The following is a 545627-nucleotide window of genomic DNA, read 5'->3' as shown; positions in this document are numbered from 1 at the left end:
GTGCCGTGAAAGTCTGAAATATTGACTACCTGTGTCAGCAACCACATGAATGTTGAGAACTTCCTGAAAGTCAATGAATTCAACAGTGATGAATTTGAACGCTCAAAATATCATTCGAGCAACTTAGAGGAGGAAAAACAACTCCATAGCATGAAGGGAAAAAGGCAGATATTTTAATCTGGTTGTGCAGTCAGAACCACTTCCACAGGGGACAATTACGAACAAGCAATTAGATCTATACTGCTCGACAAAATTAACAGCACACGTTGAAAACGTGGTGTAACTCGTCCAGCTTACGATAAAGTGGAAAAAAATTTGGTATGGTGGTGTACCAGAGAATAATGATGAAATGAGAAGACATAGAGAAACTTCGGACAGGTATAAGGGACATTTATAGGGGATGTATAAGAATTACAAAAAGGTCCCATTACAGAAGTCAATACAAGATACAAGAAAACGTGGTCACATGACATTAGGACGGCGTATGATCCCCTCCAATGGCTAAACAGGCCTGACAGCGGTGAACCATGCTCAATATAAGGATGTGTATAAGATTCTGTGGCAACAGATCCCATTCTTCCGCCAGCACAGACCTTAGCTCACCAAGTGACAGAGGAGTTGGCTGTCGGCCTGCAATGCAACGCCCAAGGGCATCCCAATCACGTTCGATCAGATTGGCAGTCGTTGGATATTTGCAGTTTCAAGGAATTCTGAATTTATGAATCAAAGTTTCTGAACTTATGAGAATTATAGCCAATAAAAATTCTATCAGATTCTAACAAAGACTTATGCATCTGTGAAGTTAAGCTTATAACACAATTAGTTACCCGTGATTTTAAGCCAGTATTAAATCTGAAAGAAACACATTTTTTTTACTTTCTGGTCAGTAAAACTAGTCTTTTAAATTTTTACAGTACAAATCCTCCAAAATTTCTTCCTTGGTAACTTCCTTGGGTACATCATAAATTAGGACTGTCGGATTGGCTAATTTGACATTAAAAAAAAAAAAACTGACATTATCATATTTTAACCCTTTCCCTAGCAAATTCTCAGAACCAGCTAATTTATTCAAATCCGCCACTGTATCAGTTTCAATTAACACCTCCCTGTTGCGAATCAATCTCAAGTTCCTAACTTTATTATCCCTAAAATCCTGTTTTAGAGTATTTACCACCACTTCTTTAACTTCCTGGCTTGTACTGTACGTGGTTTCATTCTCCGCTCTCAATATCAAGGTGTTGCCTGTCTTAGATTTTAATTCCCTGGCCTTAACAGTAACCCTGTTATTTTCACCTTTAGTATAATCTTCCCCCACATACCGATTATTTGTCTTACAGACTTAACTTTATCAGCATAAGACATTTGATGTTTTCCCAACCCAGGCATAATAGGCTGTCCTCTAACAAGATCATCAAATAAATTAACTCTCATTATCGCCATATCAACCCACTTATCTAGAATAAAATTAGAAGCCGATTTAGTTACCTTGCTGGCATCATTAGTGGTATAATCCACCACTACTTTCTTCAATTTTGAAATCAATTTAAATGGTGTTACTATCACCATATCCACATCTCATGGATTTTATCAACAATAATATCACTCTCTCGCACATTTGTTCCTGTGCTCCTCCTAATATCATCACCAAAAAAACTGTCTACATCAAGCTTCAGAAGGTCCACTTGAACCTCTGAAACATCTGAGGACCGTGGCTCTGAAAATAACTGTAAGTCCTGAATACCTTCTCTGATTTCTTCAATTTGAATTCCCTGGTCAGTTACCTCAACTCGTCTGTCTGATGATGCCTGCACACCAACTTCCCCAGTACTAATAGCATTACTAGAACTTGCAATCGTACTGGTAGTAGCAGCTATTTCACTAGAAACACTTACTTTCAAACTCTTTCCTCTCAGGAGTTTATCGTCAGGAATTTTTTTACTACCCTCTGTATGCATCCTAGGAACTCTAGACGGCAAGGAGGGAAAGCACCAATCTCATCTTTCTTTCCCCCGTCGCTGATTTTTCTCTTTATTATCCATACTTCAGAAATCCGGGCGAACTCTGAAGTAACCAATTCATTCAAATGCACTCCACAGATAGAAGCTTCACAGATTCTATCACTACCAATTCACGTAACTCTCTCACCTTCTCTCAAATTAGAATGCAGGCTCAGTTTAAAGCTGCACCTGAACGAATAACGATATTCAACCAATATGGCGGCCACTACACTGCACTAGTGCACTGTTAACACACTGTAATTCCAACACAATTCAAATAATGAAAATATTAATATTAAACTCAACTAACTGAAGCAATTAGTTCAGAATGGTTTCGTCTGACTGACATGTGGACATATGTTTTTGTATTGGGCGGCACCTAGAACGTCCCTTCATCTCCGCCTCGTATCTCTGTGAAGAACAGTACCACTGTAGAAGGGCCAGAAATAAGTAGTGTACGTTTGTGTGTATTATGTGTGTGTTCTGTTGTTGTGTCTGACCGCTTGGCTACCCAGAATCATCAGTCACCTGGACAGATGATTCTGGGTACTCGTCCACACCACGGGAAGGTGGGCCAGTCTCAATGGAGCTCGCACTGTCTCAATTCGAGACTCTGACCCACCTGATGTTGGCAAAAGATGGGCCAGATTCCTCTGGGGGCCCACTCCACAGGAGAGAAAAAAAAAAGGGATAAGCTGCTCTGTCATCTGACTGACAGAGCAGCTTAGTGAAAAGTTTGATTCTAAACGTTCGCAGCAAATAACAATAGCAGAAAGTTTCGATTGTAACGTTAGGCAATTCGCCAGTGAATTAATCGAATTTTGAAAAAATCCATTTTAAAACCTATCTTAACAGCAGGTATGCATGACAACAACGATATCACCAAGGGCACTACTACAAATAAAGACTTCCGATGACATCAAAACTCAAGCGTGTGGCACGCTTCAGTGACCTCTCGCTACGGAAGGCGGAAGTTCTGCTTTCAGCACTGATTAACACCATCAGCTGCAAGATTTATGGTAGAAACGTGCCAATAGTCCCGAATTACGCATTTCTTTTCCCAGAAACCTGCAAGTTACGTTGTCAACCTCGAAAACTGAGTACGTCTTTACATGGCTGTGTGAACACTGCTCGTCTGTTAGGATAGCACTTGGTGTTCTTGTGAAGGCTGAAATAAATACGCACCATCCCCTGTTACTTTGTGGGAGGCTCCTAAAGGCGTGGCATTTCTTAGAAAATGGAGACACATGATTCTATTTCTGTTACTTTCTTTCCTGTCAGGCTTATTGTTCCTTAAGGCTTATGCGAAAAAATGCTAAAAATGTGTGGACTCGAGAAGGGGATTAAATCTATGGCTGCTGCATGCTTAGAAGTAGTAAAATAACACAATCGCAGCTCTGTGACGTAACTAAGAAGTAATGTCCACAAATATACGAGAGATTCAGGTCTCACTGAACTTGCAGATGAATACGTGATGAATAATAAGACAAACTGAAAGCAGATGCACATTTCGTCCCTTAACAAAATAGAAACATAAAATTTAATTTATTGTCGCCAACAGAACTGTTTCTGATATTAAGACGGTAACACAATTACAAAAAATAAACAACAAACAGACAAAAAAAAAAAAAAAAAACGAATACCCTGTGAAAAGACAGTCAGAAACAGTTAATATATCGAAATGCATCAATATGATACTGCGAATTTGCTTCTGGAAATAACTTAGGGGAAAAAAATTCTACGAAGTGCAGAGAATACTTTGTAAAATCGGAGGAAAAAGGTGAACTTTTGATTGTAATAACGGTGTGAAAAAATCGACATTAACAGAATTGATCGAGTCAGCGAAAGCAAATAGGAGGATCAAACAACGAGACATGCTGTCTGTTTGGCTTCGCGCCAGAGATGTGAGTATATTGCGTCTGTAAATGTCGTAAAATCCTAAAGGTCATATTTCCTGCCTTACTGGATGAAAAATTTCAATTTCCAAAGGAAAAACCTTGCAACCCTCAAGCTAGATTAAATCAGCCACTGGAGAAAAGGTGATTCCAGAACTACAGAGTTAACTACAAAAAACCTTAGAGAAGAGACTGGCCTTATCAGAGGCTCAGAACAAACCTCTCATCACAAAGTAAAAAGGAGGGGGACTGAAGATTCCTGCATTTCGATAACTAAATTTGGAGAAATGTACTTAAGTAAATAAAAAAAGTCTACAAAACAGCTATCAATATACAAGAGAATATGGGTGAGAGAGAACGAAAGAAAGAGGCTGCAGTAAGGTTAAAATCCCTAATAATTATAGTCAATGTTCTATCCAACTTGACAACCAATACATATTCTGTTACAGAATCCAATCATTGGATTAATTAAACTATGAAGAAACGTTGCCACTACGCTCAAAAGCGTCTTTCCTCAAATTGTGTGATAAAATTATCAGATGCACGATTTGTAAGACATGACGCAAAATATCGTACAATTTGCTGATGTAAAAACTACAGGTTGTTCTTGCTGAGTAACACTCGAATATAACCTATATTTAATGCAATCAAAGTAATACCCCACTTAACAAATTTGAATTAGGTAATTATCTGTTATTAGGTGTTAATTATTGTTTATAAAGCAATTAATACCTAAAAAATAAGGAAGTACACATACCATGATAATCATTATAATAATAGTTTGAATATAAAAATTAAGTTACTGCACTAATAAAAAAAAAAATTTAGAATAAAAAGTTATAACTTACATATCTTATGATACACCAGGACTCAATACGAAAAGTTTGTCAGTAAATCTATTAAATTTGCTCTAACAAAATAATGAGAAGCACTCAGAAGGAAGTATACTCACTGGTGCTCTCTCTCGAACTTCGAGCAGCGTCTACCGGCAACAAAAATATTAATCCTTTTTGATGTTTTCAGAGGATAAAAGCATCCTATTTCCAAAGTTTCCGTTCCACTTATGCTCTTCTTTAAAACGAAGAAACAAACGAGACTTCCATTTGGCCATTTCATGCCTTATTCTCGGGGTACGCTTTCTGCCTCATATGATGTACTCTTGTGGGTGTAAAAGGTGGCTTTATTCTCTCCAGTGTAGCATGAATACCGCACTTACAAAGTTCCGCAGTAGCTCTTTCTTGGAATGCAGCTGAAGCTTGTCATGTGTACCTCTTTACTTTCTACATATATGGGAATTAGGATTGCATTCATTCAAAAAATATATATATAAACTCCATGCTCATTCGTTGCGTCTTTCTAGTAGTCAGCCTTACAAACAATTCCGCTCGTTGCCTTGGCAACACCTGCTATGTTGTTGCCTCCCTGAATTGCTTAAGAAGATTACTTTCTTTCGGTACTCATACACGTATTATAGCAACCAAGAAGTTTTTATGTACTATGTTATAACCTATTACACTGCCATACAATTTTAAAATAGATTTTCTCTGTTTTTAATGCAAATGAATGATCTTGTATAATTTTACGTGAAGATTACAATTTATAATTGATTTTGCTCAGTCTTGTCACATTTTTGCGCAAAATAAACAATAAAAGAATGCACTACGCACAGAAAAATATACTATATTTCCAGGATTTATCAAAAATGAATTATACCAGACGTCCAAGCGTCAGGAATGCGTATAAAATCAACCGAGTTCACGCTAGAAGTAAATAGCTCAACGAATACACTACACGGCCGAGGCATTGAGTTTAGTGATTTACAAAGCTGTTGCAAAGCGGAATGGCATAATAGCAATCAATCTGTTCACGCCGCCACTGCAGTAACCTATCAACAGTGGCTGACACAATCACCAAAACTGAAACATTATGGTGCTACTACTACAACAAGGAAACGTTCGGGTTAACCGCAGAAATTGATGGAAAGAGACAAGAGGGCAGTCAGAATAGCGGTAAATAAATCTCATCAGTCCTCGTAGAAAACTGTCAACTAGGAATTCAAGGAATCCACAAGAACTGATATTAGTACAAGGAAGATAAGTAGGGAGCCGGAATAGTATCAGATTTTAGAGAAGACCTGCAGCATGCAGATCAAACACCATAACACGCAGTGCAGAGCATCAACTTGCAATGCAAAACCATCGCAATTTGGTCCCTGAAACGTTGGAAAGACGATGTTATGAATCGAAAATGCTTGCTTTTTATATACGTAAAACATAAAAAAAAGGCTTCATACATTAATTTCTTTGATATATACATTGACGGACAAAAAAAAAAACTGCATCACTTGTGACTATTGCAAATGTGTTTTGCGCTGCATTGTAGGTTGCAGAAATGCTCGAAATGCATTTGTTAGATGGGATATACACTGAGTGATCATTGAATTATGACCACCTACCTAATATTTCGTAGGTCCTCCTTTTGCCCTCAGTACAGCAGCTATCCGATGTGCACACTGATTTAACAAGGTGTCGTAAGCGTTCGGCAGGTATGGCCAACCAACCTGTGTGTAATGTGGTCAGCAATGCAGGTATGGAAGTGATTGGTGTATCCAGACGCCTGATATGACTTTCCATAGTTCCATAGTTTTCCACCGATATCTATGAGATTGATATCGGCGGAGTTCGGAGGCCAATCGATATGCTGGAAGTCAGAACTGTGTTCCTCAAACCATTCCTGCACAACAAGTGCCCGATCGCTCGGCGCATTGCCATCTTGGAAGACATCATCGCCATTCAGGAAAAAAGTGTAACATAGAGGGGTATACACAATCAGCAAGCAGTTGACGATAGCGGAGACCACTGAAACGTTGTTCCACGTGCACCAGGGGTACAAGTTCCTGCCAGTGAAACATGCCCCACACCATACAACTACCTCCACCGGCCTGCACTTTTGATACTATGCATGATGGATGAAGAGCCTCATGTCGTTGACGCCAAATCCGTACACGAAAATTCATGGTGCGGAGTAAATAACGTGACTCATCCGACCAGCACACCTTCTTCCAGTCTTCCAACGTCCAACTTGCATGCTCTTTGCACCAGGCGAGTCTTTTACGCCGATGAACCTTGGTTAGGAGAGGATGCCGTAGGGGTCGTCTGCTGGTATAGCCCATAAGTGCGAGGGTACGACGCATGGTCATGCCAGATATTGTTCCGAGTTGGCGCATGTTGTATTGGGTAGCCCACTCTTGAACATGCTGCGCCTGTTCGCCTGTACGAGTCGTCGGATCCAGCGCTCACCTCTAACATCAACCTTTCGCTGACATTTGCAGTTTTGCCGTCGGGTCGGGTCGTTGTTTGACCATTTTGACGCCAGTCCTGGTACACTTTAACAACAGCGGCTCTCGAACACAGCAGTTCAGCCGTTTGGGAAATCGAGACAACAGCTCGTCGAGCACCCACAACTGTCCTTTATCAAAATCCGATGTTCCTTTTGCCCCTGCCCTGGTAGTACCATTTTGGCGGTCTGGGTGCACAGTGTTCTAGTTACTTTGATCTAGCGTTAATTATAGTGATCTTAGTGCTGCCACAAGAGACTTCTTGTTTTACTGTGCAGTGACTACTGCTATCTGGTAGGCCTTACTTCCACGCAGTCCGGGGTGGGCGGCCAGGCGAGTCCTGGTCGGCTAAAAAGCCCTTGACTAACGGACTTTGTTAGTCTAAAGAGATTGTGTAGTGTGGGACTCTTTGGAACCGAACATTGTGTTACCATAAACTGTAATATTGTTGTGTTGCACTATGTCTAAAGAACTGACAACAGCTCAGCCACGGGCTAAGCTAAGCTTGACAAAGATAAACTGTGAGGAGATGGACGTTCCAGTGTGCGACGATCCAGTTGTTGACCGTGCATGCTATATGGAAGAAGACACTTCCAATGACTCGTCAGTTATCGAGTCTGTACAGAGAACTGCCGCGAAGCGGCTCAGAGAGGACTCCTCCGATGAGGACGGAGATCCACAGGAAAACTTCAAGCAATTGAAGGAAGTTCGCCAGCAGCTCCATGATTATATGTTCAACGACTCGAACAAAGTTAATAGAGCGGCGATGTATAAAATCCTTAACAGGTGGGACCAACTGGAAGCTAAGGCTATAGATGTATATGCCGAGAACCAGTCGCTCAAGGCAATGTTGAAGATGAGTCAGTCCTCAGTCAACGTAGCGCCTACTTCGTACGCAGATGTCGTGCGAAACCAGACGAGCTTACCACCTAAGAAGGCGGAAGTGCACGCCGTACTGATAAAGGCTAACACAGATTCTCTAAGGACCAGTGAGGATGTGAAACAAGTTGTTTTACAGACTGTAAAGCCTGTTCTTAAGAATGTCAACGTTCGTCGTCTGAGAACTATCAAAGACACAGGAGTAGTGCTGGAAGTAGCCAGCAAAGAAGATGCACAAATGATTATAAACTGTGAAACAATCAAAGAAAAGGGAATGAAAACTGAAGTCCCTAAGAAGTTAGGCAAGCGCCTAATCATATATGATGTCGACCCAGATGTCGAAAAAGCTGATTTCCTGTCTGAGATGTTCGAACGGAACTTCAGTTCTCGTGGAATTGATAGAGCTCATTTCCAAGCAAGTGTTGTTATCCGGTCCATTGCAAAGGTCACAAACAAAGATACCAAAAACTGGATCATAGAGGTTCCCACGGAGTTGCGGAACATTCTGATCGAGAACGGCAGAGTGTTTCTACATTGGTCGTCGTACAAGGTTCGTGACATTTTTCTTACGGTTAAGTGTTTTAAGTTCTTTGCCTTTGGCAAGAAGCTGTAAAGCCAAAGCTGTATGTGGCCACTGTGCTGGTGAGGGACACTTTCAGAAGGACTGCCCTAAAAAGGCCGAGAAGCCTACCTGTGTGAACTGCTTGAAGCGCGGAGGCGCTACTGACCACTCAGTACGTAGTACGGAATGCCCTATCTACAAAAGTTACTTAGAGGTGATTAAAAGCAAAGTTGCTTATGGAACAGTTCCATAGGCACTTACTGGTTCAGTTCTCTCTAGGTCAGTTCTCCTGCTGTTCAGCAGACAGTGTTGGGTTCCTTTTGACTGTCGGTCTCCCCCGATGTGTGCTGCTTTTTGCAGTTTTCAGTTCAGTTTAAACTTGTATACATTGTAGTGTATTTAAGTTCTAGTGCTTGAGCACTACTGTAAATAAGTGCTATTCCCGCATGTTAGCGGAAGTTAGTTTTGTGTAGCAACTGCTTGTCGTTGCAAATATAAATATGTACAGTGGTGTATATAATTATTGATGTAAATTTGGTACATAGTGTTGTATATACTAACAAAGATTTATGGTGCATATAGTTGTATATAAGAAATGTAAATATGGTGCATATAGTTGTATATAAGAAATGTAAATATGGTGCATATAGTTGTGTATAAGAATTGTAAAAATGGTGCATATAGTTGTATATGATGTAAATATGGAGAAATAGTTTGTATATATAATATACATAGTTGTAAATATGCTTATAAATAGTTGTAAATATGCTTATAAATAGTTGTAAATATGCTTATAAATAGTTGTAAATATGCTTATAAATAGATGTAAATATGGTGCAAATGATTTCTAAATTGATTTTGAGTTTTATTGAGGTTGATCAGAGCAATCAGGTCTCATTTAAAATTGTGTATATAGCTAAAATTAAAGGATAGTAGCGACCTGCCTCCACGGGGCTAGGGATGGTAAACTTTCCTGCTGAATCTCAGCAGGGAAGGCTAAATAGGTCGAAAATAGCTAAATTGCGTTGTTGCGCCTCTTGCGCCAGGAAACGCACCAGATGAGTGTACATATGATGATGATGATGGGTCTCCTCCAGCCCCGGAGGAGACGCAGGGCAATCACAGATTTCTTGCTGAATTTAGTAAGTGCGCCATACTTGTGCAAGACACAGGTGTTCTGTATTTTGTCCAAGGCTGAAAGTTAGGCGTCCGGGCTTACACCTCCTCGTGGTCCGGGGCGGGCGGGTAGGGGTGAATCTCCTACCTGGAAAAGTTGAGCCGACAAAAGGGGACGAGGTTTTTCGTTAAATCGTTAAACTCAAGAGGCGGTGTTTAAATTTTCTCCTCTTGAGGTAAAATTGAGCATTTCCGTGCCCTTCTTTTTTAGGGTTAAAATTGTGAGCATGTCCATGCCCTCGGGTTGCCTTGGTTGGGCACTTAACATTGTTTTGTGAGTTAAGCCCAGGGGCTCACATCTGGTGAGTATGGGCTTGGCACACCCAGGGTCCTGAGTTGGATATCATCATTCTTCTCTTTTTTGGTGATTCCCTTCTACTTCTCTCTCTCTCTCTCTCTCTCTCTCTCTCTCTCTCTCTCTCTCTCTCTCTCTCTCTCTCTCTCTCTCTCTCATTTTGGGTAATTCAGAATTTTTTTTTTTTGCCTGGTGCAGCATAAGCCTCAGGCTTCCTTTCACCATACGGCTAATAATAATAATAATAAAATAATAAATAATAAGCCTCTGGGACCTCCTCTCGTTAAACTTGGGAGGAGTGGTTTTAGAGCACAAAGGATAGATTTTCTTGTGCGTTTTAAATATTCCATTTTGGCTAAATCGGATCAAAGGCTCCTTGTTTATTTACAATAGTGTACATATTGTAAATATTGACTGATTGTCATTATTGACCTTCAGTTTTTAAATTGTATATAGTTATTTTATTATATACAAAATGTCCTCTTCAAGTGAGGAGGATCTAATGGAAGATGAAGAATTGCTGGCAGCCACAAGTGAGGATGAAAGGGAAGATATAACATCAGGAAAATTATCCCAAGCCCAAGAACCTACAGAGACAGAGGTATTCACTGGAAGAGGATTGCAACGTACCCCTGTCAAGTAAAGGTCTTTATCATTATCAGGTGTTCCTCAGAATTCTCAAAAAGGTGCTAAGAAGAAAATGAAGACAAAAAAGGTTGGTGAATCTAAAGGAACTGACTCAAACATAAGTGATGGTGAAAAACGAAAGAAAAGAAAGCGAAAAGAAGGAAGCATTAGTGAAAGATCTGAGAAGGATGGTTTCGAATATGTTCGTGAAGAAAGAGTGAAATTGAATACATTTCTTTGGGATGTCCAAAGCAAGATCCCAATAGCAGCAATACAAATAATTATGGATAAATGGGATATCATGCAAAAGAAAGCTCATGAAGTATATGTGGAAAATATATTGCTACGGGATAGATTGAAAAGACAGGAAGAAAAGAAAGACAAGAAAAGTTATTCTTCTGTAGTGAAAAGTATATTAAAAGATGAGGCGCCCAAAGTAATGCTTATAAAAGTAGTAACGGACAAATATAAAACTAGTGAAGATGTTAAAACGGACATATTAAACCAGATAAGACCCATGCTATCAAATATAAAGGTAAGAAATTTTAAACCCATACGAGACAAGGGAGTACTAGTAGAAGCCGAAACAAATGACGATTTGACAAAGTTAAAGGCGTGCTCAAAAATCCAAGACTTGGGTCTGAGATATACCATACCAAGCCCTATTCATCGGAAAATAGTGATATTCGATGTGGAACAAGAAGTTGAAAACTAAGAACTATTACAGCAATTGTGGTACAAGAACTTTAAAGATAGTGATATCAGTGAAAAGAAATTTAAGGAAAGTGCTGAAATTTTAACTGTAAATAAAAACATGTAAATTTAAAGAAATTTATTCGATTACGCAGTGTTTTAAACGTTTAGCCTATGGCCATGTCGCAAAGTACTGTAAGAGAGAGGTGTGATGTGGTCACTATTCTAAAGGACAGTCCTTTAAAGATTGTCCAGATAGAAGAAAGGAGCCAGAATGTTGTAACTGTACGGTAAAACATGAAAGTATTGCACTTGTGGCCGTGGATAAGAAATGTCCGGAATATATAAAAGCCCTAGAAATTTATAAAATAAAGATTAATTATGGGTAAGCAATTAAAAGTAATGCAATTAAATGAGCAAAAAGCAAAGGCGGTAGCACTGCAAATAAATCAGATAATGGAGCAGGAGGATATCAGGGTGGCTCTCCTACAGGAACCATATACAGTACTATAAAAGGAAAAGTAATAGGATATCCAAGTAGATATAGAGTAATCTGATGTGGTGAAAATCCAATGACAGCCATAATTGTAAAATATTTGGACATAGTAGTAACCAAAGTACTATCTTTATGTGACGAGAATTATGTATGTTGTGAAATATTGGGTGAATTTGGAAAACTTTATGTTGTAACAGTGTATTGTCAACTTTCTGTTGGAATAGAGCAATATGTGGACTACCTAAAAAGATTGCACAATAAGACTGTTTCTTGTGGGGTTGTAGTTGCCTTGGATTCCAATGCCTGCTCACCACTCTGGGGTGAAATTTCCGATGTAGAGGTGCATTGCTGGAGGAGAATGGGCAATCATACATAGATTTAACTCTGGCAACTTATTCTATAGTTGATAAAATAAAAGAATGGAAAGTACATGAAAGTTATACAACCAGTGACCACAATAGCATCTCTTTTATATATACGACAGATGATTTTGTAAGGATATATCATGATACAGAAAGATATATGGAAAAAAGTGCGAGGTGGCCAAAGTTTGAAAGCATATTTTTAAATAGTGTTAGAGAGGTTGATTGGATAAGCCCTGCATCAAATGATTATGTTGCACAGCTAACTGTAATATTAAGAAATGCATTCTTTAAAAGCATGAAGAAAAGATATAGTGTTAATAGACCTGTTTTTTGGTGGAGTGAAGAACTATCGGGTAAAAGAAAACAAACTTTTAGAACTAGAAGGAAATTTCAGCACGTAAGGAGAAATGGAAATCTTGAGTTATGTACCATATATAAAGAACTGTATAGGAATAATAATAAGGAATATTTAAAGGCTGTCAGTAAAGCTAAACAAATAATGTGGAGGAAGTATGTAGGTGAACAAGGATCCAGAGATCCATGGAATTCATTGTTTAAAATTTTAACAAATAAAAAGAATCTATCAGAAGTAACGTACACCATAGGTGATGAGCGAGCAGAAACTTTAACTTGGGGTGAGTCAGTAAACAGGACGATCTCTTTCCAGAAGATAGTGATCAAGGAAGTTCACAAGAAAATGAGGATCAGCACTGTTTTGTGACGTCAGAAGAACAATTTACTCTAAGAGAGGTAGAAATGGCTATAGACCAGACAAAGGATGGTAAGTCGCCGGGCCTTGATAAGATAGAAGTTTATGTTTTGAAAAGATCGTTTAAGCTGGTACCAGAATTGTATTTACAAATGTATGACAAGTGTCTGGAGGAGGGTGCCTTCCCGATTGATTGGAAAAGTGCACATATAAAATTACTAGTTAAGGGAACCGATCGTATGTTGAACAAAACAGGTTCATACCGACCAATAGCTCTCTTGTCTGTTTTGGGCAAAACGTATAAAAGATTATGCGTAAGTCGTCTGATGATGAAGTATAATTTTAAAAATATGCCATCAGAAAACCAATATTGTTTTAAAAAAGGTGTATCGACTGAAGACGCCATTTATAAATTGTTACAAACAGTGGAGGAGAGTGAAGAGCGGTATAGTCTTGGAATCTTTGTCGATTTTAAAGGAGCTTTTGACCATCTAAGTTGGGGCGGCATCATGTCCAGGATAAAGGAAGTATGTAATACAGCTTTATATAAGGTATTTAGAGACTACTTCTCAATAGAGATGTGATAGTAAAAACAAAATATACTCAGATAATAAAAAGGGTATTTAGAGGATGTCCACAAGGTTCGGTGATCGGCCCCTTTGCTTGGATGATGAATATTTAAATATTCATATGCCTGGTATCATGTCACAAAAATAGCGTATGCTGATGACCTTGTATTACTGGTTCAAGGGAATGCAAGATCATTTATAGAAAGTAAGGCTGAAGAAGCTTTAAGAACCCTTGAGTAGTGGACTAAGAAACATAAGTTGCAGATTTCAAAGGACAAAATGGCTCAGATGTTATTAAAAGGCAAACTAAGCATGAACAGAGCTCCCACTGCGAGGCTGATGGGGAGCGCAGTCCGATATGCAAAAGTGACTAAATACCTGGGATTAATGCTAGAAGAACGTTTGTTCTTCACGGAACATGTGAAGTATATCAAAAATAAAATAAGAACTTTGTACGCCAAGCTCTGAAGGGTCATTAGAAAAGACTAGGGTATTAAAGGAAGAGCCCTTAACTTGTTGTATGAGTGTCTGTTTACTCTAATAGTGTGTTATGGAGCAGGAGTACATAGAATTGGTAGCGTAATTATTAAAAAATACTTAACTCAAGCGCAAAGATTTGCTTTACTAGGGATCAGTAGGGCATGTCGGACAGTGTCCTCTGAACTATTACAAGTGGTATCTGGTAGATTACCAGTAGAGTATGAAGTATTAATATCAGGAATGGCTTATTTAACAAAAGAAACATCAGGAATGGCTTATTTAACAAAAAGAAACATCAGGAAAACAATCATGGGAATAAGTACATGTCCTGAAATAGACAAAATCTATACTAAAATTGATGTAAAAAGCGAGAAGAAAAGAATATTAGAAGAAGTTAAAATGAGATGGCAAGCAGACTGGGAGACCACCGAAAAAGGACACCAGACTTTTATGTTCATTCCAAAAATAGAATAATTAATACTAAAAAGAAAGTCTGGCGCCAGTTTGGCTTGTACGCCATGTTTCTGATAACAGAACATGGGTTGGCTTTACAGTTGCATCAACTTGGATTAAAGGATAATGGTGTGTGCATGTGCGGCGAGCCTGAAACATCTGAACACGTGGTGCTGAACTGCAACTATTATGTAGATCTTAGGATGGAACTTGAACTATCAATTGGCATTCTGGAGAAGGAGAGACTCTATATCATGTTTACTGATAAACGGTTATTTGCATATTTTAATAAATTTGTGGGCGGAGTTTTTAAAAGAAGGATTAGAATGTTGGATAGTAGAGGCACGCCTCCCCGTGGCAGGGACGTCAACTCGTCCAATTAAGATTGGCAGAGCAGAACTTTTCAAAGCCAATTCTTCTTGCACGAAGCTAAGTGGCCAAATGATAGGTAGTTTAAATTGCTTTAACGCTATTTATTAATTTATACTAATAAAATTTGAATTTCAAAAGATTAGACACAGTCCCATTTTAGAATTATCTCTCAAATTATCTCTCTCATTTTAGAATTATCTCTCTCAAATGGAGGCAAAAATGGAAATTCCTTTTGCCCATCATTGTCGCACTGTATCCAAGGCTGCCATCCAGGTAATTTCAGGGACACTTCCCCTAGATCTTTTCATTATCTACAGAGGGCTCTGTTTTAGACTTAAGAAAAGAATCCCCACTTCCATTCTGGATATGCAGATCTCCCTTGAGGAAGATATAACTAAATAAAAAACTCGGTGTTTCAACGAGCTCGTCAAGTAGTAGCAGACCAGATGGGACACCTCGAACCTCGGGACTGTGACTAAAAGATTCCTCCCAGACGTAACATTTACAATGATTAAAGTAGTGGGAAGATGGTTCTCACTAAGCCTTGAAACATCTTTCCTTGTAACGGGGCACTGCTTCCTTAATGAGGAGCTATTTCAGCTGGGACTCTCAAACACGGATCGATGAGGATGTGGAGAAAAAGAGAACTGGTTCCATACAATCTTCGACTGCACTCAATATGAAGAGCAGCGAGCACAGATGAAAACTATTGTGACAAACCTTGACCCTAGCCATATTGACCAACTTATTACGACGACTGACAACTTGAGGGCCTTCCAAATATTTGCTAAGGAAGTTTTCGCCAGATGCAGACACCTAAACCTGACTAGAACTAATACTGTCGACTGGTTACAGCCTATTTTATCAATGATAGCACGCGTAGAAAGCCCTTCCTGGGACAGAGCCCAGCTACACTTTTTTTCTTGGTGTCAACTGAATATATGTAGCCATGCTTACTCCTCCGCAAAACAGGATACTAATGAGCGTGTATACCCTTCCAACGCCGTATTTATAGAAACGGCTGATGCAACACCTTGCAATTACTGGCTGATGCAACAAAAGCGTTATCTGACGCAATACCTTTGCTTTGCGACAAACAAAATGACTGTAATCAAACAATAACTTATACCTTTCACTATAAAAGTTACTTTTTTTAAGGTGATGCAGTTTTTTTATCCGCCACTGTATTATTAAACAATAAACTAAACCATAATGTATCGAAATTAATTAAACCATAAACTAAACTGAAGAGAACTACCGAATTAATCAAACCATAAACTAAACTGAAGAGAACTACCGAATTAATCAAAATTAAGCTAACACAACTTATAAGATAGCATTAATATAAATCAATAACAAACAAAATGAAATTATTCAAACTGAACATAAAAAAGAGAATATACCTTAAAAGCCAAAACTATATGAATGACATTCATCCCTAAAGGAAATGAAGCCCAACCACAAAACCGTCCCATCTACATTAAAGATTAAAACCTTTAATGAACGACTTAATTGATCATGTATATACTATCCTGAACCTTTGACTCTCTGTCTAATGAAGTCATCCCAATCAAGAAGTAGAACTGTAAGTTGATCCGAAAGAAGACAATCGCATTCTGAAATGGGTTCAAATATCTTCAGGACAATGAAGTACCATAGTTTATTTTATTGACATGGTCCATGCCAATGCGTTACTTCAGCAGTATAAGGGAGGGGAGGGAAGAAGACGAAAGGAACAGAAAGAGCGCAGTTGGAGAACCTACACTCCCTCGTATTCATTAATAGATTGGAGGCGGAAAAATATATGGACTAAAGAAAGCAAAACAGTCAAAGTTTTCGACTTGGAACTCGGCGCGTGACTGCCAGTCCTTTTAGTTCAGTTATTAAATAACGAACTCTTGTTCGTTGGGAACGGGGTAAGGAGAACGAGGTAAGTATGTTCTTAACTTACTATTAGTAAAATTAAAATTATAATATACGTTTTAAATTCCATTCTTTTGACAAGATTACTGACCCTCGTATAAATATTTATAGACCTATTTGTTGACCATCTTGCTCGGTTTTACTCGTTTCTAAACTACTTGTCGAATATCAAAATACTGTCAAATATTGGATAACGTCCAGTTTTTAAATAATATGCTTATTAATTCAGAACCCAATTCATTCGATTTAGCTGTTTTTTGTTAACCGCTTTTAATGAACATCTATGTTTTGAAAAAGAGTGTATAAAGACGTTTAGTAGGCCGCCGTAGCCTAGTGGTCAGGCGCGCGGGTGCATAAGTACACGTGCCTTGAGTGACCGGGGGTTCAAGCCCGTGACTACTGAATACGGTGCTGTTTCTTGTATTCTGTCTATCTTGTGAACTCCTCTGATCATTTGGTCGTCCCGGAGTATAAACAGAAAATTTATTTATTTTTATTAGTACCACCACGTATATGAATTCACATCCTTATTCGCGTGGGACAGCACATACATTTGTCTTCTATTAAATATGGGTTCGAGCCCGTCACCATCAAATACGGAGGATGCAGAAAGGTCAGGGAATGACCACCGCATATTCCCGGAGCAATATGGCCTTAGTTGCTAATGCTCCTAAAAACCAAATAACAAACAAACAAACTATTAAAAATCAATGTCTCTAACCTCTCCCCTCCCCCGGATTTTTGAAATATGAAAATGTTTTCTTAGAACTAGTAATTCTGCATTTTTATATTTTTTTCACAGATTGCTGGTATGTTTCAATGTATGGTAATCTGGCCCCCACACTAAACTTCTATTGTTTAAGGTTTGGTGCTAACTTTCAGATAGTTCTTCTCTAAAACAAGCTAAAAAAAAGAAAAGAAAAGAAACACCAATTCTTAAAATAGCTACCTTTAAAGATTCCTATCGGGATAACATTTTCCAGTTCTATGAATTTTCTATTTAAAAAATCCAGCTGAGAAAGTTAAAGATACTGATTTTAAATAGATGCTGTTTTTGTTGTTGTGGAATTTATTGGCGCAAGGGCTACTATGGCCAAATTGCGCCTAAACAGAAGATAAATTGGGACAAGTCGTATATGCTCTCCCATATGAACAAGGATGAAATTGCATATACATAGCTAGTACTAGAAAGTCTTTATACACTCGACTGAAAAACAAAACAAAACATGGGCGCCTCCGTAGCCAGGTGGGAAGGAGCAGCAGTGCGTATCACATGCTTCTTGATTAGACCGGGGTTCGAGCCCGTCACCACCAAATACGGAGATGCGGAAAGATCAGGGAATGACCACCGCATATCCCGGAGCAATATGGCCTTAGTTGCTAATGCTCCTAAAAAAAAACCAAATAACAATAACAAAACAAAACATAGAAGTCTTTAAAAAACACACAAATAGAATGAAATTCTGAATTAGTATTAGTAGTAGCACATGATGCAAGCATTAAGTAGCATTAGATAAAAAAAGAAAAAAAAAACATGTTACCCATCACATCTGACCATCCCCTCTGATAATGCGTCCGAGCAAAAATCAAAGTGCCATGCACATTTAATTTATTCAATCAATTTATCCAAACTACCCATCTCCCCAACACCAGATTGAAATTTGTTCCTAATATTAGGAACAAATTTCAAAAAATCACTCTCTGCTGAAATCAAATTTTTGCACATCTATACATCTATCATGCGACCATCCATTTTCAATTTCAAGTTATGTCACTATCAATCATTTTAAGCACTAAAGTACTTCGATTATTTAAGCACTTAAACACTTCGATCAGATCTTCTAAGTCAGACAAGGTCTCCAAGATTAGACATGAACAAAAAATGATACTTTTTGTGTCTTTAACTAATCTTGTTGCTCTTTTCTGCAGCTATTCCAACAGATCCACATCCTGCATGAAGTGAGGCTTCCAAGCCTCTATGCAGTACTCAAGGTGCGGCCTAACCAGTGTCTTATATAACGAGACAATCAACTCTGTGTCTGTAAAAATACTGTATATCATTTAAGTGTTTACGCTGTTCAGAGAAATTTCATGTCTGGCTGCAGAATTAAGCCCCGGATCTTTTTTGTTCTTCACTACCATCAGTGTGTGATACCATACAGTTGGTAAATTAGTCTGCGATTACTGCTACCTATAGTATATGCAATTTTTTGCATTTGTAATAGTAGAGTTTTATGGGCATCATCGACTAAGGCCATGTTGTTCCGTGTATATTGGCTGTAAATTGCGTGTGTTGTGAGGCGATTTTCTGTTCGCTGGACGAAAAATCAGATTCCGGTAGAAAGAACCATGCTACCCTCGCCTGAGACAGATAGACTAACTGAGTCATATTGTGAAAAAGGCCCATTAAAAATTCTTCCCGTCATCGACGGGACTTGAACTCAGGTCTTTTCCACCCGGTGCGAGGAGGACGCCGATCCTACCAACTGTGTAACCCACGAGGGCCTTTGCATTTGTCAATGTTAAACTTCAATTTCTACTTCTCAGTCCATCTGCCTAATTTTTCTAATCTTGGTGCAGAAGCATACCCTGATTACTGTCATTAAATACCCTACCAACCTTTGTATCACCTGAAAACTTAGACAATTAAGCCTGATCTGCTTGCTGGACGAAACATGTTGCTGGCTGTAGCCTGGGATTCCACTAACAGCATTAGTCCATGAAGGGCAGTGCACATTAATAACCACTCTCTGTCTGCTACCACTCAACCATCCCCTTATCCATGGCAGCAACTTTTCCTTAATGCCACACTACTCCAATTTGTATAGTAGTCTTTTATGTGGAACAGTATCAAAAGCGTTTCTGAAATCTAAGCATACGATGTCAAATTATTTTTTGCATCTAGATAACAAAGGAACTGTTTGGAGACTATGACGTAGTAACAAAGAAATTATCTAGTTCCTTTGTTACTGCGTCATAGTACCCAAACGTTGGCCAGAGAAGATCGTCCCTTCAATCCATGCTATGACTGCCATATAACTGCGTTCCTGTCTAATAGTAGTAATAGTAATCTTTCCAATAGTAGTCTTTACTATTGGAAAGTAGTCTTTACTATATGGAAAGTCTTTATTTTCCATTACTACTTTAACCAGTTACTCCATTATTTTCTCTGGAACAGAAGTCAAGCTAACAGGTCTATAGGTACTCGGTACCTATAGACGTGTAAGCCACAGGGAACTCTCCCTGAATCCAACGATGCGCTCATAATTATGACTTACTTCCTTTAATATATATGGATAGTTCTATTCACCTCAGGTGTCTTATTTACGTTTAGCTTCAACAATTTCTTCTCTACTTTCCTCTTAGTTATCACAAACCATGTTGGCTCCCTGTAATAACATACATTCTGGCATCTCCAACCTTAAGAAAAAAGGTGATACTGTTGTATACGTTAGCACTAATGACATTAAGAGTACGATATCTGCAAAATTACTTGATAAGTACAGGCCAATGTTGAAAAAAAGTCGCGAGTTAAAGTTAAATTTGAAAGAGTCTGCAATTCTGCCCAGACACGATAGGAGGGAGTGCATGATGAGAGTCTTGTCAATCAATTCAGCCCTGGAGAGATTGTACAAGGCTTGTGGTGTAGAAATTTTCACAGCGTGGTCTGTGCTTGTTAACAGGAGAGACTGATTCTACAGGGATGGGATACACTTAAATAGAAAAGGTGCAAGAATATTTGCTGATGCTATCGAGGCAGTGTTAGGTGGGCCAGAAAACTGTAAGCATGGGCGGATACACAGACTAATCCCCTGGTATTTTCTGCCGTGAAGGGAATTTGTCTCTTACCAATGTAAACCTATATTTTAATTTTGGTAGGACAAATAAAGATTTATTTAATAGATTAACAATAGCAGCAGGCAGAGGTGAAATTGATTCTTGCACCTTTCATTTGAATGAACAGCAGAGCCTGGAAAGTATGGTGATGGGGATTTCTAGAACTGCTGGGAGTCATCAAGGAACAAGTAAATACATGGGCTGTGTTCAGGTAACTAAGAGTAAGAACAGGTGCATGTATACTTGCACCTGTTTTTACTGATGAAAAGTAACAATGGAAAATCCTATTGTCTCGTAAACTTATAAAACGTGGTACAACGTTGCGAGCAAATCTCCTTTTCGAGACCGGCTATGTACGTAAAGTAAAATAGATGCTTCTTAATTTATTTCTTGGGAAGCATACACAGCATTTGTTAATTTCACTGATATATAGACCCCATTAAATAATAAACCAAACACTAATGTTAAACTAAAAACCAAACGGAGCAGAGCCATTAAACTAACACAATTTAAAAAGGTAGCATCAAGATAAATCAATAACAAACAAAATTATATAGCTCATAAAAAGCATAAACTGCCAGTTAATATACGCAATGCATTACATTTCAGGCAAGTTAGACTTTCATTTCCTAAATTAATTTAATTTAGTTTTTTTTTTCTTTTTCTGTGATATAAAAGAAGTGAAAATTTAGCTAATGAAGCTAATTATCTTGTAAATAACTGTGCTTTGGTCTAATAACTAATAATAATAGTGTGCACTCACGTGTAGCACTAATGATAGAATTGCCGTCCTCTCCACACCAGGTGGAAAAAGTTCGAGTCCCGTCGATGACGTGAAGAATTTTTATGGGCCTTTTTCACAACATGGCTGAGTAAGTCGGTCTCAGGCGAGGGTAGTATGTTTTTTTCTTCCGGAAACTCGGATTTTTCGACCAGCAAACAGAAAATCGACTACAGAACACACGCAATTTATTATTATTTTATTATTATCATCTGTTTATTCCACAAAAGGAATCACCAGGGAACGACTAAGGCTTTATCGCTGATGCTCCTGAAACCCTATTACAACAACTAATAATAGTGTGCCATCATTACCTTATTTCCATTTACCCTGGTATTTTATTTATTTTTATTCCAGTGTTGATATCTTGATAAAATCTTTCACTGCATTACAGTTGTGTAGAGAGTATTCAGGGTAGATGTGCAGAAAATGCGCTGTAAGACCTTGGCTTACAAGGCTTCTAGCCTTGTAAGTAATTTTTATATAGAAAGTGAGCATATAATAAAGCATAACAAAAATATATTATTATTATTTATATGCGTATACAGGAGGGTTTCGAATAATAAAATGAAATGGACGAAACCCAGAACAGGAAGCTAGAAGTTTAAACTGGGAACAGAAATAGGTAGACAACAAAGTTTTCCAGAAAATCACTTAAGTCAATTAGGAAAGCAAGATAAAACCCTTTAGTGAATAGGTATAATCTGACAAGTGAAAAATCTAGAAATACTTATATAGTAGAGGCGGGTGGTGTACATAAAATGAGCGGTTCAAAGGAAAAGGACAACGTGGGAACTGCTGGCGGAAACGAAGCGAACATGAAAAAAAGTTTCAACGATCTAGTAAACAAAGAGGAGTAGCCGTGGAGAGCTTTTCTAATTATTTAAATTTCTTTAAATAATTATAAAGCCGAGTTGAGAAGAATATGAAAAAGGGGGCCGCTCAAAGCGATAGTTCTGATTAGACCAGCTCAAAAGTCATGATATTCGAAGGAGATATAAGAAAATATATATAAAATTTCCTGCGAAAAAAGGAGGTTAACAGAAAATGTGCAAAATTGTGAGTTAGATTTTGTGAGTTTTTGATTTTGTTTTTTTTTTTTTTTGTGAAAGATGTATGCGCATATAGTGCCTTGGACTTGGCCTCAAGTAAAAATAAACGGAAAGTATTGTGAAAATTGGTGTAATATGATACAATGAGAAAGATGGAAGAAAATAAATGAAAGTGTACCAGTTAAATTTTTTAAAAAAAGTGTGCCCAACGTGTGCTATTTGAATAAAAAAAAATAAAAAAAAAAGATGTTAAGAGGCAATCGACGGCCAGAATTTTGATATTTCATTCCATTGGCAGACTGCGACTTGTTTGTGTATCTTACACCAGACTCCTCACTCAGCAGTGGCGTCCAACCTTTTCCTGTACACGGGCCATATTCAAAATTAGATTTTTTTCGGGGGCCGCACTAAATGATTATGATTTGAGAAAAATTAGTATGTTATATTTTCCATAACTTGTTACACGAAAAAGGAAATTTCTATTTTCATGTTAAGGTTTTGTTATTTTCAGGCTGTATATAAAAAATGCAAATTCCCAAACACTTTTATGTGCAACAAATCTGTCAGTGATTTATTTTTTAGATTTTATTAAAATTATAAAAATACGACTTAATTTGGTTTTTTATTTGTTTTTTAAAAAACACCTTAGTTTTGCTTTTAAATGAACACTTTAGAAAATTTACAACCTGAAAAGGATCACTGCTTTTTAATGCTAAGGTGAATAAATAAATATATAATGATACACCTAAAATTTAAAATACAGTATTCGAAAACTTTATTAAGTAAAATGCGCAATAACATTTATTGAACAAAACTTAACATTTAAATGAGTAAATTTTGGTTGATAATTTACAAAATTTAAAATGTTTTAGTTCACTTTCCGCGCGGGTCGTATAAAACTTCTCAGGCCATATCCGGCCCGCAGGCCGTATAAAAATTATTCTTGGGCCATATCTCACCCGCAGGCTGTAGGATGAACACCACTGAGACTAGAACATAAATGCATATCTTGCATATCTTACACTAGGGTATAAATGAATTGAAATTGCCTGGTTTTAGCTCAGGTGTCCACCTGCAGAATTGGAAACTGGACCAATATACGCGAAAATACACTGAGTTGACAGAAATTACGGGATACCTACCTAGTAATGGAAAGGTCCACTTTTCGTCCGGATAAGGGCAGTCGCAAGGCGAGGCATTGAGTCCATTAGTTCACGAAAGCGTTCCACACGTATTTCCATCATTGATTCCTGTACCGCTGTCCATAATTCCGTCGCATTCCTTGGTGAAGGATCCAAAGCTCGAATGGACCTTTCCACAGCATCCCAAAGATGCTCCACAGGAGTCATGTCTAGTGAATGGGGAGGCCATTCCATGGTGGTTAAATTTGCGGAATGCTATTCGAACCATGTTCTAGTCACCACGGCTCTCTGAGGAGGCGCACTGTCCTGCTGGAAGAGTCCATTGTCCTGTGGGTGCACAATGACCATGAAGGGATGCAGATGGTCTCCAAGGATAGACACGTAACCTCGACCGTTCAGAGATGCATCTAGACGTACCAGAGGTCCCAACGTGTGCTAGATGAACACGCCCCAGACCATTACCGACCGTCCACCTACCTGAACAGTTCCTTGTTGACATGACGGGTGCATAGCTTCGTGCGGTTTCCGCCAGATACACACCCTCCGGTCCGCTCGAAATAACTGGAAACGGGACTCATCGGACCACGAGACTCGTCTCCAATCATCCAAGGTCCAGTGCCGATGCTCTTTCGCCCAGTTGAGGCGTAGAGTCCTGTGTCGTGGTGTTAGCAATGGGATTCCGATGGGTCGGCGGCTCCCATAACCTATTGCGGCTAATGATCGCCTGATGGTCTTGGTGGAGACGTTTACTAGCACCTCCCTCGTTGAAGTCGGCGGTGATTTGTGCCACTGTCGCTCTCCAGTTGGCTGAAACAATGCGAGACAGAAGTCGACGGCCATGTTCATTCACCAGCTTTCTCCATCCACAATGCTGTCCACGATGAGATGTATTCAGGAAATGGCGTATTCCAGATACGCTCTTAATACTCTCGAACGGGGACAGTGCAATTTCTGTACCACCTCCACGATAGAGGGATCCATGCGTCCGGCATCCACTATCATCCCTCTGTCGGTTAACTCACGATGTTTATCCATACTGACATCCAATTACCGCCTACGTGAATGCAGTGTACCTATATACCTGCCAAGAGGTAGGTTCGTCCACTAGCGAGAGGGGAGTGACAGCGTCACGTTGTCCGGGAACCGGGTATCCCATGAATTCTGTCCTTTCATTGTTCAAGCCCAATGCTAAAACTAGATTAAGTTGTGAAAAAAAAACGAATAAAAGTTAGTAGCAATGAGACGAGACACGAACTCAGAACTTTTACACAGTTTTTAACAATTTCATCACTACCCCTACATTTAAGTGAGAAATATTTAGAATGTTCAGCACATGATAATGGACACGTTAGGTATGAAGTTATTACTGTATGGTTGATGGTGCCTCTTGATCAGTTTGTAGATGAAAATTTTTTAAATATCTATAAAAATATCTATTTAAAATTTACCTTTTTAAAATATCTATATTTTGCTTTTGTTAATTCTTTTTATTTTTCGAAGTCGTTCTTTAATGGTGTCTTATTAAACTGAGCTAGATGTTAATTCTCTATTTTGAAATACTCCTTGGTTGCCTCCCGGCTATCTAGGGTAGAAGTCTTGCTACTAATTTAATGTAGTACTCAGAACTCAGGCTACTGCCCAGATTTGACTGACTGGACGGATGTGATCAAGGGATTAGGAGAAATCCCGTAATAGACATAAGGTAGTTTAAAAGAACAATACAGAAGAAAGGTAACTTGTTATAGCAATAATATTTTAAAAAGCAGGTGAGACTTTTTTTTTTGGTTAATCCCGTAAAATCTTCAATATCAAAACTAAGAGAAAATCATGTTGCAATTTGACGTTGTAATTTTGGCTTCTCTGACACTTTGTCTGTCATGGTGAACTACGAATCGCCCTAATTTCTCTAAATAGAGCACGCGTTAAAACAAAGCCAAGCTGCCATAAGGTAAAGAAGCCATCAAACTATCACAATACCGGATAAACACAATGGGAGAAATACTGTCTCGTGCCACACAGCTTATCATCTAATGAACTTTGACAACAATGTGGTCAGTAATAATGTTCTTCATTGGGAGCATTGTTTCCTTTATACACGCTCTTCCGCAACACACTTTCATCCCAGCTGTATAAGCACCGGTTTACTTGTTGCCCTTGGCCCATAATTATAACGGTATCATCTCTCCGTGTATTCGATTGAGAATGATTAATTATGCACGTTCAGATTCGCCTCACACATGCTTCAAGCGATAAAGTCACTATGCACGAATGATTATGTGGATCATTAAACCATGACAGTGACACAATTCGGACACATAATACTTGGCTGCGGTACGAAACCTTGGCCCGCTAACTGCTCTCCCTCAACCGGCATATAAATATATGTGATCGTGGCCAACCTCCTGTTGCCGGATGCCTCTCTCTCTCTCTCTTTCTCTCTCAAACTTAGGAGTTTTTATGGTTGTTATATCAAGGGCTCGTTTCATGTACAGAGTTTGCGCGATAGTACTTTACGCGCAGATCACATTTGGAAAGTCCGATATCAACTTGTGGTCGCCTATGTTTACTTTCTTAAAACTTAAAAACAAATATATATTTTGGTAATGATAAACCTTGGGCAAATATGTTATTCGATTTCTCTACACAGAGAAATATTTGACCTTTCTGCACCTATTCAAAATTGCATCTATAATCTAACAAATATTTCAGGACATTATCTTCGTCATTAATTATTATCCCCAGTCTATACAATTGATATCTCCAAAAGTATTCTAAAATTATAAGAAATTACAAATATTATAAAATAATTATGTTATAAAAATCATGAAATAATTTCCGAAAGTAATCTAAAATTAGAGGTAAGTAATCTAAAATCTAAAATTTAGAGCACATACTAAACTTGCACGTATTTTTTCGTCTTGCACCACCTTTAGCTCCTCTTTAACTATCTCTATGCTGACTCAACTGATTCCCACAGTTTTTTTTTTTTTTTTTAATGAAAACCCCAAACACGAAAGGTATCAAAACCTACAGTACTTAGTGCCGTGCATGGGTTGAAGGAGAAGTATGGGGGGAGGGGGATGCCGGAAACTTTGCTCTAGAGACTAAACATGGGTTTCACCACTTCAAGCCTCCAATAAGCAAAGTGGTGGTATTTCACCGGTTGATGAAAGTCATCTACCGCCTACAGTTGCCGAAAATTGGATGACTGCGGATTTCTACTCCAACGAGCTCGCTCCCCCTCATCACAAGTGCTAGAATGGACTAAGATCTGGAGACTGACAAGACCACGGCAGTACGCTGAATTCACTCATATTGCTGAAACTAGTTCTGTACAACTCTGGCCTTATAACATGGTACACTGTGCTATTGGAAGAACCCAATCTGCGCGGCAGCAGAGTGGTATCGTCACCGTCCTCCCCACACCGGGTGGAAAAGGCTCGGGTTCGAATCCCGTCGATGACGCGAGGAACTTTAATGGGCTTTTTCCACTCCGTGGCTGTGTTAGTCGGTCTCAGGCGTAGATAGTAATGTTTTTTGCCCCAGAAACTGGGTTTTTTTCGTCCAGCAAAACAGGCAAATCGACCAGAGAACACACGCAATTTACAGACATAAATACGGGTTTATGTAACGAATTACGGGTGACCCTAATATAATAATAATAATTTGTTGGAAAAACCCATTCGTAGATGGATGCACTAAAGATATGAAGAGATGAGCCTGGTCGAAAACAATTCCCACAGAACGTGTGGCATCCAAATGCTCTGCTGGTATCAATGAACCCAATATGCACGACCAAAACACTCTGTTGGCACCTGCACCTGGCAGGATAGGTCAATTGATTCGTGCTACTTTCTCCATGTTCTGTTCCTCCCATCTCCATCAAACAGCAGAAACCGGTTGGTTGGTTGGTTGTAATAGGGTTTTAGGTGTATCAACAACTTAAGCTATCTTGCGCCGTATACGCCGGATGATGAGAGAGGTAGCAGTAGTAAAAGGCAAAGGAATGGGTTTTAATTTCAGAAAAGGAAATTACGATGCCTTAAGGTACTACATGGCCTCTATTAACTGGGTAGATATCGCACAGAGAATGAATACAATTGAACTGTGGTATGCTTTTAAAACATTAATCACAGACGCCTTGAATGCGCATTTACCATTACAAAAATACTCCACGAGGAGGGTTCCAAGTTGGATGAATAGTGAAGTTGCCACATTACTTGGGCAGAAAAAGGTGGCATGGAAAGGTTACAGAGCAATAAAAAGTACTGAAGCCTATAACAGCTACAAGGTGATCTGTAACAGAGCCACAGAAAAGGTTCGACAGGCAAAGGCAGTTTATGAGAAATCACTAGCAAACAGAGCAAAGAGGGGGGAATAAGGAATTCTTCGCATATATAAATGCCATGAAGAGCAGGGCAAACCAGATCGGACCTTTACGTAAGGGAAAGGGGATAGTATTAAATACACCAGCTGCCGTTGCAGATGAATTCAACAGTTATTTTACATCGATATTTACAAATGAAAAACCTTTTGTGGCAATGGGAAATTGTGGGAGCGAAGTTGAAAAATATGTAATTAATGATATTGAAATTTCGCAAGATTATTTAATGAAAAAAACTTTCGAGCCTACAGGCCAGTAAGGCTCCTGGAGTTGATGGAATATACCCTATAATCTTAATGGGGGCGGAAAGTGAGTGCATTGAACCATTGAGGCTAATTATGCGAGCATCACTAGACTCTGGGGAGATTCCCTTGGATTGGAAAAGTGTCAATGTTATCTCCCATACATAAGGGTGGCTCTAAGAGTGAAGTGGGAAATTATCACCTGTCAGTCTGACTTCAGTGGTAGGTAAAATCATGGAGGCAATGATCAAGGGTGGAATTCAGGATCATTTAGACAGAAATGGAATTCTCAAGGATACTCAGCATGGTTTTGTAAAGGGAAAATCATGTTTAACAAATCTGGTTCGCTATTTTGAAAGGGTCACTCACGAGCTGGATTTATGGAATAATTTCGACATTGTTTATTTAGATTTCAGCAAAGCTTTTGACTCACCCACATGAGCGGTTGCTTTATAAGCTGGAACAGGTTGGAATCACTGGGATAGCAGGATGGCTTCAGGACAGGAGGCAGAGGGTTGTGATAAATGGCTGTTCCTCAGATTGGGTTGATGTAAAAAGTGGGGTTCCCAAAGGATCAATATTAGGACCACTGTTGTTTTTAATTTTCATAAACGACATCGATGAAGGGATAGAGGGCGCGATGTCTAAATTTGCAGATGATGTTAAAATTGGTAGAGTAGTTAATGATCACTGTCAAGCTGAGCTTCTTCAGAGAGATCTAGATAGACTTCAGGAATGGTCAGAAAAATGGCAGATATGCTTTAATCCAACAAAGTGTAAGGTTGGGAAACAGTAAACACCTGGGAAACAGTAATCCCAAAATAACTTATTCACTCGGTGGAGTTCAACTAAACCCAGTACTGGAGGAAAGGGACTTGGTCGTTACGATACGGTCAGACATGAAATTCTCTGAGTATTGTAAACAGGTTGCAAGGAAGGCCCATGGTGTCCTATCGATGATCTATCGAACTTTTTCAAGTAGAGATAGGGACGCGATAATCCCATTATATAAGACTTTTGTTAGACCACACTTGGAATACTGTGTTCAAGTATGGAGACCACACCTAAAGAAAGACACCGAGCTTCTTGAAAGGGTGCAAAGACGGGTAACTCGCCTGGTGAGATCGGCAAAAGGGCGTCCTTATGAAGAAAGACTTCGAATATGTAGGTTGCAGAGTTTGGAAACTAGACACCTTAGAGGAGATTTAATTGAGGTGTTTAAGGCTCTGAGAGGCATCAGTAAAATGAATGAGGACGAAATTTTCAAGATTATAAATGATGCTAGAACTAGGAGACATAAATTGAAGTTACGGGGAGAAATGTTTGGATTGGACTGCAGGAAGTTTTATTTTAGCCAGTGAGTTATAAATTACTGGAATAAGTTGCCTACATGGGTGGTACGGGCAAACTAAAACTAACTTTCGCCAAACTACCTCTACCACATGGGTGGTAGAGGTAGTTTGGGAAAATTCAAAGGTCATCTGGCTATCCAGATGACCTTTGAATTTTACCTTCGGGTGAGGGAAGCGCATTGGATAATAGGTTTAATTTACATTTCTTTTATTATTATTATTATTTATTTATTTTTATTTTTTTTATCATTATTTTATTCGGGTTTTTTTTTTTTTTTTTGTCTGGTGCAGCATAAGCCATAAGCTTGCTTGCACCATGCGGCCATTACTAATACCAATGTCTGTAAATTGAGTGGGTTCTATGGTCGATCTGCTGTTTGCAGGACGGACAACCAGAGTTTCCGGGATGAAAAAAACATACTACCATCATCTGAGACCGACTAACTCAACCATTTTGTGAAAAAGACCGATAAAAATTCCTCGCGTCATTGACAGGATTTGAACCCAACTTTTCCACCGGGTGTGGGATACCGCGATTCTACCATCTGTGCACGAGGACGCCAGAACCGGAATTTGTCTAACTACACAATGTGTTTCCAATCCTCCAGAATCCAGTGTTAGCGTCCCTGAGCCCAATGTAACCGTGAGTTCTTGTTTTTCGTTCATAGAAATTGAACCCGGTTCGGTTGTTGGCTGCGATATCGCATCCGTGACAAGGTAGGGCAAGTTGCGCGTTCTGAAATGCTTCTTTTGTTACCATTGTTGTTACGTTAGGTTGTTATTTGCTAGAGCGTAGCATTTTTGTTACCCTACATGTCTTGGTAGCCTGCGCAGGCATCTCGCACGAACGAGCTGTTTATGACCACAGGATTTCCGTTGGTTGGACGTTACTTGGTTATTGGACCAATCTCGATATACCAGAGACACAATCGTATGTGAAAACTTCAGTAGGGTTGCAGTTTCCGAGTTACTCATACCGACATGTCTGGTGCGACTAATTATTATGCCTATGCCATGTTCCAAATCATTTAAATCTCTCATCCTGCCCATCCTTAGTTTCCCCCTGCATCCTCCAGCATCCAGTTATTTAATGACTACATCATAGTAATTTGCGTATTGGTCAGGAGTAATCTACCCTTAACGAACCTGTGCTGGGATCTATTCAAGATGCCACCCTTGTCAACATGAATACGGTGCTGTTTCTTGTATTCTGTCTATCTTGTGAACTCCTCTGACCGTTTGGTCGTCCCGGAGTATAAACAGATAATTTATTTATTTTTTTTTTTATTTATGATGTTGAATTGAATCCTTAATCACAAACTCCATGATCTTCCCTACCACAGAAGTCAAATTCACTGGCATACAACTTTCCAATTTCTCTTTAGCATTACCTTTGTGAATTGGAAAGACATCACCACTTCTGCACTTCTCCAGTTCAAGGGGGATCATCCTGGAGTTTAATAATGCTCTCATTAACATTTCCAGCAGTTTGATACACCGACATGCAGCATTTTTAATTATAACAGAACATATATTATCCTCACCTGGACCTTAACGTCCTTTAACCACAGTAGCTTTTTTAAGAAACGTTTCTCTGAGATCATCATAGCACTAATAATAATCTCATATCTATTCGTACTATAAGATCGCGATGGGTCAGGAAAAATTATTCGAAAACATTTTCTGTTTTTCTAGAACTCTTCAAGACAAAAACAAAATAAAATAAAAATAAATACAGTAGATTCGTATATATAAACTCTGTGACACTGAAATTGCAGCACCCTGAAGGAACATGAATACACAGAGGATATTTATGTTATCGATAGCCAAGGAGTTAAGGAACACATTATAGAAGTGCAGAGGCTACTGTGTAAAGACATTTAATGACACAAAATGATGCTTACAACAGACAAATCAATATGATGTAAATCCACCACGGTTGCGGATACACTGATCTAAGAGTCCAAGCCTGTTCACCTGGTCCTACAGAACGACTATGGTCTGCGCTGGCTGCGGATAGCTCTGTACTTGGCGTCCAATTCCGAATTTCTCCCCCATCGAGCCCACATGGAGAAATTCGGAATTCTTGCTGCGCAAGACAATATGTCCACACCAAGAAGCTACTCAGAAGAAGCCCCACCTGAGGTATGGGTTCGGACATTTTTCCTGCTGAAAAACAGCACCAGGCACCTCAGTAAGAAAGGGGAGAAGGACGGTTCCAGAATCTCGGCGACACAGCTTCCAGCAATCAGATTGCCGGCTGACAATCAACAACGACCAACTATCAAAAGTGATCGTTCCTCACACCATAACATGCAGTTTGGCTAAGATGTCTGCGCGGGTAGCACAGTGGTATCGTCACCGTCCTCCCCACACCAGGTGGAAAAGGCCCTGGTTCGAATCCTGTCGATGACGCGAGGAACTTTAATGGGCTTTTTTCACTCCGTGGCTGAGTTAGTCGGTCTCAGGCGTAGATAGCAAGGTTTTTTCCCCAGAAACTGGGGTTTTTTGCCCATCAAACAGACAAATCGATCATAGAATACACGCAATTAACAGACATAAGACAAAGCACGGCAGATGAATTTAATTATTCGGGTGGCCTAAATATAATAGTTTGTTTTTTTTTTTTTTTTTTGTATGGCTAAGATCACTGTGTATGCAACGAATACTGGGCTCTGTATCCCAGGTGACCCGTGCACGATACCCTTCAAGAGGCTGTTGACGATGGGAAGCGGTTGGGTGTAATCGACACAATGGCCGGTAAGCATGGCAGTCCCCGTTTCCGGTTGGCGTGCAATGGTTCAACGGTTATGGGGTGACAGTCAACTGATCAGTCACAGCTCGCTGGATGGTAGCGTTGTTGTTGTTGTGGAGTTTTAGAAGCATCAGCGACTAAAGCTATATTGCTCCCTGTATATTGTCTGTAAATTTCGTGTGTTCTATGGTCGATTTTCTGTTTGCTTGGCGAAAAACCGGAGTCTCTTCCACCCGGTGTGGGGAGGACGTCAATTCTACCAACTGTGCTAACCACGAGGGCAGTATGCAAGAACAGCCCTGTGTTTAGCAGTCACGTCGACTTAAACGTGTGTACTGCTGTTGCTGTTGTTGTTGGGTTTTAGGAGCATCAGGCTAATGTTGTTCACATTTCCTAAAAATATATATAAACTCCACAATGGAAGGTAAATTAACATATCTCAATTAATACCTGGGCTCGGAATGGACTGGAGTGCACCGGAATGCTGCTTCCAATTCGTCATATGCATCGTTAACGTTACGTATATGCCTGACTATTAAAAATAAGATATTTTATTAATAGCTTTCCGTTTCGTAAAAGTTTATATTTCGATTCCTTATTAATACTATATATCAAAAAGCGTACATACCACAGAAACAAGCTGAAACTACAAGCAGAAAATGTCGTTCGCACGATGCAGCAATAAATGGAATTTACGTTGATATGGCTACCAATACTGGAGAAAGAAAATCAGTAACAGAGACAAGTGAAATGTCACTAGCAGGTGCATTTCCTTGCTGGCTGATACATATATGGTATAGTGAACGATCGGACTATACTACCCTTGTATCCTTGTTCTCCCTAATTGGAGAAACGTTTCTTGGGTATTGATGTGAGATGAGTCACTCTCACCTAGACTTGGTAAGTGATTATGATCACTGTGCACGGCTACAGTTCATGAAGGTTACTGCAACGTTGTTTTTGAATATGTAAACTACTTATTCTTATCTCCGTGGACTACACAGTTATTTCCTTTAGCCAGCAAACCTTTCACATTCTTTCCAAATTACTTTCTTTCTTATTTAGCTTAATTTGTTCCTTTATATTTATATGGATTGAATTGACTGGGTAAATTCAACCCATGTAATTCTCTTTGAACAAATTTTCAACAGGTTTCGGTTTCTTATGGATTTAAAATATCAGTATAACTTATACGCCTTCTGTTAGGTACATCCTAAATAGGACCCTCACAACTAAAAGTATTCATCAGTTTTTAAAATGATTTTTACTAGTCCCTATATGAGCTTCTAAGCAAAGAGAGACTTCTAAACCCCTCCTCCCTTTTCAGGATCCAGAGATCCTTAAAAAAATATATATTTGATAAATTCCAGAAAATTAAATTTCTACGTGCATTTTTGGTTTAAAACTTGTCCTTAATATTTTACAATATTTTCTCGATAACATAAAAAATACTGAAAATAGATCTCTAGAGAAAAAAAGCTTAATATTAATTTTATTTCTTACACCAACTACTACACTTCTCAGTAAACTGAATTGAAAATTGCTCTGTCTGTCTATTAGGTGACAAAAAAAAAAAAAAAAAAAAAAGTTTGCGCGGTTTTTTCAAGGGTTCAATATATAAATTTTCTGTTTATACTCTGGAATGATCATATAAGGTCAGAGGAGTTATTCTTTTAAATAGATGCTGTATTTGCAATAAATGAATATTTATTTATTTATTATTATATTCTTTTTAAAAATTTACCTAATTATTGTATAACCCTAAATAGACTTCATATATTTTTGTGTTTAAATATGATGATCACAATCCGATATACATGACGATCGAAAAGACCCTGGCCAATTACAGGGCATTCACAAAATTACTATTAAAACTACCATTAAATTATAATAAAATAGACGGAATGGCAAGAATATTAATTTACCATTAAATTTCTGATGAAATTAGTTTTAACTATGACAGGTCAGCAGTAATTAAGAATAATTTTCTTAGAAAGTTATCACTGATAAATAGAGACCGTTTTTAATATTTCTGCAATTGTATGGGGGAATTTGATATATACCAGCTGGGATTTCTAGTGATAACTCTCACACAGAAAATAATGCATTTCATTTTATAACACAAATATTATTTCTAACATAAAAGGTGTAAAAATAAATACTTTCTTAATCAATATAGAGCTATCTGACACTATTACTTAAACAACAAAATTACACTGCCTTATAAAAAAACTCGTTTACACTTGTACTTGCTTATAAAGATCTTTTGTTTTTTATGCATGTTAGTACCTGAAAGCTGGTATTGTGACGTCACTCGAATTTTTCTATTACTGACAGGGATTTCCATTAATGATATGACTGCTTTCAATGCTTTCATTTTATGGACAGTTGTTTTTTCACCAAAGAAGGTAAGGCTACGAGGAGTCACTATATAACGTCTGTGAATTGAATATATTCTATGATCGGTTTGATTGTTTTGCTGTATGAAAAAACCGGGTGGGGGGAAAAGTTAATGATCTCTTGATCATTAACTTGTCCTAATGACCAATTCATAATATGCAAAAAAAAAAAAAAAAAAAACCATAAACATTTCTTCAGTCTTAATGGTAAATGAAAAAATACAGTAATGCCTTATGCTGGCCTTTATTTTGTAGAGTACGGAACGGTAGAGATCGTAACCACTATACTACCTTAGAGGACGTTGTATGAACAGCAACATATCTGAAATAGGAAAAAAAGTAAACTGGATTTACTGCAGAGCGTTTTGAACCTGATTTTTTACAAGAGAGCAAACAAGAACCTGTCTTAACAAAACTGTTAGGAATCTTACACTTGTTAGGAAACAAGTCTAAGAAAAGTTTCATATAAAGCTAATATTTTAACTAAAGTTAAGTGGCACGAATTTTAGATGGTGATTATCTGCCAAAGAACTTCGAAAGTACAAGTCAGCTGACGCCTAACAAGCGTGAAGTGCGGTTCGGTAAAACAGCGAAAACTGATGAAAAGATAGCTGCCACAATTAAAGACATTCGAGTGTGCTTACTTCGACTATAAACTGGACAAAAACGCTATACATGCAGCCTGTAAGATATACATATCATTCAGAGAAGATACGGTGAATGAACTCAAAACCCAAAAATGGCTCAAAAATTTTAATAAAGTGACGCGTTACTTTATAACGCACCTCGAGAAGTACGAATGACCGCCACAGATGACAAACTGAAGACTGCCATAGAGTCAGATTCAAGCTAAGGATGCCAGGTGCTTGCAGAAAGATTCAATGTGAAATGTGAAACCAGTGGACTGGGAAAAGTGAAAACCTGCATCGACTGGGAAAAGTGAAAACCTGCATCGACTGGGAAAGTGTATAAACTGAGCAAATATGTTCCAGAAAAACTCACAGCCGACAAAAAACTTCACAGACTATCAATTTGCTTGCGGAGCTTTGGCGTCACAGTAATGAGTCATTTTTGGTCTGGTTGTTGACGAGTGATGAAAAATGGTTTATGTTAGCAACACCAAACGATCACATCATTGATTATCATTCTGTAAACCTGTTCCGCACACATCGAAGCTCCCACTTCACCAACGGAAGATTTCGCTGCGTGTTTGGTGGAATGCAGCTTGTGTTTACTAAACAAGCCTTTTCACACACGGCATGAAAGGACGATAATTATAATATTTGTGCTATCCGCGAGGGGATTTAATATGGAAATCGGATATCCTAAAGGACAAGATAAGCCACCAAATTATTTTTTTGATTATTATTTGAATTTATTTAAATGTCCGTTTATTAGTGGCTAAATAAACTGAAGACTAACCTTGTTCTTTAGGACATGATCAGTCTTCAATTTCTGTGATGTGATGTGATGTGTGTTAAGCGCCAAAGCAACTAAGGCTATGAGGCGCCAATATACAGTAATACCCCGAAGTTACGCGATAGGTGGGTCCGACGAAAATCGCGTAAGTCGAATTCGCGTAAGTCGGGGTACAACTTTGCATATAAATACATATAAATTTTGCTTAATTGGGACCAAGGACTAACAAAAACACTAGTTTAGAAGAAAAATATTAATAAAATTGCAGTTCTTTATACATATTAATACAAAATATGTATTAAAAAAAAACAAATGACTTACGTAAAAAAGTTATTTCGATGTCGATGGCTTCATAAAATCTAACAAATTCGTCTGACGACACAGCGCGTTCTTTTTTTTCACGCAGAATTTCTTCGTAGCAAGCTAATAATTTTTTTTATTCCTTGCTTTGTAGCTATAACGCGTTCTTCGTTGGAGTCTGTTTTCTAAAATTTTTAAGCCCTTTACAATTGAGCCCTTTTCAATTTTCAACCTGTCAAGTTTGCAATTGTCATGTGCTTTTCGCCGTTGCTTCATTTAGGCCTGTAGCACGTGCAATATCACATGGTCTTTCATTTCGCTCAAAGCGTTTCACAATTTCATATTTTTTCTCTATCGACAGAGGTGGACTGGCCATAAGCCTTACAGGGGAAACCCCGGTGGGCCAGTGTGATTTTGGCCATAAACCATAGTATGAGGCCACTATAAATTTTCCCGGGTAAGAATTTTTGACCCAGTCCGCCTCTGTTTATCGATAATTGCTTTTCTTTTTCTCTCTGAATCTGCAGTGTCTTCACCAGGACGCTTCCTTTTCACACCTTTTAATTAAGTATTTTACTCATTTTTAGGGAATAAAGCACAATTACAAAACGAGGAGGCACGCTTGATACGCATAAACAAAGCTGCGCGCGCATGTAGCAACTGAATAAACAACACCATAAAGGCAGAGATAAACTATTAACACCTCACATTTCTAGGGGTTACTACCATAAAACAATAAAAATCCAGTTGCGTTTCTGCTAGTGAAATCTGTTATAAACTGGTAGTAAACTCGATCTAATTGCATTTGCGATTATACCGATAGCTGGAATTGTGTTGGTTTTTACGTTATTATGGTGAAATGTGTTTCCCCTTCACTGATATAAAAAACATAAAAGCAACAAAGTTGAATTTTGTTCATCTTTCGCTCTCATTCTCCGCCGTCGCACCGTATATCGATAACATATGAAAAACGACCTTGAAGATAGTGGGCGGCAGCGTTGCCAAACGAAAAAAATCAAGAACCGCGTAACTCCGAGTTCGCGTAAGTCGGGGTAGCGTAAGTCGGGGTATTACTGTATTGTATATTTAATTGCGCGTGTTCTTCGGTCGGTTTGTTTGTTTGTTTGTTTGTTTGCCGGACGAAAAACTCCGGTTTCCAAGAAATAAAACCACGAAACTGTTGCCTGAGGGATCGATTAACTTGGCCGAATTGTCAAAAAAATAAAAATAAAATAAATAATAAAATAACAATAAATAAATAAAATAAAATTTAAAAAAAACAAAGAAATATTCCTCGCATTATTGACGGGATTTGAAAGTTTCCCAACCTGGTATGGAAGTTCATTTCCAACGTTATATACTTTCTGCTACATTAAATACTTTAAAGTTTTAACTCTTTACAGGGTAATTCCCATTGAATTGCTTCATTATTCCCAAGTTGTCACTTCCCCAGTTACAAGGTCAAGGTGTATTTATTTAATTGCGGTCTCCAGGGTTTCTCCTATATACCGCTGTAGCATCTGAAAAGGCAAAAGGCCAAAGCCGGCAAGTGTGTGTATGTAGGTGTGTATGTGTGTTGTTATGTTGAGTTCCGGCACATGGAAACATCGCAGCGAGGGGGTAGGGGACACCATGTCCCCTGACCTTGGCCACGAGGAGACGCGCCAGGGTCCACTTTCTATCTGAGACACTTAATGGGGCTATCAGGCAAGCCTGGGAGCTCCGAATTTTGAACTGAAAGGAATAGAGGAAACAGAAGGTTTAGTTAGGGAGATGGGAGGGGAGGGAAAGCAGATAGAAGAAGGGGAAGAAGAAGAAGACATCCCCAGTTACAGCTGGCTGAGCAAAGGCAGTAAGATTATACACCTGGCTCATTCGTACTCCTAGAGCGTTACCAATAGGTTCGATCTAGTGAACAGCTTCGCAGACAACCTGCGAAAACCGCTTTAAAGCTGTACCATAAAATGTAAGGAATATTAGCTCCGATCGTGTTTTCCGAAAGATAACTTGAAAAGACCTTACTCTATAATAAATATCACATATGGTATGGTATGGTGGCTTTGTTACTGCTTTGTTTTGGAGGCTAAATAAACTTAGGGCACAACAAATTTCCGTTGTCTCCATTTGTTAAGTGCCAAAACAACCAATTTGCCAAAAGCGCCAAGGCCAGGATGCGTTAGTTATTGTCTGTAACTGCGTATATTCCTCAGTAGGTTTGCTAAACGAAAAATCCTAGTTTCGGATTTGAAAAAGTTGCTAAACGAAATTTGCTAAACGAAAAATCCTAGTTTCGGATTTGAAAAAGAAAAAAAAAATGCAACCGTCGCCTGGCACAGACTAACCGGGCCATATTGTGAAAAAAAGAAAAAAAAAACATTTTTGTTCGCAAATCTCGATCCCCCGCTTACATTAGTTCACTTGTTCTATATACCATGCCCAGTAATTATACGTGTCTTATTTGTTCTCTCATGCCCAATATTTTCGGACATTGAAAATGGGGGATATGTTGTTCTTCTAGTAGAGCTTTAAACACATGAGCGACTTAGACCATGCACCGTATATATTATTTTGTAAACTTGCGTGTGTTCTGTGGTCGACTTAATTGTTTTCTGGAAGAAACACAAGTGTATGAGAGGAAAAACCGTGCAATCTTCGCCTGAGACTGACTAACTCAGCCACGTTGTGAAAAAAGGCCTATAAAAATTCTTCGCGTCATTAACGGGATTCAAAATCAGATCTTTTCAACGCAGTGTGAGGAGAACAGTGATTATATCAGTTGTGCTGCTGCAAGCAGCATGGTGGATATGTAGAAAGACGTAGAAAGACCGGACTTTGCCGCAATTTTAAGTACTGACTTCCATGACACCACAGTCTCACTGGAAGTCAGTACTTCCACAGTATCTGTTTCACTAACATTTTAGACTTCCCAGTGCCACTTCTTCCAACACGGAAAGATGCCCACAACAAACAACAAGACAAAGTTGATAAAGTGTATACCATGCATAATAGAGATGTTACGTACAGTATAACAGTACGCTTTATGTGTTTAAAATTATATATATATATACTGTATATATATATTTTTTTTACCAAAGATAGATATCAAATTGTATGCGAGAAACTGAATAATTTGAACCTGCTTCACACGAGTATCTAAGGCATTCTAAACGCATCGCTACTACACGTGGACGTCAGGTAGTAATGAATGAAGAAACTTTCAAACAGTGGGCACAGACAACCTTCTAACCTGATCTGGAACAACTCCTCGCTACAGGGAGGAGAGAACAACATTCTCTCCTCCCTGTAGCAGCCATCTCAGATACAGCCAGGTCCTCACTATCGCATGTTAAGATCTCGAGAGATATGATAATGGCAGCGATTAACAGCATACCCAACAAACCTACAGCTGGTCCGGACGAATTTCCACTCTTCAACCGCATTCTCCAGTATTCTCCAGTCTGGTTTCGCACCGACAATGTGGAATATCTATCACTCCCTACCAGTACCAAAAACTAACAAACCGAATGGCCTAAAAGGCTACGAGCAATCTCCATATCCTGTGGGCTGCTAAAAGTTTTTTGAAAAAACAATCCAACCCATATTAGTCGACCACAGCATCTATATACTGTCATTCCTCGGCCAGGAATAACAGTATAGAGATGCTGTGGTCGTCCGTTGAAACAGTCGACCACAGCATCTCTATACTGTTATTCCTAGAAGGTCCACATTGTCTAATCTCTTAATGACCAGATGGGCAATCCACAAAGCCCTAAATGCTAAGAAACAACTCGAAATCGTATTCTTGGGCATACAAGTATTTTTGACACACTTTGCACGACAGAGCTGTGAAAATTTTGAAACGTTACTTCAGAATCGAAGGAAACCTACTTGTTATTCTAAATCAACTTCTTAACAACAGGAAAATTCTTATCAAATATAACCATAGATTGGAAAGCACCACCACGACCTCTGTCGGCATCCCACAAGGGGGAGTTCTTTCCTCATGGTTCTTTGCCACAGCTTTAGAGCCCTTCCTTGCGAAGCACCCAAACTTCTCTCATATGCTGATGATCTCAAAATGCTCGTCACATCAGATGATTCAGCAAAAGTAGATGCAGTCGCCTTTGAAACACAGAACGTCCTGATTGAACTCCAGGATTATCTACGGTGTCTCGGGCTAAAGTTGAATCCTCAGAAAGCAGCTCAGATGACCTTCACAAAAAGAAAAACAAAGAATGAAATAACACTCAAAATCGACGGGACCGTCATTGACAAAGTTCACTCTCACACCGATTTGGGGTTGAAGTGGGATAACAGACTGACCTTCAAAGCCCAACCTCAATATGGCCAGGCAGAAAACGCTCGGGGTGTTCTGGGCAATCCGACAGGAGTTGGTCGGTCTTAGGTCTCGAGGGTTTCTCTTGGATTACGTCCAAATAAATTTGATCTCCGTACCGCTCTACCTTGGCCGCATTTTTGCTTTGGTCAGGAGCCTCCTCTGCTCAACTCAAGAGATTTCTTGGAACAGAGTATTGGCTCCTGAGATGGTTAAACAGGGCGATGGGCCACCTTTTTACCATCTCTCGGAGCGTGCTGTACGCAAACCTCGGCATAAAACCATGGGAAACCATCATCTAGGAGAGGAATTTGCACACTTTGGCACAACTGCTTTGTGGCCGAATGGATTCACCCAATATTTGGGAAGTGACGACAAACCCTCGGACTACCGAACGAACCCGGTGCAGTGCAACAACTTGTCTTAGATCTTCACTGCAATACCTAGAATCAGTGTTTCCGGCGAATACGTTCAGACCATATAACTCCACGGGAATTGATGCCTCAGCTTTCTGCAGCTCGAAGCGCTACAGACAGGACATCCTGAAAGAAGTGTATAAAGTAGAAATATTGACTGTACCACTTTCACAGTTTTGAAATTTCAGTGTCTATGTGAGCTTATTTGTAAATACAATATGTTTTCCTTTCTTTTAATTCAATCAATGTAATCGCCTTGAATATTTATAATGTACACTCCTCTAGCCGAACCAGGTTGTTCTGGGGGTGCCCACTGATGTGGAAATAAAAAAGGTGGTAATAATAATAATAATCCCCTTCGCCAGGATTTCCGAATTTAAGACAATATTATAATTCAATAACAATAATAACAAAATAATAAGAATAACAAGACAATGACGGCTAATACCACGTTTTACAAGTGAAAAGTTGTTCTTTAATTTTTTTTTTTTTTCTATTTAAACTCCTGGCTGTAAACATGTTTGGCTTTGCACAAAAAAGTGTGAGGAAGGAGGAACTCTATTTCTACCTAAGGAACTAATTTCTAATTTTAAAATTTTGTTATTTTAAATAAATAAATTTTTAAAATTTTTCATCTTAAATAAATTTTACTTTTGTATTGATTCTCAGTAATTCTCAGCGTCCTCGCCATTATCTAGGGTCTGCGCGCCCTGTGAGTGAGAAGTTTGTAAATAAATAAACAAAACTACAGAAAATTAGACGACAAAATTTTTAACGGAATCCATTTCTTCATTTTTACCCTACAGCAGACAAAAGCAATTGACGAAAAGCACACCGAACTTCAGGACACTATTAAAGCGAAAGGTTTTTAAACAAGACACTCTTTAGATTTAAGAAAACATCAAATAACTTTCTCACTATATACGGAGGCTTATTTATGAATACACACTATTGCACTTCGGTCAGAGAAATTCACGTGACTATTATAGCATGTGCAATTAGACCATCCCTTCGGATGGTCTAATTAGAATGGTTTACAAAGGGATGGTTTACGAAGTGGGGTTAGATGCGACATATTTAATATTCATATGAGTAAGAAACATGTCTACAAATTAGTCATACACACACACACACAGGAACCGAGAAAGAAACTGCCTGACATACTGTATATTGCTAGAGAAGCATAAATTGTAGTAGTCCTTATCAAGCACATGCAATCGCGTTTTATAAGAAGCAAGCCTTGACCTCAATCTCAGCCTTTGCAACAATAAAACCAGATAGTTAAATTACGTAAACTGATTTCTAACGAGTGATTACGACTTAAACTTTGGTGTTGTTGTTGTAGGATTTTAGGCGCATCAGAAACTTAGACCATATTGCGCCATATGTATTTTGTCTATAAAATGCACGTGTTCTGTGGCCCATTTGCTGTTTTCTGGATGAAAAACCCGAGTTTCCAATTGGGGACCATGATACCCTCGCCTCAGACCGACTAACTCAGCCACATTATGAAAAAGATTCATAAAAATTTCTAGTGTCATTGGCGGGATTCGAACTCAGGTCTTTTCCACCCGCTTGGGGAGGACAGTGATTATATAAATTGTGCTATTCATGAGGACTTCGACTTCGAAGTTTCCAGTTCGAATATACACCATGCTACAAAAAGCATTCGGATACCATCACATTTGGGAAAATACAAGTGTTAATTATGAAATTAATAAAGTGTAGATCCACATTTTGCCTCAATGACCGTATCGATCCTTCGTGGAACACTTTTCACCAGTAATTCCTGTCCGTTCCTCATTTAGCGCAGTCGTCAGCTGTTGAAGTTAGGTATTGGCTGCGCCCTGATTCAGTATTCCAGTTCATTGCAAAGATGTTAGATTCAATTTTAGATTCTCGACCGACCAGGTTAGTAGGACTTAGTTTACCTCAGATCAGGTTTTTCCACTGCCACTGAGTGAAATGGATCATTAAAGTGCTGTAACATAGACAGCTCATTTCCAGAGCATCGGCACGTAGTTGTCTAAGATATCAATATACGACTCAACATTGACAGTTTTTGGCACTACAGCCAATGTTCGAATCCAAACCACGAAAAGCAGCCCGCATCATTATCTCGTCTCCTTCGAAATTCGCTGTGGGTATGCAGGGTGCACACTGGAGCAAATGTTCTCATGGTATTCTCCACACCCCATATTCGGCCGTCTGATCTCAAAACCAGGTCAACAGACTCGTCGCACCATAATACCCGTTCACTGGTTCTATAGTGCAAAAACAACAGGCTATAACACTTCATCATGTGAGTGCCCTTATGGATATTACTATTACCACCAATAGCTTCAAAGTAAAATATTTCTAAGACATCACTTTTAAAATATTTCTAAGACATCACAAAGATCTGCCATTCCTGTGCACAGTTTTTTTTATTTTCCTACCTGAACATATGACCTCGTGGTTAGCGCAGTTGGTAGGATCGCCGTCCTCCCCCCACACCAGATGGAAAGTCCCATCGATCACAGGTGGAATTTTTATGGGGTTTTTTCACAACGTGGCTGAATTAATCGGTCTCGGGCGAGGACAGTATAGTTTTTCTCCCGGAAACTCGGGTTTTTCGTCCAGAAAACAGAAAATTGACCTCAGAACACAACAGACAAATATATTGTTACTGGGGTTTTAGGAGTATGGGCGACTAAGGCCACGTTGCTCCGTGTATATTATCTGTAAATTGCGTGTCTTTTGAGGTCAATTTTTTGTTTTGCTGGACAAAAAAGTCCGAATTTCTGGGATAGAAAACCATGCTACCCTCCTGAGATCGGCTAACTCAGCTACGTTGTGAAAAAGACCCACGAAAATTCCTCCCATCATCGACAGGATTTGAACTCAGATATTTTCCACCCGGTGTGGGGAGTACGGCGATTCTACCAACTGTTCTACCCACGAGGGCCAGACAATATACACTGAATAATATGGCCATAATCGCTGATGCTCCTAAAACCCTACTACAACAACAACACGCCCATATGCGCACAACTACATCTCTCTGATTCTTCTACTGTACATTTTCACTACATCTCTCTGATTCTTCTACTGTACATTTTCACTACATCAGCTACGGTTGACTTTGCGCAGTTCAAACATGGCTGTCAAAAAACATGGCTACAACAAACTGCTCTTTTGGCTTCCGACGATTAAACTTCTTCGGGGCAAATTGAATTTCTTGCCCGAAACTTTCTGCTTGTTTGTGATAGTTAAACTATTATCTGCACACTTTTTAACATTTCCCTGCTTTGTATGCATCTTGTTCGTACCACTCACTATATTGTAATCAACTAGATAAGAACAGTTTATAACTGTTGATGATCCTGCTGAATTTTATGTCAAATAGAATAGGTATTTTGCATCTACATTCACACATGAAGAATTTTGTAGGGTGGGGATTCCACAAGTGTAACAAATTCTAACAGGGCGATGAATGATTATTGATAACTGAGATTAAATTGGAAGAGAAATTGTTGAAGCTAAATATAAAAAAAGGCACCTAGGGTGCATGGGATCTATCCAATTATATTAAGAACAGCAGCAAAGGAGATAAGCAAACCGTTAGCCATATTTATGAGAGTAACTTTGGAAGGTGAACTTCAGGGGAAGTCCCCGTGAACTGGTGTGTGAAAATGTATCCTCAATTCACAAAAGGGGAAGGGGATCAAAGAGTAAGGTCAGCACTTACGGACCTGTTACTTCTGTTCCAGGGACATTAATTAGGTCACTGGTAAAAGAAGTAAAGGTCGATTTGCCTGTTTGCTGGACGAAAAACCCGAATTTCCCGGGGAAAATCCTTGCTTTCGTCTACGCCTGAGACCGACTAACTCAGCCACGGAGTTAGTCGGTCTCATAAAATGCCCATAAAAGTTCCTCGCATCATTGACGGGATTCGTAACCGGGCCTTTTCCGCCCGGTGTGGGAAGAACTATGACGATGATGCAGTAACAAAGGAACTGGATGCAAAAAAATAATTTTGATATCAATATACTTGTATTTCAGGAAAACTTTTGATACTGTTGCACAAAAAACACTGCTGTACAGATTGGAGCAGTGTAGCATTAAAGGCAAGTTAATGCTCTAAATAAACCGATGGACGAAAAACGAGAGAGAGAGAGAGGGGGGGGGGGTATTAATGGATACTGCTCTTCACGGACTAATGTTATCAGTGGAACCCCAGGGTTCGGTGTTGTGCCCATTGTTGTTTTCTATATTTACCAATGATATTGACGAAGGCATATAAGACTTAATGTACAAGTTGCAGCTGATACAAAGCTGGCAGGATTTTAATGCCAGGAATGAAGATATGCTACTGCAACAGGATCTAGAAAAGTTAGGCAGATGGGCTAAGAAATGGCAACTGAAGTTTAATATTGACAAATGCAAAGAACTGCATATGGGTAGCAGTAAAACCAGAGTAACGTACCAACTGTGTGGTACTACACTAAGAATAGTGAAAAATGAAAATGCCTGAGAATAATCGTGCAGTTGGATATAAAGTTCTCTGAGCAATGCAGACATGCTCTCGGGACAGCTCATGGGATTTGTCAATGATACACAAGAATTTTTCTGGCAGGGATGAGGAGGTGATTATCCCATTGTATAAGGCAATGGTCAGACCATAAGGCCACATCTTGAGTACTGCATACAGGAGGCATCATTTTAGGAAGGCTGTATACCTGCTGGAACGGTTACAAAGAAGGGCGACAAGTTTAGTGAGGGGTACTCTTACCAAGAAAGGCTTCAGTTTTGTAAATTGAGTGTTTGGAGACTAGACACCTGCGAGGTGATTTGAATGAGATGTTTAAGGCTTTGAATGGATTCAATAAATATTCTATTTATACTCCGGCACGACAACCAAGTCAGTAGAGTTTACAATAAATCGTCAATACAAACATTTATCGTATTTGGTAGTCATGGGCTTGAACCCCGGTACACTCAAGGAACGCGAGCTATTTACTCTCGCCCCTGACCACTCGGCTACGTCAGGCCTAACAAGTTCAGTGTTGATGGAATTCTTCCTCTTGCTCAGACTATACACAGGAAGGGTACAAATTCAAATTAAGGAAGGACGGTTGCAGAATAGATGTGCGAAAGTTTGCCTTTATCCAACGAGTGGTTGATACATGGAACAAACTTCCATCTGTTGTTCTGGAAGTTGATAACTTAAATAAATTCAAAGAAGAACTAGAAATCATATTGGAGGGAATGAACAGGCGATTGGGAAGTGCTGGGCCCATTATTGTTTTCTGTATTTATTCATGTAATTGATGAAGGTATATCAGATTTAACGTATAAGTTTGCAGAAGATACAGAGATTAGCAGGGTGGTCAATAACAGTAAATAGTAATGGGACAAAATTAACTTAGTTAATTTCAATTCTTATAAAACGCAAGTCTTATTTCTTACAAAAAAAGAATCTACCTCAGCAACCTTTGATGACACTCAGATTTCTGTACAAGATCACATATTTCTATTAATTGGAATTACACTGACTTTTAATCTCTCTTGGCATAAGCACACATAATATATAATATTTGTGGTATGCTATATAAGTTAAGTTAAGACCACGTGATGTAAGTTAAAATGGATAGAGGGAAAGAAAGAAACCACTGAAATGTAGTTACAGGAGCTGCGGAATACCAGCCCTCGTGAGAAGCACAGTTGGTAGGATCGCCATCCACCCCACACAGAGTGGAAACAACTTGAGTTCGAGTCCCGTCGATGACGGGAGGACCTGAGACCGGCTAACTTAGCTCACAACGTGGCTGAGTTAGTCGGTCTTAGGCAAGGGCAGCAGTTTTTTCTCTCGGGAACTCGGATTTTTCGTTCAGCAAAGCAGAAAATCGACCACAGAACACACGCAATTTACACACAATATACACGGAGCAGTATATAGCCTCCTTAGTCGCCAATGCTCCTAAACAACAACAGCAGAATACAACGGAAGAAAGAACAAAATGAAGCACCCTCTTCCAAACGGTCATCAGGAGTCCAAAATGACTCGATGAGACATTACAACAACAGTAACAACGGTGATGCTCCTGAAGTCGTTGAAATAGAAAATTTCGTGAAACGGAACTCTCGTTAAAAAAAAAAAAAACTTGTTTTTCATTCATTAAAAAAAATTGTTTTTAATAATCAAGTAGGTACACAACAGTACCAATGCGCCTGCAGAATCGGAAACAGCCTTATGGTGCGACATATACTAGTGATCACTGAATTATTACCACCTCATCCGCAGTAGACTATGCCACATTGTTCGCAGCTTCGTATGCTATAGGAGTGGAAACTCCGTTATGCTGTAACTGAGTTTCAAAAGGGCATGATTGTTGGAACTAGTACGTTGGGTGCTTCCATAGCGATAACTGCAGGTCTTGTCGGTTTCTCACGGCCCACTGTGTTTAAGGTGTACAAACAATGGTGTCGAACGGGTCAAACCACCTCCCGATTACAGAACTATAAAGGATTGTGCTAAGTGGATGTTTGTGGTGAGCAAAGGGTGCAGATCGTTGTATTGGCTCAACGGTAGGTCACTGCGCGACAGTTGACATCGCAATACAATAGGAAGAATGCAAGAACAATATCCCAAATGACGATAAGTCGACAGTCGGACGTATGGGGTTCCACAGCAGACGACCCAAAAGACACCCTCCTCACCGCTGATCATCGTCGACAGTCAATGTTGCTGTGGTATCAACAACACGCTGGTTGGACGCGGGAGGATTATAAGCGAGTGTGCTGGTCGGATGAGTTCACATATCTGTTGCAACACGCCGACGGACGCTTACATGTGTGGCGCAAGCAACACGAGTCCATGCCATCCACCGTGCATGGTGCCCACTGTCCAGGCAGGTGGCGGTAGTTGCTTAATATGCGGCATGTTTTGCCGGCATGAACCAGGACCCCTGGAGCTTATGGACTAACGTTTCATTGGTGAGTTCTACCAAGAGCTCTTAGGAGACCTTGTGCACTCTGTCCTGTTGCATATTTTCTAGGACAGAAATCGGTTCTTCCAAGACTACAGTGAGTAGTGTTATCGGGTCCGTACTATTCACGAATGACTCGAGGAACACAGTGAAGATATTACCCATCTTGATTGGCCTTGAAATTCGGCAGACCTCAACCCAATTGAAAAAAAAAACCTGTGGGATATTTTGTAACGGGATGTAACGGGAGGCGCATCGACATTCGACTGTCATCTATTCCAACACTGTGGAAAGCCTTGCAGGCAACATAGCTGCACATCCCTATGGTCGTCTTCAGACATCTAGTGGAGTCAATGCCTAGACCAATGGCTTCCAAACTACTGAGATCTGCGGAAAGTGATGGTCAATAATTTAAAGGTGAACTGTACAGATTACAATATGCAAAAAAGCCTAGTAAACATGGGTCCTTAAGTGAATCATTTTCGAGATATTGCACATTTATAGTTGGGATCCACCACTGACTTGTTTGTTTAGGTTAGGTTATGCTCATTCTCTCCCTTTCCCCTCTCTCAATGTTCTGAGACGTAGCAAGCATACTAGTCAAAGGATAGTCAACATGGAAAGAGGTTGCAGCAACAAAGAGTATAAGAGTATGCGGACATGCACTTCATGTATGGTAAAACCAACGGCAGTGCACTTGAGGCTGCACGTTCGTACTAAGAAGCATTTCCCCGCCGAAGGCAGCCCAACAGACGCACATTCATTAGGGTACATCCACGTCTTAGAGAACATGGGCGCTTCGTCATGGAGTACAAGCAAGTAGGCTCAGAAGCATAGCACCTGATGAGGAAAGGGTGTTAGACAGAACATCCTGTAACAAGTAACATCTGTAAAATCCTGCGGTGTTGAAACCAAAAATTAAATATGTATTATCTTATGTTTAATAAAACCACCCTTAGCAAAGGTTCACAGCTTTTTGTTAAACTAGTGCCCTCATAGTCAGTGGTGGATCTTAACAGAAAATGTGCATGATCTCAAAAACGGTTCATTTGCGGCCCGATGTTCACTGGGACTTTTTTGCTTATTTCAGTTTGTACTTTTCACCTGTCTGCACAGTGGTATCGTCACCGTTCTCCCCACACCGGGTGGAAAAGGTCCGGGTTCGAATCCCATCGATGATGCAAGGAACTTTAATGGGCTTTTTTCACTCAGTGGCTGAGTTAGTCGGCCTCAGGCGTAGATAGCAAAGTTTTCCCCCCAGAATTTGGAGTTTTTCGTATAGCAAAACAGTCAAATCGACCATAGATCACACGCAATCAACACACATATGACACAGCACGGCATATGAATTTAATTATTTGGGTGGCCTAAAAATAACAGTTTGGTTTTTTTTTTTTTTTTGTACTTTTTACCTTTAAATTATTTACCATCATTTCTGAAACACCCTCTATATAAATACACATATTACTTGATAACCTTTCTGAACATTTCGCGGACCCCAGTTTGGAAACGCTGGCCTAGACGAATAACGGCTGTTATCCGTGAGAACACACACACACGTGTGTGTGTGTGTGTTTCTATCCAGACTTGTCAATTAACACCTCATGCTCCGTATTTGGCTTCCATTTACCGGCAGCCACCGGTTGTCTGCAGCGGGCGTGGAACCAGACTACGTTGCGCCAGACTCCCTACCAACTGTAGTTATTTTCTGTATGACGGCTGGTGAGAAAGTGCGATGCCACTTACGGCACGGAGGTCCGGGGTGTGGTGTCTAGGTCAGGGAAGTTAGTGGCTGTCTAGTGACTACTATCTCCACATTAACTACGCTGACACACCTTTTTAACTGAGAGCCCGCCTTACAAAATGCAACTGTGCTGAGCGTAAAACCATGAACTGCACTCATAGTAATTTTGCTTTATCATTTCTGAGGACAATATAGATGTGAAATTACGGTTTTGTACATCTCGAAGCCAAAACACTTTACATATGACACTGATGAGCCGTTGCAATTCGTTATACCGTATACACATTATTAAATTCATCTGATGAAATTAGGGGAGTGATTCCCATTTGACAAGGTAAAAGACAAAAAAAAAAAAAAACAACTATATCAAGAACTCTATAATTGGTGAGAGAGTATATGAGGATGGCTCTAACGGTGTGGTTACTAGTAATGAATCGGATTTTTTGATTACGCGTGTTCCAGGTTAGAAGTTTCGATTGTGTCTAAATTATACAATAATTGACGCATGCGCCACTTAATGTAATTTATGATCGTAATTATAGTATTTGTACGATAAAGACTTCAACAGAAATCATTTGATAAATAGACCTTAGAAACCATTAGTGGCTATGAACGATAACGCGTTATCTTCTTTTAGAATCCAGTACTTAAACGAAATGTCATTACTATTATTGCTATTTGTTCGAAACGTGAGATCGCTTACGGAAAATTTGTTGACTCTACATATACACATACGTCAGTTATTTTAACTGCTCATTTGATATCTCCTGAAATGACAATCAGCAAGGAGTTTGATTTTGCCCTTCAGCTTTCCAACTCCTTTCTATATTGATATATGCGCTGTGCCAACTTCGAATGCTTCTCTTCCCTACTTTCTTTCTTTTTTTTTTTTTTTTTTTTTTTTTAGTTATTTTCTTCCCATAGTAAAAACTTACAAGAAGACTCAGGATTACGCTAATATCAACCTGAAACCTTAAAAAAAAAAAAAAAAAAAAAAACTAGTACGGGTGGATAAATCGTATCAGTGCTGCCAGTGCCTTTTCGCATTGGAGAGTGGAAGATGGATCCGTGCGTGATCTATTTTGCGTACTGCTAATTGCAATGAAAAGACGAAAAAGAATATGGGCTGTTCATCCCATCAACAGTGCTAGATTTGTAGATAGGGAATTTCATAACCTCTACGGAAAATTAAGGGACGAGAGGGGCAAGTTTTTTAATTATTTTAGAAAGTCTGTAGCATCGTTTGATGAGCTGGTGGTCAGATTCAAGCTAGGCAAGATTTGGTGCAAGGCTTGTCATTTTCTCCACAGGAAATGTTGGCAATAACTCTCAGTAAGTCTATAAAAATAAGATTAGTTTAAATCCGACAGAGCGGTTGGCAGCACTGATGTCTAGACAGCGCACGACAGACAAGTGGCGCGTTTGCATAAAAGGACCAATTAGACACCACGTACTTAGAAATTTCGTGCGACTTTTTGCCGCTGGCGTTCTGTAGGACACGACGACATGTCTTTCAGAACGAGATGGTAAAGTAAATGGACGACAGAGCATAAAATGATCCATTTGTTCCCGGTGATTTATACAGGGTGACTCAAAAATATTGGTACAAACGTTTAGGGGAGGTAGGTAACATCTAAAGGAATGTGAATCGCATAGGAACCCATAACCGGAAACGTCACCGTAAGTCGGTATACGGTGCTGTTCATCAGTTCGCGAGAGGGAAAATTTCTAGTTTACTCATTCAAGCAGTAGTCGCTGCACGAAGAGCATGCATCGATATACGAACTGTGAGCTGGCAGACACGCACCTAGTGTTTGTTTGTTTGGTTGGTTTTTAGGAGCATTAGCAACTGAGGCCATATTGCTCCGGGGATATGCGGTGGTCATTCCCTGATCTTTCCGCATCCTCCGTATTTGGTGGTCACGGGCTCGAACCCCGGTCTAATCAAGAAGCGTGTGCTACGCACTGCTGCTCCTGCCCACCTGGCTACGGAGGCGCCTGCACCTAGTGTATGGATTAGCAGAGGGCAATGGACGAGCTGCTCAACGAATTTATGGAGAACGCTTCCCAGACAGACATGTACCGAACCACCGTTTGTTTGCGCGTGTGCATCAAAATTTGTGCGATTATGGATCATTTAGAGGTAACAGGAGTAGTGAGGGCAGACCACGTTCGACGCGAACTCCCGCCATGAAAGAAAGTGTGTTGAATGCCGTTCCAGAATAATCCTACTACCAGCACACGTGCCGTTGCCTCTGCCTTAGGAGTGTCTTGTTACAGTGTACAGCGTGTCTGGCACGACGATTCCTTACACCTCTTTCATCTCCAAAGGGTTCAGTTACTGCTTCCCCAAGATCACTGCACGTGTGGCTTTTGCACAGTGGTTTCTCCAAGAAAGTGTTCAAGACTTGAATTTTCCAGCCTATGTTTTGTTCACGGATGAGGCTTATTTCACTCGGGAAGGCTTATTCAATCAGCACAATGCTCATGTGTGGGGTCACGACAACCCACACGGTGTGCGTCCCCACGTGGCACAACATCGCTTCGCAATAAATGTGTGGGCAGGTATGGTCTGTGACTGCTTAGTCGGCCCATACCTGTTACCATCCCGCATGAACTCTGCTAAATATCGGATATTTCTTGAACAAGTTCTACCAGGGTTACTTGACGATGTTCCAGCAAATGTGAGATGCAACATTTGGTTTCAACATGACGGGATGCCTGCCCATTATGGAAGGTGTGTTCGTGACCATTTGAACAGGCGTTTTGGGCGTCGATAGATTGGCCGTGGTGGACCCGTTGCCTGGCCCCCACGCTCACCTGATTTATCGAGCCTTGATTTCATTCTGTGGGGGGGGGCTCAAATCTATCGTGTATGAATCGCCTGTGGAGACGGAAATGGATCTCGTGGCGAGACTCGTCTGCGCTGCTGCTACTGTCAAAGAAACTCCAGGTGTGTTCGACCGTGTCCGCCAATCCATGCTGCGTCGGTGTCACGCATGCATCGCGTCTCATGGTGGAACCTTCCAGCATCTGTTGTAACATCATGAAATGCATCCATCTCGTACTGCATTGTTAATATTATGTCAAATAAATGTTTGTCACTAATTACTGTCCTCTGTAATTTCTGCTTCTTGTGCCTCTGCTACTACTTTCCCGTGACGTTTCCGGTTATGGGTTCCTATGCGATTCACATTCCTTTAGATGTTACCTATCTCCCCTAAACGTTTGTACCAATATTTTTGAGACACCCTGTAGAACAGACGACATTTTTCCGTCGGATGTTGCACGACACAAAACGCATGCACAAAAGCGGGCTAGTGATGACTTCTTTAGTATTTTTGTGTTGGAACCAACGAGCTGTTCTAGTGCAGTCAGGTGAGTTGCCAAGAAATTTCACGGGGTCTGCTAATAAAGTTATAACAGAAAATTTAGTACGGCAATTACTTGAATCTAAAATGAAGTGATATGGGTGATTTTCTTAGGGGGTGGAGGAGGTCAAACTTTCAGTTTTAGCATCCTCATAGGGATTTCCATTGTTGGACTGGACATCGCCATTCCTATTTCCTCGGGAAAGTTCCTTCTCAAGCAAACTTTCCCCGAGGAAATCGAGAAATGTCCTAGAAATTCCCCTTAAGGGTTCTAGGACAGTCAGGTGCAGAAATCATAAAGCTAAAAAAAGTCCTAGAAATTCCCTTTAAGGGGAATTTCTAGGACTTTTTTTAGATTTATCATTTTTTTTTGTGATAACCCCAAACACAAAAGATTTTTGGAGAATTTATCTGAGTAAATTTATTGACGCTGGACATAAAATTTTTAAGAAATGCTTAAGGGGAAGGTTTGTCAGTGATTAGAAATAAAGGGACTAAATGAAGATAAGGAACTGAAAATTGAGTAGCAATCACGTTGTGCAGCGCATATAGAGACCGTCCTTAAAGTGATGCACAGTGTGATTATTACTTTTCCCACGTCATGTCGCTCGGTGGTCGCACCAAAGTCAAGTGACTGACGTTTTTGAAAGGTCTGGGTTCTATTCTTAACCTGAAGAATTTCCAACGATTGTACCTCTTGTTTGACCAATCGCTCCATCTCACTTTTTTAAGTAAGCTTAGTTTCTGTTTCTGAAATAGGAGAGAAAATATTGTAGATATTTTCTTATAATGTGTATTTCTATCGTGGTATTCATTGTCTTCTTTTTACAAAATCTGTAATAGCCTTTTCACTCGGGCTCATTTACAAATAGACTTCGAAAAACCGTCAGATCGGAAATTTATCTCTGGACTCCAGCCTCTCAATCAAAATATTAATTAATATTTTGATTGGGAGGCTGCGTATAATAATACAGCAGTAGCAGACATAACAGTAGAAAATGAAGCCATACCCTGATAGTAGCACAGTTAGTAAAATCGCTATCCTCACAACACCAGGTAGAAAATACCTCATTTCGTGTCGATGACGGTAGGAATGTTTTTTTTTTTTTTGAGTATCTTTCCCAACGTGGCTGAGTTAGTCGGTCTCAGGCGAGTGTAGCACTTTTTTACTCCCAGAAATTCAGGTTTTTCTTCCACAGAACACAAGCAGTTTACAGACAATATACACGGAGCAATATGGCTTAGTCGCTAATGTACCTAAAACAACATCAAAAAACATAACAACGAAGCCATAAAAATTTAAAGTTAGCATATTTACCATTTTATGATGCGCACAGTTTACTATGAATATGCAAAATGCTTAGATTCTTTAGTTCTTCCCCAGAGCAACCAGTTTGATAATTTGAAATTTTATTTGTAGGGTGCAATGACACACCTTAACAGCTTGAATAGCTTATCTCACGAGCAAAAAATTCAAAGAGTACACATCTATTAAATTTACCGTATGAAAATCACGCCTGCAAGATGATAAGATTTAAAACACATTTAAGTCTTACATAGAAAAAATCCTATACATCTGAGAACTCGACTACCTCCTTATCTAGTAGATTTATTGCTTCATCGTGCTCCTTTATCAAGCTACGTAACTGTCACTCGACACACACAGTGGGAGGGGGGAGACAGAGAAAGAGCACCTTGTAGCACTAGCTAATATCATTATCTAAATTACTGCCTATAATTGGCGAGTTCACTATCTCCGCTGACATCTACCACTGTTTCGTTGCAGAATACTTTGTCACCAGCTGGGAATGATGTTCTTGTTCTATTTAGTTATTGGTAATCGATAGGTAACACTTCATGTATTCTGTCAGAGGTTTCAAAAAGGCTGTGAAAAAAAAATCGAGGAGAAAGACCATGATACTGTAATTGCGGCTTTCTTTTCAAAGAGTGTCTATCTCCAAAAGCGTAGTCGTACAGAGACGCAAAAATTTGTGGTTGTACAACAAATGATGTGTTCTACTTATGATAATTTTCTGATTTGCACTGGTTCAGTTCGCGTAGTCAGATTCTATCGGAATCTAAATATTTTCAAGTTAATTTGAATATATTTCAATTTAATTTTGAAAAGCACCTCAAGTTTTATTGATTTTAATTCTTTTCATTCTTTTAAAATATTGAATTTTTGACTAAATAGGGTCTTCGAAGTGAGTTTGTAAGATTAAGTATTGGCTTATTGTTACATTCAGAACTGCAAGCAATTTTGAAAATACACTTTTGGAAAAGAATCCACACAGCTGTCGATAGCAATACTTCAACATTATGGCCATGGCAGCTTGGAGGAATATACTGTACACTAACTATAAAATACATAATATATTATAATGTATATACAGTTGACTGTACACAATATAGGGCAGTGCGATCAATACAGTTCCCGTTGATGCAACAACGAGAAAATTTATACCACAAGTTTCATTTCTCCTTGATAAACGTGTTCGATTGTGGTTCTGCATGTGTGTTATAATTCAACTAATCAGTAAAAAGTTTGCCTTCTACTACCGGTTCGAGGCTAGATAGAATGAAGACGTGTGTGTGTTTCTCTTAGCTCTGCCAAGTATTGACTGTATTATTGCCATTTGTTTGGTTTTTAATCAATTGTGTGCATTCTTAAACCATTCCGAATTAATTGCTTCAGCTAGTTGAGTTTAATATTAATATTTTTATTATTTGAATTGTGTTGGAATTACAGTGTGTTAACAGTGCACTAGTGCAGTGAAGTGGCCGCCATATTGGTTGAATATCGTTATTCGTGCAGGTGCAGCTTTAAGCTGAGCCTGCATTCTAATTTGAGAGAAGGTGAGAGTTACGTGAATTGGTAGTGATAGAAGCTTCACAGATTCTATCTGTGGAGTGGAGTGCATTTGAATGAACTGGTTACTTCAGAGTTCGCCCGGATCTCTGAGGTATAGATAATAAAAAGAAAAATTAGCGAGGGGGAAAAGGAAGATGAGATTGGTGCTTTAACCCCTGTGCCGTCTAGAGTTCCTAGGATGCATACAGAGGGTAGTAAAAAAAAATCCTGACAATAAACTCCTGAGAGGAAAGAGTTTGAAAGTAAGTGTTTCTAGTGGATAGCTGCTACTACCAGTACGATTGCAAGTTCTAGTAATGCTATTAGTACTGGGGAAGTTTGTGTGAAGGCATCATCAGACAGACAAGTTGAGGTAACTGACCAGGGAATTCAAATTGAAGAAATCAGAGAAGGTATTCAGGACTTACAGTTATTTTCAGAGCCACGGTCCTCAGATGTTTCAGAGGTTCAAGTGGACCTTCTGAATCTTGATGTAGACAGTTTTTTTGGTGATGATAGTAGGAAAAGCACAGGAACAAATGTGCGAGAGAGTGACATTATTGTTGCTAATATCCATGAATAGAGATGTGGGTATGGTGATACTAACACCATTTATAAGTTAATTTCAAAATTGAAGAAAGTAGTGGTGGATTATACCACTAATGATGCCAGCAAGGTAACTAAATCGGCTTCTAATTTTATTCTAGATAAGTGGGTTGATAGACGAACTACAGATGAGAGTTAATTTATTTGATGATCTTGTTAGAGGACAGCCTATTATGCCTGGGTTGGGAAAACATCAAATGTCTTATGCTGATAAAGTTAAGTCTGTAAGACAAATAATCGGTATGTGGGGGTAGATTATACTGAAGGTGAAAATAACAGGGCTACAGTTAAGGCCAGGGAATTAAAATCTAAGACAGGCAACACCTTGATATTGAGAGCGGAGAATGAAACCACGTACAGTACAAGCCACGAAGTTAAAGAAGTGGTGGTAAATACTCTAAAACAGGATTTTAGGGATATAAAAGTTAGAAACTTGAGATTGATTCGCAACAGGGAGGTGTTAATTGAAACTGATACAGTGGAGGATTTGAATAAATTAGCTGGTTCTGAGAATTTGCTAGGGAAAGGGTTAAAATATGATAATGCCAGTTTTTTTTTTTTTTAATGTCAAGTTAGCCAATCCGACAGTCCTGATTTATGATGTACCCAAGGAAGTTACCAAGGAAGAAATTTTGGAGGATTTGTACTGTAAAAATTTAAAAGACTAGTTTTACTGAGCAGAAAGTAAAAAAATGCGTTTCTTTCAGATTTAATACTGGCTTAAAATCACGGGTAACTAATTGTGTTATAAGCTTAACTTCACAGATGCATAAGTCTTTATTAGAATCTGATAGAATTTTTATTGGCTATAATTCTCATAAGTTCAGAAACTTTATTGTTGTAAATAAGTGTTTTAAATGTCTTGGTTATGGGCTCTGTTCATTGTTCACACATATCTGTTCATTGTACACACAAATCTGTAAGTTGTGGACATTATGCACAAGGAGGACATATTTTTAGAGATTGCCAGCCCAAAGATCAACCTCCTAAATGCGTTAATTGTAAAAGGAGGGGTAAAAACTGTGAACATTCTACAAGAGACTCTAAATGTCCTGAGTATCTTAGAGCTTTAGATATTACCAATACACGCATCTGTAATAAATAATAGTTCTACTAATAATAATGTAGCAGGATTAATTAATGGGGTGTTCATACAGATCATGCAGTTAAATTGGCAGTGATAAAGAAGTGTTATGGATGAAGCAAAGGTTGTTATTTTAGAGAAAGGGTATGATATTTTGTCTACAAGAACCGTATGTAGGAACTTTTGCAGATTCCTTTAGGATTACAGGTTTTCCTGTATCTACTAAAGTAATACATACCCAGGACATTAAACCAAAGACAGCTATAGTTATTTTTAATAATAAATTAAGTATGCTACATGTATTCATATTAATGCTATGGTAGTATAATTTTATCTTGTGTCTCTTTATTGGCCCCCTGCAGTGAGTTTGATCCTTCTATTTAGTATTTAGAAAAATTTATGGCTTTTGTTGCTGGCAGTAATTTGATTATAGCTACGGATTCGAACGCTAAATCTAAATTGTGCCATAGTAATTATGTTGATAGCAGAGGTGTACAGTTAGAGGAGTTTTTATTGTGCCATAATTTAAATGTGTTAAATCTACCAAATATGCCATATACTTTCGATAACACACATGGAAGTTCTAATATTGATTTAACAACAGTAACTCAACAGTTGAATAGCAGGATCTGTTGCTGAGATGTATATACAGAGCACACTAATGGTGATCACAGATCAATTGTGTTTAGCTTAAGTTTGGTAGATGGAACTTTAAATGAACCGTAGTGGAAGACAATGTTAGATTTAATTATAAAAGGATCAGTTGGAGAAAATTTGAGTTTAGCTTGTCAAACAGTTTTTCAGATATTGTTACAAAAGGGTTATCTGCATTAAATGCAGTTGAATATGCTTTTTATGTACAGACAGCACTTTATAATGCTTTACATTTTGCTGCTAAGAAAAAGAGAGAGTTAATACATAAGGTTCCTTGGTGATCTGCTGAGTTGACAGCCCTAAGAAAAGAAGTATTTGATCTGAGGAAAAGGTATCAAAGACACAGGGAATGAAGTCTTACTGAGGCATTGGTTTATAAAGAGTTGTATTGGTTTATTGGTTTATTGGTTTATAAAGCAGTACCATAAAGTTATTTATAATAATAAATTTGAAGCTTGGAAGAATATGGTTTACACGTTTGGGAATAATGAACCCTCGGGACTTCTTTTTAAACTTACAAGAAACAAACTGAATATTAATAATTTAATTAGTACAGTTGGTTCTGACAACAAGGAATCTTTTGATTGGCTTTCCACTATCACAACAATAGCTGACAGATTGTTTCTGGTTGACTATGTTAGTGAGGATACAGTTATGCAGAATAAGGTTAGAGAATAAAATATAAATTATATTGGCGGTCATGATATTGAATTATTCAGTATTACTGAACTTAGGATGGTATGTTCTAAGTTAAATGTAAACATAACACCTGGTCTTGATAGAATTGAAAATAATAGTATTGTTAAATTTGTTGAGCTGTTTCCTGAGATAATGTTAAATATGTTTAATAAATGTTTCCTTCAGGGTATATTCCCAAGGTCTTGGAAGGCAGCCCTATTGAAGCTGCTTCATAAACCAGGGAAACCATTAACTGATCCGAGAGGTTATAGGCCTATATCGTTGCTTGCAAACCTGGGGAAGATTTTTGAACGGTTATTGCTAATAAGACTTGAAACTTTATTTTGTACAATGAAATTGGATTTTCCCTGTCAATACGGATTTAAAAAGAAATGTTCCGCAGAGGATGCTATTCATGATCTTGTAGACTTTGCTACTTGTTCTAATTTTGGGTATGTCCTAGCCCTCTTCATAGATTTTGAAGGGGCTTTCGGTACGGTTTCGTACCCCAGTGTTTTTAAATCTTTGAGAGCTTTGAATTGTCCTGATTTGTTGTTTAACACAATCAGAAATTATTTATCAGATAGAAGAATTATAGTTAGTTCTCAACATTTGAAATATGAGAGAGGAATTAATCGAGGGTGCCCCCAGGGTTCGGTGTTGGGACCGATTTTTTGGAATCTGGTCCTTAACACTTGGTTAGACCAAGACTGTGTGGATTGTCACAAGGTGGCACATGCGGACGACCTGGTGCTGTGCGTGCAGGGGAATTCCAGACGAGTAATTGAAGGTAAACTAGAAGGGGTAGTCGGTAGCCTGATGAATTGGACTATGAATAATAAACTCAGAATTTCTTCTAATAAGACTGTAAGGTCTGAACAAGGAGGTGGTAAAATCAGCATGTTTGAAGCGCCACGTAAGGATCTAGATTTCTCTAGCGAAGATATATTCCCGCCTCAATCACGTCTCATTTTTCTTTACATTCAAAGTTTTTATTAAAACCGGAGAAACTTATTTACCAATTGTTATTAAAGTATTTTCTATTATGTATAAAATTCAAATAACTTAAATAATATTTAAGAAATTTCTATAACATTCAAGAATATTCTAGAAAGGTGTAGAAGACTCCTGAATGTGATAGAACATTGTAGAAAGTTCCTGAACGTTGAAGATGATTCTAGGATATTCTAGAAAGTGGGAATATTGTTCAATATTATAGAAGATTGTAGATGATTCTACAGTGTTTTGCAATAACATATATTGAGGAATAAGAGCTGTAACTTATAAATCGAACACCCGTCATTCAGAAAGAGCATTTAGTCTACGTTTAGTGTGTTTCGTGATAAACATAGCAAGGAATAAGGAACTGAGTGGTGAAAAAAGAAGTGCTGTTATAATTTTGTATATTCCATGATAAGTACTGGCAAAAAACTAGGTTCTTCATTTAAAGGAGTAGAGACTACCATTCGCCGATTCAAGGACAGTGGAAGTTTAAAGGACAAACCAGTGGTCAGGCGCGCGGGTGCTTAAGTACACGTGCCTTGAGTGACCGGGGTTCAAGCCCGTGATTGCTGAATACGATGCTGTTTCTTGTATTCTGTCTATCTTGTGAACTCCTCTGATCATTTGGTCGTCCCGGAGTATAAACAGAAAATTAATTTTTATTTATAATCAGGACACCAGCGAGAACGGAAACACAAGATAAGACCGGAACACTGATTTCGAAACGCAATCGACGACTTACTGCGCCTGGAATCGAAGCTGTTCAACAGGAACAGAGAAAAGTCCGGCGTCAACATCCACTGTAAAACTTCACCTTAAACAAGCAGGCCTTCGTGGTTGTGTGGTGGTCCGAATACCCTTATGAAAACTGAAAAATTGAAAGAAGCGGTTGGCTTGGGCTAAGAGCTTCTATTGTCCAACATTGAACAATCGAAAACTGGAAAAAAGTATTGTGAATGGATGAATCCTTTGAAAATTTTTGAATTCGTTTTATGTGAAACGATCAACTGAAGGGAAAATGGTGCCACACTATTTAGTGCCTAGTCAAGCATGGCGATGCCATCATGATCAGGGGTTGCTTCTGTTTTTCTGGAGTGGGTGATATCGTCAGAACTGAAGGCATTTTACGAAAAGAAGTCTACAAAATTATTCTTGAACATAATGCAATATCCTCTGGACTCCAACTTTGTGGAATAAATTTTATACTACAAGACAATTACCCCAAGCACAGCTGTAAGCTTTGCAAGGACTTTCTAGCAACTAGACAACAGGAGGGGGTATTGCAACTTATGGTGTGGCTACTCCAATCGCCTAACTTAAACCCAACAGAGCTTTAATGGGAACCTCAAGTCAGTGACGTCTGCCCATCTTCACAAAATTTATGGGGAACCTTACAGATCACTAGGGATAATTTTAGTCAAGACACTATTATAGTCGTAAAATAAATCGCCAGAATGTCACGCAGAGATAAAAGATAAAAGCAGAGATAAAAGCTGGTTGAGGATATTTTGATGAAAAATCAGTATAGTTGTTAATATTAATCATTTCAATATTTTTTTGAAATGATTAATTTTTGCTGAAAATTTTTCAAATAAAAAAAATATTTAAATGCTTTGTAGTGTGTGTGTGTGTGTGTGTGTGTGTGTGTGTGTGTGTGTGTGTGTGTGTGTGTGTTCATATTAAACCTTACTCTGTCATAGCAAATTTAAAAAAAAAAAAAAAGAAAAAAAAAAGAAAACTGTTGTCATACGCTGTGATTCCAAACTTTTGGGAGGGGGTGTATATGTGCATAAAGTGCCACTTGTCTTTACCATATTCCTTCCGCATGTAACAACTCGACTGCCAATGAATAGATTTTCATGAAAATTTGACATTTAGCCTTCTTAAAAAGAATTATTGAGCCATCCAAAATTTCATTAAAATCTAGCAAATAAAAAACTGACAATTATTATTTTTTTATATACCGCATATTGCAACTGAACATGATCTGTGAACAATATGAACATGATAGTGTTTGCTGCCATGAGTTAACTAGAGGAATGGAGTGTTAGCAAGGCAGCTGTGCAAAAACAAAATGTTTTTTCGCGTATAAAAGTCGTTGCTTTCTAAGGATCTCGTTTTTTCGTTACCAGTTTACTAAATATATAATAAATAAAAAAAATTAAATCATGAATTATTATTATTTGCTTATTATGTCAAGGCAGAAACATGAATTACATGTTATATTTCAATTGTTATTAAAATCCAGGAAGAAATAAGTAAAGTGCATTACGAAAGGACAGGGTAGTATGATGTTGCAATCTGTTTAATTTATTAAATCACAAAAAGTGAAATACAGGTTGGACTTAAATTTTATAAAAATGCAGAAGAAAATAAATAAAATTTGTTACAAAAAGTTGAATGAATATTATGTTGAGATGTAGTGAAAACAATTACTTTTATATATTATTAGTTAATTAATTAGTAATTAACTAGCAGCATGTTAATTAATTGTTTACTTTTCACTTTGTTAATCACAGTAAAAAATTCAATTCAAAACATCGCGTAGTACTTAAAAATCGATTCTATTTCATGTAACTTTCATAATATCCAAATATTTCTGTTAGTTTTAAATTTCAGTTGATCAAATTAACGAATTCCGAATTCCTTGCAAACATACATACACTGTATTGATCCAAATTCTATTTTTATACTTGAAACCGAGGCAAATAAGAATCTCTCTCTCTCTCTCTCTCTCTCTCTCTCTCTCTCTCTCTCTCTCTCTCTCTCGAACTTTTTAAGCAAGGTAATAAAAAATTTATCTTAGTGAATAAATAATGAGAAAAAAGAAAAACAGCGACTTTGTTGTTAAAGTTTCCTTTACAGGCAAAAACTATTTTCGATCTAAGTGAATCGTTATTCTGCGGTGTTACCTTGTTCTTTATTGACTTTTTTTTCCCTTCAAGCACGAACCAAAATGTCGTATGTGTGAGTCTGAGGGCGAATTAGGAGATTAATATATCATCTACAGGCAGCAGAAACCTCTTAAGTAACCTGGATATCTACACTTCTGGGAATCATTGTTCCCAAGAGTAAACAAAGAAATTATAAAAACTGTTTCTATGTGCTGGTTCTTCGTGTTACTGAAAATAAGAACAAAAGAAACAGCACGCAGAATCATCTTTAAAAGGAAACAGCACAATCTCAACACCATCATCCTTCAGTTTACTTGAATAATAAACAGGATATACTTAATGAAAATCGAAAAATACATAACAGTTAATTTTGTTTCAAAATTCCTCTGATTATATTTGGCCATCCTGGAATTAAACAAAAAAATTTATTATCATTTATTTTTTTTATATATTTTTTTAACTTTCAGGATAATTTTAGTGAAAAAACAAGTTTTGCTGAAGTTAAATTATCTACACCAAAGGTACGGACTTTTTCTAACAATGGGGCACAGAGCAGCATTCCTTTAACTGTAATTGATTTGTAAGAAGAAAATATCCTTCAACGACGTATTTTCACTGACCTGGCAAAACTACTAAACCTCAAGGCTGCCAACACGCGGGGGGGATGACGGTTGTTATGGTGGCGGATCACGTGGTGAGCCTTCTGAAAGCTTCTAAAGAATCACCCAATTATTTGTCTAGCATTTTTCAAACTGCCTGGACATTTCCTGATATGTTGAACTAATAATTTTTTTTTAAATATATCATTCTACTCTTCCATTTAGCACGGTTGAGCACCTATTTGGATATCAACCCCAGGGGCTCACATCTGGTGAGTATGGGCTTAGCATACCCAGGGTCCTGAGCTGGATATCATCATTCTTCTCTTCCTTGGTGATTCCCTTTTATCTCTCTCTCTCGGGGTAGTTCAGAATTTTTTTTTTTTTTTTTTTTTTTTTTGGCTGGTGCAGCATAAGCCTCAGGCTTCCTTGCACCATATGGCATAATAATAATAATAATAATAATAATCGTTCTCATTGTTGTCGGTCTCTTGAATCTCACATCATTTGTCGATAGCTCTGAAAGCCTGTTCTCCTTTAGACATTGGAGCCATTCTCTTTTGGGTCTTCCTGGTGGTCTCTTATCTCCAATTCTTCCTGTCAATAATACATTTGCGAGCCTTTATTGTTTCGTCCGATTCACATGTACAAACCATTGAAGCTGTTGTTGTTTGGTTTTTAGGAGCATTAGCAACTAAGGCCATATTGCTCCGGGAATATGCGGTGGCCATTCCCTGACCTTTCCGCATCCTCCGTATTTGGTGGTCACGGGCTCGAACCCCGAATCAAGAAGCCTGTGCTACGCACTGCTGCTCCTGCCCACCTGGCTACGGAGGCACCACTGAATTTGTTTTTTTGTAGATTAGTTCTATTATGCTGCGTGCAAAATTTAGATCTTTTCTTACTTGTTCACTAGTTTTGTGTTCTCTGCAATTTGTTTTATTAATTTCTCTTAGGCATGTCATTTCAAATGCCATTTTCTTTTGCCTTTCTTTCTTATTTATTCTCCATGTCTCTGATTCGTAAGTTGCTCTGGGTATGATGATCGTTTCGTATAGTTTAATTTTTAGATTGTTTTGAGATTTTGTTGCACTTCCATATGTTTTTGAGTCTGTTCATATTTGTCCATCCCAGGTATAGGAATTTTTGTACTTGTTTTATCGGTTGGTTTGGATGTTTATATTTATGTCTTCTGTGATTCTTCCGATTTGCATTACTTTGGTTTTATTTATATTGATATTTATTTTATGCCATAATTGTTGCTTATGTTATTGATGTTAAAATTTCTTTGAGTTGTTCTTTGGTTTCTGTTAACATCATCTGCATATTTTATGCGGTTTATATTTTTACCATTTATTTTTCTGCCTCTTTTTTCTTCAATTGATTTCATTAATTAGGTAGATAGGTAGATATTAAATAGATATGGGGATTTAAAAAAAAAAAAAAAAAAAACGGGAATAAAGGGCATCCGGGCATAACTCCTTTCTCTATTTCAAATTTCTCTGTTAAAATTGTTAAATTTTACAATTGCTTTTGTATTTTTGTAGTAAATATTTACAAATGTGAGTATTTCTTGATCTAGTGGTATTTTTTGTATTTGTTTCATTAAATATTCTCTGTTTACAGAGTAAACAGAGAATATTTAATGCCTGCTTAAAGCACAGATAAAAGAGTTTCTTCCGGTTCCAATATTTTTTTGCGATGATGTTTAGCGTGAATATTTGGTCTTTTGTTGATCTGTCTTTTCTAAATCCTGCTTTGTTCTTCTCCTATTGTTTCTTCATATATTTTAAGTATCCTATTTTGTAAGATCCTTATTTAAAAGGGTAATGGGTCTATAATACTGACCATTTTTTATCTCCTTTTTTACCTATAAGTATTATTATTCGACTTTTTCAGTCTTCTGGTATATCTCCTGTAAATAGAATTAGATTAAAGAATTGTGCGAGATGTTTTAACATTGCTTCGCATCCAAATTTCCATACTTCTGCTTGGATACCATCATTTCCAGGTGCCTTGTCATTCTTCATTTGGCTATTGTTATGGGGGTGCTTTATCTATCTAGGGCAAGAACATTTTTTCTTTCCACTTTAAACAGGGTTTAATAATATTATTTTCATACTTTGATTTCTTGCGTTTTTCCAGTTTTTATATTGTTTTTCATTGTCAGCTTTTTTTTCTAGTTACAGTATATGTTTTAGAGTAGGGGTCAGCAACTTGCGACTCCTTGAACATGTTACTGCGGCTCTTTAACTTTTAGCCCACATGTGTGACAAACGAGGTATTTCTTCGAGCAAATATTTTCGAACATAAACTATATTAAAAATAAATCAGGAAACCGTCTGAACAATGAGACTCTCAGCATGTTTAAAGTTGAAAATTACCCGCCTGACGGCATACCAGCCTGATGTTGAGAGAGACTCGCTAAAGAAGTTCAGCAGCAAAAATCCCATTAATTCGTACCTAATTGGATGTTACGTTTTTTTAGTATTAATAAATAATATTTCGAAAAATATATTTTTTTAATAAAACACCTTCCCACTCTTTTCCATTTTTTAAAAAACTTCCCCCTCCCTCCTCATCCCAGCTTGAGCTGAGGTGCAGCTCTTCGGATTCTTTTTTTTTTTTTTAATTAAATAAAAAATGGATCTTCACTCAAAAAAGGTTGCCGATCCCTGTTTTAGAGAGTTCCCGGTAACCTGGTAAGTTGTTTTCGAGTCGTAGCGTTTATTTGCTTCTTCGCAAAGCTTTGCTTTATCTTCCAACCATTTCCTTTTAGCGGCTTTACATAGGTTGCCTTACTTGTCTATTTTATTTTTTAGGGTTTTATATTTTTTCTTATTTTCTTCGGTGTTTTATTTGTTTAGGAGGTTTTTCATTTGTCTTTTTTCTGTCCATACGTCTAAGATTTCTGATGTAATCCAAGGATTATTTGGTTTTGGTTTAGTTCCTATGGTTTCTAAGCATTTAGCATTAGTAGAGGCATATGATGCAAGAAAGCAAGTTTATACAGCAAAAGAAAAAAAAAAAAACCTTCCCATTTCACCAATCCATTTCCTCCAAATGTTTGTCTAGTTCTACCTTGAATTTATTTAAGCTGTCAACTTCTACGACAGATGGAAGTGTTTGTTCCAGCAATCAACCACACGCTGCCTAAGGCAAATTTCCGCACATCTATTCCACAACTGCCTTTCTTCAATTTGAATTTATGTACCCACAGGCAATTAATCTCGGAAAGAGAAAGAATCCCATCAGCATTGAGCTTGCTCAAACCATTCAAGGCTTTATACACCTCAATCAGATCACCTCGCAGGTGTCTAGTCACCAGACACTATAATTTGCAAATCTTAAGCCTTTCTTCGTAAGAGCAACCCTTTGTTCCATTCACTAATCTTGCTGCCATTTTCTGTACTCTTCCAGGAGCTCTACATCCTTCCTAAAATGAGGCCTCCAGACCTGTAAACTGTACTCAAGGTGTGGACTGACTATTGCCTTATACAAGGGGATAATCATCTCCTTATCCCTGCTCGCAAAATTCCTGAATATCATTGACAAGACACCATGAGCTCCTCTTACAGACCGTCTGCACTGATCAGAGAACTTCATATCTTACTGCACAATTACCCCCAGGTCCTTTTCATTCTCTACCACCTTGAGTGTAGTACCACACAGTTGATATGTTCCTCTGGGGTTACTGCTACCCATACGCAGTACTTTACATTTGTCAATTTTAAACTTCAACTGCCACCTCTCAGCCCATCTGCTGAACGTTTCTAGATCCTCTTGCAGTAGCGTACTGTCATTAGTCATTAAAAACTCTGCCAACCTTCGTATCGTCTGCAAACTTAGACATTAAGCCTGGTATACCTTCATAAATATCATTAATAAATACAGAAAACAACGATGGACACAACACTGAACCCTGGGGAACTCCACTAATAACATTAGTCCAGGAAGATCAGTGTCCACTGATTACCACTCCCTGTCTTCTCTCATTCAACCATCCCTTTATCCATAGCAGCATTTTGCCCTTAATGCCATACTGCTCCAATTTGTAGAGTAGTCTTACATGTGCAACAGTATCAAAAGCTTTCCTGAGATCCAAGTATATGATATCAAAATTATATTTTTGCATCCAGTTCCTTTGTGACCGCATCATAGCATCCAATCAAATTTTTCAAACAAGACTTCCCCTTAACAAACCCATGCTGTGTCCGAACTATAACCGACGTGTTGTCTAGATGATCCTGCAGTGCTTCTTTAACCAGTGCCTCCATTAATTTTCCAGGAACAGAAGTTAAACTAACAGGTCTGTAATTACTTGTGTCACCCTTTGATCCTCCTTTGTGAATTGGGGTTACATTTGCACATCTCCAGTCCATGGGTACCTCCCCTGAGTCTAAGGAAGCTCTCATAATTATGGCTAAGGGTTTGTTTACTTTCTTTGCTGCCTCCTTTAATATAATTGGATAGATCCCATCCACCCCAGGTGCCTTTTTTATGTTTATCTTCAACAATTTCTCCTCCACTTTGCTCTCGGTTATTTTTTGAAATAACCGAGAATTAAAAAATCATTTAACTCATTACCATAGTTTAATACACCTCTGGTATTCCCCTCCCTGAATAACTCCTCATGTGTAAATGTAGATGCAAAATACTCATTCAGTTTGTTAGCTACCTGAGCAAGGATCATCAACAGTTGAACCATCAATATCAAGTGGACCAATCTGATTCATCCCCTTCCTTCTAGAGTTTACATAAATAAAGAACTCTTTGCTGTTTTTCTTTGCATCCTTTGCCAAAGATCTCTCGTAATTTGCCTTTGCCTGCCACACCTCCTTTGTGACTTGATTAGAGACCAGCTTATATCTTCCATAGGCTTCTGTGTCACCTGTTAATTTATATGTATCCCATGCATTTTTCGTCTCTGCCACATGTCTCATTAGTTCATCTGACATCCATATAGACCTAAGCCTTGAACAATATTTCTTAGTTGTTATAAAAAGCCTATTAGCTCCAAGATTAATTCTTTGAATGCTTCCCATTTAGAATTTGCTGTTGGTAACATCATCAGTTGGTCACACTGTATAGACTTTAAAAACTGTCTCTGACCTCCGTAGTCACCTTTACGAAAGCAAAAACTGTAAAGCTGTATCTTTAATCACTTGTGTAGTTTTGTCCCATATATTTTCCACAGACATTGGATAGTTTGTCTTTTAATTTTTCTTGTAATGTTTTCCTATAAATTTCTTTTATTTTGTCTTCTTCAAATCTTGATATGCTTAATATTGCTCCATTGTTCTTTGGCTTCGCATTTTTAAATTTCCATTTAATTGTTATTGCTAATCGGTATCAAAATCTGTACTTCAGTATTTCTTAATATAGCATACATATATAATTATTCAATGTCCGTACCCTGGTCAAGAAGAATATTTTGTAGTTTTTTAACTCTAAACTGTAACAATTTTGGTCTTATGTCAAATAAAACGCTTCATGAATTTTTCACAAACAAGAAAAATAAAAAAAAAACAGCCAAAAAGCATCAATCATAAATTGCCTCACACATGATTTTGGGGTCCCAAAATTCTGGGACGTTCTCCTCATAATACCTATGTATCCATCACTATCCGTAGTCTTATTTTCCTTTCATCATGCACTGTGTTGTTATTGGCTAGTTCCTTTTCAAATTTACTTATTTACTTAAATAAGTCATTGTTGGCTTTTTACCCATTGTTTATCTAATAATATGTTGCTTTCTTACGTAAACAATCATATAATGCATGACAACGTAAAAACGTATGATGTAAATAAAAAAAAGCACAGAATGTCTTTCTGATAAATTTCTCAGTATCTGAACTTCAGTGGCACGGATAATTCATGATATTAGTTACAGTACTTAAACTGACGTTAGATTTTCTTTATAATGATATAATCCGTTAACTTTTTAATGAAAGGGTAGCAAGGTTTAAGATAACTGAAAACACAAAACTCTGAGTGACAAATATTCTATGAAACGAAAAAAATAAATAAAAGAGAAGGAACATCTGAACCAAATCAATTCTTTACGTTTATTTATTCATTCTTTCCAAAAGCAGAAACCTAAAGACGTAGACAGATAGATAAACAGTGCGAGAAAAATCAGTTCAAGTGTGAGGTCCTCGCGTGAATCACTCCAGCGTCTGCTAGCAGACAGAATTCCTCGGTCACAGGGGCAATGCTCTTTGATGGCATCACTTTCCGGGGTGAACTCTCACCGAATCGCTGGGTGACACGGTCATGTGGGTGTGCTGACTATCTGTTTCTTTTGTATTAGTTTCTTTCTCTGATGACCTATGAAAGACTGTTATTTGTGGATACACCCCGAATACTTGACGAAACTGCTATATTTAGGAACATCTGAAACGGGGAGAATCCGTTTCATGTAAAAGGGAATATTTAGAGTAGAGAGTAAAAGGGAAAATTCTCTAGTATCAGTCGACTAATTTCATGGTGTCATTTGTGGATTAAATTGCAAATAGAACTAACCGAAGAAGCGGTTTTTTTTTTTTTTTTTTTAATATGAATATATATTGTGTTTGGAAGTACTGCAAATCCTACTGTACTATAATATACCGTAAATTAACTTTTCAGTTGATTTCTATAATATACATATATATTATCGACAGGAATAATCGCTTTGATGTAGGTCTGCCTCATGGAGAGCTTTAGTTTCGCATTTCATCAAAGATGAAGTAGTATTACCAGAATTAGTTTCAAGAAGGTTCACGAAGAGGGGGGAAAAAACAAAAAAGACTTTTTAGACTAACAAACAGGCAAACCGAACTTCAGACTAACGCTGCGGTTGGTGCACTGATTAAAAACCAGTAAACTAATCCTAATTTGTTGAAAAATAAAAAGCTAATTTTATTTATTTCTGTAGCAAACACGTTTCCTCGGTCAGTGTCTCTTGGAATCTTTATTCTAAGTCGTCTGATTTGACTAGCGATATCTCTCAAAATTATTGCTAGAGGCGGGTAAAACCTTTTAGAGGATCAGACTCGGCCCGTGAACCGTATTCTGCTATGGAATACACGCTGTTTAGAGAAAATTGTACACAGGCAACGTAATCTACTAGGGATGAATTTTAGCACTTCAAATTCGAATTAGCCCTAGTTGATACTGCAGCCAAGTGACGTTTCAGTAATTGTTGTAAGATTTCAAGCGCATCAGAGATTTAGACCACTTGTGCGTTGTATATTATGTCTGTGCAAGTATGTTCCAGGGCCGATTTGCATGTTGTGCGGGTTTAAAGTCATGAAATAACTCACGGGGAGAATCGTACTCCCTCATGCTGAGATCGGCAAACTACAGCCTCGTTTAAAGAGGACTTCAGAAATATCCTCCAGTCACAGATGTCTCCAAACGAGTGACAAGTGGCGAAACCGCTATACCTTCACGGAGGGTATTTGAGTAATGCACCATCATGTTATGAATCATGATACAGAAAGATTTTGCTTTCAGTTTCAGTTGTGTGTGCTTGCAGCTTAAAACTTTTTTTCAGACAACAAATGAAAATTCTGTTTACTACAAATAAAGATATATTACAATCCCATTCACAGGGCGCAGCGTACTTTTAGCAAACATCACGTGAAATGCACCGTAGCCACCCAAGAAATGAGGGAGCTTCCTAAATGCTCCTGAAATTCTTATATCAAAATGATGAAAAAGCACAGACAAAGGCGGGAATGCACCATTCATTGCACTTCCATAGGTCCCGCTGTTTAAAACGTTCTTATTCCCATTCCCTATAATCACATTCTCGGGAATTCACTGTGACCTTTTCCTAAACTACAAAGCTGAAAAGATACTTTCCTTAGAAACTGAGCGAAGAGTTGCAACAAAGTTTCTCTTGGCAGTCTAACGAAGAGTCATGAATCGATGATCCCAAAATTGAATTTTGCGCTGAGGTACTACAAGGGTTTGCTCTGCTACTTGGCCATTACATTGACACATGCTAAATTAATTTTGTCATTGTCAAGATACTTAAAATACAAGGAGGGGAGGTTAAACGTTTTTAGCCTAATATAAATCGCAAAGGTTTCCGTGAAAGACAATACTGTACTGGCAATCATGCTGTGACTTTTCTTTGTGTGTTCACAGAAAATTTCACGTTTGTAACTATATTTTTTTCCTAGTTGTCATTGTTCTAGTAGGGTTTTAGGGGCAACAGTGACTAATGGCATATTACTCTATATATTGGCTGTAAATTGCGCGTTCTAAGGTCGATTTTCTGTTTGCTGGACTAAAAACGCAAGTTTCCAGGGAGGAACCATGCTACCATTTCCTGAGACCGACTAACTCAGCCACGTTATGAAAAGGGCCAATAAATATTCCTCCCGTCATCGATGAATCCGAACTCAGATCTTTTCCATCCGGTGTGGGGAGGACGGTGATCCTACCAACTGTGCTACCAACCAGGGCTTTTCTCCTAGAATAACACTGAAGCGCAACTGAGACAACGTTCAACACCTTCCATGAGCGACCTCACGATATTCTGGTGAATGTTTTAAATGAAGAATGTTTCTTCGAGGTGGGACCCTAAAGCACTGAACGCCGATCAGAAGCGGGTAAGAGTGAGATTTCATGAGATTGTGCATCATTTTGATTCACCAAGGCATCTACTTCCACCCTGGCATGCTCGATTACCATTATGTGACTTCTCCATTAAAAGTTGGGGTAAGTCCATAACTCCATTCTCTGTCTACCAACAACTGTATGCTGCCCACCGATCTGATTACTCTGATTTTTTGCCTGTGTTTACCGACGGCTCGAAGTCAGAGTTGTCTGTAGGATCTGCTGCTGTCTTTCCAGATAGTGCTATATCTGGGAAGATTCCCAACGAATGCAGCATATATACAGCTGAGTTGTGTGCTATTGAGCTAGCCTTGGAACACATTAAAACCCGTAAGCACCAAAGATGTATGGTGTACAGTGACTCTTTAAGTACACTGCAGGCTTTATCGGGGATGAGGTATAATCCTCATCCGATTGTGACCCGGATTCGGCAGACATTACATTCCCTGTTTGAATGTTCATTCGATATCCGTTTCTGCTGGATCCCAAGCCACATTGGGATCGGGGGAAATGAACTGGCAGATGCTTCGGCCAGATCACCAGAACCCCAGAACACTTATTGCCTGTTAGTCCCCTATACAGACTACAGGCAGCTAATACACACTAAATTATTGTCCCAATGGCAACAATCTTGGCATGAGCAAGTCACAAACAAGCTCTATCAGATAAAGCCTGTAATCGGACATTGGCAGTCTAGTCTGCGCAGGAATCGCAGAGAGGAAGTTGTTTTAGCTCGCCTCCGCATTGGACACAGTCATCTTACACATGCATTTCTGCTGAGGGCGGATGACTGTCCTATGTGCGAGAATTGCGGCACCATTTTAACTGTGCATCACATTTTAACCGTGTGTCCACGTTTTAGACACGAACGTTATTTATATTTTACCGCTTTTAGTCATCTGGCTGAGCCTTATACACTCAGCCAGATTTTATCCGACAATGACCACGTGTCTGCTGTTTTTAGCTTTTTAAAATCAATAAACGTTTTTGCTTGTATATAAAATTTACATTTTATTGTGATTTTCTGTTGATTTACCTTTTATACATTTGTTAAATTTTTTGAAATAGTGACCTAACTAATTAGGTCACTGAAAGTTTAATCTTTTATACATGACATGGTCTTGGCGCATTATAGCCTAAGTTGCTAATGCGCCAATAAAACCCAAATCAAACTCAAACTCAAACTCAAAGCATCATTTTGAAGCATGAAGCTCAGTTTTGGGGGTGGTATATGTCACTATGGACGAAACATGAGTGCACTACTTTGATCCTGAAACAAAAGAACAATCGAAAAGGTGGAAGCATCACTCTTTTCGCCCCTCCAAAAAAAATTTCGAGTGCAGAAATCGGCTCGGAAAGTCATGGCATCCGTCTTCTGGGATGCAGAAGGAGTGACCAAGGTTGATTTTCTGGAACTAGGTGCCGCTATCGATGCCGAGTATTATTCTAACCTACTGAGACGTTTCCACGAGAAACTAAATCTCCAAAGGCTCGTTAAATTGGCCAAAGCAGTCATCACGCATCAAGACAATGCGCCTACGCACACAGCGTTTGTGACTCAGGCAACAGTGCGTGACTGTGGATTCGAGCTATTACAGCAGCCGCCGTACTCATTGGATTTAGCTCCATCGGGCTATCTTCTATTTTAAAATGTCAAAAGGGACTTGAAAGGACAGAAACTCGACAGCGACAATGCCATGATGGATGCAGTCAACAACGGGTTTCAGTCAAAATCTTCTGAATTTATTTGAACGGTTAAGAAAGTTAGTGAATCCTGCCAGGAAGTGTGTGGATTTAGAGGGGTGGGGATTGTGTTGAAAAATAAATGGGATTTTCACAATTTCCCAGCATTCCTTCTACGAAAGGCTAGAAATTTTCTAAACTATTGAATTTATTCTTCTTTTTAATACGTAGCATTTAATTAGCTTATTTTGTGGTTTTTTGCCAGTAATCGCGTCCTGGAGACCGTTGTAACATTTTAAACGTACCCATTTAAAATGACAATTACAAATGCCTTAAGGCTTAAGCAACGATTATACTGTATATGCCGACTCATTTACATATTTTTTATCTTAATTTGAAAAACTTCGAAGAATGAAAAGCGAAACTAGAGAAGACTGAAGTTCCGCTGAGGATCATCCATGAATCACTCGATGTTGGCAGATTAGGTAGGATACAGACAACAAATTCTTTAAATAGAGCATGAACAAGTGCAAGCTTAAATCTTGTGCGACTTAATAAAGTATTAAAGGGAACTGAGGCCAGAGATTACCTCAACGACAATAAACAAATGGCAATTACTGAACAGCTGTTCAAGCAAATTCAGTAAAGAGAAACTAATTTCTAGAGCTCGGAATTTCGGCTCCCGATTCCCACAAAGACAAATAGAAATGAGGAATTATAATTTGGACGGGTCTTTAAAATGAATTGGTCAAGCTTACGTCCCTTTCAACAAAGTTTGGAACTTCTGGTGAGTTATTTTATTCACGTCTTCCACTGACAAAAATTTTAACATCATACTTGATTTTCTTATTTGCGAAGATATCTGTACCGATTTCCTAAGGCTAAAATCTAGGTCAGAGATTCCCAAAGTGTGCGGCACTCTTGGATTTTTGGGAGCTCGCGTGTTGTTTTTATGAAGCACCTTTTTAACAAAATACAGACAAACCACTTATCAATCTTTTAAGATTAAACACATCAAAGCTTTTTTAACTTATAAAAGTATGTATACTCATAGTTAAATTTTCTACCAGCTCTGTTTATTTGTACTTGTTCTGGAACGGGGCGCAAAATCATGATATTAAAGGGGAACGCAAGGTATAAAAGTTTGGGAACCTCTTGTCTCGGCCAATGAAATTTAAATACTGCTCGAAACATAGGATGTGAATTCTGCTACGCTGAATACCATTGGAAGCTGCTCCGGGACTCAAATCTGAAGATCTGATTTTAAAAAACTTAATGTCGTCTGCCTAGATCAGGAAATTAATTATTACTGTTCACAAGAAAGGGCTCCAACACTGCTGCAAACAGAGGCAGACCAGATTCCTCCTTGTGGTATACCTTTTGAAACGGAGCAGGCATGTTAAAGATGCACGTTAACGATGGCTCCAAACAGCTTCAAGATATTTCCTGTGATGCAGAAGTGGATTTCTAGGATGTGTGCAGAAGCCATGGATGATATATTATTGTACGCCATCTTAATATCTACGAAAACTATAAAGAATTCAGCTTTACTGCTGAGTGTGTACTGAATCCTAAAGAGAATTTCTATTAAGGTAGTAAACCTTTTAGGGACAAAGGTGTGTAGACGCATTGGTTTGTGGCTGAGCTTCGACAAAAACCGAGCTACACAGAATTAAAAATTGCACAGCGAGAGCATGCACAAACAATTTAATTTATTAGGGCAGGGAAATAAAAGCCCCAGAGAATTAAAATTAACTGTAATTTGGAACTGCAGAAGGAAAGCGGCGTCAGTCGCCTATTGAGTAGGCTACTCTACTATAATCTGATTAACTACCGGTTACTCGTAATTAAACTAGCACACCAGCAAATGTGGATGGACGCATACAACTCTCAATACGCAGTACTACGAACCCACATTTTACCAGGAAACCAGCTAAGACTAGCTGTAAATGGAAGAATGGCACTCGCTGTAACATCGTATTATGTGGTTTATATTCTTTCATTACATCAGAAGGATTACTTGATCTGAAAGTTTTCGTGTTGAGTTTGCAGAGGGGAAAAAAAAATTAAACGAATTTTTTTTATTTCAATTTCATGCATTCACTCTGATCAAAGATTTGTTTCGGAATTGAAACCTTGAAACGAGTTTCATTTTACAGCCATTTTAAGTAGTATCACCTTCCCAGCTATTTCATCTGCGAATTTTTTAACCAGTTCTTATCTTGATGTGTTTAGTCACGTGTCATCACATGCACTGTAATGATAACAGCGCGCTTTTAAGTCGGTTTAATCAACTACCCATAACGAATGTTGCTCTCGTATATATTACAGATCTGTCTTTGTAGTATACTGTCGTTAATTTTAAAAAATATATATTTTTAAATTCCTGATTTACCCACATCACTAAGACGCTTCTTCATTTTTCTAATTTATTAAATATATAAAGTTACCTATAAGGTTTTCGTTAGCCATCAAGGAAATCAATCCCCTTTCTGATAATTAAAATCGCAAAGCGGAGTTATTTGATATATACCTTTAGGTTTTTTGAATGCTTAATGATTTGGCCCACTTCCAATTATTTGATGGAAGTCTTGAACTGAAAGTCGGAGTTATTTGTTCATGTGGAAACTCTATGAGAAGCAAACAAGGAACTATCCGAGTAATATAATACTAATGCCTTCGTATCGCAGCGATCTAATGAATCTACAGGTGACATTTCTATTTCTCGACCACCCGGTTCTAGGTTACTCAAATAACTCACATGCATTGATTGGTCGACTAGGAGATTATTTAGGTGGACGCAATTTACTTCGTTACTTTTTAATTGAATTTCTTCATCTAATCATATCAGTTTACATGAGAGCGAAGTTAAGAGAGGGTTTTCAGAATTCCCCCACATGTTATTAAATTTCATCATCAAGATGTCATTAAGTAAGAAGTAAGTTGATTAAATAAAAGTTTAACCTTGTACTTTATATTTGAAAGTTTAGACAAACATTTATTTTAATTCTCTCCCTACAGTTTTCAGTTATCCACACGGTTTTAGCTCTAATTATTAACAGAAGAAATTTAATAACTCCTTTAAAAACAAACTTTTTTTAGCTTTAAAAACATACTTTGACAACAGCAATGAATAAACAGTATTGGTATTGGTATTATAACGGCATAATGACTCAAAAAGCGAACTCTCTCGTCCTCTAGCTTTTCAGACAAAAGCGTCTTTGATACCTTTATGTTACCTGTTTTACAACAGTTTAACTCGACTTCGCTCTTCCCCGTGGTACCAATGGAATCCAATAGTAATGATCTTTGCAAAATACCTCTTCAACACGTTTGCCATTTCGGCTGGATTGTCGATTATACTATGATCCAAACTTTGCTTGAAATTTCGCCTACGCATACGTATTCAAATTTCTTTTTTGCTGATGTTATTAAACAGTTAAAAATATACAGATACCGCACAAAATTTATTCAATTATGGTAATTAGGGCAGATAACAGATTGAATAACACGTTAATCATCAACGCTTGTTTCCTTACAGCATTGAAAAATATAAGGTTAACGGATTTTCTCTATTTACAATTACATCAGTTCTAATTGAAGAAGAAGAGTTTCTACAATGAAATATGATGGGCAGAAAAAAATGATGGCGAGTGGCAAAAAAAAAAAAAAAAAAAAAAAAGTGATAACATTTGGCAAGTTTAAAGGACATTCTGGCAAAGAAACAGCCGAATTTGCTGGTGTTTCAGAAACGACAGTAATAAGTTTTTAAGGAATGATGTGAGTCGGTCTCAGTCCGAAATCAGCGACAGAACTGTGATCGAAAGTCTGTGCTAAGTGATCAGCGATGAATATAGGGTCTAGTAAACGAAAAAGGATTTTAAATAAGGTAAGAAACTTCTACAAAGATTTAAACAACGACCTCATCAGCCGATTTCTGAGCGAACACTGCGAAATATGAATAACTGGAGTATAGCCGCCCTAAAAAGGCTTATGTCAACAGCTATGTTACATTTATAAAAAATCCCGGCTAATATGGACTAAAAGTAAAAACTGGACCGTTGATGTCTGACCGTTGAAAAACTGGAAAACTATGTGGTCTCACGAATCAAAATTTTGCCTATACTTTAATGATGCCAGGCATCTGCTCGAAGTGGACAGTAAGGTTTCTCTCCCTCTCACCGCGGAAACTCGGCTTTTTCGTCCAGCAAAACAGATAAATCTGCCAGGGAACACACGCAATTTATGGACATAATGCATATGGGGGTTCTCGGGTGGCCCTAAATGACAGTTTTCTTCTTCTTCTTTTTTTTTTTTTTTTTTTTTTTTACTGATTCCAGGCACCAAGTTCACTGGAGAAGCAATGAAGCATTTCATCCAGACTGTGTACAAGATATCGTGCAAGATGGTAGTGGTGTGTCCGTGATGTTTTGGGAATGTTTTAACTATATCTTTCTAAACTACATCGGAGAAGGTTCGCATGTGACAAATGCCTTAGAGAAGACGCTGAAATATCTGAACTTCCTCTGTCCCAGACTGAAACTAGCCCAATCGACCAGATGTTAACTGATCTCATTCAACATTCACATTCAAATACTGGTTTGCCTGAACTTATCATCATCGCATGCGACGAAACAGTGGTCAACGGAACACCACCTGACGGGATTGCCAACCACGATATATGCAGCGCTAATCAGTCCAATTCTCCATCGGAAACTAATGATCAAAACTGTGCCTCGGTCGTTAACGTGTTCTCCACCTCAAACCAGACACTAGTCACAACAGGTACTTTTCAAAGTGAAGATGATTCTCCAAGAATTAACGCCGAAGCTACAGTGTCGACCCCTCCTCTACAGCCAGACAGCGTAGACTTCTTGATCCTCCTAATTTACCAGTTGAGGTCCAAAATTGAGAATCTGAAGGATGAGGTTTACTTGCAGAGGAACCAAAATAAACATATCACTCATATGCTCTCCGACCTCTGCTCTTTGGTGAGCGAAAATGGCAAGCTGACATCTCAGCCACCAATAATATCTAAACGGACAAAAACTACTCAACCTGTCAAACCTCCTAGCTTTATAAAGCCTGGCTTCCACGCTCAAATTCACTCGAGACAATTAGCAGATAGATCTCCAGACACTCCGACTGAGCACATTGGCAGGGCCCAGTCATGCACTCAGCAGAAGGCTGGTGACCAACCACAGCTGCAATCTTGTGATGAAGTATCCCAACCAGAGAACCCACCAGAAAATAACAAACACTCCCTACAAGCCCAAGAACTAAACAGTAATTCAATTAACGCCCATCAAGCTCTGCCCACGTCATATGCTGGTATGCTTACCGACAGACCTTCTAGCGATACTTACGTCACATCTGGGGATATACAAAATTCCCTCATTACCACAACCAACCCTGCCTCAAATTCCTCTGGATGCCTTCCCCATCACGGCAATATTCATAACCAGATCTCCTTACCTCGCCAAGTAACAGCCTCCAAATATCGTCTGACACTGGCCGAAAAATATAACATCTCCGTAGTTTCCACCAGAGCCGAGATTTTTGCGTCCAGATTTTCTATAATGAGAATGTTTAACGAGGAACATAACCTCTCAGTTCAGGTTAAACGGCTTAAAAGCCGGCAAACACGCTATGCCTCCTTCCTTATAATGTGTTCACCCGCTATCTACCAAAAGTTTATAGTTCCAGCCTCCTGGCCCCAAGGTATATATATCAGACCATTTTCTGAGAAAAAGAGCCCCCATCAACAACCTCAACTAATTCACCCTCCTCGATAGCAATCAGTGCTGCAAGGGAACAAGTACGAATGCCCCACATTCCGGGCAATTTCTCAAAATGTGCGCAGCATAATTAAAAATTATACCAGTGGTGACAAACATTGGCATCATCAAATTGTTACCATCAGCCTTCAATCACTAAAGATAAACAGTTCGGGAATGCTCATCCCAACGTGGGTCCCGAATCGACAAACTCGAAAGCCTGCCTTGAATAAAAATACTATATACACCTGCCTTAAAAAGATCCATAAAACTTGCATAATCAAAGTCTTGTACCAGAATGTTAGAAACCTCCGCAACAAACTGGATACCACTGATCAAATTCTGCTAGCTAGTGATATCGATATTCTCTGTGTAACAGAAACCTGGCTTGAAAAAGACCAAGAATTTTTTACATCTTGTACTCCAGCTGGGTATCAGCGTTTACTTCTAGAGTTGGTCAAAGAGGAGGTGGTGTTGCCATTTTCTTTAAGAGCTCACAGGCCTCACTTGTTCATCAAGTTTCTAGCCAAACACCAGCATATGAAGCTCTCGCTGTTACTCTGGGGGAAGTCAAATCCCAGGCTTTTGCGGACGACCTCATCCTTACAGTGGAAGCAAACTCGAGAGCTCAGTTTGAGACCCTGGCCAACTATGCTCTTCGACTGCTTCAAACCTAGGCAGCAAAGAACTTTCTCACGATATCACCTGCGAAAACCTCATCCATTCTCCTTAAAGGCTCTCTCTCGACCTGCGTAGACCACCCCAAATTAAAATTGATGAGAGCACGATAAAATTGGCGCCACAGCTCAAATATTTAGATATTCTACTAGACAGCAAACTATTCTTTCAGCCACACCTTAAATATATCAGAACGAAGATCAGGAACTACTCGGCCCTGGTGGCCAGGGTCTCACGAAGAGACTGGGGTCTCAACAAGAGAACGCCGGCACTCTATTATAAGACAGTTTTCATCCCAGCAATCTCATATGCTTCGGCCAGATGGTACGATAAGACCATGCTAGTAGCATATAGAAGAACGCTGGATTCTACCCAGCCTCCGCGCCATAACCCGCGCCTGCAGTACAGTGAGTACTCCAGCCTTACAAGTAATATCAGGAGCACTCCCACTAGACCTAGAAATCGTTATAACTGGTATGCTCTATTACTTTTCCAAAGGAGTCCCAGTTACCTTCCTGAATTTTACAACTGATCCCACTAATAATAGGAAGGATATACTACAGAACCACCTGCTACAGGAGTGGCAAAACAGAGGGCCGGTACCACCAAAGGAGAGATCACGCGCAAGTTTTTTCCACAGACAAATAAAGTATACCCGAAATCACCATCATGGTTCTTCACAGGGCATGGCCCCTTCAATGCAAAGCTCGCTGGCTTCAGACAACCCACATTGCACTTGTGGAGAAATAGAAGACTGGAACCATCTTATGTTTGACTGTCCCATCTACGAAGACCTAAGATGTATTCTAATTACAAAAGTGAGATATCTTCCAAGAGAACAAGAATTTCTCCTCCTTGAAACGAAAGAAGATTATAAAGCATTGTCACGATTCGCCCAGGACCTCTTCGCGAGAAGTAGGGTGCAAATTGCCATACACTGAGGAAACGAGGAAATGCACTCGACCATGACAACGCAAAGACAAAACATATCACCAACCAGCATTTCTCCTCTTTAAACGGAAGAAGATTAAAACCGAAAAACTTGATGACAGACTGCAAGCGCAACCTCAACAACCTGAACTGCAAGTACGGGACTTGTCCCAGGAATGAGCTACAATCCTGGAATATGACATCTCTTTAGAAGAAGTAGAACTTAAATAGAAGACCTACCAAGGACTTGACCTCACTGTAGCTCTGCTGCCAACGCCACAGGAGATCCTATACCTGTGCTCTCTTGCACGGTACTTTCTTTCCACTTCCCTGTGGAGGGGAGGAGATGGTTTCACTGTCTCTTCCCTCCTCGCTCTCCTTTTCCTCCTGGTGGGACATGGGCCTGAGCCGCTGACCACAGGGGTCACCTCCTCTATCGACCCTTACTTCCTATTTCCTCCACCCAGCCTTCAGTCTCTCCCCTACTCTGTTCACTTTCAGAGCATAACCCCACACATTCTAAATTTAAATTTAAAACTTTGACCTGGGCTCGTCTTCCCTATTGGCTCCATATTTCTGACTTTCTCCCATGTCTTCAGTGCCCCCCCTACTCTGCCTAAACACCAGCGAACACCCCATACAATGTCAAAATTTTAAAAAATTGTCAAAATTCCAACTGCATACGAAAACCCCTTTTGGCCTAACCTTTCAGCATCTACTTCCCAATACTATTAAATTATTATTATTTTTATTTTGTTATTTTTTATATAAGTCCTTGCCACTGAAATCTCAGGAAATTAGATGGCAGGACCTGCCAGAGTGAAAACCTAAAATTGCTGAGTACCTGGTCTGCCTCCACGAGGCATAGTGTGGAAAACGTTGGGCCCCAGCAGGGGTCTAGCGGCTAAATGGCCAGAAGAATAACAATACACAACACTACACTTACAAAATCCATACACTTTTAAATCTCTGGCCTTCCCAGTGAGCTGGTATACCTACAATGAAAGCAACGCGGAGATGGGGGAAACCCCTGGTGCCGTTAGACACGAACACACTATACACTATGTTACTCTCAGCTACCATAGCGTCCTTATAGATGTAATTGCTATATATATATATATACCCCCAACACCTTCATATGACGCCATCCATGAAATATCAAACTGGATCATTAACCAGCTTCATCCTTCAACCTTGCACTTTGTCTGTGGAGACTTTAATCTTCCTCCCCAGCTAGCTAACCTTCAGCAAATGCTCCTGTCAAACCTATCTTGTACAGGGTTACAATGATCAACGACCTCCCGACCAGAGGCAACAATCAACTAGATCTCATCCTTGCCTCCTTTCCTTGCACACCTGATTACCTGCCAGAGACTTATTTTAATTCGGACCACGAGCCAATTATTGTTCTTTTACAGATACCTGCTCCAAACTTCAATGTTGTGAATTCAACTAACACCAGAGTAATAGTTGGTCCCAGATTTTTGAGCATTGCTAAATGTGTTGAGGCTGCTTCTGCCATCCCGTGGTCAGTCCTAGAAAACTGTGATCTTGAAATTGTAATGAATTTGCTTACTATTTGGCTTAAGACGATTGCGACATTTGCAGCATCAAAGAGAATTTCTATTATGCCTCGGTCCTGAGCATGGTGCACTCTCCATCTCAATATGAGCTTCAGATTAAAACAGTAACTGCACAAAATGTGGAAGCAGTCGCAAAGTGTTCAAGACAGGATAGCCTACTCTAGAGCCCGTGCAACATTCAACAAGCTGAAATCTCAAGCAATTAAGAAATATATGGACACTACCCTTCGTAGAGGAAAACCCCCTACTTTGGCCTTCTGATTTCCCCCTAAATCTTGAACCTGACCAGTGGCTAGACTTTATATCTAGATTTGACTCGAACTCGGGAACAATGTGCTGATCTTCAGACACAAACAACTGGAATCCCACCTGACACGCTGGCTGCGGTATCAATCTCCTGGGAACAGCTTATTGCTGCCATAAATTCTACACCGGCTTCTGCTAAGGCAGGTACAGATGGAACACCTCAATTCATTAGCATTAGCATTAGTAGAGGCATTTGATGCAAGAAAGCAAGCTTATGCAGCATCAGCCAAAAAAAAAAAAAAAAAAAAAACACTTCCACTTCACCCCTCTGTTCGTACAAAATACCTGTCCAGCTGAGCCTTAAGCTTATTTGGGTTATCAACCTCCACTACTAGGGATGGAAGTCTGTTCCACCAACCAACCACCCGCTGGCTAAAGGCAAATTTCCGCACGTCTATCCTACATCTGTCTTTCCTCAATTTGAATTTATGCCCTCTCAGGTGATTATTCTGAGCTAGAGGAAGAATCCCATCAGCATTTAGCATGCTCAAACCATTCAAGGCTTTATACACCTCTATCAGATCACCTCGCTGGTGCCTAGTCTCCAGACACTGTAAACAAAACTTAAGCCTTTCTTCGTAAGAGCACCCCTTTGTTCCATTCACTAATCTTGTTACCCTTTTCTGTACTTTTTCCAGCAGCTCTACATCCTTCTTGAAATGAGGCCTCCAGACCTGTATACAGTACTCTAGGTGTGGCCTGACCATTGCCTTATACAAAGGAATAATCACCTCCTTATCCCTGCTGGGAAAATTCTTGTATATCATTGACAATACTCCATGAGCTACTCTTGCAGCCCGTCTGCACTGCTCAGAGAACTTCATATCTGCCTGCACAACCACCCCCAAGTCCCTTTCAGTCTCTACCACTGTCAGTGTAGTACCACAGAGTTGATACGTTGATCTGGGGTTGCTGTTTCCCATGTGTAGTACTTTACATTTGTCATGTTAAACTTCATTTGCCACCTCTCAGCCCATCTGCTCAACCTTTCCAGATCCTGTTGCAGCAGCATAGTGTCAGTAGTGTCCTTGACAACCCTGCCAACCTTTGTATCGTCTGCAAACTTGGACATTAAGCTTGATATACCATCATCAATATCATTTATAAATACAGAAAACAATAATGGACCCAACACTGAGCCCTGAGGGACTCCACTAATAACATTAGTCCACGATGAGCAGTGTCCATTGATTACCACTCTCTGTCTTCTCCCCCTCAACCACCCCCCTTATCCATAGCAGCAATTTGCCTCCAATGTCACACTGCTCCAATTTGTGTAGCAGTCTTCCATGTGCAACAGTATAAAAAGCCTTTCTAAGATCCAAGTATATAATATCAAAGCTATTCCCTGCATCCAGTTCCTTTGTGACTGCATCATAGTATCCAATCAAATTGGTCAGGCAAGACTTCCCCTTAACAAAGCCATGCTGTGTCCGAGCTATAACTGATGTCTTGTCTAAATGATCCTGCAGTGCTTCTTTAACCAGTGCCTCCATTAGTTTTCCTGGAACAGAAGTTAAGCTCACAGGTCTATAATTACTTGTGTCAGCCTTTGATCCTCCTTTGTGAATTGGGGTCACATTTGCACATTTCCAGTCTACGGGTAACTCCCCTGAGTTCAAGGAAGCGCTCATAATTATGGCTAAGGGTTTGCTTACTTCCTTTGCGGCCTCCTTTAATATAACTGGATAGATCCCATCCACCCCGGGTGCCTTTCTTGTGTTTATCTTCAACAGTTTCTCCTCCACTTTACTCCCAGTTATTTCAAGATTTTGTAGCTTACTGCTAGAGTTGAATACACCTCTGGCATTCCCCTTGCTGAATAACTCCTCATGTGTGAATGTCGATGTAAAATATTCATTTAGTTTGTTAGCTACCTGAGCAGGGTCATCAACGGTTGACCCATCAATATCAAGTGGACCAATCTGATTCATCCCCTTCCTTCTAGAGTTTACATAAGTAAAGAACTCTTTGCTGTTTTTCTTTGCATCCCTTGCCAAGGATTTCTCGTAATCTGCCTTCGCCTGCCTAACCTCCTTTGTAACTTGGCTGCATATTACCTTGTATCTATCATAGGCTTCTGTGTCATGTGTTAATTTGTAAGTATCCCATGCATTTTTCTTCTCTGCCATATGCCTCATTAGTTCATCTGACATCCATTTTGGCCTAAACCTTGAACAATATTTCTTAGTTGGTATGTAAAGCCTAGTAGCTTCCAAGATAAGTTCTTTGAATGCTTCCCATTTTGAATTTGCTGTTGGTAACATCATCAGTTGGTCCCACTGTATAGAATTTAAATACTGTCTCAGTCCATCGTAGTCGCCTTAGTATTAGTATTAGTATTAGTAACGGCCGCATGGTGCAAGAAAGCCTATGGCTTATGCTGCACCAGCCAAAAAAAAAAAAAAAAAAAAAAAATCCGAACAAAACAATGATAAAAACAAAAAATAAATAAATAAATAACTAAATAATAATAATTAATAAATAAAAAAAAATAAAATAAAAAATAAATAAAAAGGAAATTAAACCTATCATCCTATGCGCTTCCCTTACCCGGAAGTACTATCCAGATGACCTTTGAATTTCCCCAAACTGTCGGCCTCTACCACCCATGAAGGCAACTTATTCCAGTAATTTATAACTCGCTGGCTAAAATAGAACTTCCTGCAGTCCAATCTAAACATTTCCCCCCGTAACTTGAATTTATGTCCCCTAGTTCTAGCATCATTTATAATCTTGAAAATTTTGTCATTCATTTTACTGATGCCTCTCAGAGCCTTAAACACCTCAATCAAATCTCCTTTAAGGTGTCTAGTTTCCAAACTCTGCAACCCACATATTCGAAGTCTTTCTTCATAAGGACGCCCTTTTGCCGATCTCACCAGGCGAGTTACCCTTCTTTGCACCCTTTCAAGAAGCTCGATGTCTTTCTTCAGGTGCGGTCTCCATACTTGAACACAGTATTCCAAGTTTGGTCTAACATAAGCCTTATATAATGGGATTATCACGTCCCTATCTCTACTTGCAAAAGTTCGATAGATCATCGATAGGACACCATGGGCCTTCCTTGCAACCTGTTTACAATGCTCAGAGAATTTCATGTCTGACCGTATCGTAACACCCAAGTCCCTTTCCTCCAATACTGGGTTTAGTTGAACTCCACCAAGTGAATACGTTTTTTTGGGATTACTGTTTCCCAGGTGTAATACCTTACACTTTGTTGGATTAAAGCACAGCTGCCATTTTTCTGACCATTCCTGAAGTCTATCTAGGTCTCTCTGAAGAAGCTCAGCTTGACAGTGATCATTAAATACTCTCCCAATTTTAACATCATCTGCAAATTTAGACATCACGCCCTCTATCCCTTCATCAATGTCGTTTATGAAAATTAAAAACAACAGTGGTCCTAATTCTGATCCTTGGGGAACCCCACTTCTTACATCAACCCAATCTGAGGAATAGCCATTTATCACAACCCTCTGCCTCCTGCCCTGAAGCCATCCTTCTATCCATCTAAGGATTTTCCCAGTGATTCCAACCTGTTCCAGCTTATAAAGCAACCGCTCATGTGGGACTGAGTCAAAAGCTTTGCTGAAATCTAAATAAACAATGTCGAAATTATTCCCTAAATCCAGCTCGTGAGTGACCCTTTCGAAATAGCGAACCAGATTTGTTAAACATGATTTTCCCTTTACGAAACCATGCTGAGTATCCTTGAGAATTTCAATTCGATCCAAATGATCCTGAATTCCACCCTTGATCATTGCCTCCATGATTTTCCCTACTACTGAAGTCAGACTGACAGGTCGATAATTTTCAACTTCACTTTTAGAGCCACCCTTATGTATGGGAGATACATTTGCACTTTTCCAATCCAAGGGAATCTCCCCAGAGTCTAATGATGCTCGCATAATTAGCCTCAATGGTTCAATGCACTCGCTTGCCGCCTCTCTTAAGATTATAGGGTATATTCCATCAACTCCAGGAGCTTTACTGGTCTGTAGGCTCGAAAGTTTTTTCACTAAATAATCTTGCGAAATTTCAATATCATTAATTACATATTTTTTAACTTCGCTCCCACAATTTCCCTTTGCCACAAAAGTCTTTTCATTTGTAAATATCGATGCAAAATAACTGTTGAGTTCATCTGCAACGGCAGCTGGTGTATTTATTACTATCCCCTTTCCCTTACGTAAAGGTCCGATCTGGTTTGTCCTGCTCTTCTTGGCATTTATATATGTGAAGAATTCTTTATCCCCCCTCTTTGCTCTGTTTGCTAGTGATTTCTCATAAACTGCCTTTGCCTGTCGAGCCTTTTCTGTGGCTCTATTACACATCAGCCTTTACGGAAGCAATATCCCTTTCCTTTACCCCTAATGGTAGTTACCTCTTTGAGTAAATCCCACTTCAGCACACTGTGATCACTGCCACCTAGTGGTTCATTTATCTGCAGATTCTTAATGCATGAAGAATCACTGCTGATAATCAAATCAAGAGTATTACTCCCTCTAGTTGCCTCCCGAACATGCTGATGTAGAAAACAATCATCCAATAAATCCACAAAAGCCCTGCTAGTGTGTGAGTGACCAGCCCCCAAATTCCAGTCAATATCTGGGAAATTAAAATCTCCCATTATAAGACTCTCTGATTTACTGGCCCACTCTATTTCCCTGTACAGTTTCTTATTATACTCATCAGAGTCATTAGGCCTATAGCACACTCCTACTCTCAATTTTGATCTCCCAATGCTTATGTCACACCAAACTAACTCAACACTGCACTGTCCAGCGATGTCGACTGGCTTCACTTCCTTGGTTTTTATGTGTTTCTTAACCAATAGCATAACCCCTCCCCCCTTCCTATCCTGTCTATCCTTTCTGTAGACGTTGTACTCCCCAAATTCCAGTTCTGCATCCCTTATATCTGTGTGACACCACGTCTCTGATATCCTAACAATATCTGCCTTTGATGTTTTGAGCAATACCTCAAATTCATCAAATTTATTTACTAAACTCCTAGCATTGGTGTACACGCAAGTATACCTGCACCTGTTTCTATTCTTAGCTACCCTAACACAACCCATGTGTTTACTTGTACCGCAATTTGAAATATCATGCATCTTGTTTTTCAGGCTTCTGCTCATTCTAATTGAAGCAGTGCAAGAATCTCTTTCACCTCTGCCAGTGGCTACTGTCAATCTATTGGTCTTTGTCTCCCCCCAAGCTAGCAGTTTTCCGACCCACCTAACACTGCCTCGATAGCATCAGCAAATATTCTTGCACCCTTTCTATTTAAGTGTATCCCATCCTGTAGAAGCAATCTCTCCTGTTAACAAGTTAAATTATTATTATTAAATGTTTTAGCCCATTTTGGGCCCCCTTCTAACTATTTTTAATGCTATTTTATCAAGTCATTTCTTTCCCCAGTGGAACATCCACCTTGTGAACCTTATACCCAAAATTCAATCGTCTACTCTTCTTAAGCATTACCGGCCAATCTCCAAAGCCTCAAGTCTTCTAAAACTCCCAGAGAAGGTACTTTTCTCCCCATTCTAAACAACTTCTTCCACATAAGCCTCATCAAATCCACTACTCCCTTCTTCATAGGTCCACTGTGACCAATATCTTAGCCACCACCAGCTCTATAATCTCTGCGTTTGAATCACATGCAGAGCTTGCAGTCACCTATGTAGACCTCGAAGCAGCTTTCGACTCAATAAACGTTCCTGCAATGCTGAAGCTATTTTCAGACCATTATCAAATTAAGGGAGACACTCTACAGTTCCTCATTTCACTCCTTCAAAATAGAATAAACCGGCTTACTGTCCACGGTCAAACGTACGAGTGATGTGTCTCTTCAGGCGTGCCACAGGGTGGTGTCTTATCTCGGCTCTTGTTTACAGCGGTTATCTCATCGCTTGTTGAGTCCAGGCATGATACTCTTTGTTATGCTGATGATATGAAACTCCTCACACTGATTTATCCACATGATGATCTTCTCACGATAACAGCATCAATTAACAATATACTCCTGGAATTTGCAAACTACCTCAACCGGTTTGGACTAAAAATAAATCTAGAAAAGTCTGAATTTATAATATTCTCATTAAAGAAAATGCCTTCCTATATTCAGACAACACTATGTAATTCTCCTATTCCCATCGTCAAGAAACATACAGGTCTGGGGGTTGTTTTTGATCCTAAGCTCTGCTTTGGTAATCACATGGAAAAGCTGCTCACCCAGGCAGCTCGACTCCGATGGATGGCCAAACAGCATTTGCATTATATTAATGAAGTCACGACCACAGAAGATATATAACAAGCACAGTATACTCTCCGCTTCTATATGCTGCAGAGGTATGGGCATGTGCTGCCCTTAGCACAATTCGACCACTCTTTTCCAGGGGCTAACATCTGGTGAGTATGGGCTTGGATTCAGGGTCCTGAGCTGGATATCATCATTCTTCTCCTTCTTGGTGATTCCCTTCTACTTTTGACTCTCTCTCTCTCTCTCTCTCTCTCTCTCTCTCTCTCTCTCTCTCTCTCTCTCTCTCTCACTCAGGGTAACTCGGGAACTTTTTTTTTTCCTTGTACAGCATAAGCCTCAGGCTTCCTTGCACCATATGGCTATAATTAATAATAATAATAGAGTTTTGGCTCTTAAAATGGACATAAACTTCCTCCACAATTAAGGACAACTGAAATGGCCAGTTTGATAAAAATTCATAGGCTTCCCACGCTGATTAGGGTGAAATGCCTTACCACGACTGTAAAAATTATCACTGGCAAGATTTCGGCACCATCATTCTGGGACCTGTGCTCTTGGAGATTATACTCTGAGAGTATTATACTTTGAGAGTTGAGCTGTATTTACTTTTATTCGTCCACATATGCATTTTTTATGTTTAATATATTAATTTCTTTTTCTTACATATTGTACTATTACTGTTAACGTTGTTGTTGTTATTATTTGGAGCATTAGCAACTAAGGCCATATTGCTCCGGGAATATGCGGTGGTCATTTCCTGACCTTTCCGCGCCCTCCGTATTTGGTGGTGACGGGCTCGAACCCCGGTCTAATCAAGAAGCGTGTGCTACGCACTGCTGCTCCTTCCCACCTGGCTACGGAGGCGCCTTTACTGTTAACCCGTAGCCTTGTGGCCGTGAGGGGTGACATTGCAATGTATCCATTTGTATTATTATTATTGCAATAAAGATTTCTATCTATTTGAAGTGGGTCACTACTTGAAACCAACCAGGATATACATATATTCGATAATCATGCTGTGCCATTTGCTGTGGCACACTCAAGATTTCGATACTCCTGTATTCCATTATAACAACTGTCCAGTTCACAGCGCCTCTACTGTTTTAAGCTAGCAAGAGAAAGACGAGGGGAAGGCAAAGCATTTAATTTAGCCAGCAAAATCACCATAATTAAATCCTATAGAGAGCGCATGGGACAATCTTGAACGGAGAGTGAAATCACAGCAGCATTCACAAAACCTGAATACGAACTATTTCCAGGATGGCCTAATATTGATATAAAATATTTAAGGTTGAACCCCTACAAGGAGAATTCATGGAGTGAATAGTACTAAGAGAAGGGCTACGCATTATTAATTGAAAAATTACAGAAACATTACACAGGTGGATAATTTTTTTTTGTATGGTATCTATATTTTAGTAGCTGCAGCAGTAATGTATTTCTGTGGGGGTATCGTTAACCTTATTACCTGACTTACTATAAACAGGAGAAAAATATGTACTTATAAAAATAACCTATGCATTCCCGTTGTTTCGCCGGCTCTGGTGACAGTTGTCATTAGTGCCGTATGGTACTTGACGTTATGGATAACACTCGCCCCCCCCCGCTGAGGAGAAATCCCAACACTTGTTTTTGATGACCCACAGGTTATCAAAAATGGAACTGTACGGCCTTAGTGGCCATAATTCATATCTATCCTCGTTCGATATCACTTTGATGTCGAAAGACGATGATTCTTTGATGGCTTTGACGTCAAAGAATTTAAATGAAAGGTGAAGGGGTTAAGATCGAGGATGTGGTAACAGGAATACTGCTGAAATTTTCAGTATCTATTTTCGACACGCGCTGAAAGGTAACGTAGTGTAATAAATGTATCAATGCAATTTATTATATATTATGTGATATCTTTCCAACCACGTGTTTTAGCACTAAATACAGCTGAACCTTTTTATTTTTTATTTATTCAGTTTATTGCTTTTTACAAACACCCCTAGAACAGCTGGCAAGCTAGAAGGGTGCAAAAAAGGAACCAACATAAAATAATTACAATAAAAAAATAAAAATAAAAAAACAATCACAAATAGATCAGTAGAAATATGTACAATTAATATTTGACATTTACATAAATATAAGGAATTGGACAAACTGGACTTTAGATAGGAGAGTTCACTGATTCCTCGGATCAAGGGAAAAAACACAGTTGGTTCTTTCATACTAAACATCTCCAAGGGATTAAGGCGTGGAAATATATTGTTCAGGAAGGATAGGTTGTTGAGTTTCATTCTTAATGGAAACTGAGAATTCTGTCTACTTCTGTATCGGGATCTGGGCCCACTTGGACAATGGACTCTTTTCCCTTCGAAAGGCAACCGCTAGAGGTCAGCAGCTGACATCCGGTACACAGCATTCCTGAGATGTATAATTAATTGGTCTGAACCTTTCTTTTACCAATATCGATCTGGTAGGTGTTGGGCAGGATGGTGTACACGCGGTGCATAATCTCAGTCTGGTAGTTTTCTTTATGAAATCGGTCAGAGTCAATACAGAAGACCGCACCGAACTTATTCGGTGTGGACTTCTGTAGCGGATAATGGATAAAACTACATAATGAGTGCCAGATGGACTATCGAAAAGAAATGAAGCTTCATAACCAACGTTCCAAGATATATCAAGTTCTTTGCCTGAATTACTTAACAAGTACAGGTCACTGTTGAACAAAAGCCGAGAATTAGGGTTGAATTTGAAAGTGTCTGCAATTCTGCCCAGACACGATAGGAGGGAGTATATGATGAGAGCCTTGTCGATCAATTCGGCCCTGGAAAGATTGTGCAAGGCTCAAAGGGTAGAATTTTTTTCAGCCTGGACTGTACTTGTTAACAGGAGAGATTGCTTCTACAGGGATGGGATACACTTAAATAGAAAGGGTGCAAGAATATTTGCTGATGCTATCGAGGCAGTGTTAGGTGGGTCGGAAAACTGCTAGCTTGGGGGGAGACAAAGACCAATAGATTGACAGTAGCCACTGGCAGAGGTGAAAGAGATTCTTGCACTGCTTCTATTAGAATGAGCAGAAGCCTGAAAAACAAGATGCATGGTATTTCAGAGACTGCTGGGAGCCATTGTGGTACAAGTAAACACATGGGTTGTGTTAGGGTAGCTAAGAATAGAAACAGGTGCAGGTATACTTGCGTGTACACCAATGCTAGGAGTTTAGTAAATAAATTTGATGAATTTGAGGTATTGCTCAAAACATCGAAGGCAGATATTGTTGGGATATCAGAGACGTGGTGTCACACAGATATAAGGGATGCGGTACTGCAATTTGGGGAGTACAACGTCTACAGAAAGGATAGACAGGATAGGAAGGGGGGAGGTGTTATGCTATTAGTTAAGAAACACATAAAAACCAAGGAAGTGAAGCCAGTCGACATCGCTGGACAGTGCAGTGTGGAGTCAGTTTGGTGTGACATAAGCATTGGGAGATCAAAATTGAGAGTAGGAGTGTGCTATAGGCCTAATGACTCTGATGAGTATAATAAGGAACTGTACAGGGAAATAGAGTGGGCCAGTAAATCAGAGTGTCTTATAATGGGAGATTTTAATTTCCCAGATATTGACTGGAATTTGGGGGCTGGATACTCACACACTAGCAGGGCTTTTGTGGATTTATTGGATGATTGTTTTCTACATCAGCATGTTCGGGAGGCAACTAGAGGGAGTAATACTCTTGATTTGATTATCAGCAGTGATTCTTCATGCATTAAGAATCTGCAGATAAACGAACCACTAGGTGGCAGTGATCACAGTGTGCTGAAGTGGGATTTACTCAAAGAGGTAACTACCATTAGGGGTAAAGGGAAGGGTTATTGCTTCCGTAAAGGCGACTACGATGGACTGAGACAGTATTTAAATTCTATACAGTGTGACCAACTGATGATGTTACCAACAGCAAATTCAAAATGGGAAGCATTCAAAGAACTTATCTTGGAAGCTACTAGGCTTTACATACCAACTAAGAAATATTGTTCAAGGTTTAGGCCAAAATGGATGTCAGATGAACTAATGAGGCATATGGCAGAGAAGAAAAATGCATGGGATACTTACAAATTAACACATGACACAGAAGCCTATGATAGATACAAGTTGATATGCAACCAAGTTACAAAGGAGGTTAGGCAGGCAAAGGCAGATTACGAGAAATCCTTGGCAAGGGATGCAAAGAAAAACAGCAAAGAGTTCTTTACTTATGTAAACTCTAGAAGGAAAGGGATGAATCAGATTGGTCCACTTGATATTGATGGGTCAAGTGTTGATGATCCTGCTCAGGTGGCTAACAAACTAAATGAATATTTTGCATCGACATTCACACATGAGGAGTTATTCAGCGAGGGGAATGCCAGAGGTGTATTCAACTCTAGCAGTAAGTTACAGAATCTTGAAATAACTGGGAGTAAAGTGGAGGAGAAACTGTTGAAGATAAACACAAGAAAGGCACCCGGGGTGGATGGGATCTATCCAGTTATATTAAAGGAGGCAGCAAAGGAAGTAAGCAAACCCTTAGCCATAATTATGAGAGCTTCCTTGGACTCAGGGGAGGTACCCATAGACTGGAAATGTGCAAATGTGACCCCAATTCACAAAGGAGGATCAAAGGCTGACACAAGTAATTATAGACCTGTGAGCTTGACTTCTGTTCCAGGAAAATTAATGGAGGCACTGGTTAAAGACGCACTGCAGGATCATTTAGACAAGACTTCAGTTATAGCTCAGACACAGCATGGTTTTGTTAAGGGGAAGTCTTGCCTGACCAACTTGATTGGATACTATGATGCAGTCACAAAAGAACTGGATGCAGGGAATAACTTTGATATTATATACTTGGATCTTAGAAAGGCTTTTGATACTGTTGCACATGGAAGACTGCTACACAAATTGGAGCAGTGTGACATTGGAGGCAAATTGCTGCTATGGATAAAGGGGTGGTTGAGGGGGAGAAGACAGAGAGTGGTAATCAATGGACACTGCTCATCGTGGACTGATGTTATTAGTGGAGTCCCTCAGGGTTCAGTGTTGGGTCCATTATTGTTTTCTGTATTTATAAATGATATTGATGATGGTATATCGGGATTAATGTCCAAGTTTGCAGACGATACAAAGGTTGGCAGGGTTGTCAAGGACACTACTGACACTATGCTTCTGCAACAGGATCTGGAAAGGTTGAGCAGATGGGCTGAGAGGTGGCAAATGAAGTTTAACATTGACAAATGTAAAGTACTACACATGGGAAACAGCAACCCCAGAGCAACGTATCAACTCTATGGTACAACACTGACAGTGGTAGAGAATGAAAGGGACTTGGCGGTGGTTGTGCAGGCAGATATGAAGTTCCCTGAGCAGTGCAGACGGGCTGCAAGAGTAGCTCATGGAGTATTGTCAATGATATACAGGAATTTTTCCAGCAGGGATAAGGAGGTGATTATTCCATTGTATAAGGCGATGGTCAGGCCACACCTAGAGTACTGTATACAGGTCTGGAGGCCTCATTTCAAGAAGGATGTAGAGCTGCTGGAACGAGTACAGAGAAGGGCAACAATATTAGTGAATGGAACAAAGGGGTGCTCTTACGAAGAAAGGCTTAAGTTTTGCAAATTACAGTGTCTGGAGACTAGGCACCAGCGAGGTGATCTGATAGAGGTGTATAAAGCCTTGAATGGTTTAAGCATGCTCAATGCTGATGGGATTCTTCCTCTAGCTCAGAATAATCACCTGAGAGGGCATAAATTCAAATTGAGGAAAGACAGATGTAGGATAGACGTGCGGAAATTTGCCTTTAGCCAGCGAGTGGTTGGTTGGTGGAACAGACTTCCATCCCTTGTGGTGGAGGTTGATAGCCTAAATAAGTTTAAGGCTCAGCTGGACAGGTATTTTAAACGAACAGAGGGGTGAAGTGGAAGTGGTTTTTTTTTTTTTTTTTTTTGGCTGATGCTGCATAAGCTTGCTTTCTTGCATCAAATGCCTCTACTAATGCTAATGCTAAAATGCTAATGTATGTGCAGTGTTTGTGCATGCAATGAGGTGTCAGTATATTGTGTCTGTAAAAATTGCGTCTATTCTGTGGTCAATTTGATTGTTTGCTGGATGAAAAACTCGAGTTTTCGTGAGAAGGGCCGTGTTACTCGTCCTGAAATCAACTAACTCAGCCACACAGAAAACACCCATACCGGTTCCTCGAATCACTGATGGAATTCATAGCCACACCTTTTCCACCCTGTGTGCAGAGAACTGTGGTTATATAAGCTGTGCTCTATGGTAGGGCACTATGTACACTGTAAGGACAGAATTCATGGGACACCTGGTTCCTGGGCAACGCGACGCTGTCACCCCTCTCGCTAGTGGACGAACCCTCCGCTTGGCAGGTATATGCATTCACGTAGATGGTAATTCGATGTCAGTATGGATAAACATCGTGAGTTAACTAATTTTGAAAGAGGGTTGATATTGGGTGCCAGACTCATGGGTCACTCTATCGGGAGGCGATACAGAAATTGCACTATTTCCGTTCGACAGTATCAAGAGTGTATCGGGAATACGCCATTTCCGGAATAACATCTAATTGTGGACAGCGCTGTGAGCAGAGAAAGATGGTGGATGAACGTGGCCGTCGACGTCTGTCTCGCATTTTTTCAGCCAACCAGAGAGCGATAGTGGCAAAAGTCGCCGATTTCAAAGAGGGAAGTGCCATAAACGTCTCCACCAAGACCATCAGGCGATCATTAGCCACAATAGGTTATGGGAGTCCAATTGCTAACACCACAACACAGGACTCTACGCCTCAACTGGACAAAAGAACATCGACACTGGACCTTGGATAAATGGAGACCGGTTTCCTGGTCCGATGAGTCCCGTTTCCAGTTATTTCTGGCGGACGGGAGAGTGCGTATCTGGCGGAAACCACACGAAGCAATGCCCCATCATGTCAAAAAGGTACTGTTCAGGCAAGTGGACGGCCGGTAATGGTCTGGGGCGTGTTCAACTGGCACCTCTGGTACGTCTAGACGCATCTATGAACGGTCCAGGTTGTGTCCATTTTTGCAGGCCATCTGCATTCCTTCATGGTCATCGTGCACTCACAAGGAAATGGACTCTCCAGCAGAACAATGTGCCTCCCCACAGAGCTGTGATGACTAGAACGTTGTTCGAAGAGCATTCTGCAGATTTTACCACCATGGAATGGCCTCCCCGTTCACCGGACATGAACCCTGTAGAACATCTTTGGGATGCTGTGGAAAGGTCCATTCAAGCTTTGGATCCTCCGCCCAGGAATGCGACGGAATTATGAACAGTGGTGCAACAAGCATGGATGGAAATACCTGTGGAACGATTTCGTGAACTAGTGAACTCAATGCCTCGCTGTGTAACTGCTCTTATCCGGGCGAATGGTGGACCTACCCGTTACTAGGTAAGTATTTTCATGATTTCTGTTCACTCAGTGTAGGCTGCAATTCTTTTGTCCACGATATTGGCAATTTACATTCAGAAATTGCATACTACCGAATTTAAAATCCCAGAGTGATAAACAGGAAAAATCATCAGCCCTACCACTCCATACTATGTTCCAATCTCCAGCTCAAACTATGAGCTGGAGATTGGAACATAGTATGTATTATTGAGAAAAGAATCTCAGAAAGTAGTATCACTGTAAAAACTAACAACAAAAGGAATGTATAGGCTCGAAGGAAGAAATAGATTAAACATGCATAATTTTGTTGTACCATTGATTCTCGAACCCCCCCCCCCCCCAAAGGTATCGTCACTTTGACGTAGTGATGGGGCTTGTGTGGCCAAATGATCCTGTCAGCTAAATTGGCGGTAGTGCTACCAGTTTTTACATGTCCGGCTTAGTAGGCCCTACTGGTAGTAGGGCCTACTAAGCCGGACATGTTACAGGTGATGACTCAGACTAAGAGAGATACCCTGGTCCTCCAGGTTGAGGGCTGGGTTGACAATCCCACCCCAGAAAACAAACCTAACGTTACGAAACCTCAAGGAAATAGCCGGACTGTCTCAAATGGAATTCGACCCAAGCATGCAAAAAGGATTAAAAAGATTTTTGTAGCTACGTGGAATGTCCGAAACTTGTACCAAGCAAGAAATATGAGAAAGAATTAAAGAGAAGATAACATAAGTGTAACAGCGTTACAAGAGATAAGATTGGGAAACTTTGTATTTGAAACAGCACAGCGCCACTGCGAACGCTCATACTCGCTTAGCGGATCTTAGCCATAAAATTAATAAAATTTCAATATACAATTTTGCATTTTTTTTTTTAAATTTTGAATTATTTTAGTTTCTGGATATAAATTAGAAAACGTACTTATTGTTCTAAAAACATTAAAATAAGTATGAAAAAACAATCGTATATTAGTTATTTAATTTAGATTTTTTCATACAATTTATTATTCTTAGAGATATAGAAATTATGCATAAAATGCGGTATGAGGCCACTTTTTAAATAAAAAAATTTTTGCTTAAAAGTCCTGTACCAAAAGCCAAACTTTTTTTCATGCATTTTTCAAAAAAAAAAAAAAAAAAAAATTCCCTCATTGCCCTTCAACATGCATCACCTTACAAAATATTCTGCCAGCGCCCATGCACCCGGTGCTGGAGGTTCCGGGAATTTTTCATAATGGATTTACGGTGTCTTCACATTAAAAAGTTTGTGCCCACTGCCCTAATAAATAGTAGAAGCAGAGACAACATTCTGGGGACAGGCGTTTGATTAGGGACACTAAAGTATGATGAGTTACAGTGTAATTAATGAAAGAATATGTACGCTAAGGCTTAGAGGGGTCTCTTTTAACACATTCATGATCAGTGTACGTGCTCCGACAGAAGATGCAGAGGATGAAGAAAGATGCAGAGATTTAGAAAGATTTTGTTATTACGAAGCACTGGAGAAAACATTAGATGAGGCCCCAAGACACGATATTAAACTCATCCTTGGAGATTTCAATGCCAAAGTAGGAAGAGAGGAAGTGCAAATACCAACTATAGGAAGAAACAGCTTACATGAAACAAGTAATGAAAATGGGGAAAAGGCTAATAGACTTCGCAAGAGGGAAAGGCTTGAACATTAGTAGCACAAATTTTCCACATAAGAATATCCACAAAGAAACTTGAATATCACTTGATGATATCACACGTAACCAAATAGATCACATCCTCATTAATACCCGTCATGCTACGGATGTAATGGATGTGAGGAGTTACAGGGGGGCAGACTACGATTCAGACCATTTTATGGTACGGTGCCGTCTGCGAAATAGGCTCTCAAAGGTATATATAGGGAACGGAGGGATAACAAAGAAAAGATATCAACAAGATAAGCTTAAAGAAGATGAAGATACTAGAGAAAGATTTAGAATGAAAGTCGAGGGACAACTGGAGAAACACCAACAACAGGATGATGAGCCCATCAATAAAAAATGGGAAGATATTAAGGAAGCACTGAGTGTAGCAACAGAAGAGGCACTTGGAGTGGAACAAAAAAGGGTGAGAAATGACTGGTTCGATCAGGAAAAGATCCTGAAACCTGGCTTGGTTTGAAAGATCCTCAAACCAAGCCAGGCAGAAAATGTTACAGAAAGGAACTAAAAAGAATACTGAGGATTACAGGGTTAAAAGGGCTGAAGCAAAGTCAGTAGACAAAATCCTTTATAAAACTATTGTTCTGCCAATCCTTAAATTCAATTCACCCATCTGGAATCCTAACACAAAGACTTTAACTAACAAAATTGAAGCAGTCTAAAAGAATTTTGTCCGTTACCTACGTAACGTAATCCTCTATTTTATCACTCAGTGTATTACGAATCGCTGTGTGATTACTTTCATCTGAGACCTCTGTGCACTAGAGGAGTTAATGCTGCCATTACCCTTCTAGTCAAAATAATCACTGGAACTTATGAAGCATCTGATATCCTTAGTAAAATCAACTTCAATGCTCCTTGTAGACAAACCAGAGGAAGCTTATACTGTTTGGCGTTGACTCTGCCACCATGGCCTTCATGAAGTTCAGTCCACTACACCGAATCAGCAAATGACTCTCTCATTGACTTCTTTGACAACTCCCAACCACTGATGAACTCCGTCTACAAGTTTGCCTCTTTTCTTAAACTGCAAAGTGACTAGCTCTGATCTAATTATTGTAGTTTATTATTATTATTATTTGTTTTATTATTTTTATATTCTCTAACTGATTAATTATTATTAGTTTTACCGGTACCTTAACTTAATGCATACCTCTTTTGTACATATGATTTTAATGTTTTAATCTATATCAATGTTTATCTTCCTGTTGGATCTCTTATTACTGTTATCAGTTGTGTTCATTGTTCTGCTCTCAGATACACTGTTAATGGTTACCTGTTGTGTATCTTGTTATTAATAAAAATAAAATAAAGATACAAGAGTTAGTTTGTAGATTCGATTAGCGAATGCAGACTCCATAACACCTCTGTAACAAATGGAAAGTTCTTATAGTTTCGTTTTATTGGCCCGGCATTTGCTTGTTGAAAGAAAGCAGTTCTATGGGCTTTATTAGAGCATAATTTGCTGTTGTAGTAAATAACATAACAAAAACAATATCCCCCATACCTTGCTTGAATTTCGCCGGTGCGCACTGTAACATAACAACTAACTGTGCACTTTTCAGATCAACTGGTTAACACCGGCCTTCTTTGACTGTCATCTTCATTTTATTCATTATTTATCCATTTTTTATTCATTTATTGTTTTATTTTTTGGTTACTTCAAAGCATTCGCGATGTTAAATGCCTAGATTCTCTTCCAAAATGTTGTCATTGCCGATTACAAGTTCGGGCACGTTCGTATTTAATCATGGCATCTGAATGCGAGAAATGTAGCTTGCACATACTGGATAAACTTCAGACACAAAATAGATTTTAATTATGTGTGCGCCAAATATGAGCTTTCCGGTTAATATTTTTTCTTTTCGTTTCATTTCATTTTTGAGCCCCTAATAACATTCAATTAACTGAAATACCCATATATTTTATCATAATCGGTAGTAAGCAGTGGGAAATTTTTTTCTTCCTTTCATAGTCAATTTCCCATCTCATACCCCGTCCCCAAAACCACTGAATGACTATATTATAGTAATAATACAGTCATTATTATGACATGTAATTTGTCGGCATTAATATGAAAACACGATATTTTCATTTGAGCCAAAATTTTATGGGCTAAATTCTGGCCCAAAAAAATCCAGGGTAATTCGGAGAAGGGGGGGGGGGGATTTACTTCTCCGTCCTTCTGAAATGTCTTAAGTACAGCCTCGACTGAAGAGGCTTATGAAATTATTTCAGTCACTGATGGGAATTTAACCAGGACCATTGCAAAAGTGAGAGGTGGTAAAAACACTATACTGTCAGAGAACACTAACTGAAATATGTGCAGATATATTTATTACACTTTTGTATATTATACTAAGTAAACACAAGTCTCAGTATAGTCAAACTACAATATAGGAAAGCTATGGAATTCAAGGCCAGCACTGTGAAATTAGAACAGAGAAATAAAGCAACATATGGAGCAAGTCATCCACGAATAGAATGAGCAGTGAATTATATAACGAGTCGTTGGCCTCATCTGTTCGACGTACAAAACCTAGTGCAACTGCACCCCAGCCCACTGCATCCTAACAGTTACATCGTTGATTATATACAGTACTAATATTAAAACAAAAAACATTTCAGACTACACGCTATTCCGGTATATTGATATACTGTAATCATGAAAAAAAGGAGTGCGCGCGCACACACCTGATTAGTATTCAGTTTATTTGTCTAAGAGAAAAGATCACTTACCAATTTGCTTTTCGTAAAAGAAAAGAGTACTACTTCATTACGTGAAATCATATATTTTCTTCCAGATAACTGAAAATCATATGTTCCAGAAAAGCACATCGTTTAACTCAGTAAATTACAGAAATTGCATAATTTCTGCAGCTGTAATCCAAAATGGCACATCACTACAACGAATCTTATCGATACAGGTTTCTATGCTGCAAAACGAACTAAATATTAAATATAAATAAAGTTCACACTTAATTTGGCAACCTTACTTTTACACATAAGTAACTTTAGCACCTAAAAATACAATTACACTAAATATGAAATTATCTTCCAAATCGCTTCTGACATAACTACATAAATTCTCAAATTCGTATGCAACACACAATTGCGCGTACACTTCCATCACAGCCTTAACGTAACAACGTATGTAGTGTTTCAAAGCGCTGCCTTTCACAAGTAATTTCGATATCTAATTTTTTTTTTTTTTTTTCTCTATGTATTATTATTCAACTGCATGCAGAACAATTCCCTTTGAAACCGCGGCTACTGGTACATTTTGGATAGTTTTATTATATAGAAAAAGCCGCCTATAAATCCATTCTAAAATATTCGTTAACTAATACCGCATTTAATATACCTAATTCCACTTATGCGAAGTCATTACACTGAGGCAAGAGATTACTGTAGTCAAAAACAATGGTTTAACACAGGAAAGAAAGTTGAGTCAAAGGCGCATCTTGTCCCCATTACCTCTTTCATTTGTACAACGGGCATATTATGAGAATGGCTGGAACTGATGAAGCAGCAGCTGGAATCAAGATTAGTGGGCGATGCATAAATAATTTCAGATATGCAGATGATACCACCTTATTATCTGAAAGTAAAGAAGGAACGATAAGGCTTCTTAAGGGAGCCAAACAAGAAAGCGCAAATTTTGTACATCAAGAAGACAAATGTGTTGTTTACTGGGGTTATCAAAAGATGTGGCACTGAGGAAGATCAAGTGAAGGTAGTAAACAGTTTTGTTCTCTTCGGCTCCAAAATAGGCAATGTACTGGAAAAGTTAAGAGACAGGCCTGCTCAATATCATGATGGATAAAGACGCTTCATTACTAACTGAGATCAGAATAATATGAGCGCTGGTTTTTCCTGTGGTAATGTATAGATATGAGTGTCGAACATGGAGAAAGGGTGAAAGGAAGACTAACATCGTTCCAACTATGGATCTGGAGAAGGTTTCTCAGGATACCATAAATGGCGACGAAAACCAATCACTTAGATCCGAACAAATAAAGTCTCCCTCTTTCTCTTGAAGCCATGACAGAAGCAGAAACTATTCTACTGCGTATATGTGATGTATGCACACAATGCCTTGAAGAAGGTATTGTGTGCATGTTTCAGAAGACAGAAGGAAGTGGAAGATGAAGAAGATAACGTTTGAGATGGCTAAATTGTAATAACTGAGAGCAAAGTGGAGGAGAAATTGTTGAAGATAAACATAAGAAAGGCACCTGGGGTGGATGGAATCTATCCAGTTATATTAAAGGAGACAGCAAAGGAAGTAAGCAAATCCTTAGCCATAATTATGAGAGCTTCCCTGGACTCAGAGGAAGTACCCATGCACAGGAGATGTGCAAATGTGCCCCCAATCCACAAAGGAGGATCAAAGGGAGACACAGACCTGTTAGTTTAACTTCTGTTCCAGGGAAATTAATGGAGGCACTGGTTAAAGAAGCATTGCAAGATCATCTAGACAAGATTTCGGATATAGCTCGGACACAGCATGGGTATGTTAAGGGGAAGTCTAGTCTGACTAATTTGATTTGATACTATGATGTAGACACAAAAGAACTGGATGCAAAGATATAACTTTGATATATTTGGATTTTAGAAAGGCTTTTGCTGCTGTTGCACATGGAAGACTGCTGCACAAATTGGAGCTGTGCGGCATTGAAGGCAAATTGCTGCTATGGATAAAGGGATGGTTGCATGGGAGAAGACAGAGAGTGGTAATCAATGGACACTGCTCTTTGTGGACTAGTTATTAGTGGAGTCCCTCAGGGTTCAGTGTTGGGTCTATTGTTGTTTTCTGTATTTATAAATGATATTGATGATGGTATATCAGGCTTAATGTCCAAGTTTGCAGACAATAGGAAGGTCGGCAGGGTGGTTAATGACACTAATGACAGTACGTTGCTGCAACAGGATCTCGAAAAGTTGAGCAGATGGGCTGAGAGGTGGCAAATGAAGTTTAACATTGACAAATGTAAAGTGCTGCATATGAGAAGCAGTAATCCCAGAGTAACGTATCAACTCTGTGGTACCACAGTGACAGTGGTAGAGAATGAAAAGGACCTGGGGGTAATTGTGCAGGCAGATATGAAGTTTTCTGAGCAATTCAGACGGTCTGCAAGAGTAGTTCATGGTGTCTTGTCAATGATATACAGGAATTTTTCTAGCAGGGATAAGGAGGTGATTATCCCCTTGTATAAGGCAATGGTCAGGCCACACCTTGAGTAATGTATACAGGTCTGGAGGCCTCACTTTAAGAAGGATGCAGAGCTGTTGGAACGAGTACAAAGAAGGGCAACAAGATTAGTGAATGGAACAAAGAGTTGCTCTTACGAAGAAAGGCTTAAATTTTGCAAATTACAGTGTCTGGAGACTAGGCACCTGCGAGGTGATCTGATTGAGGTGTATAAAGCCTTGAATAGTTTTAGCATGCTCAATGCTGATGGGATTCTTCCTCCTGTTCAGAATAATCGCCTGAGAGGGCATAAATTCAAATTGAGGAAAGATGATTGTAGGATAGATGTGCGGAAGTTTGCCTTTAGTCAGCGGGTGGTTGATTGCTGCAACAAACTTCCATCTGTCGTTGTAGAAGTTGATAGCTTAAATAGATTCAAGGCAGAACTTGACAAACATTTGGAGCGAGGGAATGGGTGAAATAAGGGTTTTTTTTTTTTTTTTTGTGACTGATACTATATAAGCTTGCTTTCTTGCCTCATGTGCCCTTGCTAATGCTAATAACACTAAATGTTGTTGTAGGGTTTTAGGCGCATCGGCAACTTAGACCAAATTGCGCAATTTGATCTAAGTAACGTCTACAAACTGCGTCTACAGACGTCTAAATAACGTCTGCAAACTGCGTGTGCTCTGTGGTTGTTCTGCTGTTTGCTAGACAAAATAAAACCTGCGTTTCCGGGAGTAAAAGCGAGACGTATGAATATACGTATGTTCTTATATACTGTGGCACCTAGAACTACAGTTCAACTCCACCAATCATCTCTGTGTTGATACAAAACTCTGCAAAACAGGCAAAATGTGCAAAGTGTGTTGTGTAGTATAAATGTCGTTATGTTGTTTGGCCTATTCACCCACATGGAGGTGGGATAACCCCTCGAATGGACAAATTGAATAGGAAAAGGAGGGGGAGATTATATAACTCAACTCACACCAACTTCGGGGGAAAGAAATAATAAAATTAAATTAATAAAAAAATGATGAGAGTACAGCAACTTGGCTCAACCAATTAGAATTACATACAAAAGATTATATAACTATACAATATGCGCATTACAAATTACAAGTTAAATTACAATAACCAGGTTTGAGTTCAAGTTAGAGCTCAAACAAGCGCAAGATGACAAAGACATCAAGGTAAACTAGTCTTAAGTCAAAAGTTCAAAGTTAATTTTGTACAGAATACTAGAGATCATAAAACAAAATTAAAGTATTTAAAAGTCATACGTTATAAGCGTCACAACAGTTAACATAAGGTAACAAAGCATGAAAAGGTTTATATGTTGCTACAATATCAAGTACAGTTCAAATCGTAATAGTCAGTCCAAGGATTTAAGTCCCAGTACAGGATTTAAATATTAGCAGTAACTGAGGTGGTTTTCCTCAGATTGGCCATTTTTAAAGCAAAGGCCTGAAAATTAGATTTGTTGCTAATAAAGATGTCTTCATAGTCGGGTGTAACAATTCCAATAACGCTGAAGAGCTGTTGTCTGAATCTATCATAAAGAGAATATTGAAACAAGATATGACATATATTCATCAGCACAAATCAGTAGCAGAGAAGTTAAAACAAAACATTTTGAAATTAAGTGATCCATGTCCTGTAAGAATGAAAGAAGTGAACAAGCTTGGAGTCAGCCACTTAGTAGTGGCACTGTTAAATAACGTGGCTTAGAAAAGAAGCGAAATGTTACCCTTCCTTTCCAAGAAGCTAACCATTTGTCAACCAGGACGTTCTGATTATGTACTTTCTCTAATTTAGAGGGAGCCTAAGGATCAATGACGATACTCTCAAAATTAATCCAGGGGCTCACATCTGGTATGGGCTTGGCATACTCAGAGTCCTCAGCTGGATATCATCATTCTTCTCTTTCTTGGTGATTCCTTTCTACCTCTACCTCTCTCCCAGAGTAACTCGGGTTTTGGCTAGTGCAGCATAAGCATCAGGCTATTTTGCACCATATGGCTAATAATAATAACTCCACAGTGCAACCTTTCCTGGTAGAATAAGAAAGTTCTCTCAAAATAAGGAATAAACTCAAGGGGAGACAGCCGGCAATAATTTGAAAAAGAAAAGAAAAAAGGAAAAAAAAAAAAAAAAAAAAAACACACGAGGTGGCTAAATGAGATCAAAAAACAACTGGTTTTCGGTGCATTAGCAAATCAGACCATGTTACCGTATACATACCTATAAATTGCACTTGTTCTGTGGTAAATTTTTGTTTTTCCGAATGAAAAACCCAAGTTTCCGGGAGAAAAAACCATGTTATCCTGAGACCAAATAACTCAATGATGTTATGAAAAAAGCTGATAAAAATTCCTCAAGTCATTGACAGTATTTGAACTCCTGTCTTTTCGACACATCGTGAGGAGGAAACTGATTATACCAAATAAGCCATGGAGGCCATACAGGAGCTTCGAAATACAATGATAGTCCTTGTGGGTAGCAGTTGGTAGAATCATCCTCCCTACACCAGGTGAAAAAGACCCACGTTCGAGTCCCGTAAGGAATTTTTATGGGCCTTTTTCACAACACGGCTAAGTTAATCAGTCTCAGACGAGAGTAGCATGTTTTTTTTTCTCACAGAAGCTCCGGTTTTTCATCTAGCAAGCATCTACAAGGAGCAATATGGCTTTAGTTGCTAATGCTCCTAAAATCCAACTACAACAATGAAAGATAGGGAGAAACAAATCACAAGTCCAAAGAGTAGTAGTGGGAGAAAATGATCCAAGGAAGTTGACATGTAAAATCATCCAAAAAAAAAAAACCCAAACACCCACTGGCTGAAGGTTAACTTCTGCAAATCTATCCTGCAACTATCCTTACACTTAATTTTATGCCCCCTCATGTGGTTCAGCAAGAGGAAGAATTCCATCAGCGAGGACTTACACACCTCTGTCAGATCACCCCACAGTTGGCGCATTATAGCCTTAGTAGCTAATGCGCCAATAAAAATCAAAACCAAACCCCACAGTTGCTTAGTCACCAGAAGCTGCAATTAGCATAACTGATGCCTTTCTAGGTAAGATCACTCTTTCATTCCCTTCACCAATTTGGATGCCCTTTTCTGCATTACTTTAGGAAGGATGTAGATCCCTCCTAAAGTGAGGTCATCAGATATACAATATACAATACCCAAAACGTGGCCTTGTACAAAGGGATAATCACCTCCTCCTCCCTGCTAGCAGTTCCGTATATCATTGACAAAACCACACGAGTGCTCTGGTAGCATGCTCGCATTACTCAGAGAATTTCATATCTGACTGCACAATTACCCCAGGGTCTTTTTCATTTTTCACTACTCTGATTGTAGTATCACATAGTTGATGTTACTCGAGGATTACTGCTACCATATGTAGTACCTTGCATTTAAACAAATAAATTTTCTGTTTATACTCCGGCACGACAACCAAGTCAGTAGAATTTACAATAAATCGTCAATACAAATATTTATCGTATTTAGTAGTCATGGGCTTGAACCCCGGTCCACTCAAGGAACGCGTACTATGCACTCTCACTCCTGACCACTGGGCTACGTCAGGCCTGAAAAATGTCAGTCAGAGTCTAACATTTGTCAATGTTAGACTCTGCAATACCATTCTTTGATTACTGTTATCAACACCCTGCCAACCTTTGTACCATTTGCAAACTTTGACATTAAGCCTGATATACCTTCATCAATATCATTAATAAATATTGAAAACAATGGTCCCAGCACTGAACCTTGGGGGATTCCATTGATAACATTAGTTCACGAAGAGCAGTGCCCACTGATAACAACGGTATTCTTGTACTTAACCATCCCTTTATCCATAGCAGTAACTTGCCCTTAATGCCACATTGCTCCACTTTATAACACAGCAGTCTTTTATGTGCGACAGTATCAAAAGCTTTCCTGAAATCCAAGTATATAATCTCAAAATTACTTTTTGCATCCAGTACCTTGGTCATTGCATCATAGTAACTTATCAGATTGGTTAGATAAGACCATCACTTAAGAAATCCATACTATGACTGCAATATAATTGCATTCCTGTCCAGAATTACTTCTTTAATCAGTGACTCCATTATTTTCCCTGGAATGGATGTTAAGCTAACAGGTCTGTAATTATTCATGTCACCTTTTGTTCTCTCTTTATGAATTTGGGATAAATACAGAAATCTCCAGTCAATAGGGATCTACCCAGAATCAAAGGATCTCATAATGATGGGTAAAGGCTTGCTGCCTCTTAATATGATTGGATAGTCCCATCCACCCCAAGTGCCTTTTTTATGTTCAGCTTCAACAGTTCTTCTTCCACTTTCCTTTCAGTTATCACAAGGTCGTTTAGCTCCTCATTGGAGTTTGATAAACTTCCAGCATCCATTCCACTAAAGAATTCCTTACACTTAGATGTAAAATACCTATTCAATTTTTCAGGGACCTGAGCAGGGTCAACAGTTAACCTAATGACATCAAGTGGCCCAGTGGGATTCAACCCTTTCCCACTACTACTAATATAAGCATAAAAGCCTTTGCTGCATCCTTTGCCAGACTTCTCATAATCTGGCTTAGTTTGCCTAACCTGCTTTGTGACTTGGTTACAGAATAATTTATATCTACCACAGGCCTCTGAATTATCCAATAGTTTACATGCATCCCATGCACATTTCTTCTCTGACACTTGTCTCAATAGTTCATCTGACATCCATTTAAGTATAAGCCTTGAAAAGCATTTCTTCATTGGTATAGAAAACCTAGTAGCTTCTATGATTACTTCTCTGCATGATTCCCACTTAGGATTTACTGTTGGTAACATCATCAGTTGGTTCTACCGAATAGAATTTAAAAACCGTCCGAGACCACTGTAGTCAGCCTTATGAAAGCAAAAGTCTTTCCATTTACCCTTGCCAACACTCATGTCTTTAAATTCCACATTAATACACTCTGATTGCTGCCACCCAGTGGGTCCTTTACCTGCAGATTCTTAATTCAAGAAGAATCTAATGATAACCAGATGAATAGTATTTGCTTCCTCATATCTCCTCTCAAACATGCTGCTGTAGAAAACAGTCATCCAAGAAATCCACAAAAGTCTTGCAAGTGTAAGAGTGATCAATCCACAAATTCAGTCAATATCTGGAAAGTTAAAATCCTCCATTACAAGACATTCTGATTAGCTGGCCCATTCTATTTATAGCTGTTTGGTATACTCATTGCAGACATTAGACCTACAATACACTCCTACTCTCAATTTTGTTATCCCAGTGCTTATATCACACCAAACTGACTCTACATTACACTTATCACCCATGTCAACTGAATGCACTGTCTTAGATTTAATATGCTTCTTAACTAAGGGGATAACCCCTCCTGTACTGTGTCCTTTCTGTATACATCATACTCCCCACATTCAAATTCAATAGTGTGTGAGAAATTTTTCCATTATTCCTACAATATCTACATTTGATGAAATAATCAGTACTTCAAATTCATCAAATTTATTTACAATGGTCCTAGCATTAGTGTACATGCAATTATACGTGCACGTGTTCTTTCAGTTAGTTACCCTAACACAGCCCATGTATTTATTTGTTTCATAATGACCCACAGCACGACCTGAAGTCCCAGACACCTTGCATTCCAGCCTGCTACACGTACCAAAAGTAGCAGTGCAAGAATCACTTTCATTTCTACCTGCAGCTCTAGTTAAGCTATTATTCTGTGTATCAGTAAGCTAGTAGTTTTCCAACCCACCTATCACTACCTCGATAGCATCAGCAAATATTTTTGCACCCCTTCTATTCAAGTGTATCCCATTCTTCAACATACACTCCTATTATTTATCATGTCTGGAAAGAATTAGAAATACTTTCAAATTTAATCCTAACTCAATTTTTTCCCAACATTGCCCTGTACTTGTTAAATCCTCAGATCTCCTACTGTTAATATCATTAATGCCGTATACAACAATATAGCCCTTAAAAGACTATATCTGATCTACATTATCTACTTTTGCCTCCCTGGCAGACATACCCTGGTTCTATTCCACCTATCCTTCTTGCACAACATATTTCTCATTTCCCTGACAATTTTTGTTAAGTAAGTCCTTTGATTTATTCTTAATATCATTAGTGCTAATGTGTACAATATCAACTTTTGTGCCCTTAAACGATATCCGCTCTATATCATCTACTTTTGCCCTTGGCAGACATACCTGATCCTATTAGCCAAGTGGTCAAGTGAAAAGGTACATAGGCACACATGCTTTGAGTGACCGGGGTTCAAGCCTGCGACTGCTAAATACAGTTTTGTTTCTTGTAGTGTTTCAATCTTGTGAACTCCTCTGACTGTTTGCCTTCCCAGAGTATAAACAGCAAATTTATTCCGCCTACTCTTCTTGCACAATATATTTCCCCCTTCCCTGATAATAGATTCACAAACAATAACCATATCCTGTGGGACCAGCACATTCTGCCTTGGAGATTGCTGCTGAGAACTTGATGAATCCTACATTTTAATTCCTTTGAGGGATTGCTCTACTCTTCAAACTCTCATATATGCTCATCAGAACTACGAGTTGATGCCTAACTTTTTCACACTCTGCACCAAACACACACAACGACATTCCCCTTGGCTATATCAATCCTGTTCCACAAAAAGATCGGCAAACATTGCACAAGTTGCACATTTTGTTAGGCCTTTATTCATAGGCGAATCATCCTCTTCTGTTCTCCCCCAAGCTAACAGCACTCCCTCTACCTTGTGCCCATTTCTTTGTTGCTCTAGCTGGATATGATTTACATTTAAATAAAATTTACATGATCAACAATGAAAATTAATAAATTAATCAATTTAATTGATTAATTAACAATAATACACTAAGTTAATAGATTACTAAATGCAGTGATACATCTTACGCTATCAAGTTCAAGATATAGATTATGCTGCACTGTTATGGTTGCAATTTTAAATTAGTCATGTCCTTAATAAAAAGTAAAATTTCTTAGCTAAACACAAAAAAATATATGCCTAACAAATTGAAACCTTCAAGCTACTTATTTATCACAAATGAATCCTACTGTTCCACTACACTAGTTATGTGTTACGCGATATTTGCACCAAAACATCAATACAATATTGGTATGAATAATAAGTTGTAATTTACAAAATCACTAGTTAAATTTAAAAATAAACTATTTATCAAACAATTTATTCTTCGACCATTCACGTTCACTCTCGTACCAGACTACAGTTAACAGTAGTTGAAATCAACTTGACAATATATAACGGTTTATGTTACAATATACATACAGTTTGTTTCCTTACTGACTTAAAGGCTTGCGACATTGTGATTTGATTACTGAAAAAAATAATTATCCATAAACCATGTTCGTGAGACAACTTGAGGGAGTAATACTCTTGATCTGATTATCAGTAGTGATTCTTCATGCATTAAGAATCTGCAGATAAAGGAACCACTAGGTGTCAGTGATCACAGTGTGCTGAAGGGGGATTTACTCAAAGAGGTAACTACCATCAGGGGGTAAAGGGAAGGGTTTTTGCTTTCGTAAAGGTGACTACGGTGGTCTGAGACAGTATTTAAATTCTATACGGTGGGACCAACTGATGATGTTACCAACACCAACATTAGTTTTTCCTCCAGCGTTTATCTAGACACTGGAGGAAAAACTAAGCGCGTCCATGAAGCAACAATGATCACCAGTTTAATGATTGAATGGCCTACCTTGTGCCCTCGCACGGCTAACTGCGCGGACAACTCTGTGTCTGTTAAATAATTTTATCTGTAAAGTTTCCATTTGTTGATAAAGCGGCACATTCAGCCTCAAAAGCCCCAAAGTAAATTAAAATATTTCACTGGATATATGCATTATTATTTGTATCTCTATGGATTCCAGTACAACAGGCCCATTCACTCTTACAATAAAAAATAAATTTATTTTTGTCATTTAAAAAAAATTGACAAAAATAAAATTCCACCTCTTCACAGTAGAGAAGCCAGCCAATCCTATTCCCTCAAAATACAGGTAAGAGAAAATAATGATATAAATAAGTAAAATTTAAAATAATAATAAAAATAAATAAATAAATAATAATTCCACCATTCACAATAGTGAAAAGGACTGTCCCCAAGTAGGGTTTCAAAATAAATACTAATAAATAATACATAAAAATAAAAATATAAAGAAGATAAAAATATGTATTCTATCTCTTTGCAACCGTGGGAGGAAGACAGCAAATCCTGTACCCTAAAAGAGGATTAAAAAAAAAAAGAAGATAGGATGGACGGGGATATAATTAGAGTCACAATGTGGCTACTGAACAAGTCCCAGTCAGCCTGGTCCAATTTACTAGAAAATACAGGCAAGCTCAGGAAGTGAGGAGCCATTGTTTTGTGAGCTGACTTCATTAATTGACACGAAACTCACTTCATATTGCTGAGTGATTCATAGGAGACTTCTAAGGAGATACACTTCTTTAGTTAGTAGTGGATGTTACCACTGCATTGTCTATATTTGTTGCAATTTGTGTAGAGGATTTTTTTTTCTTGTAAAGAAGGAAGATGCAAATTGTGAAGTACTTTAAAAGCAACTTTATTATCTATGAATCTTTGCTCGTTCCAGGGGAGATGCATCCAAAACTAGAAATAAGTAGAAAACAAAGGTCTTTGTTTAATGGACAGTGATGACCATTCATCCTATCAGATTTTGTTTTCCCATACTTGGAAAAACAAAATCTGATAGCACGAATAGCAAAATAAAATTGAACCTGACTGAAAGAGACTGCTAGATTCTGAAAAGGATTGTAGCCCAAAAACACTCTCAAAAATAACTGCAGAACTTAATGTGAGTCTCAGCAATCCAGTTTTTAGCAAAACAGTTAGGCGAGAACTTCATAAAGCAGAAATGTATAGTAGAGTTGATATTACCAAGCCACTGATAATAATGCTAGAAAAAGGATGCCATGGCGTAAGAAGCACAAAAACTGGATACTTTGACTGGAAATGTAATATTTTCAAACAAATCATCATTCACACTTTTTTCCAACATCATGGAAAGTTTGTGTTTGGCAAATGCCAAAGGAGGCTCATCAACCTGCTTCCTTGTGCAACTGTCAAACGTGGAAGATCAACAATGGTTTGGGCAGCAATATCTAAGTATTCTTTAGATCCTTTCATCACCCTGAATGGACAAATTATTGTCACTGATTACCTTGATATTTTGAGTGACCAGGTTCATCCCATGGTGCAAACACTTTCCCACAAATGATGCCATATTTCTAGATGATAATGCTCCAATATACAGTCAGATGTGTCCAAGCTTGGTTTGAGGAGTATGAAACTGAGGCTAAGCATCTCTAATGGCCTGCATAATCACAAGACAAAGCTTTACTGAGCTACTGTGGGCATATTTGGAGAAGGGTGAGAAGCAGATTTCCTTCATTTCTCCATGAAGAATGGTCTAATTAAGACAGTTCTAATTAAGTCTAATTAAGTGTCCCCCTTAAGACAGTTCAAGATTGATTTGAATCTATTTCTCCTAGAATACAAGCTGTTTTAAAAGCAAAGGATGGTCCAACACCATATTAATACATATCAGTAACCGTTATCACAGGTGTTTCCATTATTTTGTCCACCCACTTCCCAAACTGTATGACTCCGACTTCAAACTGCACATGTACCATGAGATTAAATTCACTGGTTGTGAGGGGGGGGGGGCTGGAATAAAAAGGGAATTCTCCATTATGTTCCTTGAGCCAGTTATATACAATACAAGCATAGGGCATTTTATACCAAGAATTATTGTCTGAGGGGTACACCATCAACATAATCAATGCCTCTGGTCCACAGGTGACACAAGTGAACTCCAAACACCACATGCCCCCTGATCATTACAACATTACATGGCAACACTTCAATGTCCCTTATCAAAGTGCTGCTATGCATTATGAATCTGTGCTTGCTGGTTTCATGTTGTCATACCTGAACCCAGTGGTGGGATTCAGCCGGTTCGGCAGAACCGATACCTAATTTTTTGTTGAGTTCGGCAAACCAGTTGTTAAAATGGCACTTGTGATCAGAGTTCTCTCTAAGGTGGGCATCTGGGCAGCCACCCAATGTGGAAATCACAAATTTACATTCCTTACTCTTTTTTAACATTCATCTATGCAACAGTGTATTCCAAGTGCCCGTAGTAATGTTCATTTTGTCCATAGGTGAAAAAAAAATTAGATGGAACTATGCTTGTAATATTCATTTATTCATTTCCTAAAACTCATTATACCTTTGATGAAATACTACATTTTTATTCCCTCGCGTTTGTTACTTAAGTAAACAAACATATAACGTAAAGAGAAAAAGTGCCAAACAACCAGGGGGTGACACACTGTCATTTGTTTCAGCTTTGTGTTACGCCCTAAATTCACACGAGATATGAGTGCGTTGGTGTTCCCCGATCAATAAAAACAATAGGAAGCTAGGACACAATGAACCAATAGAAATATAGATTTCAAGGGTTATCTTATTGCCCATTTCAGAAGCCGTGGAAGAGTTCTTCCATGTTGGAATCCTTATTCCAGTGTGCACATGGTAATTAAGACGTTTTTATCACAACTTTCCCGTACAAACAGGTTTGTCGTACACATTATTCTATCGTATTTAATCTGCATAGCCTATGCCATTTATTAATTCAGCAAGAAATGTTCATTTAATATCGATAAAATGAAGAAAATGTATGTTCTGACTGATGTTTATCAATGGTATAAGCACAGTGCTTTGTTTAAAAAAGCTTATAATATGACCACACATGGACAGAACCAGTAAAAATATTTAGGCACATATCCACTCCTGCTCTATAATATATTAAAATAAAACATTTTTTAAATTTTTTGCAAGCCCTTAAAAGGATGAAAAGGCAACAGAGTTTGACAGATTTTTTCAATAAGAAATCAAAATCAGAATTTGTTGTATCAGAATTGGCCTTGGATGGTACAAAACAGGCACAACCGTTTTGTACCATCCAAGCATCACAAGCACCACTCCAACTTGAAGGAAGCAGCATTTAAATTATTGAAATAAAAAACGATAACAACTTCAAAATTGAAAATAATCTTCCTGAAGGCTGGACAGTGCAACAATATAACAATTTTAAAGAAAAATATGACAGACTGGTAATTTTTAACAAAAAGTTAGGTTACAAGTATTGTGCAAAGTATGACTTTATAAAAGAGAAAAATGTTCATGTGTCAAAAGAATGGAAATGTTTTCAGAATGAGGCATCAGGGAAAAATAAAGAGGTACAAGCTTCTCTAAGGGAAAAAAATGAAAGAGCATTTTTCATCAAAAGCTCATAACATTTGTAAAGAGAACTTAAAACAATGTGAGCAGGATTCAATAACAAAAGTAATAGATACGATGAATGAAAAATATTTAAGTTTACAGCCTGGCAAAAAGATGTAAACCGTTTTCAGACATAGATGAGATAGAAGAGCAAATTAAAAATGGATTAGATATGGGAATAGGATTACATTCTCGTAAAACTGCTGTGAAAGTAGTTGATTTCATTGCAAAGGAAATTAAAAAAGAAATATTTAATAAAATTATTGAAAATAATCTGAAAATATGTTTGATTATTGACAAAGGTTCAACGATATCCTGCAAACCAGTTATTATACTTTTCTTAAAAGTTGAGGATTCAGTTACATCACAAACAATTTTCGTTGAACTAGTTGAATTGGAAAAACAAGATGCAGAGACAATATGTTCTTCAGTTATGGAAAGTTTAAATAATGTTGGGCTTACTAAGAAGCATCTAGAAAAAAATTTAATAGGATTTTGCTCTGATGGTGCGAGCGTTATGCTTGAGAGAAAATCTGGAGTGAGCACTAGGATTGCAAAAGAGTTTCCGAACATAATAATATGCCACTGTTTAAATCATCGCCTCCATCTTGTTTTAGATGATTCGATAAAGGAAATAAAGCAAGTAAATCATTTTAAAATATTTATTGATAAGATATATACTATTTTTCACCAATCCAATAAGAACCAAATTGAACTTTCCAAAATATCCGAACTTGGAATTTAAATTATAAAGATTGATAGAGTTTTGGGACCAAGATGGCCTGCCTGTAGTTTAAGGTCAACCCTAGCTGTGTGGTGTGCTTATCCAGCACAACATCATTATTTTTATTCAAATAAAAAGTACTTAGGTATGGCTGCCCGTCTTGAAAATATATATTTTATAACTGATTTGGCATTGATGATTGATATTTTAAATGAAATTTCTCTTCTTTCAAATGCACTGCAAGCAAGAAATATAGACATAATAAAGGCTGAAAAACTTGTGATAAGATCTATTAAAGCATTTCAAATGCTTGAAAAGGATCCATACAGAAAAAAAAGTTGATGAATTAATTACTTCAGAAACCTTCAAAAATATAAAATTTGTAGAAAATCATTGATTTGTCGGGCTTCCTCGGGAAAGACTTTTAGAAAACATCATAACGAATTTGAAAAAAAGACTAATGGATTGTGAATATTTAAAAGCAAGTTGTAGCCAATTTCAAGATAGGAATAAATTACAATTTCTCAATTTTTTGGAGCCAGATTACTGGAATATTGAAGAAGTACTAGTTCCATGGAATGCAGCTGAAGAACAATTGCTTGTATTTAATGACATTTTTAATTACCAAATTGATATTAATGATTATCAAGATTTTGTGGAAAACGTTTTAAAAAATTCCCAGAATTATGCAATTCCTGAAAGTGCTCAAAGAGCTAAAAATATTGTCAGAACAATTGTTGTAAGTTCAGCAGAAGCAGAAAGGGGTTTTTCAAAGATGAACATATGTTCAGAGGACAGAAGTCACCTAACTGTTTCTAATATATCAAACACAATGACTATTAATCTAATTGGCCTATCTCTAAAGGAATGGGATCCTACTCATACAGTGAAAAGATGGTTAAGGATAAATCACTCAGCTGATGATGATACTCGGATAAAAGCGAAGACGCCAATCAAGAAGCAATATGGAAATATCTTAAATAACAGTTTTGTTTTTTGTCAGGTATTATTTAATATTTTTTCATTAATATTTTAAAACTTTCTTATAACATAATCTAGTTTTGTGGATCTCTTTTATTGTTCTTATTTAAGTATTAACTATGTGAAATAATAAACTACCTTTCGATATATAGTTTTTTTATACTTAGAACAGTCATTAGGGCAGCGAACCGGTTGTTAAATTATTTGAATCCCACCACTGCCTGAACCCTGCCATCAGTATGTAGTTTAATTTTACTTTACTAGATTTATTCATGCTGTGGACAAGCTAGCCAAGTCTTGATAAGGATAGTAAAGTTTTTTCTCTCTCTCTCTCTCTCTCATAAATATTTTTTCGTCCAGCAAACAAGCAAAACCAGAAAAGCCACACAATTTACAGACAACATATGAGCATATGAGCTATGTGCTCAGATAATCTGATATTTAAAAATGTTTTGTCAAGAACTGAAATGTATAAAAATTTAAATTACAGTAATTATGATAACTCACTTAAATAATTCTTGAAAATGGAATAATTCTGTCTTTATCTGTGTGCGGTGAAATTGGCTTTAGAATTCTAAATAAATATACAAGCTCTACTCCAATGTAATGAGTGAGTATGTGTATTCTGTAGTTGACTTTCCTGTTTGTTGGATGGAAAACTGAGAAATTTTTCTGAGAAAAATATCTCTGAGAAAAACCAAGCAACCCTCATCTATTACTCTTAGAGATGCACCAAACAAACACACAATGCTTTGGAAATGCAAGGAATTGCAGGCAATATGAAAAGCACTTCCAAAAGTGTACAGCTGTATGCAAGAAATTTCTACAGTGAGCTGTAGTGCACAAGCCCTTAATTACAAAATCAAATGTACAGCATCAGCTCTCACAGTATGTGGTATCATTAAACCTAGATTAATGGAAAGCAGAATTATAAAGTGATGAGTCATCACTTTATAATTCTTCTTTCTCTTCCATGTGCACTGACATGTTTAGATCACTGGAGAATGCCTGGTAAGTGCTTTCAACCAGCATGAATCATCCCACCTGTATAGTTTGTGGGGTAGCAGTGTTATGGTGTGGAAGGCATTTCACATGGCATGACCTTGGTCCACTTGTCACAGTACACAGAACTATCGTTAAGTACAATATTGTTGTATTTCCTACACTGACAAATTCACGGAAATGGAATCCATCCCAATACAATAATGCCTCATGTCACAATGCAAGATTATGTTCTCATATTTTTGCAGACGATGACATACACTGGGATACTACCATTGCTATCATAAAGCTCTGCTTCAACTCAAGAGTGTCTATGAGATTAATTGTTGTTTTTTTTTTTTGTTTTTAGGAGCATTAGCAACTAAGGCCATATTGCTCCGGGAATATGCAGTGGTCATTCCCTGACCTTTCCACATTCTCTGCATTTGGTGGTGATGGGCTCGAACCCCAGTCTAATCAAGAAAAGTGTACTATGCACTGTTGCTCCTTCCCACCTGGCTACGGAGGCGCCATGAGATTAATTAGAATGCCTATGGGATCATTAGAAATAGAATTTCAGCATACACCAGAAAGCCCCTCTACATTTCTAGAATTCATTGCTGCTCCATGCTGGAGGCTTTTTAATAGATGCTAGTGAAAGCCTTTTGCAGCATGCACTGCATTGGCTTTGCATTAGCAACACCCCACCTGTGTAAGAATGGACTGATATAAGATTGCAGTTCTCAGACATGCTGATCACAATCACTTTTTGAGTGTCTGAGAGGACAAATGAATCAGCATTGAGATTTTTATAACTCCAAACATGGAATTATTGAGGGGACAAGATGTACAGGTGCCAATATCTTCACAAATAGCCATGATGGTATATTATTTATTTTTTCAATTTATTATACTATATGGTCCCAACCATCATTTGGGCAACTACAACAGACAATATAAGTGCTCCTATTCTGTGGTGTCCCAAGTCTATCATGGCTGGCTCAGCAGCGATCAAATACACAACTACAGGTCACATGTCATTGATACCTGTGGCGGTTTTGTATGTCTCACCTTGAAAACAGCAGCGATGCAGCACAGTAGTCTAGCTAACCACCCAGTACAACATAAGATTAACAAAAATAATATCCACATAGACTATGCACTGGATATTAGCTCATATTGGTTATGACACTTGACAACTATCACAGGTACTCATGCTCACAAGAAACTGCTTTCCATGGGCACATCAGCACCAATACTAGACCACATGTAGAAATCTGTCACATGGTTTGATGAATCCCATTTCCAACTCTATCATGTTGACAGGTGTATCTGCATTTGGAGAAACCAACACAAGGCTATGGCACCTGGATGAACTGTTGGTATTTGGTAGGCTGGAGGCAGTGTTATAGTTTGGGTACTGTTTTCATGGAATTCACTGGGTCCTTTGATCACTGTCAATCAATAACTCAATGGGAATGTCTACCTTTCTATCATTGCCAATCAAGCACACCCCTTCACGACTGTTCATATTTGGGTATTCTTCAGCATATTTATATGGTTTGTTTAATTTTCAATTTTGTTTTTTTTTTTTTCAATTTCAGTACATTTTATTTTAATGCATAAGTTCAATTGTTTGAAAGGCTTGTAAGGTGTCTGGTATTTGAAAATATTAATGATGGAAGAGTGACAAATCCCCAGAGGAAAGAAAAAAGCACCAGCCAAAGAACAAAGACATGTCTGTTACAACATCAAAGTCCATCAAATTGCAGAAGCTTTTATGTTTTTAATAGGAACATATAAGAGCTTCAAATGAATGATACCACAAGAGAAAATGAAACCCTTGAGTACACCAAAGTGAGATGAGCAACTAATACCAGATGTAGAAGTGCAATTCAGAAGAAAGACATCTGAACAATTCAGTATAAGAACAGTGAATGCAACCAGAAATTCAAATCTTTTAGAATTAACTAAACAAAAATTGAAACAAGCAGCTAAAAATTCTGAACAGCCAAGATTACAGTCACGGATACACATTATGTTGTTCACAAAAAGTGAACATCATAACTGGTCCAATGACAACTATTTGTAAGTTTTGCAACAGAGAAATTTTGTCAAAGCCCTAGAGAAAAAAAAATCAAAGGTTGTTTGTCACAAAAGCAATTAAACTTGGAATTTAGACAAGCATTTTCACACACACTTTCTTTATGAACTGATGTCAAATATAAATTCTTCACTTTATAAAAACAGCACCAAAAACATTAGAACTTTACAATATCACTATATTATTTGATTCAATGGGTGCAAAAATTGCAGATATACCTGGTGTAGGACCATATTGTTTTAAAGCTCATGGTAGATCTATCACCAAACCTTTCAATTTCATCCAATTGATGGCAACTTTAGAATTCTGTGCAGTTGTAGGTGTTTGATAACAGAAGCTGTTGATGCACATCTCAGATTATCATATGACCTGTCATAGGGTGAGTTTATATATAACAGATTATAGGTCTTTATATAACAGGTTATACCATAGTATATCATATAAAAGAAAAGCAAGTGGTCCAGAGGATTGCAGTATTCAAAAAACAAACATGTCATTCTTTATTGTGATGGCCTCAGCTACCAATGTGCCATTAAAACCCAAATCATGGAAAAGGGACATTAAAGTCTCAGTGGAATTTTGGTAAAGTGATTTAGGTTTACTTTTGTTATTGGTTCAACTGTATGTAACACATGAAGAACAAAGTAAAGCTGTATACACTCTTTGCAGACAGTGACCCAAAGAAAGGAATCACCAGAACATATGTATATTACTTTCCTCTTCATAGAATTATTGTGCATTACTATATACAATACAGTATATTGTATATAGTACACACACACACACACACACAAATTTGTGTGTGTGTGTGTGTGTGTGTGTGTGTGTGTGTGTGTACTCGCACGTGCATGCACACACTGAAATTGGAAAATATTACAAGTTCCAGCAAGGCCTCAGGTTTTAAACATACTGGATTTCAGAGGTTTGATTCTATTATAATAAAAAAAAATTTCAACTGTCCCAAGTTTTCATTTAAGACAACAATAAATTCTGAATATCATATAGAGAAATAGTTCTATGATAAACTTTGTGATTTCTCAATTCAAATAGGTTGAAACAAGGAAATTTACTCAATATGAAAAGAAATTATAAAAAAATATTCATTACAGTAAGTCTTTTTTTTTTTTTTTTTTTTTTATGTGAACCCCAAACACGAGAGGTATTAGTACCTATAGTACTTAGTACCGTGCTTGGGTTGGAGGTTGAGAAGACGAAAGAAGATCTTTGTTGATATTGGACTTGAACTTCTGTAGATTGTAATTTTCAGGAAATACGTATGAAGGAAGGTTGTTCCAGAAAACAGCAGTTGAATGAATAAATGAGGAAGATGAAAAGTTGGTTCTGTGGGTTTGAAGTTAGACAGTAAATGGATGTTGGCTGGTGGCGGCACGTGCTCGGACTGTTTTGAAAGAGAGAGCGGGAATTATAGAAGCCAATTCAGAAGAACAGTGCCCGTGGAAGTATCTGTAGAAGAGGCATGTAGCAGAAACAGTACGTCAATGAGAAAGCGAGTGGAGAGACTCTGTTAGAGATGAATCATTAATTAACCTAACTGCCATCTTCTGAATGGAATCAAGAAGCCTGAGAGAGGTTTTGGGGGCACTACCCCAGATGTGGGAACAATATTCCATGGCAGGGCGGATTTGCGATTTATACAGAGAGAGCAGCTGTTCGGAAGAAAAGTAACGCCGAGAGCGAAAGAGAAAATCAAGTTTTTTAGATGCAGAGGAAGCAATATTTGTAATGTGCTTGTGCCAAGAGAGATTAGAAGTCAGAGTAATCCCCAAAAGAGATATATCATTTTGCCTAGAAATCGGAGTTTCACCAAATATAAGCAACGGAGCAGAAGAATCCTTTTTGCGAGATATAAGACAAGATTTCAATCGTTTTAGTACGACTGAAATCAACTAAGTTGTCTTTGCCCCACTGGAGAATTACCTGAAGATCGGCATTTAAGGAATTGGTAGCAGATTTTCGAGAAGTTGAAGCTGATTGAGCAGGACAAGGTTTCTCAAAATGGAAAGTGGAATGCAATGTGCTATCATCGACAAAACTATGGATAGGATTTCCAGTCAATGGAAGAAGGTCATTAATATACAAGAGGAAAAGAGTGGGGGAAAGAACTGAACCTTGGGGGACACCGGCATTAGTGGAGAAGTTAGAAGACAGAGAGCCATCTACCATCACCCTCAGTGAGCGATCAGAGAGAAAACTGGATAACCAATTACTAAAAACAGATGACAAACCATAAGATGGAAGCTTGTTTAGAAGACGTTTATGCCAAACACGATCAAAAGCCTTTGAGACGTCAAGAGCAACTACTTGTGTTTCACCGAACCTTTCCATTGAAGTAGTCCATAAAGGGGTAACATAAGCCAGAATATCACCAGTGGATTGACACTGATGGAATCCATACTGGCGATCATTGATCAGACGGAAGGTTTCTATGTAGTTTAAGAGTTGGCGGTTAATTGATTTCTCCATTACTTTAGAAAGAGTAGAAGTAATTGCAATGGGACGATAACTGGATGGGAGGGATTTGTCACCGTTTTTAGGAACTGGCTGGATATGAGCAAATTTCCAAGCAGAAGGAAAAGCACCTTTGGAATAAGAAAGTGAAAAAAGGCGGCAAAGAATAGGAGTAAGTTCAGGAGCACAGGTTTTGAGAACAAGTGGAGAAATACCATCAGGACCTGGAGCTTTCTTAGCATCAAGATTCATCAAAATCCTTCTGATATCCTTTTGACGGAAGACTACAGAAAGCATTGAATGGAGCGTGTTGGGAATGGTGGGAGGTGTTTTACCAAGATCATTAATACATGAGCTGGAAGAAAAATGGGATGCTAGCAGATCAGCTTTATCCTTGGCTGAAGTGACAACAGAACCATCTGGTTTAGACAGAGGTGGGAGCAGAGACGGGCAAAAGTTGCGGCCAATAGCTCTGGCAAGAAACCAGAATGCTCGACTACCATTAGGGCAAGAAGAAGGTTTTCTACTCTTAACTTGTTCAAACTCTAGTTTGGACTGATTAATAACTGCTTTACAATTGTTGCGAGCTTTGGTGTAGGCAGAAAATGAAACTGAAGAATTAGAAACAAGCCATTTATGATATGCAACATTCTTCTCTTGAACAGCCTTAGCACATTTATTGGAAAACCAAGGTTTAGATAAAGGACAAGATTTTAAAGTGGAGTGTGGGATAAAGGATTCCATTCCTGCAAGAATAATTTCACTGACACGATCTGAGCAAACGTTGACAGCACAAGTTTTGAAACAGTAATCCGACCAAGGAAAAGAAGTCTCGCAGGTCATCCCATTTTGCATTCTTGTAATACCAAACAACACGAGGTTGGGAATAGCTATGAGATAAAGGTTCCTTTGGAGAAGAGACAATCACCAAGTTGTGATCTGAAGTGCCTAGAGGACCTCTCACTTCAACCGTATACTTAGAAGGGTTGTTTGTGAGAAAAAGATCGAGCGTATTGGCTGTATGATTAGGATTGTCCGGTATTCTTGTAGGTAAATGAACAATCTGTGCTAGGTCATTAGTAACTGCAAAAGCCTCAGCATCTCGACCTGCTGGGTCGGTGTGACTAGAAAATGGAAGCCAGCTGGAGTTGTGAACATTAAAATCACCAAGGAAAATTACCTCACTGTTAGGAAAGTTGGACTGGAGAAAGTCAAGTTGCAAAGAGAGGAAGTCAAAGAGCTCCAAGTGATTAGTGGAGTTGGGAGAACGGTAGAGACAACAGATGAATTTGACACAATGAGGTGGAGAGATTTTAAGCCAGAGAAGATCAAAGAGAGGAGATTCCAAATTGCCAAGTCTCTGACAGGGAATGTCAGAACGGACATATGCACAAGTACTACCTTTGAGGCGAAGGGAATCATACAGCGAATAATTTGGGCATCTGAGATGAGCAGTAGTTGAATCAACTGATAACTGAGATTCTGTCAGAAAAAGTACATGGGGTTTGGCAGACTGCAAGTGGAAATGGACATCGTTGAGATTAGAATTGAGACCACATATATTTGTGAAATTAATTAGGAAGTGCTTGGGAGGTTTAGATCTTTTCGCAGATAAGCTTGCTCTATTAGTTTGACAATTCATGATGTATTCAATAGTAAGAAAAAGTGGGTGGGACATGCTGTATGAAGTAATGAAATTTTTGGATATGGCGTATATGTGGTAAGAATATACCCAGATCCTTGACATAATGTGGCCTCGACAATGCTCCCCGCATACACACTACTCGGACTCCCTCTAGTCACTATCTGGCAGAGTAGAGATAGCAAGATTATACACTAGCTGATTCAGAAGCCTCCTAGAGAGTTACCAATAGGTTCGGTCCGGTGTAGTAACTAGCGGCTGGCCTGCGAACACCGTTTTAGAGCTGTACCCTCGAAATGTAAGGAATATTGGATCTCGCCACGACATTCATCATAACCTCAAAAGTCATCAATCATACTGCATGATGGAAGAGTCTAGATGTGATTGCACTTATATTCAAATTCAAAAACAATGATGTTAATATATTAGTGTCGATTAATCTCATTCAGCAGTAACAGCTACCACCAAAGAGCTTGTGCGAATAAAACTCTTGATATCTGGATTTCCACCCTCCATTTCGTGTGTACAAATGAAATTTTAAAAAGAGACAAAACAGGTATGTTTATAATTTGAATACTATATTATATTTTTATTGCCCAGCTTTATATCATTTTAGAAAATCTAATAAAATTAAGTGGTTATGCTAAGTTACTGATAATGATGCAATATTAATTTATTAATAATTAATTACAATGAATATAAGCTGCTTTTACCTCAGTACAAAAAGTGTACTGAGAGTTTTTTATGCCTGATCTAAATCCTGACAATTTCTCATTCTCCAAGCTGCTCTTCAATTTAACTAAAAATAAAAAGGTATTCAACTATATTATTTAATTTACCATATGCAAGACATGCAAATGTTTAAATTTACATGGCTAAGTTGCAGTGATTTAAATAAGTGAAGAAAACTTCTTTTTTAATAAAGAACTGAGAACAAAGAGGATTGAAGCATACTGAAATTCAATTATTTCAAAAAAAGTTTAAGATTATATACAGTCACAAAATAAAATTACAGCAGACATTTTTATAATACAACCTGTTAGCTACCTCACATCTTAATTTTGCAAACTTATTCAACAAACAATTGCTTTTGTTTACACTATCATTTGTTTTTCTTGGTCTCCAGAAGCAAAATATGCATCATCAGTGCAGAATTCAGTTGCATCAATACCACCTGAAGATGTAAGTGAAAGTAATGTCTCTGGAACTGCATTAGTAACAAAAGTCACACCATATTCACCCTGCTGATTGTTATCCAAGGATGATTCTTTCAGAGTCAGATTTAACCAAGACATACTGAAAATAATAATTACAGATAAATGATACTGTGAAGAAAGAGGAGGGGAAGAAAAAAAAAAGTCAGTATTAACAAGTATTATCTTAGTATTAACCAGTAAATTAAGCACACTAACCTAATAATGGTAGCATCTCCATTAGCCTTCAGAACAGCTCAAGTCATTGAGATACAGATTGAGATCTGATGAATGAGCAGCCAATGAAAATGCTAATATCATCCTCATGCTACTGGAAATTGGGATACAGCCCCAACAGTTTAAAAGCATTCTGCAGAGACTGTGGCTCATACAGACTCAATCACATCCTGCTATTGTCTCAGGTTTGATAGCAGCAGATCCCTGCCTTAAACATCTAATTCTGTCTCATCCCACAGTTGTTTAAATCAGGTTGAGATTTGATGAATGAGCAGCCAATGAAGTATGTTAATATCATCCTTGTGCTCCTGGAAATTCCCAATAATTAGTGTCTTGTAACCAGAAGGATAAGCTGTGAACATGCAGGGATGTGCCTGGTTTTGTAACAAAATTCAAGTAGGTCATGGCATTCAGATGTTGGTCCAGCATCTGGGATCCTAGCAGGTTCCATGAAAACACTCCCCACATCATTAGACATCTACAATTAGCATCTGGTAGGGCTTAGCACACCCAGGGTCCTGAGTTGGATATCATCATTCTTCTATTTCTTGGTGATTCCCTTTTCTCTCTCCCTCTCCCTCTTTCACACACAGAGTAATTCAGAATTTTTTTTTTTTTTTTGGCTGGTGCAGCATAAGCCTCAAGATTCCTTGCACCATATGGCTAATAATAATAATAGATTCATGCTGCTACTGCCATACCCTGATCAGCAAGGAATAAATGGAATGGGTACTTGACAGAAGAGGCAATTTTTATCACCGCTCAAATGTTCCTGTTTCGGTGTTCCAGTATCCACTCTACGTGTAGTTGCTTGTTTTTAGCTGACAAAGGTGGAACCCAGTGAGATCATCTGCTACTATATATACTCCATCCATGACAAGGTCTGATGCACTGTATATTCAGATACATTCTTCCACACTGTTGGCCTTCCTCCACTGGACTTCCATATCAGTAAGTTGTCTCCAGCCACAGGACTGCTATTGTCTGTATGTTGAAACATTCTCAGTGCACTCCAGATACTGCTGTACGTGAATACCTCAGCAGGGTGGCAGCATCCATGATACATGCACCAGCACATGTGACACTTACCAATACTGTGCTCAAAGTCTCGTCTATTATGTTGTTGACCAATAAATTCTCTCACTGAACTGCACACAAGCAAGCACACACAGGCACATCTCATCAATAACTAACTATCTGCTTTATATAGCCTGGTACAAACACGGCACATCTCTCGCTAAACAGTTGCTTCCTCGAATGATGGTGGTATATCTAATAAACTGGCCACTCGGTATGTGTGAATTTACACCCACCCAAACCGGATTTAGCTTTGTACAGTCTGTGATGCTGATGAAGGCACAAAATCAGCAGCTGATATTAAGATTGTAGTTCCAAAAGTGGCAATCAGTTTGTGAGTGTCTGCAAGGAAGACTAGATCAGCATCGCAATCTTTTCAACTTCAAGTGTGGAAGGATTCCACATTCAAAGTTGGAAAGATGTGCAGGTGCTGGTATTACGATAACAGCCAACATGGTTAAGTGCTCCCATTTTGTGGTGCCACGAGTCTACTGTGACTAGCTCAACAGCAGTTGAACAACCAACCAAAGGTTACATGTGGGACAGCTACGTGTGTCTCTAGGAATAGAGAGACAATATCTGCATGGACTGTGCCCTAGACATTAAGCTCATATCACCTACGGCAGTCAACAACTGTGTGGGTACCTATGTCATTGTGAGAAACAAGAAACTGCACCCTGCATGAGAGCACCAGCACTGAACTACCAACATGAGGAATCTCTTGGTTGGTCTAATGAATCCTGTTTCCAACGCTATCATGCTGATGGGCATATCTGCATTAAAGAAAGAACACAAGGCTATAGTATTTGGATGCACTGTTGGTGTTCAGCATGCTGGAGGAGGTGGTGTTACAGTTTAGAGACTGTTTTCATGGCATGTCCTCAACTCTCTAATCACTGTTAATCAGAGACTCAATGGGAATGCCTATCTCCTTATCATCACCAACCAAATACACCCCTTCATGATGACGGTGTATCCAGACAATTCCAGCATCTATCAACGAGGTGATGCAACACACCATAAAACCTGGCAGGTTGCTAACTGGTTTTAGGAAAAACAATGAATTCCCTGTTCTCCCACGACTGCCCAACTCATCTGACCTTAACCTAATTGAGACCTACTGGAAAAGAGCATTTGATGCTAGGACCATCCAACTGATAATGTGTGGACATTACTGGACACCCTATATCTTGAGGAGTCCAAGATGTATATGGGCTATATTACAGGCAAAAGGTGGCCCTACAAGGTATTAGATAGTTTTTGCTAATGCAAAGCCAACTCAATGTATATGTACATACACAATTGAAGTAATCTAAATAATATAGTATTTTGAAAAATTATTTAACTTGGTCTATTAATAAGCAGCATTAATGCTATTGCTGTTGTATACAATTAATCATTAAATCCACATGAAATTGATATTATGTATAATATAAGTTTAGATCAGTGATTCTCAAGTGCAACAATCAGACAATTTTCATAAATATCAAAAAATTATTTATTTATTAAATTTCAACATTAAAAAAATATTTTTTTTTTAATGTTGAAATTTAAATTTCAACATTATTTCAACAACAAAATTAAAAAAATATTTTTTTTTTACTGTTGAATATGTTTTTTTAATGTAGAACAATTTCACATGACACTGTTCTACAAAACTCAATATATACATTTCTCAGTTGACTTCAGGATAAAATCTTAAATTACATAACTTATTATTATTAGTTACAGTTTTTACAATCTCTTTAGAAATTTTATTATTATTCCTATGTTATATGCATATAAATTCCATCTGTCATTCTTATCTAAGTCATTCTTTTCTAAAAAAGGAATTGAGTGGCCACCAGCTAAATCTTGTGACCCACTGGTTTAAACTCTTGAGACCCACTGGTTTAAACTAATGCATATTATGGCATGGGACCAAAATTATGTGAGATCAGATAAATTGTTCAGTTGCAACATAGGCAGATTAAGCCTATATAATACTGACTAATGATATGTTTGATTAAAAGTGCAATTTAGTAGCAACATATTTGCCAATGTTTAATCTAATGGCAAAAACTGAAAAAAAAAAAAAAAAATGCCAAAAATTAAGATTAATGCTAAAACTAAAAAATTATAGTAATATCTATTAATAGCAAACATTCATCCACATGGGCATTCTTCCAATACTTGTTGATAATACTTGTTTGAGCAGAGAAATGACCAAACAAAATGAATGGCACATGCATACCCTATATATACAGTGTGTGTGTGTGTGTGTGTGTGTGTGTGTGTGTGTGTGTGTGTAAAAGAATAAATTAGAATGAGGATTAAAAAATAAAAATAATGCCAGCAGCATGACCAGACAGAAGAGAAGGGGTAACAAGAGTAAAAATATTGCAGTAGAAACTCTCCAAGATAATTTAGAACATCTAAACGCAAAGATGATAATTAATTAAATTTTGAATGCCAATTAAATAGAAATCAAACGGCACCCCTTTGACAGGCACCAAGTCCAAATTTATGTGAAATATCACCAACAGATTATTATCTTTGCATTTACATGTTCTAAATTATCTTGGAGAGTTTCTACTGCAATATTTTTACTCTTGTTACCCTTCTCTTCCCTCCCTATTGGTTTGATCATTATGTTTAATTTCGACTATTTTCACTCTTCTGTCTAGTAAAAACGCTGGCATTATTTTTATTTTTTAATCCTCATTCTAATTTATTCTTATATTTCAGGCATCATGTAGAGGAATATGCTTTTTGCTGCCTCTGATGTTTGCTTTACCTTTTTATTATGAAAGATTCAGTTTTCAACTATTTCAAACATTATTCAAATACAGTAAACCCCCACTATTTGCGATATCTGTATTCGCGATCGCTGATTTAATATAAAATGAAACCTTAAAAAATGTGAATTTTAAAGCGCTGTGAATATTTTCCATCATAAAAAAACATGGGCGTGGCTAAGATTATCTTCCCCGGTCAAAACAGCATTCAGTAGTGACAAAATCGCGAGCGTGGATGTTTCCCGCTAATCCTTGTTCAGTATGTGTTATGCGCCTGCCATGGAAGGTTTGGTCGTTGGCTTTTAGTTTATATGCTTATAAATTGAATAAATTTATCAATTTATAAATTGATATGCTTACAAAAGTGATAAATCTACCGTTTTGCAGTGTAAAACAGACTTTTGAGTGTGTTAACGGAAGAAAGTGACTTTATTTGGACAAGTTCTTTTTTACCCATAGAAAAATATGGCTATGAATAACAAGAGAAATGTGAAAAATATCAAAGAAGGTGATGACATTAGCGAATAAAATTGACTTATTAGACAAAATTTCTAATGGTGAAAGTGTCTCCTCAGTGGCAAAACATTATAAAATCAATGAGTCAACGGTACGATCAATCAAAAAATCGGAAGAAAAAATCCGCCAAAGTGTCCGTGAAAATGCGCTAATTGCTTCAAAAATTTGCTCTGTAACTCGTGATGTTAAATTAGAAAAAAAATGGAAAAGGTTTTAAATCTGTGGATAGAAGACCGAACTCAAAATATAATTCCGTTAAGTTCACTCATCATTCGTGAAAAGGCAAAACTCCTTTATCAACACTTTAGCGAAACTGGTGATAGCACTGGTGGGATAAGTTTTTTTGCTAGCAAAGGTGCTGGTTTGAAAGATTTTTTTGAAATTTCTAATAAATATTACATTTAATATTAAATTGTTTCTTATTTTCATTTCGATGCCATATGCTTGCATTTCACTATGTACTTTCTATGTACAGTCATATTATGAAGGTACATATAATACATACATAGACAAAATTTTAGACTAGTTTTTCTTATATATTTCATACTTTGGAACGGAACCCCTTTATTACTATGGGAGCCATAACTCAGTATTCGTGTTTTCGGTATTCGCGACATTTCTCAGGAACGTAACCCCGCTATTCACGGGGGTTTACTGTATATGTATAATTATATATTCCTAAAATTTTTAATAAGATATGTTGATAACATTTACCAAAACACATGAGTGCCACAGTCTTAATCGATGCAGGTTCCAGCATAAACAGATACTGCTTAACATAATCCCAGAAAAAGAACACCAAGAGATGAGGTCAGATAACTGAGGAGGACAAGGCCCAGGCTCATTCAATCTAACCAATGAATATGAAGTTAAGTTAGAGTACAGGCTAGTTACACAGAAAATTTTTGAGCAGGCAAAATACACCCCATATTGAGAAATTAGAAGACTAACAGCAAAGCAACCTACCAATTACAAAGTTCATAGGTCACTGTTAATAGCAATTGCAAAAAAATAAAAGGAAGACCTAAACACGATCAAACACTACCAAAATCCTTAGGAATGTTGAAAAGAAATGCTTGAATTTCTCCAAACTTTTCCAAAGGCGAGTAACATAAGAAAAGTATCACCAGCAGGTTGACACCAATGGAATTTGCACTTGAAATCATTAATCAGATGAAAGATTTCAAGTTAGTGTAACAGTTGACCATTAATGGGTTTCTCCATTACTTTCAAAAGAGTAATAGAGGAATGGTAAGTAAAAATGGACAATAATCGGAAGGGATGGATTTTTCACACTTCTTAGAAATTGATGGGATACATAAAAGACAAAACACCAGTGGAATAAGGAAGTGTTCATACCAAAACAGGATGCCTATGACAGCAGGTATGCCAATTTGGCAAAGTTATCTCTGGAGCACAGGTTTTAAGAATATGTGGAGAAATCCCATCAGCACATGGAAACCTCTAGAAATATTTAGGCTTCCTCTGTCTTTCTGTTGAAAGACAGAATTAAACTTCAGGGTTAGAAATTATTTCATTTTATGTGTTTATTGAATGAAATACATACAGTATTGTAGGATATTTGTGCTAATCAATGTAAGAGTTAGAGGGAAAGGTAACATGCTAATAAGATAACTTTATCTTTAGAAGAGGATGCAACATAAACATCAGGATGTAACAGAGGTGGAAGTACAAAGTGGAAACTTTAGCAAGAGATAGGTATGATTAATATTTAGACAAGAAGTAAGTTTCCTACTCTTAGTCCTTTCAAAAGTGAGTATGGATTTATAAATAACTTTATATAACTATTGAAAGATTTAGTGTTGACAACAAATCGTGGATAATTAAATGCTGGTCGCTCCTGATTAGATCACAAATGCAAGTGATTGAATCACTGAGCCGTTTGCAGCCAGAGCAAGGATCATCTTCAATAGACAAGTGACCCTCTTTAAACTTTGAGGACCATTAAAATGTCTTTGCATGACACAACCTATTCTCCAAAAGCTATTTTTAACATTATAGGTTTCTGTTGCACTTTTCCCTAATTTGAAACAAAATTTAATACAAATTCCCTGCTCAGTAAAATCACTTATTTTAAAATGTGGTAAAACACCTTCTATTCAGTGCACACTAATTCAGAATGACTGCAGATAAATGAGCAATTCATATATTACTGTGTAATGTATGAGGTAGGATCAAAAAGTTTTAAGGCCAGAACTTTTTGATCACACATTGTATATGACAGGCTTAGCTGCACTAGCTACATTACAACAAAACATGACAGAAATGGGAAAAATCTCAGGTACTGCTCAGAAGTCTGCAATACAATACAATACTTTCACAGGAAAGCATGCAGCCTGCCTTTTCAGCCCAAAAATTAATCAAATGACAAAGTCAGCCTATAGCAACCATGAGCTAAACATCCTCTTATTATCTGAGCTTTTAGGCCTACCTGCCATATCAGGAGCATTTCACTATGTAATAAAAAAAATAAAAAAAAGTTTGATTTTATATTTAACTATTTATTGTATCTATTTTGTGTACCGAATCCAACATAAAAAAAAAAAAAAGTAACATTCCTAATCTCAACAACTCTTAAGGGGACTAATGGGAGTATGGTTATACATATTGGTACTAATGGTTTAAAGCATAAATAAACTGAAGATTTGGTTCATAAATATAAGGTCATGCTCTAAAAATATTGCTAGTCATATCAAATGTTCCTGTATCTGAAATTTTGTCCAGACATGACAGGAAGGACATCCTCATAAATTAACTGCAGGCTTAAGGGACTCTCCAAGGCTAAAGGAGAGAAAACTTTTACAGCTTGGCCTGCCCTAAATGGTAAAGTAAATTTATTTAATAGAGATGGTGTTCATTTGAAGAGAAAAGGTGCAAGTCTTTTCTGAAGTCACAGTGCATGGTTATTGTTATTTGGTTTTTAGGAGGATTAGCAACTAAGGCCATATTGCTCTGGGGATATGCGGTGGTCATTCCCTGACCTTTCCGCATCCTCCGTATTTGGTGGTGACGGGCTCGAACCCCGGTCAATCAAGAAGCATGTGCTACGCACTGCTGCTCCTTCCCACCTGGCTACAGAGACGCCTCACAGTGCATGGTACTTATAAGACAGTACTGAGTAATGTTGAGGTTGCAAGTTCATGCCTCACCTAGACAGAGGTGTGTTTTTTTTTTTAGGTCTAATGTATCCAATTGGTCAGGAGCAAGAGTGCAGTAGTACACACTCTTTGAGTGGACCATGGTTCAAGCCCATGACTGCTAAATACAATTAATATTGTATTCATAATTTATTGTAAACTCCTCTGACCTGCTGGTCGAGTCATAGTATAAACAAGACATGAAGGATCCAGGGAAGTTGTTATATGAAGAAAGGGGGGGTCCATTGGAAATTTAACCAGAGACATGCATCAAGGTTCCACTTGCACCCTCCTGAAGAACATTTGCAAGAGACCTCAACATAATATGTATAGGAAGAGACATAACTAATAAAACCTACTTAAGCAGTTAAAAATGGATGTGTAAGGGTAGTAAAACATTTAACCTGTTTATACAGTAATGCCAGGAGCATTGTTCTGTTCTGTTTCAGGACTATAGCATTAGCATTAGCATAATGCTAATGCTATAGAACTGTCATCTCTTCCTCTATGAATATCTCTCTACATTCATAGCCAGTCTTGTCACTCTTTAATAGTGGAGGACAGGAATTAGCTCTTTATCTCTCTAATGACAAAATTCCTCCATATCCTTGACATTAACTTGTGCTATTCTTGCCAAAAAAAAAACCCCACACTATCAGACTATATTATAATTCTAAAGTAGTTTCTAACTTCAATGGTGTTGAATGCACTGTCTCCAGTTCACAATTTTACTTTGAATTACTGTAACTCAGATTCAGGCCTTGCAATTACTAGCATTAAAAAAAAAAACTGTCATTTTTTGACCAGATTTATCAAACAGCTTCTTTGAAGCTAGGTTGTGCAGAGTCACTAAGGCGATAACATATCTTTATACCATATTGGTAAAGTATGTGTAGTGCACAGTTTGTCTGTTTTGATGGATGAAAAACCTGAGTTGTTGGGATAAAAAAAAAAAATCCTTCATTGCAGTATATTCCTTCAATATTAAAGGAGGCAGCAGCAGACGAAGTAAGCAAACATTTAGCCATAATTATGAGAGCTTCCTTGGACTCAGGGGAGGTACCCACCGACTGCAGATGTGCAAATGTGACCCCAATTCACAAAGGAGGATCAAAGGCTGACACAAGTAATTATAGACCTGAGAGTTTAACTTCTGTTCCAGGAAAATTAATGGAGGCACTAGTTAAAGAAGCACTGCAGAATCATTTAGACAAGACTTCAGTTACAGCTCGGACACAGCATGGTTTTGTTAAGGGGAAGTCTTGCCTGACCAATTTGATTGGATACTATGATGCAGGGAATAACTTTGATATTATATACTTGGATCTTAGAAAGGCTTTTGATACTGTTGCACATGGAAGACTGCTGCACAAATTGGAGCAGTGTGACATTGGAGGCAAATTGCTGCTGTGGATAAAGGGGTGGCTGAGGGGGAGAAGACAGAGAGTGGTAATCAATGGACACTGCTCGTCGTGGACTAATGTTATTAGTGGAGTCCCTCAGGGCTCAGTGTTGGGTCCATTATTGTTTTCTGTATTTATAAATGATATTGATGATGGTATATCAAGCTTAATGTTGAAGTTTGCAGACGATACAAAGGTTGGCAGGGTTGTCAAGGACACTACTGACACTATGCTGCTGCAACAGGATCTGGAAAGGTTGAGCAGATGGGCTGAGAGGTGGCGAATGAAGTTTAACATTGACAAATGTAAAGTAGTACTACACATGGGAAACAGCAACCCCAGAGCAACGTATCAACTCTGTGGTACTACACTGACAGTGGTAGAGAATGAAAGGGACCTGGGGGTGGTTGTGCAGGCAGATATGAAGTTCTCTGAGCAGTGCAGACGGGCTGCAAGAGTAGCTCATGGTGTATTGTCAATGATATATAGGAATTTTTCTAGCAGGGAGAAGGAGGTGATTATTCCCTTGTATAAGGCAATGGTCAGGCCACACCTAGAGTACTGTATACAGGTCTGGAGGCCTCATTTCAAGAAGGATGTAGAGATGCTGGAACGAGTACAGAGAAGGGCAACAAGATTAGTGAATGGAACAAAGGGTGCTCTTACGAAGAAAGGCTTAAGTTTTGCAAATTACAGTGTCTGGAGATTAGGCACCAGCGAGGTGATCTGATAGAGGTGTATAAAGCCTTGAATGGTTTGAGCATGCTCAATGCTGATGGGATTCTTCCTCTCGCTCAGAATAATCACCTGAGAGGGCATAAATTCAAATTGAGGAAAGACAGATGTAGGATAGACGTGCAGAAATTTGCCTTTAGCCAGCGGGTGGTTGGTTGGTGGAACAGACTTCCATCCCTTGTCGTGGAAGTTGATAGCCTAAATAAGTTTAAGGCTCAGCTGGACAGGTATTTTGAACGAACAGAGGGGTGAAGTGGAAGTGGTTTTTTTTTTTTTTTTTTTTGGCTGATGCTGCTATATATTTTCTTGCATCAAATGCCTCTACTAATGCTAATGCTAATATTGACTGTGCCACTATACCACAATGGAGGGTTCTTTCAATCTCATTGTAACCTACCCAGTAGAATCCACATGACCACTTGTCCTGATCATTCTCACAGGAAATATACAAATTCATTATTCATCAGATATCATTAGAAAAAAAATTCCTTATCCCGAAGGATATTGAACACGTAAATAAAATACACATGAAAGGATGCAACTAAATGATAGTAATATTATCTTTAAATTTTCCAATAATGATTTATGAAATAACTATGTGTCAATCTTAAAAAAATAAAATAATAATAAAATAAATTAAGTACTGCTAAGTATATATCTCCATTTCTTTTATACAAAATTTATCACATATTCCAGCATATAAGTAAACCTTGCATATATTTTTCATGGCTTGAAAATTCATGCCTTATGTATTTGCTGTATAAGTAAACTTTTTTTTAACAGTAATCATTCACATCTTGCATGGCAGTATATTACAGGAACATCTGTAGTAATAACTACTACTTTTTTAATGCAATTTTTTTTTCTTTCTTTTAAAAGTTTATATTGTGACATTTTATTACAGTCACAGCAAACTAAAAAAGCAAGAGCATATACTTCCTTATCTAGAAGATTGCAAAAACAAAACCTATAACTGATGATGTAGTATCACTCTTATTAATGCTGTGTGTGTGTGTGTGTGTGTGTGTGTGCGCGTGCACACACACACGAGGCTTTGATTATGTAACTGAGCCATCTTTATTGCTTGTTTAGTACTGTACTACAAATTGGCTTCTCTATAAACAATGTCTAATATGAAAGTACATTTGCTATAAGAAATATGAGCATTCACTTTTCAAAAACTCAAAAGGTAAACTTGCAATGTTATCATGGAAAGCTTAAAGTTATAAATTTAAATAACTCCTAATGAATTTTATGGACTGTGTTTTTCTGATAACGACAAAGAAGATATATTGGTATTAATACGTATCTTTCTAACCCAAAGAACATGCCTTTAATTCAAGTTTAGAATTTTATACTCAGCATATAAATTGACATTAAAAATTTAGATGATATTTTAGGGCTTCAAGGGTTGACTTATATTCAGAATATATGGTATTTATCCAACCCTGCAAATTTACATAACTTTTCAGAGTTCCTCAAGATTAGGTGCATGTTTATTCTTGTAGCCAGTTACTCTTTGGCTAAAGGAAAATTTGAGATTACCCTCCTTTCAAAATTACATTTAATTTTATCTGCTTTTCAACAAGCAATTTTATAATGGTACAATACTGTTCATGGTGATCTACAAACCTTTTCTAATTTACTGTTTATGATTATAAAAATTTTGATGATGAGACTGGCACAGTATTATTATAGTATTATATCATAGTATATACAGTATAGTAATATACAGTAAACCCCCGCTATTCGCGGGGGTTACGTTCCTGAGAAATGCCGCGAATAACGAAAACGCGAATACTGAGTTATGGCTCGCATAGTAATAAAGGGGTTCCGTTCCAAAGTATAAAATATATAAGAAAAACTAGTCTAAAATTTTGTCTATATATGTACCTTCATATTATGACTATGTACATAGTGAAATGCAAGCATATGGCATCGAAATGAAAATAAGAAACAATTTAATATTAAATGTAATATTTATTAGAAATTTCAAACAAATCTTTCAAACCAGCGCCTTTTTGCTAGCAAAAAAACTTATCCCGCCAGTGCTCTCACCAGTTTCGCTAAAGTGTTGATAAAGGAGTTTTGCCTTTTCACGAATGATGAGCGAACTTAACGGAATTTTATTTTGAGTTCGGTCTTCTCTCCACAGATTTAAAGCTTTTTCCTTTTTTTCTAATTTAACATCACGAGTTACAGAGCAAATTTTTGAAGCAATTAGCGCGTTTTCACGGACACTACGGCGGATTTTTTCTTCCGATTTCTTGATTGATCGTTGACTCATTGATTTTATAATGTTTTACCACTGAGGAGACACTTTCACCATTAGAAATTTTGTCTAATAACTCAATTTTATTCGCTAATGTCATCATCTTCTTTGATCTTTTCACATTTCTCTTGTTATTCGTAACCATAATTTTGTACGGGTTAGAAAGAACTTGTCCACAATAAAGTCACTTTCTTCCATTACCACGCTCGAAAAAGTCTGTTTTACACTGCAAAACGGTAGATTTATCATTTTTATAAGCATATCAATTTATAAATTGATAAATTTATTTAATTTATAAGCATATAAATTAAAAGCAAACGACGAAACCTTCCATGACAAGCGCATAACACGTACTGAACAAGGATTAGCGAGAAACATCCACGCTCGCGATTTTGTCACCCCTCTCCACCCACCCACTGAGCGCTGTTTTGACCGGGAAAGATAATTCTAGCCACGCTCATTTTTTTATGGCGGAAAATATTCACGGCGCTTTAATATTCACATTTTTTTAGATTTCATTTTATATTAAATCGGCGATCGAGAATATGCGAAACTGCGAATAAAGATACCGTGAATAGCGGGGGGGGGGGGGTTTACTGTACAGTATTAAGATATTTTTATATTCAGCTATATATACCTACTTACAATTTATTATCTTACCTATTTATTATCTGGAACACATCTTCCTTTCCATCTGAATAACTTTCAGAAGGGTTTTCATGAGCATCTCTAACTAATACTCCATAACCACCATTTCCTGACACTGCAGTTGATTCCAAGGATAACACAGTATTGGTTTTATCTGCCTCTAGATCCTTTTCAATGTATATTCCACTTCCCACACAGTTTGATATATGTGAAGATTTAATAAACAGGCTGCTTGAAGACCTTAAATGGATGTCATTTGCCTAATAAAAAAAGTTTTAAATCCAATAAAACGAAAGTAAACAAAAAAAAGTTTTAAATCCAATAAAACGAAAGTAAACAAAAAAAAGTTTTAAATCCAATAAAACGAAAGTAAACAAAAAAAAGTTTTAAATCCAATAAAACAAAAGTAAACAAAAAAAGTTTTAAATCCAATGAAAACTGTGCTAAGGTTTCTTCACTGTATTAACTTTAATAGGGCCTTAGGCATAAATTTATTAATTTGAAGACCCTAAACATATTCATACATGGGCCTCTACAAATGAAGCCAGCTGGAAGGAGGCGGGGGAAATATTTCTGGGAATTTTATTTTTCTAATAGGAAAAGCAGGCTATTATATCTTTGTATGAGAGAAGGATAGAAACAATGTGTATGGAGGATATGATAAAGATGTCAACTGGGTAGTAAAATCATTTAAAAATATTTGAAGAGTACCCTGTTTGTGAAACATGTTCAACTTGTTAACAAATAAAAACAAAGTATGAAAAAAAAAAAAAAAAAAAATTATGAAAAGGATGCTAAAATAGGACATATTTTCAGCAAGAGAAATTAATAATCAAACAATATTATCTGTGATAATATAAATTCCAAAATAAGTAGTAGATGTAAAATATATGAACACACTTTAGTCAACTTAAAAAGATTTAGATTTAAAATCTCCTTGCAGTTTCACTCTGACTTCACTTGAATGCCATTCACTTTGGAGTAATACACAACTTCATAATGTAATTTTTTTTGCTGCAGTTTATCTATTAAAAATTTGAAGCCTATTCAATAGGGTGAAAATGTGCATGCATGTATAAAGTTGTCAGCTGCCAGTATATGATTTCATGTGACTGCCAGAAGGTTAAGTTTCTGAAAAAACCAGATATCCAACTTAACTGAAACATGCAGTTGTTGCTACTCTATTCAAGTCAGATATTTATGTTGTTATATTTGGCAAAAGAAGCTACTTCCCCCCCCAACTCCTGCCATTATTAACAAAGCTAACCATGTATTGTAACCAATATCATATAGATCAGTAGTAATAAAGATTATTTTAAACTTCTATTGAAGAATGAATGTCTTGATATATTTTACAATGCACTGCAGTGAATTTGATGGAATATTTTTCAAAGCATGTAAGGAAGTGCATAATGCTTACTTAGCCTATCTTGTCACCTCTAGTGCTTTCGAAGGATGAGATACTTGTAAAAACAAAATATGATAAAATAAAAATGGAATAAAAAGTTTGAGTAAAATTATATAAATAAGATTTTATTTATATAATTTATATATTTTTGATCCAGAAACCACAAGGCTTTAATAAATTAGAAAAAAAAGAAAAAAGAACATAATATTTCAATAACTCCATCACAGGATTATGTTAGGAAGCAATTTTACTATTTTATTTTACAAACTTTGCACCCTTTGAAGACAAAATACTACACCCTTTAAAAGTGATAATAGAGGAGACATGATAGTCAAATCAACCACCAAGTAGTTCCATAATTGAAAAAAAGTCTTTCAAATTTAATGCAGTGTAGTGTAAAATATATATAGTTATACATGTATCACCCTTTGCATACACATTGTATTTTATATAAAAATAAAGGTATTAATATTTTGGTTCATTTTTCTACTTTAACAAATTCTGTGAATTCCTTAAATATTACAGGCAAAAATAAGTTGGTTCCTTTTTTGAAAAAAGAAAATGATGTATTCTAAAACAAAAATATGTAAAAGAGGTTATTACATATAAGTAAATATTAGGTAAGTGAAACTCATGCACATCCCAAATTTGATGTACCTTTTATTTGGATATACAAATTTACAAACATATACTACATATTATTTAAAATTACAAGCCCCTCATCTGCTTGGTAATATTCATATCATGTAGGAGGGCCAAACTTATGCTTAGACAAACAACACAATTATCTAGGTATTTTGAAAACTCCTGGCTCAGGTTTTATTGCAGTAACTAGATTATATTTTGATATTAGGCACGTGTAAATGGTTACAGACCAGGGGTGGGCAACCTTTATAAATGGCAGGCCATATAAAATGTCTGTGAGGACACACGGGCCAAATTTTTTTTAGCTTTCCAGGATTTTTAGGATTATTAAAATGGTGTAAAATTAAAAAAAAATTGTCAAACAGTTATGTTATTTATTGTAATATTTATACATACACGTACATAATTTTATTAATAAGAAAAATGAAATATAGATTCAAGATAAAACTACAAAAATTTAATTATAGTAACAAAATACAAATACAATTTGAGTAACAAAAATTGCAATATTTTATTTTTATAATATTTAATGAGAGATTTGATACTGTTTATTTTTATCAGTGAATCAATATTTGTCATAGCAATGCACAGCGTATTTTCTAAATTTATGTCAGAAATTCCGGTAATTTAAAAATATATACAATAAATGGCAGGCATTCATTATATATATTTTGAAAACAACCACGAGCCAGAGATTGCCCACCCCTGCTATAGACAATAGTATGTACTGTAGTCATCATATCATTATAAATAGCATTATAACAGGCTCAAATTAGCTTGCATCTTTATTTGAATTTTTTTCTAGTTGCTAATCAGATTGATCAGGATTTATTAAATGGTGCTTTAACACATCTATGCTCTAATGGCCTTATAATTTCATTCCTATGAAGATGACATTGTATTTTTAACAAACACCAGTTGGTGTTGTTAAAAATTGAAACCACTGAAATGAATTTAAAACTAAGAACATTGCAATTCAGCCTTAAAACAAAATCCTTCCTTTTACCATTGACAGTAGCTATTTCTTTGAATATATCCCACTTCAGATCACTGATACCCAGTGGTTCTTTTGCTTGAAAATTCTTAGTACATGATGAAATACTGATCATAAACGGATCAAGAACATGTTGGTATAAAGCTTCTCCAGAAAATCCAGAAATGTTCTGCTACTGAGCAAGCTGCCAACGAATAAGTTTCAATCGAAATTTAGAAAGTTAAAAACCTCCACAATGATATTTTTATTTGATGGCCAACCCTATTTCTCTGTATAGCTGTTCATTATACTTGTCAAGAACATTTAGCATACAATATATTCCTACTCATGTTTTTTGACCTGATGCTTGGATCACACCAGACTAAATCAATATTTACACTGGCACCTTGTGTATACTGGTTGTACTGTTTTAGAATCCATGCTATTCTTAACCAAAAGCATAACTACTCCCACCACCCTCCTGTTGTGTCTATCCTTTCTGCACACCACTGCAAAAGCAGTCAGAGAGCACCTCATGGTACCATGCTATGAAGAAACCAGATTGTTAAAACAGATATCTGACAATCATCATCAAGGAACCCACACTCCAAGAGGTACACATATCACGTTTGATGAAATGAAATTCCATATATACAGAATATTCATAATCAGAATGAACGAGCACACAAAAGACATCCAGTTTTTTTTTTTTTTTTTTTTTGGTAGTTGTTGGCGCATAGGCTTCTGTGGCCATAATGCACCTCCCAAGGTTTTTGCAGTACTTTGATCCAAGCCCGAGGCGGGAATCGAACCCGCGACCTTTGGGTTGCCAGGCAGGCACTTTACCCACCCGGCTAGCCCGGTCGGCCTGACAGCCAGACATCCAGTATGGTACGTGTTGATAAATTAGGAACTATTGCAGATGCACTGGATTGCAAGGGATCCTGGAACTTCAAAGAAGCAGCACTACTATCTACAGATACCTCCTAGAGAAGAAGAGCCTTCAAAAAGGGTTCTTCTTCTCTTTGGAAAAGGCTTTAGATGACTTAAATCTTTTGGATGGCCTGGTGCATTATACAATAGTAATAAAATTTTAAAATCTAGATTTTTTTTTTTATAAGTTCAATAGCACAGAACATAATATGGGGATTTGCTAATAAAATAAAATACAGGGATTTGGCAATTCTTTTTTTTTTTTTTGCATACGACTAGCGAACCAAAAGCAGAAATTCACAAAAGAGAATGGAAACATTGAAAAATTATATCCAACATAATAGCAGGGTTTTCCCCACACAAAAGCTCAAAAATACCATGTTATGCGAGGTTTGCCGCAATTCTCTAACTGTGTTAGAGCGAAACTGTATTATATAAGTACCATGTTGTGTGCGGATTGCTGCAATTTATCAATCGTGTTAGAGCGAAAATGTGTTGTAGAAGTACCATATTATACAGGCGTTGTCTGTAATTTACACTTTATAAATCAGAAAGGTTCTATTTCAGTTAATTTTAAAAAAGTTATTTTATATTCATAATTTCCCTCATGTAACCAGTGTTGTGTTTTTAACATCCATAATAAGTTTATTTTTTTTTTTTTTTGCTTCACAGCATAACTCTAAGAAATAAGGTTTTTCAAATCTCTCATTATAAAAAAAAAAGTTGAAATACTACTAACCTGTGCAGATGATATCATGCAATTATCCACTCTACATTCTGCTCCTCCTAAAATTCGGATACAGTTTTCTGCATTGTTTCCTTCTATAATGCAATCATACAGTTCAACCATTCCCCGATGAATTAAAATGCCACACAACATTTCTGGTGTTGGTTTAATTATAAGATTGCGTAAAATTAGGGAAGATGAATTGCAGTTTATAAAAATATCAGCATTTCCAATGGCTTCTAGAATAACAGATCCTTTCAACCCTATTCCTAAATTTAGGAATTAAAACTTATTACAATAAATTAATTATAATAATAAAACTTATAATAAAAAACAAGTATGAATATGAGCATGCTGAAGGACACTGTTCAAGAAAGCTATTGAGACCTTTAAAACAAGTTTCTGCGAGAGATTTCTTTTAAAAAATTTAATTACTGCATGTGGAAATTTGATACATATAACATGCAAATGTAAATTAGGACTGAAAACATTTTAAGCATATAAAAATTCACATTTTGTTAAAGTTTAAATAATTTGTTAACCTACTAAAACAAAAATGTTAATTTTTTCAAAAACCAGGTGTGATATCACAATTTTAAGGTCAATCATCTTTAGCATATTTTGAACTTATTTATTTGCAAAGAAAAGGAATTTAATAATAAGTTATTTTCTTGGACAAAGTCTCTCATATATATGAGTATGCATATGCTAACTTACCCACAGAGCTGCTCTTTTTTTTTTTTTTTTTTTTCACACTCTTAATCCAAGTAAATCTGGATGTATCGGTAGTTATCTTTATGCATCAGCATCACACAATCTCCTGGCAGTAACTTAAAATTCTTATTTGCACTGACTCCAGTGTGCTATCTACCAAATATAAATGTTTCTATTGGTTTTTCTCTGTAGCTATAATGGAATAGATGAAATTTAATCTTAATCACCCTATATAATTAACTCTTTGCACATATGTGCACGCACACAAACACATCAAAGGTTGTTTCAAACGATGCCTGTTTATACATAAATTGTCCAAAAATATTCAAGTTGGTGCTGCCATATTTCATCTATGTGTCCATGTAATTGTAGACAGTCTATAAGAGATGGTAGTCAGAAAACAGTTGTGACAATTGGAAGATTTGTTATTTGGTTTTTAGGAGCATTAGCAACTAAGGCCATATTGCTCTGGGATATGCAGTTGTCATTCCCTGACCTTTCCGCATCCTCCGTATTTGGTGGCAACGGGCTCGAACCCCGGTCTAATCAAGAAGCGTGTACTATGCACTGCTGCTCCTTCCCACCTGGCTATGGAGGCACCTGAAAATTGGAAGAAAAGCTTGCACTTGTTAGCTTTATGTTGTCTGAAGTGCAAAAGCTGAAATTATATAAATTGTCTGGATTTCTGATTTCAAAAGTGGTAAAATTAATTAGATGATACATAAATAGATGTTGTTGTTGTAGTAGAGTTTTAGGAGCATCAGCAACTAAGGCTATATTGCTCTGCATATACTGTCTGTATACATGTGTTCTGTGGCCTATTTTCTGTTTTGCTGGACAAAAAAAACCCAAATTTCTGGGAGCAAAAACCATACTACCCTTGCCTGAGACCAACTAACTCAGCCATGTTGTGAAAAAGGCCATAAAAATTCCTAACATCATTGGCAGGATTCAAACTCAGGTCATTTTCATGCGGTGTGGGGAGGACAGCGATTCTACCAACTGTGCTACCCACAAGGTAGCACAGTTGGTAGATGTAGAAGATAGATGTCTTCATAAATAGATGTAGAAGATATTACTCATAAAAAAAAAAATAATAATAACAGTGAGCTTTATTATTCATTCATGGTTTTTCAAAATAATTTCACTCTAAAGTTGGATAGCTAAGTCAAACTAAGAACAAATTAATATTTAAAAGAATCATTTTAGTTTGTAGTAAACCACCGAAGTAGGTGGAATGGCATCATTTTTGTTACATCTCATATTGTGAATGCCTTCATAATGAGTTGCCTGGTATTTCTCTACCTCAAATAAGCAACACTTCACCAGTAGAGAAGACTGGTGTTACTTATTCTCGGCGGATACCACCACCTAGATGGCACAGTTTTGTAACTTGTTGACCTCTCAATGGTAGGCAGGTAGGTACCATATCCTGGTGATACAGTGAGTGACAACCCAGTTATGAAGTTTAATTCCACAATATGAGAGATGCCAGATGGTCTGCAATAGAAAAGTACTAAAAAGGGTTTACAGCTGAAAGCTTCAGACTATGGAAAATTTACTACACAAACAAGTTAGTGCAAAGCATCATTTTAGTTTGTAGCAAATCACAAAATAGTGCCACCTGGATGGTGGTATCCAACAAGAATAAGTCTTCTCTACTGGCAAAGCATTGCTTAATCAAGGTAGTGCAATACCAGGCTACTCACTGCAAAAGCATTTGCAGTATGAGAAGTAATCAGATCAAGAAAAACAATGCCATTTCACCTATTTTGGTGATTTACAAATCTCTGTACTAACTTGTTCATCTAGTAAATTTCCTGTAATCTGAGGCTTTCAGCCATAAACCCTTTTTAGTACTTAAAAGAATTTATATATATATATATATATATAGAATATTATTAGAAAAAGTAAATCAATCCAATAATAATACCATCATGGACCTAATAAAACGCAAAAAAAAAAAAAAAAAAAAAAAAAAAAATTTATTATCATCGCTTTTTACCGACAATCTAGATGACTTCAACTGGGGTTCAAGAAGTTCAAGAAGTTCTCTGTTTCTGTGATGATCAATATATGCTAAGTAATTTAAATCTAAACCAAATATAAACCAGTATAGTTTAAATATAAATCGAATGATTGATTGATTGATTGAGTTTTTATTGGCGCATCAGCGACTATGGCTATAATGTGCCAAACCCTTGTCATAAAAAGTAAATACTTTCAGTGACCTACTGAATTAGATCACTACGTCAGATTATAAAAACAAGTATAAACTGTAACATAATGTCTTAAAATAATAAGATTTTTTAAATATGAGTAAAAAGGTTTACTAATTTTAGGAAATTAAAAATAGCAGACACATGGTCATTGTCGGATAAAATCTGACTGAGTGTATACAGCTCAGTCAGATAGTTAAAAGCGATAAAACGAGCATTTCTAAAACTGGTACAGTTACATAAAATATGTTCAACGGATAAAATGGTGTCACACTGCTCGCACATAGGAGGGTCATCAGCCCTCAGCAAAAAGGAGTGTGTAATATGACAGTGTCCTATGCGGAGCCGAGCAAGAACAACTTCCTCTTCGCGATCTCTGCGTAAGCTGGACTGCCAAGGATGGATCACAGGCTTAATTTGACATAGTTTGTTTGTAGTAATCAGTCGATGCCACAAATCTTGCCACTGAGATTGTAAATTATTACGGATCACTTGCCTGTAGTCTGTATAGGGGACTAACAGGTCAAGATTATTCGTCAGGGCTGCCGATTTGGCTGCAATGTCAGCCAAATCATTTCCTCTAATCCCGATGTGACTGGGGATCCAGCAGAAACGGATATCGAATCCACTTACATAGAGGCTGTATATTATCTGCTGAATTCGGGACAGGGTTGGATGATTGGTGTGTGACATCGCTGATAAAGCCTGCAGTGCACTCATTGAATCGGCATATATAATACACCGTTGGTAACGATGTTTTCTTATGTGATCTAGAGCTAACTCTATGGCATGCAGCTCTGCAGTGTAAATGCTGCAGTCAAGGGGTATCTGCTCTGATATGGTATTATTTGGAAAGACAGCAGCAGATCCCACATACGATTCTGACTTCGAGCCGTCTGTGTAAACTGGCAAGAAGTCAGAATGTTCTGCACGGTGTTGTGAATAGAGCTGAAGGTAGACAGAATCTGGAGTATTAGACTTCGTCGCGATCTTGAGCGAGAAGTCACATGCTGGTGTTTGTGCATGCCAGGGTGGAAGGCGCTCCTTTGGTGATCGAGCTACCTTGTCTACCGAGATGTTAAGCTCATTGAGTAGCTCTTGAACACGAATGCCGAATGGGCGATTGGCAGTCCGTCGTGTGTTATAAAGATTTTCCCATCGTGGCTCGAAAACGGATGTCCACGTGGGATGGTCCGGCAGGGACTTCAGCTTGAAGGCATATTGTAGAGACAACTGCATTCGTCGAAGCGACAAGGATGGTTCATTTGCTTCGACACACAGACTTTGGACAGGTGATGTTCTGAATGCACCAGTAGCGATACGAATGGCCTGGTGATGGACGGGGTCAAGCCAACGAACAGCGCTATTTCTAGCAGACGCATACACCCGAGACCCATAATCTAATTTTGAGCGCACAAGTGTACGGTACAGACGTAGTAGAGTGCATCGGTCTGCACCCCAAGAGGTAGAAGAGAGAGAGCGGAGGATGTTAAGCCCTCTCGTACACTTTGTACGTAGCTGACGAATGTGTTGAACAAATGTCAACTTTTAGTCAAAAATGAGTCCCAGGAATTTCGCCTCTGATACAACTGGAATGGTGCTTTGTCCAAGTCGTAATTCAGGCTCTGGGTGGAGGTTACGTTTGCGACAAAAATGGACGCAAACGGTCTTCACCGGTGAGAACCTGAAACCATTGGCCATGGCCCAGGTGTTAACACGGTCAATAGCTTGTTGCAGTTGTCTCTCAATAACCCTCATATTGCATGATTGAGAGAATATGCTGAAGTCATCGACATAGAGTGCACTGTTTACAGTTGGAGGAAGTTGTTCAGAAATAGAATTTATTTTAATGGCAAAAAGCGTAACACTTAAGATAGATCCTTGTGGTACCCCCTCCTCTTGGCAAAAAGGCCACAAAAGGGAGGATCCTACACGAACTTGGAAATAACGGCAGGATAAAAAATTTTTAATAAAAATGGGAAGGTGGCCTCTCAGACCGAGATTGTAAAGGTCTTTTAAAATACCAAATCTCCAAGTTGTGTCGTACGCTTTTTCCATGTCAAAGAAGATGGACACCAAATGTTCTCTTTTTAGGAAAGCATCTCGAATAGATGTTTCCAGTCTAATTAAGTGGTCCAGTGTGGACCTGTTTCTTCGGAAGCCGCACTGAAAGCGGGAGAGAAGGTCGTTCGATTCTAAATACCATAAGAGACGAGCATTGACCATTCCAATATTTTGCACAGACAGCTGGTCAGAGCAATAGGACGATAGTTTTTTGGACATTTAGGATCCTTTCCCGGCTTAGCAAAAGCAAGTATAGTTGCCTTGCGCCAGGTATCCGGAAAGTGCTCTTCAAGGAAGATTCTGTTATACATGAAAAGCAAACGGTCCATGGATTCTGGTGAAAGATGTTTGATCATTTCATAATGGATGTTGTCTGGTCCAACAGTGGTAGCCTTTGTACGGGCAAGTGCTGTTTTTAGCTCGTGGATAATAAATGGCCCATTATATGGGTGGGGACCCTTCGATGTGAACTTAAGGGCCTGATTTTCAGTCTTGCACTTTAAGACCAGAAACTCTGGGGAGTAAGATGATGTTGCAGAGATGTTAGAAAAAGTTTCCCCAAGAGCATTGGCTATTGCAGTAGAGTCTGCAATAGTACATCCATTATATTCAAGGACCGATGAGGGGTGTGCTGTGTATTTTCCCTTCATTTTCCGGATTTTTTCCCAGACCATCTTAGTACTGGTCGTCTGGGTAATGGATGATGTGAAACGGATCCACGATTCCCTTTGACTCTGACGGCGGATGTAGCGTGCTTTGGCTCGGGCACGTTTAAAGGCTAATAGATTGACTGTGGTAGGATATCTTCGAAATATCCCCCAAGCCTTGTTTTGAGCCTTTTTAGCTGCTGTGCATTCTGGATTCCACCATGGCTTTGGAAATGGAGGAAACCGGGTGGATGTTTTTGGAATTGTGGTTGCAGCTGCATGGACAATATTTTCTGTTATGTACGTAACTGCATCATTGATAGGCTCCTGACTGACTGTAGAGTTGTCAAATTTTGCCAGGTGTTGAAAGGCACTCCAGTCAGCTTGATCAAACTTCCACCGCGGTAACCTGACAGGAAGACAAGGTCTCCCAGTAATTAAGGTGGTTATCACGGGGAAGTGATCACTTCCATACAGGTTCCCTTCTACCTCCCAGGTAAGTGAAGAGAGAAGAGAAGGCGAGCTGATAGAGAGATCAATGGCAGAAAACGTACGGGTAGGCATGTGGAAAAAGGTGTTTGTTCCCACATTAAGAAGGCAGAGGTCATTGTCAATGAGCATACGCTCTATGACTCGTCCCCTTCTATTAATGCTAGCACTACCCCACAGGGTGTTATGTCCATTAAAGTCCCCAAGAAGTAAGAAAGGGGGTGGCAACTGCATTAGGAGATCATCAAGGTCTTTCTGGCAGATGTCAGTACCAGGTGGCAAATATATAGAGCAAACGGTTAGTAAAAACCCCACTGTTATTCGAATTGCTGCTGCCTCTATGCTGGTGGTAAGTTGCAGATGCTGAAAAGGGGTATGGTTGCCCACAAGGATTGCGACTCCTCCATGAGCGGGGCCATCCCCAGTTCTATCCTTGCGAATGACAGTAACGTTGTGCATCCTGGGGTCATCATTTGCCCTTAGGTAAGTCTCCTGTATGCAAAAGCAAGATGGTTTGTGCTTTTGCAGGAGTGCCTTGATGTCTTCTGCATTTTGGCGGAATCCACGGCAATTCCATTGTAGGAATTTAGCCATTATTTTGGCTTGGTGGGTCCATCTGGCGGCTTCCGAGGTGCTGAGGGCTTACTTTTATCAGTCTTGGGTTTATCTTTTTTGGGGAAGAATGGACGCTGTCCCGTGTCCATTTCCTCCTCCGCAAAGAGTTCCAAGACTGAATCTTCGGGTACCTCCTTCTGCTCGAAATCCATCTTTTCTTGGGTACTAGGGGGCACTTCCCCTTTTTTATTCTTTTCTTTCATAGTTACCTTTGGAACTTGTGGAGCATTAGGAGGTACCGATATAGGAGTGGCAGCTGATTGGTCCTTCTGCACAGGTTTTTGAGAACTTAAAAGGTAACGCGCGATGGGAGTGAAAGACTCCTTTGGAGGAATGGTCATGTCCGTCTGAGTTCCGACGGAACATCTCCCTGCTACCTTCTGGGCGTAGGTAGGTTTCCTGATATTCAGGGGTTTGACCGATTTCCTTGTCTCCTGGTATGATATATTTAGCTCTGCCTTCAGCCGTTGAATTTCTTTTTCTTCTTTCCACCTCTGGCATGCTCGTGAATAGGCCGGGTGTTCGCCCTCACAGTTAATACAGGTGGGTTTTGCGGCTGAACATGCTGTTGTTTCGTGGTCCTTTGCACCACATCGAGCGCATGCAAGGACTCCACGGCAGGCCATTTGAGAATGTCCATACTTCTGGCATTTAAAACACCTTAAAGGGTTCGGAACGTATGGACGCACTGAACAGTTGATATATCCAGCTTTAATCTTGTCAGGAGGTTTAGGAGAGTTAAAGGTCAGGATAACGCTCCTGGTTTTAATAATTTTTCCATCCCTTCGCGCAGTAATTCTCTTGACGGCAATGACTCCCTGTGGTTTTAATTCGGAGCAGATTTCCTCCTCGGTTACGTCGAGAAGGTCCCACTCCGAAATGACACCTCTCGATGAATTGAGTGTTCTGTGTGGCGTCACTGTTATAGGGATTCCTCCGATTGATGTTGTTCGGAGGAGATGTTCAGATTGCCTGTCATTTTTAGTTTCAATTAAGAGGTCTCCAGAACGAAGCCTCTTAACTGATTTGGGTGAACCTGCTAACCCATCTAACCCTTTTTGAATGAAAAAGGGCGACATTTTACCAATCGGTGTCTCATTGGTAGAATGCACGATTAAGAACCTTGGGCCTGGCCCTGATGGTAATTCGGTTCGCTGCCTCTTTTTAGCAATAATGCTATCTGCTTCACTGTCTAAATTTTCAGATAGGGACCGGGTTGGGGCCCCTGAAGGAGTAAGTTTATCAGGATTCATAGAGGTTTTTTATTTGTTCAGTGCCGGGCTCCCCACCCACCACGGAGCCCAAAGGGACGCCCACTACCCGGCATGCAATAAATGCGCTCGGGAGTGGGACGCCAGGGCTACCCAGACACTATACCCGCACCGCCGCCAGCCTGAATCCTGTCCCTCGGACCATGAGGGTAGGGGCGTGGCATTGACACGGTTGACCCTCGCAGGCGAGCCTACTAGCCGACTGATCCTAGCCGGGCCTTCAAGGACCACCCGTCTTGTCGAAGCAGGGGCCAAGTTGGTGTATTGAAGCTGGGCCCCTCAGCCACCAGGATCCCCCTTTCCGAATTTCCACGGGTCGCAGCGCACGGCAAACACGCCGGATTCCATTGATGTAAGCCTGGAACCTGGGCTGTGGGCGTTGGATCCCAGTGATGCTAGTCTGGAAGTCCAGCAGCGTCACTGGGTATAAATCGAATATAAATAAATAGAATGATGATAAAAATTAAGAAAGATTTTGAAATATTAGAATCAAAGGTAAGAAATATAAGTAAAATATAAATGTAAGCATATATTAATCATCGTTGACCCGACAGAGAACGTAATTTAATGATTAAAATAAGATTAAATATATAATACATACTACATTTGACCGTATCTAGGACATAATGTACTAGTCGTCAAAATAATGTGTGATGCCCCCTATGTGATGGATACGGTAAAAATAAATAAATAATTAAATTAACGCAAAGAGAAACATGCAGATAGTAAGGAGAAAAACTAAAGGAGTAGGAATAATAGAACCTGAACTCCACAAAGGCGAAAAATAGTGGTATAGATAAGAAATAGTTTCTCCTACGTCCTCGGATTGCCCTAATAATTTCGGAGAAATAAAAATAAAGAGTGTAGGACAGTTTAAAGACATTGCAAGATATAAGTTGTGGCTCGGGTATGCCCGGGATCGCAAACCCATTCCTATAGTAGGACCCTGAGCTGAATTTGCATGTTATCTCAGCGTGAATTTAAGTAAATTTAAATAAATTTAACTATATGTATTAAAAAAAAAAAAAAAATGATACACTATAATTTGCAAGTCGGTGGGTACAAGTTTTCTACGCCGTAAGACACCAAGAATGCAAAGTGTATCCTATGTACATATATACATGGCACTAAATATGACAATTATATTGAAAATTATACTGAAACAATAGGTTCAGAAAACAAATTTTTGAAATTAATTATGCTTATTGCTTTCCTGAAGTGATATTTCAGGTAAGCGATAGGGAAATTATTATTAATCAACTTGCCGTACAACGCTGTTAAGCCTGTTGAACAATTTTTATTACTATTGCAGATATAAGCAATCCTTAAACATTGCGATAAAATTATATTAGCATGCACTGATTTTGATATATTAGATTTCCAGTTTGTAAGGCTGACTACGTTAAAATTAAATGCATCTCTTTTATTATATACGTTTACGTCTATTTTATTATTATGGAATATTTCTATATGAAGATCCAAGTAATTTGCTATAGTATCGGAACTATTAGTTTTTTCCAATACAAGTTCTACTGGATATAATTTATTGTAATCCTGGACAAAATGTGGACAATTAAAAACACATATATCATCTACGTATCTGTATATAAGTAGGTTATCTTGGAATTCTCTTTCTGTATAATACAGATAAAGGTTTGCGATTATGCTTGATGCTGGACTTCCCATAGGGGTGCTGTTGTTATTTGTTGTTATTTGGTTTTTAGGAGCATTAGCAACTAAGGCCATATTGCTCCGGGATATGCGGTGGTCATTCCCTGAATGACCTTTCCGCATCCTCCGTATTTGGTGGTGACGGGCTCGAACCCCGGTCTAATCAAGAAGCGTGTGCTACGCACTGCTGCTCCTTCCCACCTGGCTACGGAGGCGCCCCATAGGGGTGCCAGTCACTTGTAAGTATAACGAAGTTCCATCATATACACAATTATTAAAGATGCATAATTTTATTAGAGAATCCCAATAGCTTAAATCAACCTTTATAGCATTTTTATTTTCTAAATATAGTTTCTGGAGGACGACTTTTAAATTATCAAGATTAATGCTCGTAAATAGACTGTTAAAGTCAAATGTTTGTATTTGATGAATATTGTTATTTTTTATAGCATTTATAATCGGTAAGTTATTATTTATTATAATAGTTTTATTTAAGTTATTTAATATAATTTTAAGTAACTTTTCTAACGTTTTTCCGGGAAATTTAGCATAACTATCTCTACATGATGTTATGAATCTAAAAGCAATGGGTGATTTATGAAATTTGGGTATGCAATATATAAATGGATATTTTAGGTTATTATACTTTAACTTTAATTTTTTATGCAATGCAATTAATTTTTTTGATTATTATATTAGAGGAAGATGTTTATATGTTCAGCTACAGTCTAGCTGTTTATATGTACAGCTAGACTGTAGTTCATTTTTTATAATATCTATATAATATGATTTACATATGATTGCATAATTGCAAGCAGCTTTGTCAACGGGAGTTATTATAAAATGTTCATGTATATCTTTGAGCTGCCTATTTATTAATTTGGTATTATATAGATTATCCTGTATGAATTTCAATTGATTATATTTGTTAGATATGATATTAAGCATTGTAAATAACCACATGTGATAAGCTTCAACCGGTATATTATGTTTGTATGCTGATCTTATGCAGTATTTTAGTAAATCTAGATATAACAATTTTTTAAAGTTAGATTTATTAATAGGTGGATTAGGTCGAAATTTAAAACCCAGTGATAAAATATCTCTAAGTTCTGGATATGGGATTATATCTAAATTGCTGGTTATAATGTGATTATGGTTAGGATCCACGTATCTATGAAATGAAGGTTTGTGACAAACACATGTATCCTGTCCGATGTTAATATTGTGAAGGTTTGTAGCTATTGTTTTATAGTTACACGCTTTAAGACTAAATGGTTTAGAATATCTAAATCTGATATTAATATGTAAGTTATTAATAGGCAGCAAGTCATTACGTAAATTAATAGTTTTATGTATATCTAAATCATCCATCATTTTATTTTGAAAGTATAAGATGAGGACAGAGTTTTCCGGCTGCTTGCTAACATTCAAAATATTAATTCTGAATTTAAAAATATCCAATATAATGTGCATAAGGTGGGAGGATGTAAAGACGTAATCATTGGTTTTTCTATTTAGTGCTTTGAGTACACTAAGTTTAATACTGAAAAGTGTGTTATGTATTTTACTAATATTTATAGGATCCGTGTCCCACAATTTGAATAAATCTATGAAGTCTCCTAGATGTTCTCGGTTGCTTTTATATGTGTTGGATTTACTATATTTCCTATTGCGATTATATTTACGAAGTTTGGCAATTTGAAACATATTATAAACACAAATATCTTTTAAATTATTCGTCATATATTTTTGATTAAATTTATTATTTAGACCGTATGGATATAGTGTTTTATATTGTAACATGCTAATTTCTTCTTGCAATAATCTTTCATTTGCGTTGTTAATTACGTTAAGTATTGAAATGAAAATATTACCAAAAGTATGTTTTTGGAAATGTCTGAATTCAATATCATGTTCCAGATTACCTGTTTTCTTACTGGATTTGTTATTATAAGTTTTAATATCGGAACGATGAAGGTTCATTCTAATATTGAGTTTATTGCTAGTTTGACCAATATATTTAACATTGCATGTACGACAAGTGATCATATATATAACATTATTCATTTTACAGAATATATGTGAATTCGTATTCATTGTAGCATGATTTGGATGCATATAGGGGCAAGTAAGACATAATTTGTTATTACAAGGTTGAAATTTAAGAGATGGTAATCGGATATTAGTGCCAGAAGCATTATATGCTAAACTGCTCTGTAAAGTGTGTGATATTTGTGTATGTGTCAATGTATTAACATGGTTAGGATTACTATCCAGGGCAACAACAGTATCCTCGGTCACTTTTATCCTACTCTGCCGATGTAGTATATTATTATTTTTATATTTAAGTGACATAATAAGCGCAAAGTTAATATAAAATAAAATAAAAGCAAAGTTAATATAAAATAAAATATAATAAAATCAAGATGCGCAATCATAAATCTTGACGTAGGAGAAACTATTTCTTATCTATACCACTATTTTTCGCCTTTGTGGAGTTCAGGTTCTATTATTCCTACTCCTTTAGTTTTTCTTCTTACTATCTGCATGTTTCTCTTTGCGTTAATTTAATTATTTATTTATTTTTACCGTATCCATCACCTAGGGGGCACCACACATTATTTTGACGACTAGTACATTATGTCCTAGATACGGTCAAATGTAGTATGTATTATATATTTAATCTTATTTTAATCATTAAATTACGTTCTCTGTCGGGTCAACGATGATTAATATATGCTTACATTTATATTTTACTTATATTTCTTACCTTTGATTCTAATATTTCAAAATTTTTCTTAATTTTTATCATCATTCTATTTATTTATATTCGATTTATATTTGACCTATACTGGTTTATATTTGGTTTAGATTTAAATTACTTAGCATATATTGATCATCACAGAAACAGAGAACTTCTTGTTGTTTTTTGCCTTTATTCTGGGTGGTTGGCCCCAGTTGAAGTCATCTAGATTGTCGGTAAAAAGCGATAATAATAATTTTTTTTTTTTTGCGTTTTATTAGATCCATGATGGTATTATTATTGGATTGATTTACTTTTTCTAATAATATTCTGTAGACATTATGGGTGTATTGCATGATTGCTTGCAACTGCATTAACCCATAAATATTATTGTCTTTTTAGTTATTGTCTTTTTAACTTTCTTTCTTTCCTTTTTTATCACTAATATAACTATTAATATATATATATATATATATATATATACACACACACATACATACACACAAATTGTTCATTTTTACAAAATTTCAGACTTCCAGCTCACTACACAGAGGCTTCCCATCATCAGAAACCCACTGTTGAAAGCACATGCATGTTCCATGAACTCATATGCAAAAGGATAATTTACAAAGTAATAAAAGGCGAATTTAAATTTTAACATAAATTTGATTATTAATGCTAAATACCTTTTATTGAAAGTTCATCTTCTTCTAACCAGCAAAGTGAGTCACATTCATAATGGCCAGGAAATATCAGCACTTGATCTCCTGAACAGCTGGAAGAAAGGGCTAATGCCGGCGAATTGTGGAATTCTAATACAGCTGATTCATCCACAGGAAGATCCTTAAAAATTAAGGATTCGTTAAATATATTAATATTAAATGAATCTGCAACCTTGCTTTTCTTTCTAAATTTGATTGTGATTAACTTAGAAATTATGTAAATTTAAAGAACTCTATATTCTCTTATTTTACTTTATACCAAGGATCCATTTGTAAGAACAAATAAAATCGAGGAAAAATAAACAGAATATGTCGATTTTTAAGATGGAAGATATTTATTTGTTTATACATGTTTAGCTGTACATCCAATAACAATTAAGCTGCTAAGTACTGTTTTGTTTTTACTGCTCTTCATGATTTAGTAGGAATTCAATTTACAAATTTACTGTATCACTATCTATGGATTTTATCTTCATATATTTAAATCACTCACACACACCATTAGCAATGCTAACTTCCAAAAACCAGGAAAGAAACCTTCTAAATAATACTTTTTATACATATTTAGCATTATCACAGGGTATAGATCAAAAAAGTTTAGTATTACATTGTTTTCCACCAAGACAGGACCAAGGCATTTATTAACATTAAGTTGTGTAGCCACAATTTTCAAATCATTATAAGTAAATAAAGAATCATCTTCAGGGCCAATATAAGACAAGTTATCCAGTCTAGTCTCAGCCCGTTCCTGAGTATCATTTTCAATGTCATCAGACTCAGCCTACCAGTGACCGCATTAATAGTGGTGTCCCATTCAACTGTCTCCAAATTGTCAACAACAACAGTGTTACAAATATTATTACTAACTTATTTGTCATAATCTTATAAATAAGACCTCATGGGTCATTATTACCAGCAATTAAAACTAAATACCTCCAAACCTTAATTTTACTGTCAAATTTTTTTTTATTTTATATACTTCAATGAAATGATCAGCCTCATGTATCCCCCACCTCTTATACCTCTGGTAAGTTTTCCTAGCTGCAAATACTTTCCTTCTTAATACTGTTGTTGTTATTTTGGTTTTTAGGAGCATTAGCAACTAAGGCCATATTGCTCCAGGATATGCGGTGGTCATTCCCTGACCTTTCAGCATCCTCCGTATTTGGTGGTGACAGGCTCGAACCCTGGTCTAATCAAGAAGCATGTGCTACGCACTGCTGATCCTTCCCACCTGCCTACGGAGGCGCCGATTCTTAATACTGATAATTCAGCAGTCCACCATGGGACTTGCTTACTAACTATCCCCCCCCCCCATTTTTTTGAAGCATAATATAGTGCTATAAATAAAGAAAGAATTTTGTACATACATTGAATATTCCACTGCATCTAACAAATTTAATGTTTGTATTTTATCACTACTAAAGTCATTCTGTAAAGACTAACTTTAACCCAATTAATCTTCTTATAGGAAATTCTTTTAAACTCTTCTATATAACCATTAGAAATGCCAATATTATCCTATAAATTAATAATAAAATAAAGAGCTCTGTCATCACTATTAGTAAAAGTATCAACCACATACCAATTTAAAATTCCCTTAACTATACCAAGTGTGGCAATTGTAATATCAATGTTTGAGGAACTCCTCAAAGTTATTAAAAGTGGTAGGTTGACCACCCCTATTAACTACACAGAAATCATTGACTATAATAAAATCTTCTACAAAAGTACCTCTAGTACCCAAAATATTACTGTATCACAAGTGAGATTTAGCATTAGCATCCAACAACATTTAATACATTTTCCATGTAATTTCAACCCTTCCCCATCTCTTCCATCATGCAGTATTACTGATGACTTTTGCAGTTATGATGGACATCATGGCGAGATCCAATCTTCCCTACATTTTGAGGGTACAGCTCTAAAACAGTGTTTGCAGGCTGGCAGCTAGTTAGTACACTGGACCAAACCTATTTGTTATTCTTCAGGAGGCTTCCGGATCAGCTAGTGTATAATCTTGCTACCTCTACTCTGCCAGATAGTGACTAGAGGGAGTCCGAGTAGTGTGATATGTGGGGGGGGCATTGTCGAGGCAACGTTATGTCAAGGATCTGGGTATATTCTTACCATGTGTACGCCATATCCAAAATTTTCATTACTTCATACAGCATGTCCCCCCCCACTTTTTCTTACTACTGAATACACCATGAATTGTCAAACTAATAGAGTAAGCTTATCTGCGAAAAGATCTAAAACTCCCAAACACTTCCTAGTTCATTTCACAAATATACGTGGTCTCAATTCTAATCTTAACGATGTCCATTTCCACTTGCAGTCTGCCAAACCACATGTGCTTTTTCTGACAGAATCTCAGTTATCGGTTGATTCAACTACTGCTCGTCTCAGTTGCCCAAATTATTCACTATATGATTCCTTTCGCCTCAAAGGTGGTACTTGTGCATATGTCCGTTCTGATATTCCCAGTCAGACTTGATAATTTGTAATCTCCTCTTTTCGATCTTCTCTGGCTTAAAATCTCTCTACCTCACTGTGTCAAATTCATCTGTTGTCTCTACCATTCTCCCAACTCCACTAATCACTTGGAGCTCTGACTTCCTCTCTTTGCAACTTTCCTAACAGTGAAGTAATTTTTCTTGGTGATTTTAATGTTCACAACTCCAGCTGACTTCTGTTTTCTAGTCACACTGAACCAGCTGATCGAGATGCTGAGGCTTTTGCAATTACGACCTTGCACAGATTGTTCATTTACCTACAAGAATACCGGACAATCCTAACCATACAGCCAACACACTTGATCTTTTCTCACAAACAACCCTTCTAAGTACACGGTCAAAGTGAGTGGTCCTTTGGGTACATCAGATCACAACTTGGTGATTATCTCTTCCCCAATGGAGCCTTTATCTCATTGCTACATGCAACCTTGTATTGTTTGGCATTACAAGAAAGCAAAATGGGATGACCTGCGAGATTTCTTTTCTTCTTTTCCTTGGTCGGATTAATGTTTCAAAACTTCTGATGTCAATGTTTGCTCAGACCGTATTAGTGAAATTATTCTTGCAGGAATGGAATCCTTTATTCCACACTCAACTTTAAAATCTCGTCCTTTATCTAAACCTTGGTTTTCCAATAAATATGCTAAGGCTGTTCAAGAGAAGAACATTGAATATTGTAATTTGCTTGTTTCCAATTCTTCAGTTTCATTTTCTGCCTACACCAAAGCTCGCAACAATTGTAAAGCAGTTATTAACCAGTCCAAACTAGATTTTGAACAGGATAAGAGTAGAAAACTTGCTTCTTGCCCTAATGGTAGCTAAACATTTTCATCTTTTGCCAAATCTATTGGCTGCAACTTTTGCCCATCTCTGCTCCCACCTCTGTCAAAACCAGATGGTTCTGTTGTCACTTCAGCCAAGGATAAAGCTGACTTGCTAGCATCCCATTTTTCTTTCAACTCATGTATTAATGATCTTGGTAAAACACCTCCCAACATGCTCCATTCAATGCCTCCTGTGGTCTTCCATCAAAAGGATGTCAGAAGGATTTTGACAAATCTTGATGCTCAGAAAGCTCCAGGTCCCAATGGTATTTCTCCACTTTTTCTCAAAACCTGTGCTCCTGAACTTACTCCTGTTCTTTGCCGCCTTTTTTTCCCTTTCTTATTCCAAAGGTGTTTTTTTCTTCTGCTTGGAAATTTGCTCCTATCCAGCCAGTTCCTAAAAAGGGTGATAAATCCTTCCCATCCCAATTATCGTCCCATTGCAATTATTTCTACTCTTTCTAAAGTGATGGAGAAATCAATTAACCAACAAATTAAACTACCTAGAAACCTTCTGTCTGATCAACGATCGCCAGTATGGATTTCGTCAGTGTTGATTCACTGGTGATATTCTTGCATGTTACCCATTTATGGGCAAATTCAATGGAAAAGTTCGGTGAAACACAAGTAGTTGCACTTGACATCTCAAAGGTTTTCGATCGTGTTTGGCATAAAGGCCTTCTAAACAAGCTTCCATCTTATGGTTTGCCAACTGTTTTTTGGAATTGGTTATCCAGTTTTCTCTCTGATTGCTCACGGAGGGTGATGTTAGATTGCTCTCTGTCTTCTAACTTCTCCACTAATGCTGGTGTCCCCCAAGGTTCAGTTCTTTCCTTCTTGTATATTAATGACCCTCTTCCACTGATTGGAAATCCTATTCATAGTTTTGCCGATGATAGCACATTGAATTCCACTTTTCATTTTGAGAAACCTTGCCCTGCCCAATCAGCTTCAACTTCTCAAATATCAGCTACAAATTCCTTAAATGCCGATCTCCAGGTAATTCTCCAGTGTCTCAGCACAATGTCCACAAGATACATTTTTACTTGTGCATACTTGAGAACTATGTCCATAAGCACTTGAAACATTTGTTGACAACAGTAAAACATCTGTACCTATGGGAAGAGTACCCCAAAAATAGTCTGTTATTTTCCGATATACACTTCAAAAATTTAGGTAAAAGTCCTACAACCCAATTTGACATTTTTAACTTAGAACCAGTGTTGAAGAGGAAAGTCATGCCTTCTTTAACTTCTTGTTCACTAAAGCCATGCTCTTAGAATATATCCTTAGTGGGTTCTTAGAATATATCCTCCAAGAACTCCTCCTGAGTATAATCCTTATGAATGTCATAAATTATAGTTGGATTTGTAGTCTTTATTTTGTCATGCCTTATCCCTTTTGAAGATAAAGACTCAGATCCAATTAATTTATTTAAGTCACTAGTTGTTTGAGTTTCAATCAAAACCCTGTTATTTCTCACCATTCTGAAATTCCTTATTTTAATTTCTTTAAAATCCTGTTTTAAGGTACTTACTACAGCATCTCTGACATCCTGACTTGAGGTGTATTGATCACCTTCCCCATCCCTTAAAATAATTGTTGTATTCTGCCTTGCTTTGAGTAATTTCTCCCCCCTTCCAAAATCACTTTCATAAACCTTTTCCTTTTTAGACTGGTCTTCCAGAACTTCTTGCGAAGTATTTAATTTCACCTTGTCTGCATAAGTAGGTTGGTGCTGATCAACTTGCACAATGGGATAAGATTGAGCTCTTACTATATTGTCAAACAATCCAGCACGTAGTTCTAACTCCGACTCTAGTTTTAAGTCTTTCATTTTCTATAACAAGTGCAGTAGATATGATCTCCATATCAATCAACTTATCTAGTACAAAATTTGAAGCAGCCTTGGTAATCTTATTGGATTCACTAGTCATGTAATCTACAATTTGCTTCTTAAATCTGGTCATTAACTCATATATGGTTGATGCATCGTAATATTTACTTCTTTGTTCATAGATATTGCTAACCACAATGTCACACTCGCTGACATTTATACCCACACTCTTTCTTCCAGAGTCACCTATAAAAACTGTCTATTTCCACATCGAAATCATCAGCCTGAAAATCTGAAAAATCAGAAACCTTAGCCGCTGGAGGAAATTTCTAAATCATCTATATCACCCTCAATAACATGAGCTCTTTGTTCACCAAAATTAGTATCCCTGACTTCAATTGCATCCTGCAAAGCATCAACATTAACATTACTTTTAACATTAGTCCTGGTAGTGGCACTTGTAGAAACACTTGCACCAGCTCCTTCAATAACCACTTTAGCAGCAGGTATTACACTACCTTTAGTTGATTTTCCTTGTGGCCAATGGCAGGCATTCACATCCGTTGATGATTGTAGTGAACATAGGATGCCCTTCCTTTTGCAAGACAAACTGAAAATAGCGAAATGACTGGCCATGGACTTTAACTAGGGAATGATCAGCAGTGTTTCCAAAACCACAATCCAATGAACCCAACTCCACATAGGTATTTGGAGTAGATGCCAGTCAAGGTACCCATACTTGTGGACACCCATCGCCAACAGTGCCTAAAGTTTGCTTATGAACAGCATAATTGGATAACTGATCACTGGAAAAAAGTTGGTTTTTCAAAGGAATGACATTTTTTGCTATACCACGTGGTTGGTAGATCAAGGGCAGCAAACTGCAAAGAGGAATCAATCCGATATCCTGGCCCAACAGAAACAGGCAGGTGGTTGCGGCAAGGTTTTGGTATGAGAGTTGTTTTCCCAGGAATCTCTTGGAATCTTCATACCCTTAGACTGCACTTTGAATGCTAAAAACTACCTATCCATTATAACTGATCAGATCAGGTACACCACCTCATGGTAATTGTCTTTCTGGATGGCACAAGTTTGTTCCAGCAAGATAATGTGTCCTACCAAGTTGCCAGTATTGTTCAAGGATAGTTTTTTGACAAACAGGCAAGTGATTTCCAGGTGATATGTTTGTTATTTGGTTTTTAGGAGCATTAGCAACCAAGGCCATATTGCTCCGGGGATATGCGGTAGTCATTCCCTGACCGTTCTGCATCCTCCGTATTTGGTGGTCATGGGCTCAAACCCCAGTCTAATCAAGAAGCGTGTGCTATGCACTGCTGCTCCTTCCCACCTGGCTATGGAGACGCCTCCAGGTGATATCTTAACCACCAAATTTTATGGGTACGAATCCCACAGAACATCTCTGAGACCATGCAAACTGATCCGGCATTTGGATTCTCCAGCATGGAATACTGAATGGCTATGGGACATAATCCCAGTCACACTGTATTGCATACCTCCTGCAACGTTCAGACGCCAATACAGTCCATGCCTCACAGTGGTACCAGTGGCAAGAGGAAGACATACCCACTATTAAGTAAATAATCATGATGTTTATATACAGTTTTATATTCCGGTTATTTGGGACACATAGGGACATTTTGGCCCGATTAAGCGGCTGCCTCAATTATCCGAAGTTTCATGTAAATAGTTAAAAATACAATGTACCCCCCCCTTTACAATTAGTTCACTGTATAATCAAATCACGTTACAACGAACTCACCACAGTAAAGTACCATTCACAATATGATGTGCAGTAAGCGGCGGTCATCGTAATCACGTTTGTGAATTGAATTTTAATTCTATTAAACAGAGATTCTAATTAGCGAAAATAGGAGGTATATTATCCACAGGCTATAAAAGTAAAGATATATTAAGCACAAATTTACCCTTTATTACCTTACCAATTAAAAAAATTAAATGATATGTGAAATACGTGATAATCGGAATAATTAATACGTACTGTAATATGTACATACTAACTAAACTAGTTGACATTTCTGTTCACTGACATTTTTGGGTGGGGGTTAAAATTTAAAACAGTAAAAAGATAAGCAATCAATGACAAAATACACGGCACACACAAATTGCAAGTAACACAATACGCGCAAGTGGGAATGGAGTAATGAGTTACAAAGCTTTAAAAATAGGAATGAAGAGAAGATTCTAAAAATTATTTTTTTTTTATATGATTGAAGATTCCATGAAAGTGTAAACACATTTTACCATAATAACCCACAGGATTCCAGCTGTCAGTATTATCGCAAATTCAATAAGATGGAGTTTACTATTCGTTTATGATAGATTGCACTAACAGAAAAGCTCAATAAACAGGTGACTGCTAATTGTTTTTATTGTTTTATGGTTGTGACCTCCAGAAATCCGACCGAACTACGTGGCACAGTCAGAGACAATTGTAGGGTAATCTCCAGTGCTGCGGTCTCCTGCCCCGATTAAACGGCATTTTGTCCCAATTAAGCGAAGTAAAGCCTGGCTATTTTCTCGATTGGGTTCTGGTTTTTAGGATTTGTCCCAAATAAACGGCTGCTCCGATTAACCGGTGGCCCAAATAACTAGAATCCACTGTGTACACACACACACACACACACACACACACACACACACACACACACACACACATTAACATAATGGCATATCTAACACAGAGTAAAAATCATACTCTACAATAAGTAACACAGGCTAACATACCTGATAGCCAATACATTAAATCTTTCTATTTAATGAAGAATTGAGCAGAAAAGAAACAACAAATTGAGCAAAAATTCGCAATTTTTTTTAAAATACAGAATGTAATGGAAAAGCTTCAGTTTTACTATTTTTTTTTTTTTAATAGAGAAAACTTTTGGGATGGTGATCAAGAAATCTGATGAAAAAGACAGATTCTCTATCATAAATTCAGAGGGAGACAGCTAAGCTATTGCATTATATTACATTATTAAATAGAGCAGAAAAAGATAGCATGGGGCAGTTACAGAGCGATGAAAGGTACTGAAGCCTACAACAGGTACAAGTTGAGCTGTAATAATACCACAAATAAAGTTAGGGAGGCCAAAGCTGTGTACAAGAAAGCATTGGTTAAGAGAGTAAAGAATGGGGACATACATTAAAAGGAAATTTTAATGTATGTGAATACAATGAAGAAGAAAGCAAAACTAACTGGACCACTGTGCACAGGGTGTGGGAAAGTCTTAGGTAACCCAGCTGATGTTGCAGAATAGATTTTTTGCACCTGTCTTTACTGATGAAAGACCCTCCATGCTGAGAAAAGGCTGTGTGAGTGAGGCCGGGCTATATGAAATTAGTGATTTTATAATTACAGATGACTGTTTATTAGAAAAACTTTCGAGCATAAAGGCAAGTAAGACTCTCTGACTTTATGGCATATATACAGTAATTCTGAGGAAGGCTGCCATGGAGTGTATTGAACCATTGAGATTAATTATGAGAATATCTTTGGACTTGGGGAAGATTCCTTTGGATTGGAAAAGTGCCAACATATCACAAATACAAAGCTGGTTCTAAGAATAAAGTCGGTAACTACGGACTAGTTAATCTGACCTCAGTGGTAGGAAAAATCTTAGATGCAATGATTAAACCAAGGACATTTAGATAGATATGGCATTCTGAAGTATGCACAACATGGTTTTGTTAAGAGAAAATCATGTTTCATTGACCTAGTAATTTATTTTGACACAGTTATGCATCAGCTGGAAGTAGGGAACAATTGCGACATAGTTTATGTGGATTTTAGCAAGGCATTTGACTCAGCCCTTCATGAGAGGTTACTATATCAGCTGGAACATGTTGGGATTACTGAAAAGATTCTAAATAGATTGCTGGGTGGCTGAATGGCAGAAGGCAGAGGGTTGTGATTAATGGATATTCTTCAGATGTGTAACATCAGAAGTGAGGTCCTCGAGGATTGGCCCTTGGAGCCCTGTTGTTACCAATTTTCATAAATAATGTTAACGAAGGGATAGAAGGTGTGATGTCAAAATTTTCAGACAATATAAATATTGGTAGAGTTGTTAATGATCAGTTCCAAGTAACACTCCTTCAGCATGACTTGAACAGACTTCAAAAATGGTCAGAAAAGTGACAGCTATGTTTTAATGCAGCAAAATGCAAGGTCTCACACTTGGGGAATAGTACCCATAAATAAATTATACAGTTAATGGGGCTGAATTAAAAACAGTTAAAACAGTTGAGGAAGAAAGGGATCTGGGAGTTAAATAAAGACAGATATGAAGTTTTCTGACCAGCGTAAACAGGCAGCCAGGAAAGCCTATGGTGTCCTATTGACGATTTGTCAAACATTATCCTAGAGAGATAGGGTTATAATCCCACTGTATAAGGCAATCATAAGGCCATATTTAGAATACTGTGTTCAAGTATGGAGACCTTATCTGAAAAAAAAAAAAAGACACTGAGCTTCTTGAAAGGGTCTAAAGATGGGCAAACAGGGGCTCACATCTGGTGAGTATGGGCTTGGCACACCCAGGGTCCTGAGCTAGATATCATCATCATTCTTCTCTTCCTTGGTGATTCTTCCCTCCCCCTCTCTCTTTCAGGGTAACTCTCAGAAAATTTTTTTGAGTTTTTATTATAATAATAAAACAATAACTTTCATGGTAAGATTGGTAAAAAGACTGATTGTGGGCTACAGAGCTTGGCAACCAAGCACCTCAGAGATGATCTGATTGAGGTTTATACGGCTCTAACAGGAATTAATAAAATGAATGGAGGTGGAGTTTTCACTATTATACAGAATTACAGAACACTAGGGGCCATAAATTCAAATTAGAGGGATTGAGGTTTAGATTAGATTGCAGGAAGTTTTCCCTTTAGCCATGGAATCATTGATTGCTGGAAAAAGTTGCCCTTGCAGGTGAGACAGTTTGAATAAATTCAAAGGCCAACTAGATAATTACCTATGTGAGGAGGGAAGCACAATTTATATTTTCTTATCCTTATCTACTTGTTTTTCTCTTTTTGGCCAGTGCAGCAAAAACCTGTGGCTTCTTTGCACTATATGGCAAATACTATTACTATTTTCTTTGAAATTGAAAATTCAAGAACAAAATTATTGAATGAACCTTAACCATATTAAGCAGTTTTACTACCATTTTCAACAACTTATAGAATGAGGTACTGTCACATCATGCATTAAAAACGAATGCATGAAATGTATTGGTTTTCAGTGCATGGTGAAAATAAATGAAACAAGTTACCATCTTTCATCTAGAATTTCAAACCTGAAAACACAGTGTAAACCAAAACAAGTCCTTCCATCTCATTAAAATTCTGTTTTAGAATGTCCTATATTGTACTAAAAGATACCTAATAATGATGATACAGTAGTAATATTAATAAATGCATAACAAAGAGAATGTTTGAACAATTGCAATATTAGCCACACTCAAGGTTTAAATCTTTGAAAAGTTCAAGGATATGATCTGTATCTCTAAGCTAATGCTTTGTAAAAAATTTAATTGAAATTAAATTTTTAAGCTGTTGGTTGTCCCATATTCTATTTTCTTTTTCTGGAAAAGAGTATAATTAGGTTTTAAGAAATAGAAAAGTTTATAATTCAAAATACTTACCCGAATCATCCCATATGTGAATTGGTGTGCTACAAGGTGAGTAACTGGACCATTTTTGAATCTTTTTTGTTTCAGAGGTGATTTTTGAAAAGATCCATCTTTTTTCATGACCAAGGTGCTATACAAAATGGCAATTATATAAGCAATGATAAACAATGCATAAGTGTGAAACCATATAAAGCTCAAAAAACTTGAGTAATGTAATATTAATTTAAGAATCAAAGTTTACCAAAATTATAAGCAAAATACCTTTATACAGTACTCTTTAGCACTCAGTCACAGTAAATATAAACTGATAACTACATACACCTAGAATATTTATCATAATAGCCCAGGAAAATGAAACCCGTTGATTTAATGATCCTTACATGAAATATTCTTTTACTAGATGAGTGAAAGGTTCTTTAACCTTTTTCGCTTATTCCAATCAATTTGGGGACATTAAATCACCTTTAAGACATTCACGCTTGCTTACCCATTCCATCTGCATGTAAAGACTCTCGTCATATTCTTCACAATCTTCTGCTCTGCTCTGTAGATTACTCTCACTCTCTTTGTTCCTTTGCTTCCAACTAACTCACACCACACAGAATTTATACTGGAAGACATAACTTCAGACACAGCAAAAGGTCTTTTTGCACTCAGGCTGCTTTTAATAAGAAGCATGATCCCTCCACTCCTGTCTTCCCAAAATATATTGTAAATACCGTAGTGGAACTTGTCATTCCTAATTTCAGGTGGCACTACGTTCCTGTTAGCCCTATTATATCAGCATTGTTGCCTAACCAGGAGTTCAAATTCAGCCATTTTATTGACAACACTCTTGACATTACCATAGACACAATTAACACTAAGTAATCTTCTACAGTTTACTACCCTGACACACCCCTTAAAGTTAATTAGGTTTGTATTCCAAGTTATCTTTCTCCTCATTTGAAACACTGCTACCCTCAGAACATATTATCAACATGGCTGTTATCGCAACAAACAAGAATTCATGAGGTAAGTGCAAGTATTACTTTGACCCACATCATCAGATAAATGCTGTTGTTGTTATTTGGTTTTTAGGAGCATTAGCAACTAAGGCCATATTGCTCCGGGAATATGCGGTGGTCATTCCTTGACCTTTCCGCATCCTCCATATTTGGTGGTGACGGGCTCGAACTCCGGTCTAATCAAGAAGCGTGTGCTACGCACTGCTGCTCCTTCCCACCTGGCTACAGAGGCGCCTATTAGATAAATGCAGATCTAAACTACCCTTCTCCCCCTCCCAAGTTTTTCTGAACCTTCAAGCATCCTCAATGATACCAGCAAAAATCCTTGCACCATCTTTGTTCGTTCAAATGAATACCATCTACCTACAAATGCGGATCATGCTGATAAAAATCCCCCTCCCCCAGAGCCTTGCAGATTCCCTCAAGACTTGAGTTAATCCACAAAGCTTTCAGCACATAATCTCTCCTATTGTGGCTGGCCAGAATTGCAGATACACCCATTCTGATCTAACTCATGGCATTTTCCATAATATCAGAATAGCCCTATATTTATCCAACTGATGGTCAGTTCGTAAATGTTTAATATCCTTAGTCCCCACATGAATAATAACTCTTTCTTTACCTCCCTTAAAATCTGACAATCTGTGGGTAACAATAGTTGTTGCTCATGGCAAGTACGCTCTGATTCTGGACAACCTAACTTTATTACAAAAAATGTTAAAATCACGCATTATAAGACATTCTGATTTACTGGCCCATTCTATTTCTCTGTAAAGTTGTTTGTCGCACTTCAGTCATTAGGCCTATAACACAACCTCCTACTCTCATTTTTGCTTTCCCAGTGCACCTCCGGTGAGTATGGGCTTGGCACACCCAGGGTCCTGAGTTGGATATAATCATTCTTCTCTTTCTTTGTAATTCCTTTCTACACACACACATACACACTCTCTCTGAGAAATTTTTTTTGGCCAGTGCAGCATAAGCCTCAGGCTTCCTTGCACTATATGGCTAATAATAATATGTCATACCAAACTGACTCAACATTGCCCTGGCCACACCCATGTCAACTGGACGGAACTGCCTTGGATTTTAAGTGCTTCTTAACTAAGAGTATAACCCCTCTCCCTCCTATCCTTTCTGTACACACTGTACTCCCCATATTCAAATTCTGTATCACTTATATCTAAGTGACATTACATCTCTGATTCCCAACAATACCCGCATTTGATGTCTTAACCAGTGCTTCAAATTTGTCAAATTTAATGCAATGCTCCTAGCATTGGGGTACATGAAAGCAGACATGCACCTGTTACTACTTACTCTTAGTTGCCCTAACACAGCCCATGTATTTACTTATTCCTTGCACCTTATGTTCTAGGCTACTGCTTGTTCCAATAGAAGCAGTGCAAGATTCACTTTCACTTCTACCTCTGCCTGTGGCTATTGTTAATATATTAGTCTGTGTATTCCTCCAAGGTAGTATATGTATCATGCAATCTTTAACACTGGCATTAGTTCAGACCACGACTCAAAAAAGCAAGCTTATACAGCATCAACCAAAAAAAACAAAAAAAAAAAAAAAACCCTTCAATTTCCACCCATCCATTCAATCCAAACGTTTGTCTAGTTCAGCCTTGAATTTATTTAAGCTATCAATATTGACTGGAATTTGTGGGTTGGTCACTCACACACTAGCAAGGCTTTTGCGGATTTATTGGATGATTGTTTTCTACATCAGCATGTTCGGGAGACAACTAGAGGGAGTAATACTCTTGATCTGATCAGCAGTGATTCTTCATGCATTAAGAATCTGAAGATAAAGGAACCACTAGGTGGCAGTGATCACAGTGTGCTGAAGTCGGATTTACTCAAAGAGGTAACTACCATTAGGGGTAAAGGGAAGGGTTTTTGCTTTTGTAAAGGCGACTACGATGGTCTGAGACAGTACTTAAATTCTATACAGTGGGACCAACTGATGATGCTACCAACAACAAATTCAAAATGGGAAGCATTCAATGAATTAATCTTGGAAGCTACTAGGCTTTTTGTTCCAACTAAGAAATATTGTTCAAGGTTTAGGCCTAAGTGGATGTCACATGAACTAATGAGACGTGGGGCAGAGAAGAAAAATGCATGTGATACACATAAATTAACAGGTGACACGGAAGCCTATGATAGATATAAGCTGGTTTGTAACCAAGTCACAAAGGAGGTTAGGCATGCAAAGGCAGATTACGAGAAATTTTCCGCAAAGGATGCAAAGAAAACAGTTCTTTACTTGTGTAAACTCTAGAAGGAAAGGGATGAATCAGATTGGTCCACTGGATATTGATGGTTAAACAGTTGAGGATCCTGCTCAGGTGGCTAACAAACTAAATGAGTATTTTGCATCTACATTCACACATGAGGAGTTATTCAGGAAGGGGAATGTCGTAGGTGAAGTAAACATTGGCAGTGAGCTAGACGATTTTCTAATAACTGAGAGGAAAGTGGAGGAGAAATTGTTGAGGATAAACATAAAAAAGGCACCCAGGGTGGATGGGATCTATCCAGATATATTAAAGGAGGCAACAAAGGAAGTAAGCAAACCCTTAGCCATAATTATGAGAGCTTCTTTGGACTCAGGGGAAGTACCCATAGACAGGAGATGTGCAAATGTGACCCCAATTCACAAAGGAGGATCAAAGGCGGATACAAGTAATTATAGACCTGTGAGTTTAACTTCTGTTCCAGGAAAATTAATGGAGGCACTGGTTAAAGAAGCACTGCAGTTCATCTAGACAAGACTTCAGTTATAGCTCGGACACAGCATGGTTTTGTTATGGGAAAGTCTTGCCTGAACAATTTTATTGGATACTATGATGTGATCACAAAAGAACTGGGTGCAGGGAATAACTTTGATATTATATATTTGGATCTTAGAAAGGCTTTTGATACTGTTGCACAAGGAAGGCTGCTGCACAAATTGGAGCAGCATGGCATTGGAGGAAAATTGCTGCTATGGATAAAGGGATGGCTGAGGGGGAGAAGACAGAGTGGTAATCAATGGATACTGCTCATCGTGGACTAATGTTATTAGTGGAGTCCCTCAGGGTTCAGTGTTGGGTCCATTATTGTTTTCTGTATTTATAAATGATATTGATGATGGTATATCAAGCTTAATGTCCAAGTTTGCAGACGATACAAAGGTTGGCAGGGTTGTTAAGGACACTACTGACGTTATGCTGCTGCAACAGGATCCGGAAAGGTTGAGCAGATGGGCTGAGAGGTGGCAAATTAAATTTAACATTGACAAATGAAAGTACTACATATGGGAAACAGTAAGCCCAGAGCAAAGTAGCAACTCTGTGGTACTAGACTGACAGTAGTAGAGAATGAAAAGGACCTGGGGGTAATTGTGCAGGCAGATATGAAGTTCTCTGAGCAGTGCAGATGGGCTGCAAGAGTAGCTCATGGTGTCTTGTCAATGATATACAGGATTTTTCTAGCAGGGATAAGGAGGTGATTATTCCCTTGTATAAGGCAATGGTCAGGCCACACCTTGAGTACTGTATACATGTCTGGAGGCTTCATTTCAAGAAGGATGTAGATCTGCTGGAATGAGTACAGAGAAGGGCAACAAGATTAGTGAATGGAACAAAGGGTTGCTCTTACGAAGAAAGGCTTAAGTTTTGCAACAAGGGATGGAACAGATTTCCATCCCTTGTTGTTGTGTAAGTTGATAGCCTAAATAAATTTAAGGCTCAGCTGGACAGGTATTTCGAATGAACGGAGGGGGTGAAATGGGAGTGGTTTTTTTTGGCTAATGCTGCATAAGCTTGCTTTCTTGCATCATATGCCTCTACTAATGCTAAAAGCAGTGCAAGATTCACTTTCACCTCTACACTGCCTGTGGCTATTGTTAATATATTAGTCTGTGTATTCCTCCAAGGTAGTACATGTATCATGCAATCTTTAACATTGGCATTAGTTGAGACACATGATTCAAAAAGCAAGCTTATACAGCATCAACCAAAAAAAAAAAAAAAAAAAACCTTCAATTTCCACCCATCCATTCACTCCAAATGCTTGTCTAGTTGTTCAGCCTTGAATTTATTTAAGCTATCAACTTCCACAACAACGGATGGAAGTCTGTTTCAGAAAAAAACAACTACCCGCTGGCTCAAGGCAAATTTCCACACAACCATTTTACAACTGTCTTTCCTCAACTTGAATCTGTGCCCCCTCAGGTGCAAGAATCACTTTTGCCTCTGCCTATTGTTAATCTTTTAGTCTGCAAATCCCCCAAGCTAGCAGTTTTCCAACCCATCTAACACTACCTCAATAGTATCAGCAAATATTCTTGCACCTTTTCTATTTAAGTGTATCCCATCCCTCTAGAAGCAGTCTCTCCTGTTAACAAGCAAGACCACGCTGAAAAAAATTTTACCCCATGAGCCTTGTACAATCTTTTCGAGGCTGAACTGGTTGACAGTTCTCTCATCATATAGTCCCTCCTATCATGTCTAGGCATAATTGCAGACACTTTCAAATTTAACACTAACTCGTGAATTTTTTTTAATATTGATCTGTACTTGTTAAGTAAATCTGCAGATCTCCTACTCTTAATGTCATTAGTGCCAACATGTACAAAAATACCATCTTTTTGTGCCCTTAAAAGATAACTGCTCTACAACGTCATGAACTTTTGCCCCTGGCAGACATACCCTAGTATTGTTCCACCTAACTTTCTGCATAATATGTCCCCGTCTCCCTGACAATAGTCACCAACAATAACTTGCTCCTGTGGGACTAGCAAATTCTGCCTTGGAGATTGCTGCTATGTTGCCCGATACACAGGAGTGAGTGAGCTCTTGTGTTGAGTTGGGCAGCTGAGAGCTTGATGGGCCCCATTTTAATTCCTTCAAGGGCATCCACCCTAATCTTCAAGCTCTCGTAGACATCCATCAGAATGGCGAGTTGGCACCTAATTTCTTGACACTCCTTGCTCCTAGCACACACAAAGACATCCTCCTTGGCTAGATTATGTCCTGTTCCAGAAAGGTCTGCAAACATTTCACAAGTGGCACATTTTTTAGGCTGCAATGCATTGGAGCCTAAAATTGCTTGATTGGGATCTTTGAGCTAACCAAGACAGCCACACCTCCACGGGCAGCATTTGAAGTATTACAATCTTGTCGATAGATAGAATAGTTCTTTATGGTAGTAAAAATTTGAGGAGTTAGATATGTTTCCTGTAGACAAAACCCGACTGGCACATAGCAGTTAATTAAATCTTGAATGTCATTAAGGTTGCTACGAAATCCTCTACAATTCCATTGTAGAATATAAGGCATTATTGGTGTTTAGTAGAAGCTGTATCTGACTGTTTTTTGGATGTGACTTGTTTATGGCATTCAGGCTTTGGTTTTTCTTTTTTGGAAAAGAATGGCCAACCAGTGTCCATGTCTTCTTCTGCATATATCTCTAAGATTGGGTCTTCCTGTCTGGATGAGGCAATTGTATCCATGGATGTGTCCTGAATATTCTTTTTTATGTTTGAGACTCGGTTATTTGATGTAGCAGCAATCATTGGGGAAGAGAAGGAGATTTCGCAGGTACTGTAAGAGCAGTATTGCTTGCCTGGTTCAAGTGCTTGGGGATACTAGACTGTTGCTAAGAGAGAACAGTCCGAGCCCAGTCAGAGATTGAAGTGTTGGAGGGGACTGTAACATCAGTTTGGGTAGCCACTGATTGATATTTTTGAGCCATACTGGAGTATGTACATTTAGAAATACTGGGAGCAATTAATTTCTTTGCTTCTTGAAAGCTTACTTTATTTTCAATCTTGTATTTTACAATTTTCTTTTCAGTTTTCCATTTGTCACATGTCCTAGAATAAGCAGGATGGTTGCCTTTACAGTTAGGGCAGGTCATTTCTGTTGCCGAACAATCACCTTGAGTGTGATCGGAGGATCCACAGTTGGGACAAACTGAGAGTGGCCATATTTTTGGCACTTATAACATCTCAATGGATTAGGTATGTAGGGTCAAATGTGGCAAAGAAGATAACCTGCTTTTATGGAAGAAGGTAGGTTTGGGGTATAATATTCCTTGTAGGTGCGAGTGTATTGTCCTTTTTAATCATGATTCTTTTTACTGCAATTACATTTTGCTCCTGAAGTTCTTGACTTATCTCCTCCTCCGAGACATTCAATAGGACCCAGCTGGATATAACACCCTTAGATGTGTTTAGGGTACCATGGAGAGAAACTTTTACTGAAATTCCAGCAAAATTTGTAACTTTCAGTAGATGCTCCGAATGTTTCCTGCTGATTGTTTCTACTAGTAGGTCTCCTGATTGCAGTCGCTTGACTGTTTTAGGAGATCCTGCAAGACTTTTGAAGTGTTTCTGGATAAGAAACAGAGACAATTTGGTGAGAGGCTGATCTGTAAGAGAGTGCATTATGAGAAATGCAGGAAAATTATGTCTGAGGAGTTGGTCTTAAACCTCTTGGGTTGAGACATGTCATGGTCATTTTCTGTCTGGCCGAGAGCTTGTTGACTCTAGAGGAGGAAACTTATTGTATTCCATAATTGTTCCTTTTGGCCCTTGGCAGATTACGTGTTCTGCCAAGGTTTAACTGTTCTGTCAAAAATCAACAGTGATCACAAAACAGCATGGTGCTATATCGAAGATGGAACAGCTGTTAAATGCACTAGGATTTCCAGAATGGTACACAAGCAGTGGTTTTAATTTGTAATCTCCCACTGCATTAGCCCCAAGCATGAACCTATCTTTTGACGCCTTGAAACCTGGCATTGTATTTATCTCTTTGGCAATGTATGTTTGATCTGGCATTTTTTTCCAATACAGAGCAGTCTTCTCAACGTTAAAAATTTGCTGCGTTGAATAGCCACCTTCATCAATAATTTTTTTCAATAATCACAAAATTTTTCTGCAGCTGCAGAATCAGCACTGGTGACTTCACTGCATACTTTAATCTTGTGGAAACCAGTGCAATGCTTGAACCTATTAAATCACCCGTTGCTTGCCACGAACTTGGGTTGGGGTTTGCCGTACTTATCCTTAATATCTTTATAAATACTTGTTGCTTTTGCTTGAATGGTCATTACTCAGGGGCACTCGTTTCTGAATCTGATTTTCCATATTATTAAGGGCATCAATAAAGCCACCCTACCTGTGCATTTTTGATTGAACCAGAGAGCATGGAAAACAATATATCTCTCTTTGAGGATTGGTTTAAATGCTGCTTCATTCCTGAGGTTGAAAAATATTGTAAAGACTACTTTCCTTTCAAGATTTTGCTTCTATTAGATAAATGCTTCTGGACATCCTACGCATCTAGATGATTTCAATTCGAATACTAGTCATATTTCTACAGCCAAACACGACTTCACTCATCCAACCTATGGATCAGGGTGTTATTTCAAATTTAAAAGCATACTATTTACGGGGCAACCCAAAGGTCGTGGGTTCGATTCCGGCCTCGGGCTTGGATCAAAGTACTGCAAAAACCTTGGGAGGTGCATTATGGCCACAGAAGCCTATGCGCCAAAAACTACCAAAAAAAAAAAAAATACTATTTACGCACAACATTTTCTCAGGCATTGTCTGCAGTAGACAATGAGAAAAATTTTACATTAAGAGACATTTGGAAACATTATAATATTTACGTCATCTTAAACATTAATAAGGCCTGGGTGGAAATTACTAAAAGTTGTTTAAATGGCACATGGAAGAAAATATGCCCACGGCTCGTAAAAGGCTTCGAAGGATTTGAAAAAGACAAAAATCATACGAAGAGGTTATAGATAAGATTGTAAAGGTTGCAGAGCTACTTCAGTTGGAGGTTGTTACCAAAGACACAGAGGAGTTAATAGAGGAAGAAGAGAAGGAATTATCTAAAGAAGAACTTATTGACTTGCAGGCAGTGATAGTGAAAGAAAATGCCAACAAACCTCAAGATGAACCAAATGAGGAGCCGAGAAGCTTCATCACCAGAGAGATGGCACTGGCATTCCGTGAAATTGCACTGGCAATGTTTGAGAAGATGGATCCTGACAGCGAACGATTCTTAAAAGTTAACAGAGGGGCAAATGATATGCTTGCTTGCTACAAAGAAATTTACAATGAAAAGAAAAAACCACCATCCAATCATCCATTAATATGTTCTTTCGTAAGGTTGAGTGGCCGACCCCTTCTAAATCTCCACAGCCTTCAACCTCCACAGTGTTATTATGTTATTAATGTTATTAATTATGTATGTTATTAATTTTATTGTAGCTGTTATTAATTTTATAGTTTTTCCTGTGCATGAGATAAAAAATTGAATAAATACAATAAATAATTCTATTTACATGTTCATAGAACATTTCTTTTTTGATTCAATCAATTCAGTTCAGCGAGCACAATTGCGAGTGCTGCACAAACATGAGGGAAATTCTGACTTATGTAGCATTCCACGGAATTCAGAGGCTGATGGTGCTGTTGTTGTTATTTGGAGCATTAGCAACTTAGGCCATATTGCTCCGGGGATATGCGGTGGTCATTCCCTGACCTTTCCACATCCTGCATATTTGGTGGTCACGGGCTCGAACCCCGGTCTAATCAAGAAGCATGTGCTACGCACTGCTGCTCCTGCCCACCTGGCTACGGAGGCGCCTACCAGCATTCCACGGAACACAACCCTTATATAAGTCGGGGAGTTCCAGTACTGGATCTCACCATGATGCCCATTATAACCTCCGTCATACTGAATGATATAAGATGCGAGACTGCCACAGCTTTGCTCTGGAGACTAAAATAGGTTTTGTTCCTTCATGTCTCCGATAAGCAAGGTAGTGGTACAGAACTGGGTGATTAGTTGTTGTTGTTGTGGGGGTTTTATGGCGCATAAGCTGCTTTGGCTATAATGCGCCTATTTCTTTATTGTAAATATATATGAGAATTTCTTGTCACGTCAGAAAAGGCAGAAATCAGAAATGACTAAAACTCCAGTTTTCTTCAGAAAGTTAAAAAATTCAGGAATATTTGCATTGTCACCAATGATATTCTCTAGAGTTATTGCTTTCTGAAGGTTAACCCAAAGATAGCAGGGTTGTATTTCTGTCTTGTTTATAGTATGGACATTCAATGAGAATGTGTTTCACAGTCAAATTAAGAGAACAATGTGGACACTGTGGTGGATCATCTCCTGTGAGTAAATGAAGGTGGGTCAGGTAAGTATGACCTATTCTTGCTCTTGAAAGAATTACTTCTTCTCGTCTTGATGTCCGGACACTGGAGAGGCAGATTTTCGGAACTTGTTTAATCTGTAAGAGTTTATTATTCGTTTGGGAATGCCATAGTGCTGTCCATTCTGATAGGCATGCAGCATGAATCATTAGTGCATAGTCTGAGGCTGGAACAGGGATATTGGTTAAATCTAAGCTGGTTGGGTTTTTTGCAGCTTTATCAGCCAGTTCATTGCCTAAAATATCAGAATGTGCTGGTATCCAGCAGAAGGTGACCAGTTGGTGGTGTTCTTTAATCTTTAGTAATAATTTTCTTATTTCATTTATAACAGGGTGAAATTTATCTGATGAATTACACAATGCCCTGATTGAGCTGAGGGAATCAGTGTAAATTACTGATTTTAAAGAGCAGTCAGGAGAGAGATTTTTTAAAGCTGGTTTAATTGTGAATAATTCAGCCGAAAAGATACTGAATTCAGAAGGAAGGGCTGCTGATACAATTGTATTCGGAAACACTGCAGCTGCTCCAACTTTTGAATTGGATTTAGAGCCATCTGTGTATATTGGTAAAAAATCAATATATTTTTGAGTGTGAACAGCATGAACTTGTCTGATATTTGATGCTTGCAAAATATTCTTTCCCCACTGACAGAGGTAAGTGTCACAGGTTGGTATAGGAGGTTGAACCCATGGTGGTTGAGTACAAGTGGCTACTTGTTGTACGGAATGGATGGATATATTCCAAACCTGCAGTAGTTCAAGAAGGCAATGACCAGCTGGTTTTACTATGCTAGGTTTATTTCTGTACAGATTTTCTAATGGTGGATTGTTGTTGTTGTTGTTGTTATTTGGTTTTTAGGAGCATTGGCAACTAAGGCCATATTGCTCCGGGATATGCGGTGGTCATTCCCTGACCTTTCCGCATCCTCCGTATTTGGTGGTGACGGGCTTGAACCCCGGTCTAATCAAGAAGCATGTGCTATGCACTACTGCTCCTTCCCACCTGGCTACGGAGGCGCCTAATGGTGGATTGAAAACATATGGCTGAATGGGATGCGAGGCACAAGCTTGTATCTTAACAGAATACTTCAGCAAAAGCAATTTCCTACATAAAGATAGTGGCGGCTCGTGAGCATCAATGTACAGGCTATGTGCTGGCGATGTTCTGAATGCACCAAGTGCAATTCTCAGTGCACTGTGTTGAACTGGATCAAGCCAGCGTAATGCACTCTTTCTGGAAGAGTCATAAATGGGAGCTCCATAATCAAGACGGGATCTAATTAATGCCCTGTATAATCGAAGAAGGGAGGTATGATCTGCACCCCAAGTTTGTGCAGATAGAGCTCTGAGTATGTTTATCTTTTATCTTTTTTAAGCAGGCAGTACGTACTTTTTTAATGTGCTCTAAGAAATTTAGCTTGTTGTTCATGATTAAACCTAGAAATCTAATGTTACTAGTGACTGGGATGGAGATATTAGAGATGTGAAGTTCAGGATCCAGATGAAGTTTGCGTTGTCTACAAAAATGGATAGCAACTGTTTTCTGCTGCAAAAGCCTATAGCCGTTAAGGCTAGCCCATTGCTGTATTTTATTTAATGATATCTGAAGCTGTCGTTCAATAGATCTCATATTTTGGGAATGACAGGAGATGGAAAGGTCATCTGCATAAAGGTAAGTTTCTACGGTATTTGGAAGTTGTTTAGTGATAGAATCTATTCTAAGGGCGAAAAGAGTGGCACTGATCCCTGTGGAACACCTTCTTCCTGAATGAAAGTTGCAGAGAGGGCATGTTGGTATCGTACTTGAAACGATCTAGTGTGTAGAAAATGCTTTATAAATATGGGAAGGTTGCCCCGCAGACCAAGAGAATAAAGATCTCTTAGTATGCCATGCCGCCAGGTGGTATCAAAAGCCTTCTCTATATCTATGGAAACCATTACTAGATGTTCATGCTTAATAAAGGCATTACGAATGGCAAATTCGTAATGCCTTAACCATAAGGTCCAAGCATGAACTGTTTTGATGAAAGCCATACTGACTATTGTTCATTAACTGTTCTGACTCAATCATCCAGACGAGTCTACAGTGGATAATTTTTTCTAGAATTCTGCTGAGGCAGCTTGAGAGTTTGGTTTGGTTTGGTTTTTAATGGCGCATTGGCAGCTAAGGCCATAATGCGCCCAGCTTGAGAGGGATATTGGTCTATAACTATAGGGATTGGTTGGGTCTTTTCCAGGTTTTAGAAATGCCAAAACAGTAGAATGATGCTAAGAAGTTGGATAGACATTTTCAAGAAAAATACGATTGTAAAAGAGCAGAAGGAGACGCAAAGCTTTGTCATCAAGATGTTGTAGCATGACGTAATAGATTCCATCTGGTCCAGCAGCACCATTGTGGGCTGTTCCGATAGCATGCAAGAGTTCGGAATATTGTAGGGATTTGTTATATGGCAGAAGGAGGGCAGTTTGGAAGTTAACAGAGTGCTGTTCTGCAGTGTTTTTAATTCTCTGGAAAGGTGGAGTATAAGCTTCTGCCGCTGAGATTTCAGCAAATGTGTTGCCCAAAGCATTTGCGATATCTAAAGGACTAGATAGATCTTGACCATTATAGGACAGAATTAGTGAAGGTACGGTAGGAAACTTACCAGAAAGCTGTCTAATTTTTTTCCATATTATTTTGGTGTCAGTGTTTTTGTTAATGCTTGATGCAAAACAGATCCAGGATTCTTTCCTGGCTTGCCTTTGTATGAAACGTGCTTTTGCCTTTGACTTCTTATAATTTATTAGATTGGGTGTTGTTGGATATTGCCGAAACAAATTCCAGGCTTTATTTTTTGCTTTTTTGGCATTTGTGCATTGCTGATTCCACCAATAATTATAATGCTTACGAATTGAGGGATTTGATAGTGGTATTGTATCTTTAGCCACATTTAGGAGATGTGACGTGATGTATTCTGTCACATCATCGATAGGCTGGAGATGGATTTTTCATTATCAAAAGATATTGATGACTGGAATTTTGCCCAGTTTGCTTAGGCAAATTTCCATTTTCTGCAGGGTTGAGCTGGAGGAGCTTGTGCTATTAATAGGTTGCATACGATTGGGAAGTGATCACTAACCATTGGATCATTTAAAACATACCACTCTATGGTTGGGACCAGTAAAGGAGAGCAAATGGAGAGATCTATCTATGGCTGAGGTACGTCCATTTGGGAGCTGAATGTGAGTGTGTGTGCCAGTATTGAGTATGGTGAGGTTTACGGCCTCTATTAGGCTCTCAATGAGTCGACCTCGTCTATCTAATTTAGGATCGCCTCATAAGGGGTGGTGCCCATTGAAGTCCCCTAAAATACAGAGAGGTGGAGGTAACTGTATAAGGAGATCTTCAAGATCTTTTAAACAGTAGGTACGGTTTGGCTGTAAGCAGATTGATACTAATGTTATTTCAATATGGAGCATTATACGCACAGCAACAGCTTCTATTTCAGTTTGAAGTGGAATATGTTTAGTTGGGATCTTTGAATTTATCAGGATTGCGACACCACCATGGGCAGCATTTATTGTATTACAATCCCTTCGAAAAAGGCAATAGTTTTTTATCGATGGAGATATTTGCAAAGTTAAGTAAGTTTCCTGAAGACAAAGGGCTACTGGTGAAAATCGATTTATTAGATCTTGGATATCGTCTGTATTGCAACGAAAACCTCTGCAGTTCCATTGTAAAATACAAGGTATTATCTGTGTTTAGTTGATGGAGCTGATTCTGACTGCTTTTTGAAAGTGACTGGTTTATGGCGTTCCAATTTCTGTTTGTCTTTTTTTTAGGAAGACTGGCCGACCAGTGTCCATTTCTTCTTCAGCATGGATTTCTAAAATAGGATCTTCCTGTATAGATGTGCCATCTGTGTCCATGGTTGTGTCCTGAATATTTTTCACAGTATTTGTGTTTGTAATACAAGATGTGGTAGCAATCACTGGTGGAGGAGTTACCGCTGGTATTGTCAGAGGTGTATTATTTGCTTGGTCTGTGGTCTTGGATTGTTGCTTGCATACAGTTGGTTGCACCTCAGAGAGGACATTTCTAGCCCAATCAGAAATTGATTTATTAGTAGGGACTGTGACATCAGTTTGAACGGAGACTGCTTGATATTTTTTTACAGCATTTGTATAGATAATATTCTGGTTTATAGTTGGTGCAACTAGTTTTCTTGCTTCTTGGTAACTGACTTTGTTTTCAACCTTGTATTTTACTATTTTTTTCTCGGTTTTCCACTTTTCACATGTCTTCGAATATGCAGGATGGTCGCCTTTGCAATTTGTACATGTTATTTTTGTAGCAGTACAGTCATTTTGTATATGGTCTGTGGACCCACAGTTGGGGCAGACAGGAATTCCTCTACATACAGTTTGAGAATGCCCATACTTTTGGCATTTATAACATCTTAAAGGGTTGGGAATGTATGGGCGAATGCGACAAAATAAATAACCTGCTTTTACAGAGGAGGGTAAGTTTGGCTTATTGAAAGTGAGAATAATATTTCTTGTAGGTGTCAGTTGATTATCTTTTTTAATCATTATTCTTTTCGCTTCAATTACGTTCTGTCCCTGCAATTCTTGGGTTATTTCTTCCTCGGTGACATTTAATAAATCCCAACTCGATATGACACCTTTAGATGAATTTAGGGTTGCGTGAGGTGATATTTTTACAGGAATTCCAGCAAAGCTTGTTAGTTGTAGAAGCTTTTCAGAATGTCTTTGATTCATGGTTTCTATAAGTAAGTCTCCTGATTGCAGTCTCTTCACCGTCTTGGGAGATCCTGCTATACCCTCCAGATGTTTCTGTATAACAAAGGGAGACAATTTGCTCATAGGCTGGTTACTTAGAGAGTGAAAGATTAAGAAAGATGGGCAGGGTTGCTCCATCCGATCTATCTTCAATCTCTTTGGGTTGTCATTAATTATGTCATTTTGGTCTGTATTTGCCATTTTTGCTCCTTTTCGCCCTTGGCAAGAGGACTTTTCTACCAAGGTTTCCGGCCCCGCCACGGGGAGGCAGGAGCAGTGCCGCAAGGAGGCCAAGCGGTTAGAAAGGTTAGTTGTTAGTAAAGAATATAATATATATAATAAAAAGAAAGGTGAATTTCCTTTCTCTGTCCTTACTTGATACTTTACAAGTGTAGAACTTATTTATGATAAATAAACTGCTTATACAAAACGATATAACTTAAAAAGAACTTTTATCTCTCAGAAAGATCACTGTTTGATTCGCACTAGATACGCTTGACCTCGGATTCACCTGGCACCCGGGGCCTGGGTGATTAGTCATCTACTACCTAGTATTTCCTGGTGATACACAGGGGAGCCGTTCCTCTGTGTGATGTGGATGCCACACCCCAACCCCTGTTCAAGTTGGTTCACACCTGAGTGGTTACATCTAGTTTAGTAGTTGCAGATGAGAAATCTCCCCCATAGAAAATGACTGTATGTTCCATTGGCATTTTAGTCTCCTATAGTCATACTGCCACGAGGATGAACTCAAGATCACCACCAGACTAAGTATACTTTAGTAAAAAAAAAAAAAAAAAACAGGTGATTATGGCACTTTGATTTTTAAACTGATTTTAAACAAAGGTAATATACAAATGTATAACAAAAGTGTATAGAATCGATTCTATTCCCCTTTCATAATTGGTCTATAAAATAAATTTAATATCAAATTTACCCCTTTTTCCTATTCATTAACTGCTCTACCTCTTAAATAGACTGTCTACAGCAGTAAGGATGAAGTGACCTTCACTTCATTCTTGTGACAATAGGACTATGTCAATAGGAAAATGCCTGCGAGCATGGTATTTATATTAATTAATACACAGAAGCATTTATACTTACCGTATTAGAGGATTTTCTAACATTTCTATCTCTCTCTGCAACTCTTCAAGTTTCATTCTTAACTGCACAGATTGAAGCACATCATCTTCATTCAGCTCAGCCTCAGAATCACTGACATTCATTTCACTGTGAAGCATATCCAATTCTTTCTTCATCTGCCACCCTTCATTCAACATATTTTCGACTTTTGCAGCCATAGGTTCTGATATAACTTTGTTTTTAATATCAAAAAAACTAGAGAAAAAAAAAGTACAAAAAAGCTTTTATATATAATATACTTGCATACTAATGAATGGAAAAAACAAGAAAAATACCTCAACAAGAGAAATAAAGCCATAAAGAAAATGGACACAGTTTATTTGTTTGCCCTCTCCATACTTCAGTTTCTTTATAGTCTAACTCCTGCCTTTCTATGATATTTTTCTTGTTTTGTAATTCTCCACATTTCCATTCATTTAATATTTTAATATTAAAGCAATATTAATATATGCCCTACAATTTCATCTAAATCAGCAAATTGCTACATAAGGTTTAAAAATTTTTCTTGCATATAGAAAAAGAATAAAAAGAATACTAAACTTTTAATATTAATATTTTTAATACTAAACTTTTAAAAAGAATACTAAACATACAACTACAGCACTAACTCCTACAATTAATCACTACACACATTCTCTCAATCTCCCAAATAACATCAAATTTTAAAAAATATATTTTATTACTAAATGAAATATATGAATAATAAAAAGGTAAAAAAATGAAAGTTTCAGTTTAATTTTCAGTTTTAATTTATTTAATCAGTAAATTCCATTCCTAGTGATATGATTTATTTATTTCTCTCATTTATATAACTTCAATCAACATTTCTGTGAAAAGAATCAAGAAATAGTTAGGGTGGGGAGGAACCTTCTCCCTGGATTTCAACATAACTGAAATAACAAAAACATACATGCTTGAAACTTTTATCCAATACCTACTGATTCAAGTATCCTGATTTACAATATCAGTTTGTCACTTTCACAATTAATTAATTTTGTATTAATTTAATGTGTATTAATATTAATTTTGTATTAATTGAATGTAGATTGCAGTATGCATTCAATATTCTAGATATTTCACATTTCTACTCTAATATAATAAGCAAATAATAATAATTCATAAATATTTTGTTAGCTGATGGCAAAGAAATTAGCCTGTACAAAAACAGAAGCTTTCTTTTTGAAGAAAGTTCATAAAATCGTAAAATTCGTAAAAATCATAATCTTGAGAGAGAGAGAGAGAGAGAGAGAGAGAGAGAGAGAGAGAGAGAGAGATGATCTTGTCTAAAAATCTGAGTGCCACTGAAGATGAGCATAGATGCAACACTCTTTTTTAAAAAAATAAGATAGAACTGAGTTTTAGAAGGACTGAAGTTAACAAAGTTTGCTTTTCTTGTTAGGGAATTACCTGGAGATCCTCATTTAAGGAATTGGTGGAAATGTTCAAGAAGTTGAAGCTGTTTGTGCATGACAAGGTATCTCTAATTGGAAGGTGGAACTATAACTGTGCATCATCAGCAAAAGCAAAACTACAGATAGGATTTCAAGTCAGCAGAAGGAGATTAACACATCCAAGTGGAAAATAATGGGAGAAAGAACTGAACCACGGGGAACACCAGCATTAGAGAAGAAGCTAGAAGTCAGGAACTTACCATCATCTGCAATGAGCATTTAGAAGAAAACTGAATACCCAACTGCAAAAAACAGTCAGCATGCCACAAGATGTGAGCTTCAAAAGCCTAAAAAAACAAGTCAAGAGCAACTGTTCAAGTTTCATCAAATTTTTCCAAAGATGAGCAACATAAAAGCCAATATATTACCAGTGGATTGACACTGAGAGAATCCATATTGTCAATCATTGATCAGATGGAAAGTTGAGTTAGTTTAAGAGTTGACAGTTGATTGATTTCTGAATTATTTCATAAATAGTTGAGGTGAGTACAATATGGCAATAACTAGGAGGGACAGATTTTTCATCCTTTTTTTTTAGGAAATGACTGAATATGAGTAAGTTTCCAAGCAAAAGGAAAAACACCAGTGAAATAAGAGAGCGTAAAAAGATGACCCAGAACTAGAATAAGCTCAGAAGTACAGGTTTTGTGAAACAAGTGAAGAAGTGCCATTAGGACCTGGAACTTTCTTGACATCAAGATTGAACAGAATTCTTCTAACATCATTCTGTCAGAATACCCAAAGGAAGCATTTAGTGAAGTGTATTAGAAATGACAGCAGTTAGTTTACTAAGACTGTTAATACAAGAGTTAGAGCCGACCGGGTTAGCCTGGTGGGTAAAGTGCCTGCCTGGCAATCCAAAGGTCGCGGGTTCGATTCCCGCCTCGGGCTTGGATCAAAGTGCTACAAAAAACCTTCGGAGGTGCATTATGGCCACAGAAGCCTATGCGCCAACAACTATCAAAAAAAAAAAAAAACAAAAAAAAAACAAGAGTTAGAAGAAAAATAGGATACTAGTAAGTCAGCTTTGTCTTTAGCTGAATGCAATAGAACCACTATTGCATTCAGCTAAACATTATAACAGAGGTGGGAATATTGATGGATAGAAGTTATAGCCAACAACTTTGGCAAGAGATCAAAATTTTTGACTACAATTTGGACAGGAAGGAAAACTTTCTAAGTACTCTTACCTTTCAAAATCATGTGTTAACCAATTAATAACGATTTTACAACTGTTGCAAGCTTTAGCATAGACAGAAAATGAAGCTGGAGATTTGGATACAAGTCAATTGCAATATACTACATTCTTATCTTGAACAAACTTAGCTCATTTATTGAAAAACCAAAGTTTAGATAAGGGATGATGAGGGAGGAATACAGAATAAAGAATTTCATCCCTACAAAGATAATTTATCTGATACAATCCGGGCAACAGCATGATCAAAAAATTTAAATCGGCAATTCAACCAAAGAAATGAGGAATGGAAATCAAGCAGATCATCCCATTTACATTCTTGTAATGCCAAACACAAGGGTGAGAACAGCCATGAGGGAGAAAAGTTACATTGGAGAAGAGATCATCACTAAGCTGTGATCTCAAGTACCTGGGGGCCCACTAACATTGACTGTGTACTTTGAAAGGTTGTTGGTGAGAAAGACATCAAGGGTTGTTGTTATTTTGGGTGTTAATGGCACATTAGCAACTAAGGCTATAATGAACCAAAACTAGGTGATATAAAAGAGCAGTTTAATATTTCAGTGACCTAAGGAATTAGGTCACTACGTCAAGAATAACAATAATAAAAATGTGTAATAAGTTTATAAAACAGTAACTTTTAAATACTGTGTAAAAATATTTAAATGTTTTAAATAAATAAAAAGAGCTGATAAATTTACATTGTTGGATAAAATCTGACTGAGTGTATAGGACTCAGTCAGATGACTAAAAGCAGTAAAATATATATGATGTTCATGCCTATAAAGAGGACACTCAGATAAAATATGTCTTTTGATTAAGAACGTGTCACGCTGCTCACACATAGGAGAGTCATCCACCCTGACATCAAGGGTGTTGGGTGTATAGTTAGGGTTGTCTAATATTCTGGTAGGAAAAGAACAAGCTGTGTGAGGTCATTAGTAATCACTGGTTGAGTTGCCTTGACCAGCAATTACTATTGTCTACTATTACAATTATAACTCAATTAAACACTTGTAACTCTCTGATTTCCTTTCAAAGAAAGAAAGTCAGAGTTATGTGAACTTAATGGAGTTAGGAGAACAACAGAGGTAATAAATAAATTTGACAGAATGGGGGTGGAGAAATTTTAAGCTATAGAAGATCAAAAAGAGGATATTTCAAATCAAGAACTCTTTGACAATGGATATCAGAGTGGACTATACACAAGTAGTATCTTTGAAGTGAAAGGAATCATAGAATGAATAGTTAGGCAACTGATAATTGAGACTCCATCAGAAAAAGTAAGTGGGGCTTTGCATATTTTAGGTAGAAATGGGCATCCCTAAGATTGGAATCGAGACCACATATATTTGTGAAATGAATGAAGGAGTTTTTGGGAGGTTTAGATCTTTTTCCAAAAAGTTTGTTCTATTAGTTTGACTATTCATGATGTATTTAGTAGATAAAGTATAAGCGGAGAGGAACACATTGCATGAAGTAACGAAATTTTTGAATACAGTGTACACACAACAAGAATACACCCAACTTTGTGACATGTGGCTTTGACATGCTTTTCTCTTTCTCTCTCTTTTCCCTCCCATTTTATGTCAAGAGAGAGAGAGAGAGAGAGAGAGAGAGAGAGAGAGAGAGAGAGAGAGAGAGAGAGAGAGAGAGAGAGAGAGAGAGAGAGAGAGAGAGAGAGAGATTGGCCATTATGTTCGAACCACAAGTTATTAGTGAGCTGACCTACCGTTGGCCCTAACCATTGCTCCAGCAGTACATGGCACAGAATCAATAAAGTGTTAAAGTGACACGAAGAATAAATCATAGAAGTTTAAGAGTGGTGCAGGGGGCATCATCCCAGATGAGGAACAATATTATATGGTAAGGCAGATTTGTTCAGAGTTAACAGCTGTTTAGTAGAAAAGTAATGACAAGGGACAGGGAAGGAGAGAGAAGGCATAGTTATTTCTCATTAAATAAAATACAGAAGAATTATAACTGATTGTTCTAAAGCTACAAATAACTGTATAAAGTTTGTTCCACACTGTGTTGTGCATAATATGTTTAATGAGAAATAGAAGCAACTTACAGTTTTAATCTTGGAAGCAGGTGCTTTTCAGAAAAAATACCATCATCATCTTCTTCATCATCCCATGGTCGCCAAAGATTTTTATAGAAGAACCTATGAAAAGATGGTAATTGCTATAAGAACAAATTATATTAGTTTCCAAATATGTAATCAGATAAAATTTAACCCCGGGGGCTCACATCTGGTGAGTATGGGCTTGGCACACCCAGGGTCCTGAGCTGGATATCATCATTCTTCTCTTTCTTGATGATTCCTTTTACTCTCTCTCTCTCTCTCTCTCTCTCTCTCTCTCTCTCTCTCTCTCTCTCTCTCTCTCTCTCTCTCTCTCTCTCTCTCTCTCTCTCTCTCTCTCAGGGTAACTCGGGGAATTTTTTTTTTTTTTTTGCTGGTTCAGCATAAGCTTCAGGCTTCCTTGAACCATATGGCTAATAATAATAATAATAATAATAATATAAAAATTATAATTGTTATAATCACACTTAATATAGTTGTGGAGGAACATTATGTGGTGGTTTTCCATGAAATCTTTCATATAAAATGCACAGTTGGAATTCAGCAGGCAGGAGGCTGGCATACTATCCATACCTATGTAGTGTCTGAGGATGGGTTCTGGCAAGATTCCTGAAACGTTACTTAATGTATAGGGATTTAGTTATTAACTAAATAAGCTAGCTTAACTAGATAAACATGTTATAAGAATGGTCATTATAGAAAACTAGAATTCATATAGTCAGATTATTTATTTTATTTAATCTTTTGTTTTCTTCTTCTTGGATTTCTCCATTGTATCAACAATTATCCTTGACCTAACTTTTTTTTATAATATTTTAATATTGTTCCTCCACTCTTTTCTGTCCTCCTAGTCTCCAGTCCTCAATTTCCTTTTTTCCATAGCCACCCTCATTTCCTCCATCCATGTGCTTCTAGGCCTTCCTCTCCTTTTCCTTCTAGGTGGTGTCCATTCCATTGCTTTTTAAGTAGTCCCTCCTCCTCCCCCATTCTCCTAACATATCCATACCATTCTAATCTCTTTTGTTCTATTTTGTCAATGGTGGTATTTTGAATGTCTATTGCTTTTCTTATATCTTCATTCCTAACTCTTTGCAATTTAGATATTTGGGCTGATCTTCAAAAATCCATCTCGACAGCTAGTAATTTCTTCTTTTGCTTTTCCTTTATAGTCCAAATCGCAGATCCATATAGTATGATAGGCTGGAAAATTGCATTATATATTAATCATTTTGTTTTTGGAAGAATATTATTGCTCCGTAATACTGGATTAAACCTATTGCTTTCTGATATCAGAGAGGTCATCCTACAATTGTTATGGTTGTTTCATAGCAAATTCTTGCAACTCACTATGCTCATTGGCAATTGTATAGTGATGTGGGAAATTTTTCTCTGTGGCATAAGAGAATATCAAGCATTTAACTTTTGTTCCTCTATGCAAGATATCCCATTGGGCAAATATTAAAAAGTAGCAGTACATGACTTAATTTTAATCAGAGCTGTTTTACATGAAAGATAATCATGCTTCATTTCTGTTGAAGGAGCTGATTTTCCCTTCAGACATGCTACGGAAATTTTTCCAGCCAGATGCACTCTATGGCAATGGCAGTGATTGCAATTAATAGTGTTAAATTCTTACCAATAACACAAGAGGTTAGCTAGTTCTCAATTTTGCTCTTCTATGCAGGCCATTGTTAAAATATGATTTCAGTATGTGAGTGTACAATTCCAAACAGAGGTGTTTTTCTTCCAGAAAATTAGCTGTGCTTTCCATTGGCTGATATAACTGCACTGTCGTGGTAACAAATTGAGACCAAATCCAAGGAATACGTAGCATCTTAAAAAAAAAAGGGGCAAAAAAATAAAATAACAGAATTTAATAAAATCTTGGGCTTGATAAGCAGTAGGGAAAAATCAATAATGCAGAGTGACTGGTATATAGTTACCTACTTTGCTCATTTGGAGTGCATATACCATATTTCCCCATGTATAAGACATCTTAATTTTGAGGACCGAAATTTGAAAAAAATGTATTACATAAAGTTATTGAATTCAAGTTTTATTCATCATGAAATTCATACAGCTCATCACTGTCAAAACTCCCATCCATTAGCTTGTCCTCATCTGTGTCTGATGATGAATCACTGTCTTCATATATTGCCTCGTCCTCAGTTCCATCTATGGCATTTGAAATGCCACACTTCTTAAATGACTTGGCAATGATCTCAATCTTGATATTATCCCAGGATCTTTTCACCCAGGTACAAACTTCTCCTATAGTTGGTTTCTTCACTCTTCCTGCTGGTGTCAAATTGTTCCCAGAAGACTTCATCCATTGGTTCCATTCGTCTCTCATGGCAGCTTTGAAGGGTTTGTTAATGCTGACATCAAGTGGTTGGAGCTGGGATGTCAAGCCTCCAGGTATGACGGCAAGTTTTGTTTTTTGCTCTGCAGCAATCTTCTTTGTATTTTTTGTTATGTGTGCCCTGAACTGGTCAAGCACCAATAGGGCAGGTTTGCGTAAGAACCCACCTGGTCTCCTGCTCCAAACTTTCTCAAACCAGATCTTCATCCCATCCTGATCCATCCAATCCTTGTCATGAACGTGGACAATCACTCCTCGAGGAATGTCTTCTTTTGGCATTGTTTTGCATTTGAAAATCAGCATAGGAGGCAGCTTGGTTCCATCGGCACAACAAGCTATAACAACTGTATAATGGCTCTTTTCATGTCCACTTGTCTTCACAGTTACAGTTTTCACCCCCTTCTTATCAACAGTTCTGTTACTTGGGACATCAAATTGAAGGGGGACTTCGTCCATATTTGCAATCCGTCCCAACTCAAACTGATGTGTCTTCCGACATTGAATGACAAAACGATGAAATTCAAGGACCTTTTACTCAAAGCTTTCAGGCATCTTTTGGGCAAGTCTGGTGCATGTATGCATGCTTAGTCCATTCCGTTTCACGAACCTGAAGCACCAATTGTGTCCTCCTTTGAAATCAGTAACTTCTTTTTCATCAGCAATTCTTCTTGCCTCATGCTGAACCATCTTTGTGGACACAGGAATTCCAATTGGCCTTTGCTCTTCAATCCATATCTTCAATTCCCTCTCTAAATCATGCCATTTTGCTGACTTGCCTCTCATGGCCTTCTTCTGCCGTGGCGTTTTCAGTAGGATTTCTTCTTCCCGTAGCCAGTCTCGGATTGTTTTCTCAGTTGGAGGAGGACCAAACTTACGTTCAGCAGCGCGATTTCCATTCACTTTTGCAAACTGGATCACTTTTAACTTGAATTCAGCACTGTACGAAAATCTTTTCTGAGCCATTTCTGGGCAGAACGTGGCAAAACATAACCTAATATATCGGTAACAAGTGCGAAACAATGAGCGCGCAAAGACAACAAATGCGAAAAAGCAGAAAATGCAAGTAAAAAAAAATCTACAACCATTGTATAAGACGCACCCAGTTTTTATAGCCCAAATTTTTCGAAAAAAGGTGTGTCTTATACATGGGGAAATACAGTAGATATTAAATAGCATTCTGAAGGAAATACAGAACGGTCTTGTAAAGGAAAAACTTGTTTCATCAACCTGGTTAACTATTTTGATAGATCACTCAAATTAAACAGCATAAATATTTTTGACAAGCAGCTGATTCATCTCACGCAAGTTGTTACTGTATAAGCTGAAACATATTGAGATTATGAGCAAGAAATTCAGATGACTGCAGGGGACACATTACAACAAAAAAGATTCTTGTTCTGATGTGTGTGAGCTGATGTTATCATAGAGACAGCATCCCAGTTACTGATGAAGTAGTACAGTGGTGCCTCGCAATTCGACTGTAATTCGTCGCTGAATTGCAGGTCAATATTTTCCATATAAGTTTATGGCAAATTGATTAATTTGTTGTCGGAGAGAAATACACGATATTATTGACTTTACTATATTCTACCATATAACAAACAAAATTACAAAATACATAATGAGTACATACATTTCATTGAGCCTTAGATGTTGGAAGGATGTTTTATTTATCTTGTTCTACCCCTTCTCTTCTCCTCTAGGCTTGAATGGGGATGAGGAATTGATCAAGGGTGGACTGTCTCTCCCTCTTTTTCAAGATAGCCTTGAAGTGATGCATAGTAGTGTTGTTAAACAAGTCTGTCATTCTAGTTACAACAGCAGTGTTGGGGTGCCATTTTAAACAAGCAGACTGCACCTTCTCCCAGTGGAATAAAATTTCTTTAATGGCAGCTGTTGGCATCGGCCCTTTTTTCCTGTCTTCTTCTTCTTCACATGAAATTTCCTTTTCTCTCTCTTTTGCTTCCTGTTTGCTGAGTGTTTTGAGTTCTTCCATGGTTAGTTCGTCATTGTGATCCTCCACAAGCTCTTCCACATTAGCCTCATCAACTTCTCCTATGTTGATGTTCTCCACTGTCGAAATGATTTCTCGCATGGCCGCAGCTGCTTCTGATTCTTCAGCGGCTTGGACTGCACTGGTGTCATCCCAAAAAAAGGAAGGAACGAGTTTCTTCCATGCTGCACAAAGGGTCCTCTGTGTCACTCCTTCTCAGGCAGTTTTAATAAAGGCAATGGCGTGAAGAATATTGAACTCAGTCTTCCAGAACTCCTTCAGTGTCTTATCAGAAGAATGAGTCACGTCGAAAAGCTGTGAAAACAAAGCCTTGGTGTAAAGTTTTTTAAAACAGGCAATTACTTCTTGATCCATGGGTTGGATCAGTGATGGTGTTTGGAGGCAAAAACTGGACTTTGATGAAATCAAAGTCAATTTCAAGAATGTTCACCAAGTCTTGGGGGAGGGCACTAGCATTGTCAAGAATCAGCAGTGCTTTCAAAGGTAAATTGTTGTCAATGAGGAATTTTTTTTATGCTCAGGGCAAACTCCTCAAAAATCCAATCTTTGAAGACTTTCTGGTCTACCCAGGCTTTTGCATTGGATCTCCACATCACTGGCAGTTTGGACTTGATGATTTTCTTCCCAAAGCACCGAGGATTTTTAGAGTGGTAAACACGAAGTGGCTTTACTTGCAATGCAAGTAAATGCAAGTCTCCGCTTGCATTCGCTGCCAATAACAAGGTAATCTTATCTTTCATAGGCTTATGTCCTGGGAGCATCACTTCTTGCGTGATATATGTTTAATTTGGTAAGCGCTTCCAAAATAACCCAGTTTCATTCCCGTTAATTTCCTGCAGCAAGTAGCCTTCCTTCATGATTAAATCTTCAAATTTTTTCACAAACTCTTCTGCAGCCTTTTTATCTGCACTAGCTGCTTCCCCATGTCTGGGAACACTATGGATACCTGTTCTAACTTTGAATCTGTGAAACCACCCACGACTTGCCTTGAATTGATCAGTTTGATCTGAGATACGTCCTGGAATTTTATTCTGCAATTCTTCAAAAATTAACCTAGCCTTCTCAAAAATCATTGGCTGAGTTACTGAATCTCCTTTCATCTGTCTTTCTCTAATCCAGGTAAGAAGCAGCTTTTTCATTTCTTCATTGATTAAAGATCTGTTTCTGTCAGAAATTTTCATTGCTCCAGCAAACACCCTAGCACCTATAATCTTGTCTGTTGCCAAAAAGTTTCCACGGTTGACCTAGGGACGCCATACTCTTGAGCTACATCTGTGAATTTTGGACAGATGTAGCTGGACTTTAATTTCTTTCTTCTTTTCTATGCTCAACCAAGTGTGTTTCTTTCCTGAATTATTCCACTGTTCACTTCTCTTTGGACCCATTATCAAATTTCACTCAAAAAATAAATAATTGCAAAAAGCACAAAATTTTTTACTTTATGAGAAATGCAGAATTATAAATTAGCACAAACAACTCAAGCAAACATGAACTCAGACTATGATTATTAATGAGATAATGTTGTCTCATAACTGAGGAACATAACGGAAGAACTGACGGCATACCTGTAGCTATCTTTGAGGGCAGCTAACGTAGCTGAACGATTGTAGGATCTATTCCCGCTTTATCTATCATTGGTTAAATGTTACTCCCGCTCTTTAATACCATTGGTTAAAATGTATGAAGCAACCGTGGCTATTTAGCAACGTTAAACGCAGCTACGTAGTCCAGCAAAGAATTCTATCGTGCAATATCATGTAGCGTTTGCGCTGGCCCGCGAAATCCGACTGTCGAATTGCAAGGCACCACTGTATACATAAAATTCCATGAAATGCATGATCAGTATCTGTAATCATTCCTAACAAGAAATAGAGATTTGATTACACAGGGTAGAGTGCTTCATTTCCTAGTTTGCCATGCTGATAAAGGAACAAATGATTTACTTATTACTATTCAGAAACGTGTTTTATGCATGTTATTTATATATAATATATATTTTTGATGAAGACAATAGGCACATAATGCACCTGTTGTTTTCGCCATGTCCACCTGCCTATCCAAATGTAATAACTACTTCTAATGGATTGATTTTTCATAAAAATTTTTATTTGGCACTTTTAGAAAAATTAGTCAAGATATCACAAATTTTATTAAAATCAGGTAAATGGAAATTTGGCAATTATTATTACTTAATCTGTCTGTCTGCATATAAAAAATCAACTACCAATAGAGACTGTCTTAAACTTAGCTCTGTTACAGAGACATTTAGAGTAGTCCAAATTTCATTAAAATCAGACCAATAGAAAAAGTAATTATCATTTCTCTGTCCTTTCATTTGCATATAATAACTTGACTCTCAGTGAAATGATTTTTCAAGAAATTTTATATTTTACTCGTCTGGAATGACATTGAGCATTCCCATATTTCATTAAAAATTGGACCAATAGAAATCCATCGATTATTTCTTTTCTTACATATCACACAGGCAAGATGGATCCGTAACCACGGGACAAGGATTGGCTCTGAGGACTGGGCCAGTCGAGCTGGGGTCCGAAGCGGGTATGGCACTGCACCAGGACTGGGCGAAACTGTCCAGTGATGGACCGGTTGAGCCCGGACCAGCATCAGGGCCTTCCTGTGGAATGCCTCAGCTGCGCAGCATGCCGAGTGGCCCGCCTGGTTCGGCCAGCAACTAACAGCCAACTCAGAACTGGCACGGACCAGGGGAATCCGATTGTCTAATTAAAACAAAGCATTGCGATGGCCATCGATGGTGTTGACGCAATGTGATTTCTGCCCAGTGCTCTGAATGTCAAAGTGAAATTATCCAATCAAGCGCGGGTAAATGGCGGGAGTAACCATGATTCTCTTAAGGCCCATGAAGTGGCAATAATATCGTCACAAGTGCGGAGTATCCTACCTCCTCATGGTGTGGGCTGGGCAGGTTCGCCTGGCGAAAGTGGTACACGCTAATTCTCCCCATCGGGTTGCTGATCACGGTTACAGAAAGAAATATAGATAAAGAGTTCGTTCTGCGTCCTCCCGGCGTAGACGATCCAGCACCACCTCGGGATTATGTGCAGCCCTCTGGTTTGGAGATGCGGCTTCAACAACCGGCTCCCTCAGGAGCACCCTTCCAGTGTTTGCAGTGTGCTAGAACCTTCTCAACCAAATCCAGTCTTGGACTCCACTCGAAGAGAACTCATCCAGAAGAATTCAACCAACGGATAATAACAGAACGACATTTGTGCCCGCTGGAGTGAGGAAAAGATAGTCGTGCTTGCTGTGGCTGAGGTCGAGCTTGGCCTGGGAAGGAGGAGCATCAACCAACTTCTCCAGGCCAGGTTCCCTCACAGAATAGTAGAGGCTATAAAAGGTCGCCACAAGAGCCCAGCGTACGCTGCACAGGTACTGACCCTGCAGCAGAATCATACATCTGGTGTTCTTGCTTCCCATCCCACTTCTAATCCCATACCTCTTAAATCAAAACAACCTTGGCCTGCTGTGGCACCTCACCCTGATTCTTCAGGGCCGGGGAAGATACGTGGCATCAGTGCCACCGGGGTTGAAGCTCCGGGGACTGGAGTGAGCCGGGATGCTGTAATGGCTACCGACTCTGAGCTGGTCTCTGGGGTTGATCCTCGAGTGGCGCTTCCATCAGCTACTCCACTAAGGATCGATCTTGTCTTTACCTTCTCCCAATGAAACAGCTTCCTTACCAACTGCCAGACCAACGGTACAAATACTGAGGGACGAAGAAGTTTATGAAACTATGGATGAGGATATTAAAGATAAATTAAGAGAGGTTATGGTTGCATCCCTGGCTGAACTTCCAGAAGATTATTATAATCATCGGTTTTTGAAGTCATTATGTCTGAAGCGTTAGAGGGTACTTTAGATTTTGGAGAGTTAAACTTATATATTAGAACATCGATACGGATCTAATGTAACATCGAGAAACAATCCTAGGCAAATACTAAAGAATAATATAAATGGAACTTTGAGTAAAAAGAAATTAAGAAAAATTGAATATGCCAAAGTTCAGGATCTGTATAATAAAAATGGAAAGAGGTGTGCGTACCAGATTTTGGATGACCTTTCCAGCGAGGACCAGAATATTTTACATACTGACTTTTTTCAGTATTGGAGCCAGCTTTTCTGTCCCGAAAAAAATTCCTTGGAGTGGAGCATCGGCTATGTTTAGGTATGCCCATGACGACGTACCAGATACAGAAATAGCAAAGAAGCTATATGCTCCTATTAACAATGAAGAAATTAAAAACAATTTTCCAAATCCTAATTCTGCTCCAGGTCCCGATGGTCTTGATCCAAAACTGGTGCGTAACATCCCAATTGCAATTTTAAAAGATCTGTTCCATATTTTATTGTATTCGGATAAATTACCTAATCTGATGTATGCAGCGAGAACTATATTCTTACAAAATCCAAAGATGCCTCAGCTCCTAGTCAGTTTAGACCAATTTCGATGTCCTCGGTCCTGACTACAATGTTTCACAAAATTCTTGTAAATAGGTTGAATCAATTAATTTCTATAGATAAAAGACAAAGGGCATTCTTGCCTGTAGATGGAAAGGCCGAAAGCATGTTTCTCCTGCAATCTTGGCTTGAGAATCGCGCTCAAGGCTGAACCATCTACATCTTGCAACCATAGATCTTCTGAAGGCTTTTGATTCCATTAATCATGCGGCAATAATTGAAGCAGTCCACCAACATGCCCTTCCACGGGTTTTTGCCCAATATTTATGTAATTTATACGAAGGTGCGACAACCTCTGAGGTTTCTCGGCAAGAGCCAGTGCGTAGCACCAACAAGAGGTGTATGTCAGGGGGATCAGTTGTCCCCCCTGCTTTTTAATATGGTGATTAATATGTTGTTAAAAGATCTCCCCAAACACATTTGTTTTCGGGTGGAGAATAAAATTGTTAACGCACTGGCCTTTGCCGATGACCTTGTATTGGTTGCATCTACAAAAGGTGGACTGCAAGCATTACTAGACAGGGTCAGAGCCTTTTTATATAAAAAGGGATTAGAGATTAATATCCAGAAATCTTGGACTTTTTCCCTAATTGCATCTGGAAGGGAGAAAAAGGTGAAAGTGAAAACTGTAAGGATCCTATTAGGAAATGAGGTATTACCTGCAAAGTCCTCAGAAGAGCGATGGAACTACCTAGGAATTGAGTTTTCACCTAAGGGGACGACTAAGGTAGGGGTTGACATAATAAGCGAGTTGAGCAGGCTTAGAAAAGCACCACTCAAGCCCAGCATCGATTATTCGTTTTAAAAACGTTTTTAATTCCGTGATTTTACAACAGTCTAATTTTAGGACGAATCACTGCTGGGAGGCTCAACTCGCTTGATCTTCAAATAAGATCAGCAATTAAATGCTGGCTAAAGCTCCCAAAAGACACCCCTACTTCTATGCAAGTATAAAAGATGGTGGTTTAGGGGTTCCATCACTCTGCTGGAGTATTCCAGTTTTAAAAAGGAATCGTATGAATAAACTCCTATCCTCAAATTTCCAATTGATAATAAAATTGACAGGTAAATCCACTTTCCAGAACGAATTTAGGAAAACTAATGTCTTGTGCATGGATGGAAAGGTTAATATTTCAAATAAACTTATGTCCTCCAATAGATGGAAATCTTTACTATATGCTTCGGTTGATGGACGGGCACTTCAGGAGTCCTCCCTCGTCTCGGGACAACACCATTCGGTCGGAGATGGGACCCGGTTCCTGTTTGGCCATGAATATCTTGAGCTAGTCAGGACCCGAATAAATGCTCTACCTACCCTCTCCAGAACATCAAGAGGACAATCTTCTGATCGCTTATGTAAGGGAGGATGCTCAGCAGCAGCAGAATCTCTGGCCCGCGTATTGCTCCGCTGTCATTGGTCCCATGACAAGCGGGTAAGTCGACACAACGCAATTGTTAACATTGTTAACAACAGGGTGACCCAGAGAGGATGGAGGACTAGTGTTGAGCCTAGATTCTCAACCCAGGAGGGCATAAGGAAACCTGACCTGATATACACAAGGGATAATTCAACTTATGTATGCACAGATTGTGGGAGCAGGGGATGGCCTTGAAGCGGCACACCATCTAAAACGAAGGAAATATAATTTAAATAGATCCCTAAAACAGCAAATAGAAGCTGAAGAAGGCAACATCCCCACTGTTTCAACCATCATCTTATTCTACAGAGGTGTGTGGTGTAAGACTTCTGCAAACTTATTACTGACCCTGGGCCATTCAATAAGAATGACCTAAAAGTTATATTTGTAAGAGCACTTCAGGGGACCTATGGTTGGTGGCGTATGCATCAAAAAAGAACTCCCATGCAAAAAGGATACCAAACTATGACTGTGTGACATTGCGATTTTATTGTTTCTCATGGACATAAACATGATAATGTAAAAAAAAAAAAAAAAAAAAAAGCCAAATGCCTCGTCATCTAATTAGTGATGCGCATGAATGGATTAATGAGATTCCCTCTGTCCCTATCTACTAATTGCGTTTACCCATATACTGTATATTGCAGCTGAAGCACTGGATACTGTTTTTCCATGTGCTGATTGAATGAATGGGCACTATGGCAGAAGTGCAAAAACAATGCTTTTGGTTCATGTGTCATTGCTTCTTGCTCATTTTTTTTTTAATATATAAATCATGAATTATTACTATTTGCTAATGAATTATTGCTATTTACATCTTAAAATGTAACACACTACATACAAACTTGTATTTTTGTGACTAAAAAAATCGTGGCAAACAAATACATAAAAAAAAAAAAAAAATTGTAAAAATATCTGTGGAAAAAATTTGCAAGTTACTCCAGAAAACTACTACTACTCTTAAATGATATATTTTTTTTTATGAAAACCCCAAACATGAGGTATTAGAACCTACAGTACTTAGTATTGTGCTTGGGTTAATTTTAGCCATTGAAGGTTATAAATAATATACAGGATGGCCCAAAAATCACAATACAATCTGAAATGAGGATAACTTTTGTGATATTAACTGAATTCCTTTAACTTTCATTAAGGGAATTATAGCTACCTATGAAACAAAAGCATTTATAATATCTCATTTATCACAATAATACAGTTGTTTCTAACTTTTTTTATGGGGATTCAAAACATAAAAATTACAAAAATTAATGATACTTCAGTACCATATATGGATTAAAGGTTGAGAAGGCAGAGTATACTTGTTGACATTGGGCTTTAATTTCTGTACAGTGGAATTTTCACAACACACATGTAAAGGATAGTTGTTTCAAAGAACAGAAGTGAGAGAAATAAGGGGGAAAAAAAGCAGTATGTGTATCCTGTATGCACAAAAGATGTTTTATTTTACGTGAGAACATCTATGGCAGCACTAAAGTAAAACCGTTTAAATTTTTGAACGATTTGATCGAAACTTGCTTACTTACACTACTTAGAAGATTGATCAAAATCTTGAGAAGCAGATTTTATTAGTCTGCATTTTATCCTTGCATAATATTCTGCTTTTATCCTTGCATAATATTCTGCTTTTATTCTTGCATGACATTACTACCCACTGCTTACTCTACAGAATCAATGTTATTGACTGAGTTGGCATCATTTAGGAAGTGACATCATTTCCATATCTTAGTATGAACTTACTCTACTGAATCAAAGTTAGTGACTGAGTTAGCATCGTTAGCACCATTTAGGAAGTGATGTCATTTGCGTCATTTAAAATCTAACAGCCACCTAATAGTAAGTGACATCGATTGCATCATTTCCATAAAAAATTTCATTAACAACCAATTGCGTCATTTCCATTACAAGAAAATTTTATTACCAATCGATTTTACTCTAGTGCCACCACAGATGTTTTCACATCAAAAAGTGATGCTGTTAAGCTGACCTGACATGTTCAATGGCTATAGCTGTTTGAAGATACTGCTCTTCCTCATCATCTTCACTGATGGGATATAATTCTATCAAAGGAACGGTATGGTTTTCTCCATCTATGAACTTTTCTATTAGCGGCTGACAATTTTTGATATAGTCTTCAGAGCCTTCAGAGCACAATAGCTCCTTCACAATTACCTCTGCTGCTAGTCTGTTCAGGCTGACATCCACTACCTAAAATGAGTACTGATGCTGAAATAAAATCCTAAACTAAGGTGTAATATTGAAAAGTAAACTAAAATGAAATGATTGACAATTTGTTACTGCTCTCTAAGAATGATGAAAAATAGAAACTAGTTCAAGTAATAAAAAATCATATCCATCACCTTATATATTTGTAACCTACTTACCATAGCTTCCTTGCAAAAATGACAGCAAGAACCTGTTTCATATAATGCTGATCATTAAAGTTCAAGACTCCTAATTAATAGCATGTACTAATTATAAGTGGCCTGGATATGGAAAAACATACCAAAGGAACCTCGTGAGGTACAGAAATGAAGGAAACAACACCGACACAACAATGGAAACAAAATGGTACAGAGGGACTTTATTCAAAAATGGCAACATAGCACTGGCTGCCATGATACAGATGCATCACTGCCAAAGATGGAACAACAGGAAGAGGTGGTCCTCAGTAGGAGATATGACCACCCGTAGTGTCAATGCAGGCTTTGCACCGCCTGTCCATACTTAGAACAATGTTGTTAATAAGTTCTTGCAGTAACATCGTCCATTCCTCTGTCAGCACCATCTTCAGCTGGTGAAGATTTTCTGGTGGGTGTGGACTTGCCACTAGGCATCCCCCCAGAGCATCCCATATGTGTTCGATGGGATTTAGATAGGTGGAATGGGCAGGCCAATCCATATGAACAATTTCCTCACTTTCCAAAAGCATATCAACAGCTGCAGTGCGATGGGGGTGTGGCGTTATTATCCATAAACACTAACTCGGGCCAATGGCACCTCAGAAATTACACACGTGGGGAAGGAATGCCTCAGTACAGTAGCATGCACCAGTTACAGTACCGCCTTCCACTATCTGGAGTTGTGTACGTCCATCCAAGATAATGCCTCCCCAGAGATTAGCTGACGTCCAGAATCGCTGCCTAGGCAATCTACTCTCATCAGTAAAGAGTACCTTAAGTAAAGATTTTGTGGTTGTAACCTTTAGAAATAGTGTTGGTCCTTAAGTTTTGTTTACCAGTGTATTTGGACACAAACAACAGGTTGGTGTCCAACCAATGCTCAGTGACATTGGTTGGACACCCACCCATCTCTAAATAATATGCCAAAGAAATTGTTGAGTTTTAAAAAATTAAAGTAAATTAACTAAGCTGGACACTGCTGAGAAAAAAATTCCACAAAACAGTGTTAGAATAAAAACATTACATTACCAAGTAAAATTCAAAATTATGTACACACACAATTACATCATGTCCATATATATGTTATCCCTTGAAATCTGGGGAGAAAACGGCTCAATATGGAAAACACACACACACACTTCTCTATTTATGGAAACAGAATTATTAAAATATAATTATTATTATTAAATAAATAAATAGTTAAATATATAAAATAAAATTAATATCTAATATTAATTAGATTATAAAAATAAAACAATTATTAAATTATATGGCATTAGGAGGACTATCCTTGCTTAATGTTGATAGTAGAACAAACTTTGCGCCGACCGGGCGAGCCAGGTGGGTAAGGTGCCTGCCTGGTAACCCAAAGGTTGCAGGTTCATCAGAGTAAAATGCAAAAACTTGGGGAGGTGCATTATGGCCACAGAAGCCAACAACTAAAAAAAAAAAAAAAAAAACTTTGCCTGTACAACGAGTTCAATTGGTATTTCACTACTTTAAATCTACCATTTTTTAAAATATGAAACAATCACTAAATAACAGAATAACCTTTTTGGCAATATAATGACATCTCGGAAATCTGCCAATCACATTACCTATTCTACGAACTAATTTTACTGCGTAGAATAGACTGTAAAGAATCGTCTCAGGTATATGATGATTTGCATTTCATTATGTATTTGCAGTTCACATAATACACAAGTATTATGTGATGCTGACATAAAATGACAAATTGGGTCAAACCTTTCAATTTCCCTGTCCAAAGACAAAAATATCAATAATTTCACTATATTTTATGAATATTATTTATTGATGATAAATATTATTTTTACATCATGATTTTTGATAAAGTGTGTGTGTATAAAAAAATCAAATTAACAAACAGTGAAGCAAAAACAAAGAAAACAAAAAGGAATCCTTACAAAGTTATAATGCACTTGACATGTATTCTATTTAATTTTTATTATTTACTACATTCCTTCCTTCAAATTAATTTTTACGCAGTTTTTCCCCCTCTCACAGGGTCTCAAGATATTTCCTGAACTGCGTATAAGTCAAATCAAAATGTTTTACCTTTAATTCTACTTTGAACATATTTAATCCATTATATATGTTCAAAGTAGGGCTATTGTTAGACCACACTAGGAACACTGTGTTCAAGTATGAAGACTTGCATCTAAAAAAAAAAAAGACAGAGTTTCTTGAAAGGATCCAAAGATGGGTAACTTGCCTGGTGAGATGGGCAAATGGAAAGACTTTGAATATGTGGGTTGCACAGCTTGAAAACTAGGCACCATAGAGAAGACTTGCTTGAGGTGTTTAAGGCTCTGAGAGGCAAAATTTTCATGGTTATTGATTCTAGAACTAGGGGCCATAAATTCAAGTTAGGGGTGGGGTGATGGGAAAATAAAATTTCCTGGATTGCAGGAAGTTTTATTTTTGCCAGTGAGTTATAAATTACAGGAATAAGTTACCTACATGGGTGGTAGAGGCTCATAGTTCAGGGAAATTCAAAGGTCAGCTGGATAGTTACCTACGGGAGGAGGGAAACACAGATTGTCTATTTTCTTTTCTTTTATTTTATTATTATTTTACTTTTTTTTTTTCTTCTTTTTGGCTGGTGCAACATAAGCCTTAGGCTTCTTTGCACCAAATGGCCATTATTAATAATAATACTAATATTAAGTAGGGTTCCACATTTTAAAATCCAAAAAAGAAGACACCTATTACTTACCATCTGTTGATACAATTGACATATGTGCAGTTACTGGACTTGCTGGGATTCTCACAAAAAGCCAGCCTGGAAACCGTAAGTAAAAAAAAAAAAAAAAAAAACTACACCATGTAGGTGCATCAACTTGAAGACAATATTTATTCAAAAGAATCAATAATTACCCTATGGAATTACTCAATAATTACCCTCACTTGGAATTAGTCTAACTTAGAAGAATCTCATAAAATTACCACAAACACTAATTCACTTGAATTTATTTTATGTATTACCTTGGAAAACTGGACAATTACACATCCATGGACAATACCTCTTTAGAAAGCCGGATATGTGACAAACTTAGTATTATGAATTAGCCTATTTCTTTACCTTTGCCACATGTTAATCACATTAAAGATTCACTTATTAAAGGTGTTAGAATATAGAACTGATAAGAGTGAATCTGTTAATCTAATCAAAATAAGTGATGATGTCGCATTCAAACAGCTGCAACTGGAATTTTCAACATCCCACTTAGCATGAGGTGGGATTTGCATTTGTAAATCAGGAATGTCTGATTTTTTTTTTTATTTCAAAGTTTATATTTGTATCTACCAAATCAGTTTCCTCTGGTAGGCAATTCCCACCAAACTATTCTGCCATTAATACAGTTTGGTTTGGTTTTTATGGTGTATGGGCGACTAAGGCTATTAATACAGTGATATGTTTAGTATTAATAATGGCAAATGATACAAGAAAGCAAGGTTTTACAACATCAGTTAAAAGAGCACTTACTATATCGCCGCCTCCGTAGCCAGGTGGGAAGGAGCAGTAGTACGTAGCACACGCTTCTTGATTAGACCGGGGTTCGAGCCCGTCACCACCAAATACGGAGGATGAGGAAAGGTCAGGGAATGACCACCGCATTTCCCGGAGCAATATGGCCTTAGTTGCTAATGCTCCTAAAAACCAAAAACAACAACAACTTACCATATCACCTGCCCAATAACTTCAAACAGTTTGTCTAGTTCTTGAATTTATTAAAACTACCCTCCTCTACATCAGATGGGAATCTATTCCAACAATTGACTGCAGTCGAATTTCTGCACATTTACCCTACAACCATCCTTCCTCAGTTTGAATTAATGCCCTCTCACATGTGGTTTGAGCAAGAATTTCATCAGCATTGAGTTAAATTTGAATGGCTGGTAACCTGTTTCAATAAATTTGCTTAGCAGTCTATTATTATTAATAGTCATGTGGTGCAAGGAAGCCTGAGGCTTATGCTGCACCAAGAAAAAAAAAAAGTTCCCGAATTACCCTGAGAGAGAGAGTGTCAAAAGTAGAAGGGAATCACCAAGAAAGAGAAGAATGATGATATCCAGCTCGGGACCCTGGGTGTGCCAAGCCCATACTCACCAGATGTGAGCCCCCCGGGTTAATATATATGGTACAATAGTGCTTTTTTTTAAAATTCATATGCTATTAACCACATCCCCATTTCAAGCAATTAATAATGAAAATGTTCTGGATTATATAATAAAAAAAAAAAAAAAATGACGTGTAAGAATATTTAAACTCAATCTGGTAATCAAGTTAATCCCAGTGGTCCATTATTTTAATTAATTAAATATGGAAGAATATTGACTCATTTTCATATCACACTGTTCAAAAAATAGAACAATTTGTGACAGTATCTAAGCACAATTCACATTAACTACGGCGTTCTGATATTTTAGTATGTATATGAGAATTAAGGAAGGGGGTTGTAAAACTAATTCATTCCCATGTAATGCTACAAAAATTGTGAAATTGTAATCATGATCTTACGAAATCAAGATCTCAAGTAAAAATTGGGCACTATGTTTGACATGACACGCGCTGCTGTTGTTTTAAACGATGAAGGGCAAAAGACTCCCTACCCTTTGGAAATAGTTATTCTACCCAACATCTAAATAATTTGAAACATCAAATGAAATCTGTTTGGGAAAAAATTATATCAATTGTTAAATTTACTATAATTTAATAACGACGTAAATATAATGTTACAGAAATATCATTTAACTCATGGTACAGAAAAGAATTTTATACTCTGGCTATATTTTTTTAAGTCTCTAATAATTATATATTGCTTATCCCAGAAGAGCTTACCTCTACTATTAAGTCACACTCATATGGCAGTCCACAAGACAGTTGCGTTGATCTCCACACAGCTTTCCAACCCACTGGTTCAATAATCCGAGTCACATAATCAATAAGCGATTTCTCAATAAGACTACTGCACGCACCAGGAATAATTTCTTCTGAATACAATAAACATAATTCTTCAGGAGATGTACGCTCAAGTCCTATTTTATAAACGGCAGGATAACTTGACCTGATGACGGATTCCAATTTTTCACTCATTTTATAATTGTTAGAATCAATCCCTAATATACCGTAAAATCAAAGACACTCACCAAACAGTATGCATCTCCCGAAAAAAAGAAGGTTTGAAGTTACTTAAAATTCAAAATATTATAATGGCAGTAAGTTGTAGGATACTACGAAACGAAAACATATGTTTGAAAGAACAAAGTATTCAGTCTTCTGTTGCTAAAATTTATTTACTACCATCCAACAATTTGGCAGCAAAACAGCTAATCCAATACGGAAGGATGGAATGGAACCTGAAACAATCCGGTCAACACCCCGAATTCTTATTTCAAATTTTAGCGGGCAGAACCACCAGTGACAGCTGAAGATTAGATAAATATACCAAAAGGTGGCGTGTTGTAAATTTGCAGTAATATGGCATCGTTTAAGGAAGGTCTGAATTTTAATGCTAATTTGAACATTTACCATAAAAGAGTATATGTAGAATTATTTTTTCTAATATGCGTGTGTACTTAAGCTAACTGTATTAACTTTTTTTTTTCCATTTTTAACGAAATTAATTTGCGAAGTTTATAATTGCTTGAAAAAGACATTAATTATCTGTTCGTTCACGTTCATCAAAACAGAACTATGAATGCAAGTGTAAATCTGTTAAGCAGTCTGATTTAATATCCATAGAATTTAAAGCAAACTGGCCACAAAGTAGTAAATACCTTCCTACTATTATACTAGCTATGCGATAGAACTCGGCCATAAACGTAATTTTGAGTACTGTAGTAAAATGGCATGCATTTACGAACTTGATTACAAATATATTATTAGAAGCAAGAAATATATGCAATACAAATTAAATATAATTAATTATCGAGACTGTTAATAGTTTCTACCTATAGCAGTAATACAATGAAATCATAATACCCCCAGTGACATCAAAAATTGAGAGGGTGGGGATTTTTTTTTTTTTTTAATTATCAAGTAAATTTTTAAAATATTGATGGTGATTTTGGTAATGCTTAGTTTTCCAATTTGAAGAGTAGTTTTATAGTAATTGTAAAGAAAGAAAGACTTTTATTTTAACTATTCTTACTTTCATTCTTAGACTAACATGTGATGATGATTCATTCGTGCACCTCGGCTGATTATGCAGAGCCGTAACTAAAACGGGGCAAGCCGGGCGCATAAATGTGATCTTGAACTTTGAAATACCGCAAAATGAATAAGCGCGATATGCATTTTGCATTCTTTATTTGTTTCAATGTCAATTGGACAAATAAAGAATGCTTATTGATGGGATGTCAGAGGCGCAATTTTTTTGCAGAAAAATAAAATTTTGTGCAGAAACACCCAGCTCTGTGGATAACAGTGTTATTCTGAATCATTCACCATATGCTGCTATTAAAAATTAGACGTATCTTTATAAAGTAGGCAGCAGATATAAACGTAGATACCAATTACGATTTTCAGATTCAAAGCCAATGTTGATATGAAAAAGTATGTTGTATAAAAAAAAAAGGCATGAAAGTGTAGTGAAGTCGTTTTTGCCAGTTACAATTGGAGTAACTGTCAAAAAAGTGCAAGCACACTGGTGTACTTTTTAGGGAAAAAAAATTAAAATATTCACTAAAGTTAAGTCAATTTGAAATTAGTGTTCATTCATCATAGGTTTGACTTTCAATCAACATCATTGATTGTGAACAATTTGAGAAGTATGGCTATAAAAATAAATTTAAATAAAGTGCTTCCTCATGTAACTTTATTAAAAAAAAAAAAAAAATATATATATATATTAAAATTGTGAAAAACAAACAATCTTTCAGAAAATGAATTCCACTTTATATACTATGAAAATATTTATTATTGAGTATAATGCATTAGAATAGTTTATTTCTTGATGAATTACACCTGCAAAAAAAACATATAAAGATATGATTAAACAAACAATCCTTTTATATAAAATATGCCAAGCACCAATTTTTTTGGTTCACAAAGGATGACTGCCATTGTTTACACTCGGAATTTGCAGCCTTTACGCAACCATGGTTATTTTGCCATATTTTTAAGATAAGTAATGCCAGCATAGGATGGACCATTTTGAAGTCAAAGCTTTTATTCCAAAAATGCTGAATAAAATATACCAAGTGCCAGCATGTGCTTTTTTTTGGCATGCCAGCTTGATGTTAAGAAATGAATTGCACATTTTACCAATCACCCCAGGGGCTCAGATCTGGTGAGTATGGGCTTGGCACACCCGGGGTCCAGAGCTGGATATCATCATTCTTCTCTTTCTTGATGATTCCTTTCTACTTCTGACTCTCTCTCTGTCACTCAGGGTAACTCGGGAATTTTTTTTTGGCTGGTACAGCATAAGCCTCAGGCTCCCTTGCACCATATAGCTAATAATAATAATAATAATGCTGCTGCAGCACTGGGTTTAACTCAAAATACACAGATGTTTGCAATTTATGTGCAAATATTTGAGGAGGGGAAGGGGGATAAAGTCAGCTGACATGGATCCCAGGTTATTTAGCTTATCTTAGCTGTTATTTACAAGTTATAAAGGGGGTTTACTTTGGTGCTCTGTTAGGCTTATGAGCTGCATCACCAGCACCACTAGGAAAGTCTAGGCTATGCCTATTCCATTCTTCTTGATGCCTGGATCTGCAGCTTCACCTTTGCACATATTATTGTTAGGGTGATATACCTAACTCTTTTTGGAATGCTAAGTCCGCCTTCTCAATAAGCATTTTTGACATACCAAATCATGTTTTGGTTGTTATGTTACTCCTCCATTTTTTTTTTTTTTTTTTTCCATTTTGGAAAGTCAAATTAATTGCACAGGTGCATAACAAAAATGATTTAAATAATATTTTAAAATCAAACCTATTTCAAACTCTATAAGCTATAATCCACATGTATCAACAAATATCTTCTCAACCTCCAACCCATGTGTGGTACTAAGTACTATAGGTTCTAATACCTCTCATGTTTGGGGTTTTCATAAAAAAAAAACATATGGACGAATGAAAACAAAATGTTCATGAAAATATGGTATCCAAAAACTAAGTCAAGACCTTGTCCATTTGTGTTTCATAAAATGTATGCAGATGTAGCTTAAAAATTGTCAGATATACTTCTTATTAATGCATTCATGTTGATAATTTAAGGCATATTCTAGTCTTTCTGACATTTTTTAATATTAGAAACAAATGTACAGATATATAAATTTTCTGATTTTCAGGGTCAGAAGATGATGATGGTGGTGATGGCTCACCTTCAGGTGATGATGAGTGGATTTGTCAATGGTGTGTGTATACATAATATGTATTTTTTGCACTTAATCAAGAAGAATTACAGAAATGATCTGTTTATACCTTTTTGTTGATAAATGAAATAATGCCAAGTCCATTAAACAATTAATGGATAATCACACAAGGTCAGTGTGTGTATGTGCATTTATATATATATATACACACACACACACAGTGCTTGTTTTTGGGATGGTATGCAACGGTAGGGTGTACCAGCACCTTTATTAACAGTAACGTGTGACATTTGGATGCTGTACATTTCGAAATTTGTAATATTCGATAAATTGTTCACGTTTACCCACTTTTCAAATAAGCTTAAAGTTATTTAACTAAATTTGCATTTTTCACTGTCTATTGTAAAATACTTTCTATATAAAACTTTGTAACCATTTTTAGAATTCTAAATTACTCAATCGGACCTCTGTTTAACGAACTCCTTTTATAACGATTTTTTTTTTTTAATTCCCCTTGGAAATTACATTTAAAATAGTTTCAGTTGAGCAAAGAAAATTTTCATATAACGGCTTAGAAGAGACTTAACTGCATACACACTTGTTCGCACTTCAGGCAATTTAGGAAATTAGTGCTGCTGCTGCTGCTAAGAAATAATTGAGAGAGCTAAAGGGATTACCGTTCTACAACTTAGTGGTACCTGGTAAAACCTATCCAACCACCTGTCCCACATGCAGAAGTCGCGCTGGTCAACAGTGAGCAGATCAAGGGTATTCCCAGTGAGCTCTGGTTCACCTTCTACTGCAGTGGTGTCCAACCTTTTCCCGTACTGGGGCCATATGCAAAGTTAGAATTCTTTCAGGGCTGCACTGAGTGATTCGAGAAAAATTAGCATGTTACATTTTCCATATCTTGTTACATGTAAAAGGAAGTTTCTGTTTTCATGTTACCATTTTTTATTTTCAGGCTATATATAAAAAATGCAAATTCCCAATACTTTTATGTATAACAAATCTATGTCACTAATCTTATTTTTTAGATTTTATTAAAATTATAAAAATATGACTTTCTTTTGTTTTTCAAAAAAATACCTTACTTTTGCTTTTAAATGCTCACTTCAGAAAATTTACAACCTGAAAAGATCACTGCTTAAGATGAATATAAGGTGAATAAATAAAAATAATGATACACCTGAAATTGAAAATATTTGATTTTCAATTTCAATACACAAATACAATACACAATTACATTTACTAAACAAAACATAATTAGCAAAATTTAAAATGCTGTTTTAAATTTTATTCGAGCAGTGTCCAACCTACGCGGGCCATAGATTGGACACCACTGTGAATCAACTGTAAGCACCCCATTCGAGAATTAGGAGAGAGTGATTTTCTTTTACCCCGACAAATAATCATCTGTTGTTTTGCAGAAATGCATTATCCACATCTTTCCGTAAATTTTCTCCATCTCTGTTTACATGGTCACAGTAGCTGAATATCCGAATTACACTGACATTTTGAACAGTTTCAAAAAAAAATTCAAATTTAAGAACTAGTGACAATATCGGTGACGAGAAAACAAAAATGAGGACAACGAAGGCATTAAACCTTCTAAACATGAAATGTTGCCATTTGGTGAGAATGAAGTTAGAAAATTGTTAGTTAGGCTTCAGTTAAATGAAAGAGATACAATTCGTCCATTTTGGGAATACCTAATCGAAAAGACAGAAAAACTGAAGAGCAATTTGACGAGAGCTCTGAGTACGATGCCAATTTCATCAAATGAATGTGAATGAGGATTTTCACAAATGAATCTGATCGTCAGCCCAACCAGAGCTTCGTTGATGACAAAAACAATTTCTTCACTACTATTTCTTAATTAAAATTGTAGGCCCACCGCTGACATGCTTTGATCCAGCAAATATGTCAATTTGTGGCTGCTTCGGTAATGTCATTCAACAAAAGACACAAACAGTACAAAGTTGGCATAGTGTGTTGGATGAGAACTCAATAAAACTTTGGAATATTCTATAAAAACTTTATTATGAAATTATTTTTACTTATTATTTTTTTACTTATTACTTATTTTTTAAACATTTACTTATTTTTTTATATACTTGAATAATAAATTTATGCTTAATAAACTGTGTGTTAATATACTTAATTTGTTCTTATTCCAAAAACATTACTACTAAGTAACAATATCAGGAAATAATTTTTTAGAGTACATGTAACCCTCATATAACACTGTAGTTTGGTTCCTACAAAATCTTGTGTAATGCGAAACCGTGTTATATGGGACTAAAAACCAGTACAAAAAGGGGGTTACATTCCAAAAGAGCCGACCGGGCTAGCCGAGTGGGTAAAGTACCTGCCCGGCAACCCAAAGGTCGCGGGTTCGATTCCCGCCTCGGGCTTGGATCAAAGTACTGCAAAAACCTTGGGAGGTGCAATATGGCCACAGAAGCCGATGCGCCAACAACTACCGAATCAAAAAAATCACATTCCAAAAGCTAATAAAAATACGCCATTTTTTTTAATAACTATTGGAAAATTAATTTTTATAGTAGTAATAACTTAATATTTTAACTTAACTTAACATTTACTTATTTTTTTATATACTTGAATAAAAAATGAATAGCAAATGCTTAGAAAACGGTACTCACCTTGTATAAATCTGCAATAAATATTTTTGGTAGATGGTGGTTAAATTTAGGTTGGAAGAAGAGTTGTAGATTTGGTTGTGTAGGACGGCTTCAACTCATCCAACACACAATATCCACCGTTAAAAACAGTATTAATAACCCCACCAGACACAGTCACAAGACAAATACTCGTATAGTTCTCCCTTACCATAGTGAACTCGCAGCACAATTCCGCCGTACATTCAAAGATACCGACATCTCCCTACACTTCTCCACTTACAATAAACTAGGTTCCCTATTTAATTCTTATAAAGATACACACAAATATCCCATCAATGATCTCAATAACATAATATATCTCATAAAATGCCAATCAAACTACGACACCTGTTACATCGGCAGCACTACCACTAAATTCGGTTCCTCCACAACTTTTAATACCCGTGCATACTACCACTTCAACAGTTTCCAAGACAAGTCAATCCTGCACTGAGTTAACAACCCATGCTCAAACCCACAACCACACCCCCCTTGTTGACTCTGCCACCACTATTATTAAACTTAGATCGAGCTACACAATTCTTCAATATGAAGCTCTCACCATCGAATGGTACCGACACCATTCGGATCTCAACATTATTAACGCTAAACTTCCCTTCAACCTTTCACCGGCTTGGAACCTCTCGTGGCTAAAGTTCCCACGTGTCAAAAAGAGCATCATGGGAGCTTAGATAAACTTTAAATACAACACGCGCTCACTTCTCTTCCATTTGCCAACTGATGACGGTTTATTCACGAAAGTCCCTCGTAACGACTATTGACACCACTGGTCTTCTCTCTTTTTTTCATTTACGTCTTTTAACCTCTTTATGACAACCAAGGATTGGAGATTTGCATTTCTACTTCCTTGCACTCATTTTAAAATCTGTTTAAAATATTTTGACCCCATTCCCCGCCTTAGTTCTTTTTAATGCTTCTTCCAACCTAAATTTAACCACCATCTACCAAAAAAATTTATTGCAGATTTATACAAGGTGAGTACCATTTTCTAAGCATTTGCTATTCATTTTTTAGTCAGATTTATCATGGTATTATAAGGTTACTATAATTTCACTATTGTCATACTTGAATAATAAATTTGATATTTTTCAAGTATATAAAACTTTATTTTTATAATAGTAGTAATTTAAATAGCAATAACTGAACAAACACCTTACGCTGGAGAGCGAAACAACACTTACTTCATTCCAACGATGCCGCAACCACTACCAGATATCTTCAAGCCACTGTTTATCCGGCTATTTTATATGCTGCTGAAATTTGGGCATCTGCGTCGCCCTCACTTCAAAAACCGGTGTTCTCGTGTGAATACTGGACCCTGAAATGGGCCACAAATAAGCATCGCCGACCCCCTCAATTGAGAACAACTGACATGGCTGAGCAGCTAAATGTACCCAGGCTCCCGAGGTTAATTGACAGCAGGCATTTAATGACTTCAGTAAAAATGTACACAGGAGTGATAAACGCCCCAAACATCTGGGATTTCTGTCAGTGGCACAATCCTACGCCATCCTTGAGGTCAGAGCCCACACTAATCCTCAAATACAATCGGTTGAAACTGTGTAGTCGGTTCCTACCTGCCCAGGCACTGCTCCGTCTTGGAGTCGACCTTCAGAAATTAGCTACCGACTACAAATACCGTCACATGCTCCTCGAGTGGATTCCATCTGTGGAACTGGGATAATTTCCTCCATATGACGTTTAGTCCTCATTTTTCATTATTATAATTTCTATGTAACAGTATTTTTTTCCTTTTTGCCAATTAATTTCATTTATAATGTAAAACTCCTGGCCATGTCGCCGTGTTGAGTATTATTGTCTCTAGTACATGTCCTGTACTTATTAGCAATAAAGAATTTATTTATTTATTTATTTACCTTACAAACTGTGATACTTTTATGTCCGATAATGTACGTTCATTTAATTTTCTTTCCCTTGATCGCTGCTAAGCACACTTTTCTGCAGCATCTAAATTTTGTGTATCTTCTGCTCTCTTTAAAAGTCACAAACTGCACTGTTCGAAGTCATAATTATATTTTATGGTCTCAAACAAGCACAAGTTCAATAGCACCGAATTCAATAACCCTGGGATCTCCCAACAAAATACAGTGGATCCCCGCTTTAATGATATGTGAAAATCAGAAGAATATTTTCCAGTTGGCAAAATAAAAATAAATTTACACTTACATACATAACTTAATTAATACGTACTGTAATATGTACATACTAATTGATATTTCTGTTCACTGACTTTTTTTATTTTATTTTATTTTTATTTTTTTGGTTGTAAAATTTAAAACAGTAAAAATGATAAGCAATTAATAACAAAGAACACGGCACACACACACACACAAGTTGCAAAAAAAACGATATGCACAAGTGGGATATGGAGTAATGAGTTTCTGAAAATTTGTTTTTTATATGATTGAATATTTCGTTGAAGGGGGAAACACATTTTGCCATAATAATGTGAAAATCCACAGAATTCCAGCTATCGGTACTATAGCAAATGCAAGAAGATCAAGTTTACTACCCGTTTATAATTGATTACACTAACAGAAAAGACCAATAAACCGGAAACTGCAAATTGTTTTTATTGGTTAATGGTCGTGACTTCCAGAAACGTGCTTTAGAAAAATATCACAAAGGCAATAGCAACTAACAAGTCAACAACAGAGATTCACAAAAAAGAACAGAAACATTGAAATTTACATCTAACATAATAGCAGGGTTTTCCAAGCACAAAAGCTCAAAAATACCAAGTTATGCAAGATTTCCAGCAATTCTCAAACCATGTTAGAGCGAAACCTTGTTGTAGAAGTACCATGTTGTGCGAGAATTTCCGCAATTTATCAATTGTGTTAGAGCGAAACCGTGTTGTAGAAGTAACATGTTATACTGGAGTTTTCTGTACTGTACTTTTCATGTCCTTTTAATTTTCAGTTTTTCCTGATAGAAAAGAAAGAATACCGCCACATATTTTTTTACAAAAAAAGCACTGTATATATATATATATAAATATTAAATGTAACCCATTAAAGGAAATGTTAAAAAAGTTACATAGGATAAAGAGGTATTCAGTTGATGAAATTGTTTCAGTGAATGAAAGATTAATAAATCGGGTATGACAGATGCACCTAAAAGTGCAAAGCAGCATTAAAAGATGCTAGAGTACATATAAGTTTGTATTAATATATTGAATAAAGTATGCATAAATGGATGTGAAAGTTACACAAAGTGCCAGTAACTAGAATGGTGAGGAAAGTAGAAAAAGAAGTGTAATTCAGCCCATAATTTTCTTAATTCATCATAACCTTTAGGATATTAACATTCTTTCACCTTTCACAAATCTACTACACTTCTTTTTCTGCTTTCCTTACCCTTCTAGTTATTGGCACTTTGTGTAACTTTCACATCCATTTATGCATACTTTATTCAAAATATTAATACAAACTTATATATGTACACTGAGTGATCACTGAATTATGACCACCTATCTAATACTTCGTATAAGAAGTCTGTGATCGATATTTTAGGTTTGCAGATGGTCGTGCTGTGTATGTTATGTGGAAATGGGTTAAGCAATTATGCTATCTTTTTTTTTTTCACTGTACTTTGGGCAGTTTGCTGAATAAAGATCACATAGTATTGAAGAAATAATTGCTTGATTGTTGTGAACTTGTATTAGTAGTATAGCTTCTTTTAATTTTGGGTTTCTTGCTCATGCAGGCAAAAAAATTTAAATTCCAGAATACTAAAATGCTGGTTCATGCCAGTATTTTATTATTATTTCCCATCTCCATAAATATTTTTAAGAAAATTTGGTAGTTTGGGGTTTATGTTAACTGACTAAATAAACTAATTTTTGTTGTCAAATAAAATAAAAGAGTGAGTCAAATGAAACCCAGGATTATTTTTTTACCAATACCTGGTACTTAAGTTTTCAAAAAATCACCACCACAATTTAGCTACTTATCCTTTCTGTACCCTGAATTCTTTATATTTTGTTCATAAAAGTGTTTTTGTTGCTGTTGTCACTATTGTTTGATGACTTCCTTCATGTTGTTGTCCAATTGGAATCAACATCCTATGAGATCATTTTCCAGTCATCCAAAAAACATTAAAATTACAGGGCAACAATCTCAAGTTATGTGGAGGATGCATAGTCACTTCCCAGGGTAGTTTCTGGATGGCTGCCCTAATGTGTTGAGGTTTGGATACACATTGTTATGTAATTCAATGGCATTGCCAGTTAAACATTCTGGGGTCTCTTGTTTTTGATGGCATGTTGCAGATCAGCTTTGAGGATTTGTGGATAATTTTGTAAGTTGACTTTTGCCTATTCATATGAAATATCAGAGAAGTTTCTTTGAGTTGAAGAACAGCATGAGCATAATCTTCCCAGTAGAATTTCTTCAGTCATGGTGATAACTGGTTTACACTGTGTGCAAACCAGTTATCTTTGCTTTTTGCTAGTTAACTTTGCTTGTTCGCTAGTTCAAATAGTCTGCACCATGTTTCATTCACAGTCACTACGTGATTAATCCAAGAAATAATTTTCTTTCTCATCATATAATGTGTTTCTGTAGACTTCATAAATATTTCTGCTTATCGCTGATGCATTTGGGTAACCATTTTGTGCAGACCTTGTACTACAATTTGTCATGGGTGATTGTGTAGGCAGACCTATGATTTATATCCAACTTCTCTGGCCTCATCATCAACTGCCATACACTGATCTTCTTGAATACATTGTTCTTCAAGACATTTTCTTCTGTGACTACTGTATGAGCTTGCCCTTGTAGAGGATCATCCTTTAGTTTTTCTTATTTTACAATAATGATTTGTTTCCATTCTAACACCTGTGAACATGACATATAGTTGTCAATGTGTATCTTTTCCCTTTGCCAGAAATTTTTCTATCGAAGAGATATCCTCCACTGTAAGGAACAAAATAACACTGTGTTGCTCTATTTTAGTTGTACCTCTCACTTTGAATAGCATATTTTCTCTGCTGCTATTGTGCATCATTTCACATGCATAGAGAATAGCTGTTCAGTAGAAACACTAATGCCAATCTCTTAATTTACATCCATGGTTCACATAATTTAAATTTAGCTAATTGAAATTTTTTTTAAATTTCACTCACTCTCATAATACAGGCACTGATCGACTTACATAATACTTGACTTACATAAATTCGACTGCATGTTGTAAGTTTTTGCTGGCCGGTGCAAACTGAAAAAAAAAAAAAAAATGCAAACGTATTTTGCATCCTGTAGGAATAAATGGAGGTATGAGTATTGTGAAAATATCATGACGTGAACCGAATAATACATTGTTGTTGGTTTTTTTTTTTGTTAATTCATTCCAAGACCTCAGAAGTTGAAATTTTTGCTGTATAACTAAGCTATTTAACTCTCTAAAAGGTCATTTTTATAATGGAAATTGTATTGGTTTTATATAAATTTATGTTAAATTAGCACAACAAAAAAAAAAAAACCTTTTGACTTCTTCTTCTCTGTGTGCCATCTCCTAACAGATGTCGGCTACCACCACAACAAATGTCTCTAATAGCTCTGGACAGCTGCTTGTTGTTCGGTCCTGTTCAATTCTTAATGTTATCAAGCCATGATGTATGCCTTCTCCTAGGCTTTCTTCTTCCTTCCATTCTCCCCTCCATGGAATTGAGTATTTGTTGTTCCTCGTTTTAACTAAAGGATGCAAAAACAAAACACATGGCCAACACAAGTACAAACGCTACTATTGGCTGAGAGGGCTACCCGGTGTGGTCTGAGAATGCACTTTCATCGTTATCATATGTTCCGTTATAAGAATTAATTTTGAACGCCTTTGTGATATTTTTCTAAAGCACATTTCTGGAGGTGACGATCATAAAACAATAAAAACAATTTGCACTTTCCGGTTTATTGGGCTTTTCTGTTAGTGAAATCTGTTATAAACAGGTAGTAAACTTGATCTTATTGCATTTGCGATAATACCGATAACTGGAATTGTGTGGGTTTTTATGTTATTATGGTGAAATGTGTTTCCCCTTCACTGAAATTTTCAATCATATAAAAAACAAATAAGTTTTCAGAATCTTCTCTTCATTCCTATTTACTTATTACAATGATGAAGGAAAAGCGACCAACTTAAAGTGCAAGTGGTGGCAGTGCTAGGAAACGAAACAAAATTGATTTAGAAATGAAGATAAAAATGATTAAGAAGTAAGAAGCAGGACAAAGTTTGTCGTCTATTGCACAGGAATTAGGTCTTGCTGATTCAACAGTGAATACTATTTTAAAGGACAATGCGCATATAATAGAACATGTTAAAGGATCAATGCATTTAAGATCAACAGTGATCACAAAACAGCATTCAGGTGCTATATTGAAGATGGAAAAGCTATTAATAAAATGGATGAAAAATCAGATTCAGAAGCAAGTGCCCCTGAGTCTAATGGTCATTCAAGCAAAAGCAGGAAGTATTTATGAAGATATTAAGGTTAACTACGGAAAACCCCAAGCCAAATTCATGGCACGCAACGGATGGTTTAATAGGTTCAAGCATCACACTGGTTTCCACAACATTAAAGTGAAATTTTTGTAATTGCACTCTTGTAATTTTGTACACTTTGAAATTTTTCCTGCACATGAAATAAAAAAAATTGAATAAATAATTCTATTTATATGTTTGTCGAACATTTCTTTTTTGTTTTAATCAAATTCAGTACACATAATTGCAATTGCTGCATAAGCCTTTGAGGAAATTCCGACTTGCTTAAAATTCGACTTACGTAGAGTTCCATGGAATGCAACCCTTATGTAAGTCGGTGAGTGGTGTACACTGTTGTTCATTTTTAATATCACTTCCTAATTATTTTTTTTTCTGAGACCAGATGAAAACTATCAATTCAGTTAGAATATAGTTTTAAACAAGTAGCATACATTTCTAAAGATATATAATAAATGTGTTATTAACAATATATTATAATGTTGCCATTACATTGTTATATGAAGACGTTTAAATTAAACATTTTCAAAGTTTAGTTAGTTTCGTAATTTTTTGCCCTCTATTATGCAGGTAGATATGTACTCTATCTGTAAATTGTGAATAAAAACACTCTGATCTGCATGGTCTGTTAAGATTTTAATCATAATTAAGAACCAGTAGGTCACTGAAGAGTCCAAGTCTGTCTACCCAGGAGTGATCCCTCCCCACATCTTCTAAGTTAGGTTTCTTGGGAACTAACTGGGGAGAAGACTTGTCTGCTCGTCTTCATTCTTGTGGTGTAATGTGTTAGCAAGTTGGTTCAACCAACCAAATTGGATAAATTACAAGCTGAAATCTTGTCATTATATTTTGAAAAAGAAATTGAGATCCATATGGGCTGGGATGTTGCCTTAGTCAACAAGGCTCCTGCTGTGCTTGTTAGGGAACCCTGATGAAGTGTTAAATGTGCTACTGGAGGTACCATCAGCATTAGAAACTTAAATGGCAAATATAAGGATTGATCAAAAAGTTAAGGGACTGACTTTGTATCTTCAAATTGCTGTATCATAGCGAGTTGCAACTTATAGCAACATGTTTGGCAACTCATTTAGGCATAGTAATGCATGAATCGCCTATTTATCTACAGTCAATCTAATTAGCATGCATTGAACAGAAGGTATTTTGTGACATTTTGAAACAAATGATTTTACTGATCAGCAAATTGCATCATCAAATTTCATTTAAAATTAGGGAAAACTAAAACCAAAACCCACAAAATATTAAAAACAGCTTTCAGATAAAATGATAGTAATAACAATAGTATTCGATATATAGTGCAAAGAAGCCACAGGCTTTTGCTGCACTGGCAAAAAAGAAAAAAAAAAAACCGCAAGTAAATAAGAAAATACAAATTATGTGCTTTCCTCCTCACATGTAAGTATCCAGTTAACCTTTGAATTTATTCAAACTGTCAGCCTCAACTACCTGCAAGGGCAACTTGTTCCAGCTATCAATGATTTGCTGCCTAAAAGAAAACCTACAATCTAATCTAAACCACAACCTCTGTAATTTCAATTTATGACCCCTAGTTCTCAAATTCTTTGTACACATGCACTCACGCTACTCGGACGGCGCCTCCGTAGCCAGGTGGGCAGGAGCAGCAGTGCGTAGCACACGCTTCTTGATTAGACCAGGGTTCAAGCCTGTGGCCACCAAATACGGAGGATGCGGAAAGGTCAGGGAATGACCACCGCATATCTCTGGAGCAATATGGCCTTAGTTGCTAATGCTTCTAAAAACCAAACAACAACAGCAGCTACTCGGACTCCCTCCAGTCACTGTCTGGCAGAGTAGAATCAGTGAGATTATTTACTATCTGATCTAGAAGCCTTTTAGAGAGTTACTAATAGGTTCAGTCCAGTGGACTATAGCAGCCGGCCTGCAAAGACTGTTTTAGAGCTTTACCCTCAAAATGTAAAGAAGATTGGATCTCACCAGGATGTCCATCATAACCTCAAAAGACATCAATCATATTGCATGATGGAAGCAATGGAGGAGTTGCCAGAGCTTTGCTCTGAAGACTAAACATGGGTTCCACCACTTCATGCCTCTAGTAAACAAAGTGGTGGTATTGTACTGGTTGATGAGAGTCAACTACCACCTAGTATTTTCTGATTGTCTGATAACACAGAGGGACAACATTCCTCCGTGATGTGGGTGCCACACCTCGACCCCTGTTTACATTAGTTTGCACCTGGGTGGTCACCTCCAGAACATTAGGTGCATATTTCATACTTGCACTTGGGGGTTTTACCCAGGGTTACTAACAGTCTCACCATCATGAAGATGCAAGCAGAGGATTTGACTATCACAGACCACTCAGACTTTGCCGAAATTAGGTCCACTTGACTTTTGTGTCTCCCGAATATCAATTCCATCAGCGTTTTAGACTCTCAGGTAGCTAGCCCAGCTTGACATACCTGAGTGAATGTCTGTGACTGCCTTAAGTAGGTGATATCAAGAAAAAAATGTTAATGTAATATTGGTTTTGTTTTCAACCATTGCATAGTTATATCTGTTTCAATGCACACCAGAAAAATAAGTGAAACTATTAATCAGATGAATTTATTGTTACACTTTATGAGATATTCCTTAATATTAACTAATGAAAAAAGTCTTTTTTGTTTTTTTTATGAGAACCCCAAACACGAGAGGTATTACAACCTATAGTACTTAGTACCGTGCTTGGTTTGAAGGTTGAGAAGACGAAAGAAGATATTTGTTGGCATTAGACTTGAACTGCTGTGCACTCTAATTTTCAGTAAATATGTATGAAGGAAGATTGTTCCAGAAAGCGGCAGTTGAATGAATAAACGAGGAAGATGAAAAGTTGGTTCTGTGAGTTTGAAGTTGAACAGTAAATGGATGTTGCTGGTGGCGGCACGTGTTCGGACTGTTTTAAAAGAGAGAGTGGGAATTATAGAAGCCAAGTCAGAAGAACAATACCCATGGAAGTATCTGTAGAAAAAGCATGCAGCAGAAACAGAATGTCTATGAGACAGAGAGTGTTAGAGATGAGTCATTAATTAACCTAACTGCCCTCTTTTGAATGGAATAGAGAAGCCTGAGAGAGGTTTTGGGGGCACAGCCCCAGATGTGGAAACAATATTCCATGGTAGGGTGGATTTGCGATTTGTACAGACTGAACAACTGTTTGGAAGAAAAGTAACGCCGAAAGCAAAAGAGAAAACCAAGATTTTTATAAGAAGAGGAAGCAATATTTGTAATGTGCTTGTGCCAAGAGAGATTAGAAGTCAGGGTAATCCCCAAAAGAAATATATCATGGAAGAAGGTCATTAATATACAAGAGGGAAAGAACTGAACCTTGGGGGACACCAGGACTCTGTGGGGGACCCTGTCTTCTAACTGCACCATTAGTGGTGAAGTTAGAAGACAGAGAGAGATCTACCATCACCCTCAGTGAGCAGTCAGAGAGAAAACTGAATAACCAATTACAAAAAACAGTTGGCAAACCATAAGATGGAAGCTTATTCAGCAGACCTTTATACCAAACGTGATCGAAAGCCTTTGAGATGTCAAGAGCAACTGCTTGTGTTTCGCTGTACTTTTCCATTGAATTTGTCCATAAATGGGTAACATAAGCCAGAATATCACCAGTGGATCAACACTGACGGAATCCATACATCATTGATCCATACTGACATCCATACATCATTGATCAGACAGAAGGATTCTAGGTAATTTGAAAGTTGGCAGTTAATGGATTTCTCCATTACTTTAGAAAGAGTAGAAGTAATTGCAATGGGATGATAATTGGATGGGAGGGATTTGTCACCCTTTTTAGAAACTGGCTGGATATGAGCAAATTTCCAAGCAGAAGGAAAAACACCTTTGGAATAAGAAAGTGAAAAAAGACGGCAAACAACAGGAGTAAGTTCAGGAGCACAGGTTTTGAGAACAAGTGGAGAAATACCATCAGGACCTGGAGCTTTCTGAGCATCAAGATTTGTCAAAATCCTTCTGACATCCTTTTGATGGAAGACCACAGGAGGCATTGAATGGATCATGTTGGGAGGTCTTTTACCAAGATCATTAATACATGAGTTGGAAGAAAAATGGGATGCTAGCAGGTCAGCTTTATCCTTAGCTAAAATGACAATAGAACCATCAGGTTTTGACAGAGATGGTAGTACAGATGGGCAAAAGTTGCGGCCAATAGCTTTGGCAAGGGATCAGAATGCTCGGCTACCATTGGGGCAAGAAGCAAGTTTTCTACTCTTAGCCTGTTCAAAATCTAGATTGGACTGATTAATAACTGCTTTACAATTATTGCGAGCCTTGGTGTAGGCAGAAAATTAAACTGAAGAATTGGAAACAAGCAAATTACGATATGCAACATTCTTCTCTTGAACTGCCCTAGCACATTTATTGGAAAACCAAGGTTTAGATAAAGGACGATATTTTAAAGTAGAGTGTGGAATAAAGGATTCCATTTCTACAAGAATAATTTCACCGACACGATCTGAGCAAACGTTGACATCACAAGTTTTGAAACAGTAATCCGACCAAGGAAAAGAAGGAAAGAAATCTCGCAGGTCATCCAATTTTGCATTCTTGTAATGCCAAAGAACACGAGGTTGCGAACAGCCATGAGATAAAGGTTCCATTGGGGAAGAGACAATCACCAAGTTGTGATCTGAGGTGCCTAAAGGACCACTCACTTCGACCGTGTACTTAGAAGGGTTGTGTACTTAGAAGGGTTAGAAGCGTGAGAAAAAGATCAAGTGTGTTGGCTGTATGGTTAGGATTGTCCAGTATTCTTGTAGGTAAATGAACAATCTGTGCAAGGTCATTAGAAATTGCAAAAGCCTCAGCATCTCGACCAGCTTGATCGGTGTGACTAGAAAACAGAAGCCAGCTGGAGTTGTGAACATTAAAATCACCAAGGAAAATTACCTCACTGTTAGGAAAGTTGGACTGGAGAAAGTCAAGTTGCAAAGAGAGGAAGTCAAAGAGCTCCAAGTGATTAGTGGAGTTGGGAATATGGTAGAGACAACATATGATTGTTTGTTATGTTTGTTATTTGGTTTTTAGGAGCATTAGCAACTAAGGCCATATTGCTCCGGGAATATGCGGTGGTCATTCCCTGACCTTTCCGCATCTTCCGTATTTGGTGGTGACGGGCTCGAACCCCGGTCTAATCAAGAAGCGTGTGCTATGCACTGCTGCTCCTTCCCACCTGGCTACGAAGGCAGCTCACACACAACATATGAATTTGGCACGATGAGGTAGAGAGATTTTAAGCCAGAGAAGGTCAAAAAGAGGAGATTCCAAATTACCAAGTCTCTGACAGGGAATTTCAGAACAGACATATGCACAAGTACCACCTTTGAGACGAAAGGAATCATACAGTGAATAATTTGGGCACCTGAGATAAGCAGTGGTTGAATCAACCGATAACTGAGATTCTGTCAGAAAAAGTACATGGGGTTTGGCAGACTGCAAGTAGAAATGAACATCATTGAGATCAGAACTGAGACCATGTATATTTGTGAAATGGACTAGGATGTGTTTGGGAGATTTAGATCTTTTTGCAGATAAACTAACTCTATTAGTTTTACAATTCACGGTATATTCAATAGTAATAAAAGTGGGGGGGGGGGCATGCTGTATGAAGTAATGAAATTTTGGATATGCATACACATGGTAAGGATATACCCAGATCCTTGACATAATGTGGCCTCGACAATGCCCCCCCCCCCACGCACACACTACTCGGACTCCCTCCAGTCACTATCTGGCAGAGTACAGGTAGCAAGATTATACACTAGATCCGGAAGCCTCCTAGAGGGTTACCAATAGTTTCAGTCAAGAGTACTAAGTAGTGGCCAGCTGCAAATACCGTTTTAGAACTGTATCCTCGAAATGTAAGGAAGTTTGGATTTTGCCATGATGTCCATTATAACCTCAAAAGACATCAGTCATACTGCATGATGGAAGAGATAGGGAAGGGTTTACTGAAACTTAGCTGTTGAAACTAAACATGGGTTCCACCACTTCAAGCCTCCAATAAGCAAAGTGGTGGTAATGCACTGGTTGATAAGAGTCATCCCGCCTAGTAACACAGAGGGGCGGCACTTCTCCATGTGGTGTGTGCGCCACAACCCGACCCCTGCTTATGTTGGTTCACACCTGAGTGGTCACCCACGGTGTGCTTGTGCATGGGGATTACAACCAGGATTACTAACAGTCCCACCATCATGAAGGTACAAGCAGAAGATTTGGCTGTCACAGACCAACCGGACTTCGCCGAAATTGGGTCCAGTTGACTTGAGTGTCACCCGAATATCAGTTCCATCAGCATTTTAGACTCCCAGATAGCAAGTGCAGCTTGTCTGGCATATCTGAGAGAATGTCTGCAACAATTCAAGGATCAGTCTGTCACAGTGCTCGGTGATGTTCATTCCGTAGTTGAATTATTTCAGGATATTTGAGGGAGTTTTTTAGGGATATTTTCCCTATAGGAGGGAATATATGATGAGAGCCTTGTCGATCAATTCGGCCCTGGAAAGATTGTGCAAGGCTCAAGGGGTAGAATTTTTTTCAGCCTGGACTGTACTTGTTAACAGGAGAGATTGCTTCTACAGGGATGGGATACACTTAAATAGAAAGGGTGCAAGAATATTTGTTTATGCTATCGAGGCAGTGTTAGGTGGGTCGGAAAACTGCTAGCTTGGGGGGAGACAAAGACGAACAGATTAACAGTAGCCACTGGCAGAGGTGAAAGAGATTCTTGCACTGCTTCTATTGGAATGAGCAGAAGCCTGAAAAACAAGATGCAGGATATTTCAGAGACTGCTGGGAGTCATTGCGGTACAAGTAAACACATGGGTTGTGTTAGGGTAGCTAAGAATAGAAATAGGTGCATGTATACTTGCGTGTACACCAATGCTAGGAGTTTAGTAAATAAATTTGATGAATTTGAGGTATTGCTCAAAACATCAAAGGCAGATATTGTTGGGATATCAGAGATGTGGTGTCACACAGATATAAGGAATGCAGAACTGGAATTTGGGGAGTATGTCTACAGAAAGGATAGACTGGATAGGAAGGGAGGAGGGGTTATGCTATTAGTTAAGAAATACATAAAATCCAAGGAAGTGAAGCCAGTGGACATTGCTGGACAGTGCAGTGTCGAGTCAGTTTGGTGTGACATAAGCATTGGGAGATCAAAATTGAGAGTAGGAGTGTGCTATAGGCCTAATGACTCTGATGAGTATAATAAGAAACTGTACAGGGAAATAGAGTGGGCCAGTAAATCAGAGAGTCTTATAATGGGAGATTTTAATTTCCCAGATATTGACTGGAATTTGGGGGCTGGTCACTCACACACTAGCAAAGCTTTTATGGATTTATTGGATGATTGTTTTCTACATCAGCATGTTCGGGAGGCAACTAGAGGGAGGAATACTCTTGATTTGATTATCAGCAGTGATTCTTCGTGCATTAAGAATCTGCAGATAAATGAACCACTAGGTGGCAGTGTGCTGAAGTGGGATTTACTCAAAGAGGTAACTACCATTAGGGGTAAAGGGAAGGGTTATTGCTTTCGGAAAGGCGATTACGATGGACTGAGACAGTATTTAAATTCAATACAGTGGGACCAACTGATGATGTTACCAACAGCAAATGCAAAATGGGAAGCATTCAAAGAACTTATCTTGGAAGCTACTAGGCTTTACATACCAACTAAGAAATATTGTTCAAGGTTTAGGCCTATATGGATGTCAGATGAACTGATGAGGCATATAGCAGAGAAGAAACATGCATGGGATACATATAAATTAACAGGTGACACAGAAGCCTATGATAGATACAAGTTGATCTGTAACCAAGTTACAAAGGAGGTTAGGCAGGCGAAGGCAGATTACGATAAATCTTTGGCAAGGGATGCAAAGAAAAACAGCAAAGAGTTCTTTACTTATGTAAACTCTAGAAGGAAGGGGATGAATCAGATTGGTCCACTTGATATTGATGGGTCAACTGTTGATGAACCTGCTCAGGTAGCTAACAAACTAAATAAATATTTTGCATCAACATTCACACATGAGGAGTTATTTAGCGAGGGGAAAGCCAGAGGTGTATTCAACTCTAGCAGTAAGCTAGAGATTCTTGTAATAACTGAGAGTAAAGTGGAGGAGAAATTGTTGAAGATAAACACAAGAAAGGCACCCGGGGTGGATGGGATCTATCCAGTTATATTAAAGGAGGCAGCAGAGGAAGTAAGCAAACCCTTAGCCATAATTATGAGAGCTTCCTTGTACTCAGGGGAGGTACCCACAAACTGGAGATGTGCAAATGTGACCCCAATTCACAAAGGAGGATCAAAGGCTGACACAAGTAATTATATACCTGTGAGTTTAACTTCTGTTCCAGGAAAATTAATGGAGGCACTAGTTAAAGAAGCACTGCAGGATCATTTAGACAAGACTTCAGTTATAGCTCGGACACAGCATGGTTTTGTTAAGGGGAAGTCTTGCCTGACCAATTTGATTGGATACTATGATGCAGTCACAAAGGAACTGGATGCAGGGAATAACTCTGATATTATATACTTGGATCTTAGAAAGGCTTTTGATACTGTTGCACATGGAAGACTGCTGCACAAATTGGAGCAGTGTGACATTGGAGGTAAATTGCTGCTGTGGATAAAGGGGTGGCTGAGGGGGAGAAGACAGAGAGTGGTAATCAATGGACACTGCTCGTCATGGACTAATGTTATTAGTGGAGTCCTTCAGGGCTCAGTGTTGGGTCCATTATTGTTTTCTGTATTCATAAATGATATTGATGATGGTATATCAAGCTTAATGTCGAAGTTTGCAGACGATACAAAGGTAGGCAGGGTTGTCAAGGACACTACTGACACTATGCTGCTGCAACAGGATCTGGAAAGGTTGAGCAGATGGGCTGAGAGGTGGCAAATGAAGTTTAACATTGACAAATGTAAAGTACTACACATGGGAAACAGCAACCCCAGAGCAACGTATCAACTCTGTGGTACTACACTGACAGTGGTAGAGAATGAAAGGGACCTGGGGGTGGTTGTGCAGGCAGATATGAAGTTCTCTGAGCAGTGCAGATGGGCTGCAAGAGTAGCTCATGGTGTATTGTCAATGATATATAGGAATTTTTCTAGCAGGGATAAGGAGGTGATTATTCCCTTGTATAAGGCAATGGTCAGGCCACACCTAGAGTACTGTATACAGGTCTGGAGGCCTCATTTCAAGAAGGATGTAGAGCTGCTGGAACGAGTACAGAGAAGGGCAACAAGATTAGTGAATGGAACAAAGGGGTGCTCTTACGAAGAAAGGCTTAAGTTTTGCAAATTACAGTGTATGGAGACTAGGCACCAGCAAGGTGATCTGATAGAGGTGTATAAAGCCTTGAATGGTTTGAGCATGCTCAATGCTGATGGGATTCTTCCTCTCGCTCACGGCGCCTCCGTAGCCAGGTGGGAAGGAGCAGCAGTGTGTAGCACACGCTTCTTGATTGGACCGGGGTTCGAGCCCGTCACCACCAAACACGGAGCATGCGGAAAGGACCACCGGAGCAATATGGCCTTAGTTGCTAATGCTCTTAAAAACCAAACAACAACATCCTCTCACTCAGAATAATCACCTGAGCGGGCATAAATTCAAATTGAGGAAAGACAGATGTAGGATAGACGTGCGGAAATTTGCCTTTAGCCAGCGGGTGGTTGGTTGGTGGAACAGACTTCCATCCCTTGTCGTGGAAGTTGATAGCCTAAGTAAGTTTAAGGCTCAGCTGGACAGGTATTTTGAACGAACAGAGGGGTGAAGTGGAAGTGGTTTTTTTTTTTTTTTTTGGCTGATGCTGCATAAGCTTGCTTTCTTGCATCAAATGCCTCTACTAATGCTAATGCATCAGTATCAGCATCTAATCTGATGCAAGAGTTCTTATTTATGTGTACTTTTTTCGTGTAGACTATTCCTTTCGTAAAATCCCATAAAATAAAGTCAAGCAGTTGTTAGGTCTTCAGACCTTGGTGGCGAGTGTCATGGTCCAGCATAACCAGTCTAATTACTCCTCTAACATTGATTAAGGTAAATTATAATTAGCAACCAAAACAGGAAGAGATCCTGTAGTGCCGAAAGAGTATTCTGCATCTTCAGTACAGAGACATCATCCATTAAAAGTGGAAATTCATTTGTCTTGAAATTCAAAAATAAATGCTCCAGTCATATAGCCCAAAGCATTCACTGAGGATTTAGCTAAGGATTTCATAGGTTATGACTTCATATTAGAGCCTTTGTGATTGGTAATTTTGGCATGAACATTGCATTTCATAACTAGTAAGCTTGAAGCCTCTAATCATATATTTGTATTAGCTAAGCACTTAGAGAGTCAGTAACATTATATAGAAATGTAATAGTGTGGTATGTGTACTATTGCTAGAATAGTACTTTATTACACTTTATTAGTGCATATGGTATTTTTACATTAAAATTTGACAAAAATTATGCTCAAACAAGATTAGTAATGCAAAAGTAATGGGAATGCATTGGCTCAGGAGAGAACCATTAATGGCAGTTCTCTTGCCAATCAAAGCTACATATGCTAAAAAGATACTTCTCATTGTCCTTTTGCAGAGTTATTTCTAGTGGAGTATGATACTGCCAAAGGGAATGTCTTTGTATGCTTTTTTTTTTGGAGAGTGAGGAAATTAAGCACCAATTCAGCATTCTGATGTGCTTATATGAGAGCTTGAAGAACAGAGTTGATGCCCTCGGAGGAATAAAAGATACTGAACACTCAGCTGCATAGCACAATGCTGAAAACTACTCTCATGCAACATGTTACAAAGAGAAATCTGCTGGTTTCAGAGGAAATAGTTCGTTGTTGATGCTGTTGTTAGAGAAATGAGATATATATATATAGTAAAAAGGACAGGTAGAATAGGACTTATGTCTGTCAAGGGAATAAGTTGATGATGTTATCAACTATAATCTTTAACATATTACTGGACTGTGAACAAATTTGTTTATTTTTATGAATTACAACTTGAAAATATTTACATGTTAGTATATTCTTTTTACTAATTCAGACTACCCCTTTGCTTATTCAAATTACTAAAGTATTAATGTAAAACTGGAGATATATTTAAAATTATTCCTGAAAATAAGTATATAAATTGCAAATTTATTATATATGGCATCCTATAATGTATTGCATTCTTTCTTGAATATTGTGTGCAGTTCAGATGAAGGAAGCTTGTTTGACATAACAGTAGGTCATATTGAAGATATTATAGTAGGTAAGTTACAATTTCCTTGATAAACTATGATGATGATTTAAATATCTCTTTAAAAATATGGTCAGTAAAAAAGATGAATTTTGTGTAGTTGATTAGGAATTGAAACATATGGTTCTTATTGTTGACCAAAAATCTTACTTACTGGCAGTCAGGCTGCTGCCCTCTGTGTATATCAAAGTTCATCTGATTCATCAAATTATTTACCCCTCTATTCATGCAAGTTTTATATTTATTAATCAGTATTAATTTGTGCTTAAAAGGTATAATATGGTATTGGAAGTATTTTTATATTTTTTTTCAAGTGTTAAAATTTTGTTATTTTTATTATAAAGGTTTATATCATCATTATTAATGCCTAATCTTTTATGTTTCTACTTCATACTCTGGCATAGTTTTTATTTATTTTATTATTATTTTTTTTTCATTTTGTTTTACTTAATTTTGATTTAAACCATACTTAGTTTATCGAGGGGGGTGGGGAAATAGTAAAAAATAAAATTAATGTGTGGAAGAGAGCTTTGGCAAAAACAAAAAAAGTTGGTGACCAATTAAACTTGAAATTTAATGTCAATCAGTTTCATTTTTCTTTCTCTTATATTGGCTAAGCTTAAAAAAATATATGTTCTCACATATAGCAACAGCATATGCAGAATTCTTGGAGGGGGAATACAAATTTTCAGTTAGGTAGTTATTTCATAAGGTCAGCTGCAAGCTGATAAACTGTACTACTATATACTTCACCGAGAAACTTATATGTGTTTCTGTAATATTAATGTGATTGAAATTTCAAGAAACTATGAAATATCAAAATAAACAAAACAAACTTTGCATATAACAAAGTCTTAATTCCTTGATTTCTTAGAAAAATCATTATACTTTTTCTGTATCTACTGATATTTCTCTGTTCAAGCTAAGAGGAGTCACATCTGTTAGCAGGTAAAGTGACCAAGTTGTGCAGTTTTACTTATATGTTCATAAAGAGGCTTCATTATATGCCAACATTAGTATTACTCGGTGTAAGCAACTTATATAGCATCAGCCAAAAAAAGTCTAATCCTTCTTAAATTTATTCAAACTACCCACTTCCACAACATCAGATGAAAGTTTGTTCCAACAATCAGTTACTCTCTGGCTGAAAGAAATTTTCACACATCTATCCTGCAACACCAGCCTTTATTGATTTATATTTATGTCCTCTTATATTTGTTGTCCAAGAAAGAGTAATGATGCCATCAACATTTGGTTGACGAGGCTACTAGAGACGGTCGTGTTCCAAGCCGCTAAGTGGATTTTTCTTATTTATTGATTTGAAATTATTGTTTTTCTAAAACTTTTGATTTAAATTTAGTAGTATAACATTATTTTGTGATTTTCTGATAAACTTGGTGTAATTATTCTTTACTCGGCCTTGTAATTGCATAAAAGTATCGGTAAAGGTTTCCACATGTTTCAACTCCGGTACCGTTCGTAATTTTCCCGCCATTGTGATACTATAGTTGTATGCCGTACTAGATAGCGTTAGTTGAATTGTACGTTTAAATAAATACATATAACGACTTAGATTACAAACGTAATATAATTAATTATATTTAACATAATTAATAACATAACATAATTAATTAATAAATTAATAGAATCATGACTCAGACCAGAGCAGCAAAGCAAAAGGCTCAAGCTAATGGAAGCGCTGTGGCTCAGAGCAGAACTGAGGGGGGCCGTTGTCCTCTGACTCAGAGCCTTATAAAATGCACTGTTTGCTTGATGTTTGCAGAGCAATCGGGTACGGGACATGATACTGCCAAGGGGGATGTCTTTGTGTGTGCGTGATGCAAGGAGTGTATCGATATCAGGCAACAACTCGGCGTTCTTGTGGGCCTATATGAGAGCTTGAAGGACAGGGTGGATGCCCTCGAAGAAACTAAATTGAGGGGCCCATCAAGCTCTCAGCTGCCCACATCAACGCCAGAGCTTGCACTTGGGCATCGCGTGACACAGAGACAACCCCCAATGCAGAATGCGCTGGTCCCGAAGGAACTAGTAGTTGTTGGTGACTCTATTGTCAGGGAAACGGGGAACATGCTTTGTAAAAAAGATAGGTGGAACAGGACCAGGGTATGTCTGCCAGGGGCAAAGGTTGATGACGTTGTAGAGCGAATATCATCTTTTAAGGGCACAAAAGGTGATATAGTTGTACACGTTGGCACTAACGATATTAAGAGTAGGAGACCGGCAGAATTACTTAACAAGTACAGGTCACTGTTGAACAAAAGCCGAGAATTAGGGTTGAATTTGAAAGTGTCTGCAATTCTGCCCAGACACGATAGGAGGGAGTATATGATGAGAGCCTTGTCGATCAATTCGGCCCTGGAAAGATTGTGCAAGGCTCAAGGGGTAGAATTATTTTCAGCCTGGAATGTACTTGTTAACAGGAGAGATTGCTTCTACAGGGATGGGATACACTTAAATAGAAAGGGTGCAAGAATATTTGCTGATGCTATCGAGGCAGTGTTAGGTGGGTCGGAAAACTGCTAGCTTCGGGGGAGACAAAGACCAATAGATTGACAGTAGCCACTGGCAGAGGTGAAAGAGATTCTTGCATTGCTTCTATTAGAATGAGCAGAAGCCTGAAAAACAAGATGCATGGTATTTCAGAGACTGCTGGGAGCCATTGCGGTACAAGTAAACACATGGGTTGTGTTAGGGTAGCTAAGAATAGAAACAGGTGCAGGTATACTTGCGTGTACACCAATGCTAGGAGTTTAGTAAATAAATTTGATGAATTTGAGGTATTGCTCAAAACATCAAAGGCAGATATTGTTGGGATATCAGAGACGTGGTGTCACACAGATATAAGGGATGCAGAAATGCAATTTGGGGAGTACAACGTCTACAGAAAGGATAGACAGGATAGGAAGGGGGGAGGGTTATGCTATTAGTTAAGAAACACATAAAAACCAAGGAAGTGAAGCCAGTCGACATCGCTGGACAGTGCAGTGTTGAGTCAGTTTGGTGTGACATAAGCATTGGGAGATCAAAATTGAGAGTAGGAGTGTGCTATAGGCCTAATGACTCTGATGAGTATAATAAGGAACTGTACAGGGAAATAGAGTGGGCCAGTAAATCAGAGAGTCTTATAATGGGAGATTTTAATTTCCCAGATATTGACTGGAATTTGGGGGCTGGTTACTCACACACTAGCAGGGCTTTTGTGGATTTATTGGATGATTGTTTTCTACATCAGCATGTTCGGGAGGCAACTAGAGGGAGTAATACTCTTGATTTGATTATCAGCAGTGATTCTTCATGCATTAAGAATCTGCAGATAAATGAACCACTAGGTGGCAGTGATCACAGTGTGCTGAAGTGGGATTTACTGAAAGAGGTAACTACCATTAGGGGTAAAGGGAAGGGTTATTGCTTCCGTAAAGGCGACTACGATGGACTGAGACAGTATTTAAATTCTATACCGTGGGACCAACTGATGATGTTACCAACAGCAAATTCAAAATGGGAAGCATTCAAAGAACTTATCTTGGAAGCTACTAGGCTTTACATACCAACTAAGAAATATTGTTCAAGGTTTAGTCCAAAATGGATGTCAGATGAACTAATGAGGCATATGGCAGAGAAGAAAAATGCATGGGATACTTACAAATTAACACATGACACAGAAGCCTATGATAGATACAAGTTGATATGCAACCAAGTTACAAAGGAGGTTAGGCAGGCGAAGGCAGATTACGAGAAATCCTTGGCAAGGGATGCAAAGAAAAATAGCAAAGAGTTCTTTACTTATGTAAACTCTAGAAGGAAGGGGATGAATCAGATTGGTCCACTTGATATTGATGGGTCAACTGTTGATGATCCTGCTCAGGTAGCTAACAAACTAAATGAATATTTTGCATCGACATTCACACATGAGGAGTTATTCAGCAAGGGGAATGCCAGAGGTGTATTCAACTCTAGCAGTAAGCTACAGAATCTTGAAATAACTGGGAGTAAAGTGGAGGAGAAACTGTTGAAGATAAACACAAGAAAGGCACCCGGGGTGGATGGGATCTATCCAGTTATATTAAAGGAGGCAGCAAAGGAAGTAAGCAAACCCTTAGCCATAATTATGAGAGCTTCCTTGGACTCAGGGGAGGTACCCATAGACTGGAAATGTGCAAATGTGACCCCAATTCACAAAGGAGGATCAAAGGCTGACACAAGTAATTATAGACCTGTGAGCTTAACTTCTGTTCCAGGAAAATTAATGGAGGCACTGGTTAAAGAAGCACTGCAGGATCATTTAGACAAGACTTCAGTTATAGCTCAGACACAGCATGGATTTGTTAAGGGGAAGTCTTGCCTGACCAACTTGATTGGATACTATGATGCAGTCACAAAAGAACTGGATGCAGGGAATAACTTTGATATTATATACTTGGATCTTAGAAAGGCTTTTGATACTGTTGCACATGGAAGACTGCTACACAAATTGGAGCAGTGTGACATTGGAGGCAAATTGCTGCTATGGATAAAGGGGTGGTTGAGGGGGAGAAGACAGAGAGTGGTAATCAATGGACACTGCTCATCGTGGACTAATGTTATTAGTGGAGTCCCTCAGGGCTCAGTGTTGGGTCCATTATTGTTTTCTGTATTTATAAATGATATTGATGATGGTATATCGGGCTTAATGTCCAAGTTTGCAGATGCTACAAAGGTTGGCAGGGTTGTCAAGGACACTACTGACACTATGCTGCTGCAACAGGATCTGGAAAGGTTGAGCAGATGGGCTGAGAGGTGGCAAATGAAGTTTAACATTGACAAATGTAAAGTACTACACATGGGAAAAAGCAACCCCAGAGCAACGTATCAACTCTGTGGTACTACACTGACAGTGGTAGAGAATGAAAGGGACTTGGGGGTGATTGTGCAGGCAGATATGAAGTTCTCTGAGCAGTGCAGACGGGCTGCAAGAGTAGCTCATGGAGTTTTGTCAATGATATACAGGAATTTTTCCAGCAGGGATAAGGAGGTGATTATTCCATTGTATAAGCCAATGGTCAGGCCACACCTAGAGTACTGTATACAGGTCTGGAGGCCTCATTTCAAGAAGGATGTAGAGCTGCTGGAACGAGTACAGAGAAGGGCAACAAGATTAGTGAATGGAACAAAGGGGTGCTCTTACGAAGAAAGGCTTAAGTTTTGCAAATTACAGTGTCTGGAGACTAGGCACCAGCGAGGTGATCTGATAGAGGTGTATAAAGCCTTGAATGGTTTAAGCATGCTCAATGCTGATGGGATTCTTCCTCTAGCTCAGAAAAATCACCTGAGAGGGCATAAATTCAAATTGAGGAAAGACAGATGTAGGATAGACGTGCGGAAATTTGCCTTTAGCCAGCGGGTGGTTGGTTGGTGGAACAGACTGCCATCCCTTGTGGTGGAGGTTGATAGCCTAAATAAGTTTAAGGCTCAGCTGGACAGGTATTTTGAACGGAACAGAGGGGTGAAGTGGAAGGGTTTTTTTTTTTTTTTTTTTGGCTGATGCTGCATAAGCTTGCTTTCTTGCATCAAATGCCTCTACTAATGCTAATGCTAACACTTAATCCATTAAAAGCCTTATACACTTCAGTCAGGTCTCTTCACAGATGCACAGTTTGCAGGCACTGCAGTACTGAAATATTTCTTGGTAAGAGCCCACTTTTGTATCCCTGATTAATTATTTTGTTCTTCTCTGCTCCCTTTCCGATGAATCCAAGTCATTCCTTCCAAAAATGAAGATGTGGACTCAAAATGCAGTGTAACCATTGTCTTATACAATAGGATAATCATCTCCTTGTTCCTGCTGACAAACTTCTTATATTTCATTGATAGAACCCTATGAGTTGCCCTAGCTGCTTGTTTGCCCTGCTCAGAGACCTTCGTGTCTGACTAAACAAGAACCTCTTCTCAGGTCTTTTTTCTTCTCTACTCAAATAGTATGTTATTCTGGAATTACTCATATGGAGTACCTTTAACAATGTTAAATATCATTTCTCAGCCTAATTTTTTATCTACCTAATTTTTCTAGTTCCTTTTGTAGTAGTATTCCCTGATTCCTGTCATTAACCATCCTACCAACCTTTGTATCATTTGCAAACATAGACATTAAGCTTGATATGGCTTCATCAGTGTCATTAATTGAGAATCAGGGCTTCATCAGTGTCAGTAAATATTGAGAATTAGGGCCCAGCACTTGTTCCTGAGGGGCACCACTAATAACATTGGTCCAAGAGGAGAAGTTAATAACCACCCTCTGTCTTCTGCCACTCAACCATCCCTTTATCCATAGTAGTAGCTTGTCCCTAGTGCCACACACAGTGCTCCAATTTGGTATCTAATATTATTCCCATTACATAAGGGTCCGATCTGATTTGTTCTTCTCTTCTTTGCATTTATATATAAAGGATTTCTTATCTTTTGCCAGTGATTTCTCATAAACTGCCTTTGCCAGCCAGCCAGCCTAACCTTTTCTTTGGCACTATCACAGATCAATTTGTAGCTGTTATAGGGTTCAGTACTTGTTATTGCTCTGAAACTTTTCCATGCTGTCTTTTTCTGCTCGACTAATTCATTATTCATCCAACTTGGAATCCTCCTTGTGGAGTATGTTTTTTTTTAATGGTATACAGGGTGTTTTGAAAATGATGGTCAATAATTGAAAGGTGAAAAGTACAAACTAAAATAAGTAAAAAGTCCCAGTGAAGATTGGGCCACAAATAAACCGTATTCGAGATAATACACATTTTCTGTTAAGGTCTGCCAAAGGGTGGTTTTATTAAACATAAGATAATACATTTTTAATTTTTGGTCTCAACACCACAGGATTTTACAGATGTTACAAAAGATGTTCAAAATGCTTTCCTTGCATCTGTACACAGCTTTGTAGTCTTCTCTGCATTGAGTTGCAAATCCTCTCAAGTATTCCTATGTCATTTCTGATTTGCTGAAAGGTTCCTTCAACCCAATGCTGCAATTCCTTAATGTCAAAAGTGTGCACCAACCTTTTAACATGACCCCAAATACAAAAATCCATAAGATTTCAGTCTGGTGATATGGAAGACCACATTACAGGCCCACCTCTACCTATCCTCTGCTGACCATGCCTTCTAGTTAGATACCGAGTCACAACTTGAGCAAAATGCGCCGGTGCACCATCATGCATAAACCACATATTCTGGTATTGCTGAAGTGGAACATCATCAAGGAAGTCTGGAAGAACATTCTGCAGGAACTGAAGGTACATCTCTCCTATTAGCCTGTTTGGCAGAAAGTGTGGTCCAATTAGACAGTCTCCTAGTAGTTCTGCCCAGATATTCATTAGCAGAGGCATACGATGCAAGAATGCAAGCTTATGCAGCATCAGCCAAAAAAACCCCTCCCATTTCACCCATCCATTCGTTTCAAATGCCTGCCCAGCTCAGCTTTAAATTTATTTAGGCTATCAACTTCCACAAAAAAAAGATGGAAGTCAGTTCTACCAATCAACTACCCACTGGCTAAAGGCAAATTTCCACACATCTATTCTACAACTGGCTTTCCTCAATTTGAATCTGTGTCCCCTCAGGTTCTTAATCTGAGCAAGAGGAAGAATCCCATCAGCATTCAGCTTACTTAAGCCATTCAAGGCCTCATACACCTCAATCAGATCATCTCGCAGGTGGCTACTCTCCAGGCGCTGCAATTTGCAGAACTTAAGCCTTTCTTGGTAAGAGCACCCCTTTGTTCCCCTCACCAATCTCATTGCCCTTCTTTGTACTTGTTCTAGCAACTCTACATCCTTCCTAAAATGAGGCCTCCAGACCTGTACACAGTACTCTAGGTGTGGCCTGACCATTGCCTTGTATAACGGATAATCACCTCCCTGTCCCTGCTAGCAAAATTCCTATATATCATTGACAAGACTCCATGACCTGCCTTGGCAGCCCATCTGCACTGCTCAGTGAACTTCATATTCGACTGCACAATTACCTCCAAGTCTTTTTCACTTTCCACTTCCCTGAGTGTAGTACCACACAGTTGGTACATTTCTCTTCGGTTATTGCTATCCATATGCAGTACTTTGCATGCATTTGTCAATGTTAAACTTCAGTTGCCACTTCCCGGCCCATTTTCCCAACTTATCTAGATCCAGTTGGAGTAGCATACTCTCATTCAACAAGAAAATTTCTGATGTCGTGACTCGTGAATTGCATTAGAATTTTCTTTGGACCAAACGTGACAGTTATGAAAATTAAAAATACCATCACGAGTTAACCCAGCTTTTTCAGTGAACAAAATTTTGTTTAAAAATTGGGGGTTCAGGACACATTGTTGTTGCATCTACTGGCAGAAGTTCACTCTGGGAGGGTAGTCTGTATTGCTTAGACCTTGTACACGCTGGATATGGTAGGGGTACAGTAATTGGCGATGTAAAATTTGCCACAAGGAGGCGAATTTTACATCGCCAAGGAGGGTTGCTCTTACAGAGCAACCCGTGTCGAAATTCCTGGATTTTGTTCTATTCTTTCTAACACCCTTTTGGTGCCTCTGTAGCCAGATGGGCAGGAGCAGCAGTGCGTAGCACACGCTTCTTGATCAGACCGTGGTTCAAGCCCGTGACCACCAAATACGGAGAATGCAAAAAGGTCAGGGAATGACCACTGCATATCCCCAGAGCAATATGGCCTTAGTTGCTAATGCTCCTAAAAACCAAAATAACAACAATAACAACACCCTTTCATCAACATCATGCTTCTGGGCCTACCTGCTCATACTCCATGTTCTCTAAGGCATTGATGTAACCTGATGAATGCATGCCTTTTGCACTGTCTTCAGCGGAGAAATGCTTTTTGGTACAAACGTGAAGCCTCGAGTGCACTGCTGTTCGCTTTACCATACATGAAGTGCATGTCTGCATACTCTTTGTTGCTGTAACCTCTTTCAATGTTGACTATCCTTTGACAAGTACAGTATGCCTACTATGTTTCAGAGCATTGAGAGAGGGGAAAGGGAGAGAATGACCATAACCTAACCCAAACAAACAAGTCATTGGTGGAACCCATCTAGAAATGTGCAATATCCCAAAAACGATTCACTGAAGGAATGTTTACTAGGCTTTTTTTTTTGCATATTGTAATTTGTGCAGTTCACCTTTAAATTATTGACTATCACATTTGAAATACCCTGTATATGCATTCAAGGCTTTTGTGATTAATGCTTTAAAGGTATACCATAATTCAATTGTATTTGCTCTCTGTAAGATAACTACCCAGTTAATAGAGGTAGACTGACCATAAGGCTTACAGGGGAAACCCAGTGGGCTGCAGGCCGGTGTGATTTTGGCCATAAACACTAGTATGAGGCCACTACAAGTTTTCCTCAGTAAGCATTTTTGACCCAGTCCACCTTTGAATAGAGGCCATGTAGCACCTTAAGCCGTCGTAATTTCCTTTCCTAAAATTATAACTCATTTTTTGCCTTTAACTACTAGAGGGGAACAGGTATCCTGTGTGTTATCAGACACTCAGCCTAAAACACTGATGGATCCAATATCTCTCTATTACAGAAGATTTAGGAGAAGTCCGGTTGGCCTGCCTCCCTAAAATCCACTCATGCACACCTTCTCGATGGTAAGCCCTGTTACGTCACTTAGGTGGCAACGAACGTGTAGAGTGGTTCTCTTCAAGACGCCTGGTCAGCGTGAAGAGGAAAAGACCAAACCCTCCAGCAATGAGAGCACAACAATACAAATGGCCCTCAGTCCCCAGCAGCTTTCACTCTCCCTCTTACGGCAGCGAGAGGATCAGAGTGGAAGCAGAGGGTGCTAAGAATCTCTGGGTACGACCAGGCTGCCATGCACGGAAATTGAACTTGGCCTGTTATAACGCACGATCACTCATCGGTGAAGACAGGATGTTAGAGCTGGAAAAGGAATTAGAAAATGTGAATTGGAATATCATCGGTTTGGCTGAAACAAGAAGAAGAAATGAATCACTTATAAGTTTATCAAGTGGAAATCTGCTGTACACCAATGGAAACAGTGAAAGGAGTGAAGGTGGAGTTGGGTTTCTGGTCCATAAAGATTTTAAAAACAACATTTTGGAATTCAGAAGTACATCACCAAGGGTGTCAAGACTAATACTCAAGATTTCTAAGAGGTACAAGCTAAAGATTATAATGATTTATGCACCAACATCGAGCCATGATGATGAAGAGGTTGAAGAAATGTACACTGAAATTGAGAGTCTTCTAGATGAGCAGAAAACCCACTACACTATTATTATGGGGGACTTCAATGCTAAGGTTGGAAAAAGGCAAAACAGCACAGAAAGAGGAACCATAGGAAATTTTGGAATTGGTGAAAGAAATAAAAGAGGTGAAAGACTTGTGGAATTTGCAGAATCTCAAGGAATGTCAGTAATGAACACTTTTTTCAAGAAAAGGGTGAACAGAAAGTGGACATGGAAGAGTCCAAATGGATTAACAACTAATGAAATTGACTTCATCCTCACTAACAGAAGATATATTGTGAATGATGTTACCGTCCTGAATAAGGTAAATGTTGGAAGTGATCACAGAATGGTAAGATGTACACTTGATATAGATGTAGGAAAGGAAAGGAAAAAACTGACTCGAGTAAATAATACAAAGGTCTTTGAAATAACAGAGGAGGAGAAAAAGCAGTATGTACTGGAACTTAAGAACAAGTTTGAGCTTTTGCAGACTGCTCAGGACCAAGATATCGACGAGGAATATTACAACTTTCTGAAAGTGATAAAGCCCAAGAAACCTGTAGGGAAACAGAAATCCAAAGAAGAAAAAATTAGTCAAGAAACACTTGTCATGATGAACCAAAGACGACAAATGAAGAGCAAGAAAAACACTGACAGGGAGAAAATTGAGTATACTGAATTATGCAAAGCCATTAGAAAGAGACTCAGAGAGGACATAAGAAGATTTAACACAAGAAAAGTTGAACAAGCATTAAGGGAAAACAAAGGATTTAAATCAGCAGCCATAAGCAGTAATACAGGAAGACAAAAGATACTGAAACTGAAGAATAGCGATGGTGTACTTATAAACAGCAGAGAAGGCATAATTCAAATAGCAGAAGACTACTATAGAGAATTATATAAGGAGCGAGGGAATGATACTAGCAGTGGGGAAGATGGATTGCAAAGTAGCAACACATACGACATACCCGATATTCTTCCCGATGAGGTAGAACATGCATTGAAGAAAATGAAGAATCGGAAAGCCCCGGGGGAAGATGAAGTTACTGTAGAGTTGTTAAAATTGGGAGGAAGAGACATAACACAAAAACTGGCAAGGCTCTTCACAAAGTGCATTAGAAAAGGTGTGATGCCTAAGCAGTGGAATAATGCAATCATAGTTTTGTTGCATAAGAAAGGAGATAAATCAGAAATTGGAAATTATAGACCAATTAGCTTGTTATCCCATATCTACAAGTTGTTCACAAGGGTCATTACTAACAGATTAGAAAGAATACTTGATGAGAATCAACCGAAAGAGCAAGCTGGCTTTAGGACAGGATTCTCAACTATGGATCACCTTCACGTAATATCACAGCTAATGGAGAAAGCAAATGAATATAAAACACCATTATGCCTGGCATTTGTGGATTATGAAAAGGCATTTGACTCCATACAGCATAAGGCAATGTTTCGGGCACTGGAAAGACAAGGCATAGATACTCCATATATTATGATTTTGAAGAAAATATATGAGAGTGCTACATCCTTTATTAGACTAGACAAAGACAGTAGGAAATTTAAAATCGAGAAAGGAGTTCGACAAGGAGACACAATATCTCAGAAGCTGTTTACTGCTGCCCTTGAGGAAGCTTTCAGAAGATTAGACTGGTCGCAGAAAGGAGTCAATGTGAACGGAGAGTACCTAAACCATTTACGATTTGCAGATGACATTGTGGTCATAAGCCACGATCCCAAAGAATTAGAGGAAAATCTTAATCAGTTATGCACAGTTAGTAAGGATTTTGGACTAAAGATGAATATGGCTAAAACAAAAGTAATGATGAACAAGTATGCCACGGAAAGGGAAATAATGATTGAAGAAGCAGTAATTGAAAAGGTGGAGTCATATACTTATCTGGGACAAGTTATTAGCTGTAATAATGATAAATGGCTGGAAGTCAAGAGAAGAATAAATTTTGGATGGATAGCATTCAGGAAATATAGTCACATACTGAAGAGCAATATCCCAGTTTGTCTGAAACATAAAATAATGAATCAATGTATACTCCCCACCATGACTTATGGAAGTGAAACTTGGGCACTCACCAAAAGAATGGAAGAGAAGCTAAGAACTACACAGCGAAGAATGGAACGAATTATATTGGGAATCAGACTGTTAGATAAGAAGAGAAACACGTGGATTAGGCAGCAAACTCAAGTAAAGGACATTCTTATCAAAACTAAAGAACTAAAATGGTCTTGGGCAGGACACATAGCTCGAAGACGATGACAGATGGACTAAGAAAATAACAGAATGGTACCCAAGAGGAGCTAGAAGAAAACCTGGAAGACAAAGGCGGAGATGGATAGATGAAATTCATGAGTTTTTGAGTAGTAAATGGATGGCCAGTGCTCAAAACAGAAGGAACTGGAAAGTTGCTGGAGAGGCCTTCATCCTGCAGTGGATTGAAAATGGCTGATGATGATGATGATGACCTCTCTCTTCATCGTTCATCATAGAACTCCATGATCACTTCCTGTTACCGGTTCCTCTACTATCAACCCTATTATATCATCTGGTTCATGGGTGATGATCAGGTCTAGAATATCCTTTTCCCTAGTACTTTCTCTGACATGTTGATACAAATAACAATCATCTGGTTGATTTAAAAATTTTGTCTCCCATGTCGAGTTTCCTTCCCATTTGCTCCAATCAATTAAAGGTAAACTAAAATCACCCATAATAAGACATTCATGCTTACTTGCTCATTCCATTTGCATGTTGAGGCTCTCGTCATAATCTTCACAATCACCTGGCTGGTAGAGTATTCCCACTCTCATTATAGTTGCTTCCAACTATCTCACACCATACAGATTCTATATTAGTATGCGAAACATCTGAATCCAGGAAAGCCTTTGTCATGCTTAGGCTGCTTCTGATAAGAAGCATGACCCCATCACCCTTTCTATATGCCCTATCCTTCCTAAATACATTGCACATAGCATACTGATTGGTGTACATGTATACTTGCCTGTACACCAATGGTGTACATGCAAGTATATATGCACCTGTTCTTACTCTTAGTTACCCTAACACAGTCCATGTATTTACTTGCTCCGTGATGACACCCAGCTCTTCTTGAAATCCCTGACACCTTGCTTTCCAGGCTGCTGCAAGTTCCAACAGAAGCAGTGCAAGAATCACTTTCACCTCTGCCTGTTGTTAATCTATTAATCTGTGTATCCCCAAAGCTACCAGTTTTCCGACCCACCTAACACTGCCTCGATAGCATCAGCAAATATTCTTGCACGTTTCTATTTAAGTGCATCCCATCCCTGTAAAAACAGTCTCTCCTGTTAACAAGCATAGACCACACTGAGAAAAATTCTACCCCATTAGTCTTGCACAGTCTCTCCAGGGCCAAATTGTTTGACAAGGCTCTCCTCATATACTCCCTATTTCGTGTCTGGGCAGAATTGCAGAGACTTTCAGATTTAACCCTAATTCGTGACTTTTTTTTTCAACATTGCCCTGGATGTTTAAGTAAGTCAGCAGATCTACTCTTAATGTCATATCAAGTTCCTTAAGTTTAAATAAACTTAAGGAAGGTTCGGACAATTTTGAAAGAATGGGGAAATGTTTTTTTTTTTTTGGCTGTGCTATATAAGCTTTGTTTCCTTATGTCATGTTGCTAACTAATACTAAACTCTTGTCTTTTGTCTTTCTAGAACCAAAATTTTTGGAACTTCAAAGTGAATTTCTAGAAAAGCATTATAATTGTTTTGAAGATATTGAAGAAAACAAGTTAGAATATACTATTGTATTCCAAGAATATGTAAGTAGCACTTATTGTGTTAAAAAGTAACTTTTAGTAGTTAATTATAAAATGTTAAATACACTGGTGTGCAAAGCTTAAGGACCAACACTATTTTTTTAAAGGTTACAACCACAAAATCAAATGAAATAGCCTGTGGCGATTTGCATGACTGTGGCCATTCAGTAGAAAGCTGGTGCACATGCAAACATCTGAATCGTGATGAGAGGGCTCACATAAACAGACAAAAGCAGCAGTTCAGCAGTTATGTGCAAATTAAATGGTGAGCACGATTGTTACAGATGATCGATTGGTTCCATACAGTGCTACAGACAACGAAATGGCCAGTTGACAACATCTGGATGATTTTACCCGGAGTTGAATAATTGGGAAGCTCCAGGAAGGTGGAAGTGCAAGGAGTGTGGCTGCAGAGTTTGGTGTTGCCCAAGCATCATCTCACATGCGTGGTCGGTCTTCGGAACGACAGGTTCAGCTGTTCAAAGGACCAGTGGTGGCCATCCACAAAAAACAACGCCCAGTGATGACCACTATATACTCCTACAGGCCAAGAGGGACCAATACCAGACAGCAGGATCCATTTCAAACCAGCAGCACAGGAACGAGGATATCGCGGTTTACTGTGGCAAGTGGACTGTTTCCCCAACGGCCAGTACGCTGTGTCCCTTTAACACCTGCCCATCCAAGACACCGTTTACAGTGGTGCATCGAACACAAGGACTGGACAGCAGCGCAATGGGGTTAGGTACTCTTTACTGATGAGAGTAGATTCAGTCTCAGCAACAATTCTGGACATCCACTAATCTGGCGAGAGGCTGGCACACGGTATCACCCCGCAAACATCATTGAAAGGGATTGATATGCCGGTCTACGAGTTCTCGTCTGGGGAGGCGTTATCTTGGATGGATGTACACAACTCCAGATACTGGAAGGCGGTACTGTAACCAGTGCACGCTACTGTACTGAGATAATCCTTCCCCATGTGCATCTGTTTCGAGGTGCCATTGGCCCCGAGTTCATTTTTATGGATGATAACGCCACACTGCAGCTGTTGATATGCTTTTGGAAATTGAGGACATTGTTTGTTTGGATTGGCCTGCCCATTCCACTGATCTAAATCCCATCGAACACATATGGGACGCCCTGGGGAGACACCTAATGGCAAGTCCACACCCAACAGAAAATGTTCACCAGCTGAAGATGCCGCTGACAGAGGAATGGACGATGTTACTGCAAGAACTTATGAACAACATTGTTCTATGTATGGACAGGCGGTGCAAAGCCTGCATCGACATTAGGAGTAGCCATATCTCCTACTGAGGACCACCTCTTCCCTTTGTACCATCTTTGGCAGTGATGCATCTGTATCATGGCAGCAAGTGCTGTGTTGCCATTTTTGAATAAAGTCCCTCCATACTGTTTTGTTTCCATTGTTGTGTCAGTGATGTTTCCTTCATCATTTCTGTACCTCACGAGGTTCCTTTGGTATGCTTTTCCCATATCTAGGCCACTCCTATGAGAAGCTACAGGTGAAAACTTGACTGGTCTTTTCTTTCGTAAAGGTGACTACAGAGTTCTCAGACAGGTAACATCATCAGTGGAATCAACATTGAATTCTAAGTGGGAAGCCTTCAGGGACTTAATATTGGAAGCTACTAGGCTTTTCATTCCAACTAAGAAATACTGTTCAAGGTTTAGGCCTAAATGGATGTCAGATGAATTAATGAGGCTCGTGGCAGAGAGGAAAAATGTATGGGATGCATATATAAAGTATCAGGTGACATAGAAGCCTTTGGCAGGTATAAAGTAGTCTGTATTCAAGTCACAAAGGAGGTTACGCAGGCGAAGGCAGATTACCAGAAATCTTTCGCAAAGGATGCAAAGAAAAACAGCAAAGAGTTCTTTACTTATGTAAACTCTAGAAGGAAAGGGATGAATCAGATTGGACCACTTAACATAGACGGGTTGACTATTGATGATCATGCTCAGGTAGCTGATAAACTGAATAAGTATTTTGCTTCTACATTCACACATGAGGAGTTATTCAATGAAGAGAGTTCCAGAAGTTTATCAAATGCTAACAGGGAGCTAAGTGATTTTGTAATAACTGAGAGCAAAGTGGAGGAAAAATTATTGAAGTTAAACATAAGGAAGGTACCTGGGGTGGACGGGATCTATCCAGTTATATTAAAGGAGGCAGCAAAGGAAGTAAGCAAACCCTTAGCCATAATTATGAGAGCTTCCTTGGACTCAGGGGAGGTCCCCATGGACTGGAGCTGTGCAAATGTATCACCAATTCACAAAGGGGGTTCAAAAGGTGACACAAGTAACTACAGACCTGTTAGTTTAACTTGTGTTCCGGGGAAAATAATGGAATCACTGGTTAAAGAAGCATTGCAGGATCATCTGGACAAGACTACAGTAATAGTTAAGATACAGCATGGGTTTGTTAAAGGGAGGTCTTGTCTGACCAATTTGATTGGATACTATGATGTGGTCACAAAGAACTGAATGCAAAAAATAATTTTGATATCATATACAGTAAACCCCCACTATTCGCTGTATCTGTATTCGCGTATTCACGGTCACTGATTTAATATAAAATGAAAAAATGTGAATATAAAAAAATGTGAATTTTAAAGCGCCGTGAATATTTTCCGCCATAAAAAAACATGGGCATGGCTAAATTATCTTTCCCGGTCAAAACAGCGCTCATGGGTGGGGGGAGAGGGGTAACAAAATCGTGAGAGTGGATGTTTCTTGCTAATCCTTATTCAGTATGTGTTATGTGCTTGTCATGGAAGGTTTCATCATTTGCTTTTAATTTATATGCTTATAAATTGAATAAATTTATCAATTTATAAATTGATATGCTTACAAAAGTAATAAATCTACTGTTTTGCAGTGTAAAACAGACTTTTTCAAGTGTGTTAATGGAAGAAAGTGACTTTATTGTGGACAAGTTCTTTCTAACCCGTACAAAAATATGGCCACGAATAACAAGGGAAATGTGAAAAGATCAAAGAAGATGATGACATTAGCAAATAAAATTGAGTTATTTGATAAAATTTCTAATGGTGAAAGTGTCTCCTCAGTGGCAAAACATTATAAAATCAATGAGTCAACGGTACGATCAATCAAGAAATTGGAAGAAAAATCCGCCATAGTGTCCGTGAAAAGGCGCTAATTGCTTCAAAAATTTGCTCTGTAACTCGTGATGTTAAATTAGAAAAAATGGAAAAAGCTTTAAATCTGTGGATAGAAGACCGAACTCAAAATAAAATTCCATTAAGTTCACTCATCATTCGTGAAAAGGCAAAACTCTTTTATCAACACTTTAGCGAAACTGTCGATAGCACTGGCCTGATAAGTTTTTTTAGCTAGCAAAGGCGCCAGTTTGAAAAATTTATTTGAAATTTGTAATAAATATTACATTTAATATTAAATTGTTTCTTATTTTCATTTCAATGCCATATGCTTGCATTTCACTATGTACTGTCTATGTACATAGTCATATTATGAAGGTACATATAATACATACATAGACAAAATTTTAGACTAGGTTTTCTTATATATTTCTTACTTTGGAATGGAACGCCTTTATTACTATGGGAGCCATAACTCAGTATTTGCATTTTCGGTATTCCCGGCATTTCTCAGGAACGTAACCCCCCTCAAATAGCGGGGGTTTACTGTACTTGGATTTCAGGAAAGCTTTTGATACTGTTGCACATGGAAGACTGCTGTACAAATTGGAGCTGTATGGCATTAAGGGTAAGTTGCTACAAGGATAGAGGGATGGCTGAGTAGGAGACGACAGAGAGTGGTAATCGATGGACACTGCTCTTCGTGGCGCCTCCGTAGCCAGGTGGGAAGGAGCAGCAGTGCGTAGCACACGCTTCTTGATTAGACCGGGGTTCGAGCCCGTCACCACCAAATACGGAGCATGCGGAAAGGTCAGGGAATGACCACCGCACTGGAGCAATATGGCCTTAGTTGCTAATGCTCTTAAAAACCAAATAACAACAACAACAACTGCTCTTCGTGAACAAATGTTATTAGTGGAGTTCCCTAGGGTTCAGTGTTGGGTCCATTGTTGTTTTGTATATTTATCAATGATATCAATGAAGGTATATCAGGTTTAATGTCCAAATTTGCAGATGATACAAAGGTTGGCAGGGTTGTTAACGACAGTTAAGACAGTATGCTACTCCAACTGGATTTAGATAAGTTGGGAAAATGGGCTGAGAAGTGTTAACTGAAGTTTAACATTGACAAATGCAAAGTACAACATATGGGTAGCAATAACTGAAGAGAAACGTACCAACCGTGTGGTACTAACTCAGAGAAGTAGAAAGTGAAAAAGACGTGGGGGTAATTGTGCAGTTAAATATGAAGTTTACTGAGCAGTGCAGACGGGCTGCCAAGGCAGGTCATGGAGTCTTGTCAGTGATATATAGGAATTTTGTTAGCAGGGACAGGGAGGTGACTATCCCGTTATACAAGGCAATGGTCAGGCCACACCTAGAGTACTGTGTACAGGTCTGGAGACCTCATTTTAGGAAGGATGTAAAGTTGTTAGAACGAGTACAGTGAAGGGCGATTGGTGAGAGGAACAAAGTGGTGCTCTTACCAAGAAAGGCTTAAGTTCTGCAAATTGCAGCACCTGGAGAGTAGGCACCTGCGTATTCAAGGCCTTATACACCTGATTGAGGTGTATAAGGCCTTGAATGGGTTGAGCAAACTGAATGCTGATGGGATTATTCCTCTTGCTCAGACTAAGAACTGAGGGGGCACAGTTTCAAATTGAAGAAAGATAGTTGTAGAATAGATGTGTGGAAATTTGCCTTTAGCTAGTGGGTAGTTGATTGGTGGAACAGGCTTCCATTTTTTGTTATGGAAGCTAATAGCCTAAATAAATTTAAGGCTGAGCTGGACAGGCATTTGGAACGAATGGAGGGGTGAAATGGGAGGGATTTGTTTTTTTTTTTTTTTTTTTGGCTGATGCTGCATAAGCTTGCTTTCTTGCATTGTATGCCTCTACTAATGCTAATGGTCCTTAAGTTTTGCACACTAGTATATTTAAATTTTTCATCAGAAGCAGCAAAATTTAAAGGAATTAAAAATGTGTTAACACTGATATTTTTATGAAATACTGAATAGATAAAAGGCTAATTATTTAAAAAGTGACATTTTAATAATTGAATTTATTGCTTTGTACAAAATTTTATTAATCTGTAGCAAACTTATATACAGTGGTTAATGATGGCAGTAATTAGGGTATATTCTTTAATAATAGTAATCAGGGTAGGCTGTCCTCTTTAAGAAGATCTTGATAAACTAAGTAGATGGACTGTAAAATGGCAATCGAGATTTAACAGATAAATAAAAAGTACTGCATTTGGGTAGAAGTAATCCCTGAATAACATAACATCTCAGTCCAGACTCAGAATAGTACAGTATGAAAAAGATAGAGTAATAATATAGTCTGATATGAAATTCTCTCAAATAAGCTGCTAGAACAGCTCATGGGGGATTCTGTCAATGATAAACAGAAACTTTACACAGGAACAAAGAGGTGATTATCCCATTTTATAAAGCAGTGGTTAGGCCATGTCCGAAATGTTGCATAGAGCTTTAGAAATCTTATTTTAGGAATGATATAGATCTCTTGGAAAAGGAGCAGAAACAAGCAACAAAATTATTTTGGCACAAAAGTATATTCTTACCAAGAAGGATTTGGATTCTGTAAATTGCAGTCTGGAAACTAGGCATCTGCATGGCGACTTAATTGGAGCATATAAGGCTTTAAATGAGTTAAGTAAACTGAATGTTGATGGCATCTTTACTCCTCGGATGAAACACAAATGGGCACAAACAGTGGCAGATCCAGGTTTTGTGGGCCTGAAGCTTATACAATTTTGGGGCCCCCCTCTTAAGAAAAATATTACAAAATTAGTTACGGAAGTGAATATTTATTTAGAATGAAAAAAGAAATCACAACAAATTACAAATTTAAAAAAGCTGACAAATACCACAAACATCCAAAAATCCAGAAAAATAACATATTTTTATTAATTAACTGCTTGACACACCTCAGTAATACTTTTTTTCCTACAGTTTTTGGCTGTATACTCGTTGATTGCCTCTTCATATAACAACGATTTTGTAATATTTTCTATAGAGAGAACAGAAAGATAATTCAGTCTTTCCTCTAGCATGGCTGATCGAAATTTGTTTTTTTATTATTGATAGTTTAGAAAACTTTCTTTCAGTTTCACAACTTGCTATTGGTAATGTCGTAAATTTTTAGGATTATTATCAAATTTGGTAAAATCTCTGTCAAGTCTCTTTTATATATGAGCTGTAAGATTTCAGGGTATTTCAAGTTGCCTTGTGCAGTGACTAATTTTAAATATTCTTTGTATTGGCAGCACTCATTAATCAGCTTGTTGTCAATGTCCTTGTAGTGGCATATTATGAGTTTTATGATATCTTCATCAATGTCAGTATTTCGTGTAAAATCAGCAAGAAATTAAAATTTTTTCCAATGTGTTCATATGATTCACTCTTCTTCATTAATTGGATTATCACACAATCCAAGAACCTATTTATTACTTCTATTTGAAATTCATCTTTTCCTCTTAATGAATTATTGCTTTTTGTATGATCTGAAAATTTGTTTGTTACAGTTCGCTTCTTGATGTCAGAATAATTTCTATTGATTTCATTGCTCAGCTTTATCACATTTGTTTCATATTCCATTAATTTTTTATCTGAATTTTCTCCCAGTTCTTTAATAAATAAATTTAAAAATTACAAAAGGAGGTACCCTTCATATACATCCAAATCAGAAGTGTGTAATTTCTCACTTGTTTTATTAAACGTTCCAAAACGTTTATCCAAATTGCAGATAAAATGGCATATTTGAGCTTTATCAACTTTTTGAATAAACTTTTTATATCTCATTCGGGTTTCTCTTCTTAGTTTTCGAAAATATATTTTAGTGTCCTTGAAATGTCATTGTACCAAAGTTGCAAGGCTTGAACAGCTTTATAATGGGCAGATTATCTCATTACACTTAGACTGTTTAAAGAAAAATTCAAGTGGCATGTGTGTTTAAAATACTCCATCTACGAGATGAATCTGAAAAGAAAACATAACTTTTGCAAAGTACCGAAGTAGTCAACTGTAGAGGTAGCTTTTTCAACTTAGGTCAACTTAGGTACTGTGGAGGTCACTTTTTCTCCGATGAGATTAAGGGAATGGGGTGTGCATGGCACATATTCTGCATACTTATTAATGTTTTTAAAGAGTGCTTGCAGCCCTTTGTCCTCACCTTTCATAACAGCTGCATTGTTATACGACTGATTGAGAATGTTGTTCAACAGCAGGTTTTTTTTTTTTTTTTTTATGAAAACTCCAAACACAAGAGGTATTAGAACCTATAATACTTAGTACCATGCATGGGTTGGAGGTTGAGAAGACAAAAGAAGATATTTGTTGACAATCGTCCAGAATTTGTTTCACTTTGTTGAATAAAGTCACAGAAAGAAGTGTGATGGAGGGGAAGTTGGAGTGGAAAGAGACAGCAGTCTTAACCGATTGTGGTTAAAATATCACATGGTCAAAAACACATGACCATATGAACACATGGGCTTTGGAAGAGGCCCATGTAAGTGGGGGGGGGGCGCTGAAGCTTAAGCTTCATTAGCTTCACGTAAATCTGCCTCTGGGCACAAATTTAAATTAGAAAAGGATGGTGCAGAATAAATATATGGAAATTTGCCTTCAGCCAAAGAGTAATCATTAGAATAAACTTCTGCCTAGTGTTGTGGAGGTGGGTAGTTTGAATAAATTTAAGAAAGGCTTCGGCAAATAAATTTTTTTTGGGCTGGTGCTATGTAATCTCTTACATCATATTGCCAATGCTAAATAACTAAATAAAATCAAAATTCAGTATAACTATCTTTTATTTTGATCACTGCCTTCAAAAATTCAAAGCTTTTGTCAACAAGTTTAGATCATTTCATTATTAATTGAGTTGCACACAGTCAAAATAATCACCAGAATTTCTTTAGACTCTACCCATTTTGTGCATTGTGGTCACCACTCATTATCAGGGATCCATGAGGTATCTATTTGATACCTCTTGGATCCTTGGCAAGGACCAGGTCAAGGATATTTTGTACTTCTTGTACTTTTACAGCTATATTAATAAATAAGTCATCTGGTCAGTTCAAAAAGCAGATCTCACTTGCTTAATTGGCTGTCTATAATTTTCATTCTAATAAAATGTTAAGTTAAAGTCACCAAATAACAAGGCAGTTTCCTAAGAGATGTTTATTATACTCCTCACAGTTCACAGTTCATTTGGTCTCTAACACACTCTAGCTATTGTCTTTACTTGAATTTGGGTTTCATCAGACTCTGCAATGATATGGTTGCCTTCAGGTAGTTTTTGATATGAGGCATTTTTCCCTCATTCTATTTGTCTCCCCCCCATCTTGTCTGACTCATTATAATGAATCTTTGTCCATTATCTCATTATGGCACCATGTCTCAGTTAATTCTACAATATTAGCTTAATTGACGTGACCAGATGCTGAAAATCGTTGATTTTGTTTACAACATGCCCGCCATTACTGTATAAACAGGTATAAATTTTTATTTTATTATTATTTTTTTTTTACTTTATACTAATCTGATGCCATTATATCTATTTAAACAAGCCATTCTCTATGCCCTGTAACTGCTGGTGATTTTTGTATCAATTTAATTGCCCCTTTCACACAAGTGCTTTCAAGACAGCTTAGTTACATTAGTCCATGCAACTAAGCTGTCTCTTGTATTCTCTCCCAGTTAGCAGTTTCTCTGAATTCTATACTCCATTCCAATGGAGCAGTTCTCTGCTTGTGTGTATGTGAGTTTTATATGTATGCAAGGGTGAGTTGCATAAAGTATCGTAAACAGTTTTCTTATACCAATAATACTAGATTTGCACTTCTCTTTGGAAGTTTATGTTAGTGTTAATATCATAGTAATGGGTACCACCCCATGCACATAATGAGATAAAGGTATTATCACCCAAGAGCGTAAAATGAGATAGTGATAAATTGTTACATGTTTTGAAGGTGCCTGTTGAACACAGTAATTTTTATTTCAGTTTTTTATTATTACATGTTGTCAAGTTATAAAATCAAATATTTACATTTTAATAAAATGAAAAAAGATTGTAGGAATATGAAATATTCAACTTAGGAGAAATATTGAGCTCAGTTGCACTTGTGTGGTTGAGCTTTTAGTAAATATTACTAGTGCTGCAACTTAATTAGTATGCAGCTCTATATTATAAACTCTACCATAGGATATCTTTAAAATACATAATAGTATTAAGGGGAGTATCAGGGTAGTAAACTGTAGAAGACTACTTAGTCCCAACGTTTGACTACAGTAATGTCAGGAGTGTTGTCAATAAAATGGCTGAATTTCAACTCCTGGTTAAGAAAACTAATGCTGATATAATAGACCTAACAGAAAAGTGGTGCCACCGAGAAATTGGGGATGGTGAGTTCCACTACGGTATGTATAATGTATTTAGGGAAGATAGAAGAGGTGGAGTGGTCATGCTTTTTATCAAAAGCAGACTGAGCACAAAAAGTTTTTACTGAGTCTGAAGTTATGTCTGCCATCTGCATAGTATGAGTTAATCAAAGGCAAAGGAATAATGAGAGTGGAAGTAATCTACAGACCAGGAGATTGTAAAGAATATGACGAGAGTCTTTACATGCAGATGGAATGGGCAAGCAAGCGGGAATGTCTTATTGTGAGTGACTCTAATATACCTCAGATAAATTGGAATAAGTGGGAGGGAAACCCACGATGGGGAAAAACTTTTTAAAATATATTAGATGATTATTATTTGTGCCAGCATGTTAAGGAAAGTACTAGGGGTGAGAATGTTCTTAACCTCATCATTACTAACGATTCAGATGACATCACAGGGCTTAAAGTACAGCAACCATTGTCAGAAAGTGATCATGCAATCATCAGCTGGAAGATGGAGAAAGTTGTTACAGTATTTAAAGGTAAAGGCACATGTTTTAACTGCAGAAGAGGAGACTTAGACAGTTTAAGGAGCTATATGGCATCTGTGAACTTGGTGGATTGCCAAGGGATGGCAAATACATTTGAATTATGGAATACTTTTAAAGCAAAAATCAGAGAAGCCATGAATGCATACATACCTTTAAGAAAATATTGCAGAATGCTGAAATGGATGACTGTGGAGCTGGCTGGAGAAATAGAGCAGAAAAAGATAGCATGTGACAGTTACAAAGCAATGAAAAGTACTGAAGCGTACAACAGGTACAAGTTAATCTCTAATAGTACCACAAATAGGTCAGGGAGGCCAAGGCTGCATATGAGAAAGCATTGGCTAAGGGGACAAGGAATTTTTCATTTTTCATATATGTGAATACAAGCAAGAAAAAGGTAAATCAGATTGAACCCTTGTGTACAGGGTGTGGGAAAGTCTTAGACAACCCAGCTGATGTTGGAGATGAACTGAACGAGTACTTTGCATCTGTTTTTACTGATGAAATACCCTTTATGATGAGAAGAGTCTGTGTGAGTGAGGCTGAGCCATATGAAATTAGCGATGTTGTAATTACTGATGATTGTTTATTAGAAAAACGTTTGAGCATAAAGGCCAGTAAAGCTCTCACAGTTGATGGCATATACTCTGTAGTTTTGAGGGAGAGTGCGATGGTGTGTATTGAACCACTGAGGTTAATGATGAGGGTATCTTTGGACTCAGGGGGAGATTCCTTTAAATTGGAGAAGTGCCAATGTATTGCCAATATATAAAAGTGGTTCTAAGTGTGAAGTTGGTAACTACAGACCGGTAAGTCTGACTTCAGTGGTAGGAAAAATCCTAGAGGCAGTGATTAAGAGTGCAATCCAGGGACATTTAGATAGACATGGCATTCTGAAGGACACATAACATGGTTTTGTTAAGGGTAAATCATGCTTAACTAGGCTATTTTGATACAATTACTCTTGAACTGGATTTAGGGAATAATTTCCACATATTTTATTTGGATTTTAGCAACACATTTTACTCGGTCCCTCACGAGGTTATTGTATAAGCTTGAACAGGTTGGGAGTACTGGTAAGATTCTAAGATTGATTTCTGGGTGGCTGCAAAGTACCTGTTCAATTCATCTGCAACATTAGCTGGGTTGTCTAGGACTTTCCCACACATAGTGCACAAGGGTCCAATCTGATTTGCCTTTTTCTTCCTTGTATTCACATACATGAAAAATTCTAGAAGGCAGAGGGTTGTGATTAATGGATATTCTTCAGGTTTGTGTAACGTCAGGAGTGGGGTCCCTCAAGGATCAGTTCTTGGACCACTTTTGTTTCTTATTTTCATAAATGACATCAACAAAGGCATGATGTCAAAATTTGCAGATGATGTAAAGATTGGCGGAATCGTTAATGATCAGTGCCAGGCGGCACTCCTTCGGGGTGACTTGAACAGACTTCAGAGAAGTGGCAGCTGTTTTAATGCTGCTGAATGTATGGTCTTACACTTGGGGAATGGTAACCCACAAATAAATTATACACTTAGTGGGGGTTGAATTAAAAACAGTGGAGGAGGAAAGGTTTTTGTGCAGTGTAAACAGGTAGCCATTAAATTCTATGGTGTCCTATCGATGATTTATCGAACGCTACCCTGTAGAGATGGCAGGTCATAATCCCACTGTATAAGGCAATTGTAAGACCACATTTGCATTTGAAATATTGTGTTCAAGTATGGAGACTTCATTTGAAAAAAGACATTGAGCTTCTTGAAAGAGTCCAAAGATGGGCAACTCAAATGGTGAGATCAGCAGGATGACCATATGAGGAAAAATTCTGATTATGTGAGCTACAGAGCTTGGCAACCAGGAACCTCAGAGTTTATAAGGCTCTGAGAGGAATTAGTAAAATGATTGAAGATGAAATTCTTGCTGTTCTAAAGAATTCCAGAACTAGAGAGTCATAAATTCAAATTACAAGGGTTGAGGTTTAGATTAGGATTGTAGGAAGTTTTCTTTTAGCCAGCAAGTTGTTGATAGCTGGAATAAGTTATCCTTGCACGTAGTTGAGGCTGACAGTTTGAATAAATTCAAAGGTCAACTGGATACTTACATGTGAGGAGGAAAGCACATCATTTGTGTTTTCTTATTTACTTTGTTGTTTTTTTTTGTTTTTTTTTTTCAGTGCAGCAAAAGCTTGCGGCTTCTTTGCACTAAATGACTAATACTATTACTGTTTTTTTCTGCATGGTCCTATATTTATCCAACAAATCATCAGGTGACATTCTTTTAATATAGTTAGTACCCACATGGATAATATGGCTCTCTTTATTCATCTTAAAATTTGACAGTCTGTTGGTAACGTTATCAATTGTTGTCCCTGGCAAATACATCCCAGTTCCGGTCCACCTATCTTTCTTACAAAAAATACTACCCATTTCCTTGACAATAGAGTCTCCCCGTAAAACTAAATCCCCTTCAACCAGAGCAGTATGCACTTGACTATTCTGTTCTAGTACTCAAATTGGAAGTGCATCACTTGGTAGGTCATGAGATAATTCCATCCCTGACAAGCTCCCAGTTACATCTTTCTAGATCAAGCATTCTTCCCATTCTTCAGTGATTTAAATTCTTCTAGTAATGCACCAAGTTTTAATTTGAGATTGGTACACTCCTTACATCAAATTCAAAGGTGCTTACGTTGGTTCGCACTTGGGCGGCCACTTCCAATATACTAGGTGCAGTATTTCAGGACTTGCACCCACGGCTTATACCCAGTATTTCTAACAGTCCCACTATTGTGAAGGTGTAAGCAGAAGATTTGGTTTTTGCAGAACAACCAGATTGCACTGAATTTGGTCCACTTGATTCAAGTGTTGCCTGAATATCAGTTCCATCAGTGTTTTTGACTCCCAGGTAGCAATTCTTAGCTTGTCATACATGAGAGAATGTCTGTAACAAGCCTAAAGGACTAAATATTGACAGACAAATAAATTTATACACTTATTTATTCACTTCAGCTGTCATCAGATCCATTCATTACAAAATTAATACTTTTGCTACATGAGCAGACATAAAAATTCTCAAGATACAACTTCAACTTCTATCCCTTTGCATCAACAGCTGTATAAATAATCAGATTCTGATGTTAACAGCTTATAAAATCAGCAAAGACAAATGGGCATTAAATAATATACTACTACTTAGTTGTTTTTTTTTGTGTTTAATAAATGCTGGGTTACTCTCGTTATATGAAGTCATTGTCAATTATTTCATTCATTAAAATTATTACAGTACTTGAAATACTTTTGGTTAGATTTTTGCACACATTCTGGCACACTGCAGTGCAATGTGGGCCACCTTAAATCTGAAAGACTTCTGTTATTTATTTAAATTGAGAGCCATTGCTTTGGTAGCCTGATCCCAGATTTACTGGTTTCTTTTTGGATAGCAGGTAATTTCAGTTAATATGAGAAGCAGATGATCAAATATGAGTAACAAAGCAATTCTGTATGTGAGTTGCCATGCAGTAAAAAAAAAAATTAATATTAATATACGTTTTACATGGTTAATAAATACACAGGGCTCTTAGTCATTCTATTATGAGTATTAAAAAGTCATAGCATTAATGCTACCATTGTAGGTTAATGCTCAAATGCTGAAAGGGAATAGTAAATTTATGTTAATAGCCGCCACTTTTCTTACAGGTAAAACTAATTGAGACATATATTGAAGAGTGTCTCGTAGAAAGGCTACCAGGTTTTTCAATGAAAGACTTTATGGAACAAATGCAGTAAGTACAGGATTGATATCCTTTGGGTTGTTTTTCTTCTAATTTAATTATTGAATATGTTTGCCCTGGAATAACAGTGCCCTCTCTCTACACACAGATGAATTTGAAATAAATCTGCATTGGTTGCTAATTTTTAAGAATAGTTAACAATATGTTCATACCTAATACAATGCAGACTGCATATGTGGGTACTGATCTGAAAATCATAGTTACTAAAGAAATCCTGATGGGATGAAGAATTTGCTTTTCACTGTTATCCTTAATCAAGCAACAAATTTCTTTCTGGAAGTACACAGCATCTCTTGTACAAAGGTCCAAACAAATTAAGAGATGTACTCAGTGATTCCTTTTTTTATTTCATATGCCAAGTATATGACATGTACCTGCAGTTGTGTCATTCAAATTGCTCTTGAAGTTGATTAAACAAGCAATAACTGGAGTGAATTTCTATGAGCCCCGTGAGGATAGTTTTCAATTTAATTTTAGTGAGTTTTATCCATCAATATTTTAAATTAGTATTAAGGTTACAGTTTTTACTGTTCTAATCAAGTAGGTGAACTTATTTTTTTTAACTGGGTTTTTGGTTAAATTACACTTCTCTTATTACTAGCTGAAATTTTTTGGCTGGAATCTAGGATTTAACATTGAAATTTCTAGACATATAGGCATTAATGCTAGTAGTAGCAAAATGATGCATGGAAACATCAGCCATAAAAAAAAAAATCTACGTCATTTACCCATCCCTTTTAGTAATTTTCCGTCTTTAAATTTATTCAAACCATCCACTTCCACACCAGGCAGAAGTTACTCACTGGCCAAAAGAAAATTTCTGTTTAGCTTTTCATCAGAAAGTCATTTAAGAAACTAAGCACATTATAAAGAATAACCATGAATGTTAACAACCAATAATTTTTATCAATATTAATGAGACCAGATGATCATACAAGGAAGTAAACTTATTCTGATTCTTCACCAAAAATAAAAATATATTATATAAATAGCTTTATATACCTGCCATCTTTTCCAGTTTTCCTAGATTTCAGAAATTACACCTTTCATGGAAAGTTTCCTTTTCATTTGGATTTCAGCCAAAATTATATTTATTTTTAAAATACAGACCTACTATATATATGTATTGATATGCACTTGAAATCTACTGTTAGCAGGTTGTGTTCATCTTTAGCACATAGTATGATATATGCTGAACATGTGATATGTTTTGTTGAATTTTGTTTTAGTATGAGACAGAGTGGCATCACCATATTTCTCTGATTTGTACCCATGTATACTTTTCTAGTATTCCTGAAATAGGTTAAAAATCCCCGTTAACATTAACTCTTTTAGGTTAACTCTCCTCATTATTTGCTCTTGAGAAAGGTTACTGGGAACATGCAACTTATCTGAGGATTAATTTTTTTTCTATGGCTATTATTTTCTCCAAAAATTCTTCCATATTATACATGGAAAAGTTTAGAAGCAACTCACAAACCTTACATGGATGATATATTAGCCATTACCACAAAATACGATGGTGTTAATGCAAAATAGATTAGCGTGGGAATTGTCTTGTCAAGTACAATAGAATATACAGGATCCACATTTCTGAAAATCAGGGAAAGTCAATGAGTCTTTGCATTTTTGGCCAAAAATCATAAAAAAATAGTTTTTGGTGCAATGTAAGGGAAGTTATGACATCTCAAGTCAGATGATGAAAACTAATTTTCAAATCTTGAATAATTAAGAATAGGAGTGTGATTGAAGTATTACAATAATTTATATAGGTCATACGTTGTAAATAGGTGAAAATAAGAGTGGCAGTTTCCATTTTGGGTAATCCTCATGTGAAAACTGCTTGTTTATTTCGTGTATACAGCAGGCCCCCGTTATAACGTGGTTCGGTTTACACTGAATCGCTATAACGCTGTTCTTATATTATAACCTGTATCTGACTATAACGCTGTCACAGATCACTATAACGCTCTTTTACAGATTGAATTTTTGGCATATTTAACGAAATCGTTTCATTTGATGGAGTCGATAGCTTGAAAATGAATAGCAAAACAGCATTAAAACTTTTCCCACGCCGACTTGAGAAATTTTCCCACGCTCAGTGAAATTTCCTCACACGCTAATTTAATTGCAGTACAGTCACTTGTTACGTAGTTCCGAGATCAACATTTTAAAAAATGATCAAGTATATTGCTTGTAATATTTGCGTTATATGCATTTATCCGAAGTCTAGTCATCACTCAGTACAGTATTAGACATCTTGCGTGATGGACAGTTTACTTGAACATTGTATCGTAATTGATACAACCAACGCAGTTACATTTTCGAAGAATGAAAAAAGAATGAAAAAGCAACAACGTCTGGGCGCAGTACGAAGACTATAAATGTGAGAAAATACTACTGAATTTGAAAATTAAATTAGACGTTTTGAAAGCAAATCAATTCCGGTCAACGGCAAGTGGATGTGTGCCATTATTTAGGACTTCCAACTTTAACTGTAAGAACAATTATAAAAAAATAAAGAATTAATTTTAGCAGCAGGAAAGATAGCTGTTCCACTGCAAGTAACTAGGGCTAGGCCGGCTATTAGGATTGAAATGGAAAGACTTTTAACTAATTTTATTAAAGATAATATCCAAAGCACAATTCAGTTAAGTTAAATATTATAAAAAAAAAAAAAAAAGAGAGAAAGAGATTAGCCAATATAATTATCTGAAGAAAACTCACCTAAAAAAAAAAAAAAAAAAGTGGAACCATTTAAAACTGGTAAGAGCTGGTTGAATAGATTTAAAATCCAGGGAGAAGCTGCAAGTGCAGATCAAGGAGCCGAAACTTTCAAAAAAGAACTTGTTAAAATTATTGAAGAGGGATATTATGTGTTATACTTCTCAACAAGTTTTTAACATAGATGAAGCAGGACTTTTGTGGAAACGAATGCCTAAAAAAGTTTCATATTGAAAGAAGCAAAAAACATGCCAGGTTTCAAAGCGGCGAAGGATCGATTGACTTCATTGTTGGGTGGTAACGCTGTGGGGGATTTAAAATTAATACGTCTTTTAGTTTATTTGGAAGAGAGCCAACATTGAATCCAAAATCGACACATTTTTCATGATTAAATTCATCAATTAAATTAAATCAATTTAGATCAATTAAATTCATGATTTTAATTGGAATTTTAAGTTTAATTTTGATACGTAAGTAGTTACCACATAATCATATACGTATGTAATGCAGAATATTTTATATGTACAAATATTTGAATATTAAATATTTTGACCGACATTTGTACATCTTTTCACTACCGTTTAGTATTGATTAGGAAATATCCTATGGCACCGACAGCAACTCACAAATACATATGTTACCTTATGGGAATGCGGCGCTCGCTTAGCTCGGATTCACTTAGCGCTCTGTTTTTCCGGAACGAATTATCAGCGTTAAGCAGGGGTCTCCTGTATATATAAATAAAATATCAAATGGGGCAACTTTGAGGAATGCATTTACTTTGTACTGGCTCTTTTTTTTTTTTTTTTTTTTTTCTGCATTTGTATCCATCTGATCTGTAACACTGTTTGTAAACAAACAGAGATATCATCATGTTGAAAATAATTTTAATGGAATAGTTTTTATTGTGCTATTGCTATTTATGGAATTAGTTGTGATTTATAAAAGTAAAATTATTCTTTAATTTTTTTATTTTTAAATTGGGCAGGACAAACTAAGCTCATCCTTGGTGATTAAACTTGATTTTTCTGCCTAATGATTATGATATTTTACTAAGCATTATGTTGTTGTTGTTTTTTGGTATTTAGGAGCATTAGCAACTAAGGCCATATTGCTCCGGGATATGCGGTGGTCATTCCCTGACCTTTCCGCATCCTCCGTATTTGGTAGTGACGGGCTCGAACCCCAGTCTAATCAAGAAGCGTGTGCTATGCACTGCTGCACCTTCCCACCTTACATCTTTTTTGTAAGGTGGGAAGGAATTAGCATTATTACTAATGCTAATACTAACTTAGTAAAATTTCATAATGCACCCGTAAGCATTATGAAATTTTACTAAGTTAGTATTAGCATTAGTAACGGTAAATGATTCAAGAAAGCAAACTTATACATCAAAAATTTCTGCACATCTGTCCAGCCAACTATCCTTTTTTCAATTTAAATTTATGTGATTATCTGAGAAAGAGTAAGGATGCTAATCTTGTTCATCCTTGTGCCCAGGGTATTCTTACCAAGCAGCATGACAACTGGAGGTGCTTAGTTTCCAGTTGCTGCAATTGTTGTGCTAGGTAAGGCTGCTCTGTTTCCCTGACTAACCTTGCTGCTGTTCTTTCCACTTATTCTAATGGATCCACATTCTTCCTAAAATGAGGTCTTTAGAGTTGTATGCAGTATTCAAGATGCAACTTAACCATTGCCTTATTAAACAAGATAATCATCCCCTTGTAATTTCTGGAAAAATTCCTATATATCTTTAACAGAACCCCCATGGGCTGTCCTGGCAACCTGTCTGTACTGTTGAGAGAACTTCATGTTGGACTGTATATTACCCTAGTCTTTTTCATATGCCACCACCTTGAGTGTGGTAATATTCAGCTTGTATGTTGTTCTGGGATTACTACTACCCAAGTGCAGTACTTTGTGGCACCTCTGTAGCCAGGTGGGAAGGAGCAGCAGTGCGTAGCACACGCTTCTTGATTAGACCGGGGTTCGAGCCCGTGACCACCAAATACGGAGGATGCGGAAAGGTCAGGGAATGACCACCGCATATCCCAGAGCAATATGGCCTTATTTGCTAATGCTCCTAAAAACCAAATAACAAACAAACAAACAAGCAGTACTTTGCATTTATCAATGTTAAACCTCAATTGCCACTTTTCAGCCCATCTACCTAATTTCTCTAGATCTTATTGCAGTACTATGCCTTGATTCCTGTCATTAATCACCATGCCAACCATTGCATCATCAGCAAACTTCAACGGTAAATTTGATGTGCCTTCATCAGTATTGTTAATAAATTTTTAAAACAGTAAGGTTCCCAGCACTGAACTCTGAGGGATCCATTAATAGCATTAATCCATGAAGAGCAATGGCTGTTCATGGACTAATGTTATTAATAACCAGTCTGTTCTTTCATGTGGAAGAGTATCAAAAGCTTTAATGAAATCTAAGTGTTGTAACATCGAAATTATTTTTTTGCATCTGGTTCCTTTGGACTGTGTAATAATACCTGATCAGGTTAGCCAGACAAGATCTCCCTTTAACAAGTCTGTGTTGTGTTCGTCATATAACTGTATTCCTGTCAAGATGATCCTGCATTACTTGTTTAACCACTGACTACATTATTTTCCCAAGAACAGGAATCAGGCTTACAGGTCTATAATTACTCACTTGCCCTTTGATTCTCTTTATGAATAGGAGTGATATTGGAATATGTCCAGTCTATCTTCCTGAAACCAAGTTATTATAAGCACATTTATGAATGACTTATAAATGACCAGATCAGCAAAACATTTTATTCCATTATAAAATATTAATTTTTTTTTTGTGCTTAGGAATTTTCATTGTTGTGTTATCAGTGTCGTATAGTAAGAAAAACACTTATTGTATGCATTAAAAGGGTTTATTGTGCAGTCAAACACAATTAAAATGACATTGTAAACAACTGGACTACTGATTTAATATGACTTAACATCATAATGGGGGGCTTAGTGGGGAACAAGCATTCTGTGTGTTTTCAGACACTCAGTCTAAAACACTGATGGATCCAATATCTTTCTATTTCAGAAGATTTAGGAGAAGTCTGGTTGGCCTGCCTCCCTAAAATCCACTCATGCACAACTTCTCGATGGTAAGCCCTGTTACGTCACTTAGGTGGCAACGAACGTGTAGAGTGGTTCTTTTCAAGATGCCTGGTCAGCATGAAGAAGAAAAGATCAAACCCTCCAGCACGACGAAACAAATGGCCCTCAGTCCCCAGTGGCTTTCACTCCCCATCTTATGGCAGCGAGAGGATCAGTGGAAGCAGAGGGTGCTAAGAATCTCTGGGTACAACCAGGCTGCCATGCACAGAAACTAAACTTTGCTTGTTACAACGTAAGATCACTCATCGTGAAGACAGGATATTAGAGTTGGAAAAGGAATTAGAAAATGTGAATTGGAATATCATCGGTTTGGCTGAAACAAGAAATGAATCACTTATAAGTTTATCAAGTGGAAATCTGTTGTACACCAATGGAAACAGTGAAAGGAGTGAAAGTGGAGTTGGCTTTCCGGTCCATAAAGATGTAAAAAACAACATTTTGGAATTCAAATGTACATCACCAAGGGTGTCAAGACTACTACTCAGGATTTCTAAGAGGTAGAAATTAAAGGTTATAATGATTTATGCACCAACATCGAGCCATGGTGATGAAGAGGTTGAAGAAATGTACACCGAAATTGAGAGTCTTCTAGATGAGCAGAAAACCCACTATGCTATCGTTAAGGGGGACTTCAATGCTAAGGTTGGAAAAAGGCAAAACAGCGCAGAAAGAGGAACTATAGGAAATTTTGGAATTGGTGAAAGAAATAAAAGAGGTGAAAGACTTGTGGAATTTGCAGAATCTCAAGGACTGTCAGTAATGAACACTTTTTTCAAGAAAAGGGCGAACAGAAAGTGGACATGGAAGAGTCCAAATGGATTAACAACTAATGAAATCGACTTCATCCTCACTAACAGAAGATATATTGTGAATAATGTTACCGTCCTGAATAAGGTAAATGTTGGAAGTGATCACAGAATGGCAAGATGTACACTTGATATAGATGTAGGAAAGGAAAGGAAAAAACTGACTCGAGTAAATAATACAAAGGTCTTTGAAATAACAGAGGAGGAGAAAAAGCAGTATGTACTGGAACTTAAGAACAAGTTTGAGCTTCTGCAGACTGCTCAGGACCAAGATATCGACGAGGAATATTACAACTTTCTGAAAGTGATAAAGCCCAAGAAACCTATAGGGAAACAGAAATCCAAAGAAGAAAAAATTAGTCAAGAAACACTTGTCATGATGAACCAAAGACGACAAATGAAGAGCAAGAAAAACACTGACAGAGAGAAAATTGAGTATACTGAGTTATGCAAAGCCATTAGAAAGAGACTCAGAGAGGACATAAGAAGATTTAACACAAGAAAAGTAGAACAAGCATTAAGGGAAAACAAAGGATTTAAATCAGCAGCCATGAGCAGTAATACAGAAAGACAAATGATACTGAAACTGAAGAATAGCGATGGTGTACTTATAAACAGCAGAGAAGGCATAATTCAAATAGCAGAAGACTACTATAGAGAATTATACAAGGAGCGAGGGAATGATACCAGCAGTGGGGAACATGGATTGCAAAGTAGCAACACATACGACATACCCGATATTCTTCCTGATGAGGTAGAACATGCATTGAAGAAAATGAAGAATCGGAAAGCCCCGGGGGAAGATGAAGTTACTGTAGAGTTGTTAAAATTGGGAGGAAGAGACATAACACAAAAACTGGCAAGGCTCTTCACAAAGTGCATTAGAAAAGGTGTGATGCCTAAGCAGTGGAATAATGCAATCATAGTTTTGCTGCATAAGAAAGGAGATAAATCAGAAATTGGAAATTATAGACCAATTAGCTTGTTATCCCATATCTACAAGTTGCCACGATCCCAAAGAATTAGAGGAAAATCTTAACCAGTTATGCACAGTTAGTAAGGATTTTGGACTAACGATGAATATGGCTAAAACAAAAGTAATGATGAACAAGTATGCCACGGAAAGGGAAATAATGATTGAAGGAGCAGTAATTGAAAAGGTGGAGTCATATACTTATCTGGGACAAGTTATTAGCTGTAATAATGATAAATGGCTGGAAGTCAAGAGAAGAATAAATTTTGGATGGATAGCATTCAGGAAATATAGTCACATACTGAAGAGCAATATCCCAGTTTGTCTGAAACGTAAAATAATGAATCAATGTATACTCCCCACCATGACTTATGGAAGTGAAACTTGGGCACTCACCAAAAGAATGGAAGAGAAGCTAAGAACTACACAGCGAAGAATGGAACGAATTATATTGGGAATCAGACTGTTAGATAAGAAGAGAAACACATGGATTAGGCAGCAAACTCAAGTAAAGGACATTCTTATTAAAACTAAAGAACTAAAATGGTCTTGGGCAGGACACATAGCTCGAAGACATGATGACAGGTGGACTAAGAAAATAACAGAATGGTACCCAAGAGGAGCTAGAAGAAAACCTGGAAGACAAAGGCGGAGGTGGATAGATGAAATTCATGAGTTTTTGAGTAGTAAATGGATGGCCAGTGCTCAAAACAGAAGGAACTGGAAAGTTGCTGGAGAGGCCTTCATCCTGCAGTGGATTGAAAATGGCTGATGATGATGATGATGATGATTACAACTTTCTGAAAGTGATAAAGCCCAAGAAACCTATAGGTAAAAAGAAATCCAAAGAAGAAAAAATTAGTCAAGAAACACTTATCATGATGAGCCGAAGACGACAAATGAAGAGCAAGATAAACACGACAAGGAGAAAATTGAGTATACTCAGTTATGCAAAGCCATTAGAAAGAGACTCAGAGAGGACATAAGATTTAACACAAGAAAAGTAGAACAAGCATTAAGGGAAAACAAAGATTTAAATCAGCAGCCATGAGCAGTAATACAGAATGACAAATGATACTGAAACTGAAGAATAGCAATGGTGTACTTGTAAATAGCATAGAAGGCATAATTCAAATAGCAGAAGACTACTACACAGAATTATACAAGGAGCGAGGGAATGATGCCAGCAGTGGGGGAAGATGGATCGTAAATTAGTAACACATATGACATACCTGATATCCTTCCTGATGAAGTAGAACATGCATTGAAGAAAATGAAGAATCAGAAAGCCCCGGGGGAAGATGAAGTTACCGTACAGTTGTTAAAATTGGGAGGAAGAGACATGACACAAAAACTGGCAAGACTCTTCACAAAATGCATTATAAAAGGCACGGTACCTAAGGAATGGAATAATGCAATTATAGTTTTGCTGCATAAGAAAGGAGATAAATCAGAAATTTGATTTTATAGACCAATTAGCTTGATATCCCACATGTACAAGTTGTTTACAAGGGTCATTACTAACAGATTAGAAAGAATTCTTGATGAGAATCAACCAAAAAAGCAAGCTGGATTTAGGACAGGATTCTCATCTATGGATCACTACTTTCACGTAATATCCCAGGTAAAGGAGAAAGCAAATGATTATAAAACACCATTATGCCTGGCATTTGTGGATTATGAAAAGGCATTTGATTCCATACAGCATAAGGTAATGTTTGAGGCACTGGAAAGACAAGGCATACAGAACACTACCTCAGACAAGGCATAGAGAACACTACACTACAAAGACAAGGCAAGGAGAACACTACCTCCTTTATTAGACTAGACTAGACAAAGACAGTAGCAAATTTAAAATTGAGAAAGGAGTTCGACAAGGAGACACTATCTCCAAAGTAGTTTACTGCTGCCCTTGAAGGTTTCAGAAGATTAGACTGGTTGCAAAAAGGAGTCAATGTGAATGAAGAGTACCTAAACCATTTACAGATGACATTGTGGTCCTAAGCCACGATCCCAAAGAATAAGAGGAAAATCTTAATCAGTTATGCACAGTTAGTAAGGATTTTGGACTAAAGATGAATATGGCTAAAACAAAAGTAATGATAAACAAGTATGCCACAGAAAGGGATATAATGATTGAAGGAGCAGTAATTGAAAAGGTGGTCATGTACTTATCTTGGACAAGTCATTAGCTGTAATAATGATAAATGGCTGGAAGTCAAGAGAAGAATAAATTTTGGATGGATAGCATTCAGGAAATATAGTCACATACTGAGGAGCAATATCCCAATTTGTCTGAAACGTAAAATAATGAACCAGTGTATACTCCCCACCATGACTTATGGAACTGAAACTTGGGCACTCACCAAAAAAATGGAAGAGAAGCTAAGAACTACACAATGAAGAATGGAACGAATTATACTGGGAATCAGACTGTTAGATAAGAAGAGAAACACATGGATTAGGCAGCAAACTCAAGTAAAGAACATTCTTATCAAAACTAAAGAACTAAAACGGTCTTGGGCAGGACACATAGCTCGAAGACATGATGACAGATGGACTAAGAAAATAACAGAATGGTGCCTAAGAGGAGCTAGAAGACAACGATGTAAATGGACAGATGACATGAGTTTGTCGGTGCAATGGATGGCTATTGCACAAAACAGAAGGAACTGGGAAGTTGCTGGTGAGGCCTTCATCCTGTAATGGATTGAAAATGGCTGATGGTGAACATCATAATTAAGTCAGTTAAGATAATTTAATTTAGATATAAAATGCACCACTTTAGTTGAGTTACAATATCATTTTAAAATTGCCTGCCTCAAGTGTAATGTCAAAATTTCCAGTGAACTGACCAGAACTATATGTTTGCAATATAAATCGATTATATATATATTTTTAAGCGCCTTTTGCATTTTGTGTAGCAGTTTATTTCAGTAACATCTCCATTAGGAATCACTGTATACTTTTAATTCAATTATTTCTGCTTTCTTTAAAAAAGTTTGTCATAACATTTTATTATGCTACATAGTAGATTGTGAAGGAAGTAGCAAGCATATGCATCTCTCTTATGCACAAAATGAAAACTACAGGCATATGCACAAAACGAAAACTACAGGTATAGATGATGATGTTGTGACATCACTCTTATTGATGTTATATGTGTATGCATGGGAGGATTTGATTATATAAACATGCAACTGTTTTGGCCTGTGTAGTACTCTACTGCAAATCAGTTTCTTTGTAAACAATATGGAAGTATACTTGCTCTAAGAAGTTAATAATCTTAAGTTTATTTTTCAAAAGTAAACTCTCAAGCATATAATAAGAGAATAACTACACAAATGTGCACTTACCATGTTTCAGAATATTGTTTCTATTTTGAATTCCGGTCATTTTGCAAAGATTAATGCATGCTTTTTATACCCTACACTACAGTGCTTTTACAGTGGATCATAAGCAAAATTTTAGCTTTCAAAGGTTATTAAAAAAATAGAAAACATGCAGATGAAATGCATTGCTGCTCATGAATTTAACTTATTGAACTGAACAGTGCACACAATTTGGAATCAAAAGCAAAAAAATTGAATTATTTGAAATGAATTGTCACAAAATGAAATGCAGACATAAACTTGAACATACTGATGTCATCAAGACTCTTTTAACTAAAGTGGGTTAAATAGCAAAGGAGTAAAAACATCCTTGTAAGTGGTCCAATTTTCATGATCAAAGCAGAACATTTTGCCAAATAATCCTCCTGAGGTCTCATGGAGTCAGTACCATGCCGGGTGCAAGTGGTTACAAGGCAAAAGGCGGCCCAACATGCTATTAGATAGATGGTCAAAATGTTTTGGCTCATAAGTGTATATATTCTATTGGGGTGACATATGTGATGGAAATGAAAACTGTGTTCCACTGGTTAGATAGATTGATTTAACATACACCGTGCTGCCACTTTATTAGGTACACCCTTGCTGTGCACACAAATGGTTTGTCCATTTGTGTGCACAGCAGGGTTTGTCCATTTGTGTACATACATTGCAAGGATGGGGAAAAAGGAGTGATCTAACAGACTTTGAACATTGCATGGTAATACATGCAAGACAAAGCATCTCTGAAACGGCAGTTCTCCTGAACTTTTCACACACCACAGTTTCAAAGTTGTATCGAGAATGGTGCAACAAACAGAAAACATCCTCTCAATGGCACTCCTGTGGAAGAAAATCGCTTGTTGATGAGAGAGGTCAGAGGAGGATGGCTAGAATTGTGCAAGCAAAGAGATGGGCCACAATGTCACACATCCTGTCAGAATACAAACCTTGGTGAACAGAACAAAATATTGCAACGGACCACTAGTCGCACTTTGTCGCGAATGGGCTACAACAACTGATGGCCACGTCACATACCTTTGTTATCAATGAAGAACAAGAGAGCATGCCTCCTGTGGGCACAGCAACACCATCACTAGACTATCGATGATTGGAAAACAGTTGCTTGGTCTGGCGAGTCGAAGTTTCTGGTGCATCATGTTGATGGAAAGCTCAGAATTTGGCGAAAACAACAGGAATCCATGGACCCATCATGTCTGACAACTACTGTGATCAAACTGTGATTAAGGTGGTGGGGGCAGTGTTATGGTGTGGGGAATGCTTTCTTGGCACACGTTGGGTCCATCAGTACCCATAGATTCACGTCTGAATGCCACATCATACCTGAACATCGTTGCTGACCAAGTGCATCCATTCATGTTGACAGTTTATCCTCGGTCAGATGGTTACTTCCAGCAGGATAATGTGCCAGTGCACAAAGCCTGAATCACTATGGAATGGATCCAGGAACATGACAATGACTTTTCTTTGCTGCAGTGGCCCGCTCAGTTCACGGATCTCAATCCTATTGAATATCTTTGGGATGATGTTTGAGGGATGCTATCAAGGCAGTGTTAGGTGAGTCAGAAAACTGCTAGCTTGGTGGGGATACAAGGACTAATAGATTAACAGTAGCCACTGGCAGAGGTGATGTGATTCTTGCACTGCTTCTATTGGAATGAGCAGAAGCCTGAAAAACAAGATGCAGGATATTTCAGAGACTGCTGGGAATCACTGCCAGTACAAGTAAACACATGGGTTGTGTTAGGGTAGCTAAGAATAGAAACAGGTGCATGTATACTTGCGTGTACACCAATGCTAGGAGTTTGGTAAATAAATTTGATGAATTTGAGGTATTGCTCAAAGCATCAAAGGCAGATATTGTTGGGATATCAGAGACGTGGTGTCACACAGATATAAGGAATGCAGAACTGGAATTTGGGGAGTATGTCTACAGAAAGGATAGACAAGATAGGAAGGGAGGAGGGGTTATGCTATTAGTTAAGAAACACATAAAATCCAAGGAAGTGAAACCAGTCGACATCACTGAACAGTGCAGTGTCGTGTCAGTTTGGTGTGACATAAGCATTGGGAGATCAAAATTAAGAGTAGGAGTGTGCTGTAGGCCTAATGACTCTGATGAGTATAATAAGAAACTGTACAGGGAAATAGAGTGGGCCAGTAAATCAGAGAGTCTTATAATGGGAGATTTTAATTTCCCAGATATTGACTGGAATTTGTGGGTTGGTCACTCACACACTAGCAAGGCTTTTGTGGATTTATTGGATGATTGTTTTCTACATCAGCATGTTCGGGAGGCAACTAGAGGGAGTAATACTCTTGATTTGATTATCAGTAGTGATTCTTCATGCATTAAGAATCTGCAGATAAAGGAACCACTAGGTGGCAGTGATCACAGTGTGCTGAAGTGGGATTTACTCAAAGAGGCAACTACCATCAGGGGTAAAGGGAAGGGTTATTGCTTTCGTAAAGGCAACCATAATGGTATAAGACAGTACTTAAATTCTATACAGTGGGACCAACTGAAGATGTTACCAAAAGCAAATTCAAAATGGGAAGCATTCAAAGAACTTATCTTGGAAGCTACTAGGTTTTACATACCAACTAAGAAATATTGTTCAAGGTTTAGGCCTAAATGGATGTCAGATGAACTAATGAGACATATGGCAGAGAAGAAAAATGCATGGGATACATATAAATTAACACGTGACACAGAAGCCTATGATAGATACAAGTTGATCTGTAACCAAGTTACAAAGGAGGTTAGGCAGGCGAAGGCAAATTACGAGAAATCTTTGGCAAGGGATGCAAAGAAAAACAGCAAAGAGTTCTTTACTTATGTAAACTCTAGAAGGAAGGGGATGAATCAGATTGGTCCACTTGATATCGATGGTTGAACTGTTGATGATCCTGCTCAGGTAGCTAACAAACTAAATGAATATTTTGCATCGACATTCACACACGAGGAGTTATTCAGCGAAGGGAATGTCAGAGGTGTATCCAACTCTGGCAGTAAGCTAGAGAATCTTGTAATAACTGAAAGTAGAGTGGAGGAGAAATTGTTGAAGATAAATACAAATAAGGCACCTGAGGTGGATGGGATCCATCCAGTTATATTAAAGGAGGCAGCAAAGGAAGTAAGCAAACCCTTAGCCATAATTATGAGAGCTTCCTTGCACTCAGGGGAGGTACCCATAGACTGGAAATGTGCAAATGTGACCCCAATTCACAAAGGAGGATCAAAGGCTGACACAAGTAATTATATACCTGTGAGTTTAACTTCTGTTCCAGGAAAATTAATGGAGGCACTAGTTAAAGAAGCACTGCAGGATCATCTGGACAAGACTTCAGTTATAGCTCGGACACAGCACGGTTTTGTTAAGGGGAAGTCTTGCCTGACCAATTTGATTGGATACTCTGATGCAGTCACAAAAGAACTGGATGCAGGGAATAACTTTGATATTATATACTTGGATCTTAGAAAGGCTTTTGATACTATTGCACATGGAAGACCACTGCATAAATTAGAGCAGTGTGGCATTGGAAGCAAATTGCTGCTATGGATAAAGGGGTGGTTGAGGGGGAGAAGACAGAGAGTGGTAATCAATGGACACTGCTCATCGTGGACTAATGTTATTAGTGGAGTCCCTCAGGGTTCAGTGTTGGGTCCATTATTGTTTTCTGTATTTATAAATAATATTGATGATGGTATATCAAGCTTAATGTCCAAGTTTGCAGATGATACAAAGGTTGGCAGGGTTGTTAAGGACACTACTGACACTATGCCGCTGCAACAGGATCTGGAAAGGTTGAGCAGATGGGCTGAGAGGTGGCAAATGAAGTTTAACATTGACAAATGTAAAGTACTACATATGGGAAACAGCAACCCCAGAGCAACGTATCAACTCTGTGGTACTACAACTGACAGTGGTAGAGAATGAAAAGGACCTGGGGGTAATTGTGCAGGCAGATATGAAGTTCTCTGAGCAGTGCAGACGGGCTGCAAGAGTAGCTCATGGTGTCTTGTCAATGATATACAGAAATTTTTCTAGCAGGGATAAGGAGATGATTATTCCCTTGTATATGGTAATGGTCAGGCCACACCTTGAGTACTGTATACAGGTCTGGAGGCCTCATTTCAAGAAGGATGTAGAGCTGTTGGAACGAGTACAGAAAAGGGCAACAAGATTAGTGAATGGAACAAGTGGTTGCTCTTACGAAGAAAGGCTTAAGTTTTGCAAATTACAGTGTCTGGAGACTAGGCACCGGCGAGGTGATCTGATAGAGGTGTATAAAGCCTTGAATGGTTTGAGCATGCTCAATGCTGATGGGATTCTTCCTCTTGCTCAGAATAATCACGTAAGAGGGCATAAATTCAAATTGAGGAAAGACAGATGTAGGATAGATGTGCGAAAATTTGCCTTTAGCCAGCGGGTAGTTGGTTGGTGGAACAGACTTCCATCCCTTGTTGTGGAAGTTGATAGCCTAAATAAATTTAATGCTCAGCTGGACAGGTATTTCGAATGAACAGAGGGGTGAAGTGGAAGTTTTTTTTTTTTTTTTTTGGCTGATGCTGCATAAGCTTGCTTTCTTGCATCATATGCCTCTACTAATGCTAATGAGCTGGAAAGGGCTGTTCGTTGCAGCCCTACACCTCCGTCGAATCTCAAGGAACTGCGTGACACACTCATGTCTGCATGGTACTCCATTCCTGAACGTTTTCAGCATCTTGTTCAATCCATGCCTAGACGAATTGAGGCTGTTTTGAAGGCTAAAGGAGGCTCAACACACTACTAGGTATGTGTACCTAATAAAGTGGCAGCACAGTGTATGTATCAATAGTATGCACAATGCCTACGAAAATGAAACATTATTTAATACAACTGTAGTCACAATGACTATGATAAATATGCCTTTTATATCTGTTAATTACACTCTATTATTAAATTTCACTAATTTCATTGTAATTTTATAAAAAGTCAACCTCTGTATTATAACAAATAGGGACTATCTCACTTGGTTTTAACATCAAGAATATCGTGGTCCCTCAATGACACTATAACCAAGTGTGACTGTATTTAGTACTTTAAAAGCATAAGGAAAAAAACAGAAGTTTGGGCTAACGTGCTCTTTATTGAGATTTTCGACTGTGATAAGGAAACTGTTGAACGGCAGCAACAACCTTGTAGTTAGTTTTTTTTTTTTTTTTTTTCCCTCAGTTTCTCTATTTTATTTTACTTTATTTCTCACATAATAATAATACATATTTGAGTAATTAGGTTACATTAGGTGCTGGTAAATATAATCATGTTTGAAAATTGTATTCTGATTATATAACTAAAAATCAAAGTTGAAAATCACAGCGTTGAAAAATTATAATAGCATAAAATATATAGTACACATTGTTTCATATTATTATTTTTATTATGACATGAAACAAATGTGAAAAGGAAAGATACATTAAATTACGACATGGCCATGATGGCCAATAAGTGCACAGGAGCTTTACAAAAAAGATGAAAGGGAATAAGGTTAATGCTATATACATAGTCTCCCAATACAGGAAGTTTTAGGTAATAATCAAAAAACAGCACAAAACATACACATGAAATAGAAATATCTATTTACAAATTTCTGGTAGGTTTCAGTGAATATGCTACATTCAAAAATAAAAAAATAAAAAAAAATAAGAAGAAAAACGTTTTCAGAGTAGTTATCACATACTTCCATTGATATTATACAGGGTGTTTCATGGGGTCTATCTTATTTATTTTAAGGTTAAGGCTATTTGTCATCTTGACCATTTGTCATATTTGGACCTAAATTTTGGAATTTGATGCTAAAATTGGACTAGGTGTTACCATTTAGATTTTACAATTTAAAAATTAAAATTTTGTGTAATCAGCTGCTTTTTTCTGAATGGAAAATTGTTCCCTGTTCTTGGTTTTGTTTAAAACTTCATTCATTACTTATGAAATGAAGGCAAGCTGATTTTATCTAAAGAAAACAAAATAATAATAATACAGTGATTATAGCATGAGGGATCATGGCACAACTGTACAGCCAGCCCAGCTAAACACACATACTGAAGAGAGAACATCCCATACTAATTTTTTTTTTACTTCATATAAGATTGACTTTATGTTTAAGAAGTATACCAATAATGATTTTGGACTAAATTGATGGAGAACAACTCTTCCATTAGAGAGAAAAAAAAAAGCAGCTGATTAGGAATAATTTTAATTGCAAATATCTAAATGGTAACACTTGATCTAAATTTTAACATTAAATTCAAAAATTTCAGCCCAAATATGACAAAATAGGTTCAGATGCAAATGGCTTAAACTTAAAATTAAGCAATATAGACCACAATGCATTTTAAAAAACACCCTCATGAAAACTGTATGAGGGTGTTTTTTAACATGTATGAAAACTGTTACACTCACACTTTGTAAAACAGTTATTATTTAAAATAATTACTTCTTTTATTTTACTTCAAATTGTCACTACAAAATCTATTGAGTGTGTTTTCAGGGCTGTACAAGAGTTTATAGTCGAAATCTGTTGTACTACCTTCCAGATCTCTTCTCAGGATGTCAATAGGTTCACAAATTTGTATTTGATAACTTGATTCATTCAGGCTCATCAGCCATCCTCCTCCTTGGGATGATTGTCAGCGCTGACCGGGCTAGCCAGGTGGGTAAAGTACCTGCCTGGAAACCCAAAGGTCGTGGGTTCGAATCCCGCCTCGGACTTGGATCACAGTAAAATTCAAAAACCTTGGGAGGTGCATTATGGCCATAGAAGCTGATGCGCCAACAACTAACAAAAAAAAAAAAAAAAAGATTGTCAGCAGGGCCGGATTTATGTATAAGCAAAATAAGCAGTGGCTTAGGGGCCCCCACCCATCCGGGGCCCCGGAAAAAAAATCCCATAATTTCCCATGAAAAGATGTTGATTACTTTAGATTTTATTTGGCAAAATTACAAGACTTAGTTCCCGACAACGATTCGGCAGTGGTAGCTTAGCATCTAGACATAAAACAAAAAGTAACTAGAAATGCCACTGATCTGTGGCTACATGGAAAGGTTTGGCAGCGCCCTCGTGGCACTACTAGGAACTGCTATAGTTCAGTTAAGGTGGGTTGCCAGTCACCTATGTTAGTTTCTCGTTGAGTTTTATAACCTAACTAACAGCTTGTTGTCTGTTATAATTTATGGACGTCTTTGCATCTGAATTTATTTACATTTGTATCAAATACATTGAAATAGGTTAGTTTCTTTTCTTTATTATATCTTAGTATCTGATGTTCATAAACTATGTCATAAATAAAACAAGCCTAATCATTGTTTAGTATCAATCTACAGTATCTAATATCTTGTTTTGTAAACAACAGAATATATAATAATTTTAATATACTGATTGATAGAGGTTTTTCCAAGTATAATATATTGAAATACTGCAATTTCCATTATTTTAACAATATAAATGTTGTATAAATTGACTAAAAGTTTAAAGACTTATTTATTCACATTAATGATGATTCTAAATTAAAAATTCGCTATGAGAAGCGATTTATAAATAGATTTCTTCAACTTTTAATTACTTTTTAATTAAAAAAAATAAAAGTAATTCAAATGTTAATTTTAAAATTAATGTATTAATAATGTGTAAAATACTTCAATTAATTAAATATGTTATATTCGATTTGATAAACATATTAAAAATGAAGAGGTCTTATGCTAGTGGATGTCAAAAATGGAAGAAAAGGGATGAAGAAGAACGAATGAACAAACTTCCTAAAATTACCAGTTTTTTTCCAGAAGAAAGTCTAAATGAAGATATCTTGTCAGATATTAACGCTGATATCAGTAATTCTTCTTTGGCAGATACAAGGCATTTTTCTAATAACAGTACTGAATCACCACATAAATGTACGGCAAACGACGACTTAAGATGTGACTGAAAATATCCAAGACTCTACGACACTGTTTCAGACAGTGCGAATTTTGAATCCAACATCGACAAGCAATATTGTAATATTAAATCTAACGATCTTGGTCTTTGGAATGAACTGTCTGAAACTGATATTGAGATTTGGATAGAAAAAGGTCTGACAGATTGTGCGCATTGGGAGGGACCATTCGAGAAATCGCGACGAGTTTTTCAAAATACTACAGGGTATTGTCCAAAGAATATTTTCGTCGGTACGAAGGCAAATGGAGAAACTTTCAACAGAACATGGCTCATATATTCTCCGACAACTAGTCACCTATACTGCTTTGTATGTAAATTATTCTTTCCGAATACAAGTTCATTAGCAGGGCATGGATTTTACGATTGGCGTAAAAGCAGAGCAGCATAGAAATGCCTTATTGACATTTTTATCTCGACAACGAAAAGCAGGCAGAAATATGATTAGAAGGGTGCTTTCTAATCATATTGAAAATGAAAAAAGATACTGGAAAGAAGTTTTACGTAGAGTAATAGCTGTTATTTGTACGTTATCGGAAAGAGGTCTAGCTTTTCGTGGCACCAGTGAAACGTTTGGATCACTTAATAATGGCAACTATCTTGAATTGTTAGAGTTAGTTGCTAGTTTTGATCCGTTTCTCAAACATCACATCGAGAAGTATAATAATTGTGGGTCGGGAAACACGTCTTATTTATCCAAAAGCATTTGTGATGAAATCATCCACCATATGGCTCAAAAAGTTCGACAATCAATTTTGGAAGATATGAAACTAGCACGATACTTTAGTCTGTCAGTTGATTCAACACTAGATTTATCGCATGTCGATCAACTGACAGTTATTATTCGATATGTGTCACCTGATAACGGAAAGCCAGTTGAAAGATTTTTGACGTTTTTAGAATTACAAGGACACAGTGGGGAAATGTTGGCAAATACAACTTTAGGATATTTAGAAAAGTGTGGAATTGATTTTAACAATTGTAGAGGGCAGTCTTACGATAATGCGGCCAACATGTCTGGACGTTACAAGGGTATGCAGGTGAAACTATGTGAAATAAATGTTATGTATATTTCTGAAAATGAAGATGAGAAAGGAGAAACGTGACACGAAGCTGCATCTATAGCTAATAAAATGGAGACTTTGGAATTCGTTTTTATGTTGAAGCTCTGGAAATACATTTTAGATGAATTCCATAAAGTATCTAAAACTCTTCAAGATCCAATGACGCCCATCACTACATGTTCGAAACTGTACTCCACACTTACAACCTTTGTACAAGATACTCAAAATCAGTTTGATTGTATCGAACATAAAGCAATAGAAGTCTTACCAAATGTTTATTATAAACCTGCAACATGTAGAAGAAAGCGACAGAAGAAACAAGTCAATGATGGCAACGCACCTGATGTTATTGAAAATATAACCCCAAAAGAAAACTTTTGAATAACATCTTTCATTCCGATAATAGATTCGTTATTGGTAAACTTGAAAACACGGTCTGTAGATTACAAAAGTATTTCGGACACGTTTTCATTTTTGATTGACTTGAAAACAAAAGAATCTGTTGTGAGAAATAACATAAATCAGCTGCTTAAGAAATATCCAAAAGATCTAAATACTGATTTTACTGTTGAAATTTAAAATTTTTTTACGTATGTGAAGGACACATACCCTAATAACAAGTTCAATCACGAAGAGCTGTACCATCTTATATGCCAGGACATTTTTCTAGCAATTCCGAACATTGAAACGATTTTACGTTTGTATTTAAGTTTGATGATATCGAACTGCACTGGAGAACGATTGTTCAGTAAGCTGAAAAGAATAAAAAACTATATGCGCACAACTATGTCTCAGGAAAAATTAGTCGACTTAAGTATTCTGAGTATGGAACACGATAAGCTGCGAACTCTTTGCTTCAACAATATAATCGATCAATTTTCCACCGTCAAAAGTAGGAAAAAAATGTTATAATGATTTTGATGTGAATGAATCTATTTAAATCGAAATATAATATATATTTTTAACTTTGTAATTTTTTTCTTTGTCGCATATGTATTTATATTTATTATATATAAAGAGATAATAATAAGTGTATTTTTTAGATTTTTTAAAATTAAACTTTTGGGGGGGGGGGGCAAAAAATTTGTGTGCTTAGAGGCCCTGCAATACCTAAATCTGGCCCTGATTGTCAGTAACAGATTTGGCAATATCTTTGTCAGTTAAGTCACCCTGCAGTGGGACCAACCGATGACATTACCAACAGCAAATTCTAAATGGGAAGCATTCAGGGAAATCATAGAAGCTACTAGGCTTTTCATACCAACAAAGGAATACTGTTCATGGCCTAAACCTAAATGGATGTCAGATGAACTGATGACTTGTGGCAGAAGAAAAATGCATGGGATATAAAGTATCAGGGGATACAGGAGCTTGTGGTAGATATAAACTAGTCTGCAATCAAGTCACAAAGGAGGTTAGTCAAGCTAAGTCAGATTATGATTAATCAGCAGTATGATTCAGATGCTCCCATATAAAAAAATGGGAAAGACTTGCTGAAAGATTACTGAAATATTTTTTGATAACTGTGCTCTGTCTGTTTCCATTTAACAAATTAATATTTTATTAATACAAGTCAGGTCGCTTCACTCCTTTCTGCCACACGAACCTGAATTATACGTTTTTATATTTTAATTTTTTTAGTAGGGGGAAACCCCCCACACCCCATTCTTCAGCATTTTTGATTTGTTTTCCATTAATACAAAGAGATTTTTAGCTGCCTTCAATTGCCCATGTGAAAAACATGATGTTAAGTCAACACCAACCTTAGATAATGTTTGACCTTGACTTTTGTTTATTGTCATACTAAAAGCCAATTTCACAGGAAACTGTGTTCATTGAAAAATGAAGTTATATTCCCCTTTGTTTGAATATGTATGAATCCGTGGAATATATGCTTTCGATCCAGCTCTGTCAACTGTGACACAAACCACAAACATTTCTTCATTTCACAAACTAAACATTTCTTATTTCCACTATATGTAGTCTTGTGATATAAAAGCAGGCTTTTGATATTTGTATCTTTCCTTTCTTAATTGTGATGCCTTTAACTTATTACTTTCATATTTTTCAATAATCACTTGGTTTTCTTCAATATCAGGATTTTTAAGTGCTGCTTCATACTCAGGATCTTTTTCTTTTCTTCTCAGCCTTTCTGATACAATCTTTCTCTTTTCTATTACAGCCATTATTAACAGAATTGCTAATAGTTGAAGAAATGTTTGAAAAAATTAAATCGTTGCCTTGAGATATGTAGAATTCTAAAAATTAAAAGCACTAAACTAGAAAATTAAAAGCACTATAAATATTCTTTTATGTATAGAAAAATTTAAAGGCTAAAAAATGTTCATAAAAACATCTTTGAGACAGACCTATCAATCACTTTGTTGTAATATAACGCAATAGCAGCCAGCTCCACCTTGCAGAAAGCAAAAAGTGTGCACATGAAAAAGCAAAATATTCTTTTATATATAGATTTCACTTTTTTTATGAATCATTTTTTGCTAAATGAAAATTTTTGTGTTGCTAGAGCTCGTCAGTCTGAATTAGATGGAGAAGTGTTTGATGTTCTTCTTAGTTTCACCGATTTTTCTATGTTTAAAGAAATGTTCCTCGACTACAAATCTGTAAGTATCTATACATTAAACACAAATTACTTTGCAGTCTATTATATACTACTGAAGCTGTCCTTGAATATATGTTTATGATCTTATTCTTGAGTTTTGCATCTGATAAGATATATATCATTCGACAAGAAATCTAGTTTGGTGTTAACCAGAATTAAATTTTTAATTATGAAATTGCATCATTGAATAATTACTTCTGTCTCCAAATTGTGCAGTTCAACTGATAAACAATTCTGACACAGTGGCAGATCTCAGTGAGAGTATTATAAGCAGTTTAACAGTGTGGCTAAATGAGTTTTTGTATTGCAATCTTTTTTTGGCGGATCAGATAAACTGTAGACTGAGAATTTTTTTTTTTCTTTTTTTCCCCATTTTTTGCTTGGTCTAATAATCACTCCCAAGCAGAATTCTGTGATCTAGTTATTATATAAATTTTTCTTGTTCATATACAAGTCCCTCACTCCTTGGTGATATACACGTTTATTTCAGGGAATTCTTGAAATGCACTGTTGTCAAATTTGATGCATTGTGGCCTTTATTGTCATCATGCAATTAAACACTAAATCCTTACCTTAAACATTTCAGATCTTTAAAAGTAATTTAACTGTACTCAGCAGATAATTTATAAGAAAACAAGCCTAGTGTTACCCCCATTTACCTTCATAACAGCAGTGATTTGCTTCAATATATAATGCATAAGATGGCACTACCATTCCTTCAATTATACTGCCCTAAATTTAATATCCATAGACCACTCCGTTAGTAGTTGGCCATGTCATTCCCAAGCACCACGTGTCAGACACAGCTATAAATACACCCACAAGCTTTCATGCTGTCTTTCACAAGGCACTAATCACCTTGGACCATAGACCAATGGAAAGCTGTGCTTTAAAGCCATGATACATGGATTGACAGGTGTGCCTAGGTGTAGCAGATATCCAGAGAAAGACACCTGCTGGACTGTATCATCCTGACAATTAAGTTTGGTGAAGATAGCATGGTCTGGGGCTGTTTTCACATTGTTTAGCCTGGGATCATTGGCCATTCTGGACAAAATTGAGCATGCTCAATCCATTCACGGCCTTATACACCTCAATCAGATTGCCTTTCAGGTGCCTAGTCTCCAGATACTGCAATTTGAAGAACTTAAGTTTCTTTGTAAGAACACCACTTTATTGCCCTTTTCCATACTCTTTCTGCAGCATATCAGGAAAGGCCTTTACCTCTATCAGCAGGACCACACTCCATGTTATACTGCTCATGTTATGACAGATTGGTGTGAGGATATGAGAATTGAAAAGTTGAGCCAGCAAGCCTAGAACTCTGATTTCAATCCTGTAGAGAACCTTTGGGATGAATTGGATTGTCTGGTGGGTGTTTTTTTTTTTTTTTTTTTTGTTAGTTGGTGCATCGACTTCTATGGCCATAATGCACCTCCCAAAGTTTTTGCATTTTACTCTGATCCAAGCCCAAGGCGGGATTCGAACCCGCGACCTTTGGGTTGCCAGGCAGGCACTTTACCCACCTGGCTGGTGGGTGGGTGTGTGCAGAAAGACTATCCAGAGTGCAGAGATGACCTGGTTGCTGCTTTGAAGACCTACAAAAAACTGGTGGTAAGTGTTCAATGCAGACTAGAGGTTATTAGTTTTCCTGTAAATAAAGGTTATTTGTAGATATGCAGGTGTCTGGATATTAATGGTAGGACAGTGTGTTTGGCCTTTTAATTCCAAAGTAGCTCTTTCAAGTATTCTTACCATAAATGCTTGTTGGGATGACTTATAGCAACATTTTGGGTAGGAAAAAATAAAAAAAAGTGGTCTCTGTTCTGCCCCTCAACAATCAGGCCCTGATGGAATAGTTTATTATTATGCTTGAAGTATCCACTGTCTAGACAAGTCATGAGGTGGGATACATCTGATCTGTGAGGTTTATATAGGCTATATTACCCAGATATTATACTCTTTGAGGCATCTCACAATAGCCCTGTCCACACTGCATGTTTTTCTCTATCCAGTATGAAAATATGATGAGGTTATAGCTTTATGTCATTCTGTACCTACTTCGGCCCTGGTGCTTGTATTGATTCAATTGGAACTAGAATTGTTCCAATTGAATCCAAAACTAATAATTCCTTGTCAATAATAAATACAGTATTTGTGTTCACTGTGGTATATTGTTACAGGAGCCTTGAGTGTGCTGGGATAACTGCTATTAGAATTAGTAAAGGCATATGATGCAAGAAAGCAAGCTTATACAGCATCAGCCATAAAAAAAAAAACCCTTCCCATTTCACCCATCCATTCTTTCCAAATGTTTGACTAGTTCTGCCTTGAATTTATTTAAGCTATCAACTACCACAATGACAGATGGAAGTTTGTTCAAGCAATCAACTACTTTCTGGCTAAAGTAAAATTTCTGCACATCTATTCCACAACTGTCTTTCCTCAATTTCAGTTTATGCCCCATCAGGTTTGTAATCTGAGCAAGAGGAAGAATCCCATCAGCATTGAGCATGCTCAATCCATTCACGGCCTTATACACCTCAATCAGATTGCCTTTCAGGTGCCTAGTCTCCAGATGCTGCAATTTGAAGAACGTAAGCCTTTCTTTGTAAGAACACCACTTTATTGCCCTTTTCTATACTCTTTCTAGCAATTCTACAACCTTAAAATGAGGCTTCCAGACCTGTACAGTACTTAAGGTGTGGCCTACCAATTGCCTTATACAAGGGGATAATCACCTCCTCATCCTTCCTCGCAAAATTCCTGTATATTGTTGACAAGATCCCATGACCAACTCTTGCAGCCCGTCTGCACTGCTCAAAAAACTGCATATCTGACTACACAGTTACCCTCAGGTCTCTTTCATTAGCATTAGTAGAGGCATATGATGCAAGAAAGCAAGCTTATGCAGCATGAACCAAAAAAAAAAAAAAAAAAACCACTTCCACTTCACCCCTCCATTCGTTCGAAATACCTGTCCAGCTGAGCCTTAAATTTATTTAGGCTATCAACTTCCACGACAAGGGATGGAAGTCTGTTCCACCAACCAACTACCCGCTGGCTAAAGGCAAATTTCCACACATCTATCCTACATCTGTCTTTCCTCAATTTGAATTTATGCCCTCTTAGGTGATTATTCTGAGCAAGAGGAAGAATCCCATCAGCATTGAGCATGCTCAAACCATTCAAGTCTTTATACACCTCTATCAGATCACCTCGCTGGTGCCTAGTCTCCAGACACTGTAATTTGCAAAACTTAAGTCTTTCTTCATAAGAGTACCCCTTTGTTCCATTCACTAATCTTGTTGCCCTTCTCTGTACTCGTTCCAGCAGCTCTACATCCATCTTGAAATGAGGCCTCCAGACCTGTATACAGTACTCAAGATGTGGCCTGACCATTGCCTTATACAAGGGAATAATCGCCTCCTTATCCCTGCTAGAAAAATTCCTGTATATCATTGACAAGACACCATGAGCTACTCTTGCAGTCCGTCTGCACTGCTCAGAGAACTTCATATCTGCCTGCACAATTACCCCCAGGTCCTTTTCATTCTCTACCACTGTCAGTGTAGTACCACAGAGTTGATACGTTACTCTGGGATTACTGCTTCCCATATGTAGTACTTTACATTTGTCAATGTTAAACTTCATTTGCCACCTCTCAGCCCGTCTGCTCAACTTTTCTAGATCCTGTTGCAGCAGTGTACTGTCATTAACAACCTTGCCAACCTTCGTATCGTCTGCAAACTCGGACATTAAGCCTGATATACCATCATCAATATCATTTATAAATACAGAAAACAACAACACTGAACCCTGAGTGATTCCACTAATAACATTAGTCCACGAAGACCAGCATCCACTGATTACCACTCTCTGTCTTCTCCCACTCAACCATCCCTTTATCCATAGCAGCAATTTGTCTCCAATGCCGCACTGCTCCAATTTGTGCAGCAGCCTTCCATGTGCAACAGTATCAAAGGCTATTCTAAGATCCAAATATATGATATCAAAGTTATTCTTTGCATCCAGTTCCTTTGTGACTACATCATAGTATCCAATCAAATTAGTCAGACTAGACGTCCCCTGAACAAACCCATGCTGGGTCCGAGCTATAATTGAAGTCTTGTCTAAATGATCCTGCAATGCTTGTTTAACCAGTACCTCCATTAATTTCCCTGGAACAGAAGTTAAACTAACAGGTCTGTAATTACCTGTATCTCCCTTTGATCCTCCTTTGTGGATTAGGGTCACATTTGCACATCTCCAGTCCATGGCTACCTCCCGAGTCCAGGGAAGCTCTCATAATTATGGCTAAGAGTTTGCTTACTTCCTTTGCCGCCTCCTTTAATATAACTGGATAGATTCCATCCACCCCAGGTACCTTTCTTGTGTTTATTTTCAACAATTTCTCCTCCACTTTACTCAGTTATGACAAGGTTATCTAGCTTACTGCCAGAGTTGAATACACCTCTGGCATTCCCCTCCCTGAATAACTCCTCATGTGTGAATGTCGATGCAAAATATTCATTTAGTTTGTTAACTACCTGAGCAGGATCAACAGTTGAACCATCGATATCAAGTGGACCAATCTGATTCATCCCCTTCCTTCTGGAGTTTACATAAGTAAAGAACTCTTTGCTGTTTTTCTTTGCATCCTTTGCCAAAGGTTTCTCGTAATCTGCCTTCGCCTGCCTAACCTCCTTTGTAACTTGGTTACATACCAGCTTATATCTATCATAGGCTTCTGTGTCATGTGTTAATTTATATGTATCCCATGCATTTTTCTTCTCTGTCCACATGTCTAATTAGTTCATCTGACATCCATTTAGGCCTAAATCTTGAACAATATTTCTTTTGTTGGTATGAAAAGCCTAGTAGCTTCCAAGATTAATTCTTTGAATGATTCCCATTTTGAATTTGCTGTTGGTAACATCATCAGTTGGTTCCACTGTATAGAATTTAAATACTGTCTCAGACCACCGTAGTCACCTTTACGAAAGCAAAAACCCTTCCTTTTGCCCTTGATGGTAGTTACCTTTTAGTAAATCACACTGTGATCACTGCCACCTAATGGTTCCTTTATCTGCAGATCCTTGATGCAAGAATCATTACTGATAATCAGATCAAGAGTATTACTCCCTCTAATTGCCTCCCCAACATGCTGCTGTAGAAAACAATCATCCAATAAATCCACAAAAGCCTTACTAGTGTGTGAGTGACCAACCCACAAATTCAAGTCAATATCTGGGAAATTAAAATCTCCCATTATAAGACACTAATTTACTGGCCCACCATTTCTCTGCATAATTGCTCATTATGCTCATAAGATTCATTAGGCCTATATCGCAGGTGGTAGATGACTTTCATCAATTATATCGCAGGTGGTAGATGACTTTCATCAACCTGTGAAATACCACCACTTTGCTTATTGGAGGCTTGAAGTGGTGAAACCCATGTTTAGTCTCTAGAGCAAAGTTTCCGGCATCCCTCTCCCCCCATACTTCTCCTTCAATCCATGCACGGTACTAAGTACTATAGGTTTTGATACCTTTCGTGTTTGGGGTTTTAATAAAAAAAAAAAATAAAAATAACACACATCTACTCTCATTTTTCCTTTCCCAGTGGCACACCAAATAGACTCAACGTTGCATTGTCCACCAACATCAATTGGATGCACTTCCTTAGATTTTGCTTCTTAACTAACAGCATAACCCCTCCTCCCTCCTGTCTATCCTTTCTGTACACATTGTACTCCCCAAATTTCAGTTCTGCACTGCTTATGTCTGTGTGACACCATGTCTCTGATATCCCAACAGTATCTGCCTTTGATGTCTTGACTAGCACTTCAAGCTCATCAAATTTATTAACCATACTCCTAGCATTGGTGTACATGCAAGTATACATGCACCTGTTTCTACTCGTAGTTACCCAACACAGCCCATGTATTTACTTGTTCCGCTATGACGCCCAGCAGTCCTGGAAATTCCCATTGCCTTGATTTCCAGGCTGCTGCTCAATTGCATTTCAATAGAAGTAGTGCAAGAATTGCTTTTACCTCTGCCAGCGGCTACTGTTAATCTATTAGTCCGTGTAACTCTCCAAGCTAGCAGTTTTCCGACCCACCTAATTCTGCCTCGATAGCATCAGCAAATATTCTTGCACCCTTTCTATTTAAGTGTATCCCATCCCTGTAGAAGCAGTCTCTCCTGTTAACAAGCACAGACCAAGCTGACAAAAATTTCTACCCCTAGAACCTTGCACAATCTCTCCAGGGCCGAATTGATCGACAAGGCTCTCTCATCATATAATCCCTCCTATCGTGTCTGGGCAGAATTGCAGGCACTTTCAAATTCAACACTAACTCACGGTTTTTTTTCAGCATTGTCTTGTGCTTGTTAAGTAATTCTGCCGGTCTTCTACTCTTAATATCATTAGTGCCAACATGTACAACAATATCACCCTTTGTGCCCCTAAAGGATGATATCTGCACTACAACGTCATCAACCTTTGCCCCTGGCAGACATACCCTGGTCCTGCTCCATCTATCCTTTTTGCACAATATGTTCCCCGTTTCCCTGACGATAGAATCACCTACAACTGGTTCCTTTGGGACCAGCACATTCTGCCTTGGGGGTTGCCGCTGTGTTGCGTGATGTTCAAGTGCAAGCTCTGGCATTGATGTGGGCAGCTGAGAACTTGATGGGCCCTCAATTTAAATCCTTCGAGGGCATCCACCCCTGTCCTTCAAGCTCTCATATAAGCCCATAACAATGCCAAGTTGGCACCTGATTTCCTCGCACTCCTTACATCGCGCATACACAAAGACATTCCCCTTGGCAATATCATGTCCCGTTCCTGATTGCTGCACAAACATCAAACAGGCAGAGAATTTCAATAGACTGTGATTCAGAGGACAACCGACCCCCCCCCCTCAGTTCTCCCCTGAGCCACAGCACTTCCACTAGTTTGAGCCTTTTGCTTTGCTGCTCTGGTCTGAGTCATGATTTCTATTCAAGTTCAATAAAATTCCAATACAAAATATAACCCTAAACCTATATCTCAATGCAGTTATAACACTATATATATATGTATTTCGGTATCGAATATTATCTCCAATTTACGTTATATGACTTTCTTATCCCCTGTCAACTTATATGTATTAATTTATGATGTTATGTTTGTAATAACTATGTCGCTATATTTATTTATTTAAAAAAGTACAATTCGATTGACAATGAAATTTAATAAGATTAATAAATTTTACTGATTAATTGTTACTACTATACTCGCTATCTAGTTTTCCGTTAAAACCTTACGCTAGCATACGTTGTAACATACTAATTAAAATCAAAAACAAAGATATAATTTCTGAAATTGCGATAAAAGATGAATCACTAAGGAATATTCTGACATAAATTTTTAACCTAAAGTAACAGAATATATTTTCTTTTCTATTTTATAAATAATGTATCTACCTATCTGTGAATTATTATACCTACTTGATTTAAATGTGATTTGTATGATTTACATTTGTGTTCATTATTTGGGATTAGATTTACATTATATATATAACTGACAATAAATATTAAATCAAAACTAATGCCAGTAGCATGGCAAAACTGTTGAGCAAAAATAATAAATTAAACAATGATTAATCAACAGAGAGGGAGTGAGAAGAAAGGTAACAAGACTAAAAATTGTAGCAGAAAATTTCCAAATAATTTAGAAAATCGAATTAAAAATAATAAATCAATTTTAAAATTTAAAGCCAATTACATAAGAATTTAATGGTGCCTCCCCAAGGTGCCAGTTCCAAATTACGTGAAATATCACAAATAGAGACTAAACTAACTACAATAAAATAAAATAAAACCAAAATAACAAAAATAGACTGACCATTATGCCCCATATCAACAGAGGACCACTAGGCCAATAATGGTCAGGGAATCACAGCATTTCAATTGTTAGACAAATCGCCACAAAAGCGAACCAAATCGAAGGATCAGTCTGCCATCCGAAAAAAAAAAATAGTAAAATTAAGAAAAAAAAAAAAAAAATATATATATATATAGCTATCATTAGAGGCAGCAAAATGCACGTTCCTCCACATGATGCCCAATGTATAGCTGACATTATTATTTTTTACTATTTTTCTTAACTACTAACATTATTCTAATATATGTAAATCAAATGGTAGTAGTGGGTTTGATGTGCTAATGCTGTGCCCATAACACCATCTTATAGTATTTTATTTATTTGTCTGTATAAGCTGGTTAAGCTTACATTGTGTCAGTGGTGTGGCTCTGCTCTGGAGTGTTACTTTGTCTGTTCTATGTTTTTATTTTTCGCTGCATAAGGACCACCGTTATTCAAATCCTCTGCATTGGCAGTTCGATTTTTGATTGATGGTGGACTGATCCTTCGATCAGTTCGCCTTTGCAGTGATTTGTCTAACGATTGAAATGCAGTGATTCCCTGACCATTATTGGCCTTGTGGTCCTCTGTTGATATGGGGCATAATGGTCAGTCTATTTTTGTTATTTTGGTTTTATTTTATTTTATTGTAGTTAGTTTAGTCTCTATTTGTGATATTTCACATAATTTGGAACTGGCACCTTACGAGGGGGGCCCCATTAAATTCTTATGTAATTGGCTCTAAATTTTAAAATTGATTTTCTATTTGGAGATTTTCTGCTACAATTTTTAGTCTTGTTACCTTTTCTTCTCTCTCCCTTCCTGTTGATTAATCATTATGTTTAATTTATTATTTTCGCTCAACGGTTTTGCCATGCTACTGGCATCATGTGGAAGAACGTGCATTTTGCTGCTTCTAATGATAGCTATATATTTATTTTCTTAATTTTCGTATTATTTTTTACTATTTTTCTTAACTACTTCATCATTCTAATATATATATAATGTGGTTATTACATTTAGACGTATGTATTCTTCTGTGCTGCGTTAATGCCATTGTATTTTTGCCATAGGCCAATTGTACATTATACGCGCCAGTATATTCGTTTAATTGTAGCTTGTTACCGATTATTGGTGTTTTTCCATATAAGTATTAGTGTTCATACAAATTTGTAATCAAGTTATCCTAGTTTGGTTATCTTCATTCCATATGGCCTATACATTTTGAGTTAAGATAGAAGGTATAATGCTAAATGATAATGATTTTTCATAACATTTTACTAATGAAAACATTTTATCTGTAGCAAGATAATTATTAAATCTTAATTTCTGTATAAATTTATATAATAATACTAAATCTTAAAGACTGTACAAATTTATATAATAATATAACGTATTGCATTACACCACGTGGCCGTCAATCCCCTACTTCATTGGGGCTTTGAGTGGATTGACAGCCCTTTTCAGGCTGTCACTCAAAGCCCCCGATGAAGTAGGGGATTGACGGCCACGTGGTGTAATGCAATACGTTATATTATTATATAAATTTGTACAGTCTTTAAGATTTAGTATTATTATATAAATTTATACAGAAATTAAGATTTAATAATTTGCTACAGATAAAATGTTTCCATTAGTAAAATGTTATGAAAAATCATTTAGCATTATACCTTTTATCTTAACTCAAAGCCATATGGAATGAAGATAACCAAACTAGGATAACTTGATTACAAATTTGTATGAACACTAATACTTATATGAAAAACACCAATAATCGGTAACAAGCTACAATTAAACGTGTGTGTGTGTGTGTGTGTGTGTGTATATATTATAACAAAATAACCTTTATCTTTATGGTTGTGAAGCTGTCAACATTTATTTATGTTTTGTTGAATGAATAAAAAAATATTTTTTCTTATAAAATAATTAATTACAATTTATATAGTCGCTCTTTATAGTGACCCTCTTTATAACGTCCTATGTGGTTGGTCCTGGCCAATTTCTCATTAACCTAATGGAATTTTATGAATGATCAATATAACACCTTACCGATATAACGATCATTTTTCTCATTCCCTGAGGAGTCATTATATAGAGCTTTGACTGTATTTAAAATTCATTAACAAATTAATGATCAACAGTTACTCTAGTTATTTGTAACCCCCCCCCCCCCACCACACACTTCTTTACAATATAACCATAAACACTAGTGTGAGGCCACTACAGATTTTCCCTGGTAAGAATTTTTGACCCAGTCCACCTCTGTACACTTCTTTCTATTTTCTTCAGCTATCCTGGATTGTAAATTTGTTTTCAGTAGAACTTACACCTCAGGAAGAATAGCTATTAGAAAAAGGCTTAAATTTTAGTTTATCTCCAAATTTCATACTCAAAAAATAAGATGTAACTGATGTTGAATTTTCCTTACATCACACGACTAACAAGGATGTAATCATTCAAAGGCTTATAAATAGTTATCCAGATGACCTTACAGACTCATGACAACAAGCACTAACCTACCTTTTTTAAAAATAAAGATAATGTCATAGTTTTAAATAAAACCAAATATTTTAGTAAACGTCATTATATTATCTTGACACTTACTAAAAGCGTTAAGATAATTATGTTTCTATGGCTTTGTTAATGGAATTAAAGGCTAGAACATATAATATCCATTCGTTGTTTGTCCAGAATTAAACTTCATAAAGAAGGTAAATTGATTAGGCTGATTGTTCCATACATACTCTCATAAAGAAGGTAAATTGATTAGGCTGATTGTTGGTTGTTGTAGGGTTTTAAGTCATCAGCAACTTAGGCCATATTGCACCATATAAAATTTCTGTAAATTGCATGCATTCTGTGGTTGATTTGCTGTGTTCTAGATGAAAAACCAGAGTTTCTGGGAGGAAAAACCATGCTACTCTTGCCTCAAAAGGCCCATAAAAATTCCTCACATCATTGACAGGATTTGAACAGGTCTTTTTCACTCAGTGTTGGGAGGATGGCTTCATATAGTGACTCCGTTGTCTTCCTTAGCATTTGCATATACACTGATGAGCCAAAACATTATGACCAGCAAGTCATTATGCAAATCGAAGCAACTACGGCACGTGCGTGGGTCGGGACACGGTATAAAAAACACCCGATACTGAGCTCCGTTAATCGGTGTTACTCTTGTTCTTCAGATGGGAAAGGCAGCAAACTTAAGCAAGTTTGATAATGGCCAGACAACTGGGTCAGAGCATATCCGAAACGGCATGGCTGGTGGGATGCTCACGGGCAGCCCTGGTTAGTACCCACCTAAGGTGGTCCAAGGAGGGAAAACCCACAAACCACCGGCAAGTTGTTGGATGATCACGGCTCATCAATGCTCGAGGTGAGCAAAGGCTCTCCCGGATGGTACGTGGCAACAGAAGGGCGACTGTGGCGCAACTCGCTGGTAATTGGAATGTGGGTGACAGGAGTAATGTGTCACAACACACAGTACATCAAACCCTGCTGAAAGTGGGGCTGCATAGCCGTAGGCCACTCCGAGTGCCCATGCTAACCACAGTTCACCAACGACAGCACCTACAATGGGCACGCGAGCATTGAAACTGGACCTTGAGTGATTGGAAGAATGTCGTCTGGTCTGATGAATCATGTTTCCCGTTGCACCATGTGGAGGGCTAGGTACGTGTGCGTTGTTTACCTGGGGAAGTGATGGCACCTGGATGCACTGTGGGATGAAAACAAACCAATGGTGGCAGTGTCATGCTTTGGACAATGTTCTGCTGGGCTACCCTGGGTCCAGTCATCCATGTGCTGGGCACTCTGATGTCTACCAACTACCTAAATATCATTGCTGACCAGGTACCTGGGGAAGTGATGGCACCATCACTATTCATGGCAACAGTCTTCCCCCTCTGGCAGTGCTATCTTTCAGCAGGATAATGCACCATGCCACACCGCGGCCTGGATTGTTCGAGACTGGTTCACGAAACATGAGGAAGACTTCCAAGTATTGCCCTTGTCTCCAAATTCCACAGACATCAGCCCCATCGAGCATCTGTGGTTTGTGTTGGAACAGCAACTTCGATCTGTGGCTTCTCAACCATGGGCCTTACAGGAGTTAAAGGATCTGCTGGTTATGTTGGTACCAGATACCACAAGACACATTTAGAAATCTTGTAGTGTCCATGCCTCGCTGGGTACGATCTGTTTTGACTGCCTGTGGAGGACCAACATCATATTAGGTAGGTGGTCATGTTTTGGCTCATCAGTGTATACTATATTATTAAACCTTATCATGACATGGTCAGCTTTGCAATTAAAAACATGGAATGTTTAATCTCAGAAATAGAAATTTGTGTAATGCTGATTGTTTATTTTTGTTAGATGTTACCCTGTTGTACACCAACGTTAAAGTATTGTAATAACCACATTATATACATCTTATGGGCTTTGCTTTCTGAAAATCAAACTCTTAAAGTGAGAACTAAATTCCCATTGTGCATCATATTGAAATTAATAAAACTTCTGGTTGCAGTTGAATTACACAGCCTTTGAAAACAAAGAATAGAGGCAAATTTTTAGATTTCCTGTGGGCCTTAGTTTAAGCACTCTCTTATCAGAATTGTATTTATCCAAAATTGAACAAACATATTTATAACCTTTCATCCTGAATAATGAAAACGGCAGAAATCTCGATGACATATTGTGCATAAACCAAACACACAAATTATCATGAATATTACGGAAGTATTTAATAATATGCATTGCAGGTTAAAATTTACCTCAGAGGAAGTATCTAATTCTGCTATTAATTTTTTCCATCTTACACTAATTGGAATAAAGTTTAATCTAACTTAAAATATATTATGAACCTGTCAGTACAGGCATGTTTAAGGGCTACATAATTTTATGATTTTATCTGACTTGTCTTTTAGCATTTAGAACTTTGTTTATAAACAATTTTATTAAATGCTGTAAAAAAAGAGTAATTAAAAATTTATTAGTTTAGTGCACACTAAAACTATATTTTACACATTGTTTATAAAAACTTTTTATTGCAATTGCTATATATAATAAATGAATCTCAAATCCATATGAAAATGCTGAATTTCTGTTATCCAAGGCAGGTAATCTAACTGTGGTTGGAAGCAACCATCTATCCCATTCATCTGGTCTCAGATAAGAGATCACAATGTACAAGTATATGTGCTGAGTGGCCAATTGATTAGATACTTACCCTTTTTGTGAAATGGAGAACTGTTTCAGTAATAACATGTTTATATCATGTGAAATAAAGCAGGGAATATTTTGTGTGCAATTCATTGCAAAAATGGGCAAGATAAAAAGATTCGCATGACTCTGAATACAGCATGGCAGCTCAGAAACTACAACCTTGTTGGGGTTTTTACATAGGACCATGTCCAAATAACATCCAGCTGACATCCCTGTGGTTGGAAACAGCTTGTTGATGCAAGAAATCAACAGAGGCTGACAACACTTGTGCAGGGTAACAGAAAGGCCACAGCCAGTCAAATGGCAATTGGGATAGCTTTCAATGGCTGAGCCATGTTCCACTCCTGTCAGCAAAATGCAAGAAGTTACAGTGAGATTAGGAAAATCAGGACCGCAGGAATTAGAAAATAGTGGGTAGTCTCCCAAATCCCATTTCCACATGGTTCACATTGATGGGAGGACCAGGATATGGTGAAAGTAGCATGGGTCCATGGATTCATCTGCCAATTATCAGCAATGCAGGTTGGTGATGGCAGTGCAAGGAGTGTTTTTGTGCAGCATGAGAAATATTTTCGTGGTGCACGTCGGACCTATTGTTGCCAATGTGGCAACATTATGATGCCACAGGTTCTCTGTAAATTGTTTCTAACCAAGTAAATCCCTTTGTGACTGCAGTTTATCCACCTGTAAATGGGTTCTTCCAACAGGATAATGTGCTATGGCACCAGGCCAGAATTATTCCCTGAACATGACAGTTCAACCTGCTGCAGCAGCCTCCCCAGTCATCAGATCTTAATCCAATTATGGGATGAAGCAGAACAAGCAAGTCTTAGTAGAAATCTGCAGCCATCCAGATTATAACTGTGAGAAGGAATTGAGTCAACACGGACCCACATCCTTGTGCTTTTCACACCTTGTTGAGTCCATACCATCAGTAATCCAGGCTATTCTGGGAGCTAGAGGAGGACCTACTCGCTATTATTTAGGTGTACCTAATAAAGTGTCCACTTCGTGCATGTAACACACTTATGCCTGTCTATTCAATATACAAATTGTTCTATTTTAAAATAGTCCTTTTTTTCCCCCCCTATTTTTTCCAGGCAAGAGAAGGACGAACTCCTGATTTGACATTAGGACATAGAAGAGGAATGACATCCAGCTAGTCACTTGTTTAGCATTCTTTGCAGTACCTCAGTTAGGATTAACTTAATTTTAAGTTATATTATTAAAATATAAGTCTCTGAAATTCAGGATCAGTGAGAAGTACTATTTGCTCTAAACCACTGTGCCTTAAGTTAGAAAGTAAAGTGATGTTTGTAGCAAACTGAATAAATGTGTATGCATATTTATAATTTGTGTTTAATTTATGCAAAACTTCTCCCTCTTTAAACAATTTGGCCTTAGTTGGAACCTTTTCACATGTTGAATAAACAATAAATCATACTTTTAAACGAGCCCTTGTCTTCAAGGGTTAGGTTATTGTGGCGTGTGTATATTGTGTGGAAAATTCACTTTCTCTTGATCGAATGAACAAGATATTTCTAATAACATGAAGATAGACTAGATGATCAAAATTATATTTGAGCATACTTTAAGGTCTTTCATGACAGCTTAGCTGGCATGATACACCACCACCTACCACACATTTGGAAAAGCCTAGATTCATTTCCCATCTGCTATTGGAAGAATTCTTTAGTTCCTCTTGTGTAGCAAGGGTCATTATTCCAAAGCATCTCCTGCTACTCTTCTAGAACCCATAAATGCCAGAAATGATACCACACCAAATGCCATTTTACACTGGTGACAATGATATTGGGCTTTTGCACGGTTGCCCTACCACTAAATCTGAGGCCACGTAGCTCCTTACAGATGGCAGATATTTCTATGGCTCCTTAAGAGGTTCTTCCTCTTATGTTCCTCCATGAGGTTTTCTGCATGAACTACCCTCTATATGATTCATCAAACACATTCCACAAGTTTGTGAGGCTGTTCAGACCATTTTCATTGAGGTATCACTTACAATGTTCCGTTTTTGAATAGCATCTACTACAGTAGATTTTGGAAGGTTCAGATAAGATACAGTTGTGCACATGAAAAGGTAACTTATGGGGTATCCTACATTGAGTCTGTAAATTCTGATTCACAACCATACTGGCTTCTAACATACTAGCGATGCACACAGCAACCTATAAAATTTACATTAGTAAATCTGAATATGCAGGTGTGAGAGACCTCTGACACAGTACAAAATATTCATGGAGGGAAGGATGTTCAAATACTTTTGGTTATATAGTGAATACTGTATATGAATATTGATTTATAGGTAGGATGAGAAATTTCTTGAAGTTTAGGTGGACCGCATTACTTAACACTAGTTCAGATCATTCATTCTTTCTATCTCCCTGATATGCCAGGTGTGGGCTACAAAACTTTGACTCTCAACTTGTAAAAAAAAAAAAAAAAAAAAAAAGCTAATGGAATAGTCCTATCTTTGAAGTTAGGAAAGGTATCACATACATTCTTATAATTTTAACAATGTTCCAAGAATAAAATTCTTAAACACAAATTTTATTAAACATCATTTTGTAAGATATAAAAGCCTTATAAACTTTAATATTAATGTATTAAAAAAAAAAAGTTTCACTAACTGACAGTTCACCAGAGAACTAGTAGTTAATATAAAAGTTTTATATGCTAATGTAAGCTAATTTCAAGACTAAAGTGTTGATAAAAATTCTCCCAATAAAAAATTGTCAGTCTTTCAATTTTTAAAATTTGACAGTTGGCAGGCCTGAAGATACAACACAATAGTTAAGGGATCCACCTCTATTGTATTTATAATTGCTGGAGTTAAGAGTTGTCTAGCTCTGTGAGGAACAACACGAGATGTGTGCAGTTCCACACAGAGCTTATCCTTTATCACTTTTCCTGGACAGGTGTTTAGTGAATATATTCCCAAAACTGGTAGCACTCTACTTTAATTTATTTAATATTGCTACCACTGAAATCTGTTTTCATAAATTTTCTAAAAATCTGATATCTTTTTGTGGCTTGCTACATTTGATTATGAATGTGAAGATACACAAATGAATGTTTTACAACTTGCAACAAAAAAAAACTTGTCTTCTAACTCAGAGGGGGAAAAAACCCCAAATCTACCAACTTAGATCATAGTTACTTTATTGAAATCTTGTACAGCGTAAAATTTTATTAAACATATAAATTGTTTATAAAATAAAATTAATTCTACACACATCAGTTCATAAGAACTTCCATTTGTACAAGTCGAGCATTTGTATCACCAGGCATACGATAAGGGATCATGCCAGCAAATGTAATAAGAATGCGGGCTTGTTTCCTGAGATACTCCAAAAACTACAAATAAAGATAACAATAATTTTTTTTTTAATTTAAAAAAAAATAAACAACAATATATATATATATATATATATATATATATAAATGCTAGTACATAAGGTATAAGGTAGGTTCATGTCAGACAGCACCTGGGATTTCTCCCACCTCCGCATGTGTTCGCTGTATTGAGGACAGTACACTGTCAAGCCAGAGACTTGAAAGTGTATGGGCCATGTCTGTGTAGTGTGATGTGTTGTGCCCATTGTTTGTCCGGCTTATTGGCCGCCAGTGGGGCCTGACTTTGCCCATACCTCACCACGTGGAAGCTAGCCGGGTGTGTCCAGTATCACAAATTGCTCTGGCAGGTCCTGCCACCTAGTTTCCTGGGATTTCAGTGGCTAGAACCTAAAAAAAAAAAAAAAAATCACGCATTTGACATTAATGCTTAATGGGATTGCTGTTTGGAAATCGCTGGTTGAGATTGAAAGCTAGAGAGATGTGTTAAAAGGCCTAATAGGTCGGGCAAAATTTTGATGTAATTAAATTTAAACATGAGACTATACGCTAGATGAAAGATAATAGTGTTAGCTGTCCCCTGTTGGGACCCACCATTGCCCACACTTTGCCACAAGGAGGCAGGTCAGGCACTCAGTAGGTAAAAAAAAAAAAAAAAAAGGGGGGGGGGGGCACACTAGAATTTGGCCGAAAGAGATTTACATGAAAGCAATAGAATTTAGACGTTGATTAGAATATGACGGCATTGTTAAGGAGTGTACTCGGTCAGTTTAGTGAGAGAGGGGGAGATTGAAGACTGGGTGGGAAAACAGATAGAATAGGGACGATAGAGTGGGCATCCCCAAAGATGTCAGTGGAGATGAGCCCCACCAGGCAAAGTATGGGGGGAGGCAGGCAGGAGACAGGTCTCTATCTCCTCCCCTTCCTGCCTGGGGATGGGGTTTTAAAGGGAACCGGGTAACAGTACCCAGTTCGGATCCCCAAATGGCGTGTCAGCAGCAAAGCTGTAGTATGTCTTCGTCAGTAATGGTTGTCGTGTCCAAGTAGTGTCAAATCCGGTAGGAAGGTCAAGCTGTCCATCCCACTTCGGGGGTGGGATATGTTAGCTGACAGCGGGAACCCACCAGGTGAAGGGGTGGGAGAGACACATTTACTTTATTCATAATATGCATTCTCACTCTACTTGCATTCATTTTTTTTTTATAAATTTTTTCTTATATTTTATACAGGGTGTTTCAGTTAAACGTTTCAGAACTTCTAAGAGGGGTAGGGTACATCCTGACAACTCGAAATCATATAGCAATGTGGGGTCGGAAATGCTTTCCTGAAGCGGTGTTGTACACAGAAGCACCATAAAAAGAAAAGAGACAGTAAGTGAGAAATCGTTTTAATGATACATGAAAAGAAGCAAAAGGTACATGGATTAAAGTAAGTGTTCGAAGTTTCTTCCACGGGCTACAATGCACGCCTCACATCTCCGACGCATGGACATCCGAACATTCTGGAATACTCCAGGCGAATTTCGAATTTCTTCGGCAGCTACTGCGATTCTTGCAACCAGCTCCTCAGCATTGTCAACAGGGGTGTCATAAACTAGCGATTTCATATGACCCCAGAAATAAAAATCAAGACATGATAGGTCGGGTGACCGAGCAGGCCAACGCACGGGACCACCACGTCCGATCCACTGTTGACCAAATGTGACATCCAGGTAGTTACGAACATCTCCGCTATAATGGGCAGGGGCTCCATCGTGTTGGAACCACATTGTCTGTTGCGTCGATGCAGAAATCTGTTCATCCTTCAAAAGTTGTGGCAATACTTGCTGCAGAAAGATCAAGTAGATAGGTCCGGTTAGACGACACGGTAACAGGTAAGGTCCGATGAGGTGATCTCCCATAATACCGGCCCATACATTGACCGAAAATCGAATCTGTGCTGCACGACGTCGTATTGCATGCGGGTTCTCGACCGCCCGGTTATGGTCGTTATGCGTGTTGAAAATTCCTTCCCTTGTGAAGGATGCCTCATCGGAAAACAACACTTCAGCAGGAAAAAGGGGATTTGTAGCACATTTTCCAAGGTACCACTGTGCGAAAGCAATACGAGGTTGAAGAAACTTCGAACACTTACTTTAATCCATGTACCTTTTGCTTCTTTTCATGTATTATTAAAACGATTTCTCACTTACGGTCTCTTTTCTTTTTATGGTGCTTCTGTGTACAACACCGCTTCAGGAAAGCATTTCCGACCCCACATTGCTATATGATTTCGAGTTGTCAGGATGTACCCTACCCCTCTTAGAAGTTCTGAAACGTTTAACTGAAACACCCTGTATATATTTTTTTTTCCCAAGTTTTATATATATATATATTTTTTATTTTTTTTTTTTTCACTCACACTCATTCATTCATCTTTTTCTCACACACCAGGGGGAGAAGCAGTGATGTGTAATGTAAATTTAAATACTAATTAAAACTAGGGTTAGTGTGTACTTAACTGTAGCATTTATGGTTTGTGTTCTTTTTTTCACACACTTACACTTTCATTCATTCTTCTAGCTTTTATTTCATTTATTCAACTTTTGCTTTCTGCACTGCACACTCTCTGGGCACCTCAACGTACTGTAATTCTTCAGTTGTGGTGCAGGCCAGGGGAGAATGCAGTGTTTGTGTGGTTAGTAAATGTTTGTTAGTATATATAAAGTAATGTAAGTTATTTCCAATCTCGGCCAACCACATTTGCTCTTCCACTCATTCCCATTCACTCTCTCTTTCCCTCATGCTAGGTCACTCTTTCTTTCACCAAAACTGCCATTTATTCCCTTTTACCATAATTCCTAGTTCACTCAGTGCCCAACCTATTCATTCTGTCTTTCATTCCCATTCATTCATTTTTCTTTTATTCTACATTGCATTTCCTTTCTACTAGCTTACTGATATTTTTCAGCTAATCTGCTTCCCTTGCTGCCTGTACATCTTCCTCCCATACATGGTTACTTATTTGGTGTGGGGCTCCAGGTTCCTACACATGGCAGAGTAGTCCTGTGGAGTTTTGTCATGTCAGGTTTTGGTCAGGGTGCAGAATACTGCTATCCTGACAGTTTTAAGTCAACGTCTGGGTGTGGTGGGAAACTTGGGCAATTTTAACTATTGATTATTGTTTAATTGCTGGAGGGCTGAATTGCCATTCTTTGGATTGTTCTGTGCATTTCGAATACTTTCTGTGTGAAAGATGAAAAGGCTTTATAATTTTCCTTTTCTATGATGAACAGATGTTCTTCTCCCCTGGGAAGGGGGCCAAGCTGTGCTATTAGCTCTGTTCTGGGGATGTCATATATTATACATTCATATAGAATGAGTGCCCAGTCTTCACTCTCGCCACAGGTGCAATTTGGGTCATCAGTCAGCCCTAAGGAGGTTAGTTTCGCCTTTAGGGAGCTGTGACCTGTCAATATAAATGTTGTAAAAAGTCCAGGAGCATACCACTTAGGTGGCTTTGGGCTAACCATTGACACCCATGGCAGAAACCGTTTGGTAACCAAACCTCTGGTTTCCTGCTCCAACTTTGTTTGCCATAGCTCATGGAGCTTTGTGGCTATTCTTTTTCTTTCAGCATTGAGGGTGTTGGTTGTATCAAGGACTATACCCCAGAAATTCTGTGGGTATGCCCTTTTTAAATCTATAATATAAGCCTCTTTTTGCTACTTCCAGGTAAAGTGGGAGAGCTCCGGCCAGCAACTGTGCGACATGCTCTGGTAATAGTGAGTAGTATTGTCCTTTGTATCGATTCTAATTTATTCCTATTTCTTACTATGGCCGAGCGGGTGAACCATGCACCGGCTCCATAGGTGATAACAGGTAGGAACATTGCACAGTATATGATTGCCAGGGTCTTTCTTTTGAGTCCCCAGTCTGCTTGACTGATTTTGGCAATCATACCTGCATAATTTCTCACTTTCTTTGCCAAGTAGATCAAATGGGGGTAAAAAGTTAATTTTGAATCAAAGACCACCCCAAAATATTTTAGTTCTGTTACCATTTTTATAGTGGTTGTGTTAATTTTGATTTGTGGATGTCTTCTTATGTCCAAATTGCCTTTTAGAAGTATTTGTTTGGTTTTTTTTTCAGGCGATATTTTGAGCATGTGCATTTGTGCCCACTCCTGCAGCTGCAAGAGAGCGGAATTTGATCTTTGCTCTACAACCACTAGCGTGTTACCTTTCACAAGGAAAATCATGTCATCTGCAGAGGCCAGGCTTTCCACGGGGCTCAGATCCAAGGCCAGAAATTCGTCCAGAAGAAAGGGCCAAGGGTTGAACCCTGCGGGCAGCCTTTATTCACAGGGCGTGTCAATTCCTGGAACCTTATGCGTACTGAGACATTTCTGTCTGGAAGGTAGCTGTTTATTACCTTATAGAGGTTTTGTGGGGCATTTGCCTGGCAGAGTCTCCTGAGGAGAATTAGGCCACCAGAGTGAGTCAAATGCCCCAGCAAAGTCAATGAAGATTGCTAGCATATATTTCTCTTCTGTGTTTTTAACTGTTGTCACAAAGTGGTGCCAAGGTGGTGCATGGCATCCTCCATAGAATTACCCTGCTTAAAACCATACTGATTGTTGGAATGTAAACCTGCTTCTGTGTAATATTGAGCTAATCTGCTATATATTAGTCTTTCATATATTTTCCCTAGTACAGGGAGTAGGGCTATTCGTCTATATGATTTGGGATCATATAGACCAATTTTTTCCATATTTTTGGGAATATACCTTCTATCATACAGTTATTATATAGTGCAATTAATTTTTCTGGTGCTATTTCCGCTAATTTTTTGATAATCTGAACCTCTAAGACATCAAAACCTGGGCATTTATTGTTTTTGGTTTTAGATAGTGCTATTTCTAAGAAATCTGAGTATCATCAAGGATAAGCAAGAGCTGTAGATTCCTTTTTATGAGATATAAGACAGGACTGAGTTTTAGAAGGATTGAAATTAACTAGGTCATCTTTGCCTCAATGGAGAATTACCTGGAGATCAGCATTTAAATTTCCAGGAATGGTGTTGGATATTCAAGAAGCTGAAGCTGTTTGTGCAGAGCAAGTTTCTCAAACTGAAATGCAATGTGCTATCATCAGCAAAACTAAGAATAGGATTTCCAGTCAGTAGAAGGAGGTCATTAATATACAACAGAGGGAGAACAAACTGAATCTGGTGGAACACTAGCATTAGTGGAGAAGTTAGAAGATAGAGTGCTCTCTCTCTCTCTCACACACACACACACACACACACACACACACACACACACACACACACACACACACACAGAGAGAGAGAGAGAGAGAGAGAGAGAGAGAGAGAGAGAGAGACCAGACAGCAAACTGAAAAGGAAAAGGGGAGAACAACAACTGACAATCTGTAAGATAGAAGCTTCTTAAGAAGATCCGCATGCCAAACATGATCAAACGACTTAGAAATGTTAAGAATGGCTGCTTGAATTTCAGCAACTTTTCCACTGAATTTGTCCATAGATGGATAACATAAGCCAAAATATCACCAGTAAATCAAGACTTATGGAATCCATAATAATGATCATTGATCAAATGGAAGGTTTCGAAATAGTTTAAGCATTGGTGGTTAACATTTGGTGATGCTTTGAAAAGACAAAGAAAAGTACAATGGGATAATAATTAGATGGGAGGGATTTCTTACCAAGAAGTACTGGTCAATTTTTAAAATGATACACTGCCAACTGATAAAATTTTTACTACCTCAACATTTATAAAAACATCACTTGTCAATGGGAACTTGTGAACTATGTAGTCACATACAGCCTTGAAGTACTTCTTCAATGAGCATAAGAACAGAATCCTCTATTGTTTTAAACTTTCTACAAGATGCAGCAGGATCAAATCAAGTAAAAAAAAGACAGATTCCCGATTGTAAACATGGAGAGTTGGCAGTTGAGTAGAATGCATTTAAAACTGATTACTCGAAAAAACTGACAATTTCAAAATATCCTCAGCCCAAACTGTTTCAGATAATGAAGAATCTACTGTACTAACATTTCCAAAAGAAATAACTTCAAAACAACAGGTACACTAATCGAGTTTATATTCAAAAGGAGACTGAAATTATTTTTCTACTTGTAATCAAATACAAAAGAATAATTTTGGAAAATTTAATTACCTAAAATCCAATTTAAGGCAAAATGTAAGTATCACATTATCTTTTCTCAACTAGTATAGTGAATACTTAAACACAATGATCACAGAAACATATGGAATGTCAAAAAAGTTTTCTCTTAATACATAATATTATAAACTAGAGACTATTAAATGTAATGCTAATCTACAAATCCTTCAAATCAAAATAGTCATGCCTACAACCTTTCATCCCCACACACACACGTGTGTGTGTGTGTGTGTGTGTGTGTGTGTGTGTGTGTGTGTGTGTGTGTGTGTGTGTGTGTGTGTGTGTGTGTGTGTGTGTGTGTGTGTGTGTGTGTGTGTGTGTGTGTCAATTCAAGGAGGAACTGGACAAACTTTTAGAAGGAATGGATGTGTGAAATTGGATTTTTTTTTTTTTTTTTTTTTTTTTTGCTACTACAACATGAGCTCATACACTTGCTTTCTTGCATCACATGCCTCCATTACTACTACTACCACTACTACTACTATGTGTCCAGTGGCTCATATAACCTACCTTTTCCCTGCCTCCATCTTCACTTAAGGCTGCAAGTCTGACTCCAGCTATGGGTAATGGTGAAGACAGTCCAACAGAACTCCTATAATTATGTTTATATAAAATAAAAAGAAAAAAAAAAAGAAAAAAGAAAAAGGGGAAAAAAATGTATATGTATAAAATATTCTGGAAGCTCACTATCTTAAACATATTAGATCTTTTATTTTGATACATAATTTATTTCATGTTAAATTTAAAAGTTATAAGTGATTTTGCTTACTTGGCTGCCTTGTACTGAGAAAACAGAATGTTCATTGTTGCCAGTAAAATATCAGGTAAGGTACGTCGCACCTAGGAATATTTTTTAATCATGGAAAAATATTTACTTTACTTAAGTAGTCACTAAACAAATTTCTTTAAATAAATTTAACTGATTTAATTTAATTAAATCATTTAAAATTTAAATGAATTTAAAATAAACACTGGGACACTGATTATCTAAGTTAAAGAAATTAATTCGGTGAAAAACTTATATAATCAATTTGTTCCAAACAAAAGTTTAAGACTCCTCTTTCTTTGTAAGATCAAAACCGTTGCTTTCTTTACTTTACATTCAACTGCCAAACTGATAACATTAGCACCTTTCTTCAATTTTTAAATATCAATTTTATCACTAAAGGATAGCACTAACGTTGTTTCATGAAAATCTGCAAAACAGTTGCTGCAATACACTTCATTCAGCTACTGAAAGAGAGACATTTGAAGAATTTTTTAAATAAAAGTTCTGATTTTAATGTTGTTTTACTATTTTATTGCAAAAATAAAAAACTTTTAAGAGACAGAGATGTCAAAATGAGACAAAAGGACTCTCCACTGTAAACCCAGAGTTAGCAGTTATAGTAAATTCCTACATTGGTTTGGTTGACATTAGGTAAGGATGGCATGGTTATGAGGGAGACAAATGTAACATTAAATGCTCATTCCTTCTTTATTTGTATATTAATTAACTTTTCTTGGTTTTCATCAAAACTTCAGTTCAAAAAATTTTGCACTGATTGCTTTAGCTTCATCTTTTCTTTCTGTGCTTGTAAGAGCTTAAATACATTCCCTACCCAAACAAACCAGTTGTGCATCCAAGCAAGGGAAACATTTTGAACTACTTAATATTGTAATGTAATCTTATTCCCAATAAAAAATGTCTTTTCTAATAGCAAACTCCTTCAAGTCAGGCTGCATTTCAAATACACAACTCAGTACCACTGAGAATCATATCCGTGTTGATATTACACTATTCACAGAATGACCTAAGAAATCACCTCCTCAGTTTATAATAACATTGCAAGACATCCTGTATGTATAAATAAAACTGGAGTATATTTTTGGAAAATATCCTATATGTTTTTGTTAACAACATAAATAGAAATTAAAACTACTGAAAATTCAAATACAGATATGCAGAAAATGCTGTCTGAATACTGCTTTCCATGCCCACGAGTATCCAATTAGTCATTTTAAAAACAAATTTTCAACAATAAAAATTCAAATGTAGTAAAAAAAAATTGGTTTACCTCTTCTGCATATTGGGAGAATGTATTGACTTTCTGTTCTACCTGCTCTTCTTCAAATGGCAATATGTTTAACCGCTGAATTGTCTGAAAATGTAAGGGTCAAATTATTGGATAAATTAGTTTCATAAACATAAATATTTAAATTTGAGTTCAAAATACTGATATAAAATCAATACGTATTGTAGAAGCACAAATAAAATTGTGCCAAATAATTTTAACTAATCTAATATAATCTTAATAATATAGTATTTAATTCTTCCCATAATACATAAATTTGATTTCATGTATGGGTCTGGAGAATACAATTTTAGAGATAGTTTCAAATGAAGCATCCATTAATGTACAAAGTGCCTTGGAATCTTACAGTATATATGCTGCCATCTGTTCTATTTATGACTAATAGCAAACACAGTTTTAACAGAGGGGAGAACAAAAAAAGTTTTTAAAATCAAAGGAGGAGCCTGTACTTACTATCCAATGTCATCCACTTTCAGTTTTAGAAGGCAGAAATTCTCAGGAATTAGATCCTGAAGTTGTTGAATTAAGTGATAAATTGACAGACATAGAGGATATTACTATATCAAAACAATGTGTTTTTTTTTTTTTTTTTTTTTTTTAACCAATTTTATTTTAAATTTCTGATTTGATTTTTGGTAATCAAATCAAAACAAGAACAAAGAAGCCTATGTCTATAAATTAAGAACCACATTAATATTTAAAAGCATTTATGTACAAAGTTTATTTTTAATATATATATATTTTTTTCAAATCTACAAAAAACCTTTAGCCAGTGGGGGGTTGATTGCTGGAACAAACTTCCATCTGTCGTAGAAGTTGATAGCTTAAATAGATTCAAGGCAGAACTTGACAAATATTTGGAGCAAGGGGAGGGGTGAAATAAGGATTTTTTTTTTTTTTTTTTGGCTGATGCTATATAAGTTTGCTTTCTTGCATCATGTGCCCTTGCTAATGCTAATACTTCAGAGTCAGCCAGCAGTGAAAAACTTTGCTTATTATTTATGGTAAAAACTTGCTTCTGCTAGTTATATAGCATGCCAGCATTTCAATTAAATCACTTTAACAAAAATGTTGAATAATTTCCCAAATTATTCGGAAGTAAAAAGCTTTGCAGTAAAATTTTTTATTATTATTTTTAAATATATTTTTGATCAAAAGTATTGCTCGATACTGTATTAGCTAACACTAGTGTTATGGTCCTGGGAGGAGTGAGGGGTGTTAACTTAGCCATGGCCTTATCTTTCATTTAGGGGAAGTTATGAAACTGTTTGGGTTCATTTAATATAATAACATTATTACAAGTGGGAATACTGCAAAATTTTTCATTATCACTTCTCTCCCCCCTACCCTTCATCCATGGATTTGCCCTTTGTATTCCATGTACTGATTGCTCAGTTTATCTTAATATTTTAAATTGAAATGAAGAACATGATCACTTTGAATTTACACATTTATTTTAGTTTTTTTTTTTTTTTACTATTCACACAATATAGGAAATATTCAAATTTTCTGTATTTTATTTCTTCATGCATTGTAATTAATGTGTGGAGAAATAAGAAATCACTGTAATACAATTACACATCAAACTATATATGTATCATAAAAATATAATATAGAGATTAAATGCAGTACACTGAGAAGCTAAAGAACATAAACAATAAAAGTACTGCAAAATTTGAAAAGAGATTTGAACATTTTTACACACAAACACATACAGCGGCAGCCACATAAGTTGCAATACCCTCTTAAAGTTTAATATTTCCTTAATTGCTCCCTTTATAGGTAAAATGATGTCATAATATTACTCATCTATGGCCTTTGTGGAACTTGCACGACGATCACATAGGCATGGATGGATGCTTCAAACTCTGTTCTGTGTTGCACTACTTTTCCATTTTAGTCTAGTTACAAATTATATTTTGACACTTCCAGCCTCATGTTTCTTTTTAAGTAACCTTCATGCAGTAGACTGGTTACAGCCAACTTGTGCAGCTACATGTTGACTAGAAAGGCCCTCCCTGTTAAAAGCAATAATTACACTTTTCTTCCTTGGAGCCAATTTAGTGTATTATGGCAAACTGATGCTGTCTAGTTACATTTTAGTCTAGTTACAAATTATATTTTGACACTTCCAGCCTCATGTTTCTTTTTAAGTAACCTTCATGCAGTAGACTGGTTACAGCCAACTTGTGCAGCTACATGTTGACTAGAAAGGCCCTCCCTGTTAAAAGCAATAATTACACTTTTCTTCCTTGGAGCCAATTTAGTGTATTATGGCAAACTGATGCTGAATTATAGGTAGTGAAAACATAGCAGCAAGTGGATGCTTTTATAAACAAGATGATGGAATACCACTCTAATATTACAGATTGATGATGCAATATCACACTCCACATATATGATACCACGTTCAGCATAGATCTAAATTTATAATTATAAACTTAGATCTATGTCCCCCCCCTCCCAATGTGACTCTGAACCATTCCACAATGCAGTTGAGGTTAGTACAACATTACATAATCATTTAATACAATTTGTAGTATATTAATTTTAACTTGTTCCAAACTCTGACTGATTGCACCCCCTTTAAGGTGAAGAAGTTCACACAAAACTGCAATAGCTGATCCTTATCATGGCCAAAAAATAGTCCTGATTTGCACCTGCTTGAAAACTGCTGGAGTGCATAATAAGACAGAGCCATCTATCATCATCTACAGCAAGCAGTCAAAGAGAAACCTGGCCATCCAATTGCAAAAAAACAGATGGGAGCTTGTTTAGAAGACCCTTATGCCAAATACAATCAAAAGCCTTAGAAATGTGAAGAGCAACTGCTTGAGTTTTACCAGACTTTTCCATCAAATTTGTCCAGACAGGCAACATAAGCCAATAATCACCAGTGGAATCCATATTTATGATCACTGATCAGATGGAAGGTTTTGAGATAGTGTAAGTGTTGGCAGTTGGATTTTTCCATTACTTTGGAAAGAGTATGGGTAAGTGTGCGACAGGATGATAAATGGAAGGGAATAATTTAATACTCATTTTTAGGAACTGGCTGGATATTAGCAAATTTCCATGCAGAAGGAAAAACACCACTAAAATAAGAAAGATTTAAAAAAGCAGTACACAATAAATTGCAAGCTGAGAAGCACAGGTTTTGAGAACAAGAGGAGAAATGCCATCAAGACCCAGAGATTTCTTGACATAAAGGCAATACAGAATTCTAATATCCCTCTGTCAAAGGAGGCATTGAGTACAGTGTACTGCAGGTGTTCCCAAACTTTCTCGTTTCACAGTGTGCCCTTAGTGTCTCAGTAATTTTTTTTATGGCACCCTTAGTTGTCGTTAGATTTGTTGGCTCATCAGAAACTTAGGCTATAATGCACACACCCTTAATGTCTCAGTAATTTTTTCAGGGTGCCCCTAGGCCAAAAGAAATACCTAACAGTTCCGTTTAATAAGTAGTTAGGTCCAAACAACTTAATAAGTAATGTTGAAACTGTGAACTACCTCGAGCTAGTAATTCATGCAGTGTCCGACAGATGTCAAGCATCACTGTTTACCTCAAAAATTTAAAATATCTCACAGTGCCCTGGGGCACCACGGCACACAGTTTGGGAACCGCTGGTGTACTGGGTATGGTAAAAGATGATTTGCCATGACCATTAATACAAGAATTAGAAGAAAAGTAAGATGTTAATAAGTCAGCTTTATGTTTAGCTAAGAATGCTGTTGTTGTTATGGGTGTTTAATGGCGCATAAACTACTATGGCTATAATGCGCCTATTCATTTTTTTTATATAGAGAAATCAAAAAATTTTTATAAAATCAGAAAAGATTTAAAAGTCCAATCTGCTTCAGAAAGTTGAAAAATTCAAAAATATTTGCCTTGTCACCAATGAGATTCTCTAAAGTTATTGGTTTATTAAGATTTACCAGTGATAGCAGGGTTGATGCTCTGTCTTGTCTATAGTAGGGGCAGTCAATGAGTATGTGTTTAACAGTCAGATTTATATAGCAATGTGGACACTGTGGTGGATCGTCTCCTCTAAGTAAATAAAGATGGGTTAGATGGGTATGACCTATTCTTGCCCTTGATAGGACTACTTCTTCTCGTCTTGATGTACGGATACTGGAGCACCAATTTTTTGGATCGTGTTTAAATTGAAAGAATTTATTATTTGTTTGAGAGTGCCAGATTTTTGTCCATTCTGACAAGCATGCAGCTTGAATAGCTACTGCAAAGTCTGATGGCGGAACAGGGATATTAGTTAAGTCTAAGCTATTTGGATTTTTTGCGGCTTTATCAGCCAGTTCATTGCCCAAAATACCAGAATGTGCTGGAATCCAACAGAAGATGACCTGTTGACGGCGTTCTTCAATTTTTAGTAATATGTTTCGTATTTCTTCTATAACAGGGTGAACTTTATCTGAGAAATTACATAAAGCCATGATTGAACTAAGCGAATCGGTGTAAATAACTGATTTTAAAGATCGATCAGCACAGAGATTTTGTAAGGCCAGTTTAATTGCATATAATTCAGCTGAGAAGATACTGAATTCAGGTGGAAGGGATACTGAAATAACGGTATTCGGAGCAGCTGCTCCAACGTTTGAATTTGATTTAGAGCCATCTGTATAAATTGGGGAAAAATCACTATATCTCTGAGTGTGAACTGCAAGAAGTTGTATGATATTAGATGCTTGTAAAATGTCTTTTCCCCATTGGCAGAGATAAGTGTCACAAGTCACCAGAGGAAGAGAAGCCCATGGTGGTTGACAGCAGGTTGCTACCTGTTGTACGGAATGAACGGAAAGATTCCAAACTTCCATTGGTTCAAGGAGACGAAGACCAGCTGGCTTTACTATGCTAGGTTTATTTCTGAAGAGGTTTTCTAGTGGTGGATTGAACAAATATGACTGAATCGGATGCGAGGCACAGCTTTGTATCTTAACGGCATACTTTAGTAACAGTGTTTTTCTACGTAACGATAATGGGGGCTCATGAGCATCAATATAGAGACTATGTTTGGGCGACGTTCTAAAAGCACCAAGTGCAATCCTCAAAGCACTGTGTTGAATGGGATCAAGCCAGCGTAATGCGCTCATTCTGGCAGAATCGTAGATGGGAGCTCCATAATCAAGGCGGGATCTAATTAATGACCTGTATAGCCGAAGCAGAGAAGTACGATCTGCACCCCATGTTTGGGCAGATAAAGCTCTGAGTATGTTTAACTTTTTTAGACATGAAGTCCGTACATTTTTAATATGATCTAGGAAATTTAACTTATTGTCAAGGGTTAATCCTAGAAATCGGATGTTGCTGGTGACCGGGACAAAGACGTTAGAAATTTGAAGTTCAGGATCTGGATGAAGTTTGCATTGTCTACAGAAATGGATGGCAACTGTTTTCTGTTGTGAGAGCCGATAGCCGTTGAGGCTCGCCCATTGTTGAATTTTGTTAAGTGATATCTGAAGCTGTCTTTCAATAGACCTCATGTTTTGAGAATGACAAGAGATGGAAAGGTCATCTGCATAAAGGTAAGTCTCAATTGTATTTGGAAGCTGCTTAGTAATAGAATCTATTCTCAGAGCAAAAAGAGTGGCACTCAGTACTGATCCCTGTGGAACACCTTCTTCCTGGATGAAAGTTGGGGAAAGGGCATGTTGATATCGAACTTGAAATGATCTAGTATGTAGAAAGTTCTGAATGAATATAGGAAGATTGCCTCATAGTCCGAGAAAGTAAAGATCACTAAGTATACCATACCGCCAGGTGGTATCAAAAGCCTTCTCTATGTCTATTGAAACCATTACTAGATGTTCATGTTTGACAAAAGCATTACGGATGGCAAATTCGGCCTTGACCATAAGATCTAAGCATGATCTGTTTTGGCGAAAGCCATATTGACAATGGCTCATTAGATGTTCCGACTCAATGATCCAGACAAGTCTTCTGTGGATAATTTTCTCAAGGATTTTACTGAGGCAGCTTGAGAGAGATATGGGTCTATAGCTATTTGGGTTGGATGGATCTTTTCCAGGCTTCAGGAATGCCAAAATTGTAGAGTGATGCCAAGATGCTGGAAAAACATTTTCTAAAAATATGCGATTGTAAAAGACCAGGAGGCAGCGCAGAGCTTTGTCATCAAGATGTTGTAGCATGACATAATAAATCCCATCTGGCCCAGCAGCACCATTGCGAGCTGTTCTAATGACATGTAAAAGTTCAGAATATTGCAGAGGTTTGTTATATGGGAGAAGACGGGTAGTTTGAAAATGAATAGCATGCTTTTCTTTAGTGTTTTTAATTCTTTGGAATGAGGTAGTATAGGCTGACATTGCTGAGATTTCTGCAAAAGTATTGCCTAAAGCATTGGCTATATCTACTGGATTAGAGAGATCTTTTCCATTCCAGGAGAGGATTGGAGAAGGTATGGTAGGAAACTTACCAGACAGCTGTCTAATTTTTTTCCATATTATTTTGGGATCGGTATTTCTGTGAAAAGTGGATGCAAAACGGGTCCAGGATTCTTTCTTTGCTTGTTTTTGTATGAAGCGTGCTTTTGCCCTTAATTTCTTATAATTAATGAGATTGACTGTGCTCGGACATTTCCGAAACAAATTCCAGGCTTTATTTTTTGCTCTCTTTGCAGTGGTGCATTTATCATTCCACCAGTAATTATAATGCTTTCGGCCCGGCGGATTTGATATTGGTATTGTGTCTTTAGCCACATTTAGAAGATGCGACGTGATGTAATCTGTCACATCATCAATGTGCTGGAGGCGGATTTTTTCCTCATCGAGGTCAATTGATGATTGAAATTTTGCCCAGTCTGCTCGGACAAATTTCCACTTTCTGCAGGGTTGAATTGAAGGAGTCTTTGCTTTCAGAAAGTTGCATACTATTGGGAAGTGGTCACTGCCCATGGGATCGTTCATTACATACCACTCTATGGCTGGGACTAGTACTGGTGAACAAACTGAGAGATCTATTGCTGAGGTGTGTCCTGTTGGAAGCTGTACGTGTGTCGGTGCACCTGTATTGAGTATAGTGAGATTTCGTGCATCCAAAAAACTTTCAATTAGTCGGCCTCGTCTATCCAATTTAGGAGAGCCCCATAATGGGTGGTGCCCGTTAAAGTCCCCTAATATACAGAGAGGTGGAGGTATCTGTACAAAGAGGTCTTCAAGATCTTTTAAAGAGTTAGTACAGTTTGGCGGTAGGTATATTGAGACTAGTGTTATTGCACTATGGAGAATTATACGAACAGCAACAGCTTCTATATTAGTTTGGAGTGGGATATGTTTAGTTGGGATCTTTGAATTTACTAGGATTGCCACACCACCCTGGGCAGCATTAGCGGTATTTCGATCTCTTCGATAAATGCAATAGTTCTTTATCGAAGGAGAAATTTGTGTGGTTAGGTAAGTTTCCTGTAAACAAAAGGCAACCGGAGAATATTGATTAATTAGGTATTGAATATCGTCTGTGTTTGAACGAAAGCCTCTGCAATTCCATTGTAAAATGCTGTGGGTCATTTTGATTTAGTTGAGGATGATTCATCTGACTGTTTTTTGTTTGAGGAGGATTTTTTTCGGTCTCTTTTCGGGAAGGTAGGGCGACCGGTATCCAAAGTATCGTTTGCGTGAAGTTCTAGTATTGGTTCTTCATGATCTGGGTTTACATCTACTTCCATACTACCAGTGGATGATTCAGGTTTATTGTTGTGTTTAGTAGTTTTCAGTTTTTCTTTGTCATGCGGGACTGTCCGAGTCTCAACTGGGATACTGATTGGAGTGTTGGTTGATTCACTGATTTTAATTTGATGTGTTTCTTTGACAGGGTTTGATAATGTGTTTTTAACCCAGTTAGCTAGAGATGTGCAGGGAGGTATGGATACATCTGTTTGAGCTGCTGTTGAATTAAAGCTTCGAGTGTGAGCTGCATATGAACGACTGGGCATGGTCGACATAACTTGTCTGCGTGCCTCGGGGTACGTAACTTTGTGCTCTATTTTATATTTTTGGATTTTCTTGCCCGTTTTCCACATTTCACAAGATTTGGAAAAGGCTGGATGACTTTCTTTGCAGTTGGGACAAATGGGACTTGAGGCTGAACAGTCTGTTTGTGTATGCTCCTTGGAACCACAGATTGGACGAATGGCATCACCTCTACATGCTTGTTGCGAATGTCCATATTTTTGGCATTTAAAGCAACGTAGAGGATTAGGTATGTAAGGCCGTATTCGGCAGTTTAAATAGCCAGCTTTTACGGAGGATGGCAAGTCTGGGGTGCTGAATGTTAAAATTATGGATCGGGTTGGAACAAGATTTCCATCTTTTTTGGTTTTTATACGTTTTGCACTAATTACTTTTTGATTGCCCAGTTCCTGTACTAATTCCTCTTCAGATACTGTAATCAGGTCCCACTCTGTGATGACACCTTTTGACGAGTTTAACGTATTGTGGGGAGTTATAGATACGGGTATCCCAGCAAAGGTTGTTGTTTTAAGCAGCCATTCTGAATGTTTTGAGGAGGCTGTTTCGATTAGGAGGTCTCCGGATTGCAGACGTTTAACCATTTTGGGTGTACCAGCAATGGATTCCAAAAATCTTTGGATGACAAATGGTGATAATTTGCCGACAGGCTGGTTGGAGAGCGAATGTATTACAAGGAAGTTTGGCATCTCATTGCTCTGCACTTCTCTTCGGAGCCTTTTTGGATGGTTTAGGTCATCATCATTTGGTATGTCTGGCCTTGAATTTGAAGGCTCTAGTGGTGGATAGTCATTTATATCCATCGTTACTCCTTTTCGCCCTGGAGGATAACTTTTCCCCCAGGTTACCGGCCCCGCCACGGGGAGGCAGGAGCAGTGCCGCTCGGAGGCCAAGCGGTTGAAGTGTTAGTTAATTAGTAAAAATATAAATAGAGGAAAATGTAAAGAAAGGTGTATTTCCTTCCTGTGTTCTACTCGTTACTTTTCAAGTATAGAACTGTTTTTAAAGTAAAGCTGTTTATAGAAATGTGAACGTAAAATATAATTTCAATCGCTTATCAAGAGCACTTTATAAATCGCAAGAATATAGCTTGGCCTCGAAATACGCTTGGCACCCGGGGCCACTAAGAATGCAACAAAACCCTCACAATGTAACAAAAATGGAAGTATAATTGCACAGAAGTTACAGTCATTAGATTTGGCAAGAGAACAGAAGGTTTTACTACCACTTGGACAAGAAATGGGTGTTTTACTCTTAGCAGCATTAAGCAATATCTCAAAAACACACTACCTCAGTGACTTCAATGCAATACAATGAGAGAGAGAGAGAGAGAAAAAATGTGCATATGGGTGTTAGTCTGTATGCAAATGTATGTATATATGTGTATCTTGTGCTGGGTGTTGTTCCAATGAGTTCACTTAATGAGTTCACTTAACTGCAAAAAAAGTGCTGTCCTATTCAGAGTATTGTATTGAGTGGGATAAGTGTGTGAAAATAGGGAATGAATGTCCTTTACGTGTTAACTGTTGTACCCTTTACATGTTAACTGTTATTTATTTAAAAAAAATAATAATAATAATAAATAAATAAAATAAATTAGCTATTCTTGCAAGATTGAGTTGTATAAACGTAAGTGAATGTTAGGTCACTTGTATAAGCCATGCAGTGACCAAATTAACATTTATGATTAGCATTAGCATTAGTAGAGGCATATGATGCAAGAAAGCAAGCTTATTCAGCATCAGCCAAAAAAAAAAAAAAAAAAAAAAACACAACCACTACTCCCATTTCACCCCTCCGTTCGTTCGAAATACCTGTCCAGCTGAGCCTTAAATTTGTTTAGGCTATCAACTTCAACGACAAGTGATGGAAGTCTATTCCACAAACCAACTGCCCGCTGGCTAAAGGCAAATTTCCGCACATCTATCTGACATCCGTCCTTCCTCAATTTGAATTTATGCCCTCTCAGGTGATTATTCTGAGCAAGAGGAAGAATCCCATCGGCATTGAGCATGCTTAAGCCATTCAAAGCCTTATACACCTCTATCAGATCACCTCGCCGATGCCTAGTCTCCAGACTGTAATTTGCAAAACTTAAGCCTTTCTTCGTAAGAGCAACCCTTTGTTCCATTCACTAATCTTTCTGCCCTTCTCTGTACTCGCTCCAGCAGCTCTACATCCTTCTTGAAATGAGGCCTCCAGACCTGTATACAGTACTCAAGGTGTGGCCTGACCAATGCCTTATACAAGGGAATAATCACATCCCTGTCCCTGCTAGAAACATTCCTGTATATCATTGACAAGACACCATGAGCTACTCTTGCAGCTCGTCTGCACTGCTCAGAGAACTTCATATCTGCCTGCACAATTACCCCCAGGTCCTTTTCATTCTCTACCACTGTCAGCGTAGTACCACAGAGTTGATACGTTGATCTGGGGTTACTGTTTCCCATATGTAGTACTTTACATTTGTCAATGTTAAACTTCATTTGCCACCTCTCAGCCCATCTGCTCAACCTTTCCAGATCATGTTGCAGCAGCAAGCATCAGTAGTGTCCTTAACAACCCTGCCAACCTTTGTATCGTCTGCAAACTTGGACATTAAGCTTGATATACCATCATCAATATCATTTATAAATACAGAAAACAACAATGGACCCAACACTGAACTCTGAGGAACTCCACTAATAACATTAGTCCACATTGAGCAGTGTCCATTGATTACCACTCTCTGTCTTCTGCCACTCAACCATCCCTTTATCCATAGCAGCAATTTGCCTCCAATGCCACACTGCTCCAATTTGTGCAGCAGTCTTCCATGCGCAATAGTATCAAAAGCCTTTCTAAGATCCAAATATATTATATCAAAGTTATTCCCTGCATCCAGTTCTTTTGTGACTACATCATAGTATCCAATCAAATTGGTCAGACAAGACCTGCCCTTAACAAAACCATGATGTGTCTGAGCTATAACTGAATTCTTGTCTAGATGATTCCTGCAGTGCTTCTTTAACCAGTGCCTCCATTAATTTTCCTGGAACCGAAGTTAAACTAACAGGTCTATAACTACTTGTGTCAGCCTTTGATCCTCCTTTGTGAATTGGGGTTACATTTGCACATCTCCAGTCTATGGGTACCTCCCCTGAGTCCAAAGAAGCTCTCATAATTATGGCTAGGGGTTTGCTTACTTCCTTTGCTGCCTCCTTTAATATAACTGGATATCTCCCATCCACCCCGGGTGCCTTTTTTATGTTTATCCTCAACAATTTCTCCTCCACTTTCCTCTCAGTTATTAGAAAATCATCTGGCTCACTGCCAATGTTTACTTCACCTACGACATTCCCCTTCCTGAATAACTCCTCATGTGTGAATGTAGATGCAAAATACTCGTTTAGATTGTTAGCCACCTGAGCAGGATCCTCAACTGTTGAACCATCAACATCCAGTGGACCAATCTGATTCATCCCTTTCCTTCTTGAGTTTAAATAGGTAAAGAACTCCTTTCTGTTTTTCTTTGCATCCTTTGCCAAGGATTTCTCATAATCTGCCTTTGCCTGCCTAATCTCCTTTGTGACTTAGTTACAGACCAACTTATATCTATCATAGGCTTCCATGTCACCCATTAATTTGTATGTATCCCATGCATTTTTCTTCTCTGCCATATGTCTCATTAGTTCATCTGACAACCATTTAGGCCTGAACCTTGAACAATATTTCTTGGTTGGTATGTAAAGCCTGGTAGCTTCCAAGATTAGTTCCTTGAATGCTTCCCATTTTGAATTTGCTGTTGGTAGCATCATCAGTTGGTCCCACTGTATAGAATTTAAATACTGTCTCAGACCATCATAGTCGCCTTTGCACCCTTCCCTTTACCTCTGATGGTAGTTACCTCTTTGAGTAAATCCCACTTCAGCACACTGTGATCACTGCCACCTAGTGGTTCCTTTATCTGCAGATTCTTAATGCATGAAGAATCACTACTGATAATCAGATCAAGAGTATTACTCCCTCTAGTTGCCTCCCGAACATGCTGGTGTAGAAAACAATCATCCAATAAATCCACAAAAGCCTTGCTAGTGTGTGAGTGACCAACCCACAAATTCCAGTCAATATCTGGGAAATTAAAATCCCCCATTATAAGACTCTCTGATTTACTGGCCCATTCTATTTCCCTGTACAGTATCTTATTATACTCATCAGAGTCATTAGGCCTATAGCACACTCCTACTCTCAATTTTGATTTACCTATGCTTATGTCACACCAAACTGACTCGACACTGCCCTGTCCATCGATGTCGACTGGCTTCACTTCCTTGGATTTTATGTGTTTCTTAACTAATAGCATAACCCCTCCTCCCTTCCTATCCTGTCTATCCTTTCTGTAGACGTACTCCCCAAATTCCAGTTTTGCATTCCTTATATCTGTGTGACACCACATCTCTGATATCCCAACAATATCTGCCTTTGATGTTTTGAGCAATACCTCAAATTCATCCAATTTATTTACTAAACTCCTAGCATTGGTGTACACGCAAGTATACATGCACCTGTTTCTATTCTTAGCTACCCTAACACAACCCATGTGTTTACTTGTACCGCAATGACTTCCAGCAGTCTCTGAAATATCCTGTATCTTGTTTTTCAAGCTTCTGCTCATTCCAATAGAAGCAGTGCAAGAACCTCTTTCACCTCTGCCAGTGGCTACTATTAATAACAGTAGTTTAGTTATAAAAGGGGGAGGGGGTGAAGGTGATATCTTGTTAGTTGTTACATAGATGGCACCTGTGTCCTGTTCTGTAAGATGGTAAATGTGTGAGAGTGTTATGTGCTGTTTTTCAGTTAGCTCCTAAATATGTATATTTAAAAAAAAAAGTAATTGTGTGTAAATATAAAATGACAGGAGTGCAACTGGGCTGAGTGCATGTAGAGTGTGTTTTGTCCTAATAGGTCCCGAAATTAGACTGCAGTGGGGTATCCCCTGCCCTGCTAATGGCATTTCCTCTCCTCTGAGGCATGAGGTGGAATTTGCTGACACTGGTTTAGAATTAATAATAGAAAAACACTGCATGTCCACAATGAGATCTCCTCTTCTTTCTCCCACACACTTAGGGTGCCCTCTCCCTATGACTTTAATTCCCTACAATCCCTGTCTCCCTTCCCCACCTCTCATCCCAATCTCTTTGCCTGGTGGACTACCTGCCACAAATCTTTTTCTGCTCTTAACCCCCCCCCCCCAGGATGGGTTCTTTAATTTCTTATTTCCAGGTGGAAAGCCTTCCCATCATACACCTTCTTTAAGTTCCTCTGTTTCCTCCCCTCCTCATCTGTCTGCCCTACTTTCTTTTTCACTTTTCAGGCTGGGTTGCCCCTCCCACTCAGCAAGCTCAGGCATCATCCAGGGTTTGCCCCCTCCAGAGACCTATTCCCTACTACACCCGGACTGCCTCCCCTCTGATCTGGGGAGGCAGTCCGGGTGTAGTAGGGAATATGACATGCTCTCCCTCCTCCAGGTCTCCAAACCAGACCCCATGTGATTTCATTTTGTGAGGCAATGCAAAAGATGCAGTGTTTTTGGCATCATTGCTAACAGACATTCTTGGACTTAAAATAGGATCGCTACGGCAGTTCTATCAATTACCATAGGTATACCGAAAAAAACTGGATGATCAAGGGCCAGGAAACTTACAAAGATTCAAATACCAATTCCTATTTCCATGAATTTTTAAGCTGCTTTCTTCATTTTCAATCACTTTGTATATTAAAATAAAATTTTTGCACTTGGAAACATACTTACACTAAGAGCTTCAGACAACTGATTTGCATGGAACTGGTTAAAGAATGTCATCAGATCTAGCATTAAATAAAAAGTGCCAGTTGTATCTCTAGTGGCAGTATGGCCATGTTTTCGATATCTGAAAAATTTCATATAATATGAAAAAAAAAACTTATAAAGATGATTAAACTAGTTTAGGTAAGAAATAAATTTACTTTCTCTCAAAAGGTTAGTTGGAAACTCTATTCATTAGAGTGATATACAGTCAAACTCAGCTATAGTGGCATTGAGGAGACCACAATATTACTGATGTTATAACCAAAGTCAAGTTGTTTAAAAATTACATTCAAATTAGTAGAAATTTAATGATAAAAATTTTATTAAAGATAAAATGCATATATATATATCACACACTTATGGCTTCAGTTACATTAAATACTGTTTCCCTTTCACAGGCATTGCATATACTGTTTACATACATACCTTAAACAATTATATATGTACAATATTATTTGCAGAGTATACTGCAAATTAAATAGCACTACAGTAGACTTTCAGAACAACGGCATCTTCAGGATTCAAGGTGCCGTTGTTTCAATTTTTTCGTTATCTAGAAAGTTTTATTTTTAATATATTTAATGCAGAAATAACGAGGCTAAATAAGAAATAGAGAGATTAAGAATACAATTGTATTAACTGCACATAAAAAACATACACATGTTGACAATCCAATGTTATATTCTGCCATTAAAACACACTTACTTACGCCCTGTTTTAATTTCTTTATTATATCAAGTTTAGTCTACACGAGTAGCACAGTGATATCATCACCATCATCCCCACACCAGGTGAAAAAGGCCTGGGTTAGAATCCCATCGATGATTCAAGGAACTTTTATGGGCTTTTCTCACCCCGCGGCTGAGTTAGTCGGTCTCAAGCGTAGATAGCAAGGTTTTTATCCCAGAAACTGGGGTTTTTCATCCAGCAAAACAAGAAAATAACCAGAGAACACATGCAATTTACAGACACAATGTGGGTATATGAATTGACTTTCCAGGTGATCCTAACGTAATAGTTTGGATTATTTTGTCACTAATGCTGTTCTTCTTTTCTTCTCTGTATGAGGTTTATTAACTTTAGTAGCCATAGTGGGGGGTTTTTAATTTAAAATAAATGTAAAACAGCGGTATAATCCATGATATCAGTACAGAATTCACTTTCAAAATGGCGAACGTAAACAAATACAGTAATCACATGACTTGCCGTTTTCTTTTTTTCACTGCCAGACATACTGCATTGTATGTAAACATCCGATCTCAATGTGCTGTTAGTTCGAATGTTCCGTTATTTAGGGTGCCATTATTTCGACAGTCTAGTGTATATCATCTGACTCATAATTTGACATTTTTTTGTTTCCTGACCAGAAACATTTTTCCAAACAATATTCAATTTATGCAGTGTATGAAATAATACTGTTATTAAATAAACAAACAGCTTAGTCAAATTAATCACTCATAAAACATGTGAAACTGCAGCATATTACTTTAAGCAAAGAACTGCTGTTACCATATATAAAAAAAAATTGAACAAACCAATCAAACTAATTAAACAATGAAAACCTACATTCATCATGGGGATGATCCATCTAGCCCTACACAAGGTTGGCACAATAACTGCTGCCTATGTTACCCAAAATGACAAAAAAATCATCCATCCCCAAAGAGACAAAACCAGATTCCCAAATAAGAAATTAACTGAAGCCAAAAAATAAAAAAGAACTGAAAGAAAAGGGGCATCGCAGGTATGATTTTTTCAGGGTAGTACCCACACCTGTCAACACCCAAAAAGGTCATTTTTCCATAGTGAACTGCTGAAAATCAACCAAGCATTTACTGGTGTCTGTATACAAACTATACCAGAAAAAACCAAGAGAACTAACTAATCTGAAAAAACCTTAACACAAATACTGCCAGGCTAACTTAAAAAAAAAAAAAAAAATTTAATCCAACCAATCAGCAGTGCTGAAACAAATTGAAATATCCAAAATAAAATTATCAACTCAAACTCACTGAAGAAAATAATCAAACATAATTAAAGCAAAACAATATCAATAATACTGATATTATTTTCTTCAGTGGTAGTTTGATGTGGTAATTTTATTTTGCATATTTGAATTTGTTTGGGCTCTGTCCATTCTTCGTTAGTAAACTCAAAATTTACATTTCACGTGTTTGGTTTAAGTTAGCCCAAAGGGGGCTAGCCATATTTTAGCCTGTGTTCTCTGTAGATTAGTTAGATCTCTTGGTTTGTTCTACACAGGCTGTATAGGGACACTAGCAAATGCTTGGCTACTTTTCAACAATTCACTATGGAAATGTAACATTTTGGGTGCTCCCCTGAAGAAAATCATGACTCTTTTAACTCTTTTTTATTATTTTTGGAGTCTGCTTTTGTCTGATGATGGATTTTTTAAAATCTTTTTGTGTAACACAGGCAGCAATATCAGCAAACCTCATAAAGGACTGAGAGGCTTTTCTCATGGTGAAAGTAGGCTTTTGGTGTTTAGTGAGTTGGTTGATTTGTTAATTAAGTATTTTTTTTTTAACTATTAGTATTATTAATGGCAAATGATGCAAGAAAGCAAACTTATACAGCATCAGCCACAAAAATCACCAACACTTCCCATATCACCTGCCCATCCCCTCTGACAGTTGTCTAGTTCTTCCTTGAATTTATTCAACCTACCCAACTCTATAACACCAGATGGGTTGGTTGTTCCATTGCTAGCTAAAGGTAAATATTTGCACATCTGTCCTGCATGTTATCCTATAGGTCAGATGTTCCCAACCTTTATAAGCCCATGTACCGGTCAATCACATTGGTATCTTAGATGTACCAGTGTTAATTAATGAGTACATAAGTCTGTTTTGAAAAGTCACATAAATCATTAGGTAAGCAAAACCGAGCTATTCTACTAAAAACAGAAAAACATTTATTAATTAAGAAAATACAATTTATAAAATGAGGTTTTTATATTTTCACATAACTTGTGTTTAAACATTTTCCTCTTTACTTGAATTTTTTTGTTTCTGTTTCTAATTTTGAATCTGTTTTGCCAGCAAATGGATATTTAGACTGATTACTGTCAATTTCAGTCAAAGATCTGATTCAATATTCATCGAAGTTCTATATTTATTTTTCATTGCAGTCATCGTTGAAAATCCAGCCTCACACAAGTAAGTTGAATTAAAGGGCATTAAAACTTTCAATGCCTATTCAGAAAGTAGGGGATATTGTTGGTGGATAGATAGCCAAAATTTTATTAAGTTTGAACTCTTAAACTTCAACATTAAGCCCCATCAGACACTAAATCTACGAATGACTCCTTGTGCATCATATCTTCTGGGATCTCATTCGAAAATGCAAAAAAAAAAAAAAAAAAATCCAATTCTGTGCTGTAAAGTCTTCCTGGTAAAAAATGGACTACAGGGGTCTCAGACAGTTTTTAAATTCTGTACAGTGGATCAACTGATGATGTTAACAACGTTGAAATCTAAATGGGAAGCCTTCAGAGACTTAATCTTGGAGGCTACTAGGCTTTTCATTCCAACTAAGAAATACTGTTCAAGGTTTAGGCCTAAATGGATGTCAGATGAATTAATGAGGCTTGTGACAGAGAAGAAAAATGCATGGGATGCATATAAATTAGCAGGCGACACAGATGCCTACAGCAGATATAAGCTAGTATGTAATCAAGTCACAAAGGAGGTTAGGCAGATTATGAGAAATCTTTGGCAAATGATGGAAAGAAAAACAGCAAAAAGTTCTTTACTTATGTGAACTCTAGAAGAAAAGGGATGAATCAGATTAGACCACTTAACGTAGATGGGTTGGCTATTGATGATCATGCTCAGGTAGCTGATAAACTAAATGAGTATTTTATATCTTCATTCACACGTGAGGAGTTATTCAAGGAGGGGAATGCCAGAAGTTTATCAAACTCTAAAAGGGAGCTAAGTGATTTTGTAATGACTGAGAGCAAAGTAGAGGAGAAATTGTTGAAGTTAAACATAAAAAAAAAGGCACCTGGGGTGGATGGGATCTATCTAGTTATATAAAAGAGGCAACAAAGGAAGTAAGCAAACCCTTAGCCATAATTATGAGAGCTTCCTTGGACTCAGGGGGAGGTCCCATTGGCCTGGAGCTGTGCAAATGTATCACCAATTCACAAAGGTGGTTCAAAAGGTGACACAAGTAACTACAGACCTGTTAGTTTAACTTGTGTTCCGGGGAAAATAATGGAATCACTGGTTAAAGAAGCACTGCAGGATCATCTAGACAAGACTCCAGTAATATTTAAGACACAGCATGGGTTTGTTAAAGAGGGGTCTTGTTTGACCAATTGATTGGATACTATGATGTGGTCACAAAGGAACTGGATGCAAAAAATAATTTTGATATCATATACTTGGATTTCAGGAAAGCTTTTGATACTGTTGCACATGGAAGACTGCAGTACAAACTGGAGCTGCATGACATTAAGGGTAAGTTGCTACAATGGATAAAGGGATGGTTCAGTGGGAGACGACAGAGAGTGGTAATCAATGGATACTGCCCTTCATGGATGAATGTTATTAGTGGAGTTCCCCAGGGTTCGGTGTTGGGCCCATTGTTGTTTTGGTATTCATCAATGATACTGATGAAAGTATATCATGCTTAATGTCCTAGTTTTCAGATGATACAAAGCTTGGCAGGGTTGTTAATGACACTAAAGACAGCATGCGACTGCAACAGGATCTAGAAAACTTAGGCAGAAGGGCTGAGAAGTGGCAACTGAAGTTTAACATTGACAAATGCATGCAAAGTACTGCATATGGATAGCAATAACCGAAGAGAAATGTACCAACTGTGTGGTACTACACTCAGGGAAGTGGAAAGTGAAAAAGACCTGGAGGTAATTGTGCAGTCGAATATGAAGTTCACTGAGCAGTGCAGATGGGCTGCCAAGGCAGGTCATGGAGTCTTGTCAATGATATATAGGAATTTTGCTAGCAGGGACAGGGAGGTGATTATCCGTTATACAAGGCAATGGTCAGGCCACACCTAGAGTACTGTGTACAGGTCTGGAGGCCTCATTTTAGGAAGGATGTAGAGTTGCTAGAACGAGTACAAAGAAGGGCAAAAAGATTGGTGAGGGGAACAAAGGGGTGCTCTTACCAAGAAAGGCTTAAGTTCCGCAAATTGCAGCACGTGGAGAGTAGGCACCTGCGAGGTGATCTAAATGAGGTGTATAAGGCCTTGAATGGGTTGAACAACTGAATGCTGATGGGATTCTTCCTCTTGCTCGGATTAAGAACTTGAGGGGGCATAGATTCAAATTGAGGAAAGACAGTTGTAGAATAGATGTGAGGAAATTTGACTTTAGCTAGCAGGTAGTTGATTGGTGGAACAGACTTCCATCTTTTGTTGTGGATGTTGATAGACTAAATAAATTTAAGGCTGAGTTGGACAGGCAATTTGAAATGAATGGAGGGGTGAAATGGAAGTTTTTCCTTTTTCTTTTTCTTTTTGGCTGATGCTGCATAAGCTTGCTTTCTTGCATCGTATGCCTCTAATAATGCTAATAAATATGACTAGGAGGAAAATTATTTTAATGTATAGAAAGATATATACAGAAAGATATAATAATACTAATACAATAATTACATGTGACTTATATGAGTAATGCACAATATTATTACCATGCATATCAATACTGCATATTTAAAAGTAAATTAAATTAAATTGTTTCATACCTTTCAGCAATTGTTAAAGCCAAAGTTTCCAACCTGCTCCTTGTTGAGCCTGGAGTACTTATTTGTGGAACTACTTGACTGAGAAGCTTATTTAATAGCTCTAGAACTTTTTCATGTTTCTGAGAAAAAAAAAAAAAAAAAGAAGTTTTCTTGCCATCTAAGAAAACAATATTTTTGATATTTGAAATTTAAAAAAATAATAATAAAAAAATTTAGAGTAAATAATAGTTCATATTTACCAAAAACTTGGTAAATGTGAACTATTATAGCTTTTTTCTAATCAAGAGCTTTTTTTCTAATAATATAGCTTTTTCTAATAAAGTTAAAAGAAAAATTTAATCATAAAAATTAGAGATGGAATATCATTACATTCTATACTATATATATTCTATTTCTAAACTATATCCTATTTATATGTTATGTTATGTTATGTTATATTGCATGAAAATTTAAACCGATTAAAAATGAGCCAAAGTCAGAGTGAGATGTGGCGCATACAGCAAATGTCTGATAATCTGAGTCTATAGCAAAGAAATGTAAAGATACAAAAAATAAGTGTGTTATTGTTATTATTATAATATATATTCTTGAATAATGTTGCTTCAGCTTGTCAAATAATACTGATCCCTTCCATTACACTTTTAGAAATTTTACACCTGAAATCAGAACAAAACTTTTAACACTTACTTTAATAAGAAAGTGTATCAAGATTATATTGATGTTAGAATGTGACCCATACAGATTGTGAACGCATATTAACTTAGCTCCATGTGTTGAAAATATGACACAGTGAGTTAATGTAAGAAGAAAATCCATTGCATTTCATGAACTTACAGTACGGCACGAACCCAGAGACCATGCAATCAGATGCTATTTTTGCAGGTTAAATATTACAGGACACAGCACCAATAAAAAAAGCATCAATATAATATACAAATCTATCAACTTTTCATCCTGTTTGCATGTACAGATACACACCCTTTCCAGGTAAACCTCAAAACTTCAATACTTCCAGCAAAGACTCTGACTGGTCCCCAAGTAAGCATAATGAATCTAAAACTACTGGCGAGGATCAAGCCAGGTAAATGAAGACAACAGTTTACACAGGATGAACTAAAATAAATGATCCGGTATGGAATTGGGACTTAATGAAGAATTCAGCACACATCCTAGGGTCCACATTGACAAGAATCTACTAGCACTTCATTTACTTGAGAGAGAGAGAGAGAGAATTCATTCTGTTCTACTTCAAAGACAGATTTATTGTGTTCTATAAGTATATACAGGGTGATTTAGGTGGAATAGTAAATATTTTGGGAGGTTATAGAATCGATTATTCTGAGTAAAAAATGTCATATAAACTTGTGTCCAATTCTCAATGGATACAGAGATACAGCTGTTTGAAACTGGCACAAACAGCTCCCCGAATCAGATGTGACCAAGCAGTTATAACCTGACACTGTTTAGTGTTAGAAGTGTCGTTAAGAATGCCGCACACCTTCACACATGCTGAATATGCCAATATGGTGTTTGTCTATGGTTTTTGTGGTGGAAGTGCTACTGCTGCTAGTAGAGAATACTGTCGACGGTTTCCTAACCGCAGAATACCGGATTCAAGAGCGTTTACACGAAACTTCATGAGACTGGTACAGTTCCCAGCACTCATATTTCTTCTGAACATGCAAATGAACAAAATGTGGATGAAATAGAACACATTCTTCACTCGGTAGAACTTAATCCTACTATCAGCACAGGAAGAATTTCTATGCATATTGGTGTTCTACAGACAAGAGTATGGCAAACATTACGTGAGCACGTCTTGTATCCATTTAACATACAACAGGTGCAACACCTTCAACCAGGAGACGATGCCCGCCCAGCGATTGGAATTCTGTCAGTGGTTATGCTAATAGCTGATTAATTCCATTAATACTGTTCAGCGAGGAAGCTACTTTCACCCATGACGGTATCAACAACATCAGTAACTCTCATAGGTGGTCAGATGAAAATCCACATGCCATTGTAGAAACAAAATTTCAACATCGCTTCTCTGTAAATGTGTGGTGTGGTATCATGAACAATCAGGTCTGTTGTGTTACAAAATCATCTTACAGGGCCCATTTACCTAGAATTTCTGCAAAACGAACTTCCACTACTATTGGAGTATGTTCCCTTGGCTACAAGGATTGGTAAGCACTTTCAGCATAATGGAGCTCCCACACATTATACCCATCTGGTAATACAATATCTAAATTGAACTTTCCCTGAACGATGGATTGGCCACAGTGGTCCCGTTCATTGGCCACCAAGGTCTCCAGACCTCACTCTGTTAGATTTTTGCTTGTGGGGAGGGATGAAAAGCACAGTAAGCAAAGAAAAGGTGAATATAAGAGATGAACTGCTTTCTTGCATTTTGGATACTGCTGCCCTCATAAAAGAACACCAAGACAACAACCTCAGAAGAACGACATATCATATTACCACAAGAGTTGCAAAGTGCATTGAGGTTGGCGGTGGGATTTTCGAACATTTATTGTGAACTGTAAACAATTTTTCGACTATTTGTGTTTTGTTTCATTCAAAAAGTCAATAAATATGAACAAGTCATTTATCATTCTTTAATACCTGTCATAATGGCTATGTGTGTGCCAGTTTCAAACAGCTGTATCTCCGTATCCACTGGGAATTGAACATGTTTATATGAACTTTTTTACTCAGAATAATCGATACTATAACCTCCCAAAATATTTACTATTCCTCTTGAATCACCCTGTATAAATGATTCAATCAATGTACTGAGTATAAGGCATGATTTACTGGAATGGAGATTCTTTACTGACAGCTTGATGAAGAGCTTAAAATAAGTTTTGAAAAATTATGGGAATACAATAACACCTGCTACCTTCAATTCTGGTCACTATTCTGTACACTTAAAGGAAACTTATTGCAGTAAATCCTTGTTAGCAAAGGTGAAATTCTACTTGAATGTCAAATACCTATCCTCTCCTCAAATCCTATTTCAGGCCACATTTGTTTGAGTTCATGTTTCCTGTAGATTAGTTAGTCACTGTTCTGTCATAGATCGTATAAGGGCACCAGTGAACACTTTTTTTTTTTATGTGAACCCCAAACACGAGAGGTATTAGAACCTATAGTACTTAGTACCGTGCTTGGGTTGGAGGGTGAGAAGAAAAAAGAAGATATTTGTTGACAATGGACTTGAACTTCTGTAGATTGTAATTTTCAGGAGATACGTATGAAGGAAGGTTGTTCCAGAAAAAGGCAGTTGAATGAATAAATGAGGAAGATGAAAAGTTGGTTCTGTGGGTTTGAAGTTGGACAGTAAATGGATGTTGGCTGGTGGTGGCACGTGTTCGGACTGTTTTGAAAGAGAGAGTGGGAATTATAGAAGCCAATTCAGAAGAACAGTGCCCATGGAAGTATCTGTAGAAGAGGCATGCAGCAGAAACAGTGCATCTATGAGAAAGCGAGTGGAGAGACTCTGTTAGAGATGAATCATTAATTAACCTAACTGTCCTCTTCTGAATGGAATCAAGAAGCCTGAGAGAGATTTTGGTAGCACCACCCCAGATGTGGGAACAATATTCCACGGCAGGGCGGATTTGCAATTTATACAGAGTGAGCAGCTGTGTGGAAGAAAAGTAACGCCGAGAGCAAAAGAGAAAACCAAGTTTTTTAGATGCAGAGGAAGCAATATTTGTAATGTGCTTGTGCCAAGACAGATATATCATTTTGCCTAGAAATCGGAGTGTCACTAAAGATAAGCATAGGAGCAGAAGAATCCTTTTTGCGAGATATAAGACAAGACTGAGTTTTAGAAGGGTTGAAATCAACTAAGTTGTCTTTGCCCCACTAGAGAATTACCTGAAGATCGGCATTTAAGGAATTGGTAGCAGATTTTCGAGAAGTTGAAGCTGATTGAGCAGGACAAGGTTTCTCAAAATGGAAAGTTGAATGCAATGTGCTAACATTGGCAAAACTATGAATAGGATTTCCAGTTAATGGAAGGTCATTGATATACAAGAGGAAAAGAGTGGGGGAAAGAACTGAACCTTGGGGGACACCGGCATTAGTGGAGAAGTTAGAAGACAGAGTTGGTTGGTTGGTTTTTTTTTTAGGAGCATTAGCAACTAAGGCCATATTGCTCCAGGATATGCGGTGGTCATTCCTTGACCTTTCCGCATCCTCCGTATTTGGTGGTGACGGGCTCGAACCCCGGTCTAATAGAAGACAGAGAGCCATCTACCATCACCCTCAGTGAGCGATCAGAGAGAAAACTGGATAACCAATTACAAAAAACAGTTGGCAAACCATAAGATGGAAGCTTGTTTAGAAGACCTTTATGCCAAACACGATCAAAAGCCTTTGAGATGTCAAGAGCAACTACTTGTGTTTCACTGAACCCTTCCATTGAATTAGTCCATAAATGGGTAACATAAGCCAGAATATCACCAGTGGATCGACACTGATGGAATCCATACTGGTGATCGTTGATCAGACAGAAGGTTTCTAGGTAGTTTAACAGTTGGCGGTTAATTGATTTCTCCATTACTTTAGAAAGAGTAGAAGTAATTGCAATGGGACGATAATTGGATGAGAGGGATTTGTCACCCTTTTTAGGAACTGGCTGGATATGAGCAAATTTCCAAACAGAAGGAAAAACACCTTTGGAATAAGAAAGTGAAAAAAGGCGGCAAAGAATAGGAGTAAGTTCAGGAGCACAGGTTTTGAGAACAAGTGGAGAAATACCAACAGGACCTGGAGCTTTCTTAGCATCAAGATTCATCAAAATCCTTTTGATATCCTTTTGACGGAAGGCCACAGGAGGCATTGAATGGAGCGTGTTGGGAATGGTGGGAGGTGTTTTACCAAGATCATTAATACATGAGCTGGAAGAAAAATGGGATGCTAGCAGGTCAGCTTTATCCTTGGCTGAAGTGGCAACAGAACCATCTGGTTTGGACAGAGGTGGGAGCAAAGATGGGCAAAAGTTGCTTTGGCAAGAGACCAGAATGCTCGGCTACCATTAGGGCAAGAAGCAAGTTTTCTACTCTTAGCCTGTTCAAACTCTAGTTCGGACTGATTAATAACTGCTTTACAACTGTTGCGAGCTTTGGTGTAGGCAGAAAATGAAACTGAAGAATTAGAAACAAGCCAATTACGATATGCAACATTCTTCTCTTGAACAGCCTTAGCACATTTATTGGAAAACCAAGGTTTAGATAAAGGACGAGATTTTAAAGTGGAGTGTGGGATAAAGGATTCCATTCCTGCAAGAATAATTTCACTAATACGATCTGAGCAAATGTTGACATCAGAAGTTTTGAAACAGTAATCCGACCAAGGAAAAGAAGAAAAGAAGTCTCGCAGGTCAACCCATTTTGCATTCTTGTAATGCCAAACAACACGAGGTTGGGAATAGCCATGAGATAAAGGTTCCTTTGGAGAAGAGACAATCACCAAGTTGTGATCTGAAGTGCCTAGAGGACCTCTCACTTCAACCGTGTACTTAGAAGGGTTGTTTGTGAGAAAAAGATCGAGTGTATTGGCTGTATGATTAGGATTGTCCGGTATTCTTGTAAGTAAATGAACAATCTGTGCTAGGTCATTGGTAACTGGAAAAGCCTCAGCATCTCGACCTGCTGGGTCGGTGTGACTAGAAAACGGAAGCCAGCTGGAGTTGTGAACATTAACATTACCAAGGAAAATTACCTCACTGTTAGGAAAGTTGGACTGGAGAGAGTCAAGTTGCGAAGAGAGGAAGTCAAAGAGCTCCAAGTGATTAGTGCAGTTGGGAGAACGATAGAGACAACAGATGAATTTGACACAATGAGGTGGAGAGATTTTAAGCCAGAGAAGATCAAAGAGAGGAGATTCCAAATTGTCAAGTCTCTGACAGGGAATATCAGAACGGACATATGCACAAGTACCACCTTTGAGGCGAAAGGAATCATACAGCGAATAATTTGGGCATCTGAGATGAGCAGTAGTTGAATCAACCGATAACTGAGATTCTGTCAGAAATAGTACATGGGGTTTGGCAGACTGCAAGTGGAAATGGACATCGTTGAGATTAGAATTGAGACCACGTATATTTGTGAAATGAATTAGGAAGTTCTTGGAAGGTTTAGATCTTTTCACAGATAAGCTTGCTCTATTAGTTTGACAATTCATGGTGTATTCAATAGTAAGAAAAAGTGTGTGGGACATGCTGTATGAAGTAATGAAATTTTTGGATATGGCGTACATGTAAGAATATACCCAGATCCTTGACATAATGGCCTCGACAATGCTCCCCGCATACACACTACTCGGACTCCCTCCAGTCACTATCTGGCAGAGTAGAGGTAGCAAGATTATACACTAGCTGATCCGGAAGCCTCCTAGAAAGTTACCAAGTAGGTTCGGTCCGGTGTACTAACTAGCGGCCGGCCTGTGAACACCATTTTAGAGCTGTACCCTCGAAATGTAAGGAATATTGGATCTCGCCACGATGTTCTTCATAACCTCAAAAGTCATCAATCATACTGCATGATGGAAGAGATAGGGAAGGGTTGACCGGAACTTAGCTCTAGAGACTAAACATGGGTCCCACCACTTCGAGCCTCCAATAAGCAAAGTGGTGGTATTTCACCGGTTGATGAGGGTCATCTACCACCTAGTACTGCCTGGTAACATAGAGGGGTGGCGTTCCTCCATGTGGTGTGAGCGCCACTCCTCGACCCCTGCTTACGTTGGTTCACACCTGGGTGGTCATCACCCACCATGTACTTGTGCATGGAGGTTATACCCAGGATTACTAACAGTCCCACCATTGTGAAGGTGCAAGCAGAGGATTTGGCTGTCACAGACTGTCCGGACTTCTCCGAAATTGGGTCCACTTGACTTGAGTGTCACCCGAATATCAGTTCCATCAGCGTTTTAGACTCCCAGGTAGCAAGTACAGCTTGTCTGGCATATCTGAGAGAATGTCTGTGACAACCTCAAGGACCACTTGGTTGCTTTTCAGTGGTTCACTATGTAAATATGACCTTTTGGTGTTGAGAGGTGTGGGTGAACCCTTGAAGAAATCATGCCTGTGATAATCTTATACTTTCGATTCTTTAGTATTATATTTTGACCCTTCAGTTAATTTCTTATAAGGGATTCTGCTTTTGTCTTTGTGGATGGTTTTTTTTGTCTTTTTTGCATAACACAGGTGGCATGATGCCAACAACATGAATTTCATGTTGATATCATGGATCTTAATCCTTTTTTGCATGCAGTTTCTGGACCAGATGTACACTAAGTGATCACTGAATTATGACCACCCCTATGAAAACTGAATGCGACACGTTGATCACGTGAGTGCACAGTTAGTTGACCTACATAGCATAGATAAGGTGTCAGTGGCCCAGTAGGTAGTAAAATTCCGAGCATGATGGGTAAAAGGAAGGATTTATCGGACTTTGATAAAGGACAGATCGTGGGTGCTCGATGAGCTGGTGCCTCAATTTCCCAAACGGCTGAACTGACAGAATGTTTGAGAGCCGCCGTAGTGAAAGTGTACCAGGACTGGCGTCCAAATGGTGAAACAATGACCTGACGGCAAAACTGCAAAGGTCAGCAAACGGTTGATGTTAGAGGTGAGTGCCAGGTCTGACAACTCGTACAGGCATAGCACTGTTGAAGAGTTGACTACCCAATACAACATGGGCCAACCCGGAACTATATATGGCATGACCATGCATCGCACACACACATATGGAATATACCAGCAGACAACCCTAGGGCATCCTCTCCTAACCAAGGTTCATCAGCATAAAAGACTCGCCTGGTACAAAGAGTATGCAAGTTGGAAGTTAGAAGACTGGAAGAAGGTGTGCTGGATGAGTCACGTTATTTATACCACACCATGGATGGTCATGTATGGATTTGGCATCAACAACATGAAGCTCTTCATCTATCATGCATGGTATCAAAGTGCAGGCTGGTGGAGGCAGTTGTATAGTGTGGGACATGTTTCCCTGGCAGGAACTTGGACTCCTGGTGCATGTGGAACAATGTATTACTGGTCTCTGCTATCGTCAACTGCTTTCTGACTGTGTACACCCCGCCAAGTTACACTTTTTCCCGAATGTTGATGATGTCTTCCAAGATGACAATGCACCAAGCCATCGTGCACTTGATGTGCAGAAATGGTTTGAGGAACACAGTTCTGACTTGCAAGCATATTGATTGGCCTCCGAACTCCCCCAGTATCAATCCCATAGAGCACTTGTGGGACACTATGGAAAGGCATATCAGGCGTCTGGATACACCAATCACCTCCATATCTACATTGATAGCCACATTACACACGGCTTGGTTGGCCATACCTCCCGAACACTTCCGACATCATGTTGAATCAATGCCACGTCGGATAGCTGCTGTGCTGAGGACAAAAGGAGGACGTACGAAGTATTAGGTAGGTGGTCATAATTCAGTGATCACTCAGTGTGTGTGTGTGTATATATATATATATATATATATATATATATATATATATATATCACCTGGTGTGAATCTTTTCAAGGAATTTGGAAGTTTATAAAGGTAAAAACTATCTGATTTTAAAAATTAACTTTTTTCTTATTTTAGCATTATAACCAAACATCAGAGCAGCATTATCATTCATTTTTCAAATGAAAAATTAAAAGGGGAGGGGGGAACCCTTAAAACAAAAATTGTTAAAAAAATCATTTTTTTTAATAGCCTGCACATTTATACATTATTTGATTCAGTTTCATCAAATTATAGATCTAAATTCCAGATTTTATTCAATTTCACCTAGTATAAGCCAAAATTGGAAAAAAATAAAATAAAATAAATAGTGCAAGGCATGCAAAGGAATTTTGTTGAAAGGATATACCCTCCTATGTTGATTTTCAAAAGTATTGGAAATCTTAAAATGGATACCATTACACGAAAACACAGTTGATTGATATCACATCTCTAAAATTAAGAGATTCCATACATATACAGACATAATTTGTTGATACTGCCTTGAAAGAACACTAAAGGCATATTATATATAAGGTGTGGCAATAAATTTCCCTGACTGGTGCAATAAAAAGAACAGAAAGTTAAGAAACTTAAAATTGGTTTTATTTTTATTTAGTTAAATTTTGCACAGTCCACTAGTGCTAGGGCTGGAGAGTGGGGTGGATGGTTGATCTCTATAATGCCAAATTTCGTCAGAATTTTTTTCACAAGTGCAGAATGGGAGAAGACTGTCATGCAACAAGTACCAGCTGCCTTTCTTTCCAAATTGTGGCCTCACCCAGGAAATGCACTTAAATAATCTTTGAAGCACCTGTTCATAGAAAGAAAGCAGCACTGACTCTCTCTCTCTCTCTCCCCACTTCAGTTACAACTTCCTTGTGAATCACACCCTGTTTGTTGAAAAAAATATGATCGGCATCATCTCGATCCCAGACTTCTGTAAGTGAAACTTTTTGGGTCTTGGTGATGATTTTGAAGTCCACTGCATGTCCTGCTGCTTCATCTCTCTGGGTCATACTGAAAACTGAGAGAGGCATAAATTCAAATTGAGGAATGACAGTTGTAGAATATATGTGGAAATTTGCCTTTAGCCAGTGAGTAGTTGATTGCTGGAACAAACTTCCATCTTTGATAGCTTAAATAAATTCAAGGAGGAACTGGACACAAACTTGAAGAGGGAATGGATACATGAATTTTTTTTTTTTTTTGTTTGTTTGTTTGTGTGGTTTTGGCTGATGCTACATAAGCTTGCTTTCCTGCATCACATGTCTCTACTACTATAACCAACACAACTCCAGTGACAATACAACTGAGGAAATTAGGATTGTCTTGCCAGGTCTGGATAAACTCTTTGCATGATGACACTATTCGTTGCTACAGCCGATCATGAGGCTTTAGCACAAATTTTTGCACAGATCTTCCTTTCCCCTAAAATCTTCATGTAGAATTTGATGAATTGTCTCCTTATTCATATCCAACTCATTAGCCATCATTCTGAGGGTCAAATAGCAATCTCTTATAACTCTGTCCTCATTTCAAGAGGTTGACATATGCCCACTTCTTGGGTCATTGTGAACATCCTCATGTCCGTCTCTGAACTGCTTATAACCTTTAAACACACTGGTATGACTTAATGTTTCATCACCATAAACAGTTTTTAACATTTCATACATTTCTGTTACAGATCTTTCCAGTTTAAAGCAAAATTTGATATTCGTTCGCTACTCCAGTGCAAAATCATAACATGGAACATTAATGCTACTAATGACACTGGTTGTAACTTGCAACCTCTCAGCCTATTGGATAATCTCAGTACCGCAATCTGCTGGATGCAGTTTGAACTACAACATACCACTCCCATTTACTTTAAAAGTTATCAAACATTACTGCAACAGCACCAGTCCTGGAACTTTATTGTCATACCTTGTATATACATTCATACTCACATACTGGTGAATATAATTTTAATATTGCGTACATTTCAAGATATTAGGCATTTCAGAAGGTAAATAAATATCTTATAAAGATTATCCATAAAACTGCTTCTTATGTTGTCACTTCATCTTAACCAATAAGTTTGCATTCATCCACCCTCTGAAAAGCTTGCAAAGGCTTGAGTGGAAGCCCATGTGAGAACAAAAGGAGAAAATTCTCTTTTGATAATGAATAACTGGTCTCCATAGGCATAATGGCAAGGCAACATTTGGGGGGGGGGGGAGAACAGCCTACTGAACCTCTGTTTCAATAAATGCAAACTTTAGTCTGTTCTTAATTTGAAAAGGATTCTCATCCAATGGAAGTTTTAATAGACAAGCAGGCTATTTTTACTGAAACATTCTATAAATAAATCTGCTGACTGAAGAGAAATTAACACATTTTAATTTCTGTTGTAAGAATCATAATTTGAATCATACTGCATGATATGATATTACACATAAAAGAAATTCTATTGATCTAGATAAAATTAAATTTCTTACTTGTGCTAAATCATAAAGTTTAACTGCATCCTCATATTGGCCCTTATTTTCACTATCAGACGATACCATCTCAATGACTTTTTCTGTATCACCATGGAATTTATCAATAAGTCCAGGCTAGAAAACAATATATAAAACAGTCACATTTAACAAGCAGAAAGGATGAAATTGATCACTTAGCGCTAAGTAGGTATATTTTACGTTTGATTGATTCATATATAACTCTAAATTTTACTTCCAATAGAGTGAATTTCAGAGATCATTTCTGTACATGCATGATGAATATAGGAATCCCTCACCATTTAGGAACCCTTTCCAATAATGAATTTGCTTATTCACAGCTTCATTAAAGACCCACATTTTTCAAATTTCAGTTTATTTTTTTTTTTTTTGCACCCCAGTTTTGCAGTTAACCAATCAGATTTTGTTTATTATAAAAAACAGTGAGGAGAGTTTATATTTAATAAATTATTTGATGACCTTAGGTAAAAAAACGTTTAGAACATTTCAAAATCAGTACAATGTTTTATTATTATCTTAGTTGTATATTTTCATTGATTACTATGATTACTGCACTTTTGATAGATTGTATATCTCTAAAATTTCAAAAGATATACTCTGTATGCAAGTATATGTCTACCAGGGGTAAAAGGGTATGTCTTCTGGGGGCAAAAGTGGATTTGCATTGTAGAGCAGTATCATCCTTTAAGGGCACAAAAGGTGATACACATTTTGTTGTACACATTGGAACTAATGACATTAAGAGTAAGAGATCTGCAGATTTACCCAACAAGTACAGATCAATGTCGAAAAAAAGTCGCAAGTTAGGGTTGAATGTGAAAGTGTCTGCCATTCTGCCCAGACACGATAGGAGGGAGAATATGACGAGAGCCTTGTCAATCAATTCGGCCATGGAGAAAATGAGAAAGGTTTAAGGGGTAGAATTTTTTTCAGCCTGGTCTGTGCTTGTTGACAGGAGAGACTGCTTCTACAGGGATGGGGTACACTTAAATAGAAAGTGTGCAAGAATATTTGCTGATGCTGTCGAGGCAGTGTTAGGTGGGTCAGAAAACTGCTAGCTTGGGAGGGGATACACAGACTAAAAGGTTAACAGTGGCCGCAGGCACAGGCAAGGCGTCTCTGTAGCCAGATGGGCAGGATCAGCAGTGCATAGCACATGCTTCTTGATTAGACCGGGGTTCGAGCACGTGCCCACCAAATACAGAAAGGTCAGGGAATGACCATCACACATCCCAGGAGCAATATGGCCTTAGTTGCTAATGTTCCTAAAAAAAAAAAACCCAAATAACAATAACATAGGCAAAAGTGATTCTTGCACTGCTTCTATTAGAAAGCAGCAGCCTGGAAAGCAAGGTAATGGAGATTTCCAGGTGCTGGGAGTCATAGTGGAACGTGTAAATACATGGGCTGTGTTAGGGTAACTAAGAGTAGAAACAGGTGCATGTATACTTGAATGTACAACAATGCTAGAAGTATAGTTAATAAATTTGATGGGCTTGAAGTGCCACTCAAGACATCAAAGGCAGATATTGTTGGGATATCAGACACGTGGTGTCACACAGATGTAAGCAGTGCAGAATTGGAATTTGGGGAGTACAATGTGTACAGAAAGGATAGACAAGGCAGGAAGGGAGGAGGGGTTATGCGGTTAGTTAAGAAACACATAAAATCAAAGGAAGTGCATCCAATTGATGATGGTGGACAATGCAATGTTGAGTCTGTTTAGTGTGACATAAGCATTGGGGAAGGAAAAATGAGAGTAGTTTTTGTGTGTTACAGGCCTAATGAATCTGATGAGTATAATGAGCAATTGTGCAGAGAAATAGAGTGGGCCAGTAAATCAGAATGTCTTATAATGGGAGATTAACTTTCCGGATATCGACTGGAACTTGTGGGTTGTTCACTCGCACACTAGCAAGACTTTTGTGGATTTATTAGATGACTGTTTTCTACAGCAACATGTTTGAAAGGCAACCAGAGTGAGTAATACTCTTGATCTGATTATTAGCAACGAGTATCCGTACATTAAGAATTTGCAGGTAAAGGAACCACTGGGTGACAGTGATCACAATGTACCGATGTGGGAATTACTTAAAGATGTAACTACCATCAAGGCTAAAGGGAAGGGCTATTGCTTTCGTAAAGGTGACTACAGGGGTCTCAGACAGTTTTTAAATTCTGTACAGTGGGATCAACTGATGATGTTACCAACATTGAATTCTAAATGGGAAGCCTTCGGGGACTTAATTTTGGTGGCTACTAGGCTTTTCATTCCAACTAAGTTTGCCTTTAAATTTGCCTTTAGCCAGCGGGTAGTTGGTTGGTGGAACAGACTTCCATCCCTTGTTGTGGAAGTTGATAGCCTAAATAAATTTAAGGCTCAGCTGGACAGGTATTTCGAACAAATGGAGGGGCGAAGTGGAAGGTTTTTTTTTTGTTGTTGTTTTTTTTTTTGGCTGATGCTGCATAAGCTTGCTTTCTTGCATCATATGCCTCTACTAATGCAAATGCTAAGAAATAACATTCAAGGTTTAGGCCTAAACGGATGTCAGATGAATTAATGAGGCCTGTGGCAGAGAAGAAAAATGTATGGGAAGCATATAAAGTATCAGGTAACACCGAAGCCTATGGCAGATATAAACTAGTCTGTAATCAAGTCACAATGGAGGTTAGGCAGGCGAAGGAAGATTACGAAAAATCCTTGTCAAAGGATGCAAAGAAAAAGAGCAAAGAGTTCTTTACTTATGTAAACTCCAGAAGGAAAGGAGTGAATCAGATTGGACCACTTAACATAGATGGGTTGACTATTGATGATCATGCTCAGGTATCTGATAAACTGAATGAGTATTCTGCATCTACATTCACACATGAGGAGTTATTCAATGAGGGGAGTGCTAGAAGTTTATCAAACTCTAACAGGGAGCTAAGTAATTCTGTAATAACTGAGAGCAAAGTGGAGGAGAAATTGTTGAAGTTAAACATAAAAAGGGCACCTGGAGTGGATGGGATCTATCCAGTTATATTAAAGGAGGCAGCAAAGGAAGTAAACAAACCCTTAGCCATAATTATGAGAGCTTCCTTGGACTCAGGGGAGGTCCCCATGGACTGGAGGTGTGCAAATGTATCCCAAATTCACAAAGGGGATTCAAAAGGTTATGCAAGTAACTATAGACCTGTGAGTTTAACTTGTGTTCAGGAGAAGACTGATGTATAAATTGGAGCTGTATGGTATTAAGGGTAAGTTGCTAAAATGGATAAAGGGATGGTTCAGTGGGAAAAGAAAGAGAGTGGTGATCAATGGACACTGCTCTTCGTGGACAAATGTTATTAGTGGAGTTCCCCAGGGTTCGGTGTTGGGCCCCATTGTTGTTTTGTATATTTATCAATGAAAGTAAATCAGATTTAATGTCCAAGTTTGCAGATGATACAAAGGTTGGCAGGGTTGTTAATGACAATAAAGACAGTATGCTACTCCAACTGGATCTAGGTAAGTTGGGAAAATGGGCTGAGAAGTGGCAACTGAACTGTGTGGTACTACACTCAGGGAAGTGGAAAGTGAAAAAAACTGGGGGTAATTGTGCAGTCGAATATGAAGTTTGCTGAACAGTGCAGACATTGCATTCCTATATATCATTGAAAAGACTCCATGACCTGCCAGGCAGGTCATGGAGTCTTTTCAATGATATATAGGAATTTTGCTAGCAGGGACAGGGAGGCGATTATCCCGTTATACAAGGCAATGTTTAGGCCACACCTAGAGTACTGTGTACAAGTCTGGAGGCCTCATTTTAGGAAGGATATAGAGTTGCTAGAAAGAGTACAAAGAAGGGCAACAAGATTGATGAGGGGAACAAAGGGGTGCTCTTACCAAGAAAGGCTTAAGTTCTGTAAATTGCAGCACCTGGAGAGTAGGCACCTGTGAGGTGATCTGATTGAGGTGTATAAGGCCTTTAATGGCTTGAGTAAGCTGAATGCTGATGGGATTCTTCCTCTTGCTCAGATTAAGAACCTGAGGGGACACAGATTCAAATTGAGGAAAGACAGTTGTAGAATAGCCTTTATGTTCAAAGAGTTCTGTTAGGCAGGGAGGTATTAATTCAATGGCTTCCTTAGCATGGGCTGCAGCTACTCAACTCTGCTTCTTGCTGGGTTGGGTAGTTATTGAAACACTATGTTATTTTTTAAATAAATAAATAAATTTTCTGTTTATACTCCGGGACAACTGCACAGTCAGAGGAGTTAACAAGATAGAATACAAGAAGCATCTCCATATTTAGCAGTCACAGGTTTGAACATCACTCAAGGCACACGTACTTATGCACCCTTGCACATGACCACTCAAGCTCACCCACTATTGTGTTTTATAGCTTTCCCTGAGATTATGGGATATCAGCAATGTAATTCAGTTTATATGGAAAAATTGGTTTTGATTTGCATCATTTCAGAACTTTCATTGGGAATAAACTTATTAGTTGAAGGACTGGCTGTAAATAAATTCATTAGATATTTTGTGAAAATCTGGTTACATAATTATATATCTCATTATACACTTACCCTTCTGCAAGCATCTGTTTCCATTTTCCCTAACAGCATTTCAAACTAGAAAAGATGGGAAGGGGAAGAGAAAGAACCATTACATCTCATAACTGTTTGTTTGTTTGTTTTGATTTTATTGGTGCATAAGCTACTAAGGCTATAATGCGCCAAGACCAACATCTCATAACTAAAATTTATACATATATGTTAGTTTGAATGTAATTATATGAACATATCAAGAATATATTTATTTAAATAATTAGCTCAAAACTCAGTTGTTACAAATTGCTACCTTTCTTTCAAATTAGATAAAAAATATCTAAACCTTTGAAAATTTGACAGTTGTCTAATCTCACATAAGACTGGGTGGCTCATAAGCTGCTTCCAACTTTCCCATGAAAGACAGCTCTCCTTATCTGTAAATGATGAAAATTTCTATATCTATAATGACAGTGAAACAGCTCAAATAACCTTTGAAAGCATTTCTAATTTTATTCATTAACTGCAGAATCACATATGATTTTATACCATAAGCAAAATAGTACTTATGGCTTATACTGAACATGAATATAACACAACTCCCGAATTTTAAAACCCATTCTAACATGTTGCAAATCTAAGACAAATTGAATTTTCACCTATCCAAAGCCTCTAAAAAAAATGCAAGTAATACTGAAAAGTAATTATCTGTATTTTTTTGTATTGAAGACATGTACTTAATGAATATTCTACATCAAAATATTAGTTCAATTTGCCTATCTCTGGTATTCTAGGTACTGCGCACCTTAGTTCGCACTCATATCAATGTCAGTGTTCACTGTCACTCATCTATCATTTTACAAACTTCTTTTGCGATAATATCACTATGCATTCTTCCCCTGGTGGGGCTTGCTCCATTGACACTCCTGGGATCGCTTTCTCTTTTGTTTCCATACTTCTACCTGTTCCCCCCCCCCCAATCTTCAGTCTCTCCCCACTCTACCTTTACCAACTGTGAATGTCCCAATTACAAGCTGCTAAACTTCAACGTGAAAAATTAACCTAACCTTCATTTAAAACCTATCACGGCCTTATCTAAACCTCTAGCATCTATCCCATTTTTTTTTTTTTTTTTAACATAGGCCCTAGCCACTGAAATCTCAGGAAATTAGGTGGCAGGGCCTGCCAGAGTAAATAATTGTAATACTGGTGTACCTGGTCTGCCTCCATGGGGCCGAGTATGGGCAACGTTGGGCCTCAGTAGGGGTCCAGCAGCTAAATGACCAGATGAACAACGGTACATGACAGTACATGTGTACAATATCCATACACTTTTAAATCTCTGGCCTCAACAGTGTTCTTTTCACATGACAATGTATACTACGCGGAGATAAGGGAACCCCTGGTACCGTTTGACACGAATACGCTTTACTTTACTATGCAGTGTTAGATCTTGCACAGTACAACTAAACTCTGATTTATGTTAGAGATGTATTCCTATGAACAACAATGTATATCTAAATAATGGAATTGGACAGTTTTTTTTATATATATGTACATTTATATGTTTTAAGAGGAGATGCATTTCTATGGTCAAATTTTTGGACTCCCCAATTTATAAGCTTCACATAACTACTTGGTAAAAATAAAAATTACACAATCAATACTAAAACAGGTAAGTAATAAAAATACACACATATTGTACTTTATACGTAAAAATTTATAATTTAGATACTATATCAGTCATATCACATTTTGCTTCTTCTCTTGATATAGTTCAATATAATAGCAAAAAAAGATCATTCATTCCCAAATGAACTTACTACTGTGTTCAATGTTTGAATCATCTTCAACAGAACAGCCATCCCTTTCTTGAACTCTGAAGAAACTGAAGGCTTCAGTTATCCTTTTTTATTATGAGCCTTCTGCCCTCTTATCCTTTATTGCTCCAACTCAATCAGATCCTTACAGGTCCATTTGGCATCATGCAACTCCAAAAACTCCACCCATGTTACTTATAAACATCCACTTCATTGAAGCCAATCTCATTTGCCAATTTATAACAATCTATAACTGAATTTCAGAGATACTGGTAGGTTACTGGACACTGTGAACACACTTTGGTCATATTGTAGCCTGAGAAACTTCCTCCCACAATGTTGCAATACATTCTATGCAATATTTCTTAACTCTGAGTTATACGTGCAAATATTTGAAAAATTGACAAAAAGTAATTAAAAATTGTTAATTTTTTGATGCCACCTGTATTTGCAATCAACTGCAAAAAATCCATGTTCTATATTAAAAACATTTTTTTTTATAAGCAAAAAGCCCTATGTGCTCTGGAAGGATGATTAATAAAGATATGTTGTGAAGAAAAAAATTATGATCATTCTTTATTGAACAGCCCTCATAAATGAACAGTTAAGCGATTTTAAATTAGAAGTTTCTCTTCTGAACACCACTTGGCTGCTCATTTATGAGGGCTATTCAATAAAAAATGATCATAATTTTTTTTCTTCAAAACATACCTGTATTAAAATAATAGAAGAGGTCTGTGGCACTGGGTTCCATGGATAAGAAATAATAATTCAGTACATCCAGTATAAGCAGTAACTTAGTTACTACTCATATGGGATGTAATTAATTATTATTTCTTATATCTATATTAATCATCCATATTTTGATGGTCCTTTTCAAAGTAGTCCTCATTTGAAGAAATGTATTTGCTCCAATGTTTCTGCCATTCTTCAAAAACACGGTGTAAGCCATTTTTTTGACATGCATTTGAGAATCGCCTCTGATACAACTTCTTCTGATGACTGGAAACATTTTCCTCAAAGCTCCTTTAATTTTTTTTTTTTTTATATAAAAAAAAAAAATTGCAGGGTGCAAGGTCAGGGCTGTAGGGCAGATGAAGGACACAATTAATGACATTAATGATGGCTAAGTACTCAATGATAGTATGAACAATGTGAGGTTTCATATTGTCGTGATGCAGCCCGTCCACCCACCTGTTTTCAATTGTTTGTTTGTGATGAATGTGATCCTGCAAAGTGTGCAGTACAATTTTGTAGTAAGGTTTCATAACAGTCATATGATGTGGCATAACAAGCTGGTAAAGCATTCCTTGAATGTCAATAACAGAGAGATAATCATAACTTTTCCTGCAGAAGCCACAACTTCAGCTTTTTTCTGTATTGGCAAAGATGTAGACTTCAAAACAGAGCTTTATTACTTACTCTCTGGGTCGAAACGATGAAGCCATGTCCCATCTGCCATTATCACCTTGTGCAGAACCTCACCATCTTCAATAACCATCTGTTGCAGCTCCTCACAAACCTCCATGCAAACGTGCTGATGCTCAGGTGTGAGTGGTTTTGGAACCCAGCATGCACAAACACCTGTCACATGCAAAGGGTCATGGAGAATACCGTGCATGCTTTCTACTGATATTCTCAATATCTCTGCCTTTCAGTGCCCATGACATGGAGGGAGCCAACAAATCATGTCACAGACTTTGACTTCTGTACTGTGCCTCCTATTAGAAGAGGGATGACAATGAAGACAAAGCAGACAGTGATACTCAAATATACCATCTGCAATTCGTCCTGTGCCTCACTACCTATCCCGAACCGAACTGCCCGACTGTTTTTCTGAACACTGATGAAGATGTAGAAACTGATGAACATCAACCTGATATACACAAAGCAGTACAGCAAGTCTACATCAAGAGATCCACTATTTTGCCTAAACCTTTATTCCTTCTGAACCACATAGGATCACAGAAAATGAGCTTAATGACCTCATCAGGGATCTCGAACTGTCAAAGAATAAGGCAGAGCTTTTGACCTGGAGGCTACAACAGTGGAATCTTCTAGATTATTCTGTGAAAGTGACATTTCATACTCTATCAAACAGAAGGTGAACTCAGTGTTTGCAAGGATGTCGATGGTCTAATGGCAGCAATGAACATTAGGCATGTTCCTGAAGAATGCAGACTATTTATATATATTTATAGACACTTCTAAGGTTAGTCTTAAGACCGTGTTATTACACAATGAAAATATGCTGCCTTCGATACCTCTTACACATGCCATCCACAAAAAAAGAAACATACGTAAACATGAAGAACAGCCTCTTAGGTGTAACACTATCAGAAGTATGAGTGATAAAGAGTGATACACTTTATCTGCGAGTGGGATAATCATAACAAGGATGTGCATTATGAGAAGAGGAGTTGGCCTCAATGAAAATCATTAACACCTGGAATGAAGAACGTAGCATTTGAACCTCTGGTAGATCCAAATAAAGTTTTGCTTCCACCACTCCACATCAAACTGAGGCTCATGAAAAATTTTGTTCCATGAAAGCTTTGGAAGTGAACAGTCCTGCAGTCACATACTTCCAAGAGAAATTCCCAAGACTTAGTACAGAGAAGATTAAGGAAAGCATTTTTAATGGTCCACAAATAAATCAACTTTTCAAAGATGAACAGTTTGAGTATGTCCTTAGTGATAGCAAGAAATCAGCGTGGAAAGCCTTTCAAAATTTTCCGATTGGTTTTCTAGGAAATGTTAAAGCCGGCAACTACAGCTTGTGGAAGATCTCATTACTTTTTACGAAAAACTGGGGTGCAACATATCATTGAAGCTGCATTTCTTGCACTCGCACTTGGATTTCTTCCTGCCAAACTGTGGTGCCATCAGTATGAGGGTGAGCACTTCCATCTTCCAACAAGACATCACAGCGATGGAAAAAAAAGATACAAAAGCAAATGGAGTGCTGCCATGTTAGCTAATTATTGTTAGATGGTGAAAAGGGATGCTCCCAAGGCTGAATACAAGCAAAAGGAGAAAAGGTCCCATGTTTGATATAGGTATGTTCATAGCTACATCTTACTACCATATAAATAAAAAATACATTGCATAAATATAAAAAACTACTTTTTTTTAAAAAACAAGAGCCAATCTGCCATTTTAAGCACTATTTCTGTGTTTAGCACCCCAAAATCTATAAAGTAAACTTATTTTCATGCTCTCATAATGAGATATAATCCAAAATTTGCTGTTCAGTGTTATTGGAGGGATGAACAGGTGATATGGGAGGGGTTTTTTTTTTTTTTTTTTTTTTTTTTTGGCTGATGCTTTATAACAGGGGTCGGCAACTCAACCTTTGAGTAAAGAGCCATTTTTTATCTAATTAAAAAAAAGAATCCAAAGCAGCATACCTAAGCTCAAGCTGGATGGAGGGGTGGGGGAGTTTTTTAAGAAATGGAATAGAGTGGGAAGGTGTTTTATTTAAAAAAATATAGATATATATATTTTTTGAAATATTAGTTATTAATACCAAAAAAGTTAACAAACATCCAATTAGATACAAATTAATGTGACCTTTGCTGGTGAACTTCTTGAGCAAGTCTCTCAACATCAGGCGAGTTTGCTGTAATTTTCATCTTTAAACATGCCGAGAGACTCCCATTGTTTCCTGATTTATTTTTAATATAGTTCATGTTCCAAAACGCTTTCGCTGAAACCAATGCTATATTCACGTCGCCGTCTGGCTACACACCATGCTTGTGGGCTAAAAGTTAAAGAGCCACAATTACATGTTCAAAGAGATGCAGGCTGCTCTCAAGCCGCAGGTTGCCAACCCCTGATTTATAAGATAGCTTTCTTGCATTATATGCCAATAATAATAATGTGCAACACTCTTCAGATATCTAAGTACTGATATCAAAATTATTTTTTGCACCCAGTTCCTTTGTTACTGCATCATGGTAACTTATAAAATTTATCAGACCACATCACCTCTTAATAAATCTATGCTGTAACTGCAGTATAGATTTATTTCAAATTAGGTATTTAAAAAAATTTTTCAACTTTCATAACCTAACTGGTCAGGTGGAATGTTGATCTGTTGGAATGGGTGCAGAGAAGATCAACAAGATTAGTGAGAGGAACAAAACAGTGCTCTTAACAAGAAAGACCAACAGTTCTGCAAATTGAGGTGTTTGGAAATGGACACTTGCAATAAGATCTGACTAAGGTGTTTAAGTATTTGAATGGATTGGGTAAGTTCAGTGCTGACAGAATCCTTCCTCTTGCTTCAGACTACACACATGTGGGAACATAAATTCAAACAGAGGAAGGATGGTTGCAGGACAGATGTACAGAGTTTGCCCTCAGCCAGTGGGATAGCTGAATGTTGGAGCAAAATGAATTGAAAAGGTATTAGAGAAGATGAACATGGACATGGACAGGTGATTGTTATTGTTATTATTTGGTTTTTAGGAGCATTAGCAACTAAGGCCATATTGCTCCGGGGATATGCAGTGGTCATTCCCTGACCTTTCCGCATCCTCCGTATTTGGTGGTCAAGGGCTTGAACCCCGGTCTGATCAAGAAGCATGTGCTATGCACTGCTACTCCTTCCCACCTGGCTACGGAGGCACTACAGGTGATTGTGTGTGTACATACATGTGACTTCAGTAACTTTTTAATTTCAGAATGGTTAGTGTCATCTTATTTCATTTTATATGTCGTGCTGCAGTAATCTAACCTGAGAATTTCAAGGAATGAGTTTGTACAGTCAATAAATCAGTCTAGTCCTCTAGGCTTTTTTTCAAAGACCAAAATGCTGGACATTAATTCTTTTTCTGTTCTTCTTTTTCTTTTAGCTTACTATGCCCTCTACAAACTCCACTAATTCAATAAAAACTAAACAGAAAACAGATCAGGACATGTTATTGTATCCAATGACAATCACACATCTCAAGATAGTTACACTGATGCAAAAAACTCCCACATAAAAAGAAATTTGAAATAATTAAAGCAAACCAGAGAGTGATCAATTTCTAATGCTTCCAACCAACTGCCAAGTCAGTCAAGAAAATAAAATAAATATGAATTCCTCCACTTCAATGGAATTACCAACCTCCATTTCCACATCCATTTGAACAGAATGTGTCACCTTCTAGAGGAAGTTAGAAACTACAATAAAAATGTCTCATATCCTTTAAGCCACACATTCTCAACCATATATAGCATACTTAAAAAAACACAATTCTATGTCATTTACTTCCAGTACTTCAGTATGTATCTAATACTGAAAAACTTGTAACTAAACTAACCTATACTGTTTTATGAAGACTTCATAAAATTATTTCACATTTCTAGTTGACAAACACAAAAAACGGCATAGCATAATAAAAATTATTACTTCTGATCTTCCTTCAACAATGATCTTGAAGGGTACCCAAAATGACACTGCAACCTGAAGCTCTGTTTCAGTGCAAGAAATGTTTTATAACTATGGAGCTATGCTGGCTACACAATATAAATATAAATGTGTATGATATTTATATTAACCTGCTGACAGTTGCACAAAATTATGAGTGAAGTCAGTGTGACATAGCAAAAAATAAAGGAGGAATCAAAGTGAGCTTCTATGCAACATCACATTGTAGTAGGAAGCTACATTCTTATAAATTTTTGAAATAACATTATTACAAAAAAAAAATTTTTATATTTTTACTTCTGTTTTTGGTTTTTTGTGCAATATTAACTAATATTAACTATACAAGGGCCATGCTAATATTTCACTCACTTCTTTTGTTTCCAGGGCCAATTCACTTACACATGCCATAAAAAGATTTTCTTCTCTTAGACCTTTAAGATCCCTAAAAAAATTTAAAATATGGTTAAAATCAGGTGAAAAAAAAACAGTGATGGCAAGTAGAAATGAAATAAAATCTTCACTTGTTAATTTATTCTTAGAAAAAAATTGCTAATCACATTATTAAATAATAGAAACACTTCCTTCCAAAATCTACTTCATCATTAATATCAGGATGTTCAAATTATGTGTGAGGAAAAGAAAACATACCTAAATACATTAGCTTACACTTAAAAAATGTCTAAAGTACAGTGAAAATAAAGTCAACAAAAGAACACTTAAGAAAAAAAGTTTGACAACCATACTTAAAGTAACAACAAAATCACTTAAACTTTGGTGACTTAATACAACTTAATCAATCAAGATAAGAGTATCCTCATTCCATATGGCAATATACAAACATATCCAAAATCCAAGATATAGGAATATAAGATAAAAGAAACACATCAAAAATCATAAGGAGCAACATGGAATACCACAGTAGATCTGCAACATGAAACAACATATAAATGCACTCTTGTGCATTTAAAGAAGTTATACATTTTTTTTAGAAATATCTCATCACTACCTATAAAGATTTCAATAAAATGTCGATTTCTATATACAGATAACTCATAAAAACCACTAAAAACACAAAAAATATGTAAGTAATGACTATATAATTCAGGAAATAATTAATGTGAATAACACTAATTAAACCATGAGAATTGTTGTGAATTTTAATGTATAAAAAGTATTACATTAAGTGAATTAAATTGCCAAACAATAGAATTACTTAAAAACTGGTGACAATTCTGGATTCCATATTGAATTCTATTATCAGGCCAAATCTCACCTCATTAGGCCTCATGACAGGATTCAATATGGAATCCAGAAACTTTGCCAACTATTAAACAGTTCTTTGTGTGGGAATTTAACTTAATTAATGCAATACTTTGTACACAATATATAATTCACTTGGTCACAATTCACATGTTTTCATTAGTGTTATTCATATTTAATTTATTAATTAACAACCATACAATATCCTTGTTCCAACACATTAATTCTGAAATCATACAATTTCAGAGTGTAATACAAGTTTTACAAGAGTGTGAATACAAGTTATATAACAGGGGAGGGGGTTTTACCCCTCAATGTTTTATAATTCTTACACCTAGTGCTCATGCTACCAACATGATTCGAGAAGTCAGAATGCAATAAATCCCATTCCTCTGTCAGGGCAGAGTTTGCTCAGGATTCTTAGGGTAGGATATTAACCCCAAAACCATTCCGTGCATGTTCTATAGGGTCAAGTCTGGGGGACTAGATCTGAAAGCTGCTCCATTTTCTAAATATCCTCACTTTCTAGAATTCATCAACCAGCTGAGCCCTAAAAAGAAGAGAATAATTATCCATATTTATATTTTGCATTCAGAACACCACATTCTGATATTCCTGTTATTGTTAACCAGTACTTCAAATTCCAGTACCTCACACAGGCATTAGTAAACAAATGTACAAAAGTCGGCCTTTTTATGTTCATTGTCACTAACAACACATCCCACTAAAATGCTTATAGCAGTACTCTTTCCAGGAATTGTCCAGTTGGGTATTAGGTTAGTTTTAGTGCTTTTATGCAATTGTTCAGTAATTACCACAGCCATGCAGATGTTCCAGTTCTCACTGCATTAGAGTTAAAAGAATGCCTTCATACATAAACTATACTTTCATTCCAAATCAGTATATGTCCTAAGAGTTCAAATAAGTGCAAGATTCTAATCTAGTCTGCTTTTAAGTGACATTAATAGTGCCTCCCACCAAAAGCAAACAAAGGCCTAACTCTGTTTCCATGCCACCAACAAATATTCTTGCACCTTCTATTCAAGTGTATCCTGTCCTTAAAAAAGCAGCCATGCTGAGAAAAATTTTACCACAAGTCACACAATCTCTGCAGACAAAAGTTGATTGACAAACTCCCCCCCCATCATGTCTAGGTAAAATTCGAGGTACTCATATTAAGTTCTTACTCATGCGTTTTTCTTAACATCACCTCATAACTTTAAAATAAGATCCAAGAGATCCTATGTTAATATAATATAATATAATATAATAAAGACCAATAGATTGACAGTAGCCACTGGCAGAGGTGAAAGAGATTCTTGCACTGCTTCTATTAGAATGAGCAGAAGCCTGAAAAACAAGATGCATGGTATTTCAGAGACTGCTGGGAGCCATTGCGGTACAAGTAAACACATGGGTTGTGTTAGGGTAGCTAAGAATAGAAACAGGTGCAGGTATACTTGCGTGTACACCAATGCTAGGAGTTTAGTAAATAAATTTGATGAATTTGAGGTATTGCTCAAAACATCAAAGGCAGATATTGTTGGGATATCAGAGACGTGGTGTCACACAGATATAAGGGATGCAGAACTGCAATTTGGGGAGTACAACATCTACAGAGAGGATAGACAGGATAGGAAGGGGGGAGGGGTTATGCTATTAGTTAAGAAACACATAAAAACCAAGGAAGTGAAGCCAGTCGACATCGCTGGACAGTGCAGTGTTGAGTCAGTTTGGTGTGACATAAGCATTGGGAGATTAAAATTGAGAGTAGGAGTATGCTATAGGCCTAATGACTCTGATGAGTATAATAAGGAACTGTACAGGGAAATAGAGTGGGTCAGTAAATCACAGAGTCTTATAATGGAGATTTTAATTTCCCAGATATTGACTGGAATTTGGGGGCTGGTTACTCACACACTAGCAGGGCTTTTGTGGATTTATTGGATGATTGTTTTCTACATCAGCATGTTCGGGAGGCAACTAGAGGGAGTAATACTCTTGATTTGATTATCAGCAGTGATTCTTCATGCATTAAGAATCAGCAGATAAATGAACCACTAGGTGGCAGTGATCACAGTGTGCTGAAGTGGGATTTACTCAAAGAGGTAACTACCATTAGGGGTAAAGGGAAGGGTTATTGCTTCCGTAAAGGGGACTACGATGGACTGAGACAGTATTTAAATTCTATACAGTGGGACCAACTGATGATGTTACCAACAGCAAATTCAAAATGGGAAGCATTCAAAGAACTTATCTTGGAAGCTACTAAGCTTTACATACCAACTAAGAAATATTGTTCAAGGTTTAGGCCAAAATGGATGTCAGATGAACTAATGAGGCATATGGCAGAGAAGAAAAATGCATGGGATACTTACAAATTAACACATGACACAGAAGCCTATGATAGATACAAGTTGATATGCAACCAAGTTACAAAGGAGGTTAGGCAGGCGAAGGCAGATTACGAGAAATCCTTGGCAAGGGATGCAAAGAAAAACAGCAAAGAGTTCTTTACTTATGTAAACTCTAGAAGGAAGGGGATGAATCAGATTGGTCCACTTGATATTGATGGGTCAACTGTTGATGATCCTGCTCAGGTAGCTAACAAACTAAATGAATATTTTGCATCTACATTCACACATGAGGAGTTATTCAGCAAGGGGAATGCCAGAGGTGTATTCAACTCTAGCAGTAAGCTACAGAATCTTGAAATAACTGGGAGTAAAGTGGAGGAGAAACTGTTGAAGATAAACACAAGAAAGGCACCCGGAGTGGATGGGATCTATCCAGTTATATTAAAGGAGGCAGCAAAGGAAGTAAGCAAACCCTTAGCCATAATTATGAGAGCTTCCTTGGACTCAGGGGAGGTACCCATAGACTGGAAATGTGCAAATGTGACCCCAATTCACAAAGGAGGATCAAAGGCTGACACAAGTAATTATAGACCTGTGAGCTTAACTTCTGTTCCAGGAAAATTAATAGAGGCACTGGTTAAAGAAGCACTGCAGGATCATTTAGACAAGACTTCAGTTATAGCTCAGACACAGCATGGTTTTGTTAAGGGGAAGTCTTGCCTGACCAACTTGATTGGATACTATAATGCAGTCACAAAAGAACTGGATGCAGGGAATAACTTTGATATTATATACTTGGATCTTAGAAAGGCTTTTGATACTGTTGCACATGGAAGACTGCTACACAAATTGGAGCAGTGTGACACTGGAGGCAAATTGCTGCTATGGATAAAGGGGTGGTTGAGGGGGAGAAGACAGAGAGTGGTAATCAATGGACACTGCTCATCGTGGACTAATGTTATTAGTGGAGTCCCTCAGGGCTCAGTGTTGGGTCCATTATTGTTTTCTGTATTTATAAATGATATTGATGATGGTATATCAAGCTTAATGTCCAAGTTTGCAGACGATACAAAGGTTGGCAGGGTTGTCAAGGACACTACTGACACTATGCTGCTGCAACAGGATCTGGAAAGGTTGAGCAGATGGGCTGAGAGGTGGCAAATGAAGTTTAACATTGACAAATGTAAAGTACTACACATGGGAAACAGCAACCCCAGATCAACGTATCAACTCTGTGGTACTACACTGACAGTGGTAGAGAATGAAAGGGACTTGGGGGTGGTTGTGCAGGCAGATATGAAGTTCTCTGAGCAGTGCAGACGGGCTGCAAGAGTAGCTCATGGAGTGTTGTCAATGATATACAGGAATTTTTCCAGCAGGGATAAGGAGGTGATTATTCCATTGTATAAGGCAATGGTCAGGCCACACCTAGAGTACTGTATACAGGTCTGGAGGCCTCATTTCAAGAAGGATGTAGAGCTGCTGGAAAGAGTACAGAGAAGGGCAACAAGATTAGTGAATGGAACAAAGGGGTGCTCTTACGAAGAAAGGCTTAAGTTTTGCAAATTACAGTGTCTGGAGACTAGGCACCAGCGAGGTGATCTGATAGAGGTGTATAAAGCCTTGAATGGTTTAAGCATGCTCAATGCTGATGGGATTCTTCCTCTAGCTCAGAAAAATCACCTGAGAAGGCATAAATTCAAATTGAGGAAAGACAGATGTAGGATAGACGTGCGGAAATTTGCCTTTAGCCAGCGGGTGGTTGGTTGGTGGAACAGACTTCCATCCCTTGTGGTGGAGGTTGATAGCCTAAATAAGTTTAAGGCTCAGCTGGACAGGTATTTTGAACGAACAGAGGGGTGAAGTGGAAGTGGGTTTTTTTTTTTTTGGATGATGCTGCATAAGCTTGCTTTCTTGCATCAAATGCCTCTACTAATGCTAATATCACTGGTACATGTATAACAATATTCCCATTTGTTTCCTTAAAATATGATAAAATTAACCTTGGTTCCAGGCAGACACTAGGGCTTGCATAAAACCAAGAAATTTCAAAACCGAGTTTAACCGAAGTTTACTCATAAAACCGGTTTTAAAACCGATTTTCTCAGACTTAGGGAAAACAATTAAAAGCTTATAACGCAGGTATTTATTTTATCTTGGGTAGATTGTACAAATCGTAATCAAATCTTTTAAACAAAATCTATCACCTCATAAAGTAAAAAAAAAAAATTTTAAAAATTCAAATGCTCCAAAAAAGTAACCAGCTTGAGATTATACAAAATTACAAATTGTATTCAAATCCTTTGAATAAAAACTATCTTCTCGTATAGTAAACAAAAAATAATAAGCCCTATAATAATAATAATAATAACAAATAAATAAAAATAATGTGAAAAAAAAACAGCTTAAAGTATTTGTAAAATACTTTACAAATAGTAAAGTATTTAAAAATAAATACTTTGCTATTTATTTCTCAGATTTTTTCTGAAAATGATCCTTAAAAAAAAAAAAAAAACAGCATATTAATCATTTTTCCTGATAGACTTGACCTTATTTTTGTGTTAGCAAAAAGAATAAAAATTGTAATTAAAATAATTTCTAAAATTTGGAAATTACCTGAGAAGATAAAAATATTGCAAGGCTTCTCGTGGATCTGTCATCTCAAATTTGCGTGTATACATCATAACTAATCTTGCAAAGTTCAATCTCCGCATTGACGGCTTATCAGCAGTATTTTTTAATACTGTAAATCAATAAATAGCAAAAATTACTTATACCTCATGTCTAAACGTTTTGAAAAGACCATTCAAATTTTTTTCAAAATTATTTCAAGCTAAATTATGAAAGTAGAAAAGTGGCTCAAATGAAAACAGCAAAAGCAGGTATTTATTTGTACCTAAGCATTTAATGAAAAATCATCAATATATAGGGAGTTATTTTATGTTAGTTAGCACTAAAAAGTGGTGCTAACTAGCATAAATTTCAACAGTTTTCATAGCATCTATTGTTCAGCAAAACTGCTCAAAATGGCAAGGTGCAAAAATTTATATGAAGATGCAGTTATACAATTTTTGAACGTAGAATGAGTGAAACTATTTAAATTCATCACTGACAACTGTCTGTCGTGTACGAAGTGCATGAGTACAGAAGTTTATAAATGAGGGTCCGCAATCTGAAAAATTCTGCTCAACCTGAACAGACTAACCAGACACAAGACATTTTATGTGTTGGGACTGATATGATTCAGTTTTTCGGGGTTCTAATAAGCTAGAGTCTGTATTTTTCTGATTACTATTAATGATATTAATAGTAATCATGGTATGAAGATAGGGCAGAGTTTTTAACAATGAGAAATAAGGAATATTGCTAAAATAAGTCTTAGTCAAATTATAAAACTGGTCTAAACTTTCTGCATGGGAGCCTGAATAATTCAAAGTTAAATTAACAGGCTGAGAGCAGCACATTAAACACTGAAAAAGATGAAAAGGACTTTAAAGTGTAACGATCTGACAAGAAGTTCTCTCAACAGTCTAGTATGACAAAGAATAGACTATTATCGATGATATACAAAAATTTTGCAAGTACAGATTATTCCACTGTACCAATCAAAAATCACATCTTGGATATAAGCCTGAAGGGCTCTTTTAGGAAAAAAAACCTACTTCCTTGAAAGAGAAGAAAGGCAGGCAACACAACTAGTTGTGGATGCAAAGAGTTCAGTTACAAGAAGAGTTATGTTCTGTAAGATAAAATCTGGAAGCTAGGCATAGGTTATCTGATAGAGGCATTTTGGGACTTAAAAAAGGTTGAGCAAACAGCAGGGGAGCATCTCTTTCTAAGACGATGCAAACAAAAGGATATCAATATCACTTGTTAAAACCAGTGGGTGTACAGATTACTATGGAAACACAAATCAGTCTATCTAGACAATCAATCCTCCATTTGCTATTTCCTACAATGCTATACCACTACCCATAAGGATTTTAGCCCTAGCCATCTTTCTTTTAATGAATGCTTAGCACCAGAAATTCTCCTTTCCCTTATGGGATTATTACCATTTGTTTTTGATTCAAATATCTGTAGAGCTAATATTCTTTTACTCGTCCTTCCAACATGCCCATAACCCCATACCGTCTTAAGTTTGCTTCACTTACCTGTGATTGGATATTTGTTAGTACAAGATTTTATATTCTTTCTTCCTTCCTTTGCAATATAGTCTTGCAATTGCCTCCGTCTGTTAGTTCCATTTATTTTTCATAAAAGTCTCATTTCTGAAGAATCTAATCAATCCCTTTATTTCTTACCCAATTCTCAGTTCCATGGGTTAACAAAGTTATAAACAACTAATTTTGTCCTTTAATTAATTTCTCTTTTGCTTCTAATGAATTTGTTTAACTGACTTCTTGTATTTCATGCATTAATTATTCTATCAGCATTAGCAGTGGCAAATAATGCAAGAAAGCAAGCTTATACAGCATTAACCAAAAAAACCCAACACCTCCTATTTTCACCTATTCATTCCCTCCAATAGTTGGTCTAGTTCTTCTTTGAATTTATTTAAACTATCAACTTCCACAACAAGAGATGGAAGTTTGTTCCAAAAATCAACCACCCATTGGCTAAAAGCAAATTTCCGCACATTTATTCTGCAACCATCCTTCCTCAATTTGAATTTGTGCCCTCTAATGCGTGTGGTCTGAGCAAGAGAAATAATCTCACCAGTATTGAGCTTGCTCAAACCATTCAAGGCCTTATACATCTCAATCAGATCACCTCGCAGGTGGCTAGTCTCCAGATGCTGCAATTTACAGGACTGAAGCCTTTCTTGGTAAGAGCACCCTTTTGTTGCGCTCACCAATCTCATTGTCCTTCTCTGTACGCATTCCAGCAGCTCCACACCCTTCCTAAAATGAGACCTGCAAACCTGTATGCAATACTCAATGATTAACCCATTATACAATGGGATTATCCCATTGTATCACTGGGATAATCCCATTGTATCACTGGGATTATCCCATTAGTACCACCTCCTTATCACTGCTAGCAAAATTTATGTATATATCATTGACAAAACCCATGAGCTGTCTGGGCAGCCTGTCTGCATTGCTCAGAGAACTTCATATCTGATTGCACAATTACCCTCAGGTATTTCCCATTTTTCACTACCCTGAGTGTAGTACCATACAGTTGGTATGTTACTCAGGGGTTATTGCTACCCACATGCAGCACTTTGCATTTATCAATGTTAAATTTCAATTGCCATTTCTCAGCCCATCTGCCTACCTTTTCTAGATCCTGTTACAGTGGCATACTGTCATTAATTATACTATTGCTTATTTTCATGTCTAAACTTCCATCATTAAAGCCTATTCCTAGATATATGAAATTAATAACTGGTTCCAATTTGTGTTATTCAGTCTGCAATCACATCAAATTTTTCAAATTGCATTCTGTGGAAGAGTGGGTCCCCGGTATCCAAGTATTCATTATCTGAGTCTCTGCAGTTACAAGGATTTGAAAATTAAAGAATTAAATGAAGTCCCTGAGAAAACTGACCAAGCACTTGAATATTTTTGTGAGAACGACCCTCTTCATGATCATGCAGCAAAGATTAAGCATGAAGTTAAAAGACTTTGTGAAAAAATACGGCAAAAAAAAACAACAACTCTGGATTCATTCTTTATTCGTAAAATGGAAAAAATAGTGTAACCTCAATAAACTTTACTTAACCTTACATTGTTCGACACATAATAAAAAATGCCTAATAAAATAATTGTCTCATTTTTCAGTTCCTTCAATCCATTTTTTACTATGCACAAGTAGTAGTAGTTACCGAGGCATGTGATACAAGAAAGCAAGCTTATGTAGCATCAGCCCAAAAAAAAATTCACCCATCCTTACCCTTTAAACGTTTGTCCAGTTCCTCCCTGAATCTATTTAAGCTATCAACTTCCCCGAAAGATGGAAGTTTGTTCCATCTTTCGTGGAAGTGTAGTACCATACTTTAGCAACTACACGCTGGCTAAAGGCAAATTTCCACACATTTATTGTATAACTGTCTTTCCTCAATTTTAATTTATGCCCCCTCAGGTTTGTAATCAGAGCAATAGAAAGAATCGCATAAGAATTGAGCCTGCTCAATCCATCAGGCCTTATACACCTCAATCAGATCACCTCGCAGGTGCCTAGTCTCCAGATCTGCAATTTGCAGAACTTAAGCCTTTCTTCGTAAGACCACCCTTTCGCTCCACTCACCAATCTCGTTGCCCTTCTCTGTACTCGCTCAAGCACTTTACATCCTTCCTAAAATGAGGCTTCAAGGCATGGCCTGCCCATTGCCTTATACAAAGGAATAATCACCTCCTTTTCCCTACTAGCAAAATTTCTGTATATCATTGACAATACCCCATGACCTGCTCTGGCAGCCTGTCTGCACTGCTCGGAAAATTTCATGTCTGACTGCACAATTACTCTCAGGTCTTTTTCATTTTCTACCACCCTTGAGGTCCTTGAGGTTGTCACAGACATTCTCTCAGATATGCCAGACAAGCTGTACTTGCTACGTGGGTGTCTAAAACACTGATGGAACTCATATTTGGGCGACACTCAAGTCAAGTTGACCCAATTTTGTCAAAGTACAGACAGTGTATGACAGCCAAATCCTCTGCTTGCACCTTCATGATGGTAGGACTGTTAGTAATACTGGGTATAACTCTCATGCGCAAGCACACTGTGGGTGACCACCCAGGTAGTAACCAACGTAAGCAGGAGTCGAGGTGTGGCACCCACACCACATGGAGGAATGGCACTCCTCTCTGTTATCAGGCAATACTAGGTGGTAGATGACTCTCATCAACTGATACAATACCACCACTTTGTTTATTGGAGGCTTGAAGTGGTGGAACCCATGTTTAGTCTCCAGAGTTAAGTTCGGGTCAACCCTTCCCCATCTCTTCCATCATGCAGTATGACTAATGACTTTTGAGGTTATGATGGACATCATGGTGAAATCCAATCCTCCTTACATTTCGAGGGTACTGCTCTAAAACAGTGTTCGCAGGCTGGCAGCTAGTTATAGTATACCGGACTGAACCTACCGGTAACTCTTTAGGAGGCTTCCAGATCAGCTAGTGTATAATCTTGCCACCTCTACTTTGCCAGATAGTGACTGGAAGGAGTCCAAGTAGTGTGTAGGGGGCATTGTGGAAGCCACGTTATGTCAAGGAGCTGGATATATTCTTATCATGTGTACGCCGTATCCAAATTTTTGGATATGGCATACAGATGATAAGAATCTGAATCTCTGCCCGCCCCCACCCTTCTCACTATTGAATACATCATGAATTGTCAAACTAATAGAGTAAGCTTATCTGCGAAAAGATCTAAACCTCCCAAACACTTCCTGGTTTATTTCACAAATATACGTGGTCTCAGTTCTAATCTCAACGATGTCCATTTCCACTTGCAGTCTGCCAAACACCATGTACTTTTTCTGACAGAATCTCAGTTATCAGTTGATTCAACTACTGCTCATCTCAGTTGCCCAAATTATTCGCTGTATGACTCTTTTCCCTTCAAAGGTGGTACTTGGGCATATGTATGTTTCGATATTCCCTGTCAGAGACTTGGTAATTTGGAATCTCCTCTTTTCGATCTTCTCTGGCTTAAAATCTCTCTACCTCATTCTGTCAAATTCATCAGTTGTCTCTACCATTCTCCCAACTCCACTAATCACTTGAAGTTCTTTGACTTCCTCTATTTGCAACTCGACTTTATCGAGTCCAACTTTCCTAACAGGAAGGTAATTTTCCTTGGTAATTTTAATGTTCACAACTCCAGCTGGCTTCCGTTCTCTAGTCACACAGACCCAGCTGGTTGAGATGCTGAGGCTTTTGCAATTTCTAATGACCTTGCACAGACTGTTCATTTACCTACCAGAATACCTGACAATACTAACCATACAGCCAACATGCTTGATCTTTTTCTCGCAAACAACCCTTGCTGATTGTCTCTTCTCCAATGGAGCCTTTATCTCACGGCTATTCCCAACTTCATAATGTTTGGCATTACAAGAATGCAAAAAGGGATGACCTGCGATATTTCTTTTCTTCTTTTCCTTGGTCAGATTACTGTTTCATAACTTCTGATGTCAACGTTTGCTCAGATCGTGTCAGTGAAATTATTCTTGTAGGAATAGAATCCTTTATCCACACTCCACTTTAAAATCTCATCCTTTATCTAAACCTTGGTTTTCCAATAAATGTGCTAAGGCTGTTCAAGAGAAGAATGCTGCATATCGTAATTGGCTTGTTTCCAATTCTTCAGTTTGATTTTTCCTGCCTACATCAAAGCTCATAACAATTGTAAAGCAGTTATTAAGCAGTCCAACTAGATTTTAAACAAAGAAAGAATAGAAAACTCGCTTCTTACCCTAATGGTAGCCAAGCATTCTGGTCTCTTGCCAAAGTTATTGGCCGCAACTTTTGCCCATCCCTGCTCCCACCTCTGTGAAAACCAGATTGTTCCATTGTTACTTCAGACAAGGATAAAGCTGACCTGCTAGCATCCCATATTTCTACCGACTCATATATTAATGATCTTGGTAAAACACTTCCCACCATTCCGAACATGCTCCATTCAGTGCCTCATGTGGTCTTCCGTCAAAAGGATGTCAGAAGGCTTTTGACGAATCTTGATGCTAAGAAAGCTCTAGGTTTTCTCCACTTGTTCTCAAAACCTGTACTCTGAACTTACTCCTGTTCTTTGCCGCCTTTTTTCACTTTCTTATTCCAAAGATGTTTTTCCTTCTGCTTGGAAATTTGCTCATATCCAGTCAGTTCCTAAAAAGGGTGACAAATCCCTTCCATCCAATTATCGTCCCATTGCAATTACTTCTACTCTTTCTAAAGTAATGGAGAAATCAATTAACCGCCAACTCTTAAATACCTAGAAACCTGCCTTCTGATCAACGATTGCCGGTGTCGATCCACTGGTGATATTCTGGCTTATGTTACCCCTTTATGGACAAATTCAATGGAAATGTTTGGTGAAACACAACTAATTGCTCTTGACAACTTAAAGGCTTTCAATTGTGTTTCGCATAAATATCTTCTAAACAAGCTTCGATCTTATGGTTTGCCAACTGTTTTTTTGTAATTGAATATCTAGTTTTCTCTCTGATCATTCACTGAGGGTGATGGTAGATGCCTCTCTGTCTTCTAATTTCTCCACTAATGCTGGTGTCCCCCAAGTTTCAGTTCTTTCCTTCCATTCTTCCTCTTGTATATTAATGACCCTCTTCCACTGACTGGAAATCCTATCCATAGTTATGCCGATGATAGTAGTACTCTTGATCTGATTATCAGTAGTGATTCTTCATGCATTAAGAATCTGCAGATAAAGGAACCACTGGGTGGCAGTGATCACAGTGTGCTCAAGTGAGATTTACTCAAAGAGGTAACTACCATCAGGGGTAAAGGGAAGGTTTTTGCTTTCGTAAAGGCGACTACAGAAGTCTGAGACACTACTTAAATTCTATACGGTGGGACTAACTGATGATATTACCAACAGCAAATTCAAAATGGGAAGCATTCAAAAATTAATATTCAAAGCTACTAGGCTTTACATACCAACTAAGAAACACTGTTCAGTGTTTAGTCTAGCCTAAATGGATGTCAGATGAACTAATGAGACATGTGGCAGAAAAGAAACATGCATGAGATACATACAAACTAATGGGTGACATGGAAGCCTATGATAGATATAAGCTGGTCTGTAACCAAGTCACAAAGGAAATTAGACAGGCAAAGGCAGATTATGAGAAATCTTTGGCAAAGGATGCAAAGAGAAACAGCAAAGAGTTCTTTACTTATGTAAACTCTCTTAGGAAAGGGATGAATCAGATTGGTCCACTGGATATTGATGGTTCAACTGTTGATGATCCTGCTCAGGTGGCCAACAAACTAAATGAGTATTTTTCATCTACATTCACACATGAGGAGTTATTCAAAGAGGGGAATGCCAGAGGTGAATTAAACTCTGGCAGTGAGCTAGCTGATTTTGGAATAACTGAGAGGAGAGTGGAGGAGAAGTTGTTGAATATAAACGTGAAAAAAAGGCACCCGGGGTGGATGGGATCTATCCAGTTATATTAAAGGAGGCAGCAAAGGAAGTAAGCAAACCCTTAGCCATAATTATGAGAGCTTCCTTTTACTCAGGGGAAGTACCCATGGACTGGAGATGTGCAAATGTGACTCCAATCCACAAAGGACGATCAAAGGGCAACACAAGTAATTATAGACCTGATAGTTTAACTTCTGTTCCAGAGAAATTATTGGATGCACTGGTTAAAGAAGCACTGCAGGATCACGTAGACAAGACTTCACAGTTATAGCTTGGACAGAGGTTTGTTAAGCGGAAGTCTTGTCTGATCAATTTGATTGGATACTATGATGTGGTCTCAAAAGGAACTGGATGCAGGGAATAACTCTGATATCATATATTTGGATCTTAGAAAGGCTTTTGATACTGTTGCACATGGAAGACTGCTGCATAAATTAGAGCAGTGTGGCATTGGAGGCAAATTGATGCTATGGATAAAGGAATGGTTGAGTGGGAGTAGACAGAGTGGTAATCAATGGACACTGCTCATCGTGGACTAATGTTATTAGTGGAGTCCCTCAGGGTTCAGTGTTGGGTCCATTGTTGTTTTCTGTATTTATAAATGATATTGATGATGGTATATCACGCTTAATGTCCAAGTTTGCAGATGATATGAAGGTTGGCAGGATTGTTAATGATACTAATGACAGTATGCTGCTGCAACAGGATCTAGAAGAGTTGAGCAGATGAGCTGAGAGGTGGCAAATGAAGTTTAAAATTGACAAATGTAAAGTACTACATATGGGAAGCAGTAACCCCAGAGTAACGTATCAACTCTTTGGTACTACACTGACAGTGGTAGAGAATGAAAAGGACCTGGGGATAATTGTGCAGGCAAATATGAAGTTTTCTGAGCAGTGCAGACAGTCTGCAAGACTAGCGCATGATGTCCTGTCCTGTCAATGATATACAGCAATTTTTCTAGCAGGGATAAGGAGGTGATAATCCCCTTGTATAAGGCAATGGTCAGGCCACACCTTGAGTACTGTATACAGGTCTGGACACCTCATTTTAAGAAGGATGTAGAGCTGTTGGAATGAGTATACAGAGAAGGGCAACAAGATTAGTGAATGGAATGAAGGGTTGCTCTTACGAAAAAAGAGCTTACGTTTTGCAGATTACGGTGTCTGGAGACTAGGCACCTGCGAGGTGATCTGATTGAGGTGTATATAGTCTTGAATGGTTTGAGTATGCTCAATGCTGATGGGATTTTTCCATTTGCTCCAAATAATCACCTGAGAGGGCATAAATTCAAATTTAGGAAAGACAGTTGTAGGATAGATGTGTGGAAGTTTGCCTTTAGCCAGTGTGTAGTTGATTGGTGGAAGACTTCCATCTTTTGTTGTGGAAGTTGATAGCCTAAATAAATTTAAGGCTGAGCTGGACAGGTATTTGGAATGAACGAAGGGGTGAAATGGGAGCGGTTTTGTTTTTTGTTTTTTTTGGCTGGTGCTGCATAAGCTTGCTTTCTTTCATTGTACGCCTCTACTAATGCTAACTTCAAACTCACAGAACCAACTTTTTCATCTTCCTCATTTATTCATTCAACTGCCATTTTCTGAAACAACCTTCCTTACAGTCTACAGAAGTTCAAGTCCAATGTCAACAAATATCTTCTTTCGTCTTCTCAACCTCCAACCCAAGCACGGTACTAAGTACTTTAGGTTCTAATACCTCTCGTGTTTGGGGTTTTCATATATATATATATATATATATATATATATATATATATATATATATTAAAAAAAAAAAAAAACCCGTAAGTGTAGTACCACACAGTTGGTATATTTCTCTGGGGTTACTTCTATCCATATGCAGTACAATCAGTCCTTGTATAACACATAACACGTTTACACTACACGAATTCGATCATACACGATTTATAAATAGGGGAACGATGTTGTATATAACATGAACTGAATTCGCTTATGCATGATTCTCCTTTGTGTTTACAAGAAATGGAAGTTGAATGCGGAATCACCCCAACTGAACGCAACATGATAGGAATGAAGAGAAGATTCTGAAAATGTATTTGTTTTTTTATATCAGTGAAGCGGAAACACATTTCACCATAATAACATAAAAACCCACACAATTCCAGCTATCGGTATTATCGCAAATGCAATTAGATCGAGTTTCTACCAGTTTATAAAAGATTTCACCAGCAGAAACGCAACTGAAAATTGTTTTATGGTAGTAACCCCGAGAAATGTGCTTTAGTAATAAAATGTGAGGTGTTAATAGTGTGTCTCTGCCTTTACGGCGTTGTTTATTCAGTTGCTACACGCACGCAGCTTTCTTTATGTATATCAAGCGTGCCTCCTCATTTTGTAATTGTCCTTTATTCCCTAAAAATTAGTAAGATACTTAAAAGGAAGTGTTGGTGAAGACACTACAGATTCAGAAAGAAAAAGAAAAGCAATATCGATAAACAGAGGCGGACTGGGTCAAAAATTCTTACCGGGAAAATTTATAGTGGCTTCATACTAGCGTTTATGGCCAAAATCACATCGGCCTCCGGCCCACCGGAGTTTCCCCGGTAAGGCTTATGGCCAGTCCGCCTCTGTCAATAGAGAATGAGGCAACGTCGACAATTAGAAAGAATGGAGAAAATAAAAACAACTTTCATTGCAGGAACAACTGAAAGTGTAATTAAAATCCATTAGATTGAGACACAAAGAATTGGAAGAGATGGAATGGCTGTCATCTGTTTGGATAGAAAATCAAACAAAAAACAAGTTTGCTTACAATAGAAGCAAAAGCATTAGCAATATTTTATTACGTAATAGTCGTAATAAAATACATAAGTATTTTATTACAATTATTTGTGTTTGGTAACGTTTTGGTTAAAAATGTGTGTTCAATCTTGGGTGGTTGGCACCTAACCCTATTTTTCCCATAGGGCTTGTTGTTTATATTGCACGAGGGTTTCTAGGAACACAACTATCGTGCTATACGAGGACTGACTGTACTTTGCATTTGTCGATGTTAAACTTCAGTTGCCACTTCTCAGCCCATCTGCCCAAATGTTCTAGATCCTGCTGCAGTAGCACATTGCCACTGCTGTCATTAACAACCCTGCCAGCATTCGTATCATCTGCAAACTTTGACATTAAGCTTGATATACCATCATCAATATCATTGATAAATATACAAAACAACACCGGGCCCAACACCCCAGGGACACCACTAATAACATTAGTCCACGAAGAACAGCATCCATTGATTACCACTCTCTGTCTTCTTCCACTCAAACATCCTTTCATCCATTGTAGCAGCTTACCCTTAATACCATATTTCATACTGCCTTTAAGAACTTTTTTTTTTTTTTAGTGTATTTTTTTTTAACTATTTCTGATTTAAGTCATAACAAAAAAGATATTAAAATAATTCTAGAGATCAGGGATATATTAATAACATAAGTTATAAATGAATGGTTCAGAAACTTTATAAACATAAATTAAGTATGAAAATTTATAAACAACTTGGTTATGGTTTACAGCTCTTTTCAGGGCCAAAATTTGACAGTCCTGAAAAGAGCCATTTTTTCAGAAGAATTTGCAGAGTTATGTAAAAAAGCTGCCATTTGTAGAAAATATAAGTGGTTCCATCCCTCATATCACCTTTGATCCAATAATTATTTCCAAATTTCTCACATGCCATATTCATTGATCCCATCTATAAGGAGACACCTGATTTAATACTTTTTACCATACAGCACTTACATTTGATTCATTGTAAACTTCATTTTTACCAACATTTTTTTTCATATGATTTTACCTGCATCCAGAGTTCAATGGGATTGATGTCCCAATGTTACTGCAGTAACCTTAAAACTAAATATCATCTGAAAGTCATCTTCTTAAAGTCATCTGAAATGTGGACACAAGATTCCTAAGGTTGACATAGAAATAATGATTGACTAAGAAACACCATCATGTCTAAATAGCAAAAGATATGAAGAGTATGTTGAGAACTATGATATAAGTAGAGAATATTCTTGAAGAATAAGAATATTCTACAAAAATCCAGAAGATTATTCTTGAAAGTTATTCATCATTAATTATAGTCAGTATCATGTCTAGTATAATATGTTCTAATTCTAACTGCTCTGTGAAGAGCTAAGTTCCTCATATTTATAAGCATAATAGGATTAATCAACTTATTAAAAGTAAAATAAATAGAGTGCTGGATGCAACATTTCTGAAGGATGATTCAACCACCATCCCATTTCCAACAAGAAAATAAAAATGATATCATGCAACTAATGATAAAGGTGCGTATTAAGGCACAAATTAATAGGTTTGTCTATTTATTTCACCAACAAACTAAAGTAGGTGGTTGATAAACAGTTAAAATTTAAAATACTGAAATACATATGTACAATTTACAAAGCAGCACAAAGTTTAGGCCTGTATAAAGAAAGCAGTTAAGACTGATCTCTTTATACAGACCCAAACTTTATAAACCCTTATTGAAATAATTATGAAAATAATAATTAGTTGCAAAATTATTTGTACATATCTGGCACTTAATTTAAAAGAAAGTTTCAATTTGGTAACGAACGGGCCTGGAGTACTGGGGTCCATAGTTCAAATATACATATAGTTATAGTTATTACCCAGTTTATTAACAAAACAAATTATAATAAAATATAATAATATAAAACCAGTAGCTTTCGGGACGCGTGTCCCTTTGTCAACTGACAAGTTAATACAAATTTTGAATACAATACAACGAGTAAAGTGGCACGTTAATCATGCGTCATTGTTGTTGCACGGACGTGTGCTGCTTCTACGCCACTGATCATCCAGCAATAAAACCGTAGTTTCCAGGATGGGATGTAGACGCATGCCTTTCTGGCGATTTAGTGCCTTAGAATTGTTTATTATGTTGAGTGACTCTAGCCATAGGCGGTGGCGAAAGTTTCGTGAGTGGTCCACTATGTCAAAGTCACGTTTGGGGTCAAGATCGCGGTTGGTGGCCCAAAAATGTTCTGCGACCGCGGACTGGTCAGTTTCGGCAAGCCGGATTGCTCTGTTGTGTTCTGTGAGGTGATCTTGGAGACTTCTTGATGTCTCCCCTATGTAGCAACTGTTACAGTCTCTGCAGGTGATACAATACACCACATTGCTGCGTAAGACAGGTGTGACAGCAGTCTTCACGTTGGAGACAAGTGACCGTAGGTTCCTGCAGGGTAATTGCACACATTTGATGTTGTAGCTTCTAAGGACCTTCGAGATGCGTCCTGACACTCCTGGATAATACGGAATGTAGGCGGACGATATACCGACCTGCTTCGGAGGTCTTGGGTTGGATGTGAGTTCTTCTGCCTTTAACGGTGTGCGATGTATTACCGATATATTACCTTATAGGTAATACATCGCACATCGGATGAACTCACTGCTGTTAAAAACAGCAGTGAGTTCATCCACCTCATTAAGGACATTTCTATCCCTGACAACTCGGTCATGGCATCATTCGACGTGGTTTCTCTATTCACTTCAATTCCCATCCAACAGGCCGTGCACTGCGCCAGAAGGCTCCTCGAGAACGACTTAAGCCTCCAATCCAGGACATCACTATCCACTGATGACATCTGTACCGCCCTCAACCTATGCTTATCAAGCAGCATCCTCACCTTTGAAGACTCACTCTACAAACAAGTACATGGCACTGCTATGGGTGGCCCTGTCAGTTCCGTAGTAGCTAACATCGCCATGGAAGACCTGGAGAAGCAGATACACCAGAACCCACCTACACCTATTACAACATGGTGTAGATACGTTGACGATATCTTTACCGTAATACCACGGGGTTCTGAAACTACACTGCTGGAATATCTAATTTCATCAAGTTTACCATAGAATCAGAGGTGAACGGTTCGCTCCCATTTCTAGACGTCCTGGTACATCGCGTAGGCCCACGTCTAGAGACCTCAGTATACCGCAAACCCATGTGGTGCGGTCAATTTACCAACTACGGGTCCGGCCACGCACCAAGCCATCTCAATAGCACTGCCCGCACCCTATTCTCCAGGGCTTGGAGCCATTCCAGCACCGACACAATTAGGCGTAACGAGATCTCCCGCGTGAAGATGGACTTAACCAGATGCGGTTATCCACCCCCCATGTACTAAGCAGATGCCTGTTACAGGCAGAAGAACTCACATCCAACCCAAGACCTCCGAAGCAGGTCGGTATATCGTCCGCCTACATTCCGTATTATCCAGGAGTGTCAGGACGCATCTCGAAGGTCCTTAGAAGCTACAACATCAAATGTGTGCAATTACCCTGCAGGAACCTACGGTCACTTGTCTCCAACGTGAAGACCGCTGTCACACCTGTCTTACGCAGCAATGTGGTGTATCGTATCACCTGCAGAGACTGTAACAGTTGCTACATAGGGGAGACATCAAGACGTCTCCAAGATCGCCTCACAGAACACGACAGAGCAATCCGGCTTGCCGAAACTGACCAGTCCGCGGTCGCAGAACATTTTTGGGCCACCAACCACGATCTTGACCCCAAACGCGACTTTGAGATAGTGGACCACTCAAGAAACTTTCGCCACCGCCTATGGCTAGAGTCACTCAACATAATAAACAATTCTAAGGCATTAAATCGCCAGAAAGGCATGCGTCTACATCCCATCCTGGAAACTACGGTTTTATTGCTGGATGATCAGTGGCGTAGAAGCAGCACACGTCCATGCAACAACAATGACGCATGATTAACGTGCCACTTTGTTCGTTGTATTGTATTCAAAATTTGTATTAACTTGTCAGTTGACAAAGGGACACGTGTCCAGAAAGCTACTGGTTTTATCTTATTATATTTTATTATAATTTGTTTTGTTAATAAACTGGGTAATAACTATAACTATATGTGTATTTGAAGTTTCAATTTCTTTCGTATTTTAACCCACATAAGATCTATAATATATTTCTTCGTGGATTATCATCCCTCTAGAAATATATATCAGGTTTTAAAAATGAACTACCTTCAAAGAAATATGTCAGTATAAAAAACAAAACAAAACTTACAATTTAACAGAAGTTTCAATTTAAAAACATTATAAAAGATGATAAATGTATAAACTTACAGAGAGGAGTATGCAGACTGTGAGATAAAGCTAATAAGTTCATCTCATAGAGAGCAATAGCAACGTGAACAGCATGACATCGAAGGGTTTCTATACGTGCTAGAAAGTCAATGGCCGCTTCAAATTGTGCAGTTAAGAAAAGCACTTGGAAATAAAGATAAGTCTGTTGATATGCATTAAAATGCGATTCACCTAAAAGAACATTCAAATTTAGAAACAGTTAATTAAATTAAATAAAGAATACACTTAAATATGCTTAATTACATTGTTTTAATTTCATGATTCAGTCACTGCATAATGATTCTCAAAAAAGAAAATGAAAGCCAAAATTACATTATGGATTCTAACAAATGAAGCATTTGTCTACATGCTAACTTGAATACCAAGGAAATGTACAATATGAGAAAATTAACTAAATTTCATAATGCAATAAATTCAAACAAATAATACAAATTATACAGTAATAGTAATGGTAAATGATGCAAGAAAGCAAGCTTATATAGCATCAGCCAAAACAAAAAAAAATAATAATAATAAATAAATAAAATTAAAAAAAATACACAGTTCACCCATCTGTACCCTCCAAGAATCTGTCTAGTTCTCCCTTGAATTTATTCAACTTCCACAACAACAACAGAAGAAAGCCTGTTCCAACAAGCAACCACCTGCTGGCTGAAGGCAAACTTCTGCACATCTAAACCTGCAACCATTCTTCCTCAACATGAATTTATGCTCCCTCATGTGTGTAGTCTCAGCAAATGGAAGAGTCCCATTAACATTCAGCTTACTTAATCCATTCAAGGCATTAAACACCTCAATCAGATCTCCTCTCCCCCGGTGCCTGGTCTCGAGATGCTGAAATTTGCAGAACTAAAGCCTTTCTAGGTAAGAGTACCCTTTTGTTCTCTTCAGTAATACAAGACTAGAGTCAAGAGCTCTGCAGTCTTTGGAAAATTTACAAACTGTACCAAAAATTTGGTAAAGTTTTCAGTTAGTAATTTATTTTATTTATTTATTACTAAATCATTTCATCCAATAGGTTTTCATGTGCTGATCATGTAGATGGGTTTAGTTCTTAACTCAATTGTTTGCAAATGCATTTTGTCTATACGTAGTAAATTGACCAAAATTATTATAATGCCATCAGTTCATTACATCTCATAAGTTGTCAGCTGTTGTCTTCAGTTATACTTTGAATAAGTAACACTTCCTTATAGAGAAGACTATTGTTACTTATTCTCAGTGGATATCAGCACCCAGAGATGGCTATTTCGGGCTATTTGGCCCTTCAGCAGGAAAATTACAGACATATATGTTAGTGAAAATTCATGTCAAAACACCATTTGGCATTTCGGTGGATATCACCACCCAGATGGTCTTTTCAGGCCATCTGGGTGGTGATGGTATCCACTGAGAATAAGTAACAGTAGTCTTCTCTATTGGGGAAACATTACTTATTCAAAGTATAACCGAATAGGCAACTCATGAAGGCATTCATAATGTGAAATGTAATGAAACAATGGCACTTACTATAATAACTTCAGTTACTTTACTGCACACAGAATGCTGCATTTGCACTAACTTATATGTCTGTACATTTTCCTACAGTCTGAGGCTTTTGCCTGTATCTTTATTAAGTATTGATTAAGTGTTTCAAAAGTCATGCTTGGTTCTATATATAGCTGTTATAGTAGTAAATTTTGATAATAAGACCCACTGTTGTAGCTAAGCATCTCTACTAGAATTATAATAATGTATTTCAGTGAATACAAATATACCATGAAAGCTTCCAATGGTGCACATGATGTCCATTATTCACTGGAAGAGGGGGGGGTACATTATACCAAATATTTGGAAGTAGTACAAGCATAAAAAGTATCTACACTGAAAGGAAAGAATTCATGGGATACCTGGTTCCTGTGGCGCGCGATGCTGTCATCCCTCTTGCTAGTGGATGAACCCACCGCTTTTCAGGTATATAGGTACACTGCATTCACACAGACGGTAATTCAATGTCAGTGCGGATAAACATCGTGAATTAACCAACTTTAAAACAGGGATGATATTGGGTGCCCGATGCATGGGTCACTGAAATTGCACTATCACAGAAATTGCACAGAAATTGCACTATCCCCATTCAACAGTATCAAGAGTGTATCGGGAATATGCCATTTCCAGAATAACATCTCATCGCGGAAAGTGCTGTAGGCAGAGAAAGGTGGATGAATGTGGCCATCAATGTCTGTCACACTGTTTCAGCCAACTGGAGAGTTACAGTGGCACAAATCACCGCCAACTTTAACAAGAGAGGTACCAGAAATTTCTCCACCAAAACCATCAGGCAATCATTAGCCACAATAGGTTATGGGAGTCGGGGACCCAACAGAGTCCCATTGATAACACCATAACACAGGACTCTATGCCTTAACTGGACGAAAGAAGATTGGCAATGGACCTTGGATGATTGGAGATGGGTCTCCTGGTCTGATGAGTCCCGTTTCCAGTTATTTCAGGTGCACGGGAGGGTACGTATCTGGTGGAACCACACACACCTGTCATGTTAACAAGGAACTGTTCGGGCAGGTGGACGATTAGTAATGGTCTGGGGGCATGTTCAACTGGCACATGTTGGGACCTCTGGTACATCTAGGTGCATCTCTGAACGGTCCAGGTTATGTGTCAATCCTTGCAGACCATCTACACAGGGCAATGGACTCTTCCAGCAGGACAATGCGCCTCCCCACAAAGCCGTGGTGACTAGAACATGGTTTGAAGAGCATTCCGCAAATTTTAACACCATGGAATGGCTTCCCCATTCGCCAGACATGAACCCTGTGGAGCATTTTTGGGATACTGTGGAAAGGTCCGTTCCAGCTTTGGATCCTCCACCGAGGAATGCGATGGAATTATGGAGAATGGTGCAGCAAGCACGGATGGAAATACCTGTGGAACACTTTCGTGAACTAGTGAACTCAATGCCCCGCCGTGTGACCGCCCTTATCCAGGCAAAAGGTGGACCTATCCGCTACTAAGTAGGTATCCAATGATTTCTGTCCACTCAGTGTATTTATTTTAACTTTTAATAGTACAAAATGTATTTATGAAGAAGTAATTTTATATTTGAACCTTTTAGAAAAATTTGTTGAGCCATCTGAAGTGGTTGGATTTTCCTTAAGATGGCTCAACAAATTTTTTTAGAAATCAACCCTTCCTTTGGAAACATGTCTACTAACAAAAGAAAGTCTCTCTCGATTCATGAAAAAGTCAAAATTATTCGGGAGTTAGAACGTGGTGAAAAAAAAAATTTTGAAGTGTGTAAAAAGTCTTCTTTGTCCTCTTCAACAGTATCGACGTTGTGGAAGAATAATCATGTTTACATATCGGCATTGGAAATAATATAACCGGAAAACAAAATTTAGAAAGTGCAAGGTTACAAACGTTGATGAAGCATTCCTTCAATGGTTTGCTACACAAAGAAGTGCTGGATTTTCAATATTTTTCCGCTTGAAGGCTCAAGCGGAAAAATTTGCTAAACAATTTGGACGCAACGATTTTGTATGTAACAATGGTTGGCTGGATTGATTTAAAAACCGAATATAAGCATATTAATACAAATAATATGTAGGTATATACTAATATTATTTCTTTTGTTTTTTGAATCTATCTTTTTATCAAGTTTTTTTTTTATCAAATCTCTCTTTTTATCAAGAATTAAAAAAATAGGAAATAGATTTAACTCTTCACTGATATAGTAAATAATGGTTATAACGAAGAAATTTTGTTGGTCCCTTGATGCTCGTTATAACCAAGTTCAACTGTATTTAAAAACTTGCCTAATGAATGACAATATGGATAGAGATTGCAGGATTATATAGAAGACAGTCACTGTTCCACTTTTCTTTCTGTACCAGTTATGAGAAGTTGCATGAAATCTATTATTAATATTGTCATATGGTTCAAGAAAGCCTAAGGCTTGCCAGTTATCACCTATGTGTTTCACTCCTCATATACACACCAATCCAGCTGACTTTTGTCAACTACCTGTGGAAGTAACTTATTCTAGCAACTAACAACTTGCTGGCTAAAAGATAACTTCCTATAATCTAATCTAAACCTCTAGTTCTAGTATCACCTATCATAGCAAAAATTTCACCTTCACTTTCAGTTACATAGGAATTTAGATCTTTTGCTGCTCTTTAATTTTTCCATACCTTCTTTTCCTGATCTATTAAACTGACCAGCTCCTTATTCAACCATTTTGGCATTCTAGTCATGTAGTGACTAGTAGCATATATACATTCATGGGTGAATATATATATATACCTCTGATCATTGCATGTGACTAATGCTTTAAAGGTATTTCATAATTTCCCCTATTTGTCCTCCTTCTGCTGCCTGTTCCGTTTGCAGAGGTCAAGCAGCACCATCAAATCTCATGGTCTCTTTTCCTGAAATTTAAAGATTCCTTCTGTTCATCAAACCCCATAATCATTCTCTGTTAGATGTCCTTGCACTGTCAAGATCTATAATTTTTTTTTTTTTTTTTTTTGAGTTACCATCTCACTTAGCTAACCAGATTAATTAAACAAAGCTATCCCTTAAAAAACCATGCTGCAATTCCTTTTGAACACCCTAGTACTTTCTGCCTCCTAACACACTGATATAAAAACCCAATCACCTAGTTGATTTAAAATTTTGTCCCCCCCCCCCAGTGAGTTCCTCTCTCGCTTACTTCAGTAAGAGCCAAATCGAAATTACCCAAAATATAAAACAAGGCATTCACACTTATGTCCATTCCATCAGCATATAGAGGCTTTCTTCATACTCTTTACAAGCTTGCATGAACAGATTTCGAATCTAGGAATGCTTCTGCCAAAAGTGGTACTTGTGCATATGTCCGTTCTGATATACCCTGTCAGAGACTTGGCAATTTGGAATCTCCTCTCTTTGATCTTCTCTGGCTTAAAATCTCTCTACCTCATTGTGTCAAATTCATCTGTTGTCTCTACCGTTCTCCGAACTCCACTAATCACTTGGAGCTCTTTGACTTCCTCTCTTTGCAACTTGACTTTCTCCAGTCCAACTTTCCTAACAGTGAAGTAATTTTCCTTGGTGATTTTAATGTTCACAAGTCCAGCTGGCTTCCGTTTTCTAGTCACACCGACCCAGCAGGTCGAGATGCTGAGGCTTTTGCAATTACTAATGACCTAGCACAGATTGTTCATTTACCTACAAGGATACTAGACAATCCTAATCATACAGCCAATACGCTTGATCTTTTTCTCACAAACAACCCTTCTAAGTACACGGTCGAAGTGAGAGGTCCTTTAGGCACTTCAGATCACAACTTGGTGATTGTCTCTTCTCCAATGGAACCTTTATCTCATGGCTATTCCCAACCACGTGTTGTTTGGCATTACAAGAATGCAAAATGGGATGACCTGCGAGACTTCTTTTCTTCTTTTCCTTGGTCGGATTACTGTTTCAAAACTTCTGATGTCAACGTTTGCTCAAATCATGTCAGTGAAATTATTCTTGCAGGAATGGAATCCTTTATCCCACACTCCACTTTAAATTCTCATCCTTTATCTAAACCTTGGTTTTCCAATAAATGTGCTAAGGCTGTCCAAGAGAAGAATGTTGCATATCATAATTGGCTTGTTTCTAATTCTTCAGTTTCATTTTCTGCCTACACCAAAGCTCGCAACAGTTGTAAAGCAGTTATTAATTAGTCCAAACTAGAGTTTGAACAGGCTAAGAGTAGAAAACTTGCTTCTTGCCCTAATGGTAGCCGAGCATTCTGGTCTCTTGCCAAAGCTACTGGCCGCAACTTTTGCCCATCTTTGCTCCCACCTCTATCCAAACCAGATGGTTCTGTTGCCACTTCAGCCAAGGATAAAGCTGACCTGCTAGCATCCCATTTTTCTTCCAGCTCATGTATTAATGATCTTGGTAAAACACCTCCCACCATTCCCAACACGCTCCATTCAATGCCTCCTGTGGCCTTCCGTCAAAAGGATATCAGAAGGATTTTGATGAATCTTGATGCTAAGAAAGCTCCAGGTCCTGATGGTATTTCTCCACTTGTTCTCAAAACCTGTGCTCCTGAACTTACTCCTATTCTTTGCCGCCTTTTTTCACTTTCTTATTCCAAAGGTGTTTTTCCTTCTGTTTGGAAATTTGCTCATATCCAGCCAGTTCCTAAAAAGGGTGACAAATCCCTCCCATCCAATTATCGTCCCATTGCAATTACTTCTACTCTTTCTAAAGTAATGGAGAAATCCATTAACCGCCAACTGTTAAACTACCTAGAAACCTTCCGTCTAATCAACGATCACCAGTATGGATTCCGTCAGTGTCGATCCACTGGAGATATTCTGGCTTATGTTACCCATTTATGGACTAATTCAATGGAAAGGTTCGGTGAAACAAAAGTAGTTTCTCTTGACATCTCAAAGGCTTTTGATTGTGTTTGGCATAAAGGTCTTCTAAACAAGCTTCCATCTTATGGTTTGCCAACTGTTTTTAGTAATTGGTTATCCAGTTTTCTCTGATCGCTCACTGAGGGTGATGGTAGATGGCTCTCTGTCTTCTAACTTCTCCACTAATGCCGGTGTCCCCCCAAGGTTCAGTTCTTTTCCCCACTCTTTTCCTCTTGTATATCAATGACCTTCTTCCATTGACTGGAAATCCTATCCATAGTTTTGCCGATGATAGCACATTGCATTCAACTTTCCATTTTGAGAAACCTTGTCCTGCTCAATCAGCTTCAACTTCTCGAAAATCTGCTACCAATTCCTTAAATGCCGATCTTCAGGTAATTCTCCAGTGGGGCAAAGACAACTTAGTTGATTTCAACCCTTCTAAAACTCAGTCTTGTCTTATATCTCGCAAAAAGGATTCTTCTGCTCCTATGCTTATCTTTAGTGACACTCCGATTTCTAGGCAAAATGATATATCTCTTTTGGGAATTACCCTGACTTCTAATCTCTCTTGGCACAAGCACATTACAAATATTGCTTCCTCTGCATCTAAAAAACTTTGTTTTCTCTTTCGCTCTCGGCGTTACTTTTCTTCCAAACAGCTGCTCACTCTGTATACATCGCAAATCCGCCGTGCCATGGAATATTGTTCCCACATCTGGGGTGGTGCCCCCAAAACCTCTCTCAGGCTTCTTGATTCCATTCAGAAGAGGGCAGTTAGGTTGATTAATGATTCATCTCTAACGGAGTCTCTCCACTCGCTTTCTCGTAGATACACTGTTTCTGCTGCATGCCTCTTCTACAGATACTTCCATGGGCACTGTTCTTCTGAATTGGCTTCTATAATTCCCGCTCTCTCTTTCAAAACAGTCCGAACACGTGCCACCACCAGCCAACATCCATTTACTGTCCAACTTCAAACCCATAGAACCAACTTTTCATCTTCCTCATTTATTCATTCAACTGCCGTTTTCTGGAACAACCTTCCTTCATACGTATTTCCTGAAAATTACATCTACAGAAGTTCAAGTCCAATGTCAACAAATATCTTCTTTCGTCTTCTTAACCTCAAACCCAAGCACGGTACTAAGTACTATAGGTTCTAATACCTCTCGTGTTTGGGGTTCACATAAAAAAAAAAAAAAAAAAATTCATTTAAAACATCATTGTCCTTGACACATCCTTCCAAGAACAATGACTATTTGGTTTTTGCAACTTCATATAAGAACCCCTGATATGTATGCAAGCATTACTTTGGATTGGCATTGATCCAGTAACATCTATATATTTAAAATGGAAGCCGTTTTCTTTACTCCATCAGTGTGAACAATAGGCTTAACCAATCGGGCTGGAAGTGGCCTCAAATTGAAGATATTTCTTCCTAGGTGTGCACAAAATTGTTAAAATTTTAAAATTCTGACTACAGGTAGTTCCCACTTCATGAGGGTTTTTTTTTTTTCCCAAATATCAAGTATCATCAGAATCGGAAAATGAACATTAATTGCAATAAATAAATTCTAAACATTCATAAATACAGCATTTCAAATCATGCACATAATTATCCAATACCTTACTACTGTGCGTATGTTTATTTGTTCAAGCAGAAATAAAGAGGGAAGTCAAACTCAAAGAATTTTGGAAAGCATTCCATATTTTAGATGCAATCAAAATAATAAAACGAGCCTGGGATAAAATTAGAGAGAAGAACATGAAGTGTGTTTGGAATAAACTGTCATCATTTTATTGATAATTTTGAAGATTTCAAGAACCAGCAGAGATTGTACAAAATGAAATAGAAGTGGTCGTTAATATTACTAACCAATTGCAGCTTGAGGTTTCTACAACTAATGTCACTGATCAGCTTCAACCACACAATGTAGAGCTCACAAATAAAGACCTCCTTGAAATGGCAAAATGTGAAGAAGGTGAAGAAAAAGAAGATTTAACAGATGAAATTCGTGTTCGTTCCTTTTCTCTCAGAGGTCTTGACGAAACTTTTCAACACATAGAAAAAGCAATTGAGATTTTCGAGTCACAAGATTCAAATTTCTAGTGCACTAGAAAAGTTGCTACAGATTTAAAAATATGCTATCATGAAATTTCTAAAGAAAAGAGAAGACTGTCTTGGAAACACACCACTCTTGAAGCATTTCCGAAGAAGGAAACAACTCCTTGTGCTTCCAACAAACCGAGTGCTGAGCCAAAGAATGAAGTACCATCAATGAGTGTGCATTTAGTTAATGATGATGAAGAACATTCTTTAACATAATTTATTTATTATTATATTTTTTTGATTTTAAAGGCTATGTTTTCATTTCTTTCGATAAATAAGTCATTGTTTAAGCATAAACTATTATTTTGTTGACCTTTATTTAACATTACTATAGTGAAATTTCATTGTTGGGAACGCAATCCCTGTTTTTAACATTATGTCTATGGGAAAATATTCCCGCTTTACGAGATCATGCTAGGAACAAATTAACTAAGTCAGGAACAACTCTAGTTTTATTTTACGGAACAGGCCAGTTTTGTACTACAACGAGAATAATTCAACATTCAGTTCATAGATGGAGCCATAGGAACTGTTAACTGTTAAACAAACAGTTGTCTAAGTTGATAAGGCATTTTTTTTTATTAAAATTTGCACGTTTGCACAATCGTGTCCAGGGCTCCCACTCACAAATTTTAAAAAAACTTAGATTGCAACTTAAATAAACCCAAAAAAAACCTAGTTTTCATCATATAGTATAGCGACACAAATAAGATAAAACTTACCATGCAAAAATATCTTTTATTTAATTGTAATCAGAATTTTCATCCCATTCAGTTCCCTCCACATTTATTTTTTGAAGTTCTTTCATTTTTTTCAAACGTTCTTCGTATCTTTTATGACAAGTTCCTTGTATGACTTCTTTTACCAATTCTGATTTAGGTTTCCATGTATAGCAATTTTGATTAGATCTATTTATCGCCTGTTTTGCCATTAGTCGATTTTTCACAGTTTCTAGTTTAAGGGAGTTTGTGGCTTTTGTTTTTATATGGTTTACTTGGGAGAAGATTCTTTCTACGCTTGCCAAAGAGTGAGGTAAAATAGTTAGACTGGTCATAAAGTTAGATAAAATCTCATATTTAGAATTATTAAAGCCATCTTTTACATTACGTAACAGATACCAAAACTCAGGGATGGTTTTGTAAGAGAAATCTAAATCTTGATTTAAACGAAATGATCTCCGTTCATCATCTAGAAGATCTAGTTTGTCTTCAGAAACAAGGTGAGGGAACTGCATTGCTAAATGGAAAATTGAGGATGTCGAATTGGCACGATCATGTATCACTGCTGGGTCAAGAACATTGAGACTGGCGATAATTCCATCATCATTTAGAGGAAATCTTTTTCTGATTTCCATACAAAGTTCAACAAGAAATTTTAAACAATCATTTTTAAACCTGCTTTCACTATCATCAAGTGGTGTTGAATTTAATAAGGCCATACAACGGCCTCCCAAATATATTTTATTCAGAGGCTTATGATTTATTGCATTGCTTGGATCAATTTCAACCAGCTTGCACGAAGTAATGACTTCTTCTTTTATGAAAAAACTAAGAATATTTTTATACTCAATTGAAACCATTGAATGAAGTAAGTGCAATCTGAAATGCTCAGATTGAAATTCAATATTCAGGCAGTTTATTTTCTCCAGTGCACATCCTAAAAACAACAACATATGCTTAGTTCCTTTGGTGATCATAGTATTGTAAATATTCCCTGCACCATCGATTTTGTCAATTTTGGATTGAGACTGAAAATAAAGAACTAACGCATCCCACTGCTCAATAATAATTTTTATTACATTGCCACGGGATAACCAACATGTTTGTGCTAATTTGAGGATTTTATGCTTAGCAGTATCTACAACATCTTGAATCATTTTGAACTCGTTTAATCTTTTACTACTACGGGAAAAATAACAAGAGATACCTTTTATAAATATTTCTAGATATGATGGTAGTACCTTGACTGAATGACTAGCACATAATGCAAAAAGAATGGCAAACACATCCCATTATATACTGATGGTACATCCTTTTTTAGCAATGACTGGAACCCACTCTTAGTACCCATCATAGTGGCACAATTATCACTTCCAAAGCCAACGAGATTACTTATTTGAATGTTTTTTTCAATGAAAAGATCTTTTACAGCTTGATAAAGCCCTTCTGAAGTACCATTTTCGACACAAACAGTGTCAAGTAATACATCTACAACATCAAGTTTTTGAATATCAAAATATCTAACAACAACAGCTAGAACTTGCGATAAAGATAAATCTGTACTTTCATCTATTATCATTGAAAACTTGTTGTTTCTGCATATGTTAGAAATGTATATTTTTTCATGATAGGCTATGCCATCTTGTATAAGATAAGAAACTTTAGTCGTCTTCATCTGAACTTGTTTTGCAATATTGCTATCATGAAATGCTTTCTTACATGTTTCTATAAGGTGATCACATTGCGCAAATGGAATATTATGCTCAGAAATGAGTGCAGCAATTGTTAACACTGCCTTTGCTACTTCTTCATTCTCCGTAGGTTTACGTTTTATGAAGAACGTGTCTAACGTTGAACTTGTCTTAGCAATATTTGCACTTTTTTTTATGTTTAACTGTATTTTTATGTGCTAGTAACATCGATTTATTGGCATTCTTTAATTTAATTTCACAACAAATACAGTAAGATGCACCTTTTTCATTACTGTCTTCTTTCAATCAATCCTTTAATTCCGGATCTTCTAACCATTCATTTCTAAAATTTTGAGTATACCACCACTTACTCATCTTTCTCTGTGGGGAACAAGTTTCAGACATTGTGGGCAATTTGTGGGTATGGCTAGTTAGCAGTTATCTTATTTAAAAATGTTCTATAAAATAAAAAATAAAGCACTAATCCATTAACATAAAATAGAAATAGTCACTACAATTTAAATTTATTATATCATTGTATGTAGTACACGAATAAATGTAAAAATCACACCAAATAATGCAATAATACCAGGAACGATCACGAAAGACTGTGCAGTAAAGATCGCCTTCCGCCTGCTCAATAGGCTGCGCATACATGTTAGTACACATGTATGCTTACATGTATGAACATGTAAGCGTAATTTCATAGTGTAGAACCCTGCGAAAACTTTTAAATCCTTTTACATTTGTAGTATTTTGTACAAGCACTTGAGATATTACAAATTATGGTCAGTATTGTTAGAATATAAAATTAAGAAAATTGTAAACTGTTATTAAATGTATTAAATTTTATTGTATTTACAAGAAATAAAAATAAATTTTGACTTAAAATTAAAAATTACCGAAAAAACCCAGATAATGAGATATATTTGTGAAAAAAACCTATCAACCCAGATGACAATCAAAAAACCCAGATCTGGGTGGAAAAACCCAGGAGTGGGAGCCCTGATCGTGTCCTTTGTTCTGAAAAAATAAAAATAAATAAATAAATAATAATAATAAACCCCTGCTACCAATTGCGAAATTCTCTACTAGTGCTGTCTACCTTAAAAGAAAGAACTAATTGTTAGGATTCCATCAGAGCTCGCTATATGTCCCCATGTTACTCATCATTTTAGTTATCCACTTCGAGTTTATTTATTTTTTTTGTTTTGAGGTTATTTAAGGTAAGTAATTTAAGGATTTAGAAGTATGTCACAGTCAAAATGCTACTCTGAATGGCCGTGTTGAACGTACCTTGCGGCAAAGGAGAAACATGCCTTTTTGTGTTTCTGAAAATGTATTCAGGATTGTTTTGAAAGACCGATCCTGAATACATTTACACAGATATACTGATACTACATGGGTACTACATTTCTTTAGGACTAGAGAAAAAATTTGCTACCAATTGTGAAATTTTTGCGATGGGTATAGCTAGCTGTAGCCATTGCGTATGATAGACCTAACTGATTTTATCTCAAATTGAAGATATTTCTCTATAGGTGTACAGAAACATGAGAAAATATAAAAATTCTGAATAGTAAAAAATCCAAATAGTTTTATTTTACAGAACAGGACAATTTTCTCTACTAGTGCTGCCTACCTTAAAAGAAACAATAGTTTTATTTCACATAAATAAGAAATGAGAGAAGAGTCAACGTGTACTGGCTTACCGGCTCATGACCAAATACGCACTACATTTCTTTAGGACAGCTAGAGAAAAACTCTGCTACCAAACTTGCAAAATTTTTGCAAGGGGTACTGCTAGTAATGATTATTCTTGCATTGTACTGTTGTTAACTGTTCACTGAAAAATTTATTATTTTTAATATAGCCTACTACTTTATTTTACCAGTCTTCTGAAAATGTTCCCTACTGCCAAATATGTTTTTAACTTATCTGTCATGCAAACAGTAACTTTCAGAGTGAGTACCATGCAAGGAATCACAGATTCTGTAAAATAAGTACAGTCGATTCCAGTTATTTGGGACACATCGGGACTAGCGCATTTTGGCCCAATTAAGCAGCTGCCCCAATTATGTGAAGTTTCATGTAAATAGTTAAAAATACAGTGGACCCCTGCTTTACAATTGGCTCACTGTACAATAAAATCACGTTACGATGGACTCACCATAGTCAAGTACCATTCACTATACGGTGTGTAGTAAGCGCCGGTCATTGATCACGTTTGTGAATTGAATTTTAATTCTATTAAACAGCAATTCTAATTAGGAAAATAGGAGGAATATTATCCACAGGCTATAAAAGTAAAGATATATTAAACAAAAAATGTATCCTTTATTACCTTACCAATTAAAAATTAAATGATACATGATAATCAGAATAATTAATACGTACTGTAATATGTACGTACTAACTAGTTGCCATTTCTGTTCACTAACATTTGTGGGTGGGGGTTAAAATTTAAAAAAAAGTAAAAAGATAAGCAGTCAATAACAAAGAACACAGCACACAAATTGCAAGTAACACGATATGCACAAGTGAGAACGGAGTAACAAGTTACGAAGCTTTAAAAATAGGAATGAAAAGACGATTCTGAAAATTAATTTTTTTATATGATTGAAGATTTCATGGAAGTGTAAACACATTTCACCATAATAACCCATAGAATTCCAGCTGTCGGTATTATCGCAAATTCAATAAGATTGAGTTTACAATCCATTTATGATAGATTGCACTATCATAAATGGATTGTAAACCAAACCACAAGGTGCAGTCGGAGACAATCGTAGGGTAATCTCCAGTGCTGCGGTCTCCTGCCCAATTAAATGGTATGTTGTCCCAATTAAACGAAGTAAACCCTGGCTATTTTCTCGATTGGGTTCTGTTCTTTAAGATTTGTCCCAAATAAACGGCTGCCCCGATTAACCGGTGGCCCAAATAACATGAAATCCACTGTATTAAAAAAATTAAAATTATTAAATGAACAGAAAGTTATAAAATAACACCAGTAATTTTTTAATATACTCTGTTCACTCTAACTTTAATCCTGATATAAACAAATACATGTCACAGAGTAAAGCTCTCATTGGTTAGTTGCTAAAAAATACAGTGGTATTTTGGTAACAAACTAATGATAGCTTTACCTGGTGAAGTATATTTCTTTATGTCAGGATTAAAATTAGAGTGAACAGAGTACAGAAATTTTGCTTTTACCATTGCAGCAAAAATATCACAAATATCATTACAAGATTTCCATACAAACAATTATATGAAATGGTGGTGAAGGGATAAGAGGGGGGATAATTACCATAATCCTCCAAAAGAAGAGTCTGAAAATGAGATAGAGTTATTCTGTCTTGTTTGGTAACTGATTCTTCTTCTTCTTCATCCACCTGGATTTGACAAAGTTTCAGCCAAAGATAATCATCTGTCTTGTCAGCAACTTCTGAATGGTCATCATTAATATCACAAGATCCCAGTATACAGCAAACAGCTCTGTAAATAAAATTGCATATATTTATGGCATTTTAAGACATTTTAAAATAGACCTAAGCAACATGTAAGCTCATGGTCATATTATTGCTTGTGTCGTACTTCAATGTTAACTGCAGCAGCAAATAGAAAGATTGTAGAAAACAATAAAAAATACTGCAATAAACACTATCCATCTTTTGTATGTGCTATGCTGATAATCTGGTAATACTGTTCCATCCTTCTGTGTCTCCCCCCCCCACTTTTGTTTTATTCATCAAAAACTTTTTATACTTCCACTTTTTGAATGTTTGCAGTGGCTTGGGGGAACAAAAAATGCTAAACAGGCCTGTTCAAAATGAAATTTACAAACATTAGAAATATGATGAAAAAAGTATACAAACAAAAAAAAGGATAGTATGAAGCAGAATACCAGCTCTATCGTTTTTTCATTTTATTTTCAGTCTGTGGTGCTCAACATTGATATTCCCTACTAGTTAAAAGTTTCCAGTTTGAATTTTTCCAGTTTCCTCTTCAGTAAAGGGATCTTTACTGAATATGTCTGCAAAAGCAAAGTTAAGGATTTATGGAAAAAAGAGAAGTCAGGTTTCAGACTGGGTATTAAATTTTCTAGATTCTTGGATTGTACTGTTGTTAACTGTTCACTGAAAAATTTATTTTTAATATAGTCTACTACTTTATTTTACCATTCTGAAAATTTTTACCAATAATTTTCAGCAAAATATTCTCAAAATCAAAAATAACTTGTCTGAAATTACCATTTGGCAAGCTGAAATCAGGACCCACTGTTTCCTTTTTTGAAGGTTCAAATTTATTTCTATTTAAGGAAAAGTTAACCATGGAAGCTGCTCTTGAAAGGAAAGTATTACATCTGTTGTTGTTGGGTTTTTTAGGAGCATTAGCAACTAAGGCCATATTGCTCCAGTGATATGCGGTGGTCATTCCCTGACCTTTCCGCATCCTCCATATTTGGTGGCTCACGGGCTCGAACCCCGGTCTAATCAAGAAGAAACAAGTTACAAAAAAATTTTTAAAAAATAACATACTTCAACTCTGTCCATCAATTTTTAGCCAAGAGTTTGTTTTGCTGTTCTTGACACTTCAGTAGTAAAGAAAACTTAATTTTCTGTGAATTGAGTGAGTTAAACAATGTTCAGTCAAATTTTTTAAAAAAATCATCTTTATGAAGAAAAATGAATTCATTTAAAATTGCAATGAGCGTATTCAGGAAAGAAAAAAAAAGACACGATTATACAAAATCTAGGTTTTTTTATTTTTTTTATTTATTTTTTTATTTTTCTTTTTAGTAATGCTTTAAAAAACATCATTCTGAGAAAAGTGATTAGAATTACTTACTTTTTAATCATATATTTAGATTTCGCCAAATTTTTATATCTTTCATTTTTAAATTTGGCTTGGCAAAGCAGTATGAACATGAAAGAAACAGCTTCATGGTTAATCTCGTCCTTAAATAACTTATTTTAAGCACACAAAAAAATCCTACAAATTTTACCTTGAAAAAATTTTTCAGGATAAAATTTCACAACTGTTATTAAACTTAGATTTTTTACAGCTGTACTCACACTCTTTTCAATTCTAACTGCTCCAAAGTAATATCAAACTGGTCAAAAGTTCATGCAAGTACTCTCTGACTAGCTTACATAGCTATAATTGGCAAGAGCAATTAGCACTATATTACTAAGTTCACTGTTTGCACAATTATACACAGTAAATAAAACAATGCTTGTTTTTATGCATCACTCTACAATAGCAGCAAAGCAAAACTTAGCAATCTTGTTATCACAAGAAAGAAATTTACTGAATTTCTTCACAGCACAATTGTTATCTTTTTCCCAATGACTAAATTAACCTGTTAACTGTATATCCATGAATGACTATTTTAAATGAGCATTACAAGAATTCTGCACGTTGTTAATAAGAGTGACTAAAAATTTCTCGATTAATTAATATCATCATGTTCTGAACTTGTATGTATACTTCAAACCCGTTTAAATCAAACTGGACATATTTTGTTCCCTTCAACTTCGAATTAATGAGGTTTAACTGTACAAGTACAGAAGAAGGAATTTTAAATTAACAGATGTTATTCTGGAAATGAACAATTGGCACTTATTTTTCAGAGATGAATGGTTTAAGTGTGTTTTGAAAAGACTGAATTTCCATACAGTAACCGGTACTTTTCGTGTTGGGTGGATAATTGTTTGGTGTACATTCTGGCAGAATTTTGTTATGTTAATAGAGCAGTGCTTTCCAAAATTTGACTCCCACATGCTATGTACACACCAAATAATTCAACAACCTACCCTTTTGTTATTTATCTTTAAAGAACACAAATGATGGTAACAAATAGGGTATAGTGTTACACACAAACAGCAACAGGAGTTTCTCCCAACGCCATGTTGTGACTTTTTGACAAAAAAGGGAGCTCTGGTGGAGAGAACCCTGATGTCACCTAAGCTTTAGCATTAGTAGAGGCATATGATGCAAGAAAGCAAGCTTATGCAGCATCAGCCAAAAAAAAAAAAAAAAAAATCAGCTCCAATTTCACCCATCTGTTCATTCCAAATACCTGTTCAACTTAGCCTTAAATTTATTTAGACTATCAACTTCCACAACAAAAGATGGAATTCTGTTCCACCAATCAACTACCCGATGGCTAAATGCAAACATCTGCACGTCTATCCTACAACTGTCTTTCCTCAATTAGAATTTATGCCCTCTCAAGTGATTATTCTGAGCAAGAGGAAGAATTTCATCAGCATTTCACATGCTCAAACCATTCAAGGCTTTATACACCTCAATCAGATCACCTCGCAGGTGCTTAGTCTCCAGACACCGTAATCAACATAAGCCTTTCTTCGTAAGAGCAACCCTTCGTTCCATTCACTAATCTCATTGCCTTTCTCTGTACTCATTACAACAGCTCTACATCCTTCTTCAAATGAGGCCTTCAGACCTGTATACAGTACTTGAGGTGTGGCCTGACCATTGCCTTATCCCTGCTAGAAAAATTCCTGTATATCATTAACAAGACGCCATGAGCTACTTTTGCAAACCATCTGCACTGCTCAGAAAACTTCATATCCGCCTGCACAATTACCCCCAGGTTCTTTTCATTCTCTACCACTGTCAGTGTAGTACCAAAGAGTTGATAGGTTACTCTGGCGTTATTGCTTTCCATATGTAGTACTTTACATTTGCCACCTTTCAGCCCATCTGCTCAACTTTTCTAGATCCTGTTGCATCGGCATACTGTCATTAACAACCTTGCCAACCTTCTTATCGTCTGCAAATTTGGACATTAAGCCTGATATACCATCATCAATATCATTTATAAAAACAGAAAACTACAATGGACCCAAAACTGAACCCTGAGCGACTCCACTAATAACATTAGTCCACGAAGAACAGTGCCCATTGATTACCACTCTGTCTTCTCCCACTCATCCATCCCTTTATCCATAGCATCAATTTGCCTCCAATGCCACACTGCTCCAATTTGTGCAGTAGTCTTCCATGTGCAACAGTATCAAAAGCCTTTCTAAGATCCAAATATATGATATCAAAATTATTCCCTGCATCCAGTTCCTTTTGAGACCACATCATAGTATCCAATCAAATTGGACAGACAAGACTTCCCCTTAATAAAAGCATGCTGTGTCCGAGCTATAACTGAAGTCTTGTCTAGTTGATCCTGCAGTGCTTCTTTAACCAGTGCCACCATTAATTTCCATGGAACAAAAGTTAAACTAACAGGTCTATAATTACTTGTGTTGCCCTTTGATCGTCCTTTGTGGATTGGGGTCACATTTGCACATCTCCAGTCCATTGGTACCTCCCCTGAGTCCAAGGAAGCTCTCATAATTATAGCTATCGGTTTGCTTACTTCCTTTGTTGCCTCCTTAAATATAACTGGATAGACTCCATCCACCCCAGAGGCCTTTCTTATGTTTATCTTCAAAAATTTCTCCTCCACTTTCCTCTCAGTTATTACAAGATTATCTAGCTTACTGCCAGAGTTTAATTCACCTCTGGCATTCCCCTCCTTGAATAACTCCTCATGTGTGAATGTAGATGCAAAACACTTATTTAGTTTGTTAGCCACCTGAGCAGGATCGTCAACAGTTGAACCATCAATATCTAGTGGACCAATCTGATTCATCCCTTTCCTTCAAGAGTTTACATAGGTAAAAAACGCTTTCCTGTTTTTCTTTGCATCCTTTGCCAAAGATTTCTCATAATCTGCCTTTGCCTGCCTAATCTCCTTTGTGACTTGGTTACTTATATTTATCATAGGCTTCCATGTGACCCGTTAATTTATATGTATCCCATGAATTTTTCTTCTCTGTCACATGTCTCATTAGTTCATCTGACATCCATTTAGGCCTAAACCTTGAACAATATTTCTTAGTTGGTATGTAAAGCCTAGTAGCTTCCAAGATAAGTTCTTTGAATGCTTCCCATTTTGAATTTGCTGTTGGTATACCATGAGCTACTTTTTAGATGTTGGTAACATCTTCAGTTAGTCCCACTGTATAGAATTTAAATACTGTCTCAGACCATCGTAGTCGCCTTTACAAAAGCAATAACCCTTCCCTTTACCCCTGATCATAGTTACCTCTGAGTTATCCCACTTGAGCACACTGTGATCACTGCCACGTAGTGGTTCCTTTATCTTCAGATTCTTAATGCACGAAGAATCACTACTGATAATCACATCAAGAGTACTACTCCCTCTAGTTGCCTCCCGAACATGGTGATGTAGAAAACAATCATCCAATAAATCCACAAAAGCTTTGCTAGTGTGTGACAAAAATTCCATTCAATATCGAGGAAATTAATATCCCCCATTACAAGACTCTCTGATTTATTGGCCCACTATTTCCCTGTACAGTTTTTTTTATTATACTCATCAGTCATTAGGCCACTCCTCTCAATTTTAATCTCCCAGTGCTCATGTCACATCAAACTGACGCGACACTGCAATGTCCAGTGATGTCTACTGGCTGCACTTCCTTGGATTTAATGTGTTTCTTTACTAATAGCATAACCCCTCCTCCCTTCCTATCCTTCCTGTACACATTGTACTCCCCAAATTCCAGTTCTGCATTCCTTATATCTGTGTGACACCATGTCTCTGATATCCCAACAATATCTGCCTTTGATGTTTTGACCAACACCTGAAATTCATCAAATTTATTTACCAAACTCCTAGCATTGGTGTACACACAAGTATACATGCACCTGTTCCTATTCTTAGCTACCCTAATACAACCCATGTGTTTACTTGTACCGCAATGACTCCCAGAAGTCTCTGAAATACCCTGCATCTTGTTTTCCAGGCTGCTGCTCATTCCAATAGAAGCAGTGCAAGAATCACTTTCACCTCTGCCAGTGGCTACTGTTAATCTATTAGTCCATGTATCCCCACTAAGCTAGCAGTTTTCGGACCTACCTAATACTGCCCGATAGCATCAGTAAATATTCTTGCACGCTTTCTATTTAGGTGTATCCCATCCCTGTAGAAGCAGGCTCTCCTGTTAACAAGTACAGACCAGGCTGAAAAAAATTCTACCCCTTGAGCCTTGCCCAATCTCTCCAGGTCCGAATTGATCGACAAGGTTCTCATCATTTACTCCCTCCTATCGTGTCTGGGCAGAATTGCACACTTTCAAATTCAACACTAATTCACGCCTTTTTTTAAACAGTGACCTGTACTTGTTAAGTAATTCTGCTGGTCTCCTACTCTTAATATCATTGGTGCCAACGTATATAACAATATCACCTTTTGTGCCCTTAAAAGATGATATCTGCTCTACAACATCATCAACCTTTGCCGCTGGCAGACATACCCTTGTCCTGTTCCAACTATCATCTTACATCAGCTTACTAGGGAGGGGCCAAAAAAAAAAAGAAGCTTTTATTGGAAAGGAGAGCAGGAGTGACAGTTGTGCCCCATCAATAGGAGATATTGTTGCACTGAAAAGAGGAAGAAATAGAAGCCATCACCCACTTAGGATGAAGCTATCAAACTTGGACTCCCTAAAAGGAATGTTCCCATGTAACACAATTGAACACTTCAACACCTTCTCCACTGATCCGGTAAAGTTTGAAGTCAATAAAACCTACAGAAGTCAAATTATAGACCAAATCTAGACTAAATCACCAGGATTGCTGTGAAAATTGAGTAGTTTTTATTAGAAATTTGATGATATGAACAATTAAATGCAATAATGTAATGAATATAAATAAATCTGTATGTTAGTTGCTGATTAAGAAGTCAACCTATGTATTTAACTCTTCAATTATCAAGATCTATGTTATTTCAAAGTGAATACAATTAAGCAAATGTATATATCTATTTAATAGTTATTATTATACAATAATTATATTGTAAAAATATGAAAATTTGTACAAAAGTGTATAATGTATATTTTAAAATTTCTGTACACCCTCCTAGCCCACTTGCTGTACAGGGGGTGAACCTTGTGTTAATAAACTGATAGTAAGTAAAAAAGTAAGTAGTTTGGAGGATGGGTAAAGAGCAGGAGGGCAGAAGATAGGAAGACTTCCTCTGTCCTTCAAATTAATGAGGTGGAAATTTGAAGGAAGAGGGGGATTCCTGCAGAAGCAACCCATCCTCCACAGGGAAAGGAACTGTTAAGAGTAGCAGAGTTTTTAGGGTAGTAGAGCCTACCAGGTGAAGGTTTGTGTAAGGAGTGGGAAGAGAGTTTGTGTAAGGAGTGGGAAGGGCAATGCCCTAGAATTGAAAATAAAGTAATTAAAGTCATAGAGGCCAGAGCCCTATGTGGGTTACAAATTAATGATGGTAAATGCAATGGTACACAACTTCCTTTGTTTCAGGCTAAAAAACATATAAATAAAAAAAAGAGATAGAGAGCAAAGCCATCTGAAACTGACTAAGTCAGTTAGCTTTTAGACAGAAAGAACATATCCAAAGTTCACTGGTTGCTGAGTACAAAGCAGGCAAAAAATAAATTCGTAATATATTATTCAATAATTACAGACAATTCCCGCTTTACAAGTTCCCGGGTTTACATGTTTTAACATGTCCCCCCCCCCCAAGTATCAAGTATCAACAAAATCGAATATATGAACATTAATTCAAAAAATGAATGTTAAACATTCATAAATACCGCATTTCAAACCACGCACGTAGCTATACAATACAAGTGCACCTTGCTTTACGATATTAATCTGTTCCAGAGACGCCATCGTATTGTGAAAATATCGTAATGTGAACCCAATAACACATTGTTTTTTAGTTATTCATGCCAAGACCTCGGAAGTTGAAATTTTCGCTATATAACTAAGCTATTTATCTCTCTAAAAGGTCATTTTTATAATGGAAATTGTATTAGTTACCAATTCAAATCATTAAAATGCACTACACTTTCATCATCGCTATCATATGTTCCATTATAACAATCAATTTTGAACGACTGTGTGATATTTTTCTAAAGCACATTTGTGGATGTCACGACCATAAAACAATAAAAACAATTTGCACTTTCCAGTTTATTGGGCTTTTCTGTTAGTGCAATCAATTATAAATGAGTCGTAAACTCGATGTTACTGCATTTGCAAAATTACCGATAGCTGAAATTGTGTGGGTTTTTACGTTATTATATGTCAATCATATAAAAAACATAAATAAATTTTCAGAATCTTTTCTTAATTTTTTTTAAGCTTCAAAAACTTGTTACTCCGTACAAATCGTGTTAGTTGCAATCTCACTTGTGCGTATCGTGTTAGCTGCAATTTGTGCATGAAAAATGCTTATGCATGCTATCGTGAAATTTATAAAGAAAAGAGAAGAGATTATCTTGGAAATAAACGCCTCTTAAAGCATTTCTGAAGAAGACGACGACTCCTTGTGCAACAAACCAATGAGTGCCGACCCAACAATGAGTGATCAACAAGTGTGCATTTAGTCGATGAAGAATAAATATTCTTTAACATTTGTAAGTCATAAATAATTTCTTTAATTTATAATTTTCTTGATTTTACAGGCTATGTTTTCATTTCTTTGGATCAATCATCATTGTTTAAATATAAACTAATTAGCTAACTAATTTTATTGTTGAGAACGTAACCCCTATTTTTAACATTATGTCTATAAGAAATAAATTCCCACTTTACGAGCGCTCGCTAAGAACAAATTAACTCTTAGTCGGGAACTACCTGTATATATTTATCAGTCAATTACATCAATATATGCAGTGAAAGGAAATCAGAGTAAAAACAGTGTTGATACAATGCCAAAATTTGGTGACATCCCCTTGGATATGACATGATACCCCGAGGTGTTGTAACATCCACATTGGAAAGCTCTGTAATAGAGGGTGTAACACTAAGAACATAAACCACAAAATTATTAATACTACATGAGAAATGCTTGGAAATATACAGAAAGCCCTCACTGAACACCTCAGACTTTGTAAAACAGATTCTGAACATAAGGTGCTCAGAGCATCCACTGTCGATATGAGATTCCAAATGTGTCTGCACAAAGAGGAAGGAGCATAGTAAATTTAAGAACCCTTATTCTTCCACTTACCCCTAATACTTTCCTCTTCAGTAGGCTCCGCAAGAAAAAGTAAAAAATTGTTAAATCCAACCACTTAAGTGGCCATAATGGTTCACAAGTCATGCTGCAGGTTTTCTATAATTTAGTGTTATATCACATCAAGTTTTGCAGATCATAGGCAATGGATACATTTGATATCTGTTATGAGTGGATCTATTTCACAAAGTCTGAGGTATGTTTTCTCTATGCTTCACAGCATATCATATGTTCAACGGTATGAATACAAACAGACACTATTCATGATGAATATTGTACTCATAACTTGTTTACAGTATAGCACAGTAAGAAAGAAAGTGTTCTAAGAATTTTGCTGTGTGAAAGTGCATAGACCTAATGGGAGCTGCTTGAGCTACAACAGTGACTATATCCAAGACGCAGTGTGAGAAGTTTCTTGGACTTTATTTAACTCTATGATCTGGATAAACAAATCAGAGTTCAATAGAGGGTGTAACATTAAGAACATAAACCACAAAATTATTATTACTCTATAAAAAATGCTTGGAAATATACACTGCCTTACCATTAATATCTGGGCATCCCCTCCATGGATGGGGAAACGGGTCCTATGCATGCAACACATCACAGAACCTGCTATAAATGTGCACACTGGGCTTCGAACAGACAGACAACTGCAAAAGTGGACACGCAAAATGACATTCAAAAGAATTACTACAACAGTTCAACAGAATTGATCACCTCAACAAATGCTAGATGCAGATTAACGTGGTGTAAGGAGCACGAATCCTGGACTGTAGAGCAGTGGAAAAGTCCTATGGACAGATGAGTCGAGATTCACATTCTACCAGTCTGACCGCTGTTCCTGGGTGTGGCCAATGCCGGGGAAACATTTCCTTTCTGATTGTATCCTCCCAACAATGAAGTTTGGTGGAGGCAGTGACATGGTATGAGGCTGCTTTTCATTGTTTGGCTTGGGCCCATTAGTCATTATCGACAAAACCATGAATGCTGTGCAATACCGGGATATCCTGGACAATTATGCACTTCAAACATTATGGCAATACTTCAGGGAAGGCACTATGGCATGGCAAGACAACATGCCATGCCATACTGCTTGGATCATAACAGAGTGGTGTGAGGCCATGGGAGTGGAAAAGTTGGATTGGCGAGCCCAGAGTCTTGATCTAAACCCTATCGAGCACCTTTGGGATGTATTGGATTGTCGGGTACATGCACATCAAGATCGCCCAAAGAACAAGGCCGAGCTGGTGGCTTCATTAAAGGCCAAGTGGAGGAACATATCACTTGACATTTATAAAAAGCTGGCTGAGAGTATGTCGTGAAGATTGAAGGTCATCATAAAAGCAAAAGGTTAACACAAAATAAATGACACAATAAAAGCTCTTTTTCTGTCTAACAGCAGGTGTCTGGATATTAATGGTAGGGCGTGTATACATTGGTAATACATTCCTGATCAGAAACTATTATTTTTTTATTTATTTTTTTTTTTTTTAACTGGCTCTTATTTGAATGATTTTGTGTGCACATAGTAGTGTTGCCACAGGTTGGCAGAGGCTGCCTAAAACAATGATTAAATAAATAAATACTATATTTCTAAACATTTATTATGAAGGCATTAATGAATTCATGATTCAAGTTTGCAAAAAAAGATAGCTCAAGTTTGTTTTAATTGTAGATTGTATATTCCTACCATCTGTAAATGCATTAAAAAAACATTTGCATCTTTTGAATGAAGTCCCACCAACCATGCTATTTTTCAAGTAATTTCTGGAATATCTATTGTGGATTTATTTTAAAAAATACTTTTCATTGGAATTAATCTACCCAATTAACCATTTCCCTTTCTTTTTTCCCCATTTTACAACCAAAAAGAATAACCAATAAAGCACAAAAACCAAAAAAACTCCAATATTAACCCTATAAATCATTGGAGATTCAACATATTTAAATGCAAATACAAAAACCATTTAAATATAACAATATTTAAATTACTGTACACACAATACCTCTTATAAGGATCTGTACTTGTCCTAACAGCTCGATGATAGTAAAGACGGATCTGACCTTCACTGTTCACACTTAACCTGAAAGTAAATTAAGAGTTTTTGTTTGAAAATTAACAGCATAACTCAAAAAACAAATATTTCACTTTGAGTCTACAACAGGCTACTACAAATAATACTGGTCAACACATAAAATGTTACAAAAATGAAAATACCCAATCTTGACTAATTTTATGCTACTGAACACGAAAATCACATTAAAATTTGCCAACTGGCTCTTGTTTTCGAAATACAGTTGGGGTCTATATTAGTGAGTTACTCTACATTACAACTATGGCTCTTGATAAGATGCATGGCAACACTGCGAAATGCATGGCAACATAAGTTGTTGTTGTGTAAGATTAACATGCCCCATAATTGTGTGAATAGTCTGTATGTGGAGAAGTCAAGTTCGATTGAAGAAAGCATTCCTTAGCTCAAGCCATAAAAAAAGGCCTACTTCTTGTACTCTGGGTGTAAAGTAGGCAACCAGGACAAGGACTGGGGTCCACACATATGCTACACTACCTGTTCATCAAAAGGGAAATTTTATGCCTTTCGCAGCGCTCATGATATGGCGGGAGCCAACAAATCATGTCACGGAATTTTACTTCTGTATGGTGCCTCCTATTAGAAGAGGGATGACAATGAAGAAAAAGCGGACAGTGGTACCCAAATATACCATCTGCAATTCGTCCCATGCCTCACATTGAAGTACTACCCTATTCCTGAACCACCTGACCATTTTTCTGTACACTCTGATGAAGATAAAGACACTGATGAACATCAACTTGTTATACACGAAGAAGTAAAGCAGCCATCTATATCAAGGGATCCACCATTTTGTCCTTCTGAACCACATAAGATCACAGAAAGTGAGCTTAATGACCTCATCAGGGATCTTGAACTGCCGAAGAATAAGGCAGAGCTTTTGGCCTTGAGGCTACAACAGTGGAATCTTCTAGATCATTCTGTGAAAGTGGCAACATTTCATATTCAAAATAAAGACTATGATAAATTTTATCAAACAGAAGGTGAACTCACTGGTTGCAAGGATGTCAATGGTCTAATGGCAGCAATGAACAATGAGGTACATTCCCGAATGGTAATTATTCATGATGAGTAAATTTGTTCTACACTGATTGATTGTTTAGTGAGCACTTACGAATTTTGTTTTTCTGATATATGTAATAAAATATTTGCCTTCCAAAACCTGGGTCAGCTTATGGTCCAGAAAATATTTTCTTTGGGATCATTTATTGTGTGTGTGTGTGTGTGTGTGTGTGTGTGTGTGTGTGTGTGTGTGTGTGTGTGTGTGTGTGTGTGTGTGTGTGTGTGTGTTATTGTAAAAGCCCAAAATCTGATTAATCATGGGACTTACCAGTACACTTTGGTAATCGCCTGAAATGTTCAGTTTATTTCCTGAAATATCAACACATTTCATTTTACTTCAGGCTTTTACTACTCTCTAATACACACAATATATAACACACACAACCTTATGGAGATGTGGGATATATCCTCTCCGTGCATTCACTAGTCCATTTGATAATTCTTTCCATTATCTGACTAAAGTACTGTTGTTGTTATTTGGTTTTTAGGAGAATTAGCAACTAAGGCCATATTGCTCTGGGGATATGCGGTGGTCATCCCCTGACCTTTCCACATCCTCCGTATTTGGTGGTCAAGGGCTCGAACCCCAGTCTAATCAAGAAGTGCGTGCTACGCACTGCTGCTCCTGCCCACCTGGCTAAGAAGGCACCTGACTAAAGTACTATATATTGTGCTCAGAATATAGTGAATATTTTATCCATGTAACTTTGCAGGGATGACAGATATAGTCCCCATGCCCTTGTTTAAAAAATCAAAAATGGTAATGATCCAGGAAATCATCATTGCTTCCCATTACAACCATCAAAAATTATCACTTTTGCAATTTTTAAACAAGGGCATGGAGAGGATATATCCCACATCTCCATAAGGTTGTGTGTGTTATATATTCACTATATTCTGAAAATAGTTATTTTGTTACCAAGACAACCCACAAGGTTGTCTTGGCAACCCAGTCACCACAGCAATATATTCTACCTATGCCCTTATTTAAAAATAGGAAAAGTGTAGAACTATTGAGGGAAACATCTTTTGATATTTCAGACTTTTAGCAAAACAAATTGGTAAATCCATTTGTTTTTCTGGGGAATGGTGAAAAAGCCTGCAAATTGAGGGAAAGTGTAAATTCTGAGAAATGAAAACAAAGTTTATTTTTAATTTTAGTATCTTGAATACAGTGCAAATAATCAGCACTTAAAAAAAAAAAAAAAAAAAAAAAAGCATTATTTAAAAAGAGTTAAATCATTTATTCACTTATAAGGAATAGATATATTGTATGTCTGCAGATTTTAAAGTAAAATATAGAATACCAAAAACACAGACATATGCAGAGTATAATAACAATCTGTGAAAACATATAAAAAAAAAAAAAAGCAATATTAAGAGCTACTGTACACTTAATTATATGAAGTTAGAAGAGCTAACTCTAACTTATCCCCTTAAATGATTTGTGGCCAGCACGATTTCAACCTGCATATAATTAATAGTGGTCTTATTGCTAACAGCAAAATACTTTGCCATTAACATGCATCCACATGGTACTGCACTACATTTAACAAATGGCATTGTGAAAAAAAGGTTAATCTGCTTATTTAAAAGATATGAGGCATTGCTACAGTAGTCTGTTTTAATTTAGGGGTTAAAAAAAACAAAAAAAAAACACACACAAGAAAATTTTTATGTGGATATCTAAAATCGTAATTACAGTAAACTGTCGATTTTAATGTATTTCAGATTTAATGCAAAAAAAAAAAAAATTCACTGGCACAAAAGTGTATCTCGAGTAACCTCGTAAAGTATAAAAAAATTGGTAACTTGTTATCACATTGTTAAATGTACCCTGTTTCTTCCTTATAGTCTTACTTACATTATGTCACAATGGTCCCCATGAAAATTGGTGAAAAGAGAAAATGTATATATCTCAATGTTACTCAGAAAGTAAGTTGTTAGAGAACTCTGGTGAGTGTTTTGAACAACTGTGAGATTATGGAATTAAAATGTTGTTAGATAATGTAAAAATGCAAGGCTAAGCCTGAAGAGTTTTAAACGAGCCTGAATATTCACCAGTTCAACTTTGGCTTCTTAACTCCAACTCTGCATAGTTTTTTCAGGAAATGTTACAGGATAGTGGTCAATTATCTTATGCTATGTACTATGTATTGATCAATAAAGTTGAAGTAAATAAAAGCCTGTTTTCTTTATTATTTAATTTTATTTTAATGTTTAAATACATACATATACAGAATTACTGTTTAAATTTTCAATTATATGGATTACATATAGTCAAGAAAAAAATTTTTTTTCAATTTAAAAAAAATGACAATAATGAACATCTTTTTCCCATATTAGTCTGTATAATCAATGGTTTACTGTATGTGGTTCTAATAGTCTATTTAATACTGAAAATTCATTGAAATGAGGACATCACAACCACAACTGGTCCAGCAGAACTACTTTAACAGGAGTACTTAAAATAAATAAATAAAAAAACAATGTTATGTGAAGACAAGGGAATATCAGGGAATATCTATCTGTTTCAGGATGATGGGTTTAATATTAAGTATAAGAGTGCGTAACTATATAATTAGGATTTAAGTGAAAATTTCCTTGGTATTTTCCATTTTTAAATTTAATTTGGAAAAGATTCTTATCTTATTTTTAACATTCTTTATTCTCTGGAAGTGACATTTGGTAATAATGGAGTTATTCTTTAGGTGCATCACAGAATGTATAAAACTCCTGGATGGTGGGTGCAGGAGGGGGGGGTCACTTCCAGTCATTGAATAATAACTAATAACTATTTTGAATGTTGAGAAGTTTTTTTTTTTTTTTTTTTTATTACCATGTGGATTGAAGGCTGAGAAGATGAAAGAAGGTACTTGTTTACCTTAGACTTGCATTTCTGTAGATTTTAATTATATGTACAAAGGGAGGTTGTTCCAGAAATAGAAGTTGAAGAAATAAATGAGGAAAAAGAAAAGATGGTTCTGTGAATTTTAAAGTTAAATGGTAAAAGGATGCTGAGTGGTTGTGGCACTCAGACTAGTTTGGAAGAGACAGCAAAAATTATAGAAGCCAATTTAGAAGAACAGTGCCCATGGAAGTATCTATAGAAAAAACATGCAGCAGAAAAAGAATGTCTCTGAGAAAGAGACTGGAGAGAGAGGGGCTCTGTTAGATATGAATCATTAATTAACCTAACCGTGCTCTTTTAAATGGTGTCTAGAAGCATGAGAGAGGTTTGGGGGCACTGCCCCAGATGTGGGAACATATTCTGTAGTAGGGCAGATTTGAGATTTGTAGAGTGAGTAGCTGTTTGGAAGAAAGGTAATGCCAAGTGCAAAAGAGTAAAATTAGTTCTTTAGAGGAAGTAATGTTTGTGATGTGCTTATGGAGAGAGAGAGAGAGAGAGAGAGAGAGAGAGAGAGAGAGAGAGAGAGAGAGAGAGAGAGAGAGAGAGAGAGAGAGAGAGAGAGAGAGAGAGAGAAGTCAGGATAATTCCAAATAGAGATGTGATTTTGTCTAAAGATCTGAGTGTCATTGAGGAGCAGAAGCATCCTTTTTGTGAGATATAAGACGAGACTGAGTTTTAGAAGGATTGAAATAAACTAACTTATCATTGCCCCACTGGAGGTCAGCACTGAAGGAATTGGTAGTGGATATTCAAACAGTTGAAGCTGTCTGTGTTTCTCGAACTGGAAGGTGAAATGCAATATGTTATCATCAGCAAAACTATAGATAGGATTTCTCATCAATGAAAAAATGTCACTAATATACAAGAGGAAAAGAGTGGGAGAAAAAACTGAACCTTGGGGAACAAGCACTGGTAAAGAATTTAGAAAAGAGAGCCATCTACTATCAGCCACAGTGAACAGTCAGAGAGAAAACTGGACATCCAATTATAAAAAACTGTTTGCAAACAATAAGACGGAAGTTTATTTAGAAAACCTTTATGCCAAACATGATCAACAGTTTTTGAAATGTCAATAGCAACTGTTTGAGTTTCACCAAACTTTTCCATTGAATTTGTCCACAGCTGGGTAACATAAGCCAGTTTATTACCAGTGAATTGACACTGAGGAATCCACACTGGCAATCATTGAGCAAATAGAAGGATTCTAGATAGTTTACAAATTGTCAGTTGATGTGTTTGCTCCATTACTTTATGAAGTGACCAGAATGCTCAATTACCATTTGGACAAGAAGAAAGTTTTCTACTCTTAGCCTGTTCAAAATCCAGTTTGGACTGATCAATAACTACTTTACAATTACAGGTGACCCCCGCTTAAAGCTGATAATTCGTTCCGGAATAACAGAGCGCTAAGTGAATCCGCGCTAAGCAAGCTCCGCATTCCCATAAGGTAACATATGTATTTGTAAGTTGCGGTCGGTGCCATAGGATATTTCCAATGGCACTGATAATCAATAATAAACGGTAGTGAAAGGATGCACAAATGTCGGTCAAAATATTTAATATTCAAATATTTGTACATATAAAATATTCTGCATTACATACGTATATAATTATGTGGTAACTACTTACGTATCAAAATTAAATTTAAAATTCCAATTAAAATCATGAATTTAATTGATCTAAATTGATTTTAATTGATTTAATTTAATTGATGAATTTAATCATGAAAAATGTGTCGAAGAGCTTATAACTGATTTGCTTTGGAACTTGTACTTTTAACTGTGATGTTCTTGGATGGTTCAGTACATTGGATAGAATTAAAATACATATATTTACTGCATGCTCTTGGCTTTGTTTTCACAGCTGTTACTGCGTGATAGTAAGCAATGAATGAGCCTAATTTGATATTGACTGTTTTGATGAAATGGTTACATTTGCCTGAGAGCTAATTGATCTCTGTTGCTAAATGTCTTGAGCATAGGTTGATAAGTTGCAATGATCTCTTCACTTCCTAATATGTAATACAATATTTTGCTCTATATCATTGGATTTTTTCCCTTTTTTCCATTGCACACACTCCCTGGACTAGGCAGTGCAATCACCTTGACAGTTTGGATATTTTGGGTGTTCAACAAAAACAATCCATATAGGTATGAGCTCTGGAACCACATGGTACAGACAGCTGAACACTCCCATTGGGAATGCCAATATTTCTGTCACTTACAACATTGCATGGAATTAAGAATATAAGGCCTAATAGAGCAGTCTAGGCATTCAGCTGTAACAGTTGTCGGTGTGCCCTTTTGTAAATAAACTAAAAGGGGTATTAATTTTAAATCCCCCACAGCGTTACCACCCAACAATAAAGTCAACCGATCCTTCGCCGCTTTGAAACCTGGCATGTTTTTTGTTTCTTTCAATATGAAACTTCTTTTAGGCATTCGTCTCCACAAAAGTCCTGGCGCCTCCGTAGCCAGGTGGGAAGGAGCAGCAGTGCGTAGCACACGCTTCTTGATTAGACCGGGGTTCGAGCCCGTCACCACCAAATACGGAGGATGCGGAAAGGTCAAGGAATAACCACCGCATATTCCCGGAGCAATATGGCCTTAGTTGCTAATGCTCCTAAAAACCAAATAACAACAACAACAAAAGTCCTGCTTCATCTATGTTATAAACTTGTTGAGAAGTATAACACTACCCCTCTTCAATAATTTTAACAAGTTCTTTTTTTGAAAGTTTCGGCTCCTTGATCTGCACTTGCGGCTTCTCCCTAGATTTTAAATCTATTCAACCAGCCCTTACCAGTTTTAAATGGTTCCACATTTTTTTTTTTTTAGGTGAGTTTTCTTCATATCATCATATTGTATTGGCTAATATCTCTCTCTTTTTTTTATATATATATATTTAACTTAACTGAATTCTGCACTGGACATTATCTTCAATAAAATTAGTTAAAAAGTCTTTTCCATTTCAATCCTAATAGCTGGCCTAGCCCTAGTTGCAGTGGAACAGCTATCTTTCCCAATGCTAAAAATAATTCTTTATTTTTTTATAATTGTTATTACAGTTAAACTTGCAAGTTCTAAATTATGGCACACATCCGCTTGTCTTTGACCGGAATCGATTTGCTTCAAAACATCTAATTTAATTTTCAAATTCAGTCTTTTTCTTACATTTATAGTCTTCGTACTGCGCCCAGACGTTGCTTTTTTCATTCTTATCGGCCATTATTAACTCTTCGAAAATGGGTTTTTTTTTTTTTTTTTGGTAGTTGTTGGCGCATCGGCTTCTGGGGCCATAATGCACCTTCCAAGGTTTTTGCAGTACTTTGATCCAAGCCCTAGGCGGGATTCAAATCCACGACCTTTGGGTTGCTAGGCAGGTTTTGGTTTTTTTTGGTTTTTTTTTTTTTTTTTTTTAGGAGCATTAGCAACTAAGGCCATATTGCTCCGGGGATATGCAGTGGTCATTTTCTGACCTTTCCGCATCCTCCGTATTTAGTGGTGACGGGCTCGAACCCCGGTCTAATCAAGAAGCGCGTGCTACGCACTGCGCTCCTTCCCACCTGGCTACGGAGGCGCCGCTAGGCAGGTACTTTACCCACCCGGCTAGCCCGGTCGGCCTTCGAAAATGTAACTGCATTGGTTGCATTATGATACAATGTTCAAGTAAACTGTCCGTTACACACGATGTCTACTACTGTACTAAGTGATGACTAGACTTCGGATAAATGCATATAACGCAAATAATTACAAGCAATATACTTGATCATTTTTTAAAATGTTGATCTCAGAACTACGTAACAAGTGACTGTACTGCAATTAAATTAGCGTGCGAGAAAATTTCACTGAGCGTGGTAAACGTTTTAATGCTGTTTTGCTATTCATTTTCAAGCTATCGACTCCATCAAATGAAACAATTTCGTTAAATATGCCAAAAATGCAATCTGTAAAAGAGCGCTATAGTGATCTGTGACAGCGTTATAGTCAGATATGGGTTATAATATAAGAACAGCGTTATAGCGAATCAGCATAAAGCGAACTGCGTTATAACGGGGGCCTGCTGTATTCCGAGCTTTGGTTTAAGTGGAAAATGAACTTAGAGATTTGGATGCAAGCCAATTGTAATATGCAATGTTCTTATTTTGAACAGCCTTAGAACATTTATTGGAAAACTAAGGTTTAAATAAAGGATGAGATTTTAAGGAGTGTGGAATAAAGGATTTGATCCCTACAAGGATAATTTCACTGGAATGATCTGAGCAAACACTGACATCAGAAGATTTAAAACAGTAATCCAACCAAGGAAAAAAAAAACCTTGCAGATTCCCATTTTGCATTTTTGTAATGCCAAACAACACAAGGTTGAGAATGGTCACAAGACAAAGGCTCCACTGGAGAAGAGGCCATCACCAAGTTGTGGTACCTAGAGGACCACTCATCTCAATCGTGTCTGGTATTCTGATAGGTAAATGAACAATCTGTGCTAGGTTATTGAATGAAAGATGAAAGCTGTGAAAGAGATGCTGTGCCAAAGTCTCAGCATCTTAACCAGCTGGGTCTGTGTGACTAGAAGCCAGATAGAGTTCTAAACATTAAAATACAAAGGAAAATTACCTTACTGTTAGGAAAGTTGAACTGGTGCAAGTCAAGTTTCAAAGACAGGAAGTCAAAAAATTCCAAATGATTAGTGGAGTTGGGATAATGATAGAGGCAACAGATGAATTTGACAGAATAGGGTGGAGAGATTTTAAGCCAGAGAAGATCGAAGAGAGGAGATTCCAAGTTACTAAGTCTCTGACAGGGAATATCAGTGCAGACATATGCACAAGTACCACCATTGAAGCGAAAGTAATCGTACAGCAAATAATTGGGATAACTGAGATGAACAGTGATTGAATCAACCAATAATTCAGATTGTCTGCAAAAGTACTTGGGTCTTGGCAGACTGCAAATGGACATCATTAAGACTGGAACTGAGACCATGTATATTTGTAAAAGGAATGAGGAAGTGTTTGGAAAGTTTAGATCTTTTTGCAGATGAGTACTTGCACATGGGAGTTATATCCAGGTTACTAACAGAACAACCAGACTTCACCGAAATTCAATACCCTTGACTTAATGTCACCTGAATAATAGCATTTTATTCTCCCAGGTAGCAAAGCCCAGCTAGAAATACCTGAGAGAATGTCTGTGACAGTCTCAAGGACCTATTTTTAATATCTGCATTTAATTATAACATCTGAAATATAGTAATGTCCCATTACCTCCACTTCATACCAAATTAGACTTAATAAAAGAATTTTTTAGGCTTTAAACAAGGATAACAACTGCTTTCAGTATCTTTGCAATCATTTTGTAAGTTTATGTGATGTGAAATTCAAAAAAGGCATTTTCTTTGGACCTCAGGAAAAAAATAAATAATAAATAAAAATTAATTTTATTAGTAGGGATAAAACAAGAAAGATGTCAATTAGATACAAGACAAGCATGAAAGTTCATTTCTTGCATTCACATAAATATTTTATGTTGCCTGAAATTTTGGTTCCATCAATGAAGAACAAGTGAGCAATTCCACCAAGATATAAAAAGGAAATGGAAAGAATATACCAAGGAAAGTGGAATGAAAACCTTATGGCAGATTACTGCTGGTCTTTGAAAAGGGAGACGTGGCATAATGCATAAAGCAAAAATCACAAAATGTTCGGGACCAAATACCTAGAATCTGTTCCAAGAATTCGGGTGGATATGCATAAACATTCACATTTGCAATTAATATTCTTTTATTTTCTTTGCTTTGAGTTTTGACCCACTTTATTTTTTAAAAAAATTTTAAAAAGTATACAAATTATTTGAATAAATAAAATAAAAGTTACAAAATAAGGAAAAACAAGTTTTCTTTTATCCAAATTCTGTTAATTGAAGAAATAATGGATTAAAATTTTGAAATTATCATAGGGAAGGCAACATATTAGAACAGAAACAACAATTCTACAAGTTTCAATTTGCAGGTCTATGTAACTTATATCTATCCCATCATATGACACTAAGATTAATACTGAAATTAAAATTGATTGTCATAATAAACATATAAATGCAAGTCAAAATCTGTTAGATATAGAAACTGGGCTACAAATCACACTACAATTTGAAGTGCTGATAATATTTGTGATGTAAAATTCACTTTTTTTTTTTTTAAAGGCAAGATTAGGCACAAGAATCTTAATTACTGTGCATATCTGAGATTTGCAGGAAAGAACTAAAATAGTTGAAGTTTTTATTTCAAATATGATTCCATTATATTTGAATAATATTAATTCAAGAGAGAATCACACCTACCCATTGGACAATAACACAACTTGTGGAGAAGTTTCACACAGAAGAAAGTGTATGAAGAAAATATAATTTCAGCTTCCAAATGGAACGAACACTGGAAATGTGGTGCAACAAAATCCTAAAAAATTCACAAGAAAACTGTCAGCAGATGATAAATGTTAGCTGGACAAGCATTAGAAGCTTACACTAGGATCTCCAATTGTTTCCATATGAATTCCAACTTGTTCAAAACTTGAAACCTACAAATTAAGGAAAGACATTATGCTACTGTCAAACCATGTTAAATGTCTCTGAAGATAATCAAAATGTCATAATACAATGTCTGATCAGGCTCATTTTGATTTAAATGGCAAGGCAAAAAACAGAATTGGCATAACAAGGTTTGAAAATCCCTTGGCTTATCCAGAAAAGTCAGATGCATCTAAATCATGTTAATGTGTGATGTAATGTATCTGCCAATACCATCAATCCTTGTGTTTTGAAGTAGGTAGGTAATCTTGTAATTGTGATTGCAGAGCATGATATAAACAGTACATTCATGACCTATGTATGCTGCAATAAAATAATCTTTATCCTCATTGTCCTTAATTCTCAAACCTAAATATTTTTTTGAGGCACCATTCACCCTCTTGCCTATTTCAGGTTAAGAACTGGATGTGTTGCAAGCAACAATCCTATTTTATTTAACATATATTCCTCACTAGACTTATACAACTAAATATCCCCTATCATCACCTATCTGATTTATACTGGTTCCCTCCTCTCTTAATAAAGTAAATAACAATTATTATTATTATTATTACAGAACTTTAACACTTAATGATACAAATAAAATCCATGATTATACTGAGTTATTCAATTAAAGTGAAATCCAGTTTGCAATATAACAATTTTATTAAGAATGAATGCAGAATTCAATTAAAACTTGTTAAAAGAATACGCTAGAAGTGTGCAATTTGCTCTTATAGACATTAATTTTTAATGTGTGATGCAACCTTATGAAGAATACATTCATCAATGACATAAATGTAATTCTCAGTGCTTTGCTTCAGTCTTATCTGGTACAAGCCTTTTTTGAATATTATGAAATGTTCCTTGATAATGCAAAAAATAAATTGGATGTAAGGTAATGTTCCAAAATAAGCAAGTTTTCCTTCAAGAAAAATAGAAATTATGCATTGCAATAAAATTTGTACTGCTCCTCAAATACCACTGCTGTCAAAGTGAAATTGCCTTCTATCACTTTTTTGTTTGTTATTGGTTTTTAGGAGCATTAGTGACTAAGGCCATATGCAGTGATATGCAGTGGTCATTCTCTGACCTTTCCACATCCTCCATATTTGGTGGTCACAGGCTCGAACCCCAGTCTAATCAAGAAGTGTGCTACGCACTGCTGCTCCTGCCCACGTGACTACAGAGGCGCCTCTATCAGTTGTCTAAAAATATCTCATTCCATTAAGCAATGGGCTGCTTGATATGGATAACCTGTATAATTCTGTGATTAACCCTGTATAATTCTGTAATCATCCTAAATATAAAATACTGATTTTATTTATTTATTTATTTTTTTTTGAAGAGTCCAAAATTTACAATACATCTTATAAAGCCAAAATTTCAATGACTGCAAAACTTTTGATAATTTACATATTTCTACATAAATCTTAGTGATATAAGTTTTGACAGTCATTTATACAGGTAATACAATATAATAAAGTACTTGCTATTCATTACAGAAATAATTTAATGTTATGAGAGTTTACAAAAAAAGAATTCAGCTCTGTAATGTGAGTAAACTTTTGTAAACGCTCATCACATTAAATTTTCTGTTTAATGCAGAGCAACTGCTTTGCCTTATATAGTACATAAATCTGTTATGAAGGAGGTTAATATAAAGAAAAATTCAGAACAGGGGAAAAAAACTTACTTATGATCCTCACTTTGCATATACTCTGTCAGACATGGAATAATATCCCCTAATGTTCCACTAAAGTTAAAAATAATCAAAAAAAAAAGATTATTCATATATAATTACAAAAATTATTCATATATGACCGTGAAATTTTTCATATCTACTATGAAAAACAACACTTTCAAAAAACCTATTTTAAAATCTTAGGTAGTGTAGAAATAGGCAGAACGAAACATCTGCCTTCTTTTCTTAGATTGTAATTTAGGGCAAAAAAAGTTTCCAGCTATGTAAATTGTATATAACTATAATGCATAGCTGCCAATTCTCTGGATTTATGATAAAAAAATCTGTCAAATCAAGTCAAAAAGATGGATTCTCTGTCTTTTTGACTTGATTTGACTCTGTTTTGCTGTCATAACATAGTTTCTCAGCCTTTCTGTAATAACCCCCTGTAATCAGCCTTTCTCAGTCTTTCTGTAATAACCCACAACAATTTTCTCTGTTATAGTTTAATTTTTAAAAAAATTGTAGAACTATATAAAAATTTGTGAATTTCTTCTTATTTTCATTAACAAATATACAGCTTTAATAAATACCTGAGAATAGTTTGCTGTAGTTGTTCAGTTATCCATAAAAAAAGTAAACTCTATTTGTACAACCTTATGAATAAAATGGGTAAATTAGACTTAGTTTAGCAAGTCAGTTGATTTTCTATCATGAATTCCTAAGTTCAAAGCATGCCAGTCAAAAGTTGTTTTCCTGGCTCCAAACCGAAATCATAAATAGCAAATTGCCAACTAAGTTTTCAAAAACATTAAGGTAAATATTATTTAACTTTAAATATAATTGTTGGAGAATCAATTTGTCACCCAAGAACACTATTCAAAGAACAAGTTTTTGGAACCAAATTAAAATGAATTGTTTTGCGGAAAAAAAAAAAAAAAAAAAAACACTAGTCCTGTTAAAATCCACACAACCTTTCATGCTCTAGAACAGGAGTGGGCAACCTCTGGTCCACAGGCCAACTCCAGCCTGCAAAAGTGCGTGATCCGGTCCAAAGTCATTTTCAAAATATATTTATGAATTAATGGAATGTCTGCAGGTTGCTATGCTAAATATCGATCCAGATATCAATTTACTGATAAAAATAAAAGTATCAAATCTCTCATTAAATATTATAAAAATATAATATTGCAATGTTTGTTACTGGAATTGTATTTGTATTTTTATCTTCAATTTGTATTTCGTTTTTCTTATTAATAAAATTAATTATGTGCATGTATAAATATTAGAATAAATAACATAAAACTGTTTATGACAATTTTTTCATTATACACCATTTTAATAATCCTAAAATTCGTAAAAAGCTAAAATAAATTTGGCCTGTATGTACCTCACAGACATTTTATTTAGTCTGCTATTTGTGAAAGTTGTCCACACCTGCTTTAGAATACAGAGTGATAATAATTGTCCCGACAGCTGATTACCCTTTGATTAAATGGAAATTTTCTCGTATCCAGTCTACAATTCTTTCTTTTATCTAAATTTATATCCCTTGTTTGCATCATCCTAGAAAGATGAAAATATGTGCTAATCATTGGGTTTGTTCTGTCCCCTCACCCCTTTAAGGCCTTAAACATAGCAATCAGATCCCATGCAGATGCCTAATATCCAAACTTTGTGGCTTACAGAACTTTTAATTAATAAGGTAAACTATTTTAATTATTTTATATTAAAATATTTTAAGGTAATCTTAATCTAAATAATCATATTTAAATCCATATTTTGATTCCCCTCCACCTCCTCAAATTAGTTACAATCAAGCAAGTACATGATGAGAAAGAGAAGAAAATAAGTATACATCATCATCGGCCATTTTCAATCCACTGCACGATGAAGGCCTCTCCAGAAACTTTCCAGTTCCTTCTGTTTTGAGCACTGGCCATCCATTTACTACCCAAAAACTCATGAATTTCATCTATCCATCTCCGCCTTTGTCTTCCAGGTCCTTTGTCTTTCTTCTAGCTCCTCTTGGGTACCATTCTGTTATTTTCTTAGTCCATCTGTCATCATGTCTTCGAGCTATGTGTCCTGCCCAAGACCATTTTAGTTCTTTAGTTTTGATAAGAATGTCCTTTACTTGAGTTTGCTGCCTAATCCATGTGTTTCTCTTCTTATCTAACAGTCTGATTCCCAATATAATTCGTTCCATTCTTCGCTGTGTAGTTCTCAGCTTCTCTTCTATTCTTTTGGTGAGTGCCCAAGTTTCACTTCCATAAGTCATGGTGGGGAGTATACATTGATTCATTATTTTACGTTTCAGACAAACTGGGATATTGCTCTTCAGTATGTGACTATATTTCCTGAATGCTATACATCCAAAATTTATTCTTCTCTTGACTTCCAGCCATTTATCATTATTACAGCTAATAACTTGTCCCAGATAAGTATGACTCCACCTTTTCAATTACTGCTCCTTCAATCATTATTTCCCTTTCCATGGCATACTGGTTCGGCATGTAAACAGTATACATGCTTAATGCTTAAAGCAAAAAACTACAACCTTTCTTCTTTTTACTTTATGGTGAAAACTACAAATTATTCGAGTATATGAAGTATTAACCTAAACTATTCGTCTACTTGCCTTAACTATACGTAACTTACCTTGCTGACTGAGCAGCTTGAAGAGCTGCTTCCAGGTCTCCACATCTCAAACAGTAGTATATCATTGCCCAAACTGGGTGACCATCAACCATGCCATCCTTCAGAAAAATATCACAAACATAAAATCATAGTAATATGCATGTGAAAATAAAATAAATAAAACTAAACTGGCACACAACATAATTAAACAATTCGCACTCATTAAATATATATAAAAGAAAAAACATGCACTCATTAAATATATTAATTTTAAATATAAAAAAAAAAGGTAAAGTGCAGCCATTATCAACCCACTGCAGGATGGATGCCTCCTCAACAATTCATGCTGAGGGAAATGGACCATAATCTGCCACACTGGTCCAGTGCGGGCTGGCAGATCGACCGTATTCATCAGTCAGGGGCTTGAACCCCGGTCTACTCAAACAGTGTGTGCTACTGCACTCCCGCTCCTGACCACTCGGCTATGGAGTGTCCTCTTAAATATTCTTTTAGTGGCATGGTGTACAGATATATCAAGAACTGCAAAACTGGTTAAATAATGAGTGCTTAAACCTGTTCAGAGTAAGTTGCCTTTAATTCTTAAAGAATTACAGATTATTCTCAGATGTTTTGTGATACTTCCCGTACCATTTCAGTGAACTCCCTAAGATACCATCAGCCTCACATACTGATTGGTATGTGAGGCTGATGGTCACAATGACAAAAATGATATTATTTTGAGGTATACAGGAATGTGGCTAAAAGCAGATGAAGATGAGGCACTGGATATTATATGACAAAAGGAGGAATAGCAACAGAATTTCAAGTAAAAAATCCATAGGCAGGAAGTAACAAAATAAATAAATAAAAAGTAAACAAGAAAAAGTTATAAATTACATCAAATTTCTCTTATTAAATTTGCTAATTCTGACAAGGAATTCGAAAAATATTTTTACTCTAAGATTTAGTTTTGATTTTACTGGCACAAAAACGACTGCTTCTCTCTAAGAGAAATGAAGAATGACATGAAATGACAATACAACAGGACTTTTACTAGGCAGAAAATTTCCAAAAAAAAAAAACACAATACAACTGGGGAGAAACCAATTACATCTAATTAAATTTATAGTTATTACCATTTAACATATTAATTAACATTTATTGTTTGGAGGGGAAAAAAATCACAGCATTCATGTTCTGTCTAAGCTGAACTCTTTGCATACTAGTATGTTTTTGAAAACAAACATTTTCTTTACCATGTCATTATATTTGTTCTAATACTACCTATTATGTTTCTGAACTGCAAACTATTATTTTTAAATATTTACATATAATTATATTCTATAATTGGACATCTCATTAATTCAGAATACCCACTATCAGTATAATTACTGAGGTTTTACTGTATATTATTTTTTTAATATGAAATTTTTAGCAATCCTATTATTCTTTTACTTTTGAGGAAAGGTGAAATTAAAACATTCATACCTCTAATCCTGGAGGTGCAACAGGAAGGTGTATGTTCAAAAAACTCCGAACCAAGAAATAAGTTCCAGGAACACCACCTAGTTTGGCCTGATGAAGGTTACCATATACAATGGCCTGAATGTATTGAAGATATCTAGACATATCAAAAAGATAAATAAATAAACAAATGATCAAAATTATTTATAAATGCCTAATAAAGTAAGGATTAATTATATATTCAAATACACAGGCATAACTATTTGCTTTCTATAGAATGGACACTGATAATTTCTAAGAAAATTAACTATATTACTAATAAGATAAGGGGAAAGGCTCCAGGCTGCTGGAGTATCAGGTATGAGGATGCATAAGTACATATGCTTTAAGTGACCATCGTTCAAGCCTACAACTACTAAATACAGTGCTGTTCCTTGCATTCTCTCTCTCTCTCTCTCTCTCTTGTGAACTCTTTGACCCTGTGGTCATACTAGAGCATTAACATAAAATTTATTTATTTTATATTTAAAGTGTCATGTTCAAAGGTACCAATTGATGTCTTTTGATTTAGCAGTACCTTTCCAACATCATTTCACATTTTCCATTAATAATGAATAATCAAGAGTGACAGCTAAAGATTTCGGGATCACTAAAAGAAAAAGCTTCCCTTACCATGGTTCATCATTCACATGAAGTAAACTATAGATGAATTCACCTATCACTTGTGGTACTCCATTCATCTGAAATAAACTATTTACTTGAAAACCTAAATATTCTTACTATTTTCTACGGTGCACTCACTATGTTTAAAAGGATTTTGGAAGGCACCAACAAATGGACACTATGTGCTTGGCAGGACTATCTGTCTTATGTCATGAAAGTGTGTTTGAAGAATTTGTAAAATAAAATAAACTTTTTAAAAAATTTTGGGGAAATTTTTATTAATCTAGCATTTAGTTTTTGATTAAATTTGGCATTCAGTTTCAAATTTCATATAATTTACTGATATGTGAAATCATTGTGCCAATTTACTTCACTATCAACCTTCCATTCACTATTCCTCTCTATGCTATCCATTTTCTCTAAATTGAGGGAAGTCAAGAATACAGCATTCCAGATCTCTAATCCTAAAGTATCGTGCCCTCTTTCCTCTATGGCTTGCTTGACACCATTGATCCAGTCTCTTCTTGGTTCTATCTCTAGACCTATTACTACGGGTGAATAACATCATGTTGTATGTCAATAAGAATACAATAAAGGACCATCTCAATAGGAATTGTATTCTTAATGAATTCTTGAATGGGAAAGACTTGACTGACCAATGTAGTTAATTATTTATAATGAAGTCATAAAACAGCTGGAGGCAAGAAACAACTTTTACATTACAGGTAGCCCTCAGTTTACAACGGGGTTCCATTCCTGAAGGAACTGTCGCAAAAAAAAAAAAAAAAAAAAATCAGTGTAAAATGAACCTAATTATATAACGTAAGTCAATGAGTTACGTTCCAGGATACTCTCAAAACTAGAATATGTAAAATAATATTATTGTATTTAAAGCTCTGAAATGAATACTATGAAAGTAAAAATAGTATTTTTAAGAATATAAATCACAATTAAATGTAATACAGTATAGAAAAACCAAACAAAATATAAGTAAATAAAAAAAATTAAATTTTGTACATTTATTTTGATATGTTCGCATCCCAGACTGAAAGTTTTTGTAAGCGCCACTGTAAGTCCCCTGCATTGATCTTTTTTGACAGTGGCATAATGCAGAGATTTTACTTCTCTGATGAAGTCACTGATTAAGGATCTTTTCTTTTTTTGAAGAAAGAATACACTGTTGACTGTCGAGATTTCCTCTTTCTTTCTTTGAGAATCTCAGAATAAAGGCCAATGGATACAATTATACTCCTTTTCACTTTTGCACTTCACTCCCAAACAGGGTCAATCTCACAGAGCTCATCAGTGAGGGTCTCCATGGCTGAAAGATGCACTGTAGATCGCTTTTATTCATAGATTTTAGAGGCGGTTCTTCATTTTTTTTCTTTCTCCTCCTCCTTCTGTTGGCTTAGTTCCTTAGCCAATTCTTCCAAGTCTTCATTGGAAAGCTGCTGTCCATGGCTATCCAACGCTCTGTTACGTCAACAGCAGTAACCTCATCCAATCCTGCCTCTTGCACAAGCCTGCTAATGTCTTCAATTGTGTGCTCCACTGGCTCTAATCCTGTGATGAAGTCATGTATAAATTGGTGGAGAAGTTTGCACCACATTCCATTCAAACAGTTCACTGACAATTCCTCCCAAGCTGTGTCGATGTTATTAATGCCCTTCAAAACGTTCAATGAGCACCAATAATCCTTGATAGTTTTGTGTGACCTGTCCAAAACTCATCATTACCATGAAGGTTTGGAGGAGGTAATAGGCTTTAAAGGTTGCTATTACCCCCTGGTCTCATCACCGCCCTCTTTGGTTGCAAAACTGAAGTGGTGTTTGGTGACATGTAAACAATATTGATGTCCAGAGAAGTTCTGACTTCAGCAAGGTTTGCAGGATGATCAGAGGGATTGTTCAAGAGAAGAGCCTTGACTGGTAACTCATTCTCTTGACAAAAATGGAGCACAGTAGGGCAAAAATAGTTTGTGTATCCAGTAGTGCTGCATTCCTATGTGCTGCCAGTAAGCAAAATAAAATTTGCCGTCCTAAACGTTGAATACTGATAAGTGTTAACTAATCAGAAAACAACATCGAAAAAATTTCAGCACCCTCTTGAACTGCCGCCTGTAAGCAACGCTTACCTCGCCTACCCACTTGCAGTGGCCTTGTGTGTATCAATCCAAGGTTTCTTGTGTCACCCAAGCCCTCCCATTTCATTTCCAGTAGACTAGCAACAAGGCTTTGTTTAGGCCCTTGAGGATAATTACCGTCTGTACAATGGCTTCAAACTCTGCAGGAAATGCTGCAGCAGCCTCAGCATCTGCACTTGCTGCCTTGCCACTTAATGTCACACAGCAGCACTTACTTCGAGATTTAAATTGCATGAACCATTCCTTGCTACCTAAAAATGTCTCATCACTGCCCTCTTTTTACTTAAGATCTTCAAAAATTGACTTTACCTTATCAGTAATAACAGCTTGAGTGAACGGAATGTTTTTTTTTTATTTAAGTCATCTACCCACAATGATAATACAATAACATCTCCATTTTTACTAAAAGTTTACTTCTGCTATAACTCATTTGCATCGCACTTACTGTCATAGCATGTTGCATTGACTGTTTTATTTTATCTGCATTTTTCATTATGGTACTCACAGTCAACGGAGGCAATTTCATACTTCTACACACATTAGGATGTGTCTGACCATATAGCATTCTATGAATTACCTCCATCTTTTTTGGCATGATAGATCTACATGACTTTTTAGTGACATTTTCACATTCACTTGGTTTTTACTGCACTTCTCTTACTAGACATGGCAGATCTTATTTAATTAATTTAATCAACAATTTTTAATTAAAACTCACAAATTTACACTGTAGAATACACTGTAGCCCAACAATAGAACACCAACAACAAGCAAACTGAGTGTTCCTCTCCTCTTATCTTCATCCCTGATTGGCTTAGATGGTAAATGGGGATAGCTCTCATCTCTGATTGACTGTGCTGTTTCTTTGCATCATATCTGGTATTTATAGTTATGCATTTTTGAAATTTTTTAGATTTTTTTTTTAATATTTTTGGCCTTCTGGTTTCAAAACTGTTGTTATTGTGAATCTTTGCAAAAGAAACCATCATAAACTACCTGTATTCCTGTATTTCTCTTTACTTCAGTAAAGCTTTAGATGTGATTCCCCATGAAAGGCTATTATACAAACTAGAGCAAATTACAGATTACTGTAAGATCCTTTGTTGGATCAGGCAGTAACTGAAAGGTGCAGCAGCAGCATTCAGTTCTGGGGATCCTCCTGGACCTTCTTTTATAATAATGACAAGGAAATACAGTTGTCACAGTTGCTGATGATTTAAAAGTAGCTAAACAACCAAAACCAGGTCATTTTGCTTCAGAATGATTTAGATATGCCAGATGTGATTGAAAAATTGCAACTGAAGTGTATTGCTTCTAAACTGACTCTACAGTGAGGAAAACAGGAAACATTTTTTGTAATAAGAATAGATGGAATAGAACCAAGGTATGTGGTTACCAGGAGCTAAAATTTATGAAGATATTAATGGGTTGTCAGATTGAGGGGGGGGGGACATTATTATTCAAGTGGAAACTAGTGGCATTAACTACACACAAAAGACAGGTGATTTGTTAAACAAATATTAGGATAGTGCTAAAAAAAATTGCCATGGGTTAGATCATAATGTATATGTCTGCAATTCTGTCCTGGCATGATAGTAGAAACTATATGCTGAAAGCCTTGCAAATGAACTCAAGACTGGGAGACTCTGCAAGACTTTGGTGGAAATTTTTTTATCAGCATGGCCCACCTGCAGGTAGAAGAAATCCATTTTGTAGAGACAGAATACATTTAAACAATGGCATTGCAAAGGTCATTGCCAATATCACTGAGGAGACCTTAAGCATTCAGGGAAACTGCTAGTTAGGGAGGCTAGGGGTAATAAAGATATGCATTTATCTGATGATAGGTTATAGTTATGCTTCCACACGACTAAAAATTTTTTGTATGAGACTTCAGAAGAGGAGCATTCTGATGATGGAAAGATGTACTGATGAAAGCAATATTTTAAATACAAAGTAAAATTCCATGAGAAAATACTACTATAAGCAACTGTATGGAATGTGTTCAAGTAACAACAAACGTAAAAAAGGAAGACCCTCATATGTTTGCACTGCACACTAATGCTGGGAGTATAGTAATAAATATCATGAATTTGAAGTACAACTAATTTCTGTTTTTGCACGAACTTTTTTTACACAAATTCAAAATGAATATTTCATTCTCTTTTTACACGAGTCATTTTGATTTAACATGATTTCTATGAATTTTTTTTTGCCTAAATTCTAAGAAATTTTTTTTTTATTTGTGGCATATTAGTATCATTTCTATATTACACGTACCAATAGATTGGATAACAGCTAGTGTGTGCGTTTTGAAACGTGTGCTTTTGTTTACCAATGTGTACGTCTAGGTATCTATGAATCAACGTTTTTATTGAATTTGGTGCACATCTACGGTATTCGTGCATTGTATCTTCAGAAGACATTTAGTAGTAAGCTCTATTTCAAAGTGAAAGAATCTTTAGTGAAATTTGTGCACATATAAATTTATTAATTTTGCCAATAGTCCAATAAATTGTAAGTTTACAAATTTTTCATACCTTATTTTATTAATTATAACTGAGATATTTTTCGGTAGCCCTTATATAATGTCAAATAATTCGCCTATTACCAAAATGAAAAGGAAAGTGATTTCTTTGGAACTTAAAATTCAAATTTTAGATCGTCTTGCAACTGGACAAGGGGCTACATCTGTAGGAAAGCATTTTGGTGTACATGAAGCTACCGTAAGAACTATTAAGAAAAATGAAGCCGCAATTAGGAAGTTGGTATGTTCTGGAACAAAAGTAAGTGTTAATTCATCATCATATACAAGAGATACTGTCAAGGAAAAAAAGGAAAAGGCTCTGGTAATATGGATAGAAGATCAGTCACAAAAAAGAGTACCAGTAGATGGAAATGCCATCAAGCAAACAGCACTAAGAATTTACAGACAGATTAAAGAAAAGGAGCCAAGCACTTCATCGCAGTTAAACAGAAAGTATGAATTTTCTGCGAGTACAGGTTGGATGACAGGGTTTCTTAAAAGGAATGCTCTTCGTAATATAAAAATCAAAGGTGAAACTGCATCTGCAGATGAATCAGCTGCTAAAGTATTCCCACAAGAACTTGCAAAAATTATTGAAGATGGAGGATACACCTGATCAAGTGTGGAATACAGATGAAACTGGTTTCTTCTGGAAACGAATGCCGAACAGAACGTATTTAGCCAAATCGCAGAAAACTGCTGGTGGTTTTAAGGTAGCTAAGGATTGTGTCACCTTATTATTTTCCTCCAACGCTTCAGGAGATCGTATGTTGAAACCACTGCTGGTAAATCGAGCCCTAAACCCACGTTCAATGAAAGGTGTAGATATCAATAAACTTCCTGTTCACTGGATGGCAAACAAGAAGGCCTGGGTGACCACTGTTATCTTTACAGAATGGTTCAACAAATGTTTCGTCCCAGAAGTCAGACGTTATATGAATTTGAAAGGTCTCAAATTTAAAGTTCTTCTGATTCTTGACAATGCACCCAGCCATCCTGTCTTGGAACACCCAAACGTACAAATTTTATTTCTGCCACCTAATACTACATCTTTGATACAACCGCTAGACCAAGGTATAATTGCGACAATTAAAACATACTACATAAAACGAACATTCCAACACGTTTTGGACAAACTGAATGATGAAACACTAAGTCATTGATGTGTGGAAGAAATTCTCAATTATGGATTGTATCAATCAAGTTGGATTAGCATTAACTGAATTAAAACCAGCAACTTTAAATGCTGTGTTGGAAAGCGGTTTGGCCACAATGTGTAAAAAGCAAAGATCCCATCGACCGATCTTTGACCAAATTTCCCAAAATCATTACAATGGCACACAAAATTGGTGGAGAAGGATTCGATGATCTATCGTTTGAAGATATTGATGAATTGTTAACCGACAAAGCCCTAAGTGAAGATGAAATATTAGAGGTTGTCCTTGGGACTCCTTATTTCCCAACATCATTACAATGGCACACAAAATTGGTGGAGAAGGATTCGATGATCTATCGTTTGAAGATACTGATGAATTGTTAACTGACAAAGCCCTAAGCAAAGATGAAATATTAGAGGTTGTCCTTGGGACTCCTTATCCAACAGAACGTAGTGATAATGAAGAAAATGATGCTGTTCTAAATGCAGAAGTAATAAAAGAAGGTCTGGAACTGGCCAGAAAATTATGCAATCATTTTGTCGAACATGACCCTAATGAGGAACGCACTGGGAAGTTTCAACATGAACTGAAGTTGTTCACAGCCTCTTACAGAGAATTATATAACGGCCTAACCAAAACACGAACACAACGATTAATAACTGAATTCGTTCGTAAAGCCGGTGAAACATCAGCACCAGAGGAGACTCGTGCTGATTTTGCTCAAGAGATCACAGAAAGAATTTCATTAATAGAGGAAGAAGACTATGTCCACAACATTTCTAGTGATAGCAGTGATATTCCAGTCGTACGCAAACGTATGCGCCATATTATCAGAAAGTGAAAATGAATAAAATCTTATGTGTAAAACAGATTTTTTTGTTCATGAAGAATTTTTTTCATTTCATATGCATACAAATTTACTTTAATACATTTTCGTTACATATTATTACATGTGTATTTTGTTGAAATAAAATAATAAGCTTAAAACGAATATTTTTATGTGTTTTTTTTTTTTTTTTTTAATTATTTTTACTGATTTTTTAGGTCCGGAACCAATCTTCTTTTCTTCCACAAATACAATGTATTTTTTTACACAAATTTTTTACACGTATTTTTCAGGAACATATCTATCGTGTAAAAACAGAATTAGGTGTACTAGTTAAGTCAATAAATGCAGACAACACAGGAATAACAGAAAGATGGTTCCATTCTGGTATACTGGATACAGAACCCTTTTTATTTTTTTATTTTTTGAAAACACAAAAGGTAATAGAAGCTACAGTACTTAATATTGTACTGGTTAGAAGTTTGAAAAGATGACAATATAGTTAGGGAAGGATGTTACATGGTTGTTTTCCATGAAAATTAATTACTTTAATTAATAACCATTCTTATACCATGTGAAATTAATAATATAGTTTATTAAACTTATTAAGATTATAGCCCAAATCATTATTCACTTAAAGTGACGTTTCAGGCATCTTACTGATATCTATCATCAGACCAAGCTGTTAGGAGTAGAAAATAGAGAGGATTACAATTTGGGAACATTTGTAATTAATTATATTCCAATAAATATTAATTGTGAATTTCTGTTTTGTTTACACAAGGAAACAGAGTTAAGAATAAATAAATATATATGGATAAACATACATAAAAATAAAATTCTTACCTGCTCTCAGACTCCTGCTTGCCAATGCTTCCAAAACCTGATGTGCACACTGCCAACAGTTAATTTGTAGTTGAGGGATTAAATCTATTGACCAATAGTAAGATGTTTTACTATCCTGGGATCCAATAGTTCTTGTTAGAGAGGAAACCTTGGGGTGAACTTTACCTCATACTCCGATCATCTGTGGTTGTTCAGCAGGCTGGTTCTGGGGCCTGGAGGGGGGTTGTATGTGGGCTGCTCTTCTCGATATCTGGACTATTTTCCTTTTCCCATTTTTCCATTTCTTCTATTTTCTTGTTGAATAGGTGGAAATATTGAGAGTTGAATTCGATTCCTTGTTTTTCTGTTAATTGATGAGGCTCCAAACATTTTTATGAAGAAGGCATCTTTAAATTTTCTTCTGTTGTACTAGTATTGTTGAAGTCCCAAGTGTCACCACACTGGAATGTGTGTAGGGCTGTGTTGGATTTTAGGATTATTCCATATTATACATCTTTTTCATGTTCTTTGATTCTACAGTTGAGTCTTCTAAGTGATTCTCCTATGTATGTATGTACCCCCACACCTACAGTCTATTTTATAAATAAGTTCTCTAGGTTTGTTGGGGTTATTGGGCTGTTATTTTAGGATCCAATTAACCAAGACCAAACTCTTAAAAAAGGTGGTGATTCCATATATTCTTGCTTATTTTGCTATTTTTGTACTGATTGATGGTATGTAAGGTAGGCATATGGTGGTGGTGGTTTTGTCCCTGTTGAGTTGGGGGTTGTGTGAGGTTCTTAACAGATGTCTTATATTGCTGTGTTAATAACATGTAGAGGAAATCCATTCTTGAAGGCAAGTCTGGTTATTGTTTGGAGTTATTGTTGGAGGAAGAAGCTAAAACATGCCTCCTTAAAGCAATAGACAACCACATCTATCTAGGATATCCAAGACCCCTACCAACCTCATTAATATTACATCTTGTAAACCTTTCAATAGGGGAAACCCTATTTCTCATTTTACAGAGGGTTCTATATGCAACTTTATGGCTTTACCATGGGAAATGCCCTCTCTCCACTCATGGCAGAAATATTTACGTCAAAATTAGAAAAAGAATTTCTGGAAAACCAATCTAAAAAAACCAAAATTCTGGAGCAGGTATGTTGACGATATAATAGCCATCTGGAGTCACGGAACAGAAAACCTACTAAAATATAGTGGAACTTCTCTATTACGAACTTCTATTTAACAAATTTTTTCACAAAACACTGCACCTTGAAATGAAATTACATGTAAAATTAACCTCATATAGAGAAGTGTTAGTCTCTCTATAACGAATTTTTAAAAAAAATTAGTAAAAGCATTTTAAGATTTTCAAGCATTTACTGCTAAACAGCCACTCAAATATGCTGCCTCTTTCCTTCCGAAATTGCGCATTAGCATCTGGAATTAAATAATTATCCTTTTAGTGAACATTGTGGCCATTGACGAACGTAGGAGGGTCTTTATTTCATTTTTGTTACAGTTATTAAACCAAATGGGTTTTCTTAAAAGTGGTCATAAACTTTACAATAAATAGGGTAGATTTGTAAATTGATGTTGGCTCAGGGGAAAACGAAATTCGCTGCGGTAAACTTGAGCATGCTGCAGCGGCAATACATAGAATGCTACCATAGTCGGTTTTTAGTAATGCCTACTAAGTGACATTCGCTTCTCACCTCAGTTGTACCACATAACCTTCGTGTCAATCATTATATGATATGTCCGTTCTCATCTAACTGCACTCCCAATAGATGGTTTTCATGAATTTTTTTTTTAAATTTTGTTCGTCATCAATCACATAAGCTATATGCTCTTGTATTTTTTTTTTTGAAAAGTAACATACAGCATATATTAACCATAAATTTTTATTTCATGTATATACGAATGAAAGCAGAATAAAAGAAATTCACAAAGTCGTATATTTCTTCAAAGTGATTGATTGGAAAGGTCACGTGATACTGTTGAATTGGCAAGCAAACGTCATTGAGTAGGCAGTACTAACAATTCACTATATGGCCAGCGCAGTGAAGTTTGCGGTGTATGCATAGGCAAGAGCTGCAGTCGAGTAATTTTTACAATTGCGGAAACAATGTCAAAAAGAAAGTGTTTAAGTATTAATGATAAAGCAAAGATTGTTATGATATTGACCAGGGTTTTAAGAAAAAAGATGTTGCGGAGAAATATGGCATACCTGCAAGCAGTTTATCTATGATTTTAAAAAATCGAGAATCAATTTTAAATGCAATTGAAGGAGGAGCAGACAAGAAACAAATTAAGTTGTGTATATATGAAGATGCTGATAAAGCTGTTCTAAAATGGGTGCAAATGATACGTGAAAAGAATATACCAATATTGGGCCTAATAATTAAGCAACAAGCTCTGAAATTTGCACAGTCTCTTGGAATTTCATTCCAAGGGACTGTGCAAATACAGAATGTAATGCGAGCACTGGGTGGCTAAATAAATTTAAGAAGCGCCACAGAATTGTGGAAAAGGTTATTTGTGGAGAAAGTGTTAATGTAAGCGAAGAAGACTGCAACAGTTGGAGGAACAATACCTTAAAGAAGATTGTGGAAGAATATGAGCGTAAGGATGTTTTTAATGCTGACAAAATGGGTTTATTCTTTTAAATGTTTACCGAATAGAACACTTGCTTTTAAGGATGAAAACTGTTTTGGCGGAAAACAAAGCAAAGAAAGAATCACTGTGCTAGTTGGAGCAAATAAGACAGGAAGTGAAAAATTAAGACTTTTAGTCATCGGAATATCAAAAAACCCAAGATGTTTTAGAGGCACAAAATCTTTGGAAGTTGACTACACCTTTAATAAAAAAGCATGGATGACAAGTGATATTTTTGAAGAATGGATATTAAAACTAGACAAGCGTATAACAAAAAAATTAAAAAGGAAAATCATGTTGGTAACTGACAACTGTCCGGCACACCCTGCCAAACTTAAAAGTGCGAAGTCGTTGTTTTTACCACCAAACATAACGTCAAAACTCCGCCAATGGACCAAGGCATTATTAAAAATTTTAAACTTCATTATTGAAAGAGAATAATAATGAAGATTGTCAATGTGTTATCAGAAAATAGAAACTTGGAGGTTACAATTAAACTTAGAGATTGCATCTCTGAACTGGCAAAAGTTTGGACAAACGATGTCACTGAATACCACTATTCAAAATTGTTTTTTGAAAGCAGGATTTGCATTGAATACAGAAGTCGAACAATGACTGGACGAACAAGATGAACTGCCCCTTTCACAACTGAAAAACTATTGGACATTATTAGAATTGTCCGGAAACATCAAAAATGAAATAACACTGGATAATTATGTTTATGTAAGATCACAGCAGAACATCCAAATGAAGATGAAATACTGCTGAACAGTGTTAGACACGACCATGATCACGAAGAAATTAACGATGATGCTGAAGACGCATCAGAACAACCCGTAGAAAAGACAACTTGCGAAGAAATGATTAACTTTTAAAACGGTTCCTATGGGTCTACAGTTTTGTGAAAATGTTCCTGATGATGTTTTTAATGCTCTGAACAAATGTGAGGTTTTTTTTGAGAATCAGACAATTTTTTAATTGTACTGTGCAAATGAAAATTACAGATTTTTTTAAATTTAAATAAGTATGTTTTTGAAATAAAATACATTAAAAATAAATGTAGATTCGTTTTCATTTTCTAATTAGATAACAATTTCTAATAAAAAATATATTCTCTGTATAACGAAATTTCTCTATAACAAATTTTTTCGCTGGATTTATCGAATTCGTTATAGGGAAGTTCAACTGTATTTTGAACCTCTTAACAACCATTATCAAAAGATCAAATTCAAAACTGAAATAGAAAACAACAGCAGCCTTCCTTTCCAAAACATTGTTCACCGGAAAACCCCCACGGGCTACTTATGGAAGTTTACAGGAAGCCTTACAGACACTCAGATCATCTTAAACTACAAATCCTGCCATCCTTTCTCAACAAATATCAGTGTTCTCAAATCCCTCATCCTCAGAGCATACAGAATTTGTAAAGAAGAAACCTCCAACAAGAACTCTAAACAGTAACCAGGCTTGCCTTCAAGAACACACCTTCACACAATCCCAACCCAGCAGGGGCAGAAGAACCACCATATGCATACCTTACATACCAACAATCAGTACAAAAATAGCAAAAGAGGCGTGAAAATATGGAATCGCCACCTTTCCAAGTTTGACCTTGGTTAAGCGGATTCCTAAAACAACAGCCCTAGAGGACCTATTTATAAAATAGATTGTAGGTGTGGGGGTACATATACAGGAGAATCGTATAGAAGACGCAACTGCAGAATCAAAGAACATAAAAAAAGATGTACAATATGGAAGAATACTAAAATCTGACACAATCCTACATGCAATCCGATGTGGTGACACATAGGACTTCAATGATACTAGAATCCTCTCTACAGACAACCAGTCAACAGAAGAAAATTTAAAGACGCTTTCTTCATAAAAATGTTCGGAGCCTCACCAATTAACAGAAAACAAGGAATCAAATTCAACTCTCAATATTTCCACCTATTCAACAAGAAAACAGAAATGGAAAAATGGGAAAAATAAAGAAAATAGCCCAGCTATCCAGAAGAGCAGTCCACATACAACACCATCCAGACCCTTAGAACCAGCCTACACAACAACCTCAGATGATCTTCTAACAAGAACTACTAGATCCAGGATAGAAAAACATCTTACTATTGGTCAATAGATTTAATCCCTCACCCATAAATTAACTGCTGGCAGCACCTCTTGCCAGTATGGACATCAGGTTTTGGAGGCATCGGCAAGCATCTCAGAAAATAAAATTCTTAAAAATAAGAATTTTATTTTTATGTATGTTTATCTCTATGTATTTATTTTTTCTTAACCTCTGTTTCCTAGTGTAACCAAAGTGAGAAGCCATACCCATAGTCAGCCATAGTGAGAAGAAAGCCCCAAAAATGTCTCTGCCCTCCCCAGTTCTGGCTGACTCAATTCCATAATTTTTAATCCCAGGTCAAAAAGATCAACAGATTAGCCAGCAATGAAAGAGTTTTGCTGAAAAAAACTGCAAAGATAGAAAAAAACCAAAGGTTTTTTTTTTTTTTTTTTACAAAAATGTAATAATGATTTATTTAGAGAAATTATGCATACTTTTTCTCCAGATATTTACGTGCTTGAGTAACAAAAGCTGCTTGCAAAACTGCTGAACAGCGAGATGCAAGAATATCCTTAGTAGTCTTCAAGGGAACATCTGTCATGCATTTTACCATTTCCCATAAGTCAAGTATATTCTAAAAGAAAATGTAGAACTACTTGGAATTCAACATATATGCAAAAAACTATTATAAAATTTTCAAACTTAATGATGTCACAATAAAGATATTTATCAGATAAATGTTCTGAATATTTAAGATGGCTGACCTTCAATGTAATAAATTTCAATGTTTTAAAAATTTTATATTAAAAAATATAAAATTTTATATATAATGCTACAATATATTATAATGGTATAATATACTATTAAATTAAAAAATTATATATAAATTTTAAATGTTTTAAATATTACACATTATAAACAGAAGTGCATCATCTATAAATACCACACATTCTAAATAACATATATGCATTCCATTTTGAGAAAAGAGGGAAGGGGAACTTTACAAATAAACATTTCATCGCTAAGACAGACTAATAAATATTTTTAACTGTTCTGATAGCCAACAATGGATGACTTTTTATAGTTGATCTGGATGAAATTAAATGATTCAACAAAGCTTATTTACACATAACTAATCACTATAATATCTGCCAAGTTACATCATTTAGTTTCAATCAGATCTTCTCCTCACAGTGGAAGAGAAGACCTGAAGTGCCTAGTTTAAATGCTGTAGTTTAAATGCTTTAGTTTCAGTGCTGCACCAATTCCAACAGTTCCATATCATTCTTAAAATGAACACTTCCAGACCAGTGTGCAGTACAGAAAATGTGGCACAACTATTGCTTCACACAATGGGATAATCACCTCCTTGTCCCTGCTAACAAAATTTCTATATATCACTGACCTAATTTCTATATATCACTGAGCTGCCCTAGCAGCCTATTCTACATTGTTAAGAGAACTTCACGACAGATGGTACAATTAATCCTAGGTCTCTTTCGTTCTTCACCACCTTGAGTGCAATACTAGAATGCTATATTAACAGAAGGCCACAGTACCTAGTATTTATCAAGGTTAAACTTCAGTTGCCACTTCTCTGCCCATTTGCACTGCCTAATTTTTCTAGGTCTTGTTGCAGTAGCATACCCTGATTGCTGTCATTAACCATCCTGCCAACCTCTTTGTATTAATACAAAATTAAATATATGCCTTCGTCAATATCATTAATAAATATTAAAAACAATAAGAGTCTCAGCAATTCCACTAATAATATTAGACCAAGAAAAGCAGAGCATACTTATAACTGCTCTGTGTTCTTGTGCTATTAAACTATTGCTTTATCCATAACAGTAATCTGCCACAATGCTCCAATTTGTACTTTCATGTGAAACAGTGTCAAACTTTACTGAAGTATAAGTATATGATGTCAAAAATATGTTTTTCCCTCTAGTTCCTTTATTACTGCATCATAGTAGCTAATCAAATTAGTATTAGCTAAATAGTGCAAGGAACCTTGCACTATATTCCACAGGCTTCTGCTGGACCAGACAAAAAAAAAAGTAGATAAGAAAATACAAATTATGTATTGCTCTCCTCTAGGTAATCATTCAGATGAACTTTAAATTTTTATTGAAACTGTCAGCCTAAACTACCTGTGGAGGCAACTTGTTCCAGTAATCAACGACTTGCTGGTTAAAAGAAAACTTCCTATAATCTAGTCTAAACCTCTTTCTGGAATTCTCTATAACAGTGACAATTCTGCCTTCATTCATTTTACTAACCTTTCTCAGATGCACTCTCAATCAGGTTCCCTCTGCAGTGCCAGGTTGCCAAGCTCTATAGTCCACATAATTGAAGTCTTTTTTTTTTTTTTTTGTATGGATGCCCTTTTGCTGATCTGACCAAGCGAATTTTTTTTTTTTTTTTTTTAATGAAAACCCCAAACACGAAAGGTATCAAAACCTATAGTACTTAGTACCGTTCATGGGTTGAAGGAGAAGTATGGGGGGAGGGGGTTGCCGGAAACTTTGCTCTAGAGACTAAACATGGGTTTCACCACTTCAAGCCTCCAATAAGCAAAGTGGTGGTATTTCACCAGTTGATGAAAGTCATCTACCAACTAAGAGTTGCCAGTCTTTGGACCCTTTCAAGAAGATCAATATTTTTGGTTTTTTTCCCCCCCAGATGAGGTCTCCATACTTGGACACAGTATTCAAAATACAGTCTTACAATTTCTTCATACAGTGGGATTATGGCCTCCCTAGATCTACAAGATACTGTTTCATAAATCATCGACAGGACACCACACCTATTTACTGTTCAGAAAACTTCATACCTGCCCATATTGTAACTTCCAGATCCCTCTCTTCCTCTACTGCTTTTAATTCAACCCCGTTAGATTAGATTATGATTTTATTGGCACATTAGGATCTAAGGCGATCATGTGCAATCAACCCCACCAAGTGTATGTTATTCTTGAGTTGCTATTCCCCAAGTGTAAGACCTTACATTTTGCTGCATTAAAACACAGCTGTCTCTTTTCTGACCATTTTTAAAAAGCCTGTTCAAGTCATGCTGAAGGAGTGCTGCCTGGCACTGATCATTAACAACTTTCCCAATCTTTATATTATCTGAAAATTTTGACATCATGCCCTTTATTCCTTCATCAATGTAATTTATGAAAATCAGAAACAACAGTGGTCCAAGAACCAATCCTTGAGAACCTCACTTCTGATGTTATAACAATCTGAAGAATATCCATTAATCACAACCCCCTACCTTCTGCCCTGCAGCCGCCCTACAATTCATCTTATGAATCCTTCCAGTAATCCGAACATGTTCAAGCTCATACAGTAACCTCTTGTGAGGGACTGAGTCAAATACCTTACTAAAATCTAAATAAACTACGCTGAAATTGTTCTCTACATCCAGGTCATGAATAACTGTGTCAAAATAGCTTACTAGGTCAGTAAAATATGATTTTCAATTACGTGCTGAATGCCATTTAAATCTAAATGTACCTGGATTACACTCTTAATCACTGCTTGTAAAATATTTCCTTACCACTGAAGTCAGACTAACCAGTCTGTAGTTAACAAATTCACTCTTAGAATCATCTTTATATATTGGCAATAAAATGGCACTTCTCCAATCCAGAGAAATCATTCCCTAGTCCAATGATACCCCTCATAATTAATCTCAGTGGTTCTCAGAATTACTGGATATATACAATCAACTCCAAGAGCCTTAATAATAAACAGTCATCTGTAATTTCAAAATCACTAAATTCATATGGCTCAGCCTCATTCGTACAGCTTTTCCTCAGCACAAAGGGTCTTTCATCAGTAAAGATCGATGCCAAGTGCCTATTCAAATCATCAGCAATATCAGCTAGGCTACATAAGACTACCACATCTACTACACAAGAGTCAAATCTAATTCATTTTCTTCTCTGTATTCACATACAAGAAAAACTCCTTATTCCCCTTCTTTACTCTCTTAGCCAGTGCTTTCTCACACTCAGCCTTGGCCTCCCTAATCTTATCTGTGGTACTATTACAGATAAAATTGTAACTGTTGTAGGATTCAGTACTTTTCATCACTCTTTAACTTTCCCATGCTGTCTTTATCTGCTCTATTAGAATGGCCAGCTTCATATTCACCCATCTCAGCATCCTCCTTGTGCTATATATAATCTCGATGGTAATGCGCATTCATAGGTTCTGTGATTATTGCTTTAAAGGTATCAGATGATTTTAATGTATTAGCACTGCCTCTGCATTTGCCTAATTAATAGATGCCATATAGTGCCTTAAACTGCCATAGTTCACTTTTCTGAAATTAAAAACCTATGCCTTTGCCTTTAACTACTGCAACACATTTCTTCATCTTCCAGCTAACAACTGCATGATCACTACCTGCCAATGGTTCCTGTACATTAAGCTCTATGATGTCATCTGATTTGTGGGCATTGGTGAGGTCAAGAATATTCTTACCCTAGTATTTTCTTTAACATGCTGGTACAAATAATCTAGTTTATTTAAAAATTGGAAGGAAACTACCCATTATGATTTTCTTTCCTACTTATTCCAATCAATTGGGGGCAGACTGAAATCAACCATAAGTCATTCACACTTGATTGCCCATTCCATTGGCATGTAGAGACCCTTGCCATGCTTTTCACAATCTTCTGGTCTATAGATTATTCCCACTCTCATTATACCTTTGCTTCCAATTAACTCAAACCACTTTGATAAGAAGCACGACTCCACTATCCTTTCTGTCTTCCCTATCTTTCCTAAATACATTATATGTACCATAGTAGAACCTATCATCCTGAATTTCCAGGTGGCACCACATTTCTCTTAGCCCTATTATGGCAGCCCTATACTTGTCTAACCAAGAGTTTGAATTCAGCCATTTTATTGACAACACTCCTGACATAACTGTAGACACAGTTAACACTGAGTATTCTTCTATAATTTTATTACCTTGACACACCCCTTGAAGTTATTTAGGCTTGTTTCCCTGGCTTCATCTTCTCACTCATTTGAAATGTTGTCACCTGCAGAACATCTTGCCAAACACTGGCTGTTGCAGCAACAAACAAGAATTCTTGAAATGTGTTACTTTGAGCCATATCATCAGATAAACATGGGGGCTATATTACCCATTTCGCTAACCTAAATAGCAGTTTCCCTGAACTCTTAAGGTATCCTCAATGATCTGGAAAAAATCCCTGTTAAGAGAATTCTGACAATCAATTATTCAAACAAGACTCCTCTTAAGATATATGTGCTGTGATTTCCATATAATTATATTCCTGCTAAAACGATCCTGCAATACTTCTACGTTGACTCCATTATTTTCCTTGGAACAGAAGTCACGCTTACAGAACTGTAATTAATCAATTTGCCCCTTGTGAATATAAGAGACAATTTGCACATTTTCAATCTCTTGGTTCTTCTCCCAAATCCAATGGTGCACTCGTAATTATGGTCAAATGCTTGCTTACTTTCTTATCTCTTTTGCTGCTTCTTTTAATATATAACTCAATCATTTCCATCAGATCCAGATGCCTTAATTACTTTTAGCTTCTCTTCCACTTTCTTCTCCGTTATCACTAAATCATTTGGCTCCCAGTAATAAGTTGGCATACCTTCAGTATTCTCATCCTTAAGAACTTCTTCACATGTGAAGACATGCAAAATTATTCAATTTGTCAGTAGCCTGGACAGGATCATAACAGTTATGCCATTCATGTCTAGTGGGCCAATATGGTTCAGCCTTTTCCTTCTACGACGGTGGTTCAATAAAGAATTTGCCCTCACCTACTTCCACCTTCCACATATCGCAGAGTCGTGATATTTTTTTGTGTAGTATCACACATATCTCTGTACTAAAGGTGTAAAATTCAGCCCTGGGTCTTAATTTGTTTTTCTCTTACAGAGCTGAACGTGTGACGAAGTAGCATCATGAACAAAGTTGAAGCCAGAGCTGTAATCCGGTATCTGTTCTTGAAGGGGAAAATCTCCTAAAGAAATCCATGAGATGACTGCTGTATATAAGGATGAAGCCCCATCCTATGCAATTGTGAAGCACTGGACATACAGTTTAGGTGTGGTCGGACATCAGTAGAATCTGAGCCCATTCCAGGTCATCCCCATTCAACCATTGATGACAGCACGATCAGAAAAGTGGAGCCGTTAATCATGGAAGATCGCTGGTGCGATCTTCCATGATTAATGGCTCTACGCACGATATCTGTGTGTGAATTGTCCCAGGAGCTGAAGATTAGTGTGAGCTCTGTTGAAACAGTCCTTCATGACCAATTCCATTTACGGAAATTGAGTGTAAGATGGATTCCCGAATTATTGACTGGTTTCCAGAAGGCTGATCAACAACAGAAATCACAAGAGTTGTTAGTCCTGTGCCAAAAAAATAAGGAAGAGTTTTTCTCTCGTTTAATCACTCAGGATAAAAGTTGGATACACCATTTCAACCCTGAAAGTAAAAAGCAGTCCATGGAATGGCAACATCATGGTCCCCCCCCCCCGCAAGAAGGAAAGGGTCCAAGCATCAGCAGGAAAGGTCTTGCTGACAGTGTTTTGGGATGAGAAAGGCATAATAATGACTGATTACCTGCCAAAAGGTAGAACAATTACAGTGCCTATTATGCAAACTTACTCACAAAATTACAGGAGAAAATCAAAACATATAGGTGTGGCATGATGTCCAAAGAATGCTTCAAGACAATGCCCCAGTTCACACTTCTGAATTGAGTTGAAGTATTTCATATCCACAAGTGGCCACCTGTGGATATGAAATACTGCCCCATCCAGCCTACTCACCTGATCTTGCACCATTGGACTTCTTCTAGCTTCCTTCCCTCAAATCATTTCTTCGTGGGACCCACTTCCCTGATGACGAGACACTCATTTCTGCAACAGAGTCATGGTTCAAAGACCAACCTCACCACTTCTACAAAAACGGTATCTGTAGCCTCATCCATCGATGGGAAAAATGTGTAAATCTGCATGGTGGCTATTTAGAGAAGGACTAAAATCTGTGCCAAGAATCAACAGGCTAGCCCCTCTGCAGCTAGGTCAGGGCAATTCTTTATTGAACCACCCTCATAGCTAACATAAACAAAGAATTATCTGCTACTTTTCTTTGCATTCTTAGACAAAGAGTTCTTGTAAACTGCCTTAGCTTGACTTACCCACTTAATTTGACTTGATTGCACACTAGTTTATACTTAGTGTAAGTTTCTATGTCCCTGATAATTTATAAACATCTCATGCATTTTAATTCTCTGCCAATAGTCTCATCAGTTAATCTGTCATATATTTAGGGCTAAACCTAGAATAACATCTCTTAATTGGTATAAAAGGCTTAGTAACATCAATGATTATTTCCCTGAATGCTTTCCAATTAGAATTGGTAACATCATTAGTTAGTCCCACTGAAAAGAAATTAGAAACTAAGACCATTATAGTCACCTTTATGAATGCAAATTCTCTTCCCTTTATTATTGACAGTAGTTATATCTAAGTAAATACCATATCAAAATATGATCAATGCTACCTAGTGGTTCCTTTACCTGGAGATTCTTAAAGCATGAAGAGTCAGTGCTGATAATGCACATCAAGAGTATTGATATCAAGACGTTGACATCAAGAGTATTGATATTCACATCAAGAGTATTGCTTTCTCTTATTGCTTCTGTAACATGCTTGTGCAGAAAACAGTCATCCAAGAGAAAAAGGCTCTGCTACTGTGTGATTCGCCAGCACACAAGTTCTGGCTAATATCTGAAAAATTAAAATCCCCCATTATAAGGCATTTTAATTTACTGGTCAATTCTATTTGTCTGTATAGGAATTTGTTATTATAGTTATATGTACAGATATTTGTCATTATAGTTATCACAGTCATTTGACTTATAACATACTCAGACTCTCATTTTTGTTTTTCCAGTGCTTACGTTACACCAAACTGACTCAACATTACACTGACCACCCACTTCAACTCAGTGCACTGCTTTAGATTCTTTGGGCTTCTTAACCAAGAGCATCACACCCTCCATCCTGTCTGTCCTTTCTGTTCAGTGGTGCAAAGATATCATCTATGGGTATGACTGAATGCCTCTAAGTCAGAATCCAATCTAGCCACTGCAGCATTAAGGTTAGTTTGTACCCCTATCCTGTATGTAACCATGTGTACATGGTTAAAATTCTCATCACTTATGTTTAATTGGCACCCTATTTCAAATATCCCTAAAATGTCCATATTTAATGACTTAACCCAGCATTTCCCAAACTTTTTTTTTAGTCATGGAACACTTTTCATCTCAAAATATATTTGCAGAATACTTATATACAGTGAAACTTCTCCTAACGGACACCTCTCGTTAACGGACATCTCTCTACAACGGACATTTTCAAGTTTGCAGCTTCTGTCTAGCGGACATTCTCTGTAACGGACACGGACAAGCAATCTGCACTGTTTCGTTTAGATTAGCACTTAATTTGATCTCCCCATAACGGACAGCGGGCAAGCTCACGGCCCTTTTTCTAGGAACGTTTCTTCCACGTATTACCTCAATCATGTGTTTATTTTCTATTTCCGATTCTCTGAATTTTATCAAGGTTTACGTCGCGGTTCTAAACCCTTTTTCAAGAATTTTAAGGCACGTGTAAAACTTCTGATGAATTCGGTGTGTGCAGGGAGGGGGGGGGAATATGGTCGGCCTTTCGTCTTTTCAGTTTCAGTTTTCAGTTTTGTTCAGTGTCGTGTGAAGTGCACAATGTCTTCTCGTAAACATTTAACTTTAAAAGATAGTCGAACTCATTAATGATTATGAAAAAAAACAGTGTTCGCAATCTTGCTGTAAAATTCAAAATCAGGAAGACGCAGGTAAGCGACATTCTAAAGAAAAAAAATGAACTGCTCAAACAATTTTGGCAACACGTAAATGATCAGGTTCAAAAATCATTCGCGAAAACTGTTGGACTTCAAATTTGTCACGCACGTGCTAAAAAAATTCCCATTAATGGGCCTATTATTAGGGAAAAGGCTTTGGAGGTTGCGAAATCTATGGGAGTAAATGAGTTCAAAGCTTCTGTGGGATGGCTAGACAAGTTCAAACCTCGGCATAAAATTTCTTGGAAAACTGTAAGTGGTGAAGGTGGATCTGTTGATACTGGGGTTGTAACAGAGTGGACCGTCAAATTGGAAGATTTATGTTGTGATTTTGAAGCTAAGGATATTTACAACTGTGACGAAACAGGGTTGTTTTTTTAAAGCTCTTCCTGAAAAAACAATGAGTCTAAAAAAAGAAAAGTGCCAGGGCGGAAAAATTTCTAAGGAACGCTTGACTGTACTATTGTGTACAAATATGCTGGGAGACTTTGAACAACCTCTTGTTATAGGAAACCCACAAAATCCTCATTGTTTCAAGGGCATAAAGTTGAATCTTTTGGATGTTGACTGGAAGTCTAATAAAAAAGCGTGGATGACACGAGATATCATGAGCGAATGGATAAGTCACTTTAACCAAAACATTAGCATTAGTAGAGGCATTTGATGCAAGAAAGCAAGCTTATGCAGCATCAGCCAAAAAAAAACCCACTTCCACTTCACCCCTCTGTTCGTTCAAAATACCTGTCCAGCTGAGCCTTAAACTTATTTAGGCTATCAACCTCCACCACAAGGGATGGCAGTCTGTTCCACCAACCAACCACCCGCTGGCTAAAGGCAAATTTCCGCACGTCTATCCTACATCTGTCTTTCCTCAATTTGAATTTATGCCCTCTCAGGTGATTTTTCTGTGCTAGAGGAAGAATCCCATCAGCATTGAGCATGCTTAAACCATTCAAGGCTTTATACACCTCTATCAGATCACCTCGCTGGTGCCTAGTCTCCAGACACTGTAATTTGCAAAACTTAAGCCTTTCTTCGTAAGAGCACCCCTTTGTTCCATTCACTAATCTTGTTGCCCTTCTCTGTACTCATTCCAGCAGCTCTACATCCTTCTTGAAATGAGGCCTCCAGACCTGTATACAGTACTCTAGGTGTGGCCTGACCATTGCCTTATACAATGGAATAATCACCTCCTTATCCCTGCTGGAAAAATTCCTGTATATCATTGACAATACTCCATGAGCTACTCTTGCAGCCCGTCTGCACTGCTCAGAGAACTTCATATCTGCCTGCACAATCACCCCCAAGTCCCTTTCATTCTCTACCACTGTCAGTGTAGTACCACAGAGTTGATACGTTGCTCTGGGGTTGCTGTTTCCCATGTGTAGTACTTTACATTTGTCAATGTTAAACTTCATTTGCCACCTCTCAGCCCATCTGCTCAACCTTTCCAGATCCTGTTGCAGCAGCATAGTGTCAATAGTGTCCTTGACAACCCTGCCAACCTTTGTATCATCTGCAAACTTGGACATTAAGCTTGATATACCATCATCAATATCATTTATAAATACAGAAAACAATAATGGACCCAACACTGAGCCCTGAGGGACTCCACTAATAACATTAGTCCACGATGAGCAGTGTCCATTGATTACCACTCTCTGTCTTCTCCCCCTCAACCACCCCTTTATCCATAGCAGCAATTTGCCTCCAATGTCACACTGCTCCAATTTGTGTAGCAGTCTTCCATGTGCAACAGTATCAAAAGCCTTTCTAAGATCCAAGTATATAATATCAAAGTTATTCCCTGCATCCAGTTCTTTTGTGACTGCATCATAGTATCCAATCAAGTTGGTCAGGCAAGACTTCCCCTTAACAAAACCATGCTGTGTCTGAGCTATAACTGAAGTCTTGTCTAAATAATCCTGCAGTGCTTCTTTAACCAGTGCCTCCATTAATTTTCCTGGAACAGAAGTTAAGCTCACAGGTCTATAGTTACTTGTGTCAGCCTTCGATCCTCCTTTGTGAATTGGGGTCACATTTGCACATTTCCAGTCTATGGGTACCTCCCCTGAGTCCAAGGAAGCTCTCATAATTATGGCTAAGGGTTTGCTTACTTCCTTTGCTGCCTCTTTTAATATAACTGGATAGATCCCATCCACCCATCCCATCCACATGATTCGTCAAAACAGAAAAATTATTCTTTTCATGGATAATGCTGGATCTCACCCGCACATTGAATTGTCCAACATTCAAATCATTTTTCTGCCACCAAACACATCTGCAGAGTGTCAGCCCTTGGATCAAGGGATAATAAAAAATTTTAAACTTCACTTTTAAACTTAGACCTTGCAAAGAAAATCAGCATCCTAGATGCAATTCAATGGATTTCCTCTTCAGTAAACGCAATTAGAAAACAAACTGTCGTGAACTGTTTTGTAAAGTCTGGCTTCTCAAACGCAAAAATTGAAGTTGTGAACAGCAATGTGGAGCACCAAGAAGAACAAGAACTTCAACATCTATTGATAATGTACGATACTTCTGCTACAAGTGACCCTGGCTACAAAGTTATAGACTCAAACCTCACTACAGAAGATGGTGCTCTAGATATCAACGACATTATCATCGATATTTTTCAAGAAGTTCCTCATGAGGATGAAGAAATGGAAGGAGGTCATTCTGTTGAAGAACATATTAATGACGAACCACCAATGAAAATAGAAGAAGCGCTCATACAAATCAATTGTTTAAAAATGTTTTTCGCCGCTGAAGAAGATACTGAAGGACTTTTGATGGTTTCTTCACTCCAAACAAATGTTGAAAACAAAATTATCAGCCGGAAGAAGGTGCAGAAGAAAATAAGTGATTACTGTATGTATTCTTAAGATAAAGTCATAATATGCATAGCACAATTGTATGTATATTATTTACAAAAATATTGTGCAAAATCTGTATATAATTTAATTTAATTTTACATTAAACGTTTAACGATTTTTCTTTATCTCTTGTGTATGTAATTGTATATTATTTACAAAAATATTGTTCAAAATCTGTATATATTTTAATTTAATTTTACATTAAACGTTTAACGATTTTTCTTTCTTTCTTTTTTTTTCCTCCCTCAGACTTCTTGTTAGTGGACACCTCTCTAACGGACACATTTTCGTTCCCCGTGGCTGTCCGTTAAAGGGAAGTTTCACTGTATTTACGGAACACAAGTTTAGCTAGAGCCAAAGAACTGTTTGCTAATATTTCATTACATACAACACACTGTGAATCATGAGCATCTTTATTTCGAATACATGTAAAGCCGAAATCCAAATAGCTGTCATCATACTTTCGTTTTGGTCCTTTATTAGTTGGTTCCTGTTTTTTCACTTCAGATTTTTGGGGAACAAATGGCTACGATTGTTCATCCTCACTTTGAAGTGTGACAATATCGTGTTCGTTTTCATCGGCCACAGTTGGAGCACTAGAAGTACTTTCTTCTCATTTTAAAGTTCCTTTTTTCAACCAAAAATCCATGGTCATTTATTTTAATAATAATATTTCAAAATACTGTTAATTATCAAAAAAAAAAATTATACAAGGAAGTGAGTTTTGTTATGATATCAGTTTGCTTCCCTTCTCCTTCAACCTGTGTACTCCAGGTTAAATCGCATACGAATGGCATATTAGATCACTAAATTGCTACTTTTTCGTTTATGTCATTACCTCTACGCATACTTCTCTATGCAAAAGCCTGTCAAAATAGTGTTCCGTGGTCTATTTGATTATTAGTCTATGCCAGTATATTAATAACTGGTGGAAAAAAAAAAAAAAGTTAAAAATTATAATGGTACAAAAGTGATGTACTACGAATATGCAAAATTTATTTCATTTTATTATTATTTTTTAATTACGAATTTTCATGGAACACTTGTTCACAGAACACAGTTTGGGAAATGCTGACAACCAATACACAGTCCATATACAATGGAGCTTGGATAATTTGAAATTGCTTAATTCAAAATATTAGTTATTTGGAATTATTTTTCTGCCCCTTGAGCCTCCTATTCCTTATAATGTAAGAAATTTATCTTTAATTCGAAGTTTGGTGCCTGTGTTGAGTAATTCTAAGTCAGTCGTGCAGTTTTTATATGAGGAATGTGCTCGCTTCTTATTTGCCTAATTATGAATTTTTCTTTAGAATAAATAGGGATCAACGAATGAATTTGTGTTTGTTCTAATAAATAAACATGAGTAAACTTGAGAGAATATTGTTATGATGACTGTTAATTCCTTCTATGCTTTAGTGATCATCATAAGAGTATTCTCTGGAGTTGAATGCACTATTGGTTGGATGTTCCTGAAATCCCCAGCAAAAATGTATAAATGCGGTACGGTAAGTATGCAGGCATAACACTTTCCAAAGAAGAAGTGATTAAAGAAATAGAAAAAGGAATACGGAGGAAATCTGACATTGCTAAACAGTATGGAATTCTGTCAAACATGCTATCCACCTATCTGAAAAACAAAGAGAAGATAGTAATGGAATTGTAGAATTAAGAGGATGGACAAATGAAACGACTCAGAGGGGGCTGATCTTCCTCAAGTTGATGAGTGGGTTGTTGTTGCTGTTTTATGGCACACTAGCATCTAAGGTCATAATGCACTAAATGGAAAATAAGTGTGTATTAAAGTGGTTTAAGCTGGTATGTAACAAAAACATTCCATTGAGTGAGTGGGTCAAATGATGAGGCAAAAGCAGAGGATTTTGCTAAAAACCAGGGGGTTGAGTAACTTTTGAATGGCTGACATGATTTAAAGAAAGGAACGACATTACAGTTTGATGAGGTTGTGGTGCAAGTACCTCAGTGGATGAAGAAGCAGCAAAAAACTGGATTAACAGTCTCCCATAATAAAATAATGAAACTTTTTAATATTGATGAAACTGGTTTATTTTTTAAGTGCAAGCACGATTACCTATTAAAAGAAAACATCATTTTTTTTTAAAAGGTAATCATTCCGGCAATGGAAAAAATAGTAAAGAAAAGAGTGAAAAGAGAAACTGACACAATCAACAGAAAATCGCAAAATCTAGATGCTTCAAGAAAGTTAAAAGCCTACCAGTGAAGTATGAGTTTAACAAAAAAAAAAAAAAAAAAACCCCGGATGATAAATGAGCTCTTTAAAGGTTGGCTTGTTAAATTATACAAAACATTCTCTACTAAAAATTCTGCTCTTTCTTAACAAATGTACAGCTCACATCAATATCCCCCATTTGAAGGCAATTGAAGTAATCTTTTTACCACCAAACACGACCTCTGTGGTGCACCCAATTGATCAGGGAGTAATTCGGAATGCACGGAAACAAGTTAAGCCAGAAACCATTGTAAACTGTTTTCATAAAGCTGGGTTCAAACCATGTTTAAAAAATGAAGATATGGCGAAGGAATGAATGATGACTGACTTGCCTGTACAGGATATTCTGATCACAGAGCCAGAAGAATGGAAGGAACTGAAAATGGATATTTCATACGAAAGGTATATTAATGTTAATGAAGATGTGGCTACGGATTTGGAGAACTTACGAAAGCTGTGATACTCAATGATGTAAAGAAGAAAAATCAAGATGAATCATCAGAAGAGGATGAATAATCTGTTTTTGTGAAAGGATTATTACCTACAACTAGTGAAGTAAAATGCTTGAACAGTTACATGGATTTGTAGAAGCAGAGGACAAGGTGAATAATACAACTTTTCAATCTCTGAACGAACTAGATTTTATATGAAACGGAACAAAGCCAGACAAAAATGACTAGCTTCTTTAAGTAAGTTTTTTAAAAGTATGTACAGTATTTCAGTTTACCAATAATGTACTGTATAACATTTGTGCAGCTGTTATGCATTACTGATTTTTCCTTTTGTTTCATTAGTTTTCAAAGTAAATCTTCCCACATTTTCAATGGCAACGAAAGGGAGGAAAATAACTGTTTACACTATCATTTACAATTCAAATGCCATTAGAGTTTGCTGCGAATTTTGGATCACACCGTTTCAAAATGTGAAACAAATCTCTTGAACGGCTATGCAGTTTCATAGAATCAGCATCACTACAGTGCATGTATATAAACACAGGATAATTAGCATTAGTAAAGCATATGATGAAAGAAAGCAAGTTTATACAGCATCAGACAAAAAAAACTTCACATTTCACCCATTCATTTGCTCCAAAAGTACGTCCACTTCTTGCTTGAATTTATTCAAGCCATCAATTTCCAGAACAACAGATGGAAGTTTGTTCCAGCAATCAACCACCCTCCGGCTAAAGGTAGATTTCCACAGATCTATTCGACTACTATCTTTCCTCGATTTCAGTTATGCCCCCTCAGATTTGTAATCTGAGCAAGAGAAAGAAACCCATCAACATTGAGCCTGCTCAATCCATTCAAGGCCTTATACACCTCAATCAGATCACCTCACAGGTGTCAAGTCTCCAAACTCTGCAATTTGCAAAACTCAAGCCTTTCTTCGTAAAGAGCACCCCTTTGTTCCCCTCACCAGTATTGTTGCCCCTCTCTGTACTCGTTCTAGCAACTCTACATCCTTCCTAAAATGAGGCTTCCAGACCTGTACACAGTACTCAAGGTGTGGCCCCTTGAAGAGATTATCCCTTATACAAAGGGATAATCACTCTCTTATCCCTGCTCGCAAACTTCATGTATATCATTGACAAGACGCCATGACCTACTCTGGCAGTCTGTCGGTACTGCTCAGAAAACTACTTATCTCATTGTACAATTACCTTCGGGTCTCTTTCATTCTCCACCACCACGGTATAACACCACCCAGTTGGTACATTTCTCTGAGGTTACTGCTACCCATATGCAGTACTTTGCATTCGTCAATGTTAAACTTCAGTTGCCACTTCTCAGCCCATCTGCCTAACTTTTCCAGATCCTGTTATAACAGTAATGACAATATGCTGCTGCAATCCTTGCCAACTTTGCATCATCTGAAAACTTTGAAATTAAGCTTGATATACCTTCATCAATATTATTGATAAACATACAAAACAACAATGGGCCCAACACCTGGGGGGACACCACTAATAACATTAGTCCACAAAGAGCAGTGTCCATTGATTACCATTTTGTCTTCTTCCACTCAACCATCCTTTTATCCATTGTACCAACTTGCCCTTAATGCCATACTGCTCCAATTTGTACAGTATTATTCCATGTGCAACAGTACCAGAAGCTTTCCTGAAATCCAAGTATATGATATCAAAATTATTTTTGGCATCCAATTCCTTTGTGACCACATCATAGTATCCAATCAAACTGGTCAGACATCCCATTAACAAACTCATGCTGTGTCTGAATTATTACTGCAGTCTTGTGTAAATGATCCTGCAATGCTTCTTTAACCAGTGACTCCATTAATTTCCCTGGAACAGAAGTCAAACTGACAGGTCTGTAATTACTCATGTCACCCTTTGATCCCCTTTGGGAATTGCTGATACATTTGCACATCTCCAGTCCTTGGGGACTTCCCCTTAGTCCAAGGATGTTCTCATAATTATAGCTAAGAGTTTGCTTACTTCCTTTGCCGCCTCCTTTAATATAACCAGGTAGATCCCATCCACCCCAGGTGCCTTTCTTATGTTTAACTTCAACAATTTCTCCTCCACTTTGCTTTTAGTTATTACAAAATCATTTAACTCCCTGTAAGAGTTTGATAAACATCTGGCCTTCTCCTCCTTGAATAACTCCTTATGTGTGAATGTAAATGCAAAATACTCATTTAATTTGGCAGCTATCTGAGAATGATCTGATTCATCACATTTCCTTTTAGAGTTTATATAACTAAAGAAATCTTTGCTGTTTTTCTTTGCATCCTTTGCCAAAGATTTCTCATACTCTGGCTTTGCTTCCCTAACGTCCTTTGTGGGTTGATTACAGACTAGCTTATATCTACCATAGGTTTCTGTGTCACCTGATAATTTATATGAATCCCATACATTTTTCTTCTCTGCCACGAGTCTCATTAGTTCATTTGATATCCATTTGGGCCTAAACCTAGAACAGTATTTCTTAGTAGTAACCAAAAACCTAGTAGCTTCCAAGATTACTTCTTTGAATGCTTCCCATTTAGAATTTGCAGTTGGTAACATCATCAGCTGGTCCCACTGCATAGAATTTCAAAATCTCTCAAACCACTGCAGTCACCTGTATGAAAGCAAAAACCCTTCCCTTTGCTCTTGATGTTAGTTACATCTTTAAGTAAATCTCACATCAGTACACTGTGATCACTGCCACCTAGTGGTTCCTTTACTGGTAAATTCTTAATGCATGAATAATCACTGCTGATAATCAGATCAAGAGTGTTACTCCCTCTGGTTGCCTCTCTAACATGCTGCTGTAGAAAACAATCATCCAAATAAATACAAAAAATCCTTGCTAGTGACCAAACCACAAGTTCCAGTCAATATCTGGGAAGTTAAAATCGCCCATTATAAGACAATCTGATTTACTGGCCCACTTTATTTCTCTGTATAATTGTTCATTGTACTCATCAGAGTCATTAAGTCTATAACAAACTCTTACCCTCATTTTTGCTTTCCCAGTGCTTATGTCACACCAAATGACTCAACATTGCCTTGTCCATCTGTGTCAACTGGATGCACATCCTTACATTTTGTGTTTCTCAACTAACAGCATAACCCCTCCTCCCTTCCTATCCTTTCTGTACACATTGAACTCTCCAAATTCCAGTTCTGCATTTCTTATTAGATCAACTGTCTCCAACCTTCTGGCAGTCCAAACGGAAATTTTAAATGCATTTGAGGCCAGATCAGAAATGGTGGTTGTTTATGCCGATATCGAAACTGCTTTTGATAGCTTCAACATCTCAGCCCTTCTGAATCTCCTAACGAATTTCTTTCGGATCAAAGGTGACGTTTTCGCTTTTCTGCACTCGCTCCTCTGGAATAGAACAGTGTACCTCACTCATCGCAACCTCTGCTATACCCGATCGATCAATGCTGGTGTTCCGCAAGGTGGCGTTTTATCGGGGTTACTTTTTACCGCCCTCCTTATTCCGTTTGTGTGTAACAGAGATGATGTTATTACCTACGCCGACGATATAAAGTTCCTAACGGAAATACCACCATCAGCTGACATGGGAGTGATCACATCGGAAATCTGTAATAAGATCACAGCTTTCTCTAGCCATCTCAACCATTTCGGTCTTAAACTGAACCCTCAAAAATTTGTTATTATGGTTTTTTCTCTGAAGAAGTGTTCCACATCCATACAACCCTCACTGCAGGGTGCAGTTATTCCAAGTGTAACTAAACACAAAGATCTCGGTATAACCTTCGACCCAAACCTTAGGTTCAACTGTCACATCGAATGTGTTCTACGCAAGATCAGCTGAATGCGCTGGATTGCCCGTCAACATCTTCTTCATAACACAGATGCAAGAACCACAATCAAATACCTGGAAACCATTGTGTGTCCTACCTTTCTGTATGCCTCTGAAATATGGGCATCTGCAGCACCTTCTCTCATGAAGCCCATCTTCGCCAGTGAATACTGGATATTGAAGTGGGCAACCCACAAACATCGACTCCCCCCCTCAGCAGAGGACCACCAGCATGTCCGACCAACTCCAAATCCCACAGCTGCCTCAAATAATCAGCATGAGGAGAACTGTGACCACAGTCAAAATGCTGGTTGGCAAAATCAACTCCCCTGACTTCTGGGGTATATGCCAGTGGCATGTTCCACTTCCTTCCTTAAGAGCCACCCCTCTTCTTCAGCTACAACGGAACAGGCTGAAGATCAGTGACAGATTCCTATCTGGACAAGTACTTCCTACAGTACAAGCCCTGCTAATGATCGGAGTTGACCTCCAGAAATTCGCTTCTAATCGCAATTACAGGCGCTCGTTGGCCGAACTTGTTCCCCTTTTGTTTGGCCCCTGATGTCGACTCATACCGATACCTCCACCTGCTATCTGCTATGAGGCGCAGAACGGCACGTCGCAAGGCAAATCGACAAACTGTTTCACAAGAAAATGCAATACCGAACATCAATTTGGCACTGTGAAATATTCTGGCTTGTGTGAATATGCTTAAATATGTGCTTTGTACATATGAACGTGTACATACCTTGGTGTACTGTCTGCCTCACAACTATGTACATACTCATATCTATTGAATGGCTAATGCTACGTTTTTAATTGTTATGTTATCTTTTATACTGTACAAATTTTTATACTGTACATATTTTTATATTACCCCATATCATTGTCAAGCCCCTGGCCTCCTGGCTGTGGCGGGCACATTATTGTATCTGTATCTTTACTGTACAATAAAGATTTTCTTCTTCATCTCTGTGACACCAAGTCTCTGATATCCCAACAATATCCACCATTGATATCTTGACCAGCACTTCAAATTCATCAAATTCATTTACTATACTCATAGCATTGGTGTACATGCATTTGTTCTTACTTTCAGTTACTCTAACACAGCCCATATATTTACTTGTTCCATTATGACTCTCAGCAGTTCCTGAAATCCCCAGCAACTTGCTTTCCAGGCTGCTGCTCATTCCAATAGAAGCAGCAAGAATCACTTCCATCTCTGCCTGCAGTACTGTTAATCTATTAATCTGGATTCCTCCCAAGCTAACAATTTTCCAACCCACCTAACATTGCCTCAATAGTATCAGCAAATATTCTTGCACCGTTTCTATTTAAGTGTATCCCTTCCCTGTAGAAGCAATCTCTCCAGGGCTGAATTGATTGACAAGGCTCTCATCATATACTCCCTCCTATCGTGTCTGGGTAGGATTGCAGACACTTTCAATTTCAAATTTAACCCTAACTCACGACTTTTTTTCATGTGTATATCATATTTCGGTTTAAAGTATTTTTTCAACATCAGTACTGAAGTTCAGAATTTCTTCCGAAATAAAGAAGATAACATCTGTATTCAATACTAGCCTTCTGTCACCCAAGAAACATCAGCAATTAGCAACCAACTGTTTATTTGTTATTAGTATCATAAAAAATAGTTTGGAAGCTACTTTGTGATATACAGTTATTTTTAGATTAATTACTGTTCTATACTTGAGGCAGTAGGTAAACATAGACATGTCAAATATTTGGTTGTATGGGGGAGGCAAAAAAAAAATTTATTTTTTGTGCTTTTCTGGGAGAAGAAAAAAATGCATTTCTGAAAATGTAACAGGAAATGATTATGACAAAATGTGAACATTGCACTAATTTTCCAAACAGAGATCACATTTGTGAAATTCTCATTGTACAAAATTTAGGCTAAGATAAATTGACATGCTTAGTAAAACAGGGGAGGGGAAGATTGGATAATTCAAAGTAATTTTAATACACCTTCAGCTTCAAATTATCCAAGATCTATGGTATTTGGTTTTCTTATGAGGACCAACAGTAGGCCCAGTAGTCCCCAGGATGCTACATGCCCCAAAAGAAGTAGTGAAAGAAATGCAGTGTGATAACGTGCACTATTTGAGCTCCTTCAAACTGATAAGTTTTCTTAAAAATTTTATCGTAATTTTGATTAATTAACATATTAATTTGTGTTTTACAAATAGATTAAATAGGCTTAATAGTATTTATTAGCTTATTTTTAAAATTAAGCTGGTGATTTTGCAAAATCACCACTCACTACTCATACCGCTATTGTATCAGTGTTTTGGTGCAAATATCATAGCGTGTAACCAGTATATATAGAAAAATAGTAGGGTCTTAATTGTAATAAATAAGTAGTTTGAAGCTTTTAATCACTTTTTGGCCATATACCTTTTGTGTATTCAGCTAAAGATATAACTAATTTAACATTGTAATCATTATGGCATAGCGTAACTAGATAGCGTAATATATATCACTGCATTAGCTTAATATATTGTATAGTCAAGTATAGCAGAGTCAATTAATCAATTAAATTTATTAACTTTATTAATTTTAATTTTCGTTGTTAATTAATTAAATCATATTTAAACAGAAATCATGCCCCAGATTTAGGCAGCAAAGCAAAATGCACAAAGTAGTGGGACTGCTGTGGCTCGGGGGAGAACTAAAGGGGGCAATTCTCCAACACATCACAGCCAAAAAAAAAAAAGTGTAACTTGTGAAATGTTTGCAGACTTCTCTGGAGCAGGACATGATCTAGCCAAGGAGGATGTCTTGTGTGTGTGCCAGGTGTAGAGTGTGTCAAGAAATTAGGCACCAACTACTCAGGATTCTGATGGGTGTCCGTGAGAGTTTGAAGAGTAGGATAGAAGCCCTCGAAGGAATTAAAATGGGGCCCCCATCAAGCTTTCAGCTGCCTAACTCAATGCCAGAGCTTACTCTTGTGCATCAGACACCACAGCGGCAATCTTCAGGAGAATTTGTTGGTCCCGCAAGAGTCTGTTATTGTAGGTGACTTTATTGTCAAAGAGATGGGAAATATATTGTGCAAAAAGGATAGGTGGAATAGGACTAGGGTATGTCTGCCATGGGCAAAAGTTGATGACACTGTAGAGTAGATATTATCTTTTAAGGGCACAGCGGATGATACTGTTGTACATGTTGGCACTAATAACATTAAGAGTTGGAGATCTGTGGGCTTACTTAACAAGTACATGTCAATGCGGAAAAAAAAAGTCGCGAGTTAGGGTTACATTTGAAAATGTCTGTAATTCTGCCCAGACACGACAGAAGGGAGTATATGATGAGAGCCTTGTCAATTAATTCGGCCCTGGAGAGACTGTGCAAGGCTCATGGGGTAGAATTTTTCACAGCATGGCCTGTGCTTGTTAACAGCAAAGATTGTTTCTAGATGGATGGGTTACACTTAAATAGAAAGAGTGCAAGAATATCTGCTGATGCTATTGAGGCAGTGTTAGGTGGGCAGGAAAACTGCTAGCTTGGTGGGGGGGGATTCACAGACTAATAGATTAACAGTACATGCAAGCATGTGCAGGCAGAGGAAAAAGTGATTGTTGCACTGCTTCTCTTAGAATGAGCAGCGCCCTGGAATGAGAGATGCTGTGGATATCAAGGACTGCTGGGAGCCATAATGGAACAAGTAAATACATGGGCTGTGTTAGGGTAACTAAGAGTAAGAATAGGTGCATGCATGCATGCATACTTTCATGTACAGCAATGTTAGGAGTATATTAAATAAATTTGATGAATTTGAGGTGCTGGTCAAGATATCAAAGGCAGATATTGTTGGGATATCAGAGACATGGTGTCACACAGATATAAGGAATGTAGAATTCGAGTTTAGGGAATGTAGAATTGGAGTTTAGGGAGCATAATGGGTACAGAAAGGATATACAAGATAGAATGGGAGGGGGTCATGCTGTTAGTTAAGAAACAAAATCTAAGGAAGTGCATCCAGTTGACGTGAGTGGACAGTGCAGTGTTGAGTCAGTTTGGTGTGACAAGCATTGGGAAAGCAAAATTGAGAGTAGGAGAATTTTATAGGCATAATGACTCTGATGAGTACAATGAACAACTGTACAGAGAAACAGAGTGGGCCAGTAAATTAGATTGTCTTATAATGGGAGATTTTAACTTTCCAGATATTGAGAATTAATAATCAGCAGATAAAGGACCCACTAGGTGGCAATGATCAGTGTACTGATGTGGGATTTACCCAAAGATGTAACATCAGGTGTAAAGGGAAGGATTTTTGTTTTCATAAGGGTGACTACAGTTGTCTCAGACAGTGTTTAAATTCTATACAGTGGGATCAACTGATTATGTTACCAATAGCAAATTCTAAATGGGAAGCATTCAAGGAATTAATCTTGGAAGCTACTATGCTTTTCATACCAAGAAATGCTGTTCAAAGTTTAGGCCTAAATGGATGTCAGATGAACTAATGAGACTCATCGCAGAGAAGCAAAATGCATGTGATGCATATAAATTATCAGGAGACAGATGCCTATGGTAGATATATGATTGTAATCAAGTCACAAAGGACTTTAGGAAAGATTACAAGAAATCTTTGGCAAAGGATGCAAAGAAAAGCAGTAAAGACTTCTTTACTTATGTAAACTGTAGAAGGAAGGGGATAAATCAGACTGGTCCATGGATATCATTGGTTCAATTGTTGATGACTCTGCTCAGGTAGCTGAAACTGAATGAGTATTTTGCATCTACATTCAGACATGAGGAATTCTGTAGGAAAGTGGAGGCCAGAAGCTTATCAAACTCTAACAGGGAGTTAAATACTTTTGTAATAACTGATAGCAAAGTGGAGGAGAAATTGTTGAAGTTAAACATAAGGAAGGCACCTGAGGTAGATGGTATCTATCCAGTTATATTAATGGAGACAGCAAAGGAAGTAAGGAGGCCCTTAGCAATGATAATGAGGGCATCCTCGGACTCAGGGAAGTCACCACAGACTGGAGATGTGCAAAAGTGTCTCCAATTCATAAAGGGTGACACGAGTAATTACAGAAGTGTCAATTTAACTTTAGTTCAGGGGAAAATAGCGGAGTCATTTGTTAAAGAAGCATTAAAGGATCATCTAGAAAAGACTAGCTCAAGTTCAGACACAGCATGGGTTTTTTAAGGGGAAGTCTTATCTGAACAATTTGATCGGATACTATGATGTGTTCACAAAGAAACTGGATGGAAAAAATAATTTTGATATTATATACTTGGATTTTAGGAAAGCTTTTGATACTGTTGCACATGGAAGAGTACTGTACAAGTTGGAGCAGTAGGGCATTAAGAGCGAGTTGCTTCTATAGATAAAGTGATGGCTGAGTCGGAGAAGACAGAGTGGTAATCAATGGACACTGCTCTTCATAGATTAATGTTATTAGTGGAGTTCCCCAGGGGTCCGTGTTAGGCCCATTGTTGTTTTCTGTATTTATCATTGATATTGATGAAGGTATATCAGGCTTAATATCCAAGTTTGCACACAATACGAAGGTTGGTATGGTTGTTAATGACAATACGCTACTGCAACAGGATCTAGAAAAGTTGAGCAGATGAACTGAGAGGTGGCAACTGAAGCTTAACATCGACAAGTGCAAAGTACTGCATATTGGTAGCAGTAACCCCACAGAGTAACATGCCAACTGTGCAGTACTACACTCAGTGGTTTTTTTTTTTTTTTTGGTAGTTATTGGCGCATCGGCTTCTGTGGCCATAGTGCACCTCCCAAGGTTTTTTGCAGTACTTTGATCCAAGCCCGAGGCGGGATTCAAACCCGCGACCTTTGGGTTGCCAGGCAGGCGCTTTACCCACCAGGCTAGCCCGGTCGGCTACACTCAGTGTAGTGGAGAATGAAAGACCTGAAGGTAATTGTGCAGTCAGATATGAAATTTTCTCAGCAGTGCAGTCAGGTTGCAAGAGTAGCTCATGCGGTCTTGTCAATGATATATAGGAATTTGGCTAGCAGGGATAAGGAGTTCATTATCCCCTTGTATAAGACAGTGGTCAGGCCACGCCTTTAGTATTGCATACAGGTTTGGAGGCCTCATTTTAGGAAAGATGTAGAGACACAGAATGAGTACAGAGAAAGGCAATGAGATTAGTTAGTGGAACAAAGGGTTACTGTTACCAAGAAAGATTTAAGTTCTGCAAATTGCAACATCTGGAGACTAGGCACCTGCAAGGTGATCTGACTGAGGTGTAATAAGACCTTGAATGGTTAGACCAAGCTCAATGCTGATGGGATTCTTCCTCTTGCTCAGATTACAATCCGGAGGGGGAATAAATTCAAATCGACGAAAGACAGTTGTAGAATAGATGTGTGGATATTTGCCCTTAGCCAGCAGGTGGTTGATTGCTGGAACAAACTTCCTTTTGTCATTGTGGAAGTTGACAGTTTAAATAAATTCATGGCTGAACTAGACAAACTTTTGGAGTGAATGGATGTGTGAAACAGGAAAGGTATTTTATTTTTATTTTGGCTGATGCTATAAGCTTGCTTTCTTGCATCATATGCCTCTACTAATGCTAATGCTAAGAATCAATTTCTGTGCATTCTCTCACCAGCAGTTTTCTGACCTATCTAACACTGCCTTGACAGCATTGGCAAATATTCTTGTACTACCCCTTCTATTTAAGTGTATCCCATCTCTGTAAAATTAGTCTCTCCAGTTCACAAGCACACATCTTGTTGAGTAAAATTATACCTCAAAACAACTGATATTTGGCAATAAAATCATTATGCACAAGTTATAATAAGATAAAACACTTTTTCTGTGTTAAGGAATGACAATTTAATGTAATGATTGTTTACAAAAATAAGTTACTCAGGTTACAAATTTACAAGACTTCCCACCCTTCATATTTCTTAGTATAATTTGGCACCCAAAACTAGTTTCTCAGGTTGATTATGATGCCCTGTACAGTAAAACCAACAATTTCTCCAAGGAAAAAAAAGAGTAACTGTCAAAGAAAAGAAAGTGGAGAAAGTCACAGCTGATATCATCTTAGACCCTGAAGCCTACACCAATAAAGTCGCGACACTTCTAAATGACAGTGGTATGTAGTGCATCATTCCAAAAGACTCCCAGACCTATTGTTAATTGCAATTTCACCCTGGAGTTAACATCAAGTAGCTTGCAAAAAAGAAGAGAAAAAAAAAGAAAAAAAAAAATTTCCAGGAAAATGAGTTCTCTATTTTTGGGGGGGGGGGGGAGAAGAAAACTTCAAGAACCTCTCCACTGCATCAACATCCAGATGACTGCTTATCCAGCTTCAACACTGACTCCATGTTATAACTGTGTCATTTGAGGATCCCAACCAAAGCATGTCTATCTCATATTTGAACTTAACATCAAGAACAAGTACATCATTCCTTTAGACAACTACACAGGCCACCTTATGTTACTTTCAATTAATAATATTACTAAACTGATAGACGAGTCCATAGCTCACACATACTTCCAGTTTTTGAGTAAGTTTTATTTTCAATCAAAAGTACCAAGTAGGGAACCCATATCTTCAATGGACCCAACAGAAAGCACAATCCATGAGGACCCCCCCCCTTCTCCCAATTACAATTGCAGTCTATTGATAAAGAGTTTCACTTAATGTGAAACTCTTTTCACCTTTCAAGTTGGGGCTAGAACAAAAGCAACTGCCTTCCCTTCCTGGCCATCTCCATCAATTGAAAAGATGATTCCTTGGGACCACTATTTATAGAAATAGCCTACAAAATTCTGAATTTCCACTCTAACCAAGAATATTAAACCTGCCATTAGAGATTTAATAATCAGAGCCTATGTGGACTACAGCCACTACCTTAAATACTTTATGAACTAAACTACCAATAAGCACCATTATGAAGGCCACCTCTGAAATAAACCCATCCTTCCAAACAACCAAGACCACAAGAAATAAAAGCTGTATTTCACAAACAAGGAAATTATGCATGTCAACCTTCAATGTAGTCTCCATTACGTTCAACATACTTCCGCAAAAGCTGCACTAATACCTATTCAAGAGAAGTTTTGTTTAGCATTGAAGCCATTGGGGCAACATCTTAATCCCTTCATCTGACAAAAGTGATGTCCTCTTAGTGGCGGGAGAAAAAAAAAAGGTGTAATCAAATGATGCTAAGTTTGGTGAAAATGGGATAATATCTCAAACTTCATCTCTCTGAGTTACTGTAAAATGGATAGTGTGAGAATGAGCACCATCAAGCTGCTGGCATACACCTGAGGACAGCAAGCCATAATGTTTCATACAAATTGCTGGCTTTGAATGGTTCAGAACCACATCACAGTATTTGTCACTTGTATCTCATTCTCCTTCCTCCCACTAATATTCTAGAATCACCCCTTTATGATCTCAAAATACAGTGAGTAATGGACTTCCTTTGTCTGAGGAGAGCCTGTATGGTCCCATTCTGAACTTGAGCATTTGCTTTCTGGTGCTAACAGTGCACCCATGATTCAGCTCCAGTCATTAGGTGCTCGGAGATAGTGTCCCTTTCATGTTTCTACTGCCCTTCTTGGGTAGTAGAAACCCGAAGGTGATGTGACATCAGTTCCTTGAGTTCATGTTAAACATAAAAGAATCCATTGAGTACATACTTTTCAAAAGTGCAATTCCTCACTAACAATCTGCAAAGGTGCACTGAATCAACAGTAATTCTGCATGTGGTGGCAATTTCTTCAATAGCAATGTGATGGTTTTCTTGTATGAGTTCTTTCACTGCTGCTACAACTTCTGGTGTCATAGCTTGATGCGCATGCCCTGATTGAGGAGAACTCTCAACACTTTCAATTACCATTCTTAAACTTATTCATCCACTAGCAGACATGCCACTGCATGAATCAACACAGGTATATGCTTCACCACACTAAGCAAAAATTCTGTGACAAATTTCAACAGGTTTTATTCCTTCTGCCAATTCAAAAAAATCAGATTACAGATCACATATTTACCTTGGTGCATAAAGTGATGTTGCCAAATAGACTTCAATCAATAAGGTGCCACATGATTATCATCAGTTTTTATATAATAACATTTTATTTTGGTTTTGCAGTTTTCATTTGAATGACCTTTGAAAAAATATCATCATCATCATCATTCAAATCTGTTATACCCAATTAGGATTATAAGTTACTATGATAGTTAACTCATATTTGGGTCTGGACCATCAAACCACCAGTCACTATTCCCTTCTATACTATTCTGTAAGGCATTTGGGGGGAAAATTTTCATCTATGTGGCTCACACTTGTAGGTAGAAGGAATCTATTTTGTAGAGACGGAAACATTTGAACAAAGGTGATGCAAGGGTTTTTGCCAGTATCATTGAAGATACCAAGGTTCAGAAAAACTGCTAGTTGGTGGGGTAGGAGTAATATAGATATACATTTATCTCATTATATGGATTAAAGTAATGCATGCACACATAGTTTTTGTTTGTTGCCACAAAAGCCAATACTTGCAAGATATTCTGAGGGTAGTAGCATTTCAAATGAGCAAACAGCTAATGCTATAGAAACAAGCTTAAATAACTCCAAGTGGCATGTCAGTGTAGTACAATACAGGGTGTCTCAAAAATATTGGTACAAACGTTTAGGGGAGGTAGGTAACATCTAAAGGAATGTGAATTGCATAGGAATCCATAACCGGAAACGTCATGGGAAAGTAGTAGCAGAGGCACAAGAAGCAAAAATGACACAAGACAGTAATTGAGGGCAACCATTTATTTGATATAATATTAACAATGGAATACGAGTGGATGCATTTCATGATGTTACAACAGATGCTCGAAGGTTCCACCATGAGACGCGATGCATGTGTGACACCGACGCAACACGGATTGGCAGACACGGTCGAACATACCTGGAGTTTCTTTGACAGTAGCAGCAGCACAGATGAGTCTCGCCAGACATCCATTTCCGTCTCCACAGGCGATCCATACATGATAGATTTGAGGGTCCCCCACAGAAAGAAATCAAGGCTCGATAAATCAGGTGAGCGTGGGGGCCAGACAACAGGTCCACCACGGCCAATCCATCGACGCCTGTTCAAATAGTCACGAACACACCTTCCATAATGGGCAGGCGCCCCGTCATGTTGAAACCAAATGTTGCGTCTCACATTTGCTGGAACATCATCAAGTAACCCTGGTAGAACTTGTTCAAGAAAGATCCAATATTTAGCGAAGTTCATGCAGGATGGTAACAGGTATGGGCCGACTAAGCAGTCACCGACCATACCTGCCCACACATTTATTGCACAAAGAGATGTTGTGCCGCATGGGGGCGCATACCGCGTGGGTTGTCGTAAGCCCACACACGAGCATCGTGCTGATTGAATAAGCCTTCCCGAGTGAAATAAGCCTCATCCGTGACCAAAATATAGGCTGGAAAATTCAAGTCTTGAACACTTTCTTGGAGAGACCAGTGAGCAAAAGCCACACGTGCAGGATGATCTTTTTTTTTCCTTTTTTTTTTTTTTTTTATGTGAACCCCAAACACGAGGTATTAGAACCTATAGTACTTAGTACCGTGCTTGGGGGGAGCAGTAACTGAACCCTTTGGAGATGAAAGGGGTGTAAGGAATCGTCGTGCCAGACTCGCTGTACACTGCAAAGAGACACTCCTAAGCAGAGGCAACGGCACGTGTGCTGGTAGTAGGGATGGCATTCAACACACTTTCTTCCATGGCGGGAGTTCGCGTCGAACAAGGTCTGTCCACACTACTCCTGTTACCTCTAAATGACCCATAATCGCACAAAGTTTGATGCACACGCGCAAACAAATGGTGGTCCGGTAAATGTCTATCTGGGAAGCGTTCACCATAAAATCGTTGAGTGGCTCATCCATACACTAGGTGCATGTCTGCCAGCTCACAGTTCGTATATCGATGCATGCTCTTCGTGCAGCGACTACTGCTTGAATGAGTAAACCAGAAATTTTCCCTCTCGCGAACTGATGAACAGTGCCGTGTACCAACTTACGGTGACGTTTCCAGTTATGGGTTCCTATGCGATTCACATTCCTTTAGATGTTACCTACCTCCCCTAAATGTTTGTACCAATATTTTTGAGACACCCTGTATATGAAAACATAACTTAAGTGAGTTTTAACTGAGTTTACAGTAATATCAGGAGTGTCATCAATAAAATGAGTGAATTCGAACTCCTAGTTAGGACAGCTAATGCTAATATAACAGAGCTAATAGAAATGTGGGGGCTTAGAGGGGAACAGGTATCCTGTGTGTTATCAGACACTCAGCCTAAAACACTGATGGATCCAATATCTCTCTCTATTACAAAAGATTTAGGAGAAGTCCGGTTGGCCTGCCTCCCTAAAATCCACTCATGCACACCTTCTCGATGGTAAGCCCTGTTACGTCACTTAGGTGGCAACGAACGTGTAGAGTGGTTCTCTTCAAGATGCCTGGTCAGCATGAAGAGGAAAAGACCAAACCCTCCAGCAATGAGAGCACAACAATACAAATGGCCCTCAGTCCCCAGCAGCTTTCACTCTCCCTCTTACGGCAGCGAGAGGATCAGAGTGGAAGCAGAGGGTGCTAAGAATCTCTGGGTACGACCAGGCTGCCATGCACGGAAATTGAATTTGGCCTGTTAAAACGTACAATCACTCATCGGTCAAGGCAGGATATTAGAGCTGGAAAAGGAATTAGAAAATGTGAATTGGAATATCATCGGTTTGGCTGAAACAAGAAGAAGAAATGAATCACTTATAAGTTTATCAAGTGGAAATCTGCTGTACACCAATGGAAACAGTGAAAGGAGTGAAGGTGGAGTTGGGTTTCTGGTCCATAAAGATTTTAAAAACAACATTTTGGAATTCAAAAGTACATCACCAAGGGTGTCAAGACTAATACTCAAGATTTCTAAGAGGTACAAGCTAAAGATTATAATGATTTATGCACCAACATCGAGCCATGATGATGAAGAGGTTGAAGAAATGTACACTGAAATTGAGAGTCTTCTAGATGAGCAGAAAACCCACTACACTATTATTATGGGGAACTTCAATGCTAAGGTTGGAAAAAGGCAAAACAGTGCAGAAAGAGGAACTATAGGAAATTTTGGAATTGGTGAAAGAAATAAAAGAGGTGAAAGACTTGTGGAATTTGCAGAATCTCAAGGACTGTCAGTAATGAACACTTTTTTCAAGAAAAGGGTGAACAGAAAGTGGACATGGAAGAGTCCAAATGGATTAACAACTAATGAAATTGACTTCATCCTCACTAACAGAAGATATATTGTGAATGATGTTACCGTCCTGAATAAGGTAAATGTTGGAAGTGATCACAGAATGGTAAGATGTACACTTGATATAGATGTAGGAAAGGAAAGGAAAAAACTGACTCGAGTAAATAATACAAAGGTCTTTGAAATAACAAAGGAGGAGAAAAAGCAGTATGTACTGGAACTTAAGAACAAGTTTGAGCTGTTGTTGTTGTTGTTTAAGGGTTTTAAGACACAAGGGCATCAATGGCCAAGATGTGTCTTTCCAAGTTTTTAATGTAAATCAAACATTTTTTTCAGATTTGTTTATCAAATCTGATTTGCCGAATAAAATTAAATAATTCATCTATATTCGCAGAGTTGTCTAAGATCTGTTGAAGGGTAACTTGATTCTGGTTATTGCGTAAACTCTGAAAACAAAGGAATCTGGAATTCCTGAATCGAGGGCATACCAAAAGAATGTGTTTTACTGAAAGTTGAACTTAGCATTGAAAACAGAGTGGGGGATTTTTGTTTGTCAATAGATGAAAATGAGTAAGATGAGTATGGCCAATTCTCAGTCTGGCAAGTATTACTTCTTCTCCTCTGCGACTCTCTCTGATGCTGGAGTTCCATATTTCTGGATTAGGTTTTATTTCCTGTAGTTTATTGTTGACTTGATTTTTCCATATTTGGGCCCATTCATTTTCACTTTCTCTAATAATGATTGGACTAAAATCAGTGTGTGGAACTATCCTTGTTCTGTTTGGCAGTTCTGATGCTGACTTAGCTGCAATGTCTGCTTTTTCATTGCCTTCTATTCCGCAGTGTCCTGGGATCCAGCAAAGAGTTATTTCAGAGTGTTTCTTTTGACAGCGGTTGATTAGAAAGTCGATTTCTTGTAGAAGAGGATGACGAGAATGTCGTTTACCCTGTATGGCTGAAATAGCACTGAGTGAGTCCGAGTATATTAAGACAGAGAGGGACGACTGTTGACATATTTCACTTAATGCAAGCTGTATAGCATACAATTCTGCAGATAGAATGCTGCACTCAACTGGAAGAGATTTTGAAATTACGTGAGAAGGGAACACAGCTGCTGCGCCTACATGTGACTGGGTCTTAGATCCATCCGTATAGATTATGAGTTTTCCAGTGTGTTGTGAAGTATAGTTGGCATGCAACTGTCGGATATTACATAGTGGAATGGTATTTTTTGGCCACTGAGCGAAGTAAAGATCAATGTTTATATGATGTCTATTCCATGGGGGTAAAGGCATATTTGCACTTTCCGCAATTTTGTTCAGATCGAGTTTCCACTTTTATATTACTTCTTGAAGACGAATCCCAGCAGGTCTGGATTCATTAGGCTTGGATTCATAAAGTGTTGGCCATAAAGGTTGGTTGAGGTATACCCAACAGGGGTGAGTTGGAAAGCTTCTTATTTTGGCAGCGTATTGGCAGAGTAATCGTTGTCTTCTAAGATAAAGGGGAGGATTGTGTGCTTCTATATACAAGCTTTGTACTGGCGAGGTTCTGTAGGCGCCTAGTGCTGATCGAAGGGCACTGTGTTGAATGGTGTTCAGAGATCGTAAGATGCTGTTTTTAGCTGATGCATATACTAAAGCTCCATAGTCTAATCGTGACCGGATTAGAGAACGATATAAATTCAGCAATGACTGTCTGTCAGCACCCCAAGATGTTGAGGATACTGCACGAAGGATGTTTAGTTTCTGGAGGCACGTAGTTCGTAGATAGGTTACGTGTTTACGGAAATTTAATTTGGTGTCTAAGTTCAGACCCAATAATCTTATGGAATCTGTCATCAGTATTTCTCTGCCTTTCAGTTTTAATACAGGTTCCGGATGAAGCGATCGTAATTTACAGAAGTGTATTGCTGCTGTTTTCCCCTCGGTTAATTGATAGCCGTTGCTTTCTGTCCAAGTTTCAATTTTGTTTATTGCTATCTGTAATTGTCTTTCAATGGTAGCCATGTTGGATGATTGACAGGAAATAGCAAGATCGTCTGCATACATATAAACTTCTACTGTGGCTGGGATGTCTCTTATAATGCTACTGGTACGTAATGCAAAGAGTGTGGCACTTAAAATCGATCCCTGAGGTACTCCTTCTTGTGTGTGAATTTTGGACAGCTCATTCTGGAATCTTACTTGAAAGGTCCTGAAGTGAAGAAAATTCTGAATGAATCTAGGCAGGTTACCTCTCAGTCCAAGTTTGCATAAGTCTTGGAGGATTCCATATCTCCAGGTTGTATCAAATGCTTTGGCAATATCAAAAGTTATCATTACCATGTGCTGTTTTTTAAGAAAAGCATTTCGAATGTGAGCTTCAACCTTGATGTGGATATCAGTTGTACTCCTGTTACGGCGGAAACCAAATTGATGGCATGATATAGCATCTTGATCTTCAACAATCCAGACAAGTCTCTTGTGAACCATCTTTTCTATTATCTTTCCTAAACAGCTGGTCAAAGATATAGGACGATAACTATTGGGGGAGGAAGCATCTTTACCGGGTTTCGATATGGCTACCACAACTGACTGATGCCATGTATCAGGGTAAACATTCTCCTCAAAGATTCTATTGTAAAATTTCAGTAGTATAGATTTTGAGTTTGAGTTAAGGTGGCAAAGCATTATGTAGAAAATGCCATCTGGTCCAGCAGAACTAGTTTTAGAATTCTGTAGAGCTTCATTGAGTTCATTCATAGTGAACGGAAGGTTATAAGAATAAGATTGTTTTGTAACAAAGTTAATTTTATATTTTTCCACGGACATTTTTTTGAGTCTAAATGAGTCTTCATAAGATTGAGATGATGAAGTGACTGCAAATGTTTCTGCTAAAGCCTCTGAAATATCACTTGGAGAAGAAATATCTATTCCTTTCCAGGACAGGATTGGGGCTTTGGTTTGTTGACACTTTCCACTGAGAATGCGGATCTTTCTCCAAATTATTCTGGGGTCTGTGTTTCTGCAGATGGTAGAACTGAATCGAATCCACGCGTCCTGTTTAGATTTTCTACGAATGTGGCGTGCTTCAGCTTTTCGCCGTTTATAGTTTATAAGGTTCTCCGTTGTGGCATCTCGGCGAAAAATGTTCCAAGCTTTGTTTTGTTTCCTTTTGGCAAGATAGCAATCCCTTGTCCACCAACTATTATACCTTTGTTTCGTAAGGTTAACTTTTGGTATTGCGCTGACAGCAGCTCCAAGTAGTTCTTCTACTATATGTCTAGTGGCATTATTAATAGGTGCAGTAAGAATCAGATGGTTATCAAATTGCACTGTTTTCGAAAACTTCTCCCAGTTAGCTTGGTGAAAATTCCACGTAATTCTTTGGTTAGATGTATAGTTTGTATCCGTCTGTATTTTGCAAATTATAGGAGAGTGATCACTGTTGTGAAGGTCAGTCAATACTGTCCAATCAAAACTAGGAAAAATGGACGAGGAACATATGGATAGATCCAAAGCAGAGCTAGAACCCGTAGGCAAGTGGATATAAGTATGCACACCGGTATTCGGTAGTGTTAAGTGATGGGTATCAAGTACAGTTTCGATCATCCTCCCTCTACGATCTATGATCGGGGAACCCCACAAAGGATGATGAGCATTTAGATCACCTAGAAAGCATACAGGTTGGGGCAGTTGATTAATTAAGTTGTCAAGTTCTGCAATGGAACATGAAACGTTTGGTGGAATATAAATGGAGATAAGAGTGAGATTAATTCCAAGAACAATACGAACGGCTATTGCTTCTAGATTAGTGGAAAGCTGAACGGGTTTCGATGGTACGTTACTACGAACTAATATTGCTACTCCTCCTCTTGCTGGAGACTCAGAACATCTGTCACGTCCATATAGCGTATACCGTGAGAAGTATGGGGTATAATTTGATGATAAATAAGTTTCCTGTAGACAAATACATGCAGGATCATTCTGGTGCATTAAGTATTTTAATTCGTCAAGATTGCTTCTTAGTCCTCTACAATTCCACTGAATAATTTTCTGCATTACTTGGGTTTAGGTTAGGTGGATTGGTCTGATCGTTTGTTTTTCCCTCGATCTTGTTTATATTTCTCTCGTTTTGAAAAGACTGGTTGAGTAATATCCATCTCATCATCAGCATGAAGCATGAGAACAGGATCTTCATTATTTAACTTCTCATCGATTTCCATAGTTCGTTCAGTTGGTTTATTTTGTGCACGATGAGAATCTTTCTCCTTCAATAATGTGCCTGAGTTGGGAACGTCTTGTTGTGGCTTGGATGGCTTTGTATTAGTAACATTTTATGGACTCTTTGTCTTTGTTGCTGTCAGTGTCTCATCATCTGCAAGGATGGATCTAGCCCATAGAATAAGAGATAATTTAGGAGGAATGGTAATATAAGTCTGTGTAGAAAATTCTTTAGTGTTTTTGACTGCATTGGAATATGTTTTGGCAGGCATCACATTTAATATCTGTTTACGTGCCTCTTGGTAAGATACATTTTTCTCTACCTTGTACTTCATTATTTTCTTTCCCATTTTCCATAATTCGCAAGTTCTAGAATATGTGGGGTGAGTACCCTGGCAATTGGGACACTTTGGCGTTGCTGCTGTGCATTCAGTTTGGGAATGGTCTGATGAGCCACACAGGGGACAGATTGTCTTACCTTGGCATGCTGTTTGAGAATAACCATACTTCTGGCATTTAAAGCATCTAAGTGGATTTGGTATATAGGGTCGGATCTTACAGGAAAGGTAGCCAGCTTTTACTGATTCTGGGAGATTCGGACTGCTGAAGGTAAGGATAACATTTCTTGTGGGTGTAAGGACACCATCTTGTTTGGTCATAATTCTCTTAGCACCGACAACACGTTGTGCTTTAAGTTCTTCGGCAATTTCTTCCTCAGAAACATTAAGGAGGTCCCATTCCGAGATGACTCCCTTTGAGGTGTTTAAAGTTCTGTGCGGGGTTACCGAGATGGGAAGGCCTCCGAAGGTCGTTTGCTTCAGGAGTTGTCTAGAATGACTGGGATTGGAAGTCTCTATAAGAAGATCTCCTGAGCGAAGGCGTTTGACAATTTTGGGAGTACCTGCTACAGCCTCTATGCTTTTCTGCACAAGAAATGGCGATAAGCTACTAAGAGGTTTCGTTGATAACGAGTGTACAATTAAAAAAGCAGGTAGGTCATGTGAAGAATCATCTTTTTTGATTATTTTTGCTTGAGATGACTCAAGTTCATGCGAGCACGTAGGCTCTACAGTCGGTGATATTAATGGATCCATGTTTGCTCCTTTTCGCCCTGAGTATTGGATTAATACTCAGACTACCAGCCCCGCCACGTGGAGGCAGGAGAGGTGCCACCAGTGACCAAGCGATAAGAGATTAGTGGTTAGTGTGTTAGAGAAATTGGTTATATATATATAAATATAAAAGAAAGGGTCTTTCCTTCCTTAATATGAAGCTTAGTTCTCTATTTAGAAAAAGCCAAAATTAAATAATTTTATAAATAAAGAGGGTTTTAACAATCTCTACAATCTGTCGCTTAGAGAAAAAACGCTTTCAAATCACTTTGGAAATATCGCTATGATCACTCGCTTGGCACTCGGGGCCGCACACAAGTTTGAGCTTCTGCAGACTGCTCAGGACCAAGATATCGACAAGGAATATTACAACTTTCTGAAAGTGATAAAGCCCAAGAAACCTATAGGGAAACAGAAATCCAAAGAAGAAAAAATTAGTCAAGAAACACTTGTCATGATGAAACAAAGACGACAAATGAAGAGCAAGAAAAACACTGACAGGGAGAAAATTGAGTATACTGAGTTATGCAAAGCCATTAGAAAGAGACTCAGAGAGGACATAAGAAGATTTAACACAAGAAAAGTAGAACAAGCATTAAGGGAAAACAAAGATTTAAATCAGCAGCCATGAGCAGTAATACAGAAAGACAAATGACACTGAAACTGAAGAATAGCGATGGTGTACTTATAAACAGCAGAGAAGGCATAATTCAAATAGCAGAAGACTACTATAGAGAATTATACAAGGAGCGAGGGAATGATACCAGCAGTGGGGAAGATGGATTGCAAAGTAGCAACACATACGACATACCGATATTCTTCCTGATGAGGTAGAACATGCATTGAAGAAAATGAAGAATCAGAAAGCCCCGGGGGAAGATGAAGTTACTGTAGAGTTGTTAAAATTGGGAGGAAGAGACATAACACAAAAACTGGCAAGGCTCTTCACAAAGTGCATTAGAAAAGGTGTGATGCCTAAGCAGTGGAATAATGCAATCATAGTTTTGCTGCATAAGAAAGGAGATAAATCAGAAATTGGAAATTATAGACCAATTAGCTTGTTATCCCATATCTACAAGTTGTTCACAAGGGTCATTACTAACAGATTAGAAAGAATACTTGATGAGAATCAACCGAAAGAGCAAGCTGGCTTTAGGACAGGATTCTCAACTATGGATCACCTTCACGTAATATCACAGCTAATGGAGAAAGCAAATGAATATAAAACGCCATTATGCCTGGCATTTGTGGATTATGAAAAGGCATTTGACTCCATACAGCATAGGGCAATGTTTCGGGCACTGGAAAGACAAGGCATAGATACTCCATATATTATGATTTTGAAGAAAATATATGAGAGTGCTACATCCTTTATTAGACTAGACAAAGATAGTAGCAAATTTAAAATCGAGAAAGGAGTTCGACAAGGAGACACAATATCTCCGAAGCTGTTTACTGCTGCCCTTGAGGAAGCTTTCAGAAGATTAGACTGGTCGCAGAAAGGAGTCAATGTGAACGGAGAGTACCTAAACCATTTACGATTTGCAGATGGCATTGTGGTCATAAGCCATGATCCCAAAGAATTAGAGGAAAATCTTAATCAGTTATGCACAGTTAGTAAGGATTTTGGACTAAAGATGAATATGGCTAAAACAAAAGTAATGATGAACAAGTATACCACGGAAAGGGAAATAATGATTGAAGGAGCAGTAATTGAAAAGGTGGAGTCATATACTTATCTGGGACAAGTTATTAGCTGTAATAATGATAAATGGCTGGAAGTCAAGAGAAGAATAAATTTTGGATGTATAGCATTCAGGAAATATAGTCACATACTGAAGAGCAATATCCCAGTTTGTCTGAAACGTAAAATAATGAATCAATGTATACTCCCCACCATGACTTATGGAAGTGAAACTTGGGCACTTACCAAAAGAATGGAAGAGAAGCTAAGAACTACACAGCGAAGAATGGAACGAATTATATTGGGAATCAGACTGTTAGATAAGAAGAGAAACACATGGATTAGGCAGCAAACTCAAGTAAAGGACATTCTTATCAAAACTAAAGAACTAAAATGGTCTTGGGCAGGACACATAGCTCGAAGACATGATGACAGATGGACTAAGAATATAACAGAATGGTACCCAAGAGGAGCTAGAAGAAAACCTGGAAGACAAAGGCAGAGATGGATAGATGAAATTCATGAGTTTTTGAGTAGTAAATGGATGGCCAGTGCTCAAAACAGAAGGAACTGGAAAGTTGCTGGAGAGGCCTTCATCCTGCAGTGGATTGAAAATGGCTGATGATGATGATGATGAATAGAAATGTGGTGCCACTTGGAAATAGAGAATAATGAGTTTCACTGTCATATTTAAAGTGTATTTAGGAAGGATAAGGAAAAGAGAAGAGTGGTAGGATCATGCTTCTTATCAAAAGCAGCCTGAGTGGAACAAAAGCTTTCAGATTCAGTTATTAAGCATAATAGCACATAATCTGAGTATTATGAGATAGCTAGAAGCAAAGGGAATGAGAGTGTGAGAAATTTACAGACCAGAAAATTGTGAGGATCATGATGAAATCTTCTACATACAAATGGATGAGTGAGCAAGTGTGAGTGCCTTATCATGGATGATTTCAATTAATCCCTGACAGCCAATTTATTAATGAAAATAAGCAGAAATTCACAAAATGTTTTTTAAAAATCCAATTTTAATTTAGTTTTATTATTTTTTGTGAAAAGAAAAAGATGGGAAAACTGAGTTTTTTCAAAAAGGCAGGAAACTCTGTCACCAACTATATTATGAGAGTGAGAAAGAGAAGGGTCAAATAAAAAAGATGGATTTTCCATCGTAAATCTGGAGAGTTGGCAGCTATGCACAAACACGACGATACTGATTATATACAGCCAACCTCATGAATATAATTATTATTTATTTACTATTTATAGATTCATAGTTATGTAATTGTTATGGTTATTTTCATAGTTATGTAAGGATATATCTATGTATATTATTTTTATTTCATAATTTAATTATCTGATTGTAAATTTTTTCAGTTAAGACCCTCTGAATTTCCGAAACATGTTCAATATCATGCCTTGAAAGTAAAAATCACCCCAACAAATTCTACTGTGTGTGTGTGTGACTCTCTCATGACAAAATCACAATGGCACACAATCACAATGAATATTTGGAAAATTTACCAGCTGTATTCTGGCTATCCTCTAGGTGACCACAATAAGGCAGGGGGGGGATACCACATATTATTTGTACTGCTTAGATCAATGGATTATGTGCCTTAGTGAAACAAAAGGAATAAGCTGATGCTGTTTGCCATTTGGAGGAAGCCAAAAGCCCACACTGGCAATTGTTGCTTTTGTACTATGAATGTAAAAAGATTCTTAGTGAAGAATAAGCACAAAACTGTTTATCCAAGCTTAGATTCAGTGATGAGACCAATCCCTCACAATGACAGTATGCCAATTCCAAGACCTCCATAGAATGTAGTAGATTCTTCTTCAGAAGAAATGGAATGCGATGAACATGCAAATGATGGAAACTGGAGAACTTCAGCTTGAATATATACCCAATAAAGAGAGTCAGAACTGTTTATCTAAGATGAGTCTAGTCTTGCCCAAAGAAAAAGATGAACTTCTCACCTTGATACTAAAGTAGAAACACTTGGTTGTCAAAGTGTTGAAGTGGCTCACTATGAAAACAAAACAGTTTTGACAACATTCTTTACAGTAAATGGTCTGCTCTGCTAATCTGTGGTATCAATGGAATTTACTGGGAATTGTAGCAAGTACACATTACACCCAAACAGTATCTCCTCATCAACTCCTCACAGCAAAGTTTAAAACAGCTGTTCTAATGCAGACCATTACATCAGAGATGTGACTGACCTCGAATAAGCACATATGAGCCAAGAACAAATAGTGTGCAATATGTTCCATTACTGGATTCAATAAGCATTTTCCTTCCACCTCTCCACATTAAGTCTGGCCTAATTAACAGTTTTGTGAAAGTAATGAGTAATATGATTTGAGAGCATGTCATTACTTAACAGAAATTTCCAAAGAGCAGTACCATGAAAGTGAAAGAGGGAATCTTTGTGGCATCTCAAATCAAACGGCTTCTGAAGAATGAAAGCTTTAAAAAATGGTTCAGTGTATTAACTAAAAACATGGCAGGCTTTCAAATGGCTTTGTGGAAAATTTTTGGGTAATCACAGGTCTCCCACATACAAAGATGGAGTTCAAAAACAGCTTGATGCATATAAGGTAAGCTGTTGAAACCTCATTTCTTGCATTTACATCTAGATTTTTTTCCTGAAAATCTTGTCAGAGTGAGTGACAAGCAGAGGGGAATGAGTGAATCAAGACATTAATTCAATGGAAAATTGCTACTGATGTTTCTGGAATGAATGTATGTTACTGCTGAATGTTGTACTGTGTTGTAGGTCCAGACAAAATGTACAAAATGAAATTGAGGAAACCATCAGCACATTTTTAAAATATACACATCTTTGTCATGATAGTGTACTATTTTATTTTAACTACGGGTATAAAGGATTTAAACTGAAAAAGTAATAAATTTAATTGCAAGCAATCTCCATTTATTTTATAAATAAATTGTCTTAACTTGTATTCATATTATCAGCAGATGTATTGCAAAGAGAATATAAGCTAGGAAAAAAACTAATAACATAATTGAAATCAATTAGTTTAGAAAAGTGTTTCAGAAATTAGTTTACATCTTTGATGAAAAAGAAAAGTTTGATTTTGTTAACCAGTATAATTATATAAAAACTGTAATTTAGTGCCATTTTTAAAGACTGCATATTTTTTATATACTGTGACTACTCTGAGTCAGAGTAGTCACAGTATTGAAGTCAGAGCACAACTCTGACATCAAAGAGTCAGAATTGTGCTCTGGCTCTTTCAATAGTGTGCAGTAACTCTTACAAAGAGTCAGAATAGCTGTCTGACTCTTTGTAAGAGTTACAGCATATTTTAAAAATTTAAGCATAACACAGAACATATACAGTATGTTATACATATATAACATACTATAGAAATTAGTATTAATGAAAAAAAAAAAGATGGTTACCTTATCATCCAGGTCTCTAGCCATTTCATAAAATTTTTCTGCTAAATTAAGCTTCATTCCTCCTTGTACAACATGATCATTGTATAAATAAATCTGGGACATAATAAAAAACAAACAAACTAGAATAAATATTTTGAGATTCCTATTGAACTTAAAAAAGGAGTTGAAGTATAAAAAATATAGGATAAAAAGCTCACTTATTGAAGTATTTCTTAAATTAACTGAATTAATTTAAGAAGTAAAATTAATTAAATTGAATTTTTTTCTTTTTCCAAGATTAACAGAAATGAAAAGTAAATAAATTATCTTGTTACAGTAATTACTAGCTGATTAATTAAATATATAAAATAGTTGTTTTCACTTCACTGCACATGCCTCCCAATGTAATATTTGCTCATGCATTATAAACTGTCAATGTTTTTGTAATGCAGTTTAGTTATTTCTTCCTGTATTTTAATAACAATTGAAATATAACATGTATTTGACATTTCAGCTGTGATTAATATTATTGAACAAATAGCAACGATTCATGATTTATATATTTAGTAAGCGATAACACACATTAAAAAAAAAGCAATGATTTTTAACTCCCATTAGGGCATGGTAACAAATATAATAATCCAGCGCTTCATCTACTTACATAGTATATGGATAACTTATGTAATACAAGACATGGCTATTAAATAATGAGACTGCACATTCAGCCACTACACACCAAGCACCACCAAAGGCACAGCAGTTGACCTTGAACCCTTTCCTAGTGGTCTGCCAAGTCACATTGCAACATGCTCATTCACTTTGCAGTGAGGCAGGTTTTATTACCTTGTGTTTTTGCAGTTTGCCAGCAAAATGACAGAAAAAAGAATCAAACAACAAATCAACCTCAAATTTTTAACAAAACTAAAGAAAATCCCAACTGAAAATTATGAGTTGTTATGTAAAGTTTATGGGGAAGATACTATGTCAAGAGCTAGCGTGTTTAAATGACATATAAAATTTTTAGAAGGAAGAAAGAATGCAGAAGACAACAAATGACAAGGCCGTAGGGTATCCACGAAAACCGATGGAAATGTGGACAGGGTTAGGACAATGATTAGAAGTGACAGTCATTTAAACAATAGAATGTTGCATCGGAACTCAATATGGACAAAGAAACAGAAAAAATTTTAACTGAAAATTTAGGCATAAGAAAAGTGTGGTCCAAGATGGTGCCAAAAATTTTGAATGAAGATCAAAGAATGCAAAGACTCCAAGTTTGTGAAGATGTTTTGAAAAAAAATTGTAGAAGGTAGAGACTTTCTGAGTACTGTAATTACTCATCACGAAAGTTGGCTGTTCCAGTAAAACCAAGAAACTAAAAGACAGTCAGTGGAAGACAAAAACAATCTCCCAGACCAAAAAAGCAGGAATGTCAAAATCAAAAATGAATACCATGCTTTTTTGATATTAAAAGAATTATTATGGATGAATAATAATTCTTTATTATTCATCCATACGAAACCCGTTTCAAAAGGTCCACACACGACCTTTTCAACTAAATTGTGATCCAAGAAAGCAACGGGAAACTACTTGGATTATCCTTCCCTTGAAAACTTCAATGATAGCAAGCAAAATAAACCACGGCCCCGAGTCTCGGCGTCCCTTGAATGGGGCAGGGGTGCTAAGAATCTCCGAGCTTGCGTCGAAGAATTTTCTGAAACTAGCTACATGGAACGTTAGAAGCCTACTACAACCAGGAAAACTAGCCAATGCTTTACAAGAAATGGAACGCATTAACATCAACATACTTGGGTTAAGTGAAACCAAATGGCCTGGAACAAAGAAGTTTATATCAAACGACCACCACGTCTTCTGTTCCGGAGGAGAAGAGAACACCAAGCAGACGTACGGCGTGGCTTTCGTTGTCCACAAACAACTGGCCAACAAAGTCACCAGTTTCACCCCAATATCGGAACGAATCGCACTACTACAGCTAGCAGGCAACAAGATCAACCTGAATGTGCTCCAGGTCTACGCACCAACAGCGGACAAAGACGATCAAGAAATTGAATTGTTCTACGACAAGCTAAGCAACACTTTAAAGTCGCTGAAGAAGCACGACATGACGGTCATCCTCGGTGACTTTAATGCCAAAATCGGTCAAGGAAAGCTACAAAACATAGTCGGAGAACATGGCTTGGGGACACGGAATGAACGAGGCGACAGACTCGTCCAGTTCTGCCAAGAAGAAAAATTTAGCATTGCCAACACTTGGTTCAAACTACCACCTCGACGACTATACACCTGGACCTCACCACAAGACTCTGACAACAATATCGTCAGGAATCAAATTGACTACATCTTAATCAACATCAGATATAAGTCAAGTGTCCTCAATGCAAAAACTTACCCCGGAGCTGACATATCATCAGACCATAACCCAGTAACAGCAACACTACGTCTCAAATTACGAGCAGTCAAACGCACAAGCACAACAAAAAGAATCGACCTGGAGAAACTGAAGAACACCGCCAACAGACGACAAGTACAGCTTCATCTCAACACTACAATCCGATCGATCGAAGCAGTAACAACAGACGTGCAAGCATTCGGGCGTTCACTCAAACAGTGCATCAATGAAACAGCAGAAACCCTGCTAGGACATCAGGCGTCGAAAAAGAAACAACGGTGGATGACCCAGCACATACTAGACCTAATGGATGAACGGAGAATATTCAAAAACAACAACAACCGGGAAAAATACAAAGAAATACAACAAAAGATCAAACAGGAAATCCGGAAGGCGAAGGAAAAATGGATGGAAGATCAGTGTGCAGAAATCGAAGACCTAATCAAGAAAAATGACAACTATAACCTGCACAAGAAGCTTAAAGAAGCTGGAAACATCTACAAACCGGTTCCTATCCCAAGTTTATATACGGACAACAATCAACCTATACTAAGCAAACAAGCCAAACTCGACACCTGGAAGAGCTATATATACAATCTGTTCGGCACCAACAGAAAACCGGCAGAAACGCAACAACAAACACAGGAAGACAATCTCCACATATTAACATCTGAAGTGGAACATGCCATCCGAATAACAAAGCCAGGCAAGGCCTGTGGACCTGATCAGATTCATGTGGAACTGCTGAAGCAACTAGACTACAGCAACATCCAACAACTAACGAAATGGTTCAATCAAATCTACAACAACAACGACATTCCATCCGAATGGCTCCAATCCATCTTTGTGGCCCTACCAAAAAAGGCTACCAGCCGGAAATGCGAAGACTTCAGGCTGATCAGTCTAATGAGCCAGGTGCTAAAAGTCTTCCTCAAGGTGATTCAGCAAAGGATAAGATGTAAGTGCGAAAGTGCACTAGGAAACACACAGTTCGGATTCTGCAGGGGACTAGGCACCAGAGAAGCAATTTTCTGTTTACAAATATTGCTACAAAGGTGCTATGAACATCAAAAAGACGTGTATATATGTTTTATTGACTACGAGAAAGCCTTCGATTCAGTAGACCACGACCGCCTAATTGACCGACTGAGAAAACTTGGGCTTGAAAACAATGATATCAACTTTATTACAACTCTCTACTGGAATCAAACAGCCCGGCTTCGCTATGACAACGATCTGACAGACCCAATTCCAATAAAAAAAGGCGTCCGGCAAGGCTGTCCATTATCTCCCATTCTTTTTAACATCTATTCGGAAATGATCTTCGACCAAACACTGGCTGACAAGAACATCGGCATAAAAGTTAACGGACACTACATCAATAACTTAAGATATGCCAATGACACAGCACTAATAGCGGATTCAGAACAAGATTTACAGACCATCTTGAACGAAGTGGACATAGAAAGCCAAGCATGGGGGCTACGAATCAACAAAAAGAAAACAAAGGTGATGAAGGTCAGCAGGACTGCAAGCAAAATCACGATCAAACTAAACAACGAAAAATTAGAGCAAATACACCGCTTCAAGTATCTCGGAGTGCTCATTGATGACCAGCTGAACCATGAGGCCGAAATCAAAAGCAGAATTGAACAAGCCAGGCAGGCATTCACCAAATGGAGAACCCTCCTCACCGACAGAAGCTTGAACATCGTGCTCAAATTACGCACATTGAAATGCTACATCTGGCCAATACTGCTCTACGGTGTAGAAACCTGGACTCTAACATCAGCCACTACAAAAAAGCTCCAGGCCTTCGAAATGTGGCTCTACCGAAGAATGCTGAAAATTCCGTGGACAGCCAAGATAACCAACGCACAGGTCCTGCAGGACATGCACACGGAACGGGACCTGCTCAAAACCATCATCAGCAGGAAATGCAAATACCTAGGTCACATCGCTAGGAACCAACAAAAATATCACCTACTACCACTCATCCTGGAGGGAAAGATCGAAGGCAAGAAACGCCCAGGCAGACCGAAAATGGCATGGCTAGATAACATCAACACCTGGCTTCACATGACAACAGCACAAATTCTACACGCAGCGCTAGACAGAGAACAATATCAAAACGAAGTCGCAAACGCCATTCGGCAGCATTAAAGAAGAAGAAGATGGATGAATACATCTCACAAAATCACACTGTCAATCAAACATACTACATTGAAGTTCTGACAAGGCTGCATGAAAAAATTCAAAGGAAGAGACCTGAATTGTGGAAGGATGGTTGGATGTGACAACAAGACAGTGCTCCAGCACACAACACACTCTCTGTTCATCTGTTTCTTGCCAAAAAATGAATCCCTAAGTGTGAGCATGCAAATGAATCCCTAAGTGTGAGCATGCACCCTACTCACCAGATCTAGCCCCTTGTGAATTTTTTCTCTTCCCTAAACTGAAAAGTGTGCTTAAGGGAACCCATTTTCAGTCCACTGAAGACATTCAGAAAACAATGAACCAAAGCTTTAGAAGGGCTTATAGAAGATGACTTTCAGAAATGTTTCTGTGCTTAGAAGAAACATATGGAACGTGTGAAGCACAAGGCAATTATTTTGAAGGGGATAAGTTGTAGGGTGCAAAATATTTCATTATATTTATTTTATTGCAACAGTCTCATCATTTAATAGCCACACCTTGTATGTATATATAAAAAAAAAGAAATAATAATTAACAGATTTCTACTGATCTGATTTTAATGAAAATTGGAATGGCTTGGCAAATCTTTCTAAAAGAGCCAAATAAAAAAAAAGTTTCATGAAATCTACCTGCTGGGAGTCAAGTAATTACATGTGGATGGACAAGATGAAGATAACAGGTGCTTTACACACATATACTTATATGCCTAAAAATAGGTGAATACTGTTATTAACTCATTCAGGTGATACATAATAATAATTGCAAAATTTTGTAATTTGTTTAGCCTCAGTATTAATCAAAAATTATATATGTAAAAACAATTTTCCTCGTGTAAACTAATACGAAATTAAAAAGAAAAGTTACCTCTTTTGCATATGCGATTTCTGTGCTGTCCATTGCACTCCGAGTATTTAGAGAAACTCCACCAAAGTACACCTAAAAAACAAATCACTGTTAACAATTTTTCCTTATCAGATTTCTTAAATAAATAGAAATACTTCAACAGTGATTCCAAATTATTTCTTGCTCTACAAATCTTACATTACACAAATTATTTGCTTTGTAAAATCAATTCTATAAAAAGCCATTTAAAGTGTTTCCCAGAATGCAGATTATATATTTCTAAGAACACAAAGTATCTCCAAGGTTCTTGTGTGAAGAAAACGTTATAACCATGCCCACCAGAAAAATACCACTCAAGACTAGTAGCTTTGTTGGAGCCAGAATGAGAAAACTCAACCCACCCATCAATCATATAACCTCTAACTCCAAAGAGTGGCTGAGTACTTCTCAAAACCATCACTATAAATCAGACAATGAAACAATCTTTTTTTTAACCACAGCAATTTCAATAAAATATATTTCACAATAGCAAATCTGAGTAGGTACAGATTCACCACTCAAGCCCAACAGCCAACAGGTAACCACAATCTTGTAATCAAAAACAGCTGCTAGAAGCAAAGAGAATGAAAGCACTACTCTCTGGTATAGTGTCATCCTCCCCCAGTACACAGAGGCCTCAATATACTAAGAACACCAGGAACTAAAACCAACCTACAACCTATCTGGAGTAACAAAGGAAACTACCTAAACTACTCCAGTGGTGAACAGGATAATGAGATCTGAAAAAAAAGAAGCCTAACTGTGTAAGTCTTTTAAATTCATTATTAATTTTAATCAAATAAGATATATGCATTATTTATTATTTTTCTAAATTTCCTAAAGTTGTTTAATTACCCCAGTTGTTCATTTATTCATTTTATTGCGTTAAATTTTATTTTTACGTCTTACAACAGAGGTCGTAATAATAATGACATCCATTAAGATAGAAATATCTACCTACCTTATGCCAAGCTAAATGATGCCGAGATATCTGCTTAACTATTTTCCCACTTCAGTGGGAAATAAAAGTTAAAAAGAAGTTAAACTGCAATAAAATCCTTTTTTCATCTTGTTTTCAACAATCTGAAGCTGAACAGGAAAACATGCTATTTATGAAGCCCTTTTCCATTTCAAAAATGAAATAGCAAATTTTCTTGCCAAACTCCAATTAGAGATTTCTAGAATTCAAAAGTAGTTGTTGTTATTTGGGTTTTAGGAGCATTAGCAACTAAGGCCATATTGCTCCGGGGATGCAATATGGCCTTAGTTGGCCATATTGCATCCCCGGACAACCACCAAGGGCAACACTAATCTTGTTGCCCTTGGTGGTCATTCACTGACCTTTATGCATCCTCCATATTTGGTGGTCACGGGCTCGAACCACGGTCTAATCAAGAAGCGTGTGCTACGCATTGCTGTCCTCCACACCAGGCTACGGAGGCGACTCAAAAGTAGTGCAATTTTCAATAATATTATTAAAATGTTATGTAAATAGAGGTGGGGGGGGTCAGAAACCAAAACCTCTCTTTCTATTTTTTTTTAGGATGCATAAATGTCCCAATTTTCTGAAATTTTAAATGTTATGGCTTACCAGACAGCTTTTACCATCACCATTTGCACAAATTTGTTTTCACTCTCAAACTAGATCTATCAAATATGACTTCATAAAATGCATTTGTATTTCTCTGCATATTGCAATATAGGCTGAAGCTGAGAGCCTGCCTTGTGGTGTGAAAGTGCTCATGGTAAAGTAGTGTCATAGTTTGCAAACCACATGCCAAAAAACTGAGAGAATTTTGTTCTTTAGGTGTAACATATAACAAGATATAACTTTAGAGTTTGCTATTCTTAAGTGTAACATATTAGTATTAACATTAGTAGAGGCATACGATGCAAGAAAGCAAGCTTATGCAGCATCAGCCAAAAAAAAAAAAAAAAAAACTCCGATTTCACCCCTCTGTTCATTCCAAATACCTGTCCACCTCAGCCTTACATTTATTTAGGCTATCAACTTCCACAACAAAAGATGGAAGTCTATTCCACCAATCAACTATCCGCTGGCTAAAAGCAAACTTCCGCACATCTATCCTACAACTGTCTTTCCGCAATTTGAATTTATGCCCTCTCAGGTGATTATTCTGAGCAAGCGGAAGAATCCCATCAGCATTGAGCATGCTCAAACCATTCAAGGCTTTATACACCTCAATCAGATCACCTCGCAGGTGCCTAGTCTCCAAACACTGTAATCTGCAAAACTTAAGCCTTTCTTCATAAGAGCAACCCTTTGTTCCATTCACAAATCTTGTTGCCCTTCTCTGTACTCGTTCCAATAGCTCTACATTCTTCTTAAAATGAGGCCTCCAGAACTGCATACAGTACTCAAGGTGTGGCCTGACCATCGCCTTATACAAGGGGATAATCACCTCCTTATCCCTGCTAGAAAAATTCCTGTATATCATTAACATGACACCATGAGCTACTCTTGCAGACCGTCTGCACTGCTCAGAAAACTTCATATCTGCCTGCACAATTACCCCAGATCCGTTTTATTCTCTACCACTGTCAGTGTAGTACCACAGAGTTGATACGTTATTCTGGGGTTACTGCTTCCCATATGTAGTACTTTACATTTGTCAACGTTAAACTTCATTTGCCACCTCTCAGCCCATCTGCTCAACTTTTCTAGATCCTGTTGCAGCAGCATACTGTCATTAGTGTCATTAACAATCCTGCCAACCTTCGTATCATCTGCAAACTTGAACATTAAGCGTTATATACTATCATCAATATTATTTTTAAATACAGAAAACAACAATGGACCCAACACTGAACCCTGAGGGACTCCACTAATAACATTAGTCCACGATGAGCAGTGTCCATTGATTACTACTATCTGTCTTCTCCCACTCAACCATCCCTTTATCCATAGCAGCAATTTGCCTCCAATGCCACACTGCTCCAATTTGTGCAGCAGTCTTCCATGTGCAACAGTATCAAAAGCCTTTTTAAGATCCAAATATATGATATCAAAGTTATTCCCTGCATCCAGTTGCTTTGTGATCACATCATAGTATCCAATCAAATTGGTCAGACAAGACTTTCCCTTAAGAAACCCATGCTGTGTCCACTGCAGGATCATCTAGACAAGACTGAAGTCTTGTCTAGATGATCCTGCAGTGCTTTTTTAACCAGTGCCTCCATTAATTTCCCTGGAACAGATGTGAAACTAACAGGTCTATAATTACTTGTGTCGCACTTTGATCCTCCTTTGTGAATTGGGGTCACATTTGCACATCTCCAGTTCATGGGTACCTCCCCTGAGTAAAGGAAGCTCTCATAATTATGGCTAAGGGTTTGCTTACTTCCTTTGCTGCCTCCTTTAATATAACTGGATAGATCCCATCCAGCCCAGGTGCCTTTCTTATGTTTATCTTCAACAATTTGTCCTCCAAAAGTTTGCTATTCTTAAGTGTAACATATAACAAGATATAACTTTAGAGTTTGCTATTCTTAGATCTAAAATATAACAAGCTATTGATGAATTCAAAAACTTGCTGGTTAGTTTACACAAAGCAATCAGCTGGATATTAAAATTTTTAAAAGTATTGAAGGCATTTTTTCTTGCAGATTATTGTAAAAAAATTTTAATTATCATTAAATTAAGAATATTTTCATGTCATATACAGCATATTTGACACATTCAATAAGCAGATATAAAAATTGAATGTTCCAAATTACATAAAAATTACATATTACAAAAATTACATAATAGAGATCATGAATTACATACATCAGATGATCAAAATGCTTAAATTGTGCATTTGAGAAAGCAAGTGAACAAATCAAAAAGGTGCTTGACAAATTTTAATGAATCAAAATACTTTTAGAGTGAAAAAGTGAAATCGTTTAAAAATAAAATATTTAATATGCATAAAATGACTTGTGAATATTTTCAAATAGAAAAATGGGGTGCATCAGTTAAAATAAATTCAAATTTATGGAATGAATGCTTCTAAAAAGTACATCAGTGTAGAAGAAAATTTAAAAATATATTTTTTAAATATTACTGATATTTTTACCAATGTTAGTAATATTTTTACTGATTTTTTTTTCTGAAGTTTCCATGAGCAGACTTTGGAAATAAAAAAAATAAAAAAAGTGTAATTTTGTTTGCTATTCTGCACATAATGAAAATAAACAATTAATTTCAATGTTATGTAAATTTACCATAAATTTAACATATAGAAATTTTTATAAAATGATCAAAATATGATTAGGCAGGAAAGAAGTTCAAAAAGATGTTATATATATATTATAACACATGGCTTTATTATCTATGATTTTTATTAACCCAGTAATTAATAAAAAAATTAGTATATAAAATACTACATTAAATTCAAGAAGTAATCAAAAATCATCATACCTCTTTAGAATAACTTGTGTCACTGGTATCCAATGTAGTTCTAGATCTCATACCATCCAGTGGAGTTCTAGACTTCATACCATATCTTCTACCAGGAGTTGTCTATAAAAGATATTTTTTCTGCTGAAGTGGTTATTAAAAAAAATCAGTTGTAATTATTTCATGAAATATGATCGAAAGGGGTACAGATGCTGAATAAAAACAATAAATTTCATATAGGATGATTTAAAAAGAAGGTAATAAATAAATTAAAAAATAAATAAAAGCAACAAACACAAGATATAACTTTTAAATTCATTACATTTATTATATGCAGTAATTATTTAGCATTATACGGCATGCTGACTTAATAATGTATATGTTACTCCCTGATGTCTACAAGAACATGTCCATAACATGGCTATTATTGAGTTCCAAAATATCGGCTCCAAAAGAAGTTTCACATTGGGAGATTGTGTTCCTTACTACTGCAAAATATTAAGTGTTTTTTTTTTTTTTAAACCTTTGCAGTCCAAAATTATGTGTATTGTCTTCCCAATGCACTCCTGCTCTAAAATCCAAAAAAAATTAGTACTTGAAGTGTGATGTTCAAAAATTATTTACTTTTTGGTTTGCATGAGCTAATATATAAAACTACATGATAAAAAAATTATAAATTTGTTGGACATTTTAAAAATTTCATTTTTAAATTTGTGACATAGCCTATGCTATGTCACAAAATGGGGAAGGACATTTAATCTGTCTTCTGCAACTAAACTCTAACCTTTTTCTAGAAACTTCTTATTTCAGACATCTTACTCTGAATAAGCAACTTCTTTCAAAACTGCTCATGATGAAAGTTCTTTTGCTATGGATTTTCTACCTTCAAGATAAAACTATTCACAATTGAGACTTCTAAAAGCCAGAAAAACAATTTCCTCCACCATTTCAATGATTTTCAGCTGAACAACTAACTAGCAGAGTAATGATCATCTCTGCCTACAGTACCAATATTCCATGTGTTTGCAAATTGTGTGGCTTTCCAATTTGAAAGTTCATCCTCTCTCCCTCTAACTTTTCGTGTTGTTACTCAGTTTTGGTATTATTTAAGGATTATTCCAAAAATATGCACATTGCACAAATGCTCCTCACTCTATACACCTTCTCAAACTGACATTTATCAGTATAATAATTTGAAGTTTAACCTCAATATTAGTGTGCTTAAAACAGAGTTTCTTCTTTGAATAGTTGCATAGAGGCTTTTAAAAATAGATGGTGATATTCCTTCAGGTCAGATTATAGTTTCAGATCAAAGATCTTTTATCAGAAGTGAAACTCTAAGTGGTTGAAATATAGAGCAATACAAATTTATGAATCATTGCAGGAAGTGTGTGGTGAGTCAGCAATAGATCACAGCATGATTTCACGTTGGTCTCAAAGGTTTCATCAAGGTAAAACCAATGTTGAAGACAAGCAATGCTCAGATAGACTGAGAACATCTAGGGACAACATATCAGCAATCAATTATTACCACCATTTGGAGGAAGACATACATATGTCTTCCTCCAAAATGGTGGAGAAGAAATAGCCAATGAATCTGGAATACCGAAATAATCTGTTCACCGAATTTTAAGTGAGGTGTTAAAAAAGCAAAGGGTTGCCCCCAGTTGGTCCCGTACTTGCAGTCAGATGAACAATGGACAAAGTGGAAAGAAACTGCAATGTAGTTACTCACATTACCAACAAGAAGATGAAGACTTTCTAAAATACGTTGTTGCCATTGATGAGACATGGACATGCAACTTTGACCCTCAAGTCACAATCAGCTCAGTAGATGCATCTGTCCCATGACCCTCTAAATGTCACCAGCAACAATCAAAGGTGAAACAAATGGTCATCATGCTGTTGATGATGTGCCAATTGGAAGATCAGTAACTGGAGACTACTATGAAACATTTCTTCATCAGAAATTATGCCCAAAAATTCATCAAAAGTGACTACAAATGTTGGAAGCTGAAGTACTTGTACTCCATGACAATGAAAGGCCTTATATCACATAGTCTGTATGGCTTGGCCTCATATCACACAGCCTGTATTTTGATTATGATCTATTCCCCAGGCTCAAGGAACCATTGTGTGGACAAAGATTTCTATCCTTAGGAGTGCTGAATGCAACCGTGACCCAATGCATTAGACAGTTTAACTTTAGCAGGTTTAACTTTAACTGGCATTCAAAAACTACCTGAACTTTGGGAAGCAGCCATTAACACGGGACTACAATGAAAGTTTTTAATGTAATTGATGATATAAAATAAATTCATTTTAAAATTAACAGCTTTTGTGCATTACTTTTGGGATAACTCTCATAGAAAGCAGGAAGCATAAGTATAGCTCTTTTATTTTTCTATGCTAACAATTTATCACCTTTCTGAAAACCAACAATGCTGTGCTTTTCAGTATTCTTTGTAGTCATCATCTCTGATGATAATCCCTTCATGTGTCCTATAATAGCACTGCTTAGGTATATTTATTTAGTTCATGAAATTCTTCTGTTAGTTGGACACTAGTGTAAAATGGACCTGAATAAATGAAATCTACTGCCCTGAATGCTATGAAGCAGTTTTTGGGTGAGATGAGGCATGAACCTTGGTGTGAAATCAAGTCTGGTCTTATCGATTCAGCAGCAGGCTTTCCAAATTAGAGAATAATAGCTGGCACGTTATCTATTTCTAATAAGTTAAAATAAACATATGAAGTCCCACTTTGTTGGTTATCAAGAATTATAACATTTGAATAAAACTCTACACTTGAAACCAATAGCAGTTTCATCTAATGCAATAATTCTTTCTAAAACAAAATATTTACAAAACTTTCCATTCAGAATCACCAAAAATAGTTTTTACTTAGGATCTCCTACTTTGAATTCCTTTTGTTTTCTGTTTTGTTGTTAGCCAGAGATAGAGCATACAAAGTATCTGCAGAAATCTCTTCCTATTAAATACATTCTTGAAAAATGGAATGTTTGTCTGTCCATTCTTTAAACCGGTATTCTTTTATATTAATTTTTTCATTAGAGTCCCAAATGCTTCAAAAAAATGCTTTTAGTTCATTAAAATTCTGAACCAGAAAGCCCTAACAATTTCTTCATCAGAAAGGTTGTTACATGATGTTGATGCTATGTCTAAACACTTCACTTCCAACACAGAGTAAAAGATACTCTGTTACTTTTAAAATGAAGGAAGATAACAGCCATCTGCTGTTAACAATTGAATACAAACATTAGTCTAGTTTTTCACATTATTTATATGAAGTATAAACAGATGGGAGTATAATAATTATGCTAGCACAACAGGAAAACAAATTTCATCAGCTGGAAACTAAAATTTTAAGATGTCGTGGCATCACTGGACTAGAGGGTTAATAGGAAATAAAAATATGAAATTTTCAGGTATCAACACAGTCACTGATTACTGGAATAAACTTCCATCTGATGACTGTAGAAGTGAATAATTTGAATAAATTTATCAGAGATGATGGAAAGATGGTGATTAGTTTTTTTCCTTTCCTTTTTTTTTTTTTTTTTTTTTTGCTGTATATGCTTGTGTCCTTGCATCATTTGCCAATATTAACTTGGTAGTGGTAGCAGAGTACCTCATACATGCACCTTGAAAACAATGTTCCTGCATTAACCATTAATCAATGAATAAAAATCTGAAATTTTTTATACCTTCCTAAATATAGTCAAACTTTTAGTAAAACAGCTTTTTTTTATTTATTTATTATTATTTTTTTTTTTGTATGGTTTTCATGGAGAAATTGCATGCAAGAGCCTGTCAGGTGCACCTCAACTATTCAGGTTTTGCTGTAGGGTGGCATGGTACCAGACATGTGCCAATAACATGTTAAAGTTTATGGATACTTGTTTTTCCTGTCCCACTAGTTTAATAAACGTCAACTGTCTTACTCTAGTTATTCTGAATGATTTAGTACTGCATTCACTGAGTAAAGACGATAACATGAAACTTGATACTTTCTTCAAATGGCCACTACTCTGCAGGAAGCATCATATGTGATTTCAAATTTCACATGCAGTGAAACTCGCCAAATATGAAATAAATTTTGAAATAAACTTGAAAAAGTAAGTAACTAATGTACTGAATATATTTAACATGTGTTTTTCATTTTTTTTAATATTTATGTACACAATAAGCAGAAATGAATGTGCATGCATGTTTGTAATTTTGTACACTTTTTAATACAGTCCATTCCAGTTATTTGGGACACATCGGGACTAGTGCATTTTGGTCCGATTAAGCGGCTGCCCTAATTATCCGAAGTTTCACGTAAATAGGTAAAAATACAATGTACTCCCCCCTTTTTTTTTACAATTGGTTCACTGTACAATCAAATCATGTTATGACGAACTCACCATAGTAAAGTACCATTCACTATACGATGCGCAGTAAGCTCCGGTCATTGTGATCGCGTTTGTGAATTGAATTTTAATTCTATTAAACAGCGATTCTAATTAGCAAAAATAGGAAGAATATTATCCACAGGCTATAAAAGCAAATATATATTAAGCACAAATTTACCCTTTATTACCTTACCAATTAAAAAATACATGATAATTGGAATAATTAATACGTACTGTAATATGTACATAGGAACTAGTGGACATTTCTGTTCACTGACATTTGTGGGTGGAGGTTAAAAGTTAAAACAGTAAAAAGATAAGTAATCAATAAAAAAGAACACGGCACACACAAATTGCAAGTAACACAATACAGTACTCGCAAGTGATAACCGAGTAACGAGTTACAAAGCTTTAAAAATAGGAATGAAGAGAAGATCTGAAAATTAATTTTTTTTATATGATTGAAGATTTCATGGAGGTGTAAACACATTTCACCATAATAACCCACAGAATTCCAGCTGTTGGTATTATCGCAAATTCAGTAAGATCGAGTTTACTATCCGTTTATGATAGATTTCACTAACAGAAAAGCCCAATAAACAGGTGACTGCTAATTGTTTTTATTGTTTTATGGTTGTGACCTCCAGAATTTCGACCGAACCACGTGGTACCGTCGGAGACAATCGTAGGGTAATCTCCAGTGGTGCGGTCTCCTGTCCCGATTAAACGGCATGCTGTCCCAATTAAGCGAAATAAACCCTGGCTATTTTCTCGATTGGTTTCTGTTTTTTTAAGATTTGCTCCAAATAAATGGCTGCCCCGATTAACCGGTGGCCCAAATAACCAGAATCCACTGTATTTTTCATTTTTTTAATATTTATGTGTGTATTTTTAATATTTATTTATGTTTTTTATTTTTAATATTTATGTACACAATAAACAAAAATATATGTGCATGCATGTTTGTAATTTTGTACACTTAATGGTCCTTTAAACTGGAAATAGAAGAGTGTTCTTTCTGTTTTACACCTAAAGAATTTTTTTGTAATTTTCAGGAGAATTAATTTTTTTTTTTCCCCTTTTTGAAAATAAAATATGAGTTCAAAGAGAATTAAAAAAAAAAATTAAACAGAAAAGAAAACACAGACCAACCACTGTCTTTGCTACATATTGGGTACCATCACTGACAGTTTAATACTAAACAGTCAGATATAATGCATTAGGCATAGATAAGTCAAGAGCTATATATAGGAAACCATTAAAACCAAGCAATAAGGAAACAGCTCTTCTGAGGTCTCCAAGGCTTCTGTGATCTGTGTGGGTTGAAGCCCCATCTTCTGTAGATGTTAACCATTAGATAAAAATAATTAGTTAGAATTAGTTTAAAAGCTACATTAAATTTTTCAAACAGCAATCTAAAGTGCAATAATCAAAGCAAAAACTAATTTACAATAACTTATAATTAGTGTGCAGATCTATATTTAAAACTGAAGTGCCTTTATTTTTAAAAGTATTCGTAGTAGTGGCAAATGATGCAAGAAAGCAAGCTTATACAGCATCAGCTAAAAAAAAAAAAAAAAAAAATTCCCACATTACCATCACCCTTCAATAGTTTAACTAGTTCTTCCATGCAAACTACCACCGCCACAACAACATATGGAAGTTTGTTCCAACAATCAACTACCTACTGGCTGAAGGCAAACTCCTGCACGCACATACATCCTCCAACTATCAATTTTAAGTTATGCCCTTCCTGTGTGCAGTCTTGAGCAAGAGGAAGAATACCATCAGCATTGAGCATGCTCAAACTATTAACACATCAATCAGATAACCTTATGCCCTCTAGCCTAGTCTCCAGAGAGGAGGCTAGAGGGCATAAGGTTATAAAATGCCAAAATTGATGGTCATCTAGGATTCCAGTGAGTGAACGTTATTTGCAGATTGAGAGGGGAAGGATGGCATCCTCCCACTAGACAGAGATTGTGCCTTGGAAACTGAAGCAGGGCAAAAAACAAATTGTGGTTCCTTGCAAAGCTATTTTTCAATTAATCTTTCTCCACTTTTAACATTTTATCTTCAATTAAATTTACCTCTGCAGCCAAAGAAACAGAAACAATGAATATTGGAATTAACAGGCTAGACCAAATTATAACTTGTTAACAATGAATAAGCAAAATAGTAAATATAATAATTACAAATGATGGAGCATGCTTATATGCAGTACTAAAATCAATTCAAATTTGTTTTTAAAAAAAATTAATAACAAAAGTTCAAAACCTCTCAATAACTTACATCTGTATCAAGAGTAATATCCATTACTTCCTGTGATGATCCCATTAATGCATTCATAATTCTGTGCTTCTCTTGTTCCCATTCATTTTCAAGAGTGTTCCAAAAAAGTTTATCAGCTCTTTCATAGGACTGGAAAAAAATAACAAAAATATTTATAAATTTTATATAGAGTCCATTCCGGTTATTTGGGACACATTGGAACTAGTGCATTTTGGCCCGATTAAGTGGCTGCCCCAATTATCTGAAGTTTCACGTAAATAGTTAAAAATACAATGTACCCCCCCCCCATTTACAACTGGTTCACTGTACAATCAAATCATGTTACGACAAACTCAATGTAGTAAAGTACCATTCACTATACTATGTGCAGTAAGCACCGGTCATTATGATCACGTTTGTGAACTGAATTTTAATTCTATTAAACAGCGATTCTAATTAGGGAAAATAAGAGGAATATTATCCACATAAGGCTATAAAAGCAAAGATATATTAAGCACAAATTTACCCTTTATTACCTTACCAATTAAAAAATTAAATGATACGCGAAAATTGGAAGAATATACGTGATAATCAGAATAATTAATATGTACATATGAACTAGTTGACATTTCTGTTCACTGACATTTGTGGGTGGGGGTTAAAATTTAAAACAGTAAAAAGATAAGCAAATAACAAAGAACACGGCACACACAAATTGCAAGTAACACAATAGGCGCAAGTGAGAATGGAGTAACAAGTTACTGAGCTTTAAAAATAGGAATGAAGAGAAGATCTGAAAATTAATTTTTTTATGATTGAAGATTTTATGGAAGTGTAAACACATTTCACCATAATAACCCACAGAATTCCAGCTGTCGGTATTATCGCAAATTCAGTAAGAAAAATCAATGAGATAGATATAAAATAACAGATGACACAGAAGCCTATGATAGATATAAGCTAGTCTGTAACCAAGTCACAACAGAGGTTAGGCAGGCAAAGGCAGATTATGAGAAATCTTTGGCAAAGGATGCAGAGTTCTTTACTGTTTTTCTTGGAGTTTTTAAAAGAGGTTTTTTTTTGGCTGATGCTATATAAGCTTGATTTCTTGCATCATGTGCTAATGTGATTCTTGCTGAACAAAAGGAAAAAGTCAATATCATTTATTATACTTTTAATAATGACCACTCTTATACTGCGTGAATATTAAGATAGTTTATTCAGTTAATAACTAAAGAAGGGGGCTGACAACAGCCAATATATGGCCTGATAATGGGTACCAGCAAGGTTCCCAAAAACTGACCTTAATGTATAGGAATTTAGTTAACTGAATAAACTGATCTTAATATTCACGTGGTATAAGAGTGGTCATAACTAAAAGTATAATTCTATGGAAAATCGCCACATAACATCCTTCCCCAAGTATATTCAATATCATTTGACATACCCATGATATGGAGGAAGCCAAAAGTCTACAGTGGTGATTATTACTTTTGTAATGTGAATGTAATTGGATACTTAGTGAAGAATAAGCACAACATGGTTTATCCAAACTTGGATTCAGTGGTGAGACCAATCCCCCACAATGACAGTATGCCAATTCCAGTACCTCCACAGCATGAACTAGATCCCTTAGAAGACAAAATGGCATGTAATGAAGGTGTGATAACTTCAACCAATCCTGAGTATACACCCAAAAAAGAGACATTGGGGTTGGGACCGTTTACCCAAGATGAGTGGAATGATCTTATAAGAGATTTAGTCCTGTTCAAAGATAAAGTTGAGCCTCCTGCCTTGAGACTAAAAAGAAACACTTAGTTAAGAAAAAATGTCAAGGGGCTCACTATTAAAAAGAAACAAAGTTTTGGCAAATTCCTTATAGTAAACAGTTGCTCTGCTACTGCTATGATATCAATGGAGTTTTTCGGGAATTGTCACAAGGACACATTACACCTGAATGGCATCTCCTCATTCACTCCTCGCACCAAAGTTAGAAAGCTATTCTCTTGCAAAATGAGAAAGTGAAGCCATCCATCCCTATTACAAACTCTGTTCAGCTAAAGAAGTATATGATAACATAAAGAAACTACTTGAAGCAATTCAATACTGCATTCTAGGTGCCTCCATAGCCAGGTGGGCAGGAGCAACAGTGCGTAGCACACGCTTCTTGATTAGACCAGGGTTCGAGCATGTGACCACCAAATACGGAGGATGCTGAAAGGTCAGGGAATGACCACCGCATATCCCCAGAGCAATATGGCCTTAGTTGCTAATGCTCCTAAAAACCAAATAACAACAACAACAGCAGCATTCATAATGGAATATATGCAGTGATCATTGGCATGTTGATGGACATGCCAAATAGATTCACAAAATATTGTTGTTTCTCATCAGATGACCATTCTAATGGAGACCATTACATCAGATGTAAATATCCTCAAATAAGCATATATGAGCCAGGAATGCATAGTGTGCAGTATGTTCCATTACTGGATCTAATAAAAAATTTCCTTCAACCTCTTCATATTAAACTTAGCCTAACCCCGGGGGCTCACATCTGGTGAGTATGGGCTTGGCACACCAGGGTCCTGAGCTGGATATCATCATTCTTCTCTTTCTTGGTGATTCCCTTCTACTCGTGACTCTCTCTCTCTCTCTCTCTCTCTCTCTCAGGGTTACCTCGGGAACTTTTTTTTTTCCTGGTGCATCATAAGCCTCAGGCTTCCTTGCATCATATGGATGATAATAATAATAATAATAATAATAATAATAATGAAGAATTTTGTGAAAGTGATGGGTGGATGAATTCAAGAGAATTTTTTTTTTGTTACCAAAGAGAAATTTCCAAAGATCAGCATCTCAAAAGAAAAGAGGGAACTTTTGTGGCACCTCAAATCAGAAGGCTTCTGCACGATGAAAGCTTTGAAAAAATGTCCTATACATAAAAAGACAGGGGTTCAAAAACTGCTTGATGCATAAAAATAAACAGGATGTCACTAAAACTTCACTTCTTGCATTTGCATTTAGACTTCTTTCCTGAAAAGCTTGGCATAGTGAGTGATGAATAGGAGGAATGATTCAATCAAGACGTTAAGTCAATGGGAAATCACTTAAGTGAGAATTTCCAAAGAGAAAAAGTCAAAGATGGAACAGAATTTTTGTGGCACCTCAATCAGATATTTTCTGCAAGGTGAAACACAAATGCATTTAACTTATTTACCCTTATAGCTACTTAATCACATTTCTTCCAATGGGATATAACTGCTGGCAATTTTTGTGCCTATTTCAATGATCCTTACAGTGCATAAAGAAAATACAGGTCACACACAAGTATTCACAGGGATGATGCATGTTGCTAACCTGTGTCACTTCTACAGCTCGTCTAACTCCTAGAATTAAGTTTCCCTTTAGCCTTAAGGCTCTTCCTCAATAACATTAGCAAAAACCTTCCTCTGTTCAAATGAATTCCAGTTTTACAAAACAAATTTCTTTTATAATGGGCAGAATAATCCACAAGGCTTTCATCATATAACCTCTCCTAGCATGTATCTGGGTAGAAGCACAGAAAAGAATATTTTGTCTCTTCTGAGAACATTTTTACAGCATTACTCTAATATTTCATGATCATGTCATGACTTTACTTATGTTTTAAGCCATTAGTTCCCCATATGGATGACAATACACTTTTTGGTACTCATAAAACTGATAGTACTCATTTAGTTACATCATTAAATTTTGAACCCAGCAGAGTTCATACTCTAGTTCTCTTTTGTACAATCTTATTACAGAACATATTTTTGCAATAAGGACAGATGTCTAGTTCTACCTGTAAAACCAGAGCCCCACTCATAGATTCAATACAATGGCTGAATTTGGGAAAGCATCTCTTGGATGATGTGTCCTAACAGTCTTCTGTCCACTAATAACATTAGTGCCATCCTCTGCTATACATTTTCAACACTTGTAGAAGGTTCTCTGTTAACAAATGTACTAGAAAAGTGGTAAACAGGGGTCACTATCCTCATAATAATAATAATATATGCAATAATGTTTGGTATTTTATTCCAAAACACACAAAAAAAAGTGGTGTTTTGCAAAAAAAATTTGCTGATGAATCTTCTTTTATATGACAATTTCAAATAAAGTCAGAAACTTACAGATTTCTTAGCCTCTTCAATAACAGAAAGGATAGCATTTTCTCTTTCGTTTTTCAAAAAACCCTATAAAAAACAAAATGTTATACAATTATAAAAGTTATATTATTTCACCAATGGCTAAATAACATAAATATTAATAGATTATATTTCACATTCATAAGAATTCTCATTCAAATAAATAACAAAGAAAATTAATAATGTTATCACATAATTCCAAGAGGAAGACTAGTTAAGTTTCTACACATGCTATGGGAGAGAATCTGGAAGCAAGCAAGGGTGGGTCTCTTCATGGTAATTCCCTATGCAACAATTCAAAATTGATGAATAATACCTGAGATAGATTAAACCAGGATAATGAGTTAATATAGTTATTGAGTTAACATGAGGCATCATATGCCTCAACATTTGGACACCTGGATTTTTATTAGAGAAATTACCCTGAATGACAGTAATGATCTTTCATTGAATATGCTCAATCAGTTAGCAAGAGTAGTCAGCTGGAACTTAGTGCCATTTCTTTTTAAATGCAACAGCTAAAATTGACTTCACTGATGTCCCTACTGGGCATTCCAGCTCATACTAAAGGTGTTCTATAGAACTTAAATCAGGACTACAGGACAGTCGGACCATTTGTGGATTCTGACTTCAAGTGCTTATATGCCTGGCACAATTAGGACAGCATTATCAGGTTGGAATATGGCTTACTTCCAGAATTGCAGGGTGGAGTATCACAGAGTTGTTTAAAATGTCAATACAGTAGACTCTCGATTTTCCGGGATAGAGAGTAAAAAGAAATTCCCTGATAATCGATTTCCCGGTTGATCCAAAAATACAGTAAGTCCCCGACATACATAAGAGATACGTTCCAGGACTTCGTACGTAAGTCGAGTTTTACATTAGCATTTTTTTTTTAGCATTAGCATTAGTAGAGGCATTTGATGCAAGAAATCAAGCTTATGCAGCATCAGCCAAAAAAAAAAAAAAAAAACCACTTCCACTTCACCCCTCTGTTCGTTCAAAATACCTGTCCAGCTGAGCCTTAAACTTATTTAGGCTATCAACCTCCACCACAAGGGATGGAAGTCTGTTCCACCAACCAACCACCCGCTGGCTAAAGGCAAATTTCCACACGTCTATCCTACATCTGTCTTTCCTCAATTTGAATTTATGCCCTCTCAGATGATTTTTCTGAGCTAGAGGAAGAATCCCATCAGCATTGAGCATGCTTAAACCATTCAAGGCTTTATACACCTCTATCAGATCACCTCGCTGGTGCCTAGTCTCCAGACACTGTAATTTGAAAAACTTAAGCCTTTCTTCGTAAGAGCACCCCTTTGTTCCATTCACTAATCTTGTTGCCCTTCTCTGCACTCGTTCCAGCAGCTCTACATCCTTCTTGAAATGAGGCCTCCAGACCTGTATACCGTACTCTAGGTGTGGCCTGACCATTGCCTTATACAATGGAATAATCACCTCCTTATCCCTGCTGGAAAAATTCCTGTATATCATTGACAATACTCCATGAGCTACTCTTGCAGCCCGTCTGCACTGCTCAGAGAACTTCATATCTGCCTGCACAACCACCCCCAAGTCCCTTTCATTCTCTACCACTGTCAGTGTAGTACCACAGAGTTGATACATTGCTCTGGGGTTGCTGTTTCCCATGTGTAGTACTTTACATTTGTCAATGTTAAACTTCATTTGCCACCTCTCAGCCCATCTGCTCAGCCTTTCCAGATCCTGTTGCAGCAGCATAGTGTCAGTAGTGTCCTTGACAACCCTGCCAACCTTTGTATCATCTGCAAACTTGGACATTAAGCTTGATATACCATCATCAATATCATTTATAAATACAGAAAACAATAATGGACCCAACACTGAGCCCTGAGGGACTCCACTAATAACATTAGTCCACGATGAGCAGTGTCCATTGATTACCACTCTCTGTCTTCTCCCCCTCAACCACCCCTTTATCCATAGCAGCAATTTGCCTCCAATGTCACACTGCTCCAATTTGTGTAGCAGTCTTCCATGTGCAACAGTATCAAAAGCCTTTCTAAGATCCAAGTATATAATATCAAAGTTATTCCCTGCATCCAGTTCTTTTGTGACTGCATCATAGTATCCAATCAAGTTGGTCAGGCAAGACTTCCCCTTAACAAAACCATGCTGTGTCTGAGCTATAACTGAAGTCTTGTCTAAATGATCCTGCAGTGCTTCTTTAACCAGTGCCTCCATTAATTTTCCTGGAACAGAAATTAAGCTCACAGGTCTATAATTACTTGTGTCAGCCTTTGATCCTCCTTTGTGAATTGGGGTCACATTTGCACATTTCCAGTCTATGGGTACCTCCCCTGAGTCCAAGGAAGCGCTCATAATTATGGCTAAGGGTTTGCTTACTTCCTTTGCTGCCTCCTTTAATATAACTGGATAGATCCCATCCACCCCAGGTGCCTTTCTTGTGTTTATCTTCAACAGTTTCTCCTCCACTTTACTCCCAGTTATTTCAAGATTCTGTAGCTTACTGCTAGAGTTGAATACACCTCTGGCATTCCCCTTGCTGAATAACTCCTCATGTGTGAATGTCGATGCAAAATATTCATTTAGTTTGTTAGCTACCTGAGCAGGATCATCAACAGTTGACCCATCAATATCAAGTGGACCAATCTGATTCATCCCCTTCCTTCTAGAGTTTACATAAGTAAAGAACTCTTTGCTTTTTCTTTGCATCCCTTGCCAAGGACATACTCGGGAATGACTAATAAAATATTGCTACTATATCCCTGATATGCCAAAATTACACAAACCATGATATCCTTAGAAGAATGAAGAAAAATAGTTATATATTTTTAATTAGTTCAATTAAAAACTTTATCTGGGGACAGCAGTGAAGTAGCCAGAGTGGCACATAAGAAAAGAACACATATAAGGAAGAAAAAGCGCATGCTATTGTACTGTGAAAACTGATTTGTATTTGTTAGCATTGGTGTCGACCGCTTCTTGTATTCTGTCTTTCTCCCTTATTACTGTGTTCACCGTTGCCACTGACAAATCTGAATTCCGCACGATACTTGTTAATGTTTGGCCATTTTCATACATCCTTATTATTTTAATTTTTTTGATCCAACTTGATTACTTTCCTTTTCTTGATAGATATACTAGTACCGCTGTCACTTATTCTCTTAGTCAGCACCATGATAACAGCCAAAATTAAATTTTTTGAAAAGAACTTCACAGGTTAAGGCGAAAACTCAATATTATCACCCCACTCAAGCTCGCATTTTACTAAAGCATATTTCTGGAGGTCGCTACCATAAAACAAATTGCACTTTCCAGTTACTGGATTTTCTGTTAGTGAAATTCATTATAAATGGGTAGTAAACTTGATCTTATTGCATTTGCTATAATACTGATAGCTTGGAATTCTGTGGTTTTTAGGTTGTTATGGTGAAATGTGTCTCCCCTTCCCTGAAATCTTCAGTCATATAAAAAATATATATATAAATAATGTAACGTAAGTCTGAAGCTACATAAGTTGGCAACTTCTGTATCAAAAAATGTTCAGCAACCTACGAAAAAAGTATGGTGATAGGCAAAAAACGAAAAAACTTATCACACATTACTCACATGTCCAATACGCAAGTAGTGTGTATTGGACATGCATTTATTTTTTGTAGATTTCAAATCTAATAGCTTTCCTTTATTTTTTACAATGTCGTGTATGATTTGGTCACCAATATTATAATGGTTCATTAGAGATGCATTTGATACAACTCTTGCATTTGCCCATCATTTTCGCGATTTCTAAACAAAAAAAAAAAAAATTTTAATATTAAAAAAATTGACATTCCTGACATAAGGAAACAAAACTTGTCTTTTTTGTGGTGCGACAGAAAACAACAATTGATCCGAGATACTAAAACAAACTAAACATTTGGAGTTTTTTTTTTTTTTTTTTTTTCTTTGAGCGGCGAGTGTGAAGACAGCGACGGTTGCAAGATAATAGGCACACTAATCTCCCAATGACGACTTATAATGTCACTTATTTACAACTTGCAAAACATCTCTTTATACCTATTCTAGTTATTACTTGAGTTTTATGATTTCTGGTTTGTTTGTTTTTTTTTATAATTTGGAGTCTTGAAGTGCCCCGGTTAATCGGATCCCGGTAAATCGAGAGTCTGCTGTATATGACATGGCACTAATGGTTTTCAGCACTAAAACCAAAAGTCCCAGTTCAAATCTCAAGCAGCAACCCATGTCGTGATGATTCCTTTAATAACTTCATTGCTGGGAAGATGTGCTACACGATAGGCATCCTTGAAACCTGCTCTTTGACCATCAAACCTGAACAAGGTTGGATGGTCAAAGAATTTTATATACCTTAAAAATTTATATACTGATATAGTAGCCAGGAATAGTTTGTATTTATATTGTACTTGCATATCACATAATGTTACTATGGTAATAGTATAGTATTGAGCTATAGTGCTACAGGTCTAATTTAGTTTTATAACTGAAATTATGCCACAGAATTTAGCAAATCGTATAACCCAGATCAGTGATGATGCCTTGATATCCAATGATACAAAAGTGAGTAGGGTTATTACTGATATCAATCAGGATAAGCTGTTTCAAGGTGTTTGTAGATAAACTAAGCAGATGAGCTGAAAAATGGCAATGACTTTAACATTATAAATATAATACTGCATTTGGGTAGCAGTAATCCTGGTAAAACATATCATTTGTGTGGTACCAAAAATCAAGATAGCTGATAAGGAAAAAGACCTTTAGGTAACTGTAGGATGTGGCATTAACTTCTTGGGCAGTGTAGATAGGCTGCCAAACAGCTCTTGGGGTTCTGTAAATGATATACATGAAGACTAATATAATGACTGAATGGTATGTTGCACATGTTATTGTGATCAAATTACCTGAAATAAAAGCACTTCGCCTGTGTAGGCTTTAGAATCTATTTATTAATAATAGTGTCTAAAAATCATATTTTACAGATGTAAAAAAATTTTGTTTTCACCTCTCCTTCTTCAGTGATTGTAATCTGGCAATTACTGAAGAAGCAGAGGAGAAAACAATTGGTAATTTAGTGTGTTTTTGTAAGGATGCAACTGCAGGATTTTTCCTTTGAAAGAAAGCTTGGTCCTTTGGTGTGTTTTTATGACAGGCCAACTGCAGGATTGCAGTTGCACTGTCACAGAAGAAGCAGAGAAAAGATCCACAAAACATATGATTTTTAGACTATTAGAAATAAACAGATTCTAACCCTAGACAGGTGAATTACTTTCACTTCAAGTAATTTAATACGCACAGACTTTGCCAGCAAGAACAAGAAAGTGATTATCCCATGATGGTAGGCCACATCTGAAATATTACACATGTTTAGAAACCACATTTTAGGAAGGAGACAAATCTGATGAAAAAGTCACAAAGAAAGAGCAAAGATTAGTTGCAGGTACAAAAAGAATATTCTTATCATGAAAGGTTGGGTTTCTGTAAATTTCAATGTCTGAAAACCAAGCATTTTTCTGCATGGTGACCTAATTGAAATATATCTGGGTTAAGGTCAACAGGATAAGTATTAGAAGTGGGAAATGATGCAAGAAAACAAACATATAAAGCATTAGCCAAAAAAAAAATAATAATTCCCACATCACCAGTCCATCTCCTCCAGTCCAAACATTCTTTAACATTTATAAGTCATAAATAATTTCTATATTATTATAATTTGCTTGATTTTACAGGCTACATTTTCATTTCTTTGGATAAATCAATCATTGTTTAAACATAAACTAAACTAATTAGCTAACTAATTTCATTGTTGATAACATAACCCTTATTTTTAATATTATGTCTATGGGAAATAAATTCCCGCTTTACGAGCGTGCGCCAGGAACAAATTAACTCGTAAAGTCGAGAACTACCTGTATCTTCAGGAATGATGTAGTCTTCGTCCATAAACTTTCTTAGCCTACCTTTAATTGTTGCATCTTCCTCAGTGTTCCATCATTTCACAAAATTGGCCATTGATTTCTCTTATAGCACACACACCAACAAATTACTGAAATAGCAATTGATAACCATACCTCTCTGGAACTCTATAAGCTCCTAACCTTGACTTAACTTACCTTACCTTAGCAAGACTAATACTAACTCTGATTTTTCTGCAAAATTTATACATATAATACTTTTGGGAGGAGATCCTTTATGAACTTTCTTAAAGAAAGCTTATAAAAATCAAGCTGATTTGAAGAAAAATTTATAATATGCATGTACTGTGGAAGGCTGATGCCATAATTGTTGCATATTTTATGGACATACTATTTTATGGATTGGTTAATAGGGATACTGAAAAGCTCATGCTAGTTGATCTGCATTGAATTAAACTTGGATGTGAGGTGCCCAGTATTTCAACCAGCTACCTGTATTGCATTAAGAAATGAATACAGGAATGCAGCAATGAAACCATAAAGAAAAATTATCACTAGTATATGAGCCAGTGAGAATCAAAGTGGTGCAAGAAAATCTACTCTTTCAATTACTTCAGTATTTTAACACCACTACCATATTTAAGGTTAATAAAAAATGAATGAAGAAAATATAACACTTCAACTTAATTTTCACATGGAATAAGAGGAAAATACTGAAACATTAATAGTGAAAAAGATTTTTGATAATAGAAAACACAACACAAACTAAATTCTGTCTGATAACTTTTAGACTTATGTGAAGAATAGGTCTACCGGCCCACCATCTGCAACCTAAGTTGATGTGCCACACAGGAAGAATTAATGGCAAAAGTTCCTTCATTCTCTTTTTCTTCAACTTCATGATCAATTATTTTGTTTGGTATAATTTCTCATTTGTGATAAATTAAAAATTTTAGTTGTGCTTTTAAATTCAAAATTAGAACATCCATAAAATTTGAAGAATTTCAAAAGGATGACTTTTTTTTTTTTTTTTTCATACTGAATCAATTGCATCTTTAACAGTGGCAAAACTACCATACCACTCTACACACATCCAGAATAAACTGGCAATTTTTCAAGTTTCTTTGGTGTGTTTTTAATAACCCAAGTCTGTACAACTCCCTCACATGTATGCACTTATGGACAATCAAGTTGACATATGGTGCTCCAACGTATGGTTTTAATTTTAACAGAATATCTTCAGGATATTTAATACAAAAAGGGAAAAAAAAAAAAAAAAAAAAAACCTCTCTTGAAGGGGGGGAAGAAACTTGGGGGATTCTTTCTGAAGAGTTTTTTCTACAACAACACTGTTAGAAGAGCATCAGTGGAGAGGGAACTCCAGTGATGCTTTTCTAACAGTGTTGTAGGAAAAAAACTCTTCAGAAAGAATTCTACAAATGACGAACTTTTTCTTGTGAGCTAATGCCATGTTCTTTATTTGAATACTTTTGTTCATAGAAACCCACAGTAATTTTGCTATTGTGGGTTTCTATGAACAAAAGGTATTCAAATAGAGATCTACAATTGATCTATAAATCAAATAGATATAGATTTAAAATAATATGAATATTGTCAACCTCAAAGTGATTCAGGCTTGCTGTCTGTTTGTAAGGAATGCTATATAATGTCTATATTTTTCATCTAGTCAAAATAGGGGTCCTCACAAACAAACTAGGGATAACCTCAGGAAGGAAACCATGACTACAAACTCCTAAAACATTAATGTGAACTGAATTATTGGCTAAAATTTAAGAAAAGCAGCTAAAACATATGTAATATAAGTAGTTTAATATGACTGAACAAATTCTGCTAAACAGCTTAGTAACAACATTGCTAAATTAGCACTATTTTTTTTCTTTTGAATTCTAAATCAATTGCAATTTTTTTTTTTTTTTTCCATTTTGATTTTGAAAAAAATTGAGATGATAATTAAATGCTAAAATTTATTTTTTAAAATATATATTTTCAAAGTGAAAGACATACAATGATTCTGGAGGGTGGAGCAATCAAATAAAAGTTGTGATGTATTACAGATGGGGGTGGGGTACAGATAGTTATCCAAAAAAAAAAAATCATTATGTAAAATCAGTAGAGGGGATCAAGAAATCATTTTACAAGTAAATTTCAACTACAGGTTTATTTGTTTGTTTGTTTGTTTCATTCACAATATTTAAGCTCTGTCATTCTAAGATAGATACTGTATCTTGCTAATTTATTATAATTATAATTTTTATGCATTGGTGATAATAATTACAACTGCAGAACAAATAAGCAATGTTCTGATAAGCTGCCACAAATGCCAGAATTTGTAAAATAATCGCTCCTTGAAAAGAAAATAATTACTTTAATACTGAATTTTCTTGATTACTCCATTTCACTGAATAAGCTGTGCATCTAATTTTTTTGAAATGCTTGACTTATTCATCATGAATAAGCCAAGCATCTCAATTTTTAGGGGTAAAAAATGACACATGATATTCAAGAAAATATGGTAATTTATGCTTATAAAAACTACAGGGTGATCATTTTAAATGAGAATACATGAAAATACAAATAACTTTGAGAAAGAGTGACAAAGAAATGAAATTTATAAGTAAAATTCTTTATTCTCTGCTTGGTGTTAGCAAGTGTTAAAAAGCCGTAAAACTACATATGCACATGTGCAATGAAAGCAATAATAAATGAAAATGGCACTCAACAAAGAGGAGCATGTATTCGTGGTGGAACATTATCTCAAAACAGTCATTTAATATTGCTCTATGTGATTGAAATTACCTACAAAGGTAGGCACTTCAATGTTGTAAGGCAGGGGTCGGCGAGCTGCAGGTTGCGAGTTAGAGGACTTAAAAATCAAGGACATGTGGAGTGCAAGACTAAAATGCTTTAAAACTGAAATTGAGGATTTGGAGAGGCAAAAAAGCCTGCCCTTGCACTTCTACACAAATGGGCAGCGATAAACAAGTTGAAAAAGCAAGACCAAATTGTGTTCGGTGCGTGGAGTAGCTTACCAGACAAGTATATAAATTTGAAAATATTTGCATTTGGACTGCTCTCAGTTTTTGGTTTGACAAATTTCTGTGGGCATATATTTTCAAACATTAATTATATTAAAAATAAATCAAGAAACCATCTGAACAATGCGAGTCTCTCAGCATGTTTAAAGATGAAAATTATGGCATACTCGCCTGATGTTGAGACACTTGCTCAAGAAGTTCAGCAGTAAAAGTCACATTAATCTGCACCTAATTGGTTGTTTGTTACGTTTTTTCAGTATTGATAAATAATATTTCAAAAAATATAATTTTTAAATAAAACACCTTCCCACTCTATTCCATTTCTTAAAAAACTTCCACCCCCCCTTCCTCCCAGCTTGAGCTGAGGTGCAGCTCTTCGGATTCTCTCTCTCTTTTTTAAATTAGATCAAAAATGGCTCTTCAACTCAAAAAAAGGTTGCCGACCCCTGTTGTAAGGCATTATAAAAATCATCATCAAAAATGTTAAGAGACTGGGAATGTGAACCCTGCATATCAACTAGTGAGTGAGCAATGACTTCAATGTACTCAGCTACGTTGTGATCACAATGATGATGATTTTCACCTTTTGTTTTTTTTGAGAGAGAGAAGTAATATCAAAGCATAGAGATTGTCACTTATAAATTATGTCTCTAGCACTATTTTATTCATATTTTTGAGCAAAATATTTTTTCAGCATTTATACTACTTTATTTGCATTTTTGTGGGTTTGTCTTTAAAGCAAACACCTTGTGTTAATGAAATGGTAAAAAGTGCAAGTACCTGGATATCAGTTTCTCTTACTGGTTCAATTGGTTCAAATGTTTTAGCAGTACTTAAGCTTTCTAATTTTTGAGATATCTGAGGAAGATCATACCCTTTAGTTCCAAGAAGTATTGACCTAAAAGAAAAATTCAACTTTTCAATAACAAACTGTAAAAACAATAATTACAAAAATTAAATAAATACATATCAGTTTATTAGCAATTCATCAAAAAAATTACACTAAAATTAATGTTACAAAATAAATAACACTACATTAAAAGCTGTTTGTTTGTTTGTTTATTATTTGGGTTTTAGGAGCATTAGCAACTAAGGCCATGTTGCTCCGGGGATATTCGGTGGTCATTCCCTGACCTTTCCGCATCCTCCGTATTTGGTGGTCACAGACTCGAACCCCGGTCTAATCAAGAAGTGTGTGCTACGCACTGCTCCTCCTGCCCACCTGGCTACGGAAGTGCCACATTAAAAGCATTCCAGAAGTTACATACATATAATGCAAAATATTGTTGTTTTGTGTATTTATTAATGATATTGATGAAGATATATTAGGCTTAATGTCTAAGTTTGCAGATGATACAAAGGTTGGCAGGGTTGTTAGTAAAGACAATGCAATGCACTACAGCAACAGGATCTAGAAAAGTTAGGTAGATGGGCTGAGAAGTGGCAACTGATGTTTAATAATTACAAATGCAAAGTAGTGCATATAGGTAGCAGTAACCGAAGCAAAACGTACCAACTGTGTGGTACTACACTCAGGTAGGTGGAGAATGCAAAAGACCTGGGGGTAATTGTGCAATCAGATATGAAGTTCTCTGAGCAGTGCAGACGGGTTGCAAGAGTAGCTCATGGTGTCTTGTCAATGATATACAAGAATTTTTCTGGCAGGGATAAGGAGGTGATTATTCCCTTGATAAGGAGGTGATTATTCCCTTGATAAGGAGGTGATTATTCCCTTGGCAATGGTCAGGCCACATCTTGAGTACTGTGTACAGGTCTAGAGGCCTCATTTTAGGAAGGATGTAGAGTTGTTAGAACAAGTACAAAGAAGTCAACAAGACTGATGAGAAGAACAAAGTGGTTCTCTTCCCGGAGAGGCTTAAATTCTGTAAGTTGCAGCATCTGAAGACTACACACCTGCGAGTTGATCTGATTAAGGTGTACAAGGCCTTGAATGGTTTCAGCAGGCTCAGTGCTGATGAGATACTTCCACTTACTTAGATTAAGAACCTGAGGGGGCATAGATTCAAACTGAGGAAAGACAGTTGTAGAATGGTTTGTTTGTTATTTGGTTTTTAGGAGCCTTAGCAACTAAGGCCATATTGCTCCGGGAATATGCGGTGGTCATTCCCTGACCTTTCCGCATCCTCCGTATTTGGTAGTGACGGAAGAAGCATGTACTACGCACTGCTGCTCCTTCCTTGTAGAATAGATGTGCTGTAGAATAGCTGTGCAGAAGTTTGCCTTTAGCCAGCTTGTAGTTGAGTTCTGGAAGACTTCCATCTGTTGTTGTGAAAGTTGATAGCTTAAATAAATTTAAGGCTGAACTAGACAAACATTTGGAATGACCAGATGGGCGAAAAGGGAAGTTGTTTTTTTTGGCTGATGCTCTGTAAGCTTGCTTTCTTGCATCATATGCCTCAACTAATGCTATTGCTAAAATTTTGCTATATGAATATTATATACATTCCTGCCATAAAAGTATGGAATCGCATTACATTTTTCTTAATTTTCAAAGTTTTTATTAAAATAAGACCAACTTCTTTACTAATTTTCTATTATGTATAACAGAAAATTCAAATAACATTTAAGAAATTTCTAGAATGTTGGGGAATATTCCAGAAAGGTGTAGAAGATTTCCTGAACGTGGTAGAACATTGCATTAGTATTAAAGGACAAACCATGATCCGGGCAACCGCACATAACAATTGAAGAACAGATAAGACAAGAACACTGATTTCTAAATGCAATCAACAACTTACTTCACTTGAAATCCAAGCTGCATTCAATAGGAACAGAGAAATTCCCATGTCAACATCAACTGTAAAACTTCATCTTACATAAACAGGACTCTGTGGTCATGTAGTGGTCTGACAACCCTTATTAAAACCTGAAAATAGAAAGAAAAAGTTGGCTAGGGCTAAAAGCCATCAACACTGGAGAAATGAAGAACGGAAAAACACTGTGGACAGATGAATCCAAATTTGATATTTTTGCATCCAAGCATAGAGTTTATTTGAGATAATCAACTGAAGAAAGAATGATGCAACATTGTTTGGTGCCTACAGTCAAGCATGGTGATTGTTCAATCATGATCTGGGCTTGCTTCCATTTTTCTGGAGTGGATGATATCATCAGAATTGAAGGAATTTTAAGAAAAGAAGGCTATAAAAGCATTCTGGAACGTAATGCAATATCCTCTGCACTTCGACTCTGTGGAAGAAATTTTATAATACAATTATCCAAAGCACAACCCTAAGCTGTGCAAGGCCTTTCTAACAACTAAATAACAAGCAACTATTCAACAGGAAGGGGTACTGGGGTGTGGCCACCCCAATCGCCTGATTTAAACCAGCAGAACTTTTATGGGATCATCTGGACCATGAAGTCTACCCAGGTTCACAAAATTTATAGGAAATCTTGCAGATCACTTGAAATAGTGTTAGTCAAGGCACTATTATAAAATAATCGCCAAAATACGACATCTATGTAAGGTAGGGATAAAATCTCATGGAGCACTCACTGGAAGGACAGACTTCATGGGATACGTGGTTCCTGGGCAATGTGACACTGCCCACGACGATAAATGAACAATCTGTGCTAGGTCATTAGTAATTGCAAAAGACTCAGCATCTCAACTGCTAGGTCGGTGTGACTAGAAAACTGAAGCCAGCTGGAGTTGTGAACATTAAAATCACCAAGGAAAATTACCTCACTGTTAGGAAAGTTGGACTGGAGAAAGTCAAGTTGCAAAGAGAGGAAGCCAAAGAGCTCCAAGTGATTAGTGGAGTTGGGAGAACGGTAGAGACAACAGATGAATTTGACACAATGAGGTAGAGAGATTTTAAGCCAGAGAAGATCAAAGAGAGGAGATTCCAAATTGCCAAGTCTCTGACAGGGAATATCAGAACGGACATATGCACAAGTACCACCTTTGAGGCGAAAGGAATCATACAGCGAATAATTTGGGCATCTGAGATGAGCAGTAGTTGAATCAACCGATAACTGAGATTCTGTCAGAAAAAGTACATGGGGTTTGGCAGACTGCAAGTGGAAATGGACATCGTTCAGATTAGAATTGAGACCACGTATATTTGTGATATGAATTAGGAAGTGCTTGGGAGGTTTAGATTTTTTCACAGATAAGCTTGCTCTATTAGTTTGACAATTCATGGTGTATTCAATAGTAAGAAAAAGTGGGTGGGACATGGTGTATGAAGTAATGAAATTTTTGGATATGGCGTACACGTGGTAAGAATATACCCAGATCCTTGACATAACGTGGCCTCAACAATGCTCCCCGCATACACACTACTCGGACTCCCTCCAGTCACTATCTGGCAGAGTAGAGGTAGCAAGAGGTAGCAAGATACTTAAAGATGTTAAAAATGACTGCACAGGGTAGCTTAAAAAAACAGGATTACCTGGAAAATACATACACACTAGTCACCATATACAGCAATACTCCGCATAGCACTGATAATTGGTACCAAACTGTTCCGTGTTATGTGAAACCGTGCTGATTGAGGTATAATTATAATGGGTTTTAATTGAATGCATACCAGAGAAAGTCTATAAACAAATTATAATAAATCTATAAACAATTTGCGCTTGATAGCCAATTAAAAGGATTTGAAATAAAAAATATTGCAAAAATTTTATTAAAGTAAAAGTAACATCATGAGAGAAGAGAAAAAAGCTTTATTGTTTATTTAGGTATTTCAATAATGGTCATCTCTTCTTTTTCTCGGTGAACTAATGAGACTCGTGGCAGAAAATAAAAATGCATGGGATGCATATAAATTATCAGGCGACACAGATGCCTATGATATATATAAGCCAATCTGTAATCAAGTCACAAAGGAGGTTAGGCAGGCGAAGGCAGATTACGAGAAATCTTTGGCAAAGGATGCCAAGAAAAACAGCAAGGATTTCCTTACTTATATAAACTCTAAAAGGAAGGGGTTGAATCTGATTGATCCGCTTGCTATCGATGGTTCGACTGTTGATGATCCTGCTCAGATAGAAAACAAACTGAAGGAGTATTTTGCATCTACATTCACACATGAGGAGTTATTAAGGTTTGAAAATGCCACAAGGTTATCAAATTGTAACAGGGTGCTTAATGATTTTGTAATAACTGAGAACAAAGTGGAGGAGAAATTGTTGAAGTTAAACATAAGAAAGGCACCTGGGGTGGATGGGATCTATCCAATTATATTAAAGAAGGCAGCAAAGGAAGTAAGCAAACCCTTAGCCATAATTATGAAACCATCCTTGGACTCAGGGGAAGTCCCTACAGACTGGAGATGTGCAAATGTGTCCCCAATTCACAAAGGGAGATCGAAGGGTGACACGAGTAATTACAGACCAGTTAGTTTAACTTCTGTTCCGGGTAAAATAATGGAGTCACTGGTTAAAGATGCATTGCAAGATCATCTAGACAAGACTGCAGCAATAATTCAGACACAGCATGGGTTTGTTAAGGGAAAGTCTTGTCTGACAAATTTGATTGGTTATTATGATGTGGTTACAAAGGAACTGGATGCAAAAAATAATTTTGATATCATATACTTGGATTTCAGGAAAGCTTTTGACACTGTTGCACATGGAAGACTACTGTACAAATTGGAGCAGAATGGTATTAAGGGTAAGTTGCTACAATGGAAAAAAGGATGGTTGATTGGGAGAAGACAGAGGGTGGTAATCAATGGGTGCTGCTCTTCTTGGACTAATGTTATTAGTGGAGCCCCACAGGGTTTGGTGTTGGGTCCACTGTTTTGTATATTTATCAATTATATTGATGAAGGTATATCAGGCTTAGTATCAAAGTTTGCAGATGATACAAAGGTTGGCAGGGTTGTTAATGACAGTAATGGCAGTGTGTTACTGCAACAGGATCTAGAAATTTTTGGGCAGATGGGCTGAGAAGTGGCAAATAAAGTTTAACATTGAAAAATGCAAAGTACTGAATATAGATAGAAGTAACCTCAGAGAAACATACCAACTGTGTGGTACTACACTTAAGGAGGTAGAAAATGAAAAAGACCTGGGAGTAATTGTGCAGTCAGATATGAAGTTTTCTGAGAAATGCACACAGGCTGCCAGGGCAGGTCATGGGGTGTTGTCAATGATATACAGGAATTTTGTTAGCAGGAAAAAGGAGGTGATTAGCATTAGCATTAGTAGAGGCATTTGATGCAAGAAAGCAAGCTTATGCAGCATCAGCCAAAAAAAAAAAAAAAAGTAACATAAATAAATAAAAAATAACCACTTCCACTTCACCCCTCTGTTCGTTCGAAATACCTGTCCAGCTGAGCCTTAAACTTATTGTCCATCTGTATAAGGCAATGGTCAGGAAGCCTCATTTTAGGAAGGATGAGGATTTGCTTGAGCGTGTACAGAGAAGGGCAACAAGATTGGTGAGGGGAATGAAGGGATCCTCTTACCAGGAGAGGCTTAAGTTCTGCAAATTGCAGCAGCTGGAGACTAGACACCTTCGAGGTGATCTGACTGAGGTGTATAAGGCCTTGAATGGGTTGAGCACGCTGAATTCTGATGGGATTCTTCCACATGTTCAGATTACGAACCTAAGGGGGCATAAATTGAAATTGAGGAAGGAGAGATGTAGAATAGATGTGTGGAAATTTTCCTTTAGCCAGCGGGTGGTTAATTGCTGGAACAAACTTCCATCTGTCGTTGTGGAAGTTGATAGGTTAAATAAATTTAAGGAGGAACTGGACAAATATTTAGAGGGGATTGTTTTGTATTTTTTTTTTTTTTTTGGCTGATGCTGCATAAGCTCATACACTTGCTTTCTTGCATCACATGCCACCACTACTACAAGTCTTTGTAGCATCGAATCCCATCTTATAAAATTTGCTGTATCTTGATGCTACGTTCAACATTTGCATCGCAAATAATTGCATCGCAAGCCATGTCAACCCTCACGAAAAACTTTCTCCAATTCTTCTGTCGAAAATTTTTTTGGTGCCGCTTCAGAATTGTTTTCCTTCAGAATTGTCAATTTCAAGGAGATTTGCATCATCTAAGTCATTTTCATGTGAGTCAGTGCAGTCACATACATTGGCAGTGTCCAAAGTTTCAAATCCCAAGTCTTTTCCAATCTTCATAATGTCTTCGGCAATTGTCTGAACTTGTGATTCAAAACCAGTGAAATCATTTGCCAAATAGTGCAAAACATGCTGCCAAATAGAATGCATGTTGTTGGCAGTGATCTCTAGCCAAGATGCAGATATATTTTAGATCATATTTAAAGGGGTAAAAATAAATTGTGAAATGAAAAGTTTGAAAAGCTATCATGTCGTCTCGTCAGGATAGAATTAAGAATACTGAACACTGTTGCACATTGCTACTGACTGCCTAAGGGGAGCTATTGGCACATGTGCATGTGAGACAACAGAGTTGGCACCACAGCATGTATATATGTGTACCTAGGCTATGACAATGCAGCATATATGTACAGTACGTGTCTAGGCTACTGAATGAGTTTTAATATGTACAGTAAATTTTCAACTTAAACTTAATTGAAAACCATGTTATAGTGAAACCCATATTATTGAAGCCATGCTAAGCGAGGTATTGCTGTACAGTAATCTATCTATCCTCAGTCAGATAAAAAAAACAAAATATTTAATTTAACTTATGGTTGGCTAATGTATAATCAGCATGCATTAATTTTCAACTGTGAGTTATACTGGGATTAGTCCTTCCATAAAATACAGACTTCTGTAAATACACATTCTGCAGACATAATACTCATAAATATGGAATTAAAGTTGAGACAAATCATAGACAGCTTTATCAAGCTGCATAACACAATCTTTATTTCTAAATGGGATTACTTACGCTTTAACATCAGAAGTATCTCTGCTTACAGTCTGAACTGTACGGGACCACAGCTGCTGACCTGCCTCAAGAATTTGACGGAGATTTCTTTCTACTCTTGGAAGTTCTCCATTTCCATCCATATCAGCAGTAAGCTGCTCTGCTTGCTGAAGCAGATCACTAAATCCCGAGGCATCATTATCCATTATAAAAAAAATTATCCAATACCTGTACAAATGTTACCTGTAAAAATATTACAAAAAATTAATAGCTCACAAACATCTATTAATTCATTATTGTACTCTTTAGATAGCATATATAATTTTAAGTGGCTTTGCATATGTTAGTGTTAACCATTTGAGAAATGCATTTAACTGATGAAATAAAAATTACTATTTATTTATTTTTCTAAAGGAATTCTAAATTTTGAATGCACATGAATTTGGATAATGAAGGGTCAAGACCTGCTTTTATGCTAGCTCATTCAAAATTATCATATTCAGGGGATAGAGGATACTGAGTTTTATTTAGCTGCAAGATACCAAATATATAATAGTTGATATAACTAATTAACACTATTTTGTCAGAAATACAAGGGAGTAGGTTCAAAAGAGATTTATATTCACCCAGAAGCAGTTGTGATAAAAGGTTGAAACAAATAGTGAGTATTACACTTTTTCAACATAGTCACGACCTCTCAATGCACTTTCACAGGCCAGTTCTGTAGAAGTCCTCTCACTGTCCTTAATACCATGACTCAATAACAGAAATTACCTCATCAGCAATGGTGATGTCTATGAAGAAAAAATTCAGGACAGAAAAGAGGAAGAAATCTGTGGATGCAAGGTTGGGGGGAGGAATAAGCAGGATGCAGCAATATTTCAAACCCACATTCATGGGCACACTTCACTGCAGCATGCAAAGGATGCTGCATAGAGACATTGTGGAGCAGGCACACACCTTTTGACAGCTTTCCCAGTAGCAGAACACAGCTTTATGAGGAGGAGGTTGGAATACTTTGCCATCACAGTACAACCCTTTTTAAGGTAATCTATTAGTATTACACCATGCTGATCCCAAAAAGCTGACAGCATCACCTAGCCAGCACTTGGTTGCACCTTTGCCTCTTTTTTTGGGAGGAGGGGGATTTTGCATGCCTCCACCATTTGACATTTGTTTAGGTTCAGGATCATAATGATGGATCCAAGATTTATCCACAGTGACTAGTGCTGAAAAACATTCCTCTTGCTTTTCTTGGCATGTCAAAATTTCATGTGCACATTGTGGCCTTTCCTTCTTCTAGTAAGGAGTCAGAAGTCTGAAAACCCATCCAGCAGATAATTCACTTGTAAGCAACTGTTGATAGATGTTCTCCACAGACCTAATCTAAGTAGGAGATCTGCAGCCAGTTTTTTGATGCTAATATGGCAATCTATCAAGATTAATGCTTCAATTTTTGCAACACCTCTTCTGTTACACCACTTCTGGGCATCCATGGACTAAATCATGCAATGAAGTTCTTCCACATTTGAATTGTTTACACCAAAAACACTGTAACCTGGACAGTCTTCTCCATAAACAGTGACCATTTCTTCAGGACTGTTTTGGGTATGTTCTCTTGCAGAAAGAGAAATCAAATCACTGATCTGTATTCCACTTTATCCATGTGACACTTCACTTCATTCAGTGCTGCAAAGAAAAAAAAATTGTCAGATTGAAACCAAAATTTGTGTGGTTGCTATAAATATTTAAAGGTATCAAACGAAAAAAAAAAAATCATCTTTCTATCGCAACTACATTCACACATGAGGAATTCAGTAGGAAAGTGGAGGACAAAAGCTTATTAAACTCTAAGAGGGAGCTTAATGATTTTGTAATAACAAAGAGAATAGTGAAGGGGAAATTGTTGAAGTTAAACATAACAAAGGCACCTGGGGTGGATGGAATCTATCCAGTTATATTAAAGGTGGTGGAAAAGGAAGTAAGCAAACCCTTAGCCATAATTATGAGAGCATCTTTGGATTCGAGGGAGATCTCCACAGACTGGAGATCTGCAAATGTATCCCAAATTCATAAAGGGGGAATCAAAGGATGACACGAATAATTTAGTTTAACATCTGTTCCCAGGAAAATAATGGAGTTACTGGTTAAGGAAGCATTGCAGGATCATCTAAACAACACTGCAGTAATAATTCAGACAGAGCATGGGTTTGTTAAAGGGAAGTCTAGTCTGACAAATTTAATTGGATACTATGATGTAATCACAAAGGAACTGGATGCAAAAAATAATTTTGATGTCATATATTTAGATTTCAGGTATATGATACAGGCTTTTGATACTGCATATGGAAGATTACTATACAAATCTGAGCAGTATAGCATTAAGGGCAAGTTGTTACAATGGATAAAAGGCTGGTTGAGTGAGAGAAGACAGAGTGGTAATCAATGGACACTGCTCTTCATGGACTATTGTTATTAGTGAAGTCCCCCAGGGTTTGGCGTTGGACTCATTGTTGTTTTGTATCAATATCACAAATTCGACATTAAGCCTAATACACTTGCATCAATATCAATGATATTGATGAAGGTATATTAGGTTTAATGTCAAAGTTTGCAGATGATACAAAAGTTGCAGGATTGTTAATGACAGTATGCTGCTGCACTAGGACCTTGAAAAGTTGGGCAGATGGGCTGAGAAGTGGCAACTGAAGTTTAACATTGACAAATGCAAAGTACTGGATATGGGTAGAAGTAACCCCAGAGAAACATACCAACTGTGAGGTACTACACTCAGGGTGGTACAGAATGAAAAAGAAATGGGAGTAATTGTACAGTCAGATATGAAGTTTTCTGAGCAGTGCAGACAGCCTGCAAGAGTAGCTTCATAAATTCATGCAGTCTTGTCAATGATATATAGGAATTTTGCTAATGGGGATAAGGAGGTGATTATAGCTTTGTATAAGTCTATGGTGAGGCCACGCCTATGGTACTCCATACAGGTCTGGAAGCTTCATTTTACAAAAGATGTAGAGTTGCTAGAACAAGAACAGAGAAGGGCAACAAGATTGGTGAGGGGAACGAAGGGGTCCTCTTATGAAGAAAGGCTTAAGTTATGCAAATTACAGCATCTGGAGACTAGGCACCTGTGAGGTGACCTGATTGAGGTGTATAAGGCCTTGAATGGGTTGAGCAGGCTCAATGCTGATGAGATTCTTCCTCTGGCTCAGATTATAATCCTGAGGGGGCGTAAATTCAAATTAAGGTAAGACAGTTGTAGAATAGATGTGCAGACATTTACCTTTAGCCAGCGAGAAGTTGATTGCTAGAACAAACTTCCATCTGTCATTGTGAAAGTTGATAGCTTAAATAAATTCAAAGAAGAACTGGACAAACTTTTAGAGCGAATAGATGTATGAAATTTCTTTTTTTTTTTGGCTGATGCTGTACTAGCTTGCTTTCTTGATTCATATGCCTCTACTAATACTAATGCTTATGCTAACTAATTCTGGGTGAATACAAATCTTTCTGAACCCCCATCATAAATTCAATTTTTTAAAAGAAGGCAGGATATTAGCATTAGCATAAGATGCAAGAAAGCAAGCTTATGCAGCATCAGCCAAAAAAAAAAAAAAAAAAACACTCCCATTTCATCCCTCCATTCCTTCTAAGTGCCTGTCCAGCACAGCCTTAAATTTATTTAAGCTATTAGCTTCCACAACAAAAGATGGAAGCCTGTTCCACCAATCAACTACCCGCTGGCTAAAAGCAAATTCCCGCACATCTATTATACAACTAGCTTTCCTCAAATTGAAACTGTGCCTCCTCAGGTTCTTATTCTGAGCAAAAGGAAGAATCCCATCAGCACTCAGCTTGCTCAATCCATTCAAGGCCTTATACACCTCAATCAGATCACCTCGCACGTGCCTACTCTCCAGGCACTGCAATGTGCAGAACTTAAGCCTTTCTTGGCAAGAGCACCCCTTTGTTCCCCTCACCAATCTTGTTGCCCTTCTTTGTACTCGTTCTAGCAACTCTACATCCTTCCTAAAATGAGGCCTCAATGGTCATGTGTGGCATGACATGACCATTGCCTTGTATAAGAGGATAATCACCTCCCTGTCAGCAAAATTCCTATATATCATTGACAAAACTCCATGACCTGCCCTGGCAGCCAGTTTGCACTGCTCAGCAAACTTCATATTTGACTGCACAATTACCCCCAGGTCTTTTTCACTTTCTACTTCCCTGAGTGTAGTACCACAGAGTTGTTATGTTTCTCTTCGGTTATTGCTACCCATATACAGCATTTTGCATTTGTCAATGTTAAACTTCAGTTGCCACTTCTCAGTCCATTTGCCCAACTTATATAGATCCAGTTGGAGTAGCATACTGTCTTTACTGTCATTAACAACACTGCCAACCTTTGTATCATCTGCAAACTTGGACATTAAACCTGATATACCTTAATCAATATCATTGATAAATATACAAAACAACAATGGGCCCAACACCGAATCCTGGGGAACTCCACTAACAACATTTGTCCACGAAGAGCAGTGTCCATTGATTACCACTCTCTGTCGTCTCCCACTTAACCATCGCTTTATCCATTGTAGCAACTTACCCTTTATGCCATACCTCTCCAATTTGTAAAGAAGTCTTCCATGTGCAACAGTATTAAAAGCTTTCCTGAAATCCAAGTATATGATATCAAAATTATTTTTGGCATTCAGTACCTTTGTGACCACATCATAGTATCCAATCAAATTGGTCAGACAAGACCTCCCTTTAACAAACCCATGCTGTGTCTTAACTATTACTGCAGTCTTGTCTAGATCCTGCAATGCTTAATATCATTAAACTTAATGATATTAAGCAAATGCTTAATAAAGTTAATATCACATTAACTTTTGAGTTAATATAAGTGACATGCTATTTAAATACTAATTTAGAATCCAAATAAATCAAATAATCAAATAAACTGAAGGCACTTTACATTTAAACATATAACATACATAAAGGGGAAAAAATACTTTAAAACAAGAGGTGATAAATGTAGAAGAGATATCCAATATATATATATATATATATATATATATATATATATTTTTTTTTTTTTTTTTTATTCAAAGAGTGACTAACTATTGGAATAAACTCACACTGCTCCCATAACTTATCTAAATGTAGAGAGGGTTTAGATAAATATGTACTTGAAAGAAACAGATAAATTAAGTGAGAAATGGTGACCCTGGTTACTTTTTATTGTGTTTTTTAACTGATGCTGCATAAGCTTGCTTCTTTGCATCATTTTGCCAATATGAACAAAAGGGAACTTGTATTGTCTTACAGCGATAGTGCTTTTGAATAATGTATTTTTTATTTAAAAATTCATGACCCATTGAACCAGAGCACATTTTATAATTAAAAATCAGTGAAGGGGGTCATTGAAAAATAAACTGGAAGGCTGTCTCTTCGAGGGTCATCAATTACAGTTAAGGAAACTGGCTTTAGAAATCTCAAGGTCACCAAGAAAATGAATTTGATTTTGGAAGCCATTAACCAAACATGACAACCCAAATTTGGTTAATACAGAATTACATAACTGATACTAAAATTTTGTTTCCATCACAAACACTGTAACTAAAAAGATCTTGAAAAACTCCTTTCAAGCAATTTTTGAAGCAAACTTGGTGAAATGTTCTTTGGGGAAAAAAAAACTGCTATGACAGCTATGATAGTACATTTTCTGCATAAACTTTACTGGCAGCAGTTCACTGGTCAGACACTGAAGTAGGAATCACTAATGTTTCTTCTTGATAGAATAATAGAACATTATAACAATTCATCTTCAAATTGGTACAAAGGTATGATCTAACAATTCAGAGAGGGAGCCTGAGTAGTGTGTATGTAGATAGGGCATTGATGGCACGTTAAGTCAAGGAACTGGGTATATTCTTGTTATGTATACACATTACCCAAAAATCTCATTAATTCATAGATGTTCCTCCTTTTTACTTTATCTACTGAAAGCATGAATAGTCAAACTAATATAACAAACTTATCTTCAAAAAGATCTAAACCTGTCAAAAAAACTTCCTCATTCATTTCAAAAATATACATGGTCTTGGTTCAAATCTCAATGATACCTATTTCCACCTACAGTCTACCAAATCCCACTTACTTTTTTCTGACAGTCTCGGCTTCCTCGCCCATTACTCATCTTACTAGTGGATATGGGGGGAACCCCCGGTGCCATCAGACAGCTAACGCACTTTACTCATCTCACTTAACCTATTTGTTCTACAATGCTTAAAAAGCAGTACTTATGCAAATGTCCATTCTGATATCCCTTGTCAGAGACTCCCTAATTTGGAATCTCCTCTTTCTGAGCTCCTTGGCTTAAAATCTCTCTGCCCATTCTGTCAAATTCATCTGTTGCCTCTTTTTCCCAACTCCACCAATCATTCAGAATCCTCTGACTTCCTTTCTTTGAAACTGGACTTTCTCAGTCTAACTTTACTAACATTGAGGTAATTTTTTTAGGCAATTTTAATGTCACAACTCTAGCTTGCTTCAGTTTTTCATGCACAGCTTGTTCATTTAACTAACAGAATACCATACAAACCCTAACCACACTCCCAACACCCTTTTATCTCTTTCTCACCAACAAACTTTCAAAGCACACAGTCAATTTAAGTGTTCCTCTAGGCCAGTTTTTCCAAACCTTTTTTTCCAGATGTGGACCAAAAAAAGACTATTAAAAGGGAAGGAGGTACTGAGTAATTTTCTAGAGGAGAAAAAAGGAATTCCAAGGAGAGGCTCCATCCACAATTGCACCCCTCACCCAAGGAAAAATACACAAGTTGTTGCACGCCTGTCAGCAACTTCAATTTGGATCCTCTGCCCATGCACTTACTTCAATAATACAAAGATGTGGTTGGAAATTTTCCTGCATTCAGGCCAGCCTTAGGGCAAGGCAGGCAGCCTTGAGCCCTGCACTTTCAAAGGCCCTGCATCTTTTTTCCCCTCTGTATTTTTTTATGTTTTCCTATCTGTTAGTCACATGCATGTAACAGTTAAGAAACATCAAAATATTTCTATAAATATTTTGATGTTTCTATTTCAAATAAAAATTTTTTGAAATAGAAATATTTGTTATTTCAAGTATTTGTTACTTTATAGACATGTGTAAGAAATACCTGACTACAGAAATTACACACTGGGCAAGTGTAACAATTGTCAAGTATTTTCTATATATTCTACAGCATAAAACAGAAAACTATTGTTTGTTTGTTTGTTATTTGGTTTTTAGGAGCATTAGCAACTAAGGCCATATTGCTCCGGGATATACGGTGGTCATTCCATGACCTTTCCGCATTCTCCATATTTGGTGGTGACGGGCTCGAACCCCGGTCTAATCAAGAAGCGTGTGCTACGCACTGCTGCTCCTTCCCACCTGGCTACGGAGGCGCCTACAGAAAACTAGTGAAAGTTAAGTAAAATACTTATTCTATAAGTATTCTATCTACCCAACCCTCATGATTATTTAAATATATTGTTTGCTACTTAAAGTCAATGGATAATTAATTATAAAAATTGATTGAAATTAATAATTTAGTTATTAAAAAAGTTCATGTAATATATGTTTCCATGGCATGCACTAATATACACATATAATATAAAATTTTCCGATAGACTCCTTTTTTATTAATTTCTTTTAATGCATTATAAAAAATAACTTAAGTAATTTATTAAATCAGCAAACAATTTTTTAATTTCAGAAATATGCCTAAAAGAGATTGCAACATAGGGAGGAAATATAAAAAGTAGCAGTGAAAAGAAAAAGATTAAAGCAGCTAAAGAAGCACAGAAAAACAAGTTGGCTGGATCTCTTCACAAGTTTATTGTGGAAAGTAAAAAGATTTCTGAACTGTCTGAACAATACACTCATGATTGCAATACTTCTGAAATTAATTCCTTTTGTATTCAGAAATGAGTAAATCCTTAAAATTTACTCATTTGTTTCCACAAACAATGAATATAGCAGTGCAACAGATTCTTCTAAGGAAAAATGTTTTGATTCTGACGACATACACATACTGTCCTGATACTACTCAATACTAACAATAATGACACTGAAAATGAAAAAACATAAGTACGGAGAATTTATGTGACCAAGCATGTTGGCCTAAATTTATAACTAGGGATGTTCAGGTGTCTATTATTAAAATAGGACAAAGAATACTTAAAAAAGTAAATTTTCCAGAGGATGAAAAAAGCAGAAAATTTTCCACATTTTATAAAAAGGTTATGCCAAATGGAAAAGTTATCAACCAAAAATGGCTTGTCTATTCTATAGCAAAAAATCAAGTATTTTGCTTTTACTGCAAACTTTTTGACAACTCCATTTTCATTCTGGAATCCACTGGATTTTTTTTACTGGAAAAATGCATGTGTACATCTATCTGACCATGAGAAATCAAAGGGGCATATGACAACAATTATGCAGTGGTTTGAACTTAAACAAAGATTCAAATTAGAGGGCACAATCAATAAACAAAATCGAAAACTAATCAACAGCAAGAAAACTCTGGCATAATGTTTTCAAGTGACTCATAGCTATTGTGCAGTTTTTGGCAAAACAACATGGCGTTTCACAATTCAGTAGATAAGCTACATCAGCCCTATAATGGAAATTTTTTGGGACTTGTAGAATTACTGGAAAAATTTGATCCCAATTATGCAGGATCATGCAAGAATACTCAGAGTATTTTAGCATTAGCATTAGTTTAGGCATATGATGCAAGGAAGCAAGCTTATACAGCATCATTCAAAAAAAAAAAAAAACCTTCCAAATTCACCCATCCGGTTACTCTGAATGTTTGTCTAGTTCAGCCTTAAATTTATTTAAACTATCAACTTCCACAACAACAGATAGAAGTCCGTTCCAGCAATCAACTACCTACTGGCTAAAGGCAAACTTCTGCACATCTATTCTACAACTGTCTTTCCTCAATTTGAATCTATGCCCCCTCAGGTTCTTAATCTGAACAAGTGGAAATAGCCATCAGCATTGAGCCTGCTCAAACCATTCAAGGCCTTATACACCTCGATCAGATCATCTCGCAGATAACTAGCCTCCAGATTCTGCAACTTGCAGAACTTAAGCCTTTCTTCGTAAGTGCACCCCTTTGTTCCTCTCACCAATCTTGTTGCCCTTCTCTGTACTCATTCTAGCAACTCTACATCCTTCCTAAAATGAGGCCTCCAAACCTGTATACAGTACTCAAGGTGTGGCCTGACCACTGACTTATACAAAGAGATAATCACCTCCTTGTCTCTGCTAGCAAAATTCCTATATATCATTGACAAAACTTCATGACCTGATCTGGCAGCCAATCTGTCAGAGAACTTCATATCTGACTGCACAATTACCCCCAGGTCTTTTTCATTCTCCACCTCCCTGAGTGTAGTACCACACAGTTGGTACATTTATCTTGGGTTACTGCTACACATATGGAGTACTTTGCATTTGTAAATTTCAGCTGCCACTTCTCAGCCTATCTGCCTAACTTTTCTAGATCCTGTTGCAGTAGCATACTGTCTTTACTGCCATTAACAACCCTGTCAACCTTTGTATCATCTGCATAACTTGGACATTAAGCCTGATATACCTTCATTGATATCATTGATAAATACACAAAACAACAGTGGGCCCAGCACTGAACCCTAGGGAACTCCACTAAAAACATTAATCCACGTAGAGCAGTGTCCATTTATTACCACTCTCTGCCATCTCTCACTTTACCAGCCCTTCTCTGCCGTCACCATCCCTTTATCCATTGCAGTAACTTGCCCTTAATGCCATACCACTCCAATTTGTATAGCAGTCTTCCATGTGCAACGATATCAAAAGCTACAATATGTGCAACAGTACCAAAAGCTCAGAGAACTTCATATTTGACTGCATAATATCCCCCCCGGGTCTTCATGTCTGACTGCATAATACCCCCAAGGTCTTCATATCTAACTGCACAATTACCCCCAAATCTTTTTCATTCTCCACTTCCCTGAGTGTGAACTCTTACACAATCAAAAATGAGCTTATATCAATAATGGGCAGTAATGTGAGGAAACTATTATAGAAAGAATTAAATATGTTAAATATTTTTCTGTGATATTTGATTGTACATGGATCACAGTCACAAGGAACACGTCACTAATAATTTGCTACATAGTTGGAAAATCATCTGTTCCAGCAGGAATTCGTGGGCACTTCAAATTTTCTGTAAGTGTAAGAAAATACCGGAGAACACTTAAGTGAAGTTTTGCTAGATGAGTTAAAAAGATTGGATTTAGAAGTTTCAGATATTAGAGAACAAGGATGTGATAATGTTGCAAACATGAAGGGGAAGAGATCAGGCATACAAGCATGTCTCTTACAGATAAATCCTAGAGCATGTTTTTCCCTGCACTCATCATAGCTACAACCTGTTTCTATGTGATATGGCAAAAACTTGTCACAAAGAAATGATATTTTTTGGTATCATTCAGGATATTTATGTACTAGCTTCCACTTCAACAAAACATTGCACCACTTTTTGTAAATTTATTAAAAATATGTCTGTAGAACGACTCAGTGATACTAAACGAGAGAATCCAGTTGATGGTGTTAAATCAATAAGATATCAGGCTAACGAAGATTATGAAGCACTTTTTGAAATTGTAGAACAAACCAACAATCTGCAAGCTTGTAATGCGGCTGAATCTTTATGCAATGAAATTAAAATTTTCAATTTCAATATAGCAGTGATTGTTTAGTACAAAATTTTATTTCAATTTAATTACATATGTAAACAATTTAATTAAATTACATAAATTACAAAGTCATTCAGTGACTTGCTTAGCCCACACTATAAACAGTATGGAACTGTGATTCATGTACAAGAATATTTGCTGATGCTATCAAGGCAGGTTAGGTGAGTCGGAAAACTGTTAGTTTGAGGGGATTCACAGACTAATAATTAACAGTAGCCACAAGCACAGGTGAAAGTGATTCTTTCACAGCTTTTATTCAAATGAACAGCAGCCTGGAAAGTGATGTACTGGGGATTTCGAGGGCTGCTGAGAGTCATCATGGAACAAGTAAATACATGGCTTGTGTTAGGGTAACTAAGAGTAAGAACAGGTGCATCCATACCAGCACGTACACCAATGCTAGGAGTATAGTAAATAAATTTGATGAATTTGAAGTGCTGATCAAGACATCAAAGGTGGATATTGTTGTAATATCGGAGATGTGGTGTCACACAGATATAAGGAATGGAGAATTGATATTTGAGGAGTACAATCTGTACAGAAAGGATAAACAGGATAGGAAGGGAGGGAGGAGGGTTGTTGTTTTGTTGTTTTTGGTTTTTAGGAGCATTGGCAACTAAGGCCATATTGCTCCAGGGATATGCGATGGTCATTTCGTGACCTTTCCACATCCTCAGTATTTGGTGGTGACGGGCTCGAACCCCAGTGTAATAAAGAAGTATGTGCTACGCACTGCTGCTCCTTCCCACCTGGCTACGGAGGCGTGCCGAGGGAGGAGGGGTTATGCTGTTAGTTAAGAAACAGCATCTAAGTGCATCCTGTTGACGAGGATGGAGAGTGCAGTGTTGAGTCAGTTTGGTGTGACATAAGCACCGGGAAAACCAAGTTGAGAGTAGGAGTGTGTTATAGGCCTAATAACTCTGATGAGTACAATGAGTACAGAGAAATAGACTGGGCCATTAATCAGATTGTCTTATAATGGGGGATTTTAACTTCCCAGATATTGACTGGAACTTGTGATTGGTTACTCACACACTAGCAAGACTTTTGTGATTGTTTTCTACAGCAGCATGTCTGAGAGGCAACCAGAAGGAGTATTACTGTTGATCTGATTATCAGCAGTGATTCTTCATGCATTAAAAACCTGCAGATAAAGACACCACTAGTTGGCACTGATCACAATGTACTGATGTGGAATTTACTTAAAGATGTAACTACCATCAGGAGTAAAGGGAAGGATTTTTGCTTTCGTAAAGATGACTACAGTGGTGTCAGAGATTTTTTTAAATTCTATACAGTGGGACCAACTGATAATGTTACCAACAGCAAATTCTAAATGGGAATCATTCATGGAATTAATCTTGTAAGCTACTAGGCTTTTCATACCAATTCAGAAATACTGTTCAAACTTTAGGCCTAAATGGATGTCAGACGACCTATTGAGACTCGTGACAGAGAAGAAAAATGTATGGGACGCATACAAATTACCTGGAGACACAGATGCCTATGTTAGATATCAGATAGTCTGTAATCAAGTCACAAAGGAGGTTAGGCAGATTAGGAAAAATCTTTGGCAAATGATGCAAAGAAAAACAGTAAAGACTTCTTTACTTATGTAAACTGTAGAAAGAAGGAGATGAATCAGATTGGTCCATTTGACATTGATGGTTCAATTGTTGACACACCTGCTGAGGTAGTTAACAAACTGAATGAGTATTTTGCATCTACATTCACATATGAGGAGTTACTCAGGAAGGTGAATGTCAGCAGTTTATTAAACTCTGCCAGAGAGCTAAATGATTTTATAATAACTGAGAGCAAAGTGGAGAAAAATTGTTGAAATTAAACATAAAACTGCTGGGGTGGATGGGATCTATCCAGTTATATTAAAGGATGCAGCAAAGGAAGTAAGCAAACCCTTAGCCATAATTATGAAAGCTTCCTTGGACTCAGGGGAGATCCCCATGGACTGCAGATGTGAAAATGTGTCCCCAATTCACAAAAGGGATCAAAGGGTGACATGAGTAATTACAGACCTGTTAGTTTAACTTCTGTTCCAGGGGAAATTAATGGAGGCACTGGTTAAGGAAGCAATGCAGGATTATCTAGACAAGAATGCAGTTATAGTTCAGACTATAACTGAATATGATTGGATACTATGATGTGGTCACAAAGGAACTGGATGTAAAAAATAATTTTGATATTATATTCTTGGATTTTAGGAAAGCTATTGATACTGTGGCATATGGAAGACTACTGTACAAATTGGAGCAGTATGGCATTAAGGATAAGTTGCTACAATGGATAAAAGGATGATTGAGTGGGAGAAGACAGAGTGGTAATCATTGCACACTGTACTTCGTGGAGTCCCCCAGGGTTCGGTGTTAGGCCCATTGTTGTTTTTGTATTTATCAATGATATTGATGAAGGTATATCAGAGTTAATGTCTTAAGTTTACAGACGATACAAAGGTTGACAGGGTTGTTAATGACAGTAATGATAGTACGCTACTGCAACATGATCTGGAAAAGTTGAGCTGAGAGATGGCAACTGAAGTTTAACATTAACAAATGTAAAGTACTGCATATGGGTAGCAGTAACCTCAGAGTAACATATCAACTGGTTGGTACTGCACTTAGGGTAATGGAGAATGAAAAGGATATGGTGGTAATTGTGCAATCAGCTATGAAGTTTTCTGAGCAGTACAGACAGGCTGCAAGAGTAGCTCATGGTGCCTTGTCAATGATATACAGGGATTTTTCTAGCAGGGATAAGGAGGTGACTGTCCCCTTATATAAGGCAGTAGTCAGGCCACACCTTTAGCACTGTATACTGTCTGGAGGAAAGATGTAGAACTGCTGGAATGAGTACAGGGAAGGCAACGAGATTGGTGAATAGAACAAAGGGTTGCTGTTACCAAGAAAGGCTTAAGTTCTGCAAATTGCAGCTTCTGGAGACTAGGCACCTGCGAGTTGATCTAACTGAGGTGTACAAGGTCTTGAATGGTTTGAGCAAGCTCAATGTTGGTGGAATTCTTCATCTTGCTCAGATTACTCACCTGAAAGACAATTGTAGAATATATGTGCAGAAATTTGCCTTTAGCCAGCATGTGGTTGATAGTTGGAACAAACTTTCATGTGTTGTAGTGGAAGTCAACAACTTAAATAAATTCAAGGCAGAATTAGGCAAACATTTGGAGTGAATGGATGGGTGAAATGGGAAGGTTATTTTTTGTTTTTTTTTTGTTTTTTTGGCTGATGCTATATAAGCTTGCTTTCTTGCATCATATGCCTCTACTAATTCTAACTTGGAAATGGCTGAAATCTTATAGAAATGGCAGTTTTAAAAAAGCAATAATTACTGCAAAAGAAACTGGAAATTATTTGGAAATAGAATGCAGTATTTAAAATAAGGAGCACACGCAAAAGAAAACAAACATGTTCATACATATGAACATCAATATGTTCATGAAAATTTTGGATGCATTCTGGATCAATTACTTTAATCAAATTGTTGACACAGCAATTCAATCCATGGACAGCTGCTTTGATAAACTAAAAACACATCAGAAAACATTTGGCTTCCTATATAACTTGCTTGAATTGAAAAAGTCCGAATTACATGAAAATAGTTTATATTTGGAAAATATTTTAAGTGATAATAAACATCAGGATCTTGATGGTTTCGTGCTTGCCAAAGAACTGGAAGCATTAAAGTCAATCATTCAGGCATGGCTCCATAAAGATCCACTGGGAATTTTACAGTTTTTATCAATTAGTCTGAGATATACACTTTTCAAATACATTGATTGCCCAGAGAATAGTTCTGACTCTACCCGCAACTGTTGCATGTAGGGAAAGAAGTTTTTCAAAACTGTAGTTGATTAAAACTTTCATACTGTCTAAGATGCTACATCTTATTAACTTGGCTGTTTTATTAACAGAAAATGGCATTGCTTGCAAGATGGATTACAGTGACATAACAGAAGAATTCTCTGCAAAGAAAGCCCATAAAATATCATTTTTAATTTTTTTCAAGGGCAGTGCAATTACTATAGTTAAACTATAGATTATTTTTAATCTCGTCTGTTTGTTTTTCTTCATTTGTATATTGTTAATAAATATATTGAAATGAATTTTGAATTCGCTCAGGACAGAGTGTCCTTGTTATTGAAGGATAATTTGGTCCAGAAAACTCCACTTAAAACGGGGACGAAATTTTACTAATGTGTATTATGTACTGTATTAGTACATAGTAAAAAATGGATTGAAGGAACTGAAAAATGAAACAATTATTTTATTAGACATTTTTTTATATAATATGTTGAACGATGTAAGGTTAAGTCAAGTTTATTGAAGTTACACAATTTTTCAGTTTTATGAATAAAGAATGAATCCAGAGCTGTGTTTTTTTTTTTTTGCCATGATTTTTCAGATAAAATTGTGTCATAGCACTTAGTTGTTTAACTTTGGTTGCACAATCATGAAGAGGGTCATTCTTAAAAATATATTGAAGTCCTTGGTCAATTTTCCCAAGTGCTTCCTTTACTTCTTTAATTTTCTAATCCTCGTAACTGGGGGGGGGGAGGGCCTTGGATACCAGGCATCCCCTATATTGGAAATGCTTGTGGACACTCACAAATTATGATCTCCGGCTATTATAATCAAACTAAGTGTACGGTGCCCTGTGCGTTAAATGGTGGGTCTTACTAACAGATTTCCGGATTGGTCTCACAAAGTCTGAGGCCGGCCCTGTCTGCTTTACATAACTGTAAAAGACAAAGAAAGAGCGTGTCAACTAATGGTCAGTGCAAAACGAAAAGCTTTGTAGGCTGAAACTTAGTATCCGGTACTACTCCTGTTACGCTACGTGATGAACAGAAGGTTGCGCGAACTGAGAAAAATAGTTGTAATTAGAAGGGAAAAAAAAAAAAAAATTATAAAACAGGTCATGTTTTTAATCGACTTTCATTTTTAGAAAAAAAGGTTATGGTACGGATTCAAGCAAAAACCGATCGTTGGCCACGGGTACCGGATACTAAATTTTACTACTTTGTGCTTTTATCTTTTTATGAATAACTTGTGTCGTGCTGCTGGAATTTATACTTATAAGTGTACAGAAGGGGAGGGGCGTCCTTTCAAGTAAGTAAACTAAATGAATACCGAAATTTACCTCAAAATTTACCTTTCGTAAATTGATTGATTGTTACTAAACTGAATTTCGGATATCATTCAAAACCAATCCGTTATTCCAAATTGGATGGATCCACAGTTCCACCATTTTACAATTCTTTACATATAAATACAAAACTGTTATACAATTTCCACTTTCACATGAATTACCATATAAAAAGTATTCCGCAAAAAATAAATAATAATAAAGAATCCAGCAAATAAAAAAACACAACAAACTTTAACTTTTCAACTGAATCAAGTTTACACAATCTCATGCATGCCGCCACTTTGGGCCACGACACCTAGTGGCCCGGTGAAGACAGGATATTAAAGCTGGAAAAGGAATTAGAAAATGTGAATTGGAATATCATCGGTTTGGCTGAAACAAGAAGAAGAAATGAATCACTTATAAGTTTATCAAGTGGAAATCTGCTGTACACCAATGGAAACAGTGAAAGGAGTGAAGGTGGAGTTGGGTTTCTGGTCCATAAAGATTTTAAAAACAACATTTTGGAATTCAAAAGTACATCACCAAGGGTGTCAAGACTAATACTCAAGATTTCTAAGAGGTACAAGCTAAAGATTATAATGATTTATGCACCAACATCGAGCCATGATGATGAAGAGGTTGAAGAAATGTACACTGAAATTGAGAGTCTTCTAGATGAGCAGAAAACCCACTACACTATTATTATGGGGAACTTCAATGCTAAGGTTGGAAAAAGGCAAAACAGCGCAGAAAGAGGAACTATAGAAAATTTTGGAATTGGTGAAAGAAATAAAAGAGGTGAAAGACTTGTGGAATTTGCAGAATCTCAAGGAATGTCAGTAATGAACACTTTTTTCAAGAAAAGGGTGAACAGAAAGTGGACATGGAAGAGTCCAAATGGATTAACAACTAATGAAATCGACTTCATCCTCACTAACAGAAGATATATTGTGAATGATGTTACCGTCCTGAATAAGGTAAATGTTGGAAGTGATCACAGAATGGTAAGATGTACACTTGATATAGATGTAGGAAAGGAAAGGAAAAAACTGACTCGAGTAAATAATACAAAGATCTTTGAAATAACAGAGGAGGAGAAAAAGCAGTATGTACTGGAAATTAAGAACAAGTTTGAGCTTCTGCAGACTGCTCAGGACCAAGATATCGACGAGGAATATTACAACTTTCTGAAAGTGATAAAGCCCAAGAAACCTATAGGGAAACAGAAATCCAAAGAAGAAAAAATTAGTCAAGAAACACTTGTCATGATGAAACAAAGACGACAAATGAAGAGCAAGAAAAACACTGACAGGGAGAAAATTGAGTATACTGAGTTATGCAAAGCCATTAGAAAGAGACTCAGAGAGGACATAAGAAGATTTAACACAAGAAAAGTAGAACAAGCATTAAGGGAAAACAAAGATTTAAATCAGCAGCCATGAGCAGTAATACAGAAAGACAAATGATACTGAAACTGAAGAATAGCGATGGTGTACTTATAAACAGCAGAGAAGGCATAATTCAAATAGCAGAAGACTACTATAGAGAATTATACAAGGAGCGAGGGAATGATACCAGCAGTGGGGAAGATGGATTGCAAAGTAGCAACACATACGACATACCGATATTCTTCCTGATGAGGTAGAACATGCATTGAAGAAAATGAAGAATCAGAAAGCCCCGGGGGAAGATGAAGTTACTGTAGAGTTGTTAAAATTGGGAGGAAGAGACATAACACAAAAACTGGCAAGGCTCTTCACAAAGTGCATTAGAAAAGGTGTGATGCCTAAGCAGTGGAATAATGCAATCATAGTTTTGCTGCATAAGAAAGGAGATAAATCAGAAATTGGAAATTATAGACCAGTTAGCTTGTTGTCCCATATCTACAAGTTGTTCACAAGGGTCATTACTAACAGATTAGAAAGAATACTTGATGAGAATCAACCGAAAGAGAGCAAGCTGGCTTTAGGACAGGATCCTCAACTATGGATCACCTTCACGTAATATCACAGCTAATGGAGAAAGCAAATGAATATAAAACACCATTATGCCTGGCATTTGTGGATTATGAAAAGGCATTTGACTCCATACAGCATAAGGCAATGTTTCGGGCACTGGAAAGACAAGGCATAGATACTCCATATATTATGATTTTGAAGAAAATATATGAGAGTGCTACATCCTTTATTAGACTAGACAAAGACAGTAGCAAATTTAAAATCGAGAAAGGAGTTCGACAAGGAGACACAATATCTCCGAAGCTGTTTACTGCTGCCCTTGAGGAAGCTTTCAGAAGATTAGACTGGTCGCAGAAAGGAGTCAATGTGAACGGAGAGTACCTAAACCATTTACGATTTGCAGATGACATTGTGGTCATAAGCCACGATCCCAAAGAATTAGAGGAAAATCTTAATCAGTTATGCACAGTTAGTAAGGATTTTGGACTAAAGATGAATATGGCTAAAACAAAAGTAATGATGAACAAGTATGCCACGGAAAGGGAAATAATGATTGAAGGAGCAGTAATTGAAAAGATGGAGACATATACTTATCTGGGACAAGTTATTAGCTGTAATAATGATAAATGGCTGGAAGTCAAGAGAAGAATAAATTTTGGATGGATAGCATTCAGGAAATATAGTCACATACTGAAGAGCAATATCCCAGTTTGTCTGAAACGTAAAATAATGAATCAATGTATACTCCCCACCATGACTTATGGAAGTGAAACTTGGGCACTCACCAAAAGAATGGAAGAGAAGCTAAGAACTACACAGCGAAGAATGGAACGAATTATATTGGGAATCAGACTGTTAGATAAGAAGAGAAACACATGGATTAGGCAGCAAACTCAAGTAAAGGACATTCTTATCAAAACTAAAGAACTAAAATGGTCTTGAGCAGGACACATAGCTCGAAGACATGATGACAGATGGACTAAGAAAATAACAGAATGGTACCCAAGAGGAGCTAGAAGAAAACCTGGAAGACAAAGGCGGAGATGGATAGATGAAATTCATGAGTTTTTGAGTAGTAAATGGATGGCCAGTGCTCAAAACAGAAGGAACTGGAAAGTTGCTGGGGAGGCCTTCATCCTGCAGTGGATTGAAGACGGCTGATGATGATGATGATGATGATGACCTAGTGTCAAATAAAGTGTAGGGTGAGAAAGCAATGCCTAATTAACTACCGACCTATTACTACACTGAATATAATTGCGAAAATTTTTGAATTCTTATTTTATAAATATCTTAGTTTCTAACTTCACCCTTTTATCAATAATCATCAGTATCATTTTCTTCCCAAGAAATCAAATGTTTCAAATCTGGCCTTGTTCTCTCATTTCCTACAAACTAATTTGGACAAATGAAATAAAATTGATTCCCTATTCCTTGATATTTCACATGCTTTGACTCAGTCCGTATCGATTTCGCATTCAGGGAACTACTCTTGGAGGCTACCAGGCTTTAGATACCAACTGAGAAATATTGTTCAAGGTTTGGGCCTAAATGGTTGTCAGATGAGCTGATGAGACATGTGGCAGAGAGGAAAAATGCATGGGATACATACAAATTAATGGGTGACATGGAAGCCTATGATAGATATAAGTTGGTCTGTAACCAAGTCACAAAGGAGATTAGGCAGGCAAAGGCAGACTATGAAAAATCCTTGGCAAAGGATGCAAAGAAAAACAGAAAAGAGTTCTTTACATACTTGAACTCGAAAAGGAAAGGGATGAATCAGATTGGTCTACTGGATATTGATGGTTCAACAGTTGAGGATCCTGCTCAGGTGGCTAACAATCTAAACGAGTATTTTGCATCTACATTCACGCATGAGGAGTTATTCAGGAAGGAGAATGATGTAGGTAAAGTAAACAATGGCAGTGAGCTGGATGATTTTGTAATAACTGAGAGGAAAGTGGAGGAGAGATTGTTGAGGATAAACATAAAAAAGGCACCTGGGGTGGATGGGATCTATCCAGTTATATTAAAGGAGGCAGCAAAGGAAGTATGCAAACCCCTAGCCATAATTATGAGAGCTTCTTTGGACTCAGGGGAGGTACCCATAGACTGGAGATGTGCAAATGTAACCCCAATTCACAAAGGAGGATCAAAGGCTGACACAAGTAATTATAGACCTGTTAGTTTAACTTCTGTTCCAGGTAAATTAATGGAGGCACTGGTTAAAGAAGCACTGCAGGATCATCTAGACAAGAATTCAGTTATAGCTCAGACGCAGCATGGTTTTGTTAAGGGCAGGTCTTGCCTGACCAATTTGATTGGATACTATGATGTAGTCACAAAAGAACTGGATGCAGGGAATAACTTTGATATTATATATTTGGATCTTAGAAAGGCTTTTGATACTGTTGCACATGGAAGACTGCTGCACAAATTGGAGCAGTGTGGCATTGGAGGCAAATTGCTGCTATGGATAAGGGGATGGTTGAGTGGCAGAAGACAGAGAGTGGTAATCAATGGACACTGCTCAACGTGGACTAATGTTATTAGTGGAGTTCCTCAAGGTTCAGTGTTGGGTCCGTTGTTGTTTTCGGTGTTTATGAATGATATTGATGATGGGATATCAAGTTTAATGTCCAAGTTTGCAGATGATACAAAGGTTGGCAGGGTCGTTAAGGACAATACTGACGCTCTGCTGCTGCAACAGGATCTGGAAAGGTTGAACAGATGGGCTGAGAGGTGGCAAATGAGGTTTAACATCGACAAATGTAAAGTGCTGCATATGGGAAACAGTAACCCCAGAGCAACGTATCAACTCTGCGGTACTACACTGACAGTGGTGGAGAATGAAAAGGACCTGGGGGTAATTGTGCAGGCAGATATGAAGTTCTCTGAGCAGTGCAGACGAGCTGCAAGAGTAGCTCATGGTGTCTTGTCAATGATATACAGGAATTTTTCTAGCAGGGATAAGGAGGTGATTATTCCCTTGTATAAGGCAATGGTAAGGCCACATCTTGAGTACTGTATACAGGTCTGGAGGCCTCATTTCAAGAAGGATGTAGAGCTGCTGGAACGGGTACAGAGAAGGGCAACAAGATTAGTAAATGGAACAAAGGGTTGCTCTTACGAAGAAAGGCTTAAGTTTTGCAAATTACAGAGTTTGGAGACTAGGCACCGGCGAGGTGATCTGATAGAGGTGTATAAGGCTTTGAATGGTTTGAGCATGCTCAATGCCAATGGGATTCTTCATCTTTCTCAGAATAATCACCTCAGAGGGCATAAATTCAAATTGAGGAAGGACGGATGTCGGATAGATGTGCGGAAATTTGCCTTTGGCCAGCGGGTGGTTGGTTGGTAGAACCGACTTCCATCACTTGTTGTTGAAGTTGATAGCCTAAACAAATTTAAAGCTCAACTGGACAGGTATTTCGAACGAACGGAGGGGTGAAATGGGAGTGGTTTTTTTTTTTTTTTTGGCTGATGCTGAATAAGCTTGCTTTCTTGCATCATATGCCTCTGCTAATGCTAATGCTAATGCTAATGATTTTCTGCTCTTCATGCTTTCATCTTATGGGCTATGATTACCTTTACTGGATTTGCTTGGTTCACTGCTTGAAAATCGTAAATTATCCATAATAATTGATGGTATTTCATTAAGATTATTACTAAATATAATACCACTCTTATACCACATGAAATTAATAATATGGTTTATTAAGCTATTGGCCTAAACTACTATACATTAACGTAACGTTTCAAGTATCTTATCGATACCCATCATCATTCTGGTATTGGTAAGATACCTGAAACGTTACCTTAATGTATAGTAATTTAGGCGAATAGCTTTATAAATTATATTATTAAATTCACGTGGTATAAGAGTTATATTATATTTAGAAATAATCTTAATGGAAAACAACCACGGAATGTACTTCCCTAACGGTATAAGTAATGGTATTTCATCAACTCTCCTGTTAAGAGCAGAGACTGTTTCTACAGGGATGGGATACACTTAAATAGAAAGGGTGCAAGAATATTTGCTGACGCTATCGAGGCAGTGTTACGTGGGTCGAAAAACTGCTAGCTTGGGAGGGGGGTCCACGGACTAGTAGCTTAACAGTAGCCGCTGGCAGAGGTGAAAGTGATTCTTGCACTGCTTCTATTGGAATGAGTAGCAGCCTAGAAAACAAGATGCAGGGTAATTCAGAGACTGCTGGAAGTCATCGCGGTACAAGTAAACACATGGGTTTAGTTAGGGTAGCTAAGAATAGGAACAGGTGCATGTACACCAATGCTAGGAGTTTGGTAAATAAAGTTGATGAATTTGAGGTATTGCTCAAAATATCAAAGGCAGATATTGTTGGGATATCAGAGATGTGGGATCACAGAGATATAAGGAATGCAGAACTGGAATTTGGGGAGTACAATGTGTACAGGAAGGGAGAAGGGGGTTATGCTATTAGTAAAGGAACACATAAAATCCAAGGAAATGAAGCCAGTCGACATCGCAGGAGATGCACAGTCGAGTCAGTTTGGTGTGACATAAGCATTGGGATATCAAAATTGAGAGTAGGAGTGTGCTATAGGCCTAATGACTCTGATAAGTGTAATAAGGAACTGTACAGGAAAATAGAGTGGGCCAGTAACGCAGAGAGTCTTATAACGGGGGTTGTTAATTTTCCAGATATTGACTGGAATTTGTGGGTTGGTCACTCACACACTAGCAAGGCTTTCGTGGATTTATTGGATGATTGTTTTCTACATCACCATGTTCGGAAGGAAACTAGAGGGAGTAATACTCTTGATCTGATTATCAGTAGTGATCCTTCATGCATTACGAATCTGCAGATAAAGGAACCACTAGGTGGCAGTGATCACAGTGTGCTGAAGTGGGATTTACTCAAAGAGGTAACTACCATCAGGGGTAAAAGGAAGGTTTTTTGCTTTCGTAAAGGCGACTATGGTGGTCTGAGACAGTGTTTAAATTCTATATTGCTAGACCAACTGATGATGTTACCAACAGCAAATTCAAAATGGGAACCATTCAAATAATTAATCTTGGAAGATACTAGGCTTTTCATACCAACTAAGAAATATTGTTCAAGGTTTAGGCCTAAATAGATGTCAGATGAACTGATGAGACATCTGGCAGAGAAGAAAAAATGCATGGGAGACATATAAATTAATGGGTTACATGGAAACCTATGATAGATATAAGCTGGTCTGTAACCAAGTCACAAAGGAGATTAAGCAGGCAATGTCAGATTATGAGAAATCTTTGTCAAAGGATGCAAAGAAAAACAACAAAGAGTTCTTTACCTATGTAAACTCTAAAAGGAGAGGGATGAATCAGATTGGTCCACTGGATATTGATGGTTCAACAGTTGAGGATCCTGCTCAGGTGGCTAACAAACTAAACGAGTATTTTGAATCTACATTTACACATGAGCAGTTATTCAGGAAGGGGAATGCCAGAGGTGAATAAACTCTGGCAATAAGCTAGATAATTTTGTAATAACTGAGAGGAAAGTGGAGGAGAAATTGTTGACGATAAACATAAAAAAGGCACCTGGGATGGATGGGATCTGTCCAGTTATATTAAAGGAGGCAGCAAACGAAGTAAGCAAACCCTTAGCCATAATTATGAGAGCTTCTTTGGACCCAGAGGAGGTACCCATGTACTGGAGTTGTGCAAATGTGACCACAATTCACAAAGGAGGACAAACGGCGACAAAAGTAATTATAGAATTGTTAGTTTAACTTCTATTCCAGGAAAATTAATGGAGGCACTGGTTAAAGAAGCACTGCAGGATCATCAAGACAAGACTTCAGTTATCGCTCGAACACATGGGTTTCTTAAGGGAAAGTCTTGTCTGACCAATTTGATTGGATACTATGATGATAAAGCAACTGGATGCAAAGGTTAACTTTGATATCATACATTTGGAACTAAGAAAGGCCTTTGGTACGGTTGCGCATGGAAGACTGCTGCGCAGATTGAGGCAGTGTGGCATTGGAGGCAAATTGATGCTATGGATAAAGGGATGGTTGAGTGAGAGAAGACAGACAGTGGTAATCAATGAACACTGCTCATTGTGGACTAATGTTATTAGTGGAGTCCCGCAGGGTTCAGTTTCGGGTCCATTGTTGTTTTCTATATTTATAAATGATATTGATGATGGTATATCAGGCTTAATGTTCAAGTCTGCAGACGATACAAAGGTTGGCAACGTTGTTAATGATAGTATGCTGCTGCAATAGGATCTGGAAAAGTAGAGCAGATGGGCTGAGAGGTGGCAATGAAGTTTAAATATGACAAATGTAAAGCACTGCTTATTGGAAGCAGTAACCACAGAGTGACATATCAACTCTGTAGTACTGACTTGACAGTGGTAGAGAACGAAAAGGACATGGGGGTAATTGTACAAGCAGATATGAAGTTTTCTGAGCAGTGCAGACGGGCTGCCAGAGTAGCTCATTGTGTCTTGTCAATGATGTACAGGAATTTTTCTATAAGGGATAAGGAGGTGATTATCCCCTTGTATAAGGCAATGGTCAGGTCACACCTTGAGCACTGAATACAGGTCTGGAGACCTCATTTCAAGAAGGATGTAGAGCTGCTGGAACGAGTACAAAGAAGGGCAACAAGATTAGAGAAGGAACAAAAGGGTTGCTCTTACGAAGAAAGGCTTAAGTTTTGCAAATTACAGTGTCTGGAGAATAGGCACCGCCGAGGTGATCTGATAGAGGTGTATAAAGCCTTGAATGGTTTGAGCATGCTCAATGCGGATGGGATTCCTCCTCTTGCTCAGAATAATCACCTGAGAAGGCAAAAATTCAAATTGAGGAAAGGCAGATGTAGGATAGATGTGCGGAAGCCTTTAGCCAGTGGGTAGTTGGTTGGTGGAACAGACTGCCATCCTTTGTTGTGGAAGTTAATAGCCTAAATTAATTTAAGGCTGAGCTGGACAGGTATTTGGAACGAACGGAGGGGTGAATTGGGAGCGGTTTTTTTTTTGGCTGATGCTGCATAAGCTTGCTTCCTTTCATCATATGCCTCTACTAATGCTAATACTAACTCCACTTATTGTTTTGCAAGGTGTTCCTCAAGGCTCAAACTTGAGTCTGCTCTTCTTTACTGTTTTCATTAATAATCTAAATCTCTCGCAGCCTGAGGCTAAAGCCCTTAACATATTTCGGTCTTACTTTATATTATACACCATCAGGCATCTCTCATTTTGTGGAGCTATACTTCATAACTGTTTTGTCATCATTCCATCATTGCCGTCTGGGTGGTGGTATCCGCTGAGAATAAGTAACAACAGTCTTCTCCTTTGGTGAAGCGTTACTTATTCGAACTAGTGCAATGTCATGGCAACTCGGTGTGAAGGTATTCACAATATGAAATATAAGTTAAACGATGCCGCTTTGGCATATTTTTGCTAATTCAGAGTTTAGCTGCGTACTAAAATGATGCGTGTAAACTAACTTGTACGTTGTCTAAATCTCTCGCAACATATTTTAACGTATTTTAGTATTATTGACCTGTTACCTGTATTTCAGCTCGTTCATGTTGTGTGGCAACTCTATGCAGGTGATATTAAACTTTACAAAGTTATTTATTCTTCAACTGACAGCGATGAACTCCAGTACTGCCTTAATTCCCTCTCACTCTGGCTCAATAAAATTAACTTGTTTCTAAACCCATTAAAATGTAAATTAAAAATAATAATAGTAATAGCCAGGTAGTGCAAGGAATCCACAGGCGTTTTCTGCAATGGCCGAAAAAATTATGAAATTATGTCGCTTTTGCTCGAATCGTGCAGTTAGATCCTCTGTGTTTATTCGTTATTATATTGGAAACTCTGTAATTTCGAGTGCTTCTACATACAGGAATTCGGTGCCCTATTTCAAATTGACCTTCATCCCCCTTTCCATGTTCATCATGTAATATCTCAGACTTACATACTTCTTGAATTAATTAAGCGGTCTTCCCCGATTATCAAGAGCAACAAAGTTACGACAAGCAGCTTATACTTCCCATTTTTGATTATTGTGATATTATTTGGTCCCCAAAAAAAGTAATATCTTTCTCATAGACTTGAGAGAATTTCAATTAAATTCATTAAATTCTTATGCTTTCGAAATCACCTCGCCTTTCACCGTTCCTCTTCATTCCAGACGACAAACAAGTCACAAAACAGGTTAGGCAAGCAAAGGCAGATTACGAGAAATCTTTGGCAAAGGATGCAAAGGAAAATAGTAAAGACTTCTTTACTTATGTAAATTCTAAAAGGAAGGAGATGAATCATATTCGATTACTTTATATCGATGGTTCAATTGTTGATGATTCTGCTCAGATAGCTGACAAACTAAATGAGTATTTTACATCTATATTCGCACACGAAGAATTCTGTAGGGAAGAGGAGACTAGAAGCTTATCAAACTCTGACAGGTAGTTAAATGAATTTGGAATAACTGAGAGCAAAGCAGAGGAGAATCTGCTGCAGTTAAACATAAGGAAGGCACCTGGGGAGGGACTGGAATCAATATAGTTAGTTACATTAAAGGAGGCAGCAAAGGAAGTAGGAAAACTCATAGCCATAATTATCAAGCCATTCTTGAACTCAGGGGGCGTCCCCACAAACTAGAGATGTGCAAATGTATCCCCAATTCACAAAAGGGGGATCGAAAAGCGACACGAGTAATTACAGATCTGTTAGTTTAACTTCTGTTCTAGGGAATATAATGGCGGCACTGGTTAAAGAAGCACTGCAGGATCATCTAGACAAGACTGCAGTTATTGTTCAGACACAGCATGTGTTTGTTTAGGGGAAGTCTTGTCTGACCAATTTGATTGGATACTATGATGTGGAACGAACTTCCATCTGTCGTTGTGAAAGTTGACAGCTTAAATAAATTCAAGGCTGAACTAGACAAACTTTTGGAGTAAATTGATGGGTTAACCGGAAAGGTTTTTTTTTTTTTTTTTTTTTTGTATGATGATATATCAGCTTGCTTTCCTGCATCATATGCCTCTACTAATGCTAATAATTCCATGAGTCTGTTTTTTTTTTTTTTTGTCTATAATATTTTAAACTCTATTATCGCTTCTCCATATCTTCTTGAACAAATACCTTTCACTATACTCGCTTGAATTCTCGTTATAAAACTGATTTCGCACTGCCTGTTCCCTGTAAGCATACTCAACACTTAACTCGGAAGTCCTCTGTTCCGTTTTCTTTAACCCCTGGCATGGTGCCGTGAAGAGTATTGTAAAATCATGGTACCTGCATGTACCGGTGAGGTGCAACCTTACAATAGACGGGTTAAGTGTAAAATGAATATTGTGATCATATTGAATAATCACAATATTCATTTTACACTTAAGCCATCTATATATAAAAAATTGCTCTTTACTCGGTTTTGTTAATCAAAATTTTGTATATATTTGAATACAATTCTCAGCGTTCTCAACATAAATAAACTTCCCAAAAAAAAAAAAAAAAAAGTCAAAACACTACAAGTATTGCTGATTTCACAATTTATAGATTTTTTAAAAGAAATTTCAGGGGGGATCGCATATTTATATGCATAAGCGCCTATTGTCCTCGTCGTGTCTATCGGTACGAATGTAACAACTAGATTTCCAGCGACAGATATTCATGAAATTTGATATTTTGTTCTTCAGTCAAGTTCCTGGGTCTAACCCTGGACAATAAGTGGACTTTCTTACTACATCTCAACTCACTCAAAAAAAAAAAAAAAAAAAAAAACTAAGCACTACACAGCATGTTAGCCCGTGTAACCAGGACTGACTGGAGACTAAAAAGAACTCTATGCTTTTTATAGCACTGTCTTCATACCAATCATAACTTATGGAGCCCAAATCTGGTTTCGTTGTGTGGACAAGAAGACCATCATCAACAGGATTGGACAGATCCAACGTCTCTTCCTTCTACGCATGTCTAGAGCATACAGCACCATATCAACACCTGCTCCGAATTAATCACAGGGAAACTTCCCCTTGATCTGCACGTCGCTTTCTGCGGTCTAACGGTTATAAAAGTGTTATAACAAAGATATTAATCTCAATCAACGACCACTTCGTCAGCTGCACCTTGACCTGGTTCATCCCCAACTTGGAGATGATGTATCTCCTCTCTGGACATGGGGTAATCAAACTCAAACTACAGGAACTGGCCCTTTCCAACGATAGCCTTTGAATCTGCAGTGACCTGGAAGATTGGAGTCACATCGTGTTCAACTGTGTTGCCTACTTAGACCTTAGACAACAATCTCTTCTGGAGAGTGAACTACAAAACCTGCAACCTGTCCACTCCCTAATTGCAACAAAGACACCCATCTTTACCTGTATTAATTTCTCTACCAAGGTGTTCAAATTCAAATTATTATGTTCGGGCCACCCGTAATTTCTTACATATACCTGGGTATGTATAATATCTGTAAATTGTGCGTGTTCTCTGGTCGATTTGTCTGTTTTGCTGGACGAAAAAACCACAGGTTCTGGAGAAAATAACCTTCCTATCTATGCCTGAGACCGACTAACTCAGCCATGAAGTGAAGAAAGCCAATTAAAGTTCCTCACGTCATCAACGGGATTCGAACCCAGGCCTATTCCACCCTATGTGGGAAGGACGGCGACAATACCACTCTTCTACCCACGCAGATACCAAGGTGTTCAACCAGAGAGGCAGCTCTCCCACAACCACCATAGTAGAACATCCAACTATTGGAACCAGATATATCACAATCAACACCGTGGATTGAACTCTCCAATTTGGCGACCTTCAACTAAACATCGACTCATCTCACCACAACCACCACCATAGTGGAGGGTTGGCATCACTTTGACTGCGAACTCTATGAAGACATCAGATGCATACTCATCACAAAAATAACATATCCGCCACAAAACATGGAATCGCACCTACTGGACAAGGTGGATAAATATAAAGCCTTTACGAAGTTTGCGCAATCACTATTTGTGCGGAGAAAAGCCCTAGTAGCAGCAAATTCGTAACTCCCGAAAACAAATGCCCGGCTTAGGCCCGCTGTTGATCGCCCAGGGGACTCAACACTGGACTACTCCGACCACAAAGGCTGCACTGCCCAATGCATATATAGCACAGCGGCCTAGACAACTCAACAGTGCCACAAGAATGGACTTCATGTAGGGGACAACGTTCCCATGTATGACCAAAAACAACCTGATAACTCTTGGATGAGACCACACAGTTCCAGGAACTGGAACTGGATTTGTCCTACATGATTTGACCAAGACATCTGTAGCTTTGCAGCCAGCGACATTTTGGCTATTCGTACCAATTCACTTGCTCGTTACCTTTATTCCTTCCCTGGGTGGGAGGGGACAGGCCTCTGTATTCACCACCCCCTTCTTCTTCTGGTGGGGCATGTCCCTGCTGATCTGTCTGTGATTGCCTTCTCTATCGTCTGCATATTTCTCTCTGTCTCCCCCAGTCTAACTAAAATGACAGCGCATGCCCCCTAAATTACTAGCGTCAAAATTCCAACCTCACACTCATTAAACCATTTCGGCCTTCAGCCTAATCAAACTCTAGCGCTTATCCTTTTTTTTTTTTTTTTTTTTTTCTATAATAGACCCTTGCCACTAAAATCTTTAGAAACTAGGCAGTAGGGCCTGCCAGAGTACGAGTTATAATCTACTGGGTATCTGACCTACTTCCTCGTGGCAAAGTGTGGGAAAATGTGGGTCCCATTAGGGACCCAACGGCTAAAGGCCAGAAGATACAACGCATCACGACATTACATTACTGAACAATACCCATATACTTTTTAAATCTCTGCCCTCCACAGAGTACTGTGTTTCACAAACAATGCATACAACACGGAGATGGGGGAAATCCATGGTGTCGTTATACCCTAAATACTTTACACTTTACACCACTACCTTCCACAGAGAACTTCTTAGCCCCCCCCCCTCTCCTAGATGAAACATCGCCGACCTCGTTCCTTTGTCTGCGCGGATAGCAAAGTGGTATCGTCACCATCCTTCCCACACGGAGTGGAAAAGGCACGGATTCGAATTCTGTCGATGACGCGCGGAACTTTAATGGGCTTTTTTCACTCCGTGGCTGAATTAGTCGTGCTTAGGCGTAGATAGCAAGGTTTTTTTCCCCCCAGAAAAAAACTGGGGTTTTTTTCGTCCAACAAAACAGGCAAATCGACCAGAAAACACTTGCAATTTACAGACATAATATCTATACAGGCATATGTAAGAAATTACGGGTGGCCTTCATATAATAATTTGAATTTAAATTTTTTTTTTTTTGAACTTTGTTCCTTTAGCCAAAGAAATGCCTGTCAGTGAAATAGCTCTTGATCTCCAGTATGCTGCTGCCTCAAAAATACTCCTTAGAACTACCCCTTACCCACCCTTCTTTAGGGCACACCACCTACTACAAGTTTTCCTAGCTTCTACTTGCCTCAGGGACATCTCTCTTGTCCCCCTTTCACCTGCACCTTTGATTTCCCCATCTTCCACTGTCTCCATTTTTCTCTTCATTTGGGGTTTTCCCCTGGCTCTGCCTGGGGCCAAGCTCGTCAGACGTTCTTATCCGCTACTGGTCCGGCTCATCATGTCGTCGTGATCGCGTGATTCTTCCTTGGTAATTAAGAGGCCAGATGAACAACACATATGATACCCAACATAATTCACACTCATCTGGCTTTGCAGTCTTGCATCTTCACGGTGCCACTAACCACGGTTTTGTGGGAAACCATTTGCAACGCTTAACAAAGACATTGCCTGCTATGTCCACTGTTTTCTAGAAATATTTGGAGAGCCATCCCAGATTCATTAATATCGGACCAATAGAAATTCATAAATTATTTTTTTTTTGCAGTGCAAACTGTATAGAAAAATCAAGTTTGCATTGAAAATAGAAAATAACGCATCATTGTTAGCTTTAGACATTTCATGCATGCTTGGTGTGTATTATTAAACTTGACCCCTTTTCACCCAGAGTGAGTGAAAAGGGGTTGAGTTAAATTGAAAGGAAAAGGGGTTAAGTTTAAAAGAAACAAACTGAAACTGGGTATAATTCAAAGGTTCGTGCAGCTATCAATTAGCAGGGTGTGCCGCATTGTTAGCAACCCTGCCTTGAAAGTTTTAACAGGATGTCAGCCACTCTACCTAGTAGTCAGCCGAGGCCTATTCTACCAACTTAGCAAAGGCACACCAGCTGAAATATTAAATCTCCAGCTGGATCTTGAAAATAACCCCAAGATTTTTTTTTTTTTTTCGTTACTGGCAGCTAATATAGGGTCCCTTCTGGCTACACCTGAAACAAGGATATCTAATTTTGTTTCAGACCTTCAAAATAAGTAAAATTGCCAGAGTGATAATACGCATTTCAGGCTCCATAAACTATTGAAAAATACGAATGGAGTAAAAAAGGAAAAAAGCTCACAAAAGAGAGCTGAAAGTCGAAGAACATAAAGGAAGAGTATATTAAAAAACAAAACGTGATTTACATCGTTCATCTCCCACACCTAAGGGAAGGACAGTCATACTGCCCAAATCCAGCATTACCTGACACCATTTTTAAAAATTTTTAATTTTGTTTATGAAACAAGGAATTCTCCAAACCACCCGAGAAACGCAAATTTATTTCTTGGATGTTTAATTAGAGCAGTTTAATTAGGCTATCCAAACCACGACCCGCGGAACGATTTTGTGCGGCCCTCCTGTGGGTTAGGCCTTTTGATTTTCACTCGCAAAAAATAAAACTTTCGACGCGAAACACTACTTGCGAGTGCAAACCTGGCTTCTACGCGCGACTTCATGTGCATTTGGTTGCGTCCATGCTCGATGTCTCGTTTCAACGCTCATGCTCCGGGGCGGATTTCCCGTCGTTAGTCTCGTTCGTTCGTTCGTAGTAGTAGTACTGGCATGTGATGCAAGAAAGCAAGTGTATTCAGCATCAGCCAAATAAAAAAAAAAATAACACCATTCCCTCCAAAGGCCTGTACAGTTCCTCCCTAAATTTATTTAACCTGTCAACTTCCACACCGACAGATGGATGTTTGTTTCAGCAATTAACCACCCGCTGGCTAAAGGCAAATTTCCGCACATCTATTCTACATCTGTCTTTTCTTAATTTGAATTTGTGGCCCTTGTGTTCGTAATCTGAACAAGTGGAAGGATCCCATCAGAATTCAGCGTGCTCAACCCATTCAAGGCCTTATACACCTCAATCAGATCACCGCGCAGGTGCCTAGTCTCCAGCCACTGCAATTTGTAGAACTTAAGCCTCTCTTGGTAAGAGGATCCCTTCGTTCCCCTCACCAATCTTATTGCCCTTCTCTGTACACACTGAAGCAACTCTACATCCTTCCTTAAATGATGCCTCTAGACCTGTATGCAGTACTCAAGGCATAACCTGACCATTGCCTTATCCAAAGGGATAATCACCTCATTTTCCCTACTAGCAAAATTCCTATATATCATTGACAAAACCCCATGACCTGCCCTGGCAGCCTGTCAGCATTGCTCAGAAAACTTCATATCTGACTGCACAATTACTCCCAGGTCTTTTTCATTTTCTACCACCTTAAGTGTAGTATCACACAGTTGGTACGTTTCTCTGCGGTTACTTCTACCTATATTCGTCTAAGGTTGTGGACTCATCAAATTACTAGATACGCATTGCGATTGATTTCCGTGTTATCTTCAATACAGTTAACTTCTACTGAATAAAGTACTACTTACAGTGGAACAACAATGTCTCACAAGAAAAGAAAAATTGAAGAAAAGCGAGTGTATCAAAGTCGATAGGAATCAGACTGATTACAAACAACAAGAATAAAATTCAATGTCTTGTTTGCATGCAAGTTTTGTCAGCGTCTAAAGAGTATAATGTGAAACGACATTACAGAGTAAAAGATTTCAGATGTACAGGGTGAGCCAAAAGTCAGTAAACAATTAAAGAAATGGAATTTCAGTCAATTTTTGAAAATCGTAAAGGTGACTACAGTGGTCTCAGACAGTTTTTAAATTATATACAGTGGGATCAACTGACGATGTTACCAACAACAAATTCTAAGTGGGAAGCATTCAAGAAATTAATCGTGGAAGCTACTAAAAATTTCATACCTATTAAGAAATATTGTTCAAGGTTTAGGCCTAAATGATTATCAAATGAACTAATGAGACTCGTGACAGAGAAGAAAAATGTATGGGATGCATATAAATTATCAAGCGACTCAGAAGCCTGTGGCAGATATAAGCTAGTCTGTAATCAGGTAACAAAGGAGGTTAGTTTTTTTTTGTTTTTGTTATTTGGTTTTTAGTAGCATTAGCAACTAAGGCCATATTGCTCCGGGATATGCGGTGGTCATTCCCTGACCTTTCCGCATTCTCCGTATTTCGTGGTGACGGGCTCGAACCCCGGTCTAATCAAGAAGCGTGTGCTACGCACAACTGCTCCTTCCCACCTGGCTACGGAGGCGCCCAAGGAGGTTAGGCAGGCGAAGGTAGATTACGAGAAATCTTTGGCAAAAGATGCTAAGAAAAACAGCAAGGATTTCTTTACTTATATAAACGCTAAAAGGAAAGGGATGAACCTGATTGGTCCACTTCATATCGATGGTTCGACTGTTGATGATCCTGCTCAGATAGCAAACAAACTGAATGAGTATTCTGCTTCTACATTCACACATGAGGAGTTATTAAAGTTTGAAAATGGAAGGTTATCAAATTGTAGCAGGGTGCTTAATAATTTTGTAATAACTGAGAGCAAAATGGAGGAGAAATTGTTGAAGTTAAACATAAGAAAGGCATCTGGGGTGGGTGGGATTTATCTAGTTATATTAAAGGAGGCGGCAAAGCAACTAAGCAAACCCTTAACCATAATTATGAGAGCATCCTTGAACTCAGCGGAAGTCCCCACGGACTGGAGATATTCAAATGTATCCCAATTCACAAAGGGGGATCGAAGGGTGACGCGAGTAATTACAGACCAGTTAGTTTAACTTCTGTTCTCGGTAAAATAATGGAGTCACTGGTTAAAAATGCATTGCAGGATCATCTAGACAAGACTGCAGCAGTAATTCAGACACAGCATGGGTTTGTTAAGGGAAAGTCTTGTCTGACAATTTTGATAGCATATTATGATGTGGTTACAAAGGAACTGGATGCAAAAAAATAATTTTGATATTATATATTTGGATTTCAGGAAAACGTTTGACACTGTTGCGCATGGAAGACTATTGTACAAATTGGAGCAGAATGGTATTAATGATAAGTTGCAATGGATAAAAGGATGGTTGAGTGGGAGAAGACAGAGGGTAGTAATTAATGGGTGCTGCTCTTCGTGGACTAATGTTATTTGTGGAGTCCCACAAGGTTCGGTGTTGGGTCCACTGTTGTTTTGTATATTTATCAATGATATTGATGAAGGTATATCAGGCTTAGTGTCAAAGTTTGTGGATAATACAAAGGTTGGCAGGGTTGTTAATGACAGTAATGGCAGTGTGCTACTGCAACAGGATCTAGATAATTTGGGCAGGTAGGCTGAGAAGTGGCAGCTGAAGTTTAACCCTGACAAATGCAAAGTACTGCATATGGGTAGAAGTAACCCCAGAGAAACGTACCAACTGTGTGGTACTATACTTAAGGAGGTAGAAAATGAAAAAGACCTGGGAGTAATTGTGCAGTCAGATATGAAGTTTTCTGAGCAATGCTGACAGGCTGCCAGGGCAGGTCATGGGGTTTTGTCAATGATATATAGGAATTTTGCTAGCAGGGAGAAGGAGGTAATTGTCCCTCTGTATAAGGCAATGGTCAGGCCACGCCTTGAGCACTGTGTACAGGTTTGGAGGCCTCATTTTAGGAAGGATGTAGATTTGCTTGAGTGTGTACAGAGAAGGGCAACAAGATTGGTGAGGGGAATGAAGGGATCCTCTTACCAGGAGAGGCTTAAGTTCTACAAATTGCAGTGGCTGGAGACTAGGCACCTGCGCGGTGATCTGATTGAGGTGTATAAGGCCTTGAATGGGTTGAGCACGCTGAATTCTGATGGATGCTTCCAATTGTTCAGATTACGAACCTAAGGGGGCATAAATTCAAATTAAGAAAAGACAAATGTAGAATAGATGTGCGGAAATTTGCCTTTAACCAGCGGGTAGTTAATTGCTGGAACAAACTTCCATCTGTCATTGTGGAAGTTGATAGGTTAAATAAATATGAGGAACTGAGAGAGAGAGAGAGAGAGAGAGAGAGAGAGAGAGAGAGATAATCTTTAATGCCCTTCACGGCCAAAAAGCCAGGGGTTTACATTTTTACAGAATCCCGAAACGTCCGGGAAAATAGAACAATTAATTTACAAAAACAGGTAATTTTACAAAAGAAAACATATTTTTATACAAAGGAGAGAACTCCTTACGAGAGTTAGGTCTGATTGAGCTGGCTTAACATCGAGATAAGAGCACCAGCTCAATCAGACGGGAACAGATGCAAGGTACACATGTCATTGCTGATTAGTCCTAGTAGACGTAATTTTTTTCCTGTAAGTCCGGTCAACAGCGAATTTGTTCAGGTCGGCGTCAAGTGCCTGGGTTTGCTTGAACATCTGCTGAGGGAGGAACCTGTCCGAGAGATGGAGTCTCGCTGAATGTGAGTAGAGCTCGGGATTGGCCCTAAGGGCAGCAGGGGGAATCCTCCAGCCACAGGTATCCCAGAATGAAGGTGTTGCGATTATGCCTGTTATCATCTTGACTGTTGCTAGGAGGCGTTGGTCGTCGATTAAGGTGGGAAGCCGTGGAATTCCGAGAGAGTTGGCAAGCTGCGTGGTATGAATCAGAGCTGGAAGGTTGTGCTTCCTGTTGGCCCACTTTAGGAGCCAGAATTCTGTGGCAAAGAGTGGTTTCTTCATTGATGGTGCCGCTGACGCCCAAATTTCAGCAGCATAGAGTAAAGGTGGAAAGATGATTGTTCTTATGTACCTCACGGTTGTCTTTTTATCTCTGATATGAAGGAGATGTTGTTTTGCTATCCACCGGAGTCTTGAAGCACGTGTGAGGAGCATGTCTATGTGGGCGTTGAATCGAAGTTTGGAGTCGAATACAACGCCCAGATCACGATGGCTGGATGCAATTGGGATGAGGGTGTTGCCGACCGAAGGCTGGAGAGAAGAAGGAGTTTGCTTCAATGAATACACCATGATTTCGGACTTAGCAGGATTGATCTTGAGCCCGAACTGGCAGAGGTAAGATGTGACTGCAGTGAGAGTGTTGTTAATTTCCGTTTTTACCAGATCAAGGTCTTGACCAGGGATGATGGGAGTAAGTATCTTGATATCATCTGCATAGCTCAGTAGACATCGAGAATGTGCAACCAGTGGGAAGATAATAGATGAGAACAGAAGTCCGGAAAGGACCCCTCCTTGTGGGACTCCTGCGGTGACGGATCTAGTAAGGGTGCGATCTCCTGTATGAAGCTTTATAACTCTGTTATTCAGAAGAGAGGAGAGAAAGCATAATATATTCCCTGTGATCTGGAAGTGGCATTCCAGGAGAGTGAGTAGTTGGTTTACTTGGACGGCATCAAATGCAGCCTCAATGTCTAAGTAAGTAACAGCTAGTTCGTGTCTTTTCTCGAATGCTGACAAGATAGTATTCGTGGTGGCTAGCAGATTTGTGATCGTTGATCTGTTTGGAAGGGAATAGTGAATTTGGGCTGGATTACTGGGCATGATCTGCTTAGTGAGGATCGGGAGTAAGGTCTTCTCCAGGAGCTTCAGCAGGCTGGAGGAGTTGGAGATGGGTCGGAAGTGTTTAGGTTTCGATGGCGACTGAACTTTGGCTAAAGGTTTGATGAGATAGTTTTCCCATTGCTGTGGAAAAATCTGGTTCGAGAGTAACTGGTTGAAAATAATTAAAAGTGGCTGAATAATGTACGAACTTAGGCATTTGAGCATGAATTGGGGAACTCCATCATCACCAGTGGTTGACGAGGCAGGTAGAGAATTGATGGCGACGATCAGCTGTTGTTTTGTGATCTGAATGGTGTTCAATACTTCTTGCTGGGTGGGCTCTGTTAGTAGAGCCAGATCTGAGTTTGGCATAGGATTACGATTAAATCTTGTGACGAAATCGAGCCACAATTCAGGATCAAGTTGCAAAGGAAAATGAAGATTCACTTTCTTGTATGGAATTTTTCCTTTAGCCAGATCTCGGTTAACGTATAATTTGATTGCCTCAGATTTCAGGCGATTGAATTGAGCCCGTGCCCTTGAATAAACGATGCGATCATTGACATTTTGCGACTGTTTCCATGTGCGATGGAGCTGTTGCTTCAGCTGGAAACTCATTTTTAGTTCTGAATTCCACCAAAGTCTTGTATATGGACTGATTGTGATTTTTTTAGAGGCGGCATATTTGGCAACCGTGTTGATCCAGTTTGTGAGAATGTTCACAGCTATTTCTGGGTCACAAGTCTCTAAGGCCACCCAGGGAATGAGAGAGGCGGCTCTGATGCACTTATCTACATCAAGTAAGTTGGGACTAGTGATGTCAACCTTTTTTGTTGTCCTTCTGGTTTCTAATTTGGGGGCTGGCAGATATGCAGTCACATGTATTGGGACATGATCAGAGTCGAATGACGTTTCTGCAATGTAATCAAGGGTGCAAGGGATAGAGGCTAGAACTAGATCTAAGAGGTTATTCCCCCTGGTTGGAGCTTCATTAATAAGTTGTAGATCAGCACATCTCAAGTGTGCCAGAAGATCTTTTTTCAGATTAGATAGCTGAGGAGGTAAATTGAAATCACCACAAACTAAGTGAGAAGCTGTGGGATGCAGCTGATTGATTATCCAGTTGGAAACTTCAATGATGATTTGCTGGGAAGGCGTTGGAGGTATGTACACCACACAGATGTCAAACGTCACGAAGTTGTATCTTAACGTAACGAGGATTGTTTCATAGTTAGGGGAGTTACTGGATTTATTATCCAATAGCTTGAAAGTGGATTTCTTGTAAAATATTGCGACGCCTCCACCCTTGCGTGCAATCCGAGATGTGAATACGACCCCATAATCAGCTGGGGCAGCTGCTGCTAGGAATTCTTCATCGTCATTGAGCCAGGTTTCGGTGATGGCGAGCAGGTCAAAATATCCGGGGAGCAGAATTTGCTCCATAGTGTCAAGCTTGTTCCTAAGACTACGCACATTCTGATAAAATATGGTGCAGGCAGGTACTCTAGGTACTTTGATACGGACGGCTGGTCTCTGACATAGCAAGACTCGATTCAGCAGGGTGTGTCTAGGACTGATGAGCACAGGAATCGGCATATTGGTGTTCCGTGTCTGTGGTTATAGTTGCGCTAACGAGATCTGGGATTGCTATGAATCAGGGTACCATTGGTGGGAGTCCTTTCCATTACTTCTATATCGCTGCCCTTTATGCCCGAGATATGGCATAACAAGAGCTCCAGCAGGCCAGATTTCAGGATTGAAGAGTGCTTCAAAATCTGCATCAGCTACATCGATCTTAAAGGAGGCGTAGGTGGGATATTTTGTGGATAGCTTGGTGACTCTACCATTCATTTTGAATGCAGCAAGAAGGTGTTCCACATCATCAGCTGTGGTAGCAGGGGAGAGCCTACTAATGAAGACATTACGGATCCGCTTGCTCATCATTCCAGTGTTCGCAATTTGCATCTTGCTGAAGTGCAAATTGGTTCCAATAACTTTACGATTGGGGCTCAGTTCCTTAAGAGTTGGATTACGGGTCAGTGTTTGTTCTTTTGTTCGTTGGCTTGCAATCGTTGCATACGTTGTAGTGTCTCTATGGGTCTTTACATTAGATACAATCGTAGTCCCTGCATAATGGTTACCTCTCACGTTGTTTGAGGTGGAACCACAATTGCGATGTACTTCAGCAGCCAAAGCATTATCCGGTTTCGAGCGCGAGGACCCCATATGTGAGTTTTGTGATCGCGAATAGGTGCGATTTGGCAGATTCTGCTCCTGATGAATTCTTTGGATCTTCTGTGAGGCAGTATTTCCTGAGTATCCGTTGGCATCTGCTGTGATTTCAGCATATACTGGTCTAGTGCTACGTTCAGGGCACACAACTTCAGACTCATATGTTGTAAGAATGGGGGATGGAGAGGGGTCATGTGGTAATAAAGATGGGGTGGTTTGGGTAGGAGCTCTCTGTTCCGTGTGAGAGTGTTCGTCCGGGGGCTGCTGCTCATGATGGTTAGTTTGAACAGCAAGATCACAAACCGATTGCTTCAGGTCCTCAAAATTTTTCCCCAACACCTCCAATGTTTTGCGTATGCATTCATTGTGTTCTCGTAGTCGCTTGTTTTCAAGTAGTAGGTCTGCGAGGATATTATGGATTGGCGACAGCTTTATACATAGAGTTGTCTCGATATTTGTGAGGAGCGAGACCAGGAGTGGACTGTGTTCGAGTGATGTTTGATTAATTATTGCGGAATTCTCTGTTGATAGGGTGTTATCCTTTTGGGAGCTACTAGATTTCTGCATGATGAGATCTGAAAGGTCATTTTGTTCTGCCAGTAATGAGTCGGGTGTCAATTCCACATGTGCATCTGGCGATCTCAATTTTTCCGTGTCTACCTCAGGTTCGGGTTGGGTCCTGTGCTCAGGTGAATCGGAAATTTGGTTAACGTCGTTAAAAGTTTCACCAGTTGTTCCGAGTGAATGCATATAATTTTCTCCCTTACAGGGGGGACACTGCCAAACTTTCCGTCGCTGCTTCCCGAGCCTCTTTAGGTCCAACGCGAGACATTCGCTTCCGTATGTCTTGAGACAGGAAGTACATTTTATAGCTACGTCCGGAACAATTCCACAAATTACACAGCTTTCATTATTTGGGTGATCTTGCTTTAAAGGCATTTTCAGATTTTAGGCGCAGATAAAAGGATTACGAGTGGGCTGGAAAAGAGTTTACAATTGTGTTTAGTAGTTGCCTTAACTACGTATCGTATTCCAAGTGACACGTTTACCGATCAGATACAAAATAAGTCAAAAATTACAGCTTATTTTAGTTGGCTAGACTTGTTACTGTTGGATGTAGAAATCCGCTTGTACGAGGCATGGATAATTGCTAGGAGGCAGTAAATGACTTGTGTTGCCATGGTCACTTGACCGCAAGTACAAACCCATAGCGCATTTGCCTGACCTTGACCTGTAGCCGGAAGCGATAGATATCTCTGGTCAGCCGTGAGTAGCAAAACAGCAAATTTTGCGGTATGAGAAAACTATAAATAATAAATACCTGGATGTCCAGGTCTCCACACAAAGGATATCCTCTTGTTCAGCATCAAATTAGGAATACACCAACATCAAAATCATCATATAAACCTAAGCATAATTCTGTTAATTTAACTGATTAACCGGAGCAACAAAGACACACAGCCGTCCAGTGAACTGGGAAGTACTCTGGACAGGCATTTGGAGGGAATAGTGTGATTTTTTTTTTTTTTTTTTTGGCTGATGCTGCATAAGCTCATACGCTTGCTTTCTTGCATCACATGCCACTACTACTACTATTAGCATAGAAATGCATAGAATTACGTGGGGTTTTCCCGAAAGAATGCCAAGATTAGTTCCAAATATGTCCAACAGGTGTCACGCAAGTGACACCTGTTGGACATATTTGGAACTAAAGATGTCACGCAAATGTCTGCTATAAAGGCACTGCATGAACAATAGCTAAGCAGTTTAGTGAACGTTTGGGAAAGAAAAAGAAAAGCAGCTAAGCGGTCATATTATCATTACCGGATAAAGCACTGTTGGTGAAATGTTATTACCTTAACGCTGAATCTGCAACTGCAGCTTTGCGATCTTTCCGTCAGCTGTAGGATATGCGATGTGGTAAATGATCAATAACTGTTGCAGGACTAAAGATGATGATTAAAAAATTTTGAGACACTGGTTAGTTACAAGATCGTCCACGAAGTGGAAGACCATCAACATGTGCTACAACTGCGACTGCAGAAGACATGGATCCTCTAATGGCATCATTATCACACGGAGAAGCAAGCCCTCGTGAAGTTCCACGTCCAACTGGCGTCCCATATGGGAGTGTGTGGGGAGCACTACGAATATTACTCCTTAGATAACCGTACAAAATTCAACATCTTTAAGAACTTAGACGTCCCGATTTTGCAAAGCGGGAAGCATTTGCGTTATGGTTCTTCGCGCAAATTGAAGAACGTGAGAACTGGCTGTCAAATGTTTTGTGGACGGATGAAGCCCATTTCAATGGGCTTCTCCGTCTTATTCCGTTCTCATCTCAATGGCATTGTAAATACACATAATTGCAGAATATGGGCGACGGAAAACCCTCGAGCTTACACAGAAACTGCATTGCATCAGTTAAAAGTAACGGTGTGGTGTAGATTCACCTTTTCTTTTGTTATAGGGCCATGTTTCTTTCAGGAAATCAGTGGCTCTGGTTTTGAAACTGTCACAGGTCAGCGTTATGCTGACCTGTTACGAAACTGCGTTATCCCTAGCCTGGGGGAACGGCAAGCTTTGTATGTTGTGACATTCACGCAGGAAGGAGCACTACCATATATTGCTTCTCCTGTGAAACAACTGTTACTTTCAGCGTTTGGCGAGAATCGAGTGATAAGCTTTGGTTATGGGGGTACCTGAAGTCACGGGTTTATAAAAATCACCGAGCGTCATTGCCAATGCTAAAAGACTCTATACTACAGCAGATATCAATGATACCTCCAGAAATGCTGTTTCATGCTGTCCATAACGTCGTTACTCGTCTTCAGGCTGTGCTCGACAACGAAGGCGGAAACATTGAACATTTACTATGATTTGTTTTGTAGTGTTACAGATAAAGTGCCATTTGGTGGACATATTTGGAACTAAATTTGAAATTCTTTCGAAAAAAAAACCACGTAATTCTATGCATTTCTGCGTTAATCTCGTTACCATACGTCAAAAATTCACTGAAATACTGATTCCTTAATTGTTTACTGACTTTTGTATATCGTGAAATCAAAAAGTACCATTATTGCGGAATATAAGAAGAAATTGATACATCAAACAATTTTTTTTTGTTTTTTTTTTGGCTAAACTTATCACTGCACAAAGTTCTAGTCTTGCCGATTCGTACAAAGTAGCATTGGACTTAACGAAAGCAAAAAAGCCTTTTAGTGACTGTGGATATCATGACCTCGTCTCTTTCCACCTCAGCTGCTGTGGGTTGTATTTCTTCTTGCTCTTCCTCCTCTGGTTCGGTGGTGGTATGTTCTTCCTCCTGTGGTTTCGTATTATTATTATTATTATTATTAGCCATATGGTGCAAGGAAGCCTGAGGCTTTTCTGCACCAGCAAAAAAAAAAAATTCTGAATTACTCTGTGTGTGTGTGAGAGAGAGAGAGAGAGAGAGAGAGAGAGAAGGGAATCACCAAGGAAGGTTCTTTATCCTTTGTAGTTGATCGCTCACGTCCTGCTTGATTTCATTCAAGATTGCAGGAGCTATCAGGTATAATTATGATTATTATTGGACATGCTAACTAAATTACTGCGCTATTAAAATTAATTAATAAAAAAGGTTTTCTCATTAGTGTTGCTCAAAAAGAAGTTATATTTTAGATAAAATAAGTGTGGGTGAGTGATAGGTTAAGATTTGGGACTTAAAGGCGGTTTTATTTTTCCGACTGTGAACTTTTTTTTTAAAATGGCTATCATTATTTTCGGGTATAGGAAAACATAGGAAATTTCAAGGTCATTAAATTTTAAGGAACTATAATCAGCCACTGAAAATTCTTAGTAGAATAATTGTGCTACCTGATAGCTTTGACGTAGAAGTTTTCAGGATACCAAATTGTATTTAAAAATACTCACGTGTTGCTGAGTTATGTATTATTGGTATTTTCAAGGTCACAGTAATTCTACCGAGTCAGCCATTTGGATGTATCCAGGAGATAAAAGAACTACAGCAGTGCCACCTGCTTGTTCAGTGGTGATTAGAAATTCGGCATAAATTGCGTAAAATTATTAAATTGTGACATCAGGAGGAAGCTTCACCACTGATTAAGCGCTACTCCATTTATATGGCTGCGTCAAGTTTAGTAGATCGGCAGCTTAAATGCCAAACCCGGATTAATGCTGAGGGTTGACGTCAGGAACGGCATCCGGTCGTAAAAACTATGCCAAAACCAAAGAATAGATGTGTTCCGGTTAAAGAAGTTAGTCCAGCTAGAGGAGAAGAAGAGAATGTAAGTGTTAGAATGGGAACATTGAATGCCGACCCCATATAATGTGGGAAAAGGCGAAGACAAAGAAGAAGAAGTGACAGCGTGATTGTGAAGAAATGTGCAATTTAAATAGCAAAACAATTTAATGAGCCAAAATTATCCGAGAAGTTCGAAACAGTGGCATTATCTCATGAGACCGTCGCAAGACGTGTAGAACACATGGATCAATACGTTTCAAAAAAACTGTGATTCAATGGAAAAATGTGGGTACTTTTCATTGTGTCTGAATGAAAGCACTGATCAAGATTTACTGCGGTCAACTTTTAATTTTTGTTCGAACTATTCAAGAGGAATACAACTGCTCAGTCTTATATTTTTGCATGGGACTATTAAAGATACTGATATTTTCGAAACAGTTCAAAACTCTGTTATAAACTATTGAGGATTCCATAAATGTTCCTGCATTGTCACTGATGGGGCCAAAGCTATGATGGGGATTGGAATCAGATTTTGTGGACTATTGAAACAATTAACTGCCCTACCATTCATTGCATCAAGAAGCACTCTGTGGAAAATCTCTACGTCAAGTCCATGAAAGTAGCTGTAAAAGTAACCAATATTATACGAGGAGGTTATAGATCTCTGGCCAATCGTAAGTTTCGCGATTTCTTGAGCGAAATGGATGCTGCATATGGCGATTTGCTTCTCCATTCTGATATTCGCTGGTTAAGTGCCGGAAAATGTCTGGAGCGCTTTTTTGCCATTCGGAAAGATGAAATGCCCATATTTCTTAAAAACGAAGTGAAGTCTGACAACAGAACTTGAAAATCAAATGCAACATCCCACCTTTTTATCTGATCTTGCATTTTCAACAGATATGACCAGCCATTGGAATGAGGTGAACTTAAAGCTGCAGGGCAAACAACAGAATATTGCCAACTTATATGATCATTTGAATGGTTTTAAAAGTAAATTGAAGCTTTTGAAATCACCATTGGCCAATAATATTTTTACTTTTTTGACGTGAATACGTCTTTAAATTCGGTCCGGTATAGGGGGTCTCTACGAAAACTCTAGCGACCAAAAAAATGGCAAGATTTGTCACGCTTAAATCTCGTAAACTATAAATGATAATCCAATGATTTAAATTTTGTTGGATAGAGGGTTTATGTCCGTATCTAAAATGGTGGGTAATGGGGGTGGGCAACGGTGAGGGCAGTTTTTTTTTTTGTTTTTATTTTTTTTTAGGAGCATTAGCAACTAAGGCCATATTGCTCCGGGGATATGCGGTGGTCATTCCCTGACCTTTCCGCATCCTTCGTATTTGGTGAGCACGGGTTCAAACCCCGGTCTAATCAAGAAGCGTGTGCTACGCACTGCTGCTGGCTACGGAGGCGCCTGGTGA

The 545627-nt window shown here is 37.4% G+C and overlaps 3 protein-coding genes across 4 annotated transcripts; 1 reads left to right on the top strand and 2 right to left on the bottom strand.

The window, feature by feature from the left end:
• Window positions 1-125265: 125265 nt before the first annotated feature.
• nesd (SHC binding and spindle associated nessun dorma) lies at window positions 125266-205611 on the bottom strand. The gene is made up of 9 exons (XM_090390149.1): window positions 205357-205611; window positions 200078-200298; window positions 187770-187862; window positions 183011-183244; window positions 166890-167007; window positions 155996-156152; window positions 142886-143142; window positions 138200-138447; window positions 125266-125467 (listed from the first exon to the last, which is right to left on the bottom strand). Exons 1-9 carry the CDS (start codon window positions 205609-205611, stop codon window positions 125266-125268), a joined length of 1785 nt encoding a protein of 594 aa, XP_090246275.1.
• A 365-nt stretch (window positions 205612-205976) lies between these two features.
• LOC150090016 (ADP-ribosylation factor-like protein 2-binding protein) lies at window positions 205977-294519 on the top strand. Its single transcript, XM_090368938.1, has 7 exons — window positions 205977-206014; window positions 208820-208883; window positions 229341-229399; window positions 243349-243455; window positions 257245-257330; window positions 279940-280036; window positions 294282-294519. The coding sequence occupies exons 1-7, from the start codon at window positions 205996-205998 to the stop codon at window positions 294342-294344; spliced, it is 495 nt and encodes a 164-aa protein (XP_090225064.1). The 5' UTR covers window positions 205977-205995; the 3' UTR covers window positions 294345-294519.
• A 1915-nt stretch (window positions 294520-296434) lies between these two features.
• LOC150090015 (nuclear pore complex protein Nup93-like) lies at window positions 296435-517272 on the bottom strand. 2 transcript variants are annotated; one of them, XM_090368937.1, is made up of 25 exons: window positions 517010-517272; window positions 501041-501262; window positions 493955-494072; window positions 484174-484236; window positions 480038-480166; window positions 473350-473451; window positions 468909-468980; window positions 463460-463552; window positions 422902-423041; window positions 409559-409691; window positions 408092-408189; window positions 405443-405502; window positions 393124-393201; window positions 382322-382509; window positions 368067-368258; window positions 353418-353544; window positions 347554-347626; window positions 339985-340029; window positions 335410-335526; window positions 324389-324507; window positions 318615-318732; window positions 304802-304885; window positions 303514-303584; window positions 303255-303336; window positions 296435-296556 (listed from the first exon to the last, which is right to left on the bottom strand). In XM_090368937.1, the coding sequence occupies exons 2-25, from the start codon at window positions 501223-501225 to the stop codon at window positions 296437-296439; spliced, it is 2607 nt and encodes an 868-aa protein (XP_090225063.1). In that variant the 5' UTR covers window positions 501226-501262; window positions 517010-517272; the 3' UTR covers window positions 296435-296436. The 2 variants fall into 2 exon arrangements, with proteins under 2 accessions (XP_090225063.1, XP_090225062.1); XM_090368936.1 differs by having other exon boundaries at window positions 517022-517272.
• Between the last annotated feature and the right edge of the window lie 28355 nt (window positions 517273-545627).

This window comes from Mastigoproctus giganteus, chromosome 2 (assembly GCF_048544385.1).
Source record: "Mastigoproctus giganteus isolate SK-2022 chromosome 2, ASM4854438v1, whole genome shotgun sequence".
NCBI lineage: Eukaryota > Metazoa > Arthropoda > Arachnida > Uropygi > Thelyphonidae > Mastigoproctus > Mastigoproctus giganteus.
This window is presented reverse-complemented; position numbering and strand designations above follow the sequence as displayed.

Excerpts from the sequence above, each read along its gene's own strand:
- LOC150090016 (XM_090368938.1), top strand. Across the intron at positions 229,400-243,348 it reads TATTGAAGATATTATAGTAG|AACCAAAATTTTTGGAACTT; the intron begins GTAAGTTACAAT and ends TTGTCTTTCTAG. Across the intron at positions 243,456-257,244 it reads CTATTGTATTCCAAGAATAT|GTAAAACTAATTGAGACATA; the intron begins GTAAGTAGCACT and ends CTTTTCTTACAG.
- nesd (XM_090390149.1), bottom strand. The coding sequence starts at position 205,611 with ATGAGTGAAAAATTGGAATCCGTCATCAGGTCAAGTTATCCTGCCGTT. Across the intron at positions 200,299-205,356 it reads AGTGTGACTTAATAGTAGAG|GTAGTGGATGTCAGCCTGAA; the intron begins GTAAGCTCTTCT and ends TACTCATTTTAG. Across the intron at positions 183,245-187,769 it reads CTGCTTCCAAGATTAAAACT|TTTTTTTGATATTAAAAACA; the intron begins GTAAGTTGCTTC and ends TTTTTTCTCTAG.
- LOC150090015 (XM_090368937.1), bottom strand. The coding sequence starts at position 501,225 with ATGGATAATGATGCCTCGGGATTTAGTGATCTGCTTCAGCAAGCAGAG. Across the intron at positions 463,553-468,908 it reads AAATCGCATATGCAAAAGAG|ATTTATTTATACAATGATCA; the intron begins GTAACTTTTCTT and ends ATTATGTCCCAG. Across the intron at positions 324,508-335,409 it reads AACTTTATGATTTAGCACAA|AAACATGAAAAAGTTCTAGA; the intron begins GTAAGAAATTTA and ends TTTTTTTCTCAG.